This window comes from Prionailurus bengalensis, chromosome X (genome assembly GCF_016509475.1).
Source record: "Prionailurus bengalensis isolate Pbe53 chromosome X, Fcat_Pben_1.1_paternal_pri, whole genome shotgun sequence".
Lineage (NCBI taxonomy): Eukaryota > Metazoa > Chordata > Mammalia > Carnivora > Felidae > Prionailurus > Prionailurus bengalensis.
In genome coordinates this window covers 59,360,952-59,892,655 of record NC_057361.1, presented here as the reverse complement: position 1 = coordinate 59,892,655, position 531,704 = coordinate 59,360,952, and the positions used below count along the sequence as shown (strand labels likewise).

The window sequence follows — 531,704 nt, the reverse complement described above, 5'->3', positions numbered from 1 at the left end:
GCCACATGGCAAGGAGCTGATGGCAGTATCCAGCCAATAGCCAGAAAGGAACTGAGACCATCAGACCAATAACCCATGAGGAACTACATCCTGCCAATAGCCACATGAGTGAGTTTGGAATTGGATCTTTTCCCAGTTGAGTCTTTAAATGAGACCACAGTCCGTCGGCTGACAGAAACTTTTTTTTTTTTTGACAGAGACTTGATTACAGCCTTGTGAAAGATGGGAAGTAGAGGATCCAGTTAAGTCACAGCCTTGGTGGTTTCTGATCCACAAACCCCTAAGATAATAACTGTGCATCATTTTAAGCTGCTTTGTTTTGGAGTAATTTGTTATGCAGTGGTAAATAATAATGGAGACAGCAGGGCTCTCTGGATGCTAGGGGCAGGATACAGAGTCCTGACTTAGGCTGAGAAGGGCTTCCCAGGGGCTGGAGTGGCACACACAGACTGTGCCCACATCCTAATCTAACCTACAGTCTAGTCCCAGCTTTGTCACTAATCACCTGTGTCACCTTGGGCAAATCACTTGAAGTCTCTGGCTCAGTTTGCTCTTCTGTACCATTTGACTGATAATCAACTTGCAGGACTGTTGGAAAGATAACCATCAGTTTATTTTTTTTTATTTTTTATTTTTTTACCATTTTTGGTGCTCTTTATTTCTTTATATAGGTTTGACTTTACATCTGCTATCATTTCTCTTCATCTTGAAGAAATTCTTTTTTTTATGTTACATAGGTATTTTATTTTATTTTATTTTATTTTATTTTATTTTTTTATGAAATTTATTGACAAATTGGTTTCCATACAACACCCAGTGCTCATCCCAAAAGGTGCCCTCCTCAATACCCATCACCCACCCTCTCCTCCCTCCCACCCCCCATCAACCCTCAGTTTGTTCTCAGTTTTTAACAGTCTCTTATGCTTTGGCTCTCTCCCATTCTAACCTCTTTTTTTTTTCCTTCCACTCCCCCATGGGTTTCTGTTAAGTTTCTCAGGATCCACATAAGAGTGAAACCATATGGTATCTGTCTTTCTCTGTATGGCTTATTTCACTTAGCATCATACTCTCCAGTTCCATCCTTGTTGCTACAAAACGCCATATTTCATTTTTTCTCATTGCCACATAATATTCCATTATGTATATAAACCACAATTTCTTTATCCATTCATCAGTTGATGGACATTTACGCTCTTTCCATAATTTGGCTATTGTTGAGAGTGCTGCTATGAACATTGGAGTACAAGTGGCCCTATGCATCAGTGCTCCTGTATCCCTTGGATAAATTCCTAGCAGTGCTATTGCTGGGTCATAGGGTAGGTCTATTTTTAATTTTCTGAGGAACCTCCACACTGCTTTCCAGAGCGGCTGCACCAATTTGCATTCCCACCAACAGTGCAAGAGGGTTCCCGTTTCTCCACATCCTCTCCAGCATCTATAGTCTCCTGATTTGTTCATTTTGGCCACTCTGACTGGCGTGAGGTGATATCTGAGTGTGGTTTTGATTTGTATTTCCCTGATAAGGAGCGACGCTGAACATCTTTTCATGTGCCTGTTGGCCATCCGGATGTCTTCTTTAGAGAAGTGTCTATTCATGTTTTCTGCCCATTTCTTCACTGGGTTATTTGTTTTTCGGGTGTGGAGTTTGGTGAGCTCTTTATAGATTTTGGATACTAGCCCTTTGTCCGATATGTCATTTGCAAATATCTTTTCCCATTCCGTTGGTTGCCTTTTAGTTTTGTTGGTTGTTTCCTTTGCTGTGCAGAAGCTTTTGATCTTCATAAGGTCCCAGTAATTCACTTTTGCTTTAAATTCCCTTGCCTTTGGGGATGTGTCGAGTAAGAGATTGCTACGGCTGAGGTCAGAGAGGTCTTTTCCTGCTTTCTCCTCTAAGGTTTTGATGGTTTCCTGTCTCACATTTAGGTCCTTTATCCATTTTGAGTTTATTTTTGTGAATGGTGTGAGAAAGTGGTCTAGTTTCAACCTTCTGCATGTTGCTGTCCAGTTCTCCCAGCACCATTTGTTAAAGAGGCTGTCTTTTTTCCATTGGATGTTCTTTCCTGCTTTGTCAAAGATGAGTTGGCCATACGTTTGTGGGTCTAGTTCTGGGGTTTCTATTCTATTCCATTGGTCTATGTGTCTGTTTTTTTTTTTATGAAATTTATTGACAAATTGGTTTCCATACAACACCCAGTGCTCATCCCAAAAGGTGCCCTCCTCAATACCCATCACCCACCCTCTACTCCCTCCCACCCCCCATCAACCCTCAGTTTGTTCTCAGTTTTTAAGTCTCTTATGCTTTGGCTCTCTCCCATTCTAACCTCTTTTTTTTTTTTTTTCCTTCCCCTACCCCATGGGTTCCTGTTAAGATTCTAGGATCCACATAAGAGTGAAACCATATGGTATCTGTCTTTCTCTGTATGGCTTATTTCACTTAGCATCACACTCTCCAGTTCCATCCACGTTGCTACAAAAGGCCATATTTCATTTTTTCTCATTGCCATGTAATATTCCATTGTGTATATAAACCACAATTTCTTTATCCATTCATCAGTTGATGGACATTTAGGCTCTTTCCATAATTTGGCTATTGTTGAGAGTGCTGCTATGAACATTGGGGTACAAGTGGCCCTATGCATCAGTGCTCCTGTATCCCTTGGATAAATTCCTAGCAGTGCTATTGCTGGGTCATAGGGTAGGTCTATTTTTAATTTTCTGAGGAACCTCCACACTGCTTTCCAGAGCGGCTGCACCAGTTTGCATTCCCACCAACAGTGCAAGAGGGTTCCTGTTTCTCCACCTCCTCTCCAGCATCTATAGTCTCCTGATTTGTTCATTTTGGCCACTCTGACTGGCGTGAGGTGATACCTGAGTGTGGTTTTGATTTGTATTTCCCTGATAAGAAGCGACGCTGAACATCTTTTCATGTGTCTATTGGCCATCCGGATGTCTTCTTTAGAGAAGTGTCTATTCATGTTTTCTGCCCATTTCTTCACTGGGTTATTTGTTTTTCGGGTGTGGAGTTTGGTGAGCTCTTTATAGATTTTGGATACTAGCCCTTTGTCCGATATGTCATTTGCGAATATCTTTTCCCATTCCGTTGGTTGCCTTTTAGTTTTGTTGGTTGTTTCCTTTGCTGTGCAGAAGCTTTTTATCTTCATAAGGTCCCAGTAATTCACTTTTGCTTTAAATTCCCTTGCCTTTGGGGATGTGTCGAGTAAGAGATTGCTACGGCTGAGGTCAGAGAGGTCTTTTCCTGCTTTCCCCTCTAAGGTTTTGATGGTTTCCTGTCTCACATTTAGGTCCTTTATCCATTTTGAGTTTATTTTTGTGAATGGTGGGAGAAAGTGGTCTAGTTTCAACCTTCTGCATGTTGCTGTCCAGTTCTCCCAGCACCATTTGTTAAAGAGGCTGTCTTTTTTCCATTGGATGTTCTTTCCTGCTTTGTCAAAGATGAGTTGGCCATACGTTTGTGGGTCTAGTTCTGGGGTTTCTATTCTATTCCATTGGTCTATGTGTCTGTTTTGGTGCCAATACCATGCTGTCTTGATGATGACAGCTTTGTAGTAGAGGCTAAAGTCTGGGCTTGTGATGCCTCCTGCTTTGGTCTTCTTCTTCAAAATTCCTCTGGCTGTTCGGGGCCTTTTGTGGTTCCATATGAATTTTAGGATTGCTTGTTCTAGTTTCGAGAAGAATGCTGGTGCAATTTTGATTGGGATTGCATTGAATGTGTAGATAGCTTTGGGTAGTATTGACATTTTGACAATATTTATTTTTCCAATCCATGAGCAGGGAATGTCTTTCCATTTCTTTAAATCTTCTTCAATTTCCTTCAGAAGCTTTCTATAGTTTTCAGCATACAGATCCTTTACATCTTTGGTTAGATTTATTCCTAGGTATTTTATGCTTCTTGGTGCAATTGTGAATGGGATCAGTTTCTTTATTTGTCTTTCTGTTGCTTCATTGTTAGTGTATAAGAATGCAACTGATTTCTGTACATTGATTTTGTATCCTGCAACTTTGCTGAATTCCTGTATCAGTTCTAGCAGACTTTTGGTGGAGTCTATCGGATTTTCCATGTATAATATCATGTCATCTGCAAAAAGCGAAAGCTTGACTTCATCTTTGCCAATTTTGATGCTTTGATTTCCTTTTGTCTGATTGCTGATGCTAGAACTTCCAGCACTATGTTAAACAGCAGTGGTGAGAGTGGGCATCCTTGTCGTGTTCCTGATCTCAGGGAGAAAGCTCTCAGTTTTTCCCCGTTGAGGATGATGTTAGCTATGGGCTTTTCATAAATGGCTTTTATGATCCTTAAGTATGTTCCTTCTATCCCGACTTTCTCAAGGGTTTTTATTAACAAAGGGTGCTGGATTTTGTCGAAGGCCTTTTCTGCATCGATTGACAGGATCATATGGTTCTTCTCTCTTTTTTTGTTAATGTGATGTATCACGTTGATTGATTTGCGAATGTTGAACCAGCCCTGCATCCCAGGAATGAATCCCACTTGATCATGGTGAATCATTCTTTTTATATGCCGTTGAATTCGATTTGCTAGTATCTTATTGAGAATTTTTGCATCCATATTCATCAGGGATATTGGCCTGTAGTTCTCTTTTTTTACTGGCTCTCTGTCTGGTTTAGGAATCAAAGGAATACTGGCTTCATAGAATGAGTCTGGAAGTTTTCCTTCCCTTTCTATTTCTTGGAATAGCTTGAGAAGGATAGGTATTATCTCTGCTTTAAACGTCTGGTAGAACTCCCCTGGGAAGCCATCTGGTCCTGGACTCTTATTTCGTGGGAGATTTTTGATAACCGATTCAATTTCTTCACTGGTTATGGGTCTGTTCAAGCTTTCTATTTCCTCCTGATTGAGTTTTGGAAGAGTGTGGGTGTTCAGGAATTTGTCCATTTCTTCCAGGTTGTCCAATTTGTTGGCATATAATTTTTCATAGTATTCCCTGATAATTGTTTGTATCTCTGAGGGATTGGTTGTAATAATTGCATTTTCATTCATGATTTTATCTATTTGGGTCATCTCCCTTTTCTTTTTGAGAAGCCTGGCTAGAGGTTTGTCAATTTTGTTTATTTTTTCAAAAAACGAACTCTTGGTTTCGTTGATCTGCTCTACAGTTTTTTTAGATTCTATATTGTTTATTTCTGCTCTGATCTTTATTATTTCTCTTCTTCTGCTGGGCTTAGGCTGCCTTTGCTGTTCTGCTTCTAGTTCCTTTAGTTGTGCTGTTAGATTTTGTATTTGGGATTTTTCTTGTTTCTTGAGATAGGCCTGGATTGCAATGTATTTTCCTCTCAGGACTGCCTTCGCTGCGTCCCAAAGCGTTTGGATTGTTGTATTTTCATTTTCGTTTGTTTCCATATATTTTTTAATTTCTTCTCTAATTGTCTGGTTGACCCACTCATTCGTTAGTAGGGTGTTCTTTAACCTCCATGCTTTTGGAGGTTTTCCAGACTTTTTTCTGTGGTTGATTTCAAGCTTCATAGCATTGTGGTCTGAAAGTATGCATGGTATAATTTCAATTCTTGTAAACTTATGAAGGGCTGTTTTGTGACCCAGTATATGATCTATCTTGGAGAATGTTCCATGTGCCCTCGAGAAGAAAGTATATTCTGTTGCTTTGGGATGCAGAGTTCTAAATATATCTGTCAAGTCCATCTGATCCAATGTCTCATTCAGGGCCCTTGTTTCTTTATTGACCGTGTGTCTAGATGATCTATCCATTTCTGTAAGTGGTGTATTAAAGTCCCCTGCAATTACCAGATTCTTATCAATAAGGTTGCTTATGTTTATGAGTAATTGCTTTATATATTTGGGGGCTCCGGTATTCGGTGCATAGACATTTATAATTGTTAGCTCTTCCTGATGGATAGACCCTGTAACTATTATATAATGCCCTTCTTCATCTCTTGTTACAGCCTTTAATTTAAAGTCTAGTTTGTCTGATATAAGTATGGCTACTCCAGCTTTCTTTTGGCTTCCAGTGGCATGATAAATAGTTCTCCATCCCCTCACTCTCAATCTGAAGGTGTCCTCAGGTCTAAAATGAGTCTCTTGTAGACAGCAAATAGATGGGTCTTGTTTTTTTATCCATTCTGATACCCTATGTCTTTTGGTTGGCGCATTTAATCCACTTACATTCAGTGTTATTATAGAAAGATACGGGTTTAGAGTCATTCTGATGTCTGCATGTTTTATGCTTGTAGTGATGTCTCTGGGACTTTGTCTCACAGGGTCCCCCTTAGGATCTCTTGTAGGGCTGGTTTAGTGGTGACAAATTCCTTCAGTTTTTGTTTGTTTGGGAAGACCTTTATCTCTCCTTCTATTCTAACGTTTATTTATTTTTGGGACAGAGAGAGACAGAGCATGAACAGGGAAGGGGCAGAGAGAGAGGGAGACACAGAATCGGAAACAGGCTCCAGGCTCCAGGCTCCGAGCCATCAGCCCAGAGCCCGACGCGGGGCTCGAACTCACGGACCGCGAGATCGTGACCTGGCTGAAGTCGGACGCTTAACCGACTGCGCCACCCAGGCGCCCCATCTCCTTCTATTGTAAATGACAGACTTGCTGGATAAAGGATTCTTGGCTGCATATTTTTTCTGTCTAGCACCCTGAAAATCTCGTGCCAATTCTTTCTGGCCTGCCAAGTTTCAAAAGAGAGATCAGTCACGAGTCTTATAGGTCTCCCTTTATATGTGAGGGCACGTTTACCCCTTGCTGCTTTCAGAATTTTCTCTTTATCCTTGTATTTTGCCAGTTTCACTATGATATGTCGTGCAGAAGGTCGATTCAAGTTACGTCTGAAGGGAGTTCTCTGTGCCTCTTGGATTTCAATGCCTTTTTCCTTCCCCAGTTCAGGGAAGTTCTCAGCTATTATTTCTTCAAGTACCCCTTCAGCACCTTTCCTTCTCTCTTCCTCCTCTGGGATACCAATTATGCGTATATTATTTCTTTTTAGTGTATCACTTAGTTCTCTAATTTTCCCCTCATACTCCTGGATTTTTTTATCTCTCTTTTTCTCAGCTTCCTCTTTTTCCATAACTTTATCTTCTAGTTCACCTATTCTCTCCTCTGCCTCTTCAATCCAAGCCGTGGTGGTTTCCATTTTGTTTTGCATTTCGTTTAAAGCATTTTTCAGCTCCTCGTGACTGTTCCTTAGTCCTTTGATCTCTGTAGCAACAGATTCTCTGCTGTCCTCTATACTGTTTTCAAGCCCAGCGATTAATTTTATGACTATTATTCTAAATTCACTTTCTGTTATGTTATTTAAGTCCTTTTTGATCAGCTCATTAGCTGTTGTTATTTCCTGGAGATTCTTCTGAGGGGAATTCTTCCGCTTGGTCATTTTGGATAGTCCCTGGCGTGGTGAGGACCTGCAGGGCACTTCCCCTGTGCTGTGGTGTATAATTGGAGTTGGTGGGCGGGGCCGCAGTCAGACCTGATGTCTGCCCCCAGCCCACCACTGGGGCCACAGTCAGACTGGTGTGTGCCTTCTCTTCCCCTCTCCTAGGGGCGGGATTGACTGTGGGTGGTGTGGCTCGTCTGGGCTACTTGCACCCTGCCAGGCTTGTGATGCTGGGGATCTGGCGTATTAGCTGGGGTGGGTAGGCAAGGTGCTCGGGGGCAGGAGGGGAAGGCTTAGATCGCTTCTCCTTAGGTGATCCACTTCAGGAGGGGCCCTATGGCAGCGGGAGGGAGTCAGATCCGCTGCCGGAGGTTTGGCTCCGCCGAAGCGCAGAGTTGGGTGTTTGCACGGAGCGAGCAAGTTCCCTGGCAGGAACCAGTTCCCTTTGGGATTTCGGCTGGGGGATGGGCGCGGGAGATGGCGCTGGCGAGCGCCCTTGTTCCCCACCAAACTGAGCTCTGTTGTCAGGGGGCTCAGCAGCTCTCCCTCCCTTTGTCCTCCAGCCTTCCCGCTTTCCGAGCAGAGCTGTTAACTTATGACCTCCCAGACGCTAAGACGCGCTTGTTGTGGGAACACAGTCCGTCAGGCCCCTCCGCTTTTGCAAGCCCGACTCGGGGGCTCTGCTTGGCCGGCGAGCCGCCCCTCCGCCCCGGCTCCCTCCCGCCAGTCCGTGGAGCGCGCACCGCCTCGCCGCCCTTCCTACCCTCTTCCGTGGGCCTCTCGTCTGCGTTTGGCTCCTGCGACTCCGTTCTGCTAATCCTCTGGCGGTTTTCTGGGTTATTTAGGCAGGTGTAGATGGAATCTAAGTGATCAGCAGGACGTGCGGTGAGCCCAGCGTCCTCCTAAGCCGCCATCTTGCCGCAACTCCTTCGATAACCATCAGTTTAAAACCCACATGACAGAGGGGTGCCTGGGTAGCTTGGTCAATTGTGTGCCTGACTTCGGCTCAGGTTATGATCTCACAGTTTGTGGGTTCAGGTTCCACATCGGCCTTTGCACTGATGGTGCAGAGCCTGTTTCATATTCTCTGTCTCCCTTTCTGTCTGCCTTCCCTCTGTTTGCTCATTCATGACCTCTCTTTCTTTGTCTTTCACAAAAAAAAACATGAGAAAATGTCTGATATATAATAGGCCCTCAGTAAATGGCAGCCATGAGTATTAACATAGTTGATCTGGAACCTTGCATCCACCTCTCAGGAGCTCTCCAGTGATCTAGGAGGTCCTAGTACTCAAAAGACAACAAAGGAGCAAACACACACACACACACACACACACACACACGAAAGCAGAGCAGAGCAAAGCAAAGCAAAGCAAAACAAAACAAAACAAAATAAAACAAAACAAGCAAACAAAACAAAACCCAGGCAAAAATATGTTCCTACCAAGTAGCACAAAAGTGTTTCTTCTCCAGGAATTGCAGCATATTAGAATGGATACTTTTCTAAAAAATTCTGGTGTGAGGGAGGCAATTCCAGCTGAAGGCTATATCCCTAATACAAAGCTTAGATGGCCTTCTCCATAATTCCCTAGAGGCAGTTCATTTAGAAGGTCCAGTTTACACAGTATAGAAATCTTCACTGGGACAGGCGCTCAGGACGGAATCCAGACCAGGAATGGAGACATCTTTATGGATTGCCCAGATCCAAAATGAGATCATTCTGTAAGAGCCCCTTGTATTCAGGATTTTGTCTCTTGTACCTTCCTTCAGACCTTGCTCCTGAACTCTTGGACTCTGTTTCTTTCCTACAGCCTCATCTCTTTCTACAACATGTCTAAAATTTGCCTTCTGTCCTCAAAACGAACTTTCAATTCTGCCCTACTTCAGGGCCTGTGCACTCCTCTGAAACTACTCTTTCCTCATTCAGCCTTCCACTTGTCCTTCTGGTCTTGTGTGTTCCTACCCCTATAAAAATCCTTCCTTGTTATCAGATCTCCCAGCCTTTGGTCACCTGTTCCCCCTCTGTAGTGCACACAAACATACTGGGCCCTTTCCCCTACCACAGCTTTTCGTATGCTAAATTGTCACTTCAGGAGGGTTAATTTGCATGACTGTCTCACCCAGACTCTCATCTCTGGAGAAGGAGCTTTGCCTTGTTCCTCGAACAACTGGGTACCTGACACAGGGATTTTATATACAGCAGGGACCCAATAAATGTATATTGAAAGGATGAGTCAATAAGCTTGTTTTCATTAAGCCTTTATTGTACCTATACCCCCTGATCTGGGACATGGTGAGCAGTATCCTTTTAGTTTCTTCCACCATGGAGTGAGTCCAGAGCCTCCTGCCCAGCAGAAGCTGGATGTTTTCTAAGACTGGGATAAGAGAAGTCTTCCTGGAAGTGCCAAAAGCTTTTCTGCATTCCTGAAAGGAACATGGTCTGGCCAAGTGTAGGTAGCAAGGTGTGGGAGACTACATGGGATATAGAGATAGATGTAGCTGTTGCCACTGTTGTCAGATTGCAGGCCCAAGAGACAAGGATATTAGGCCTCATCACTCCCTCTTTCACTTCAGGACAGTGCTTGGAAGGAGGACCCTTGGCTATGATGGCATCACTCTCCAGCAAATACAGTGGGTAAACAGGGGACATAACTTGGCATCAGCACTACAAACTCAAGTGGAAATGGTGGTATTTAATGGAGCAAGGCTTGGCAATAAGACTTCACCTGTATTCCTCAGCAACTCCCCACAAGCTTATATAAACACCGCCTAGGCCCACCACCCCCTATTCACCACCTACCAGAAAGGCTGACTTACACACACACACACACACACACACACACACAGCATCATACATTACACCCTCACAGGAACACTAGTGCTGATTGATTTGGATCCCAGCTGTTCTGACCCATCTCAGGCCCTCCTTGCCATGATGACCCATTTAGACCCATCTACCTCACTCTTTGCCCAGGGCTTTTGCTTCGGAACCTTCTCAGCTCCAGAGGAAAACACATTTGATCTATAAGTACTAATCACGCTTTTCTCACTCATCTGACCGCAAATACCCCTGTTCTCTTTCTGTCAGCCCAAGGGAGCCATCAACCCCCTGTTCAGGTTCAGACAAGTCTCTTCCTCCTTCTATTCAGACCTCAGTTTCCTCATGTATAATGACATCTTGAATAGTTTTGCTCTCACAGTCACTGCTGGTATGCTATTTAGGGGATTGGTACATTAGCAGCTGCCTTCTGTGCCAGCCAGAAAGATTTGATATAAAAACATCATAGGCACTGTTGCACTGGGGGGATCTTTGCCAGTGGCTTCCCATTGTGTCTTTTCCCTAAGATGCTGACTGACACCTCAGGCTCCTCTTCATACCTAAAGCTTCCAAATCCACAGACCAGAGCTGTGGGGTCAATGGCATGTCCTAGCCCAAGTCTCTGGGGGTGAAGGCAGATATAACTGTCACTGAAACTTTTCAGAAGCTCTAGATAATGCCCTGGATATATTCTGGTGCATCCTAGATGGCTAGAACTTGGAAGGGCTACTCAGGATTCAATCTGATCCCTGAATGAACATTGGGATTTTTAATAACTGAGTTAAAGTGCTCTGGGTCATGCCTGGCCATGATTTTCTAATCCTGTTCTGCCTCCTGTGGTTGACCTTGACTTCAACTAATGCATGAATAGGAAGCTGGGTCTGGTTACCTGCAGCTATACAAATTCACCTAATTCTTTTGGACTTCTTGGGATACTGGTCTTGGCTAACTTCTTTCCTTGCTCACTTAAGGATTTCCCTCCATTGGGCAACCTTCACTGACCTCAATTTTTCACCTAACACTGAGCATTCAGCCTGAGATCTCTCAGAGCCCCAAAGTCTCTTTCCATCCCTCTCTGTTGTAATTGTCCTATTTCTTGTCCCCTATACTCTGGGACCTGAGGCAGTAGCTGAGCTTCGTTCTCTGTATCCCCAGGGCCTGACCTGTGAAAGGATCCAAGGGAACATCAGCTGTGTACCCTCACTGTTTATGTAAGGGAGACTTTCACCAACACCTCCTCATATTCCAACAATCAAATTTTCAGAATTTTAAAATTTTGACAACATCAGATGTGAAGGATAAAGAAAAATGGATGCCATTCAATGCCATGCCTCAGAGTGTGAATTAGTCCTGCCTTTTTGGAGAGTCACTTATCAATATCTAAACATATATATCTTTCTTATTAAGATACAATTCAGATACAATAAAAGTCACCATCATAAGGTGTACAATTCAGTGGTTTTTAGTATATTTGCAGAATTTGTGAAACCATCACAATTTTAGAACCAATTTCATCATCCCCGAAAGAAACCTCACATCCATTACAGTCATTCTCCATTGCCGCCATCCCCCCAGCCCTAGGAAACAATTAATCTACTTTTTGTCTTGTGGATTTGCCTATTCTGGACACTTCATATAAATGGAATTATATAATATGTGGTCTTTGTGAAGGCTTATTTACTTAACATAATGTTTACAAGGTTCACCCATGTTGTTATCATGTATCAGTACTTCATTATTTTTGGATGAAAATATTCCATTGTAAGAATATACCACTGATGGTTATCTGTTACTCAGGTGATGGACATTTGAGTTCTTTACACCTTTTAGCTATTATAAATGTTGCTATTGTGATCAATTTATTTTATTTTATTTTTTTGAATATATGAAATTTATTGTCAAATTGGTTTCCATACAAACACCCAGTGCTCATCCCAAAAGGTGCCCTCCTCAATACCCATCACCCACCCTCCCCTCCCTCCCACCCCCCATCAACCCTCAGTTTGTTCTGAGTTTTTAAGAGTCTCTTATGCTTTGGCTCTCTCGCACTCTAATCTCTTTTTTTTTTCCTTCCCCTCCCCCATGGGTTCCTGTTAAGTTTCTCAAGATCCACATAAGAGTGAAACCATATGGTATCTGTCTTTCTCTGTATAGCTTATTTCACTTAGCATCACACTCTCCAATTCCATCCACGTTGCTACAAAAGGCCATATTTCATTCTTTCTCATTGCCACGTAGTATTCCATTGTGTATATAAACCACAATTTCTTTATCCATTCATCAGTTGATGGACATTGAGGCTCTTTCCACAATTTGGCTATTGTTGAGAGTGCTGCTATAAACATTGGGGTACAAGTGCCCCTATACATCAGTACTCCTGTATCCCTTGGGTAAATTCCTAGCAGTGCTATTGCTGGGTCATAGGGTAGGTCTATTTTTAATTTTCTGAGGAACCTCCACACTGCTTTCCAGAGCGGCTGCACCAATTTGCATTCCCACCAACAGTGCAAGAGGGTTCCCGTTTCTCCACATCCTCTCCAGCATCTATAGTCTCCTGATTTGTTCATTTTGGCCACTCTGACTGGCGTGAGGTGATATCTAAGTGTGGTTTTGATTTGTATTTCCCTGATAAGGAGCGACGCTGAACATCTTTTCATGTGCCTGTTGGCCATCTGGATGTCTTCTTTAGAGAAGTGTCTATTCATGTTTTCTGCCCATTTCTTCACTGGCTTATTTGTTTTTCGGGTGTGGAGTTTGGTGAGCTCTTTATAGATTTTAGACACTAGCCCTTTGTCCGATATGTCATTTGCAAATATCTTTTCCCATTCCGTTGGTTGCCTTTTAGTTTTGTTGGTTGTTTCCTTTGCTGTGCAGAAGCTTTTTATCTTCATAAGGTCCCAGTAATTCATTTTTGCTTTTAATTCCCTTGCCTTTGGGGATGTGTCAAGTAAGAGATTGCTATGGCTGAGGTCAGAGAGGTCTTTTCCTGCTTTCTCCTCTAGGGTTTGGATGGTTTCCTGTCTCACATTCAGGTCCTTTATCCATTTTGAATTTATTTTTGTGAATGGTGTGAGAAAGTGGTCTAGTTTCAACCTTCTGCATGTTGCTGTCCAGTTCTCCCAGCACCATTTGTTAAAGAGGCTGTCTTTTTTCCATTGGATGTTCTTTCCTGCTTTGTCAAAGATGAGTTGGCCATACGTTTGTGGGTCTAGTTCTGGGGTTTCTATTCTATTCCATTGGTCTATGTGTCTGTTTTTGTGCCAATACCATGCTGTCTTGATGATGACAGCTTTGTAGTAGAGGCTAAAGTCTGGGATTGTGATGCCTCCTGCTTTGGTCTTCTTCTTCAAAATTCCTTTGGCTATTCGGGGCCTTTTGTGGCTCCATATGAATTTTAGGATTGCTTGTTCTAGTTTCGAGAAGAATGCTGGTGCAATTTTGATTGGGATTGCATTGAATGTGTAGATAGCTTTGGGTAGTATTGACATTTTGACAATATTTATTTTTCCAATCCATGAGCAGGGAATGTCTTTCCATTTCTTTAAATCTTCTTCAATTTCCTTCATAAGCTTTCTATAGTTTTCAGCATACAGATCCTTTACATCTTTGGTTAGATTTATTCCTAGGTATTTTATGCTTCTTGGTGCAATTGTGAATGGGATCAGTTTCTTTATTTGTCTTTCTGTTGCTTCATTGTTAGTGTATAAGAATGCAACTGATTTCTGTACATTGATTTTGTATCCTGCAACTTTGCTGAATTAATGTATCAGTCCTAGCAGACTTTTGGTGGAGTCTATTGGATTTTCCATGTATAATATCATGTCATCTGCAAAAAGCGAAAGCTTGACTTCATCTTTGCCAATTTGGATGCCTTTGATTTCCTTTTGTTGTCTGATTGCTGATGCTAGAACTTCCAACACTATGTGAAACAACAGCGGTGAGAGTGGGCATCCCTGTCGTGTTCCTGATCTCAGGGAAAAAGCTCTCAGTTTTTCCCCATTGAGGATGATATTAGCTGTGGGCTTTTCATAAATGGCTTTTATGATCTTTAAGTATGTTCCTTCTATCCCGGCTTTCTCAAGGGTTTTTATTAAGAAATGGTGCTGGACTTTGTCAAAGGCCTTTTCTGCATCGATTGACAGGATCATATGGTTCTTCTCTCTTTTTTTTATTAATGTGACATATCACGTTGATTGATTTGCGAATGTTGAACCAGCCCTGCATCCCAGGAATGAATCCCACTTGATCATGGTGAATCATTCTTTTTATATGCTGTTGAATTCGATTTGCTAGTAGCTGATTGAGAATTTTTGCATCCATATTCATCAGGGATATTGGCCTGTAGTTCTCTTTTTTTACTGGTTGTCTGTCTGGTTTAGGAATCAAAGGAATACTGCCTTCATAGAATGAGTCTGGAAGTTTTCCTTCCCTTTCTATTTCTTGGAATAGCTTGAGAAGGATAGGTATTATCTCTGCTTTAAACGTCTGGTAGAACTCCCCTGGGAAGCCATCTGGTCCTGGACTCTTATTTGTTGGGAGATTTTTGATAACCGATTCAATTTCTTCGCTGGTTATGGGTCTGTTCAAACTTTCTCTTTCCTCCTGAATGAGTTTTGGAAGAGTGTGGGTGTTTAGGAATTTGTCTATTTCTTCCAGGTTGTCCAATATGTTGGCATATAATTTTTCATAGTATTCCCTGATAATTGTTTGTATCTCTGAGGGATTGGTTGTAATAATTCCATTTTCATTCATGCTTTTATCTAAATGGGTCATCTCCCTTTTCTTTTTGAGAAGCCTGGCTAGAGGTTTGTCAATTTTGTTTATTTTTTCAAAAAACCAACTCTTGGTTTCGTTGATCTGCTCTACAGTTTTTTTAGATTCTATATTGTTTATTTCTGCTCTGATCTTTATTATTTCTCTTCTTCTGCTGGGTTTAGGCTGCCTTTGCTGTTCTGCTTCTAGTTCCTTTAGGTGTGCTGTTAGATTTTGTATTTGGGATTTTTCTTGTTTCTTGAGATAGGCCTGGATCGCGATGTATTTTCCTCTGAGGACTGCCTTTGATGCATCCCAAAGCGTTTGGATTGTTGTATTTTCATTTTCGTTTGTTTCCATATATTTTTTGATTTCTTCTCTAATTGCCTGGTTGACCCACTCATTCTTTAGTAGGGTGTTCTTTAACCTCCATGCTTTTGGAGGTTTTCCAGACTTTTTCCTGTGGTTGATTTCAAGCTTCATAGCATTGTGGTCTGAAAGTATGCATGGTATAATTTCAATTCTTGTAAACTTATGAAAGGCTGTTTTGTGACCCAGTATATGATCTATCTTGGAGAATGTTCCATGTGCACTGGAGAAGAAAGTATATTCTGTTGCTTTGGAATGCAGAGTTCTAAGTATATCTGTCAAGTCCATCTGATCCAATGTCTCATTCAGGGCCCTTGTTTCTTTATTGACCGTGTGTCTAGATGATCTATCCATTTCTGTAAGTGGGGTGCTAAAGTCCCCTGAAATTACCACATTCTTATCAATAAGGTTGCTTATGTTTATGAGTAATTGTTTTATATATTTGGGGGCTCCGGTATTCGGCGCATAGACATTTATAATTGTTAGCTCTTCCTGATGGATAGACCCTGTAATTATTATATAATGCCCTTCTTCATCTCTTGTTACAGCCTTTAATTTAAAGTCTAGTTTGTCTGATATAAGTATGGCTACTCCAGCTCTCTTTTGGCTTCCAGTGGCATGATAAATAGTTCTCCATCCCCTCACTCTCAATCTGAAGGTGTCCTCAGGTCTAAAATGAGTCTCTTGTAGACACCAAATAGATGGGTCTTGTTTTTTTATCCATTCTGATACCCTATGTCTTTTGGTTGGCACATTTAATCCATTTACATTTAGTGTTATTATAGAAAGATATGGGTTTAGAGTCATTGTGATGTCTGTATGTTTTATGCTTGTAGCGATGTCTCTGGTACTTTGTCTCACAGGGTCCCCCTTAGGATCTCTTGTAGGGCTGGTTTAGTGGTGACAAATTCCTTCAGTTTTTGTTTGTTTGGGAAAACCTTTATCTCTCCTATTCTAAATGACAGACTTGCTGGATAAAGGATTCTTGGCTGCATTTTTTTTCTGTTTAGCACACTGAAGATCTCTCACCAATCCTTTCTGGCCTGCCAAGTTTCAAAAGAGAGTTCAGTCACGAGTCTTATAGGTCTCCCTTTATATGTGAGGGCACGTTTATCCCTTGCTGCTTTCAGAATTTTCTCTTTATCCTTGTATTTTGCCAGTTTCACTATGATATGTCGTGCAGAAGATCGATTCAAGTTACGTCTGAAGGGAGTTCTCTGTGCCTCTTGGATTTCAATGCCTTTTTCCTTCCCCAGTTCAGGGAAGTTCTCAGCTATGATTTCTTCAAGTACCCCTTCAGCACCTTTCCCTCTCTCTTCCTCCTCTGGGATACCAATTATGCGTATATTATTTCTTTTTAGTGTGTCACTTCCTCCTCTAATTTTCCCCTCATACTCCTGGATTTTTTTATCTCTCTTTTTCTCAGCTTCCTCTTTTTCCATAACTTTATCTTCTAGTTCACCTATTCTCTCCTCTGCCTCTTCAATCCAAGCCGTGGTGGTTTCCATTTTGTTTTGCATTTCGTTTAAAGCGTTTTTCAGCTCCTCGTGACTGTTCCTTAGTACCTTGATCTCTGTAGCAAGAGATTCTCTGCCGTCCTGTATACTGTTTTCAAGCCCAGTGATTAATTTTATGACTATTATTCTAAATTCACTTTCTGTTATATTATTTAAATCCTTTTTGATCAGTTCATTAGCTGTTGTTATTTCCTGGAGATTCTTCTGAGTGGAATTCTTCCGTTTGGTCATTTTGGATAGTCCCTGGCGTGGTGAGCACCTGCAGGGCACTTCCCCTGTGCTGTCGTGTATAACTGGAGTTGGTGGGTGGGGCCACAGTCAGACCTGATGTCTGCCCCCAGCCCACCACTAGGGCCACAGTCAGACTGGTGTGTGCCTTCTTTTCCCCTCTCCTAGGGGCAGGATTCACTGTGGGGTGGCGTGGCCCATCTGGGCTACTTGCACACTGCCAGGCTTGTGGTGCTGGGGATCTGGCGTATTAGCTGGGGTGGGTAGGCAAGGTGCACAGGGGCAGGAGGGGCAGGCTTAGCTTGCTTCTCCTTAGGTGATCCACTTCAGGAGGGACCCTGTGGCAGCAGGAGGGAGTCAGATCTGCTGCCGGAGGTTTGGCTCTGCAGAAGCACAGAGTTGGGTGTTTGCACGGAGCGAGCAAGTTCCCTGGCAGGAACTGGTTCCCTTTGGGATTTTGGCTGGGGGATGGGTGAGGGAGATGGCGCTGGCGAGCGCCTTTGTTCACCACCAAACTGAGCTCTGTCATCCGGGGGCTCAGCAGCTCTCCCTCCCTTTGTCCTCCAGCCTTCCCGCTTTCCGAGCAGAGCTGTTAATTATGACCTCCCAGACGCTAAGTCGCGTTTGCTGTTGGAACACAGTCCGTCTGGCCCCTCTGCTTTTGCCAGCCAGACTCAGGTGCTCTGCTTGGCCGGCAGGCTGCCCCTCCGCCCTGGCTCCCTCCCGCCAGTCCGTGGAGTGTGCACCGCCTCGCCACCCTTCCTACCCTCTTCGTGGGCCTCTCATCTACGCCTGGCTCTGGAGACTCCGTTCTACTAATCCTCTGGTGGTTTTCTGGGTTATTTAGGCAGGTGTAGGTGGAATCTAAGTGATCAACAGGACGCACGGTGAGCCCAGTATCCTCCTATGCCGCCACCTTCCCACCCTCAAAGCAATTTTTTTAAGAGAGATTGCGTGCACACAAGTAGGGGAGAGGAGCAGAAGGAGAGAGAGAGATGGACAAATCCATGCTCAGAGTGGAGCCCAATATGAGTCTCAATCCCACAATCCTGGAATCATGACCTGAGCTGCCATCAAGAGTTAAACCCTTAGCTGACTTAGCCACCCAGGTGTACCAAAGCAATCTTGAAAAAGAAAAGAAAAGAAAAGCTGGACACAACCAATTCCAGACTTCAAGTTATATTTCAAAGCTGTAGTGATCAAGACAGCGTGGTATTGGCAGAAAAACAGACACATAGATCAATGGAACAGAATAGAAAACCCAGAAATAAACCCACAGCTATATGGTCAAGTAATCTTCAACAAAGCAGGAAAGAATATCCAATGGAAAAAAAAACCACAGTATCTACATCCAATGGTGCTGGGATGACTGGATGGCATTTTGCAAAAGAATGAAACTGGACCAATTTCTTACACCATACACAAAAATAAATTCAAAATGACCTTAATGTGAAAAAGAAAACTTTTAAAATCCTAGAGGAGAACCTGGGCAGTAACTTATTTGACATTGGTTGTAGCAACTTCGTTCTAGATATGTACACTGAGGCAAGGGAAACAGAAGCAAAAAGAAACTATTGGGACTTCATCAAAATAAAAAACTTCTGCACAGTGAAGAAACATTCAACAAAATGGCAACCTACAGAGTGGGAGAAGATATTTGCAAATGATATATCTGATGAAAAGTTAGAATCCAAAGTCTATAAAGAATTCTTCAAACTCAACAGCAAAGAACAAATAATCTAATTTAAAAAGTGGGCTTGGGGCACCTGGATGGCTTAGTCAGTTAAAGTGTCTGACTTTTTATTTGGGCTCAGGTCATGATCCCAGAGTCCTGAGATCAAGCCCCACATAGGGCCCCAGGCTGAGGATGGAGATTGCTTGAGATTCTCTCTCTGCCTCTCTCCCTCTGCCACTCTTCCCCACTTGCTCATATGAGCTCTCTCTCTCTCTCTCTCTCTCTCTCAAAAGAAAGAGAAAAGGGGACAGAAGACACGAGTGGACATTTTTTTCTGAAGAAGATATACAGATAGCGAGCAGACACATGAAAAGATGCTCATCATCAGGGAAATATGATTCAAAACTACAATGAGAACATCTCACACCCATCAGAATAGCTAAAATCAACAACACAAGAAACAACAGGATGTGGAGAAAGTGGAACTCTCTTGCACTGTTGGTGGGAATGCAAACTGGTACAGCCACAATGCAATACAGTATGGAGATCCCTCAAAAAGTTTCAAATAGAACTGCCTATTATCCATAACAATTGTTTTTTTAAGTTTATTTATTTATTTTGAGAGACAGAGAGGGCATGTGCATTGGGGAGGGCAGAGAGAGAGGGAGAGACAGAGAATCTGAAGCAGGTTCCTCACTGTCATCACAGAGCTCCATGGAGGCTTGATCCCACAAGTCATGAGATCATGACCTGAGCCAAAATCAAGAGTTGGATTAACTGAATGAACCACCCAAGTGTTCCCATAACAACTGTTAATACAAAGAGAAACCTCATAGGCTGTGATAAAATACAATCATGTGATGATTTGTTTAATGTGTGGTTTTGCTTAGGCCGTGGTATCTAGATATTTGGTTAAACAGTACTGTAGGTGTCTCTGTGAAGGTACGTTTTAGGTTAGATTAACATTTAAATCAGTAGACTTTGAGCAATATAGATTACCTTCCTTTAGGTGAGTGGGCCTCATCCAATTAGTAGAAAGTCTTAATTGAAAAATACAAATAAGGGATGCTCAGTGAGTTGAACGCATGACTCTTAATTTTGGCTCTGGTCATCATCCCAGGGTCGTGGGATTGATCCCTGTGTTGGGCTCCATGCTGAACATGGAACCTTCTTAAGATTCTCTCCCTCTGCCCTTCTCTCTTGTTTATGGTGTCTCTAAAACTAAAAAATAAAAGTAAAAAAATGTAATGTAATTTAAAAAAATAAAAAGACTGACCTCCCCTGGGGAAGTTCAGCATACTTGGACTTGGGCCAAGCCTCACAATTGTGTGAATAAATTCCTTAACATCGATGTCAATCTCTCTGTCCCTCTCTTTCTCTCTCTCTCTTGCTCTCCCTCACTCTTTCTTTTTCTATAAATAAATATATATGTATATATATATATGTATATATAGTCTCTACATCTCTTGACCAATTGAAAGAGATACAGACAGACAGACAAACAGAAAAACCAATAGTTTTATTTCTCTGGAGATCTTTGACTAATACAGACCACAATTCCTGGCTTTCTCAGATGAACTGTTAAATATGCTTCTTGGTCTTTTACTCATACTAATTATATGTTGGTAACTTGCACAATGGAAATAAATTCTGGGATAATATGGATTTTTGGTGATAATCTTTCTCTATAATAAGTGATAGATTCTTGGAGCTATCATCCCCAAAATATAGCTTCTGTTTGGCTTAAAGTATGAATAGCTATATCTACTCTTATTCTCTTATGACTGTAGCAATCTAATGTTCTTATATTGAACAGCCATCAAATGTTTCCTAGCATATAGCTCTGGATTAGGGATACCTGCATTTTCCTACTGAAAAAAATCAATCTCAGGTATAAACACAAACTTATATATTCTTATTCTGTAAAAAAAATTCAGAACTAAAGCAATAGTCAAAGATGACACAGTGACAATCCTCCTATAATTGACCTCCTGGATATAGTCCTTTTGCATTTATCTTGGTGTTTGCTGCATAAAGTGTCTGGCACATATTAAGCCCTAAGAAATATTGTTCCCTTCCAATCTGGTCTTGGTACATCTTATAAAAAAGATAACTTCTGTCTGAATTAAATACGAGATTTATCAAAGAGAACACTTGAAAATGTAAGTACAAGAAGTGAAATAAACATGTTTTAACATTATATCTGTCCCTCTGGCTGGCACTAGGAGGGAAGCCCAAGACAGACCTGCTTTAAAGAAACCCACAGTTTGATGAGAATTCTTAAATCCTGTTTTCTGTGTCAGGTCTCCTTTCAAGACAGAGTAATGATATCCTATTGTATCACATGACAAGCAGAATGAGCATATGGAATGTTATTTCACTTTCTCCCAGATAAAAGACAACTCAGTCTCAGACAAAGTATTCTGACCTTCACTTAAATAAGGACTCATCTATGGAGGTAAATATGTCCCCAAACTATTTCATATGTCAAATCAGGAGCAGTCTCAGAACTCTGGTTTTCTTCGCATATTGCATAAATGTGAAAAGGAGAAGTAAAACACATTACATGATATTGAGTGGAGGAAATAAATTCCATCTACTCTGACATTATAATTATTTCAAACTAGTGGCTCTGCTTTACGTGTCTGCCATGTGCCAGACACTGTGCAATCTCCTTTTCCAGCATGACCACATAGACTCCTCAGAACAACCTAGTTTAGTGGTTGTTAGTACCCTTATTGTCTTCTTCTTTTGTTTTAAATGTTTATTTTTGAGAGAGAGAGAGAGAGAGAGAGAGAGAGAATGCAGTCAGGGGTGTATCAGAGAGAGAGGAATACAGGATTTGAAGCAGGTTCCACACTGTCAGTGCAGAGCCTGAAGTGGGGCTGGAACCCACAAACCATGATATCATGACCTGAGCCAAAGTGGACATTTAACCAACTGAGCTACCCAGGTGCCACAGTACCCTTATTTTCTTAATAAAGAAGCTAAGGTTCATGTCAGTGAAGCAGTTTGCCCAAAATCACCCACATCTAGGAAATGTCTGAGCCAGGAACTATCTATGAATTTTTTTGCCTGAATGTTCTATGCATTTTATTCCATGATATGCTGCCTGAAAAACACATAAGTTCATATGATAACCAGGTGAGACCTCTTAGCTCAAGGACAAACACGAGTTCTCCATTAGCAATCATTACCACTAGCAAGAGGTGTTGTTGAATGGTAGTCATACATGTGTGCATGATCCACTGTGGTGAGAGAAATGGTGGTATGCTTTGGGACTTTGACCAGTTTCATTTTTTTTTAATTTGATATCATCAAGATACCTAAAACAAAGTTGAAAAGAGTATTGATATAGAGTAACATTAAACAATTTTAGCAGAAATCAGTTTAGAATTTCATCATTTGGAAGAAAGTTAACTCACAGATTCTGGTATTTCCATCCTGATAATGTACCTGACTACTTGAAGGTTTCTTTAGCATTAACTGCTAATAGTTTTCCAGAGAGTCAGTACAGTGTAGTATTTGGATGCACAAATGCTGCACCAGGAATCCATGTATTGAAATCTCATGCTCTGACACTTATCAGCTATGTGGATTGGCCAATTACTTATTCATCCACTCTCTGTTTCTTTATCTCCAAAATAAGGATAATAATATTACCTATATTATAAGATTTCTCTGGTGATGAAATTATTAAATATACAGAGTTCTTATTAGAGTGCTATAAAAATCTTAGACTCTTTTATTATCAAATGCACTTACATTATCTACTGATATGTGTATAGTTCCCCCTTTTTATTTGTTCACCAATTAAATTGTCTTGCACACTTTTCAAATGATGTTTCATGCATTGATTTGACAGTAGTTTATTGTGCACTAATACAATCTACCTGGTATTCTGGTGCTAGAAAAAAATAGTAAGCAAAGCTGGCACTTCTGAACATTGGCCTTTTGGAGCACTCAGGGGAAAGAGTCAGTATTATTGAGGATGGCCTTGGAACTCAGGATATCAACACAGCTCAATACAGCAGATACTTTTTGAGATCTTGTTTTAGCCATCCTTCTAAGCATGTGAAGTAGAGCACAAAACAAAATAGACACACCTAATTGCCCTTATATTCTAGTGAAGTTACAGAGAAGCCAAAACAAAAAAAATCATTAAAGGGGAAATTAGAAGATAATCAGTGCTTTGGGGAAAAGAAAAACATTTAGATTTCTAGATGTAGAAAATTGTATCTTCCAAAAGCCCATTGGGAATCCTTGCCAATTTGGTCACAGAGCATATGCTACAGCTGGACAGTTTAAGGCAGCAGCGTGAAGATACAATGAAGAGAATCATAAATGAGAAAGTATACATGGCTGCTAAACATCTGCTAAGACCTAAGCTTTACATTCCATGAAACCAGTGTCTTTGAATGGCTTCTCAACTATTTGGTGACCCTTCAGAAAAGATCACTTGTTCATTTCTAGGAAGTCCTATAAATTTTATGAAACAGCTTTTCTCTTATTCTGAACTATCTGCAATGCAAAAGCAAATGTACTTAGAGTTCTCAAAGTGGGACGTTCTTGGGATAGTGATGTTAGCAAGAGGACTGACTAGTAAACTCCAATCCTTCACTGTCATATGGAAATACTAAGTAAACAATAACACAGAGACCAAAGTATCCCTACAGGAACTCTAGAAACTAGAGTTGCAACAACCAAGCGAACCCCCAAGTAAGAAAAAGTTCCACTCAAAATCATAAATCATCCATGGCATTTTTTCTCATCTTTGACCAACCCCCTTCCTAGCACTGTGCTAAATGAGCAGGAGGGAGCCTCCCAATAAAATATGACATATTTTTTAAAGTTTTAATTGATAAAGATTTTAACTGTTTTAAAAATACTCAGCAAGCTGACAGAGAACACAGATAATATATAAACAAAATAAGGATATCATCAAAGACATAGAAATTACTCTAAAGAGAAGGTAGAATCAAAAATTTCTGGACTTGAAAAATACAGTAACTGAATTTAAAAATTCACTAGAGGCCCTCAACAGTAGACTCAGACCAGAATGTTAAATGAACGCAGAACATGAATACAAGTCATTTGAAACTATCAAGCCCAATGATTTAAAAGAAAGATAAAATAAAGAAAAGTGAAGAGAATTTAAGGGACTTACAAGACACTCCCTTACATTATGGGAGTCCCAGAGGAGGCAGGGGGCGGGGGGAGAGAGAGAGAGAGAAACAGAGAGCTTCTTTGAAGAAATAAGTTTCCTAAATTTGAGTAAAGACATGGATATAAAATCACAGGAAACTGAACAAACCACAAGTATGATTAATCAAATGAGACCCCACTGAGACAAATTATATCAAACTGTCAAAAGTCAAGGACAAAGAGAGAATCTTGAAAGTAGTAAGAGAAAAATAACTTGTCAGATACAATGGGTCCTTAATGAAATTCTCAGAAAATTTCTCAGTAAATACCTTCCAGGACTGAAATAATGGGATTATATTTTTTTAAGTGATGAAAAAGAATGTCAACTGAAAATTCTATATCTGGTAAAACTGCCTTTGAAAATTAGTAAGAAATTAAGACATCCCCACATCGAAAAAAAAAAAAAAGCTGACAGGGTTTACTACCACTGGGCCTGTCCTATAAGAAATGCTAAAAAGTGTCTTTTAAGGATAAAAAAAAAAACACTATATGGTAACTCAAAGCCATGTGAAAATATAAAGTTCTCCAGTAAAGGTAAATATATGGAAAAATATAAAACAAATATTGTTTAACTTTGGTTCTTAGCTTTAATTTTAATTATTTTTTATATTTAAAAGACATGAGCATAAAAATCTTTATAAACATCTTTTAATTTATAAATATCTTTATAAATATCTTTTAATATCTTTATACAATATATAAAGATGAAATTTGAGACATAATAACATAAAAGGGAGGTGGTGCAGGGTTTTTGTGTCAATTGAAGTTAAATTGTTATCGGTTCAAAATACAATATAATAACTTTAGGATGTTATAAAAATCTGCATGGTTACTACAAAGAACATATCTATAGATCAGACACAAAAGGAAATGAGAAAAAAATTGAAAAGTTTTACTCCAAAAAGTCACACAAAGGAAGACAATAAAGGAGGAAATGAAGGATGAAATAGTCATAAGACATACAGAAAAATAATAAAATGGCAAAAGTAGTGCTTCCCAATCAGTAATTGCTTGAAATGTAAATGTATTAAAATTCCCAAACAGAAGACTTAGGTTGGCAGAATAGATGAAAAACTATAACCAGCAATATGCTGACCATAAGAGATTACTTTAGATTTAGAGACACATATAGGTTGAATTATGAAGTGAAAGATAAAAAAGATATTTAATATGAATAGTGACCAAAAGAGGCCAAACAGTAACCAAAATATAGCAAATAAAAAAGCAATAAATTAACAAAACCAACTTTACTCTTCAAAAAGATCACCAAAATTGGCAATCATTTAGCTATATTGACTAAGAAAAAGAGGGAATGAATAGCTTCAAAGGTGAATTGTACCAAACATCTAAAGAAAAATCAATACCAATTCTTCTGAAAATCTTCCAAAATATTATATGATTCCATCATTACTGTAATAGCCAAAGCAGAAAAAGTCACTATGAGAAAAAAAAAACTACAGATCAATGTCACTTTTGAATTTTTTTCAAAAATCATCAACAAAATAAATCCAAACAGAATTCAACAGCATATTAAAAGGATGATATACCATGACCAAGTGGGATTTATTCCCGAAAAGCAAGGCTTGTTAAAAACAGAATAAAATCAGTATGACATGCCAAACAAACGGAAGAAGGGAAAATAATTATTGAAATTGAGGAAGAAAATATTGGGTAAAATTCAACAATATTTTATGATAAAAATACTCAACAAACTATAACTAGAAACTACCTCAACGTGATAAAAGGCCATGTAAGAAAAGCTCCTGGCTAACCTCTTACACAATGGTAAAGCTTTTTCTCCAAGGTTAGGAATAAGGCAAGGATGATGCTTTCACCATTTCTATTCAACATAATTCTGGAAGACCTAGCCAGAACAATTAGGCAAGAAAAGGAAATAAAAGGCATCCATTTGTAAAGGTAGATAGAAGATTAACTCTGTTATGCATGACATGAACATATATGCAGAAAAACCTAAAGAATCTACAAAACATCCTTAGTAATAACAAACAAATTCACCAAATTTGCAGAATGCAAAATCAACACGCAAAAATTACTTCCATTTCTCTACATTAATAAAGAATAATCTGTAAAGAAAATGAAAAAAAAGTTCCAGTAAAAAGATCTAAATTGTATCATCAAAAACATAAACTGTGTTGGGAGGGTCAGAATAGAAATGTAAAGCCTTAGTGTGTGTTCAAAGCTAAGTTGCTATCAGCTTAAAGTTGACTGTTATAGCAAGTTTGATGTAATCCTCATGGTAACCACAAAGTAAAAAGCAATAGTAGATACAGAACAGATAAAGAGAAAGGAATCAAAACATATGCCTACAGATAAGTCAAAAAAGAAGAGACCAAGAGAAGAACGAAAGAACAAAAGAATCACAAAACAGCCAGAAAATGATGAACAAAATGATAATAGTAAGTCCATACCTATCAATAATTACTTTAAATATAACTGGACCAAATTCTCCAGTCTAAAAACATTTAAAAAATGGAGCCAAGAATACTCTTTATAGCCAGAGTGTCATTCAGAATAGGAGGACAATAGTTTCCCAGACAAGGAAAAACTAAAGGAGTTCGTGACCACTAAACCAGCCCTGCCAGAAATATTAAAGGGAACTCTTTTAGTGAGAAAAAAAGATCAAAAGTGACAAAGACAGGAAGGAACAGAGAAGATATCCAGAGACAATGACAAAACAAGTAATAAAATGGCACTAATTTTATATCTATCAATTATTACTCTGAACATAAATAGACTAAATGTCCCAATCAAAAGACATAAGTGTCAGAATACAGTTAAAAAATAAGACTCATCTATATACTACGTACAAGAGACTCATTTTAGACCTAACAAAACCTTCATATTGAAAGTGAGGGATGGAGAAACATTCACCATACAAATGGATGTCCAAAGAAAGCCATTGTAGCCATACTTATATCAGACAAACTAGATTTTAAACCAAAGAATGTAAGAGGAAATGAAGAAAGGCACTATATCATAATAAACAGGTCTATCTAACAATAAGGTTTAACATTTATAATGCAACTTATGCCTGCAACTTGAAAGCACCAATATATATAAAGAATTAATAATGAACACGAAGGAGCTCACGAAAATAAAACAATAATAGCAGGGGACTTTAAAGACCTACATACATCAATGGGCAGATCATCTAAGCAGAAAATCAACAAGGAAACAATGGCTTTGAATGACGCCCTGGACCAAGTGGACTTAACAGATATATTCAGAACATTTCATCCTAAAGCAGCAGAATCCACATTCTTTTCAAGTGCACATGGAACATTTTCAAAAATAGATCAGATAGTAGGTCACAAATCAGGCCTCAAAGGGTACAAAAAGATTAAGATCATATCATGCATATCTTCTGACCACAATGCAATGAATCTAGAATTCAACCACAATTAAAAGTTGGGAAAGCCCTCAAATAGATGGAGGTTAAAGACATCCTAGTAGAAAATTAATGGGTCAATTAGGAAATTAAAGAAGAAATTTTAAAATATAGGGAAACAAATGAAAATGAAAATACAGTGGTCCAAAACCTTTGGGATGCAGCAAAAGGGGTCCTAAGAGGAAAGGATTTATAATACAGAACTACCACAAAAAAAGAAAGAAAGAAAGAAAGATCTCAAATGTGCCACCTAACCTTACACCTAAAGGAGTTAAGAGAAGAACGCTAAATGAAGATTAAAGCCAGCAGAAGAAGGGAGATAATAAATATTAGAGCAGAAATAAATGATATAGTAACAAAGAAACAACAACAATAAAGTGAATGAATGAAACTAGGAGCTGGTTCCTTGAAAAAAATAAAATAAAATTGATAAACCCCTGGCCAGACATATTAAAAAGAAAATACAAAGGAACTAAATAAAATCACAAATGAGACAGGAGATATCACAACCAACACCACAGAAATAAAAACAATCATAAGAAAATACTACGAAAATTTATATACCAGCAAATTGAGCAATGTGGAAAAAATGGATAAATTATTAGAAACATGTAAACTACTAAAACTGAAAGAGGAAGAAATAGAAAACTTGAACAGACTGATAACCAGCAAAGAAATTGAACCAGTAATCAAAAATTTCCCAACAAACAAAAGTCCAGGGCCAGGTGGCTTCACAGGATTTCTTCCAAACATTTAAGGATGAATTCATAACTATTTTTCCCAACATATTCCAAAAAATAGAAATGTAAGGAAAACTTCCAAACTTATTCCATGAAGCCAGAATTACCATGATTCCAAAACCAAAGACTCCACTGAAAAATAGAACTACAGGACAATATTCCTTATGAATATGGACACAAAAATTCACAACAAAATTTTAGCAAATCACATCCAACATTACATTAAAATAATCACTCACCATTATAAAATGGGATTTATTCCTGAGCTGCAAGTGTGGTTCAACATTCACAAACCAATCAACGTGATAAACCATATTAATAAAAGAAAGGATAAGAACCATATGATCCTGTCAATAGATGCAGAAAAGCATTTAACAAAGTGCAGCATTCATTCTTGATAAAAACCCTCAACAAAGTAAGGATAGATGGAATATACCTCAACATCATAAAGGCCATATACAAAAAACCCACAGCTATTATCATCCTCAACAGGAAAAAACTTAGAGCTTTTCCTTTATAGTCTGGAACAAGACAGGAATCTCCACTTTCACCACTGTTATTTAACATATTACTGGAAATCCTAGTCTCAGCAATGAGACAACAAAAAGAAAGAAAATGTATCCAAGTCAGCAAGGAAGAAGTCAAACTTTCACTACTTGCAGAAAACATGATACTCTGTGTAGAAAACCCGAAAGACTCCACCAAAAAATTGCTTACACTGATTACACGAATTCAGTAATTTCACAGAATACAAAATCAGCATACAGAAATCTGTTACTTTTCTATACACCAATAATGAAGCAACATAAAGAGAAATAAAGGAATCAATCCCATTTACAAATGCCCCCAAAACCATAAGATACCTAAAAATAAACCTAACAGAAGTGGTAAAATATCTGTACTCTGAAAAGTATAAAACACTGATGAAAGAAATTGAAGATGACACAAAGAAATGGAAAAATATTCCATGCTAATGGATTGGAAGAGCAAATATCGTTAAAATGTCTATACTACCCAAAAAAATCTACACATTTAATGCAATCCCTATCAAAACACCACCAGCATGTTTCACAGAGCTACAGTAAAAATTCCAAAAATGTGTATGGAGCCACAGAAGCCCTAGAATAGCCAGAGCAATCTTGAAAGAAAGGCAAAGCTGGAGGGATCACAATTCCAGACTTCAAGTTTTATTACCAAGCTGTAGTGATCAAGACAGTATGGTACTGACACAAAAAGAAACACATCAATCAATGGAACAGAATAGATAACCCATCAATGGAACAGAATAGATAACCCATACATGGACCCACACCTATATGCTTAACTAATCTTCATCAAAGCAGGAAAGAATATCCAATGGAAAAAAAGACAGTCTCTTCAGCAAATAGTGTTGGGAAAACTGGACAGAAACATGCAAAAGAATGAAACTGGACCACTTTCTTACACCACACGTAAAAAATCAATTCAAAGTGGATGAAAGATCCAAATATGAGACAGGAAACTATCAAAATCCTAGGGAAGAACACAGGCAAAGGCCTCTTTGACCTCGGCTGTAGCAATGTCATACTAGAGGCAAGGGAAACAAAAGCAAAAATAAACTATTGGGACTTTATTTTTAAAAGCCTCTGCACAGCAAAGGTAACAATCAACAAGACTAAAAGGCAACCTACAAAATGGGGAATGGTATTTGGATATGACATATCTGATAAAGGGTTGGACCCAAAATATATAAAGAATTTATAAAACTCAACATCCAAAAACCAAATAATTCAGTTTAAAAATGGGCAGAAGACATGAATAGACATTTTTCCAAAGAGGACTTACAGATGGCTAACAGACACATCAAACATTACTCATCATCAGGGCAGTACAAATCAAAACTAGAATTAGATGCTACCTCACACCTGTCAGAATGGCTAAAACTAACAACACAGGAAACAACAGATGTTGGCAAGGATGCAGAGAAAGGGCAACCCTCTTACACTGTTGGTGGGAATGCAAACTAGTGCAGCAGCTCTAGAAACAAGTATGGAGGTTCCTCAAAAAGTTAAAAATAAGACTACCCTTTGACCCAACAATTGGACTACTAGGTATTTACTGAAAGGATACAAAAATACTGATTCGAAGGGACACATGCACCACAATGTTTATAGTAGTGCTATCAACAATAGCCAAATTATGGAAGGAACCCAAATGTCTATCAACTGATGAATGGATAAAGAAGATGTAGTATATATATACACACAATGGAACCTTACTCAGCCAGAAAAAAATAATGAATTTTTGCTGTTTGCAATGACGTGGATGGAGCTAGAGTGGATTATGCTAAGAGAAGTAAGTCAGTCAGAGAAAGACAAATACCTTATGATTTAATTCATATGTAGAATTTAAGAAATGAAATGGAGGAACATGGGAAAAAAGAGAGGCAAACCATAAAGTGTACTTTTAATTATAAAAACAATTTGAAAGTTGCTGGAGTGGAGGTGGGCAGGGAGATGGGTTAAATGGATGATGGGGATTAAGAAGGGCACTTGTGATGAGCCTGGGTGTTATATGTAAGTGATGAATCACTAAATTCTACACCTGAAACTAATATTTCACTGTGTGTTAACCAACTAGAATTTAAATAAAAAGTTGAAGCTACAAAAAAAAACCCTGATGGCTACCAAAGGGGAGGTGTGTGTGGGGATGGGTTTTAAAAGTGATGGGGTTTAAGGAGTGCCCTTGTTGTGATGAGCACCAGGTGTTGTATGAAAATGTTGAATCAATATGTTGTACACATGAAACTAATTTACACCATATGTCAACTAACTGGAATTAAAAAAAAACTTTTTAAAAATATTTTTAAAAACATAAAACAAATTCCAAAAATAAAAATGTGAGATCTATATATATTTCCATATGTCACATGTCTGGAGGGCTGGGGGATGGGCAAAATGGATGAAGGTGTTCAAAAGGTACAAGCTTCCAGTAATAAAATAAATATGTCCTGGGAATGTAATGTACAGCATAGTGAGTATAGTTAACAATACCCTAGTCCATATTTGAAAGTTGCTAGAAAGGTAGATCTTAGAATTTCCCTACACAAAAAATTAATTTGTAACCATGTTCCATGACAGATGTTAACTAAACTTACAGTAATCATTTTACAATACAGAAATACATCAAATGATTATGTCATGCACATAAAACTGATACAATGTCATCTGTCAATTATGCCTCAAGTTTTGAAAAGGGACCACATTTGCAATAGCATCTATTTTAAGATTCACATAAATATAAGTGAAAGCCATGTGAAAAAACCCTCTAAACCTTATATGAGGGACACTTTTTTTTTCTTTTTAGAAATCCCTAAATTAGCAGATGTATATTAATTTCCAAGTGAGAAAGACTCTGTTAGTGTAAATATATTTTATATCCCTCCTATATCTATCTCTATATCTCATGCAACTAGAGGTGGATGTCGAATCAATCTTTAGTGGCAACTTGTAATATTTGATCTCAAGTTCGTGTGGAACAATAAAATAGCCAAAAACATTTTGAGGAGATAGTAACATAGATCTGCTTGCACTACCATATGCCAAAAGATGTCCTAAATTTTCAGGAGTTAAAAGAGTATGGTACAGGACCAAGAGCTGACCAAAAAATAATCAATGCAGGAAAGCGGAGTTTAGAAAATGACTTACAGAAACTGTATGGAAATGTCACGAATGTTGAAACCCTGGTTGTAAATGCAATGATCTTATCTCCAAGATCATTTATCTCTTTACATTGTGAACAGAAATTCTGCATTATTTTGTGAAATTACTTTTGAGGTGTTTCACTTGTTGTTTAAATGTTGTCTTGGGCGCCTGGGTGGCTCAGTCAGTTAAGCAGCCGACTTCGGCTCAGGTCATGATCTCACGGTCAGTGAGTTCAAGCCCCGCGTCGGGCTCTGTGCTGACAGCTCAGAGCCTGGAGCCTGTTTCAGATTCTGTGTCTCCCTCTCTCTGACCCTCCCCCATTCATGCTCTGTCTCTCTCTGTCTCAAAAATAATTAAACGTGGAGTTGCGGCAAGATGGCTAACAGATGCATGGGAACATGCTCAATATCACTCATCATCAGGGAAATACAAATCAAAACTACAAGGAGATATCAATCACCTCACACTTGTCAAAATGGCTAACATTAACAAAACAGGAAACAATAGGTGCTGGCGAGGATGCGGAGAAAGGAGAACTCTCTTACACTTTTAGTGGGAATGCCACTCTGGGAAATAGTACAGAGCTTCCTCAAAAGTTAAAAATAGTTAAAAATATAACTACCCTATGATCCAGCAATTCTACTGCTAGGTATTTATTCAAAGAATACAAAATAACTAATTCACAGGGGAACATGCACCCTGATGTTCATAGCATTATCTACAATAGCCAAATTATGAAAAGAGCCCAAATAACCATAGACTGATAAGTGGATAAAGATGTGGAATACATATATAATGGAATATTACTCAGCTATAAAAAATGGAATCTTGCCATTTGCAACAACGTGGATGGAGCTAGAATGTATTATGCTAAATGAAATGACTCAGTCAGAGAAGGACTAACAGCATATGATGTCACTCATATGTGGAATTTAAGAAACAAAACAAATGATTACAGAGGGAAAAAGAGAGAGGCAAACCAAGAAACAGAGTCTTAGCTATAGAGAACAAAAGAGGGGAGTGGTTTGGGGGAGGGGTTAAACAGGATGAGGATTAAGTATTGCACTTGTTGCGATGAGCACTAGGTGTTGTATGGATGTGTTGAATCACTATCTTGTACACCTGAAACTAATATTACACTCTGATAACTAATTGGAATTTAAATAAAAACTAATATAAAATTAAACATAGGGCTATTCCTAAACACTTCTACAGATAACTGTGAAAAAGGATTTCAGCCAATAAATGGATATAGAATGATAGAATATCACTATTTTGCAACTTTTAATAAATTAATGGATCTAGCCATTGACAGACACCTAGACATCATGTACCTCCTGGTGTGAGAACTCCATATGAGCTATCTAGCCAACAAAATTGAACCTGAAACTGGTTAAGCCTCTAAAGGGAAGCAACAGTTTGTAGGAAATACAAAGTCAGAGAATATGTTATATAATGCCATGGCAGTGAAATCAGCAAAGTCAAACTTGGGTAACCCTACCAGGAAAACAACCAGATTTCCTCAATAAATTGCAAGGAAATAAAAGAAATAGGAGAGGAAACCTATGACTTAAAAGAGACAAGTTTTGTGAGTTATGTCAATCAAATGCAATGTATGGACCTTATTTGGATCTTGATTCATTCTCTCTCTCTCTCTCTCTCTCTCTCTCTCTGTCTCTCTCTGTCACACACACACACACACACACACACACACACACGCACACACACACGAACACTTATGAAACAGTTGGGAAATCTGAACAAAGAAGAAAATTTGATGATATAAAGGAATTGTATTTTTAGGTGTGATAATGGTAATGTAATTGTATTTAATAAAACTTCCTTATTTTTTATAGGTACATACTACTTATGCACAAAACGTGCATAATATACATTGTTACTTTAACAAAATACTTTAAAAATGTGTCCATTTATTATGTTACAAAAGAATACAAAAATAAAATATAACCAATAAATAAAGCTAAGAGCTGGTTCTGGGAAAGACTAATAAAATAGACAAAGTTCTGGGCAGGTTCATCCTATTAAAAAAAGAGAGAATGAACAAACAAAATATATCCGGCATTTTAAAAATGGCATAATTCAGATTAAGAGGAGACTTAAAAGTTATAAGCAGTTTTGCATAACTTTGTACAAATAAATTTTGACCCCCAAGGGACATTTGGCAATATCTGGAGCCTGGTTGTTACAACCTTAGGTGTAGGGAGGACAGTACAACTAACATCTAGCTGGTAGAGGCCAAGAATGCTGCTAAACATCCTAGAATGCACAGCACACCCTCCACAACCAAGAATCGTCAAAACCAAAATGTCAATAGTGCCAATATTGAGAAACCCTGACCTGGATTAAACTGGCAAGCTTGTAGGGAAACAATAATTATCAACACTGACCCAGAAAGAATTGAAAATCTGGGTAATGCAATAACCATAAGAGAAATTGAAATAGTTTTTGCAAATCTACCTATTCCCAAAAGACACCAGGTGAGACAGTTCTACCAGGTGAGGTTCTACCAACATTTCAAGGAACACAACATTTTTATTTCATATAAAGAACTTTAGAGAACAGAGGAGTTAAGAAGGCAAAGCAGCATGAGACCTTGAGCTTGTCTCCTCCCTGAAATGCAGCTAGATCAGCATCAAACCATTTTGAACACCTAGGAAATTGATATGAAGATTAATACAACAATCTGTATAATTTCATCTAGAGAACTTGGCAGGTACACGGTGTGGAGAGGTGAATTGGGGAATAGAAAAGATGTGAAGCCATGGAGGGCAGGGAGCCATTTGCCTGGAAAGAGGACAGAGAGAGAAAGAGAAAGGGGGAGAGTGCAGAGCTTCAGGATCATGCAAGAAAATCACTCCCTCTGAAAGTAGCTGGAGAGAAAGAGAGAGGGAAGGAATGAAAATATTCAAAGGGGACTGGACAAAAAAATCTGTTCCCAAAACCACTGATGGGGAGAAAAAAGAGGGTTTCCATACCACCAGGATTCTATAAACAGTGGAGCTCAGTCTGAATGTTTGGAACTCAGTGTCTGGCAGTGCTGTGGTGAGGAAGTAGGGCGAATCCCCGGGAGTAGGCAGCATAGTCTGAGGGGTCCGTGTGCCACACAGGAGAAGCATTTCCCCTGACTGGAATACATTTGGTAGAAGCCATATGGTGTCTCCATAGGCAAAGTCCTGGTGGGCCCCAGAGAGCAGCCATGTTTAGTGATATTGGGAAAAAGACAACAGAGGGCAGCAAAGACTGGCACCAGCTGTGTGTTTTGATTTACCATAAACTCTGAACCTCTGCTGCTGTGCAAATCACGTGAACCTTTTCTGGAACAAACCAGCACTAGACCATTGTTCAGAGAGACCCTCACCCCGAGAATTGGTGCAGATCCAAGCTGCAGGGGTCTCTGAAGTGTGGGGTTTTGAAATACAGCCCCATCTTAAATAAAACTCTCGGGGGGAGGGGGGAGTGCCACCTGGCAGGCAGACAGCTTAGACATGGAAAGGGTAGAGGTGGGGAGCAGGCGGAGGCATAAGACAAAGGAAGGGTGTTTGATTGTGGGTTGGTGAGGGTGTGAAGTTCCTGTGATAGAGACTAGGGATCTGGGTGAAGTCATTTTCACCTTTAGGGGTGCACACACGCACTCAGATCAACCCCTGTAAGCTAAGCATTGCTACCAAGTGGAGAATGGAGCAATTACACCAAGCCCTGCCCACCAAGCCCTCCAGGCACATCCCCCCCCAGAAGACCAATACAAATCCCTTCCACCAGTGTATTAGTCTACAGACTATAGTGTGCTGCAAAGTTTCAGTTCTAGGGGAAACTGGATGTAACTTCATTTGGGTTTAATTCTGTTTCCTGGTTTGTTTATTTGTTTGTTTCCTTTGCTTTTGTTTTTGATTTGTTGTTTTCTTTGTTTCTTTCCTGTTTTCTCTTTCTTGGATACATAAAGAGCATATTGTTCTTTCTTTTTTTGTTTATTTGTTTCTTTCTTTCTTTTATTATTTTTTAAATGTTTATTTTTGAAAGAGAGACAGACAGAGCATGAGCAGGGGAAGGAGAGAGAGAGAGGGAGAAACAGATCCAAAGCAGGCTCCAGGCACTGAGCTGTCAGCACAGAGCCCGCGGCAGGGCTCAAACTCACGAACAGTGAAACCATGACCTGAACTGAAGTCAGACACTTAACCGACTGAGCCACTCAGTGCCCCTATTTATTTATCTTTTATGTTTAATTCTATTTTATACACTTTATTTTATTTCATTCTATTTTATTATTTAATTTTTAAATTTTTTAAACTTGTTTTTTCCTTTCTCTTTTTTCTCTATCTATCTTCTCTCAACAAGCAGACTGAAACAAACCTAAGATCTAACTTCCTTCACTTGCTATTTTCTTTTGTTTTTATTTTTTAATTTTATTAATTTTTTTCTTTCTCCAAAATGACAAGATGGAGAAATTCATCCCCAAAAGAAATAACAGGAAGAAATACTTGCCAGGGATTTAATCAACACAGATATAAGTAAGATGTCTGAACTAGAATTTATTTTTTTTTAATTTTTTTAAACGTTTATTTATTTTTGAGACAGAGAGAGACAGAGCATGAATGGGGGAAGGTCAGAGAGAGAAAGAGACAAAGAATACAAAACAGGCTTCAGGCTCTGAGCTGTCAGCACAGAGCCCAACGCGGGGCTCAAACTCATGGACTGTGAGACCATGACCTGAGCCAAAGTCAGATGTTCAACCAACTGAGCCACCCAAGCGCCTCAGATGTCTGAACTGGAATTTAAAACCATGATTATAAGACTACTAGCTGCGGTTGAAAAATGCATAGAAGACACCAGAGAATCCCTTTATGCAAATATAAAAGAACTAAAATCTAGTCAAGCTGAAATTAAAAATGCTATAACCAAGATGCAATCTTGAATGGATGTTGTGATGGTAAGGGTAGACAAAGCATACCTGTGAATCTGTATTCACTGACAAAGTGAATCTGTAATAAGGAAGATAAAATTATGGAAAATAATGAAGCAGAAAAAAGAGGGAAACAAAGGCAAAAGATCACAATACAAAACTTGGAGAATTCAGTGACATATTAAAAAGGAATAACATCCAAATCATAGGAGTACCAGAAGATGAAGAGAGAGAAAAGGGGGCAGAAGTCTGAGCAAATTATAGCAGAAAACTTTCCTAATATGGGGAAAGACAAAGACATAAAAATCCAAGAAGCAGAGAACTCCCATTAGAGTCAACAAAAACCATCAATGACCACTCTGGTTTCTCTTCAGATCATATAAATCTTTCACCTTTACAAAAACCATCAATCACCAAGGCATATGATAGTCGAATTCACAAAATACACAGACAAGAAAAGACTTATGAAAGCAGCAAGGGGAAAAAAAGTTTTTAACCTAAAAGGGAAAACAGATCAGGTTCACAGCATATCTGTCCATAGAAACTTGGCAGGCCAGAAAAGAGTGGCAGGATATATTAAACTTGCTGAGTCAGAAAAATACAAAGCCAAGAATTCTTTATCCAGCAAGGCTGTCATTCAGAATAGGAGAGAAAAAGAGTTTCCCAGACAAACAAAAAACTAGAGTTTGTGACCACTAAACCAGCTCTGCAATAAGTTCTAAGGGGGACTCTTTGAGAACAAAACAAAACAAAAACAACAAAGACTTAGAAAGGGCTGGAGAACATCACCAGAAACACCAACTCTACAGGCAATACAATGGGACTAAATTAATATCTTTCAATAATCAATCTAAACGTAAGTGGACTAAATGCTCCAATCAAAAGACATAGGGTATCAGGATGGATTTAAAAAAAAAAAAAAACAAGACCCGTGTATATGCTGCCTAGAAGAGACTCATTTTAGACCTAATGACACCTGCTGATTGAAATTAAGATGGAGAATCATCTTTCATGTTAAGGAACATCAAAAGAAATCTGGACTAGACATACTTATATCAGACAAACTAGATTTTAAAACAAAAAAATTAACAAGAGATAAAGAAGGGCATTATATCATAATTAAAAGGTCTATCCACCAAGAATATCTAACAATTGTAAATATTTATGCTCCCAAATTGAAACATCCAAATATATAAATCAATTAATCATAAACGTAAAGAAACACATTGATAACAATACCATAATAGTAGGGGACTTTAACATCCCACTTACCTCAATAGACAGATCATCTAAGCAGAACATCAATGAGGAAACAGTGGCTTTGAATGAAACCCTGGACCAGATGGACTTAACAGATACATGCAGAATGTTAATCCTAAAGCAGCAGAACACACATTCTTCTTGAGTTCATATGGAACATTCTGCAGAATAGATCACATATCAGAATAGGTCACAAATCAGTCCTCAACAAGTACAAAAAGATCTATATCTCACCATGCATATTTTCAGACCACAACAGTATGAAACTTGAAATCAACCAGAAGAAAAAAATTGGAAAGACCATAAATACTTGAAGATTAAAGAACATACGACTAAAGAATGAATGGGTTAACCAAGAAATTAAAGGGAAAATTAAAAAGTACATGGAAGCCAGTGAAAATGAAAATGTGACAGTCCAAAATCTCTGGGATACAACAAAAGTAGTTATAAGAGGGAAGCATATAGCAATCCAGGCTTTTGTAAAGAAGGAAGAAATGTGTCAAATACACAACCCAACTTACACCTGAAGAATCTGGAAAAAATACCAAATAAATCACAAAACAGCAGAAGAAGGGAACTAATAAAGATTAGAGCAGAAATCAATGATATCAAAATTTTAAAAAACCCAGTAGAACAGATCAATGAAACTAGGAGTTGGTTCTTGGAAAGAATTAACAAAATTAATAAACCCCTAGCCAGATTGATCAAAAAGAGAAAGGAACAGACCCAAATAAATAAAATCATAAATGAATCAGGAGATACCATAACTAACACCACAGAAATACAAACAAAAATAAGAAAATATTAAGAGCAATTATATGACAAAAATTCGGCAATCTAGAAGAAATGGACAAATTCCTAGAAACATATAAACTACCAAAACTAAAACAAGAAGAAATAGAAAATTTGGGCAGACCCATAACCAGTAAAGAAATTGAATCAGTAATCAAAAACCTCCCAAAAAACAATTCCAGGGCCAGTGGCTTCCCAGGGGAATTCTTCCAAACATTTAAAGAAGAGCTAAGGCCTACTCTTTTGAAGCTGTTCCAAAAAATAGAAATGGAAGGAAAACTTCCAAACTCATTCTAGATGCCAGCATTAACTTGATTCTAAAACCAGACAAAGACCCCACTAAAAAGGAGAACTACAGACCAATTCCCTGATGGACATGGATGCAAAAATTTTCAACAAGATACTAGCCAACCAGATCCAACAATACATTAAAAGAATTATTCACCACGACCAAGTGGGATTTATACCTGGGATGCAGGGTTGCTTCAATATCCACCAAACAATCAATGTGATAAATCACATCAATAAATGAAAGGACAAGAACCACATGATTCTCTCAATAGATGCAGAAAAAGCATTTGACAAAATATAGCAACTTTCTTGATAAAAACCTTCAAGAAAGTAGGGATAGAAGGAACATACCTCAAGATCATGAAAGTATATATGAAAGACCCACTGCTAATATCACCCTCAATGGGAAAAAACTGAGAGCTTTCCCCTTAAGGTCAGGAACACAACAGGCATGTCCACTCTCGCCACTGTTATTCAACATAGCATTGGAAGTCTTAGCCTCAGCAATCGGACAACACAAAGGAATAAAAGCATCCAAATCAGGCAGGAGGAAGTCAAACTTTCACTCTTTGCAGATGACATGATAGTCTATATGGAAAACCCAAAAGATTCCAACAAAAAGCTGCTAGAACTAATATATGAATTCAGCAAAGTCTCGGGATATAAAATCAATGCACAGAAGTCAGGTGCATTCCTAGACACCAATAACGAAGCAACAGAAAGGGAAATCAAGGAATTGATCCCATTTACCATTGCACCAAAAACCATAAAATACCTAGGAATAAACCTAACCAAAGAGGTGAAAAATCTATAATCTGAAAACTATAGAAAGCTTATGAAAGAAATTGAATAAGACACAAAAAAGGAAAAATATTCCAATCTCATGGATTTGAAGAACAAATATTGTTAAAATGGTGATACTACCCAAAGCAACCTACACATTCAATGCAATCCCTATCAAAAGAACACCAGCATTCTTCACAGGGCTAGAACAAACAATCCTAAAATTTGTGTGGAACAAGAAAAGACCCCAAATAGCCAAAGAAACCTTGAAAAAGAAAACCAAAGCTGGAGGCATCCCAATCTCGGACAGCAAGATATATTACAAAGCTGTAATCATCAAGAAAATATGGTACTGGCACAAAAACAGACACTGAGATCAATGGAACAGAACAGAAAACCCAGAAATGGACCCACAAACATATGGCCAGCTAATCTTTGACAAAGCAGGATAGAATATCCAATGGAATAGACAGTCTCTTCAGCAAACAGTGCTCGGAAACCTGGACAATGACATGCAGAAAAATGAACCTAGACCACTTTCTTACACCATACACAAAAATAAACTCAAACTGGATGAAACATCTAAATGTAATACAAGACGCCTTCAAAATCCTAGAGGAGAAAGTAGGCCAAAAGGTCTTTGACTTCAGCCACATGTCTCTTACTCAACATGTCTCTGGAGGCAAGGGAAACAAAAGCAAAAATGAACTACTGGGACCTCATCAAAATAAAAAGCTTCTGCATAGCAAAGGAAACAATCAACAAAACTAAAAAGAAACCAACAGAATGGGAGAAGATATTTTTCAAATGACATATCAAATAAAGGATTAGTATCCAAAATCTATAAAGAACTTATCAAACTCAACACCCATAAAACAATCCAGTGAAGAAATGGGAAAAAGACATGAATAGACACTTCTCCAAAGAAGACATCCAGATGGCTAACAGAAAAAATGCTCAACATAGCTCATCACCAGGGAAATACAAATCAAAACCACAATGAGATATCACCTCACACAGTCAGAATGGCTAAAGTGAACAACTCAGGGAACAACAGATGTTGGCAAGGATACAGAGAAAGAGGATTTCTTTTGCCCTACTGGTGGGAATGCAAACTGGTGCAGCCACTCTGGAAAATAGCATGGAGGTTCCTCAAAAAGTTAAAAATAGAACTACCCTACGACCCAGTAATTGCACTACTAGGTATTTGTCCAAGGGATACAAGTGTGCTGTTTCAAAGGGGCACATACACCCAATATTTACAGCAGCGCTATCAACAATAGCCAAAGTATGGAAAGAGCCCAAATGTCCATCAATGGATGAATGGACAAAGACGATGTAGTATATACATACAATGGAGTGTTACTCGGCAATCAAAATGAATGAAATCTTGCCACTTGCAACTACGTGGATAGAACTAGAGGGTGTTATGCTAACCAGAATTAGTCAGAGAAAGACAAATATATGACTTCACTCATATGAGGAATTTAAGATACAAAACAGATTAACATTTGGAAAGGGAAGCAAAAATAATATAAAAACAAGGAGGGGGACAAAACGTAAGAGACTCTTAAATACAGAGAACAAACTGAGAGTTGCTAGAGGGTTGTGGGTGGGGAGATGGACTAAATGGGTAAAGGGCATTAAGGAAGACACTTGTTGGGATGAGCACTGGATGTTATACACAGGAGATGAATCACTGGAATTTATTCTTGAAATCATTGTTGCACTACATGCTAACTAACTTGGATGTAAGTTAAAAAATAAATAAAATTTTTTTTAAATGTCTAGGGGCGCCTTGGGTGGCTCAGTCTCTTAAGCGTCTGACTTCAGCCTAGGTCATGTCTTGCCATTCCTGAGTTCGAGCCCCACATAGGGCTCTGTGCTGATGGCTCAGAGCCTGGAGCCTACTTCAGATTCTGTGTCTCCCTCTCTCTATGCCCCTCCCCCACTCAGACTCTGTCTGTCTCTCTCAAAAATAAACATTAAAAATTTTTTTTAATTTTCTATCTAAACCCACTTATAAAAATAAATTATAGAGGAATTAAAAGAGGTATAGATAAAAAGCAAAACAATAAAAGTAATAGAAAAATTGATAAGATGTTAATGATCTTGGGGACAGGAAGGCTTTATTAGTTTTTTAGAGATGCCATTAGAAATTACCACAAACTGTGTGGTTCAAAACAACAAATTTATTCTCTCACATTCTGAAAGCCCAAAGTCCAATATCAAGGTATTAGTGGGGTTGGTTCTCCCCTAGCTTCTTGTGGTTGCTGGCAATCCTTGGCATTCCTTAGCTTTTAATGCATCACCTCCATCTCTGGCTCTATCTTCACAGTGCCTTCTCCCTAATGCATCTTTTCCTTTTCTTATAAGGACACTTGTCATTGGATTTAGGGGCTAGTAGGAAATCCAGCATGATCTCATCTCCAGAACATTAATTACATCTGTAAAAGCCCTTTTTCCAAATAAGGTCACATTAACAAGTTCTAGGTAGACATATCTTTAGGGAAGTCACCATTCAACCTACTATAAAGGCCTTCTAAAATAAGACAAAAATGAGAAAACTCATAAATTTGACTTCATTAAAAATAAAAACTATATTAAAAGAAAACACCATAAAAATGCAAACAGACAAACTACATATAGGAAACTCAGTACAATATCTCTTTTAGATTTTTTTAAAAGCTAAAATACAGAATACATATATTTTTTAAATTCTTGTAAGTCAATAAGGAAAACAGCCCAGTAGAAAAATGACTAAGTACATCAACAGTTATTAACCAGAAGAAATAAACTAACTAAACATAATAAAATATAAATGAAATTAAACATAAAAATATGTTCAATGACGTTAGTCTTCAGGTAAATGAAACTTAAAGTAAGATACCATTTTGTGCCCATTAGATTGCTTAGAATCAAAGTCTAATAATATCAAGTGTTGGTAAGAATGGAGGAAGTGGAGACTCCTATACTACAAATTGGTACAGATCATTTAAATTGCTTTTCAGGGGGCACCTGGCTGCCTCAGTTGGTCAAGCATCTGACTGTTGGTTTCAGTTCAGGTCATGATCTTGCGGTTTGTGGGTTCAAGCCCTGCATCAGGCTCTGTGCTGACAGCTTGGAGCCTGGAGCCTGCTTCAGATTCTGTCTCTCTCTCTCTCTCTCTCTCTCTCTCTCTGTCCCTCCCCTATTCACTCTCTCTCTCTCAAAAATAAACATTTAAAAAATAAATAAATAAAATGGCTTTTTTGTTATCTCAAAAATCTAAATGCCTATATCCAAAACACCTGTATGCATTCACAAGAAGACATATATGTATATTCCCTGAAGTACTGTTTTCAAGAATTCATACCTGGAAACAAACTATGTAAATGCTCATCAATATGCCTATATAAACCATGATGCATGATAACGTGACTAGATCTCCATGACATAACTTTGGATGAATAGGGAAATCTGCACAACAGTAGGTAGAGTATAACATTGCTTATATTCAAAGAATACACAGAAAACAAGATCTTATATGCATTTCTACATGTTATACATGTTAATCCATAGGAAAAAATCTGAAAGTATACAACTTATCTTGTAACAGTGGTTACCTTTCAGAAAGGAGATAGAGGAACCTGTGATTATGGGTGATAAACACAAGGAACTTTAACCTTATCTGTAATGTTTTAACTTTTTAAATAGAGAATGTGTTTATATATATTGCTTATGCAATATTTTTAAAAATTTGAAGAGAGTGAATGGGAAATGATGGAAAGAAGATAGTGTATGGGCTTTTTCTTTCAAGAAATTTAATAAAAAGATTTATTATTAATTAAGAATAAGAGAATAGCTAAGCAAACTGGAGGGCATGTACTAGAGGGAAGATTAGTGCATACATTAACATAAAATGTAAACCATGGAAATATTTATAAAATGTGAAGGTTTAAAAATTTTGGATTTTTGAAGATTAGTACAATGAAAGCTTCCAGGTAATATAAGGGACCAACAGTAAAAAAATTTCTAGGAAGTTGGAAATAAAATTTTTTAAATGTTTATTTATTTATTTTGAAAGAGAGAGAGGGAGAGTGGGGGAGAGCAAAAGCAGGGGAGGGGCAGAGAGAGAGGGAGACAGAATCCCAAGCAAGCTCTGCACTGTCAGCACAGAGCCCAGTGCGAGTCTCAATCTCATTAACCATGAAATCATGATCTGAGCCAAAATCAAGAGTCAGATGCTTAACCTGCTGATCCTTCAGGTGCCCCAGGAAATAAACTTTTATTTGAGAGTTAAACTATAAAATTAATATACATTGAATCAAATGGAAGAATCACCTTCAAGAAACATAATGGCTTCCAGATTGGTAAGTCTTGGTTATAACTTGATTGATAACTCTGACATATCTAAACAATGTGTCAGTGAGCCACAGAAGCATAGAAAAGGGAGAGTCGGTGAAGCCAACACAGAGCAGACCTGATAATTTCTTAATCCTCCCGTGCCCTAGTTTCTCCATCTCTAGGATGGGATTAATAATAGTATTTACTTCATACAGCTATTATATAATACAAAGTAGCACTTGGTAAAGAGTAAGCCTTATACATTATTTAAGGGAAGGAATTTGGTAATAAGGCCAACATAAATTGTTACAGTTCCATTTCTCATTACCAACCAGCATTCCAGTTTTCATACATCAGTCTCCTAAGGTAATCAGCATGAGTCAGCCTCCTGAGTCTGACCAGTTCTGGGACACTGAGGGGATCAAGTTTCGAAGACTGAAGGACTGAATACCCAGCCTGGACTGAGGTTGAAAGCACCGAGGTAATGCCATTGAACAAGACCTTTTGTTAGCCAGCCAGCCAGTTACCTTTCTTGGTGACACCCCACTTTTGGCATTCCTAATCTACTCATACTTCTAAATAATTTGGGGTGGGGTAGGCCCCATGCAGAAGGAATGAAAATACTAGAAAATTACACTAAACTATTAACAGGTGGTTGTGTGTGTGAAGGAATTATGGGTGATTTGCTTTACTTTTCTATACTTTTCAAGTTCTTTGGTGAGTACCTATTATTTCGGTATTTTGAAAACATTTTTATTTATTTTTTTAACGTTTATTTATTTTTGAGACAGAGAGAGACAGAGCATGAACGGGGGAGGGGCAGAGAGACAGGGAGAAACAGAACCGGAAGCAGGCTCCAGGCTCTGAGCCTTCAGCCCAGAGCCCAACGCGGGGCTGGAACTCACTGAACGTGAGATCGTGACCTGAGCTGAAGTCGGACGCTTAACCGACTGAGCCACCCAGGCACCCCGTAAACATTTTTAAATGAAGAAAAAGAGAGGGCAGAAGCTCGAAGGGGAGAAGCATAGAGACAAGATTTCTGAGGACACAGGCTGAGAGGGAGATGTCAGAGATTAGGGGCAATGCAGGAAGGGTCAAGCACTCTTTCCACCAAAATGAAGTAGCTTTCCCTGGACTTTTTCTCCCCCTGAGCACTTGGGCCTTGAAGTGGCTTGTTATTTGCCAGTCCTGGCATTTGCGTAGCTAGTGACGACTGCAATGGAAACTATTCTTGAGAATAATTCTAAGTGTACCACTGCATCTAACTGGCCGTTAAAACTGAAAATTCCAGGTCTGAGTTCTTGAGCATTTTCTCATTCTTCATTATCATTAACAAATATTTGCTAATTACCTCCTTGATGCTGGGCTTGAGGTTAATTTGGGCAGGGGTGAGGGGGGTGTTGAAATGGAGGGAGCTTATGAGAGAAGAGACTAAATTTAGAGAAATAAAAAGATAAATGAAAATGCAAAACCACTTGGGTGGTTAGTTTGGGTGAGGTGGCTAGGGAAGGCTTCAAATCACAGATTCTCCAGATTGGATTTGAAAGGTCAGTCTAACTCTCTTACCCTGAGAGTTGGTACTTAAACCCAACTTTGAAAAGCATGTTCAGGGGCTCCTGAGTGGCTCAGTCTGTTAAGCACCCGACTTCAGCTCAGCTCAGGATCTCATTGGTGCTGGATTCAAGCAGAGCCTGGAGCCTGCTTCAGGTTCCCTATCTCCTCTCTCTCTCTGCCCCTCCCCCACTTGCACTCTGTCTCTCTGTGTCTCTTGAAAATAAATAAATGTTAAAAAAAATTTGGGGGCGCCTGGGTGGCGCAGTGGATTAAGCGTCCGACTTCAGCCAGGTCATGATCTCGCGGTCCGTGAGTTCGAGCCCCGCGTCAGGCTCTGGGCTGATGGCTCAGAGCCTGGAGCCTGTTTCCGATTCTGTGTCTCCCTCTCTCTCTGCCCCTCCCCCATTCATGCTCTGTCTCTCTCTGTCCCAAAAATAAATAAATGTTGAAAAAAAATTAAAAAAAAATTTGAAAAGCATGTGCAGGCTTTGCATAAGCGGTGATCAAGCACTGGGGTCGAGGGCTGCAAACGGAGGGAGCAATGGCCCTACGGGGCCACCCAGCGGGGTGCGGGCCGATTACCCTGTGGCAAATGATCAGGGTTGCCTGCAGGCTTCTTTTCTAGCCTCCCTTTAGCCCCTTTATTTTCAGCTGGGTGTTTGGTGCCTCAGCCTAGTGATCTACGTGCGCACGTGGAAGCCTTCCAAGGCAGTTACACAATCTCCTCTAGCTCCTCTCTGGCCAAGGCTGTCTTGAGGTACTGCTCCCTCCCAGCCCGGTTCCCTACCCGAAAACTAGCTTCCTCAAAGGGCACCACTGCCCCCCTCCTTCCCGGGCCTGGCTCTTCACCAGTTGCTAAGGAGTAAAGTACCTTAGGGAGTTCTTTCTTGTTTGGTTTGGGTCAAAGTGAGGAATTCAAGCTGTTCTTTTAGTGAAAAGTATAAAATACAATAAAACTCCAGAGATTCCAATTCTTTAGACCCTTAACGCCAGTGTGAGTCTTGCCTCTTAGGTCTGAAGTTACCATCGGTTCCCAAAACCAGGCCGGCAGAAGAAACCAGGCCTCCTCAATATCCTGCATGCACAGCAAGTGTGGAAAACTTAAATCGTCATTGGAAATGTTTCGAAAATAAACCTCTGAAAGCATATTGCCTACGGTGACACATTCTCGACCGCGGAGTGGGCGGGGGTGCTGGGGCCCCCGCACGGGCGGGGCGGACGAGGCGAACCCCTTGGACTTAGCGCGCAGCTGCCAGGACCCGCGGCGCCGGCCACGCCTCCAGCTCGCATCTCCCGCAAGGTGGAAGCGGCGCAGCAGCTAGTGACCTGCTGCCGCAGGCCGCGCGGGAGGCTCTGGGCCGTGGCCGCCTCCGGGGATTGAGTGGGGAATGCAGGAACCTCGCGGGGAGGCTGGACGGGAGTAAGGGTGGCAGGGAGCTGCGGCGGGGCCCTAGACCGTGAGCGTCTTGGGCACTTGCTGGCGTGGGCTGGAGTTCCAGAGGCCGCCGCAGGCTCATGGACGGCCGGCTCCAGGCCTGAGCTGTGGGAGGGCTCTGCCGGGGCCTGGCACTCGGGCTCTTCCTCCCCGCGAGGGTGGAGCTGCATCGGGGAGCCTCCTAACTTGGAGGACCCAGGGCCCCTGTAGCACGTAGGCTGTTTCTCTTGAGGGGATTGGAAACGTGGCGCGATGAGGAGCCGAAGTAACTCCGGGGTCCGACTGGATGGCTACGCTCGGCTGGTGCATCAGACCATCCTGTGCCATCAGGTAAGTGAAGGGGTGCCTGTAATCATCGAGGATGTGCAGTGTGATGGCCTAGACAGAGACTGCTGGGTGACACCCACCCCTGGTGTGTGTGTGTGTGTGTGTGTGTGTGTGTGTTTAGCAGGTCTTCCCGCCCCTTAGCTGGGGAAGGCGTAGAGGACCCTGAAGAAAAGATAGGTGTTGGGCCAAGAACAGAACGAGGGTCAAGTACCGTTAGCCTTGAGCCCTGAGCCTTGGCTTCTAAGCGTCCCCCACACACACCACCCCGTCCCTGAAGCCACAGCGGGGTTCCAGGGACACAGCTGAAAAATGTGTTGAAGCTTGTTTATTGACACTCCCCGTCCCCTCCCCCAGGTTTGGGGGTCATCTTCTTGCCCTCCAGCCAAAGAAAAGAAGTAGGAGAACATTTAGTCATCTTAAGACTAAATTGTTGTGAAGATTTGTGGTACCTTGTATACACTATTAATTATATATTTTTTCTAGTCCTATAATGCTGGGTTTTTGTTGATAGTTATTCCTTCTAACTGGAAAGTTAAAACACTACCTCTCTTTTAACAATACTCACATTTCAGACTTGGAAGTTTTCAGCCGGCGTTTCCCCCTTGTTCAAGATAGCATTTGCTTGCACTTGGTCAGAAGAAGAGGAGGTTATAAAACTAAAGAGTGGTGAAGTAGAAGAAAAACCAAAGTCCCTCAGTAACCCATTTGATAGACTTGGTCTCCTCATATTAACACCTTATGGTTACCTGCCTGTCCTGTTTTTCTTGGTCTTGCAGAATCCAGTGACTGGCTTGCTTCCAGCCAGCTATGATCAGAAAGACGCCTGGGTCCGAGATAATGTGTACAGTATCTTGGCTGTGTGGGGTTTGGGCCTGGCCTATCGGAAGAATGCAGACCAGGATGAGGATAAGGCAAAGGCCTATGAACTGGAGCAGGTACTCAGAATAAATATACAAAGAGATCTGGAGCTGTGTGTGGGCTGGGAGGTTGAATGGGAAGCAGGGTTTTAAAGAAATGTCGCTCAAAGGAGATAAAAGAACTATATTTTGCCTTTCTCCCTCTCTCTTCACCTTCTTGAAATTACATTCCAGAATGCTTTCCTGTATTGTACTGATTTTTTTTTGGTGTAGTGGAAACTTGAAACTTGCTGATTCAGGGGGAGAGGGCAGTCTGTTCTGTTATAGTGGAAAAGCCTATCGTGGGATCTTTGCTGAAATTTATAATCGTCTAAGTAAAGGTATTTTGCAGTCTCCAGCATATTTATTCTCATTGAGAAGAATGTTGGAAGCAGGTATCTATCATTTTACTTCATTTTTGAAAATTATAGGTGGTATTTGTTATTTCTTTTGCAAATGTTTATTTAAATTATGGTTAGTTAACATACAGTGCAATGTTGGTTTCAGGAGTAGAATTCAGCGATTCATCACTTACATATAGCACCCAGTGTTCATCGATAGGTGGTATTTGTATGAGGGTAACTGACACAAATTAGGAGTCTTTCACAACTAGATACAAGTAAAGACTTTATTTGTTGAATTTATACCTATGGCCACTGTTTCAGAGTCTGTCCCCCTCCCCAAGCAAAATAAGGTCAGAATCAGCAGATGCGTTTAAGCCAAATTTTAAGGCCTTCCCATCAGTAAAGTAGCATCCTTTATAGACAAAGAGTGCTCTGTTCTCTTGAATGACCAAGAAAATGATATTCTGAGCTACATGGGTCTTTTAACATTATGAAATTCCACCGTCAGTTGTAAGGTATGTGTGAATTATTTTCCATTAGTGGAGAAGATTCTACACCAGCCATCTGCTCAAGCGGTATCTCTCAGACTTAGGTAATCCGAACTCTAGTCTTTATCTGTAAATCAGAATATTGAGCCTTGGTTATTTTATTTTATTTTTTTGAGAGAGAGCACAAGCGGGGGAGGGGCAGAGAGAGAGGGACAGAGGATCCGAAGAGGGCTTTGCACTGACAACAGCAGCAAGCCCCATGTGGGACTTGAACTCAGGAACCGTGAGATCATGACCCGAGTGAAGTCAGACGCTCAACCAACTGAGCCACCCAGGCACCCAAGACTTGGTTATTTTTTAAGGGGATCAACATGTTGCGGGGTTGCAGTCCTTGGCAATAGGGAAGTTTCACCATGTTGTCATCTGCAACGGCAGGCATTTGCCATTCCTTCAGGCCATTTATTGGGATGTACCTAGGTCCATCAAAAAAAATTTTTGGAGTTTTTGCTCTAACTTAAGAAGTACAGATCAATATTTTTATGGCTTATAAAAGTCATACATAACCATTGTAAGAATTTGGAAAATATGGAGGAGTTGTTTTAAAAGTCCTGTAAGCCTATTCCTCCCTCCACCTCTGAAATTCTGCATCCTACTGTAATGTTTGGCTATTTTGAGCTCAGTATTTTGTTTGTTTTGCTAGAGATTAATATTAGTGGAACAATATCCAAGATTCCATACCTAGTACAATTTGACCAATGTTTTTCAATACTATTAGAAGAAATCTGTTGTCTCTTTGTTGACTAATCATTATGCAAAGTTAAAATTTTTCCTTCTGTGGTCCAGGAAGAAAGAATTTAACAGGGGGGGGGTATTTAAGGAAACATTGAGTTGTTTACTTTTAAATTTTAATGTTTCATTAAATAATTTTTGGCAGAACCCAAAGATATTTTCCATACTACCTCAGTAATAACTTTGAAATATCTCAAAAACATTATAACAATAGAAAGCATCTTCAAAAAATAAACATTTCTCTGGGAATCCTAAAATTTCTATGAACTTCCATTATGAATTAAAACATATTTTATTATTAGGTCTCATTAACTTTTCTCAAACCTGACTCAGTTAATTCAGACCAGGGATCAGAAAATCATCTCTGTAAAGGTCCAGATAGGAAATATCTTTGGCATTGTGGATCACGTGTGATCTCTGCCCAACTACTCAGCACTTCAGTTGCTGCACAAAAGCAGCCAGAGATAAGCTTTATTTACGTAACAGGTGGTGAGCTACATTTGTCCCTAACCTATTCTGGCTGTACATTGGAATCTTTTGGGAAGCTTTTAAGAAATACCTTTACTGAACCCCAGCCTAGAACAATTTACATAAATCTCTGGAAGTGGAGCCCTGGGACATTATTTTTTTTAGATTCTTTTTATTTATTTATTTAAATTCAAGTTAGTTAACATACAGAGTAGTCTTGGTTTCAGGAGTAGAACCCAGTGATGACATATGACACCCAGTGCTCATCCCAAAAAGTGCCCTCCTTAGTGCCTGTCACCCATTTAGCCCATCCCCCCACCAACCTCCCCTCCAGTAGCCCTCAGTTTTAAAAAAAAACTACTGATTCTAAAGTGAAACTAGGGATAATAACCATTGACTTATGGCCAGTAAATGAGGATAGATTAAATCCAGTAAATCGACAGATGAAATTCCCACCTACGGTCAACTTTCCATTACTGTGTGGATTTTCCTAAACCAATTGTTAATCATTTTTACTCTTCTTTCCAACTCTCACGTTGGTTTCTCTCTGCGAAATAATGTCAAAGAACTAAAGAGAATTAGGAGACAAGGGTTTAGGTGACTATTCTGTCTTAGAGTAAGAATATAATTATGCACATACATGTTTTTACAAATGCCCTTTCCTCTTAGTCACACAGATAAAGATGCACACCCATAAAAATAAATAGGCACACAAATAGAGATAGCTCTTTGGATGCCTCCAGTTCTGCTTCTTCCTCAGTTTTGTTCTCTTTGTGTCATCTCTTACCTTTTCTCATGAGTTTAACTATTACCTTTATATGAATCACTTCCAAAACTTCATCTTTAGTTCTGGTCTCACTTCAGTTTCAAACCCTGATTTTCATTGTCTTCTGTTCAGTTGTACCTGCATATCCTATGTCTTCTCAAAATCAGGATGTCTGAAACCCCATGTTCCCTACTAAAAACAAACAAAAGAGATCACTGGGTCACCTGGGTGGCTCAGTCAGTTAAGCATCCCGACTCTTGGTTTCAGCTCAGGTCTTGATCTCACGGTTCCGTATGATCGAGCCCCACATCGGGGCACGACAGTGCAGAACCTACTTGGGATTCTCTCTCCTCTCTCTCTGCCTCTCCCCCTGCTTGCGCACTCTCTCTCTCTCTCAAATAAACAAATACTTTAAAAAAAAAGAGATTAGCTAACAATAGCAACTCAGCAGACATCCCTTGTTCTCTTATTGGTGTCTTCATTCTACCAGTCACCTAAGCAACATTATTTACAGAATTTCCCAGAGTGTATTGCATGGAACATTAGGTCAACTAACCTTGGGGGTATGTTAAACAGTGGGTTTCTTTACTCCATTATTTCTCTGAGCCTTTGATGTACTTATGTGCGTTTCAAATGTAAGATGAGGGTGAGGTTTACAGCTTTTCCAGAATTTCTTGGACTAGTGTTCTATAAAACAGCATTTGAAAAGTGCTGCCATTAGGGTGATTTCTGACTTGCCCTTTTACCTTTTGATACATGCAGACCAAAGTCTGTTGATTCATGTAATTTTTTTAATCCATCTCTTCCTTTCTATTCCCCTCTGCCTCAACCATAGTCTAAACCTTGATCACAACACTGTTGTGAAAAACACATTTTAATTATATCATTTGCATTCTCAGCAATGTTTCTGTGGCTTATTTCCTGACAAGTAAAATCCAGATGTTTTTGATTAATAGCCAAGACTCTAGGGCTTGGTCCTAGCCTGCTTTTTCAAAATTGTAAGATTTGGGGGCCCTGTATTATCTACTCCCAGTTCTAACCAGATTGGTATCTTCCTTATTCTTCTAAAAATAATCCCTTAATAAAAATACCTGACATTTGTGTAAATACTTTTTATTGTACTGTGTACTTCCCCATAATTATTAGTATTTTATTCTCACAACACCCTGTGAATTAGGTATTATCTTCCTCAATTTATGTGAAGGGATTGAAGCTTGGAGATGAAGCTGGAATTTGGTGGTGCTGTGAATACAACCTGGATCTTATAACTTCAGATTAAGTCTTTGAATTTTTCCTCCATGGAAGCCATGGACAGTCTCACCTCCAAATCTTTTTACAAATTGTTTCTTCCAAAAAAAAAAACCAAAACAAAACAAAAACAAATTGTTTCTTCCACTCACGATACCCGTTCTCTTCCAATCTGAACTAATACTCTCCATTCAAGCCCAGCACCAGTCTCACTTTTTCTGTGGTTTCTGTCCTCATAAGACCACTCAGTTGTACAGTGATCACTTCTTTCTCAGGGCTACTTTCTTGGAACTTCTAGATCACTTATGGTCTGTACTACTCAGCATGTTCACTTTTTCATTTAGCAGACTTTGTGTAATTGTCACGTGCCAGGCCCTGTACTAGATATAAATAAACAAAATGGGACAAAATGTTTATATTTAGCTCTCAACTTCTTATTTAAAATTTTTTTAATTTATAGAAAAGTTATAAGAAATAGTAAAATGAGCAGATTTGCATGTACTCTTTATCTAGATTCACTATATTGTTAACATTTTGTCTTATTTACATCCTCCCTTTCTCAAAATGCATGCGTGCATGCACACACATACACACACCCACAATTTTTTTGATGAGCCATTTGGGAATTACTTGCAAACATGGAATATATATTTTTAAAAATAAAGCCTACTCAATCCACTGACTTAAAGGTTTATTTCCAAACCTGGTCTCTGCCCCATTTTCTTAAAGAGTTTATAGTCTAATGAGGGATACAGATATATAAACAAATAAATAATACATTAGGACAGATACTGTAGGTAATATATAGGAGATACAGTACAAAGTTCTGTGGGACAGAGGTGGGAATGTCTTGTCTTTACCTCGACAAAGCAAGGAAGGAGTCACAGAAAATTTAGATTTTAAGGGATAACTAGGAGTTGTTAGGTAGACTATGTAGTTTAGGATGGTTTTTTTTAACGTATGTGCTCTGTATCCCTTATCTTTATGTTCCACAAAGCCTGATAGAGTGTTTTGCATATTTTACATGCCCAACAAACATCTGAGTGTACATATACCTGAAGAGAAAGAGATTAATACTTAATGTAGAAGTGGTTGTACATAGTTATATGTCCTTATATAGTCAGTTTACAAATACAGTAAAACCTTGGTTTGCAAGTATAATTTGTTCCAGAAACATGCTTGTAATCCAAAGCACTTGTATATCAAAGCAAATTTCCCTATAAGAAATAATGAAAACTCAGATAATTCATTCCACAACCCAAAAATATTTACATAAAAATGATTACAATACTGTAATATAATACAAAATAATAAAGAAAATGCAAACTATAAAGAAAAATAAATAAATTAGGGGCGCCTGGGTGGCTCAATCAGTTAAGCGTCCGGGTTTGACTCAGGTCACAATCTCGTTGTTTGTGAATTTAGCCCCGCATCAGGTTCCACACTGACATTGCAAAGCCTGCTTGGGATTCTTTCTCTCTCTCTCCCGCTCTCTCTCTCTCTCTGCCCCTCCCCAACTTGCACGTGTGTGCTCACTCTCGCTCTCTCATAAATAAATAGATAGATAGATAGATAGATAAATAAATAAACTAAAAGAAAAAGAAATTAACCTGCACTTATCTTTGAAACCTTTGTGGCTGGTGTGAGGGAGATGAGAGAGGAGGGTTATTATGTAGGACGACTTCCACTATCACTAACAGAATCACTGCTATCTCTTGGCTCAATGGAATCTTTTTCTTTTTGTGCAACTTCCAACAAGTAACCTATCCAATGACACTTGCTTTTGTCTCCTTTTGAGGATTTCACAGAAATGTGACATTGCATTGATGATCATCACAATCCCAGAGTGAGCGAGAGAGAGAGGGAGAAAGAAAAGAACCATTGGCTCAGTTGTGATCATGTGACATTTGGCATCATGTACTCCTCATATTGCAAGACATCACTCGTTTATCAAGATAAAATTTGTTAGGGATGTTTGTTCATCTTTGCGGAACACTCGCAGAACAAGTTACTCAGAATCCAAGGCTTTACTGTATGTAGATCCATGTCCTCAAAAAGAGTAGGTAAGAAGAGGGTGTCATTTGATGTGGTTAAAGCTCCAGTGTATGAATAAACATGTCTAAATAATGCTAACTACAGCAATGAAACAGAAAATGGCCAGTTTGGAGGAATACAAAGTACAAATACCTCCCCTCATTCCTACCTGCCCATACTTTCTATTAATTGTATTCTGGCTTGGAAGTTGGAATTTGAGGACAGAAATGGCAGACAATGGCCATTGCAGGAGGCCAAAAGTGGAATCAGGAATTCTCCACTGGGTCCATGATTCCCAGGTTTGCTGTTTATTTTTTTTTATTTTTTTAATTTTTTTTTCAACGTTTATTTATTTTTGGGACAGAGAGAGACAGCATGAACGGGCGAGGGGCAGAGAGAGAGGGAGACACAGAATCGGAAATAGGCTCCAGGCTCTGAGCCATCACCCCAGAGCCCGACACGGGGCTCGAACTCACAGACCGCGAGATCGTGACCTGGCTGAAGTCGGACGCTTAACTGACTGTGCCACCCAGGCGCCCCAAGGTTTGCTGTTTAAGTTAAAGAAAATGTAGACAGCAGTAGCAAGGCTTTTTGATGGCCAAGAAAGTTGAAAGAATGTGATAGAAACCTGTGAGGATGCAGTGACATGTAGAAGATAGTTCAGATGCTTTCTGTAACAGGGTATATTAAAAGGATGGTCTCTTTCATTAGGGTCAAAGTAATGATAGAGATTTTCTTATAGGGGTTGCAGTCAGTTTCATTATTTTATGATAAATGCTTCATACTTTAAAGGTGAGGAGATTTGGTGTGCCTGGGTGGTTCAGTCAGTTAAACGTCTGACTCAATTTCAGTTCAGGTCATGATCACGATCATGAGATTGAGCTTCTCATCAGGTTCTGTGCTGAGCGTGGAGCCTGCTTGGGATTCTCTCTCTCCCTCTCTTTCTATCTTTCTCCCCTCCCCTGCCCTCAAAATAAATAAATAGATAGATAGATAGATAGATAGATAGAAGTAAATTAAAATACGAGGTGATGAGATCATATACTGCCTGACTACACATGCATATATATATCTATATATCTATATCTATATATCTATATCTATATATATATATATATATATCTGTGCGTGTGTGTGTATATATATGTGTGTGTGTGTGTATACACATATATATGTATATATGCATGTATATGTATGTATGTATATGATTTCTTCCCTTGATGTGTAAGAGGCGGGCACCATTTATAGACAGCAATTAGTTAACAAAGGGAGCTCTCCCAAGGATACACTTTTTATTCTTTCTCAATAAAAGCCTGCATAAAGAGTTGGAGCATAACCGACTTAACAGGTACTTAATCCTTATCATGCCTATTGCTCATAGTCCCACTTCAGTGTTTTGAAGGAATAACAGAGTGATGTGGCTCCTAAGTAGATTTATTTTCAGAGGTGTCCTGAAGCCACCTCTGAGCTAGCATATCCTGGAGTAACCTGGTTGTATTTCTTTTGGACTGTGAAACAGAAAGCTTAAATAAATGGAGAAGCTATATATTTGTGGGTCCATTTCTGGGTTCTCTAATCTATTCCATTGATCTGTGTGTCTGTTTTTGTGCCAGTACCATACTGCCTTGATGATTACAACTTTGTAATACAGCTTGAATTCCGGAATTGTGATGCCTGTAGCTTTGGTTTTCATTTTCAACATGACTTTGGCTATTCAGGATATCTCTGGTTCCATACACATTTTAGGATTGTTTGTTCTAGCTGTGAAGAATGCTGGTGGTATTTTGACAGGGATTGTATTAAATCTATAGATGGCTTTGACTTTGAGTGGATATAGACATTTTAACAACATTTGTTCTTCCAATCCATGAGCATGGAATGTTTTTCCATTTTTTGTGTGTCATCTTCAATGTCTTTCATAAGCTTTCTATAGTTTTCATTGTACAGATCTTTTACCTCTTTGGTTAGGTATGTTAACTAACTTGAATCTAAATTAAAAAAATAAAAATGGGAAAAGAAATGGAGAAGCCATTTGATGCTATGTTTTCCAAAACATTGCCTACCCATGCCACTGTTGATGGGCTCTTCTAGTGTCATGTAGTATAACTAGTATGGTATAGTATTACTCTACTATATTATAATGTAATACAATTATTATTACTATATTATGTTATACCAACCAGTACAGTATATAGTTGGTGACCAGAATTTTGGAATGTTATGATTGGAAAGCTAACTAATTTAGAAACTGCCAAGCCCAGGGGCACCTGGGTGGCTCAGTCAGTTAAGCATCTGACCCTTGATGTCAGCTCAGGCTGTGATCTCACAGTTTGTGGGTTCAAGCCCCACATTGGGCTCCATGCTAACAGCATGGAGCCTGCTTGCAATTCTGTCTCCCTCTCTCTCTCTGTGTCCCTCCCCTGCTCACTATCTCTCTCCCAAAATAAATAAATAAACATTAAAAAAAGAAACTTGCCAAGCCCCAGTAAGAGAAAGAGTGATAACTTGAGATCTAAGAATACTGTGGCTTTTTTTCCCCATGGAAAAGAGGTTGAGTTGTACTAACAGTTCCCCTTTATACTTACTCTGAATAAAGTTCATTTATTCTTTAGAGAAAATGTACAGAGAAATATTTCTGTGAACTCCTGAAGGTAAGTCTGGGCTACTTTAGAAAAAATAAAAAGTGACGCCATTGGCTTTTCCAGGCCCTAGGAACTATTCTAGAATACCCTTATAGCTTTAGGAGTTCAGAGCTGACTTGCCTCTTTTCTCGGGGTGGAATGTCCTCTAATAGGATGGTTGGCTTGGTTTTACATAAGCCTGTTGGAGCTTGGATTCTTTTTTTGACTTGAGGGAGGCAGCAACTGCAGCTTTTGATTCCACTTTTAGCTGCAGTTTAGCTCTTCTGTGTACCTATAAAGTAAATGCCATGTAAATAGGAGCCCAGGATAGGGTTACTCGTTCTCAAAAGGTCATGTACCAACTGCAGTTGCTGAGTAAGTGTTCCTGCATCTAGGGATGTTTATAACAGTCTTGTTTCCATTTATTTCTGCAGAGTGTAGTGAAGCTGATGAGGGGACTGCTCCACTGCATGATCCGACAGGTATGGCATTGGTACCAGCTCCCTCTTGAATAAAAGCGCATTGTAATAGTGTCTCTACCCTTTAGGGAATGTTTACAGCCTATGTTTTTTCAACTTCACCAACAGCGGACACTTAAGTTTAGAAAATTTGTAGAATCAAGGAAGGAACTATCACCCATGATCTCACCACCCAGTTACCACTAGCATGTTTCCTTTCAGTCTTTTTTCACCCCCTCTACAAATGGCTCTTTAATATACTTCATCACTACTGTACATGCAATTCTGGACATTGAGTAAAGAGGACACAGGCTCTAAGCCCTCATTTGAAACCCTTGGGACCAGATAAATTTTAGAATTCAAACTTTTTCAGATTTTTAAGTCCAGTGCATGTGCTATATATTATGTTATGCTCTCAGCAGGGCCAGAATAGCACTGGATTATCAAAAGCAGTAATCTCTCTGTAGGGGAGAATGCATTTCCATACTGAGTGGAACAAATTAAAACTACAAATAGCCCCATGTCAATCTGAGTCAGGTTTTGCCACTAAATGAATTTTGGTACAAAATTTAGAGGAAAAACCTTTTGTCAGTGTTGTAGATTTTAGGATTGGAGATAAGTGTCTAGGATTTATATCTCCTTGCATTAATTTGCATTTTCTTGACCTTGAATGAAGTTGAGCATCTTTTCTGGTATAAATTGAAAATTTTCATTTCCTCTTTTAATTACCTGTTAGATCCTTTGCCTATTTTTCTTTTGGGCTGTCTCTTTCTTGACTACTTGAGTTCCTGTATATCATGGATATTAATGTTTTGTCACATATACTGCAAATATTTTTTAGCAGTCTGTGGTTTATCTTTTGCATTTATGATTTTTTTTCATTCGAAAGTATTTTACCAAAAAAAAAGTGTTTTACATTTATCCTAGGAGATCTTTACACACCTTGCACACATTGAATTTAAACTGATTTTCTTGAGTCTAAGGTTACATTTTATTAGAAGAAGCAAGCAAAGCCCAGATTAATAAAGTGACTATCCACAGGCACACAAGTCTAAAGTAGAAATAAAAAGAAATCAATTCCACACTTCTGAACTTCTTTATTCGTGCTTTCTCTCCTGGGGTCTCATAGTCATCATTTCTCTTTTCCCCTTCTTTGCTACTTTTTTTTTGTATTTTAGGTATTTGTATGTTCTACCTTACCAAATAGGTTTAAATTCACTAACTTCATGAACCATATTTAAAAGTATAATAGTTACTGTCATATATCAGATGCCCATATAATCAAATCTAAGTTTCAGGAACTAAGTCTTTCAGTTGTCCCTTGCACAGTGTTTCCTTTCTCACTTCTGGTTTCAGCTTTCTTTCATATGTTTTCTCTGTCACTCCATGTATCTCTCTGCCACTCTCTTCATTACTCCTTCAACATATATCCCTTTGTCTGAATTTCCTTCAAAATTCCTACCTCTGTTTTAGGAACTAATGCATCTTTTTATAATTTAATTATCTCTCATTAGGCTGTTTTCACTCAACCACTGGCATCTGAGTTTATGTCTACAATGTGGCAAAACAGCCATCTGAAAAGTAAAAGAGAGGTAATGAGCAGGAAATAGCTGGTTTTAACTGGTATTATTTTATAATTTAATTGCGTAAATTAAAAAAAATGGCAACAGCAGACTTTCCTAGTTATGTCACTGTCAGGAAAAAGAGGTAACAGCATATTTTAAATATTCACAGTTGCCTGAAAACCAAATGTACTGATAAATGTGAGAGTATGACAGAAGTATGGCATATGGGACGACTTTTCTGCATAGCCTTCTTTCACTGTTCTTGTTTTCTTCAGGTGGATAAAGTAGAATCCTTCAAATATAGTCAGAGTACCAGGGATAGCCTCCATGCCAAATACAATACCAAAACCTGTGCCACCGTAGTGGGTGATGACCAGTGGGGACACCTGCAATTGGATGCTACCTCTGTGTACCTGCTCTTCTTAGCACAAATGACTGCCTCAGGTCAGTACCAGGACAGAATTACCGGGAGCTGCTTGAGGTGGAGCACTGGCTCTGGCGCACGTGGCTTCTCCAAAGGTGTTTACCAGAAAACAACATAGCTGTTCACATTGCTCAAAGGTACACAGTGGAAAAATAAAATTTTGCAGATTTTATACAGAGAAACAACTCTTTGAGATCTAGTTAGTATTCTTTTCCATTGAAAAACAATTCTGGGGAATTTTCTTAATTGAGAACCAGGAAATTTGGGGTAGATTTTTATTTTTATCCTCAGATACCGTGAGATGGGAAAAAAGAGCTAGAGTTTATTGCTTTTTCTCATGCTATTCACTGACTAGCCTATAGTTAACATTAAATAAATTGAATCACCTACTTTATACTACTGTGTATGTATATATGATAAACAAGGCATCTATCTAAAGGCATCTAAATTATATTAAGGGAATTAACTTAGGAATCAGAATTCCAGTATTTATTTTTATTATTGAGTAATATACCCTTTTCAGATGGTTTTGTTATTAGCTTTAGATGCTTCACCTGAAAAAGGAAAATGTAAGAACCAACATAATTCCCTTTTATTTCTCCTAACTTGGTGAGGACAATGAATCTGATTATACTCTGTTTGTAAATTAAACAGGACCTTTCCCAGATCTTCCTGAGTAAGTAAATATACTCAGAATACCACATTTTGATATTCCAATTTCTTTATCTTCCTATCTAGGTATAGAACTCCTAAGTACGAAGGGCATTCAGGGTGAGAATTATCCCAGAATATACTTATTCTACTTTTCTTGCATAAATAAATATGTGGTGATGAAGCCTTCCTTTTCCCCCTCTAGAATGCACAGCCCAGAAGCTGAATTACCTTTTATTAGAATTATAACATGGCTACCCACATACTCCCATCTTTTGGAGAGGAGGTTCCTCCCTGAATAAATATACTTTTAGGTATTATTCATTTAAATAGAATGGCAGCTGTAACTTCATTTCTAATAGTCTTTTAATACCAACTCTAGAGTATTTTTCTACAAAGCAAACTGTCTCAATATTTCTTATGGTTTTCTTTTTTTAATATTTTTAATGTTTATTATTTTTGAGAAAGAGAGAGACAAAGAGAAAGCAGGGGAGGGGCAGAGAGAGAGGAAGACACAGAATCAGAAGCAGGCTCCAGGCTCTGAGCTGTCGGCACAAAACCTGACATGGGACTCGAACTCACAAACTGCGAGATCATTACCTGAGCTGAAGTCAGCCACTCAACCTACTGAGCCACCCAGGCACCCCATTTCTTATGTTTTTCAATTTGAGTCTAGAAAGGAAGGAGAAATATACTAAAGAGGCTTATAAGACATACTCATTTAACAAATATTTGTTAATTTCTGATTGAACATGTGATTTTCAACTCAATAAACTGACTTTGTTAGGTGCTTGGAAAAGATGGATATTATTTGATCAGGCCTTTGCAGAACAGGAGTAAGTAGAAATTTACAGGAGTAAGTAGAAATTTACAAGACAGAGAAGGAAAGGGAATAGCATGGCTACAACACAAAAGTTTGAAAGATAGCCAACCACCATGGTAAGACTAGTTATCTTCTATGGTTAGAATGTAAGATAGATCTGGAAAATTGCCAAAAGATGAGGCTAGAAAGTTGGAGCTAGCTGTTTAAGGGCATGTGTACCATGCCAAGTAGTTGGGAGTTTAGTCTATAGTCATTACAGAACCACTCAAGGTAGATAATCAAGAAAGTTTCAGATGATTCACTCCAGTAGCAGAAGGATAGATTGAATGGGGGAGAAAATTAAGATGGACGACTAGTTAGGAGGTTAGTGAAGTACTTGAGGCAAGAAGTGATGCAGAATATATGCAAGGCAATAGCCTTGAGGGTGAAAAGTATAGATGTGAGAGATAATCAATAGATAACGTATGAAAGCTCTTCATGGAAACTTTCCACCTTTCATGAAAGCAATTCTCTGCACATTTTTGAGTATATGAAAATCTCCACCTTGGTTAAAAGAGAGGCTTAGGCAGAAGCCGACACCTTTCTCCCCAGCAAAATAACTGTAAACTGTGAAAATAAATTTGAAAAAAAAGCCCAATCATTTATCACTGGAAATTGTCCTAAGGGTGTACAGCAAAGTGGAGAAACATTTATTCAAGGAAATCTAAATCTTGGTAAGAGCAGTGAGACTGTGGCATTTAGACCACAACCTACTCCCTCCCTCGCCCCGAGCTCACCATGACAGAAACACTATTCAGCTTGGATGTGGCCAAGAATATAAGCCTTCCTCTTCCCCTAGCTCCCAGTTTAAGGCGGTATCTCCCCAAGAGAGGTTGCCAGCATTTCTCATCCTCCTCACCTCTGTGTTACAGAAGTTCTAGCCAAGAATAACTAAGAGGTCTGAAACTCTGTTCCTATTCCAGTCCCACTTATGGAGCGAAAGCTTAAACCCAGGCAGAGCAGTCCAAGAATAATAGGCCTGGCCCACCTTGCTAGTAGCATGGAGGCAAAGGCAGGCCACAAGGACAGAAACCTCCGTAGTCCTTCCCAAGAAAACTGACTTTATTTGGAACTGACTGTGGGAAAGTTTAAGTCTAAGGGCACTCTCAAAAACAGTGGATATTTTTGTTCTAAGAAATAAAGAGGATGCTGATAGCTCAATAAGACCAACAAACTAGCCTATAGACTAGAAGTTTTAGCAGAGAACCAGAGAGAAACAGCTGGAAAGAGTTATCCTAGGGTTAAAACAAATGTCAAAGGCTGGCCTCAAAATCATGAAATGGGGCTTGAATATAATTGGCTGAGACTGTGAAGCAATTTATACCTCAAGGAATTACACGGTATAATAGAGCAGTTGGTGGAGGTTAACAGCTGGGTATGGAACCAACAGAGGCAGACACTTAATAGATCACAGAAGGCTAAAACAAAAACTGTGGTCTTCCTCAGATGACAATGTGTATGCCCTAGGCTACATCCTCTGAGGAACAGCATCAGAGGCTGCATCTTGTGGGAAATATAGATTTCATTGACATTCTCCAGCCAAGTCACTAAACAAATAAAAAGGAAACATAAAGAAGCCCCATGCAAGAGGGCATCAATTTATAGAGTTTCTATAACACATTATCTACAATATCCAGTTTTCCACAAAAAAATTATGACATGGAAAGAAACAGGAAAGCCTAGTCAACACAGGAAAGAAAAGGTAACGGAAACTGCCTTTGAGAGGAAGCATATGCTGAATTTAGTAGACAAAGACTTCAAAGCAGTTACTATAAAAATGTCAAAAAATCTAAAGGACACCAGGCTTAAAGAGGTAAAGAAAAATAAGAAAGTATTTCAACAAATAGAGAATATCAATATGGAGATAAAAATGAACCAAATGGAAATTTTAGAGTTGAAAAGTATAGTAACTTAAATGAAAATTTCACTTGAGAGGCTCAACATACTTGAGCTGGCAAGAGAAAGAATCACCATACTTGAAGATAGATTAACAGAGATTATGCAATCTGAAGAATAGAAGAAGTAATAAAGAAAATGAATAGTACCCAAGAGCAATGTAGGACATAATTTAGAACACCAACTCGTGTAATGAGTATATTATAAGGAGAGTAAGGGACAGAAAATATATTCAAAGACATAAAATAATGGCTGACTACATCGCAAATTCAATGAAAAACATTGATATGTATGCATCAAAGAAGCTCAATGGTAGGATAAACAGAAATCCACACCAAGAAACATCATAGTAAAAATTTTAAAAAACCAAATTTTTAACAGAATATCTTGAGAGCAATCTGAGAAAAATGACTTGTCATATACAAAGGAACCCAAATAAGGTTATGAGCTGACTTTTCTTCAGTAAAAAAAAAAAAAAAAAAAAAAAATGGAGGCCCGGAGGAAGTGGAATGATGTAATCAAAGGACTGACTGTCAACCAACAACCCTATATCCAGCAAAACTATCTTTCAGAAATGAAGTGAAATAAAGATATTCTTAGATAAACAAAAACTGAGATTTTGTTGCTGGTAGACCTACCTTACAAGAAATACAAAAAGGAGTTTTTCATGTTGGAATCAGGTGATCCCAGACAGTAATTGGAATCCACACAAAAAACCAAACCAGTTGTGAAAGACAAATACCATATAATTTCACTCATGTGGAACTTAAGAAACAATTTAATGAGGAAACAAGAGACAAAAAAAGCAGACTTTCTTTAAAAAGATTTTTTAAATTTTCCTTAAAAATTTTATTTTATTTTATTTATTAGAGAAAGAGAGGGAAGAGCAGAGAGGAAAGAGAGAATTTCAAGCAGGCTCTATACTGTCAGTGTAGAGCCCAATGTGGGGCATAATCTAATGAACCATGAGATCATGACCTGAACCAAACTCAAGAGTCAAACATTGAACCAACTGAGTCACCCAAGCACCCCTAAACTGACTCTTAAATACAGAGAACAAACTGGTGGTTTCCAGAGGGGAGGTTGGTTGTGTGTATGGTGGCGGGGGGGGGGGGGGGGCAGGATGAACGAACTAGGTAAAGGGGATTAAGAGTACACTTAACTTGGAGCACCTTGCTGGCTCAGTAAGTACAGCATGTGACTCTTAATGTCAGGGTCATGAGTTGAAGCCCCATGTTGGGACTAGAACTTACTTTAAAAAAATAAGTACAAAATTAGGGGCACCTGGGTGGGTCAGTTGGTTGAGCGTCTACCTCTTGATCTTAGCTCAGGTCTTAATCTCAGGATCATGAGTTAAAGCTCTGCATTGGGCTCTGTGCTGGGCATGCAGCCTACTAAATTCATACATAACATACATACCTAACTTGATGAGCACTGAGAAATGTATAGGCTTGTTGAATCATGATATTGTATACCTGAAACTAATATAATACTGTATGTTAATATACTTGAATTTTTTCATGGAAAAAATAAAAATAAATCGAGAAAAACCAACCACTGGTAAAATAATTATAAAATACAATAAAATTACATGTTTCTTCTTTCTTAAATGATCTAAAAATCAATTGCATAAAACACTATAATTGTATTGTTGAGCCAATAGCATATAAAAGTGTAGTATATTTGATAATAACAGAATTAAGGAGGTGGGTGGGAGCAAAGCAATATTAAGGAAATAATACCAAATGGTAACTCAAATCCACAGGAACAAATGAAGACCACCAGAAATAGTAAATTACAAGATTAATATTACAAAATATAAATATATAATTTCCTCTCAGTTTCCTTAAAAGATATATAATTATACGGAGAGAGTAAAGAAAATGGGAGCTGAGTAGGAGGAAACTAGGCTTGTCTTTTCCCACAAACACAGCTAGATAACTATTATATCATTCTAAATAGCCCAAAAATCAACCTGAAGACTGACAGAAAAAAAATCTACAACTAAAGGGAAGGAAGAAGCCACATTGAAGAAGGTAGGAAGTACAGAGACGTACTTTAGGGGAAAAATGTATCATGGGTACTGTGGAGGGGAAAGACCTGTGGTTGCAGAGAAAGGAGAGAGAGAGAGAGAGAGAGAGAGAGAGAGAGAGAGAGGAGAAGGGCAGATGAGAATGCACAAGGAGAACATTTCCCCAAAACCATCGGCTGGAAAAATAAGAAAGGCTGAATTTCCTGAGTTCTTGCAACCAGGGGGGCTTAAGGACTGGAGTTTTAAAGATCAGTGGGTTTGGCTGGGATGGAACCCTGAGGGTGCTGCCCTACTCCTGAGAGAGGCAGGAAAACAACAGGTGGGGGGAGGGCAGGTGGTGTAGAAACAGTGATCTAAGGGGCACTTGGGGCACTTATTATTAAGGTGGCAACATTCCCCAAATTGATCTATAGATTGAACATAATTCCTACCAAAAATCCCACTGTCTTTGCAGAAATTGACAAGCTTATCTTACAATGCATATGGAAATTCAAGGGACCCAGAATGGCCAAAACCATTTTGAGAAAGAAGAACAAAGTTGGAGGTTTTGCACTTTCTAATTTCAAAACTTACTACAAAGCTCCAGTAATCAAAACTGTGTGGTACTGGCTTAAGGATAGATCTCTAGGGTAACAAAATACAATTGAGTCCAAAATATACCATCATATTATGGTCAGGTGATTTTTGACAAAGGTACCAAGATAATTCAATGGGTAAAGAATGGTCTTCCCAACAAATAGTGCTGGGAAAACTAGATATCCAGATGCAAAAGAATGAAATTAGATAAAACTTAACTCAAAATGAATCATAGACCTAACTGTAAGAGTGAAAACTATAAAACACTATTAGTCTGCTAGGGCTGCCATAGCAGAATGTCACAGAATAGTTGACTTAAGAAACAGAAATTTATTTTCTCACAGTTCTGGATGCTAGAAGTGCAAAATCAGGGTGTCAGCAGGGCAGTGAACACTCTCTTGGCTTGAATGCAGCCACCTTCTCTGCTCTTTCTTCACATGACCTTTTCTCTGTGTGTGTGCACTCCTGATGTCTCTTATAAGGACGCCAGTCCCCATTCTGTTAGGACCCCACCCTGTGACCTCATTTAAACCTAATTGTTTCCTTAAAAGTCTTAACCCCAAAAACAGTCACATTGGGGTTTAGGGCTTCAACATAGGAGTTTCAGGGTGACACAACTGGGTTCATAACAAGCACTTAAGGAAAGTATGGGAGTAAGTCTTCCTGATCTTGGATTAGACAAAGCCCTCTTAGATGTGACACCAAAAGCATAAGCAACTAAAGAAAACATAAATTGGAAGTTATCAAATTAGTAACATTTGTGCTTCAAAGGATCTCTTCAAGAAAGTGAAAAAACAACCCATGGGACACCTGGGTGGCTCAGTTGGTTAAGCATCCCACTTCAGCTCAGGTCATGATCTCACAGTTTGTGAGTTCAAGCCCCATATCGGGCTCTGTACTGACAGCTCAGAGCTTGGAGCCTGTTTTGGATTCTGTGTCTCCCTCTCTCTTTGCCCCTCCCCCGCCCATGCTCTGTCTCTCTTGCTCTCAAAAATAAATAAAACAAAAAATTTAAAACCACAATATGATAGAGAATATTTACAAATCACATATCTGATAAGGGACTTGTATTATATATAAAGAAATCTACAACTCAGTAATAAAAAGATAACCTAATTTAAACTAGGCAAAAAATATAATCGACATTACTCCAAAGAAAATATTTAAATGGCTAGTAAGTACACAAAACAATGCTGAACATTACTCCTAGGCACTTGCAGATCCAAGTAATGAGATAGCATGTCACACCCACTATGATGGCTATAATCAAAAGTACAGAAAATAACAAGTGTTCCTGAGGAACTAGAGAAATTGGAACCCTCATACATTGTCAGTGGGAATGTAAAATGATGCAGCCACTTTGGAAAACAGTCTGACAGTTCTCAAAAGTTAAGCAGAATTACCATATGATCTAGCAATTTCACTCCTAGGTGTATGCCCAAAAGAAATGAAGACATGTGGGGCGCCTGGGTGGCTCAGTCAGTTAAGCGTCCAACTTCAGCTCAGGTCAGGATCTCATGGTTTGTGGGTTCAAGCCCCGTGTTGGGCTTTGTGCTGACAACTCGAAGCCTCAAGCCTGCTTCAGATTCTGTGTCTCCCTCTCTCTGCTCCTCCCCTGCTCCCTCTCTCTCTCTCAAATAAACATTTAAAAAAAATTTTTTTAAAAACTGGAAACAACCTAAATGTCCATCAACTGATAATTGGGTAAATGTGATACATCCACAGAATGGAATATTGTTTTAGCAACAAAAAGAAAGGAAACAGTGATACATGTTACAATACAGATGAACGTTGAAAACATTCTGCTAAGTGAAAGAACTCAGACATGAAAGGCCACATATTGTATGATTGCATGCATATGAACATTGGGTAAGGCAGTTCTGTGGAGACATAAAGTAGATTAGCAATTGCTTAGGTGGAGGTAGAGGGGGAACAAGTCTTGAAATGCGGAATGACTCTAATGGGTATAGGGTTTCTTTGGGGGGTGATGAAATATTCCAAAATTGATTGTGGCCACTGTTGCAGAACACTGCATACCCTAAAAACTATTGAATTATATACTTGAAATGGGTGAATTGCATGGTATGTGAATTATATCTCAATAACATTTTTAAAAATGAGGGAGAGAGGCTTATCGTTAAGTAAGTGCAAGTCAATCTAAGTGGAGTAGACCACTAAGGTGGCCTCATTTCCGGAGCCCTGCATGTTTTAGTGTGTTTTTAATGTTTGTTTATTTTTGAAAGAGAGAGCACAAGTGGGAGAGTGGCAGAGAGAGAGAGGGAGAGGGAGAGACAGAATCTGAAGCAGGCTCTAGGGTCTGTGCCATCTGCACAGAGCCTGATGTGGGGCCCAAACCCACGACCAGTGAGATCATGGCCTGAGTTGAAGTTGGATGCTTAATCGATTGAGCTACCCAGACTCCCCTTTAGTGTGTTCCATTTATTTTTTTATAAGTGTGTTTGCTAATTACATGTTGATTTTTGATCATGTAGCTATTTTCGCTGAAATGTTTCTATCAGTGACATTTTATATATTTGTTTATTTAGTTTTAAATGTTTATTATTTATTTTTGAGAAAGAGACAGAGTGTGAATGGGGGAAGGGTAGAGAGAGAAGGAGACACAGAATCCAAAGCAGGCTCCAGGCTCTGAGCTGTCAGTGCAGAACCCTACGCAGTGAGATCATGACCTGAGCAGAAGTCAGATGCTTAACCAACTGAGCCACCCAGGTGCCCCCTCTTTAGTGTGTTTTAAATAGCACTGCCGTCTTTGGCCTTACCCAACCATACCTCATTTCATCTCTGTGTACCCTCTCCTCTGTTCTGCAAGCAATGTTTTGGCTCCACAGAGGGGACAGGATGCAGAGGTCCTGAAATGTATGGTCTTGCCTCAAAAGACAGGTCCCTCTCCTGTGGTTAACAGGATTGTTTAAGATCATTCAATAAATAATTATTGAATTATTATCTACTGTTAAATATTATTTAATACCATGCACAATACTATGTGAGACATTTTAAGGACTATAAATATAAATAAGAAATGGCTCCTTCCTTCAAATTTAGGTACAGATTTATTTATAGTGCAAAGTAAAAAATTCATAAGCGCAAGGAAAATAAAATTCTTTGAAACATAGAAGAGGGGAATCAATGGCAGCATCACAGAGGAGATAAAACTTGAGCTAGGCCTTGAAAGAACAGTTCAGATTTCAGGATGTGGAGAAGGCCATTTAAACAATATCATGAGCAAAGGGACAGGTGATAGAAATGGGGCAGTTCTATCAAATAGTTATTTGTTAGCTGTGTCACCAGTCTGAGAAATAGACAAAACCAGTTTCACACCCTCTACTTTCTCCCAATCTCCGTGCAAGCACTCTGGCACACATAGGAGACAAGATAAGGCTGTGAAGCTGATGTCCAATATTACTATCTCTTTTTTTTCCTTTCTACCCAAGAGGTTGAAGTCATTGCTGCTACAAGAAAGACCTGGCTGCTGCTGCTGCCCAGTGCTGTGGTTGCTAGTTTTGACAGAGCCATGCATCAGGAAGAGTTTGCAGTCTGAGGATATGAATTATATAGTCCTTTTGGGTTCTGAAGCTACAGAGTTCTCATTTGAAACATCTGTCCATAGATCAAACATTTAAATGTGAAAAATGAAATTGTAGAAGTACCAGAAACATACTTTGAATATGTATCAAAAAGGATGGATTGATGGATGGATACATATATGATAGAAAAGTACAGTAAAATGTTAATGCATGAATCCAGATGATGTGCATATAGATGTCCACTGTAAAATTCTGTCCTTTTTTTCTGTTTGTTTGAAACTGTTCATAATACAATATTGGGAAAAATAATATGCATAAATCTGTGACTTAGCAATCCTTCCAAGAATTTACCTTAGGAAAGAAAAGAATTTACCTTGACATACTGGTGCATGTGCACAACCTGGTACATGTGACATACTGGTACATGTATATACATACACACACACACACACACACACACACACACACACATATTCATTATAGCATTGATTATAGTGATGAAGGATTAGGTGCAACCTAAATGTTTTCAGTAGGGAACTGGTTATATGAATAGCCATTTAGTGGAATGCTGCATAACCATTAAAAAATAACTCAGATATACTTAAAATTATTTCCAACATATATGTGAAAAAAGCAAGGTACATTGTAGCATACTACTCTTTGATAATTTTTATATATGTATAACATTTCTCTGAAAGTCTACAGAGGAAACTGCTAAGACTAGTTTCTTCCAGAGAGGAGATTTGGCAGGGTGGGAGTGATGTGATTCTGGGTAGGAGAAAGACTTTTGCTGTATGCCTATTGGTATTTCTTTATGGGGGTTGGGGGAGCAGGAGAGGGGAAAGGAATTAGTTTTTCAAGAAAAATGGATCATACTGTATATATCAAGAAGCAGCATAGCATCTTCGTTAGGAACTCAGACTGTGAAGCTGATAGTTGGGTCCTGGCCCCACTATTTATTAGTTAAATCATCTGAGGCAGGGGTGCCTGGGTGGCTCAGTCAGGTGTCTGACTTTGGCTCAGGTCATGATCTTGCAGTTCATGAGTTCGAGCCCTGTGTCAGGTTCTGTGCTGACAGCTCAGAGTCTGGAACCTGCTTCAGATTCTGTGTCTCCCTCTCTCTCTGCTCCTCCCCCATTCATGCTCTGTCTCTCTCTGTCTCTCATAAATAAATAAAAGTTAAAAAAAATTTTTAAATGGTCTGAGGAAAATAGTTAATCTCTCTAAGCCTCATGGAGAAAATTGAGGTACCCACCTCTTAGGGTTGATGTGAAAATTAAAAGGATAATTCATGCAAAACACTGCAATTTGTTAGCTATAACTATCTTTGTATTGTTTACACTTAGAATAATCATCATTTTGTACTCTAAAAAATATAGTTTTAAGGTTTCCTTGAAATCATAATCTTTGTCTGCTTCTTGCTTAGTATTTAGACTCCCTCTAACTCTTTTTGAAATATTTTTTTCCTGATACCTTAAAGCATATTATAAATTAATTACCTATAGAATTAGGAATCTGAGACTTTATATCCAAACCTACAAATAACAGTTCAAATTCTTCCATGTTATAATACGCTGATATCTCACTTAGTCAAAGACAAGCCTAGGTCTGATTTGTGGTGTTGTTTTTATGGTTTAGGAATTAAAGTGCCTCACTGTTCCAAAAGCAGGAATAAGATTACTTGAGAGTAATGGGATCAGTCAGTTACTGTGGCAGCCTATAAGCCTATAGTGATAATTAAACAGCTCTATATCCTTACTTTTTTTTTCCTCAGGACTTCATATTATCCACAGCCTAGATGAAGTCAATTTCATACAGAACCTTGTATTTTACATTGAAGCTGCATATAAAACTGCTGTAAGTACTCATTTTAGAATTAATTTTAAACATACGTTTTTGTTTAATTTTTTTATTAAATTTATTTGTTTTTGGAGAGAGAGCACACATGCAGGCGAGGGGCAGAGAGAGAGGAAGAGAGAGAGAATCCTAAGCAGGCTCCAAGCTGTCAGCGCAGAGCCCGATACCAGGCTCGAACTCACAAACTATGAGATCATGACCTAAGCCAAAACCAAGAGTTGATGCTTAGCCAACTGAGCCACCCAGGCGTCCCTAAACATATGATGTTTTTAAAATACTAGATAACCCATTCTTTCTCTTAATGCTGCACCTCATAGTGAACCAATCTGTAAGGCTTCCAGCAGAAATTGCCTTCAGCTTTTTCTTTACTAAGCTCTGTTGTCCTCTGTTTGCCTCCTTCCAAGGGAGTTACAGAAGCAAGAGGACCAAGATACTATGCATCCGTTCCTTTCAATAATCCATATCCTTTCTGTAATATCTCACATTATATATTTGGGGACCTGGGACTAAATTGTAGTCTTATTTTAATGATCTGTAGTCTAAAAACCAGAAGCAAGATGGCTAGCGAATATAATGGGTCAGTTAGCTACTTAGAAATAAAATTTGGTCATATGTTTAATATTATCTGTAGACATTGCTTCTGTGTTTACTATACAAAAAATAGTTCCTTTTTCTTATGACTACCATGAGAGAGAAGTTTATATTAAATCATGACATATTTAACATCTCCTCTCTCAGGGATCACTGTTCTTCACTGCATAATGTTCATTGTATTGAAAATGGCTGTCATAAGTAGTCCAGGTATTTTAGTCATCTAAAATGTTTAATTTGTTTAGTTGGTTTTTAGCTGTTTTAGGTGGGAGGGTAAATCTGTGAACTGTAACTCCATATTTGCCAGAAAGAGAAGTTTAACATAGACATATTTGATGCAAGCGGACATTATTTGTTGACTGATTCCTTTGCCTTCTGATACCATAGGTGTGCTATGGTCCAGGGTAAAAGTTAGGGTTGTCTGGCCTCTCAATTGCAGCCATGGGGTACAGCACAATTAATGATATGTGTGCCTTCTCATACTCTAATCTTTGCTGAACAAATTAGGGTAGAGCGGGGTTTCTGGACAGGTGAGGCTAGCCATGGGATAAATATGGCTCACCTATGGAAGCTTCACTTTAACTCAGAGATTTGATATAAAAATCATTTAAGGTAAATATAGAAACAAGTATAGGTGTGTGTGTGTGTGCACATGCATGGTTACACATGAGTATTTCCAAGTTCTATTCAATGAGAGGGCCTAGAAGCAGTGGCACCACAGTGACAATGAGCACCAGTGCCTTCTGTATTGTAACTGCTCATTCTGTAATAAAGCAAAGCAAGACTCTTTATAGAAGCAGTTGATTCCAGGGCTGGGGTGAGGAAAACACAGGATGAAACTGCAGTATCTTATAGTGACAGAAAGTGAGGAAGTGTTCAAAAAGAACAGGACATGTCAAAAGGGCACAGGCACCAACCCAGAAGAATTCCCAATGGGTAAAGCTGGAACAATTTGAACAACAAAACAAACAATGATAATATTTTATTATAACCCAGAGAATAACCTAAATATTTATGAATTCATACTAATATAAATAAATGAGGGAGAAAGGACAGCTCTTCCTTAGGGAAGAATTGCAATTAATGACTGTAGAGGTAATAAAAGAACTAAGATAAAACCATTGAAATACCACTGTAATAATTGTTGCAGGCAAGTTTCACCAATGGATGCTAAATTAGCGGGTAGACATTTGAGAAGAAACAGGATATTTGCACAGTTGCAAAGTATCTTTCTCAAGATATTTATTAATCACAAGGGAGAGAATAGTAACACCAGCATGGAGAAACCATGCAGACACCACCTTAAACATGTGATGAAGGTAAACATGACCACAATAAGCCATAGCAACATCGTATACTCCTTGATGTGATGCAGTGAGAAGAAAACAGCATAACATCTGTAGTATTCCTGACAAAAATGCATAGTCTTTTTTTTTCTCAATATATGAAATTTATTGTCAAATTGGTTTCCATACAACACCCAGTGCTCATCCCAAAAGGTGCCCTCCTCAATACCCATCACCCACCCCCCCCCCTCCCACCCCCCATCAACCCTCAGTTTGTTCTCAGTTTTTAACAGTCTCTTATGCTTTGGCTGTCTCCCACTCTAACCTCTTTTTTTTTTCCTTCCCCTCCCCCATGGGTTCCTGTTAAGTTTCTCAGGATCCACATAAGAGTGAAACCATATGGTATCTGTCTTTCTCTGTATGGCTTATTTCACTTAGCATCACACTCTCCAGTTCCATCCACGTTGCTACAAACAGCCATATTTCGTTCTTTCTCATTGCCGTGTAGTACTCCGTTGTGTATATAAACCACAATTTCTTTATCCATTCATCAGTTGATGTACATTTAGGCTCTTTCCATAATTTGGCTATTGTTGAGAGTGCGACTATGAACATTGGGGTACAAGTGCCCCTATGCATCAGTACTCCTGTGTCCCTTGGGTAAATTCCTAGCAGTGCTATTGCTGGGTCATAGGGTAGGTCTATTTTTAATTTTCTGAGGAACCTCCACACTGCTTTCCAGAGCGGCTGCACCAATTTGCATTCCCACCAACAGTGCAAGAGGGTTCCCGTCTCTCCACATCCTCTCCAGCATCTATAGTCTCCTGATTTGTTCATTTTGACCACTCTGACTGGCGTGAGGTGATATCTGAGTGTGGTTTTGATTTGTATTTCCCTGATGAGGAGCGACGTTGAGCATCTTTTCATGTGCCTGTTGGCCATCCAGATGTCTTCTTTAGAGAAGTGTCTATTCATGTTTTCTGCCCATTTCTTCACTGGGTTATTTGTTTTTCGGGTGTGGAGTTTGGTGAGCTCTTTATAGACTTTGGATACTAGCACTTTGTCCGATATGTCATTTGCAAATATCTTTTCCCATTCCGTTGGTTGCCTTTTAGTTTTGTTGGTTGTTTCCTTTGCTGTGGAGAAGCTTTTTATCTTCATGAGGTCTCAATAGTTCATTTTTGCTTTTAATTCCCTTGCCTTTGGGGATGTGTCAAGTAAGAAACTGCTGTGACTGAGGTCAGAGAGGTCTTTTCCTGCTTTCTCCTCTAGTGTTTTGATGGTTTCCTGTCTCACATTCTGGTCCTTTATCCATTTTGAGTTTATTTTTGTGAATGGTGTGAGAAAGTGGTCTAGTTTCAACCTTCTGCATGTTGCTGTCCAGTTCTCCCACCATCATTTGCTAAAGAGACTGTCTTTTTTCCATTGGATGTTCTTTCCTGCTTTGTCAAAGATGAGTTGGCCATACGTTTGTGGGTCTAGTTCTGGGGTTTCTATTCTATTCCATTGGTCTATGTGTCTGTTTTTGTGCCAATACCATGCTGTCTTGATGATGACAGCTTTGTAGTAGATGCTAAAGTCTGGGATGGTGATGCCTCCTGCTTTGGTCTTCTTCTTCAAAATTCCTTTGGCTATTCGGGGCCTTTTGTGGTTCCATATGAATTTTAGGATTGCTTGTTCTAGTTTCGAGAAGAATGCTGGTGCAATTTTGATTGGGATTGCATTGAATGTGTAGATAGCTTTGGGTAGTATTGACATTTTGACAATATTTATTCTCCCAATCCATGAGCACGGAATGTCTTTCCATTTCTTTATATCTTCTTCAATTACCTTCATAAGCTTTCTATAGTTTTCAGCATACAGATCTTTGACATCTTTGGTTAGATTTATTCTTAGGTATTTTATGCTTCTTGGTGCAATTGTGAATGGGATCAGTTTCTTTGTCTTTCTGTTGCTTCATTGTTAGTGTATAAGAATGCAACTGATTTCTGTACATGGATTTTGTATCCTGCAACTTTTCTGAATTCATTTGTCAGTTCTAGCAGACTTTTGGTGGAGTCTATCGGATTTTCCATGTATAGTGTCATGTCATCTGCAAAAAGTGAAAGCTTGACTTCATCTTTGCCAATTTTGATGCCTTTGATTTCCTTTTGTTGTCTGATTGCTGATGCTAGAACTTCCAGCACTATGTTAAACAACAGCGGTGAGAGTGGGCATCCCTGTAGTGTTCCTGATTTCAGGGAGAAAGTTCTCAAGTTTTTCCCCGTTGAGGATGATGTTAGCTGTGGGCTTTTCATAAATGGCTTTGATGATGTTTAAGTATGTTCCTTCTATCCCGACTTTCTCAAGGGTTTTTATTAAGAAAGGGTGCTGGATTTTGTCAAAGGCCTTTTCTGCATCGATTGACAGGATCATATGGTTCTTCTCTTTTTTTTTTGTTAATGTGATGTATCACGTTGATTGATTTGCGAATGTTGAACCAGCCCTGCATCCCAGGAATGAATCCCACGTGATCATGGTGAATAATTCTTTTTATATGCCTTTGAATTCGATTTGCTAGTATCTTATTGAGAATTTTTGCATCCATATTCATCAGGGATATTGGCCTGTAGTTCTCTTTTTTTACTGGGTCTCTGTCTGGTTTAGGAATCAAAGGAATACTGGCTTCATAGAATGAGTCTGGAAGTTTTCCTTCCCTTTCTATTTCTTGGAATAGCTTGAGAAGGATAGGTATTATCTCTGCTTTAAACGTCTGGTAGAACTCCCCTGGGAAGCCATCTGGTCCTGGACTCTTATTTGTTGGGAGATTTTTGATAACCGATTCAATTTCTTCGCTGGTTATGGGTCTGTTGAAGCTTTCTATTTCCTCTGATTGAGTTTTGGAAGAGTGTGGGTGTTCAGGAATTTGTCCATTTCTTCCAGGTTGGCCAATTTGTTGGCATATAATTTTTCATAGTATTCCCTGATAATTGTTTGTATCTCTGAGGGATTGGTTGTAATCATTCCATTTTCATTCATGATTTTATCTATTTGGGTCATCTCCCTTTTCTTTTTGAGAAGCCTGGCTAGAGGTTTGTCAATTTTGTTTATTTTTCAAAAACCAACTCTTGGTTTCGTTGATCTGCTCTACAGTTTTTTCAGATTCTATATTGTTTATTTCTGCTCTGATCTTTATTATTTCTCTTCTTCTGCTGGGTTTGGGGTGTCTTTGCTGTTCTGCTTCTATTTCCTTTAGGTGTGCTGTTAGATTTTGTATTTGGGATTTTTCTTGTTTCTTGAGATAGGCCTGGATTGCAATGTATTTTCCTCTCAGGACTGCCTTCGATGCATCCCAAAGCGTTTGGATTGTTGTATTTTCATTTTCGTTTGTTTCCATATATTTTTTAATTTCTTCTCTAATTGCCTGGTTGACCCATTCATTCTTTAGTAGGGTGTTCTTTAACCTCCATGCTTTTGGAGTTTTCCAGACTTTTTCCTGTGGTTGATTTCAAGCTTCATAGCATTGTGGTCTAAAAGTATGCATGGTACAATTTCAATTCTTGTATACTTGTGAAGGGCTGTTTTGTGACCGAGGATTGATCTATCTTGGAGAATGTTCCATGTGCACTCGAGAAGAAAGTATATTCTGTTGCTTTGGGATGCAGAGTTCTAAATAGATCTGTCAAGTCCATCTGATCCAATGTATCAATCAGGGCCCTTGTTTCTTTATTGACCATGTGTCTAGATGATCTATCCATTTCTGTAAGTGGAGTGTTAAAGTCCTCTGAAATTACCACATTCTTATCAATAAGGTTGCTTATGTTTATGAGTAATTGTTTTATATATTTGGGGGCTCCGGTATTCGGCGCATAGACATTTATAATTGTTAGCTCTTCCTGATGGATAGACCCTGTAATTATTTTATAATGCCCTTCTTCATCTCTTGTTACAGCCTTTAATTTAAAGTCTAGTTTGTCTGATATAAGTCTGGCTGCTCCAGCTCTCTTTTGGCTTCCAGTCACATGATAAATAGTTCTCCATCCCCTCACTCTCAATCTAAAGGTGTCCTCTGGTCTAAAATGAGTCTCTTGTAGACAGCAAATAGATGGGTCTTGTTTTTTTATCCATTCTGATACCCTATGTCTTTTGGTTGGCACATTTAATCCATTTACATTCAGTGTTATTATAGAAAGATACGGGTTTAGAGTCATTGTGATGTCTGTATGTTTTATGCTTGTAGCGATGTCTCTGGTACTTTGTCTCACAGGATCCCCCTTAGGATCTCTTGTAGGGCTGGTTTAGTGGTGACAAATTCCTTCAGTTTTTGTTTGTTTGGGAAGACCTTTATCTCTCCTTCTATTCTAAATGACAGACTTGCTGGATAAAGGATTCTCGGCTGCATATTTTTTCTGTCTAGCACTCTGAAAATCTCGTGCCAATTCTTTCTGGCCTGCCAAGTTTCAAAAGAGAGATCAGTCACGAGTCTTATAGGTCTCCCTTTATATGTGAGGGCACGTTTACCCCTTGCTGCTTTCAGAATTTTCTCTTTATCCTTGTATTTTGCCAGTTTCACTATGATATGTCGTGCAGAAGATCGATTCAAGTTACGTCTGAAGGGAGTTCTCTGTGCCTCTTGGATTTCAATGCCTTTTTCCTTCCCCAGATCAGGGAATTTCTCAGCTATGATTTCTTCAAGTACCCCTTCAGCACCTTTCCCTCTCTCTTCCTCTTCTGGGGTACCAATTATGCGTATATTATTTCTTTTTAGTGTATCACTTAGTTCTCTAATTTTCCCCTCATACTCCTGGATTTTTTTATCTCTCTTTTTCTCAGCTTCCTCTTTTTCCATAACTTTATCTTCTAGTTCACCTATTCTCTCCTCTGCCTCTTCAATCCGAGCTGTCGTCGTTTCCATTTTGTTTTGCATTTCGTTTAAGCGCTTTTCAGCTCCTCGTGATTGTTCCTTAGTCCCTTGATCTCTGTAGCAAGAGATTCTCTGCTGTCCTGTATACTGTTTTCAAGCCCAGCTATTAAGTTTATGACTATTATTCTAAATTAACTTTTTGTTATATTATTTAAATCCTTTTTGATCAGTTCATTAGCTGTTGCTATTTCCTGGAGATTCTTCTGAGGGGAATTCTTCCGCTTGGTCATTTTGGATAGTCCCTGGAGTGGTGAGGACCTGCAGGGCACTTCCCCTGTGCTGTGGTGTATAACTGGAGTTGGTGGGCGGGGCCACAGTCCGACCTGATGTCTGCCCCCAGCCCAACGCTGGGGCCACAGACGGACTGGTCTGTGCCTTCTCTTCCCCTCTCCTAGGGACGGGATTCACTGTGGGGTGGCGTGGCCCGTCTGGGCTACTTGCACACTGCCAGGCTTGTGGTGCTGGGGATCTGGCGTATTAGCTGGGGTGGGTAGGCAAGGTGCACGGGGGCAGGAGGGGCAGGCTTAGCTCGCTTCTCCTTAGGTGATCCACTTCAGGAGGGGCCCTGTGGCAGCGGGAGGGAGTCATACCAGCTGCCGGAGGAGTGGCTCCGCAGAAGCACAGCTTCGGTGTTTGCGCGGAGCAAGCAAGTTCCCTGGCAGGAACTGGTTCCCTTTGGGATTTTGGCTGGGGGATGGGCGGAGGAGATGGCGCTGGCTAGCACCTTTGTTCCCTGCCAAACTGAGCTCTGTCGTCCTGGGGCTCAGCAACTCTCCCTCCCTTTGCCCTCCAGCCTTCCCGCTTTCTGAGCAGAGCTGTTTACTTATGACCTCCCAGATGCTAAGTCCCGCTTGCTGTTGGAACACACTCCGTCTTGCCCCTCCGCTTTTGCGAGCCAGACTCCAGGGCTCTGCTTGGCCGGTGGGCCGCCCCTCCACCCCAGCTCCCTCCCACCAGTCCGTGGAGCGCACACCGCCTTGCCACGCTTCCTACCGTCTTCCGTGGGCCTCTCGTCTGTGCTTGGCTCCGCAGACTCCATTCTGCTAGTCTTCTTTTGGTTTTCTGGGTTATTTAGGCAGGTGTAAGTGGAATCGAAGTGATCATCAGGAGGCGCGGTGAGCCCAGCGTCCTCCTACGCCGCCATCTTCTGCCGGTCCCCTGCACAGTCTTAATATAATCAAATGAAGGCATCAGGTGAACCTAAATTGAGGGAAATCTATAAAAATGTCTGACCACTGGTCTTCAGAATGTGTAACGGTCATGAAAGACAAGACTTGAGAAGTCGTAACTGATGAGAAGAGACCAAGGAGGCATGACAAATGCAGCATGGTATTCTGGATTGGATCTGGGAACATAAAATTCTATTAGTGGAAAAACTGGTGAAATCCTAACAAAGTCCATAATTTGGTTACTAGAATTGTACAAATGCTTATTTTTTAGCTTTGACCATTGTATTATGGTTATGTCAGGTGTTAACATTAGGGGAAGTTGAGTGAAAGGTCTATGAAAACTCACTGTACTGTTTTTGTAACTTCTCTGTAACTCTGAAGTTTTTTCAAATAAAAAAGTTTTTAAAAGTAATTTTACATGTTGTCTTTGCATTATCAAGGGGTCATATAAAGCTATGGTTAAGAATTTACACTTTGGACTGAGAGTACTTGGACTCTAATCCTAGCTCTGTCACTGTGTGACCTTGGGTGAGTCACTTAACTTCTCTTTGCACCTCAGTTTCATCATCTATAAAATATAAAGATTGAATAAGGTAGCAGTGTAAAGTGCATAGGTTAGTGCATGGTACATTGTCAGTGACAATAGAGAGTAAAATTAGAATAGATAATTGAGATAGAACACTGGGGTACTGTTTAAGCTCCATCTTTTAGAAACTCTGTATCTGCTTTGATGAAAAGTTTTTAGAAGCACTTCTCTACATGAACTGAGTTATAGTTCTTGAACTGATCAACTGTTGAGGAGTCTTCCAACGTCTCAGAGATCCCAATAGAATTTAAAGCTACTAGGAAAGGTTTTCGTTGGCTGCTCTCAGATGGCTGCCACTGCTGGAGCTGCTGCTCTCTCTTAGTGCTGCTCCTCGCTCAGCTAGCTGAGGGCGGCGCGGCCTCTTCTTTTGTCCGGTTACCCTGCGCATTGTCCTGAAGGGTGCCGCTTTTCCCGCGGCCGGCAGCATGGGCCGGGAATCATGCCATTATCGGAAGTGGTCAGCATCAAGGGGGCGCTCTTGATCTAGTCGATCTAGATCTAGATCTAGATCTAGTCGATCTAGAAGTCGCTCACCTGACAGAAGAAGTAAACGTGGAGATGACAGGCGGTCCAGAAGCAGAGATAGAGATAGAAGGAGAGAGAGGTCTCCTAGCAGGGATAAAAGAAGATCTCGGTCAAGAGACTGGAAGCGCCTGAGGCATTCCAGAAGTAGAGAGAGAGATCGAAGTCGAGAGCGAAGAAGATCTCGAAGTCGAGACAGGAGATGCTCCAGGAGTAGAAGCCGAGGCCGGCGATCCAGATCCTCAAGTCCTGGCAATAAAAGGAAGAAAGCTGAGAATAGGTCTAGGTCCAAAGAGAAAACAAATAGTGGGGAAAGTTCTAAAGAGAAGAAAAAAGACAGATGACAAGGAGGATGAAAAAGAAAAAGATGCTGGTAACTTTGATCAGAATAAGCTGGAAGAAGAAATGAGGAAGCGAAAAGAACGAGTAGAAAAATGGCGAGAGGAGCAACGTAAAAAGGCCATGGAAAACATTGGGGAACTGAAAAAGGAAATAGAAGAGATGAAACAAGGGAAAAAATGGAGTTTAGAAGATGGTGATGATGATGAAGATGATCCTGCAGAAGCTGAAAAGGAAGGAAATGAAATGGAGGGTGAGGAGTTAGATCCATTAGATGCTTACATGGAAGAAGTGAAAGAGGAAGTAAAAAAGTTTAATATGCGAAGTGTGAAGGGTGGTGGAGGGAATTAAAAGAAGTCTGGGCCAACAGTCACAAAAGTTGTCACTGTAGTGACAACCAAAAAAGCAGTGGTAGATTCTGATAAGAAGAAAGGTGAGCTAATGGAGAATGACCAGGATGCCATGGAGTATTCTTCAGAGGAGGAAGAAGTTGATCTTCAGACGGCCCTTACAGGCTACCAGACAAAACAGAGAAAGCTTCTAGAACCAGTGGATCATGGAAAAATTGAATATGAACCATTCAGAAAAAACTTTTATGTTGAAGTTCCAGAATTAGCAAAAATGTCTCAAGAGGAGGTAAATGTTTTTCGGTTGGAAATGGAAGGCATTACTGTCAAGGGAAAAGGTTGCCCCAAACCAATTAAATCTTGGGTCCAGTGTGGAATTTCCATGAAGATCCTAAATTCTCTCAAAAAGCATGGCTATGAAAAACCCACGCCAATCCAGTCCCAGGCGATTCCTGCTATAATGTCTGGACAAGATTTGATTGGTATTGCCAAGACAGGAAGCGGAAAGACCATTGCTTTTCTGTTGCCCATGTTTAGACACATCATGGATCAGAGGTCATTAGAAGAAAGAGAGGGGCCAATAGCTGTCATCATGACTCCAACTCGAGAACTGGCTTTACAAATTACTAAAGAACGTGAGAAGTTTTCAAAGACCCTGGGACTTAGAGTGGTCTGTGTTTATGGAGGAACAGGAATCAGTGAGCAGATTGCTGAGCTGAAAAGAGGTGCTGAAATTATTGTTTGCACACCTGGTCGAATGATTGACATGTTAGCAGCTAATAGTGGTCGGGTCACAAATCTTGGAAGAGTAACATATGTTGTTTTAGACCTAGCAGACAGAATGTTTGACATGGGTTTTGAACCACAGGTCATGCGCATTGTGGATAATGTCCATCCTGACCAACAGACAGTTATGTTTTCAGCTACTTTCCCCAGAGCTATGGAGGCTTTGGCTCGCAGAATCCTCAGTAAACCCATTGAAGTGCAGGTTGGAGGCAGAAGCGTGGTTTACTCAGATGTGGAACAAGTGATTGTGATTGAAGAAGAAAAGAAGTTCTTGAAGTTACTTGAGCTTCTCGGCCATTATCAAGAGTTGGGATCTGTCATTATATTTGTGGATAAGCAGGAACATGCAGATGGTCTTCTGAAAGATTTAATGAGAGCATCTTATCCTTGCATGTCTCTTCATGGAGGCATTGATCAATATGACAGAGATAGCATCATAAATAACTTCAAGAATGGGACCTGCAAACTTCTCATAGCCACTTCTGTTGCTGCCCGAGGTTTAGATGTGAAACATCTGCTTCTTGTAAATTACAGCTGCCCCAACCATTATGAGGATTATGTGCACAGAGCGGGACGGACTGGAAGAGCAGGCAATAAAGGTTATGCGTATACTTTTATCACAGAAGATCAAGCTCACTATGCTGGTGACATAATTAAAGCTCTTGAATTGTCAGGAACTGCAGTGTCTTCTGATCTGGAGAAACTTTGGAGTGATTTCAAAGATCAGCAGAAATCTGAAGGGAAAATAATTAAAAAGAGTAGTGGGTTCTCTGGTAAGGGATTCAAATTTGATGAAACAGAACAAGCTTTGGCTAATGAGAGGAAGAAGTTGCAAAAAGCAGCTCTCGGTTTGCAAGATTCAGATGATGAGGATGCTGCAATCGACATTGATGAACAAATTGAAAGTATGTTTAATTCAAAGAAGAGAGTAAAAGATATGGCTGCTCCTGGAGCATCTAGTGTTCCTGCTCCAACTGTGGGAAATGCTGAGAAATTAGAAATAGCTAAGAGACTGGCTCTTAGAATCAATGCTCAGAAGAATTTGGGTATTGAGTCTCAGGTAGATGTGATGCAACAGGCCACCAATGCAATTCTCAGAGGCGGCACCATCCTGGCTCCCACTGTGTCTGCAAAAACCATTGCAGAGCAACTTGCTGAAAAGATCAATGCTAAGCTCAATTATGTGCCTTTGGAGAAACAAGAAGAGGAGAGGCAAGATGGTGGACAGAATGAATCTTTTAAAAGATATGAAGAAGAATTAGAGATCAGTGACTTCCCACAGACTGCTAGGTGGAAAGTTACCTCTAAGGAAGCTCTGCAGAGAATCAGTGAATATTATGAAGCTGCAATTACAATCAGAGGAACATATTTCCCACCTGGCAAAGAACCTAAGGAAGGAGAGTGGAAAATTTACTTGGCAATTGAAAGTGCCAATGAACTGGCTGTGCAGAAAGCAAAGGCAGAAATCACCAGACTTATAAAAGAAGAACTGATCCGGCTGCAAAGTTCATACCAACCAACAAATAAAGGAAGATACAAAGTCTTATAAAATACTTCGAAAAAACATTTTACCTCTGCTGGTCTGTGATACATGTGGCAGTTGTCTGCAGTTTACAATGTATTGTAAATTAAGATTTTTAAAATTCTGTCTTGCTGATTTTTTTAAATACATGAAACCAGTATTTGCTAAAGAAATCTTCTTTCAGTAAGTACCACCAGAATTATCAAACTATATTTAAAGCAGGCCTGTTTTCAGAGTATGATGCCCTTTAATGTAAAGTTTAAATACCAATATTTTAAATGTCTGGATAAAATTCCAGAAGTTTAAAAAAATGGAAATATTTGGGCTTTCTATCAATGGTAATAAAGTACACAAGTCACTAGGGGCCTATTCACCATATCCTTTTGAAATGAAATTGTGATCTCCTCAGAAAAGGTAAAATTCTCTAATATTTTGTCCCCCCCTACCCCCCCTTGAGCTTAAATCTTACTTGATTCATTGGAACAGTATGAACTGGATTTAAGAATGTTATAATAGAATTTTTACAAAATGTTTCAGAGTTTTTGTTTCAGTTTTTATCATCGTAAATGGGCAATAGTTGGACTGCTTTTCAGTTTTGTGAAATTAAAGATTTGTGGTATAAAAAAAATAAAGCTACTAGGAAAATAGCTAGGGGGCAGCCCAACTCATTGGTACCTCCTTAATAAGCATTGTGGGTACACACATGTATGGCGAATTAGCTACTATGTGTGCTTTTTATTCAAGGGTTATGTGTCTAGTAAGCATTTAGTAGTAATGACTTGCTAATGGTATGTTGATTATTTTATGCTAGGACTTCGGGATATGGGAACGTGGAGACAAGACAAACCAAGGGATCTCAGAATTGAATGCCAGTTCAGTTGGAATGGCAAAGGTAATTTTTCTTGCTTTGTTTATACCAAGTGTGGGGAAAGGACATACACCTTTGCCGTAGATGAAGGCTTAACGTGAATTTGGACCATCATCAAATTGTTCTTTTTTTTAAGTTTATTTATTTAGTTTGAAAGAGAGAAAGAGCACGAGTGGAGGAAGGGCAGAGAGAGAGAGGGAGAGAGAGAATCCCAAACAGACTCTGCACTATCAGCACAGAGCCCTATGCAGGTCTTGAACTTACAAACCATGAGATCATGACCTGAGCTGAAATAAAGAGTTGGATGCTTAACTAGGCCATCTAGGTGCCTCCAAATTTTTCTTTTAAAACACAGGTAAATTCAGATTCTTCCATAGAACTATGGACATGTAGGTAAGATTTCTTTCATAATCTCCGGGTTTATATATCCAACTGCTTTTGTAGCATATCTCTATATATACCACAGAGACCTCAGAGAACATATCTTAAACTAAATTCATCTTCTCTATCATTACAAAAACAAAGAGAGGACTTGCCCTGCCATACACCAGTTGACACAACTCGGTATCAGGGAACCATCTGTCAATCCTGAACCCTCCTCACTCTCCTGCATCCCACATATCATCATCATCATCATCATCATCATCATCATTATCATCATCATCACTGCCTTTCCACTTGACTCCATCTTTTCCTTCCCTCTGCTCCTGCCTTAATTTCAGCTCTTATTACTGGAGACAGCAAGAAGGCATAAAATAGGATAGCAGGAATAGGATCACACATATTATAATGATAAATACACATGACCTAATTTAAGTTTCTCCTGCCAAAAGACACAGATTGACTTTTAAAAGATATATATATATATATATATATATATATATATATATATATATCTTTTTTCAGTGTTATTTAAAATAGCCAGGATATGGAAACAACCTAAGTATCCATCTATAGAGGAATGGATAAAGATGAGATACGTATACACATGTGCACATACAAAATGCAATATTACTTAGCCATAGGAAAAAGTGAAATCTTGCCATTCATGACAATATGGATGGATGTAGAGGGTATTATACTAAGTGAAATAAACCAGACAGAGAAAGACAAATAGCATATGACTTCACTTATATGTGGAACCTAAAAAATAAAACACAATTAAAAGCACACAATAAAGTCAACCTAAATTTCCAACAGTTGTTAAATGGTTAAATAAATATGAGAGAATATTATGTTGAAATAAAGAATTTTCATAATATGAAGAAACATTTACACTGTAGTATCCTAACCAGATTTTATATGAAACATGATCTCAACTATAGAAAGATTTGCATAGAGAAAACTAATAGGGAACATACCGAAAATATTAGCATTATTTTGGGTGACTTTTTTGCCTTCTCCATACTTTTTATGTTTTCAAAATATTCTATAACAAGTATGGTATACTTTTATAATCAAGAAAAGCAAGAAATTAATAAGTAAATTATATTTTTAAAAAAAACATGGAAACTCATCTTTGGCCTTGGTGACTAGTAACTTTCATCTTTAAGTCAATCATAGTGTCTTTTTAGGCTATTCACTTCTCTGTGGAAACTCAGTGATGCGCCACTACCTAATGGCTATTGTATTTTAGTATCTTATATCCAGACAACTTGTGGTATTTCTTATGTACTGGTATCACACTAGTGGTTTACTACAAGTACATCTGTGCCATGTTCAAATTATTTTTAAAGTGTGATGCTTGACTTGATAATCCTGTAACTTTATCTTATGTCATATCTTTTTTAAATGCATTTTTATTGAGATGTAATTGACATATAACATTGTGCAAGTTTTAAGTACACAACATATTGAATGATATGTTTTTATTATAATATGATTACCACCAAAGAGTTAGGTAACATCCCTATCACATCATATAATTATCATTTCTTTTTTGTGGTAGGAACAATTAATATTTAATCTTAGATAATACAGTATTGTTGTCTATAATCACTATGCTGTGCATTAGATCTCCAGAACTTATTTATCTACTGGTTGCAAGTTTGTACCTTTAAACAACATCTCCTCAATTCCTCCATCCCCCAGCCCCTGGTAACCACCATTTTACTCTGTTTTTTTTGGAGTTTGGCTTTTTAAGTTACACATATAAGTGATATAATACAGTATTTGTCTTTCTCTGTCTACCTTATATCACTTAACATAATGCCCTCAAGGTCCATCTCTATTGTCACAAAAAGGCAGGATTTCCTTCATTCTCATAGCTGAATAATATTCCATTACGTGTGTGTGTGTGTGTGTGTGTGTGTGTGTGTGTGTGTATGTATCACGTCTTCTTTACCCATTCACCTGTTGGCAGACACTTAGTGTTTCCATATATTGACTTCTGTGAATAATGTTGCAATAAACATGGGGGTACATATATCCCTTTGATATCCTCTTTTCATTTCTTTTGAATATATACCCAAGAGTGGAATTGCTGGGTTGATCATATGATAGTCCTATTTTAAGTTTTTGTGGGACCCCCATAGTGTTTTCTATAGTGACAGAACCAATTTGCATTCCATCCAACAGTGTACAAGGTTTCCCATCTCTCCACATTCTGACGCCAAAAGTTGTTACCACTTGTCTTTTAGATAATAGCCATTCTTTTAAGTTTATTTATTTATTTTGAGAGAGAGAGAGAGAGAGAGAGAGAGAGAGAGAGAGAGTGTGTGCCATGGAGGGGCAGAGAGAGAGAGAGAGGGAGGTAGAGAGAGAGAGAGAATTAATCCCAAGCAGGCTCTGCACTGTCCTCATGAGCCTGATGCAGGGCTCAAACCCACGAACCACGAGATCATGACCAGAGCCGAAATCAAGAGTTGGTTGCTTAACCGAGTCATGCAGGTGACCCGATAATAGCCATTCTTACAGGTGTGAAGTGATATTGTGTTGTGGTTTTGATTTGTATTTCCCTGTTAATTAATGACTTTGGACATTTTTTCTTGTATCCATTGGCCGTTCATATGTCTTCTTTGGAAAAAATGTATATTCAATTCCTCTGCTCATTTTTTAATTGCTTATTATTGAATTGTATGAGTTCTTTACATAGTTTGGATATTAACCTCTTATCAGATATGCAGTGTGTAAATATTTTCTCCTATTCCATAGGTTGCCTGTTCATTTTTTTAATTGTATCTTTTTCTGTGCAGAAACTTTTTAGTTTGATGTAATACCACTTGTTGATCTTTGCTTTTGTTGCTTGTGCTTTTGGTGTCATATCCAAAAAAATCATTGCCAAAGACAGTGTAAAGACGTTTTTCTCCTATGTTTTCTTCTAGAATTTTTATGGTATCAGGTCTTATGTTTAGTCCATTTTAAGTTAATTATTGTGAGGGTATAAGGTAGGGATCCAATTTCATTCTTCTGCATGTAGTTATCTAGTTTTCCCAACAACATTTGTCTCTTCAAGACCATTCTTTCTGCATTGACTGTTCCTGGCTCCCTTGTCAAATATTAAGTGACAGTAAATGCAGGGTTATTTCTGGCTTTTATTCTGTTCCATTGGTCTATTTGTCTATTTTAATGCCCATACCATAATATTTTAATTATTATAACTTTGTAGTATGGTTTTTTTATATATATATGAAATTTATTGACAAATTGGTTTCCATACAACACCCAGTGCTCATCCCAAAAGGTGCCCTCCTCAATACCCATCACCCACCCTCTCCTCCCTCCCACCCCCCATCAACCCTCAGTTTGTTCTCAGTTTTTAACAGTCTCTTATGCTTTGGCTCTCTCCCACTCTAACCTCTTTTTTTTTTCCTTCCCCTCCCCCATGGGTTCCTGTTAAGTTTCTCAGGATCCACATAAGAGTGAAACCATATGGTATCTGTCTTTCTCTGTATGGCTTATTTCACTTAGCATCACACTCTCCAGTTCCATCCATGTTGCTACAAAAGGCCATATTTCATTTTTTCTCATTGCCACGTAATATTCCATTGTGTATATACACCACAATTTCTTTATCCATTCATCAGTTGATGGACATTTAGGCTCTTTCCATAATTTGGCTATTGTTGAGAGTGCTGCTATGAACATTGGGGTACAAGTGGCCCTATGCATCAGTACTCCTGTATCCCTTGGATAAATTCCTAGCAGTGCTATTGCTGGGTCATAGGGTAGGTCTATTTTTAATTTTCTGAGGAACCTCCACACTGCTTTCCAGAGTGGCTGCACCAATTTGCATTCCCACCAACAGTGCAAGAGGGTTCCCGTTTCTCCACATCCTCTCCAGCATCTATATGATTTGTTCATTTTGGCCACTCTGACTGGCGTGAGGTGATATCTGAGTGTGGTTTTGATTTGTATTTCCCTGATAAGGAGCGACGCTGAACTTCTTTTCATGTGCCTGTTGGCCATCCGGATGTCTTCTTTAGAGAAGTGTCTATTCATGTTTTCTGCCCATTTCTTCACTGGGTTATTTGTTTTTCGGGTGTGGAGTTTGGTGAGCTCTTTATAGATTTTGGATACTAGCCCTTTGTCCGATATGTCATTTGCGAATATCTTTTCCCATTCTGTTGGTTGCCTTTTAGTTTTGTTGGTTGTTTCCTTTGCTGTGCAGAAGCTTTTGATCTTCATAAGGTCCCAGTAATTCACTTTTGCTTTTAATTCCCTTGCCTTTGGGGATGTGTCGAGTAAGAGATTGCTACGGCTGAGGTCAGAGAGGTCTTTTCCTGCTTTCTCCTCTAAGGTTTTGATGGTTTCCTGTCTCACATTTAGGTCCTTTATCCATTTTGAGTTTATGTTTGTGAATGGTGTGAGAAAGTGGTCTAGTTTCAACCTTCTGCATGTTGCTGTCCAGTTCTCCCAGCACCATTTGTTAAAGAGGCTGTCTTTTTTCCATTGGATGTTCTTTCCTGCTTTGTCAAAGATGAGTTGGCCATACGTTTGTGGGTCTAGTTCTGGGGTTTCTATTCTATTCCATTGGTCTATGTGTCTGTTTTGGTGCCAATACCATGCTGTCTTGATGATGACAGCTTTGTAGTAGAGGCTAAAGTCTGGGATTGTGATGCCTCCTGCTTTGGTCTTCTTCTTCAAAATTCCTTTGGCTATTCGGGGCCTTTTGTGGTTCCATATGAATTTTAGGATTGCTTGTTCTAGTTTCAAGAAGAATGCTGGTGCAATTTTGATTGGGATTGCATTGAATGTGTAGATAGCTTTGGGTAGTATTGACATTTTGACAATATTTATTTTTCCAATCCATGAGCAGGGAATGTCTTTCCATTTCTTTAAATCTTCTTCAATTTCCTTCATAAGCTTTCTATAGTTTTCAGCATACAGATCCTTTACATCTTTGGTTAGATTTATTCCTAGGTATTTTATGCTTCTTGGTGCAATTGTGAATGGGATCAGTTTCTTTATTTGTCTTTCTGTTGCTTCATTGTTAGTGTATAAGAATGCAACTGATTTCTGTACATTGATTTTGTATCCTGCAACTTTGCTGAATTCATGTATCAGTTCTAGCAGACTTTTGGTGGAGTCTATCGGATTTTCCATGTATAATATCATGTCATCTGCAAAAAGTGAAAGCTTGACTTCATCTTTGCCAATTTTGATGCCTTTGATTTCCTTTTGTTGTCTGATTGCTGATGCTAGAACTTCCAGCACTATGTTAAACAACAGCGGTGAGAGTGGGCATCCCTGTCGTGTTCCTGATCTCAGGGAAAAAGCTCTCAGTTTTTCCCCGTTGAGGATGATGTTAGCTGTGGGCTTTTCATAAATGGCTTTGATGATGTTTAAGTATGTTCCTTCTATCCCGACTTTCTCAAGGGTTTTTATTAAGAAAGGGTGCTGGAATTTTGTCAAAGGCCTTTTCTGCATCGATTGACAGGATCATATGGTTCTTCTCTTTTTTTTTGTTAATGTGATGTATCACGTTGATTGATTTCCGAATGTTGAACCAGCCCTGCATCCCAGGAATGAATCCCACTTGATCATGGTGAATAATTCTTTTTATATGCCGTTGAATTCGATTTGCTAGTATCTTATTGAGAATTTTTGCATCCATATTCATCAGGGATATTGGCCTGTAGTTCTCTTTTTTTACTGGGTCTCTGTCTGGTTTAGGAATCAAAGTAATACTGCCTTCATAGAATGAGTCTGGAAGTTTTCCTTCCCTTTCTATTTCTTGGAATAGCTTGAGAAGGATAGGTATTATCTCTGCTTTAAACGTCTGGTAGAACTCCCCTGGGAAGCCATCTGGTCCTGGACTCTTATTTGTTGGGAGATTTTTGATAACCGATTCAATTTCTTCGCTGGTTATGGGTCTGTTCAAGCTTTCTATTTCCTCCTGATTGAGTTTTGGAAGAGTGTGGGTGTTCAGGAATTTGTCCATTTCTTCCAGGTTGGCCAATTTGTTGGCATATAATTTTTCATAGTATTCCCTGATAATTGTTTGTATCTCTGAGGGATTGGTTGTAATCATTCCATTTTCATTCATGATTTTATCTATTTGGGTCATCTCCCTTTTCTTTTTGAGAAGCCTGGCTAGAGGTTTGTCAATTTTGTTTATTTTTTCAAAAAACCAACTCTTGGTTTCGTTGATCTGCTCTACAGTTTTTTTAGATTCTATATTGTTTATTTCTGCTCTGATCTTTATTATTTATTTCTCTTCTTCTGCTGGGTTTGGGGTGTCTTTGCTGTTCTGCTTCTAGTTCCTTTAGGTGTGCTGTTAGATTTTGTATTTGGGATTTTTCTTGTTTCTTGAGATAGGCCTGGATTGCAATGTATTTTCCTCTCAGGACTGCCTTCGCTGCGTCCCAAAGCGTTTGGATTGTTGTATTTTCATTTTCATTTGTTTCCATATATTTTTTAATTTCTTCTCTAATTGCCTGGTTGACCCACTCATTCATTAGTAGGGTGTTCTTTAACCTCCATGCTTTTGGCTGTTTTCCAGACTTTTTTCTGTGGTTGATTTCAAGCTTCATAGCGTTGTGGTCTGAAAGTATGCATGGTATAATTTCAATTCTTGTAAACTTATGAAGGGCTGTTTTGTGACCCAGTATGTGATCTATCTTGGAGAATGTTCCATGTGCACTCGAGAAGAAAGTATATTCTGTTGCTTTGGGATGCAGAGTTCTAAATAGATCTGTCAAGTCCATCTGATCCAATGTGTCATTCAGGGCCCTTGTTTCTTTATTGACCGTGTGTCTGGATGATCTATCCATTTCTGTAAGTGGGGTGTTAAAGTCCCCTGCAATTACCACATTCTTATCAATAAGGTTGCTTATGTTTATGAGTAATTGTTTTATATATTTGGGGGCTCCAGTATTCGGTGCATAGACATTTATAATTGTTAGCTCTTCCTGATGGATAGACCCTGTAACTATTATATAATGTCCTTCTTCATCTCTTGTTACAGCCTTTAATTTAAAGTTTAGTTTGTCTGATATAAGTATGGCTACTCCAGCTTTCTTTTGGCTTCCAGTCACATGATAAATAGTTCTCCATCCCCTCACTCTCAATCTAAAGGTGTCCTCAGGTCTAAAATGAGTCTCTTGTAGACAGCAAATAGATGGGTCTTGTTTTTTTATCCATTCTGATACCCTATGTCTTTTGGTTGGCACATTTAATCCATTTACATTCAGTGTTATTATAGAAAGATATGGGTTTAGAGTCATTGTGATGTCTGTATGTTTTATGCTTGTAGCGATGTCTCTGGTACTTTGTCTCACAGGGTCCCCCTTAGGATCTCTTGTAGGGCTGGTTTAGTGGTGACAAATTCCTTCAGTTTTTGTTTGTTTGGGAAGACCTTTATCTCTCCTTCTATTCTAAATGACAGACTTGCTGGATAAAGGATTCTCGGCTGCATATTTTTTCTGTCTAGCACTCTGAAAATCTCGTGCCAATTCTTTCTGGCCTGCCAAGTTTCAAAAGAGAGATCAGTCACGAGTCTTATAGGTCTCCCTTTATATGTGAGGGCACGTTTACCCCTTGCTGCTTTCAGAATTTTCTCTTTATCCTTGTATTTTGCCAGTTTCACTATGATATGTCGTGCAGAAGGTCGATTCAAGTTACGTCTGAAGGGAGTTCTCTGTGCCTCTTGGATTTCAATGCCTTTTTCCTTCCCCAGTTCAGGGAAGTTCTCAGCTATGATTTCTTCAAGTACTCCTTCAGCACCTTTCCCTCTCTCTTCTTCCTCTGGGGTACCAATTATGCGTATATTATTTCTTTTTAGTGTATCACTTAGTTCTCTAATTTTCCCCTCATACTCCTGGATTTTTTTATCTCTCTTTTTCTCAGCTTCCTCTTTTTCCATAACTTTATCTTCTAGTGCACCTATTCTCTCCTCTGCCTCTTCAATCCGAGACGTGGTGGTTTCCATTTTGTTATGCATTTCGTTTAAAGCGTTTTTCAGCTCCTCGTGACTGTTCCTTAGTCCCTTGATCTCTGTAGCAAGAGATTGTCTGCTGTCCTGTATACTGTTTTCAAGCCCAGCGATTAATTTTATGACTATTATTCTAAATTCACTTTCTGTTATATTATTTAAATCCTTTTTGATCAGCTCATTAGCTGTTGTTATTTCCTGGAGATTCTTCTGAGTGGAATTCTTCCGTTTGGTCATTTTGGATAGTCCCTGGCGTGGTGAGGACCTGCAGGGCACTTCCCCTGTGCTGTGGTGTATAACTGGAGTTGGTGGGCGGGGCCGCAGTCCGACCTGATGTCTGCCCCCAGCCCACCGCTGGGGCCATAGTCAGACTTGTGTGTGCCTTCTCTTCCCCTCTCCTAGGGGCTGGATTCACTGTGGGGTGGCGTGGCCCGTCTGGGCTACTTGCACACTGCCAGGCTTGTGATGCTGGGGATCTGGCGTATTAGCTGGGGTGGGTAGGCAAGGTGCGCGGTGACAGGGGGGGCAGGCTTAGCTCTCTTCTCCTTAGGTGATCCACTTCAGGAGGGGCTCTGTGGCAGTGGGAGGGAGTCAGATCCGCTGCCGGAGGTTTGGCTCCGCAGAAGCACAGAGTTGGGTGTTTGTGCGGAGCGAGCAAGTTTCCCTGGCAGGAACCTGTTCCCTTTGGGATTTTTGGCTGGGGGATGGGCGGAGGAGATGGCGCTGGCGAGCGCCTTTGTTCCCCACCAAACTGAGCTCTGTCGTCCAGGGGCTCAGCAGCTCTCCCTCCCTTTGTCTTCCAGCCTTCCCGCTTTCCGAGCAGAGCTGTTAACTTATGACCTCCCAGACACCAAGTCGCGCTTGCTGTCGGAACACAGTCCGTCAGGCCCCTCCGCTTTTGCCAGCCAGACTCGGGGGCTCTGCTTGACCGGCGAGCCGCCCCTCCGCCCCGGCTCCCTCCCGCCAGTCCGTGGAGCGCGCACCGCCTCGCCGCCCTTCCTACCCTCTTCCGTGGGCCTCTAGTCTGTGCTTGGCTCCGGCGACTCAGTTCTGCTAATCCTCTGGCGGTTTTCTGGGTTATTTAGGCAGGTGTAGGTGGAATCTAAGTGATCAGCAGGACGCGCGGTGAGCCCAGCGTCCTCCTACGCCGCCGTCTTCCCAGAACCTGTAGTATGGTTTGAAATCAGGATGCATGAATGCCTCCAGCTTTGTTCTTTCTCCTGATTGCTTTGGCTATTTGGTGTCTTGTGGTTCCATACAAATTTTAGGATTGTTTTTGTATTTCCGTGACAAATGCCATTGGAATTTTGATAGGGCTTGCATCATATCTATAGATGGCTTTTGGTAGTAAGGACATTTTAACGATATTATTCCTTCTAATCCATTGAACATGAAATATCTTTCCATTTGTTTGTGTCTTTAATTTCTTACATCAAAGTATTGTAGTTTTCATTGTACTTGGTTAAATTTATCCTGAAGTATTTTATTGCTTTTGATGCTATTGTGAATGGGATAGTTTTCTTTATTTCTTTTTCCAGATGATTTTTTGTCATTAATGTACAGACAACTCTTGTATGTTAATTTTATATCATGTAATTTTACTGAATTCACTGATTGGTTCCAACAGTTTGGGGTTAGGTTTACAATTTTCTATATACAAGATTATATCATCTTCATATAATGACAGTTTTGCCACTTCTTTCCAATTTGGATGCATTTTCTTTGTCTTGCCTAATTGCTCTAGCTAGGATTTTCCAATATTATGTTGAGTAAGAGTGGTGAGAGTGGGCATCCTTGTCTTTCTCCTGATCTTAGAGGAAAAGCTTTCAATTTTTCAATGTTTTTTTTGTTTTTATTTGAATTCCAGTTAGTTAACATACAGTGTAATATTAGTTTCTGGTGTACAAAATAGTGATTCAACACTTCCATACATCACCCAGTGCTCATCACAGCAAGTGTTAGCTGTGGGGTTTGTTGTTTATGGCCTTTATTATGTTCAGGTATGTTTCTTCCATATTGAATTTGTTGAGGGTTTTTATCATGAAAAGAAGTTTACAACCTCCATCTTAACTGTCTCTGGAACAATATGGGAGGTAAAGAAAAACTCAGAGGCCCCTGGGAATAAAAAATGCTACATTGTTTTTTCTGTTCTGCTGAGCATATTCAAAATGACTTCATATGCACTGATATGATACTGGGGTACAGGGAGAAGAATATATCTCTTGCTAAAAATGGTCTTTCTTTCTTTGTCCTTCACAGGCAGCCCTGGAAGCATTAGATGAACTGGACCTATTTGGTGTGAAAGGTGGGCCCCAATCAGTTATCCATGTCCTGGCTGATGAAGTACAACACTGCCAGGTAAGAGAATAATGGACCACATTATAGAAAATTTTATTCTTACCCAGACTCAGAATTAGCATGGCTTTTAGAATAAAAAGACCTGAGAGTACATAATCTGATTTATTATCATGGGCCAAAAATGTCTTATCCAAACTTCCTATACTGAGATAAGCCTGATATAGCATGAACTATAACATAGATCACAGTCCTGTTCTCTCATCCATGGTTGTAAAGGGATCCCACCATACTGTGCAGAATTCTCCACTGTTGTCATATCAAGGGTCTATGGGCTCTACTCGTGAATATCTCCTTTTCTAAATATGCCAAGAGAACAGAGGTGAGTGATTTTGAGTGTTCTTCTTGATAGTGGCTTTGAAATATTCTTTTGTCCCCAGTTGGCTCTGGGCTGAGATGTTTGGAGATTAGACTGTTTAAGTGGCAAAAATACGTATCTTCAGTTTTGTTTAGGGTTACTCTCTGTATTGAAAGATTAACGTTCTTCTCATTTGGCAAGATGACCTTCTCCTTGCCTTCAAACTCTGATTAGATACCCATAATGAATATAAACTCATCTTCTAATTTTAAAATGTGAAATTTTCCTTGGAAAAGATAAATGTCAGCAGTTGAGGAGCTGAGCCTTCCACATCTTGCTTCTCAGCAGCTACATTTTCTCTTATCTTTACCCTTAAATGGCCAATGGAGCAAGGGGACTATGGGCAAGATGATGTTAGTGTATTCTTCATCCATTAGTAGCTGCTTAAGATCCAGGATTGGGAAGTATTGAGAACAGTGTTAAGACAATGGATAATTTACACAAATAACTAGTTTTCTAAGCTCTCACTTAGAAATTATTATTGAATTATCATTGAATTCAATATTGAATATAATTGAATCATTATTATTGAATAATCTTTGGGTTTTCTCCTGAATGATCCTTTTCCACATAAATCTTTTGAAATTAAAGCTGTTAGTTTTATAATCCCAACTTAACTACTAATGTGCCACATTTGACTCTTTCTTTTTAGTCTATCCTTAATTCACTACTCCCCCGGGCTTCAACATCCAAAGAGGTAGATGCTAGTCTACTTTCAGTTATATCGTTCCCAGCCTTTGCAGTAGAAGATAGCCAGTTGGTGGAGCTTACAAAGCAAGAAATCATCACCAAGCTTCAGGTATGTCCATATGTGCTCTTCTTTTCTTTAAGGCTTTGACTTTAAAGAGAAATTAATCCTCTTGGGAGCCTTGAGTCAGCGATTTAACCAAATGATCAGGGTTAACACCACCAGTAATAAAGCATATTGACATCATGTGGCCCCAGATACAGTGCACTGAGAAGTGCACAGCGCCAGTGTGGTATCCATGCAAATAACGCGTAATCTCAGTCATGGGAAAACATCAGACAAAACCAAATTGAGGGCCATTCTACAAAATAACTGATGAGCTCTTCAAAACTGTCAAGGTGATGAAAGACAAGGAAAGACTGAGGAACTATCACAGACTGGAAGAGACTAATGAGACATGACAACTAAATGGAATGGGATCCTAAAATGGATATGGGACAAGAAAAAAACAAAGCCGTTAGTGCAAAAACTGGCAGGGCGCCTGGGTGGCTCAGTCAGTTAAGCGTCCGAGTTCAGCTCAGGTCATGATCTTGCAGATCATGGGTTCTGAGCTGTCAGCACAGAGCCTGGAGCCTGCTTCAGATTCTGTGTCTCCCTCTCTCTCTCTCTCTCTGCCCATTGCTCACTTGTGCACTCACTTGCTCTCTCTCTCAAAAACAAATATTTAAAAAGAAAGAAGGAAAAACTGGCAAAGTCCAAATAAGTTCTGTACTTTGGTTAATAGTCTTGTGCCAAGGTTAATTTTTTAGTTTTTATTCATGTTCTGTGGTTATGTAAGAAGTTAATATAAAGGGACAGTGATTGAAGGGTAGTGGTGACTCTCTGTACTGTTTTTGCAACTCTTGTCTAAGTCTCAAATTATCAAAATTTTAAAAATATATTGTCTTTTTTTTGAGCCTCTCATCTCTTATGAGCTGTGTGAACAGCCCACATAGTAATTGGGCTGTTACAGACTTATCCTATGGTGGAAAGTGATGAAAGAGTTATTAGAGACTCTGCTTTAGGGAAGAGCCTGTAACTTAGCCCTCACTTGAACACACATTGATTTCTGAAATCAGTTTCTGCTACTGGGCTGTTATCAAAGGTTTTTTTAGATTATATTTTATTATTTTTTAAATACTGTATCTGTATTGGTGATAGATTGGCACATGTAGCTCTTGCAAAGACTGTATTTGATGGACTATATGGCTATACCAATGTGCATGCTTCCACTGTTTCTTTTCTTTGGGTTTCCAGGGTCGTTATGGTTGCTGTCGCTTTCTACGAGATGGATATAAAACTCCCAAAGAGGTGGGTTTCTTTTCCCCCAAAATGAGTCCAAGGTAGCATGGTCAGTACTGTTTGCAGTCTCATTCAGATAATATTTAACTCACTGGTGGTACTTAAAATAATCACTAAAGGGGCACCTGGGTAGCTCAGTTGCTTAAGCATCTGACTCTTGGTTTCAGCTGAGGTCATGATCTCACAGGTTCATGAGTTCGAGCCCCGCATCAGGCTCTGCACTGGCAGCGCAGAGCCTGCTTGGGATTCTCTCTCTCCCTTACTCTCTTCCCCTCCCCACTTGTCCTGTCTCTGCCTCTCAAAATAAATACACTTTAAAAACATATATAAAATAAAATAATCACTAAATAGGTTACAGTAATTAATGTTTCCTACCTTTGTTGGGCTTAGTTGCCAAGTTCTATTTGTGAGCCTTTATGGATTAAATAAAATAGAGGAAGGTGTAGTTCTTCCACCTCTTGCAGCTGGTTAGTTTCAGGAAAGAGCTACTGACAGATGCTTAAATCAGTGGGTGAAAGTTTAAGCAGAAACAGAATATTTGAATAGTCTCAAAGTATCTTCCTCCCAAATATTTAATAGTTACAAAGGAAAAAATCTTTTCAATAGCACTTTCTTCCCCCTTCCGCCTTTTTGTGGTTGGTTGGTTCTAAACAGTACCTGATCTTGAAAAGTTTAACTTGCTTTTGCTCCACCTGTCAAAAATTCTCCTTGGAATTATCAATGGAGAAAGTTAAGTATTATTAAAGGGAATGAATGGTCAATAAGAAGCACTTCACTAGGAATGTAAACATTTTTTAATCATCGAGCTCAAACTCTTCTGGTCTACTTTCCTTCTTCTACTTTATTCTTTAGTCCTGTTGATTTCTATCTCTACTGATCTATTAAAATTATGCTCTGAAATACCATCAGAATGTCCCAGGTGATCAATCCAGTAGCCTTTTCCCACTCCTCATTATACTTGCCTTCTCTGTAGTACATTACTGTTACCTACCCTTCCATTTTCATGAAATTCTTTTCCTATTTAATTTATACAGTTCTACACTATCCTCATTCTTTTTGTTTTTTCCTCACCAAACTATGAGAGCATAACCAAGATTCCGTTCTCAGGTCATCTATTCACTATATGTAGCTACTACATTTGTAACTTGTGCTTCAAGTGTCACCTGTACGAGGATGACTCCCAAATCCTCATCTCTCTTGCTGTCCTTTGAAGCATTTCTATTTATACGTTCTGCTGCTACCTCAAACTTAACAAATACAAAACCAAACCCATGTTTATTAGGAATTAATATCACTTCTTCACATACTTGCCTATGGTGTCATTTTTATCCCAGTTCTACGGGTTACAAGTCATATCACAAAGTACTTGCTAAGGGAGGAGGGGTGTGTACACGCTCTACAAGGCTGTATTGTGATACCTCTGAACTAAAGATATGTGTCTGAATTTGCAGTGGTAAAATAGACTTTGTTTATTGTGTTTTTACCAGGATCCCAACCGTCTGTACTATGAACCATCTGAGCTGAAGTTATTTGAAAACATTGAGTGTGAATGGCCATTGTTCTGGACATACTTTATTCTTGATGGGGTCTTTAGTGGCAATGCAGAACAGGTAATATGCTGGGGAAAGAGCTTTTCAGCAGAATGTTTTTGTTATGTCTTCTTCTTTCAGTTAATGTTTGTGCTGACCCTGTGACCAAATGGAATTCTTCCCTAATAGGGAAGAGACAGAGTTGTCTTCTAGAGACTAGCAGTTGGGGACACTAGGTTAAGAGTTGAAAGACCTGGATATTGCCATTGCTCAGACTTGACCTTTAATAAATACAGAGAGCACAATAACAAGCCCTGTCCACTTGTCTCAGTTATAAGAGGTACTTGGATTTGTATGTCTTTTTTTTAAATCTTGGAAATGATGTTCTGACTTTAGCCCCCCCCCCAAAAAAACCCAAAACAACAACAACCCATTCATACCCTGTCCTTGCCCCAAACAACATGGTCATCATCATTTTTGGGGCTACATGAATAAAGTAATTTAGAAACCATCATTGGAAAACAGACTGGGAAATTTAATCAAGTAAGTTTAGTGTTCGGCATTCTACAAATTGACCATGGTCTAAGCTTGGACATGAATCCAGCACATTTGTAAGTCCCTTATACTTAGCTACATAAAACATAATTCTGTGTAATTTGAATGCTTTGGCCAATATTAATCTGTAACTGCCAGGGGTGCCTGGGTGGCTCAGTCAGTTAAACATAAGCTCAGATTATGGTCTCCCAATTCGTGGGTTCGAGTCCCACATCAGGCTCATGCTGAGAGCTCAGAGACTGGAGTCTGTGTCAGATTCTGTGTCTCCCTCTCTCTCTGCCCCTCCCCTGCTCACTCTCTCTCTCAAAAATAAACATTAACTTTTTTTAAATCTGTAACTGCCAATATGAGTTTAAGTGATAGGGTTACACCAAAGTTTCAGAGGCCATAAAGTGTTTTACTCTAAATTTTAGTAAATTAAAGGATATCCCTTTTTGAGAAGGCAAATAAGATAAGCAGTAATAGAAATAACCCACCCTATTTTGATTCTACCATTTTTCTCCCTCCTTCTCAAATTCCACAGAACTGTGGAAAATCCACAGAATTTCAAAAACCTTTCTTACTCAAAGAAAGATTTATTTATTATACATGCCTACCAACTACAAAGCACACAGGTTTTTTGGACTCTGTGGGGGAAAAAAGAGTTGAGAGACCTGGATTCTTTTTTATTCTTTTCTTTTGTCTGGCTTCCGTAGTAACTATTAAGTAGTCCAAGTATAGTCACTGACTTCTTCAGGTTCTCTGTATACAATGAAAATAGTTTTTTGTTCTTCTTAAAAGAAGAAAATATCCCTAAAGTTTTTTTTTAATTTTACAGATGAAGATATGCCATAAGAACAAGGGAGGTCAGTTCGGCTATAAGACATATATGTTTCTTGAAGATCACCATGCTCTGCATATTTGAGAAATAAAAACTATAGGGCTCATGGGAAAATGAGGTTGGGACACAACACTTAAAAAGTTTGTCAGAAATATATACAAAGCAATAGGAACCTGGGGTGCCTGGCTGGCTCAGTCAGTTAAGTGTCTGACTTCGGCTCAGGTCATGATCTCACAGTTCACGGGTTTGAGCTCCACATCAAACTCTCTGCTGACAGCTCAGAGCCTGGAGCCTGCTTCAGCTTCTGTATCTCCCTTTCTCTCTGACCCTCCCCCACTCACGGTCTGTCTTTCTTGCTTTCAAAAATAAATAAAACATTAAAAATAATAAAATAAACATTAAAAAATTTTAAAACAATAGGAACCTAATAAACACAGTATTGTAACTTTATGCATGGTGAATGGTTAAGAAGTACATAAATATCACAATATGACACTTGTACCTTGTAAAAGACCTAAGGTTTGCTCATGGACATATGTATCCATGTTCTTGCCGGGTGACCTGCTGGGCTCTCATACCCACCACTCTGTGTGCCAGAGGAGGAGAACAAGAAAGATAGCACGAGAGTGAGGAGAAAAAGAAAAAGAACACAGAACAGACAGAATAATTAAAAAATAAACTGTGAAGCAAGGAAAGGAAATTAAAGAAACAGGAAGCACAGAGTCATGTACCTAGGGTGGCCATGAAAAGGGAGCAGCTCAGAAGTTACTATGCAGTGGTAGAAGGAATGTTGTCTGAAATTGGACAGAAAGTTGTAACACGAAACATGGATGAGCGTGGTTCTATTTTCCTCCTGAAGTGTGTGCATGTGTATGTTTTGGGTATTCTTACACAGCTCAGTTCAGCTGAGTGTATACTCTTGCAATTGTGTGTAAGCAAATGTCAAATTTATGTTATGCTCAAATTGTTCCTTCATACATCAAATGCATCAGAATAAATTTGTGTTTGCAAAACAACCGTTAGAACTGTTTTTTCCCCACCATAAATTATCATAGGGTTTTTTTTTTGTCTGTTTTGTCTTGTTTGCTTTTTAGGCATTACTAATCTACCACAAATTATTAAGCAAAAAAATGTGAACTTCACTATAATAGAAAATTTAGCAGGTAAAATACAGTTTTTAAATATTTTTTTAATGTTTATTTATTTTTGAGAGAAAGAGAGAGCATGAGCGGGGGAGGGACAGAGAGAGGAGATAGAGAATCTGAAGGAGGCTTCAGGCTCTGAGCTGTCTGCACAGAGCCCAATGCAGGGCTCGAACTCAAGAACCCTGAAATCATGACCTGAGCTGAAGTTGGACATTTAACTGACTGAGCACCACCCAGGCGCCCCTTAAATACAGTTTTAAAAGCCAGTACATGTAAAGGCAAGAAGCTATGTTTAGAATAGTACATAGTGGATCAAAACAGGCCTGTGGAGACAGGCTGACTTGAGGTCAAATCCAGGCTCAACCTTACACTTTCTGCATGATCTTCCACGAGTTCATAACGTCTTTGAGCTTTCATTTTTCAGTAAAAAGGTTTTAACTGCATATACCTCCTAGGATGGTTGTAAAAATTATAAATGTGTTCAAGTACGCAAAACTCCTAGCATAGTATCTGGCCTGCAATAAGCATTTCTCAAATGCTACTTTCCTTTCTTCTCCATTTTACTAGGTGAATATGTTCCTTTGCAATAGGACTCTCTTTGGCTACAACACTCCTTGAGTTCCTGAGGGAACACTCTATAAACTTTTTTTTCCCTTTGTCTACAGGTTCAAGAATATAGAGAGGCTCTTGAAACTGTCCTCATCAAGGGCAAAAACGGAGTCCCACTTTTGCCAGAGCTATATAGTGTTCCTCCGGACAAGGTGAGCTGGACAAGTACCATTACACAGAGCTGGGAGAAGAGCAGTACCTCCACAGGACTGCCTCATTTGAGTCAAACCAGTTTTAACTTTCTGATCTTCATGTTCTAAAAATTTGTCTTTAGGTATAAGATGATAAAAATATGATTTAATGCCTTTGAAAATAATTTATTTTATTTTTTAAATATAATTTATTGACAAATTGGTTTCCATACATCATCCAGTGCTCATCCCAACAGGTGCCCTCCTCAATGCCCATCACCCAACTCCATACCCGAAAAACAAATAATCCAGTGAAGACATGGGCAGAAGACATTAATAGAAACTTTTCCAAAGAAGACATCCAGATGGCCAACAGACACATGAAACGATGAAAATAATTTTTTAATGTTTATTTTCATTTTTGAGAGAGAAAGCATTATGGGGGAGGGACAGAGAGAGAGGGATACAGAGGATCCAAAGCAGGCTCTGCACTGAGAGCAGAGAGCCTGATATGAGGCTTGAGCTCACAAACTGGGAGATCATGACCTGAGCTGAAGCTGGACACTTAACCAAGTGAGCCAAACAGGCGCCCTGAAAATAAATTTTTAAAGCAGTCTCGGTTATGGCACTGTTGCATAATGAGACAAGGGCAAGACCAAACATTACAATGGTAGTTTCATGGGTGTATATTTATCCTCAAACTCATTAAGATGCATACATTAAATATGCATGGCCTTTTTATATGTCAACCATACCTCAATTTAAAAAAATTAATTGTTCAGAGACTGATTTTTTAAATGTTTTTAAAGATTATTTATTTTGAGAGAGAGACAGAACAGGTGAGGGGTAGAGAGGGACGGAGAAAGAGAGAATCCCAAGCAGACTCCATGCTGTCAGCACAGAGCCCGATGTGGGGCTTGAACCCACAAACCGAGAGATCATGACCTGAGCCAGAATGAAGAGCCAGAAGCTTACCCGACTAAGCCAACCAGGCACCCCCAGATATTGATTTATTTTTAAAGACCAAACCTTAAGGTTAAGAATGATATGGAGATCAGTAGGCAGACGTACAGCGATGTTCTGTGTAAACTGTCAGGATTTGGTATTCTCTGTTTTGAGGCCAGTAATATGGGATTGTTTGAGTAGATCAGGTTTGAAAAATGTTGTAGGTCTCCGTTTTCCCACCATGCCAGTTGTGAGTACCATTGTTCCTCTTCTCCATTACGAAGGAGCATTAGCCATGGGAGGGTTGTAATCTTCCATCCTGGTGGGGATGGATGTAATAAACTTCTAGAAACATCAGCAGCACCATCTGAAAGTTTGTTAGAAATGCAGATCTCAGGCTTTCCTCCACACTCAGAATCTCGGTCAGAATCTGCCTTTGGATAAGATCCTCAGGTGATTTGCATGTACCTACATTTAAAGGAGCACTTCCCGGGGTGCCTGTGTGGCTCAATCGGTTAAGTGTCCGACCTCAGCTCAGGTCATGATTTCACGGCTCACAAGTTCAAGCCCCGCATTGGCTCTGTGCTGACAGCTCGGAGCCTGGAGCTGCTTGGATTCTGTGTCTCCCTCTTTCTGCCCCTCCCTCACTCACACTCTGTCTCTCTCTGTCTCTCTCTCTCTCTTAAAAATAAACAAACATTTTTTACAAATGAGCACTACCCTAGGTTGTAGTCACAGTGCTTAACTTTTCAGTGCATTGCATATATAACTGTTTTACAGGGTATGAGTCACGATCCAGATTCAGCCCTTTTGTTGTCCAGTATCTTTAACCTTCTATTATCTTTTGTGTGGCTTCTTTATCTTTTCTTTTAGGTTGACGAAGAATATCAAAATCCTCACACTGTGGACCGAGTCCCCATGGGCAAGTTGCCCCATATGTGGGGTCAGTCTCTGTACATCTTAGGAAGCTTGATGGCAGAGGTAAGGGGAAGTATCAAGCCTCTTCCACTTTTTTTCTGCTTAATCACTGCAAGAATCAGATTTGTGAGTAGCTCATTAAATCTGGATATAGCTTTTGCCTTTTATATTCTGCCTTAATTATATATTTTCCTCTAGGTCAGGTGCTTAGAGTGGGAATATGGCCAATCATTCACAAAAATCTTTCCCCCTGCCAACCATGTCTCTCATACTGCCTAGGGCTTCCTACCTTGGTACTATACTTAGAGCTGCTCTGAGATCAGGGCCTAGATCTTACTCTTTCAAAATACTCCCCTAGTGCCTTGCCTGGTGACTGATGAATGCACTTGTGCTTAGATAGTAATGTTGACTGATAATGGATTTAAGTACTAACTTTTACAAGCAATATGATGTTTCATTATTTAATTGAGTAAGCTGATAAGATAATCTTAGGCACCATGACAAGTGTTTGGGAACATCATAGTTTTTTTAAATTTTTATTTCTTTATTTTGAGAGAGAGAGAAGAAAAGCAGAGAGAGAGAGAGAGAGAGAGAGAGAGAGAGAGAGAGAGAGAGAGAATGAATGAGAATCCCAGGCAGGCTCCTCACTGTCAGCACAGAGCCCAGTGTGGAGCTCAAAGTCATGAACCCTGAGATCATGACCTGAGCCAAAATCAAGAGTCTAACGCTTAACCGACTGAGCTACCCAGGTGGCCCAGGAACATCATAGTTTTTAAAAATTTATTGTTTGTTTATTTTTGTTAAGGGGCCCTTTAAATGTTTTTTATGTTAAATTCTGTTGAAATAGCTCTTAAATGTAGCACTTGAGAATTTCGTACTTTATGTTCAGCTTATTTTTGATATTTTGAGCTATTGTAAGCATTCTCTTTCTCGAAGTTTCCCAGATTTACCGGCAAATCTATTTCCCCATTGTAGGTTATTATGGTAAGTTATAACTGAGGCTCCTAGAAGATCTAAGGTGGGACTTAGCTATCCTTTCTAAGCCAGTCTCTTTGACCTGTTTATACGTGACTATTTTCTGCAGCTGTTTTTGTTCTATTTTGGTTTTTTTTCTCAGTTTCACTGAGCTATAATTGACATACATCCATGTGAGTTTCAGGTGTACAGCATAAAAGTTTGATTATCTTTAGTTGATATTATGAAGAATGTAGCAATAATGAGCAGAAAGATTTGTTTAAAATAATCCTTACCTGATGACTTTCTCATTCAGTGCTATAAATAAATTAAATGCTGTGAAAAAGGAGGAAATGAATGGTGTTTTTAAGAGCAAATGGGTGAATTCGTCCCATTTCAGCAAGGACAGAAATTCAAGTCAAAAGATATATGCTGAGCATAAAGCATAACAGTCACATGAATAAATGAGAAAACAAGATCTAAATTATTGATAATAAGCACTGTGATTTGATTATCTAATTATATGCATCCAGAGAAGGTGGAGTTGTAGCTAAAAAACTTTCTGCTTATCACTTACACCCCATCTATTTCCAGCAAAGACCTTGTGGCCACCACTAGAAGGTATTTGTTTTCTTTCCATACCTGCCTCTCACAGGTTATGATGTGAGGTTTTGGCACTGCTGTGTTTTTTCTCCTCAAACATTAGCTTTTTATGCCCCTGAAAGGCTATAGTGGAAAAAGCATGAATTTAGGTACCTTGTACAAATAAATTACTTACCTAAAAAAATTTAGCTTTTTGGTTGAGATGTAACAATCTTTTTATGGTTTTTCTTTAGGGATTTTTAGCTCCTGGAGAAATTGATCCCCTGAATCGAAGGTTTTCTACTGTACCAAAGCCAGATGTTGTGGTTCAAGGTATGGATTCTTATTCCCAGCATTAAAACTTTATATTAAAGATCTGTTTTGTACCAGTAAATGATGGCTTTATTGTTTATCATGTGTTTTGTTCAGCCTCAAAAAGTATACAATTAACTTGGTTCTGTTTGGTTTCAAGATTGCTATTAATCTTAATCATGAACAAATGCTTAATAAATGATGTTATTTGATACTCTTAACCACTTCTTACTTCTGGAAAGTCTTTTCATTGTCATGATATTGTAGCCTCCTGATTGTTTCTGCTTTCTTTCCGAACATTACTTCTGTGCTTCATCTGTTAGTACTCCTTTCTTCTCATACCCTTTTTTAATTTTTTTTTAATATATGAAATTTATTGTCAGATTGGTTTCCATACAACACCCAGTGCTCATCCCAAAAGATGCCCTCTTCAATAACCATCACCCACCCTCCCCTCCCTCCCACCCCCCATCAACCCTCAGTTTGTTCTCAGTTTTTAACAGTCTCTTATGCTTTGGCTCTCTCCCACTCTAACGTCTTTTTTTTCCCTTCCTCTCCCCCATGGGTTTCTATTAAGTTTCTCAGGATCCACATAAGAGTGAAAACATATGGTATCTGTCTCTGTATGGCTTATTTCACTTAGCATACCACTCTCCAGTACCATCCATGTTGCTACAAAGGGCCATATTTCATTCTTTCTCGTTGCCACGTAGTACTCCATTGTGTATATACACCACAATTTCTTTATCCATTCATCAGTTGATGGACATTTAGGCTCTTTCCATAATTTGGCTATTGTTGAGAGTGCTGCTATAAACATTGGGGTACAAGTGCCCCTATGCATCAGTACTCCTGTATCCCTTGAGTAAATTCCTAGCAGTGCTATTGCTGGGTCATAGGGTAGGTCTATTTTTAATTTTCTGAGGAACCTCCACACTGCTTTCCAGAGTGGCTGCACCAATTTGCATTCCCACCAACAGTGCAAGAGGGTTCCCGTCTCTCCACCTCCTCTCCAGCATCTATAGTCTCCCGATTTGTTCATTTTGGCCACTCTGACTGGCGTGAGGTGATATCTCAGTGTGGTTTTGATTTGTATTTCCCTGATGAGGAGCAACGTTGAGCATCTTTTCATGTGCCTTTTGGCCATACAGATGTCTTCTTTAGAGAAGTGTCTATTCATGTTTTCTGCCCATTTCTTCACTAGGTTATTTGTTTTTCAGGTGTGGAGTTTGGTGAGCTCTTTATAGATTTTGGATACTAGCCCTTTGTCCGATATGTCATTTGCAAATATCTTTTCCCATTCCGTTGGTTGCCTTTTAGTTTTGTTGGTTGTTTCCTTTGCTGTGCAGAAGCTTTTATCTTCATGAGGTCCCAATAGTTCATTTTTGCTTTTAATTCCCTTGCCTTTGGGGATGTGTCAAGTAAGAAACTGCTGTGGCTCAGGTCAGAGAGGTCTTTTCCTGCTTTCTCCTCTAGTGTTTTGATGGTTTCCTGTCTTACATTCTGGTCCTTTATCCATTTTGAGTTTATTTTTGTGAATGGTGTGAGAAAGTGGTCTAGTTTCAACCTTCTGCATGTTGCTGTCCAGTTCTCCCAGCACCATTTGCTAAAGAGACTGTCTTTTTTCCATTGGATGTTCTTTCCTGCTTTGTCAAAGATTACTTGGCCATACATTTGTGGGTCTAGTTCTGGGGTTTCTATTCTATTCCATTGGTCTATGTGTCTGTTTTTGTGCCAATACCATGCTGTCTTGATGATTACAGCTTTGTAGTAGATGCTAAAGTCTGGGATTGTGATGCCTCCTGCTTTGGTCTTCTTCTTCAAAATTACTTTGGCTATGTGGGGTCTTTTGTGGTTCCATATGAATTTTAGGATTGCTTGTTCTAGCTTCGAGAAGAATCCTGTTGCAGTTTTGATTGGGATTGCATTGAATGTGTAGATAGCTTTGGGTAGTATTGACATTTTGACAATATTTATTCTTCCAGTCCATCAGCATGGAATGTTTTCCCATTTCTTTATATCTTCTTCAATTTCCTTCATAAGCTTTCTATAGTTTTCAGCATACAGATCTTTTATATCTTTGGTTAGATTTATCCCTAGGTGTTTTATGCTTCTTGGTGCAATTGTGAATGGGATCAGTTTCTTTGTCCTCTGTTGCTTCATTATTAGTGTATAAGAATGCAACTGATTTCTGTACTTTGATTTTGTATCCTGCAACTTTGCTGAATTCCTGTATCAGTTCTAGCAGACTTTTGGTGGAGTCTATCGGATTTTCCATGTATAATATCATGTCATCTGCAAAAAGTGAAAGCTTGATTTCATCTCTGCCAATTTTGATGCCTTTGATTTCCTTTTGTTGTCTGATTGCTGATGCTAGAACTTCCAACACTATGTTAAACAACAGTGGTGAGAGTGGACATCCCTGTCGTATTCCTGATCTCAGGGAAAAAGCTGTCAGTTTTTCCCCATTGAGGATGATGTTAGCTGTGGGCTTTTCAGAAATGGCTTTGATGATGTTTAAGTATGTTCCTTCTATCCCGACTTTCTCGAGGGTTTTTATTAAGAAAGTTGCTGAATTTTGTGAAAGGCCTTTTCTGCATCGATTGACAGGATCATATGGTTCTTATCATTTCTTTTATTAATGTGACGTATCATGTTGATTGATTTGCGAATGTTGAACCAGCCCTGCATCCCAGGAATGAATCCCACTTGATCATGGTGAATAATTCTTTTTATATGCTGTTGAATTCGATTTGCTAGTATCTTATTGAGAATTTTTGCATCCATATTCATCAGGGATATTGGCCTGTAGTTCTCTTTTTTTCCTGGGTCTCTGTCTGGTTTAGGAATCAAAGTAACAGTGCCTTCATAGAATGAGTCTGGAAGTTTTCCTTCCCTGTCTATTTTTTGGAACAGCTTGAGAAGGATAGGTATTATCTCTGCTTTAAACGTCTGGTAGAACTCCCCTGGGAAGCCATCTGGCCTGGGACCCTTATTTCGTGGGAGATTTTTGATAACTGATTCAATTTCATCACTGGTTATGGGTCTGTTGAAGCTTTCTATTTCCTCCTGATTGAGTTTTGGAAGTGTGTGGGTGTTTAGGAATTTGTCCATTTCTTTCAGGTTGTACAGTTTGTTGGCATATAATTTTTCATAGTATTCCCTGATAATTGTTTGTGTCTCTGAGGGATTGGTTGTAATAAATCCATTTTCATTCATGATTTTATCTATTTGGGTCATCTCCCTTTTCTTTTTGAGAAGCCTGGCTAGAGGTTTATCAATTTTGTTTATTTTTTCAAAAAACCAACTCTTGGTTTCATTGATCTGCTCTACACTTTTTTTTAGATTCTATATTGTTTATATCTGCTCTGATCTTTATTATTTATCTTCTTCTGCTGGGTTTAGGGTGTCTTTGCTATTCTGCTTCTATTCCCTTCAGGTGTGCTGTTAGATTTTGTATTTGGGATTTTTCTTGTTTCTTGAGATAGGCCTGGATTGCAATGTATTTTCTTCTCAGGACTGCCTTCGCTGTATCCCAAAGTGTTTGGATTGTTGTATTTTCATTTTTGCTTGTTTCCATATATTTTTTAATTTCTTCTCTAATTGCCTGGTTGACCCACTCATTCGTTAGTAGGGTGTTCTTTAACCTCCATGCTTTTGGAGGTTTTCCAGACTTTTTCCTGTGGTTGATTTCAAGCTTCATAGCATTGTGGTCTGAAAGTATGCATGATATGATCTCAATTCTTGTATACTTATGAAGGGCTGTTTGGTGACCAAGGATGTGATCTATCTTGGAGAATGTTCCATGTGCACTCGAGAAGAAAGTATATTCTGTTGCTTTGGGATGCAGAGTTCTAAATATATCTGTCAAGTCCATGTGATCCAATGTATCATTCAGGGCCCTTGTTTCTTTATTGACCATGTGTCTCTATGACCTCTCCATTTCTGTAAGTGGGGTGTTAAAGTCCCCTGCAATTACCACATTCTTATCAATAAGGTTGCTTATGTTTGTGAGTAATTGTTTTGTGTACTTGGGGGCTCCCGTATTTGGCACATAGACATTTCTAATTGTTAACTCTTCCTGATGGATAGACCCTGTGATTATTATATAATGCCCTTCTTCATCTCTTGTTACAGCCTTTAATTTCAAGTCTAGTTTGTCTGATATAAGTGTGGCTACTGCAGCTTTCTTTTGACTTCCAGTAGCATGATAAATAGTTCTCTATCCCCTCACTTTCAATCTGAAGGTGTCCTCAAGTCTAAAATGAGTCTCTTGTAGACAGCAAATAGATGGGTCTTGTTTTTTTTATCCATTATGATACCCTATGTCTGTTGGTTGGCGCATTTCGTCCATTTACACTCAGTGTTATTATAGAAAGATATGGGTTTAGAGTCATTGTGGTATCTGTAGATTTCATGCTTGTAGCGATGTCTCTGGTACGTTGTCTCACAGGGTCCCCCTTAGGATCTCTTGTAGGGCTGGTTTAGTGGTGACAAATTCCTTCAGTTTTTGTTTGTTTGGGAAGACCTTTATCTCTCCTTCTATTCTAAATGACAGACTTGCTGGATAAAGGATTCTCGGCTGCATATTTTTTCTGTTCATCACATTGATGATCTCCTGCCATGCCTTTCTGGCCTGCCAAGTTTCAGTAGAGAGATCCATCACGAGTCTTATGGGTCTCCCTTTATATGTTAGAGCACGTTTATCCCTTGCTGCTTTCAGAATTTTCTCTTTATCCTTGTATTTTGCCAGTTTCACTATGATATGTCATGCAGAAGATCGATTCAAGTTGCGTCTGAAGGGAGTTCTCTGTACCTCTTGGATTTCAATGCCTTTTTCCTTCCCCAGATCAGGGAAGTTCTCAGCTATGATTTCTTCAACTACACCTTCAGTACCTTTCCCTCTCTCTTCCTCCTCTGGAATACCAATTATGCATAGATTATTTTCTTTAGTGCATCACTTAGTTCTCTAATTTTCCCCTCGTGCTCCTGTATATTTGTATCTCTCTTTTTCTCAGTTTCTTCTTTTTCCATAATTTTATCTTCTAGTTCACCTGTTCTCTCCTCTGCCTCTTCAATCCGAGCTGTGATTGCCTCCATTTTATTTTGCTGCTCATTAATAGCATTTTTTAGCTCTTCCTGGCTGTTCCCTAGTCCCTTGATCTCTGTAGCAATAGATTCTCTGCTGCCCTTATACTGTTTTCAAGCCCAGTGATTAATTTTATGACTATTATTCTAAATTCATTTTCTGTTATATTTTTTAAATCGTTTTTGATATGTTCATTAGCTGTCGCTATTTCCTGGAGATTCTTCTGAGGAGAATTCTTCCATTTCATCATTTTGGATAGTCCTTGGAGCGGTGTGGGCCTGCAGGGCACTTCCCCTGTGCTGTCTTGAATAACTTGCATTGGTGGGCAGGGCTGCGTCAGACCTGTTGTCTGTCCCTGGGCCACAGTCAGACTGGTGTGTACCTTCTCTTCCCCTCTCCTAGGAGTGGGATTCACTGTGGGGTGGCATGGCTTGTCTGGGCTACTTGCACACTGCCAGGCTTGTGGTGTTGGGGATCTGGCGTATTAGCTGGGGTGGATCGGCAAGGTGCACAGGGGCGGGAGGGGCAGGGTCAGCTCACTTTTCCTTTGGTGATCTGCTTCGGTGGGGGGCCCTGCGGCACCGGCAGGGAGTCAGACCCGCCACAGGAGGGATGGATCCACAGAAGCACAGCGTTGGGTGTTTGCCCGGTGCAAGCAAGTTCCCTGACACGTACTGGTTCCCTTTGGGATTTTGGCTGGGGGATGGGCGAGGGAGATGGCACTGGCGAGCGCCTTTGTTCCCCGCCAAGCTGAGCTCTGTCGTCCAGGGCTCAACAACTGTCTCTCCCGTTGTCCTCCAGCCCTTCCGCTCTCCGAGCAGAGCTGTTAACTTATAATCTTCCAGATGTTAAGTCCCGCTTGCTGTCAGAACACACTGTGTCCGGCCCCTCCGCTTTTGCAAGCCAGACTCGAGGGCTCTGCTTTGCCGGCCGGTTGCCCCTCTGCCCCAGCTCCCTCCCAACAATCTGTGTAGCGCGCACCACCTCTCCGCCCTTCCTACCCTCTTCCGTGGGCCTCTTGTCTACCTTTGGCTCCAGCGAATCCATTCTGCTAGTCTTCTGGCAGTTTTCTGGGTTATTTAGGCAGGTGTGTGTGGAATCTAAGTGATCACCAATACGCGGTGAGCCCAGCATCCTCCTACGCCGGCATCTTCCTCCCTATTTCTCTCTCATACCCTTTTTTTAATTTTATTTTTTATTTGTTAAAATTTATATCCAAATTAGTTAGCATATAGTGAAACGATGATTTCAGGAGTATATTCCTTAATGCCCCTTACCCATTTAGCCCATCCCCCCACCCACAACCCCTCCAGTTACCCTCAGTTTGTTCTCCATGTTTATGAGTCTCTTCTGTTTTGTCCCCCTCCCTGTTTTTATATTATTTTTGTTTCCCTTCCCTTATATTCATCTGTTTTGTCTCTTAAAGTCCTCATATGAGTGAAGTCATATGATTTTTGTCTTTCTCTGACTGACTAATTTCACTTAGCATAATACCCTCCAGTTCCATCCATGTAGTTGCAAATGGCGAGATTTCATTCTTTTTGACTGCTGAGTAATACTCCATTGTGTGTATATACCACATCTTCTTTATCCATTCATCCTTCAATGGACATTTGGGCTCTTTCCATACTTTGGCTATTGTTAATAGTTCTGCTGTAAACAGGGGGTTGCATGTGTCCGTTCAAAACAGCACACCTGTATCCCGTGGATAAATACCTAGTAGTGCAATTGCTGGGTCATAGGGTATTTCTACTTTTAGTTTTTTGAGGAACCTCCAAACTGTTTTCCAGAGTGGCTGCACCAGCTTGCATTCCCATTCTCATACCCTTTTAATGGTTGTGTACTTAGTCTTATACTATTGTCTTTCTGTATTTACACTCTGTATTAGTTTGTTAGTGCTGCCCCCTTCATAATAAGTTTGCTTCTATGGCTCCAACTATTCCCTCTTTGGAGAATACTGGAAACCTTTTTATTTTTATTCCTAACAATCAACTTAAATTTTGAAGTATCTACTCTATGCAAAACACTGGGCTAAGCTCTGTAAACATTTTCAGAATTCTAGCCCCAATATCTATAAAACATCTTTACCACTTATACTTCTAATGTAAAACTGACCTCCTTTGTCTGCATTCTTTCACCATTCTTTCACCTGTCCCATGAACATCAGATCTTTCCACATCCTTATCTCTTTAGTGACCTCACTATCATTCTAGTTTCCAAGGTTAGAAAGCTCCAGGTGGTTTTTGACTCTCTAACAACACAATCCAGTGTGGCACTAAGCTCCTATGAAATGTCTCCAGTCACTTGACTTTCGGGTTGGTGCTATATGGGAAATAATCCTGTATAGTTTACTCTTCCCTTCCCATGAGAAACTCTGTTCTCCTTTGAGGCTTATGCCATCTGGCTCTGTTGATCCCCTGCTTCTCTAATTCATTCCCTTAGCTTATAGCCTTCCTCTTCTTCCCCAGATCCTGCCATAGTGCTAGATTTCAGCATCACAGTGAATGCCATCTAACATTTTAGGCTCAAAATTTTTGGATATCCATAACCCTAGGGACCTTTCCCTCCACCTCTATGTTACCCACTCATTTTGAGGACCAAACTTTAGAACTATCCCACATCATATATCTTCTGTTTCAAAAACATCCAGTTTATGGTCATAGCTACATATTATTTCAGTGTTTTTTTCTTCCTATGACATTTGTCTCTAATTTCACCTAGTCTGTTCTTCCCTACCTATTTGTTGATCATTTAAATATCTTAATCACCAGTACACTACAACTCTACTATACCCACCAGAAAAATCATAACGCCACATCAGTCTTACCGTCTGCATTTTCTTTTTCTATTAGGCTCTTTATTTTAATTCCAGTATAATTGACCTTCAATGTTATATTAGGATCAGATGTACAATATAGTGATTTAACGATTATATACATTACTCATTGCTCTTTATGATAAGTATTCTTTAATCCCTATCACCTATTTTACCCATCCCTCTGGTAACCATCCCCTCACACACCACTCCTCTGGTAACCATCAAATTATTCTCTATAGTTAAGAGGCTGTTTCTTGTTTTGTCCCTCACTCTCTTTTTTCCTTTGCTTCTTGTTTTATTTTTTAAATTTCACATATGAGTGAAATCATATGGTATTTGTCTCCCTCTGACTTATTTATTTCACTTAGCATTATACTCCATAACTCCATGCATATTGTTGCAAACGGCAAGACTTCATCCATTTATATGGCTGGACAATATTCCATTGTATATGTACCCCACCTCTTCTTTATCCATTCATCTGCCAGTGGACCTTTGGGCTGCTTCTATAATTTGCCTATTGTTGATAGCTCTACTGTAAACATTGGGGTGCATGTGTTCCTTCAAACCAGTATTTTTGTATCCTTGCAGCAAATACCTAGTAGTGCAATTGCTGGGTCAAAGGGTAGTCTTTTTTTTTTTTATGAAATTTATTAACAAATTGGTTTCCATACAACACCCAGTGCTCATCCCAAAAGGTGCCCTCCTCAATACCCATCACCCACCCTCTCCTCCCTCCCACCCCCCATCAACCCTCAGTTTGTTCTCAGTTTTTAACAGTCTCTTATGCTTTGACTCTCTCCCATTCTAACCTCTTTTTTTTTTCTTCCCCTCCCCCATGGGTTCCTGTTAAGTTTCTCAGGATCCACATAAGAGTGAAACCATATGGTATCTGTCTTTCTCTGTATGGCTTATTTCACTTAGCATCACACTCTCCAGTTCCATCCACGTTGCTACAAAAGGCCATATTTCATTTTTTCTCATTGCCACGTAATATTCCATTGTGTATATAAACCACAATTTCTTTATCCATTCATCAGTTGATGGACATTTACGCTCTTTCCATAATTTGGCTATTGTTGAGAGTGCTGCTATGAACATTGGGGTACAAGTGGCCCTATGCATCAGTGCTCCTGTATCCCTTGGATAAATTCCTAGCAGTGCTATTGCTGGGTCATAGGGTAGGTCTATTTTTAATTTTTTGAGGAACCTCCACACTGCTTTCCAGAGCGGCTGCACCAATTTGCATTCCCACCAACAGTGCAAGAGGGTTCCCGTTTCTCCACATCCTCTCCAGCATCTATAGTCTCCTGATTTGTTCATTTTGGCCACTCTGACTGGCGTGAGGTGATACCTGAGTGTGGTTTTGATTTGTATTTCCCTGATAAGGAGTGACGCTGAACATCTTTTCATGTGCCTGTTGGCCATCCGGATGTCTTCTTTAGAGAAGTGTCTATTCATGTTTTCTGCCCATTTCTTCACTGGGTTATTTGTTTTTCGGGTGTGGAGTTTGGTGAGTTCTTTATAGATTTTGGATACTAGCCCTTTGTCCGATATGTCATTTGCAAATATCTTTTCCCATTCCGTTGGTTGCCTTTTAGTTTTGTTGGTTGTTTCCTTTGCTGTGCAGAAGCTTTTTATCTTCATAAGGTCCCAGTAATTCACTTTTGCTTTTAATTCCCTTGCCTTTGGGGATGTGTCGAGTAAGAGATTGCTACGGCTGAGGTCAGAGAGGTCTTTTCCTGCTTTCCCCTCTAAGGTTTTGATGGTTTCCTGTCTCACATTTAGGTCCTTTATCCATTTTGAGTTTATTTTTGTGAATGGTGTGAGAAAGTGGTCTAGTTTCAACCTTCTGCATGTTGCTGTCCAGTTCTCCCAGCACCATTTGTTAAAGAGGCTGTCTTTTTTCCATTGGATGTTCTTTCCTGCTTTGTCAAAGATGAGTTGGCCATACGTTTGTGGGTCTAGTTCTGGGGTTTCTATTCTATTCCATTGGTCTATGTGTCTGTTTTGGTGCCAATACCATGCTGTCTTGATGATGACAGCTTTGTAGTAGAGGCTAAAGTCTGGGATTGTGATGCCTCCTGCTTTGGTCTTCTTCTTCAAAATTCCTTTGGCTATTCGGGGCCTTTTGTGGTTCCATATGAATTTTAGGATTGCTTGTTCTAGTTTCGAGAAGAATGCTGGTGCAATTTTGATTGGGATTGCATTGAATGTGTAGATAGCTTTGGGTAGTATTGACATTTTGACAATATTTATTTTTCCAATCCATGAGCAGGGAATGTCTTTCCATTTCTTTAAATCTTCTTCAATTTCCTTCATAAGCTTTCTATAGTTTTCAGCATACAGATCCTTTACATCTTTGGTTAGATTTATTCCTAGGTATTTTATGCTTCTTGGTGCAATTGTGAATGGGATCAGTTTCTTTATTTGTCTTTCTGTTGCTTCATTGTTAGTGTATAAGAATGCAACTGATTTCTGTACATTGATTTTGTATCCTGCAACTTTGCTGAATTCCTGTATCAGTTCTAGCAGACTTTTGGTGGAGTCTATCGGATTTTCCATGTATAATATCATGTCATCTGCAAAAAGCGAAAGCTTGACTTCATCTTTGCCAATTTTGATGCCTTTGATTTCCTTTTGTTGTCTGATTGCTGATGCTAGAACTTCCAGCACTATGTTAAACAGCAGCGGTGAGAGTGGGCATCCTTGTCGTGTTCCTGATCTCAGGGAAAAAGCTCTCAGTTTTTCCCCATTGAGGATGATGTTAGCTGTGGGCTTTTCATAAATGGCTTTTATGATCTTTAAGTATGTTCCTTCTATCCCGACTTTCTCAAGGGTTTTTATTAAGAAAGGGTGCTGGATTTTGTCGAAGGCCTTTTCTGCATCGATTGACAGGATCATATGGTTCTTCTCTCTTTTTTTGTTAATGTGATGTATCACGTTGATTGATTTGCGAATGTTGAACCAGCCCTGCATCCCAGGAATGAATCCCACTTGATCATGGTGAATAATTCTTTTTATATGCCGTTGAATTCGATTTGCTAGTATCTTATTGAGAATTTTTGCATCCATATTCATCAGGGATATTGGCCTGTAGTTCTCTTTTTTTACTGGGTCTCTGTCTGGTTTAGGAATCAAAGTAATACTGGCTTCATAGAATGAGTCTGGAAGTTTTCCTTCCCTTTCTATTTCTTGGAATAGCTTGAGAAGGATAGGTATTATCTCTGCTTTAAACGTCTGGTAGAACTCCCCTGGGAAGCCATCTGGTCCTGGACTCTTATTTGTTGGGAGATTTTTGATAACCGATTCAATTTCTTCGCTGGTTATGGGTCTGTTCAAGCTTTCTATTTCCTCCTGATTGAGTTTTGGAAGAGTGTGGGTGTTCAGGAATTTGTCCATTTCTTCCAGGTTGTCCAATTTGTTGGCATATAATTTTTCATAGTATTCCCTGATAATTGTTTGTATCTCTGAGGGATTGGTTGTAATCATTCCATTTTCATTCATGATTTTATCTATTTGGGTCATCTCCCTTTTCTTTTTGAGAAGCCTGGCTAGAGGTTTGTCAATTTTGTTTATTTTTTCAAAAAACCAACTCTTGGTTTCGTTGATCTGCTCTACAGTTTTTTTAGTTTCTATATTGTTTATTTCTGCTCTGATCTTTATTATTTATCTTCTTCTGCTGGGCTTAGGCTGCCTTTGCTGTTCTGCTTCTAGTTCCTTTAGGTGTGCTGTTAGATTTTGTATTTGGGATTTTTCTTGTTTCTTGAGATAGGCCTGGATTGCAATGTATTTTCCTCTCAGGACTGCCTTCGCTGCGTCCCAAAGCGTTTGGATTGTTGTATTTTCATTTTCGTTTGTTTCCATATATTTTTTAATTTCTTCTCTAATTGCCTGGTTGACCCACTCATTCGTTAGTAGGGTGTTCTTTAACCTCCATGCTTTTGGAGGTTTTCCAGACTTTTTTCTGTGGTTGATTTCAAGCTTCATAGCATTGTGGTCTGAAAGTAAGCATGGTATAATTTCAATTCTTGTAAACTTATGAAGGGCTGTTTTGTGACCCAGTATATGATCTATCTTGGAGAATGTTCCATGTGCACTCGAGAAGAAAGTATATTCTGTTGCTTTGGGATGCAGAGTTCTAAATAGATCTGTCAAGTCCATCTGATCCAATGTCTCATTCAGGGCCCTTGTTTCTTTATTGACCGTGTGTCTAGATGATCTATCCATTTCTGTAAGTGGTGTATTAAAGTCCCCTGCAATTACCACATTCTTATCAATAAGGTTGCTTGTGTTTATGAGTAATTGTTTTATATATTTGGGGGCTCCGGTATTCGGTGCATAGACATTTATAATTGTTAGCTCTTCCTGATGGATAGACCCTGTAACTATTATATAATGTCCTTCTTCATCTCTTGTTACAGCCTTTAATTTAAAGTCTAGTTTGTCTGATATAAGTATGGCTACTCCAGCTTTCTTTTGGCTTCCAGTCGCATGATAAATAGTTTTCCATCCCCTCACTCTCAATCTAAAGGTGTCCTCAGGTCTAAAATGAGTCTCTTGTAGACAGCAAATAGATGGGTCTTGTTTTTTTATCCATTCTGATACCCTATGTCTTTTGGTTGGCGCATTTAATCCATTTACATTCAGTGTTATTATAGAAAGATACGGGTTTAGAGTCATTGTGATGTCTGTATGTTTTATGCTTGTAGTGATGTCTCTGGGACTTTGTCTCACAGGGTCCCCCTTAGGATCTCTTGTAGGGCTGGTTTAGTGGTGACAAATTCCTTCAGTTTTTGTTTGTTTGGGAAGACCTTTATCTCTCCTTCTATTCTAAATGACAGACTTGCTGGATAAAGGATTCTTGGCTGCATATTTTTTCTGTCTAGCACCCTGAAAATCTCGTGCCAATTCTTTCTGGCCTGCCAAGTTTCAAAAGAGAGATCAGTCACAAGTCTTATAGGTCTCCCTTTATATGTGAGGGCACGTTTACCCCTTGCTGCTTTCAGAATTTTCTCTTTATCCTTGTATTTTGCCAGTTTCACTATGATATGTCGTGCAGAAGATCGATTCAAGTTACGTCTGAAGGGAGTTCTCTGTGCCTCTTGGATTTCAATGCCTTTTTCCTTCCCCAGTTCAGGGAAGTTCTCAGCTATTATTTCTTCAAGTACCCCTTCAGCCCCTTTCCCTCTCTCTTCCTCCTCTGGGATACCAATTATGCGTATATTATTTCTCTTTAGTGCATCACTTAGTTCTCTAATTTTCCCCTCATACTCCTGGATTTTTTTATCTCTCTTTTTCTCAGCTTCCTCTTTTTCCATAACTTTATCTTCTAGTTCACCTATTCTCTCCTCTGCCTCTTCAAGCCGAGCTGTGGTGGTTTCCATTTTGTTATGCATTTCGTTTAAAGCGTTTCTCAGCTCCTCGTGACTGTTCCTTAGTCCCTTGATCTCTGTAGCAAGAGATTCTCTGCTGTCCTGTATACTGTTTTCAAGCCCAGCGATTAATTTTATGACTATTATTCTAAATTCACTTTCTGTTATGTTATTTAAGTCCTTTTTGATCAGCTCATTAGCTGTTGTTATTTCCTGGAGATTCTTCTGAGGGGAATTCTTCCGCTTGGTCATTTTGGATAGTCCCTGGCGTGGTGAGGACCTGCAGGGCACTTCCCCTGTGCTGTGGTGTATAACTGGAGTTGGTGGGCGGGGCCGCAATCGGACCTGATGTCTGCCCCCAGCCCACCGCTGGGGCCACAGTCAGACTGGTGTGTGCCTTGTCTTCCCCTCTCCTAGGGGTGGGATTCACTGTGGGGTGGTGTGGCTCGTCTGGGCTACTTGCACCCTGCCAGGCTTGTGATGCTGGGGATCTGGCGTATTAGCTGGGGTGGGTAGGCAAGGTGCTCGGGGTAGGAGGGGCAGGCTTAGATCGCTTCTCCTTAGGTGATCCACTTCAGGAGGGGCCCTGTGGCAGTGGGAGGGAGTCAGATCCGCTGCCGGAGGTTTGGCTCTGCAGAAGCGCAGAGTTGGGTGTTTGCGGAGCGAGCAAGTTCCCTGGCAGGAACCGGTTCCCTTTGGGATTTCGGCTGGGGGATGGGCGGGGGAGATGGCGCTGGCGAGCGCCTTTGTTCCCCACCAAACTGAGTTCTGTCGTCAGGGGGCTCAGCAGCTCTCCCTCCCTTTGTCCTCCAGCCTTCCCGCTTTCGGAGCAGAGCTGTTCACTTATGACCTCCCAGAGGCTAAGTCGCGCTTGTTGTGGGAACACAGTCCGTCAGGCCCCTCCGCTTTTGCAAGCCAGACTCGGGGGCTCTACTTGGCCGGCGAGCCGCCCCTCCGCCCCGGCTCCCTCCCGCCAGTCCGTGGAGCGCGCACCGCCTCGCCGCCCTTCCTACCCTCTTCCGTGGGCCTCTCGTCTGCGTTTGGCTCCGGCGACTCCGTTCTGCTAATCCTCTGGCGGTTTTCTGGGTTGTTAGGCAGGTGTAGATGGAATATAAGTGATCAGTAGGACGTGCGGTGAGCCCAGCGTCCTCCTAAGCCGCCATCTTGCCGCCAGGGTAGTCTTATTTTTAACTTTTTGAGGAACCTCCATACTGTTTCCCACAGTAGTGCACCAGTTTGCATTCCCACCAACAGTGAAAGATGGTTGCTTTTTCTTCACATCCTCAACAACACTTGTTTCTTAAGTTTTTTATTTTAGCCATTCAGTAGGTGTGAGGTGATAGCTAATTGTAATTTTGATTTGGATTTCCCTGATGATGAATGATGTTGAGCATCTTGTCATGTGTCTGTTGTCCATCTGTATATCTTCTTTGGAGAAATGTCTGTTCATGTGTTCTGCCCATTTTTTAATTGGCTTATTTGTTTTTGGGGTGTTGAATTGTATCAGTTCTTTATATATATATATTTTTTTAAACAATTTTTTTAACGTTTTTTATTTATTTTTGAGACAGAGAGAGACAGAGCATGAACGGGGGAGGGGCAGAGAGAGAGGGAGACACAGAATCGGAAGCAGGCTCCAGGCTCTGAGCCATCAGCCCAGAGCCCGACGCGGGGCTCGAACTCACGGACCGCGAGATCGTGACCTGGCTGAAGTCGGACGCTTAACCGACTGCGCCACCCAGGCGCCCCAGTTCTTTATATATTTTTGATACTAATCCTTTATCCGATATGTCATTTGCAAATATCTTCTCCCATTGAGTGGGTTTCCTTTTAGTTTTATTGATATTTCCTTTGCCATGCAAATGCTTTTTATTTTGATGTAGTCCCAACAGGGAAATTTTTGCTTTTATTTCCCTTGCCTTGGGAGACATATCTAGAGTAAAGTTCCTATGGCCAATGTCAGAGAAATTATTGCCTATACTCTCTACTAGGATTTTTATGTTTTCAAGTCTCACATTTAGGTCTTTAATGCATTTTGAGTTTATTTTTTGTGTATAGTGTAAGAAAGTGATCCAGTTTAATTTTTTGCATGTAGTTATCCACCTTTCCCAGCACCATTTATTGAAGAGACTGTTTTTTACCCATTGGATTTTCTTTCCTCCTTCCTTAAAGATTGATTGACCATATAATTGAGTTTATTTCTGAGTTTTCTGTTCTGTTTTCTTGACCTGTATGTCTATTTTTATGTCAGTACCATACTGTTTTGATTGCTACAACTTTGTAATATCACTTGGAGTCTGGAATTGTGATACCTCCCATTTTGTTTTCCTTTTCCCTTTTTGATTTGCCTATTTTGGGTCTTTTGTGGTTCCATACACATTTTAGGATTGCTTATTCTCGTTCTGTGAAAAATGTCATTGGTATTTTGATAGGAATTGCATTAAATCTGTAGATTGTTTTGGATAGACATTTTAACAATATTTGTTCTTCTAACCCACGAGCATGGAAGGTCTTTCCATTTCTTTGCATTGTCTTGTATTTCTTTCATTAGTGTTTTATAGTTTTCAGAGTACAGGTCTTTCACCTCTTTGGTTAAGTTTGTTTCTGGATATTTTATTGGTTTCAGTGCAATTGTAAAAGGGACTGTTTTCTTAATTTCTCTTTCTGTAGCTTCATTATTAGTGTATAGGAATGCAACAGATTTCTGTACATTGATTTTTGTGTCCTGCAAATTGACTGAATTCATTTATCATTTCTAGTAGTTTTTTGGTGGAATTTTTAGGGTTTTCTATATAGAGTATCATGTCATCTGCAAATAGTAAAAATTATATTTCTTTCTTATCAATTTGGATGCCTTTTATTTCTTTTTGTTGTCTGATTGCTATGGCTAGGCACCTGTCCATCAGCTGCTGAATGGATAAAGAAGACATGGCATATATACAGTGGAACATTACTCAGCCATTAAACTTAATGAAACCTTGCCATTTGCAATAATGTAGATGGAACTAAAGTGTATTATATTAAGCGATTTCACTCATGTGTGGAATTCAAGAAACAAAACAGGTGAACATAGGCGAAGGGAAGGAAAAATAAAATAAGATAAAAACAGAGAGGGAGGCAAACCATAAGAGACTCTTAACTATAGAGAACAAACTGAGGGTGGTGGAATGGGCTAAAATGGGTAGTGGGTATTAAGGAGGGTGCTTGTTGTGATGAGCACTGGGTATTATATGTAAGTGATGAATCACTAAATTCTACTCCTGAAACCAATACCACATTATATGTTAACTAACTTGAATTTAAATAAAATCTTGGAGGAAAAAAATAAAGTCTATATTGTTTGATAGTGAAAAAAAAATGATTGCTATGGCTAGGACTTCAGTACTGTGTTAAATAAAAGTAGTGGGAGTGGACATCTTTGTCTTGTTCCTGATACTTTGGGGGAGTCTTTTTTTATATATATAAATTATTATGTCATCTGCAAATAGCAAATTTGCTTCTTTTACTTCTTGCAAATTTTACTTCTTCCTTACCAATTTTAATGCTTTTTCTCTTTGTTGTCTGTTTGCTGTGGCTAGGACTTCCAGCACTATGTTGAATAAAAGTGGGGAGAGTAGATATCCTTGTCTTTTTCCTGACCTTAGAAGGAAATCTCTGAGTTTTTCCCCATGAAGGATGATGTTAGCTGTGAGTCTTTCATATAAGGCCTTTATTATGTTCAGGTAATGTTCCCTCTAAGCCTACTGTGTCGAGGGTTTTATGAACGGATGTTGTACTTTGTCAGATGCTTTTTCTGCATCTGTTGAAATGGTCATATGGTTCTTATCCTTTCTCTTATTGATGTGATGTATCACACTGATTGATTTGCAAATACTGAACTACCATTGCATCCCAGGAATAAATCCCAGTTGATCATGGTGAATTTTTTTTTAATGTACTGTTGTATTTGGTTTGATAGTATTTTGTTGAAGATTTTTGCATGTATATTTTTGAGAGATTGGCCTGTAGTTCTCTTTTTTTGTGGTATTTTCATCTGGTTTTGGTATCATGGTGATAACTGGCCTTATAGAATGAATTTGGAAGTTTTCTTCCTCTTCTAAGTTTTGGAATAATTTGAGAAGAATAGGTATTAATTCTGGTTAGAGGTTTATCAATTTTGTTGATCTTTGCAAAGAACCACCTCTTGGTTTCATTGATCTGTACCATTGTTTTTTTTAGTTTCTATATCATTTATTTCTGCTCTAATCTTTATTATGTATTTATTATTTCATTCCTTCTGCTAGTTTTGGGTTTTGTTTTTCCTTCTTTTTCTATTCTTTAAGTATAAAGTTAGGTTTTTATTTGAGATTTTTCTTACTTCCTGAGATAGGCTTGTATTGCTGTAAATTTCCCTCTTAGAACCACTTTTGCAGCATCCCAAAAATTTTGGACCATTGTGTTTTCATTTCATTTGTTTTATGTACTTTTTTATTTATTCTTTTTTTTCTGGTGAACCCATTCATTGTTTATATTGTTTAACCTCCAAGTATTTATGGTCTTTCCAGATTTTTTTCTTGTGGTTTATTTCTAGTTTCATAGCGTTGTGGTCAGAAAAGATGCAAGGTATGACTTTGACCTTTTTAAATTTGTTGAGACTTGTGTCCTAATTGTGATCTATAATGGAGAATGTTCCATGTGCACTTGAGAAGAATGTGTATTCTCCTGTTTGGGGATGAAATTTTCTGAAAATATCTGTTAAATCCATTTGGTACAGTGTGTCACTTATAGCCACTGTTTCCTTGAAACCCATTCTTTATTAACCACCCCCCATCACTTTAGGTACATGGTGTCATAGTCTACATCCTTTTATTTTATGAATCTGTTGACTGAGTTTTACAGAAATACTTATTTTTACTGCTTTTGTAAGTAAAATAATTATCTTACTACTTTTCATACTCTTACTTATGGTCTTTCCACTACTTTCTTGTAGAGCTGGTTTAGTGGTCATGAACTCCTTTAGTTTTTATCTGAGGAACTCTTTATCTCTCCTTCTATTCTGATTGACAGCCTTGCTTGATAGAGTATTCTTGGCTGAAGATTTTTCCCTTTTAGCATTTTGAATATATCATGCCACTCCCTTCTGGTCTGCAAAGATCTGCTGAAAAATCTACTGATAGCCTTATGGAGTTTCCCTCGCATATAATTGTCTTCTCTCGTGCTGCTTTTAAAATTATTCATCACTAATTTTGCCACTTTAATTACTATGCCACACTACTTACTAAGTGTGGACCTCCTAGGGTTGATTTTTTATGGGGATTTCTTTGCCTCCTGGATGTGGATGTTTCCTTCTCCATATTAGGGAAATTTTCAGCTATTATTTCTTCAAATAAATTTTCTATCTTCTATTCTCTCTCTTCTTCTTCTGGGATCTCTATAATGTGAATATTATTACCTTGATGGAGTCCCTGGGTTCCCTAAGGCTATTCTCAGTTTGCAAAATATTCTTTTCCTCTCATTTTTTCAGCTTAATTATTTTCCATTACTCTTTCAGGTCAGTAATTTGTTTTTCTACTTTCTCTAGCCTCCTATTTATTCCATCAAGTGTATTTTTTTAATTTTTTTTTAACGTTTATTTATTTTTGGGACAGAGAGAGACAGAGCATGAACGGGGGAGGGGCAGAGAGAGAGGGAGACACAGAATCGGAAGCAGGCTCCAGGCTCTGAGCCTTCAGCCCAGAGCCCGACGCGGGGCTCGAACTCATGGACCGCGAGATTGTGACCTGAGCTGAAGTTGGACGCTTAACCGACTGAGCCACCCAGGCGCCCCCCATCAAGTGTATTTTTAATTTCAGTTATTGTCTTCTTCATCTTTGATTGGTTCTTTTTTTATCTCTTTGTTAAAGGTCTCCCTGATGGCTTCCACTCTTTTCTCAAATTCAACAAGTATCTTTAAAAGACCATTACTTCAAATTCTCTATCAGGAATTCTACTTACATTTGTTTTACTTAAGTCTCTTGCTGTGATTTGGTCCTTTTATTTCTTTTGTAACATATTCCTCTGTCTCTTCATTTTGTCTAAGTCTCTGTGTCTTTTCTGTAAGAGGAAAGTCACTTACTTCTGTTGTTCCTAATGATAATAGCCTTATGAAGAAGAGGTCCCATAGTGTCTTGCTGTGTGGTGTCCCATTCCCCAGGACCTGGAACTTCAGGAAGGATTTCTTATGTGGGCTGTGTATGCCCTACTCTTGAGTCCTGGCCTCTTTTTCCTTTAGTCAAGTTGTCTGCAGGGACTCTCTTTGCCTGTTGTTGTCAGTGTTTGGTCCCTGGCTGGGTGGAGCATATTTTAACAAGGTGTGTACCTGTCAGCGTGCAAAATGAGACCTGACACTGGCACTGGAACTTTAGTCCCACAGAACATGTGGATTGGGAGATAAGGTGTTGGTGGGGTTTCCACCTGTGTTCTGGGGGAGGGGACCTGCAACGCCATGACTGAGGCAAGCATGACTGGGAAGGGCAGATCCACCCAAATGTGGGAATGGCAGGATTTGGTGTAAGCAAGTTAAGTAGCAAGTTTCAACACTGCTGGTTCCTGCCAGTGGCCATGTATTTATGCTGAGTGGTGAGACACAGAAATGGTACCTTCCAGCTCCTTTATTCCTGGAAGGGTCTCACTGTGATCACTCAGGGACATGCTCTGAGATGAGTAAATAACTCTCCCTTTCATTTGTCCCCAGTGTGTTTCATACTGCTGCTTCCACACTGTATCCTGCTGGTTGTTTGTCGTGGTCTCTTAAAGGGCAGGGATTCCACTTCCTAATGCCCTCTGGGTTCTCCCAGAGCTGAAACTGCTAATTTTTAAAATTCCAGGCTTTAAGTCCTGCTGGTTGTAGGAATTCACAAAACTCATCCCCTCTTGCTTTCAAAGCCAAGTGTTATGGGGATTTTTCCTCCCCATTTGGGCTCCTCGGTGTAATAGTCTGTTTTTTTGCTCTTCTCTGTGCCACCGGCTCCCTCCCCGCTACAGATGGCCACAGTCCATTTTGCTCCCAAATGGCATCTTTGCCCTTTCTACCTTCTTCATTGTGGCCTCTTCTCTACCTTAAGTTGTAGAGTTTGTTCTGCCAGTTTTCAAATTGTTTTCTGGGTTATTTACACTGATGTGAGTGTTATCTAGTTGTATCTGTGGGATGAGACAATCTTTAGGTCCCCCTAGTCTGTCATCTTCTCAGCCTCTTCCATTCTGCATTTTCTGATCCTATACCTGGTCTACTAAATTCTGCTGGAAAGAAATCACACAAATCAGCAGATGGTAGCACTGTAATTCTGAAGTCTCCAACCCAGCTAGGCCCACAGTGCCTCCTGTTAGTCCTTGTTCTTACTGTTACTCAGCATTTTCATTCTTTTCAACCACTGTTCGAAACCTTCTGTTTTCAAGCCCATCCCTTGTTTTTGTCCTTTTTCTTGGCCTGCTACCAAAGTTAGATATCTTAATCTAGCTAATGTTAATATTATGATCACTGTCTGTTTCCCAACCCTCCACCACAATCTTACTTATATCTTCACTTATCCTTGTTCCCTTTTCTCCAGTCTCAAAAAAGGTGTTTCTTCTCCTCTTTAAGACCAACTCCTCCTTCTAATGCTTGATCCTATCCTCATCCCCAGCCTTCCTAGAAACCTACTCTTTCCTCTAATCTTCAAACTCTTCCTCTCTTTTGGCTCTGTTTTTTAGTTCATTTACATACCTGTCACCCTCTAGTAATCCTATCTTTCCTTTCTCATCCGAATTTCTGCTTCTTTATATTCAATGCATTCTGCAGTCCTTTCCAGTGTGGCTTATTACTCCTCTGAAAATGCTTTTGCTTAATTTATTGAAAAACTCAGTAGATATTTTTCAATCCACACCATAGTAGATCTTTCTGTTTCATTTGTTGTTTATCTTTCCAGAAACTCTTAACTCACATGCCTTCTGTGATACCATCTCTTGGATCTTCTTCAACCTGAATTTTGCATTTTTCTGCCTCATTCTGGGCTTCCTCTTCTCTTTGACCCTTAATTGTTGGTATTCCTAGGACTTATATCCATAGACCTTCTTACTCAGAATATTTGTTCTGGTCTGTCAGGCTCCTATTCCAGACCTTCTCCCTTTCCCTACCTCCTCACTTCTTCCCTCTCAGAAGATGACTTCACTTCCTATATCATAGAGAAAATTCAAGCCTTGAGACAAGAACTCCTCATTCCCACCCCAGGCTTTTTTATCTGCCCATTTCTTATATGTTAAACTTTCTCAAGGTTGTATTCTGGGTTCTCTTATCTTTTTCTCTAAGTATTCTCCTTGACCCATCTCATCTCTTTGTATGCTAATGACTCCTGAATCTTTATTGCTGTCCTTTAAGACAGCCCCACTTGGATGTCTCACATTCACTTCAAACTCAGCATGTCTACAAGTACATGTCTAGTGGCTCAGTCAGTTAAGAATCCAATTCTTTAAATTAGCTCAGGTCATGATCTCACAGTCATGAGGTCGAGCCCCGCATTGGGGCTGAGCATGGGGCCTGCTTGGAATTCTCTCTCTGCCCCTCCCCTGCTCATGCTTGCTCTCTCTCTCTCAAAATAAATAAATAAACTTAGAAAAACTCGACATGTCTTGGGGTGTCTGGGTGGCTCAGTCAGTTAAGCATCCAACTTCAGCTCAGGTCATGATCTCACAGCTCGTGAGTTCAAGCCCCACATCATGCCAGCTCAGAGCCTGGAGCCTTCTTCGGATTCTATGTCTCCCTGTCTCTCTCTGCCCCTCCCCCACTCACACTCTGTGTGTGTCTCTCTCTCAAAAATAAATGAACATTAAAAAATTAAAAAAAAAGAAAAACCTGACATGTCTAAAATTATTCAGCTGCACCCTCCTACTACTATATCACCCATGCCTGCTTTTCTCCCTATATGCCTGTGTCATTAAAAGCACACACCATTCTTAGTTCCACATATAAATTCCTGGGGAATCATTCTCAATATCTCCCCCTCTCACACCTCCTATATTCAATCACTTAACAAATCCTGATTTCTTTACCTTCTAAATGACTCTGAAATCCATCTAGTCCTCTTCAGTGCCAATGTCATGATCCTAATCTAGGTAATCAACATCTCTCACTTGCATTACTGCAATGGATTTTTAAGTCTTCAGTCTAGGCCCACTACAGTCTATCAGCTTATTCTTTAATCATCAACATTAATATGCTTTTTAAGGTACAGATATGGACATATTATTTTCCTGATTACAACTCTACAGGGGTTTCTGTTGCCAACCTCCTTCATATGGCTTATAAGGTCCTTTAGGATCTGGTGCCTGACCCTGTCTCCATTGTCATTTTTTACATGGCTCCTTCACACTTCATGCTCCTGCGGTAAGAGCATTATATAATTCCTATATCTGCCTTGTTCTGTGCTGCCTTTGAGCCTTTGTTTCTGCTTTTTCTTCTGTCTGGAACAACTTCTCATACTTTTACCTTCACCTTTGCCAGATTAATTTCCATTCAGCCTTCTAGCAGAACTCAATGTCAATGTCATTTTCTCCAGGGATCATGCCTATCTCTGTACCCCTAGCATTTGGCAGTGCCTAGCACATTGGTGGCATTTTCTAAATGTTTTTCTAAAACGTAAAGTAAAAAAAGAGCTCAACTGTTGGGGTTGAAACTATTCCTAGTACCCCAGAGTGTTGCTCAGTTGCCTCTCTTTAAGTCCTCTCTACTCCTGCTACCAATTGCATTGCCCTCTGCAGGTCCCTGAAGCTTAGTAGAATGAAGTTTGGAAATCATTACCCAAGGATAAAATACAAAATCTTTAAAGTGGCACATATACCCTCCATAAAAATCTAGCCTCTGTCTGCCTTTCCAAATTCTTTTTTTTTTTACCACCATGCAAGGTATTTTATGCTACAGCAACATTGAAGTGTATGTAGTTTCCCCCTCCCCAACACATACACATTCTTTTTTCATTTCCATGTTTTATGACCATTGTGTACCTTCTACCTAAAATGGATTTCCCCATTCCTATTCCTTTCTTTCTCCTGGCTAACATTCATTCTTTCAAATTCAGCTTAGATATCAACTCTTCCAGAAAGCCTTTTCTGAAACCACTCCTTACCAGTCCCAGACATGATAGGTGTTGCATTTGGGTGGCTTATAATGTTTTGTGCATATCTTTATTTACCTAGCAGCTTAGTTTATAATCAGTTTATGTGTAATTCCATTACACTGTAAGCTCCTTTAAGAGAGAGACTAATTTATCCATCTCTTTATCCCTAATGCCTAGCATAGTACCTCATCCACTTAGGTGCTTAATAAATGTTTGTTAATAAATGAGTGGATGACCACATGTGTTTTTCTGGACTTTCCTTAGCTGCATTATCATTCTTCCTTTGTACATTTTCCCTGGAGAATCTTTGTCATTTTTGTGTTTTTAGTTCTAAGTAATCAAGATTGTGTTATGTCCAGGGAACCCTATGATCACCGTATCCTGCATTTCCTGACCCAGACCACAGTAACACAATGCCATGAGGCCCCCAAGATAGAAAGATACACACAAAATATAATGGCAAAGATAAAGAAAGTGGCACTCTGTTAACTAGGTTTTTGCCCCCGATGCTCAACATAGAAAATGCTAGTCGGGGCGCCTGGGTGGCGCAGTCGGTTAAGCGTCCGACTTCAGCCAGGTCACGATCTCGCGGTCCGTGAGTTCGAGCCCGGCGTCAGGCTCTGGGCTGATGGCTCAGAGCCTGGAGCCTGTTTCCGATTCTGTGTCTCCCTCTCTCTCTGCCCCTCCCCCGTTCATGCTCTGTCTCTCTCTGTCCCAAAAATAAATAAACGTTGAAAATGCTAGTCAACTTGAATGAACCAAATGGTACCTTCATTTTCCCATTATCCAATTCAACACATCTACCAGCACTGGAAGAACAAGAAGGTGCATGTTTGCCCCTGGTGCTTAGTGTCAAACTAGCTGAGGCCCCACTTGGATTATTAGCTCTCAACCAGGTATCTGTCCTCTAGAGGGAGAGTAAACAAAAGAGTCAGGGAACTGGCCTGGCCTCTTGCTTAGTGAGTATGATAACCACTGCACAGACATAAATATAAAAGGAAGAAAAGAGAGGGGTGCCTGGGTGGCTCAGTTGGTTGAGTGTCCGACTTCAGCTCAGGTCATGAACCCCGCAGTTTGTGAGTTCGAGTCCTGCATCAGGCTCTGTGCTGACAGCTCAGAGCCTGGAGCCTGCTTCGGATTCTGTGTCTCCCTCTCTCTCTGCCTTTCCCCTGCTCATGCTGTGTCTCTCTATGTCTCTGAAAAATAAATAAAGTGTTAAAAATTTTTTTGAAAAGGGAGCTGTCCAGGTTTGGCAGGCTCAGAATCTAGAGAAGTGGTATCCCTGTCCCCCAACTCCCAAAAGAACCACACACAATTTTATCTATGGTACCCCAGTTCTATATTCCGAGTTTACCTTGTCTTCTACCATTCTCTAGCTATATAGTAGTTCTTATTATTACCCTCAAAATCTGTCTGGTCTTAAGGGTAAGCATAAGAAAGAGCCTTGGAGAAGCAACTATTACCAAAGCTATAACACACCTCACATTGGATTTTTTTTTTCCTACTTACACATGGAATCTCAGACATAAAGAGAGTGTGGCAATCTCTAGGAGCACATAGGTACTTAGCCAAAAAAGCAGAACCTAATTCTCTAGTCAAGAGATCCTTTTAGCTTTTTCATTTAGGTAACAGTGTTATGTACCTATCATGGTATGTGTTTCATAAAAGTTCCTCAATAACTATTGATCTCCTCCCATTTTCTTCTCTTCCCTTCAGAAGAAATTATGTGGCTTGAGAGATTTTTAGGTTCCTATTAAAATAAAAGTTTCTATTGACCTCATCTTTCTTTCTTTCTTAGTTTCCATTCTAGCTGAGACAGAAGAAATCAAGGCCATTTTGAAGGACAAGGGAATTGATGTAGAGACCATTGCTGAGGTATACCCTATCAGAGTACAACCAGCCCGTATTCTCAGCCACATTTATTCCAGCCTAGGTAAGGAAATTGGCCTTAATAATCATTATAATAATCAAAGCATTATTCAATACAGGCTGATTTCTTTCCTTCTTATTTTTTCTTGGTTTTGTAACTGCTTTATTCACCTGGATCTGAAAAGGAATTTGGAGTCTTTGGAACCTAAGTTTCTAACCCAATATATCCTGAGCAGGCTTGATAATTTTAAATGTGTTTATGAAGTCTGGTACCTAGGGCATAACTGTTAGCAAACAATATTGTATCTTCATTCCAAGTGCATGCTTAACTAACATGTTCTCCCCTTTCTTGAGACCTATATTTCTGTTTTGAATACATGCTAATTTTAGGTAAAGTAATAGCCAAGGAACTTGTTTTTAGGTCTTTTTGTACTTTGTCATGTAATGAATTGGTTGACAAAATTTTAAAATTCCATTTAATCTAAAACTTATTTTAATTAGTATGCAATTTTTATTTAATTTATGAAACTTTGTAATTTAAGCAAATTACTACAAATTACAGATTTATACAATTTGTTACAGATTTTACATTAAAGAAATTACTATGCTGTTAACTGAAAAAAAACAAAGAAAGGATCTGCAAAATTTTCTAAACTACCCTTTTGGAAGACTGAATAATGGCCCCCAAAGGTATCTAAGTCCTAATTCCTGGAACCTGTGAATATTACCTTATATAGCAGAAGAGATTTTGCAGGTATGATTAGTTTAAGGAGCGTGAGATGAGGAGGATTATCCTGGGTTTTCCAGGTGGACCCTAAATATAATCACAAGTGTCCTTATACAAGGAAAGCAGAAGGAGTTCATAGTATAGAAGGTAGGACATGTGACAACAGAACAAGAGATTGGAGTGATGCAGCTATGAGCCAAAGATTTTTAAGGAATGCCCACAACCTCTAGTAGTTAGAATTGAAAAGGAACAGATTCTCTCCTGGAACTTTCAGAAGAAATCGGCCCTGTTAATACCTTGGTTTTGTTTTTATTCTTGTAAGACTCATGTTGGGCTTCTGACCTCCAGAACTGTAAGAGAATATGTGTTGTTTTAAGCCACTAAGTTTGTGGTAATTTGTTAACAGCAGGAATGGGAAAGTGATACAGATTTTGGTACTGAGAAATGGGGTGATGCTGTAACAAATATATAAAAATGCGGAAGTGGCTTTGGAATCAGGTAATGGATAGAGGCTGGAAGAATTTTGAGTCACATGGTAGAAAAGTCCATATTGCCTTAAACTGTTGGGATGCTAAAGGCATTGCTGGTAAGTGCTCAGAAAGAAATGAGGAACATGTTCTTGCAAACTGGAGGAAAAGGATCCTTGTCATATGGTCACAGCAGGAGATTGTTAGCTGAATTGTGTCCTATTATGTGGAAAACACAACTACGAATTATGAACTTGGATATTTAGCTGAGGAGATTTTCTAGCAGAATGTTGAAATCATGACCTGGCTTTTTCTGGCTGCTTATAGTAAAATGCAAGAGGAAAGAGATAAATTGAAGGAAGAGCAGGTAAGCAAAAAGGAACTAGGACTTGATGAAATTCTCGGATTGGAAAAGATGATAAAATTAGGAGATTTACTGTTAGGAAAGCATGCTCTGGAAAACAGGTCAAGGGTATCGCTGGACAATCTTTTGCTAGTGCTTCAGAAAGATCAAAAGATCAGTGTATTCATTTACACAGTGGGCTCTTTAAAGAGAATAGGCTTGTGACTCGTGGATTCCCTCAACCATATCAGCAGAATCTAAGACTAGAGATATTATTATACAGGAAAGATCTTGGGAGAGGACCCTCTTGGCTAATGACATGAACCCCCATGACATATATGTAATACAAAGTTTTTGAGAATGTTCTACATGCAGAAACAATGCCAAATTGGACTTAAAGGGACAGAGAGAGGACAAGATTAAAGAAGGATATTGGACTTCCCAAACTCTATAGCCAGAAAGCAGGCTGATAAAACTACTAAGCTTTAAACAAATGCTACTCTTCAAGAAAAAGGAAGTATGACTTCAAGGGAGGTGCCTTGGGCTCAGATGGCAGAGCCTAAAACCACAGAGGATTACTACCATGCCTTGAAACCTAATGGAGTTTTCCCAGTTAGATTTTAAAAGCCCCAAACAGGGCTGTTGACTCCTTCCTTCCATTTTCTCCCTTTTGGAATGAGAATGTCCATAATTTGTATTCTATGCCTGTATTTTGAGAGAATATAACTTATTTTCTAGTTTCAAAGATCCACAGGTAGGAATTTTGCTTCAGGATGTATCATACCCAGATCCTCACTCATACCTGATTTAGATGATGAGACGTGGGGCTTTATGAATAATGATATTTAGAAGGTATTTTGTACTTCAGTTGATGCTGTGATGTGTTGAGAGTTTGGGGAATGTTGGGATGGAGTGAATGCACTTTGTAAATTGGAGGGATATGAATCTTTAGGGGCCAGAGTATGGACTGTGGAAGGCTGAAAAATGGTCCCCAATGACATCCAGGCCCTAATCCCTGGCACCTGTGAATGTTACCGTATATAATAAAAGGGAGTTGACAATGTGATAAAATTAAAGAGATTGAAATAGGATTATTCTGGATTATCCATGTGGGCCCTAAATGTAATCATAGGTGTCCTATTTATAAGAGGGAGCCAAAGGGATATCTGCCTGTAGAAGCAGGACATGTGGGGACAGAAGCAAGAGATTGGAGTGATACAGCTGCTAGCCTTATCCTCTAGAAATTGGAAGAGGCAAGGAACAAATTCTCTAGAAGGAACCAGCCTACTGACCTTTTAATTTTGATTTTACCTTATAATACCCATAAGGCTTATTTTGGACTTCTGACTTTAAGAGCTGTAAGAATTTAAATATGTGTTATTTTAAGCCACTACATTTGTGGTAATTTGTTATAGCACCAGTTAGAAATTAATACAATCTTAAATCAAGCCACAAAAGGGCAAATTTATAAATAAAGATTCTATCCTAGATAACGGATTGCCACTTAGAGAACCAGAGCCTGGCTTTTGTGTGTGTGTGTGTGTGTGTGTGTGTGTGTGTGTGTGTGCACACGCGCGCTTTGTGTATATATGTGTGTGTGTATACTTTTCTTCTTCACCAAGAATGGTCTGTTAGTAATTATAGCCAAGCCAAATCTCATACAGGTCAAAACCAGTTTCCTTACCTTTTTACTAACACCTATTTCAGAAACTCAATTTCTATGGCAGTTATGTAGATCTCAACTGAGATGGAATCAACCAAGGAGGAAAGGACCAACAGTCAGAGGTGACTTTTCTCTATCTCTCATAGGCACTCATAATTTATGCCAACAGGGCCTTAACTCTTAGAGCTTTTAATACTAAATATGACTCTTGGAATATACAGATTTCTCCCTTCTTCCATCCTAGCTATAAAGTACAAAGTCCCTTTTCTTTTTAATTCAAGTGCAAAGTTGAAATTTTGTAAAGAAACTTTACTTTAAAAAGGGGGAAACTAAAATGTAAACATAGAAATTAACAAGTTTATTGACTATAGATCTCAGATCCTAGTTAATTTCTGAGATATAGCCACAGCGTAGCTTGACTATTACAAAATACTGAGCCCTTTACTCAACCCTATCTGAGATAAATTCCAAGTCAAGTTTCTGAAACTTCTGAGATTAATTTGGGTTGATGCTTTACAAGCTGGGATGAATATCTCACTCCTTCCCAGAACCAGACTCCTGGTTTTTATCTTTTTGGCCATTCCCTCTAGCCTCAGACTATAATGTGCTCCTAGTTTCCAGATCCCAGTCTACTAAATGTTTTGACATAAGGAAGGTATTTCTCCATGTAGCCCAAATCTTATTCCAAGATCAAGTATTAGTTGATCTTGTAGTCACTTTCTTTGACCCTCTTAGAAAGTCTTTATGGTTTGGAGTTCATGCAAGTCCTGTTGTTGCCTTTGACCTGATTCTTTCTGGCTGTCACTCAGAAGATGATAGGTTACTTCTTCACATGTATTGCTCTAAATTCAGCATAATCTTACTAGGATATAGGTAACTTCCAAGCTCTGGGCCATCATTCTTGGAATCTACCTGCATCACATCACATCTCTCCAACAAACTGAAGCAAACTCCCTGCTGGTCACTTTTTCAAAGCCTACACTTTGTTTGGGGCCTCTTACTAAGCTATTATTTCCTAGTCACAGGAAATGAAGACTGATGGATCTTGAGTTTAATGAGTGATTAACCATTACAGGGACTCAAGTTAACAAGTTGGATTTATTTTCCAAATATTTTTCTGCGTTTGCTTCATTCATTCTTTCATAAGAATCTGTTGCTCACTTATGTACCAGACACTGGGCTAGATGCTATAGGCAACATAGACACTTACCCAGTGAACTATAGTGCGGCCTTATAAATGTTATAGTAGTGGTGTTATGTACAAAGCACAGGAGAAAGAGGATAGATTTGTCTGGGAAAGTCAGGAAAGGCATGATACGATAACTTATCAAATGAGTGACTCTTCAAATTTTTAATATTGTAACAATTTCACAATTCCAAAATTGCTTGAAGCATACATCAAGTGAGAACTCTCTTTAAAAAAAAGAGAGGGGCGCCTGGGTGGCGCAGTCGGTTAAGCCTCCGACTTCAGCCAGGTCACGATCTCACGGTCCATGAGTTCGAGCCCCGCGTCAGGCTCTGGGCTGATGGCTCAGAGCCTGGAGCCTGTTTCTGATTCTGTGTCTCCCTCTCTCTCTGACCCTCCCCCGTTCATGCTCTGTCTCTCTCTGTCCCAAAAATAAATAAACGTTGAAAAAAAAAATTTTTTTTAATAAAAAAAAGAGAGATTTCTTTACCAGGCGTAATCATGTATATATGTTAACTAAATGGGAATGTCTGCCTCACCTCAAACACTGTACTTCATGTAGTTCAGTTCTATAATATCTTTTTTAAATTTTTTTAAAGTATGAGATTAATCAACTTTAGGAACATAAGAACTTCATGAATATTAAACTTAATTCTTTATATAGTTCTCTTTCCTAATCTGTTAGTGTGCATAGATACATTTATAGTTATATTTTATGTGTGCATATTAACTTGTTTTTTTCACTTATTCTTTCTTGTAAGTTTGTTTACATATTGAAAGAACTATGTATTACTCCATCAAATTAAAGTAATTATTGCCTTTTTATTAGGTACTTGAATTGTTTCCCAAGTTTTTATACTTCTGTGAATGCCTTTGTATAGGCTTTCATACATATACTCCTGCTTCTTTGGAGCATATTCTCAGAAAAAGGGATTCTGGATAAAATAGTATGGACAACCTTGTGGCTCTTGTTTTATGTTGCCAGAGTATTCTTTACAAAGACAAACCAATTTTTAGTGACATCAATAAATACAAAATATACCTTTTTATTTTTACTACCCCACTAACATTGAATTTTTATCATTTTTCATTAGATTAATAGTTTTATCACACATGCTATTTTAATTGCCTTTCTTTAATTCCCAGGGAGGATATGCACTTTTTTCAATTTTGCTTTACTTTTTTTTTTTGAAATTGTGTCTCCTATTGCTTGTATATCTAGCAGGATCTGTACATTTTCATATATATATTTATCAGTTCTTTTAAGTATGCTTTATGGTAGGCTTTTATCAATGAAGTTTGTAATGTACATATATATTTTGTTTTGTAACTTTCCTTTAGATAATTATTTTCTTGCCTTTGCAAATTTTTGAATGACAAATGCATCCATTTTAGCATATATATATATATATATATATATATATATATATATATATGTTTCATTTCTTCAGGAATTGTAAATTTATCTCCTAGTTTGATTTGAATAGATGCACTATTCTCATTCTTCAATTTTCATAAGTAGTAAGCTATGATTACAAATTGATATGTACATACTGGGTGCAGGGAACTGAAAAGTAGAGCAAAGCACAAAGGAAAAAGATAAAAGTCACCTATAATTCTATCACTCATAGGAAGCTATTGTTTTTGTTTTGTAGTATTTGCTTCCAATCATTTTTTTATAAAATATATACATATATACATACTTGTTTTTAGAAAAATGGTGTCCAAAAGAATAGTCTTTGCAATTTGTACAATTTTTTTAATGTTTATTTATGTATTTTGAGAGAGGGAGAGAGAGTGAGCAGGGAAGGGGCAGAGAGAGAGAGGGAGAGAGAGAATCCCAAGGAGGTTCCACACTGTCAGCACAGAGCTCAATGCGGGACTTGATCTCACGAACCAACCTGAGCCAAAATCAAGAGTTGGTTGCTTAACTGACTGAGCCACCTAGGTGCCCCACAATTTGTACTTTGCAATATAATAATGTATAATGAACCCTATTATATTTTCTTAAATAACCTCCTATAACACTATTTTAATATCTGTGTTAGCATAATTTCAGGTTTTTAGACATATAGGTAATAAATTGTTTTGATAAATTAAGTTGCCTTTTTTTCTACTTATTTTGTAAATTATTTATTGATATTCTTTTACCATTTTACTACTGGAAAATTGCCAGTTTCTTATTAGTTTAGACAATATTTTTTTATATGAGAGATGCTAACACTTTGTCTTCCACATGTTATTGCAATGTTTTGCTATTTTATTATTTGCCTTTTAATTTTGTATTTGATTTTGACAGACAAAAGTTTTATATTTCTTCATAGTAAAATTGTTTCCTTTTTGGTTTCTTTGCTGTTATCCTTAGAAAGATAAACTCATTGCTAGGTCAGATACATTTTCACTGTATTTTATTTCTTTTTAGTCACAATTTTACATTTAACACTTAGTCTAGAATTTTAATTTTCATTTATCTTATGATGTAAGAATCATAACTTGTTTGCTAAATAGCCAGTCATTCCAGCACTATTGACTGAATAGTTCATATAAACACTGTTTTGAAATGTCACCTTGATCATTTACTGTACATACATAGATTCATTAAGTGTGTGTGTGTGCGCACACACATACATGTGCATGTGTGTATGTTTCTGGCCTTAATTTTTGGTGCTGTTGGTCACAGTTTCTTCTTTCTTAGCACTAAACTTTTTAAGTTATCAAGCTTCGGACTCTTTAATAATTGGGAAAATGTAAGATAAAACAGAAATGAAATAGAAACTTTTGCCCATCCATTTTATAAAAGTTAATATTGATAATATCCAGTGCTGGTGAATATGTGGAGAAATGGATACTCTCAGCACTCCTGGTAGTAGTGTAAATCAGAGGCAATTTGGCATTACCCATAAAAAATGTTAATGCACATATTTTTGACTAACAACCTTACTTATAGGAATCGATCCTATATAATACTCATACAAGTGCACAAAGATATATATACAAAGCTGTTCATTACAACATAATTGGTAATGGCAAAACAACAGTTAGCAGCAACCTAATATGTATGAATAAGAATGGTTGAATTATGATATGTTGTGCCACAATTAAAAAGAATAAAGTAGACTTTGTGATTCCAGCTGTGAAATTGCTTATATTGGACTAATCTTCATACTAAGAACAACTACAATGGCTATATTTGTTTTTAATTTTTTTTTCAACGTTTATTTATTTTTGGGACAGAGAGAGACAGAGCATGAACGGGGGAGGGGCAGAGAGAGAGGGAGACACAGAATCGGAAACAGGCTCCAGGCTCCGAGCCATCAGCCCAGAGCCCGACGCGGGGCTTGAACTCACGGACCGCGAGATCGTGACCTGGCTGAAGTCGGACGCTTAACCGACTGCGCCACCCAGGCGCCCCACAATGGCTATATTTTAAAAATAAAGGTGAGGGGTGCCTGGGTGGCTCAGTTGGTTAAGTGTCCGACTCTTGGTTTCAGCTCAGGTCATGATTTCATGGTTCATGAGATCAAGCCCCATATTGGGCTCTGTGCTGACAGTGCAGAGCCTGCTTAAGATTCTCTCCTCCCTCTCTCTCTGTCCCTCACCTGATCATGCACACACTTTCTCTTTCAAAATAAATAAACATTTTAAAAGTAAATAAAAATAAAGGTGAATGAGGGCATTAGAAAATAATTAAGACAGCCATAACTTGAGCAGCCAAAAACCTGAAAAGAAGAGAACCTCAGAAAACTAAGCACCATTCTCTGTGCAGTTTCCCTTTGAGACATTTGCTGAGTTTTAAGTTGTGCTCGCATGGAATGAGAGGCCAAGAAACCAAGTATAAAGTCTCGCTGCTAGGAAAACAAAAATTTTATTTCAGGACCTTTCTTTGTGGAAGAGACTGTGATAAACACTTTAGGCTTTCAGTTACATCCGAAGGATGAGCTACACCCTAAAAGTAAAGGCAAATCACTAACAGACCTATTCTTGAAAAGCCTAAAACACAAAGCCTAAAATACAATCTTCTTAATACCTGATTGGACTCAGGTTGCCTGCTTGTAGTGTAACTGCCTTCCAAAATAAACTAAACCACTTCTGGAAGAAGAAAATATCCAGAGCCACTACGATTCTTTGTACAATGTGTTCAGCACTGAAAATATATAATATATGCTAGGAAACCAAATAAACAAAAGCAAAAATAAAAAATACAATCAAAATAGATACACAGACTTCTTTTTAACGTAGTATTAAAAGTTCTAGTCAGGGGTTCCTGAGTGGCTCAGTTGGTTAAGCATTCGACTCTTGACTTCAGCTCAGGTCATGATATTGTGGTTTGTGATTCGAGCCACACATTGTGCTCTGCGTAGACAGTGCAGAGCCTGCTTGGGATTCTGTCTCCCTCTCTCTCTGCCCCTCCCCCATTTGCTCTCTATCTCTCTCAAAATAAAATAAACTTAAAAAAAGTATACTTCGAAAGTTCTAGCCAGAGCAAGTAGGCAAGAAAAAGAAATAAAAGGCATCCAAGTCAGAAAGGAGTAAGTAAAAATGTTTGCAGATTATATGGTTTACATGTAGAAAATCCTAAAGATTCTAGTTTTTAAAAAGTTAGAATTAATACAGCAAAATTGCATGATACAAAATCAACATGCAAAAACCAGTTGCATTTTTATACATCGACAATAAACAATGCAAAAGGAAAATTAAGAGAAAAATTCCATTTACAATTGCATCAAAAAAATAAAATAGTTTGGAATAAATATAACCAGGGAGGTGAAAGATTTGTACACTGAGAATGATCAAATGTTGAAAGAAATTAAAGAAGACACAAATAAATGGAAAGATGGCCATGTTCATGGATTAGAACATGTCAATACTATCCAAAATGATTGACAGATTCAATGCAATTCCTATCCAAAACCTAATTGTATTTTTAGCAAAACTAGAAAAATTCATCCTGAAATTTATATGGAATCTCAAGGAACCCTAATACATTCCTGAAAAAGAAAAACAAAGCTGGAAAACTTAATATTAACTGATTTTATAACTTACTACGAAGTGACTAATAAAATGAGTGCACTACTGGAATAAAGACAGATCTGTAGAAAAACGAAATAGAATAAAAATCCGAAAAAGAAAGCCTTGCAGATGGCAGTCAAATGATTTTTGACAAAGATGCCAAGTCCATTCAATGGTGAAAGGGTAGTCCTCAAGAAACCATGCTGGGGAAACTGGATACCCATGTGCAAAAGAATGAAGTTGGACCCTTACTTTACACCACATACAAAGATTAACTCAAAAATGGATCAAAGACCTAAACCTAAAATTATACAACTCTTAGAAGTGAATAGAGGAGAAAAGCCTCATAACATTGGATTTGGCAATCATTTCTCGGATATAACACGAAAAGCACAGACAACTAAAGAAAAATTAGATAAATTTGACTTCACTAAAATTAAAAATTTATTTGCATCAAAGGCTGCCATCAACAGTGAAAGGCAACATGTAGAATGAGAGGAAATATTTTCAAATCTTACATCTGATAAAGGATTAATATCCAAACTACATTGAGAACTCCTACAACTCAATAACAATCAAACAATCCCCCACCAAGCCATCTATTGATTCATTGCAATCCCTATAAAAATTCCAATAGCAGGGCACCTGAGTGGCTCAGTCGGTTAAGCATCCGACTTCAGCTCAGGTCATGATCTCACAGTTAGTGGGTTTGGGCCCCGTGTCAGGCTCTGTGCTGGCACCTCAGAGCCTGGAGCCTGCTTGGGATTTATCTCACTCTCTCTCTACCTCTCTCCTGCTCATGCTCTGTCTCTCTCTCAAAAATAAATAAATGTTAATGATTTTTTTTAAATTCCAATAGCGTTTTTCACAGAAATAGAAAATATAATCCTAAAATTCATATGGAACCGAAAGACCCAAATAGCCAAAGCAATCCTGAGAAAGAACAAAGCTAGAAGCATCACACTTCCTGATTTCAAACAATATTACAAAGCTATAGTAATCTAAACAGTATAGCACTGCACAAAAATAGACACATAGGCAGATAGAACAGAATCCAGAGCCCAGGAATAAATCCACGCGTATATGGTCAACTAATATGTGGCAAGGGAGTCAAGAATACTCAATAAGGAAAGGATAGCCTCTAAGAAATGGCACTGGGAAAACTGGATATCCACATGCAAAATATTGAAATTAGACCCCCATCTTACACCCTCACAAAAATTAACTCTTAATGGATTAAGAACTTAAATGTAAGACCTGAAACTGTAACTCTTGTAGAAGAAAACAAGGAAAAATCTACTTGACATCAGTGTTGGACAAGATTTCTTGGATGTCACACAAAAAGCACAAGCAACAACAGCAAAAAATCAACAAGTGAGACTACATCAAACTAAAAATCCTCTGCACAGAAAAAAAAACAATCAAAAAATGAAAAGGCAATGTATGGAATGGGAGAAAATATTTCCAAAGCATATATCTGATATGGAATTAATATCCAAAATACATAAGGAAAAAAAACCCAAAATGTATAAGGAGCTCTTACAGCTCAATAGCAAAAAAGCAAACAGTCAATTTAAAAGTGGGGAGAGGAATTGAATAGACATTTTTCCAAGGAACACATCCAAATGGCCAGGGGGTACATGAAAAGATGTTCAGCATCATTATTCAACAGTGAAATGCAAATCAAAACCAGAATGAGATGTTACCTCACACCTATTAGAATGGCTGTTATGAAAAAGAAAGAGAGAACAAATGCTGGCAAGGATGTGGAAGAAACAGAACCCTTGTACACTGTTGGTGGGAATGTAAATTGATATAGCCACTTTGGAAAACAGTATGGATGTTCCTCAAAAAAATAATGATAGAGTTACCATATGATCCAGCAGCCCTACATCTGGGTATATATACAAAGGAAATGAAATCACTGTCTCAAAGAGATATCTGCACTCACATGTTGATTGTAGCATTAGTAACAATGGTCAAGACATGGAAGCAATCTAAATGTCCATTAGCAGATGAATGGATAAAGAAAATGTCATATATATATACCAAACTCCTAGAAACAGGGTAAAATGATGAGTACCAGGGGATGAAGAGTGGAGGAAATGGGGAAATGTTGGTCAGAAAGTACTAACTTTGAATTATAAAATAAGTAAGCTTTGGGATCTAATGTACCTTATGGTGACCATAGTTAACAATACCATACTGTATACTTGAAAGTTACTCTGAGAGTAGAGCTTAAGGTTCTCACAAAAACAATAACAGAATGGCAGTTATGTGAGGTGAAGGACAGTTCAGTAACCTTATTGTAGATGTTTAACAACACCTATGTGTATCAAACCATTACATTGTACACCTTAAACTTATACAATGTTTTATGTCAATTATATCGATAAAGCTGGGGGAATTTTATTTAAAAACCCAAACCCAATTAAAAAGGGCAAGGGGCTTGAATACTTATTGCTCCAAAGAAGATATACAAATGGTCAGTCAGCACATTAAAACAGCTTCAACGGAGCACCTGGGTGGCTCAGTCAGTTAAGCTTCCAACTTTGGCTCAGGTCATGATCTCGCGGCTTGTGAGTTTGAGTACCGCATTGGACTCTGTGCTGACAGCTCAGCCTGGAGCCTGCTTCAGATTCTCTGTCTCCCTTTCTCTCTGCCCCTCCCCCACTAGTGCTTTGTTTCTCTCAAAAATAAACACACATACACACACGCACACACACATATACATACATACATACATACATACATACATACATAGAGCCTCAACAACACTAATCGTTAGGGCAATGCAAGTCAAAACCCCAATGAAATATCACTTCACACTCATTAGTATGGCTGTTATAAAATGAATGAACCCATCCATCCATCAAGAAAATAACAAGTGTTGGTGAGGGTGTGGAGAAATTTGAACCCTTATGCTCTGTTGGTGGGAATATAAAATAGTGTAGCTGTTATGGAAAACAGTATGAAAGTTCCTTATAAAATTAAATATAGAATTGATCCAGCAATTCCACTTGTGTATATATACCAAAAAGAAGGGAAAACAGGAACTGAAATAGATTATTCACCAGTATTCAAAATAGCATTAGTCACAATATCCCAGAAGTGGAAATAACCCAAATGTCAATTTACTGAATGAATAGACAAAATTACATATATATGATATACATGCCACATATATATTATTATAATTTTACATATATTAATATTTAATTTATAAATTTAATTTATGTATATTTGTATGTATAAATGGAATATTATTCATCTTTAAAAAGGATGGAAATTCTGAAATGCAAAAACAGGGATGAACCTTGAAGACATTATGCTAAGTGAAACAAGCCAGATGCAAAAGGATAAATATTGTATGATTACACGTGTATGAAGTACTTAGAGCAGTCAAATTTATGGAAACAGAATATACAATGGTGGTTGCCATTAAAGGATTAAAGGTTAGTTGCCAGAAGGAGAGGGTAATGGGGAGTTATTGTTTCATAGGTATGAAGTTTCTGTTTGGGATAATGAAAAGTTCTGGAGCTGGGTGATAGTGATGGTTGCAGAATAGTGTGAATGTAATTAATGCCAGTGAACTGTGTATTTTAAATGGTACATTTTATGTTGTATATGTTATAGTACAATAAAAAAACAAAAATTTTAAATATTTTTTTAAAAATGCATAATTCACATTTCTGGAGTGGTCAGCCAAAACTTGTATAAATTATGATGTATGTTCAGAAATAGACTTAGAAGATGAATTTCACTATGAAAAAATTGAAGCTTAAAAAAGGATCAAATAGAATTCAAAAACTAAAGAATACAATAATTGAAATTGGGAATGCAATAAATGGTATTAACACTGTATGAGAAATAGCAGAATAGAGACTTGATGAACTGAAAAATAAATTAGAAAATATTCAGATTAAAGCACAAAAGAGAGAGAAAACAATGGAAAATTGAAAGAGCATTAAGGGACAGATATAGTAGAATTTCTGGAGTCCAAGAACAAGAGGAAAGAATGGAACAGAAAGTGTATTTGAAAAAATAATGACAAAAAGTTTTTCAAAACTGACCAAAAGTATCAATTCACATATTCAAAAAGGCTAAAAATCTGTAAGCAAGATAAATACAAAGAAAAACAACTTACACATTTAATAATCAAACTTCTGGAAACCAAGACAAAGAGAAAATCTTAAAAATATCCAGAGTTAAGAAAAGATACATTGCTTTCAAATGAACAATGATCAAACTTCCAGCTTACTTCTCAACAAACTAATGAAATCCACAAGACAATGAATGACACCTGTAAATTACTGGAAGAAAATAACTGTCAGACTAGAAATTTATATCCAGTGAAAATATCCTTCAGAAATAAAAGTGATATAAAGTCATGTTCAGATAAGTAAAAACAGAATGTATCACTAACGGACTCATACTAAAAGAAATACTAAAGGGAGTTCTTTAGGCAGGAAAAAAAAATGACCCCAGGCAGAAGCATAGGAATGCAGGAAGGAATAAAGAGAAAAATAAAGTGTAAATAAAAACACTATTGACTGTTTAAGGAAACACTAATAACAATGCTTTGTGGATAAAATAACAAAAGTAGAAGTGAAATAAATGACCAAAATGCCTGCAAAAAAAGGCAGGCAGAATGTGAATGGAGTTAAAATGTTGTAAAATCTTGCATTATTCAGAGAAAGTACAAATTTAAGGTACACTCTAACCAGTCAAGGATGCATGTTTTAATCTCTCAAGCAGGGTTCCATGACAGAATTAAACTACAGAAAATGTTTTTTTTTAAGTTCCCCCAAGGGTTGCACATACTAGTTCTATTTTAAATGTAAAGAAAGTTAATATTTATAATGGATGTCTAAGAAATTAGGACATAATACTCTGGTGGGATCTAGTTGAGAAGAGCTGCTCTGGAGTAAGCATTAAAGGAGTAATGAAAGAATGTTTAATAAGATGATGGAGGTGAAATGATATAATAAAATTCTTGATTAATCCAAAAGAAGATAAGTGAGGAAAAGAAAGGAATAAACACAGCAAATGCAAATCCTGTAGCAATTTGTAAGATTTAGGTTGGGTAGGAAGATGACAGCATTGGAGAACCCTAAGCTCACCTCGCCACAGATACAATTAGATAACACTCATATCAGCATAAATAACCCAGAAAATTATCTGAAGACTGGCAGAACAGACTCCACATCTAAAGGTAGAGAAGAGGCCACATTGCAGAAGGTATGAAGGGTGAAGACACAGTTTGGGCAAAGATAGACCATGGCCATCTAGAGTGGGGAGAGAGCTAGTGGCATGGAGAAGGGCAAAAAACAGACCTTCATACTGGGGAGCACACAGAAAGGACAAATCCCCATAACATTTGCCTTTGAAATGAGAGGGGCCAGAATTTCGTGAGTTTTTAAAACCAGTGGAACTTAAAGCCTGGAATTTTAAAAACTGGCAAATTTGGCTTAGTGACAGCCCCGAAGACATTAGGAAGCTGAGTCCCCACCCTTAAAGATATAGCACTACAAGCAGCCTATGCTGATATAGCATAGAACCAGCAGTTTGAAAAACACCAGAGACAGACAGGATGGAGAATGATTTGCTCATCTCAGACTGTGGCCTGCAGAGACAGAGGTCATGGGGAGACCCCTCCAGGAGCACAGGAGCTTCCAGGTGCCATTTCCCTCCCCTACCCCCCAACATAAACAATGGCCACTTGTGGGAACTAGCACAGCACCAACACTTATTGCCTCACTTGTTTGCATCAAGCCCCCCCCCCCAGTGCTTTGGTGAATCCACCTTCTAGTCATGCTGGCCTTGGTCCCCATAATTCAGGCCTTCTTGCTCAGAAGACCAACACAAACATTACTAGAAGCACATAACATACCAAAAATGAAACAGGAAGGAATAGAAAATTTGAACAGACCAATTACCAACAATAAAATTGAATCCTCAATCAAAAAATAAAAGTCCAGGATCAGAGGGCTTCACAAGCAAATTCTACCAAACATTTAAAGAAGAGTTAATACATGTTCTTCTCAAATTGTTCCCAAAATATGGAAAGGGAAGGAAAACTTCCAAATTCATTCCATGAGGGCAGTGTCATCCTGATACCAACACCAGATTAAGACACCACAAAAAAAGAGAACTACAAGCCAATAACTCTCATAAATGTACATGCAAAAACCTCAACAAAATATTAGCAGCTGAATCCAACAATACATTAAAAAATCATACAGAATGATCAAGTGGGATTTATTCCCAAAATGCAAGAGTGATTTAATATTCACAAAACAATCACATGATATGTCACATCAATAAGAGAAAGGATAAAAATCATGACTATTTCAATAGATAGGGAAAATACATTTGACAAAGTACAACATCCATTCATGACACACACACAAAAAAAAAAAAAAAAACCCTGCAAATTAGACTTGGAGGGAATATACCTTAACAAAGGCCTTAAATGAAAAACTCACAGGCAATATCATATTCAATGGGGGAAAATTGAGAGCATTTCCCCTAGGGTCAGGAACAAGACAAGAAAATACACTCTTACCAGTTTATTCAACATAGTACTAGAAGTCCTAGCCATACCAATCAGACAACAAAAAGAAATAAAAGGCATCCCAGTAGGTAAGGAAGAAGTAAAACTCTCAATATTTGCAGATGTCATGATACTGTGTATAGAAAACCCTAAAGACTCCACCAAAGCCCTACTCTAACTCATAAATGAATTCTTTAAATATGGAGGATACAAAAATCAATGTACAGGAATCTGTTCATTTCTATACACTACTAATGAAGCAGAAGAAAGTAAAAGGAGCAATCCTGTTTGAAATTGCACCAAAACCAATAAAATATCTGTCTAAACTTAACCAAAGAGGTGAAAGACCTATACTCTGAAAACTATAATATGATGAAATAAATTCAAGACAACACAAATAAATGGAAAGATATTCCATGTTCATGGGTTGTTAAAATGTTCATACTACCCAAAGAAATCTATAAATTTAATGCAGTCTTTATCAAAATACCAACAGAGTTTTTCACAGAACTGGAACAAGCAATGGTAAAATTTGTGTGGAACCACAAAAAACCTCGAATACCAAAACAATCCTGAAAAAGAAAAACAAAACTGGAGGTATCACAATTCCAGACTTAAAGTTATATTACAAAGTGGTAGTAATTAAAACAGTAGGTACTGGCATAAAAAAAATAGACTCACGGATCAATAGAAAAGAATAGAAAACTCAGAAATAAACCCACAATTATATGGTCAAATAATATTTGATAAAGAAGAGAAGAATGTACAATGGGGAAAAGTCTGTTCAACAAATGGTGTTGGGAAAACTGGACAACTACATGCAAAAGAATGAAACTGGACCATGTACTTACACCATACACGAAAATAAACTTAAAATGGATTAGAGACATAAATCTGAGACCTCAAAACACAAAACTCCTAGAAGAGAGTACAGGCAGTAATTTCTTTGACATCAACCATAGCAATATTTTTCTAGATATGTCTTCAGCTATAAAAAAGATGAAATCTTCCCATTTGTGACATGGATGGAGCTAGAGTATAATGCTAAACAAAACCAGTCAGAGAAAGACAAATATGACTTTACTCATTTGGAATTTAAGAAACAAAACAAATTAGCAAGAAGAAAACGAGAGAGACAAACCAAGAAACAGACTCTACTATAGAGAACACACTGATGGTTACTATAGTGGAGGTCGGTGGGATGATGGGTGAAATAGGGGACGAGGATTATAGTGTACACTTATGAAAAAAAAAGACAAAACAGTCTCCTGAGAAAAGGAAAATAAAAGCAAACATAAACTCTTGGGACTACATCAAAATAACAAGCTTCTACACAGCAAAGTAAACAATCGACAAAACTAAAAAAGCAACCAATGGAATGGGAGAAGATATTTGCAAATGACATAACTGATAAAGGGTTAGTATCCAAAATATATAAAGATAAAATTCAACATCCAAACAACAAATATTTGAATTAAAAATGGCAGAAAACATGAGTAGACATTTTTCCAAAGATGACTTATGCATAGCAAATAGGTTCATGGAAAGATGTTCATCATCACTTCCCATCAGGGAAATGCAAATCAAAACTACAGTGAGACATCACCTCACACCTGTCAGAATGGCTAAAATCAACAACAGAAGAAACAAGTGTTGGTGAGGATATGGAGAAAAGGGATTCCTCATGCACTGTTGGTGGGAATGTAAACAGTGCAACCACCAGTGGAAGGTAGTATGGAAGTTCCTCAAAAAGTTAAAAATAGAACTACACTATTATCCAGTAATCACACTACTAAGTATATACCCAAAAACTAGGAAAACACTAATTCAAAGCAGTGCATGCACCCTTATGTTTATAGCAGCAGTATTTACAATAGCCAAATTATGGAAGCAGCCACATGTCCATTGATAAATGAATAGATAGAAAAGAAGATGGCAGTTGAGTAGGAAGACCCCAGGCTCGCCTTGTCCCACTAATACAACTAGATCACTATCAAATCATCCTACATACCCCCAAAAATCAACCTGAAGACTGACAGAACAAACTCCACAACTAAAAGAAAAGAAGAGGCCACACTGAAGAAGGTAGGAAGTGAGGAGACATGGTTTAGGGGAAAAACAGATACTTCCTGCTTTGGAGGGGAGGGAGTCACAGTCATGGATAAGGGCAAGGAAGAGAGCACACAGGAGAACGCAAAAGGAGAATGCTTCCCTGTAGCCATTGTCTTGGAAAGCAAAGGGGCTGAATTATGTGAGTCCTTAGAACCAGCAGGGCTTAAAGCCCAAAGTTTTAAAGGTCTGCAGTCTTGGCTGGGATAGACACCACAGAGCACTGCACTGCTCCTGGAGAAAAGACAGGCAAACAACCCAGGGGCATAAGCATAGAAACAGAGATCTGGAGATCATCTGGGGCACACAGTGAGGAGATTCTTTTCTTTTCTCAGGTGTCCCTGAAAGGCAGCATTTGTGGAGACATCTCTCCAGGAACAAAGGATCTGGCTGGTTCCATTTCCCTCCTCTGCTGCTCAGCATAAACACAGAGCCACCTGCTGGAAGCAGTCCAGTGCAGACACCAGATGCCTTACTTGCTTACACTAATCCCTGCCCCCTTGCACTACAGAGGAATTGCCTTCTCAGCCATGCTTGCCTCTGTCCTAGCAATCTTGGCCCCAACCCCAGAATACCAGCACAAAACCCTGCCCATACCGCATGTCCTGACCAGAGAGTTTTGCAGGGCCTCAGTTTTCATGGAAGTGGTATCAGGTCTCATTTCACAAGCAGACAAGAGTATATCTAGTTAAAACTCACCACATTCAGTCCAGGGAGCAAACACTGTCCACAGCAGGCAAGGAGAGCCTCTGCAGATGACAGGCCTGAATGATAGAGTAGCCAAAACAGCAACAGAGCACACCCAACACCTTAGAGGAACTCCCTGAAGTGCCAGTCCCTGGGCACTACAGGACCTCTTCTTCATAAGACCATTACTTCCATGAGCAGGAGATATAACTCACTCTTCTAACATAGAGACTTAGCCAAAATGCAAAAATGGAGGAATTTATGAAAGAAATAGATTAGGCCGCAGTCAGAGATCTAAGCAAAACCAGACAAAAGTATCATACCTGTTAGAGAATTTAATGCAACAATATTAAAGATACTCATGGGGCTTGAGAAAAGAATGGAAGACACCAGTGAGACCCTTAACACAGAGATAAAAGGGTTAAAAAAGAGCCAGAGGTGAATAATGTAATAAAAATTGGAAATAGGCCTGATGCAGTGAACAGCAGGCCAGAAGAAACAGAGGAACAAGTTAGTGACACAGAACACAAAATAATGGGAAATAATGAAGCTGAACACAAGAGAGAATTAGGGAACATAAGAATAGGCTTAGGAAACTCAGTGACTCCACCAATGTAATAACATTCATATTAAAGGAGTCCCAGAAGAGGAGAGAAACAAGGGCAGAGAATTTACTTGAGATAATGACTGAAAACTTCCCTAATCTGGAGAAGGAAATAGACATTGAAATTCTAGGGGCGCCTGGGTGGCGCAGTCGGTTAAGCGTCCGACTTCAGCCAGGTCACGATCTCGCGGTCCGGGAGTTCGAGCCCCGCGTCAGGCTCTGGGCTGATGGCTCAGAGCCTGGACCCTGTTTCCGATTCTGTGTCTCCCTCTCTCTCTGCCCCTCCCCCGTTCATGCTCTGTCTCTCTCTGTCCCAAAAATAAATACACATTGAAATTCTAGGAGGGACAGAGAACTCCCAACAGAATCCACAAAAGCAGCCCAGCCTCAATACATATTTTAATTAAATTTGCAAAATATAGTGATAAAAAAATCTTAAAAGTAGCAAGGTAAAAGAAATCATTAACTTACAAGGGAAGACCCATAAAGCCAGCTGAAGATTTCTTAACAGAAACTTGGCAAGCCAAGTGGAATGGTGGATTCAAAGTGCTGCATGGGAATATACAAAGAATTATTCACCATGATCAAGTGGGATTCATTCCTGGACTGCAGGGCTGGTTCAACATTCGCAAATCAATCAATGTGATACATCACATTAATAAAAGAAAAGATAAGAACCATATGATCCTGTCAATCGATGCAGAACGAGCATTTGACAAAATTCAGCATCCTTTCTTAATAAAAACCCTCAAGAAAGTCAGGATTGAAGGAACATACTTAAACTTCATCAAAGCTATTTATGAAAAACCCACAGCTAATATCATCCTCAGTGGGGAAACACTGAGAGCTTTCCCCCTAAGATCAGGAACACAACAGGGATGTCCACTCTCACCGCTGTTGTTTCACATAGTGTTGGAAGTTCTAGCATCAGCAGTCACACAACAAAAGGAAATCAAATGCATCAAAATTGGCAAAGATGAAGTCAAGCTTTCACTTTTTGCAGATGACATGATACTATACATGGAAAACCCGACAGACTCCACCAGAACTCTGCTAGAACTGATACATGAATTCAGCAAAGTTGCAGGATACAAAATCAATGTACAGAAATCAGTTGCATTCTTATACACTAGTAATGAAGCAACAGAAAGACAAATAAAGAAACTGATCCCGTTCACAATTGCACCAAGAAGCATAAAATACCTAGGAATAAACCTAACCAAAGATGCAAAAGATCTGTATGCTGAAACTATAGAAAGCTTATGAAGGAAATTGAAGAAGATACAAAGAAATGGGAAAACATTCCATGCTCATGGATTGGAAGAATAAATATTGTTAAAATGTCAATACTACCCAAAGCAATCCGAATCAATGCACCAACATTCAATGCAATCCGAATCAAAATTGCACCAACATTCTTCTCGAAGGTAGAACAAGCAATCCTAAAATTCGTATAGAACCACAAAAGACCCTGAATAGCCAAAGTAATATTGAAGAAGAACACCAAAGTGGGAAGCATCACAATCCCAGACTTTAGCTTCTACTACAAAGCTGTAATCAAGACAGCATGGTATTGGCACAAAACAGACACATAAACCAGTGGAATAGAATAGAGACTCCAGAATTGGACCCACAAAAGTATGGCCACCTAATCTTTGACAAAGCAGGAAAGAATATCCAATGGAAAAGAGACAGTCTCTTTAACAAATGGTGCTGGGAGAACTACCCAGCAACATGCAGAAGAATGAAACTAGACCACTTTCTTACACCGTTCACAAAAATAAACTCAAAATGGATGAAGGACCTGAATGTGAGATGGGAAACCATCAAAACCCTAGAGGAGAAAGCAGGCAAAAACCTCTCTGACCTCAGCCGTAGCAATTTCTTACTTGACACATCCCCAAAGGCAAGGGAATTAAAAGCAAAAATGAACTATTGGGACCTCATCAAGATAAAAAGCTTCTGCACAGCAAAGGAAACAATCAACAAAACTAAAAAGCAACCGATGGAATGGGAAAAGATATTTGCAAATGACATATCAGACAAAGGGCTAGTATCCAAAATCTATAAAGAACTCACCAAACTCCACACCTGAAAAACACATAATCCAGTGAAGAAATGGGCGGAAGACATGAATAGACACTTCTCTAAAGAAGACATGCAGATGTCCAACAGGCACATGAAAAGATGCTCAACGTCTCTCCTCATCAGGGAAATACAAATCAATACCACAATGAGATACCACCTCACACCTGTCAGAATAGCTAACATAAACAACTCAAGCAACAACAGATGGTGGCAAGAATGCAGAGAAGGAGGATCTCTTTTGCATTGTTGTTGGGAATGCAAGCTGGTGCAGCCACTCTGGAAAACAGTATGGAGGGTCCTCAAAAAACTAAAAATAGAACTACCCTACAAGCCAGCAACTGCACTACTAGGCATTTATCCACGGGATACAAGTGTGCTGTTTCGAAGGGATACATGCACCCCCATGTTTATAGCAGCACTATCAACAATATCCAAATTATGGAAAGAGCCCAAATGTCCCTCAATGGATGAATGGATAAAGAAGATGTGGTATATATATACAGTGGAGTATTACTATTACTTGGCAATCAAAAAGAATGAAATCTTGCCATTTGCAACTACAATGATGGGACTGGAGGGTATTAAGTTAAGTGAAATTAGTCAGTCAGAGAAAGACAAAAATCATATGACTTCACTCATATGAGGACTTACAACACAGAACAGATAAACATGAGGGAAGAGAAGCAAAAATAATATAAGAACATGGAAGGGGACAAAACATAAGAGACTCTTAAATATAGAGAACAAACAGAGGGTTGCTGGAGTGGTTGTGGGAGGGAGACTGGGCTAAATGGGTAGAGGGCATTAAGGAATCTACTCCTGAAATCATTATTGCACTATATGCTAACTAACTTGGATGTAAAATAAAAAAGTAAATAAATAATTTTTTTAAAATGACTCTGTAAAACATAAGGAATTCATTTTAAAAAGGATATATAATAACTTACACCTAAAACATGGAGAGGAGAGGAGAAAGAATGGGTTCACACTTAATGAACATCAACTTACTATAGAATGCTATTGTAGTAGAGGTTATATACAAACCTACTTGTAACTATGTATCAAAAATCACCCATAAATGCAAAGAATACAGAGAAATAAATCTAATATATTACTAAAGAAAATCAGCAACATAAGAAACACAAAGTATCACAGAAAATCTCCAGATACAACCACAAAACAAGTAATAAAATGGCAATAAATACATATCACTAATTACTGTGAATGTGGATGGACTAAATAATTAAATGATATAAGGTGTCAGAATGGATAAACCCATCTATATGCTGCCTATAAGAGACACATTTTAGACCTACAGACACCTGAAGATTGAACGTGAAGGGATGGGGAAACATCTATTATGTAAATGGGTGTCAAAAGAAAGCCAGAGTAGCAATACTTCTATCAGAAAAACTAGACTTTAATACAAGCATTAACAAGAGACAAAGAAGAGCACTATATAATCATAACGAGGCAATCCAACAATAAGATATAAATTGTAAATATTTATGTATCCACTGTGGGATCACCAAAACATATAAAACATTTAATAATAAACATAAAGGAACTCATTGGTAAAAATACAATAATAGTTGGGGACTTTTACACTCCACTTACATCAATGGACAGATCATCTAAACAGAAAATCTGCATGGAAAAATGGCTCTGAATGACACACTGGACCAGATGGACTTAATGTATATATTCAGAGCATTACATCCTAGAACATCTAAATAAACACTGTTTCCAAGTGCACATGAAACATTCTCCAGAATAGATCACATATTAGGCCACAAACAGGCCTTAACAAATACAAAAAGATTGAAGTCATACTATGCACCTTTTGTGACCACATGCTATGAAACTAGAAGCCAAGCACGGGAAAAAATCTGGAAAGACCACAAATACATGCAGGTTAAATAACATTACTAAACAATGAAATAAAAATTTTCATGGTTAACCATGAAATGAAAGGAGAAATTTAAAAATACATGGAAATAAATACAAATGAAGACACAGTGGTCCAAAACCTTTGAAATGCAACAAAATTGTTCCTAAGAGGGAAGTTTATAACAACACAGACCTATTTTAAGAAAAAAAATCTCAAATAACAACCTAACTTTACACCTAAAGGAACTAGAAAAAGAACAACAAATGAAACCTAAAGCTAGAAGGAGGGAGGAAATAATGAAGATTAGAACAGAAATAAATGATATAGAAACTTAAAAAATAGATTAATGAAATCAGGAGCTGGTTATTTGAAAAAAAATATAATAAAATTGATAAACCTGCATCCAGACTTATCTAAAAGAAAAGAGAAAGGACCCAAATAAAATCACAAGTGAGAAAGTAGAAATAACAACCAACATCACAGAAATATAATCATAAGAGAATATTATGAAAAATTAATATGCCAACAAATTGGAAAACCTAAAAGAAATGAATAAATTCCTAGAAACATATAAATTACCAAAACTGACGAAACCATAAGAAATAGAAAAGTTGATTGGGGCGCCTGGGTGGCGCAGTCGGTTAAGCGTCCGACTTCAGCCAGGTCACGATCTTGCGGTCTGTGAGTTCGAGCCCGGCATCAGGCTCTGGGCTGATGGCTCAGAGCCTGGAGCCTGTTTCCAATTCTGTGTCTCCCTCTCTCTCTGCCCCTCCCCCGTTCATGCTCTGTCTCTCTCTGTCCCAAAAATAAATAAACGTTGAAAAAAAAATTTAAAAAAATTTAAAAAAAGAAATAGAAAAGTTGAATAGACTGATAACCAGAAAAGAAATTGAATCTGTAATCAAAAAGCTCCCAACAAACAGCAGTTCGGGATTGGATGGCTTTACAGGCTAATTCTACCAAACACTTAAGGAAGAGTTAATTCATATACTTCTCAAAGTATTCGAAAAAATACAATAGGAGGGAAAACTTCCAAATTCATTCTGTGAGGCCAGCATTACCCTGATAGCATAACCAGTGTGTAAAGACACCACAAAAGAGAGAGAGAGAGAGAGAGAGAGAGAGAGAGAACTACAGGCCAGTATCATTGATGAACATAGATGCAAAATCCTCAGCAAAATACAAATCCAACACTACGTTAAGAAAATCATTCACCATAGTCAAGTGGGATTTATTCCTGGGTTGAAAGGCTGGTTCAACATTTGCAAATAGATCAACATGATCATCACATTAAAAAAGAAGGGATAAGAACCATATGATCATTTCAGTAGATGCAGAAATATCATTTGACCAAGTACAACATCATTTCATGATTAAAAAAAAAAACACTCAACAAAGTAGGTGTAGAGGGAACATACCTCAACATAATAAAAGCCATATATGAAAAACTATAACTAATATCCTAAATGGGGGGAAAATGAGAGCTTTTCCTCTATGGTCAGGAACAAAACAGGGATGTCCACTCTTACCACTTTTCTTTAACACAGTACTGGAAGTCCTAGCCACACCAATCAGATATCAAAAAGAAATAAAAGGCATCCAAATCAGCAAGTAAGTAGTCAAATTTTCACTATTTGCAGATTGTATGATACTATATATAGAAAACTTATATAGATTCAACCAAAGATTTCCACCAAGAATCCACCAAGATTCCACCAAAAATACTGCTAGAACTAATAAACTAATTCAATCAAGTCCCAGGATACAAAATCAATGTACAGAATTCTGTTGCATTTTTATACACCAGTTATGAAGAAGCAGAAATAGAAATTAAGGAATCCCATTTACAATTGCACCAAAAACAATAAGATACCTAGGAATAAACCTAACCAAAGAGGTGAAAGACCTGTGAAATACCAATGAAAGAAATTGAAAATGTCACAAAGAAATGGAAAGACACTCCATGCTCATGGATTGGAAGAACAAATATTGTTAAAATGTCTATACTGCCCAAAGCAATCTACGCATTTCATACAATCCCTATCAAACATCGACAAAATTTTTCACAGAGCTAGAACAAGCAACCCTAAAATTGGTATGGAACCACAAAGACTCCAAATAACCAAAGCAATCTTGAAAAAGAAAACAAAGTGGGAAACATTATAATTCCAGAGTTGAAGTTATATTACAAAGCTGTAGTGATCAAAACAGTATTGTGCTGACATAAAAATCAGCACAGATCACATCAATAGAACAGAACAGAAAATCAAGAAATATAGTCACAAATATATGGTCAGTTATTCTTAATTAAAGCAGGAAAGAATATGCAATGGGAAAAGTACAGTCTCTTCAACAAATGGTGTTGGGAAAACTGGACAGCAACATGCAGAAGAATGAAAATGGACCACTTTCTTAAACCATACACAAAAATAAACTAAAAATGGATTGAAGGCCTAAATGGGAGACCTGAAACCATAAAAACCCTAGAAGAGAACATAGGCAGTAACTTCTTTTCATCAGATGTAGCAACTTCTTTCTAGATTTGTCTCCTGAAGCAAGGGAAACAAATGCAAAAATAAAGTATTAGGACTAAAAATAAAAAGCTTCTTCACAGTGAAGGAAAAAACCAACAAAACTAAAAGGCAACCTACAGAATGGGAGAAGTTATTTGCCAATGACATATCTGATAAAGAGTTAGTACTGAAAATATGTTTAAAAAAAAACCTATATAGCTTAACACCCAAAAAATGAATAATCCAATTAAAAATGTGCAGAGGGCATGGATAGACATTTTTCCAAAGAAGACATCCAGATGGCCAACAGACACATAAAAAGATGCTGAAATAACTCATCATCAAGGAAATACAAACCAACACTACATTGAGCTACTACCTCACACCAGATGCTAAAATCAACAACATAAGAAACAATAGGTGTTGGTCAGGATGTGTACAAAGGTGAACTCTCTTGCAAACTGGTACAGCCACTCTGGAAAACAGTATGGAGTTTCCTCAAAACGTTAAACAGAGAACTACCCTACAATCCAGCAATCTCACTACTAGGTATTTACCCAGAAAATACAAAAATACTAATTGAAAGGGATACATGCACCTGATGTTTATAGCAGCATTATCTACAAGAGCCAAATTATGGAAATATGCCCAATGTCCATCGACCAATGAATGGATAAAGAATGTGTGGTATATATATCCAATGGACTGTTATTCAGCTATAAATAAAAATGAAATCTTGACAGTTGCAAGGACATGGGTGGAGCTAGAGACTATGATGCTAAACTAAATAAGTGAGAGAAAGACAAACACCATACGATTTCACCCGAATGTGGAATTTTAGAAACAAATAAACATGGGCGAGGGGAAGAGAGGAAAACCAAGAAACAGTCTCTTAATTACAGAGAACAAACTGATGATTACCATAAGGGAGGTGGGTGGAGAAATGTGTTAAATAGGTGATGGGGATTAAGGAATACACTTATGATGATCACTGGGTGATGTATGGAAGTGTTCAATCACTGTATTGTACACCTGAAACTATTATTTTAACTAACTGGAATTTAAATTAAAACTTTAAATAGATGTGAGAGATGTGTGTGTGTGTAATATATATATATAATATATTATATATTATATATATATTATTATATATTTATATTACATATATATAATTATATATATATGTAATGGAATATTAGCCATGAAAAAGAATGGAATCTTGCCATTTGTGACAACATGGATGGAGCTAAAGAGTGTAATGGTAAGCAAAATAATTCAGTCAGAAAAGAAAGACAAATACCATATATTTGCACTCATATGTGGAATTTAAGAAACAAAACAAATGAGTAAAGGCAAAAAAAGACACAAAGAACAGATTTTTAAGTATAGAGAACAAACTGATGGTTATCAGAGGAGAGGTGAATGAGAAAATGGGTTCAATAGGTGAGGGGATTAAGGAGTGTTTTGTCATGATGAGCACAAGTTGATGTATGGAATTGTTAAGTCACTATATTGTACACCTGAAACTTATATAACTTAGCTAACTGGAATTAAAAACTTTTTAAAAATGCAAATAAATCTGTAAGACACAATAAAGAACTTAGGAAGGTCTTGCTTATCACTTGAACTTATACCATGGCTGACTGACCCTGCAGCATCCGAGCTTTGCTGCTGCCTAAGAAAAGCTACTAACTTTTTGGCATCCTAGTTTGGCATTCACAGATCCTAAATGCCTAGACCTGACTCTCAACTGAATCTTCATATGGTCTACCATATAGACTGTTCCCACCTCAGCACCAGATGTGCCAAACTGAAAGCAGGCACAGGCTAAACAAATTCCAAATTAACAAAATGAACTTTAAATGAACTCAGACTCAGATAATTGCAGATTTGGGTCACCCTCCTGTGGAGCTTTAAATTTATGAAACTATCCTGGGTTCTGGCTGGACCATTTGGGACAGTTGCTGATGTCCACAGGGAAAGGCTTGTTCTCTGATCAGACCATGTGAAATTGATCTGCTGATTGGTTCTATATGTCTGATACAGAAAGTGATTGTATTCTTCTGATTTCTGCAAAAGCTACAAATTGGGGGAGAGCACATCAGAGGAAATGTGACCCCTCCCCCACTCCTGACAAATTGGAATCTTGAACTCTCCTTGGGACTCGGTAGTTCTGTTTGGCTTTCCAGATTAGCGCCAGTTTACAAAAATGTATTGATAACTCCACTGCCCTCACCTTTCTCCTGATGCGCAAGCCTTAGTAAGGCAATTTGCTTATTAAATGCAGCTGTCCCCAGAAAGAGAGTGATCTTTTCTAAGCTGCTCATTGGATAAATTATTGGGACAAAAGTGGTAAGAAGTACAAAAACCCATTTTTTAATTATTTGAAAATTCAGAATTTCATCTTGACCAATTCCTGGACATGATACGTCTTTCTGGTTAAACTGTATAATAATGTTTGCCTATGAAAATACTCTTAAACTTCTTGTATACAACTCTTCCAGATAAAAGATTGGGATGGAAGGAAGAGAATATTATAAAATTCTGGTTGCTAATTCAGACACACAGGTTTTGTGACAGTGGAGAAAAAACAAAATCCTGACACCTGGGGAGGCATGGGTAAAGGAGAAGGGCATTAATCATCTTTGATTTTTAAGACTATACCTGGAAATATTCCTCTCCTTCCTAATAAAACCACATGTTGTCTTACCTGCTGCCAAGAGTGCTTTGAATTCAAACTGACTGCTGAGTCTAAGGTCACATCTGACTGAACTGACTAGGAGATAGCAGGATGTGGTCACAGCTCCCACACCTTCTATACAGAACACCTTCCAATGTCATCCATACTCACAAAGCAGATTAGCTGATGTCATGAAGAAACAAAACTGTTTGGATCCAGTTTCCTTCAGGAGACACTCCCATTGAAATCAAAGAATGAACTGAACTTTTTGTACTGGACTGGAAACTCTAGGATAGGAGGCCTGCACTGGGAGACCCCACTGGAGATCATGTTAACCTACACTGCCTGATTAATGTATGTGATGCCCTAACATTTGTAAACTCTTTTTGTCCAAGAGTACTGCATATGCCTTCTGGAATTATACTTGTGTGTGAACCCTGACTATCCTGGCACTGCCTCAGCCTTGGAAGGCATTTAGGTCAGCATCAATATACAGGCCAGGCTGGTGCTGTGCTTGGACTGATCCCTCAAGCCAGATAAAAAAAAGGTTAATACAGAAACTTGAGGAAGTTACCCAGCTGTTGAAGAGACGTAATTATAATAATGTTAGGTTCTTTCTGGCTAAATCTAAGACCCCTGAGGGCATAACTGAGGATTACACTACAGGTTGGGCTTACTTTGCTGCATGGGAACCTACTGACAAAGACACCTTGGCCAAAAGCCAATGGGGTGGACTGTGCAGTAAAAGAGTTCACGTGACAGGCCTGAGAATGCAATTCTTAGAAAAAACCGCTTGTGGGGTGCCTGGGTGGCTCAGTCAGTTAAGTGTCCGACTTCAGCTCAGGTCATGATCTCATTGTTCATGAGTTTGAGCCCTGCATCGGGCTTTGTGCTAACAGCTCAGAGCCTGGAGCCTGCTTCAGATTCTATGTCTCCCTCTCTCTATGTTTCTCCCCCACTCACAGTCTGTCTCTCTCTCAAAAATAAATAAAGATTACCCAAAAAAAGTCTTAAAAAACAAGAAAGAACTGCTTGTAAGTTTGGCCCTTGGATGGCATTTGAAGACCTGGATTTTAAGAGGGTCCACCATCCTCTTAAGGGTAACAGTGGTTTACTGCATGTCTAAACTATACAAACAGTATGGCTTATGCTGAATATCTGTTTTCCTTTTGAGAGTCCGGAGTTTGGGTATGTACTGTGCAGAGAGTGCCTGTGTGACCAACCAGTAATAAAAACACCGAGTCTCAAATGAACATCCTTGGTAGACAACATTTCACATGTGTTGTCATATTTTGATGCTGGAGGAATTATGCATTTGCTATGTGACTGCTCTGGGAGAGGAATCTTAGAAGCTTGTTTCCTCTGGACTTTGCACCATGTGCCTTTTTTCTTTGCTGTTTTGCTTTGTGTCATTTTGATTTAATAAACCTTAGCCATTAATACAGCTATACAGTGAGTTCTAGGAATCCTAGTGAATCACCAAACCTGGAGATAATCTATGGGACCTCCAACACAACAAGAATATTCATAGGAGCTTTATTTATAATAACAAAAAACTGGATGGGGTGCGGGAAATCTCAAATGTCCATCAACAAGTGAATGGTTAGAGAGTTGCGGCAAGATGGCGGCTTAGGAGGACGCTGGGCTCACCGCACGTCCTGCTGATCACTTAGATTCCATCTACACCTGCCTAAATAACCCAGAAAACTGCCAGAGGATTAGCAGAACAGAGTCGCCGGAGCCAAACGCAGACGAGAGGCCCACGGAAGAGGGTAGGAAGGGCGGCGAGGCGGTGCGCGCTCCACGGACTGGCGGGAGGGAGCCGGGGCGGAGGGGCGGCTCGCCGGCCAAGCAGAGCCCCCGAGTCTGGCTTGCAAAAGCGGAGGGGCCGGGCGGACTGTGTTCCGACAGGAAGCGCGACTTAGCGTCTGGGAGGTCATAAGTTAACAGCTCTGCTCCGAAAGCGGGAAGGCTGGAGGACAAAGGGAGGGAGAGCTGCTGAGCCCCCTGACAACAGAACTCAGTTTGGTGGGGAACAAAGGCGCTCGCCAGCGCCATCTCCCCCGCCCATCCCCCAGCCAAAATCCCAAAGGGAACCGGTTCCTGCCAGGGAACTTGTTCGCTCTGCGCAAACACCCAACTCTGCGCTTCGGCGGAGCCAAACCTCCGGCAGCGGATCTGACTCCCTCCCGCTGCCACAGGGCCCCTCCTGAAGTGGATCACCTAAGGAGAAGCGATCTAAGCCTGCCCCTCCTGCCCCCGAGCACCTTGCCTACCCACCCCAGCTAATACGCCAGATCCCCAGCATCACAAGCCTGGCAGGGTGCAAGTAGCCCAGACGAGCCACACCACCCCACAGTGAATCCCACCCCTAGGAGAGGGGAAGAGAAGGCACACACCAGTCTGACTGTGGCCCCAGCGGTGGGCTGGGGGCAGACATCAGGTCTGACTGCGGCCCCGCCCACCAACTCCAGTTATACACCACAGCACAGGGGAAGTGCCCTGCAGGTCCTCACCACGCCAGGGACTATCCAAAATGACCAAGCGGAAGAATTCCCCTCAGAAGAATCTCCAGGAAATAACAACAGCTAATGAGCTGATCAAAAAGGATTTAAATAATATAACAGAAAGTGAATTTAGAATAATAGTCATAAAATTAATCGCTGGGCTTGAAAACAGTATACAGGACAGCAGAGAATCTCTTGCTACAGAGATCAAGGGACTAAGGAACAGTCACGAGGAGCTGAAAAACGCTTTAAACGAAATGCATAACAAAATGGAAACCACCACAGCTCGGCTTGAAGAGGCAGAGGAGAGAATAGGTGAACTAGAAGATAAAGTTATGGAAAAAGAGGAAGCTGAGAAAAAGAGAGATAAAAAAATCCAGGAGTATGAGGGGAAAATTAGAGAATTAAGTGATACACTAAAAAGAAATAATATACGCATAATTGGTATCCCAGAGGAGGAAGAGAGAGGGAAAGGTGCTGAAGGGGTACTTGAAGAAATCATAGCTGAGAACTTCCCTGAACTGGGGAAGGAAAAAGGCATTGAAATCCAAGAGGCACAGAGAACTCCCTTCAGACGTAACTTGAATCGATCTTCTGCACGACATATCATAGTGAAACTGGCAAAATACAAGGATAAAGAGAAAATTCTGAAAGCAGCAAGGGGTAAACGTGCCCTCACATATAAAGGGAGACCTATAAGACTCGTGACTGATCTCTCTTTTGAAACTTGGCAGGCCAGAAAGAATTGGCACGAGATTTTCAGGGTGCTAGACAGAAAAAATATGCAGCCAAGAATCCTTTATCCAGCAAGTCTGTCATTTAGAATAGAAGGAGAGATAAAGGTCTTCCCAAACAAACAAAAACTGAAGGAATTTGTCACCACTAAACCAGCCCTACAAGAGATCCTAAGGGGGACCCTGTGAGACAAAGTCCCAGAGACATCACTATAAGCATAAAACATACAGACATCACAATGACTCTAAACCCGTATCTTTCTATAATAACACTGAATGTAAATGGATTAAATGCGCCAACCAAAAGACATAGGGTATCAGAATGGATAAAAAAACAAGACCCATCTATTTGCTGTCTACAAGAGACTCATTTTAGACCTGAGGACACCTTTAGATTGAGAGTGAGGGGATGGAGAACTATTTATCATGCGACTGGAAGCCAAAAGAAAGCTGGAGTAGCCATACTTATATCAGACAAACTAGACTTTAAATTAAAGGCTGTAACAAGAGATGAAGAAGGACATTATATAATAGTTACAGGGTCTATCCATCAGGAAGAGCTAACAATTATAAATGTCTATGCACCGAATACCGGAGCCCCCAAATATATAAAACAATTACTCATAAACATAAGCAACCTTATTGATAAGAATGTGGTAATTGCAGGGGACTTTAATACACCACTTACAGAAATGGATAGATCATCTAGACACACGGTCAATAAAGAAACAAGGGCCCTGAATGAGACATTGGATCAGATGGACTTGACAGATATATTTAGAACTCTGCATCCCAAAGCAACAGAATATACTTTCTTCTCGAGTGCACATGGAACATTCTCCAAGATAGATCATATACTGGGTCACAAAACAGCCCTTCATAAGTTTACAAGAATTGAAATTATACCATGCTTACTTTCAGACCACAATGCTATGAAGCTTGAAATCAACCACAGAAAAAAGTCTGGAAAACCTCCAAAAGCATGGAGGTTAAAGAACACCCTACTAACGAATGAGTGGGTCAACCAGGCAATTAGAGAAGAAATTAAAAAATATATGGAAACAAACGAAAATGAAAATACAACAATCCAAACGCTTTGGGACGCAGCAAAGGCAGTCCTGAGAGGAAAATACATTGCAATCCAGGCCTATCTCAAGAAACAAGAAAAATCCCAAATACAAAATCTAACAGCACACCTAAAGGAACTAGAAGCAGAACAGCAAAGGCAGCCTAAGCCCAGCAGAAGAAGAGAAATAATAAAGATCAGAGCAGAAATAAACAATATAGAAACTAAAAAAACTGTAGAGCAGATCAACGAAACCAAGAGTTGGTTTTTTGAAAAAATAAACAAAATTGACAAACCTCTAGCCAGGCTTCTCAAAAAGAAAAGGGAGATGACCCAAATAGATAAAATCATGAATGAAAATGGAATGATTACAACCAATCCCTCAGAGATACAAACAATTATCAGGGAATACTATGAAAACTTATATGCCAACAAATTGGACAACCTGGAAGAAATGGACAAATTCCTGAACACCCACACTCTTCCAAAACTCAATCAGGAGGAAATAGAAAGCTTGAACAGACCCATAACCAGCGAAGAAATTGAATCGGTTATCAAAAATCTCCCAACAAATAAGAGTCCAGGACCAGATGGCTTCCCAGGGGAGTTCTACCAGACGTTTAAAGCAGAGATAATACCTATCCTTCTCAAGCTATTCCAAGAAATAGAAAGGGAAGGAAAACTTCCAGACTCATTCTATGAAGCCAGTATTACTTTGATTCCTAAACCAGACAGAGACCCAGTAAAAAAAGAGAACTACAGGCCAATATCCCTGATGAATATGGATGCAAAAATTCTCAATAAGATACTAGCAAATCGAATTCAACGGCATATAAAAAGAATTATTCACCATGATCAAGTGGGATTCATTCCTGGGATGCAGGGCTGGTTCAACATTCGCAAATCAATCAACGTGATACATCACATTAACAAAAAAAGAGAGAAGAACCATATGATCCTGTCAATCGATGCAGAAAAGGCCTTCGACAAAATCCAGCACCCTTTCTTAATAAAAACCCTTGAGAAAGTCGGGATAGAAGGAACATACTTAAAGATCATAAAAGCCATTTATGAAAAGCCCACAGCTAACATCATCCTCAACGGGGAAAAACTGAAAGCTTTTTCCCTGAGATCAGGAACACGACAAGGATGCCCACTCTCACCGCTGCTGTTTAACATAGTGCTGGAAGTTCTAGCATCAGCAATCAGACAACAAAAGGAAATCAAAGGCATCAAAATTGGCAAAGATGAAGTCAAGCTTTCGCTTTTTGCAGATGACATGATATTATACATGGAAAATCCGATAGACTCCACCAAAAGTCTGCTAGAACTGATACAGGAATTCAGCAAAGTTGCAGGATACAAAATCAATGTACAGAAATCAGTTGCATTCTTATACACTAACAATGAAGCAACAGAAAGACAAATAAAGAAACTGATCCCATTCACAATTGCACCAAGAAGCATAAAATACCTAGGAATAAATCTAACCAAAGATGTAAAGGATCTGTATGCTGAAAACTATAGAAAGCTTATGAAGGAAATTGAAGAAGATTTAAAGAAATGGAAAGACATTCCCTGCTCATGGATTGGAAAAATAAATATTGTCAAAATGTCAATACTACCCAAAGCTATCTACACATTCAATGCAATCCCAATCAAAATTGCACCAGCATTCTTCTCGAAACTAGAACAAGCAATCCTAAAATTCATATGGAACCACAAAAGGCCCCGAATAGCCAAAGGAATTTTGAAGAAGAAGACCAAAGCAGGAGGCATCACAATCCCAGACTTTAGCCTCTACTACAAAGCTGTCATCATCAAGACAGCATGGTATTGGCACCAAAACAGACACATAGACCAATGGAATAGAATAGAAACCCCAGAACTAGACCCACAAACGTATGGCCAACTCATCTTTGACAAAGCAGGAAAGAACATCCAATGGAAAAAAGACAGCCTCTTTAACAAATGGTGCTGGGAGAACTGGACAGCAACATGCAGAAGGTTGAAACTAGACCACTTTCTCACACCATTCACAAAAATAAACTCAAAATGGATAAAGGACCTAAATGTGAGACAGGAAACCATCAAAACCTTAGAGGAGAAAGCAGGAAAAGACCTCTCTGACCTCAGCCGTAGCAATCTCTTACTCGACACATCCCCAAAGGCAAGGGAATTAAAAGCAAAAGTGAATTACTGGGACCTTATGAAGATAAAAAGCTTCTGCACAGCAAAGGAAACAACCAACAAAACTAAAAGGCAACCAACGGAATGGGAAAAGATATTCGCAAATGACATATCGGACAAAGGGCTAGTATCCAAAATCTATAAAGAGCTCACCAAACTCCACACCCAAAAAACAAATAACCCAGTGAAGAAATGGGCAGAAAACATGAATAGACACTTCTCTAAAGAAGACATCCGGATGGCCAACAGGCACATGAAAAGATGTTCAGCGTCGCTCCTTATCAGGGAAATACAAATCAAAACCACACTCAGGTATCACCTCACGCCAGTCAGAGTGGCCAAAATGAACAAATCAGGAGACTATAGATGCTGGAGAGGATGTGGAGAAACGGGAACCCTCTTGCACTGTTGGTGGGAATGCAAATTGGTGCAGCCGCTCTGGAAAGCAGTGTGGAGGTTCCTCAGAAAATTAAAAATATACCTACCCTATGACCCAGCAATAGCACTGCTAGGAATTTATCCAAGGGATACAGGAGCACTGATGCATAGGGCCACTTGTACCCCAATGTTCATAGCAGCACTCTCAACAATAGCCAAATTATGGAAAGAGCCTAAATGTCCATCAACTGATGAATGGATAAAGAAATTGTGGTTTATATACACAATGGAATATTACGTGGCAATGAGAAAAAATGAAATATGGCCTTTTGTAGCAACGTGGATGGAACTGGAGAGTGTGATGCTAAGTGAAATAAGCCATACAGAGAAAGACAGATACCATATGGTTTCACTCTTATGTGGATCCTGAGAAACTTAACCGGAACCCATGGGGGAGGGGAAGGAAAAAAAAAAAAAGAGGTTAGAATGGGAGAGAGCCAAAGCATAAGAGACTGTTAAAAACTGTGAACAAACTGAGGGTTGATGGGGGGTGGGAGGGAGGAGAGGGTGGGTGATGGGTATTGAGGAGGGCACCTTTTGGGATGAGCACTGGGTGTTGTATGGAAACCAATTTGTCAATAAATTTCAGAAAAAAAAAAAAGAAAAAAAAAAACAACAAGTGAATGGTTAAATGATACATCCATACACTGGGCTATTATACAGCAATGAAAACAAATGAACTAATTCTACATACATCGTATGGATGAATCTCATAGACATATTGTTGAGTGAAAAAACAAGATGCAAAAAAATACATATTGTATGATTTTATTAATATAAAGCTAAAAAATGGACTACTTATTTATGGTGATTGAAGTTTGAATGGTGGTTAATTTTGGGAGCTGGGGGATGTTAATAACCGGGAAGAGGCACAAGGGAGGCTTCTGCAGTGCTGATAATGTTCCATATATTGATTTGAGTTGTGTGTTTACTATGTAAAATTGTATCAATTTTTACATTTAAGATTAGCATACTTACTTCATGTATATTATGTATATTATACTATAAGAAATTACCAATGAAAATACTCTAATGGCCATTGATGGATGAAAAGATAAACTAATGTGTATATACAATGGAAAATTTTTCAGCCTTGAAAAAGAATAAAATTCTGACACAGTACAAAATGGATGAACCTTGAAGACATTATTCCAAGTGGAATAAACCAGTCACAAAACAACAAATATTGTATGATTCCACATATATGAGGTACCAAGAGTAAGCAAATTTATAGAGACAGAAATAGTGATGATTTCCAGGGACTGGCAAGAGGAGAACATGGGGAGTTATTGTTTAATGGGCACAGTTTCAGTTTGGGAAGATGGAAAAGTTGTGGAGATGGGCGGTGGTGATAATTGCACAACATTGTGAATGTGCTTAATACCGCTGAACAATTAAAAATGGTTAAAATGGTAAATTTTAGGTTATGTATATTTTTTACTACAATAAAAAAGAAAAAAATGGAAGAAACAGTGGATAAACCTGGTTGTGATATCAATGTCAGTTAAGTGTACTTTCCAGAATGAATCCTGGAATATGACCAACACATTGACAGCTCTCTAGTTCTGTCCCTAAAAGTGAAGCAACACTAAAAAGGTAGCATATTTGCTAAGTTTCATACTTAGGATAAAGCAGGAGCAAAAATAAACTCCCCAAGAAAAATGAGTTCCAATAAAAAAAAGGTAGTACTAGTTCTGTCAGTACTGACATGAAATGATATTTAATATAAATTTTGGAGAAAGAGAGGTTGAGAACAAGCTTTTTGTGTATAGTGCTATCGTTATAAAAGGGAAAAAGTGTGTGAATAAATGAACTATTTCCTCATTGTAGGAGGTATTAATGTAATAATTGTCTTCAGAGACAAAAAAATTCAACTACATGTAACATAGATACAAATGATCAGATTCTAATTTCAAAATGCTAAACTATAAAAAAGAAGACATACTCAGGGAAATAAAGCGGATGTGTGTATACATACATACACACACATATACATAATATTTATAGACAGATGTGCAGATTCTATATAAATTTTCACTAAAACTACACCTTGGGGTGCCTGGGTGGCTCAGTCAGTTGAGCATCTAACTTCGGCTCAGGTCATGATCTCACAGTTCATGAGTTTGAGCCCTACATTGGGCTCCGTGCTGTCAGCAATGGAGCCTGACTGAGATTCATTCTCTCTGTGTGTCTCTGTCTCTTTCTCTCTCTCAAAAATAAATAAACAAACATTTTAAAAGTTAAAAAAATAAAATTACACCTTTTGTAGCTTTCTGATAGTTCAAGTCTTCCCCTTTCTTAAGTTTTCAAAAATACTCCTCTGCCAAATGAATTTTACTCTATGTATAAGTTTCCACAAAATTTCCTATCAGACACAATAATATTTTGACTTATTTGGATAAGTTGTGTTGTTCCATTGAATTTAAAATGTGTCAATTAAATTGAAGGAGTCCAAGTAAATTCATTTCAGTTTTTCAGTTTAGTATGCCATCTTTAAGCTGATGAGGGTTTGTTCAGCTTTACTGAGGCATAGTCTACATTGATAAGTTTGGTAGTCAATATAGTTTTTGCAGTTTTCATGGGATTTAAGGAAATTCAGCATATGAATATCGGTAATAGAATTCTATCATTCGTAGAACTATTAATTTTCATGTGCATTCTTTTCTCTCATGTAGATTATGTGACTTTTTTATAAGAGCATAAAGTTCTTTAAGAACAGAGATAAATGGGGGCGCCTGGGTGGCTCAGTTGATTAAGCGCCCGAATTTGGTTCGGGTCATGATCTCACAACTTGTGGGTTTGAGCCCTGTGTCAGGCTCTGTGCTGACAGCTCAGAGCCTGGAGCCTGCCTCGGATTCTGTGTCTCCCTCTCTCTCTTCCCCTCCCCTGCTCATGCTCTGTCTCTCTGTCTCTCAAAAATAAATAAACATTTAAGAATATTTTTAAAAAACAGAGATAAATGCATACTCTCTCTTGGAGAGCCCTAAAGTACTTAGTATGAACTTGTACATGATACAGATAGTAATTTTGAGGTACAGAACTTAGTTTGTTGTATCAGGAAGTGTAAATCTAATACAAAAAAAAATGTTTACTCATTGGATTTGTGCCCTAGAAAGATCTTGAGCATTTTTTAACTCTATCTTAGGATGCAACAGTAGAATGAAACTTAGTGGACGACCCTACAGGCACATGGGAGTCCTTGGAACTTCAAAACTCTATGACATTCGGAAAACTATCTTTACCTTCACTCCACAGGTAAGTGGAATAAGATTTAGATGCACTGAGATGAATGGAAGTAAGACAAACAGTACAGAAATAAAGCATTTACCAAAGTTAGGACAGGTGTCAGAGTTCATGGGGCCTTGCACATATTAAGTTGCTCAATAAGTATTTGTTGAGTTGGATTGAACTGAGCTTGTAGCACAGAGCTATGCCAAGTGATTGTGGCTACCAAGAGTAGTCCTATGTGTTGCAGAAACAGTGACTAGGGATTTTATAAATGTTGAAGTACTTTTAAAAAGAACTCCTTTTAAATGTTAAAAATAAGATTCTATTTGTTCTTTATGAACAAAATATAACCTCTTAGTTACTAAACTGTGTTCTCTTTGTTTTGGGCAGAGGCCCTTTTTACATTGATATTCTCTTCTAAACAAAAATGTCAGTACTGTTTCAGCCATGATTATACACATTGTTAGCCTGTTATTGGCCACATTATAATAGTAAGCCCAATTATATGTGTGTATAGTAGGAGAAACTATTTTCCGGAAAGAAAGCTTAAGCTCCCCATTTGTCGTCTTACATCTGAAATTGTGCATCTGAGGTAGAGACAAAAGAGTAATGTACCATAGATCCTATTTCTGACCTTGCCATTTGCTAGCCATATGACTTTGTTAATCCACTTAATGTCTCTGCCTTATTTTTATCTATTAAAAGAAGAAAAGCCGTCACTCATTTGTTATATAATTAAATAAAATTATGTACTTGAAAACACTTTGTAAACTAGAGTACACTGTAAAAATGTCAAAAATTATATGTACCAATTGACTATCAGATTCTTTGGAAAGAATTAGGCACTATAGTTGCCTCTGTGATGTGTTATATACCTTTGTGAATATGTGAGTACTTTAAAATATTATTTGACAGTTATAAGAGTAAGTTATTCTAAGCTGTTATTTTCCTCCTTCTTTTTCTCAGTTTATAGACCAGCAACAGTTCTACCTGGCTCTGGACAACAAGATGATAGTAGAAATGCTTAGAACAGACCTCTCCTACCTCTGTAGCCGCTGGAGGATGACAGGCCAGCCCACCATCACCTTCCCCATTTCACACACCATGCTTGGTAAGGTTGTATGAGGCAAGGAACAAATGTATTTGGGGACTAAGTCATGTGGTTAGCCCTTCAAAGTCTTAGAGTCACTGGAAAGCTTCTCATTATCATTTATTCTTTCAGCAGTTATTTCTTAGCTCCTATTTTTGTGCCAGGCATTTATCTAAGCACTTGGGCTACATGGAGCAAATAAGGCAGATGAGTAGATAGAATTCTACTCCCATGGAGCTTATGTTTTAGAATAAATATGTAACAAATGAACCAATGTTCAAGAATATTTCAAATGGTTTGAGGGTTATAATTCTGAAAATGTAATAGAATAACTTGCAGGCTACTTGGGGGCTAATTGGTTTTTAGGTCAATTGCAGAAACTTTATAATGTAATTCATTTTAAAGACAGTAATAATACATTCTGCATCTGTCTTACCCCAGTGGAGCACCAAGATTTTATAGATAAGTTCCCACACTTACCCTTCCAAGTCTTGCCTAACTGAAGCAGTAAAATCTAACAAGGAGAAGTGAAAAGGCTTTCAGTTTAGCTTTCCTTTACTGGCTGGGCTTCTTAACATTTCTTATTTGAAACTGGGTGAAAGGCTTTATTATTCTCTCAGTTCCTGGAGGACTAGAGCCAATACTGAAGCACTGTTTCCTTTCTGTGTCTCTGCTATTGCTTCCAAAAGCCTGTTTATACTGCCAAAGGAAGTAGAATTCCTTTTCATTAAAGAAGAATCCTTTGTCATAAATCATTCAGTGTCCAGACAGGCTGTTAGGAGTTTTGATCACATCTCTAAAGTGCTTCAAAAGCAGAGGAATTGAGGAAGTAGGGTAGTCTTTCTTCTTTTTGCCTTTCTTCTTTATTTAAGACAACAAGTTCCTGATTAATAAACATTATGTTCCCAGACTTGTCTTCAGAAACTATAAAGTCTAATTGGAGAGGTAAAGCTGATACACAAAAATAATAGAAACAATCAAAGACAGTATATAAAGAAGAACCAAAGCATTGGATTAGTATTTTAAAGTGAAGGTAATCAAGTTGTTAAAGAAAATCTCTTGACTGAGATGGGAATTATCAAGACTTTTTGGGATGGGTAGAATTCATATAGGAGGATAGAAGAAGGAAAGGCAGTTTAGGTAAGGGGAAAATACCATGAATGAGACCTGGAGACAGGGATGAGCTGGACTTGTTTGTTTTTTTTTTAATATGAAATTTATTGTCAGATTGGTTTCCATACAACACCCAGTGTTCATCCCAACAGGTGACCTCCTCAGTGCCCATCACCCACTTTCCCCTCCCTCCCACCCCCCATCAACCCTCAGTTTATTCTCAGTTTTTAAGAGTCTCTTATGGCTTGCCTCCTTCCCTCTCTGTAACTATTTTCCCCCTTCTCCTCCCCACTGGTCTTCTGTTAAGTTTCTCAGGATCCACATAAAAGTGAAAACATATAGTATCTGTCTTTCTCTGTATGACTTATTTCACTTAGCATAACACTCTCCAATTCCATCCATGTTGTGACAAAAGGCCATATTTCATTCTTTCTCATTGCCAAGTAGTATTCCATTGTATACATAAACCACAATTTCTTCATCCATTCATCAGTTGATGGACATTTAGGCTCTTTCCATAATTTGGCTATTGTTGAAAATGCTGCTATAAACATTGGGGTACAAGTGCCCCTATGCATCAGCACTCCTGTATCCCTTGGGTAAATTCCTAGCAGTGCTATTGGTGGGTCATAGGATAGGTCTATTTTTAATTTTTTGAGGAACCTCCATACTGTTTTCCAGAGTGGCTGCACCAGCTTGCATTCTCAACAAACAATGCAAAAGAGATCCTCCTTCTCCGCATTCTTGCCACCATCTGTTGTTGCTTGAGTTGTTTATGTTAGCTATTCTGACAGGTGTGAGGTGGTATCTCATTGTGGTATTGATTTGTATTTCCCTGATGAGGAGAGACGTTGAGCATCTTTTCATGTGCCTGTTGGACATCTGCATGTCTTCTTTAGAGAAGTGTCTGTTCATGTCTTCCGCCCATTTCTTCACTGGATTATGTGTTTTTCAGGTGTGGAGTTTGGTGAGTTCTTTATAGATTTTGGATACTAGCCCTTTGTCTGATATGTCATTTGCAAATATCTTTTCCCATTCCATCAGTTGCCTTTTAGTTTTGTTGATGGTTTCCTTTGCTGTGCAGAAGCTTTTTATCTTGATGAGGTCCCAATAGTTCATTTTTGCTTTTAATTCCCTTGCCTTTGGGGATGTGTCAAGTAAGAAATTGCTTCAGCTGAGGTCAGAGAGGTTTTTGCCTGCTTTCTCTAGGGTTTTGATGGTTTCCCATCTCACATTCAGGTCCTTCATCCATTTTGAGTTTATTTTTGTGAATGGTGTAAGAAAGTGGTCTAGTTTCATTCTTCTGCATGTCGCTGTGTAGTTCTCCCAGCACCATTTGTTAAAGAGACTGTCTCTTTTCCATTGGATATTCTTTCCTGCTTTGTCAAAAATTAGTTGGCCACACTTTTGTGGGTCAAATTCTGGAGTCTCTATTCTATTCCATTGGTCTATGTGTCTGTTTCTGTGCCAATACCATACTGTCTTGATGATTATAGCTTTGTAGTAGAGGCTAAAGTCTGGGATTGTGATACCTCCTGCTTTGGTTTTCTACTTCAATATTACTTTGGCTATTCAGGGTCTTTTGTGGTTCCATACAAATTTTAGGATTGCTTGTTCTACCTTCGAGAAGAATGCTGGTGCAATTTTGATTCGGATTGCATTGAATGTGTAGATTGCTTTGGGTAGTATTGACATTTTAACAATATTTATTCTTCCAATCCATGAGCATGGAATGTTTTCCCATTTCTTTGTATCTTCTTCAATTACCTTCATAAGCTTTCTATAGTTTTCAGCATACAGATCTTTTACATCTTTGGTTAGATTGATTCCTAGGTATTTTATGCTTCTTAGTGCAGTTGTGAATAAGATCAGTTTCCTTATTTGTCTTTCTGTTGCCTCATTATTAGTGTATAAGAAGGCAACTGATTTCTGTACATTGATTTTGTATCCTGCAACTTTGCTAAATTCATGTATCACTTCTAGCAGACTTTTGGTGCTGTCTATCCGGTTTTCCATGTACAATATCATGTCATCTGCAAAAAAATGAAAGTTTGACTTCATCTTTGCCAATTTTGATGCCTTTCGTGTCCTTTTGTTGTCTGATTGCTGATGCTAGAACTTCCAACACTATGTGAAACAATAGCGGTGAAAGTGGACATCCCTGTCATGTTCCTGATATCAGGGGGAAAGCTCTCAGTTTTTCCCCATTGAGGATGATATTAGCTGTGTGCTTTTCATAAATGGCTTTTATGATGTTTAAGTATGTTCCTTCAATCCCGAATTTCTTGAGGGTATTTATTAAGAGAGGATGCTAAATTTTGTCAAATGCTTGTTCTGCGTCAATTAGCAGGATCATATGGTTCTTATCTTTTCTTTTATTAATGTGATGTATCACATTGATTGATTTGCAAATGTTGAACCAGGCCTGCATCCCAGGAATGAATCCCACTTGATCATGGTGAATAATTCTTTTAATATGCTGTTGAATTTGATTTGCCAGTATCTTGTTGAGAATTTTTGCATCCATATTATCAGAGATATTGGCCTGTAGTTCTTTTTTTTTTTTTTTTTTTTTTTCTTGCTGGGTGTCTGGTTTGGGAACCAAAGGAATGCTGGCTTCATAGAATGAGTCTGGAAGTTTTCCTTCCCTTTCTAATTTTGGAACAGCTTGAGAAGGATCGGTATTATCTCTGCTTTCAATGTCTGGTAGAATTCCCCAGGGAAGCAATCTGGTCCTGGACTCTTATTTCTTGGGAGATTTTTGATAACTGATTCAATTTCTTCACTGCTTATGGGTCTGTTCAAGTTTTCTATTTCTTCCTGTTTGAGTTTTGAAAGTGTGTGGGTGTTTAGGAATTTGTCCATTTCTTCCAGGTTGTCCAATTTGTTGGCATATAATTTTTCATAGTATTCCCTGATAATTGCTTGAATTGCTTGTATTTATGAGGGATTGGTTGTAATAATTCCATTTTCATTCATGATTTTATCTATTTGGGTCATCTCCCTTTTCTTTTCAGAAGCCTGGCTAGAGGTTTATCAGTTTTGTTTATTTTTTCAAAAAACCAACTTTTGGTTTCATTGATCTGCTCTACCATTTTTTTAGATTCTATATTGTTTATTTCTTCTCTGATCTTTATTATTTCTCTTCTTCTGCTGGGTTTAGGGTGTCTTTGCTGTTCTGCTTCTAGTTACTTTAGGTGTGCAGTTAGATTTTGTATTTGGGATTTTTCTTGTTTCTTAAGATATGCCTGGATTGCAATGTATTTTCCTCTCAGGACTGCCTTTGCTGCATCCCAGAGTGTTTGCAATGTTTTTTCATTTTCATTTGTTTCCATATATTTTTTAATTACTTCTGTAATTGCCTGGTTGACCCATTCATTCTTTAGTAGGGTGTTCTTTAACCTCCATGCTTTTGGAGGTTTTCCAGACTTTTTCCTGTGGTTGATTTCAAGCTTCATAGCATTGTGGTCTGAAAGTTTGCATGGTATGATCTCAATTCTTTCATACTTATGAAGGGGCTATTTTGTGACCCAGTATGTGATCTATCTTGGAGAATGTTCCATGTGCACTCAAGAAGAAAGTATATTCTGTTGCTTTGGGATGCAGAGTTCTAAATATATATGTCATGTCCATCTGATCTAATGTATCATTCAGGGCCCTTGTTTCTTTATTGATTCTCTGTCTAGATGATCTATCCATTTGTTGTAAGAGGAGTATTAAAGTCCCCTGCAATTACCATATTCTAATCAATAAGGTTGCTTATGTTTGTGATTAATTGTTTCATATATTTGGGGGCTCCCGTATTCGGCACAGAGACATTTATAATTCTTAGCTCTTCCTGATGGATAGACCTATAATTATTACATAATGCCCTTCTTCATCTCTTTTTACAGTCTTTAAATTAATGTCTAGTTTGTCTGGATAAGTATGGCTACTCCAGCTTTCTTTTGACTTCCAGTAGCATGATAGATAGTTCTCCATCCCCTCACTTTCAATCTGAAGATGTCCTCAAATCTAAATGAGTCTCTTGTAGACAGAAAATAGATGGGTCTTGTTTTTTTATCCATTCTGATGCCCTATGTCTTTTGGTTGGAGCATTTAGTCCATTTACATTCAGTGTTATTATTGGAAAATATGGGTTTAGAGTCATTGTGATGTCTGTAGGTTTCATGCTTATGGTGGTGTCTCTGGTTCTTTGTGGTCCTTGCAACATTTCACTCACAGAATCCCCCTTAGGATCTCTTGTAGGGATGGTTGAGTGGTGATGAATTCCTTCAGTATTTGTTTCCTTGGGAAAACCTTTATCTCTCTTTCTATTCTGAATGACAGACTTGCCTGATAAAGGATTCTTGGCTGCATATTTTTTCTGTTCATCACATTGAAGATTTCCTGCCATTCCTTTCTGGACTGCCAAGTTTCAGTAGATATGTCTGCCACTACCCTTATGGGTCTCCCTTTGTAAGTTAGAGCCTGTTTATCCCTAGCTGCTCTCAGAATTTTCTCATTATACTTTTATTTTGCCAGTTTCACTATGATATATCATGCAGAAGATCGATTCAAGTTACTTCTGAAGGGATGCCTTTTGGATTTCAATGCCTTTTTCCTTCCCCAGATCAGGGAAGTTCTCAGCTATGATTTGTTCAAGTACACCTTCAGCCCCGTTCTCTCTTATTTTTTTTTTCTTTTTTATTTGTTAAAATTTCCATCCAAATTAGTTAGCATATAGTGAAACAATGACTTCAGGAGTAGATTCCTTAATGACCCTTACCCTTTTAGCCCATTCCCCCACCCACAACCCCTCCAGCAATCCTCAGTTTGTTCTCCATATATGAGTCTCTTCTGTTTTGTCCCCCTCCCTGTTGTTATATTATTTTTGTTTCCCTTCCCTTATGTTCATCTGTTCTGTGTCTTAAAGTCCTCATATGAGTAAAGTCATTTGATTTTTGTCTTTCTCTATCTGACTAATTTCACTTAGCACAATACCCTCCAGTCCCATCCACATAGTTGCAAATGGCAAGATTTCATTGTTTTTGATTGCCGAGTAATACGCCATTGTATGTATGTGTGTGTGTGTGTGTATATATATATATATATATATATATATATATATATATATACACACACCACATCTTTATCCATTCATCTATCAATGGACATCTGGGCTCTTTCCATACTTTGGCTATTGTTGATAGTGCTGCTATAAACATGGGGGTGCAATGTGTCCCTTCAAAACAGCACACCTGTATCCCATGGATAAATTCCTAGTAGTGCAATTGCTGGGTCATAGGGTAGTTCTATTTTTAGTTTTTTGAGAAACCTCCATGCTGTTTTCCAGAGTGGCTGCACTAGCTTGCATTCCCACCAACAGTGAAAAAGAGATCCTCTTTCTCCACATCCCCGCCACCATCTGTTGTTGCCTGAGTAGTTAATGTTAGCCATTCTGGCAGGTGTAAGGCGGTATCTCATTTTGGTTTTGATTTGTATTTCCCTGATGATGAGTGATGTTGAGCATTTTTTCATGTGTCAATTGGCCATCTTGATGTCTTCCTTGGAGAAGTGTCTATTTATGTCTTTTGCCCATTTCTTCACTGGATTATTTGTGTTTTGGGTGTTAAGTTTGATAAGTTCTTTATAGATTTTGGATACTAACCCTTTATCTGATATGTCATTTGCAAATATGTTCTCCCATTCTGTCGGTTGCCTTTTAGTTTTGCTGATTTGTTTCCTTCACTGTGCAGAAGATTTTTATCTTGATGAGGTCCCAGTAGTTCATTTTTGCTTTTGTTTCCCTTGCCTCCAGAGACGTGTTGAGTAAGAAGTTGCTGTGGGCAAGATCAAAGAGGTTTTTGCCTGCTTTCACCTTGAGGATTTTGATGACTTCCTGTCTTACATTGAGGTCTTTCATCCATTTTGAGTTTGTTTTTGTGTATGGTGTAAGAAAGTGGTCAAATTCTTTCTTCTGCATGTCTTTGTCCATCTTTCCCAGCACCACTTGCTGAAGGGACTGTCTTTATTCCAATGATATTCTTTTCTGCTTTGTCAAAGATTAGTTGGCCATACGTTTGTGGGTTCTCTATTGTGTTGCATTGATCTGAGTGTCTGTTCTTGTGCCAGTACCATACTATTTTGATGATTACAGCTTTTTAGTATAGCTTGAAGTCTTGGATATGATGTGTCCTGCTTTGGTTTTCTTTTTCAAGATTGCTTTGGCTATTCGGGGTCTTTTCTCATTCCATACAAATTTTAGGATTATTTTTTCTAGCTCTGTGAAGAATGGTGGTATTGCTTTGATAGGGATTGCATTGAATATGTAGATTGCTTTGGGTAGTATCAACATTTTAACAATATTTGTTCTTCCTATCTAGGAGCATGGAATCTTTTTCCATTTTTTTGCGTGTGTCTTCTTCAATTATTTTCATAAGCTTTCTATCGTTTTCAGTGTATAGATTTTTCACCTCTTTGGTTAGATTTGTTCCTAGGTATTTTATGTTTTTTTGTGCAACTGTAAATGGGATCAATTCCTTGATTTTTCTTTCTGTCACTTCAGTGTTGGTATATAGGAATACGACCGATTTCTGTGCATTGATTTTATATCCTGCAACTTTGCTGAATTCATGAATCAATTCTAGCAGTTTTTGGTGGAATCGTTTGGGTTTTCCATATAGAGTATCATGTCGTCTGTGAAGAGTGAAAGTTTGACCTCTTTCTGGCTGATTTGGATGCCTTTTATTTCTTTGTGTTGTCTGATTGCAGAGGCTAAGACTTCCAATACTTTGTTGAATAACAGTGGTGAGACTGGGCATCCCTGTCTCATTCCTGACCTTAGGGGGAAAGCTCTCAGATTTTCCCCATGGAGGATGATATTAGCATTGGGTCATTCATATATGGCTTTTATTATCTCGAGGTATGGTCCTTCTATCCCTACTTTCTTCATGGTTTTTATCAAGAAGGGATGCTGTATTTTGTCAAGTGCTTTCTCTGCATCTATTGAGAGGATCATATGGTTCTTGTCCTTTCTTTTATTGATGTGATGAATCACATTAATTGTTTTTGCAGATATTGAACCAGCCCTGCATCCCAGGTATAAATCCCGCTTGGTCGTGGTGAATAATTTTTTTAATGTATTTTTGGATCCAGTTGGCTAATATTTTGTTGAGGATTTTTGCATCCATGTTCATCAGGGAATTGGTCTATAGTTCTCCTTTTTAATGGGGTCTCTGTCTGGTTTTGGAATCAAGGTAATGCTGGCTTCATAGAAAGAGTTTGGAAGTTTTCCTTCCATTTCTATTTTTTGGAACAGTTTGAAGAGAATAGGTGTTAACTCTTCCTTGAATGTTTGGTAGAATTCCCCTGGAAATCCATCTGGCCTTGGACTCTTGTTTTTTGGCAGATTTTTGATTACTCATTTGATTTCCTTACTGATTATGGGTCTGATCATATTTTCTATTTCTTCCTGTTTCAGTTTTGGTAGCATATATGTTTCTAGGAATTTGTCCATTTCTTCCAGATTACCCATTTTATTGGCATATAATTGCTCATAATATTCTCTTATTGTTTTTATTTCTGTTGTGTTGGTTGTGATCTCTCCTCTTTCATTCTTGATTTTATTTATTTGGGTCCTTTCCTTTTTCTTTTTGATCAAACTGTCTAGTAGTTTATTAATTTTGTTAATTCTTTCAAAGAACCAGCATGTGGTTTCATTGATCTTTTCTATTGTTTTTTTTTGGTTTCAATAGCATTAATTTCTGCTCTAATCTTTATTATTTCCTGTCTTCTGCTGGTTTTGGGTTTTATTTGCTGTTCTTTTTACAGCTCCTTAAGGTGTAAGTTTAGGTTGTGTATCTGAGATCTTTCTTCCTTCTTTAGAAAGGCCTGGATTGCTATACAGTTTCCTCTTATGACTGCCTTTGCTGTGTCCCAGAGGTTTTGGGTTCTGGTGTTATCATTTTGATTAGCTTCCATATACTTTTTAATTTCCTCTTTAACTGCTTGGTTAGCCCTTTCATTCTTTACTAGGATGTTCTTCAGTCTCCAAGTATTTGTTACCTTTCCAAATTTTTTCTTGTGGTTGATTTCGAGTTTCATAGTGTTGTGGTCTGAAAATATGCACAGTATGATCTCGATCTTTTTGTACATAGGGCTGATTTGTGTCCCAGTATATGGTCTATTCTGGAGAATGTTCCATGTGCACTGGAGAAGAATGTATATTCTGCTGCTTTAGGATGAAATGTTCTGAATGTATCTGTTAAGTCCATCTGGTCCTGTGTATCATTCAAAGCCATTGTTTCCTTGTTGATTTTTTATTAGATGATCTGTCCATTGCTGTGAGTGGGGTGTTAAAGTCTCCTACTATTATGGTATTACTGTTGATGAGTTTCTTGATGTTTGTGATTAATTGATGTACATATTTGGGTGCTCCACATTTGCCGCATAAATGTTTACAATTTTTATGTCTTCTTGGTGGATAGACCCCTTGATCATGGTATAATGCCCTTCTGCATGTCTTGATAGAGACTTTATTTTAAAGTCTAGATTTTCTGATATATGTATGGCTACTCCGACTTTCTTTGGTTGACCATTAGCATGATAGATGGTTCTCCATCCCCTTATTTTCAATCTGAAGGTGTCTTTAGGTCTAAAGTGGGTCTCTTGTAAACAGCATATAGATGGATCTTGTTTTCTTATCCATTCTGTTACCCTATGTCTTCTCATTGGAGCACTGAGTCCATTGACATTTAGAGTGTGTAGTGAAAGATATCAATTTATTGCCATTATGATGTTTGTAGAGTTGGAGTTTCTGGTGGTGTTCTCTGGTCCTTTGTAATATTTGTTGCTTTTGGTACTTACTTACTTACTTACTTATTTATTTACTTATTTATTTATTTTTCATCTTTTCTACCCTCAGAAAGTCCCCCTTAAAATTTCTTGCAGGGCTGGTTTAGTGGTCACAAACTCCTTTAATTTTTCTTTCTCTGGGAAACTTTTTCTCTCTCCTTATATTTTGAATGACAGCCTTGCTGGATAAAGAATTCTTGGCTGCATATTTTTATGATTCAGCACACTGAATATATCCTGCCACTCCTTTCTGGCCTGCCAAGTTTCTGTGGATAGGTCTGCTGCAAACCTGATCTGTCTTCCCTTGTATGTTAGGGACTTTTTTTTTCCCTTTTTGCTTTCATGATTCTCTCCTTGCCTGAGTATTTTGTGAATTTGACTATGATATGCCTTGTTGATGGTGGATTTTTGTTGAATCTAACGGGGTCCTCTGTGCTCCCTGGATTTTGATGTCTGTGTCTTTCCCCAGGTTAGGAAAGTTTTCTGCTATGATTTGCTCACATAACCCTTCTAACCCTATTTCTCTCTCTTCCTGTTCTGGGACCCCTATGATTCTGATTTTGTTCCTTTTTAATGAGTCACTGATTTCTCTAATTCTTAAATCGTGCTGTTTTGCCATAATCTCCCTCTTTTTTTCTGCTTTGTTATCCTCTATAAGTTTGTCCTCTGTACCACTGATTCTCTGTTCTGCCTCGTCCATCCTTGCCACTGCTGCACCCATCCATGATTAAAGCTCAGTGATAGCATTTTTAATTTCATTCTGGTTTTTTACCTCTTTTATCTCTGCATAAGGGATTCTAATCTATTTTTGACTCCAGCTAGTATTCTTATTATCATGATTCTAAATTCTGGTTCAGACATCTTGCTTGTATCTGTGTTGGTTAAATCCCTGGCTGTCGTTTCTTTGTGCTCTTTCTTTTGGGGTGACGTCCTTCATTTTGTCGTTTTGAAGGGAGGAAAGGAATTAATGAGATATAAAATTTGAAATTAAAAAAAATTAAAATTAAAAAAATATTAAAATTAAAAATTAAGAACACACACACACCAAATAGATAATGCTATTTCCTACGTGTGTTTTGGTCTGGGTGTTGAGAGTAGTTTGAGACATTAGAGAAAAAAAGGGGGGGAGAAAAAAAAAGGAAATCTTTTGAGAATTTGAAAAAATGAATACACTGAAGTAGACTGAAATGAGATGTTGGGGGTAAAATACAATTTGAAAAAATATACACAAAAAGAATATAGTAGAAAGAATATAGTATAGTATACTATACTATACTTTATAGTATAGTATAAAGAATATAGTAGAAAAAAATTAAAGAAAAATATTTTTAATAAAAATTAAAAATAAACATGAATTTTTTCATTTTCTGTATTTAAGAAAAAAGAAACAAAAAAGAGAAAAAAGATTAAAAAAGAGAAAAAAAGGAAAAAAGAAATTATTTGAAAATTTGAAAAAGTGAATACACTGTAGTAGACTAAAATAAAATGATGGAAGTAAAATAAAATTTGAAAAAATTACATAGAAGCAAAAATGTAGTAATAAAAATTAAATAAAAATATTTTTGATACAAATTGAAAGTACAAATGAAGTTTTTCTCTTTCTGCATTTAAGAAAAAGAAAAGAAAAAAGAAAAAAAGGAAATTGTTTGAAAATTTGAAAAGGTGAATACACTGAAGTAGTCTAAAATAAAATGATGGAAGTAAAGTAGAATTTGAAAAAAATTACACAAAAGTAAAAAATATAGTAATAAAAATTAAGAAAGGTATTTTTAATAAAAATTGAGAGTAAAAATGAATTTTTTCTCTTTCTGTATTCAAGAACAAGAAAAAAAATTGTAAAAGAGAAAAAGGAAAAAAAAGAAAGAAAATTGAATAGATGAACCTGCTAACAGATTGAAGTAGGACTAAAAATGCTTCATTTTCCCCTACAAGTCAGTCTATGTAGCTCTTTATTGTCCATAAACTAAGCCAGCGGTGAGACTTGTGTTCTTGAAGAGCGAAGTTGGCCGAGTTGGGCGGGGCTCAGTGTAACAGCTCCGCTCTCTACTAGATGGCACTGCTAGCCTACTGGGGTGGGTTGTTGTGGCGTTGTAGGTGCCTACATGCATGCACAGGAGCAGTGAAAATGGCGCCAACAGCTACCCAGTCTGTTCTCCTGGATCAGCAATTCTGCACCCGTCCTCTGTCTTCAGCTCTTGTCCACTCCCCGCTTTTTCACTCTCCATGACCAGGCCCCAGGCAGTACCTCTCTCCCCAGTTTTGTCTCAGATGTGGCTGTTTTCCCTGGCCACTTACTTCTGAAGGACTGCAGCTTTGACCTGTTACGCCCCTCTGGGTGAGGGTCACCGAGCAATGGCTGAATATCGGCTGTACCCAGGAATGCCCGCTGAACCCTGTTGTTGCCGGTGCCCCGAGACTGCAGCCAGGTGCCATCCCACCCTAGAAAAAGTTCGCAAGACAGTGTAGCAGCAGCGTTTCAGGGTTTATGGAAAATCACAACACACGTCTGACACCAGGCTTCACCCTTAACGACCTTACCCCAGCACCAGTGAATGTGGCCGCCTTTTGGGGTCTGCTGGGACCAGGTGACTTCAACAGTCTCTACCAAATGTCCTTCCAGCAGTGGAACTACTTTTCCCCATGTGGCCCAAGAACCTCCCAGACCCCACTCTGTTCCTGTGGATTCGCCCTTCCCACCAAAGCACCGCCAGGTATCAAGCTGTGGACTTGCAGCTTTTGTGCTCCCCTTGTTTACAGTCTTTTTTTAATATATGAAATTTATTGTCAAATTGGTTTCCATACAACACCCAGTGCTCATCCCAAAAGGTGCCCTCCTCAATACCCACACCCACCCACCCCTCAATCCCACCCCCCATCAGCCCTCAGTTTGTTCTCAGTTTTTAAGAGTCTCTTATGCTTTGGCATTCTCCCACTCTAACCTCTTTTTTTTTCTTCCCCTGCCCCATGGGTTCCTGTTAAGTTTCTCAGGATCCATATAAGAGTGAACACATATGTTATCTGTCTTTCTCTGTATGGCTTATTTCACTTAGCATCACACTCTCCAGTTCCATCCACGTTGCTACAAAGGGCCATATTTCATTCTTTCTTATTGCCATGTAGTACTCCATTGCGTATAAAAACCACAATTTCTTTATCCATTCATCAGTTGATGGACATTTAGGCTCTTTCCATAATTTGGCTATTGTTAAGAGTGCTGCTATAAACATTGGGGTACAAGTGCCCCTATGCATCAGCACTCCTGTATCCCTTGGATAAATTCCTAGCAGTGCTATTGCTGGGTCATAGGGTAGGTCTATTTTTAATTTTCTGAGGAACCTCCACACTGCTTTCCAGAGCGGCTGCACCAATTTGCATTCCCACCAACAGTGCAAGAGGGTTCCCATTTCTCCACATCCTCTCCAGCATCTATAGTCTCCTGATTTGTTCATTTTGGCCACTCTGACTGGCGTGAGGTGATACCTGAGTGTGGTTTTGATTTGTATTTCCCTGATAAGGAACGACGTTGAGCATCTTTTCATGTGCCTGTTGGCCATCCGGATGTCTTCTTTAGAGAAGTGTCTATTCATGTTTTCTGCCCATTTCTTCACTGGGTTATTTGTTTTTCGGGTGTGGAGTTTGGTGAGCTCTTTATAGATTTTGGATACTAGCCCTTTGTCCGATATGTCATTTGCAAATATCTTTTCCCATTCCGTTGGTTGCCTTTTAGTTTTGTTGGTTGTTTCCTTTGCTGTGCAGAAGCTTTTTATCTTCATAAGGTCCCAGTAATTCACTTTTGCTTTTAATTCCCTTGCCTTTGGGGATGTGTCGAGTAAGAGATTGCTACGGCTGAGGTCAGAGAGGTCTTTTCCTGCTTTCTCCTCTAAGGTTTTGATGGTTTCCTGTCTCACATTCAGGTCCTTTATCCATTTTGAGTTTATTTTTGTGAATGGTGTGAGAAAGTGGTCTAGTTTCAACCTTCTGCATGTTGCTGTCCAGTTCTCCCAGCACCATTTGTTAAAGAGACTGTCTTTTTTCCATTGGATGTTCTTTCCTGCTTTGTCAAAGATGAGTTGGCCATACGTTTGTGGGTCTAGTTCTGGGGTTTCTATTCTATTCCATTGGTCTATGTGTCTGTTTTTGTGCCAATACCATGCTGTCTTGATGATGACAGCTTTGTAGTAGAGGCTAAAGTCTGGGATTGTGATGCCTCCTGCTTTGGTCTTCTTCTTCAAAATTACTTTGGCTATTCGGGGCCTTTTGTGGTTCCATATGAATTTTAGGATTGCTTGTTCTAGTTTCGAGAAGAATGCTGGTGCAATTTTGATTGGGATTGCATTGAATGTGTAGATAGCTTTGGGTAGTATTGACATTTTGACAATATTTATTCTTCCAATCCATGAGCAGGGAATGTCTTTCCATTTCTTTATATCTTCTTCAATTACCTTCATAAGCTTTCTATAGTTTTCAGCATACAGATCTTTTACATCTTTGGTTAGATTTATTCCTAGGTATTTTATGCTTCTTGGTGCAATTGTGAATGGGATCAGTTTCTTTATTTGTCTTTCTGTTGCTTCATTGTTAGTGTATAAGAATGCAACTGATTTCTGTACATTGATTTTGTATCCTGCAACTTTGCTGAATTCATGTATCAGTTCTAGCAGACTTTTGGTGGAGTCTATCGGATTTTCCATGTATAATATCATGTCATCTGCAAAAAGCGAAAGCTTGACTTCATCTTTGCCAATTTTGATGCCTTTGATTTCCTTTTGTTGTCTGATTGCTGATGCTAGAACTTCCAGCACTATGTGAAATAACAGCGGTGAGAGTGGGCATCCTTGTCGTGTTCCTGATCTCAGGGAAAAAGCTCTCAGTTTTTCCCCGTTGAGGATGATGTTAGCTGTGGGCTTTTCATAAATGGCTTTTATGATGTTTAAGTATGTTCCTTCTATCCCGACTTTCTCAAGGGTTTTTATTAAGAAAGGGTGCTGGATTTTGTCGAAGGCCTTTTCTGCATCGATTGACAGGATCATATGGTTCTTCTCTTTTTTTTTTTTTGTTAATGTGATGTATCACGTTGATTGATTTGCGAATGTTGAACCAGCCCTGCATCCCAGGAATGAATCCCACTTGATCATGGTGAATAATTCTTTTTATATGCCTTTGAATTCGATTTGCTAGTATCTTATTGAGAATTTTTGCATCCATATTCATCAGGGATATTGGCCTGTAGTTCTCTTTTTTTACTGGGTCTCTGTCTGGTTTAGGAATCAAAGTAATACTGGCTTCATAGAATGAGTCTGGAAGTTTTCCTTCCCTTTCTATTTCTTGGAATAGCTTGAGAAGGATAGGTATTATCTCTGCTTTAAACGTCTGGTAGAACTCCCCTGGGAAGCCATCTGGTCCTGGACTCTTATTTGTTGGGAGATTTTTGATAACCGATTCAATTTCTTCGCTGGTTATGGGTCTGTTCAAGCTTTCTATTTCCTCCTGATTGAGTTTTGGAAGAGTGTGGGTGTTTAGGAATTTGTCCATTTCTTCCAGGTTGTCCAATTTGTTGGCATATAATTTTTCATAGTATTCCCTGATAATTGTTTGTATCTCTGAGGGATTGGTTGTAATAATTCCATTTTCATTCATGATTTTATCTATTTGGGTCATCTCCCTTTTCTTTTTGAGAAGCCTGGCTAGAGGTTTGTCAATTTTGTTTATTTTTTCAAAAAACCAACTCTTGGTTTCGTTGATCTGCTCTACAGTTTTTTTAGATTCTATATTGTTTATTTCTGCTCTGATCTTTATTATTTCTCTTCTTCTGCTGGGTTTAGGCTGCCTTTGCTGTTCTGCTTCTATTTCCTTTAGGTGTGCTGTTAGATTTTGTATTTGGGATTTTTCTTGTTTCTTGAGATAGGCCTGGATTGCAATGTATTTTCCTCTCAGGACTGCCTTCACTGCGTCCCAAAGCTTTTGGATTGTTGTATTTTCATTTTCGTTTGTTTCCATATATTTTTTAATTTCTTCTCTAATTGCCTGGTTGACCCACTCATTCATTAGTAGGGTGTTCTTTAACCTCCATGCTTTTGGAGGTTTTCCAGACTTTTTCCTGTGGTTGATTTCAAGCTTCATAGCATTGTGGTCTGAAAGTATGCATGGTATAATTTCAATTCTTGTAAACTTATGAAGGGCTGTTTTGTGACCCAGTATATGATCTATCTTGGAGAATGTTCCATGTGCACTCGAGAAGAAAGTATATTCTGTTGCTTTGGGATGCAGAGTTCTAAATATATCTGTCAAGTCCATCTGATCCAATGTATCATTCACAGCACTTGTTTCTTTATTGACCATGTGTCTAGATGATCTATCCATTTCTGTAAGTGGGGTGTTAAAGTCCCCTGCAATTACCACATTCTTATCAATAAGGTTGCTTATGTTTGTGAGTAATTGTTTTATATATTTGGGGGCTCCGGTATTCGGCGCATAGACATTGATAATTGTTAGCTCTTCCTGATGGATAGACCCTGTAATTATTATATAATGCCCTTCTTCATCTCTTGTTACAGCCTTTAATTTAAAGTCTAGTTTGTCTGATATAAGTATGGCTACTCCAGCTTTCTTTTGGCTTCCAGTGGCATGATAAATAGTTCTCCATCCCCTCACTCTCAATCTAAAGGTGTCCTCAGGTCTAAAATGAGTCTCTTGTAGACAGCAAATAGATGGGTCTTGTTTTTTTATCCATTCTGATACCCTATGTCTTTTGGTTGGCGCATTTAATCCATTTACATTCAGTGTTATTATAGAAAGATACGGGTTTAGAGTCATTGTGATGTCTGTATGTTTTATGCTTGTAGTGATGTCTCTGGGACTTTGTCTCACAGGATCCCCCTTAGGATCTCTTGTAGGGCTGGTTTAGTGGTGACAAATTCCTTCAGTTTTTGTTTGTTTGGGAAGACCTTTATCTCTCCTTCTATTCTAAATGACAGACTTGCTGGATAAAGGATTCTCGGCTGCATATTTTTCCTGTTTAGCACCCTGAAAGTCTCGTGCCAATTCTTTCTGGCCTGCCAAGTTTCAAAAGAGAGATCAGTCACGAGTCTTATAGGTCTCCCTTTATATGTGAGGGCACGTTTACCCCTTGCTGCTTTCAGAATTTTCTCTTTATCCTTGTATTTTGCCAGTTTCACTATGATATGTCGTGCAGAAGATCGATTCAAGTTACGTCTGAAGGGAGTTCTCTGTGCCTCTTGGATTTCAATGCCTTTTTCCTTCCCCAGTTCAGGGAAGTTCTCAGCTATAATTTCTTCAAGTACCCCTTCAGCACCTTTCCCTCTCTCTTCCTCCTCTGGGATACCAATTATGCGTATATTATTTCTTTTTAGTGTATCACTTAATTCTCTAATTTTCCCCTCATACTCCTGGATTTTTTTATCTCTCTTTTTCTCAGCTTCCTCTTTTTCCATAACTTTATCTTCTAGTTCACCTATTCTCTCCTCTGCCTCTTCAATCCGAGCTGTTGTCGTTTCCATTTGGTTTGCATTTCATTTAAAGCGCTTTTCAGCTCCTCGTGACTGTTCCTTAGTCCCTTGATCTCTGTAGCAAGAGATTCTCTGCTGTCCTGTATACTGTTTTCAAGCCCAGTGATTAATTTTATGACTATTATTCTAAATTCACTTTCTGTTATATTATTTAAATCCTTTTTGATCAGTTCATTAGCTGTTGTTATTTCCTGGAGATTCTTCTGAGGGGAATTCTTCCCTTTGGTCATTTTGGATAGTCCCTGGCGTGGTGAGGACCTGCAGGGCACTTCCCCTGTGCTGTGGTGTATAACTGGAGTTGGTGGGTGGGGCCGCAGTCAGTTCTGATGTCTGCCCCCAGCCCACCGCTGGGGCCACAGTCAGACTGGTGTGTGCCTTCTCTTCCCCTCTCCTAGGGGCGGGATTCACTGTGGGGTGGCGTGGCCCATCTTGGCTACTTGCACACTGCCAGGCTTGTGGTGCTGGGGATCTGGCGTAGTAGCTGGGGTGGGTAGGCAAGGTGCACGGGGGCAGGAGGGGCAGGCTTAGCTCGCTTCTCCTTAGGTGATCCACTTCAGGAGGGGCCCTGTGGCACCTGGAGGGAGTCAGATCCGCTGCCGGAGGTTTGGCTCCGCAGAAGGGCAGAGTTGGGTGTTTGAGCGAGCAAGTTCCCTGACAGGAACTGGTTCTCTTTGGGATTTTGGCTGGGGGATGGGCGGGGGAGATGGCGCTGGCGAGCGCCTTTGTTCCCCACCAAACTGAGCTCTGTCGTCCGGGGGCTCAGCAGCTCTCCCTCCCTTTGTCCTCCAGCCTTCCCTCTTTCTGAGCAGAGCTGTTCACTTATGACCTCCCAGACGCTAAGTCACGCTTTCTGTGGGAACACAGTCCGTCAGGCCCCTCCGCTTTTGCCAGCCAGACTCGGGCGCTCTGCTTGACCGGCGAGCCGCCCCTCCGCCCCGGCTCCCTCCCGCCAGTCTGTGGAGCACGCACCGCCTCGCCGCCCTTCCTACCCTCTTCCATGGGCCTCTAGTCTGCGCTTGGCTCCGGAGACTCCGTTTTGCTAATCCTCTGGCGGTTTTCTGGGTTATTTAGGCAGTTGTAGGTGGAATCGAAGTGATCAGCAGGACGCGCGGTGAGTCCAGCGTCCTCCTACGCCGCCATCTTCTTCCCTCCGTTTACAGTCTTATTGGAATTTAAAGCGTCTCCTTTCTCCTTCCTCCCTTTTTAGTTTAGTCCCTGTGGCTGTTTCCAATTTTCCACTTTCTCTCCAGCTGCTTTTGGGGAGGGGTGCTTTTCCTGTATTCTCCCCCACCACCCCCCAGTCTCCATCCTCTCTCTGCCCGTAAAAGCAGTTCCCTACCTTTCACAGCTTCTCGCTCCCCAAATTTACCTCTCTGCACCGCATACCTGTTGAATTCTGTGTTTCAGGTTGTACAGATTGTTGTGTTAATCCTCCAATCAGTTTTCTATGTGTGTAGGATGGTTTAGTGTTGGTCTGGCTGTATTTCATGGGCACAAGACACACAAAAATCTTCCATGCTGTTCTGCCATCTTGGCTCCTCTCTACCCTCTCTCTTCTTCTCCTGGAATTCCTATGATACGGATATTGTTCCATTTGATTGCATCACTTAGTTCTCTCTCCCCTCATACTCCTAGATTGTTTTATCTCTCTTTTTTTCAGCTTCCTCTTTTTCCATAATTTTATCTTCTAATTCACCTATTCTCTCCTCTGCCTCTTCAATCCGTGCTATGGCCACCCCCATTTTATTTTGCACCTCACTTATAGTGTTTTTAAATTCCTCATGACTATTTTTTAGTCCTTTTTCTCTATAACAATAGATTCTCTGCTGTCCTCTATACTTTTTTCAAGACCTGCGATTAATTTTACGACTATTATTCTAAATTCTTCTTCCATTATATTGCTTAAATTGGTTTTGATCAATTCATTAGCTGTACTACTTCCTGGAGTTTCTTTTGAGGAGAATTCTTCCATTTCATCATTTTGGTTAGTCCCTGCAGTAGCTACAAACTGTAGGGCACTTCCCCTGTGCTGTCCAGAGTAACTTGTGTTGGTGGGCAGGGCCGTAGTCAGACCTGATGTCTGACCCCAGCCCACCGCTGGGGCCACAGTCAGACTGGTATGTACCTTATCTTCCCCTCTCCCAGGGGCAGGACTCACTGTGGAGTGGTGTGGCCCCTGTCTGGGCTGCTTGCACACTGCCAGGCTTGCAGTGCTGCTTCAATGGGATCTTGCCAATGGCTTATTAGCTGGGGTGGATCCACAAGGCGCACAGGGATGGGAGGGGAAGGCTTAGCTCGCTTTGCCCTTGGTGTTCCTCCGCAGGAGGGGCCCTGCAGCACTGGGAGGGAGGCAGGCCCAACGGAGGGATGGGTCCACAGAAGTACAGTGTTGGGCATTTGAGTGGTGCAAGCAAGATCGGTGACAGGAACTGGTTCTCTTTGGAATTTTGGCTGGGGTTGGGAGAGGGAAATGTCTCTTGCCAGTGCCTTTGTTCCCCTGCCAAGCTCTGTCCATCTGGGGCTCAACAACTCTCCCTCCCGGTGTTCTCTAGTCCTCCCTGCTCTCCGAGAGCAGAGCTGTTGACTTTTAACATTCCAGATGTTAAGTCCCGCTGGCTGTCAGAACTCACACAGTCCGGCCCCTCCACTTTTGCAAGCCAGACTTCAGGGGCTCCTCCTCGCCTGGTGGGCTGCCCCTCCACTGCCCTGGCTCCCTCCCGCTAGTCCGTGTAGCATGCACTGCCTCTCCACCCTTCCTACCCTCTTCCGTTGGCCTCTTGTCTATGCTTGGCCAAGAGAGTCTGTTCTACTAGCCTTCCGGTAGTTTTCTGGGTTATTTAGGCCAATGTGGATGGAATCTAAGCAGTCAGCAGGACAAGGTGAACCCAGCATCCTCCTACACCGCCATTTTCTCTGAGCTTGACTTGTGAGTGGGTGACAGAGAGGCCAACCTGCATAGAGTGGTTTTGTGTGTTAGAGTATAATTATCAACAAAACTGGATAAGTAATGTGGGGCCAGATTATGAAGACAATGAAAATAAGCAGAGATATTTAACCAGAGTTTCTCAGAAGTCTGAAATTATCAACAGTTTTTGAGCAAGAAGTGACACGATGAAAGTGATGTTTACAGAATATGGATTTGATGACAGTATATATTATAGCGAGGAGAATTTGATATCAAAGAAACTAATCAAGGTATGAGATGATGAGAAGATACATTGGATTGGATGGTAATAACAATAGAGTGGGAGAGAATACAAGAGTCATTTTAAACAACACCTGTAAGTCAGATGTTGGCTAACTAGATATGAGATATGAATCAAGATGATGCCAAGATTTAGAGGCTAGGTAAATAATGCTACCATCGACAGAAGCAGAGAATTCCATAGGAAGATGCCAGTTGTAAAGGGACATGTTGAATTTGTGGTGATAAAAGATTTCAAAATTGAAATATCCAATAGTTGGAGTGAGATACACAGCCATAGCTTGGGAAGAAGAATAACATTAAAGATCTGGATTTGAATGACAAAGTTTTGGTACTTGGTACTTGGTCACAGAACAAAAAGAGCAGTAACAATAGCAGTAATAACTGCAATGTTTATTGAACATTTTCTCTATGCTAGGCACAGAGCTAAGTGCTTTCAATGAATTATTTTGAAATCTCTACAAGAATCCTATTCAGGTAGGTAATATTAATAGCCCCATTTTATAGATAAGGAAGGTGACTCATTTTCCATAGTCACAGTGCTTATGAGAGAGTCCAGCAGGTCTGTTAGTCCACAAAGCCTACATTACCAACAGCTGTGTGTTTTTGTCCGTGGAAATTTTGTGCTGGTGAAATGATAATGAATGTACTAGTGATCACATTAAAATGTGAATTAATTAAATTATAATGTCAAAGATAAAGATTTCCAGATTACATAAAAGAGCAAAATCCAGCTAGATGCTACTCACAAAAGATATCCCTAAGATCAGATTATATAGAAAAATGGAAAATGAAGGAGTATATAAAGATAAATCATGTAAAGCTAACAAAAAGAAATCAATGGTGGCAACATTAATATCAAAAATAGTAAATATAATTCAAAGTACAAGTTAGTAAAAGGGACAGGAAGGATATTTATATTGATAAGAGTTACACATACAAAAAGCAAAATCAGGAAATCACAAACACCCTCTCTATAAATACAGAGAACAAACAACAAATGGTTGCCAGAGGGGAGAGGCTTGGGAGATTGGACAAAATAGGTAAAGGGGAGAGGGAGATGCAGGCTTCCAGTTATGGGGTGACTAAAAGGCATAGCATAAGGAATACAGTCAGTGACATTGTAATAGGGACATAATAGGACAGATGGTAGCTACACTTGTGGTGAACATAGCATAATGTATAAACTTGCCAAATCACTAAGTTGTACACATGACACTAATGTAACATTGTGTGTCAACTATACTCAAAAAGGGAGTTACAGTATAACAAGATGATATAGCAGTTATAAACTTTTATCTACTGAATAGTATCAGTGAAATGTATAAAGCAGATATTTAGGAAAACTTAAGGACAGTATGATAAAACCATTGTATAATCATGGTGGGGCACTATAACATACCTCTATCAGAATGTCACAGATCGATTATAAAACAATAATTAAAGATATAGGAAGATTAATAAACCTGATTTTTGTATTTATGGGTACATATAAAACTATACCCAAAGAGAATACACAAAGAATGTTTATTTTTTAAAAAGTAGAAGTCATACAGATGATGTTGTCAGAATATGACATAAAACTAATAATACAAGTGTAATTAAAAAAATTGACCATGAAGGAGTTAAATTTTACAAATAATTCTTAGATTAAACAGGACACCAAATCTGAAATTAGTGCTCTAAAGTAAAAGGTGATACTACTACTTATCAAAACATAAGAGATTTGGCCAGAGTCCTATTTGGAAATTTTCATATCCTTAAGTACTTTTATTTTGGAAAGAAAAAAAAGTTCTAGTTTCCAGACAAAATGGAGTAGATACACATCTCCCTATTCCTCCTGCCAAGTACAGTAAAAATGCCTGGACACTATCTATAAAACAAACTTAAGAAAATTCTGAAAGTCAGAAAAAAGAAGGGAGACAGGCTATGGACTTTGCACCTGAGAAATGACACAGCAGTGAATATACTGGGTTTTCCTTCTGTCTTGTATATTCTCAGCTGGATGCTGGAGAAGTTTTTATCCCAGAAACACATATGGGTGCAGACTTAAAAAGCCCAAGAAAAACCTTTTCCTTCTATCCAGAGTAACAGGAGAGGGGCAGCCTAGCCAGACAGAAAACTTCCAGACAGTAATGGTTCTACTCTAGCCGAACACCGCAGAAAAAACTGCAGCTCCATTCCCACTCCTATAAGCAAAAGCTGAGTGGGGACCCTAGACTTCTACCTTCACATAGCTGTAAAGAAGCACCTTTTTTCTTCCTTAGGGGTAGTATCTGAGAAGCACTAGTGGGGAGCTCAGACTTTCATCCCTGCCCAACAATAGAGGAACTTCCTTCCATACCCACTAGCAGAAACAAGGCAGTGCTCCCTTCCCTGCCACACTGTGTCAGAAAAGGCCTGCTGAATCAGAAGATTCAGTAAGATCCAAAGTCTCCTAAGATGATACCCCATATTTCCAGAATACAATAGAAATCACTTATACCAATATCCAGGAAAATCTGAACTTCAATAAGAAAAATTGATCAGCAGGCACCAATCCCAAGATAACAAAGATGTTGGAATTGTGACAAAGATTTTAATTCAGTCATCATAAAAGTATTTTAACAAGAAATTATGACCACACTTGAAATTTGAAGGTGTGAAGACTCAGCATAGAAATTGAAATACTCAGCAAGGAAATTGAAGATATAGGGGCACCTGGGTGGCTCAGTCGGGTAAGTGTCCAACTCTTGATTTTGGCTCAGGTCATGATCTCACAGTTTGTGGGACCGAGCCCCATGTCAGGCTCCATACTGACAGCACGGAGGCTGTTTGAGATTCTCTCTCTCTCCCTCTCTCTCTCTCTCTCTTCCACTCCCCACTTTATCTCTCTCTCTCTTTCTCTCAAAATAAATAAACTTTTTCAGGGCACCTGGTGGCTCAGTCAGTTGAGCATCCAACGTCAGCTCAGGTCATGATCTCACAGCCCACCATCTGTGGGTTCAAGCCCCGCATCAGGCTCCATGCTGACAGCTCGGAGCCTGGAGCCTGCTTTGGATTCTGTGACTCCCTCTCTCTGCCTCTCCCCTGCTCATGCTCTGTCTCTCTCCCTCTCTCAAAAATAAACATTTAAAAAAATCCTTTAAATAAACTTCTGTCTCTCTCTCTCTCAAAATAAACTTTAAAAAAGAAAAGAAATTGAAGATATAAAGAACCAAATGAAAGGTTTATAACTGAAAACTACAATAACTGAAGTCAAAAACTCACTAGATAGGCTCAATAGCAGAATAGAGATGATAGAGTGAACTTGGAGATAGAAGTATAGAAATGACCCATTGTGAACAAGAATAAAAAATAGACTGAAGAGCTATGAGCAGAGCCTATGGGACCCGTGGGACTAATACCAAAAGATCTACCATTCACATAATAAGAGTCCTAGAAGTAGAGGAAAAAGTATGGGACTTAAAAAAAGAATATTCCAACTAATAATGGCTGAAAATTTTGCAAAAGGTATAAACCTATAGATTCAAACAGATGAGAAAGTCCCAAACAGGATAAACCCAAAGAAACCCATGCCAAAACACAGAGTAGTAATCAACTCCTGAAAATTAAAGAAAAAGAAAAAAATCTAGAAAGCAATGAGAGAAATGATACCTTGCCTATATGGGAAAAACAATTAGAATGACATCAAATTTCTCATTAAAAACTCTGGAGACAGAGGGAACTGGTGCAACATTTTTCAAGTGCTCAAAATTATAAACAGAATTCTGTATCCAGCAAAATTGTACTTCAATAATAAAGCAGGTAAAAGATATTCTCAGATGAAGGAAAGCTAAATGAAATTTGTCTGCTGGAGATCGGCCCTGAAAGAATGGCTTAAAGGAAGTTCTTGAAATGAAAAGGGAATACAAGATGGAATGTTGGAACATCAAAAAAGAAAAAACAGTAGAAAGATTAAGAATATAGGTAAATACAATAGATGTTAGAAAACTTTAGTTTTCTAAAGTTTGATGTGGTTCTCAAAGTGTGTAGAGGAAATCTTAAAATCTTGTCTTACATGATAAATGGGGGAAAGGTAAATGGCTGAAAGGGAGGTAAGGTTTCTACCCATCACTCTAACTAGTAAAATGTTATTAATATCAGTGATATATGTATAATCCATGTTTGTATGTGTAATGTAATAACTAGAGTAACCACTAAGAAATCTATACAAGGAGATACAGTCAAAAACAGTATATATAAATCGATATGAAATTCTTGTTATATATTTTAGAAGTCAACAAGAAGAGGGGCGCCTCTTCTTGGTTAAGCGTCTAACTTCAGCTCAAGTCATGATCTCACGGTTCATAGGTTTGAGCCCCGCATCGGGTTCTGTGATGACAGCTCAGAGTCTGGAGCCTGCTTCAGATTCTGTCTCTGTCTCTCTGCCCCTCCCCTGATCTCTCTCTCTCTCTCTCTCTCTCTCTCTCTCTTTCTCTCTCTCTTTCTCTTTCTCTTTCTCTCTCTCAAATATAAAATTTAAAAAAATTTTAAAGAAGCCAGGAAGAAGAAAATAAGGAAATGAAGAACAGAGGAACAAACAGAAAACAATAATGAAAATAGTAGGTTTAACCCTATCATTAATTACATTAACTGTAAATAGCCTAAGTGCACTAATTAAAAGACTGAGGTTGACAGAGATTTTTTTAAATAACCCACATGTATGCTGTCTTCATGAAATTCACTCATATAAAAATATAGGTAGATTGAAATGAAAATTTAAAACGGGAAAAGATACACTATGTAAAATCTTAAAAAATCAGAAGTGGCTACATTAATATCTGGTAAAATAGACTTCAGAGTAAAGAGAGAAAACAGATAATAAGAACAACATTAGGAATGAGAAAGGGGATATAGCAAGAAAAATGGAGGAGACCTTTAAAATTATAAAAGAGACCTGTGTCATCTGCCATCTTGTGCAAAGCAAGGTGGCTTCCACATTTCCTGAGTATCTTCTCTGCTTCCCCCTCAATTGCCCCTTGATCACAGACATTTCTTGTGATCAGTTCCAGAACTATAGCAGTACCAGTTGCAGCTTCCACTGTTGTAGAGGAAGTGGTGGCCACGGTGGCCTCCACAACTTCCACTCTCCGCTGCATTGCCTGGGCCTCAGTCAGAACTGTAGATCTTTGGAGCCCAGCCTGGACCAGGGTGGCACCAAGCCCCCAATCCCGCCATAGCAATAGCAGCAGCCACCCCTGAGGCCACTTACCACCGCAGCAACTTCTGCTGCCACCTCAGGATTTGTCCAAGCCCACTGTGCCTCAGGGACCTGGCCCAGCTCTCAGAGTAGGCAGTGCTCCACCAACCTCCAGCTTAGCACTACTCACCACTTTCCCAATCTCTTGGGCCCCCACAAGGCTGGGCCCCACCCACACCCTCCTGCCACCTGTCACCTCAGTGCTCCCTTGGGTGCCCCCAACCATGTTGTCAAGCAGCAGGGTCATCACTATTCCCTCAGGCTGGGCACCCACCGCCTCCACCCACAAGCTGCCTCAAAGGTGGCGAAGTGCAGACAGGCCTAAGCCCTGTGGTAACATGGGCCTATGTACTGCCCACTGAGGTGGCAGAGAGCCCTGGAGAGGCTAGCAGCACTACTCATCCTACAACAGCAGCACCACCAGGATCCCACATCCAGTAGGCCTGGTGGCTGCAGCAAGGAGATATCCCACTTGGAGGAGTTTAAAGCCAACTTATCTCTCTTGAGGAGGCATGGAGAGAAAACTTACTCTCAGCATTGTTGGTTGTTTGCTGGGAATCTATCTGCAGATATCATGGAGGATGAATTCAAAAGGCTAAATAGGGAGAACCAGGAGAAAGAAAGGATTTGGACTTATTAAACTTGAATCTAGAGCATTGGCTAAAATTGCCAAAGCTGAATTTTATGATAAACCCATGAGAGTTTTCAACCCAGCTTTGAGTTCACTTTGCCATACGTGCTGCCCTTTCCATTCAGAATTTTAATCTTATGTTTCCAATGAACTGTTGGAAGAAGTCTTTTGCCAGTTTGGTCCTATTGAAAGGGCTGTTGTAATTGTGGATGATCACAGAAAACCTGCAGGGAAAGGCATTGTTGAATTTGCTTCTAAACCAGCAGCAAGAATAGCATGTGAAAGATGCAGTGAGAGTGTTTTTCTTACTGACAACTCCTTGTCCAGTCATTGTGGAACCACCCAAACAATTAGATGATGAAGATGGTCTTCCTGAAGAACTCGCACAGAAGAATTCAGTGTATTAAAATGAGACAGAAACCCCTACTCATTTTGCCTAGTATGGCACATTTGAGTATGAATATTTTCAGCAATGGAAGCCCTTGAATAAAATGGAAAAACATCAAAGGAAACAAATCAATAAAAACATGAAAGATATGCAAGACAAATTGAAAAGTGAAATGGGAGATGCCTATCGTGAGCATCAAGCAAATATTTTGCATGAAGATCTGATGGGACACTAGGAGGAATTAAGACACATGGAAGAACTTCACAATCAAGAAATGAAGAAATATAAAGAAATGCAAGTAAGGCAACAGAGAATAATGTAGAAGGGAAAAGAGATGAAGACTGGTCAACGTGAGATGGAAGAATAAATGAGACATCAAAGAGTAAAGTTATAGCAGATGGGTAGAGGGATCCAAGAGAAAGAGACATAAGAATGGATGGTAGAGGGGCAAAGAACATGGCAGAGCCCTATGGTTTAGGAGGCCAGAAATTTCTACCTCTAGGTGGTGGTGGTGGCATAGGTTATGAAGCTAATTCTGGAGTTCCACCAGCAACCATGAGTCATTCCATGGTGGGAAGTATAACATATGTACTAAGCATTTTGGGCAGAGAGATATGAGACCTGTGGGTGTACAGGGTCCTCAAGGAATGAGGCCTGGAACTCCAGAAGAATGTGGTAGAGGGAGAGAAGTGTACGAAGACCCAAACAAAAAGCCCTGATTTTAGATGTGATATCTAGGTTTTCATTTCAGTTCATTTTTGTCTTTTCTTGTTTAGATACCAATCTTTCAAATTCTTGCATTTCAGTAATAAAGCTGCCTTTTAATGGATGTTAGCAGTTTATTGACCTAATATTTATAAATGGTCCATTTGGGCAGGTACAATTACATAATGCAGTGTTTGAAATGGGATTTTTTCCCCCTTATTTCCTTTGTTTTAGCCATGTAATGTCTCTCAAGCTATGGTAGTGTATCTTGTGCCACTGAATTTCCAAAGTGTACCAATGATTTTTAACCATGCTTCACATAAATAGAAAAATAGTTATAAAAATAATAAAATTATAAAAGAATACCAACTTTAATTTTGTAAATCTAGATAAAATTAACAAATTTTCTAGAAAAGTAAATCATATAAGAATAAGCTGAATAAGAAACATGCATAGAATCATATGAGAAAATTATAAAACTAATGAAGAGCATAAAAAGATACTTTAATTACTAGAGAGATACTCTGTTGCTAGATAAAAATAGTTAATATTGAGAGTTAGTTGAGCCTCTGACTCTTGATTTCAGCTCAGGTCATGATCTCATGATTCCTAAGATCGAGCCCAGGCTCTGCACTGACAGCACAGAGTCTGCTAGGGATTTTCTTTCTCTCCCTCTCTCTCTGCCCTTCCCCCAGTTGCTCACTCTCTCTCAAGATAAATAAACTAAAAAAAATAAATTTCATATGGAATAGAAAATGTACAATAATAACCAGGTTTTTTTAAAAACTAAAAACAATAAGAGAAGACAGATCCATCATAATTAAAATGATAAAGATTACAATCCAAATAGAGGCAAAAGGATGTTATCAACAATAGCCAAATTATGAAAAGAGCCTAAATGTCCATCAGCTGCTGAATGGATAAGGAAGTGGTGTGTGTGTATATACATGCATGCAATGGACTATTACTCATCCATAAAAAAAAGAATGAAATCTTGCCATTTGCAATGACATGGTTGGGGCTAGAGAGTATTACGCTAAGAAAAATTAGAGAAAGACAAATACCATATGATCTCACGTATATGTGGAATTTTAGAAACAAATGAACATGGCAGGGTTGCAGGGAGAAAGGAAAACCAAGAAACACACTCTTAACTATACAGAATGAACCTATGGTTACCAGAAGGGAGGTGGGCAGGAGGATGGGTTAAACAGGTGATGGGGACTAAGGAAGGCACTTGTTGTGATGAGCACTAGGTGTTATATGTAAGTGATGAATCACTAAATTCTACACCTGAAACTAATATTACACTGTATGCTAACTAACTGGAATTAAAATAAAAACGTGAGAAAAAAGAATATAAATAAATACATCTAGGAAAATCATTCATTTAGGCCTGCTACTTTCCATTTTATGCAAAACTGAATTCTAAATAGATTAAAAATCTAAGCAAAAATAAATAAACTTATAAAATATTAAAAGGAAATATGGGAGAATGTTTTTGTGATCTTGAGCTGAAGAAAACTGTCCTTTGCAAGACACAGAAAAGGAAAAATTGGCAAATTCAAAAACATGAAAATTTAAACAAATCTTTTATATAAAAATGAACTGTGTTTGAGGTTGAAAGACAAATAACAAAGTAGGTAACGTATTTTTCATACATATGATAAAGGGTAATACTCATGAAACATAAAGACCCCTTGAAAGTCAATTAACAAAAAGATAAACTACTTAATAGAAACATGGAAAAAGGGCATGAACAGGCAAATCATAAAAGAAATACAAATAACCAGTATATACATGAAAACATGCCCAATATTACTAGTAATAAAACTGTTTCTTTAAAGTAGCAGATAAGCAAAGATTAAAAAGATGATTATTAAAGATGTGGGGAAACAGTCGCTTTCTATACTGATGGTGTAAATATAACTGGTACAACCTTTTTAGTGGACAATTTGACAGTCTGTTAGCAAGTATTCCCTTTGTCCTAACAGTTTTACTTATTAGAATTAATCCTAAGGAAATCACAGAATAAGAGCATAAAGATGTAGGTACAAAGATCATCACAGTGTTGCTTATAAGTAAAAAACAGTTTAAATGTCTGCTATGGAATCTTATATAGCTTTTACAAGGGATAAGTTAGAAAAAGTAGATCACAAAAGAGTATGTGTAGTATGATCGATCCCCTTCACATAAAGTCGGATAATTATTAGCCTTCTTTATTTTCTGTGCCTACACACACACACACACACACACACACACACACACACACAAGCTAAGGCTCCTTACATGAGATAATATATAAAATATTTTAGCACAGTGCATGGCACATAACATTAAACAAATGGTTGCTGTTTTTATTGTCAGTTTTCAGTATCCATTAAGTAGTCTGCCATCAGGCACTGTGCTAAGTGCTTATGATAAATAAGGTACTGTCTTTGAGAAACTCTGTCTATTGGTAATCATCCCTTACCACTTGCCTATTCTACAGTGTTGTTCACTGTCAGATCAATTGTTGAAATACAGGGTAGACAGGATTGTCTCATTTGTACCATTACCACCAGAATGTTGGTTTGAAATAATTGAAAGAGACCCCTTATTTCAAAGTTAACACTTTGATTGTTTTAAAATTCTAAGATTTTTTTAAAAACTAAGATTGTTTTAAAATTCTCTTCATTTCAAGATGAAGATGGAACCAGCTTGAATTCAAGTATCCTAGCAGCACTCCAAAAAATGCAGGATGGCTATTTTGGTGGAGCAAGGTAAGTGACCTCTGCGCACTCTTTAGTGAAATGAAATGAAATTTGGAAGCTGGCTATAGTTATGGTAGACTTGTGATGCATTTCTCTGTGTTTAACAATATAGTCCCATCCTATTTAGAGGAACTTATTTTTGATAGATCGAATCAAAGAGTCTAATGTTATAGAGAAGGGTTGGAAATTTGCCCAAACCTCATTAATTCAGTGGACCAGAAAACTTATTCTTTGAAAAGCAAAAAAAGTTACTGAACTGTTTAATTATGGATGCTTTTCTTTTTTTCTTTTCCCTAAGTTTTTAGTTTGAAAACTTTCATGCTTATAGAAATGTATAAGAATACTATTGAACACCATATACCCTTCCTCAGGATTCCCTGTTAACATATGTCTCATTCATACACACTCTCTCCCTCCTCTTCCTTCCCCTCCTCTAGCTCCTCCCTCCCTTCTTCTCTTCTTCCATATCCTCCTCCCTCTCTCACACATGCATATGTGTGTGCATACACACACACACACACACACACACACACACATACTTGCTGAAGTATTAGAGTTAGCCAAAGACATCACAACTCTTCAACCCTAAATACTTCATTTTGTCTTATAAGAACAAGAGTATTCTCACACATAGCTGAGATATAATCATCACACTCACAAAATTTAATATTGATACAGTACTATTATCTAATATAGAGTCCATATTCAAAATTACCCAATTATCCTAATAATGTTTTTTCCCATAGCTTTTTTCCCACTCTAGGACCCAATCAAAGATCACATATTAGCATTTAGTTATTATATCTCCTTGATGTCTTTTAGTCTAGAATAATTCCCCAGCCTTTTGTGGATCTTTTGTGACAGTTTCGACACAGTTTTGAAGAAGGAAGGTCAGTTATATTGCAGAATGTCTTTCAATTTGGTTAAAGCAGTATCTTGCTAAGTTTCTCCCTATCCTTTCTACGACAGTCTTTAACCCGTCTTATCTTCCACTGCTGAATTAGTCATTACTGGGGTTTTAAAGTGATAAGTCTGTGTTTCTATCATTCTGTGCATATTAATTAGAATCCTTCTGTTTAAAAAAATAGCTTTCTGGGGTGCCTGGATGACTCAGTAGGTTAAGCAGCCAACTCTTGATTTGGGCTCAGGTCATAATCCCAGAGTCATGGGATCGAGCCCCGTGTCAGGCTACATGCTTAGTTCTCTCGCTATCCCTCTGCCCCTCTTTTGCTCATGCATGTATGCACACACTCTCTCACTCTCTCAAAAAAAATTTAATGAAATTTTAAAAAGAGCTTCCCTTTATCCCCTTTTATTTTGTAGTATTAGTGTCAGCATAGATTCATTGATTCTTATTTTATTCAATATGCCATGCTCTATTCCTGTCATTGCTCATTTCAGTGTTCAAATTATCCAAGGTCTGGCCATTGGGAGCCCCTTCAAGCTGGCTTCTTTTTTTTAATCTATTTTTGAGTAATGGCCTTTATTGAGCACTGTCCACCAATTCTGCTTTGAGTGGGTTTTTGGCTTGAGCAACAATATGTGACTCACTTCACAGAAGGCAGAAGGCCAGCCCCTCCAGTCTGTGAAGGGAGGTGGGAAATGCATCACTGCTCCTCAGGGAGAGGAGGACAACATCCTTTCTCTGAGAAAACAACCAGGCCCAGTACTCACACTAGCTTCCTCAGTTGATTTTGTCCTAGAATATATACAGGTTGTTGGTGGCAGCCCCAGCAGGTGCCAAGTTGTGTTTTTTAGAAGATCAGTACTACTGACTTGGTTTTGTAGACAGGGGAGGATATGACCTACAATTCTCTATAATTCATAAAATTTTCAAATACCATCTCTGGTTTTTGATCTTTAGGAGCACCTGGGTGGCTCAGTCAGTTGAGCATCCAACTCTTGGTTTCAGTTCAGGTCACATTCTCATGGTTCATGAGTTCTAGCCCTGCATTGGGCTCTGTACTGACAGTGCGGAGCCTGCTTGGGATTTATATCTCCCTCGCTCTCTGCCCCTTCCCAGCTTGCTCTCTCTCTCTCTCCCTCTCTCTCTTTCTCTCTCTCTCTCTCTCAAATAAATAAATAAATAAATAAACATTAAATTTTTTAAAAAATGATCTTTGATCTCTCTAGAGTGTATTATGCTAAGCAAAATAAGTCAGTCAGAGAAAGACAGCTATCCTATGATTTCACTCATATGTAGAATTTGGAAAACATGGCAGATGATCATAGGGGAAGGGAAAGAAAAATAAGATAAAAACAGAGAGGGAGGCAAACCATAAGAGAGACTTAAATATAGAGAACAAACTGAGAGTTGCTGGAGGGGAGGTGGGGAGGTGGGCTAAATGGCTGATGGGCGTTAAGGAGGGCACTTTTCGGGATCAGCACTGGGTGTCATATGTAAGAGATGAATCACTGGGTTCTACTCCTGAAGCCAAGACTACACAGTATATTAACTAACTTGAATTTAAGTTTAAAAAAAAAACATGCTAAGGAAAAGAAAAAATTAAAATTAAATTTTAAAAAATGATCTTTGAGAATTTTTTTAAACAATGTAATAGATTTATGATGATTTATTTTCATTCTGACCCAGCTTCTCTGCAGCCAGTGGAAATTTTGGCCAGATATTTGACATCATTAGCCACATAGTATATGACAGTGAAAGAGAACAAACTGATCTGCTGATAGATTGTGAGCCCATAATTGTAGTCTTTATTAACACAGTACCCTAACCTACACTACATCATGCCTAGGAGTGCTATGTAATTTCATATTTACAAAATGTACACTGTTATATAAACATTATGAGTCCCACAGCCAAACAGTCTAGGTATCCTTTTTTTCACTGAAATGTGTTGTTTTTAAAGGATTTCCTCTGGTTTTCTGTTTTCTATTTGCCCTGTAATTGTCAGGATTCAAACAGGTAAATTGTCAGAGTTTTTGACAACATCTTGCTGCACACATTTGAGCTTCATGGATCCTGGACCTGAGGGTAAGCTGTACAGTGAAGATTATGATGATAACTATAATGAGCTGGAACCAGGTGACTGGATGAATGGCCACAGTTCAACCAGTAATGGTAAGGAAGCTTCATAAAGGCAGTGGCCTTGATGGGTAAGAATACAAAGTATTGTTGAGCATCCTCCTTAATATTTCTCACCACCAGCAGCTTCACTCCTATTTAATACACGTAGATTTCTACTTCTGTTTGGCTTCACTTTTTATCCTTCTACTTACCTTTGGTTCCTGGTCTAATATCCCTGTGGTGATTGTGAAGTGTGGAGTTTGACTATCTCCTACTAAGGTTAGGGAAGACTTCTTTCCTGAGTATAGAAAATGGCTAGTGACTTCAAAATGAGAGGAAACAATGGTAAGAGGTATTTAATCAAGCATGTAGTAGGAGAACTATACATATACAGTACTGCTTTTTGACACTTAAAAGCATAAAACTAAGAATCTCAGAGTACTTTTTATGTATAATGTTATTGGGGCACAGAATCTCTGGGGAGGTCTGCATAGTTTGAAAAAGCCTATTCAGTGTGCCTATTGCTTTCATACTACAAACTAGACAAATAAAGCACAAGAAATCTGACTGGCTGCTAGGAATACAAAGATGATAGATATAGTGAGAAAGCATCATGGGGGCATATATTAAAAATGGCTGAGAAACACCCTAATGTGTTAAAATACTAACCTAGGCAGGGCAAGAATTACATTGTGTGAATCCCAAAAAGAGAAGGACCAATAAGAGTGAATTATTCTTCTAGCTATCTAAAATATGGTTTGCCTGCTTTCATTGTGTCTTTGACTGTTAGCCTGTTTCTTAAAGCAGCCAGTTTCTTTATCCTAAGAGTGGTGTGTTAGAGAAAAGAAAATAATTGGCTTTCCTTAGTGAAGTAGCAAGCATTATCTCATATGCAATAGACCAACACATCAGCATTCAGGATGATTTTCTTCTTTGGGCTCAGCATTGACTCACCTAAGTACCATTGAATTTATTCTGCATTTGTTTTTGTTAGATCTAAAATAGTGTGAATTTCTTTGTTGGAAAAATACATTAAATACAAGGTTATTTCCTGTTATTAATAATTACCAAAGTCATGATATCTATCTTGGCATAAACAACTACTTTGAAAACAAGACAAGAATAATCATATATTGAGGTTGTTTGCTATTCTATGGGTAGTTGGGATTTTCATCTGTAGCACTCATTCTTTTGGATTACTTTCTAAAACACAACTTTTTAATGATATATATGTGTATACACATATATACACATATATTACTAAATTTGATATTGTGCCTAAGTCACTTTCTCCTCTCTGGGTTTACTCATAGGTGGTCTCACAATGGCTGTGTTTATCGCTTGCCAGCTCTTCCATGCCAAGAACACTTCCCTCCATATTCTTCATAATCCTCCACTCAAGTATCTATATCATATTCAAGGTTATAATATTTGTCATTAGGATGTCACTGAGAATGATTTCCATTTTTACAGCTTTGCTAGCTTCCACTGATCACATCAGAACACAGAAAAACATCTGGAGAGATCACTGAAAATGATCAAAAACCAGATGATGTATAACTGACCTAGCAGACTTTAGTATGCATCCAAACACTGTGATTTTCCTACTATAAATGTTGTAAATGTTCATGTAAAGTCTGAAACATTAGGATCCATGAGGTCTGTGTATGTATTTTGTTTTCATTATCCATAGTCAGGGACAATGTTATAGGAGGTGAGTGGGAGAAGGAGAGCCCAAGAGGATATGGACCGTATCTGTCTCCTTCATCACTGAAACCTCAGCAGCTAGTACACCACCTAGTACTTAGTAGGCAAGAAATATTTGGTGAATAAATGAAGGTGGTGACTTGAAAAGACCAATGTGTGGCCAGTAGTCCTTTTGACACCAGTGCCACACGGAGATTGTTTTTCCCATATAGCAATTGTAGCTGCCATTTATGGAATTTGTCTGTTTTCAGCTAAGCTTGGGTTTAGTGGAAGATTTTTGTCTTTTCTCACAAAAGTCTCCTTATACCAGTAAGACTCCAAGGGCCCCATTCTGCTCCTCCTCTACCACCGCTGCCACACCACTACCATCACATTCACAGATTATAAAATCCTTGCTCCACCTGTCCTTAAAAAAACCTCATACTACTTTCAGGAGCCCTAATATTGTCTTAGCAAAGTTGAAGAACAGGTAGGTCCTGGTAAATGGCCATAGTTTCTAAATGGTAAAGCCAAGATGTTGTAAAATGATTACAAGCTCCCCCCCTCCACCTCCATGATCAAAAATAACCTACTTCTGGTGCTGTGTTATGGGCACAGGAGCCAATCATTCTGGTTGGTGGGGTAGATTGTAAACTAACTAAAATGTTCATTTTTTCTCTCCCCCTACCCCCACTAACCTTGCAGCTCGCTGTGGTGATGAAGTTGCTCGCTATTTAGATCACCTTTTGGCGCACACTGCTCCCCATCCTAAACTAGCCCTCACCTCACAGAAGGGAGGGCTAGATCGGTTCCGAGCTGCTGTGCAAACAACCTGCGATTTAATGTCCTTGGTGACCAAGGCCAAGGAGCTGCATGTACAGAGTGAGTAATGCCATGACTCACTGGAGTCAGGCACAGGATTGATGTGAAGCCCAGGATGGGGGCAGGGCGTTTATTAGCAGTGCAAGCAGGAACTCTGTTTTGTTCACTGCTTTATCCCCAGTATCTCAGACAGATGGAACACATTAGACACTCAAATATTTGTAAATTTAATAAATTGCATATAGTTTTGCCGTCGATGGTGCTATATGGTCTCATAGTGAAAAGAAGCAGAACAGGAGACATGGAGAATTTTAACATCAGTATTAAAGTGACAGAAAGAGTTTTTTCTTCTGGAAAAGTTACTCCTTTGGAAGCACTTTTATTTAAAGAGAAAGCCCTGCAAGCAATTACAAGATAATCTGGCAATGGAGAGGGAGATACTCGCCCTTAAGTAAGCTGCATCTGGTTACCTTATGTCAGCTGTGACATTTACAGTCAGTTGTTCTAGCAGCGCAAGAGCTGTGTTTATTCCTCAACTGCAGTACTCCCTATACAACAACATTGTCATTGTCCTCCCCATGACCACTACCCCCCTTCGGCAGTATGTGCAGTGGAGGGTGTCACCTACCACCCATTGCTAGGAGGAGTCATCGTTCCTAAGAGTACTCAGTGCCACTGTGGTAGCTGCATCTGAAGGGACAGAAGGGCTCCTTGGCCACACCTAGGGGGCCTAAATGGTAACATTTTATAGATGAGAATGATTGAGATGCATGTTCTTGCTGTCTAAAACTTTATTGACCATTACTAACCAAAAATAATTAAACATGAATCATTTAACATTTCAAAGATGGAAAAGCTTAGCATACCCTTTGAGTATGCTCCCTTGACCAAGGGCTCATGTGAAGAGATCGCCTTTCTTAAGTTCTACTTCTAGATTGCAAACCAGGAAACTTAAGCTTAATTCCCACCTCTGCTACTTACTTGCTTGAACAGTTATTTGAGCTCTGTATCTCTCTTTATATATCTGTAAAATGGTGAAAGTGACAAGACAGTCTCTCTGTTGAGGTTATGGTAAGTATTTGGACTGTCAATGGACTATAAGTAAAAATATTAGGAATATCTCGAAGTAGGTCAGCCACTACATTTTTTTTTGATTCCCTATATAGGGATAAACATCTGTTTATTCTCAAGGAAATCCAACTGCTGACAGCCAGATATTTTCCCAGGGTAGTCCAGAAAATAGAAAACAGAACTGGGTTCTTTCTGTTACATATGGTATTCGATCAAAGTATCAGTGATGGCACCATTTTGGTATTGATTACATTCATAGAGTTTAATATCTTAAATGTCCATTTAATGCTACAATTCTAGGCATTCCATGGAAAATATGGTTGATTGAACAATCTTTAAATTATCTGATATTCATATTTTTCTTTGATATTAGCAAGAAAGGATAAATTTCTCACTCTTGTTCTATATAATATAAAGAGCAACTCCTATACAACTTGATTTTGAGGGCAACTGTGAATTACTTGTTTTTTAGTCTCCTAAGTTATCTAACCTTTCCCATAAATGTCAACCTCTTGCAGATGTTCACATGTATCTTCCTACAAAGATATTTCAGGCTTCCCGGCCTTCATTGAACTTACTTGACTCTCCTCATTGCCCACGAGAGGACCAGGTAAACTTGCACATGACGTATCTGCCAGCTCTTTGCAAAACCACCATCTGTATGGCAAATAACAGAACTAGCCCTTATGGTTTCTGCTAATAACTGGTGGTAGGCAAAATGCTACCCTGGTGAAGATATACTCCTTTTTAGGTCACTTTTAAAATGAGCAAGTTTTGGGGTGCCTGGGTGGCTCAGTAGGTTAAGTGTCTGACTTTGGCTCAGGTCGTGATCTCGGGGTTCATGACTTCAAGCCTCACATCTGGCTCTGTGCTGACAGCTCAGAGCCTGAGGCCTGCTTCAGATTCTATGTCTCCCTCTCTCCCTGCCCCTCCTCCACTCACTCACTCTGTGTGTGTGTGTGTGTCTCTCTCAAAAATAAACATTAAAAAATAAAATAAAATGAATAAGATTTTCCTAGCCAGGCTCTAAGAAAACGAAATTGTTATGTCATTCATGTTGAAGATTTCATTGTTTTTGTTTTACTTTCCATCAAAATGTAGGGAATTCTTACAGAAAAGGTTTAGAGGTGAAAAGATCGACATTCTAGGGCACTATTTAAATTGAGCATTTGTGGACTTAAGTTTTTCTGTCCTTTCTCAAACTAAAGGTTCCCTCTGTTCGTGTAGAAATACATCTTCCTAGAGACCAATCTGGGGAGGTGGACTTCAAAGCACTCATTTTACAGTTGAAGGAGACCTCCAGCTTACAGGAGCAAGCTGACATCCTTTACATGCTGTATACTATGAAGTAAGTGATAGATATTATCACTTTAATGTTCATGTAGAGGGGAAGTATAACATAGTAAATAAAACACAGTTTTGGAGTCTCATTGACCTGGATTTGAATTTTGCCCCTACCCACTGTGTAACTTCAAAGCCTCAAGTGTCCTCATTTATAAAATTTGGATTACGCCTACCACATAAAACTGTTGTAAAGATTAAACAAGATACAATATCTGCAAAGTCTCTAGTACAATGCCTGCTGCAGAGTAGGTGACCAATAACTGGTGACTATTATTATCATTATTATGGATATTTTAAGCCTCTGTAATTTGTTAAAAACCCACAGTTAAATAAATTCTAAACTCAAAAGAAGTAAGAAGATGGAGGCTTACAAAAAAAATAAACTAACATTTCTGAGTGTTTGCTATGTGTCCAGAACCCTGCTAGATACATTATATGTAGGAACCTCACACTCAGCATGCCCAAGTGGAACTCTCTCCTGTCCCTTACTTCCTCCCTGTGAAACATAACCTGAACTTCCTCATTTATTCATGTAGTCATCAACCTGAAGAGGCAGATCCCCTCCCCTAAATTTGGTTTGGATGCTGAGACTGATGATGCCACACATGTACCAAAAGTCTGTAAAATGTTTATTACTCACATAATGAGACTTCTGGGGAGAGTGGAACAGATTCCAAAGTTGGTCAAACAAAAATAAAAGCTTAAGTGAGTAGGGAAAGGAGGCTGGATTGGGGTTTTATTACAATCAGGAGGTGAAGCTGGGATAAAGTTTGTCACCAGCACCAAGATAGGAAACACTTGGATTTTTCTGGCACCTTGCCCAGATGTAGGCTGGAAGGGAAAGAGGACTTGGAAGTGGTCAGACAGTCAAACATTAAAAATGGAGTTATTGGGGTGCCTGGGTGGCACAGTCGGTTAAGCGTCCGACTTCAGCCAGGTCATGATCTCGCGGTCCGTGAGTTCGAGCCCCGCGTCGGGCTCTGGGCTGATGGCTCAGAGCCTGGAGCCTGTTTCCGATTCTGTGTCTCCCTCTCTCTCTGCCCCTCCCCCGTTCATGCTCTGTCTCTCTCTGTCCCAAAAATAAATAAACGTTGAAAAAAAATTTTAAAAAATAAAAATGGAGTTATATTCTGAAATTCTACATCCTTGTTGTTGGACCCAACACCTACCTACTCAGCACGCTTCTCCCCATATCCAGTTAATCACCAAGTCTACTCAGTTTTACCTCTAAATATTTACCTTCTGCATCTCTTGTATTGGGGCCTTCACTCAGGTCTTTGTCTCTCACCAGGACTATTGCTATAGCTTTGTAACAAGTCTTCCTATTTTCATCTTGTTCTCCTGAAGCCCAGCCTCCACAGAGGAGAGAGAGTAACTTTTCTGTTTTACTTTGTTTTTTATTCAATTTTTAAGAGAAGATTCTAGTTATTTTTTTATGTTTTTATTTATTTTTGAGAGAGAGAGAGAGCACATGCACACACAGTGGGGAGGGGCACCAAGAGATAAAGACACAGGATCCAAAGTTGGCTCTGTGCTGACAGCAGAACCTGATGTGGCGCTCGAACTCATGAATCATGAGATCATGACCTGGGCTGAAGTCAGACACCTAACCTACTGAGCCACCCAGGCACCCCCTGTTTTACTTTCAATGATAGAAATGTCCAAATTTATTTAAAAGTAGAGAGAATGGCATAATGAACACTTTGAGACCCATCATCCAGCCTGAACAATTATAAAGACATGGTTAACCTTGTCACATCTATATTATCTCCCTCTCTTCTCCCAGATTGGTTTGACAGGGAAACCAGACATCTTACCATTTATCCCTAAATATTACAGTATTATTTCAAAAGTCAATGCATCTCGTAAAACAAGACCACAGTGGGACTTCTGGTTCCAGACAAGATACACTACATACATTCTTCTCTGTTCCTCCTGCTAAGTACAGGATGACATCATTTGTAAAACAAACATAACAAGGTGTTAAAGGCTGGACAGAAGAAGGTAGACTGGCTAAGGACCTCAGGATCTGAGGAATGACAAGGTGGTGATGTCCCTTGAGTTCCTTTGTTCCATGTTGCCTTTGGGTCCCGCATCAGATGACAGAGAAGCCAGCATCCCAAAAATGCCAATGGGTACAGACACCAAAAGCCCGATGAAAAACTTGTTCTTTCTAGACAAAGGACTAGGAAAGGGCAGACTAGCGAGACCAACAACATTGAGACAGTGACCACTCTACTGGAGCCAAGCACCATAGAAGAATCTGTGGCCCCACCCCTGTCCAGAAGGGCTTAGCTTGAAGCCCAGACTTCCACTCCCACCCCAGTGTAACAAAGCAGGCACTACCTCACCTTCTGCACTGCCAGGGTAGTGTCAAAGAAGACCAAGTAGGTATCTAGGACTTTCATCCCCTCTAGGTGCTAATGAAGTCCCCTTGGTCTGTGTGACTCCCAAGCTCATGCTGCTTCCATCTGATTGTGGTGTTTAGTGAGTAAATGAAAATGACAGCTGAAAATCCCACCAACACCAAACACATATTTTTACACATCCAATGTTACCAAAGTAGCCCCAACATACTTTTAGCTACGTAGGGCCTGCCTGCTTTGTATACTCCTTGAAACCTACTCCATATCTGCTAACAAGAGGTAAGCCCAGGGCCATGAATAGTACCCCAAACCACTGCTGACATTTAATGCTCTCTAACCTAGAGAATCCCCACAGTGCTACTGAAGCACATCACTTAGACATGTAACTTCCTCTTCCTCCTGTCCTCTGGGAGTTTCCTTGCCCTCCACACCTCCTGGATGGTAGAGCTGGTGCCTTAAATAAACCTCCAGGCAGTCTCATGCTGTGAGGGACTTCCCTTATCCTACAACCCTAAGAGCCACCCCATAAGTCTTGTTATGTGCTACTGACAAAAAAAAAGACATGGGGTCTTATTATTTTGATACCTTTGTTTCTTTCATTTTTCCTTTAGGGTAAGGCACTTTATTCAACAAATACCTGTTGAGTACTTATTATGTGCCAGGCACAATGCTAAATGCAGCATAACGAAAAGATAGAGAAGGTAAAATGAAATAAGGGGTAAGCTTGAATGAAACCTGACGAGCCAGCTAGGTAGTTGATATGGGAAAACAAAGAGAGTTATACCTGAAAAGTTCATACTTTCCCACCAATTCAGATGATCAATGATTGGCTGCCAACTCTTTGGCTCGTAACACGAGTTTTCTTCATCTAATCCTGTATATTAACTTCACCATAACATCTTTTTTTTTTCTGAAATTTATTGACAAATTGGTTTCCATACAACACCCAGTGCTCATCCCAAAAGGTGCCCTCCTCAATACCCATCACCCACCCTCTCCTCCCTCCCACCCCCCATCAACCCTCAGTTTGTTCTCAGTTTTTAACAGTCTCTTATGCTTAACATCTAATCAAACCTACAGTCTCCCTAAAACTAGTATTCCAGGTGATGTCAAACCACTTGACTAGAGTGTGTATGATGTGCTGCATGGGTTTTAATACACTTGGAATTCTGCCCAATATCCCTTGTGGATTTAAGAGTAAAAGATGAGGGGCACCTGGGTGACTCCATCAGCTAAGTGTCTGACTCTTGATTTTGGCTTAGGTCATGATCTCACGGTTCGTGAGTTTGAGACCTGCATCAGGCCTATGCTGAGGGCTCTTTGCTCACAGCACAGAGCCTGCTTGAGATTCTGTCTCTTCCTCACTCTCTGCCCCTACCCTGCTCCCTCTCCCTCTCTCCCTCTGTCTGTCTCTCTCAAAATAAATAAATAAACTTTTAAAAAAAGTAAAAGTTGGGAGATAGGGTTTCCTATCTCTGTTGACTAGCATTCCTTCTATGAATTGTTTATAACCTTTGTTTGTTCTCTGTTGGGTTTTTTATATATTTCTCATTGATATTAGATGTCACTATTTTGTTAGTTACAGTTGTTACAGATATTTTATCCAAATAATTTGCTAATTATATGCTTTTCTCTATGCAGAAGTTTAATTTTTATATCATAAAATCTGTCAGTCTTTCCTTTTTGGCTTTTGGGTTTCTTGTTATGCATCCCCTCCCAGAATTTTAAAAATATTTTAAATACCTTTAATAATTTTTTTAGATTATATGTCTTTAATCTACTTAGAATATATATATGTCTTCTTACTCAGCATATCTAATACCCAGTTCACTGTCTTTATCGGAAAGCCACTGCTCCTGGCCATGTTCATGGTATCATCCTTCTTTTAGTCACCCAGGCTTGAAATTGTGTCATCATCTTCAGCTCCTCCTCATACCCTGCCTCTCCCTGCAACATCATCACTACCATTGGGAATCATGGGCCAAATATACATCCTCTATGATCTTTCAACCTTTGTCTACCATTGCTCCCCACTCACATTGTGAATTCTTTCACCAAAACAGCCTGCTACTTACCATATCCAAAACACAGCCTATACATGACTACTTTCATACCTTGGCTCATGTTTTGCCTTCTGCCTGGACTACACTCGTTTACCACACCCCATCTCTCCTCATTGGAATTCTAGCTATCCATCATGGTCTAGTTCACCTGTCACCTTCATAAAGCTTTCTCTGACCTGTGGGAATAAAAAGGGTCATCTCTGATTCTGAGCTCTCAAAACATGTATTTTAATACTATTCATTTATCTATTTTGATTTTGACGATTTCAAACTTAGAGAAAAGTTGTAAGAATAGCACAAAAAATTTTCTGGATATCCTTCACCTAAATTCCTCAGGTTTACCTTGAGCTTTGATCTCAGTCTCAATTTCTCTCTCTCTTTCTTTCTGTCTCTCTCTTACTCATTCTCTGTCATCATCACCATCATCATACATACATACATGTATCTTTATGAATCATGTGAGAGTAAGTGGCAGACATGATCCACATGATCCCTTTCTATCCTAAGTGTTTGAGTATGCATTGTGTACTTCCTAAAGACTAGGAATTCTCTTACATAAGCACAGTACAATTGCCAAAATCAGAAAATTAATGTTAAAACAATAGTATTATTGAATCTACATACCAGACTTGTCAGTTGTCCTAATAATGTCTTTATAGCAAAAGAAAATCTAAATTACACATTTCGGGGCACCTTGGTGGCTCAGTCAGTTGAGTGCCTGACTCAATTTTGATTCAGTTCATGATCCCAGGGTCGAGGGATAGAGCTCTGCATTGGGCTCTGTGCTGAGCGTGAAAGCCTGCTTAAGATCCTCTCTCTCTCTCTCTCTCTCTCTCTCTCTCTCGCTCTCTCTCTCGCTCTCTCTCTCTCTCTCCATATATATATATATATGTATATATATATATATATATGTAGTATATTTAAAGTAGTATCTTCCACATTCTGCCACTGTAAAGTTTTTATGTTGCACTTTATAAATAAAAAGTATCTTGTAGAGATATATTTTGAAACTGTAAATATCCTGTTACTCTTTAGACTTTCATTCACTTGTTTTTTTAATCCATTGTTGACTCTTCCTATGGTACTTTTTATTTCATAGTTTTAAAAATATATTTAATGGGGGCTTTTGGGATGAGCACTGGGTGTTGTATGGAAACTAATTTGACAATAAATTTCATATAATAAAATAATAATGGGGGCACCTGAGTGGTTCAGTCAGTTAAGCATCCAACTCTTGGTTTCAGCTCAGGTCATAATCTTACAGTCTGTGAGATCAAGCCCCACATCAGGCTCCATGCTGACAGCATGAAGCCTACTTGAAATTCTCTCTCTCCTGCTCTCTTTGCCCCTCCCTTGCTCGCTCGCTCTCTCTCAAAATAAATAAGCAAAATATGTGTATTTAATGTATTTATTTTTAATATATTTAGTATATTAAATACATCATGTTAGTATATACTTACTAAAATTTAATATACTGAATAATCCATTATCATATTTGAACTTTTTAAAGTACAAAAGGATACAGTGAAAAGATGAAAAATCTTTTGCCCACCTCTGGTCTCTAGATACCTGGTTTATTTGTGTATCCATTTGGGGACAGTTTGTGCATATGTAGGTAAATGTTGGTAAATAAAGACATATATGTATGTAATTTTACACCTGTTTACCCAAATGGAAGCATAGTATATACACTGTTCTGTACCTTGCTCTTTTTCACTAAAACTATTTATCTTGAAAATCATTACATATATATTCCATTTATCTATGAGTGCTTAACAAATAACCCCAAAATTCAGTGGCTTAAAATAGTAAAAATAAAACATGTTTAGATTATCCGTCACAGTTCTGGAGCTTGTCTAACTCAGCTAGACAGTTCTCACTTGGGATCTCATTCAGTTGTGGTCTGACAGTGTCTGGGGCTGAAGTCACCAGGAGGCTTGTCCATTTGAATATCTAGGAGTTGATACTGGTTGTTGGCTGGAACCTTGCCGGGAGCTGTCACCTGGAACGCCTACAGATGACCTCCCCCATGTCTCTCCACTTCTTCGCAGCCTGATGTCTAGGTCCCAAGATTATGTGCCCCAGAAAAGGACCAGGTGGAAGCTGCGTGAATGTTTATGACCTAGCCTCAGAAATCATACAGCATCATTTCAAATTAGTCACAAGCATGCCTGGGTTGAAGGGGAGAGAACACAGACCCAACCTCTTCATGGGAGGACTGTACAAGTCACACTGTAAGAAAAGCGTGTTAGATGGAACATTATTGGAATCACTTTGAAACATACAGCCTGCCATGATCTAGATCTACATCATACTTTCTCAGTAGTTGTGTAGCATTCCCTTGTTTGAATATACCATAATTTGTTTAACAGTCTCCTGTTGATGGACATTTGGGTTGTCTCCCATCATTCACTGTCACAAACAACACTATAGCAAATAACCTACCTCATAGTATATATCATTTCTCATGTGTGGAGTTTATCCTACAGATATACCAGAAATGCTAAGTCAAGGAATATAGAGATTTTGAAAATTAATATGTATTTCCAAATAGTTCTTCAGAGAAATTGTCCCAATTTTACTCCCACTAGCAATGTATCAGGATCACCTATTTTCCCAAAGCCTCACCAATGCAGTGTTATCAAATTTGGGGATTTTGGACAACATGATAGATTAAAAAATGTTGTCTTGGTGTAGTGTTAATTTTTCTTATTATGAATGAGATCAGACACTTTATCCCATACCTAAAATTCATCAGTATTTGACTGTATTTTCTTTTGTGTCTTTTTTTATTATCTATTTGTTAGAGTTCTTTATATATTAGGGAAATTGGCCTATGAACTGCATATATTTTTCTGTTTGTAATTTGTCCCATCACTTTACTTATGGTGGTTTTTGCAATAAGAATTTCGTTGTTTCTATGTATATAACAGTATTTCTTTTATGGCTTCTTGTGTATGGGTTATAGTTAAAAAGTCCTCTTGCCCCCAAAGTTATAAACCAGTTCTCCCATATTTTTTCTAGTACCTTTACATTGAAATCTGATATATTTAGAAATCTGATTTACAGTGTAAGACATGAATACAACTTCTTTTTCATATGGTTACTTCATTGTCTTAATATTGTTTAATAAATCTACCTTTATTGTATATCAAATGCCCAGTTTCATAGAACATTATATAGATTTTATGGTACTTCACAGTTGACTCGTGTTATAGTAATCTTTACAACAATAATGTATATGTATCCTTTCAAAATAAGCACACATCTTTTTTATCTCTTCATTAGCTCCCTAAGTGTAGCATACTTTCTGAACTTTCAGTAGTTAAATTAAACTTTTGACTTCATTTTGAGCTATGTTGAAGCCTGTGAAGAGGGTAAAAGAATGCATTTTGTCAAAGCACAGCTAGAAACTAAGACTTATTATTGTCTAGGTATTTGTGTTTCAGGGCTGATCACTAATCATAGGTTTACAAGGATTCTTGGTAAATAATATTTAGTAGTTCCTAATGAGACAGACCTTACAAAAACAGACACATCTGTTGTAACACTGAAACAAATGATTGTTGCCAGCAGCTTTACTTATAATTAATGTAGGTCTCTAACATTCCAGAGGACCTGACTGGGACACTGGATTATATGATGAAGGGAGTGCGACAGTCCGAGAGCTGCTTACTGAACTGTATGGCAAAGTTGGAGAAATTCGTCACTGGGGCCTGATCCGATACATCTCTGGAATCCTAAGAAAGAAGGTGGAAGCACTCGATGAGGTACTATAAATTCTTGAATTTATAACAAATCTAAATGGAGGTGCTTTGTTTTAAGCATTTCAAAAAAAGTAAATTTATTTTTTAATTTATTTATTTAAATTCAAGTTAGTTAACATATAGTGTAGTATTGGTTTCAGAAGTATAACCCAGTGATTCATCACTTACATATGACACCCAGTGCTCACCCCAAAAAGTGCTCTCCTCAGTTCCCGTCACACATTTAGCCCATCCCCTCATCCACCTCCCCTCAAGCAACCCTCAGTTTGTTCTCTGTATTTAAGAGTCTCTTATGGTTTGGCTCCCCCTTATTATCCTATTTTGTCTTCCCTTCCCCTGTGTTCATCTTTTTGTTTCTTAAATTCCACATATAAGTGAAATCATATGATATTTGTCTTTCTGACTGACTTATTTCACTTAGCATAATACATCCTACTTCCATCCCTATTGTTGCCAACGTCAAGATTTCATTCTTTTTGATCGCCAAGTAGTATTCCATTATGTATATATACCACATGCTCTTAATCCATTCATCAGTAGATGAACATTTGGGCTCTTTCCATAATTTGGCTATTGTTGACAGCACAGCTATAAACATTGGGTGTATGTGCCCCTTCAAATCAGCATTTTTGCATCCTTTGGATAAATGCTAGTAGTGCAATTGCTCTGTCATAGGGTAGTTCTATGTATAATTTTTTGAGGAACCTCCATACTGTTCTTCAGGGTGGCTGTACCAGTTTGCATTCCCACCAGGAATGCAAAGCATTCCCGTTGCCTTGCATCTTCGCCAACATCTGTTGTTTCCTGAGTTATTAATTTCACCCACCCTGACAGATGTGAGGTGGTATCTCATTGTGGTTTTGATTTGTATTTCCCTGAAGGTGAATGATATTGAGCATCTTTCCATGTGTCTGTTAGTCATCTGGATGTCTTCTTTTGAGAAGTGTCCATTCATGTCTTCTGCCCATTTCTTTATGGGATTATTTGTTTTTTCGGTATTGAGTTTGATAAGTTTTTTATAGATTTTAGATACTAACCCTTTCTCAGATATGTCATTTTCAAATATCTTCTCCCATTATGATGGTGCCTTTTGGTTTTGTTGATTGTTTCCTTCACTGTGCAGACGCTTTTTATCATGGTGAGGTCCCAATAGTTCACGTTTGCTTTTGTTTCCCTTGCCTCCAGAGACATGTCTAATAAAAAGTTGCTGCAGCCAAGGTCAAAAAGGTTGCTACCTGTTTTCTTCTGTAGGATTTTCATGGTTTCCTGTCTCATATTTAGGTCTTTAATCTATTTTGAATTTTTTTTTAAATTTTTTTTAATTTTATTTTTTATTTTTTAAAATTTACATCCAAATTATTTAGCATATAGTGAAATAATGATTTCAGGAGTAGATTCCTTAATGACCCTTACCCTTTTAGCCCATTCCCCCTCCCACAATCCCTCCAGCAACCCTCAGTTTGTTCTCCATATTTACAGTCTCTTCTGTTTTGTCCCCCTCCCTGTTTTTATATTATTTTTGTTTCCCTTCCCTTATGTTCATCTGTTTTGTCTCTTAAAGTCCTCATATGAGTAAAGTCATATGATTTTTGTCTTTCTCTGACTGACTAATTTCACTTAGCACAGTACCCTCCAGTTCCATCCACATAGTTGCAAATGGCAGGATTTCATTCTTTTTGATTGCAGAATAATACTCCATTGTATATATACACCACATTTTCTTTATCCATTCATCTATCGATGGACATTTGGGCTCTTTCCATACTTTGGCTATTGTTGATAGTGCTGCTATAAACATGGGGGTTCATGTGTCCCTTCAAAACAGCACACCTGTATCCCATGGATAAATGCCTAGTAGTGCAATTGCTGGGTCATAGGGTAGTTCTATTTTTAGTTTTTTTGAGGAACCTCCAAACTGTTTTCCAGAGTGGCTGCACCAGCTTGCATTCCCACCAACAATGCAAAAGAGATCCTCTTTCTCTGCATCCTCACCAACACCTGTTGTTGCCTGAGTTGTTAATGTTAGCCATTCTGGCAGGTGTAAGGTGGTATCTCATTTTGGTTTTGATTTGTATTTCCCTGATGATGAGTGATGTTGAGCATTTTTTCATGTGTCAATTGGCCATCTTGACATCTTCCTTGGAGAAGTGTCTATTCATGTCTTTTGCCCATTTCTTCACTGGATTATTTGTGTTTTGGGTGTTGAGTTTGATAAGTTCTTTACAGATTTTGGATACTAACCCTTTATCTGATATGTCATTTGCAAATATGTTCTCCCATTCTGTCAGTTGCCTTTTAGTTTTGCTGATTGTTTCCTTCACTGTGCAGAAGCTTTTTATTTTGACAAGGTCCCAGTAGTTCATTTTTGCTTTTGTTTCCCTTGCCTCCGGAGACCTGTTGAGTAAGAAGTTGCTGAGGGCAAGATCAAAGAGGTTTTTGCCTGCTTTCTCCTCGAGGATTTTGATGACTTCCTGTCTTACATTGAGGTCTTTCATCCATTTTGAGTTTATTTTTGTGTATGGTGTAAGAAAGTGGTCCAGGTTAATTCTTCTGCATGTCACCATCCAGTTCTCCTGGAAATGTTTGCTGAAGAGACTTTTTTCCATTGGATACTCTTTCTTGCTTCGTTGAATATTAATTGGCCATACATTTGTAGGTCCATTACCAGGTTCTCTATTCTGTTCCATTGATCTATGTGTCTGTTTTTGTGCCAGTACCACACTGTCTTGATGATTACAGCTTTGTAATACAGCTTGAAGTCCGGAATTGTGATGCATCCAGATTTGGTTTTCTTTTCCAGAATTTCTTTGGCTATTCAGGGTCTTTAATGGTCCCATACAAATTTTAGGATTGATTGTTCTAGCTCTGTGAAGAATGCTGGTGTTATTTTGATAGGGATTGCATTGAATGTGTAGATTGCTTTGGGTAGTATCAACATTTTAACAATATTTGTTCTTCCAATCCATAAGCATGGAATGTTTTTCCATTTCTTTGTGTCTTCTAATATTCTTCTCAGAAGCTTTCTATAGTTTTCAGTGCACAGATCTTTTATCTCTTTGGTTAGGTTTATTGCTAGGTATGTTATGGTAGGTGCAGTTGTAAGTGGGATCGATTCCTTGATTTCTCTTTCTGCTGCCTCATTATTGGTATATAGAAATGCAACCAATTTCTGTACATTGATTTTATATCTTGTGACTTTGTTAAATGGAGGTCCTTTTTTTTAATTGGTTTCCATAATGGATTTTTAAGGCAACCACAGCATCTTAATAATTTGAGATGTTGTCTTCCTCACATAAAGTTCCTGATACTCAATTAGCTTTTTGCTTGTGAATGTCAAATATAAGATGTTATAAACTATAAGAATTCTACATCTTAAGAATAAATTTACAGTAGACTAAAAATTCCTACCTCTTAGGAGATAAAAATCCTTCATTGTTTCTTCCTAAAAAAATCTCTCTTTTGCTATCTTCATGGGATTTCCTGAGAAAGAGGGTTTGGTGTATCAATAAATTAAGAGGGAACAAAGGTTTGTAGGCTGAGAAAAGTAATTGTCTTGGAAATCTGGCATGTTATGGGAGGGATAATGCTGTTATGCCATCTCTTCTTAGGCCTGCACAGACCTTCTCTCCCACCAGAAACATTTGACAGTGGGACTCCCTCCAGAACCTCGAGAGAAGACCATCTCTGCGTGAGTATGATTTTTGGTTGGGTTTGCTCAAGCTTCTCTGAGCCTTTAAGGAGCTGTGTGGACTGACCACAATTCTCTTGCCCTAATCTATCAGTAGATAATAATGTCCTACATGTGTGGGCTTCTTTCAGAGACACTTGGCATGAGAATGTTGATAATGACAGAACATGAGTAAATGAAAGAGAAAATTCACAGGAAGTAGTACTCAAATGTAATTTGCTTTTTAGGGGTTTTTGTTGGTAGTGGTGGTGGTGATGGTTTTTGTTTTTGTGCTTGTTTTTTACTTATTGTCTTTCCCAAACCTCACATTGGAAAACAGTCTGAAATAGGACAGGCAACTACAATGAGCACCCACAAAAAATCAGCTGTACTCTAGACTTTCTTCCAGGCCTCTCTCTTTGGCATGTAGATAGCTATTTTCTCCCTATATCTCTTCACATTTCTTCCCTCTATGTATATTTTTGTGTCCAAATTTCCCAAATTTTCATATAAGGACACTAGTGATACTGGATGAAGGCCCACCCAATGACCTCACTCTAACTTAATTACCTCTGGAAAGACCTCATCTCCAAATAAGGTCACACTCTGAGGTACTAGGGGTTAGGATTTCAACGTATGAACTTTGACAGGACACAATTCAACCCATAATACCTTACTCTCAGCAAACAGAGGGGTTTTTTAAATCACAAATCTGATCAATTTTTGACTACTGTGACAATCCAAAGAAGATGGCATGGTCCATATCCCATTCCCCCAGAGTACTTAATAGCAACAGAAGAGTCACAAGTGTGGGAAGAGCTATGCATACCTGTGTGTGTGTGTGTGTGTGTGTGTGTGTGTGCGTGTGTGTGTGTAAACTGATGAAACTAGAAAATAAGTATAACTAAGGTGTGATCATAAAGTAATAAAATGGTTTCCAAAAGGTACAGCTTAAATTTAGTTCATTACTTTCTAGCCATAACAGTTACTTGTCATATGTTAAGAATTAACCTTGAAATACTGATCTGGAAAGACCTCATCAGGTAAGTTTTACATAAAATTTTGAAGGAGTAGGGCAATCCAGGTTTAAAGAGGAGAGAGGAGAGCGTTTCTGAGTTGATATAGGCCAGAGTGGTTTGGGGTGGCAATGAACTTTGAACACTAAATGAACCAGATGCTACCAGTAATGAGACATTAAAGAGGTGACTTGGACTTGGGAGGAGCTTTTTTATTTTCTCCATGTATTTAGGCTTAAATAGTCACAGAGTTTTCTCTTTCTTCACTGTCTTCTCCCTCAGACCTCTGCCCTATGAAGTGCTCACTCAGCTGATAGATGAAGCCAGTGAAGGGGACATGAGCATTTCCATTCTTACACAGGTGAGAAGAATTATGAAGTTTAGTATGGTGATTGATATTTTTGTTTTCAATTGATTTGGCAGTTTCTGAAGACTACAAAATAGGCCTTGTGAGACCTGGGCCATAATTTTTGTCTATATTCATTCCATGCACAGGAAATAATGGTGTATCTAGCCATGTATATGCGAACTCAGCCTGGCCTCTTTGCCGAAATGTTTCGACTTCGAATTGGTCTAATCATACAAGTTATGGCAACAGAACTGGCCCATTCCCTTCGATGCTCAGGTATTCGTTTTAGTAACTATTTTTGACAGAATTCACTTTTTTCGGTTTATTTTGAGAGAGAGAGAGGCAGAGGCAGAATTCACTTTTGATGTAGGTCTACTGGGGCGCCTGGGTGGCTCAGTTGGTTGGGCGACTGACTTCAGCTCAGGTCATGATCTTGCAGTTTGTGAGTTAAAGCCCCACATAGGGCTCTGTGCTGACAGCTCAGAGCCTGGAGCCTGCTTCGGATTCTGTGTCTCCCCCTCTCTCTCTGCCCCTCCCCTGCTCATGCTCTGTGTGTGTGTCTCTCTCTCAATAATAAATAAACATTTAAAAAAATTTTTTAATGTCAGTCTATTGAGTTTTGGATCAAGAGGGAAAGAAAGCTAAAACATTTTATCGGTAGCTCAGAAGCTGCATATAGCAATCTTGTTCCCATGTTAGTCAATCTGTATTTATATAAATCAAGAGACTGATAATTATGACAAATTTATGTATTAGTTCTGCAATTTCAAAATTCCACCTCTTGGGGGCTCTGCACTCCAAATTACATTCCTTCTAACTCCTAGAGTGAGCCTAAGTGTGCTTCGAATTTGAGCGTGACAGACTGGTTTTGATTCTGACTCAGGCAGTGCAACTTCTCGAACCAGACTGAGTCACCACATCAGTTTGATCATAATGTTAGTATTCTGTCTAGTCAACAACAGGATTGAATAAAGGAAAGCTGTATTTCTATGAAAATTTTCTGGCAGGAGTCTCTTTGAAATTAACTATAGCTGTATTTGGCAAGATAACAGTTTTAGTTAGAAGAAAACCTGGGGCCTGTAGAAGCTGTAGCACAGAATTGTATACAGTGTGAGAGAGGGAAAGGGACCCACATGGTATGACTATTTTTCCATTGATATTTGTTTGATTTCTAAGAATGATAAAATAATAGAGATAGGGACTGCATACAAAAATGAAAATAGAGTTGTAAAACTCAATGTTAGCCATTGTTTCTGTTACATTTCCCCAAAAGGCTTTTAATTGAGCTATTAACAAATAGCTAATTTTTTTTGCATGAGCCTAACCTAAATTACATAAGATAATTATATTAAAATAACCCTTTAAAGGAAAATAATGATTATTTTATACCTACCATATGCCAGACTGTGTGCTTTTTGCTTTACATTTATATACATTATCTCATTTGATCCTTACAACAACCCTCTGCAAAAGGTATTTCTGTTCCACTTTTACCAATAAGTCATCTGAATTTCAGAGAGGTTAAATAACTTGCCTAAAGTTACACATCTAGTAAATAGTACAATTTGAGTCCAAGTCTTTCTGATTCCATATGATTTCCAATTTAGCACATTGTTATGGATTATATGTATTACATTATACACATACATATATTCTCTAGCCATGTATCAAGGGATATTTTATTAAGGTCTAATTATTTAATAATAAACCTCAAGAAGGGAAAAATCCTCAAACATTCTTCACTTTTCTTTACCTCTTACGTATTTTTTTTCCTATGGATTCATCAAAACCATGGCTCTTTATTTCTTACAAGGATAAAGTCAAGATCCCTGGGTGTGGTATTCAAGACCCCCAACAGTCTGACCCCTACCTCCTACTTCAACAGTATTTCCCAATAATTTTATCAGTCAACATCCTTGAAGATTGATGTCTTCTCTGATTTCCAAAGCATTTATTGTCTGTACCTCTCATTTTGCACTTAATATAGTCATGTTTATTGTTGTTTATTTTGTTTACATATGTGATCTCTCCCAAATAGTTGCTTAGCTTCTCAAGGTCAAGTGCCATGTCCTACCTGTTTGTTACTAACATTGTGTAAAGTCATGACCAACATATAGTAAGGTCTCACTAACTGTCTGATTTTTTATCTTTTTCAAGTTTTTATTTAAATTCCAGTTAGTTAACATATAATGTAATATTAGTTTCAGGTGTACAAGCTAGTGATTCAACACTTCTATACAACACCAGGTGCTCTTCACTACAAGTGCCCTCCTTAATGGCCATCATCCATTTAACCCATCCCCCCCCCCATCTCCCCTCCAGCAACCCTCTGTTTGTTCTCTATAGTTAAGAGTCTGTTTTCTGGTTTTCCTCTCTTGCTTCCCCTGTGTTCCTCTGTTTTTTTTTCTTAAGTTCCACATATGAGTGAAATCATATTGTATTTGTCTTTCTCTGACTGACTTATTTCACTTAGCATAATATGCTCTAGCTCCATCCATGTCATTGCAAATGGCAAGATTCAAAGATTTCATTCTTTTCTTGGTCTGAGTAATATTCCATTGTATATATACATCACATCTTTATCCATTCATCAGTCGGTGGACATTTGGGCTCTTTCCATAATTTGACTATTGTTGATAATGCTGCTAAAAACAATGGGGTGCATGTGCCCCTTCCAATCAGCATTTTTGTATCCTTTAATTTTTTTATATTTATTTATTTTTGAGACAGAAACAGAGCACGAGTTGGGGTAGGAGCAGAGCAAGAGGGAGATACAGAATCTGAAGCAGGTTCCAGGCTCCAAGCTGTCAGCACAGAGCCTGATGTGGGGCTCGAACCCACAAACCATGAGATCATGACCTGAGCCAAAGTCAGATGCTTAACCGACTGAGCCACCCAGGCACCCCTGTATCCTTTAGATAAATACCTAATAGCACAATTTCTGAATCGTAGGGAATTCTTTTTTTTTTTTAATGTTTATTTAGTTTTGGGAGACAGAGAGACAGAATGGGGGAGGGGCAGAGAAAGAGAGGGAGACACAGAATCTGAAGCAGGATCCAGGCTCTGAGCTGTCAGCACAGAGCCCGATGTGGGGCTCGAACCCACAAAGCGTGGGATCATGACCTGGGCTGAAGTTGGACGCTCAACCGACTGAGCCACCCAGGCGCTGCAGGGAATTCTACTTTTAACTTTTTGAGGGACCTCCATACTGTTTTCCACAGTGGCTGCACCAGTTTGCATTCCCACCAAAAGTGTTAGAGGGTTCCCCTTTATCTGCATCCTCACCAACACCTGCTGTTTTCCTGTGTTGTTAATTTTAACCATTTTGACTGATGTGAGGCAATATCTCATTGTAGTTTTGATTTGTATTTGTCTGATGAGGAGTGATATTGAGCCTCTTTTCATGTGTCTGTTACCCATCTATCTGTATGTCTTCTTTGGAAAAATCTCCATTCATGTCTTCTGCCCATTTCTTAACTGGATTATTTGTTTTTTGGGTGATGAGTTTACAATTTCTTATATTTTGGATACTAACCCTTTATCAGATATGTTATATGCAAATATCTTCTCCCATTCCATCGGTTGCCTTTTAGGTTTGTTGATTGTTTCTTTGCTGTGCAGAACATTTTCATTTGGATATAATCCCAATAGTTTATTTTTGCTTTTGTTTCCCTTGCCTCAGGAGACACAGCTAGAAGGAAGTTGCTACAGCCAGTTTCAAAGAGACTACTGCCTATACTATCTTGTAGGGTTTTTATGGTTTCAGGTCTCACACTTAGGTCTCTCATCCATTTTGAATTTATTTTTGTGTCTGGTATAAGAAAGTGGTTCAGCTTCATTCTTCTGCATGTCGCTGTCCAATATTCCTAACACCATCTGTTGAAGAGACTTATCTTATTCCCATTGAATATTCTTTCCTGCTTTGTCGAAGATTAGTTGACCATATAATTGTAGGTTCATTTCTGGGTTTTCTATTCCACTCCATTGATCTATGTGCCTGTTTTTATGCCAGTATCATACTGTCTTGATTACTTCAGCTTTGTGATATACCTTGACCTCTAGAATTGTAATGCTTTCCTTTTCTTTTTCAAGATTGCTTTGGCTGTTTGGAGTCCTTCTGGCTCCATACGAATTTTAGGATTTTGTTCTAGATCTGTGAAAAATGCTGGTGGTATTTTGATAAGTATTGCATTGAATGTGTAGATTGCCTTGGGTAGTATAGACATTTTGACAATATTTGTTCTTCCAATCCATGAGTATGGAATGTCTTTCCATTTCTTTGTGTGCTTTTCAATTTATTTCATAAGTGTCTTACAGTTTTCAAAGTGCAATTCTTTTACCAAAATGTGGAACGCTTCACAAATTTGCATGTCATCCTTGCACGGGAGCCATACTAATCTTCTCTGTATTGTTCCAATTTTAGTATATGTGCTGTCAAAGGGAGCACTAACTGATATTGATAAAGTCCAGTCTTCTCATTATTCTTCATGATTTCATGGATTCATATCTATTCTCTTTTTAGTCTCTAGATTTCCAGACTGAGAAGTGTTTATTGTTTTAGTCCCTCTGTATGTATACATCCATTGCTTTTCTCTGACTGGCTTTCAGTTCCATATTTCTCTTTACATTCTTCCCACCTTCAAATAAAGATTCTACTAAGTTCCCTAATGGTGTGGAAAGAGGATGAAGAAGAAATCAAGAATCTGATTAGCCCATAAACTGGATAATCAGTCTTTAAATTATTAAGAATCTATTGCAGGGGCGCCTGTGTGGCTCAGTCAGTTAAGCTTCTGACTTCAGTTCAAGTCATGATCTCGCATCTATGAGTTCAAACCCCATGTCGGGCTGTATGCTAACAGCTTGGAGCCTGGAGCCTACTTCAGATATTCTCTCTCTCTCTCTCTCTCTCTCTCTCTCTCTCTGCCCCACCCCACCTTCATGCTTGCGCTCGCTCGCTCTCTCTCTCTCTCTCTCTCTCTCTCTCAAAATAAATAAATAAATTTAAAAAAAAAGAATCTATTGCAGTATGCAGGGCGCATGGGTGGCTCAATCAGTCAAGCATCTGACTCCTGATTTCAGCTCAGGTCAGGATCTCATGGTCCTGAGATCAAACCCCTCATTGAGCTCCACACTGAGCTTGGAGCCTACTTAAGATTAAGATTCTCTTTCTCTCTCCCCCTACTCTAAAAAAGAAATCTATTGCACTATGAATACCCGGACAGTGTGGTGTGAAGAATTTATTTGTAATTCTATTTTTCCAATCAATCAAATAACTCAGAAATTCTAAGAAAGAAAGGAAATAGAGAACAAAATAGGGTGGGTATGTCAGGCAAATTGTGGTCCTCTGTACTAACATTTCTGATAACTAGCTGAGGAAGCCACAGACGGCCTGATGAATCTCAGTCCTTCAGCCATGAAGAATCTCCTGCATCACATTCTCAGTGGCAAGGAGTTCGGAGTGGAACGAAGTGGTAAGATTGAATAACCACATTTCCATTTTAAAGTGTTAGTTTGGTCTCATTTGATTTTAAAATGTTTTTCTTTTATCTGAGGAAAGTTTCCCCCAACTAAATAGAACCCCAGTATATGAAACAGTTGAAAGCAAAGCTGTCTTCTGGAACAAGATTTGGAAACTACTGTATATGTCTCTTTTTTTCTCCTTAAATGATAAATCAACTAAGTGGATTGCCATCATCTTTTGTTTTTGCACTGTTCTATCGATTCCTTTACATTATCCTGAATCTCTACTTTAGGACAACTGACAACCCGTATCATTTGAAACTTTCTTGTATTCCATTTGGCAGTAATTTAATAGCGTTTGCAGTGGTGTGTCTGGGTGTATCAGATATATCAGATATATCCTTTCACCTGTGAATTCACATACATCTTAAGGTCTGTTGCAAATTAGTCCTCCACTTGGCACTTGGTGTTTTGGCAGTGGTGTTTGGTGCCAAGTACCTAAAACAGAGCAAATGAAAAAGGTTATCTTTCCTGCTCCACTTTTAGGCTTAGGATAAACATGTAATTTCAGTTGGATGGATGCTAGACCTTTGAATGGTAAAAGAAAGTCATAAAACACTGCTTCTCAAGCCTTACTGTGCATAAGGACCATGTGGGGAACTTGCAAAAGTACAGACTGATTCAGTAGGCCTGAAGTGGTACCCAAGATTCTACTAACAAGCTCCTAGGTGATGCTGATGCTGCTGGTGTATGGACCACACTTTGAATAGCAAGGTTATATAGTGGGTTATTTTCATTATTATTATTAACATAAAAGGAGGACATATATCTAAGTCTTCTAAGCATGGTGGACAAAATTATTTGAACCTGATTGTCCTCTCTCTTTCTGTTTAATCTGTCATGCTATGTAGTTCGTCCGACTGATTCAAATGTCAGCCCTGCTATTTCCATCCATGAGATTGGTGCTGTCGGGGCAACCAAAACAGAACGAACTGGGATAATGCAGTTAAAAAGTGAGATAAAGCAGGTAAGACATCTTGGGATATCTCGGGAGATTAGCTGGGATATTGTCATGTTAAAGAACATCCTTTTGGAATTGATCTTTGTTGGGATCGTGTATTTTGTTTCATATCCCGTGTTTAATTGGAGCCATTTATTTTTCAGGCGGAATTTCGTAGACTATCTATCTCAACTGAGAGTCAGGTGAAACAACTAGGGATCCTTTAACATAATTTAACCTGCCTTTAGTTCTATATAACATGCATGAGCTCATGGCCTTTTTACAAGTAAGATAACAAACCACAGAGTCGCTTGATTCTCCTTTGTAACATTCATTTTATAGATAGCTTTCCTTTTCTGGACCAAACTGTTTTGCTAATTTTAGGAGGAAAGTAATTTGTTTCTGTTAGCAAGAAATTGAAACCCTGAGTTCCTCTTATTAGAATTAACATGTAATTTTGGAATTAATTTTCTCTATGCAACTAGACTCCATTTCCTTACGTTTAAGAACAGGTACTAGAGAGAACACCAGATTGGATGAGGGCCTTTTTAAAAATCTAGTTTCTTTGGGCTCCTGGGTGGCTCATTCACTTGAGCATCCAACTCTTGGTTTCTGCTCAGGTCAAGGGATCAAGCCCCATGTCAGGCTCCGTGCTGAGCATGGAGCCTGCTTAAGATTCTCTCTCTCCCCCTCTGCCCCTCTCTCCTGCTCATTCTCTTTCTCTTCCTCTCTCCCTAAAATTTCAAAAAAAAATCTAGTTTCAGGTATTTCCCCCAAATTATATTTTTATCATTGTCATGAGAGAGGTATACAAAAGGTGTTGTGGATACATAGAGGTAAAACATTGAAATCATTCAGGGAGCTGATGGGAATTATCAGACATCATACTGTAGCCTCTTACTCATTTTCCTTGCAGCTGAGAATAGATGAATTATTATGCTCTACAAAGAAATACTTAACACAAACTTCCATAGCTTTATTCAAAACTCTGGGAAATCATGTGATTTTCAGAGTCTCCAAATTGAGAAGGTACTGATTTGGTCTCCCCTAGTAGCACTTTTTATGAAAATCTTAAAACTACTCCTCCTGACTTAGGGTAGCTTGCAGTACTAAAGCACATCCAGAAAAGGAGAGACAAAATGGAAATTTTTTGTTGGAGGTTTTATGGGAGTCAGAACCATTTAGGACAAGAATGAGCCAATGCTTGAAGTTTAATTTGAAGGAAACTTTTCAGATTCATATTATGCAAGGGTAAGAACTGAATGGACTAATAGGAAACTGTTAACTAGTACAGGTTTTTTCACAGATAATTTGGATAACCTGAACATTTTCCTATCTGAAAGGTGAAAGAACTATGTTTCATACTGAGGAGTTAAACTGATGTTGTTGGTAAACAGTCCTTGTTTTGGCTGAGAGTGATTGGCTAAATATTTTTTTATAGTTGTTTATAGTTACACAGTATTACTTACAAGTTCATTATATATTTAGAACTTGAAGTCCCTGTTCCCAGCTAGATTACTATGATATTAAGGACTTGACCTATCCAGCTATATCATTTAATTACTTTTTTTACGCATCCACTACCTATAGGAATTCAAGAAAGGCAAAATCATTAGGACTATAATGTCAAGGATTGAGAGACCTAAATTTTCATTACTTTCTAATTTCTAATTATTGATTTCCATCCTTACTTGCCTGTCTGGTATTTTGTATTGTTCTAAACCCTTTTCTCTACCACTCACCAATGCCCTTTTTTCTGATCATGGGAAAAAATATTTTTAAAGGCAGTTTTTCTTTACCTTTTACCATGGCTTCTGGAGTAAGGCTATTTCATCAGCTTTTTAAATAATAACATGCTGGCTAGTTACTTGAATAGTCTGTAATTTTACCCTACTAATATGTTTTTAAACACAAATAATGTTTTCCTTGCCTCATCTCTTCTAAAATCTTATTTTCTAATTTTGTTTTATAGTCCAATGATGGTCATCCCTTGGGTATAGATTTGACATCACCATCTTTTCTGGTAACTGCTGTTATATTATATACCATTCACAAGTACTTTGAATATGCTGTTATATAAGTCATGACATATACTGACTGAAAAGAAAACCAAAATGAATCAAGAACTAAAATAACTATAAATCAACTTCATGTATGGGGGTAAAATCTTTCCATTCGTTTTCCTACAAGGGGTAGCAAAGGGGGTTCAGTTCTAGCCTCTTTTCCATTTCAGAGAAAACAAAATTCAATTTAATAAGTACTTAAGTGTCTGTTTATGCATTTATTCTTTCAACTAATATAATTAATTGCATGTATACTAGGTGCCAGGCACTGTACTAGATGGTATCAGCATCCCCTGGGAGCTTCTTAGAAATGTAAAATCTTGGTCCCCACCCTAGGCCTACTGAATCAGAAAGGCTTGGGTAAGGCCCACCAGTCTGTGTTTTAATAAGCTTTCCAGGTGATTCTGATGTACTTTTAAGTTTGAAAGCCACTGGATTGGCTGTTATTCTGATTAGTAATGTACTTAGTAAATATTTATTGAGTGCCAATTTTGTACCAGGCACTGGAAATACAATAAACAACAGAACGGATATGGTCCTTGCAATCATGAAGTTTACATTTTAGGAAGACTGATTTCCGATTAGATTTCCTTGGTTTAAACCAATGTAATGGCCTCTGACTTCAGATTTCTTAAACTGAAGAGATTAAGGCAACTCCAACTTTTTTGCTGTTTGTTGTTTGTTTTTTGTTTTTTGTTTTTTTGTTTTTTACGGTTGTATTAGCTATCATGGGTCCCTTGAATTTCCATGTGAGTGTTAGGATAAACTTGTCAATTTCTGCAAAGAACCTAGTTGGGATTATGATGAAGACTATAGATAAATTTCAATCTGTAGATAAATTTAAAGGGTATTGCCACCTTAACAATGTTAAGTCTTCTGATCCATGAACATGGGATTTCTTTCCATTTATTTAGGTTTTTAATTTCTTTCACAATGTCTGGTAGTTTTTGGAGTATATGTTTTATACTTCTTTTGTTAAATTTATTCCTAAGTATTTTATTCTTTCAGATGCTATTTTAAATGAAATTTTTTTCTTAATTTCATTTGCAGATTGTTGATTGCTAGTGTTTAGAAATTACAAATGATTTTTATATTGATCTTATATTGTGCAATTTTACTGAACTCATTTGTCAGTTCTGTCTTTCAGTGAATTCCTTATATATAAGATTACGTCATTTGCAGATGTAGTTTTACTTTTTCCTTTCACTCTGGATGTCTTTTATTTCTTTTCTTGCTTAATAGCACTGACTAGAACCTCTAGTGCAATGCTGATTAGAAGTAGCAAGAGTAAAAACATCTTTGTGTTATTCTAAACTATCTTCTAAACTTAAGAGGAAAAACATTCAGTCTTTGACCATTTGTTATGATGCCAGCTGTGGGGTTTTGTAGATGTACTTTATTAGATTGATGAAGTTCCCCTCTGTCTCTAGTTTGTTGAGTGTCTTTATCATGAAGGAGTGTTAGATTTTATTGAATGCTTTTTCTGCATCTATTAGGATGATGTGGTTTTTATCCTTTATTCTCCTGATGTGGTGTATTACATTAATTGATGTCTGGATGTGAAACCTTGAATTTCTGTAGTAAATTCTATTTCATCATGGTGCATAATTCTTTTCTATGTTGCTGAATTTGGTTTGCTAGTATTTTGTTGATTTTTGTATCTATATTCAGAAGGGATATTGATCTGTAGCTTTCCTGTGATGTCTTTGATTTTGGAATAAGGGTAATACTGGCCTCAAAATGAGTTGGAAAGTTCCTTCTCTTTTTTTGGGAGAGTTTGTTAGGAACTGATAATTAATCTTTAAATGTTTGATAGAATTAACCAGTGAAGCCATCTGTGCCTGAGTTTTTCTTTGTGGGAAGTTTTATAATTACTAATTTGATCTCTATTATAGATCTATTCAGACTTTCTGTTTCTTCTTGAGTCAGGTTGGATAGTTTATGTCTTTCTAGGAATTTGTCCATTTCATCTAAGTTATGTAATTTGTTGACGTATGGCTGCTGATGGTACGTCCTTAGAGTCCTTTTTGTTTCTTTAAAGTCAGAGGTGATGTTCCCTCTTTCTGTCCTGATTTTAATACATTCAGTCTTAACTTTTTGAGGGGGAGCTAAATATTTGTCAATTTAGTTTATATTTACTGTCAAAGAAACAAATTTTAGTTTCATTGCTTTTCTCTGTTGCTTTTCTATTCTCTATTTTATTTCTTTCTCCTGCACTGTTTATTATTTTCTTCCTTCTTGCTTCTGGCTTAGCTTGCTCTTGTTTTTTTCATTGTCTGAAGGTTTTTTTAATTGTTTGGCTATCAATTTGAGATATTTCTTCTTTTTTAATACAAGCATCTATGACATAAATTTCTCTTTAAAGCATTGTTTCAGCTGCGTCCCATAAATTTTGGCATGTTGTATTTTCATTTTCATTTATCTCAGAGTGTTTTCTAATTTTCCTTGTGATCTCTTTCTTAAACCACCAGTTATTTAGAGGCATATTGTTTAATTTCCACATATTTGTAAATTTCCTAAATTTCCTTGTGTTTTTTATTTCTAATTTAATTTCATTGTAGTCAGAGAACATGCTTTATCTGATTTCAATTCTTTTAATTTGGTTGAGGCTTGTATTATAGCCCATGAAAGCAACAAACTAAGCCATAGACCAGCTGGAATTTTAACAGAGATAACCAAGGAAAGAGACAGCTAAGAAACTCCCAGGTCATCAATATTTGTATGGCACTATTTAAGTATCACTAGATTGCTTTCTAAAAGGATCTAGATTTACAAAGGTTTACATTGTTGCTAGCTACTCATAAGTCTACTAGCTTCACTGTAACCTCTTTATCTTGGGTGTTACACTTAATATGTGGTTTCTAATTCTACTGAGAGTGTTTATTATTCACTATGCTATAATACTTTATCAGAAGAACAGAGATAGCTTTTGATTTATGTTCTTTCCTCTCCTCTTCTCCCAAGTCACCTGGAACATCTGTGACTCCAAGTAGTGGGTCCTTTCCTAGAGGTGAACAGACATCTAAAGATAATCGTCAAGGTCAGTGGCAACGCCGAAGAAGGCTAGATGGAGCACTGAACAGAGTGCCAATTGGATTTTATCAAAAAGTATGGAAAGTTTTACAGAAGGTAAGCATAACACATTGTAGATGTATCTTTATTTTCCCACTTGATATCCTCAGTCTCCTTGGCTGAGATATGACTTGACTGTGACATCACTACAATTATATAAATGTCATATGCTCATATGGACAAAACCTAGAAGACATAATCAAAGAAGTTGATTTATTATTTTGATATTATTTATGATTTAGTCTCTATTATTGACACTAAGGTATTTTTTATAAATTAGATTTCAAAAATCATCACTTCTCTGCTTTTGCCCATACTTGAACATTGTTGGACTTTGTGATACATTTGCTACTTATAAAATCTGGTGATAAAGAGCCTGCTTTCTTTGTAGCTATTGTAGAGTGGAAATGTTATTTGTAGTAATGTGCTGACAGTAGAGTAAAACTGCTGCAGTGTCTGAGGAGTTAGTGTAAGAAGCTGTTCTATTTTTTCTTGGATGAAAACTACTAAATAGATGCAAGATTATAATGATTTTAATGACCCAAAGCCTTTGTTGGTGTGACCAATTTTTGTTTTTCTTTCAAAGGCCTAGCTTGCCAAAGACATTTAAGAGGACATCACACCAGTATGATTGTGACAGATTTAGAGGGCCAGGAAGACCATGGTACTCATTCATAGGTCTCATTTATAGTCTCTTAGGTGGCACTTTCTGCTTCATTGCCCTTAGCAAGAACCTGAAGAAGATTTAATCCAGAGCTTCAAAACCTTAGTTATGCTTCTCCCCTTAGCACAATGATATTCTTCCAGGGACCAAAACAGGTGATCTTTTGGAAAGGTAAAAGTTGTTTCCTCAGACTAGTAGCTCTGGAAATCTTCTTTTCAGAGAGTGTTATTAAAACTCTCCATCTAACTTCTCTAGCACTCTGGTCACAGACAGATATTTTATCTCTACAGCTATGCCTGGGTTATGGCAATTTGATTTCACAGACATGTAGTGGGTGCTGTTCTACCCCAGATACCATGGAATGTATCTGTTTTTATCATCAAGAAGTTTAATCCATAGTTATCTTCTTAAATAGCAGCTATAATGTAAAGCTGAAATGTATTATGATAAAGGTACAGAACCACAAGGTCTTGCAAATACAAAAAAAGGAACATTTAAATATGACCAGGAAGATTGAGTATTTTATGGCAGAATCAAAACATGGACTTGGAATCCTAATATAAGAGGACAAACAAATGCCCTCTGTACTAAGACTGTTATTTGGCATATGAAACATGGGATGGAAGTGTCAGGTACCAGAGCCAGTAAACCTGCTGGATTGGAATCTTTGTCTGTGGCTTAATATATGTTGTTTTAATTTGTTTAACATCTAAAATGGCAAGTCCTTAATTCCCATTGCTTTTTAATAATTGAGTTGATTGTAAGAGAGAAGATAAAATATCATTCATTTATATTTCCTGAGCATCTGCTGTATGCTAGGCAGTGTCCTAAGTGCTCATGGTGATACAGCAAAGAACAAAATAGACAACAGTCTATCCTTATGGGAGCTTAGATTCTGCTATTCAATAAATAATAAACATAATAAGTAAATTATATAGAATTAAAAGACGACAAGTATTGTAGTAAAAGTACAGCAGAGTGAGGGCATCAAGGGCACTGATGTTCGGGGGCAGGGGATGCTTAACTAGAAAATGTAGTAACTGCTGGGTGCCTGGGTGTCTCAGTCAGTTAAGCGTCCAACTGCAGCTGAGGTCATGATCTCACGGTTCGTTCATGAGTTTGAGCCCCACGTCGGGCTCTGTGCTGACAGCCCAGAGCCTGGAGCTTGCTTCTGATTCTGTGTCTCCCTCTCTCTGCTCCTCCCCTGCTCATGCCCTGTCTCTCTCTGTCTCTCAAAAATAAATAAACATTAAAAAAATTTAAAATGTAGTAACTACACAAGTCTGAAAAATATGTATTTTGAGGGTTTTTATTCTTCAGCCTAAAAATCTTTCTGAAAGCCTATTTGTGATGGGTCTGGGACCTAGCATGATATCTTTTCTGATAGTCTCTGAATCTTTGGGACTAGTCTATCCCAGAAGGTAGACCTTCTCTATCACTTCCACTCCTTTAAATTGAGGGTAAATCTTGCATCTACCGTAGCCCAGCCCTGCTTCTTGCCACATAATAATCATAAGCCCTTGGCAAGGACACTTGGGCTGCAGGGCCTTTCACTGGCCTGTGATTGTTCAGCATCTACCCCATGAAGCGCACTTAGAAATACTAAGTGTCTCCTTACAGGCTCCCATTTATCAGCATATCCTTGGTGACAACATGTTTTTGCTCTTTTGCAGTGTCATGGACTCTCTGTAGAAGGTTTTGTTCTTCCTTCTTCAACCACTAGAGAGGTGAGATTCTGTGTCTTTCACATTTATGTGATTGATGGTTTATGTCACTAAAGTATTTCAGTGATCATTTTTCAACATAACAGTTCTATGACTCTAGATCAGCTAAACATGAAGTGCAGTTGAGGAAAGGAGAGAATATTTTTTAAAAACCGAACAGGAAAAGAAATAGAATGGGAACATTAGAGAGTAATTATGTATTACATTAATTATATAAGGACAGCCCCCTTTTGATGGTTAAGTTAGGCTGGTTTATGTGAGTATTGCCAGTTAGAGAGGGCAGACAAGATAGAAATCTAGAAATGGATGACCTCTCATGTCCCCATCCTTTTCATCCCCACCTTTCTCTTGTAGGATGCTTGTAGACTATTATATTATGAACTAGTGGTCCTCAGCTCTAACCATATGTCATAGCAACCTGAGCTCCCATCTCCAATTTAGTGGATTAAAATCTCCAGGGATGGAACCTGAGCATCTGTACTTTAAAAAAAAAATCCTTGGGGCACCTGAGTGGCTCAGTCAGTTGAGCATCCAACTCTTGATTTTGGCTCAGGTCATGATCAGGTTGTGGGATTGAGCCCTGCATCCGACTCCAACATGGAGAGATTCTCTCTCCTTCTCTGTCCTTCTCTCTCTCTCTCTCTCTCTCTCTCTCTCTCTCTCTCTCAAATAAACAAACAAACAATCCTTAGAATGAGTCTGATATATAACCATGGTTGGAAAATAATGCCATGAACCACAGACATGTATTATTGGGCGCTTTTATATTTCCCTTTTTGCCCAATCACATAGATATTCTAAAGAAATAACTTTTATACAAAGCCAACAAAGGAACTAGAATTAGCAAATTAGGAATAGTAAGATTGGATGGTAGAGCATTCTCAAAAACACTGGAGTTGTTGTAGGCAATGGCTGGAGGGGCGAGTGCAGGAAGCTAATGCTATGCGTCAGAGCTTCACTCTTGCCTCTAGGCCTCTTCTCTAATAAAGAACACTGTGCCCTCTCTGTCCTTTCTCTGCTTTTAAGCAAGATTGAAATGTTAATATAATTAATAATAATACATGGTACCTTTAAGAGTCTTCAGAGTACCTTTACACATTCTTTAATTTGATCTTTAAAACAGGTATGTGAGGGGCACCTGGGTGGCTCAGTCGGTTGAGCGTCTGACTTTAGCTCGGGTCATGATCTCACAGTGGACGAGTTCAAGCCCATGTCGGGCTCTGTGCTGACAGCTCAGAGCCTGGAGCCTGCTTCTGATTCTGTGTCTCCCTCTCTCTCTGCCTCTCCCCCGCTCATGCTCTGTCTCTCTCTGTCTCAAAAATAAAGATAAACATTTTTTAAAAAATTTTTAAAAACAGGTATGTTTTAATTTTTAAAAAATTTTAAAAAACAGCTAAGGAAGGGATTGTAGTTTCCGATTTACAAATAAGGAAACAAATTTAGGGAAATGAATTGTTCAGGGTCCTAGAACTAGTAACTAACAAAGACAGGACTTGAACCCTGGTCTTTAGGGTCCAAATATATATATTTGGGTCCATTATATATAAGGTCCATTATATACTCAATACAATTTTGCCAAAAATTATTCCTCACTGCTCTTCACCCTAAAATAGCTTTGTATTTCTTCATGCCCATTTTAATCTAACAGTATATAAATGTTTTACATAATTCTAGTCATCCTGTACATATAGTTTTAAGTTCTACTTAGATTTTTCCTGTATCTACGGTCATCATATTTATTCTTTTAAATGACTGTATAAAAACCCATGAAGTTGCTGTACCATAATATGCCATTTATTTACATGACCATTCCCATGTTTAGATTACTTTTAGTTTTACATTTGTGACTAATGCTGTAAACACTCTTGCACATAGGGCTTTTTCCCTCACTTGAATTATTAACTTTGGATAAACTCTCAAAAATAGGATTGTGAGTTAGGGGGCATTGACACTTTTATGACTCTTGTTATGCATTGCTAGACTGCATTCCAAAAAGATCAGACCAATTTACTCACTCAGGTACTTTGAAGGAGACTGAGCTACACTTTGGCTACAGTGTTTTTCCTGCCTTTCACAATAGGTGATTGATAACTCCTGGATGATGGGCTCTTAGGAATTGATTTTCTTTTTCTCTATCACAGATGACTCCAGGCGAGATTAAATTCTCCGTTCATGTGGAATCTGTCCTGAACCGTGTACCTCAGCCAGAGTACCGCCAGCTTCTGGTTGAAGCCATCCTTGTCCTCACCATGATGGCAGATATTGAAATTCATAGTATTGGAAGCATCATTGCTGTGGAAAAGATAGTGCATATTGCTAATGACTTGTTCCTTCAAGAACAGGTAGGCAAGTGGCAAGCCTGTTGTTTTCTCAAAGGGGAATGTCTGACACTAACTTAACTGCATTCAGAGCTCTTAGTGAAGCCAAGGTCACTTTCTTGTGCCCTCTTCCTCATAGCTCTTTTCTGGGTCCCTCTGTAATGCCTCTGAGCTCTGTTTGCAGAAGAAGTAGGCTGCGGGACGGCCTCTGTCTTTCACCAAGTGTTTTTGTGATTGTGTGAGATGGTAAAGTTGCCTGGAATTCAGGAGGCTTTTATGCTTTTCATCATATTTCAGTCTTCTTATCACATGGCTTTTTATAGCAATAAGGACTTAAGAAGAGACAACTGGATAGCATATCCTTTTTGGACTGTTAAGGAAAAGAGAAGATTCAATTTTGGTTTGGTTTGGTTTGGTTTTTGCGTTAGCTACTTACCTATAGGAAAATATTAAAGTGAAACTTTTAATTCTACATTTAAAAACTTTTTCGTAATGTATCTTCTTCCAGGACATTAACCATGTTTACAAAATGCAGACTATTGAAAGCTTTCCAAATGTTTCCTAGATTAAGAGTAGAAACACTAAGGTGAAGTACATGCCCTGTCATCAATAGGAAAATCTCCAAAATATGTAATAGGTATTTCATTCTATTATTAGGCACTGTGGGAAAATGCAAAAAAAAATCAGAAGTACCCAGGACAGTGCTAATTTTAAATATTCTGGATTGCTGTTAGTCTGTGTATCAGACAATATGATCCCTTTTAGGCATAGACTCTAGCTTGGAAAGTGTACAGTCTATTTGAACTAAGTCTACTTAGAAAGAAATAATCATCAAAAGCAAGATAAAATAATATGCGCTAAAATCAGTAGTACTGGAAAGATTAGGACCCAAGTCCGTCTGGGGTGATTTGTAAGTATTAACATTTGACTCTTAACAGGTACAACTCATTTAATTAACTGTTATATTTAACTTTCAAAATTCTGAACAATTAATATTTTAAAAGTAATGTCATCATGAGGGCACCTGGGTGGCTCAGTCGGTTCAGCTCAGGTCATGATCTCATGGTTCGTGGGTTTGAGTCTCGCACCGGGCTGTGCTGTCAGCTCAGAGCCTGGGGCCTGCTTTGGATCCTCTGCCCCCACTCTCTCTCTGCCTCTCTCTCTCTCCCTCTCTTTCTCTGTCTCTCTCTCTCTGAAAAATAAACATTAAAAAATTTTTAATTAAAAAAATAATGTCATAGGATGTGGGTATCTAGGGAAAAATGTACATATAGAAACTCACATTCAACATTTTGTGCATAACCGATCCCTTCCTACCAAAACAGCCTAAGATCCAACTAGCTGGTGATGGGGAGGAGGCTCTGAGTAATCCCAATGAGGACTTTAACTAATAGGATTAGTAATTTTTCCTTTCCCCTGTGTTCTCCTACCCTTAAAAACCAAACAGAAAACCCTCGGGGCAGATGATACCATGTTGGCCAAGGATCCTGCGTCTGGCATCTGTACTCTTCTGTATGACAGTGCGCCCAGTGGCAGGTTTGGCACCATGACCTACCTCTCCAAGGCAGCTGCCACCTACGTACAGGAGTTCCTGCCTCACAGCATCTGTGCCATGCAGTGAGGCCTCTGGGCCCTGGCTGCAGGGAGCCTTTTGACAGCTGGTTCCTGCCTCGGTTGATCATGCATGGGACTGAAATGTGTTGGCCTGATCACTCCTACCCTGCCCCTTTCCATCCCATCCCACCCAAGAAGAATGAACTTTTCTGATCCACTAACTGCTTTCGAAGTGAACCTCTGCCTGGAGGAATATGCCCGCCCAGGCACTCTGTTGTAGGCCTTAATTTTCATGGTTCATGCAAGTTTGCATGTGTTTTTATCCTCCAGATCTGTTACAAATTTAGTTTCCTAACTACTGTTTGCAGAGTAGGTATTAATAATAACTTGTGACTGAAGTTTGGAAATTTTTCTTATGTGTAGTTTCATTGTGTGAATGAGTGGTGGGTGCTTTGGGACATTGTTTCAAGTGGGGAAACCCTAAAGTGTTGGATTTTATACTACCTCAAATTGGAAATATCTATTCTAAGTGCCTTTTCTTGGGAAAGGAGAGTACCAGATCATGGTTTTCTTCATTACTCACGTGTTGCCTCACACTGAGTGACAAACGCCTTTCTGTATAGAATTACTGTCCCTGTTCTTGCCTTCTCTGTATCTACATAACATAATTTCTACTCTCCCTTTGGTGAAATATCAAAAAATGCAAGTGCAGTGTCTGTATTTAAGAATTTTGATATTAGCAATTGAAGTCACCTTTTCTGAAGATTGCTGGTGCTCAGAGATGTACCTGTAGCAGAAAATGCAGAAAAACCCAGGAGCCAGGAGCCCAGTTCCAAAAAGGAAGGGAAAAGAGATGCCTGCAATAGTGTCTTACACCTAGGGAACAGAGAGGGAATCAATCAGAGGTAAGTTAGTACCCTGAAGAGAGCCTTGTGCACCAACTTTTGCCTCAGAAGAGTGGGCCAAGACACAACATGCAGAATAATTGAAGTCTCTGTCTTTGGCAAACAGGAATCCAGCAGTCAAGTCTATAGCTGCCTTCACAAGCAGTCCTTCCTTGGTGATCCTTACCTGTCTGTCTCACTCGCCTACTGACTTTTTACAGCATCCAACCCCCCACCCACCACCAACTCCCTGTCCTCCCATCGGTTCTTAAACTCTTTCACTTACATCCTCACTCCCTGATTCTAGTGTTCATATCTATGTGTATTTTGATATCTGTTGGCATATATCTGTTTCTTATAAATAGCTTCATTTGTATGTGTGTCTAAGCATACATGAGAATTTTTCTGAATGTAAGTAGTTTCAATGTGTCTGTATATCTAGCTGTATCTACATTTGGCGGCCTATGTAAATATGTGTTATATGGATGGTGGTGACCGTGGCCCCCAGGCTGACACACCAAGAGTAATGGAGGAATCCTTAAGTCCTTTTCCCTAGTCCCATGTTTAGGTAACCTCATTTGAAGAATGTTTCTCCTAACTTTCTTAATTGAGGCTGCTGTAACAAAATACTGTAGACTGGGCGGCTTAAATAACAAACATTTGTTTCTCACATTTCTGGAAGCTTAGAGGCCCAAGATTGGGGTTCCTGCAGACTCAGTGTCCAGGGAGGACCCTCTTCCTGGTTTGCAGATGGCCACCTTCTTGCTGTGTCTTCAGATGGCAGAGAAAAGGGGGACGGAGGGGACTCTAGACTCTTCTTTTTCATAAGGGTACTAATTTTGTTATGGGAACTCTTCCCTTATGACTTCATCTAATCCTGATTACTTTCCAAAGGCCCCCACCTCCCAATCCCATCACCTTGGGGATTAAGGCTGAATACCCAATGTGAATTTCAGAGGGGTACAAATATTCAGTCCATAGCACTTTCCTTCTCCTTGTTTATGTGTCAAGAGTCTGCTAATTTACCTGTTTGCACTCAGGTAACTTCCTACTTCTGTCCTTTCCTTTCTCTCAGATTTTTCAGATTTTTCTCCAAGAATGGGGCTGGGGCTAGGGATCTCTCTAAACGGTTCTTACAAAACCCATGACAGTCTTTTGAGTGCATGAGTAAGTGAACACAGTAAGTAGGCTGATAGAAAACAGAGAGTGGAAATGAGAGAGGATAGCCAACCTTTTTAGAATAGAATGTCTCTCAGAGCAAATGGAAACACACAGTAAGTAGCTTTCTGATTACATGATTTTCTGGTCACCTTATAAAGATAATTTATGACCTGTTCTGACACTGTCTTTTCACTGGCTGTGCATACCCCAGCCAGAGGAAGTACATCTGGAGTGGCACAGGTGAAAACCTCTGCTCTCTGCCATGTTAGTTTGCCTGAACTGACACTGACTGCTGCGTTTCTCTGGGTTTACTAAATTGCCTATCACTGTGCTCTCCATCCAGTGGTATTTCACATTTAAAGCAACTTTTTAGAATACTTGATCTGCATTTTATTCTTTGTAAGCATGTGATACTAAAAGAAACTTTGGACTTTTTTTTAAGCACTTCTGTTTTGAAATTAGAATTAAAAATTGGAATGTCCAATTAAATCATGTCTGATGCCAGTGTTCAAAACTTTATGTGTGTTTTTGTGACTGGGGTTTATTTTGTGGCTCTATTTTACATACTCTATTTAATTATACAGTACAGTCAAAGCTCATTAATTGGCTCAAAGTAGAATTATCTTAATATAGAAATCATATATATTCTATAATATGTTAGATAATATAAGTAAAGAAACACAGTTTTATCTTTCAAATACATACCCACTCAAACTAGGCTCATTAAATTAAAATGGGCTTATTGACATCTTTAGGGGACCTGTACTGATGAATGAATAAGATTTTTACTCAGTGTTACAATTGTGTGCAAATGGGGCTTCTGTACTACCGGAAGGTACTTAACAACAATTTGTTCTCCGAAGTATTATAAATATTTGGCAGAATCCTGTTTATGCTACTCATTAACCATCGTGTAACAAGAGAGGGTTTATTCAGTAAGGATGAACCAGTCTCCAATCCCATCCTCACTAATTAGGTTTCACTACACTGTAGGAATTTTACACAACTGGTGGGGCAAACGTTGTCGTTCTTACCCATGGCTCACAAAACCTCTACTGCTCCCCTTTGCACTTACTCAATACCTAATACCTAAACTAATGCAGTGGAGATAAATACAGTGTTTTCCACATTTAGTCTTTGTTTCCCATTAAACTTGAGTGACCTTAGGTCTTGGTTTGCCCAGGACAGTCTCCATGTATGCCTGTTGTCGTGGCATAATTATTAATAGCACTCTTTGTCACTCTTAAAAGTGTCCCAGTTTGGACGATATGGTTGCCCTATATTTAGCAGAAGTCTGATTTCTTTTAAGGCTAGGCCTAAAAGCCAAGGACCTGTTCTCAAAAGTACTCTTGAAGTAGTGGTGTGGGGGTAAGGAAACAGTGGGGGGAGACTTAAATAATATCTCTTAAATCCTAAGCAATATTTGAGTGCTTACCAGATGCCAGACTGTTACACAGGCAGTTAGCATGAACCATCTTATTCTATCTTCATAGTTACCATGTGAGCTAGATACTGTTGTCATTCCCATCTTACAGATGAGGGAACTGAGGTGCTGAGCATTTAAGCAAATTGTTCAAGATCAAACAGCTGGTAAGTGGTAGAGCTGGGATTTGAGCCCAAGCAGTCTGGCTCTATAGAGTTCCCATTCTCAACAATGACACTCTTCAAGGAAAAGACATTAAAACAAGGGTCAGTCTGTTGAGTACAGTTGAGGCATCTGTGGGCAGATTGTATGGCACAGTGGGCAACATGCAGAAATGCACAAAGAAGGCAGCCACAGGAGTAGTGCCTTTTCAGTGTGTTTGCTTTCCCTGCTGCCTGCTTCTGCCAGCAAGCAAAGACAGGCGAGATCGCCAAAAGAAGTGGCATAGCCTAACTTGATCTTGCTGGTTCAAAAACTACCTTTAGCAATAATGGTTGAAGAAAGTGAGTCAAGGACCCTTATCCAGGGTCACCACACCAGAACACTTTGGAGCCAAAGTTCAACCTACTTCCTCTGAACTTAGGCCTTCCATCTGCAATTCCAGTGCTTTGGGAAGGGTTTTCTTCCAAAGTTAAGGACTGTATGGATATTAAGCATGTGGAAAATTGAGTTAGGGACCTGTGGCATGATTTGTGCTCTGTCTGAATCATGAACAAAGTGTCCAGCCACCCTGTGAGATTTGCTGCAGGAATAGGCTGCCAATTTCAGAGCCTCATTGCAACAATTTATCTTTCTCCATACTTGAGTCATCTTGCCACATTGTGTGTCAAATAAGGATACTATTTCCAGTTTAGAAGTGTGTTGAAGCGTTTGGCTACCTGCTGCTAGATCTGAAAGAACACAGAGAACAATCCACTTTCATATCATCTTATTACAGTCCAGATTTTAGGGTGCCAGCTGGCCAGCCTGTATCCTGTCCTCTTCTTTTCACTGCCTATCCTTGAAGGCCCAGGACAAATCCCATTTCCTCTTTATATTGCCAATCTGTCATGATCTCACCTTTCCATCAACTCCTACAGGCCCACAGATTCCTTCACCTGTGTCTGTAAATGTGTGCCTTTCTCTCTGATCCTAAAAACAATCATTCATGAGCTCTAACATCCCTTGATATACTAATTCCTTCCTTTCACAATCAAATTTCTTCAAAGAAGAAGCTCCACCTGACAGTGTTGGTTTCACTCGTTAACCCCTTGCAATTGGGCTTCCTCCCTGCCTTGTGTTTTTTTTTTTTCCTCATAGAGCACCAGTGAGCTCCTATTGGCAATGACATTGTCACTACCTCTCCCTTCTTGTGACCCTCTCATCCCTAGATTTCTGTGAAACTGTACTACATTTGTTCTCACCCAACTATTTCTTCTTTTGTCTCCTTTATGGCATCTTTTTCTCCTCCTAGCCTCCACAAAAAGGCATTCCCAAAAGTTACAATCTTCTTCCTAGCCCAAAAGACTCTCACCATAGTGTGCGGTAGGCTTTAAAAAGTGACATGGTCTGATTTACTTTTTTTTTTTTTTTTTTGGCCCCGAGTTCATTCTGGTGGCTGCAAAAAGACTAAATTGTAGTTCTGCAAAAGTAGAGGTAAAAACCCGTGTGATATTGCAGAAACTTCAGGTGAGAGATGACAATGTCAGGACTGGGGTAGTGGCATCTCTGTTCCCATTGCCCGTACCCTAGTTTAAATCATCATTACTTTTTATGTGGACCACTGCGGCACTCTCACTACCTCTAGTCTTTCAATAGCTAATCTTTACACCACTCTTGTAGAAATCTTTTTTTTTTTTAAAGATTTCTGTTTAAATGTCTACTCATTTGCCACAGCTTGAAGTCTGTTCCCTTTAGCCTGGCATTCACAACCCTTCATGATCCAGCCTCTTCAGCTAAACTAGACTAGAAATGTTCTCCTTTATGTTTTTGCTTATGCTATTGATTCTAGTCAGTGTGCCCTCCCCTGGCTCCCATCCTCACCAAGTAAAATCCTGTCCATCCAGTAAAACCATCTCAAATGCCACTGAATAGGAATTCTAGTTGCCATTTATTAAGTACTTAATTCTTAGTTATTAAGCAATCTAAGCCTTCTACATTCATTACCTGACTCTGATGCATTGCATACTGTTTCTTGTGTATTTATGTCATCTCTACAAGAATGCAAATTCCCTGAGAGCAGAAATGAGATTGTAGTTCATCTTGAGAATTGAATCCTTCGCTGTTCTATACATTTAGTTGCCGTCAGATAAATGTTTGGTGAATGACTGAATGATTGCAGAACTTTGAACCAGTTGCTATAGGAAGATCTAAAAGAAGCATAAGGGCTTATATTCTAGTTAAAGAAGACATCACAGGTCTGGGGGGGGTGGATTTTCCAGAATACTAAGCATTCAGGGAATACTAAATGGAATATTGAACAAAGTTAGATTTAACAAAGTAATGCTACAGGAATGAAGTTTACATAGTAAAGGGAATGTTCAACGGCTTCAGTGTCAGGCAGACCTGGTTTTGAATTCCTGCTTTTCTGCTTAATAGGTGTGTGACACTGAACAGCCATTTGCTCTCTTTCTAAACTGCATCTGTAAAATGGGCATATTACAATATCCTTCATAGGACTTTTGCAAAGATTAAATGAGATAATATATCCAAGTGCATATCAGAGTGCTCAAGAAATGTTTCAAAGTAAAAAATGGTGAGCTAGTTTTTAAAGGAAGTAAGAATGTTGGATTGTCTGAGGGGTGTTAGCAGGTCACTTCAGGTTGAGATGAGAGGTAGGGGGACTTGGGAATTGGCCAGCTTACATCATATCATAGGGGCTGCCGGGAGCCTGGAAATAACTGATGATAATTCTAAAAGTGCTTCAGGATATTATGTAATGTGAAGTCTCACACTACATAAATTATTTCAGTAACCCTTGTATAGTTCCAGAAGCAAAAGGATGGAGGGAAGGGGAACTGCAGTTTGCAAACATCACTGAAAGTATGTGCTCACCCCCTCCCACACGAATTTTTAAAGAGTAATTTGACATCAGTGCTTGATTGGAATCTACAAAGCAATTTCAAGATTACCAGCCAGCCTCTTGAAAAATGCTTTTGGCTTTGCCAGAGTGAATTATTGAGGTTTTTAACTCTTACATGGACATGAATTGCTAATGATGAAAAGGAATAAAGTTGTGTGCAAAATTTACTGTGTAAACTTTTCAAATCTTTTGCAACCATTTATTAATCCCCCACCAAAAAAGCCTGTCTAACGTAGGTGGGTGGTACTGGGCTCTTGGTGGCCACATCGTGTCTATCTTTAAATATTTATATGGGTGTATCTGCAGATTGAAATAATTCACGAAGAGCTGGGCGGCTTTTTTTTTGTTGTTTGCTTGGTTTTTTTTTTTTTTTTTGTTTTTGTTTTGTTTTGTTTTGTTTTGTTTTGTTTTGTTTTGTTTTGTTAGCGCTAAAACTCACATTCGCGGCTATTTTAGCAATTAGCCCCGGCTCTTCCGCTACTCGAACCCCTCAAAACTACATCTCCCAGCATGCTCTAAAGCTGGTCTGACCTCATTTCAAATGGCCCCGTAGGGCAACAAGGATGGTTAGTTTTGACCGTGCTTACTTGTCCCATAAATTATCGATCCTAATTGGCAGTTATTTGGGCTTTTATATTTGCCGACCTCTCGTTTTTGTACCGTGGTCACTAAATGCAGGGCTTCTGGCCTGGGAGGGCCCATGTATTCTTTCAATTGGTTGGGGAGCTGGGACAGTGTCTCTGGCAATAACGAGAATAGGAGGGAATGTTGACCAGGGAGCACCGCTGCGGCCGTTCAGAGGAGCAGGAACAGGAGCCCGGGCTGAGTCTGAAAAAAGCCGGATCCAGAAGGTGGCTCCGGAACGGCTGGGATTGGAAGATGGAGGAGCCGGAGGAACCGGCGGACAGTGGGCAGTCGCTGCCTCCAGTGTACATCTACAGTCCCGAGTATGTCAGCATGTGCGACTCCCTGGCCAAAGTCCCCAAACGGGTAAGAGAGGTGGGGATAAAAGACCGTGGGCTTTTAGGGTGGGGGTGGGGGCTGTTGGACCGGACAGCATTAGGAAGCTGAGAGGATTCCGGGCTGGGGGAAATCTTCAGCAGAAATTTGGGCAGGTGTGCTAGGCTATGGAGGAAGTGTTCCCTTACAGTTTCTGAGAGCGCCGCATTTATCGTCGGGGCGTCCAACGCACCGGAGGGGGTAGGGGTGCGGGGGAGGGGATGGTACTAGGGGATGGTGGCTCCACTACAAGGGATCCCTGAAGTGGAGAAGACGCTGCAAGAGAAACGTTCCAGCACCTCCGTGAGGCCCGGTGGCTTTCTCCTTAGCTATTTATATACTTTGTATCTATTTTGTCTAAAGTGCATTGCAACTGGTAAGTAAAAAGCGAGGGGAGTTAAAAGTTACTTTCTTTGTTCAGGATGATGAAGTCGATGGTATTTCTCTGAAATAAACATTGAAGAGACGTTTTTCTGCCTTTTTTTTTCTTTTTTGTTGATGCTTCTAGGCCAGTATGGTACATTCTTTGATTGAAGCATATGCACTGCATAAGCAAATGAGGTAAGTTGTCTTTCTTGAACCAAGCCCTGAAGCTAAGTGCTCCTTAGTATCCTACTTCACAGTGGACCTAATTAGGAAGAGAATAGTCCTTTCTTTCAAAGTTTTTTGCAATTCAGTGTTTGTAATCTGCCTGTAACCTAGTGAAAGCTCTTGAAGCATTAAGAAAACTTGAAAAAAGTACGGAAAGCAGTTAAGACCCATTAGAAATAAGATTCTATTACTGGAAGGGAAAGTAATCTAGGGATAGGTGCCCTGTGGAGATTTCAAGGTACCTTAGGGTACTAAAACCCATCTGATGGAAAAGAAATTTTATTCACCTGTGACATATTCTGAGATTTCTATGTGTTTATTTCTAAGCCAAATCTGAGGGTGTGTGTTCAATTTAAGACTTTTAGACACCCCATCACTATCACCTAACTTTTACAATTAAGCCTGGAGACAAGTCAAGACCAAAGCAAAACTACAACCAAACCAGAACTCAGCACACACTTAAGTGTTGCTTTAAAAAAAAGAATGAACTTGCTGTTTATCATTATAAGAATAGATATTTTAGCCCTGTCACTTGTAGGATTATTTATGACATTGTCTGGCCAAATAGGTGAGTGTCTACTCTGACTTGTGTAGTATACTTCATTTATTCCCCCAGAAGGTAGTGTAATAGGCTTTCAAATTTTATACTTATTATTAACAAAATCATTTACTGAGTACCTTTTTTTTTTTTTCCCATATGTTTGGTAGACATGAGAACTATGTGCCTTCCATCACAGTTACTTAACTTTTCCAAAAATTACTTTACGGGCACATGGGTGGTTTAAGCATCCAACTCTTGATTTCCACTCAGGTCATGATCTCACTGTTCGTGAGTTCGAGTGCCACATCAGGCTCCATGCTGACAGTGTGGAGCATGCTTGGGATTCTCTCTCTTTCTCTCTCTTTCTGCCCCTTCCATGTGTGCACGCTCTCTCTCTCTCTCTCTTAAATAAAATAAACATAAAGAATATTTTAAGACAAACAAGAAATCGATGTAAAGCGGAACTGTCCCATTCCCTTGCTATTAAGCAGAGAGGCTTTCTGTAAGTGTTTGTTAGATAAGAGGAAGGGCACTAGAAACCTTAGGGCAGGAAAACATGGTCCAAAAAACTGTAACATTTTTATTTTAATGCACAGATTTGTCATTTTATTGAAGGAGAAGCAAGAGTCCTTGTATCTTGGCCATGTATATGGAACTTTTTGATATTTATTTATTTTTGAGAGACAGCATGTGGGGGAGGGGCAGAGACAGAGAGAGAGGATCCAAAGTGGGCTCCGTGCTGACATCTGTGAGCCTGATGCAGAGCTTGAACCATGACCCGAGCCGAAGTTGCACCCTTAATCAACTGAGCCACCCAGGCGCTACTATATATATTTAATTGTTGAGACTGAGCTACAGGATTCTTCTGGCCTGCTTGGTGACAGTACTAGCGTATACAGTCATATTAATTCATGAAAAACCCATGGCTGAGTTCCCATTCAGCAAACAAAAAAAAAAAAACCACTACTGCCTCCCTGTGGCGTAGGTCATCACTTTTCCAACTTGAATGTACATATGAATCACCTTGTTAAATTCCGATTCTATAGATCTAAGGTGGCGCTGAAGGCTGAAGTTCTGCCTGTCTGACAGGCTCCTAGGTGCTGCTGCTGCTGCCGCTGGCGCTGCCGCTGCGGCCGCCGCCGCCGCCACCACCACTGGTCCATAGACTACACTTTAAGGGGCAGTGGGAGAGTCAGGAAAAGAAATGGGGAATAGGCAGACAAGTTAAAGGTGGTAAGTCCGGTTGTTAGCTTAACACCACCCTGTATTCTGAGTCACTTCTATTTGTCACTTCCTGTGAGAGCTTCTGAGCAAAGTCCCTTCTCTTCTTCCTCTCAGAGGTGGATATGAGGGACCAAATATAGGAACTTTTATGTTTTGAGCTGCCTATTTGTTATCTGTTAGTATTAACAATAATGATAGTCATCCACAAAGCATTTTCATATGTTATTTCATTTTCACATTAAGTCCCATAAGATCTCCCCACTTTACAGGTGAGGAAACTGAACTACAGAAGTCAATTTGCCTGAGGTTATGGAGCTGATAAGTACAGAGTTAAGAAGAGGTGCTCAGTTCTCAACTCCAAATTCAAAATTCATGATAATAAAGTTGCCTATTAAAGTAAAATTAGGGGCAACTGGGTGGCTCAGTCAGTTAAGTGTCTGACTCTTGGTTTCGGCTAAGGTCATGATCTCACAGTTCATGGAATTGAGCCCCAGGTCAGGCTCTGTGCTGACAGTACAGAGTTTGCTTGGGATTCTCTCTCTCCGTCTCTCTCTGCCCCTCTCCTGTTGTCTCGCTCGCTCTCTCAAAATAAATAAATAAATTTAAAAAATTTTTAAAGTAAAACTGTAGCTGAAAGGATTATATGTCCCAATTAGGAACTAATTCAAGTGCAAAGATCTCTGCCTACTAGTTTGTCATGGAAGTTGTAACTCACAGAGTGAAGTTTGTCCAATATCTGATTATTTCACTTAAATATAATCACTGGCTTTTTTTTTTACTACCTGTGAACTCAAGGAGATCTGTCCTCTCACCCCTTATTAGTGGAATCATTACAGAGATGTGAGGAAGTGAAGACTACATCAGTAAAGGAAGAGAACATGTTTATTATTTCAGGCACTGGAACTGGGAGCTGGGAGTTGTATTTTCTGCTCAGACTGCTGGCTCCTGCTTCCAGTTTCTGGCATACTCTGGTTCTGACTCACTCACCTCTCTTTGTTCTCTGTTATTATTAGGATAGTTAAGCCCAAAGTAGCCTCCATGGAGGAGATGGCCACCTTCCACACTGATGCCTATCTGCAGCATCTCCAGAAGGTCAGCCAAGAAGGAGATGACGATCATCCAGACTCCGTAGAATACGGGCTAGGTAAAGTCATTACTGGGCAGTGATGGGAGGTAGACAACCTCCACCTATAAATTGTAACTACTTATTTTACAACTTGCATGAAAGTCTTTATTTTTTAATTAAAAACTAATGTGTTAACCACAATATTAATCTCTTAGCTTAAACACGTATCTCACTTAACAAGCAAACCATATGAGTTGAGCAAAACCAAATGACGGATTAGACGGAGGAAAATCTTTTAGTTGCTTAGGCCCAATAGCAGTGCCCACATTGGGTCTGGCTGTTAAAACTTGAGTACATGTTTATGTTCTGGATAAGTTTTCAACCCTATTTCACATTAAACAGCTGTATTTTTTTAAACTGTAGGTGGCCAATGGGATAGTCTAGAGAAATAGCATGGTTTAGTAGAACTCTGGTCTGGGAGATAGTGAGTCAAGGGACCTGGGTCCCAGACCTGGCTCTGTATGACCAAGATAAGCTATATCACCTCTCAGGACTCTGTTTCTCCATCTGTAGGGTGTGACTAGCTAATCTTGAAGATTTAGCCTTTCTAGGTCCAATGCTTTAAAAAAATTATTTCCCCAACATTGGAGATGTTTGCTTCTCATTTGGAAGCTGATGTTACCACAGGAGCTTTTTAGTAAGATATGTTGTTGTCACATCTCAAGCTATTCCTCTTAATAGAGTTCCAGACCCACTTTGAATGTGTGGAGGTGGGACCTTCCTCCTACACCCCCAATCAGTGCTCAGGACACTAGCTGGGTGTCCTACAATTCAACTCTGACACTATCTGCCTGGAGATAGCATCAGATCCCACAGGTTAAGGACTCAGTACCACAACACTGCTCTACTCTTTAGATACCAATCGCAAGCCCAGGTTGTTACCTGTGCTTCTGACTGGCCATAAATCAGACGTCCCCACAATCCCCTCTTTGGGTTTAATTTTCTAGAGCAGTGCACAGAACTCAGGGAAACCATTTAATCACTAGATTACTAGTTGCTTACAAAAGGATATGTATAACTCAGAATGGCCAGATGGAAGAGATGCATAGGGCAAGGTATGATGAGAGGATGTGGAGCTTCCATGCACTCTCCAGGCATACCAGTCTCCCCACATCTCCATGTGTTTACCAAACCAGAAGCTCTCCCAGCCCTCCTTTTGGGTTTTAGGAGGCTCTGTTACATAGGCATGACTGATTAGATCATTGACCAATTGGTGATTGAACTCAATCTCCAGCCCCTTCCTCTCTCAGGAGGTCAGGGGATAGGACTGGTAGTTCCAACCTTCAATCACCTGATTTGCTCCACTGGCTACCAACCTCCATCCTTAGGTGTGATCCACAGGTCACCTCATTAGTATCACAAAGACACCTTTATTGCTCTCATTGTTCAGGAAATTCCAACAGTTTTAGGAGCTCTGTGTCAGAAATGGAAATGAAGATCATGTATAAATATTTCTTATTATATAAACCACAGTATCACACCTCCTCTTTCTCCAATCCATCTTTTAACAAACTCTTCTGATGTTTGCCCAAAGGTTATGACTGTCCAGCCACTGAAGGGATATTTGACTACGCAGCAGCTGTAGGAGGGGCTACAATCACAGCTGCCCAATGCCTGATTGATGGAATGTGCAAAGTAGCAATTAACTGGTCCGGAGGGTGGCATCATGCAAAGAAGTAAGAAAATGACCTTTCTGCTTTCTGCCTCTTTCCTTGAGTCAGTTTCTCAGTTATGTAAACTCTTATGCTTATTGTATCAGCATTTATTGGGAGACTTGTGTATGCATATAGCACTTTACCAGGCATCCTGAAGAGATACAAGTGAAATAGAAGAAGATAGGACAATATAATGGAAACCACACCATTGAAAGGCAGGATACCTGGCCTCTATGCCTAGTTTTTCTACAAACTTGGCTAACTGACCTGGAAAGATTAACCTCTCTAAGCCTGTTTTTCCATCAGGAAAATGGGCAGGGCAAAGGATATAACTAGACAGTCTCTACATTTCTTTCCAGCTTTTTGGAAATTCCCCTCACTTCAAGGGACTTATGCTCTAGAAACACTAACAAAATTAGAATAATTAGGGAGCAATATCAATTTTTTACCCACTGAATATATGTATGAGCTGAAGAGATTTAGCAGTATGGAGAAATTAATCATGGAAGTCTTGGAAGAGGTGAATTTTAGAACTAGTTCTGAAAGAAGTGGCAAACGGATTTTCAAACAGGTGGAAAATTAATGAGAATAGATTTAAAACAAAATGCTGAAGAATCAAGAAGGAAGCTCATGCTACCATCTCTAGGGATAGTGGCAACCAACTGAGAGAGTTCAGTGTCACTCTAAGGAGAAAGGGCTTCTGAAACAGCTGTTCTCAGGTGCATACTGTTGGCCATGACTTTGATACTCCTTGGTGCTCTGAAGTCCAGAGAAAATGGCACTTTGGTTTTCAGAATAAAACTGAGTACAACCTCAGCAGATGAAGATTAAGATACTAGTATGGAATTCATTTCATCAAATCAGCAGATCTTCTGTGTGACCAAGGAAGTCCTTGAGAAAATTTACTACTAGAATCTACTACTGAGGTGATGGCGCTAAGAGAACCAGTGTTTAATAAGGAGTTTTACATGGCCTTAAAAACAAAGAGAAACAGCTTACCTTTTGTTAGCTTTTGCTCTATTAAAAATTTTCAAAATAAAGACAGTGATTCCTAGGACAAAAAAAATGACCCTCCTTTAAACCACACATGAAAGGCAGAGTGGGGTGGGGGGGAACCCAGCCTCTCTGAACCAACGACCTCTATTCGAATCCTCTTGTGCTTAGCAAGTTGGGAAGAAAAGTAATGTGGTTTCGTGGAAAATGCCTGATCCTGTGAATTAGATCTAGTTTCTGCATGTGGCACTGGAGGATCTTATACATTGAGTTTTTTATAATTTTTTGAATTTTTTTAATATTTATTTTTGAGAGTCAGAGACAGAGCATGAGCGGAGTATGGGCAGAGACAGAAGGAGACCCAGAATCTGAAATAGGCTCCAAGCTCTGAGCTGTCAGCACACAGCCTGGCATAGGGCTTGAACCCACAAACTGTGAGATCATGACCTGAGCCAAAGTCAACGCTTAACTAACTGAGCCACCCAGGCACCCCAGATCTTATGTATTTAAATTCAGGGCCTGGATCCGTTTCTAGTGGAATACCCAGATACCTGCCACTTGTCACTGTTTTGCTTTGAAATGAAGCATACTCAATCTAGAGCCAATCATGGCTGCTTCTGGGCTACATGTAGGTGGGTATTATCTTAACTGTTTCAGACAGCTTTCAGATGATCCTACCTGGAAACAGACACTGTGGTGAATAGAAATTACAGAGAGTCTCTAGGGATTGCCCCAATTCTGGTCCAAATTCTAGGGGGTTCTTGGCACCTCTGGAACATCTCTGCAAATGGACTACAGGCATGTAGCCCACCAACTTACATCTAGCAAGCATTATCTATTTTAACCACAATATTTGTTTAAACTTTTCCATCCCCAAATACTTGTATGGATTCAGACATGCCATTTATTCATTCAGCATGCACTGATTAAGCACCTACTATATGCCAAGCATATGTTTATCATCACTAATAAGCAGAGATATAAAAATTGAAGCATGGTATATTTTTCCCTGACCAATTTTGAAAACAAATCTTCAAAATATCCTTGTTCTGGCATGGTTACAGTGAAACTGGTACACTCTTTTTGAAAGCTTTGGAAATAAGTGTTTAAAAGAGTGGGGAAAATGTTCATACCTGTTGACCCAGTAATATCATTCTTAGCAGTCTATTGTAAGGAAATAAAACCAATCCTGCCCTCAAGAAATTGATACCTTAAGAGGTAAGACAGCAAATAATTGCATTCAGAAACTAAAAAACAGTGATTTTCAAAGACAGTTCTTCAAAAGAAGAATGATGAGGGACTAATGCTATTAGATATTAAACATACAAAACTAGAATAATGAAAACATGGTACCACTGGTATAAGATTAGACAGATGATATTACGGTATGCTCTCCAAAGAGACTTTTACATATAAGAATTCAGTCTATTATAAAAGATGCTTTGCAAGTGAATAGGAGTGGAAAGGATTGTTCAGTAAATGATGTTGTGACAGCTGGTAGCATTTATACCCTCATCTCCTGTAATAAACTAAAAGAAGTGGCAGCTAGATTGAAGAGTTAAATATAAAAAATCAAATTAAAAAAATTAGAATGAATGGATATTTATCAGGCTTCTGAAGGGGAATAGATTTTCTAAGCTTAGGAAGTAATAGAAAAAATTCCCAAAGGAAAAGATCAACAAATTTAGATATATAAATTTTTAAAACCAAAATAATTTTTAAAAGTTTTGTGGTCATTTAAAAAATAAGATTTAAACAGAGACTAAAAAGGCATATTTGACAAAAATATGACAGAATGTGACAGGTTTATATTTTCTAAGTAAGGCACTTATACAGTATGATGTATAAGAAGTATGGGCAAAGAGCACAAATAGAAAATTTACAAAGGTGTTTAAGAACAACTAGAAAACATGGGGCAATGTTCATCACTACTGATCAAAGAAATGCAAATTTAAACAACTAAGTAGCCTCTCTTTAAGCCAGAATTGAAAAAGATGGTACTTATTTGGCTGGTAATAGTGTTTCAGCCCCTTAAAGTAATTTGGTAGCTAATGTGTATTAATGCCCTTTATCTACCTTAGGGATAAGGACTGATGTCCTTTAATCCTACTACTGAGAATATTTCCAGAAAAAATAATGCAAAATATGCAAAAAAAACTATTTGCATGGAAGCCTTTATCAGTGTTACTTATGAAACAAAAAAAAATTAGAAATAATGTGAATATGTAGTAATAAGGAAATGGTGAATCTACTCCATAGAATATTATGCTATTTTTTAAATGATGATTATGAAGACTATAGAGCATTTCAGGAAAATACTTATGTGTTAATAAAAAAATCAGGTTTTAAAATTGTATGCACACTGCAATTACAACTTTATAGAACATACACATATTAAAAAAAACAGTGGGAATAATAATAGTGGCTATATTAGGGTGGCAGAATTATTGATGATTTTTAAAAATGTGTTTCTTTAGTTTGCAAAATTTCTGGAAAGAGATTTTATTACTTTTGCAGCTAAAATATTACCAAAATAAAAAGATGCAAAAAAAGTTACAGCAAATATTACAGATGTTTAAATTCTTTATTCTAATTGATTTTTTTTTTTTAGTTTATTTATTTGCTTTTGAGTTAGAAAGGGAGAGTGAGAGAAAGAACGAGTCAGGGAGGGGCAGAAAGAAAGGAAAGAGAATCCCAAGCAGGCTCCACGCTGTCAGTGCAGAGCCCAACATAGGGCTCAATCTCACCAACCATGAGGTCATGGCTTAGCCGAAACCAAGTGTCAGATGCTTAACCGACTGAGCCACACAGGCGCCCTTCTAATTGATGTTTTAAAATGCTAAAATTTAGATAAATGGACAAAAGACATGAACAATTCACAAAAGAGGAAACAAATAGTAAATAAACATGAATAAATATTTAGCATCACTGATAATTATGGGAAGAGAGATTGAAATATAGTATATACATGTATACATTTTTCTCCTCCCAGATTTGAGCTGAAGGAAGAAAGATTTTTTACCTCATATATCTATAACTCTTGGTAATCTAACCTAAGGAAATAAGCCAATCCAAAATATGGAAAAGCTGTGTGTATGAAGATGGTCATTTCTCTCTTATAGCCAAAAAAGAGGAGGGAGACCTGAATATCCAACAACAGCAGAATGGTTAAGTTTTATACTGTAACATATCCACTTGATGGGCTATTATGTAACCATTAACAAATGGTGGTTAGGATGACTATATAACAAAAAAAGTGCATATTGGGGTGCCTGGGTGGCTCAGTCAGTTGAGCATCTGACTTCGGCTTAGGTCATGATCTCACGGTTGGTGAGTTCAAGCCTCAAGTCGGACTCTACACTGACGTGTGGAGCCTGCTTAGGATTCTCTCTCTCTCCCTCTCTGTCTGCTCCTGCCCCGCTCTCACACTCCTCTCTCTCTTTCCCTCCTTCCCTCCCTCCCTCCCTCCCTCCCTCCCTCTCAAATAAAATACAACTTTAAAAAACAGTGCATATTGTATAATGTTGGCTTTGTTTTTAAAGGGCAGGTAGCTATAACATTGTACATTCACTCTGATTAGTCATGTAAAAAAATAGATGCTTATGAAAAAAACATTTTTTTCTTCTTAGAAGGAAATACAACAAAATGATACTGGTGACTTTGTGAGGATGATGATACTGTGAAAGATATAGATATATATAGATACACACATACATACATACACATGTATACATGTATCTTTTTTCTGTTTCCTATATCTTCTCTAATGTGTATTTTATCAGCAGAACTTTTTATAGTAAAAACTGCTTGGAACAAGGTGGGAAGCAGTTACAGTACAGACACAATATGACCAGTGTATGCTCCAGTTATGTGCAGGGTGGTGGAGTGTACAGAAGAAGGAGAAGGAGTTTGCCTTCCTATCATCAGCAAGGATGGAGATTTCCAAGCAGAGGGAACAATAAAAACAGGGCAGTGGAAAGTATGGGGCATTTGGAGAATTGCAAGTAGTTAAATGTGGCCAGAATGTGAGGGCAAATAGAGCAAGACCAGACTGTAAAGGTTTTGTAAGCTATGCTGAGGAATTGGACTTTTTTCTCGGGCCAGTGGGGATTTACTGAAGAATTTTAGAGAGGGTGGCAATGTGCTGATTGGATCTGAGGGAACTGAGGCTAGAGAGGAGAAGGCCATTGCAATTATTCATTTAACAAACTTTTATTAAGCTCCTGCTGTATTCCAGATGATGAGGAAACAAAGAGTTATACAGGAGGTTCTTATTACTCGAGGGTACTTGGTACCAGACAGAAGGCCACTTAGTGAACCCATTTAAAAGGGGGACTAAACCATCAACTGACAAATGGATAAAGAAGATGTGGTTTATATATACAATGGAATACTACTTGGCAATGAGAAAGAATGAAATCTGGCCATTTGCAGCAACGTGGATGGGACTGGAGAGTATTATGCTAAGTGAAATAAGTCAGGCAGAGAAAGACAGATACCATATGTTTTCACTCATATGTGGATCTTGAGAAACTTAACAGAAGACCATGGGGGAGGGGAAGGGGAGAAACAAAAAGTTACAGAGAAGGAGGGAGGCAAACCATAAAAGACTCTTAAGGACTGAGAACAAACTAAGGGTAGATGGGGGTTGGGGGAGAGGGGAAAGTGGGTGATGGGCAGGGATGAGGGCACTTGTTGGGATGAGCACTGGGTGTTGTATGGAAACCAATTTGCAATAAATTATATTTTAAAAATAAAAGGAGGACTAAAATTTTAGAGTAAATAATGGGCAGGGCTTGATTAGTACACTAACTTGAATAATTAAAAACTGTTAAAATTCGTTTGTGTCTTAATAGAATTGAATGCTATGTAATTCTTACAACAAACAAAGAATGCATTGAGGATTGATTGCTTTTGTTTGGGCCTAATTTTTCAAACAAAAGTGTGCAACATTTCAAGATGGTACATTTGACTTTCTGTGAGATTTTTGCAGCACAATCGTTAAGAGGGTTGATTTTGCCAAAAATGTTCAAGGGCTTTTCCAGTTTTTCTGAGGGCTTCTCCTTAATCATTTGGTATTCAAATAACTTTTTTTTGAACAACTTTTAAAATCATTATCCTTAGTTATTTTTCTCCTCTTCATCTGTAAACTGGTCTACAGATCCTGGTTGTCAGTTTTGTGTGTTAACTTCATGATATCTTGCATATTTTTATAAGATTTGTAATTTTACTTTGTGATAGATTTGTAGCGAATTGCTCACTGATATATATGACAATCCATAAAAAACATAGTGATTGAACAGATGGATAGAGATAGGTACTAGTGTTTAAACGAGTAGGTTGTTTGAATGGAGACTGACAAAAGTGGTCAGTTCATTAGCAAATGCCTTCATACTATGACAGCTTGTGTATCCCTAGGAAACCTCAAAACCTTGATACTTCTGGGGCTAAGGCAATAAATTCTCAGTAATAAGAACTTTCTGTATCAGCAAAAGTCTAGTGCAGTGTTTTTTAAACTGAGAGTTGCAGTTCACTAACAGAACATTGTATCAGTTTAGTGGGCTGCAGCCAGCATGTTTTGATCCCAAGATGGATTTCATGAAACTTGTTCTAGTGTATGTGTATGTATTTGTGTGTAATAGGCCACAATGTAAAATGTCAAGTCACTGTGGAGTGAAATGACTGTGAACTTTGAAATAAGACTTAGGTGCAAATCCAGGCCACACCATGTACTGGCTATGTATGTAACTTTGGGGTTATTCCAGAAACAGCATGTGCAGGGACAGAGATGCATGAAGGCTGAGGGAACTTCCAAGTCTGTAATTAAAGCTGGAACTCCTGTAGGTAAGTGACTGTAAGAAAGGTAGGAGAGGTATAAAGGGTCCTTATATGCCAAGCTACATAGTTTGAACTTAATCCTTCAGATCAGTGGTTCTTGACCTGTTTTGGTCATGGACCCTCTGAAAATCTGATGAAAACTATGTATACTGTCTACTGTGTAGAAAAGTGCACATACACAAATTTTTCCTTGTAATTTCAGAAAGTATAAGACTCTCTTAAAGCCCTTGTCTGGATGGATGGATCCCTGGTTAAGAACCCTGGCTTTGGACAATGAAAAATCACTGAAGAAAGCTTTATCCAGGAGTAGGTAACATGATCAGATTTGCATTTTAGGGATCTGATTCTAGCAAGTCAGCAGGTAAACTGGTGGAGAGTTGGGGGAGGATGTTGATAGAGAAATTGATTAGGACTTTACTGTAATAATCTACCCAAAAGGAAGTGAAAGCAGTGGTGATGAGCATAGAAGAGCAAATAAATTCAGGAGCCATTTAGTAGCTAGAAGAGATAGGAATGGTAAGCAATTTAATATAAATGATACGGAAGGAGTGATCTAGATTTCTTGTGTAGATGACTGAGTAAATTTTGTTACCATTAACCAAGAAGAGTAAGAGATGAGAGCTGATGTGGTTATGGAGCATGTAATCAGAGATGTCTCCTAGAGAGCTGGTAACAGGGTCCAGCCCAGTAATTTTGAGCCTCTATTGTACATATGAAATACCTGGGGGTCTTGATAAAATGCAGATCTGGTTCAGGAGGTCTGGGATGAAACTTGGGAATCTGCATTTCTAACAAGCTCTCAGATGATACTAAATGCTGCCAATCTGTGGACCATACTTGGAATAGCAAGATGCTAGAGCTCAGGATAGCTATCTTCACTGAAAATACAGATTTGGGCATCAACAGCGTGATAGGTGGTAATTAAAACTAAGAAAATAGATAAAAATCACCTGAGAGGCATCTTTAATACAGAAAAACAAAACGAAACAAATACTGAGCCTTGTGAAATGCCAGTGTTTACAGGACAAGTAGAAGAAGATAAGCTTACAAAGGAATCTGGAGAAGAAATGTTCAAAAAGATAGGAAGAGAATCAGAAAAGACTTACCAGAGAAATCAAAAGTGAAAATTGAGAAGACCAGGTTGGAGAGTAGTGTCTGCCACCAGAGCAAAAATTGATTCTTGTGAGTGCGGGAAAACAAAAAACTTAGATGTTACATGGTTTATGATGTGCAGTATATCTGTGATATTAAAATTTTATAGAGTGGTCAATTAAGACAACTTATCTAAAAAGGCTCCTTGGATTAGGAAATGATAATGAGCAAATGATTGAGAAATAGTGCTGTAAAGAAGTAAAATAAGATTGGTCAGTAGGGAGGTTATGGCGAAGAAGACTTCAAAGGATGCAAAGGAGTGTGCCAGGGAGACAAGAAGGTGAACAGCATTCAGAAAGCCACAACTGCCTTTGTAAAAGCAGAGTGATGTAAAATAGCTTGGTGGATTTGGGAAACTACACACTGCCCTGTAGTGTTGGAGGTGTTAAAGTACCAAGTGGATAATGGCAGAAGGTGAGGTAGAAAAGTAGGAAATGGGTTATGAAAGGCTTCATGAATATCTGAATCCCCCAAATGAAAAATGTAGATATCTAGTTCTCTCTCAGAGATCTTGATTGGGTAGGTTTGGAGTAGTGTGTCAGAACTTACAACTTCCAAACTTTAGGAGTGATTCTGATGTGCATACTTTGAGAAACTCTGTAGTAGGAAATGGGGGGGGCACTGCAAAATTATGTGAGGAAGTAACGTGAGATCTGTATTTTAGGAAACTAACTCTGTAGTCATAGAGGATGGAAGGATTGAAGGAGGTGTTGACTGGAGGTAGGGAGACTGAATAGGGCACAAGCAAGTCCTCCCAATGACAAGTGATGAAGACCTGATTTAAGGCAGAGTAGTGAGATTGTGGGATGGAGAATGGTGAAGGCTGACTTGAGACAGCTTTAAGAGATAAAATCAAGTATTAATGATTAGTGGATATGAGTGGAGAGGAAAGAGGAGGAAGATAACTCAAGTTTCTGGCTTCCTTGAGCGGAGTCCCAGAGAAAGCAGGATATTGATAACAATAGCCAATGTGGTGAGCTACATGCTAGATGCTACCTTACCTGAATTTTGTCTCATATATTCTCATAGTTCTCATATATTCTTATATTAAGAAGCAGATGTTGTTATTTTCTCTCTTTTACCCATTTGGAGTACAAAGAGGTTAAACAACTTGCTCAAGCTTGGTAAGTGATCACATTGTTATTCAAACCCAGGCAGCCTGATTTTTCCAACCTGTGTACTTAACCCTTGTAAACCTCAATAAACAAGAATAGGTGTTGGTGTGCAGCAAAGGTAATAGCCAGGGAAAGTGGATACTCCAATTTGGAGATGGAGGTGAAAGCTAAAAATAGAAACAGAAGTGTTGCCAGTATATAAAGTGGTGGTGCAAACCATGAAAATGGACAGGATTACCTAGGGAAAAGGCAGAGAGTCAGGAGAAAAAGAAAGTAGAGCCTAGAGCCCCAGGAAACACCAACTTGTAACGGGCAAGTATAAGAAGAGGCCCCAGTGAATTCAGCCAAAAAGCGACAATCAGGGCCAGCCAGATAATCAAAATAGAAAGGGACCATGGAATCCCATGGGAGCAGAAGAGTTTAAAGAAGCAAAAAGCTCTCAGCAGTGCCACGTGCTATGGAGGGGTCAATCCAGAGAAGTACTAAAATGTCAGTCATATTTGGCAAGTAACATAGTCACTAATGATTTTGGTAAGATAACATCCTGGAGAGGGATGGGAATACAAAATGTTGAAGGGTGAGCAGGAACTAAAGCAATGGACAGGAAAGGAACATAAACTGTCCAAAGGTTTGAATGGAAAGAAAGGAAAGAGGAGGGCAATAGTCAAGGGAAAGTGAGGCTTGAGGGGTGCTTGTTGGGTTTGCTCTAAAAGATTTAATAATATGTATGGGCTGAAAGGGAAATACTGGAAATATGAGAAGGATAAGAAATGGAGCAAAGTCTCAGAGAAGGCAGGAGAGGATGGGGTGAGTGGCTTTGGGAGGAGGAGAACCACCACTTGTGAAGCCAGAGCAAAAGAAGGGAAGGAGGGTGTTACAGACGATTGAGTGGGTTGCCTGCTAGTGAACTGAAGAGTGCCTGCCCAATGACCAATACTCTCTGTAAAACAACTCTTGCTCTCTTCTATCACTTCCTCACAGGCTGCTTTGAATCCTTTGATTCTGCTTTTTGTAGTCAGACTCTTAGGAAGTCATCTTGTCGCATCTAGATTCCCTTAAATGGGACTCACCCTGTCCATGTAAACATGTGCTAGGAGATATTAAAACCCAACACAGAACAGTGATTCCTAACCTCCAGAATTGTCTGGCGATATCTTATTTGTCCACTTTGACTGGCTGTTCCTCATTCTTGCCTTCTGGTGTCTCTTAACCTATTTGACTCTGCATCTCAGCTCCCAATATTTTCCTTTATCCTGTTCTGATAATCCATTTAAGACCTACATCTCTAGCTCAATGATGCATTTCGTCCTCCCACACTCCTGTTTATGTCCTCTTGTCCGATAACATTTCTGCCTACCACATGGCAACACCGGATCTTTGCCAGCTGGGCCCCCTCTGTCCTGCTTCCCTGTGAGAAGAGACAGAGATATATCCTAGAATGCTGTTGGTTTCTGGTACTTCCACCTGGGGGGCAGCAAATGGTAGAGCCATGAAACTGCCTTGTGTCTTGGCAAGCTCTACAAGAATGTAGAACTAGACCTCTAGCTCTTAAGTACTACCCACCTGGAAATTATGATCAAAGGCACTAGAGCTGTATTATCAAGGCCTCCAGTTCCTTATGCATGGAGTGAATAACAGTGGATTGCATTACAGTTTCCCCAAAGGGCTGTATGCAGAGTATAACTTGTTAACTGAGTGGCCAGCCCCGCTCCTGTATCTGTACTTCCTGCCCTCCAACCTTTACAAACAGATAACTACATGAAAATGGAGGCCTGGATTCTCTTTATACCCATTCAATGCTGGCACCTGGAGAACAGACACATCACCAGACAAAAGAGACATTCCTTTACTGTAGTAGCCCAGATCATTCTTTCAATATGTGCCCAACCTGTAAGGCACCAGCCCTTCCATCAGAAGACTGCCCAGCCAGGCAGCAAAGTAGGAACCAGCTAAGACATGCTTTGTTCCTATGGCATCACCACCCCTAGCCTCTAGGGGATGAGATGTGTTCTTATACTTCCTTTAGAACTGGGGAGGACCATACATCACAGTAGTTCAGTGTTGTCCAGGGAATCCCAGGTCCCTCAATTACTAGCTGTAAAACTTCTGTGCCTCAGTGTCCTCATTTGTAAATTGGATATAATAATTTAAGTTATCTACCTTATAGGGCTATAAGGATTAAATCTAATAATAATTACATTAAAAAGCTTAGCAAAGAACCTGGCACATAGCATTTGATAAAAGTCACTTATATCTGGACTGGGTTATACTCAGGGGGTCCTAGGTAGCCTCTCAGAAAAGTCCCTGGTCCAGCAGGTCCCACTACCTATCCAGCTAAAGTCAGCCCTGGTACTGTTTGTCCCCCACTGCACTTACACTTCCCCTTTGCCTATAAGCTGCTCTTGACAGAGTAGACTATTCACTTTTGCCTTCAAGACTCATGTCTTTTGCTTTGTCAGACTTTTACTGCCAGGATTCCCTATACCCCTACCCCTCCCAAACATCACATAGAATTCTCTGTTCAACTAAACCTTTACACTGCTAGGTCCAACCCATACCCATAAGACAAATGAAGATATTCTCTACTGAGAGACAGAGAGACTGCGCCTGATTGGGAAATTGACTGTACACTAGTGCCAATACCCAGGACTTTTCCTTTAATACCAAAGGAGCAGATGTTCTCCCAGTCTAAAATCAAGGCCTTCTATAATATAAAAACTTTGGACAGCAACTGACTGCAGGTTTCATCAGATCCTCCAGTTCTTCTGCATTGGCCTTGAGACACTTTCTGAAAATAAAAAGCAGAGAATATTTTCTGTCAAGATTATTTCAGCCTCAGTGTATTCACTATTCAAAATCCTTTCTGTTAACCTGGAACCTCCCAATTTAATTCCATAAGTCTCTATTATACACAGAGCTGTCTATACCTTAGGGGCACCAAGAACCTCATCTAGATTAAGAAAACTAATGTATGGAACTTCCTGTGTGGTGCTCCTGCCTTCTTCAAGCAAATGAGATCACACACCACCTCTTAGAATAGTTATTTACCTGATCAATAGTTTGATAAATTTATTTAATGTGATGTCACAGAATCTCTAAGCTACATGGTAATGGGATGTTAGTAGTACTGTCTCCAGGCCAAGCCCTGAAGTGTGAGTGTTGTGTTTCTGGATAAGATGTAAGCCTTTCTGAAATGAAGGGAATGTGGTCCCAGACACAAAAATGACCTTCCTGTAGCTGAAGGCCTTCTACCCCAGCCTTGGCCTGTACCATTGACTAATGCCTTCAGCATCCATGTACAAGGATGTGGATGGAGTGGGAGGGTGATAGGTTGGGGTTGTTGTCCTGTTACAGGAGGACCTGAGTACTTTCATCTCTCCCCCTGCGCCCACATCTCCAGGAAGTTGGCCCGAACCAAGGTTAATTACCCCAAGTGGGAGTAAGAGCTCTTAGTGATCAAGGCCACTTTCAAGATAAGGAGACACTTCCTTTTAGAAGGACAGACAGTTTGTGATCATGAGCTCAAACAATTATAGCCTAGAGCAGCCAAGGCAGACTCGTAAACTCAACCCATACCAGGTAAAGTAGACCCTTCCCAAAGCACCCATCCTATTTCAGAATTCAGAATACCAACAGGCAGTAGAAATGGGTTTCAGCCCAAGAAAGTCATAGCCATTTACTCCAGCCACAGCATAGGGAGCAGGCAGATGCATGTGTAGAACATAAAGATTCGGGCCCATTCCAGGGCAGCCCAGAGGTTTATGTTGTTCCGAGATGCCCCATGCTATTATGATCAGGGTTTGCCTGTGCTCATGGGTACCACTCCAACAAGCCAACACAGCCCATTCAAACTTTGCACATAATCTCACAGGTTTTGTTTCATACTGTGTTCTGTAGACCACTTGCATCTTAATCCTAAAATGAAGATGCGTGAATCACACCCTCTAAGGGTGCAGCCCAAGAATATTCACTTTTTGCCACTGCCTCCCTGGGTAATTCTGATGCCCAGCACAGTTTGAGAACTCCTGGTCTAAAGGTTTTTCTAGTTGCCCCATTCTGACCTAACCACTAATAATCACTGTAGTTGAGGTAAAAACAGACCAAGGTAACCTTCAGGCTCTTGGGACATTGTCCCAGTGAACTTCAGTACAGATTTTCCAACCTCCCACATCTGTAACACCTTCTTACTAGTGGTGGGTCCCTCTTTGCCCGTTACCTCAATTCACGGCAGCCATTGCTGCCCATACATCTAAAAGGTCTTCTACTTTCACGGGTTCCATGGCCATCTGCTCCCCAACCACAGCCTCCAGTTCATACACTAGTTTTGGAGAATGCCATGCAAAATCATCCTCGGCCACATTTGCCTCTCCACCATACCACTACCAGCAGACAACCTGCCAGGCCATATGGATTAACCATGTTCTGGTGGGGGTGGAGGAGGGCAGCACTACTTCTGTACTTCCAATACATAATACAATTGGCCCTCTGGGCCAACCTCCTCAGAATTCTCTTCTAATGCACTACAACTCCTCTATCTAACTCCTCTATCCAGACCTCTTCTCTTCCTGGCATTTAGCCTACTGTTGCCTTGGAACCATTGACATCGCTGAGCCTGGTCAGTACCTTGCTGACCAAGTATGGACTACCCAAGTACACATTCAGTTAGCCTTCACCATAAAACATGGCATAGAGGTTAAGAGCAGGGATTCTGAAGTCACACTGCCTGGATTTGAATCTCAGCACTACCACTTTTTCTATGTGACCTTGAACAGCTTGCTTAAACTTTATGTCCCTTGATTTCCTTACCTATGAAATGGAGATAATAATAGTACCTACCTCACAAAGCAGTTGTATTACATGAAGTGATATGGGTAAAGCACACAGAAAATGCCTGGCACATAGAAAAACTATTTGCTGCGGGCTCTGGGCTGACGGCTCAGAGCCTGGAGCCTGCTTCGGATTCTGTCTCCCTCTCTTTCTGCCCCTCCCCCACTCATGTTCTGTCTCTCTCTGCCTCTCAAAAACAAAGAAATGTAATAATAAAAAAAATTTTAGAAAAAGTGTTTGCTGTTGAGTAGTGTATGAATTACACTAACTGGATCATTCAGGTGTGAGACACCAGTTAGATTTTCTTTTGGCACAGCCCTGTCTGCCCATGCCAAAAATTGAAGGACTCTTACCTAGCAACCTCTGAGGTGAAATTTAGTCATCTTCCCATAGACCTTCTATATCAGCAAGCAGTTTTTAGAATATTGTGCCCTTGCTACTTCATGATCACTCATCCAAGTATTTTGCTACTGCCTGATGCACTTGTCTATGCTGTACCCTGCAGTTAGCCTCAGCAATCTAGGGCTTGGAGACCAGTTTCATCTTGCAAGAGGCGCTAGCTTTCCAGCAACATCATGATTGTCCAACTGCCTGATTCACTACAAGGTTGTTGATCAGGAGATAGTTGGGAGGACCACCCATCAGCATGTTGATCTTATAAGCCTATTATAAGCATGCTTTCCTAGCTGAACCTTAGTATTCTCTCTTAAATGTAACTCTGGTGTTTGTTTTCAGGTCCAGGTACCAGGACTGCAAGTAAATTGCACTCTTATGCCCTGCCCTTTGCCTCCACCTCTACCTCCTGACCCCAGATCAGTTCACCCTTCTACGCAATCTCATTAATAAACAAAAAGAACATGGGGCGCCTGGGTGGCGCAGTCGGTTAAGCGTCCGACTTCAGCCAGGTCACGATCTCGCGGTCCAGGAGTTCGAGCCCCGCGTCAGGCTCTGGGCTGATGGCTCAGAGCCTGGAGCCTGTTTCCGATACTGTGTCTCCCTCTCTCTCTGACCCTCCCCCGTTCGTGCTCTGTCTCTCTCTGTCCCAAAAATAAATAAACGTTGAAAAAAAAATTAAAAAAAAAAAAAAGAAAGAAAGAAAAAGAACAGACTGTTATGCTCAGAGACCGGGGAAGAGATCTTAAAAGTGTGACTGAAGGTAGTAACAGTGGTTGTAAAAAGGAAGGAAAGCACTTGAGAGTGATTTTAGAGGCATAACAGACAGAACTTGGTGATCCATTGGCTATTGGGGATAAGGAGAAGGGACAAAACATTGCATTGGTTCCTTGTTTCAATCAGAGTAAAAGCTAGGGTCCTTACTCTACCCTACAAAGCCCTGCACCTTCCTTCCTTCTCCCCTCTTCCTCCTGTAAAACTGTTTTCTTCCTTTCCTTGCTGTTCTCTGGCCACTGGACTTCTCATATCTCTTGAACCTACCAGGCATATTCCCACCTCTTGGTCTTTCCCCTTGCTGTTCCTACTGTCTGAAATACTCTTCTCCCAGCTAGTGCCCCTTCATCTCCTTCAAGTCTTTGCTGAATAATCACTGTCTCAATAAGACTCCCTGGCCATGTTTTAAGATTTGCATTGCAAAAAAGCTTCCCATTGCCCTTACACTGTGTGATTGTTGTCCATACTATTAATCATCAAAAAATTATTTAATTTACTTATTATTTATGTCTGTCTTTTCCCACTAGAATATAACTTTATTTTTATTATTTATTTTATATTTATGTGAAATAAACTTTGTAGGAGGTAGGGATTTTTATCTCTTTTGTTCATTACTATAGCTCACTGCCTAGAACTCTACTTGGCACATAGTAAACCCTCAATAAAATTTTGTTGGGTGAATAATCAAGTGTGAAAATTGGAATGGATGGGCAGGAGATGACTGAGAAACATTAATTCCCAGCTGTTTGGAGGTGTGTCCTTCATACTACCAGTTGACTTATTGAGTGTCAAAATGTTTGGAAAATTAAAAATTATTAAGTTGGAAAGATGAGTTAATTCCTTCTCAACGTAGGCTCTCAATAAATACTTGTTGAATGAATCAATGATAATATCTTAACAGATTTTATGAAATTATCAGAACCAGGACAATGATAGAGTTAGAAAGAAAGGGAGGGAGGGAGGGAGGAGATTCTACACCGCAGTCAGAAGTTTAAGTGTTCATAAAGTCGAATAAGCAGTCAGTACGTCAGAGTTCCAGCATATTCAACATAACCAAAAACTGTGGGCTTATATAAGCTTTGCATTTTAGCCAAGGGACCACTAGAGGGCATGCAAGGCTAAATCAAGGATGTTTTCTGCTTGATGAGATTCTCTTTAACGTCATCCATTGTTTCTATTCATTGATCTGATGTTCATCTAAACTGTTTCATCAGTTCCGAGTGTTCTGCTGAGCTAATTTTTTCATCATCTCAGCATCTGTCTCATAATCGTTCTTCAATAAATATTTATAATTTGAATAAAAGAATGAATATTTAGAGTCAAGAGATTTTCACCTTGAAATTTGTGTTTGACTAATTAACTGTGGTCAGTATTTCCATTAGGAAACTATCCTTCAGAGTTCATAACCTGGCTGATAAATATAGCATCCATGATTCTTGGTGCTTAAAGAATCCTTAGACAAGAGAAGGGCAAGAGTCCGACTTGGCATTTATGTGCTTTATTTGTGTAAACAATAGTGTTAGGTAACAGTGCACATTGTAGTGCCTGAGCTAAGAGCCACTAATGACCCTGGCTGCCTCTGCTCTGATACCAGCTCCTCCCTCTTTCAAGAGAGGCTGGCAGCTGATGAAGAATGCTGGTTGCCTGGTCTGGCCCTGACCCTCCAGAATTGTTAGCTGGAATTCTGCAAATGGAGATTTCACTGCTTTTGAAACGTGCTGTCCACAGTGTGTTTGAGAGCTACAGGGTTGTCTGGGATGAAGAAAGTTAAACAGGTTTTGCTAATTGTCTTGATTTTCCATTGTTCCTATTGAAATTCTCTGAAAGGGTTTTGGGTGCCTGGATTTGCAGCTTTCTGAGCTGGATTACTATGGAGGTGTGGAGATCTTGTCCTGCTGTCAGCTCATAGCTGATGGCCCTGAGTGCCCTTGATTCAGGCCGTTGATGAGCTGCGCCCTCAGTATTAAGTATTTTTCATTGGTGGAGTCATTTCAAATAGCCTAAGAAATATAATGCATGTTTAATAAATTTAATTTTTAGAATAGTTTTAGATTTATAGAAAAATTGAGCAATGGTATATAGTGTTGCCATGTATCCCACACCCAATTTCCCCTATTATTAACATCTTACATGAATATGATATATTTGTTATAATTAATCCATATTGATGCATTATTAACTGCAGTTCATAGTTTACTCAGATTTCCTATTTTTTTTGTCTAATGTCCTTCTGTCCTAGAATCCCATCTAGTATACCATTACATTTAAGCTGTCTCCTTATGTTCCTCCAGGCTGTGACATTTTCTCAGATTTTCCTTATTTTGATAACCTTGACGTTTTGAGAAGAAGGTATTTTATGTATTTTAATGTGTTTTCCAGTCTATTTAATGTACTCATCAAGTGAGCCTAAGAAATACAATCCATCTTTATTCCCAGCACCTATTTTTGTAATCTGAATGGTTCCTGAAGCTGGTCCTTGCTAGGAGGACAAGTTGTCTGTAGCACTGGTGAATTTTTCTAATACAGTTTGCACTTAGAGCAAACCTTTTTATTTATTGTCCATAGTCCTAAATCCATTCCGGCATCATCTTTTCTCAGGAAACTTAAATGGAAATTGAAGGCGCAAATTCACAGTATGTATCTAGGACTAATTGCTCTTACTTTTTTTTTTAATTTTTTTTAACGTTTTATTTATTTTTGAGACAGAGAGAGACAAAGCATGAATGGGGGAGGGGCAGAGAGAGAAGGAGACACAGAATCGGAAGCAGGCTCCAGGCTCTGAGCCATCAGCCCAGAGCCGGACGCGGGGCTCGAACTCACGGACCGCGAGATCGTGACCTGGGCTGAAGTCGGACGCTTAACCGACTGAGCCACCCAGGCGCCCCACTCTTACTTTTTTTTAATGTTTGTACTATAGTGAGAGATTTCATTTTTAGTTTTACTGCTTAAATATAGGAACCAAGAGTTCTGTGGAGGAAAGAGGAAGGAATGTTGGATAGGGTCACATATTGTTCTATAGCTTTACTTTAATTTAATCTTCTACCCCAACCTGTCTTTAATATAAACTGTATTATCACCAAAATAAAACTCAGCTTTCCTTTTTTTTTTTTTTTCAACGTTTATTTATTTTTGGGACAGAGAGAGACAGAGCATGAATGGGGGAGGGGCAGAGAGAGAGGGAGACACAGAATCGGAAACAGGCTCCAGGCTCTGAGCCATCAGCCCAGAGCCTGACGCGGGGCTCGAACTCCCGGACCGCGAGATCGTGACCTGGCTGAAGTTGGACGCTTAACCCACTGCGTCACCCAGGTGCCCCTCAGCTTTCCTTTTTTTAAGCATATTTTCAAATATTTAATCCAACTACCCACACAGAGTCTTACACAATGATACCACTTAATTTAGTTGGAATGCTAGTAAGCTACATACACTTCCTAGCTGGTCTTTGCTAGAATTTGGTGGATTTTTCTTCTGAGAATCTTTATTTTCCATGCATTTTATGAACTGTCTTTGGAATTCAGTAAAACTGGCTATTTAAACTCTTCTGGAGACTGGGGGCAAATCAAGGTAAGATTTAAATTGAGAGGGGTGAAAATCACTGATCTTGCCTGATGTACTTTAATATAACTGTAATAATAAATCATACAAGGTAGATTGAGTCAAGAGGTAATTATGGGCTTTATGCCAGGCAACTAACAAAACCTCTCAAGAGATTATTACAGTTTCCTTTAGGAAGTATCTTGAAGGTTGTTAAGCTCTTATTAATGTCTTGACCAGGAATCCCTATCTGTGAACTTCCTTTAAGAAAGATATACATCCATAAAAAAAGGCACCTTAATTAACTTTAGAGACTTCTGCTTGCACTTTAAAACCTATTTCATATAAACAAAATCAATATTTGCTAAAAATTTCTCAGAAATGTATGCTAATTATAAGAAATGTAGTGTAGGGTCGCCTGAGTGGCTCAGTCGGTTGAACGTCGGACGCTTGATTTTGGCTCAGGTCATGATCTCATTCCTGGGTTCAAGCCCCACATCAGGCTCTGTGCTGACAGTGTGGAGCCTGCTTGGGATTCTGTCTTTCCCCTCTCTCTGTCCCTTCCCCGCTCACTTGCACTCTTTCTCTCTCAAAATAAATAAACATTAAAAAGAAAAAGAAAAAAGAAATGTAGTGTAAATAGTTGGAATGCAAGCCACTCACATGAAATAGAATTGATCATTGAAGGTAATGGTATTATAAATTATGGAATTTTTAAAACTGTTCAGGTAAATAAAGGGTTTTTCCATCTTATCAGATGGCAACTTTGGGATAGGCTCAATGTTGGATGCAGGTCATGGAGACAAACAATTTATCTGTATTAGTACTCGAGTGCATTTTTGTTTCTGATGAAAGTTGGTTTCTTTGCAGGCAGTATCAGTAGCTAGTTAGCTCAGGCAGTTAGAATACAATGTTCATAAGGACAAGACCTTGATTTTTGTCAGTTGCTTTTTGCTGATTCCAGTGTTATTGGCTGCACCATTTACCTTGGCCAGCCATCTCTTCAAAAGCATATCCTCAGTCACAAGGGAGGCCAAGCTGGGGGGGGCGGGGGGGTTCAGACTGATAAGTGTAAATCTTTCCCACCTTGAAAAAATAACAATCCCAGACGGCTTTCTCTCAGCGAAGGGCCAATTGTATCATTTCCACTGGTTTGCCTGTGTTGTTATGAGTACCCTAAAATGTAAAACTATATCCATTGCCTTCTTTGTTTTATATTCTATTAGCACAGGGACGTTCTTCATTCCATTGAGCACCAGACTGTGGGGTATATTTTTGGAAGCAAGTGTAGGTGTACCAGAGCCAAAAAAGGTTGGAACAACTGTAGACAAACTGATCTCACTGTTCTTAGAACTGCCGGCACTAGGCACAGAGCCCTTAAAGTGGACTATAAATGTAGAATAGGTAGTTAAAAGAAAGTCCATTATGTGGAACTAATTTCTGGTTTCCCACAGTCAGGTACATGTATTTTGTGTGCATGTTTTATGTGGAGAGAGGCAGGTGTGCAAAAGCTGATTTAATTAGCTATGTTAAATTAGAATTGGAGTCTTAATGTGAGAAAAGTTATGAATTGGATAATGGGGATAGTGAGTACTTTGAATTTTTTATAAATGCTTTTATTTGAACTCTTTATGATAATATTCCTTTAAAGGAGATGTGTAAGGTAGGAACTTTTTAATAAGTCAAAAACTAAGGCAGAGAGAACCTAGTCTCCTGATTCTTATCCCAGTTTCTATCATTGGAACATGTAAGCCTCTAAGAGGACTTACTGGACATACCTATGAAATCAAATTACAGGAGGATTTTTGGTTTTTCATTCTCCCTCTTTGATAAAGTAAACAATGGCATTATAAATAAACACAGAAACTCTTGATCTTTAAAAGTTATTGAGTCCATTCTCACAAAAGACAGCAACATGAACTGGCTGCAGGAGTAGTAAACAGGGTGTCAGGAAAGGGAGCCCACAGAAGACATCATGACAAGGTTTGGACATTAGGCATGGAAACATCTGATTATATAATATGTTAACCAATCACAAGCTATAATGGCACAAGCTAGGACCTGTTAGCTCATTTTTCCTTCCCTAGATCATCATGTCCAGCAGAGAGGGAAAGAAAGCTAATGTGTTCTAATAGTGATTTCAGCACTGTCTTAAAGATTAAATATAGGTATGCTCCAGTTTAAGAAAACCAGGAAATTTTAAAAAATTCACATTACCAAATGAATAGATACAGGGGTTGAACAGAGAATTCATTTTATAGAAGGAGCCTTCATTATGACAGGATTCATCTACTGAGTTCCTTAAATAAATTTCTTTAGTGAATTCAAGATTTGATTTGCAAAAAGTGTGTTATCATATAACTTTTTAGGGATGTGTCTGCTATAAGGTTTGTCTTAGTATTACTATTTGAAATATATATATATATATATATATATATATACATATAAAACATGTATATTTATAATACATAGTCTACATACCAACATAAAGATAAATTTCAAAGAATTTTACTTTCCTTATTTTTTGTAGCACCATACAACCTGTGTAGATTTGCATGTAGGTCAAAGCATAAAAACAGTTTGAGTGTTGTCTAGAAAGAATAAGAGACATTAGAGTTAGATGGATAAGAGATATAAAAAGGAAAGAACACTGAAAATTTTGACCATTACCAATTTCTGGGAAAGCCATCTTGCTTTCCATGTCTGGTATACCTCTCATTTCTAACCACTTAGTTGCAATTTTCTCTCCTGTTGATCTCCTGTAACCATTCTGGCTCTTAAACATAGAAATTATCCACAAGTGGGGGGTGCCGGGGTGGCTCAGTCATTTGAACATCTGACTCTTGCTTTTTGTCTCATATCATCATCTCACAGTTTGTGAGTTCGAACCTCATGTCAGGCTCCATGCTGACAGCAAGTGCAGAGCCTGCTTGAGATTCTCTTTCCTTTCTCTGTCCCTACCCCACTCCCATGTGCTCACATGCTCGCTTCCTCTCTCTCTCTCTCTCTCTCTCTCAAAGAAATTTTTTTAAAAAAGAAATTATCTATAAGGGTACAAATAGAATCATTTAATGAAGCTACAACAATAGAAGCACCAATAACACATTCTCCAGTAGGTTAAGAGGTTTTATCAGTTAGTACTGAAAATAAGGGGAAAAGTGCCTTCTTTGTTTATTTTTTTTAATGAAATTTATTGACAAATTGGTTTCCATACAACACCCAGTGCTCATCCCAAAAGGTGCCCTCCTCAATACCCATCACCCACCCTCTCCTCCCTCCCACCCCCCATCAACCCTCAGTTTGTTCTCAGTTTTTAACAGTCTCTTATGCTTTGGCTCTCTCCCATTCTAACCTCTTTTTTTTTTTTCCTTCCCCTCCGCCATGGGTTCCTGTTAAGTTTCTCAGGATCCACATAAGAGTGAAACCATATGGTATCTGTCTTTCTCTGTATGGCTTATTTCACTTAGCATCACACTCTCCAGTTCCATCCATGTTGCTACAAAAGGCCATATTTCATTTTTTCTCATTGCCACGTAATATTCCATTGTGTATATAAACCACAATTTCTTTATCCATTCATCAGTTGATGGACATTTAGGCTCAATGCAAATTGGTGCAGCCGTTCTGGAAAGCAGTGTGGAGGTTCCTCAGAAAATTAAAAATAGACCTACCCTATGACCCAGCAATAGCACTGCTAGGAATTTATCCAAGGGATACAGGAGTACTGATGCATAGGGCCACTTGTACCCCAATGTTCATAGCAGCACTCTCAACAATAGCCAAATTATGGAAAAGTGCCTTCTTTGAAAGTAAGAGTGTAATTTTGTAGGCACAACCCTGGATCATAAAGGCTATAGGCTTGGATGGGGGTGCTCTTCAATGGCAAAGTTACAGCTAGAAAAACTGCCCTTGTCCTAAACTACTAACAACTATGAAAATTTACAGAAGTTTCAACAATTGCAGCTCTATAAAAAAAATGATACACAGAATTATAAAAATTTCAGACCTTCTAGCTAATTATAGTTAAAAACCCAAAATATATGAACTAAATAAATGTCTAAAGGGCATCTTCCCACATCAGGAAAAGTATCAGCTATTTTCTTTATCCTTTCATGTAACAATAACCATATATCAAGTTCTGAGGCTACCATCTGCTCTACTAGGCAGGTCCCTTGAAAATATGCATTTCAAGACTCGTAACTTCTTTCCATTTCTTTAGATCTTGGACTTCTCTCAACAGTGTTTTGTAGTTTTCAGTATGCAAATCTCATGCTGCTTTTGTTCATTTCATTCCTAGGTACTTAGTTTTGTTGATACTATCATGTATATGCAGAATTTTTTAAATTTCATTTTTGGATTATTCATTGCTATGGTATAGAAATATAATTGATTTTTATATTTTGATCTTATATCCTACAATCTTGTTAAATTCTAATTGCTTCTAACAGTTTTTTTAGTAAGATCCTTGGGATTTTCTATATACAAGATAATGTCATACTGCCCTCATAAGATGAGTTGAGAAGTGTTCCTTCTGTTTCTGTTTTCCAGAAGACATTATAGATAATTGGTATCACTTATTCCTTATATGTTTGGTAGAATTCACCAGTGACATTATCCGGGCCTGGGCTTTTTCTACAGAAATTAACTTTATTATCCTAAAATACATATGGAATTACAAGGGACCCAACATAACTTAAACAGTCCTGGAAAAGGAGAACAAAGAGGACTTGCACATCCCAATTTTGAAACTTACTACAAAGCTGCAGTAATCAAAACAGTCTGTTACTGGCATAAGGAAAGGCATACAGATCAATTGAATAGAATTGAGAGTTCAGAAATAAACCCATACATCCATAGTCAATTGATATTTGACAAGGATACTAAGACCATTTAATGGAGAAAGAATAGTCTTTTCAATGAGTGGTTCTGGGAGAACTGGATATCCACATGCAAAAGATTGGAGTTGGACCTTTACCTCATACCATATATAAAAATTAACTCAAAATAGATCAAAGACCTAAATGTAAGAGATAAACCTCTTAGAAGAAAACTTAGGAGTAAATCTTTGTGACCTTTGATTAGGCAGTAGTTTTGTTTTGTTTTGTTTTGTTTTGTTTTGTTTTGTTTTGTTTTTGAGGGGGGCAGGGGCAGAAAGAGAGGGAGAGGAAGAGAGAGAATCTTAAGCAGGCTCCAAGCCCAGCATGGAGCCTGATGCAGGGCTCAGTCTCACCACCATGAAATCATGACCTTAGCCCAAACCAAGACTCAGACACTTAGCCAACTGAGCCACCCAGGTGCCTCTAGGCAGTAGTTTCTTAAGATGCAACGCCAAAAGCACAAGTGACAAAAGAAAAACTGAATTGGACTTCATCAAAATTAAAAACAATTATGCTGCAAGTAATATCTTCAAATAAGTAGGACAGCCCATTGAATGTGAGAAAATATTTTCAAATCATATATCTGATAAGGATCTTATATCCAGAATATATGTAAAAAAAAAACTTTTACAACTTAGCAATAAAAAGAACAATAACCCAATTGAAATATATACAAAGGATTTGAGTATACATTTCTTTTTTTAAATTTTTTTTTTCAACGTTTATTTATTTTTGGGACAGAGAGAGACAGAGCATGAACGGGGGAGGGGCAGAGAGAGAGGGAGACACAGAATCGGAAACAGGCTCCAGGCTCTGAGCCATCAGCCCAGAGCCCGACGCGGGGCTCGAACTCACGGACCGCGAGATCGTGACCTGGCTGAAGTCTGACGCTTAACCGACTGCGCCACCCAGGCGCCCCTAAGTATACATTTCTTGAAAGAAGATATACAAATGGCCAATAAAGACATTAAAAGATATTCAACATCATTAGTCATTAGGGAAATGTAAATCAAATCTACAGTTAGATACCACTTCATACCCACTAGGATGGCTGTCATAAAAAAAAAAAAGATGGACAATAGCAAATACTCAAGAAGATATGGAGAAATTGGAACACTTGTACATTGCTGGTGGGAATATAAAATGGCAGTCACTTTGGAAAAACAGTTTGACAGTTCTACATAGTTCAATTTTTTTAATGTTTAATTATTTTTGAGAGAGAGAGAGAAAATGAATGAATGGGGGAGGGGCATAGAGAGAAGGAGACACAGAATCCGAAGCAGGCTTCAGGTTCTGAGCTGTCAGCACAGAGCCAGACGTGGGGCTCAAACTGGTGAACCGCGAGATCATGACCTGAGCCAAAGTCGGGCACTTAACCAACTGAGCCACCCAGACGCCCTGACAGTTCTACATAGTTAAATATAGAGTAAAAAAATATGACCTAGAACTTCTAGGTATATACCTGAGACAATTGAAAATATTTGTCCACACAAAAATTTGTATGCTAATGCTCATTGCAGCATTATTCACCATAGCCAAAGGATAGGGGAAAAAAACAAATCTCCATTAACTGATGAATACAAAGTGTGGTATATCCATACAATGGGATATTGTTTGACAATAAAAAGGAAGAAAAATACTAAGGTTGGCTATAACATGGATGAATCTTGAAAACATGCTAAGTTAAAGAAGCTCGTCACAAAGACCACATAGTATACATTCCATTTGTATGAAATGTCCAGAGTAGGTACATCTGTAGAGACAGAACATAGATTAGTGGTTGCCAGGGCCCAGGAGCTCTCAGGAAAAGTGAGGTATGTAGTGACTGCTAATGAGCACAGGACTTCTTTTAGAGGTGAATAAAAATGTTCTACAATTGATTGTGGTGATGGATACACACAACTCTGTGAACATTACTAAAAGCCATTGAATTGTACTCCTTAAATAGGTGAATTGTATGGCATGTGATTTATTCATTAAAACTGTTTTTAAAAGGAGGAAGAGAAATAATAATAATAATAATAATAACAACAACAACAACAACAACAATTTTGGGTGAAATAAATCAGACTGAGGAAGATAAATACCATATGATTTCACTCGTGAAATCTAAAAAACAAAACAAACAAAAAGTAGAATCATCTATAAATACAGAGAACAAACTGATGGTTGCCAGAGGAGAGGGGTAGGGGGATGGACAAAATGGGTGAAGTGCGGTGGGAGGCACATTTTTCCAGTTATGGAATGAATAAGTCACAGGAATAAAAGGCAGAGCATAGGGAATACAGTCAGTGATAATTGTAACAGTGTTGTATGGCAGTTACACTTGTGGTGAACATAGCATAATGTATAGAGGTATTGAATCACTATGTTGTGAATCACCTGAAATTTATGTAACATTGTGTAGATAGCTATACTAAAATAAAAAAAATAATAAAAATTAAAAAGCTAAAACAATTAAAAGAAATTCTGGGTCTTATAGTAGACTAGTAGTGTATTGTAGTCACCAGAAAAGAATTTTTCCTTGAATAATCAGCATTTTGTTTTTCTACTTGGTAGAAGGGAAAGATAGGGAAGTAGGAATTAGCTCAGGGACCCCTCCAAACTTACACTTTTCAGAAAGATTCTGATTATTGTTTTACTTATTTAAATAATATAGATTTTTATATAGTAATTTCACAGTTAAAACATCCTCTTTGCAGTGCAAATTTTCTATTGGGGGATGCTTTTCACATGAAGTAGAAATCAGATCCATTGGTTATCCTTCACATATAAAATACAAACCCAGACACTCCCTAGAATGACTTTAAAGGCTGGCTTTAGCATATCTTTCTAGTGTCATCACCTGTCATTCCCTGCTCTAGCCAATTCTTCATTTCACAACTTTTCTGTGACTTCCCATGTGCTCCCTCTGTCTAGAATGCCCTATACATCTCTTCTCTTCCTGGAAAACTACTTTCCTTTCAAGGCACAGCTTAATTTTCACCTTCCTAGAGTTCTTCCTGACTCTCATAGAATTAATTGCTCTTGCCTTTGTTTTAATAGTATTTGTTTTTGCCTCTAGCATATTGTGTTATAATGTTAGTTTAACAGTCTTTGTCATCCAAGGCTTCAATAACAAAAACTAGGTGTTTACTTCTGTATCCACTGAATGTAGTAAGTATATGCCTGGCCCATTGTAAGATAACAATCAATGTTGGATGGATGGATGGATGGATGGATGGATGGATGGATGGATGGATAAATAGATAGAGAGATAGATATCTGATATCTAATTGAGTCAGTTTACTGGTTGTGGTCTGGAAAAGGAAGCATAAAGTAACACTTTTCCCCCTACCCAGCTTCTTGATTGTCAGCAGTATTTTCTGAGTCCCTGTGGAATGTCTAGTATCATGGAAAATCCAAAAATATATGTAAACTATGGTCCCTGCCCTTAAGCTCTTCTGTAATTGAATAGGTAACACTCAGATGTTTGATGCAACTAGAAGATAACATAAAATAACATATAGTTGATAGCTAATAATTTAAAGAAGATTATGATTGCTATCAGAGTTCAGTGAAAAACTTGTTCCTACTTTCAGGTGTTAGGGCTACATGGCATACATAGCATTTCAGGCAGTGTGAGGGCCCTAGAAGTAACCCCCAAGTAGATTTCCATAGTGGCTCAGGAGGCTACCAGCTGCTAGCACCTTGGTGGGCAAGTAGTAAACTGCACAAATAATCCCCAAGCCAGCCTAGTCAAGGGAAAAGTGATTCGTGGCTCCTTGGAGCATTTTTAAAGCTTTTTAGGCTCTCTTCCACCCCAAGGGAATCCTTATATGTTTACCTCTTTTATATAACTTTTTTTAAGTCCACTTATTCACAAATATTTATTAAGTGCTATATTAGTTTCCTATTGCTGCTATAACATGACCACAAATTTAGTAGGTTAAAATTTAAGAATTTATTCTCTTATAGTTCTGGAGGCCAGAAGTCTGAAATGAATCTTCTGGGGGCTAAAATCAAGGTGTCAACAAGGGCTATACTTTTTCTAGAGACTCTAAGAGAAAATCTGTTTCCTTGCCTTTTCCAGTGTAAACTGGAGCTATATTCTTTGCTCATGGCCCCTTCCTCCAACCTCAAAGCCAGCAGCATAGCTTTTCTCTGTGACTCTGCTTCCATTATGTGACCTTCTCTTCTGTGTCAAATCCCCCTATGCTTCCCTCTTCTAAGGACATTTATAATCACAATAAGGGTGGGTATACCCAGGTAATTCAAGATCTTTAATCACATCTGCAAAGTCTCTTTTGCTATAAAATGTAGCGTTCACAGGTTCAGAGGATTAAGACATGAACATCTTTGGGGGCCACTATTAAGCCTTCCATGAGTATCTACTATATAGCACGCCGTGTGCTAGGCACTTTATATCTCTACTGCACTTACTGTATTCATAGCTTCTCTCTCCTACTGCACTATAATCTCCTGGAAGAGAAAGTCCATGTTGCTTTCTCTTTCACAGTGCTTAGCATGTGGCCTTGCTTGTATATAATAGTACCCAGTAAATAATTAATGAATAATATAAGCCACACCCTGTCACATAGTAGAATTTAAATTAACTTCATTCAAAAAATATGTATTCAGTCAGAGGGGAAGGGTCTTTGATATCTGAATAGTCAGATACAATCCAGGAAACAGTTGTTGAACTCCTACTATGTGCCAGATACATTGGTAGTTATTAAAGATAAGGACATAAATAAGGTAGTCTGGCCCCTAAGGAGATAATAATGAGCAGCTGTGTGCCTGGGTTGGCTAAGAAAGGTCTGGTTGGTGGAGAAGCCATGTGCCAGTCTGTGGGCACCTCTTAGGGGTGCAGGTTAATGGATGATCCATATAGAAGGAACCCCAAGGGTCATCTAGCATGACAACCACCATCACCTCCAACCATCACCCCACCCACACCTTCTTTTTTTTTTTTTTTTTTAAATTTTTTTTTCAACATTTATTTATTTTTGGGACAGAGAGAGACAGAGCATGAACGGGGGAGGGGTAGAGAGAGAGGGAGACACAGAATTGGAAACAGGCTCCAGGTTCTGAGCCATCAGCCCAGAGCCTTGACGCGGGGCTCGAACTCACGGACCGCGAGATCGTGACCTGGATGAAGCCGGACACTTAACCGACTGCGCCACCCAGGCGCCCCAACCACCCACACCTTCTTATCTGCTGTTGATATTCCCTCTCCAGTATCACAGCCTAGCATTCTCCAATGTCTAATGGTACACCTCTTGTCACAGGGAGCTCACTTTCCCTAGCAGCATCTCATGTGATCTTCAATCCGTTCTAAAAGTTAACAAAATTATTTCTTCTGTTGAGCTGAGATAATGCCATTTTTCTTCTAGCCATTCTGCTTCCTGCAGCTACACACAACAGTCTACTTCCTCAGTCTAAAAGATCCATTCAGATATTTCTAGAGGCTCCCCTAAGTCCTGTCTTCTTATTCATTCATTTATTTATTCAACAAATGGTCTCTGAGCATCCCTTATATGCCTGCCACTGTGCTAGGAACTGGAGATCCAGAGATGAGTGGGGCAAAATTCTTTTCTCGAGGAACTCCCACTCTAGCAAGGAAGCAGTCATATGAATCATGCAATGTGAAAAGTATTCCAGGAGAAGGAGCTGAGAGTGGAGACAAATCAGCTATATGTAGGGCTGTTAAGGGGTCAGGAAGGTGGCATTTCAACATGGTCTCATTCAGTCAGTTAGTGTTAATTGAGTACCTACTGCATGTCGGACATTTTGCTCGGTGCTAGGGATATAATAGTGACCCAGGAATTTACCAGGCAGAATATGCCAGGCAAAGGAATCAGTATTTGTAAAGTCAAGAAGGCATTCATTTATTTAAACATTTGTTTGGTTGTTGGGTTTTTATTGTGTTTTAAGCAAACATGGTAGGTGCTGTAGATACAGAGATAAACCACACTGACACTTCTCTGACTTCAAGAAACTTGTGGGCAACTGGGATATATTGACAAGTAAACTAGCATTCTGGAATAATGTGATTAATGGCTGTTATAAGCACAGAGTACTAGGGAAGCACACAAAGACACTAAGCTCAGTAGGGATGTGGGGAGGTACTATGTTCATAACAGGATTTAAGTACTGAGGCTGTTGGGATGCTTGAACTGAGACTTCAGAGGCAAAAAATTATAAGCCTAGGCAGATACAGAGGAAAAGGATAAGGAAAAGAGAGCTGAACATGTGAAGGTAGGAAAGCATGAGAGAATAAGATTTGTGAACAAGAGTTCAGTATGGTTGAGGCAGAAAGTTTGTATGAGCCAGTAGCAGGGGATGAGGCTGGAAACTTAGATGAGGCCAGATCCTTAAGGACCTTGTGTACTGTACTAAAGTGTTTGGACTTTATCCTGAAGGCAGTAGGGAGCCAGAAAAGATCATTAAGCAGGGAAGTGACACAATCAGATTTTTCGTTGACAAAAATAACTCTGGCCACAGCGTAGAGGATTACATCCAAGGGGTGAGACTAGAGGCACAAAGACTGGCTAGAAGGCTAGTACAGCCAGCCAGGGTGGTGATAATGAGGGCAGTGGCAGTGGCAACAGGAAGGAGGGGCCAAAAGGGAGGATTTATGAAGTAAAATTATCAAGGAGAAGAAGACAGAATAATTAAAACTGACACTAAGGTTGCTATTTGAAAAAAATGATGATAGGAACACAGGAGGAAGAGTAGGTTTCAGGGGTGATGATGAGTTCATTGTCACTCATGGGGTTTTGGGGGTACCTGAGAGGTAGAAAGATGTCTGGTAAGCAGTTAATTATAAAAGCCTGGAATACAGCAGAGTGTCTGGGTATAAACTAGAATGGCACGTGAAAGTAACAGTCCTTAATTCAACAGATATTTATTGAGTGCCTATATGTGTTATACTAGAGGAGATTCCTGGAGTTACAAAGATGAATAAGACAGTCTCTACCCTCCAAGAGTCCCACCTCATCAGGAAAACAGATAAGGCAATGTGGAAGCACAGCAATAGAGGTTTGCACAGGATATTGTTATAGGGACATCGACAAGAAGCACTTAACCTCAGGTAGAAGAGGGGAGGCTTTCTAAATTAAGTGCTATCTCAGCTAAATCATGAAGAAATAGGCATTAATGTTAAAAACAAAAAAGAGGGAAGAACATTCCAGGCAAAGGGGACAACAAAAGCAAAGGCAGGGAGGCAGGGGAAAAAAACATGGTATATGCATGTCAGTATTGGTAGAGTACAGAACACAAAGATGAAATTAGAGTGTCCAAGGGTTGGGTCATGGAAGGTTTTATGTGCCGTATTCAGATAATTTGGACTATAAACAGTGAAGAGCCACTGAAGGTTTTAAGGAAAATGACATGGTCAGAGAAGCATACAAGTGGGTCATGCTGATGGTTGTGTTTTTCTGTCCTAGAATACAAACTCCATGAGGATGAGGATTTTGTCTCAGTGCCTAGAACAAAAAGAACCTAGTAGACACTCATAGATATTTGTTGAATGACGGAATTAACATAGGGGATCAATGTGAGGGACCAAAACTAAATGCAGTGAGATTGTGGCAATAATCTGGAGAGTAAATAATGAAGGCCTGACCTACGATTGGCAGTGGGAGGTGCAGAGAAGGCGCTGGAGTTAAGAACTATGTACCAAGCGTTGGTCTGGCTAGATGGTGATACCTGCATGATTTTATCCTCCTTTCAGTTTAGCATACTGTCATTCTGCTATGTCCTGGATACTACTAGATGTCAGGGACACAAAGAAAATGAATATCTATGCCATGCTTTTAGGAAGCTCTCAGTTTAGTGGGATAGACAGACCAATCTATGAAAGATAGATATGGTATAATGTATATATTATGTATCAGTTCTACAATAGAGTTCTGAGCTGGTGGGGGCACCACATAGAAATGACTAATCCACATGGGGAAAAGCTTCATGGTAGCGACTTTTGAGCTGGTTGTCCAACATGGAAAAAGGAGTTGCCAGGCAGAGCAGGAGAGTGCCATCCTGGAGTAAAGAATCATGTGTAGGTACATGGAATTGTGAAAGGGCTTGGTCAGATTCCATGACCACTGAGAAGCTAGGTGTGGCTCTCCTTACAGGGATGGCAGATAGGTTTTATGTCATGTGCCAATTCCATTTGATTGATAGTGGCCACCAGTCAGAGATACCACCATCTACCCAGACAAATGCTAGAAACACTGGCCTCCATAATCTCCATATCCTACTGACTCTACCTCCTAGTTTTTTACTCCAACCCCTTCTTTGTACCTGCTACTGCCAATCCCATGTCAGCCCTTTATAAAGGGCTGTGTTAACAAAGATTCTGAAGCCCTTTCTGGGCTTAATGGGAAAGACTAATGTGATCAATTAGCAATATCTGCCATGGGTATAAAAGTAAGGAATGACAGTATGCAGTCATATCCCTGGGCGTAGAGTATGAGGTCAGGAATGGCAGGAACTGATGCATTAGAGTCCAGTTTTGAGAATGTTGACATTGATGTACTTAATGGGCTGGAGGTATCTAGCTGATAGTTAGATAGAGAGCTCAGAAGATAGGTCAGTGATGAAGATGTAGATTTTTGGAATTATCTGTGTATAGATCAGAAGTAGATAAACTTTTTCTGTAATGGTCCAGATAGTAAATATGTTAGACTTTGTGGGCCATAATGTCTCTATCGTACCTATTTAACTTTGCTCTTGTTGCTTCAGAGCTGCCATAGACAGTATTTAAGTGGATCTGTGTATGGCTGTGTTCTAATAAAACCTTTATTAACAAAAACACATCAGGCTGGTTTTGGCCTATGGGCCATAGGTTGAAAACCTCTCATGTAGACAGTACATAGCATATAGTCATGGTATGTAAATAAAGTATGGTTGGCATCAGGCAAGACTTGAGTTCAGTCTCAGCTCTGTATTTACCAACTTTGTGACTTTGGACAAGCCAGTTAAACTTTTCCTGACTCTGTTTCCTCCTCTGTAAAATGGAGCTTCATGCTAGTGCCTGCCTTACATACTTCCTGTGAGGAAGTAACTAAGCTATTCCATGTAAGCACTAATTACAGTACCTAGCACTCAGTAAATGTTTGCAATTATTACTAGCATTAGTACTATCGGGATTGTTCACGTTGTTAGAGATTTTAATTACAGTTGTAAGAGTGGATGACATCACAGGGGAAAAGTAGGTAGAGTAGAAGAGAATAGGGCATCAACATTTAAGGGGCAAACAGAGGGGGAGAAACCTGAGAAAGAACTAGCAACATTGTAGGAGAGGACTCAGAAAGAAGTATACTTGACCCTTAAACAACATGGAGATTAGGGGTACTCACCCCCTGCATGGTCAAATATCTGCAGATAGCTTTTTTTTTTTTTTGTATATTGGACACACAATGTTACATTAGTTTCAGGTGTCGCATGTAACTTTTGGCTCCCCCCAAACTTAACTACTAACACGTATTTGCATTATATTCTGTATTCTTACAATAAAGTAAGCTAGAGAAAAGAAAATGTAACTAAGAAAATCATAAGGAAGTGAAATATATTTACAATACTGTACTGTATTTATTCAAAAAAATATGTGTATAAGTGGACCTACACAGTTTAAACCCATGCTGTTCAAGGGCCAACTAGTGTACAGAAATCTAAGGAAGGAAAATGTCTTAAGTAAAGGGCAAGAAGCAGAAAGTCTTCCATGTTAGAAAAATGGGGAAAGGACACGAAAAGGCAGTTATCAAAAGACATACAAATGGGCAATAAACATTTATTTTAAAAAGATGTTCATTTTCACTGATTATCAAAGACATGAACATAAAACCATGTATCTTTGTTTCTTGTCTGTGAGATTGGCAAAGATTAACACAGTGTTACCAAGGCCGTGGGGAAACAGGCACTCTCCTGTACTTACTGGTGGGAACGTTAAGTTTTTTTGGACTTTACAGAAGATAGTTAAGCAATATGTATCAAAATGAAAAATAAGCATATTCTATGAGGCAGCAGTCTTCTGGGAATTTACCTCAAAGGAGATAGAAAATTGTACAAATGCACTTTAAAAATACATGCAACAATGTTGGTCTCAGCATTATGAGAGCAAAAACAACCTAAAATACTCAACAATAAAATGGTTATGGCAGATGCACACAATGGAATACTATACAGCTATTTAAATATGACATAGTTCTATGCTTATTGACATAGAATGATGTCCATGGCATATTCTGGAAGGTTATAAAGCAGCAATGTAATATGTTCTCCATTAAAAAAAACTTTGCTTCCTAGCAAACAGTATTTTTGGTTTTTTTCTCAGTAGTGAGATTTCAGGTCATTGCACTTTTTGTTCAAGTTTGAATAGTTGAATATATTTTACTGAACATGTGTCATTTTATAGAAACAGTAACAGTAACAAGTAGTATGCTGGTAACCCAGGTCTCTGAAAAAATAAAGCCTTAAATTCATAGCATTTGCTAGTTTTGATGATATAAATACTCTCAAGGGCTTGTAAAATTCCTGAATAATTTAATAATCAGCACTTACTAGCTGGCTTTGGCACACCAATGGCAATAACTGTTTAAAACAAAAGAAAAAATTGAAGTATGTTTACCATTATCAAATGCTGGTCAAGTAAAATGAAAATTAAAAATCACTTGTCTCTGAACCTGGTAAAAGGAGTTTCAGTGGAACAGACAGTTGCAGAGTAAATGGGAAAGAAAGAAATGGAGACAGCAAGCAATTTTGTGGAAAATGGAAGGAAAGAAATAATAGGTTGAGGAAGATATGCTCAAGGGAAGTTTAATTTAGGGAGGTTGGGAAGAAATACCAGAGATAACATTATAAACTTTTTAATTTATGTTTGTTTGTTTTGTGTTTATTTCTTATGTTTATTTCTTATGAATAATCTCTAAAGCTCATAATATACTGGCACATGGATGTTCTTGAAACAACCCTTAGGTTTGGTATCATTATCATTCTCATTGTATATATGGGGAAACTAAGGCTCAGAAAGATGAAGTGGTTTGCCCCAGATGTCAAAGAGAGTGAGTCACATTTGTGTGTACCAACTGGGCTTCACCCTCTGGTTAATCCCTGAAAATACCAAGATAGATAAAATGTGGCTGCTAACCCATATACCCGGACCCTTCTCCAACCTAGGTCTTCCTCTCCCATGTGTTTAGGGTCTTTTTCAGCTTGTCCTAGGCTGGCCCTGGTAAGTAAGCCATGAATCTTGTTTGTCCTTGCTTGCGATAAGAGAAGGAAGCCTAGCATGAGAGGGTAAGTAGTTATTAGTAACAATGAAGTATGTTGAGGACTGAGAAGTGTCTGTTTCATTTGGCAATGTAATGATTACTGGTATATTTTCAGTGGTGTAAGAAGAGCAAACTGAGGAGCAAAGGAATGATGAGAAAATAAAAGCAGGAGGCGGGGAGAGAGAAAGGAAGTTATAGATGAAACCTAGTAAAATATGGATAATTTTAAAAGCAGTTCTTTTTAATGCTCAAATTATCCCAAATTTGGCCAATGAGATCTCCTTCAATCCAGAACCCGTGTATTTTTTTACATGACCCCATAGTTCTTTAGTGCGTCTTTGCTCTCGGGTGAACAAAATTTCCCCAGTTCACATTGAACTTTCCCCACTCCAGCCCTGGAATCAGTCATTTCTCTCAAAAGCCCTGGTTCCTATTAGTAGGAAACAGTATGTCATTACCACAGTCTAGGCACTAGGTATGCTCATTGCTACTGATGCACATTGCTTTTAGGCTTTTTCTGTAGACTGAGCTAGGAAATATGTATTTTTTAGAAATTGTGAAAATATTAATGGAAATGGATTATAACAGTAAAACAACAACAATAATAATAATAATCCATTAGTCCGTAGTGATATTCAGTAGAGAAAGAAGGGAATAAGGGGAGAAAGATCTTTTTTCTAGGAAAATACTAGCTAATAAATATAGGAGGAAGATAGAATAGAAAATCACTTTATGCAGCTCCCAGTATAATAATTGATTTTGACAAAGATTATCAACTGGATGCTAAAACCATTGAGTAAAAAGTTCTTGGGGAACAGGATATTCACACAGTCTCAAATTATCACCCCACAAGTTCCTTGCTAATTACTAATGGGGAAAGGTCCATTTACAATGGGAAAATCTGGCAGTCACTAGGTTAAACAAGTGATTAAACCCAGCATTGTCGAAACCATGACAACCTGACCTTGGACCTCCTGATGTGATGTAATAAGAAGTACAGAGCATCATTTTTGAAATATTCTTGCCAAGCATGTTTGACCTGAATCTAAATATGAAAGTAACAATTAGACCTAGAGTGTGCGACTTCCAACAAGTCAACTGGCCTGGATTGTTCAAAAAGCCGTTTTCATGAAAATGAGGTAGAGGAATTGTTCTAGATTGAAAAAGTAGCATGAGCTTTAACAATAAAATGCAATGTGCCAACCTTGAATGGATTCTGAATTGGAGAGGGAAATCATAAACAGCTATGAAATACACTTTTGGAATAATTTAGTAAATTTGAATTTAGACTATGATATTATTAAATTAATATTGACTTCTCAGGGGTAATAATGTGGAAACCTTCTTTTTCTTAGGAGATGCATGCTGAAGTATTTAGGAGTGAAGTGTCCTCATATTTGTAACTTACTTTCAAATGGCTCAGGAAAAATGTGTGTGCATGTGTGTCTGGAGAGAACAAATATGAGAAATTAGTAACAGTTTGTGGATCTAAGTATGAGATGTGTGACTACTTGTTGTACCATTCTTCTAACTCTTCTGTAGGGTTGAAAGTTTTCAAAATCAAAGTTAGAAAAACACTTCTTTTTAAAGCCTTGGAAATATATGGTGAGGTTCAACAAGCAGTGCTGAGACAAATGGATACACACATGCAGAAAGGTAAAATTAGACCCTTACCTCATACCATACACAAACATTATCTAAAAACGGGTAAGAGGCCTAAATGTAAGGGCCAAAGCTATAAAACTTATAAAAGAAAATGTAGGATAAAATCTTTAAGACCTTGGTAAAGCAATTAATTCTTGGGTACAACAACAAAAGCATGATCCGTAAAACAAAACAAAACAAAATTTCGACAAACTGGACTTTATCAAAATTAAAAACCTTTGTACTTCAAAAAACATCATTATGAAAATGAAAGACAACTCGTAAACTGGGAGAAAATATTTGCAAATTACATATCTGATAAAGAACTTGTATCTAAAATATACAAGTCTTACAATTCAGTAATAATAACAGACACCCCAATTTAAAAATGGGAAGGGATTTGAATAGACACTTCACCAAAGACAATATATGAATAGTTAAAAAGCACATGCGAAGATGCTCAATATCGTTAATCATACAGAAACCCAAATTAGAACCACAGTGAGATATCACTACACACCTACTAGAATGGCTGTAATAAAAGATAGACGGTAAATGTGGGCAAGGATGTCAAGAAACAGGAACCCTTATACATTTCTGGTGGCAATGTATACTGGTACAGACACTTTGGAGAACAGTTCAACAGTTTCTTAAGATGTTAAACTTATCATACGTTCCACCAATTCCACTCCCAATAGAAATAAAAACATACGTCTACACAGAGACTTGCACAAAAATGTTCCTGGCACATCTATTTTGTTTTATTCTATTTGGTTGTTCATAATAACCAGAAAGTGAGAACAACCCAAATTTCCATCAGCTGGTGCATGGGTAAACAAAATGTGGTATATCCATATACTGGAATACTATTCAAGGATTTAAAAAGGAATGAAATATTGATGCGGGCTGCAAAATGACTGAGCCTCAAAAGTATTATGCTCAGCAATCATGCTCATAGGTATTTACCCAATTGTGTTGAAAACGTATGTCCAAACAAAAACATGCACACAAATGTTTATAGCAACTTTTTTCATAATTGCCAAAATTTAGAAGCAACCAAGATATCCATCAATGGTAAATGGATAAGGAAACTGTGTTATATCTATGCAATGGAATGTTATTCAGCAATAAACAAATGAGCTATCTTGTATTGTATAACTAAAATAAGCTAAAAGGATAGAACTTTTAATGTTTTTTTTTGAGACAGAGGGGGGGGGGGAGGGGCAGAGACAGAGGGAGACACAGATCCGAAGCAGGCTCCAGGCTCTGAGCTGTCAGCACAGAGCCCGACGCAGGGCTCAAACTCACGAACCATGAGATCATGACCTGAGCTGGTCGGACACTCAACTGACTGAGCCACCCAGGCGCCCCTGGCTGAAATTTTTTGAATTGAGCTATCAGCCCATGAAAAGAAATGTAGAAATTTTAAATGCATATTGCTAGGTGAAGGAAGCCAACCTGAAAAGACTACATACTATATGATTTCAACTATATGACATTCTGGCAAAGGCAAAACTATGGAGACAGTTAAAAAGATTAGTGATTGCCAAGGGCTTGGAGAGGAGGGGAGGAATAATTATGCAGAGTATGGGGGATTTTTGGGGTGGTGAAACTATTCTATATGATTCTGTAAGTGTGAATACATGACACTTTACATTTGTCAAAACTCATGTAACTGTACAACACTAAGAGTGAACCCTAGTGTAAGCTATTGATTTTAATAATAATATGTCAGCATTGTAACAAGTGTAATGCTAATGCAAGATGTTAATAGGGAAAACTGTATGTGGGGGAGAGGGTATATGGGAACTCTCTGTTCTATCTGTTCAATGTTTCTATAAATCTAAAACTGTCCTAAAAAAACTCTATTAATTAAGAAACTATGCTAAGTAAAAGAAGCCAGATAGAAAAGACCACATATTGTATAATTCCATTTATATGAAATGTTCAGAAAGATAAATCTATACAGAGAGTAGATTAGTAGTTGCCTGGATCTGGGGGTAAAAACAGGGATTAACTGTAACGGATATGAGGAATCTTATAGGAGGGATAAAAATGTCCTAAAACTAGATTATGGTGATGGATGCCTAACTTAATAAATTTATTAAAAATCATTGAATTGTATACTTAGTATGGGTAAATCTTATGGTATCTAAATTATACTTTAATAAAGCTGCAAAAAAATTCACTTGATCTCACATTTAAAAATTGTCTGTTATATATTAGTTCCTTGTAACTGTGAATCATGTAAATAATGTGTAGTAGGATCCCATGTTCATTGATGAGAAGACGTAATATTGTTAAGATGACAATACTCCCAAGTTGATCTACAGATTCGACACAATTCCTACCAAAATCCTAGGTGGCTTTTTGTACAAATTGACAAGGTGATCCTAAATTTCATATGGAAATGCAGGAGACCTACAGAAAGCCAAAACAATCTTGAGAAAGAACAAAGTTGGAGGACTCACACTATAATCAAGACAGTGTGGTGCTGGCATAAGGATAGACATATAGATCAATGGAATAATGGAATTGACAGTCCAGAAACAAATCCTCACATTTATGGTCAATTGATTTTTGATGAAGGTACTAAGACCATTTATAGGGAAAGAATAGTGTTTTCAACAAATGGTGCTGGGACAGCTGGATCCACATGCAAAAGAATGAATTTGGACCTCTACTTTGTACCATACATAACAGTTTACAATAGACCACAGACCTAAATGTAAGAGCTAAAACTATACAACTCTTAGAAGAAAGCATAGGAGTAAATCATCATAACCTTGGCTTAGGCAAAACCTTCTTAGATATATCACCAAAAGCACAAGCAAGAAAAGAAAAAAATAAATAAATTGGACTTCCCCAAAGTTAAATTCCTGGGGGCTTCAAAGAACACCATCAAGAAAGTAAAAAGAGAAATAGAATGAGAGAAAACATTTGCAAATCATGTACAGGCATATCTTAGAGGTATTGCAGCTTCAGTTCCATACCACTGCAAGAATGCAAATATCACAATAAAGTGAGTCAAATGAATTTTTTGGTTTCCCAGTGCATATAAAATGTATGTTTATACTGTAGTCTACCAGGTTTGCAATAACATGTCTAAAAAAAAAACAATGTATATATTTAATTTTAAAATACTTTATTGCTAAAAAAATTCTAACTTTCATCTGAGTTTTCAGTGAGTCATAATCTTTTTTGCTGGTGGAGGGTTTTGCCTCAATGTTGATGGCCACTGATTGATCAGGGTGGTCATTGCTGAAGGTTGGGGTGGCTGTGGCAATTTCTCAAAATAAGACAGTGATGAAATTTGCCACATATATGGACTCTTCCTTTCAACAATTTCTCTAGCATGTGAGGCTTTTTGATAGCATTTTAACCACAGTGGAAATTGTTTCAAAATTAGAGTCAATCCTCTCAAAACCTGCCACTGCTTTATCAACTAAGTTTCTGTAATATTCTAAATCCTTTGTTGTCATTTCAACAATCTTCACAGCATCTTCACCAGGAGTAGATTCCATCTCAAGAAACCACTTTCTTTGCTCATCCATTAAAGTTTTATCATGAGATCACAGCCATTCAGTCACATCTTCAGGCTCCACTTCTAATTCTAGTTCTCCACTATTTCCACAAGCCTTCAATTTGTAAAAAAAAAAAAAAAAAAAAAAAAAAAAAAAACACAAAAAAAAACATTATCTGTGGAGCACAATAAAGTAAAGCGTAATAAAACGAGTGTGCCTGTATCTGACCAGAGGCCTGTGTCCAGAATACATAAAGAACTCTTCCAACTCAACAATAAAGAAACAAATAGCCCAGTTAAAATATGGGCAAAGGATTTGAATAGATGTTTATCCAAAGAAGATGCACAAATGGCCAATGAGCACATGGAAAGATGTTCAACATTATTGGTCATTAAGGAAGTACAAACCAAAACTACAATAAGATACCACTTCACACCCACTAGGATGGCTACAATCAAATAGATAATGACAAATGCACGTGAGGACAGGCGAAATTAGAACCCTCATACATTGCTGGTGGGAATGCAGCATGGTACAGCCACTTTGGAAAACAATTTGGCAGTTTCTCAAAAGCAAACCATATTACTGCAGATGCACACCATTATCCATTTGATGTTCTTAGGAACAGCAAGAAGGCCAGTGCCACTGGAGCAAAGTCAGTAATGGGGACAGTGGCAGGAGAGGACAGAGAAATTGGTAAAGGCCACATCGTGCAACGCCTTGTGGACCATGGTAGGATGTTGGATTTTATTTTGAATGTGATGGAATTTTGATCAGGAGGTCTTGGGTCTTAGTGAGTTTGTAGTATCCATTGTAAGGCCTTAGAAAGAGACAAGTAGAAGTAAATGACTACTGAGCAGGCTTGAAGGCCCATCTGTGATTGGGAACCATAAATGTGTAATGGTGTACATCTGCAGTTACATGGTTTGTTCCACTAGCACTTGGCCATCCTACCCAGAAAAAACAGGTGGTCACAGAAAAAGCAGGCGGTCAGACTGATTTAAGTTTGGGATTTGAGGTTCAGATTCTAGGAGGAAACTGGCTAAGGTAGTTTACCATAGTAAACTAACTCATAAGTAAGTACTAAGGTAGGTTTTTACAGAGAAAAATCACATTTTCAGGAGTCTTTTAAAAAGGAAGTACTGTATTTTCTGCCTTTTGCCATCTTTCACTGCTTTGCTATAAGCAGTTTAGAAGCAATTAATTTAGTGAAAGGAGCATTGAGAGGAGACTTAAATACGAGCCTCAGCTCTCCCAGTGACTGTGACACCAAGGGTAAATTGTCAAAGCCAACAACTGTAAGAAGACTAAAGAAATTATCTTTCTGGCTGCTTGTTAAATTATGCCAAGAAACTAGCTTTGTACCATTAAATAAAACTCTTCAACCTTTCTTGGCAACAATTCTTCCAAATTTCCTCCATGTTATCAAATTTCTCCTGATGCAGTTTAGCCCATTTTCCTTGTGCTAGCGATCACCTATACAACATCCCTTTGTAGAATATAGTTTAAATCAGATCCTACCCCTCCTTTGCTCAAAACCCTCCAAAGGCTTCCTATCTCACTGAGAATGAAGTCCAAATTCCTTGTGATGGCCCCTGTGATTTGGTCCCATCAGAACTCATCTTGTACCACTCTCCTTCATTAACTGTGTTCCAGCCACACTGGCCTTTCAGCTTCTCAAATAGGCCAAGGAAGTTCTTTCCTGCCTCAGAGCTTTTGCAATGCTGCTCTCTCTGCCTGGAAGACTTCTCCATCTCAGTATGGGTGAGTTTCGTTTCACTTTTCAGGTCTTTGTCTAAATATCACCTATTCAGAAAATCTTTCCTGACCAACCTATCTGAAGTAGCCCCCCCACACACACTCTGTTATTCTCTATCACATTACTGTGTGTTATTTTTGTAATGTTGCTTGTCACAGTATGCTGTTTGCTTGTTTGTTTTTGTATTTTTCATCTGCTTCCACATACCCCCCCCCCACACACACACTGTGAAGTCCTTGAGAATAGGTTATTATCTGTATTATCTGTTCCTCTTTATTCCCAGAGTGTAAGACAGAGTGAGTGCTGAATACAAATTTGTATGTTGAGGGAGGAAGGAAGGGAAAAACCTCTTTTGTTACCTGCACCCAATAAGTAATCATTAACATTATTCCTCAAACCCTTAGTTGTTTGTATTGACCTCTACTGGACTCTTCCATAAGTGGAATAAAATCCTGATTTCCTGACTGATCTTGAATATTAGAGAGAGGATTATCATATTATAGTCTTTCAGAGTCAGAACTAGAAGTCATCTATTCTAACCTCTCTCTCCATATAGAAACCTTTCCACAGCATCTATCCCAGGATTCCGTAAGATGCCTCAGTGGGAACTACAGGAAGTAAAATGGTAGCTGAATATACAGGGTTCTGGACCACCCAAGTGTCCACCCCCTACTCACGCTTCAACCAGAAAAGTCTTGATTTTGTTTGTTTTCTATATTGGGATTCCACATAAAATTTCACTTGAAAAAATAAATAGTCTGCTGCTTAAGAGAAGTTTGAAAACTACAGATCTAGGACACCTGGCTGACTCAGTCAGTAAAGCATGTGACTCTTAGTCTCGGGATTGTGAATTCAAGCCCCACATCAGGCATAGAGCTTACTTAAAAAGAACTACAAATCTGATCTATGCCTGAACATGCGTATCTTGATATTCCATCATGCCATTTTTACATCTCTGTCTTCAGTATTCAAGGATGACACTACTGACAGCAATCACCACTTGTGCATATGTTTTGTCACTACAAAGGCAAATCTACCACCAAATGATTCTTTCTACATTTAAAACCTGTCCATTGGTTTGAGGCACTCACCATGAGTTAAATAAGGTGTTTATTTCATAGACTTATCTTGATGCTACACATCAAGATGGTCTGTGCAATTTCCTATCAGTCTCACTGAATCCTGTGCTGCAGTACTCAGAACCACTTAAAATATGACCTTACAGTATATCTTCCACTCTCTTTATTTATTTCACATCATTGAATTACCTTCTTGGTTTCCATATTAAATTTCATCAGAGTGATATCCACCCACTTTTCCAATTGATTCAAGTCATTTCAATTTTAAGTGACTTCAGTTTTTGTTCTACCAAACAAAAGTACTGCATCTAACTTTATTTTTTGGATATATTTAATGCAAAGCTCCCTGTTTTATCACAAATTAAAATTAAAAATAAGGCTAATGACATGTCTCTAGATCCAGGACCAGCTTCTGCCTAAATCCATGCTTTGTTTCTCTGTTTGTTTGTTCGGGGGGGGGGGGGATGGAGGGGAGCAATGAGTCATGGACTCTGATTTGGGTACTGATCAGCCCAATTATTAGTCCAATGTTTTTCTAGTTTATCACATTTGAATTTGTATATGTATAATCTGAACATTATTTTTCTCTTTTATTCAAGGTAAATAATATGAATCCTTTTCTCCATTCTTAAGGCATTTCATCATTCCATAAATACTCTGAAACAAAAATATATTTTTAGAGCCCACCATGAGCCAAGCACTGTGCTAGCTATTGAAGGTAAAGATGAATAAGAGATACAGTCCTTGCTCTCAAAGAGTTTATAGCCTTGTAGAGGAGAGAGGTACATGAAGTAATCATTGCAAGACAGTTTGATAAGTACTATGGTAGAGGTTTGAATAAACTGCCAGAGTACAAAAAAGGAATCAACTTTCTTTGCCTGGGAAAGGAAGGTGGAACTTCAGGGCCATCTTCCCAGCCAGATCTTAAAAGATGGGTAAAAGGCTGTCAGAGGAGATGGAAGTCATTCAACATCCAAGACTACATATGTGCAAAGCCCCAGAGACTTAAAGAATATATTATGTTTGGGATAGAGGGAAAAGTTTAATGTGGTTAAGTTGTTAAGGGGAATGGTGAGGTAAGAGGCTTGAGAAGTAGGCAGAGACAAGACTATGAAGGGCCTTGTGTACTATGCTAAAGAAAGGATCTTTTTTCTTATAGGCATGCACACTCATTGAGGGTTTTTAAGCAGGGTAGTGACATTGTTAGAATTGTGCTCTAGAAAGTTATAACGAGCAGTGTAAAGTGTGTGATAGGGAGGGAACACTGGGAGGAACATAGCACTACTGAGAACTCCACAGTATGTGGCCAATTCCCTAAGGATCCTGGGATATAAATCATTTTTGTTTTTCAACTGTAAAGGAGGAATAGCCATTTCTTTCCTTACTTCACATGGAGCCAATGAGAGTAAATAAGATCATATGTCCTTTGAGCCTCTTAGAAGAAAGCCTCCAGGTTAGGTCTAGGTAGTTGGAAATTGAGAGAAGTATAGTCTATACTGTATAATTTAACACTTTTTCATGCACACCTTATGGTTTTTTAAATGTGTATTTGTTTTATCTTACATCTTGATTCAACTCAGTCATAATCTTTAGAAGGGCGGGGTCCAGGACACCTTGCATTGTCCACAACCCCTAGTATAGAGACAGAGCACAGAATGAGTCCTCAGCACCTTCCTGTAGACTGATTACATACAGTGTCCCCTCTTAGGCAAACTGCTTGAGACTGAGGTATCAGAAGAAGGCCACGGTTCTACTTGGGACTGGTAGCAACGTTATATTTCAGGGCTGATTTTCTAGGAGTGGCCAAAAAGATTCCAAGTCTTGTTCAACTAGGTCTATGAGTACCCCTTTACTTCCTGCCTTAGGTTTGACACCTTCTTATAAATATGAGGTAAATTACAAAACCTCCCTCTATATAAAATAGAAATAATTATCATTTTGCTAGGAAGTCACAATCTACAGCTGAAAAATGTTGAGTAGAATATATATATTGTGTATATATATATATACACAAATATATATACATACACAATATATATATATATACACAAATATATATACACAATATATATATATACAATATATATATACACATATATAGTGAATAAATTTTTAATTGTGAATAAAATTTCAAAATATAGTCATTTGTTGCAGAAAAATGTAAAAATAATGCTCAACTTTTTATGTTTTGTCTTTTGGGTATTATAATTAATGTAGGAATAACTTGACAACAACCTAAATGTTTTTCATCCAAGGTTTGAACAATTTCAGTAATACATGGTAAAACTTTGTAAAGGGGCTTAATCCTATGATGAAGAGGACATTTAAGGAGCTCCCACATGTTTTTCTTGTATGTCAAAAAATTATCCAAGATCTGCATCAGCAGAAGCCAGAAAGTCTGAAAGCATTCCCTGCATTTTGAAAGCAAGCACTCTTCTCTCTCTCCTGATTTGGCAGAGGTTGTGATCAGTTCACTGAGCAGAATGGCATTTCCTCCTATCCACACCTAATATAAACTCCAGCCAATTTAATGGGGTATATTTCGTAGTTGGGGATGCAAGCACATAAAGTCTTTGGCTCCTGAGATAGTCATCTTGTGTGCCAAGACCAGGTGCAGAAATACAAATACATATATATTAAGCCTGAGACAGCTGCTTTGCCAGTGTTTTGTGTTTTTTCTATTTAACTGGAAACATTGAGCAGGCACAACTTCCATCAATTATACATAAAATGTTATTTTTCTTGTGGAGGAAGAGAGTACATTTAATTCCTCAACTCTGTATTAATGTCTAAGGCACTGAGGTTTTTAAGTTCATTAATCAAAAGTTTAAAGTAAAAAGTAATATTTTTGATTAACCAGAATGCTCAGGAATGAAATATTCTGATTAATTGAATTTTCTGGTTTAGGGAACAGTTACATCAGATTTTTTATTTGTTTAATACATATTCTTTAACCTTTTATGAAAGTGCATCCATAGATTTCTGCCTTAGTAAGCACAGTAGACAGGACCTGATTGAATCTTGCTACTATCACTTAGAATTACACAGTGTTTCTGCACTCTTGATTCTAGTTGAAAAAGACCTTCCAAAGTAGTGGATATTGACTAAATCTTGGCTGAAGCTGGGGTATACACTGGGAGATTACTTTTGGAAATTGTTTGGTTTCCTGTTATTTATTTCTTTCCCTAAAAGCAAAGTAATATAAAAGAAAAATTCACTAGCCAAGTGAAGACTTTGATTTGCTAATCTATACTTTACTGAATAAAATCATATTTTAGAACAGGAAAATTCTACCTGTCATCAGAGAAAAACATGCTAAAAAGTTTAGATGCAGAAAAATGAGACCTTGTATGTCTAAAGGAAACAAGTGAATTTAGTTCATCATTACCTGTCTATTCAATTAATTCCCTTACTGAATTAATCTTACAGCAATTACCAGGGACCTACTCACCACTTTGTTCTGTAGTGCAAATGTTAGGTTTTGTTTATAAACTATCTTAAGATTCCTGGTGGTAAATAGAACTGTTTTACACTTTTCCCACTAGTTTACCTTGGTCTATATAATTATCCAAAGTGAAATATGGTCCATGAATTCTGAAAGTTGCCTTCTAAGCACTTTTCACCATAATGAATTCATAGTAACTTTTTTTAATGTTTATTTATTTTTTTAAGAGAGAGAGAGCACATGGGGCAGAGAGAGAGAGAATCCCAAGCAGGCTCTGTGCTGTCAGTGCAGAGCCCCATGAAGGACTTGATCTCACCAACTATGAGGTCATGACCTAAGCCAAAATCAAGAATAGATGCTTAACTGAGCCCCCCAGGTGCCCAGAATTCATAGTCACTTTGCTTGATTCATTTTCAGGGAAATATTACCTTATATCTACTCTCCCAAGCCTTCATTTGTCTTTTATTTTTTTTAATGTTTATTTATTTTTGAGAGAGAGAGAGAGAGCACAAGTGGGGGAGGGGTAGAGAGAGAGGAAGACACAGGACCTGAAGCAGGCTCCAGGCTCTGAGCTGTCAGCACAGAGCCCGATGCGGGGCTCAAACTCACAAACTGTGAGATCATGACCTGAGCTGAAGTTGGATGCTTAACCGACTCAGCCACCCAGGCACCCCTCATTTGTCTTTAATAGTGACTGCTTATCATGCCAAATGGTGTGGAAAGAGTGAGAACTGCATAGAATAATGCTGCTGTCACATTTATTTCCTGGATAACATTTTCAGTTTGGTCACATAGTTAATGGATTTGTTTCTATTAACAAGTAGAGCCTTCTCGACCTAATCCTTTTTCACACATTATTCTGTATAAATTCTAAGTCCAAAGGTGCTAGGCCAGTAGCTGAATTGGCCTTGCCTTTTGGGGGAATTATTTTTTAATTTATTTACTTTTGAGAGACAGAGACAGAGTGCAAGCAGGGGAGGGGCAGAGAAAGAGAGAGGGAGACACAGAATCTGAAGCATGCTCCAGGCTCTGAGCTGTCAGCACAGCCTGATGGGGGGGCTCAAACTCCTGAACTGTGAGATCATGACCTGAACTGAAGTTGGATACCTAACTGACTGAGCCACCCCGGTGCCCCAGGGGGATTTTTAAAAACTCATTTATCCCAAATCCAAATAATCAGAAAGTTGAAATGATTGAAGTTTGGTGTGTTATTGAAGGAGGAATCTGGAGAGAAAAATTTCTACTAGAAGGATCTGTGGTAGTTCTTTTTTGGCCAAACAACCTTTAAATTCATATCAGAAAATGGCAAAAGGGGATAGAGGCAAACAGAAAAAGTAGTAAAGCAGTACATGAAAGACAACTGAAGAGGTAGGAGAAAACTGACAAGACAGATTAATTTCACCAATATTATAAATGAAATGATGAAAGGGGAATAGGCATGAAGGGGAAGTGGAGGAAATTATATGAGAAAGAGTAAAAGCAATAAATGTTGATAGAATGATATCAAAACTATTTAACAGTGATTAAACTTCTGTGCAAAAGAGACAGACTGCCCAAATTCAAATTCACGATCAACCACTTCTAACTGTGTGACCTTGGACAAATTACTTAATCTCTCTGTTTTAGTTTCTTCATTTGTAAAATGGAAATAATAACAGTATCTACCTCACAGGGCTGCTGTGAAAATTGATTAACATATTGAGAGCTCCTAGTACAGTTCCTGGCACAGGATAATCACTCAATAAATGTTGCCTATTATTTTTATTATATGCCAACAACAGAGAAAAGCCAAACCATACTACCAACTGGTTTCAAGATAGCTACAATGAAAGTAAAAGCATTGTAAGAGTTATGCTAACACTAAAAGAGAAAATAGGTAGGGCCAAATAAGGAAACACTGGAAATCTATGATGCTGAATTTTGATACCAGGACTGAAAAAAAAATGTTGCAAAATCTTTGCCAGTAACAGTTCAGCTGTTGAACAATGCAGGTATCTGGCTCTGTCTGGGTGAGATAACCAACCAATGTTTTTAAAAAGTCTTAATGTCATTCATGATCCAAGCATCCCTGATCTCTGGCCTCATGGACATGGAAACAGCAAATACATATGAGCAAATGCAGTTGACTGAGCCCTGTGCTTTTTCTTTAAAAAAAAAATGGCTTTGTGATTTATGGTTCACCAGGGCATTTAAGAAGCTAGATATTTCTGGTAAAGAAAAAAATTGCCTGGGGGCACTTGGCTGGCTCAAGTCACTAGAGCATAAGACTCTCGATCTCATCAGTTCAAGCCCCATGTTGGATGTAGAGCTTACTTTTTTTAAAAAATTGCCTAACCACAAAGCTGCAGACACATTTCTCAGAGTTTTCAGAAGTTTGTTTGCTAAACCTGGTCTATCCTGTAGATACATTTGTGTTGATGATGTGAAAGAGAAAAGCCCCAGACGATGAGGGAATGATTTTATTCAGTTGTAGGTAGAATATTTATTAATGAGGAATACATCACAGAAAAATAAGGGAGTATGGGGGTTTACAGAGACAGGTAAACAAGGGAGTCATCTGCAAGTCTTATGGGAGTCATTAGGAAAGATGGAGATGGGTCTTATTTAGAATAATATGCCAGGGTAAGATGGTACCTTGAAATTCACCTTTTCCTGGAAAACAGATGAGGGCAGCGTTCTTAAACATTACTGCTTTCTGGGGAGCACATGGCTCAGATAAACTTCAACACTGTCATTTTCCCCTTTTGGTCAAGACAAGTATTATCCTCAAGCAACTCAGAGGCGATTGTAAACTTCCCAAGTATAGTGAGGGCAGGGTCTTTAGCACTCTTGGTGCTGATCCTTTAAAACCAGTTGAACCATCTGTTGAGAGATAGTGGCTAAAGTCAGTTGTTTTAGGGTTTGGAGCTCACACATCTCAAAAGAAGGAAGACTAAAATAGAAAAAAATTGATATAAAAATTTATATTAAAGAGCCAAGCAAGAACTGAACTCTGAAAGGTAACCAGTCAAGTGGATTCTAAGACATCAATGGAGGAAAATCTTTGTTTTGCAGCACCACTCATACAGCTAAGATGTCAGCACTCTTGGTGACACTGTTCATAGTCTAGGTTACTTCTCATATAAGGACATGCACAACCTTAGCATCTCTTCAGACATCCTTCATATTGTAGGTGGCAGCTTGTTCAAGGAGAATTCCAGTCATACATGGTCTGCTGTGGTAACCAGTTCTTTTTTATTTTTATTTTTTATCTTAGAGAGAATGAGAATGTGAGCAGGGGAGAGGGGTAGAGGGAGAGAGAGAAAGAGAGAATCCAAAGCAGGCTCCATGCTCAATGTAAACCCAATGGGGGGCTCAGTCCCACAATCCTAGGATCATGACCTGAGCCAAAATCAAGTCAGGCATTCAACTTACTGAGCCGCACAGGCACCCCATGACCAGTTCTTTCAGATTTATATCAAGTCAACGGGCTTTAGCTTACAGGGCTGCTTCAGATCCTGAGAAGACACCAAGCTGTAAGGCAACATAGGGTCCTGATAGGGACTTGAGCATTCAAGTTTTAGCTCTTGATGACTCCAAGTCAGAAGGGAGGAAGAAAAGTTGGAAAAGTTAGCTTGGAGGATATTAGCCAGATATTGAAGAAAACTGGAAGAATAGATAATTTAGGAAGGATCAACAATTTGGGCATGATAACAGAGTCCAGTCCAATTTGCAAAGAGATACCAAAACTGGTTCTTCCACATGAGGAAGGAAGTCAATTACTTCTCTACCACAGAAGACAAAGTTTGCATACTTATCAGTAACCTGCAGTTTATAAAGAGATGAGAGCTCAAAAACAATAACTATATTCTGATAACCTGAAATCCTGTGCTATAGATGACATAGAGTTTTCCTTTGAAACACAAAATTTCTCTAAACAGCCACCTCCCTTCTAATCAAAGATAATCTCAAAGGAAGATTATTCTTGAACTCAAGATAAGGCTGGTCCCAGAGGCAGCAAAAGAAAACATAGATAAATTGAAGTTCAACAAAATTAAAAACTTTTGTGTATCAAAGAAGATTATCAAGAAAGTGAAAACACAACCTACAGAATGGGAGAAAATATTTGCAAATTATATATCTGATAAGGGTCTGGTATCCAGAATATATAAAGATCTCACAAAGCTCAAGAACAAAAAGCTCAATTTAAAAATGAGCAAAGGACAGGGCACCTGGGTAGCTCAGTTGGTTGAGCATCTGACTTTGGCTCAGGTCATGACCTCGCAGTTCACCTCTCTGCTGATAGCTCATAGCCTGGGACCTGCTTCAGATTTTGTCTCCCTCTCTCTCTGCCCCTCCCCCAATCATGCTCTATGTCTTTAAAAAATAAACATTAAAAAAATTTTTTTTAATGAGCAAAGGACTTGAATAGACATTTCTCCAGAAAAGATATACAAATGGCTAACAGGCATGCAAAATGATGTTTGACATCATTAGTCATTAAGGAAATGCAAATCAAACTCACACCCACACCCACTAGGAGGGCTAGAATTAGAAAAAGAAAGAAAGAAAGAAAGAAAGAAAGAAAGAAAGAAAGAAAGAAAGAAAGAAAGAGAAAGAGAAAATAACAAGTGTTGAGGATGTGGAGAATGAGGATGTGGAGAATGAGAAATGAGGATGTGGAGAAATTGGAACTCTTGCACATTGCTGGTGGGAATGTAGAAAACAGCTTGGCTGTCCTTGAAAGTTAAATGTAGAATTATCATATGTTCTAGCATTTCAGTTCTAAGTATATGTTAAAAAAAAAACAGATACTCAAAACAAATACTTGTACACAAGTATTCATAGCAGCACTATTCACAATAGCTAAAAGGTAGAAACAACCCAAATGTCCATCAATGGATGAATGTATAAACAAAATGTGGTATATACGTACAATGAAATATTACTCAGCCATAAAAAGGAATGAAGCACTGATATATGCTACAACATAGAGGAACCCCAAAACATTATGCTAAGAGAAAGAAGCCAGACACAAAAAATCACATATGGTATGATGTCACTTACATGAAATATCAAGAATAGGTAAATCCTTAGGGACAGAATGTAGATTGGTAATTATCAGGATCTAAGGGGAGGGAAGAGTAGGGAATGACTGCTTAATTAGTTCAGAGTTTTCTTTTGAGGTGTGAAACTGTTTTGGAACTAAATTGGGGTGGAAGTTGCACAATACTATGAATGTACTAAATGCCACTGAATTATATAATTTAAAATGGTTATTTGAGAGGTGCCTGGCTGGCTTAGTCTGGAGAGCATGTGACTCTTGATCTCGGGGTCATGAGTTCAAGCCCCACATTGAGATTACTTAAGAGATTACTTAATAAATAATTTAAAAGTAATAAATAAAATGGTTATTTAATATTGTGTAGATTTAACCTTAATCAAAATTATTTAAAAATAAAAATTGGCCTCATTAGATTTAGCCTGATTATTTATATAGTTGTAGCAAGAATGGTAACTTACCATATAGACCTTCTTAAGCTTGTTTTGCTGGAAGTTTTCATAGAAAATCTCACTTTGAGGGGGCCTGGGTGGCTCAGTTGGTTAAGCATCCGACTTCAGCTCAGGTCATAATCTCATGGTCTGTGAGTTCAAGACCTGTGTTGGGCTCTGTGCTGACAGCTCAGAGACTGGGGCTTGCTTCAGATTCTGTGTCTCCCTCTCTCTCTGCTCCTCCCCCCCAACACACACACTCTCTGTCTCTCTCTCTCAAAATGAATAAACATTAAAAAAAAAATAAATCTCACTTTGGTGTTTTAAAAGCCTATTACAGCTAGGAAGCCAAGCTAAGAAGATTTTACCTGCAGTAATTATAAATTTGGGACAATTCTTGGGGTCTCTCTTCTCTCTTCTTGGGGTCCCCAGAATATCCTAAGTTTCCAGGGCCTGCCAGGAAGTAACCTTCCTTATTCACTTGTAAGGCTGGGAACTCTGTAAGCCAGGTACCAGGTACCAAGCTAGTTTTTCCAAGAGGGCTTTGATGCATTGCTCAATGAAGTCAACCTTAGTTCTTTAAAAGTGTCTGATCATATCTGATTCAGTGAGCATCATTCACAAATATGACATTCCAGGCAAGGCCTTGGATATATAACCAATGTTTTCCAATCATGTCCTGATAACAGGTGGGACAGATAGTTATTATTGAACTTAGGCAGATAATTACATTGCTATGGAAGTAAGAGTGCTCAATAAGAGTTTCTGAATCCTGGAGGGCTCAGGCAGGAAGAATTAAGATATCATTTGTAAGTGTGTCATTTCTGTTTGCAAAAGCATGGCTTACTAAATGATTATGAGTTATAGATAGCATAAGAGAAAAGAGAAATGAGTTGCCTATACATCCAGAAAATAGAACATTAAGGGGCGCCTAGGTGGCTCAGTCAGTTAAGTGTCCAACTTCTGCTCAGGTCATAATCTCACATTTCGAGAGTTTGAACCCTGCGTTGGGCTCTGTGCTGACAGCTCAGAGTGTGGAGCCTGCTTTGGATTCTGTGTCTTCCGCTCTCTGTGCCCCTCCCCTGCTCGTGCTCTGTCTCTCTGTCAAAAATAAGTAAACATTAAAAATTTTTTTAAAAAGAAAATAGAACACTGAAACATCAACAATATTCTTTTTTTAAATTGAAACATAGTTGACATATAATTTTACATTAGTTTTAGGTGTCCAACTTAGTGATTCCACAACTCTATAGGTTATGCTATGTTCACAGGTGTAGCTACCATCTGTCACCATGCAACACTATTGCAATATCACTGACTGCATTCCCTATGCTGTGCCCTTTATTCCCATGACTTATTCATTCCACAACTGGAAACCTGTACCTCCTACTCTTCTTCACCCATTTTGCCCACCCCCCGCCCCCTCCCTTCCGACAACCATCAGTTTGTTCTCTGTATTCATGGGTCTGTCTGCTTTAAAACATCCGCAATATTCTAAACAAAATCCACAATCAGCCCTCATCAGTCTGATTCAGGCCTATATAATTAGTTCTTGTTCCTCTCGACCTTGCATTAACAGTCTCACTAACCCATTGACTTCTCAACTAGAGTTCTTGAAGTCCTGATTCAGTTCACTGGTATGGTCTCAACGTTGTTTACACTATACCATAAAAACCCTGTACTCAACAATACTTGGCAAAAATCCTTTTCCATGGGGCTCTGAGATAGTCTTTCTTTGTTGAAGATGAAGCACTCTGGCTTGTACCTGATTGCAAGTGCTCTCAGGAACACGTCAGGTTAACTTTAAATAATAATATACCATGAATATACTGAGCATATAGTTAGAATATACCCAAAGCATGTCAAGAATATCAAGTAAAGAGATTCAGTAAACTGGAGTATCTATAGATTAATAAAATTCTGTAGGTAAGTGCTAAGAATTCCCCAATTGAAACTAATGGCCTAGTAGATGCTAGATTCAAAATAAAGAAGCAAAGTTGAGATGAAGTTAATGTTTAAAAAATGTTTAAATTATTGAAAACTGTATACTGTAGTCAACTAATATCTGGCAAAGCAGCGCAAGGACTCTGATAAATAGAAACATATCATGGCCAGTGACGACACAGAAGGATCTTTAGGAATTTCCTATACAACATACAATTTCTGAAATACTTATATTAATAATATTTTGCCTATACCAGTTTCACCTAGGGAAGGCTGAACATCTCTTCTGATGTGGCAACTCTTCCCATGCATCTCATCAATAGTAATGTATCAAATAAACCTAATTATTTCTAGAACATCTCTTTTTATAAAGTGAAAGAACAAACCCTTTGGTGATTTTTCCAGGGCCTTCCAAGATTTGATTAAGATAAGTTGATGGATTACTGAAAAATACTACTTGGTTCCCTATTTAACCACAATGATTATAAAAGATTTTTAGCATAAACATAGGATGCAATATGACTATAAGGAACCTCATCTTTTTCCTAAGAAAAAAGTCTTTGTTTCCTTAAATAACCAAGGACATCATAAAGTCAACATAAACCATTTAAGGTTATTCTAGTAAGACACAAAATCTTTTTTATTGAGGAACATTACTTAGTGAAGCAAAACCTTTACAACCTGTTATTTGAGAGAAGACAAATAATCAAAAAAATAGCATGTTAAAATGAAAAGCAAATTCTAGTTTTGCATCAGTATAATATTTAATATTGAAGTTATTTTTGGAAATCTAATAAGCCCATCAAACCTTAGCCAACTTTGATCTCAACAAATAAAATTCCCTTTCTATGAATCTTCTACCAATTTCTATATGCATACACATCCTTTATAGTACAACTTCTGTAAGTGGCCAAAAAGAACATGTTCATTAACCGAACCAAATACATGCAGTTTCTCTGTAGGATGTAAAAATAAGAAGCAAAAGCATATAAACCCGAAATTATGCCTAGCAATTAATGCATTCTCTTAGTTAGAAATGGTCTAGGGATCTAATGAATATCCATTAATTAACTCAGTTTAATACCACCCAAAGTTTTCAGTTACCTAAAGATCTTATAAATTATCTTCAAGCTGACATACTACAAAACATAACTACTGTTAAAATAAAGTTCATCACAATAATGACTCAATTAATCTAAACAAATTTGTTTGTCATAGTCTCAAACATTTAGTAGAGGTAATGTTAGCTCAATTAATTAATGAACCTGTATAAATTTAGGAAGAATATATTTAAGTAGAATAAAAATCTACATGTATATTATACTTAACATGTATAAATTAGAAAAGTCATAGCTGATTTTAGTAAACCAAATTTATTAAATCAGTCTTATCTACCAAAGACTTACCTAAATTATGCCAACTTGAATTCTTAAATTCAACAGAGTTTGTTTCTATAGGAATACTTTTAGCATATTAAAAATCTTGAAGTTTAATGTCCTTATTTTCTGAAAATTTTAGGAAGATTCTACTTATGTAAGCAGTTATTTCTATAATCTAATGAGATAGAGCTCCTTTAAGAAAATATTAGGAAAATATTACATGCAAAGACCTTTCTGAATTACAGACAACATCGTCATCATTATTATTATTCAAACTATCATGATAGGGAGGATGTTCATTAACAAAGAACATCTCAAAGGAAAGAAAGGGGGCCAGGAGTCTTTTAGAGGCAAGTATTCTTCTTTATATGCCATGTTATTTCTGATTGCTTTCTTTGTTTTTTGGTTTTGTTTTTCTGTACTTATGACTTGTCTCCCTAACTTAATTATAGGCTCTGAGGGGAAAAAATATGTCCTATATTGATTTGTATTTCTCCTCCTCCCCATCTCCCTCCTCTTATTCACTTTTTATTTTAGTATAATTGACATACGATGTCCTATTGGTTTCAAGTGTACATGATAGTGATTTGACATTTTTATACATTATGAAATGATCCCCAGAATAAGTCTAGTTACAATCTGTCACCTTATGAAGTTATTACGATATTATCTATATTCCCTATGCTGTATGCTACTCTTTCTGCCTAACACTTAATGTTCCATCTCACCTATCCAAAAGTTATTGATGTTTCTCTTTTTTGATATGCTAAACAGTAGACTTATAAAATGTAAGCTTTTCATAATTGGAAAATAGCATCCAAAAACTTTCAAAGTCACATATTTACCTCTTATTTACAAAGAATTCATGGGTGGGCAAATCTTTTTCTCTTATTGGTTTCTTCCTGGTTGCGTATCTAAGGCCAAGCTTTGCTTTCTTTCTTTCTTTCTTTCTTTCTTTCTTTCTTTCTTTCTTTTCTTTTCTTTTTCTTTTTTTTTTCTGCTGGGTGATCACTGAATTCACCTGCATGAGAAAATTCAATGCTTAGTGATATTTTTTACCAACTTCCTGCTCACCAATGTACCTGTCTCATTGACTCAGCCTATAAACCAGGGTATTGTTCAGAATATGAAATGTTATTATGGACGAGGTTTCATGAAGAATTTTATGCAATGTGTAGGTACTAGAAAGATCTTATAATCTCATAGTACCAAAAATGCTCTTTTAAATGATGCTCATGCTTAGAATTCCATTTCAATTAAAATATCAGGGAGAACTTGGGAAAAAATGGGCTGGATATTTAAAGTGTCTGTGGAAGCTAAGGACATTGAAGCATTTAAGATGAGGCCTTAAAAATAAGTTATAATACACTTTTGATGATAAAAGAATGCTTTTTTTTACATCTACTCAGCAAGACTTAATGGCAACATAATAAAAAGAAGTAGGCTAATAAGAGTAGGTTACTCTTAATAAAAGAGTAGGTTAATGTTGACAAGAGGTTAAAGTGACACAGTATCACCAATAAAAATGTGAAAAGACACCAGTGAAGTCAATGAAGACAATTTTAGTGAAGGAAACAAAATAACTTTAGAGGAGGCTGCCTCAGAAAGGCAACCACATGTAGAATGTTTGTACATTCTATATTCAGCTTTTAAAGCAACAAGTGAAAAAACTTACAGAAAGGAAGGAAGGAATGAAGGAAGGGAGAAAGAGAAAGGAAGGAAGGAAGGAAGGAAGGAAGGAAGGAAGGAAGGAAGGAAGGAAGGAAAGAAGGGAGGGAGGAAGGAAGGAAGAGAGAGGAAGGAAGGAAGGAAGGAAGGAATAAAGAAAGAAAGCAATTCTAGTTTATGTCATAGGATCAGTACAGACTCCAGTCTCTGTCATCTTCTACATCTGGCTGAGCAAGATGGTCTTTAAGGCCCCTTCTAGATTCTAGCTTTCTTCAAGTCCTATAAGGGACATTCAGTGTTGATCATGATGAGCCCAGGGTACTACAAGATTTTTAAATCATTCCTGAATCATTAGAGAAAAGTTCTGTTTTGACCAATATAGTTATAATATTATAATTCTTTGAAATCTGGGATCCTAAATGAAAAATGTTACCAATCCACCTGAATATTTAGCTTACCAAAACACTTCATCCCCTGATCACTCTGGGCCAATTTACTATATATTCTTTGTAGGTAGATTTTTGTTTTTCTTAAAAGAAAGGGGAATTGTAAGGGAATAGATCTCAAGGGTTAGATCCTTGGCTGTAAAGACTCCCTTGGATTGCTTTTGGCTGTTGGCTGTAGCAACTTGTTTTCTTACAGAGATGAAGCATCTGGTTTTTGTTATCTCAATGATGCTGTCCTGGGAATATTACGATTGCGACGGAAATTTGACCGTATTCTCTATGTGGATTTGGATCTGCACCATGGAGATGGTAAGCCCTTCACATTCAAAGGTGCTTTGCTGCTAGGACAGAAGGTTTTTATCAGTGAAGCTGCTTCTAGGTGACTGGTAAAAGGATAAATGCCTGTTACTTTTGAAATTTTTCTAATTGAGAATCCTGAAGTAGGTAGAATAGAATCTTCTAACTGATGTAATTCTTCTTTGCTAAGCAAGATGCTTTAAAATACCAGGTTTTTATAATTTCCCCTCACCTCTCCTCCACTAGCAAATTTCTCCAGTATAGAACATTAAGAAGTGGAAATCCTGTCTAGTGTATACTCAGTGCTCAGTCACCTCCCTCAGGCCACTTCCATAGGTTCTAAGTGAAATCTTCAGTTAGACAATCTTGATGCTTCCCTTAAGATTGAATCAGTGTATGATGGAATAACATTCAGAATTTTTCACTGATAGGGGTACCAACTCATGTAGTAATCAGAATCTGCACCACTTTCTTTGTATTACTATTTAGTGCTACACAAACTCAGGGCATCTCCTCTAACTTTTAACAGCAGCAGAATCTTGATTCACCTTACCCCATTAATGCCCTTTCAGAAGACTTCACCAAAAGGATGTTACCCAAAACCTCCTATGTACTTTCCATCTACAATGTAGAGCTTCAGTGACAGTTACCCACACTCTGCTTCTTTAATACATCCTGTGTGTGCCAGATGCTTCCATTGATCTAGGATCACTTAGCTGGTAAAATTAATTAAGGATATTCCCTAGTCTCCCCCACATCAGTGACTGCTGCTTCCCTGTTTCCAGGGATTTTTGGAGACAAACTAACATAATCAAGGTATAAGTGAGAAAAATAATAGCATATGACAGAGGCTAGAATCAGCTCTCCTGCCAAAACAGAAAAAGAAGGAAGAACTTGTGAGGAAAACCTCCCCAAAGAGTTCACCTAGATGGATGCTACCAAGGAATGGTGACAGAAAATTAAAGGTAACAGAGAAAGGCAAAGAGTTAAAGCAGCCAACATACTACTTTGAGAACCATGTCCACCAAATATCTGAATACTTAGCCAATGCAAAACACAGCCTTGTTCAAAAACCTTCAGAGACTCCTTATTGCCTATAACAAGAGTAACATTTGGCCCATGGCTTGTTTTTGTATGGCCAGCAAGTGAAGACTTTTTTTTTTACATTCTTACAAGGTTGTAAAGAAAACAAAGTGCAGTAGAGACCATGTAGGCTCTGCAAAGCCTAAAATATTTGCCTCTTGGTTTGCTAACTCTTGGCCCATAGCATTGGTTCTCAAACCTGCATATGTAGCAAGATGACCTCTGGGAAGCCTGTTTTAAAATGCAGAATTCTGGGCTCCATCCACCAGATATTCAAATCCAGTAAGTCTGGTATGCAATGCCAGATCTACATTTTAGCAACACTCTGGCTGTTCCACAGGCCATACTTTAAAAAAAAAAACAGTGATCTTCAAGTTAAAGTCTATATTCTTTACCCTGTCTTTTGAGGTCTGCCTGAAAGAGACCTTACCTCCTCTCTCCAGTCTCCTCTCTCACTACTTCCTGTCTAGGCTACTGTACTCGGTGATTCCCCAGACATGTCTCAGTATTCCCACCTCTCTGACTTTGCATTACTTTTTCCTAATTTAGTTTTGCTTTTTCTTCCAAGTTCTACCCAGGAGCTCAAATTCTAACACTAGAAGATTTGCCCTGACTACTCCAACCCCAGTGTTCTCTTCCCTCCTCAAGTCCTATATTGTTTATATCGCTGATTTGATATTTAATTATATATTGTCTTGTATTGTTAGTTAAATCTTTAATGTGTCTGTGTCTTCTCCTCCCATAGGAACTTTCAGTTCCTCCAGAGCAGAGATCAAGTTGTTTACTTCTTTCTGTCCTGCACAATGGCTTGAACAAACAGAACTCTGCATATAGCAGTGGTTCAGTAAAATATTTGTTGACTGAATGAATGATTATGAAATTCAAAACTATTAGTATCAGAGCTCAAGAATAGAATCAACTCTATTGAACCATGTAAGAATGAAATGACTGTCACCTGAAACCGTTCTTTCCATTTGCAATGTTATTTCTACACCATTTAGAGTTTCCTGCTTTAGCCAACTTTTATGGTGTGTTTCATTTCAGTTTATTTCCCCTCTTCAGCACCTCCCTTCCAGTGACCTCTGCCCCGCCTCCAAACTCTTACACATTTGGTTCATTTTAAATCTCCCATGATTCCATAACTAGCATCCTGTGGTGGCTTCACAAGCACTCTTAGCCTGTCCTCACCTTCCTTCACCTTCTTTTGTTTTCCTAACCACTGTTCTCTTTCACACCAAGCCCCATACCCTCCAGCTATCTGTCTCTGTCCTTTTTTTAAAGTATGATTTGCTAACAATACCTAATGGCATTTCCCATCAGAGGAGATACAAATAGCTACTAAACATAAAAAGTGCTCAACACTCAGAGAAAGGCAAATTAAACAAAATCATTTTTTCTGCCTAAGGTTAAAAAGAATAATAACACCCAGTGCTAGTCAGGGTGTGAGAAAATGGGAACCCTCATATATCACTGATAGAAGTGTAAATTGGTTACCAGCTTTCTGGATCAATAAATAATCAGGATTGTTATGAATTGTCCTTGTTTAATACCTCAGTCGCTAAGTTAAAATGCTATTTTAATATATTTTGTTTTGTTTTCTTTTGTTTACTTAATGCCTTGTGCCTGGAGCCTTTAACTGATTTTTTTTTTAATATATGAAGTTTATTGTCAAATTAGTTTCCATACAACACCCAGTGCTCATCCCAAAAGGTGCCCTCCTCAATACCCATCACCCACCTTCCTCTCCCTCCCACCCCCCATCAACCCTCAGTTTGTTCTCAGTTTTTAAGAGTCTCTTATGCTTTGGTTCTCTTCCACTCTAACCTCTTTTTTTTTTCCTTCCCCTCCCCCATGGGTTTCTGCCTTTAACTGATTTTAACTGCCTCCCTAGGGCAAAACATAAGGCTTGGGAAATTCAAACATGCCTGTGATATACAAATATAGTTAATATTTTTCTAAGGTCTCTTTTGGCCTCTAATGAAGACTGAAAACATTAAGCAAATGCAGCGACAGTTTCTTTATTTGACGTATAAAAAAGGATAGTACATGAATTTGCTAATAGTCCCTCCATTTTATAGACGGACTATCTGAATATAGTATGACACTATGTGATTCTGGGAGGAAAGGTGTGGAGGTGGGCAGTACATTTATCTGAATAAGCAGTGGCTTATAAGAGTTGTATCTTCTATCTCCCAGGCCTCTATACTAATTTTCTGCCTCTGTTAAAATGGAAAGGAGACTACTTTCTAGAAAAGTTCTTCCCACCACCATCTTTCTTCAAGCTTTAAAACTTTGTTATAAAGACACTATTAAGGGAAAAGGGCGGGACTCTCTTAGCCTTCCATGTTTTAGCAAGAAAAGTGTACTATAAGCTCCTTAGACTTTGGGTGAACTGCATTTATAACCAAATCTGTATCATAGAGAAGCACTTTATAATTAGGTTTTCACTACATAATGCCTAATGTTTGTATTGGTCATATTTTTCAAAGGGTTGCCACATTTTACTTCTTTGAAAAAAAAATCCCAAGAATTTAACTGGAACCACTAAAACAAAACATAAAACTTCCAAGATGGTGCCAGTCCTCTATTCAGCTCTGTTCATAATGCTTCAATTCTGAGCTTGAGCCTTCCCCACCCTTTAGAAGAGGTTGTCTAAGGGAGCCTGGACATCCTGTTGCTTGGAAAGGAGAAGTCCAGTTATAACTTTCCATGAATGTAAAAAAGAACCCCAAAACTTCACTGGGGGCCAAAGTTCTACCTCATCCTGTACCAACAAGAGATCAAAGACTGGAGGGGTTTGTTCCTTTTATTCCTCAGCTTGTTAGTTTTATTATTGCTATCCTCTCTCTTACTTCCCACAGCTACTTCCTAGCATTTCAGTTGTTGAAAATGGGAGTTGCATATATGAAGTGATTCTTCTGCTGTTTTTTTTTCCTCTGCTAGGTGTAGAAGATGCCTTCAGTTTCACCTCTAAAGTCATGACAGTGTCCCTACACAAATTCTCCCCAGGATTTTTCCCAGGCAAGTAATCTGTGTGCTCAGTATTACATCTGAGGAATAAATACTGCAGTTCTTCTATACGTCTCTTATATTTAATATCTGGATAGTTACATGCTATTAATACTTCATTGGTGCTACTTTATCCAAAATTTTAACACAGGTCATTTCAGGCAACAATGATAGGAGGAATATAATACTGCTTCTTTTTCCAGATGACTTTTATGGACTGTCAACAGACAGCTCACTTACACTTACTGTCTTATCACATAGGACAGTGTAACTGTGTAACTCCTAACATCCTAATAAGTGCAATGATATATTAATATTATATCAATCAAAGGCATATGAAAAGTCAAGCAAAGGAGTTAATCTTTTGTCTAACTTGATCTAGCAAAACGGAAACTAAGTTTTTTTCCCATTGTCTTAAGGTTTTCCTCTTTCCCCAACATTGTTTACAGCAGTTACTTCTCTATATTGTTTTTCTTAATTTCACACTCTTAGAAACCATAATTAATCTAAGACTGTTCTTCTACTTGGCCTTTTATTCTTTTGCATTCCTATCAGAATCCTTCAAGTTGTCTCATGCTGGTATTCTTAAAACTGTTCATGGCGCTCCTCTCTTTCACAGGAACAGGTGACGTGTCTGATGTTGGCTTAGGAAAGGGACGGTACTACAGTGTAAATGTGCCCATTCAGGATGGCATACAGGATGAGAAGTATTACCACATCTGTGAAAGGTATGGCAGTAACACTGGCCCAGTAACAAGTGGATTGCATTTCTGTAGGATGAAATGGCTCCCAATCTTACAGAATTCTTATTTTCAAGGAACAATTTGAGAGAGAAAAAAAGAGCCACTGTACACCTATGTCACTTTTCTATACTGCATACTTATTTGATCCCTTGTGTAGGACACCTGAGTTTTTGGAACAGAGCCACACTCTTGGTTTGATCTTACCTGCTGCCCCATATGATTAAGGTCTTCCCAAGAGCAGAGCTTTTAAGCTGTCCTGGGTTATCCCTTGCCTGCTACTTTCTTAGCTAAAACCTGTATGTATGTGATTTCATTAGCCTGAGAAGGTTCATTTCAGTTTCCCATTATGGAGATCTGCTTCAATCCACTGGTGTGAATATTAGAAAATTCTTTATTATGAGTTCTTGAGTTCTATCCTTTGTGTTAAAATTGGGGTCAGAAATCTGTTCTTTTGAAACTATGTTTAAGGATTCAATTATAGCCACTTGTAGGAGGAAGTTTGGTGCGGATATGTAGACCATTAGGGCTGAAAAGCCCTACAGAATGGGGCAGGAGGTAAACCCATATTCATTTGAGTTGAGATTGGTCAGGTACAAATTCACTGCTGACATTGGCAGTAGAGAGAGTGAGTCTGACTAAAAGTCAGCAAGTCAGCATTACTTAAGGTAAGTAATGGGGATCAAGGTGCTTTTGATTCCTAGCCCCACTCAGTTCAGATTTCTCCCAACTTCTGGTGGACACAGGGACTTCCCAAAGGAGTCTGCACTGGCCATCATCACTGGGAGTTGTATAAACAAAGTAGAAGTATTAAAAAATAAAAACTTTATAAAAATAGAACTACCCTATGAATAGAAATACCCAGCAATTACACTACTAGGTATTTATCCAAGGGATACAGGTATGCTGTTTCAAAGGGACACATGCATCCCAATGTTTATAGCAGCACTATCAACAATAGCCAAAGTATGGAAAGAATCCAATGTCCATCGATGGATGAATGGATAAAGAAGATGTGGTGTATATATATACAATGGAGCGTTACTCTGCAATCAAAAAGAATGAAATCTTGCCATTTGCAACTACATGGATGGAACTGGAGGGTATTATGTTAAGTGAAATTAGAGAAAGACAAAAATCATATGACTTCACTCATATGAGGACTTTAAGAGACAAAACAGATGAACATAAGGGAAGGGAAACAAAAATAATATAAAAACAGGGAGGGGGCACAAAACAGAAGAGACTCTTAAATGTGGAGAACAAACAGAGGGTTACTGGAGGGGTTGTGGGAGGGGGGATGAGCTAAATGGGCAAGGGGCATTAAGGAATCTACTCCTGAAATCATTGTTGCACTATATGCTAACTAATTTGGATGTAAATTTAAAAAATAAAATTAAAAGAAAAAGATAATTAATTAATTAATTAATTAATGCTTCAAAGGTGCCTCTTAGCTCAAGAGATTTGGCAAGCCAAGTCATCATGCAGCAGCTCTAGCCTCTTCATGATTTTGATCATGTCCCCTGGCTACCTCTGTATTGTCAGACTGAAAAGGCCTTTATTTTTGGAGCCTTATGTTGATGGTTTTAATTGCCTTTCTTTGTTCCCCTCAGGCCCTGTTCTGTCCTTCTTGAGATGCGCAGATCAGAGCTGCTTATGTAACTTTACCAGTGAAGATATCCTGTGGTTCTGTGTAAAAGGAAAATTATTTTGTTTTTCTTTTAATCCCCTTCTTGAGGGTGCTCAACATTTTGTTGTCCCTTTTTTGCCACAGCAGGAAACTAGGTTTTTCTCTTCAGTTTTCTGTCCACAGGGTTTCCTCTAGCTCTTTCCTGGGCCTTAATTGAAAAGTCAGCACCCATCATCCTGCAAGGATACTTTGTAATATCTGGCCTTCCCTAAACAGATTACCTTACACATGCCCCCATTGAAGCCCATAAAACCTCCTGAGATACACCTTTCTCCCCCATCAACTTGGCATTTAACTGCCTAGAAAAGCTGAGTATTATCCCAGTACCCACTCCCAAGTAAGTCTACTGCTCACCCTTCTTCAGTGAAAAAAATGTCTGTCTCTCCTTTATATTTTTTCTCTGTCCCTCTAAACCAATTCCTACTACATGACAAAAAAATGTTTAACTCCATAGTAATCCATGTTTAAAAATAGCCTTGATATCAAACTTAATTAGAAGCATTTAAAAAGTGAACTTAGGGGAGCCTGAGAGGCTCAGTTGGTTAAGTGTCCAACTTCAGCTAGGGTCATGATTTCGTGGTTCATGAGTTTGAGCCCCACGTCAGGCTCTGTGCTGACAGCTCAGAGCCCAGAGCCTGCTTCAGATTCTGTGTCTCCCTCTCTCTCTGCCCCTCCCCCACTCATTCTTTTTCTCTCTCTCTCTCAAAAATAAACATTAAAATTTTTTAATTAAAAAAACAAAAAATGTGAATTTATCCCCAAAGAAAAGATCCATGGAACATGGAAGATCACATATGATTTCCCTTTACAGAAACCCCACTCTAGTGTACAGGATGCCAGCATTGATTAAAGATTCCCCCAACTTGCTTACTAAAGTACCAGACACTCATCAATTTTTAGTTCCCAGGTCCCCTTAAGCCTCATGGAGCCACACCACCAATCTACACAGTGTTCATCCAGAATAACAGGTTCAGTTTTCATTAGAGGTACAGTAATTTTCCCCTTTGATTTCTTTCAGAAGTCAAGTCTGGTCAGGGCATTATGTGAGGGCACCTCTGATTCCAAGGTGCCAGGAAGGCTTCCTGACCCAAACATCTCTCCCATTTCCCATCTATTGACTAAAATTCCTTTAACAGGAAACACACTTTTATTCTACAATTAGAAATAGGCCTTAAAATGGAATTTTGCCATGATCTCTCCTCCTAACTTTCTGCCATAGATGTATGCTTTCACAGAGCTTTTCCTGATAGCAGATTGTGAAAGGGTTAGAGCATGAGCACGAGCACCCTGAGCATTCAGAGGAGCAGAAATTTGGTAAGTGGAACAGTAGAGGGAAAGAGGCACAAGAAATAAAACAGTCTGCCAACTGAATAGTTTTGCAGAGGGTCAGCCCTGGTAACTGTATCACTTAGTTCTAGTCATTATGTTTTTGACTACTTGTAGTTTGTTGCTTGGAAACAGTCTTGCCCATTTTCCATTATGACCTCTGACCCATCTGCTTACCTCACAAGCTATAGAGTGGTTTACTCATGTAAAAAAGTCACTCGGTATATCTGCTATCTCCTTTTAATCCTTTATGTTCCATGAGCCCACTGATTTTCTGACTCACTCCTTACCTGTGATAAATAAAGGATCTCTTATTGCTGGTTCACTTGAAAGATACTCTAATTTTCATTTGCCACTCAATTTCTAGTTTGCTCCTGAACTGCCTCTCCCTATGGAATTCATGAGCCTTTTTCCTTTCCTTCCCTTCCCTTCCCTGTCCTCTCCTGTCCTCTCCTGTCCTCTCCTCCCTTTCCTCTCCTTTCTTCCTATATGGCTTTTTCCTCTGCTATAGCCTTTCTGACTTTGCCAGCTATTCAGACAGGAACTTAATGGTTTCATCTTAAGGTTGAGCACACCCTGTTAATTTAAAAAAAAAAAAAAAGGAGGGGGGCGCCTGGGTGGGTCAGTCCGTTAAGTGTCTGACTTCAGCTGAAGTCATGATTTCACATCTCGTGGGTTTGTATCCCGCATCAGGCTCTGTGCTGACAGCTCAGAGCCTGCAGCATGCTTCAAATTCTGTGTCTCCCTCTCTCTCTGCCCCTCCCCTGCTCATGCTCTGTCTCTGTGTCTCTCTCTCTCAAAAATAAACTTTAAAAAAAGGAGGAGCTCAGGGTTTCTTTCTTGAAACCTTTACATGGACATTTTCAACACCAAAAGACTTTGAGTTCTATCTTATGTAAAAGATAATTTCAGTCAGAGATATGTAGGTCATTCAATACTAATTTGGAAGGACAAGGGTCACTGATTCCCAGAACCTTCCCATAATTTTCATGGGAGCCACTGGAGTTGGTATTATAAATAGAACCCTGTTTTAACTAGCATAAAGGAATATCAACATTGTTCTTGTAACTACACCTCTTCCTTCAAATAGAAGCTATTGAGCAAGTAGAGAAATGACAGACTTATATTATATTCTTGATTTATATGAAAGCCCACCCCACCCAAGTCAGCCACATGCACACATACACACAAAGTTTGATGGGAGAGGAAGGCTGTTTTGCCAAAAGGAGAGATTGCTGGTTTCCAAACTATGTCATCTGAAAGAGGAAACAGTGCTCCATCTATGTTAACCTGTTCTTGCTCTCTAATTGTATCTGAATGCAATGTGAGATAGTCTTAATTTTAAGCTATTACCTAAAACACTGTGTTGATGACTTTGGGAGCATTTATAGTTGAAGACTATGGAATAGAACAACAATGGCATGTACTTCCTTGCTGTTGGTTCAAGAGAGTTTTGAAAAATAGTAGGGTACTGCTCTGAAACTTTAAATCTTACAAAATGACCAAACTACTTGCCCACTGTGAACCGTTATAACATGTATGTAGTTTGAAGAAGAAATTCAGTGTTGTGCTCAAACTTCTAAGTTATCCTACCTATCATTTTATAGCCCTAACAACCAGAAAACATCCTTTACTAAATGTCCAATTAGTATATACCTCATAGGAGAGCTATATACATGGTGCTTATAATGTGTATGGATACAAAATATATTGAACTTGACAGTTCAACATTTTGAAAAAAAACTCATATTTTACTAAGAATATTCAACTATTAACTTGGTAAGATAATTAAATACAGACACTGCATAAATATTTCACCAAAAGAAAAACACATTGTTAAACAGACGTGACAATGAATAGGACTAATGAAAGGCTCTATTAAACAGGACTTTTCATTCTATAGCAGTCTTTACATCCACATATGCAAAACTTTGCTAATAAGAGCTATCAACCCAACCAAAGAAACAATCTTATTCTGCTGAACTAGGATTCCTAATAGTAGTTTATTAAAGTAAGAATCTACCTGTATTTGGTCCTTGGTCTGTTTACCTTGAGTCTTATGGCTTATATTCTATAGCTCAACATTGAAAGAAATCCTTTTTCCTCCTCAAAGACCACAGACCTAAAGAAAAATTTAAATTTTTTTAAACATTTATGTATTTTTGAGAGACAGAAAGAGAGAGCATGAGCAGGGGAGGGGCAGAGAGAGGGAGACACAGAATCCAAAGCAGGCTCCAGGCTCTGAACTGTCAGCACAGAGCCTGATGCGGGGCTCGAACTCACAAACAGTGAGATCATAACCTGAGCCGATGTCAGATGCTTAGCTGACTCAGCCACCCAGGCGCCCCTGACCTTTTCTTTAGAAAAATTCTAACGTCCCAGGAGTGAAAAAAATCTTAATGTTTTTGCCTTCTTTATTTTATGAGAGAAATATTATGCTACTGTCTTGTAAATAGTTTTTTTATAGCTCTTCAACTCCTAATTTTAAATGTTAATTCTACTGTGCATGGGCTAACCAGCATAGACTACACAGAAAGAACTTGTTCTCTAGGGCAACAGCAAGCTCATTAAAGGAATGGCTCATTTAAGCCTAAGTTTGTTTGTTTGTTTGTTTGGTTTTTTTTCTCCATGTAGTTCTATCAGTTTTCATTTTAAATATTTAGAGGTTATGTTATACATGTATGTAAAATTCCCATGTCTTCCTTGCAATGCTTTTTTTTATATATATATGAAATTTATTGACCAATTGGTTTGCATACAATACCCAGTGCTCATCCCAAAAGGTGCCCTCCTCAATACCCATCACCCACCCTCCCCTCCCTCCCACCCCCCATCAACCCTCAGTTTGTTCTCAGTTTTTAACAGTCTCTTATGCTTTGGCTCTCTCCCACTCTAACCTCTTTTTTTTTTTTCTTCCCCTCCCCCATGGACTTCTGTTAAGTTTCTCGGGATCCACATAAGAGTGAAACCATATGGTATCTGTCTTTCTCTGTATGGCTTATTTCACTTAGCATCACACTCTCCAGTTCCATCCACGTTGCTACAAAAGGCCATATTTCATTTTTTCTCATTGCCACGTAGTACTCCATTGTGTATATAAACCACAATTTCTTTATCCATTCATCAGTTGATGGACATTTAGGCTCTTTCCATAATTTGGCTATTGTTGAGAGTGCTGCTATAAACATTGGGGTACAAGTGGCCCTATGCATCAGTACTCCTGTATCCCTTGGATAAATTCCTAGCAGTGCTATTGTTGGGTCATAGGGTAGGTCTATTTTTAATTTTCTGAGGAACCTCCACACTGCTTTCCAGAGCGGCTGCACCAATTTGCATTCCCACCAACAGTGCAAGAGGGTTCCCGTTTCTCCACATCCTCTCCAGCATCTATAGTCTCCTGATTTGTTCATTTTGGCCACTCTGACTGGCGTGAGGTGATATCTGAGTGTGGTTTTGATTTGTATTTCCCTGATAAGGAGCGACGCTGAACATCTTTTCATGTGCCTGTTGGCCATGGATGTCTTCTTTAGAGAAGTGTCTATTCATGTTTTCTGCCCATTTCTTCACTGGGTTATTTGTTTTTCGGGTGTGGAGTTTGGTGAGCTCTTTATAGATTTTAGATACTAGCCCTTTGTCCGATATGTCATTTGCAAATATCTTTTCCCATTCCGTTGGTTGCCTTTTAGTTTTGTTGGTTGTTTCCTTTGCTGTGCAGAAGCTTTTGATCTTCATAAGGTCCCAGTAATTCACTTTTGCTTTAAATTCCCTTGCCTTTGGGGATGTGTCGAGTAAGAGATTGCTACGGCTGAGGTCAGAGAGGTCTTTTCCTGCTTTCTCCTCTAAGGTTTTGATGGTTTCCTGTCTCACATTCAGGTCCTTTATCCATTTTGAGTTTATTTTTGTGAATGGTGTGAGAAAGTGGTCTAGTTTCAACCTTCTGCATGTTGCTGTCCAGTTCTCCCAGCACCATTTGTTAAAGAGGCTGTCTTTTTTCCATTGGATGTTCTTTCCTGCTTTGTCAAAGATGAGTTGGCCATACGTTTGTGGGTCTAGTTCTGGGGTTTCTATTCTATTCCATTGGTCTATGTGTCTGTTTTTGTGCCATAAGTCTAAGTTTTTATTCCTTTAGGGAATTCCTTTGTCCATCTATACTGAGTTCCACTGCTATCCAACAAGGAAGAGAAAAAATATATTATGTCTCAGTAGTATATATTTATTGTGTGAGCCAAAATTCACCTCTCTGAAGTCACTCTGACCTCCCTACAAAAGAACTGAGCACCTCAAGTCATCTTAAAAGATTTTTTAAACATTAACAAAAGTAAAGTGGGGGAGCTATCATGCAACCTAGGAGATTTGTATATCTTTAAGTGTAATAACACTGTTTTATTCATTCATTCTGCAAATATTTATTGAGTGTCTGCTTTATGCTGGCACTGTACCTAGGTACTGATGGTGGTAAACAAGACAGATTAGGCTCACATACCGGGAGCACTTGCCTGTGCCAGGAATTGCACTAAACATTTATTTGATCCTTTTAATTTGATCCTTATAGCAATGTATAATCTACAATGCCTACAAAGGTAGGTACTCTTAGTCCCATCTTAAAAATTAGAAAACTAGAGCTTAGAAAAATTGATTTGCTTAAGGTCACACAGCTAGTAAGTGGTTAAGGCAGAGTTTGAATCCATGTGTATCTGCCTGTTAACCATTCGCTACCATGTCCCCAAAATGTCATCTAGAAGTATGAATTTTTTCCACAAGGAAAAATTACCATCCCAAAGACTTCTTGGAAACTTTTATCTTAGAGGATTACAGAAAACCCCTTAAAAAAAGAAACCACTTAAGTTTATGCAAATGAGCTGCATGATTTGTAGTATACATAATTCATTGTGTTTATGTTTGTGAAAGTGCAACTTAGGTTTTGGGTGAAAAATAGAATCTCCTAATCCTGAGGATTTAATTTATAATTTTATGGATAGAAAACAAGAATAAATAATGCCAGATTTCACTTCATAGGTTTTATTTTTTTAATGTTTATTCATTTTTGAGAGAGAGAGAGAGAGAGAGAGAGGGAAAGAGGAAGAAGCAGGCGGGGGGGGGGGGGGACAGAGGAACCAAAGTGGGCTCTAAGCTCATAGCAGTGAGCCCAATGAGGGGCTCAAACCCACAAACTGTGAGATCATGTCCGACACTCAGGCAACTGAGCCACCCATGTGCCCCTACTTCTTAGGTTTTAAATTCCTAATTAAAGTTTGAAAACATGGAGATCCTGTAAATCTGCTTTTTCCTTTGTTTTCAATGGAGAAAATCCTGAGTTTCTGCTTTAGAAAGTGAGTAGTGTCACCTGTCATTTTAAAGAGGTCTTGTCATGAAATTACATCCATTTCCTATGTGGTTTTTTACATTGGTATTGCTAAAGATTTTTAACATTATGCATTTTTGCAACTGTAGGCATAATTTATATCATCTCTTGGTCTTGGCAGAAGGCCATATCTACGTATAAGGTAGAGATTCTTCATCCATGCTATAAGCCATTCATCCAATACCAATGGAATAAAATGAGAACCAAGGGACATTACTAAAGGACATTTAAGTGAAATGTCTCCATTCACTATTGACTTTTAATGTTAATATTTAAAGAAGAGATACTTTAATGATGATAAGTCTTCCTTTCATCGTAATGATACATCATCTAGAATTTATCTTCCACTTGGGACTCCAAACTCCTTATCATTCAATTTTACAATGAGGTAGATTGATCCTCAATGAAAGAGTGAAAGAAAACCCAACAATTATAGCCTACTGCTTTGGGCTTGATGATATGGCAAAAGCAATACAAGTACATGTTCACACATAAATATTTTAAGCAATACAAATATTTTAAACTTTTTGTTAAGTTTATTTATTTATTTCTGAGAGAGAGGGAGGAAGGGCAGAGAGAGAAGGAGAGAGATAATTCAAAGCAGGCTCCACACTGTCAGCGCAGAGCCCAACACAGGACTTGATCTCACAAACTGTGAGCTCATGATCTAAGCTGAAATCAAAAGTTGGACACTTAACTTACTGAGCCACCCAGGCACCTCATAAGCAATATAAATATTTTTAAATTCTCTTTCATTTGATGAGAATGGAAGAATTCTCTAGAAATTTACATTTAAGAATGAATATTTAGATAGCCTGACATTTTTATCATAATCTGAGAGCTGGTAAAAATTCTTTACAAAATTATTCTACTTCTCTTCAGTTGGATCACAGCTACCACCCTGATCATCACTGGCTCACTTTGGCCCAGTGAAAAAGGCAACAGGTGCTGCTAATTCGTTTTCTAAGCTTTACGCTTTGAAGTCAGCCCTCTATAAGTAAGATATTTATATTAAATGCTTTTGTTCTTTTTGATAAACTTCTATCCTGCCTCTAAGTGTATGGCAGATGTAAAATTGCCTATTGTTTCTGGAAGATGGATGACTCAGACACTAAATTAAATTCACTGTTAATGTTAACCACAGGTGAAAATGAGGCCAAAGTGGGCCATTCTTTTATTATTCCTAGTTTGATGTGTCTTTTAAAATGTTAAATTCAAAAGATTTTATGTGCCTAAGAATATAGGATAATTTGGAGGGAGGATACTGAGTTCAATTATCTACATTGTCCTATACCCTCTGTCAGTGAGCTCACCCTGCCTATCCCCAGTACTTAGTTAGGGTTGCAGTGGAGAACTATTTTTTCCCTGACTGATCATTTGAGCTTTAAATCCAGGTGGTTAGAGGGACAGTTCTTCTATTCTTCTACTTTCCCTCTTGGCCAGTGTCTTTCATGACCAATTAGTTCCTAAACTCCTGCACCAAGTAGCCCTGACACTGTGACAGCCCCCTACTCCAGTAAACAGTCTTCACAGGTGATATTTTTTTTCATTTAAGTCAAAGACAATCTCCTGGAATTCTATGGGTTTGTTCTGTCACTCTGGTGTGTACCTTTTCTTCTCTCTTCTTAGTGCTGAATGATCCCTACCCCCTGGAGAAAGTGACCTGATTCTTCCAGAGCAGTTTAATAGGTTCTGATGCTAGAACAAACATGCTCTGAAACTATTCAGAAACAGGAAGACCCTGCTTGTAAATGGAAATCCAGAGCTGCTCTGAAAAGAATTCTAAAATTGACAGTATCTGTGCTTGATAGAATGTTCTGACATCAGAATCATATTACTCCTTTCATCTGCTGTCCACCATGTAGTCCCTACCCCCATCCTAATCCCCCCCAAAATATTCTTTTATCACTGCTCTGTCCCTTCAGTCTGGCCTACAAAAACTACCCTTTAGGCTTTGCTTTCACATGTTCTAGCTTTGCATGACTGTGCCTGACACTGCCATTCACACAGCAGGTGCCAGCACTGATGACCTGCCTCGCTGTGTTCTGTTGACATGAACTGCACAGAGATTAGGTTAAATCTGGTGTCCCCCACCTGACAAAAAAGCCCGATGCTATGTTTGGCTGAGCTTTGCTCTCTGTGCACTGTTACCCACTGCAACATCAGGAAAGAGACATACCCATTGGTGCTTAAAGAAAAACCAAAGAAAAGACTCCTCAGAAAATGCCATATTGAATAACCTGCTATCAAGTTAACAAGTGAAAGGGTATGTTTATGTGCCAGGCACTAAAGGCAATGTGTTTGCCTAGAGACTATGCAAGTGCAGCTGAGGAGTGAGCTGGAGGGAAAGGGTTTTATGTGTACCAACTCGAAGCAGAAGAATCCTGAAGAGAAAGGTGATGGATGTAGCAGTGGGGGGGGGGGTCATATAAAATATATTAGGAATGAAAGAAAAATATCTATCCTATTTAAATGTAGGAAAACCTCACTAACTCAGCCTAATTAGAGGAAAATCTGTCTGAATCATGGAATATTTTTAAACGCATTTTTATTACTTTCAAGCACTGGACATGCTAGTAATTCAAACTAGACTAACAGCATCATACAGCACCTCAGGGAAGGAGCTTTAAGAATCATTGGCAATTAGCATATCAATTATTTGTATGTAAGTGGATGTGCACAAAGTGCACAAAAAGTTTATTCTCTTAAGTAGGACAAACATTCCCCAGTGCAATCCTGTTTACACCATTAATTTGCTTAGCTATCCCTTTTTATGCCAAGATAGATGTATGTAAGACATGCTTATTTCCTCAGGGAAGAATGAATCGCTTCTCTGTGTTTAGTCCAGTAACTAAGAAGCAGAGCACCACTTGATTGGTTTGGGATTTCCAGGATATGGAGTTTTGAATTTGCATACAGACTAGAGAGATTTCATATGGAGAAGGTCTGGCAGCCATTGCTAGAGACCCAGTTTCCCCATCTGGATTTCATTGAAGTGATCTGGATTTCATCAAGCAACAGGACACTGATCCTAAATGATCTACCAGACACTCTAACATAGACATGTTTAAAATACATCCTGCCCCAGAAAAATAACTGTTAAAATATGATGAGTTGGAGTTATTCTATGTGCAGTACTTTAAAGTAATAAAAATGCATTTCTTTTTAAGTCCCACAAAAACCATGCAATGTCAAGTTAATGATGAAAATCAATCCCCAAACTGTTTCTCACACACCTCATTGTGTGACGGCATTGCAGAAATTTCCAATCATCTGGGAAAGGATATTTTATTTTGATGAGCTGCACCAGGTGCTAACTATATGGCAGGATTTCGTCTTTGAATCTTACAGAGGCCCTCCTCGGTTGAGAAGAGTGAGGGAAGGGCTAGGGGCATGTTTATTGTTAACAAATCATGATTTTCTACCAAAGTTTGAAAATCAGAGCAGTTGAATTGAAAAAGAAGTATCAGGTATATAGGGAGTGTAGAAAATATGATTAGGAAATGAGAAACAGAGATACAGGCCTCTATTTCTATCCATACATATTAAACTATGCTCTAGGTAAATTGTAAAGTCTGCAAGACTTAGAGAGTAAAAACTAAGCACAGAGAGCATGAGCACAAGCAGTAAATATACACACAAATGTTGCAACTACAGTTTGGAATGATTCCAGCTCTTTCCTTTCCCCCAACGGCATCACTATCCAGGGTCTGCAAAGGCCAAATAGCTGTTTGGCTTCCAATCTGATTTTTTGCCCAAGAAATCAGAGAAGTCGGTTTCAATTTTAATAATATATTCTCCCAACTTCTATCTAACAGAAAGGCACTTGTGTTTCTGCCCCTTCTTAAAGTGAATTTATTTTTGGTGAAAGGTAATAGATTGGCAGCACTGGAAAAGGAATTACTGTATTCCCAGAACAGCTATAACTGGGCAGTGACACTATGAAATTGCTCTCTGCCTTTGGGGAACATTAGAGTACTATTTGGGAAGTCACTGCTATGGTGTGCTGTGCTGAACTCAACAGTATCATAGTAGGCTGAAAGAATTAGCATGGCACTCAGAGGGCCTGACTTAAGGCCATTCATTTATTCATTCAACATTAGGGAGTGCTTATAATGTGTCTGGTGCTGGGAGAAGACTTTTGCAAATGTTCTATCATGTAATCCTCACAATAATCCTGGGAGGGAGAGAATAGTCTTGTTTTACAGAGAAGGAAACGGAGGTTCAGAGAAGTGAAGTGATTTGTCCAAGTTGCTATACAAGCACTTTGACCACAGGTGCAGTGTTCTCCCTGAACCCTGAACCCTGTGCTGTGGAGGCTGCATAGAGGATGGATGAGACATATGCCCAAATAATGTGACACAGAGCAGAATGCAATATGTGCACTATGTGAGTGGTCCTGGTGGTTGCAGAGCAGTGAAATGTCCTACCCCAGAACAAATTAAGATTTATTAGTACATCTAGCCTTAGGATTTATATTCTCTAAGTCTTCTTCCATTTTGGTTTTGTTTGGTTTTTTGGTTGGTCTGTTTGTTCTAGCTTAGCTCTCCAAACCAGCCTGCCTCTTCCACACACTACCCCCTGCCCAGATAATACACACTCTGCTTTCTGGGGCCTCTGGCCTTTCAGAATAAGAGCTGAAGAGCACTGGGATTGAGTGAAAAGAGCACTGAATTCGAATTAGAATTAGATAGAATTACAATTCTAATTCTAACTCTGATGATTCACTTCAGACTACTGGTAAGGTCCTTTACTTCTGAATGACTCACTTTCCCCTGTGTGAATAAGAATGATTTATTCCAAAGAGGTAAAGAGATAAGTAATAATAAACTAAAAATAGTGCACGGCCCCTTTGGTTGCCAAGATGACATATATAACTAATGAGTAGAATTACAACAAGGCATGTTAGAAAGAAATGCCAATTAGAATTCATGTTTCTATATAATGGACTCAGCCGTGAGAGAAAAGATGCCCATGTAAAATGTTAAGAAACTGCATTTTGACAAATATCATATAACTTCACTCATATGAGGACTTTAAGACACAGAGCAGATGAACACAAGGGAAGGGAAGCAAAAATGATACAAAAACAGGGAGGGTAACAAAACATAAGAGACTCTTAAATATGGAGAACAAACAGAGGGTTACTAGAGGGGTTGTGGGGGGGGGTGGGCTAAATGGGTAAGGGGCATTAAGTAATCTACTCCTGAAATCACTGTTGCACTATATGCTTATTAACTTGGATGTAAATTTTAAACTTTTTTTTAAATACTCTGTATGATACCATTAAAAAAAAAAAAGAAACTACATCTTGAAAATTAAAACAGCCAAAGGGGGTATGATGATTGATTGTTGGGAGTGGTGGTTGGTTAGGGGGTTGAAGTTTGTTTTATTTTGTGGCTTTGGGTTTTTTGTTTTGTTTTTTGTACTAAAGATGTTAATGAAACCAGTATAGTTTGTCTGATGCTAAAACCAGACAGAGAAACATAGGAAATTAGATGTCTTCTGATGTCTTCTGAATATGGCCAAGAGGCACCCATGGCCCCAAACAAACTCTCACTACAGGGAGCCCCTCACCCAATTCTCTGCATCACTGAACCATTTGTAAAAAATATTCAGGAATCACTGAGGCATTTACCATATGCTACATCCCCTGGAAGGTTGAGTGTTTGCAGAATGAGTCAGCAGTACCTGAGTTGAGACAGGATTGAGGGAATTTAAAGAAAACATACCTGTGAAAAGTTGAAGAGCTCCCATTTGGGACTTGATTAGTGACACTTTGGGTCCTCAACACAATACCCCTCTGAATCCCGTCCAATGCAATAGGTTTAAAATTTATATTCTAGAAAAGATTTTGCTGCTGGCAATAACTTTTCTCAGGCTGATTTTGGGAGCTAACATCATTAATAACAAATATTTCTCCCTCCTCTCCCTCTGCATTCTACCCTTTTTGGTTTTTCAACTTTGAATTCCTCGGTTTTTAATCTCTGTTGAAGAAATCTCTAGAGGGTGCTGAGGGTGCTTGTTGGAAAACATAAAGACAATAAGGCTAGTCTAAGCTGGTTTACAAGTTAGAAAGTCAGGAGATGAGCCTGCACCATCAGAGTTCTGGCTAGAATGACAAATTTGGGGTACCAGATCCTACTATCAGCATTGATTACAGGTAACTGTGACACCATCTCTGGCATCCCATTTCCCTGAGTTGAATCCTTTAGAACTTTAAGCATTTAAAAACAAATAAAGCAAACAAAACCGGGTTTTGCCCCTAGTATTTAGAGATAAAGTGGCACAACTGAATGACCTCAAGGGCACACCATAGAAGCTGTGGTCTACCCTGATGGAATAAAAAAAGGTGGGGGATAATTCTACAATTTAGTTCTTGGGCTTTTCCTTTTATCTAAAAGCATCTTTAATGTCATCACCTCTGGCTTTTATCCTCCTTAGGCACCCACGGCCTTTCCCCAAATCAATGCCTGTAGAAACAACTGCCACAGCATCTCTTCCTCATTTGCATAGCCTTGTCTGAAAACCAGACTGCTGAATACTGAAAGATTAGGTTTCTCATCAAGAAAACTGAATTTCAAATGAATATCGTGTGTGTTTATAGGGAAGTTACTAATGTAGTGTAATGAGATGCCTGTCCTTCCCCCCAAACCATTACCTCCTCCATTCCCCCACCCCCACCTCCTTTCTGGGGAAGAGATTTTATACTTTTCCAAAACCTAAAATTAATTATTTGCAGTGTAGCAAACACTACTGTTACAGTGGTTAGGGAAACTTTCCCCAAAACAATCTAGACTGATATTTTATTCATTTATTCATTTAATGATTATTTATTGAATGCCTACTATGTATAAGGTATTGATTCTACCTGCAAGGAAGTTAGTGGAAATTTTAACATTATAGAAACATAAAGGAATATACATATGTATTCATAGTCACACATATTTAAATAAAATAAAAATGTGGAAAGTTATAAGAACCATAAAAAATAAGATGCTATTGGTACTCAAAAGGAGAAAATACTTGAGAAAAAGACTTAATTCAGGAGGTAACATTTGATTTGGGTTCTAAAGGGTAGGTAATTAGTATATCTTTACAAAGTGTGAATATGTATGTGTTTATGAAATCTGGGTCAAATTTACATAGACAGAGAATGTAGGGAAGGATGTTCTACACAGAGGATACAGAAATATCAAAGTCAGGAGAGACTGAGCTATGTACAAAGGACAGCTGTTTAGTTTGGCTATACTGACTGTAAAGTGCATGAGAGGGACAAGTTGCAAAGAAAATTGGAAAAGTGGGTGGGCATCACATCATGCAAGAGCTGGAATTCTTAGCTATGAAAATTTGTACCATATTCCATAAGCATTTGGGGAGCTGCTGAAGATTTTAGAATGAGGGAATAATATAATCAGAGCTTGCTCAGCAAGATTAACACTTAAAAAAAATAATGCTGTGGCCACTACTGCTGTTACACAAAATAATATGTGTGAAGTGGCTGGCACAAGCACCTGATGAGTTCAGGAAGTCATAGAAGTAGGTATATTGTAGTAGTTTAGAGCATGGACTCTGGTGCCAGGATGCCTGGGTTTAAAACCCAGCTCTGCCACTTAATAGCTGTGTATCTTACACATATTTCTTAACCCCTCTGTGCTGCTGTTTCCCCATCTGTAAAATAGAATTAATAATAATACCTATCTTATAAATTGTTAAGAGAGTCAAATGAGCTAATATATATAAAGTGCATAGAAGACTGCTATGTTTTAAATAAACATAGCTCGGGGCGCCTGGGTGGCGCAGTCAGTTAAGCGTCCCACTTCAGCCAGGTCACGATCTCGCGGTCCGGGAGTTCGAGCCCCGCGTCAGGCTCTGGGCTGATGGCTCAGAGCCTGGAGCCTGTTTCCGATTCTGTGTCTCCCTCTCTCTCTGCCCCTCCCCCGTTCATGCTCTGTCTCTCTCTGTCCCAAAAATAAATAAACGTTGAAAAAAAAAATTTAAAAAATAAATAAATAAATAAATAAACATAGCTCAATAAATGTTAGCTGCTATTATTATCATATTTTTTTTTACCTACGAAGGAGATGGAACTTGAGCTATCCTTTAAAGAGTAGATATGAGGGGCTCCTGGGTAGTTCAGTCAGTTAAGCAACCAACTCTTGGTTTCAGTTCAGGTCATGATCTCACAGTTCTTGAATTCAAGCCGTGTGATATCAGCGTAGAGCCTGCTTAGGATTCTCTGTCTCTCTGTCCCTCCCCCACTCATGGTCACTCTGTCTCTCTCTCAAAATAAATAAACTTAAAAAATTTTAAATAAAATAAAGAGTAGATATGTACACGTGTAGAAAGTTGACTTGCAGGCACAAAGAAGTTTATGACAAAAAGCATACTTAGAAAGTGCAAGGTGACTGAGGAGAACCATGGACAGTTTAGTTTGCCTACAGAATAATATGGGTTACTCTTGCACTGTTGGTGGGAATGCAAATTGGTGCAGCCACTCTGGAAAACAGTGTGGAGGTTCCTCAAAAAATTAAAAATAGACCTATCCTATGACCCAGCAATAGCACTGCTAGGAACTTACCCAAGGGATACAGGAGTACTGATGCATAGGGGCACTTGTACCCCAATGTTTATAGCAGCACTCTCAACAATAGCCAAATTATGGAAAGAGCCTAAATGTCCATCAACTGATGAATGAATAAAGAAATTGTGGTTTATATACACAATGGAGTACTATGTGGCAATGAGAAAGAATGAAATATGTCCTTTTGTAGCAACGTGGATGGAACTGGAGAGTGTGATGCTAAGTGAAATAAGCCATACAGAGAAAGACAGATACCATATGGTTTCACTCTTATGTGGATCCTGAGAAACTTAACAGAAACCCATGGGGGAGGGGGAGGAAAAAAAAAAAGAGGTTAGAGTGGGAGAGAGCCAAAGCATAAGAGACTCTTAAAAACTGAGAACAAACTGAGGGTTGGTGGGGGTAGGAGGGAGGGAGGGTGGGTGATGGGTATTGAGGAGGGCACCTTTTGGGATGAGCACTGGGTGTTGTATGGAAACCAATTTGACAATAAATTTCATATATTGAAAAAAAATTAAAAAAATAAAAATTAAAAAAAAAGAAGAATATGGGTTAAGGAGTTACAGGAAAATAAGATAAAAAGGTAGGGTGGAATCCGATCATGAAGAACTTTGAATTAAAGGCTAAGAATTTTAAGCATTATCTAAAGACAATAGAGGGACATTGAAGGGTTTTGAATAAGGAGGTGACATGATCAAAATAATCCCTAAGGAAAATTAATCTGATTGTAGTTAGTGTATGTGCATGATGGATTGGAGAAGTAAGAGACTTGAGACAGAAAAATTAATTAAGAAGCTATTGATGTACTCCACAAAAGAGGTCATAAGGGCCAATACTACTGTGGGAATGGAGAGGAAGGAATGGGAGAGAGATTGGTGCAAGACTGGTTAACTGAAGAGGAGCAGAGAAAGGGAGAAATCACAAAGAGCCTCAGAGTTTTGAACATGACTAACTGAAAGGATAGGGTATCATTAGAAGAGACAAGGAATAGAGAAGGAGGTAAGATGACAGTTTCAGCACAGTCAAAATGGAGTTGTAAATCACAGCTGACATTGTGGAAATTGACAAGCTGATCCTAAAATTTATATAAAAATTCAATCCAGAATAGTCACAACAATCTTGAAAAGGAAGAACAAGGTTGGAAGATATACTTCCCAACTTCAAAACGGACTAAAAAGGTACTGTAATCAAGACAGTGTGGTGCTGGCATGAGGGTCACACTCATCAGGGTCGAGAAATACTTACAGTCAATTTTACCCAAAGGGTGCCAAGAATTGGGAAGAATAGTCTTTTCAACAGATGGATCTGGGACAACTGGATATCAACATGCAACAGAATGAATCTAGACTTTTACCTCACACCATATACAAAAATTAAGTCCAAATAATCTAAATGACAGAAATAAAACTACAAAATTCTTAGAAGAAAACACAGATGTAAATATTCATGACCTTGAATTAGAAAATGTTCTCTTAGATATGACACCAAAAACACAAGTAACAAAAAAATATAGATAAATTGGATTTCAACAAAATTAAAAACTTTTGTGCTTCAAAGGATACTATCAAGAAAATGAAAGACAACCTGTAGAATGGGAGAAAAATTTTGCAAACCATGTATCTGATAAGAGACTTGTATTTAGAATATACAAATACTTACAACTCAATATTAAAAAGACAAATGGCCCGATTTAAAAATGAGCAAAGGACTTGCAGAGGCATTGCTCTAAAGAGGATATACAATGGCTAAAAAGGACATGGAAAAATACTCCATGTCATTAGTCATCAGTGAAATACAAATTAAAACCACCATGAGATACCACTTTATACCCACTAGAATGGTTATAATAAAACAAAACAGAAAATAACGAGTATTGGTGAAGATGTGGAAGAAATGGAACCCTCATATATTATACATTGATGATGTGAATGTAAACTGGTGCCACCACTGTGGAAAACAATCTGGAAGTTCCTATAAATGTTAAACAAACATACAGTTAACATATGACCCAGAAATTCGACTCCTAGGTAGGTAACCAAGAAAAATGAAAACTTATCTACACAAAAACTTATACACAAATGCCCATAACAGCATTTTTCAGTTATCCAGAAAGTAAAAATAACTCAAATGTCCATCAGCTGATGAATGGATAAAGAAAATTTGGTATATACAAATAATGGAGTATTATTTGGTCAAAAAAAGGAACAATGTACTGATACATGCTACAACATGAATGAACTGTGAACATGTTATACTAAGTGAAAGAAGCCAGTTACAAACCACATATTATATAATTCCATTCATATGAAAAGTCAAAATCAGACAAATCCATAAAGACAGAAAGTAGATTAGTGGTTGCCAAGGCCTGGGGATTGAAGAATGGTAGGAATAGGCAATAACCACTAATGGGTACAGAGTTTCTTTGGGGGATGATGAAAATGTTCTGAAATTCATTGTGGTAATGGTTGTACAACTCTGTGAATATACTAAAAGCTGTTGAATTGTACACTTTAAATGGGGGAATTGTATGTTATGTGACTATCAATAAATTTGGGGTTTTTTAAAGATTTAAAAATATTTTTAATGTAGCTGTAGCCATTGATGATCAACTACAGATTTTTGAATAGTATCAACTATTAGTTGCTTCTGAGAAGTTAGAAAAGATAACAGAGAAAAAGCTTTGGATATCATAACCAACAGGTCTCTCTCCTTTCAAGAGAGAAACTGAGAACAGTAAAATCAGAAACTGGATTGCAAAAAGAATGCTTAGGTGACCAGTAAGTGGGTAAATTTGGCAGTGCTGAGAAGGGGAGGAGGAGATAGGAAACTTATAACCTAAAGGAACAGAATCAGTAGAAAGGCAGAGACTAAAGATGTAAGAAAGAGCTTATTGGTGTTTCGTGGCCCTTAGAGGAACAGAAATGAGGATCTAGTGCCTGGGTGGTAAAATTAGCCTCAAGGAAAAGGAGGAATATGAGGAAAAACATTGTCAGGTAGAGAAGAGGTAGAGGAAGGCATTCATTACACATAGCTTCAACCAGCTCAGTCAAGTATGAGGCAGGAGAAAGTTTAATCTGTAAAGAAACACGTCAAACTTTTTCTGCCTCATACTTGACTGAGCTAGTTGAAGCTATGTGTAATGAATCAGCAGTTACCTCTGGAAAAGGAGTGGGGATGGAGAGAGATTTTGCACTTTTATTTGATAGACTTTTATATTTATTTTATTTTTTAGCGTCAAGAATGTGCTCTCATTGTATTTGTATTTTTAAAAAATTAGACTAGATGCTGCAAGAAATGTAATTTTTTATCAATAAGAGGTGAAGCAAATGATTGCCAAGCTGCACAGAGAGAGTGGCACATATTGAACAGTCAGTAAATGCTTATGGAATTTGTTGAACTGGAGTTGTAAGCATAAACTGTAGAGGAAGCAATTGGTTTGACTTCTCAGCTTTCTCCAGCAGAACAGAGCAGAAAATTCTGACGGAGTGGTTTATCCAAGGACTTAAGGATTATCAGGACAAAAACGACAAAGGTGTGAAGGAATTAAGTATGCTACCAAGAGTTTTTAAAATGACTAACTATATTATTCAAAATGAGTAGTGAAGCAAGGTGCCTGGGTGGCTCAGTCGGTTAAGCGTCCGACTTCAGCTCAGGTCATGATCTTACACTCCGTGAGTTTGAGCCCCGCGTTGGGCTCTGTGCTGACAGCTCAGAGCCAGGAGCCTGCTTCGGATTCTGTGACTCCTTCTCTCTCTGCCCTTCTGCCTCTCACACTCTGTCTCTCTCTCAAATATAAATAAACATTAAAAAACATTTTTAAAAAGTGAGTAGTGAGGCAAATGAGGTCAAAAGATTGACTAGTGGACTTTGAAAATAGGAGAAAGACAAGAAAGCAGGAGTTAAAATGAGAATAAAGAACAAGTTCAACCAGAAAATGGAAAACTGTACACCTAAAAAGCAGTTCCAAGTTCAGGGTGTTAGAAGTAGAACATTTCTAAGCACTTCCTTGTCAGGTCCCAAAGCATGGCTATGCCTAGCAATACCTAAAGTGAAGTGCAGGTGGACATCACGGTTGTTCAAAAGGTGAAGAAACTGTTATTTCGGAGAATTAGAAGGGTCACAGGGGGAAGGAGCAGGTCTCTTTTGTTCAATAGCAAACCCATTTCCCAACATAGTGCCTGGTATACAGTAGGCATTTAGTTAACATTTTTTGAATGAATGGATGGATATTATAGCACTTATCATAGTTATTTGTTTTCCTATCTTCTTCCCCTACTGGGCAATAAGGTCCTTGAATTTTACTTATTTCTGTATCTCTAGTGCCTAGGATAGGTAAGAATAGGTGCTTGAATCAAGATCTAAGGAAGCAAATGAGTAGTGAACTGCAAAGAATAATGACAGAGAAAGGGAGAGACAGAAAACTTGTGAATCAGGTGCTAATGTCTTCAAGGGAGGTGAAAGAATACCTTGTAGGTCTATAGAAAGGACCTTAGATAGCCTTTGAGTAGTATAAGCAAATGTCATTGACTCAAAAGAGGAGAGATTGATAAGAGGAAAGAAGACTGGATTTGGAAGTAGCAGTAGGACAAAGAATATTTCAATTTCTCTTCCCCCCGCCCCTGTGAATTCTAGAGGAATTGGCACAGTGTGTTTTCTACTCTGACCACCCCCCATCCCCACCCAATCTGTCACCTAGCCCTCTCATTATTCCCCAAATTTACCTTATCTTGCTTCCTGTTGCTCTCATGCTTCAATACCCTTTTTGCCAATCCCTCTGCCTCCAGACATTCTCTCGTTGGCCTTCCATGCAACAGCAAAAATCAAAGTTCCTAAGCATCATTCAGCAACATCAGTATTTATATTTCTCCAGTGACTCCCATTTGACTGTCAAACCAAATGAAAACTTCCACTCTTGAATTTAAGAGGGTCCACCATGTAGCCCTTACATGTAAACTGTCCTCGCTTGCAGTTGCTTTGAAGTTTACACTGTGTACAAATTACCTTACCTTTTCCAAACCTTCTAATTACCCTTTTCTCCATCCATCCATAGCCCTCTTCATCAGAACTCCCTGAGGACTCGTTTTCTCTTCCTGGCTATCACTAAAAGAACTGTTCCAGAAACACATTGCCTTTCTTTATCCTTTCCTCTGCCCTAGTACCAAACACTCATGAATGTTACATGTATACACTTTCCTTGTGTGTCAATATGTGATGCCCTATCAATTCTATCATAGAAGTATCTCCCAAATCCATCTCTTCTTCCCTGACCTTGCTGCCACTGGCCTGGATTGTTGCAAAAGCCCCCTGATAACCTTCAATGTATCTTATGCTATAGTCAGAATATCTTTTCTTTTCTTTTCTTTTCTTTTTTTAATGTTTGTTTATTTTTGAGGGAGAGAGCGAGCAGGGGAGGGGCAGAGAGGGAGACAGAGGATCCGAAGTGGGCTCTGTTCTGACAGCAGAGAGACCAACACAGGGCTGGAACCCACAAACTGTGAGATCACAACCCAAGCCAAAGTCGGACACTAGCCAACTGAGCCACCCGGGTGCCCCCAGAGTATCTTTTCAAAATGTAAATCTGATCATTCCCCCAACACACATACACACGTGTAAATACACAGACACATGCAATGTTTGAGATATTTCATACTCCTAAAGTAAAAGCCCACTCATTAGCCTGCCTTGGCATATCTGTGGCCCTTTATGCCCTAAACCACATTTACTTCATTAGCTTCACTCCCACTACTGCTTGTTTCAAACCATCATGCTCTTACGTATACAGTTCCTTCTCTGAAGCTAGTCCCCTACTAATGACTCTTACAACCATCCTGCTTCCAACTCCACTACCTTCACCCCACATGCCTGTAAACTTTTCCTCATCTTTCTTTTTACTTTTTATTTTGATAATTATGGTTTCAAGGGATTTTGCAAAGAAATGTACAAGAAAGTTCCATGCACCCATCTTCCAGCCTCCTCCAATGTTCACATCTTGCACAATTATAATTCAACATCAAAATCAAGAATATGATATTGGTATAATTCATAGAGCTTATTTCAGTTTTCATCAGTTATACATGCACTCTGTGTGTGTGTGTATGTATGTGTGTGTGTGACTCTATGAGATTTTTATCACATGTGTAGCTTTGTATAACCAAAACCACCACCACAATCAAGGTACAGAACTATACCATCACAACAAAGTTGTCTCATACTACCATCTTATAGCCATACCCATCCCTAACTACTGGCAACCTCCATCTGTTCTCCATCCCTCAAATTGTTATTTAACAAATGGTATGTAATGGAATTGTGCAGTATAGATTTTGGACTGGCCTTATTCAACCAACATAATTCCATTGAGATCCACCCAAGTTTTTTTGCGTTTATCAATAGTTTGTTTCTTTTTATTGATAAGCAATATTCCACAGTTTGGATATACCACAGTTTGTTTAATCATTCACTTGTTGAAGCACATCTGAGTTGTTTCCTGTTTGGATTACTACAAATAAAGTTGCTATGAACATTTGTGTACAAGTTCCTATATTAAAATAAGCCTTAATTTCTCTGGTATAAATGCCTAACAGTTCAATTGCTAGGTTTCATGGTAAGTCTATTTTTAGTTTTGACAGGAACTGCCAAACTATTTTCCAAAGTGGCTACACCATATTACATTCCCACTCACAATCTATGTGTAATCTACTTTCTCCACATCCTCACTAGCAACTGATGTTATCACTATTTTTCATTTTTGCCATTTTAATAGGTAGCTCATTGTAGTTCTTCTCATCTTTTAAGACCCAAGTCAAAAGTTAGCTCTATAGAGCTTTTTCTAACATCTTCTGGAAAAGTCAATTACTCGCTTCACTGTGCCATCTCGGATACTTCATTTATCATTGTACTTTAATTACTGATTAACATAGTATGAGTCTTCCCCTCAGTTTTGAGCCACATAAAGATAAAAGCTGTGTCATATTCATCTTTGTTCCTGCAGCATCTGGTACAGTTTCATGCTAGATACACAGGGGGTAGTCAGTAAATTTGTGCAAAATGAGGGATAGAATGAATGAAGAAACATTGGTCTTTCTTGCCTCCCTCTTCTTCCTGAAAGTTATAAACCTTTTTAGAACAGAGATCATGCCTTCCTCTGTGTCTCCTGATAGCAGCAAATGGGGTTCTCTGTACATGTAGATCCTTAATACATGTTAGCTAACTATTCAGGTGGCTTATTTTCCCTCTGCACCAGTAGATAAGCACATGAAAGAGAGAATAGGCTTGAGTATTCCTGTATTAAGGATCATATGTCATAAGTTTTATAATATTATTATAATCTCCACAATCACACAATATTTGTCTGCATAGATGAGAAATCAAAACAAAACACTCTTTTGAGTCAAAGAATGCCTCTGCAGCTGAGCACTTTTCAACAGTCTCGATACCCTGGTTACATATGAATTTGGGAGAATGGCATTTTATAACCCTGAATTCTTTTTGCAGTTGCAAAAGGATCTGGAATTTTTCTGTTTTTGCTGCATTGGTATAATTTGACATGTTGATTATGAAGGGGCCATTAACCCCAACATTTTGTATCACTTTCTGACTCTGCCTTTTCTCAACTCTGAAGTATGTTAATTTGCACTTGTTTATATGTCTCTGTAAGAGTTACTCAGTCCCATAAGAGCTGGTATATGTTTTGTCTGAAAACTAGATTGTAAGCCCCGTGAGAGCAGGGACTTTCTAACTCCTAAGAATGCATTCTGGACAGTGTCAGTGTTCAATTAATGATAATAATAGAAGCCTAACTAAGGTCATCTGTCACATTGACAACTTCCTTTTCATCTATGATGCTTATAACTGTCAGGAAAAAAGCTGTTAGGTTGATTTGATACCACTGTATGATTCTACCCAAAATTATCCTCATTACTACTCACTACAACTTATTCTTTAGGGTACTTTCAGATTTATAATTTTGGATAAGTTGTTATTATTCTCTACCCTATAATACTCTGGTTACATATGAATTGGGGAGGGCTGTATTTCATAACCCAGAAGTCTTTTAGAATAATAGAAAGTAAACTGATAACATCTATGCTTTCAAAGCATGTTAATTATCTTCAGCAGTCTCCATTGATAACTAGATAATAAACCCCAAGGATGTTGGCAATCTTAAATTATCATAAATAATCCTTAACTATGCAGTGTATATGTCTTACTTTCCCAGATTATAAAATGGAGTAAATATATACACTATGTCCTATGGCTATTAAAGTTAATATAAATATTTAAAGGAAGTTTGAGTTCTATAACATAAAGGTAAATTTGATTGTTGGTAAGGTGAAGGTGGAGGGAATTTTTTTTTTTTGTAAATCAGGTTTAGTAAGGTATAATTTACATACAGTCTGAATCACCCGTTTTAGATGGAAAGTTTGATGGGTTTGACAAGTTGGGTTTCCCCCCTTCACTATTTGCTGACTCAGTTATGTCTCCAATTGCCCCCCCAGACCAAAATGACCTGTCATTTTCTGACATTTTATATCTTTTCTCTTTTCCACAGTGTACTAAAGGAGGTATACATAGCCTTTAATCCTAAAGCAGTGGTCTTACAGCTGGGAGCTGATACAATTGCTGGGGATCCCATGTGCTCCTTTAACATGACTCCAGTGGGAATTGGCAAATGTCTTAAGTACATCCTTCAGTGGCAATTGGCAACACTCATTTTGGGAGGAGGTAAGTACAAAGGAAGTTCACCAGCAGAATTTGCTGACCTTCTTCCACATTTTTTCCACTGGCACTGAGTAAAACTTGGCTTTCTTAGATTGGATAATACCCACATGCCTGTGATCCAGAAGCCTGAGTCAAAGAACTCTGCCCCTTTCACAATTCAGCATAAGGAAGTACTGTGGCACACTTCTCCTCGGCTTGGCATGTGCATTGACTCCTTGGTACTGTGAAGTCTAAGTTTCAATTCCTAAAGCAAAGGGCCTTTGGTTAAAGGTGCCATCAGATCTTATTAAGAATAGTGGGTGTTAACCTCAGTGGACTTTAATCCATCTTCTCTCAGTGTAGTTTTTGATTCTCAGTTCTAATAATCATCCTTTGGAAACATACCACCAGAATTCTAAGTCTACTCATCTATAAGTAGTAAACACATGAATTAATTAAATAATCTAAGCTGAATTCAAGAATGACTTCTCCCTCCCACCCCCACCAAAAAAAGCATGGATTTGTTACAATAAAGCAAAATTGAGAGATCTAGAATCTCTTGGGCATTCTTGCCTTCAGTGTGTACTGATGTTTTGTATTACTTGACCAAGAGAAAGCTGAGTCTATTCAATAGAAGCATTTACACATTTGTGAAAGTACCTTTTACAACCTCAACTACTTTTGAAGATGCCTTGTTGAGAATCTTCTATCTATCCATCTGGCACAATCTGTATTTCATTGAGTGAATGAATTGTGCGTTAAAATAACATGGTCAAGCAGATTGAGCTTAAAACACAAGTATTATGGAACAACTAATAGTTTGTTGTTTTGTCGACCTATTGTAAAAACCAAATTAGAGGAGGTTGTGGGAAGGCCTTATGAAAATGAGTGAGCATTCAACACAAATACACAAGCCAGGTCCTTTGGCAGACTCAAACCCTAGAGGGATAAAAATTAAAGGTGCTTACAAGAGACACCCTTTTATGAAACGCAGGCAAGACATCTATTAACTTCAACTCAGGGAAAAGATAAAATTGATAAATGCTATGTAACATATTACTTTCCTTGACAGCACTAAGGATGTTGATTATGACACAGGTACAGCTCGGGCAAAGAAAAAAGCCCTTTCTACAATATACATCTGTGCAAATTCAACTTTTACACAGATGTGAAAAGTTGTGCGAGCCTTTACTTAGCATTTTCAAAGTCACTTTGCTTTCTCAGCCCAAAGTTTTGGCTTTTGAATACATAACTCTTCTTATACAATATGTGTATTCCTGAAAATGCCTTCATGTAAAAGGAATTTTTGCAAATCTAATAATACTGTATGTGTACCAGAAAGAGTTTACTACTTAAAATCTATGTTGGATCTTTTTGAAATCAAATAATTATGCCCAATAAGTCAATCTTATAAATTCATATTTTTCACATCAGGAATGTTTAAGGTAATATCTGTACTATTTCACTTAAATTCTCAACCCCCAATAGCACATAGACAATTAGTGGAGATAACCATGTCCCCAAGCTTCATTTGATCCCATTGAGGCCTAAATGACATATTCTAAAACACCCACTATCCCTGGCCTTTAAAAGAGTAAGGCTTTCAAGGCTTAAGAGAAAGGTGACCATATGTCCCAATTTATACATGTTATCCCAGTGTAATTATTAATAGTGTCCCTTTTACTGTTAAAAGTGTACCACTTGGACAATAAATTATATGGTTACCCTACCTAAAATAGACCAGCTTCTATTTCCCTCAGGCTGCACTGAGCTTAAGAAATCATTCCATTTCATCCTTACACTCTTGGAATTTAGCTAAAGGCCGATGTTCTAATGCTTGCATGGCAGAACACATCTATTCAGTGCAGAAATATGCTGATTATTAGCCAGTATAATATGGCTGCTGGCTGACTGTGACAGAACCTGATGAGATGGGTCAGAGCATCAATCAACAGTCCCTTCCCTCATCTCATTCTCGTTGATCTTTGCCACTAGGCCTGTGTTTTGTGGAGAAAAGGAATGCTGATATTGAAAGAAGGAAGTCTATTTCTGCCAACATTTTCCATTTCTCTTTCCTGGATACTTATGGGGCTATATCTGCCAATAGCTTTAACATACAAATCATATCCAGCAGCCATTTTATAGAATTGTTGCAAATTTCATCACAGAGAGACCTTCATGTTGGGTAGGTCACCTCAAGAGATCTGGATTCCAGGGATCTCAGTCTTGCTGATGACTTGATGAAATTCAGGAGCTTGGAGTCCTCAGGTGCATATTTGTTCAGAGATGAGGGCCTCTTTAATCTTTGTAGGCCTTAGACTTCCCAGTTCCACACTGTGCATGGTCTGACTAATCCACTAAAGTCCACCTACTAGATGGTTCAAAAACAGCATAAAGGGATGTTTAGGTGAAGTTCTGCAAGTTGGAGTTGTCTTTTTAGCCCTTTTATTAAAACATTTTTCTCTCCTTCCTTACCCTCCTTCCCTCTCCTGCTGTTTTGTGACTGTTCTTTCCTAACTTCACAATTCTTGATGGAGACAGGAGGCTATAACCTTGCCAACACGGCTCGATGCTGGACATACTTGACCGGGGTCATCCTAGGGAAAACACTATCCTCTGAGATCCCAGATCATGAGGTAAGTAAGGCTCTGACAAGTCCTCTCTTCTTTAAGGGGAAGAGCTGAGTCATTCCACCTAATCAAAATCACGTCCTCACCGCTCAATACCATTTTGTTGAGAGACACTCCAATAACAATAACATACTGTCTTGGCAGAATAGTGGACTCTTGTTCCAAAATATCCAAGACCTTCTGCCTTTTTTACAAGAGATCTCAAAGGCCAACTAACTTTAATTTCTCAATTAATCACAGAGACTGTGGGAAGGGGTCACCTGTTCACACAAAGAACTCTTTGGAATACGTGCATATTTTCATCCCCTAGTCTCAAAAAAGAAGGGGAAATATTTTAAACACATAAGCTGGGTTCTTGTCTATCTTTAAAAAGTCCCATAGGTGGATGTCACACCTGTGTTCTTTGGGGTCAGTCCTGGTCTTTCAGTTTCCTTTGACTAAGATAAAAGTTAAGAAACACATAATCACCACAAAGACATGTCTGGTGTTTTTCCAGTGATTAGTGGCCCACAGAGGTGCCATGTGAAAGGTCATTTGAACATTTACCATTTTCTTTAGTCATATGAGATGGGCTTTACACTTCCCGGAGCAAAGATGTCTATTTTAGTTTTCCCAAAACAGGTTAACAGAAAGCTGTCTGAGACCTGTGAGTATACTGATTATCCCTTATCTGAAGGTGTATTCCTTCTCTTCCCACCCACCCCCACACTTGGCAGGAAGCATGTTATCACAGATCAAGATGTGTAGTTGTAGACCTTAGATTATGTGACTTATAATGAAGCCAATGTGTGAACCAGTACCTGCAGCCCCACTTTCTCAAGCCATTCCCAGGAGTAGAGATGGTACTTTGGTTACGTTTTTATTCCTACCAGATGCAGAATCTGTATACTTGGGAACATTATTCTTTTTAAAGTTACTATTATTTTTTAAAAATTAGAAACAACCTAAACGAATTTCCTTCCAATTTTCTTCTAACCACAAATGAGGTATAATATGTATCTCTGAAAAATCACTCAACGTGTTTAGAATACAAATTGAAGGCATGCTATAATTTGAGACAATTTGCTGGTGTCAGGGTTAATAGAAGTTTCTTTTCTTGACTTGACTTACCTTTGTTCAGTATTTGGAAGCTTTATGAAATATAAAGATAAGCGAACAAATTACATTTGTGAACAAATGTAATCGCTATTATTGCTGTGGGACTATCTCAGATTGCATTGTAATTTAAAGTATTGAGACTTTAAAACTGATCAAGTTATGTCAAAAAAGTTTTAAACTATAGGAGCTTGAATTGAGAATGAGTGTTCTGTTCCTAGGAAACAGTGCAAATCCATAGATTCATCTGTCTTAAAAGGTTGATAAAATTTTAATAAAGATGAATACTGCCTCTGGTACCTGGAGAAACTATGTGCCTGAATGGATGTGGGCTTGGCCTTATAGATAGACATGTCCTATCTTTATGCTGGCATATTCTGCCAGATTAAAAAATATACAATGTATGCCAATTGCCTAACACAGTTCTTGGCACATGATAGGCACTTGTAAAATGCAAGTTTTCTCCTTCCCCTTTGCATGCTCCTAACAACTCCTTATACCCAGACATTTATGACTTTGTCATTCATAAATGTGTCCAAACCCTTTTTGAATCCCTTCTGTCATATCCTTCTGGTACAAGAAATGTGAGTCATCCAAGAAGGAACAAAGAAGAAAATTGAAATGACAGTCTTCCCTGTACAATAAGATAACATTTTAATGAAAATTGCCAAAAATAGACTGCACAGTGTGAAGGCATATATAAGTTTTGTGCCACAATACATAGTTGCACACAAATATCCTTGTGGTTCTGTGTAATCAGATCAACAAATGATAGGTCAAAAAATATTTACTGAGCACCCATTGTGTGCCAGGCACTATGATAGGTGTCTTGGAAAATTCAAAGACACTGAAACCTCATCTCGTCCCCTACCTCAAGCAGCCTGGGAGGGAGGCTGGTATAAGTTCTGGAGAGGTATGTAGATATACAAATAATTATGTTACAGAGCATAGTAAGAAACACAAGACAGTAGGAACAATGACTGTGGAGATGTGCATCAAATATGAAAGGGATTCAAAGGAGTGTACAAAATACCCTGCCCTCCAGGAGCTGAAAATATAATTGAGAAATCTAGTCAGTGAAAAGGTCAAGATAGTGCAGCAGTCAGCTGCAGTCTGGCTGACCCCCCCCCCCCACTGTCTTCACTTTCAGTCTTGGGCTTTTCTTCTTCTATGTCCTGGGATAATAATCTTCCTCTTCCAAATGCTCTTTCTCCATCTCTCTATTGTCTTCCTAGGTCTAGCTTCAAGCCCCATGCCTTTAAAAAACCCCTTACCTAAATATACCAAGGCCCTTTGAGCTCTTCCTTCATATTCAGTTATTCCTTCATTCATTTAATAAATATTCATTGCATCCCTACTACTTGCCAGGCCTTATTCAGACTTGAATTCAGAGATACAAAGACTAGCAAGTAAAACCAGTGCCCTCAAAAATTTCACCATCTGATAAAGGTGACAGAACAATGTGCTCAAATCCAGGACAGTTGAGGAGAATAGAAGAAATGTTTCACCAAGACTTTGAACTAAATCATGGAGGTTGATTGAGAGTTTGACAGGTAAAGAAGAGGGAAAGACATTCTAGGCAAAGGGAAGTGGGATTGGAAAGGACCTGGTTCCTCATGGGACCAGTGAGAAGTTTGATAAAGTAGTAGAACATAGAGTTCCTAAGGGAGAGTGGGAAGGATTAAGGCTTGAATGAAAATTGGAGCCACATTATGAAGAGCCTTGAACACTGCACTAAAGAGTGTATACTTTATTTCTGTGAAAACAGATGAACTTTGGTTTTTAGAAAACTTAGTAGCACACAGAAGACAGACTGCAAAAGAGAGAGACTTGAGAAAGGCAAACCTGTTAAGAGGTTCCAGTACACTCCTATAACATAGTCTATACTATTCATTTGGTCATCTGTATTTTGGTTGTCTGTATTCCCCCTCAGTGCTTAGCACAATATCAGCCACCCATCTTGTTGGTGTTCATTGTTTGAATGAGCAACTGAATAAATGAGTGTTTTAATAATAGGGATCTCAACATTCACATGGTAAAACTCTTTTTAAGATGGAAGAATTAGAAGCCTTTTGCTGAAAAGACTTCCAGTAGCAAATACCCATCCTTTGCAAGAAGTACCAGGTATCCCAGCTGTAGGAAACAGATGTGCCCATGGGAAAACACGAGATTGCCAACTGAGGGAAGGGAGTTGAGAAGACAAGTCTAGCACAAATATTAGAAGTAATTAATGGTGAGATTTCAGTCATAGTTCTCATGAGATATAAAACCAGTGATGTCATAAAGCCAGTGATCAGGGAGTTGGTCCCAGCTCAGGAATTAGGGAGCCAAGTTTGCCAGCCAGGCATGGAGTAAGGAAGCAATCCCAGCTGGAAGAAGATCTGAGCCCAGGTTGGAAAGAGAGGAAGGGAACCTGCCCATAGGCTGGCTCAGGTATCTCTACCATAGAGAAAGCCCAAAGGTGGCATGAGGTCCCATAAAAAGACCAGTACAAGGCTACTTTAGCAAATTACCCACTCCATGTAATAAAGCTTATGGACTATCATATATAAGAATGTTCTGTAATCCAGTAACACTATTTGGATCCTATGATCTAGGATAGAGTATGGCATTTATGTTATATAATATATTCATATATACATATATGTATATGTATGTGCATATATATCAGGGATATGTATATACCTGAATCAGATAGATTTAGTAACAAAATTTAGTGAGTGAAAAATATTTACTTAACCAGACCATTTCTGATGGACTGGTTGGATAAACTATGCATGATTGATATGAGGAAATATATGTAGCCATTGAAAATAATGATTTATATACAAGTGTAGATTTATATACAAGTGTATGTTACGGGTGTAAAACAGTCTTGCAGTGCATCTGTAGATTGTACTGAATCTATAGATCAATTTTGGGGAGGAATAACATCTTAACAATATTTAATCTCTCAATCCAAAAATTTGCTATATCTCTCCATTTTCTTAAGTTTTTAATTTCAAATTTTCATTTATACTTTTCAGTGAACAAGTCTTGCACAAATTTTGTTATATTTACCCTTAAGTATTTCATGATTTTGATGTTATTATAAATGGTATTTTTAAATTTCAATTTCCAATTGTTTGTTGCTAGAATATAGAAATACAATTGATTTTATATTGATCTTGAATAATGTATCATTGCTAAACTCTTTAGCTCTAGTAGCTTTTTGTAGATTCATTAGCATATTTCATGTATACAAACATGTCATCTGTGAATAAAGAAAGTTTTACTTATTCCTTTACAATCTTTATGACTTTTATTTCTTTTTCTTGCCTTATTACACTGGTTGGGACCTCCAATATGATGTTGAATAGAAGTGGTTAGAGCAAACATCCTTGTCTTGTTCCCGATCATAGGGGGAAGCACTTAATCTTTTACCGTGAAGCATGATGTTAGCTGTTGGTTTTTTCATACATGTTCTATATTAGGTTGAGGAAGTTCCCTTCTAATCCTAATATACTGAGAATTTTCTCTCAAATAAGTGTTAAACTTTGTCAAATGCTTTTTCCTCATCTATTGAAATGATCATATGGAGTCCTCTTATTCTGTTAATACAGTAAATTGCATTAATTATTGCTTTTTAAATGTTAAACCTTGCATTGTTGGAATAAACCCTAGTTTGTCATGGTATATTATCCTTTTTATGTATTGCTGGATTCAGTTTGGATTTTTGTGTCAATGTTGATGAGGGATGTTGACTTGTTTTCTTTTCTTGTAATGTCTTTGTCTGGTTTTGATATCAGGGCAATGTTGATCTTATAAAATGACTTGGGAAGTGTCCCCACCTCCTCTTTTTTTCTGAAAGAGTTTGTAAAATTTATACTATTTCTTACTTAAGTATTTGATAGAATTCACCAGTGAAACATTTGAGTATGGGGTTTTCTTTGTGGGAAGGTGTTTAATTATGAATTCTATTTCTTTAATAGTTACATAGCTATTCAGATTTTCTATTTCTTCTTGCTTCCATGTTGATAATTTGTCTTTGAGGAATTTGCCCACTCACTTATAATATTCTTTTATTATTGTTTTAATGTCTGTAGAAGCTGTAGTGATATCCCTTCTTCCATTCCTAGTATTCCACTCCTGTTTTTCTTGATCATTTTAACTTGTGATTTATCAGTTTTATTGAACTGTATTTTTTTTCAAAGAATCAGCTTTTTCATTGACTTCATTTTTCTCTTTTCTATTTTATTATTCTGTTCATATCTTTGTTATTTCCTTCCTTCTACTAACTTTGTATTGACTTTTAGTTCTTTTTCTAGTCTCTTGCGATAGAAACCTAGTTTATTGATTTTAAACCTTTCTTCTTTTCTAATACGAGAATTTTATGCTATAAATTTTCATCTAAGCACTGCTATAGCTGCATCCCAGAGATTTTGATGTTTTCATTTTCAGTTGGTTCAGAATATTTTCTAATTTTCTTCTTTGATGAGTTATTTAGAAGCATGGGTTTTTAAAAATTAATTTCCAAATATTTCAGGACATTCCAGATATCTATTTACCTTCATTTTAGTTTAATTCTGTTGTGCTCAAAGAACATACTTTGTGTGATTTCAGTCATTTTATATTTATTGGAGTTTGTTTTACAACCCAGCATAGGATCTATCTTGGTGAATGTTTCACGTGCAGTTTGCAAAGAATGTGTATTTTACTGTTATTGGACAACATTTTTTATCATTATCATTTATCATTTATCATTAGGTCAGGTTAGTTGAGAGTGTTATTTATGTCTTCTATATCCCTATGGATTTTGTCTGCTTGTTCTGTCACTTGTCAAGAAAGTTGAAATCTCCAACCATGATTTTGGATTTGGTAATTTTTCCTTTCACTTATGTTGGTTTGGGCTTCATGTATTTTTGAAGCTTTGTTACTAGATATATACACATTTAGGGTTGTTATATCTTCTTGATGAATTGACCCTCTTATTATTATGAAATACTGCTCTTTATCTCTGGTAATATTCCTTTCTCTGAAGTCTACTTTGTCTGATTTTAATATTGTCACATCTGTGCTGATTTTATTATTATTTGAGTGGTGTGATTATTATTATTATTTGTGTGGTATATCTTCATCTGTTCTTTTACTTTTAACCTATTTGTGTTTCCATATCTAAATTGAATTTCTTGGGGCACCTGGGTGGCTCAGTCAGTTGAGCATCCAACTTCGGCTCAGGTCATGATCTCGCGGTCTGTGAGTTTGAGCCCCACGTCAGGCTCTGTGCTGACCGCTCAGAGCCTGGAGCCTGTTTCAAATTCTGTGTCTCCCTCTCTCTCTGACCCTCCCCTGTTCATGCTCTGTCTCTCTCTGTCTCAAAAATAAATAAACGTTAAAAAAAATTAAAAAAAAAATAAATTGAATTTCTCATAGACCACGTATAGTTGGGTCATGATTTTTTATCCAGTCTAGTCTGACAGTCTCTGCCTTTTGGCTAGAGTGCCTACACCACTTATGTTTGCATAAATTATTTATATGTTTATATTTAAGTCCATCTTCCTATTTGTTTTCTATTTTCCCATCTATTCCCTGTTTCTATTTTCTTGCCTTTTTCAATTAAATGAGTATTTTTAAGGTTCCATTCGTGTCCATTATTTGTCTATTATCTATAACTGTTTGTTTTGATTTTTCATGGTTGCTCAGGGGTTTACAGTATACATTTCTAACTTATCATATTCTACCTTCAAATAGTATTACACTATTTAATGTATAATATAGCACCCTTATTACAATGTTCTTCCATTTTTCTCTTTTCCTTCCCTTGTGCTATTGTAGTCATATATTTTACATTTGCAGGTGTTATAAACCCACGATACATTGTTATTGTCTTGCTTTAAACAGTCAATATATTTAAAAAGAATTTTAAACATTTATTATTTAAAATAAGAAAAATAAACCCAGTATACATTAGCACAGATAACATGTTATGATTTTTTAAAAACAACTCTACTTTGTGGGGTGCCTGGGTGGCTCAGTCGGTCAGGCGGCCGACTTTGGCTCAGGTCATGATCTCGCGGTCAGTGAGTTCGGGCCACGCATCAGGCTCTGTGCTGACAGCTCAGAGCCTGGAGCCTGTTTCGGATTCTGTGTCTCCCTCTCTCTGACCCTCCCCCATTCATGCTCTGTCTCTCTCTATCTCAAAAATAAATAAACGTTAAAAAAAATTAAAAATAACTCTACTTTCCAAGTCAGAAATATTTCATGAAAAGAATGTCATTGCTATATATTTTTGCATATCTCTATAATGTCTGGCTTAATAAATGACAGGTTATCTCTCATACCAGCTTCTACAATGTGTTATGTTGTTTTTCTTAAAGTATATGAAGAAAATCCACCTTCACATAGATATGTAGTTGGAAAAGGGAAGAGTATTTCAATAACCTTTACAGATAATTGTGGGTATTCTTTGCTACTACACAAAAAGTCTACAAATGGTAGTTTCTTAAAGGTTAATGCTGCGTGGAATCTGAAACTGTATCAGTGAATTTTTATATACTGTTACATTAAAATTCACTTGTCATCTTGTACTTTGAATAGGTATTTGGCCCATCTTGTACATATCGACTATTTGGAAAATATTGGTTCACTAAATTATGTGAATATTTCAAATGCTGAAACATTTTTTGCACTGTCAAAAATTACATTAATATCAGCACTAATCTCATTGAAACAAAGCTTAAGTTTGGCGAAGCTGTTAAGCTTACAATGGCAAAATGTAGTTTTCCAAAATTTTAATTTTCACTCAAAAATGTAAATACCATTATTGGCAAAAAATTATGTCCATTGTTTATCCTAAAGGCTCACTTCATTTTTGAGAAGTATCTGCCAAATACCCAAGTATTTAATGATGGTTTTTCTATCAGTTTTTCTCCCAAGTAAAAATGGTATTCCATGAAAAGTGGCTAGTTAAGCCATGACTTAATTACAGATATGTTATTCTCAATACAACCACAATAGTGTAGTTTATAACAGAAGCACCTTTTTTGTACCTCCTATTTTGTGACACAGAATATTAAATCCAGGATCAAGATTTAATAATTTTTAGTGCTTCACCAAGGTCATTCTTAACTGAAATTGATTTTTTTAATGTGATTACATGGCAGTATAAAGAATACAGTAACTATTGGTATACTTTGGTTCTACTGCCTTAATTTATATCATGGTAGCTGCAGTTTTACCTACTATTGCTTTTGTACCTCCATGCAAATATAAACAAAGTTGCTCCAGGAGAAACCATGAGATTCAAACAAGTTGTTCAGCACTTTAATATTTCAGTACCACTTGTGTTTGTTGTCAACCATGCACAAAGAAAAAGACTTCTTCAAAGACTAGTCACTGCTGATACCACATGACTGCAAGCCAAACAAGTCCAGCCACATTTGTAAACTTGTCTGTAAAGTGAAGTATAATTATGCAAATAAGATAATGATTAAGTCTTCATGTTTAGAGCTAAATGTTTAAATAAACAAGTTACTGTGCCATTGAAAAGAGGCATTACTATGGTTACTTTACTAACTTTTCATTCAGTAGGCATTGAGAAATGTCAACTATTCAAAGCTTTATTGATCTCTAAACTATTATGTGCATTGCCCCAGTCTATGTAGTCTGATGGCTTGTGCATAAGATGCTTCAGTGACTTATTCTAGTTTGAAAAACTCTTAACAACTTTTGATTTTTAATAAGCTCATCATGTCTACACTTAAAATATCCCATTTCTTTCCCTTTATGAATAAATGATCTAAAAATGATGCCACAACTTAAGTAGCAAATTATTCTGAAATTATGTGAAAATGTTCCATGCATAAGACACTATAAGGTAAATTAATTACATATATAAAGGTAATTTTAATCATAATTTCATTCTTTGCTTACAATTTAACCATGTCTTTGAAGTCAATGTCTTCCTACCATGAGTCAAAGCCCTCCCTGATACTTCAGTTTCATCTTTTTCAGCTTCTTTAAACATAGATGTTACAGCTCTGGTTTGAGACAGCAAGCCTTCTAATCTCATTTTATTAAGCCAACAATCCATATTCTTATGTTTCTATCTAAGTGGAAGCAAAATTCTGGGATTTCAAAATAATGATTTACTAAACAATACAAAAAGTTATAGAGATTATAGAAGGTGTAGCTAAGGATACTTTTTCCATGTCCCTCTTGTGTTTAGGGAGTACAGGAACTGGTCATGGTGCCAGCACTTCAGAGCAAAGAGCTGAAAAACAAATGAAGGGATGGAAGAGAAGATCAAGAGCCTGACCAGGCAAGAAGTCTCAAAGTAGGGGAACCTGTTGTATGGGCCCCATCAGGGGTTGCAGGGAGGCTAGATAGCTACTCATACCAGCCACAGGACACAGTGCTCAGACTAGAATGCCCCAGATATGAGCAGCTTTGGATCATACACCCAGTGCCCCGACCTGAGCTGTGCCACCTTTTGACTGGACTGTGTTGCTCCACTTACTACTCTGCCACCAGGCTGACAGCCTCCCTCATTCCTCCATGGGCTTTAGTGGCACTCCTTTGCAGTCAGCACATATGCAGCCACCACTGGACATGCTGCTCCCAATGCGGCCCTAAATTATCATTTAAAGAAATTAAAAGATAAGTAAGAAAAATTTATTTATTTATTCATTCATTCATTCATTCATTTAGAGAGAGAGAGAGGACAGGAGAAGAGAGGCACAGAGAGAGAGAGAAATAGAATCCAAAGTAGGCTCTGTGCTGACAGCACAGATCGATGCAGGGCTCAATCCCACAAACCATGAGATCATGACCTGAGCCAAAATCAAGAGTTGGACTCTTTTTTTTTTTTTAATTTTTTTTTCAACGTTTATTTATTTTTTTGGGACAGAGAGAGACAGAGCATGAACGGGGGAGGGGCAGAGAGAGAGGGAGACACAGAGTCAGAAACAGGCTCCAGGCTCTGAGCCATCAGCCCAGAGCCCGACGCGGGGCTCCAACTCACAGGCCGCAAGATCGTGACCTGGCTGAAGTCGGACGCTTAACCGACTGCGCCACCCACGCGCCCCAAGAGTTGGACTCTTAACCACCGAGGCACCTCGAAAATTTTTTTACATTTACCCATATATTTATCCTTTTCAGCATTTTTCAATCCTTTGTGTAGATCCAGGTTTCCATCTGGTAAAAGTTACATTTTCTCTAAGAACTTCAGCTAATTTTGTATTAAAATGTAGGTCTGTTTGCAACAGATTTTCTCAGATTTGTTTGAAAAGTCTAGTTTGTCTTAATTTTTAAAGACATTTTTAAAGATATTTCTCTATTTTAAGATATAAAGTTCTAGGTTGTTAATTGTTTCTTTCAGAACTTCGCATATTTCCTCATGAGAAATCTGTAATCATTCTTCTCTTTGTTCCTTTGTATAATACCTGCATTTTTTCCCTCTGGCTGCTTTTACCATTTCTCTTTGTGACTAGTTTTCAGCATCTTGGTTATAGTTTGCCCTGGTGTGGTTTCTGTGCGTGTGTGTGTGTTTATCCTCTTTGGAACCCAAAGCTTCTGGGATCTGAGGGTTTGTAGCTTTTATCAAATTTGGAAATATTTCAGCCATTATTTCTTTTCTGTCCTTTCTTTTTCTCCTCTACTACTGAGACTCCAGTTAGACCTATGTTAGACCTGTTGTATTGTCCCACAGGTCACTAAGGCCCCCCCCTTTTTTTTTATTTCTGTGAGAGAGAGCGAGAGAACATGAGTGGAGGAGGGGCACAAAGAGGGGGAGACAGAATCCTAAGCCGACTCTGCACTGTCAGCACCAGCCTGATGCAGGTCTCAAACTCATGAATCATGAGATCATGTCCTGAACCAAAGTCGGACACTTAACCAACTGACCCACCGAGGCACCACAAGAGACCCCTTTTTTGTCTTTTATTTCTGTGATTCATATTGAAGAGTTTCTCTTGCTTTGCCTTCAAGTTTATTGATCTTTTCTTCTGCAGTATATAATTGCTATTAATCCCATCCAGTGAATTTTCTTTTCAAATATTGTATTTTTCATTTCTAGAACTTCTATTACAAATAAAAAACCTTCCAAGTAATAAAATCTTTAAAAAATATATGACCAGGAAAAAAATTGTCCATTTCTCTCTTCACTGTGTTCATATTTTCTTTACATCCTTGAACATATGGAGCATATTTATAAATAGCTGTTTTAAGGTCCTTGTCTACTAATTCCCTTATCTCTGTAATTTCTGAGTTTCTTCCTGTTGACTAATTTTTCTCCAGGATATAGATTGTATTTTCCTGCTTTCTTGTATGTTTAAAATTTTAAATTGTATGTCCAACATTGTGAATTTTACATTGTTGAGTGCTGGATTTTTCTTTTGTATTTATTTAGAGGATTGTACTTTTTTTGATAGACAAGTTATTGTGGATCAATTTGATCCTTTTGAGGTTTGTTTTTATTTTTTTTATTTTTTTTAAATATGTAATTTATTGACAAATTGGTTTCCATACAACACCCAGTGCTCATCCCAAAAGGTGCCCTCCTCAATACCCATCACCCACCCTCTCCTCCCTCCCACCCCCCATCAACCCTCAGTTTGTTCTCAGTTTTTAACAGTCTCTTATGCTTTGGCTCTCTCGCACTCTAACCTCTTTTTTTTTTTTTCCTTCCCCTCCCCCATGGGTTCCTGTTAAGTTTCTCAGGATCCACATAAGAGTGAAACCATATGGTATCTGTCTTTCTCTGTATGGCTTATTTCACTTAGCATCACACTCTCCAGTTCCATCCACGTTGCTACAAAAGGCCATATTTCATTTTTTCTCATTGCCACGTAGTACTCCATTGTGTATGTAAACCACAATTTCTTTATCCATTCATCAGTTGATGGACATTGAGGCTCTTTCCATAATTTGGCTATTGTTGAGAGTGCTGCTATGAACATTGGGGTACAAGTGGCCCTATGCATCAGTACTCCTGTATCCCTTGGATAAATTCCTAGCAGTGCTATTGCTGGGTCATAGGGTAGGTCTATTTTTAATTTTCTGAGGAACCTCCACACTGCTTTCCAGAGCGGCTGCACCAATTTGCATTCCCACCAACAGTGCAAGAGGGTTCCCGTTTCTCCACATCCTCTCCAGCATCTATAGTCTCCTGATTTGTTCATTTTGGCCACTCTGACTGGCGTGAGGTGATACCTGAGTGTGGTTTTGATTTGTATTTCCCTGATAAGGAGCGACGCTGAACATCTTTTCATGTGCCTGTTGGCCATCCGGATGTCTTCTTTAGAGAAGTGTCTATTCATGTTTTCTGCCCATTTCTTCACTGGGTTATTTGTTTTTCGGGTGTGGAGTTTGGTGAGCTCTTTATAAATTTTGGATACTAGCCCTTTGTCCGATATGTCATTTGCGAATATCTTTTCCCATTCTGTTGGTTGCCTTTTAGTTTTGTTGGTTGTTTCCTTTGCTGTGCAGAAGCTTTTTATCTTCATAAGGTCCCAGTAATTCACTTTTGCTTTAAATTCCCTTGCCTTTGGGGATGTGTCGAGTAAGAGATTGCTACGGCTGAGGTCAGAGAGGTCTTTTCCTGCTTTCTCCTCTAAGGTTTTGATGGTTTCCTGTCTCACATTTAGGTCCTTTATCCATTTTGAGTTTATGTTTGTGAATGGTGTGAGAAAGTGGTCTAGTTTCAACCTTCTGCATGTTGCTGTCCAGTTCTCCCAGCACCATTTGTTAAAGAGGCTGTCTTTTTTCCATTGGATGTTCTTTCCTGCTTTGTCAAAGATGAGTTGGCCATACGTTTGTGGGTCTAGTTCTGGAGTTTCTATTCTATTCCATTGGTCTATGTGTCTGTTTTTGTGCCACTGAGGTTTGTTTTTAAAAGCTCACTTAGAGTAGACCTTGAGTAACCTTTACACTAGAGCTAATTTAGCCCATTTTGAAGGAACTGCTTCTCTCAAGTCCCTACTGATGCCCCCCTTTATTCATTGAGGTCTCTCCACTTTGACCTTATGTGAACTTTAGGGAGTGTTTCTCTTACAACTTCTTAGTAATTACTTCCCTGGAAATTTTTTCTAGATTCTTTGTGAGGTTTTACTCTATCCATATTCAGATTTGTATTCATCAAAAGACTCAAGGGGACCTCTATGCATATTTCTAGTACACTTGTTTTTAATTTTTTTAATGTTCTTACTTCTGAGAGACAGAAAGAGAGAGAGAGAGAGAGAGAGATAGCACGTGAGCAGGAGAGGGGCAGAGAGAGGGAGACATAGAATCTGAAGCAGGCTCCAGGCTCTAAGCTATCAGCACAAAGACTGATACGGGGCTGAAACTCATGAGCTGTGAGATTATGACCTGAGCCGAAGGCAGATGCTTAACTGACTGAGCCACCCAGGTGCCCCTCTAGTACGCTTTTTATGGCTTACCTCCACCACCACAATTTCTAACCACCTTTAGGAATTCCAATCTCTGACTGATCTCCTCAGAGATTGTTAGACTCTGTTGGGATCCCCCACCACTGCATCACAGTCCAGGGATTACCTCCTGGCAGAAAACTGAGGTAATCATAGGGATCACCTTATTTGTATTCCTTTTCTCTCAGATTACTATATTGTGCTGCATATTGTCCAGTGTCTTTAAAAAATTTTCCTATATTTGGTAAATATTCTAGTTGTTTCTAAAGAGAAAATAATTTCATATCCTCTTTCCCCTCATACCCAGATGCAGAACCCTTTTACTTATCTGCTTCCAATTTTTTTCTGCCTTCATTTTTGAAAAATATTTTTGCTGGATATAAAATTCTAGATGGACATTTATTTTTCTGGCTCCATTTTTTTTTTAATGGAAAGTCAGTCTTGTTTTTATCATTGTTTCCCTGGGTATACTATGTCTTTTTCTCTGGCTGCATTTATATATTTATCTTTGCTTTTCAGACCATTGACCATGATGTGCCCCAGTGTACTTTTTTGTGTTTATCCTACTTGGGATTTCCTGAGTTCCTTGGTCTGTGGGTTCCAGTTTGGGATGTAATTTGGAAAATTCTTGGCTGGTATTTCTTGACTCATTTTTTGCCCTATTTCCATCTCTCCTATCTTTCTGGAACTCCTGTTAACATGTATTAGATTGATTGATACCAGGTGCACCTGGGTGGCTCAGTCAGTTGGGCAACCAACTCTTGGTTTTGGCTCAGGTCATGGGTCTGAGCCCAACATCAGGCTCTGCACTGTCAGTGCGGAGCCTACTTAGGATTCTCTCTCTCTCTCTCTCTCTCTCTCTCTCTCTCTCTGTCCCTTCCTTGCTTTCTATCTCTCAAAATAAATAAACTTAAAAAAAAGATTGATTGATACTGTCCTGTAAGTCACTGAAGTGCTTGTCTTTTTTTTCCAATATTTTTTCCTCTATGCTTCAATTTGTTTAATTTCCACTGATCTATCTTCAAGTTTACTAATCCTTTCTTCTTTAGTATTTAGTCTGCTATTAGCCATTCAAATTAATCTTTTATCCCATTCCATCCAATTATTTTTTAAACTTCTTCATTCTGAAATAGTTTTAGATCCACAATTGTAAAGATAGTACAAAGAAGTCTCATGTACCCTTCATTCAGTTTCCCCCAATAGTAATATCTTCTCTTATATAAGTATAGTAAAATATCAAAACCAGGAAATTGACATTGGTATAATCCACAGGCCTTATTCAGATTTCATCTATTTTACACACACTAATTTTTGTGTGTATGTGTGTGTATATTTAGTTCTATGAAATTTTATCACATGTATAAATTGTTGTAACCACTACCACAGTCAGGATACAGAACTGTTCCATTACCACAAAGACCTCCCTTGTGCTACTCTTTTATAACCATAGCTGCCTTCCCTTCCCTTAACTCCCTAATCTATGGAAGCCACTACTCTGTTCTTCATGTCTATATATTTTTTTTCATTTAGAGTATGTGGTATAAATGGAATCATGCAATATGTAACCTTTTGAGATTGGCTTTTTTATACTCAGGATAATTCCCTTGATAGCTGTCCAAGTTGTCCAATGCCTCAATACTTTATTCCTTTTTATTGCTGTAAGGGGTGCCTGGGTGGCTCAGTCAGTTAAACCTTTTTATTGCTGAATAGTATTCTACAGTATAGAAGTACCATAGTTTGTTTAACCATTTATCCACTTAAGAACATTTGGGTTGTTTCCAATTTGGGACTATTAAAATTAAACATTTGTGTACAATTTTTGTGGATGTAAGTTTTCATGTGTCTGGGATCAATACCAGGAATGCAGTTGCTGGATCATATTATAGGTATAGGTTTTCATTTTTATGAAACTGCCACTCATGCTTTTTTATTACCATTTACATATTACATCTTTTTCTATCATTTTTATTTCAATTTCTCTATATCATTATAGTTGAAGTGACTTTCTTATAGACAAAATATAATTGAGTCATGTTTTTTCTTTACCCATTCTATCAATCTTTTTTAATTGGTGTGTTTAGATCATTTGCCTTTCATGTAGTTATTGATATATTAAGACTTAAGTATGCCATTTTATCATTTATTTTTTGTTTATTCTGTTTTTCCCTCCTGCCTTCCTCTGGATTACTTGGACATTCTTTTTTAAATTCCATTTTAATTTATCTATGGTGTTTTTGAATATATCACTTTGTATAGATTTTCTAGTAGTTGCTTTAGGTATTAAAATATATATTTTTTGTATATAGGTACATATATGTGTGTGTGTGTATATATATATATATATATATATATATACACACACACACACACACACACACACACACACACATACACATATCAACATTTTGCCACTTTGAGTAAACTATAGCAAACTTACCTGACTTTATGTCCCTTTACCTTCCTCTCTAATATAATATTTTAAAATTTTACCCTATATACATTGAAAACCACAACAGAAATTGTTATAGTTTTTGTTTCAACCATCAAACATAATTTTCAAAATTTAGGTGGAGATGGAAAATGTGCTGTATTTAGCCATATTTTTATCATTTCTGTTGTACTTTCTTCCTTCTTAATGCTTTAAGATTTATTGTTTTTTCATTTCCTTTCTGTTTGCAGAATTTCCTTTGGCCATTCTTTTAGGGTAGAGTTGATGAAGACAAATTCTCTTTGTTTTCCTTCATCTGAGAATGGCTTGATTTCTCTTTCACTACTTAATGATATGTTCACTGGCTATAATTTTGGGATATAAGGGGTTTTTTTCAGCACTTAAAAATGTGCCTTTTCCTTCTGGCCTCTGTGGTTTCTGATGAGAAATTCATTTTCATTTGAATCATTATTTCCATAGAGGTGAGAATGTAAAGTGATGCCTTATTTCTCTCTACCTGCTTTCACAGTTTTTATTTTTGTTTTTTCTCCTTATGTTTCAGATACTTAATTATGATATGTCTTGGAGGAATGGATTTGGGGGTGTGTTATTCTGTTTAGGTTTCATTGAGCCTCTTGATTATGTAGGATTATTCTTTCACCAAATTTGGGGAAGTTTTAGCCATTATTTCTTTGAATATTTTTTAAATGTCATCTTTATCTTCTTTTGATATTCTGATGACACAAATGTTTGACATTTTGTTCTTGTCCTACAGGACCCTAAGTCTCTGTTTATTGTTTTTTTACTCTGTTTTCTCTATGTTGTTTAGACTGGGTGATCTATTGCTCTGTTTTCATATTCACTGATGCTTTTCTTTGTTATCTCCATATTTTTGTTAAGCCCATCCAGTAAGTTTTTTTATTTTGATTATTGTATATTTCAGTTCTAAAATTTCCATTCTTCATGTTTTCTATTTCATGGTTGATACTTTCTATTTTTTATTGTGTTTCTAGCATGCCTGTAATTGCTTCTTGAAACATTTTATAATGGCTGCCTTAAAATCCTTGTTGATAATTCTAACATATATGTCATTTTGGTGTTAACATCTGTTGATTGTCTTTTCTCATTCAAGTTGAGATTTTCCTGATTCTTTGTATGATGAGTGGGTTTTTATTTGAACCTGGAGATTTGGGGTCTTGTTTTATGAAACTCTGGCAACCCTGAACTCTGTGCTCTGAATTCTCAGGCTAATAACCCTGTAGCTAACTGCCTGAGCTCTACCACACATCACATAAAATATAAAAACTGTGACTCCAACCCAGTGTAGTTCCTTTCTTTCAAGGGTTGAATTCCCTCTAGTTTCTGCCTGTTTGGGGGGTGCTCTCTAATACCTTCAGTTTATCATGATGGTTATTCTGATGTAAGCTATTCTATCATTACCAGAATCCAGAAGTCAGGATTTACTTTTCATTGTATAACTCTTCAAGTTTTTACCATGTATGTATAACTTACTTTAAAATGTAAATAAATTGTTGAAATTAAAATATAAAAATTAAATGAATATATTTATCAGAGAGACCTGTTTTCATAGACCAGCTCCAGGGAATGATCATAGTACCAATATATATTAGACAAGTTGAGAAAATTATTTTACCAGTCTGTCCCTAGGTCCATCACCTATAAAATAGGGATAATTGTGAAGATTAAATGTATTTGTCTACACAAAATGCTTAGTACAGTGACTGGAACATATAAGTAATATATTTAAATATATTACTAATATGTAGTAAACAAATAATACTAATTTAAATTAAATTTTAGGCATTATTATTGTTAATGTCAGAAACATTGGTAAAACCCACAGCCAAGGACCTGTTTCTTCTTAGTCCTTCAATACTGAGAATATAATCCCTAATAAGTGCCTAACACATTTTTTAAAAATGTACATGGTGCTGCTGTATTGGATGCTATGCAGATTTAACCTAATAGCCCTTGCTGACACAGAGAGCTCAGGGAAGAAAAATGCTGAAAACATATCAAAATGAAATATTATCATTTTATATGAACAAGTATGAGTATAATTAGATGAGTGCTAGAAATTTTACATTTGAGTTTTATATTTAGATAAGGTCATTGTACCAGACATTCAGCAAATGATCCTCCTATTGCAGAAAGGCTTGACAGAGGTAGGATTTAAAAACTGTTTGAATGAGAAAAGAACTTAACACTTATTAAGCACCAATTATATCCCATGTAAGCATATCCATGTTATATCCTTTATACATATTATCTTATTTATGTCTCTTAGCAATTCTGAGAGGTATACATTATTCTCTCACTTACCAATGAGAAAAGTAAGACTCAGAAAATAACTTGACCAGGATCAGCTAGTAAAATAGCAGAGCCAAGACTGACTCTCAAAATTTTCATATTTCTGGGCTTATACTTTTTCTCTACTTTCAATGATAACACCCAGGATTTGGGCATAAAGAAAACATGGGAGGAAAGTAACAATTTATTAAACATGTACTACTTACCAGACAACAAGCTACATGCATTATTTCATTTAGTTTTCAAAGAATTACTTTATTTAATCCTCACAATTCCCTTCTGAGAGGGAAGAAAAATAACAGTTTTTGAGCATCTGCTCTGTGCCTAACACTTTACTAGGGCTTATATAAATTACCTCACATGGTCTCCAAACAGCCCAGTGAAACCTGTATTATCCCTACTACTAGAAAGAAACCAAACTGAACTTCCACCACACTTGCCTGCCTCCTAAGGTAGCCCTAAAGGGCACCCATATTTTTAAGCCCTTTTAAGCATTTTGCAGAACATATATTCTGCAAAACATGACTTTTTAAAATATAATCCACACAACACAGAGGTCTCTCCATACCAGTGGCTTTTTAATCTTTTGGGTGGTAATGGACCCCTGATGCTCCCTCCTTCTAGATAAATGCTTACAATTACACAATTTTAGATACAAGTTTAGAACATTCAGCAATTTCCTAAAGTCCATCAATGGATAGATTCTTTGAAATAAACAAAAAAACAAAAATATGTTCTAAAGAACAGAAATAAATCTTAGAAAAAAAGAGCTTATCAATGGCTTCAATTATTAAGTTTTACAAATCCTATAGAACACTAACACCTACATTTGGCCATTGTATTATGTTTCACAAAGTTAGATGATAGTCCTATTTCTCTTTTGTTTTTGTTTTAGTATTGGCATTATTGACTTTTCTTGTGGTATATAATTAATTGTTATGGGGAGACTGGGAATCCTGTGCATTCACAGGATGCTGAGCAGCATTCCTTCCCTCTACTCACTAGATGCCAGTAGCACACTCCCTGCACAGTTTGACAACCAAGAATGTACCCAGACATTGCTGAATGTCCCCTGAGGGTGAGGCAAAATCTTCCCTTATCGAAAGCCACTGGTTTGTAGTAATTATATTTGTCGTTCCTGAGTCACTCACAAGCATAAAGGGACTAAGAACCAGACTTTTAAAAGTTTATCTTTTTCTTGCTTGATTAAGCTCTCCTACAATACTTCTCAACTGTATTGGGCAAGGTGATTCATCTCAACAATTACGTGTCTAGCTAAAGTTACAGTTTCTCTTACCTAAGAGACCAACCATATAAGAAAGTTTATATGCCCCCCCTGCTTTAGTAATTGAATGATTGACTTATCAAGTCATTAAGTCATTCAGGGAATATTTACTGAATGCTAACAATTGCCAGACATTGTGCCAGGTGCTGAGGCTATAGTGGTGAGCAGTGTAGCTGTGGTCCCTGCATCATGGAATGTGCAATCCAGTGAGGAAAACAAACCACAAAACAAGTAAAACATAAGTGAAAATCATTATAAATTGTGATAAGTACCATGATGGAAGCACAAAGAGTGCAGAGATAGAGAAAAATGGATGTACACACTAGCAGAGGCCTCTCTGAAGATGTGACATTTAAGGCTAAACTTAAAGGATGAGAAAAAGCCAGCCAGGTTAAAAATAAAACAACTAGAGGGCTAGTGTCTGAGGCAGAATAGGCAGCCATATGCAAAGACCATGAGGTAAGAAAGAGTTTGGTGTGTTCTGGGTACTGAAAGAAGTCACTATAACTAATGCTAGTCACTAAAGGATTAGGGTTATAAGATGGAATAGGCAGGGACCAGACTCTACAGGGCCCTGTAGGCCATGGCAAGAAGTTGGTACTCATTCTTAATAGAGTGGGAAGCTACTGAAGGCTTTTAACCAGGAGGGGTACTGTGATTTGATATATGTTTTAAAACTACTCTAACTGTTGTGTGGAGTGGGGAGGTGGCAATAATGGAAGTATGGCAGAATGGAGGTTCATCAGTTGAATTTAAAAAAAATTTTTTTAATGTTTATTTTATTTTCTTGAGGGAGAGACAGAGCGGGAGCATGGGAGGGGCAGTGAGAGAGAGAGAGACAGAATCCGAAGCAGGCTCCAGGCTCTGAGCTGTCAGCACAGAGCCCAATGCAGAGCTCAAACTCACCAACTGTGAGGTCATGACCTGAACCAAAGTCGGACACCCAACCGAATGAGCCACCGAGGCACCCCTAAGGTTGATGACAGTTGAGAGATGATAGTGGTGCAGTGGAAATGATAGAATGACATATTTTAGAAAACAGTAAAGATTCCACCAAAAAACTACTAGAACTGATAAATGAATTCAGTTAGGTCACAAGATACAAAATCAATGTACAGAAATTGGTTTCATTTCCTTACACTAATAATGAAGGAGCAGAAAGATAAATTAAGAAAACAATCACATTTACAATTGCACCAAAAATAATAAAATATCTAGTAATAAACTTAACCAAAGAGGTGAAGACCTATACTCTGAAAACTAAACATTGATGAAAGACATTGCAGATGACACAAAGAAATGGAAAGACATTTCATACACATAGGTTGGAAGAACACATAATGTTAAAATATCTATACTACCCAAAGCAATCTACAAATTTAATGTGATCCCTATCAAAATACCAACAGCATTTTTTCACAGAGCTAAAACAAACAATCATAAATTTGTATGGAAGCACAAAAGACCCCGAATAGCCAAAAGAGTCTTGAAAAAGAAAAAATAAAACGGGAGCTATCACAATTCTAGACGTCAAATTAGATTACAAAATTGTAGTAATCAAAACAATGTGGTACTGGCACAAAAATAGACACACAGGTCAATGGAACAAAATAGAAAGCTCAGAAATAAACCCACGATTATATGGCCAATTAATCTTTAGAACAAGCAAGAACATGCAATGGGAAAAAGACAGTCTCTTCAACAAATGGTGCTGGGAAAACTGGAAAGCTACATGCAAAAGAATGAAACTGGACCACTTTCTTACCCCGTACTCAAAAACAAACTCAAAATGGATTAAGGATCTGAATGTGAGACCTGAAACCATAAAAATCCTAGAAGAGAGCACAGGCGTAATTTCTCTGATATTGGCAATAACAATATCCTTCTAGATATGTCTCCTGAGGCAAGGTAAATAAAAGCAAAAATAAACCATTGGGACTACATCAAAATAAAAAGCTTTTGCACAGCACAGGAAACAACCAACAAAACTAAAAGACAGCCTACAGAATGGGAGAAGATATTTGCAAATGACCTATCCAATAAAGGGTTAGTATCCAAAATATATAATGAGCTTTTATAACTCAACACACACACACACACACACACACACACACACACGCTAATCCAATTAAAAATGAGCAAAAAAATGGAATATTATTCAGCCATTAAAAAGGATGAAATCTTGCCATTTTCAATGACATTGATGATCTGGATTATATAATACTAAATGAAATAAGCTAGTCAGAGAAAGACAAATACCATATGATTTCACTCATGTGGAACTTAAAATTTTTTTTAATGTTTTTATATTTATTTTTGAGAGAGAGAGAGAGACAGAATATGAGCAAGGGAGGGACAGAGAGAGAGGAAGACACAGAATCTGAAGAGGGCTCCAGGCTCTGAGCTGTCAGCAGAGAGCCCAACGCAGGGCTCGGACTCATGAATGGTGAGATCATGAACTGAGCTGAAGTTGGATGCTCAACCGACTGAGCCACACAGGTGCCCCCATATGTGGAATTTAAGAAACAAAACAAACTGGCGCCTGGGTGGCTTAGTCAGTTAAGCATCCAACTCTTGATTTCAGCTCAGGTCATGATCTCATAGTTCGTGAGATTGAGTCCTGCATCGGAATCTACACTGACAATGCAGAGCCTGCTTGGAATTCTCTCTCTCTCTCCTCTTTCTCTGCCCTTTCCACCCCCACTATCTCTCTCATGTAAATAAACATTAAGAAAAAATAAACCAAATATATTAACAAAGGGAAAAAAGAGAGACAGGAACCAAAAAACAGACTCTTAACTACAGAGATCAGAGGGTTACCAGAGGTGTGGTGGATGGGGGGGATAGTTGAAACATGTGAAAGGGATTAAGACTAAATGTACCTTGATGAACACTGAGTAATATATGGAATTGTTGAATTGCTATACCGTATACCCGAAACTAATATAACATTGTATGTTAACTACACTGGAATTAAAATAAAATTTAAAAAGAAAGAATGACATATTTTATAGATAGAATTGACAAAATACACTAATGAATTAGATGTAGAAAGTGAGGGAATGGAAGAATCTCAAGGTTTCTGAATCAAACATTTAGGTGGATAGTAGTGGGATTTATTGAAATGGGAAAGACCAGCTTGGTAAAAGAGAAAGAGAGACATTCTTTTCCCAGTCAGGTGAGCCACAAATGTGGGTACCTACCTAGTTATTCAATGAAAAAAGAAGCAATTCAGTTCAACAAAGATTTATTAAGCAACTATTGTATACTGGGTATGATGCTATGTTCTGAGGATACAAGGAAGTAGAAGACATGTCCCTTTGTACAAAGAGCTTACAACCCAGCAAAATATACAGAAACAAAACAGACCACTTCAATTGGCTCCGTTGAGTGCTAAGTTAGAGGCATGCACAGAGTATATAAAGTCACAGAAGAGAGCCAGTTAGTCTGATTGGGGCAGGAATGTGGGAGTCATGGAAGGTATCCTGAAGATGATGTCAAAGCCAAAGACTGAACTGAATATTAGCCAGACATATAAATGTGTGAAAGTATAGGGGATTGAGGAAACAGCAAAGGGAAGGCACACAGCCATTAAATAGCATGATCCTTTAGAGAATTATAAACAATGAAAATTAATAGAACATAAACTTTAAACAAGGCAATATTACTAGAACATAAACCATAAGGCAGGAAATGGAAGGAGATGAGACTAGATACAAAATATTGGCAAGGGTTAATAATTATTGAGCACCTATTATATGCCAGGCAGTGTTCTAAGTACCTCACATGGATATTTCATGTAATCCTCATAATTATAATGCAAATATGGAAACTAAAACAGAAGGAGCTTGTTCAAAGTTGCACACTGTCAGAGCTGAGATTCAAACTAAGCAATTTAACTCCAGAGCCAGTGCTTTTAACCACAGAAAGTTGTAAGTGTCATGCTAAAGAACTGAGAATGTACCTGTTGACAGTACTGAGTCATGGAATGGCAGTGAATGGTCAGATCTATGTTTTCATGAGATGGATCATGATAAATTTGAGAGAGACCAGGCTAGAGACTGTTACAATACATCAAACAAGTGAAGAGAGTTTGAAGTAGGGATGGAGGCAAAGGAAATATTTAAGAAATTTTTAGGAGACAGAATTAGCACAACTTGGTGATTAATTGTATTCTGAAGGTAAAGGAGAAGGAGAAATCTAGAAGGTCATCATGTTTTCTGGTTTGAATGACTAGATGATATTAGTGTACAATGAATAGAGGAGGAAGAGGATTATAACTGAACCATTTTTTACATTGAGTACTAGGTGCCTATGGAACACCCAAGTATATTTGACCATGATGCCGTTGGATACAAGTTTGAAGTCCAGGGGATAAGTCATAACTGGATATAGATATGAGTATTATGAGCATGTGGTTAAAACTCTATGAAAGTAAATGAGATTACCCATGGAGAATGTGTAAGGAGACCATAGGGCCATTGGGGGAATCTTGGAGAATTTAAGGTCCCTTAAACCAAGAATCTTGGTATAAGGGACCAGCAAAAATGAGCTCACAAAGAAGACTAATAGTATGTTAAGGATAAGCAGTATAACACAAATTAAAATCATGGACTCTAGACCCAGTCTGTGTGATTTTATATCGTCCAGGCTCTGCCACTTAACAGCTATATGACTTTGGGCAAGCTACTTCTCTAAGCCTCAGTTGTTTAACGATTAAATATACATGCAATGCATGTAAAACCCTTAGAATAGTGCCTGATAAACACATAGTAAGCATTAGCTAATACTTATAGGAAGAAAATCAGAGTAGGATCATGCAAACCAAAGTTGAAAGTTTAAAAGATGGAGAGAATTCTGAGATGTGTCAGATGCAACTGAGAGATCCAATAAGCTAAGGACTTATACATATGAACTAGATTTGGCAAAATAGAAGCTTTTGTGACCTTAATAAGAGGAATTTCAATACAGTGTAAAGGGGCAGAGGTGAAACAATAGTAGGCTGAGTGGTAAATCTAAGGTAAAGAAAATGACAGCAATAGGCACAGCTAAATCTTTCAAGAAGCTTGGTGTTTAAGAAAAACTCTGAAGCAAAGTAGAAATATGTATAAGGATGCTCACCTCAGCTTTTTTTTATGATAGAGAAAAACTTGAAATTGTCCTAAATGTCTAAGAGTGAGGGGATGAAAGGTCAATAGTGGGATTGGGGAAAATGGTAAATATTGGAACAGTAATTGAGAATAGGAGAAGGAGCTGACCAGAGATGGGTAAAAGGATAATGAAGAAGCTTGGAAAGTGGATCTGAAATTCAAAACCATGGATTGGTGATACCAGTCTATCCAGTGATAGTTTCCTTTAATGGTGATAGAACAGAGAAGACAAATAGCAGAGGTTGATTTGGAATGGTGATTATTCCAGACAGATGAGGCAAAAAGACAAAGGTTGAAGGTGATGTTGAAAGAGGATTCAAGTGTATAATAATATGTTCTAGGCTGGATGTGAGGCCAAAAGGAATCAGACAAACAAGGAGGAAGTAGGGATCAGGGCACTGGGGTGTCTCCATGAAGTAAGAAAACAGAGTGGGGTGAAAGCACAAGAGAACTGGTGGGGCCAGAATTTGGACTCCAAATATAAGATCTTGCAGGCAGCATGGTTGAAAGGGCATAGATTTTATAATCAATCAGACTGGAATTTGAATTATAGTCCAATATTGAATAGCTACATGCCTTTAGACAAACTCCTTGAAATCTGGAAACTTCAGGGGCGCCTGGGTGGCGCAGTCGGTTAAGCGTCCGACTTCAGCCAGGTCACGATCTCGCGGTCCGTGAGTTCGAGCCCCGCGTCGGGCTCTGGGCTGATGGCTCAGAGCCTGGAGCCTGTTTCCGATTCTGTGTCTCCCTCTCTCTCTGCCCCTCCCCCGTTCATGCTCTGTCTCTCTCTGTCCCAAAAATAAATAAACGTTGAAAAAAAAATTAAAAAAAAAAAAGAAATCTGGAAACTTCAGTTTCCTTATGTGTAAAGTAAGTATAATGACACATATCTCAGAAAAACTGGCACATGGACATAGTTTAATAATTGTCAGCCCCTTTTTCTCCCACTCAGCATTTATTGAGCACCAATTATGAAACATTCTTTTCTGGGGATATCAAGATAAAGGTCACTTCACTTCCTTTTAGGGACTCATGGTTTAGCAGAAGTGACATAAATACAAAGAGGTAAATAACAATACGATGTAAACCAATAAATTACAGTTCCAGTTACCATGTACAATACGAACAGTATGAAGACAGTGCTATGGGAACACAGTGAAGGTGTGACTAATAGTGCCTGATGGAGTGAGGGAAGGCTTCCCTACAAAGCAGTTCACAAACTCAATTTTTAGTTATAATGTTGTTTGAAAGAAAGTATCAGGAAATTGGCAGATGACACTTTAAAGGGGGAGCAGCACAGAGGCATTTGCTTTTATTTTCCTAGACCATATTCCAAGGGGCAAGAGGTTCAAAAGAAGCTGTTTATTCAAGGAAATGACCTGTGCAGGTCTGTTAACTTAAAAGTAATATGTAAGGAAGCGAGAGATATTTAAGGTGACTGAGAGGAAAGGAAGTGATCAAGAGTTCAAGGTTCCAGAGAAGCTAAAATCTGGAGCCCACATTAGGGATTTACTCATGGATAAGATACAAAATAGCCCTTTCTCTAAAATGAGAAGAATAAAAAAAATGATAAAAATAGATAATTTACATCTAAAAAGAGAAAAGAAGTCAATTTCTGGAAATCACACTCTATATGCATTTTTTTATTTGAGAGAGAGCATGAGCAGGGGAGAGGGGCAGAGGGAGAGAGAAAGAGAGAATCCTAAAGCAGGCTCCATGTTCAGTGCAGAGCCTGATGCAGAGCTCGATCCCACAACCTTGGGATCATGACCTGAGCTAAAATCAAGAGTCAAACACTCAACTGACTGAGCCACCAAGGCATCCCTATATGCAATTTTTCTTAGTTCTTATAAACCAAGAATATTTCCTTAACATGTTCACAACCAATCTAAGAAGCTAATTACTATAACTGATGGACCTGTCAACTGTTAGTAAAATGGAAACAACAGGAATAAAGACCTTCCAAACCCTCCCCTCTGCACATGGACAAAGGGGGTGCTAACTGCTGCAGCAACAGGAGAGGACAAGGAGCAGCAAACCTCTTCTCACTTGCTTTCCCCTTCAGTTCTTAACTAGTTACTACATGAAGCCCTATTGCCCATTCTAATCTTCTTTTGCTCCAGTCTACTTACATGCACACTATATGAAGTAAATTTCCAACCTGAATTTTGCCCACTTCTGAATAGAATTGGCAGCACACACAACAGCTGTGCTGCCTTAATGGATCCAAAACATTTGGCTGCATTGCGCTGTCTCCTAACCTTTGCAGCCAGTGACTCCCCCTTTCTGGGATACTATCCCACAGTTACTTCTTACTGGCATGCACCTCCATGAAGCAGACCTTCTGAAAGGAGGCTTGCTAGCAGTGATATGGAGCTAGCATCTCTGCCTGGCCCACCTAGGAACATAGTAGGGGGTAGACCCAAGCACTGGGAATTCTTCCAGCTGCTTTATGCCCAGTAACTCTTCAAATTGCACCGTTTAATAAAATCAGAGGAATTAATTAAAGGTGTCTACTCTGCATTGTAGACACCTTTAGTTAATTGCTGCTTTCCTGCTTCTACTGTAAGCACATGCCAAGGTAACAAAATGTCTGCACAAATTGGAACCAGACTCCTTGTCCTTTTACTGTTGACGTGAAAGATGTCTACATTTCCTGCTAGATTACACATTGGCCTTGTAAACTTTAGGACTTTTTTATACATATATAACCAGGAAAAATTTCTAAGGGAGAAGAGTATCCCTGTAAGAAGTTTCTTCCAAGGTGGCAAAGAAAACAGTTTCTCTTTAGAGGAGTATAATAGACAGTGAGGGCCCAATAAGATGAAGACTCTGCTTTTTTTTTAAAGTTTATTTATTTATTTATTTTGAGAGAGAGTGTGAGTGGGGGGAGGGGCAGAGGGAGAGAGAACCCCAAGCAGGCTTCACACAGTCAGCATGAGCCCAACCCCGGGCTCAGTCTCCCATGAGATCATGACTTGAGCCAAAATCAAGAGTCAGACGCTTAGCAAATCAAAACCACAATGAGATACCACCTCACACCTGCCAGAATGGCTGAAATTAAGAACTCAGGAAACAACAGATGTTGACAAGGATGTGGCGAAAAGGGAACACTTTTGTACTGCTAGTGGGAATGCAGCCACTCTGGAAAACAGTATGGAGATTCTTCAAAAAATTAAAAATAAAGCTACCCTTTGACCCAGCAATTGCACTACTAAGTATTTATCCAAAGGATACAAAAATGCTGATTCCAAGGGGCACATGCACCCCAAGGTTTATAGCAGTGCTATCAACAATAGCCAAAGTATGGAAAGAGCCTAAATGTCCATCGAATGACAAATGGATAAAGAAGATGTGGTGTATATAGACAATGAAATATTACTCAGCAATCAAAAAGAATGAAATCTTGCCATTTGCAACAATGTGGATGTAACTAGAGAGTATCATGCTAACTAAGCAAAATAAGTCAGTCAGAGAAAGATAAATATATGATTTCACTCATATGTGGAATTTAAGAAAGAAAACAGATGAACATAGGGGAAGGAAAGGAAAAGTAAGATAAAAACAGAGAGAGACAAATCATAAGAGACTTTTAAATACATAGAACAAACTGAGGGTTGCTGGAGGGGTGTTGGGTGGAGGGATAGGCTAAATGGGCAAAGGGGCATTAAGGAGGGCACTTGTTGGGATGAGCACTGGGTGTTATATGTAAGTGATGAGTCACTAAATTCTACTCCTAAAACCATTATTACACTATATGTTAACTAACTTGTATTTAAATTTTAAAAATTAATTAAAAAAAAGAGTCAGATGCTTAACCGACTAAGCCACGAGGTACCCCAAGAGATGCTGCTTCTTTAAAGGCAATTAACAGACCTCACTGAGAAAAAGCAGAAAAGAAGGAAACTAACAGTTATGAGGGACCTACTATATGCCAGATACTGTGTTAGATGTTTCACAGGCCTTCTTTCTTTCAACCCTCACAACAACCTTGTGAGGTATTTATCTACATTTATAGAAGAGAAAACTGTGTCTCAAAGAGGTTAACTGGTTGGTGCAAGGTCACACAACTAGTGAGTGAGTGGTAGAGGGGAATAAAGGAAAATCTACAAAGATACTTGGGCAAGAGAATAGATCCCTGTTACCCCCATTTTGAAACTAGAGGATTACTTTTTTTTTAACATTCATTGTGTTAGTTGGCAGCCCTTCTCAATTCCTGGAGTAACCTTAGATTAGAAGATTAATCATAATCTATAAACAGGAGCTAGCATTTTTTGGCCACTTTGACTATTTCCCTCTTGTCTCCATGTTCATTCTCTCAAATTCTCCAAGCTAATCTTCCAGACTACACACTTCCTCAACTAATTAGCATACATTCTCTATTCTTTCTATCCATTTGTCGATTTTTTATTCAACCAACAACCATTTATTAAATTACTACTATGTGTCAGCATTCTTCCAAGTGTTAGAAAAGCAAAAATGAAACCCAGTTGCTGCTCTAGAAAGATTCACAATCTAAAGGGGGCCACAGACATAGAAACATTGGTTTAAATCCTATTATAGAGGGCAATGGTGGATCCAGGTTTTGTAGGTCTGAAGTACACAGTTTGGGGGGGGGCACTATTTAAGAAACAGAACATAACATTAGGTACAAGTGAATATTTAGAATGAGAAAAGAAACTACAACAACTTAAAAAATTTTTAAAGACACTACAAACATCACAAAATCCAAAAACATTCTAACTTATGTTGTATTAATTGAATGTGTGATGCAACTGTAGTACTTCTTTCCCACGTTTTTTGTAGCTACATGTACTTTGTAATGTTATTTTCAATATAAAGATAATTCAATCATTACTTTAGCATGCTTGATCAAAATTTGTTTTTTATTATTAATAGATGGTGTATTAATGTGCTCAGGCTGCCATAACAAAATAGCGTAGAATGGGTGGTTTAAACAACAGAAATTTATTTCCCACAGTTATGGAGGCTGGAAGTCCCAGATCAAGGTCCAGCAGGTTTTGGTTTCTGGTGAGAGTCCTTCATGGCCTTTCCTCTGAGTGTACATGGGAAATGAGAGAGAAAGAAAAAGATCTCTCTTCTGCTTCTTATAAAGCCACCAATCCAACTGGATTGGGGCCCCACATTCATGACCTCGTTTAACTTTAATTACCTCCTAAAGGCCTCATCCAAATACAGTCACACTTGGAGTTAGGGCTTCAGCAGATGAATTTGTGAGAGTGAGAGGGGAACACAATTCAGTCCATAGCAGATGCAATGCATAAATCATATGACTGTACACACAGCTGTACCCTCTGTAATACTCCTACTGTAATCTCCTACTGCTAGGAGATTTGGATCCTTCAAAAGCAGGAAATATGATAAATTCTATCTTGTACAATTTTCATGAAAAAGGAAAAATATTACAGTTCATTTATAGTTGTATACGATGTAGTGACTATATTTTTGAAAGAAGAAAACTTTCATTTTGACTAGGCATCATTAAAGAATTCTCCACTTAAAATTTAAATGGGATGATTACAAGACTTTTCCAAAGACTAACTTTGGACTTTGTACATTTCAAATGTCGTTTCTCCTCTACTACCCAATATGTTGAAGACTGGGCACTATAGGATACACTCACATCATAATACTACCTCTGTCTCTGTGACTTTTGTGTAAAGATGCTGGGTGAGTCAGGACATTGGGCTACAGGAGATTTCCTGAAGCCATTTCTATACCATTAGCAATACATTAACTATACACATAAGTTACTGCAAACCACATACATACATCCCACTAATCCCACCCTAAATCTATCTACAACTCAACTTCCTCTTAGCTACCCCAGTGCCACCCAACACAAAAGGGAAGTCTGATGGAGGAAAAAAATATTAATCAGATGTGGTTAAATATCTTACTTTTCAAATTAGAAAAAACATAACCTTGTAAAAATAATGTTAGGGCCCTTCCCAGGACCTTGGAAAGTGGCTGTCCAAGTGAGGGGCTTTCAAGATTTATGATTAGCTTCATGGTAAATTAGCCTCCAAAGAAAGATATATTCAAATTTCTTTAGGTGATCAGTGAAAGCTTCACATGGGAGGAATATTTGAGCTGGATCTTTAAAGGTACTCAAGGGAAAGGACATTTCAGGACAAGTGATTGCATGTACAAAGCTACAGAGGAGTTAAAGAACACATGGTCTTGGGAAAATATAAATAGTTCACTACGTCTGTAGGGCATCTGTGGGAATGGTGGGAGATGAAGCAGTAAAGGCAGACTGAAAACTGGAAATTCATCAGACATCAGACATCAGACATCAGACTTGGAAATTCATGAAAACCCCTGCTTACATCCTTTCTTAAGTTACCTTAAGTTCTCTGATCCTCATTGGGAGGAAGATATTAATTTTATCTGTTCCTAACTAGACAGAAAATCAGGAAAGATAAAGAAGAACTCAAGGCTACCATCAGCCAAGAGGCTCTAATTGACATTTATAGAACATTCTACCTAATAACAGAGTACACTTCTTTTCAAGCACTCATGGAAAATATACCAACATAGATCATATTAAAAATGATGAAGTAGGAAACCTCAAGGTACCATCACCCCCACAGAAACATAAAGAAACAAACAGAAACTGTCAGAAACAAACTTTATCAAAACCCTAGAAAATGGTCAAAATTCACAGCAACAAAGCAAATGCCAGATCAAAGAAAAGTCAACTTAAAAATGATAAGAAACCACAGTGAGTTACCTCTTTATACCCATTAAGATGGCTGATATTTTTTTTAATGGGAAATAACAAGTGTTGGTGAGGATATAGAGTAATTGGAACTCTTGTCCATTGCTGGTGTGAATGTAAAGTTGTACAACTGCTATGGAAAACAGCTTTACAGTTCCTCTCAAAAATAAACAGAATTACCATATGATCCAGCAATTCCACTTCTAAGTATATATGCAAAAGAAGTGAAAGAAAATATCAATGTTATTACAGCATTATTCAAAAAATCCAAAAGGTGAAAATAAATATCCATCAAAGATGAATGAGTAAACAAACTATGGTATATGCACACAATAGAATTTTACTCAGCCTTAAAAAGGAATGAAATTCTAATACACACTATAACATAGATGAACCTTAAAAACATTATACTAAGTGAAATAAGGCAGACTCAAAATGGAAAACACTATATGATTCCACTTATAATAGGTATGTAAAAATACAAAGAGACAAATACTAGCCTTCTAGTAGGCTAGAAGTTACTTGGGGCTAGGGTTGGGAGAAATGGGGAGTTAATGTTTCATGGATATGTAGCTTCTGTTTAAGATGATGAAAAAAGCTGTGGAAATGCCTGGTGGTGATGATTGTACAGTATTGTGAATGTACTTAATGCCATTGAACTCAACAATTATAGATGGTTAAAATGGTAAAACAACAACAACAACAAAACATGGTTTCAGCAAGGATTTGGAAGAAATGGTTGAATAAATCTCTTAAAAAATCAGAAGGTAGGAATATGGGAAATAGAAAAGAGAAGAGTAAGAAAATTAGAGAATCAATCCATGAGGTCCAACATCCAATAAGAATAATTCCTAAGAGAAAGAAGGAAATTATCAAAGAAGTAATTTTAAAAACTCCCTAAACCTAAGGACACAACTTTCTAGACAGAAAAGGTTCACTGGTTGCCTACCACCATGAAGGAAGAAAGATCTCAAGACATGGCATAAAACTTTAGAACAAAGAGGGAAAAGAAACTATCCTAAAGGCAAGAGCTTCCAAGGAGAAAAATTTCATGTTACATTAAAAATTTCAGAAATCAGGAGTGCCTGGGTGATTCAGTCAATTAAGCATCTGACTCTTGATTTCAGCTCAGGTCAATGATCTCATAGTTTGTGAGTTTGAGCCCTGCATCAGGCTCCACATTGACAGCACAGAGCCTGCTTGAGATTCTCTCTTTACCTCTCTCTCTGCCTCTCTCTCTCTCTCTCTTTTTCTCTCCCCCCCCAAATAAATAAATAAACTTTAAAAAACTCCCAGAAATCAGAATGGCTTTGGACATGTCAACAATACTGAAAGCTTGAAGATACTGGACCAATGCCTTTAACACTCTAAAGAGAAAATTATTCTCAACCTTGAATTCTACACCCAGCCAAACTACCAATTGCAAGGACAGAATATAAACATTTTCAGACATGCAAGGTCAGGAATCTTAGATTAAGTGCCCAAGAAAGTGAGGGCAATAAATCTGGAAAAAGGAAGACGTATGATCCAGGAGACAGGAGCCAATGCAGGAAAGAACAGCAGAGATAGTGAAGGGAAACTCCCAGATAACAACTGTGCAGAAGGCCTAGAAATCAAAAAGTCCAGATTGGTAGTCTCCAAGGGAAAGGCTTTGAGGAGAAAATGGGATTTACGAATTGCCTGGTGTGGTTGACAGTACTGAGAGGAATATTACAATTTTGTCAGAGTGTGACATGATTTAGGGATAAGTACATAGAAATAGATACACATTAGTGATGAGTACATAAAAAGCTAAGCAAAATATCTAAGGTGAGGTAATTGTTAATTACAGGAAAAAATTCCCAAGGAAGAAAAAGTAGTCATACTATAGTACATGGCTCAGCTGTAACAGTATTTGTTGTCACCATAATTTAAATATTGAAAATTAATTCAGCCAAAAATTCTAGGATAATTAAATTGGGAGTATGAGGCAAGGTGAAATGTGTATAGATGAATGCAGAATATAATAGTAGGACTGAATCCTGATCCTCCATAAAAGGAAGCCAGTAGAACATATCAAAAGTTGAAAAATAACTAGCAACTTTCTTGTGTTATTTGAACATATTGAGGAAAATACTAGGAGAAGCTAAAAGAATGAAAAGTGGTTGTTTCTGGGGAGTGGAAATTGGAAATGGGGAGGGATAAGGTACACAATTGCTGTTTGTCATCATAAGACTTAGGTAATGTTTGACTTTGTAAATTATGTGCATGTTATTAAACTACTTCAATCAAAATACAAATCAAATAAAAGTTCAGGGTCAAATCTAAATGTGTACCATGTAATCCTAGTTCATATGCAATGCCCACTACAATAAACTATTAAAGGGAAAAGAACAGCTTGTGTTACAAGTAAAAAGATACCTAATTTTCTTTTAGTGGTAGGAAAGCTTCCTGACGTTTTTATTTGCCCTTGTTCCACTCCCACCCTGGCTGGGCAGAAGTCTTGAAAAAAGTAGCCCATGTTCCTCATGTGGGACCCTGGAATATGGCTCCATGTATTCCAGAGGGAATACAGCAGACCTTATTTGAAAATTACTGTGTAGATCTATTCTAATCTGTTAGGGGCTACCTGAGTGACAAACACCAGGCACTTATCTCTGTTGCCCTAACATGGAACCCAACCAGGCCAAAAAAGTGGCTGGCACTGCCTGAAAACATCTTAAGGTAGATGAACAGCCCATAGATGCCTGAGAGAAAAGATTGCAGTTGCAATATACAATAGACAATCTGAGGCCTGGGAGGAAAAACCAAGGAGTGTTTCTTTGAAAATTAAGTCCATCAATAGCACGTGAGTGTATGGAAATATTCTTAGGGCAGGTAGCATGCTCAGGAAAGACCTGAGAGAACATTAAAGACTGGAAGGGGTGTTTTGTTTGTTGTTCTATCTTTTTTTTTAATTTTTGATGTTTTTATTTATTTTTGAGACAGAGAGAGACAGAGCATGAACAGGGGAGGGGCAGAGAGAGAGGGAGACACAGAATGGGAAGCAGGCTCCAGGCTCTGAGCTGTCAGCACAGAGCCTGACGCGGGGCTCGAACTCACAGACTGTGAGATCACGACCCGAGCTAAAGTCGGACGCTTAACCGACTGAGCCATCCAGGCGCCCCAGTTGTTCTATCTTTTAAACTCATGGAATTCAAGGAAATCTCTGCACTAGCAATTCAGTAGAAGCTTCAGGCACAGGACAGAATCAGTCAAGTTGAAGATAGGACAATTGAAATCATCCAGTTCAAGGGACAGAAAGAAAAAGGAATAAATATAGAAAAGCAAACAGAACCTAAGGGACAAGTGGACCAACATATATATTAAGGGAGTCCTGGAGAAGAGAGAAAGAGTCAGAAAAAATATTTGAAAAAATAATGCCTGAAAATTTCCCAAATTTGATGAAAGACATTATGTACACATCCAAGAATCTCAGTGAACTCCAAGTAGGATAATGCAAATAGAGCTTGAACAAGAGTCATTATAATCAAAGTTGAAAGACAAAGACAAAGAGAGAATCTTGAAAGCAGCAAGAGAGAAGCAACTAGTCACATACAAAGGATCCGCAATAAGATTAAAGCTGATTTCTCACCAGAGACCATGGAAGCTGGAATACACTTGGATGACATATTTAAAGCACTGAAAGAAAAAAGAAACTACCAACCAAGAACTCTATATTTGGCAAAACTCTCCATCAAAATCGAGGAAGGAATTAAGACATTCTCAGTGTTGCTAAACAACAGTTGAGCAAGTACGTTACCACCAGAGCTGCCCTAGAAGAAATGATAAAAGAAATCCTTCAGATTGAAATGAAAGGACACTAGACAGTAACTTGCAGTTATGTAAAGAAATAAAGATCTCTAATAAAGGGAACTACATGGGCAATTATAAAGGCTATTAAAGTATTAATATATTTTTGGTTTATAACTCCATTCTTTATTTCCTACATGACTTAAAAGAAAATCCATAGAAAATACCTATAAATCCATGTTACTGAATACACAATATATAAAGATGTAAATTATGACAATAACAACATAAGGAAGGGGACAGAACTGAATAATAGCAGAGTTTTTATATGCTATTGAAGTTAAGTTGGTATCTATTTAAACTAAAGTGTATTGAATTTAAATGTTAAATGTAATCCCCATGGTAATTATAAAATAAATGTCCTTTTTAAATGAAAATTAGAAGGTAATCAAAAGTTTCACTACAACTATCAATTATAGAAGAAACCAGTAATGGAGGAAATGAGAGACAAAATAGGTATAAGACAAACAGAAAACAAATAACAAAATGGAAGAAATCCTTCCTTATTAGTAAACACATTAAATGTAAAGGGATTAAAGTCTCCAACCAAAAAGCAGAGATTTCACAGAGTGAATTTGAAAAAGAAACATGGTCCAACTATATGCTATCTATGAGAAACTCACGTTAGATCTAAAGACACAAGTAGGTTGAAAGTGAAAGAATGGGGGGAAATTTTTCATACAAATGTTAACCAAAAAGAGCTGAGGTAGCTATTCTAATACCAGACAAAATAGATGTTAAGTCAAAGCTATTACATGAGACAAAGAAATATATTATATATTGATAATAGGATCCATTCATCAGGAAGATATAACAATTATAAACCTTTGTGAACCATACGACAGAGCCCCAAAATACAGAATGCAAACATTTACACAATTGAGAAGAGAAATAGATAGTTGTACCATAATAGTTGAAGACTTCCAATACACCACTTTTGAAAATGAATAGAACATCTAGACATAACAGCAATAAGGAAATAGGGAACTTGAACAGCATTTTAAACCAATTATACCAAACATATATATATAGAACAATTCCCCTCAGCAACAGCAGAACGCACATTATTTTCAAGGACACATTAAATATTCCCCAACATAGGCCACATGTTATGACACAAAACAAGTTTTAATAAATTTAAGAAGATTGAAATTATACATACTGTCTTCTCCAGCCACAATGAAGTAAAGCTAGAACACAAAAACAGAAGAAAAAGTAAACAAGTTCAAAAATATGTAGAAATTAAGCAACACATACTTAAAACAACCAATGGACCAAAGAAGAAAACACAATGCACATTAGAAAATACTTTGTGAAGAATGAAATTGAAAATGCAACATACCAAAACTTATGAGATGCAGCAAGAGCCATAATCAAAGGAAATTTTGTACCTGTAAATGCCTACATTGAAAAGAAGAAAGATCTCAAATTAATAACCTATGTTTACACCTTGAGGAACTAGAAAGAGATAACTAAACCTAAACCTGGCAGAAGGAAGGAAATAATAAAGCTTAGAACAAAGATTAAAGGAAATGTAAGATAGAAAAACAATACAGAGAATCAACGAAAACAAAAGTAGGTTCTTTGAAAACAGCAACAAAATTGACAAGTCTTTTGCTAGACTGATAAAGAAAAAAAAAGATAAGATGGAAATAACTAAAATCAGGAATGGAAGTAGGGACTATCAACCTTACAGAGATAAAGACGATTATAAGAAAATACAATTAACAATTATATGCTAACAAACTGGATAGCCTAGATGACATGGACGAATTCTTAGTAAGAAACAAATTACCTATGCTGACTCAAGAAGAAATAAAACATCTCAGGAAACCTGTTACAAGTAAAGAAATTAAATTAGTAATGAAAAAGCTCCCAACAAAGAAAACTGCAGGACAAGATGGCTTTACTGATGAATTCTACAAAACATTGGAAGAATTAACACTAATCCTTATCAATCTTTTTCAGATAATTGAATAAGATGGAACATTTTCCAACCCATTCTATGAGGCCAACTTTATGTACAGGGTTAATATAAGTCCTATCAAAATTCTATCATGTTTTTTGAAGATACAGACAAGATTATTATAAAATTTATATAGAAAAACAAAGGAACTAGAATAACTAAAACAATTTTGCAGAAGAAGGATAAAGTGGGAGGAATCACTCTACCAATTTAAAGACTTAATATATAGCTACAGTAATCAAGACTGTGTGGTATTGGCAAAGCAATAGACACATCAAAAGAACAGAATAGAGATCCCAAAAATAGACCCACACAAACTGATTTTTGATTAAGGTCCAAAAGCAATTCAATGGAGGAAACACAGCCTTTTCAATAAATAGTGCTAGAGCAGTAGACATCCATCAGAAAATTGGTAGGTTTAGTCTAAGAAGAAATGGAAATTTGTTGTACAGCTTTTGTAACTTTTCCATAGATCTGAAAGTTTTCAAAATAAAAAAAAATTGGGAAGAGACATGTAAAATATATTGCAATTATATTAATTTACAGTGGAAAATATACCTGCCCGGTAACCACAATAGTCATCTATTCTAAGGGCATTTATTTCCCAGGATCAAGGGACCTAGGAAACTGAATTAGTAAGTCAAAAGTTTATTTGATAAACATGGAATCAGAATGAAAGAAGTGGAATGGTAAAGGCTGTAAATAGAGAGGACTGTATAATTGAGTGTATATCCTTAGGGACCATAATATGTCTGTCTGTCATATGGGTGGTCTTACCCTCTGCTTTCCAGCCACTGCACAATGCACACACTTCTTTCTTCCATTCCTCTCCCCACTCTGTATAGTGAGGCATGGGGACTGCTGGACAAACGGTAACCTATCTTTACTATCAGATTCCTCTTTCAAATAACTCATATACCACCTTTTTGTAACACATTACTCTTCATATAGTTTATAGTAAAGCTGATTAAGTTGTAACTTCCTTTGAATGCATTCTGATCCTGCAGATATGCCCTGATTACCTTGAGTACAGTTGGATATTTCACAAGTCTCCATCAGTAACACATCTACAACCAATGTCTTTGTGTTCTTTCACTCTCAGAGTCATCCTAAGCCAATCTCCAAATTTCTGTGTCACCTTACTGTAGGCTAGACTTTGGCTACATTTATTTCTTTAATTTGATTTATTTTGCCAAGATCCCATCATAGACACGCTTTTTTCCCACAAGGTATTAACAGTATTATTGTTTCTTTTGGTGTCTTTGCCACAGTTCTACAAATGTGTTTTTACAAGCAGTATGAGCTAAAGAAGGTATAATAGATAAAATGATAAAATTAGATAATATATAAGAAAGTGCTTTGAAAGTGAAAAGCACTGAATAAATATAAGAGATTATTATTCCTATAATGTAATAGGTGAAGTCACTGACTGCTTTAGGCCAGACCACATAGGAGAATAGCACCTGAATATACTCTGGCCAGTCTGCTCTGTAGTTTTACCACTTCACATTTCACTCCTATTTTCAGTCCCACCCTGGGATGATGAGTCTCTGGGGAAAAAATCCATGCAGCCAAAGCCACAGAGACTGATTTATAAAGCAGACTTCAAGGTGGTCATTTATAATGAGCAGTATATTAGGCAAGGCAAGGCTTTCATCATCTGCATAAGGTCCTCCTGGCTGGTAGGTCATTCCAGTCAAGAAACCAGTTGTAGACCAGAAAGCTGCTTGGTAAACACAAATTAGAACAAAAAATGATTGGGTGTTATCCAGATTTTTTTTTAATCAAAACTATATACCTGAGAAATTTCCCTCCTTCATACAAGGAACAGTTCTGTCTACAAAAGCAAATAATCCATTGTTCAGAAATAGACAGCCCTCTCCATGGTCATGCATCTGCCTGGAAATGCACAGGTAGATTTTCTCTTCTCCACCCATCTCACTTTGCCAGTCATCTAAAGCATCTGTCTTTATAACATTAGCTCAAGATAGTCATATTACAGTTTCCCACATTACAATTTATCTTAATATTAGTAACATTTTAGGGTGGTCATTTTTTGGCAATTTAATGTCTCCATTTCCCAATATACAATTGGATTACTGTGGCAGACAGTCCCCAATGGTCACCACTTCAAAATTTGCTCAATCTAACAGTGCCACAAAGACACTTATGCTTCACTTCTTAAGCTTATTCATCCATTTTCCCTATCTCATAAATAGCCAAAGCACACTCTATTGTCTTTGGTAATATTACCAAAATCCAGCCCATTAGTGTAGTGTAAATTGTGGGTGCTACCTGCAGGCAAGAAGAAATATCTACAGGTCTGTACCCAACACCAATTGTTTGAGAGCCAGAAATCTGGCCTGCCAAAGTTTAAAGGGAGGTGAAAAACCTGAAGCTTAGAAAAGGTAAATAATTCACTAAAATAGGACATATGAAAGTGCCTAGCAAATAGCCTGATACATAGTAGGTTCTCAGTAATAATTTATAAAAAGAAATGAGCGGGGCGCCTGGGTGGCGCAGTCAGTTAAGCGTCCGACTTCAGCCAGGTCACGATCTCGCGGTCCGTGAGTTTGAGCCCCGCGTCAGGCTCTGGGCTGATGGCTCGGAGCCTGGAGCCTGTTTCCGATTCTGTGTCTCCCTGTCTCTCTGCCCCTCCCCCGTTCATGCTCTGTCTCTCTCTGTCCCAAAAATAAAATTTAAAAAAAGTTGAAAAAAAAATTTAAAAAAAAAAAAGAAATGAGCAAATTGTCCACAATGTCACAAATAGTGAGTATCAGGGCCAAAACTATAGCACCTAGTTGTTTATTCTCTAACACGGTGCCTCAAAAGTTATCCTTAAAAATGTTTTGCTTTTGGGGTGCCTGGGTGGCTCAGTCAGTTAAACATCCAACTTCAGCTCAGGTTATGATCTCATGGTTTGTGGGTTCAAGCCCAGTGTCGGGCTCTGTGCTGACAGCTTAGAGCCTGGAGCCTGCTTCAGATTCTGTGTCTCTCTGTCTCTCTACCCCTCCCCAGCTCACACTCTGTCTCTCGCAAAAATGAATAAACATTTAAAATTTTTTAAATATTTTGCTTTTTATCCTACTTTTAAGAAGTATTTGGGATGGGAGTGGTGCCTGGGTGGCTCAGTGGGTGAAGCATCTGCTCTTGGTTTCAGCTCATGTCATGATCTCACAATTCGTCAGTTCGAGCCCCTTATTGGGGTCTGTGCTGGTGGTGTGGAGCCTCCTTGGGTTTCTCTCTCTCTCTCTCTCTCTGCCCTTCCCCTACATCCATGCACACTCTCAAAATAAACGGTTAAACTTTAAAAAAGATAAATAAAAGTCCATGTCATTAAAAAAAAAAAAAAGAAGTATTTTGTGGGGAAGAGCAGAAGGTAGTATATGTGCTCTTATTACACTGTGGACTGGAACTTGCAGACTTCAGTGTCACAGTAACTCCTTGAAGCCTCTGAGCCCCTTCTTATGAGCCCCCAGAGCCCTTTGATTAAATTTTCTGTCATCATCATTTGCATTCCTTCTGTCTTATTTCTGGTTTCTTAGATATAAATTCTTGACCTATACATTTACTCACCTTCGTATCCTTAACAGTGGGTACCCAGCATAGAGCCTGGCACATAGTAAGTGCTCAACAAATTTCTGGCAAATTGAAAATTCCATTAGCCCCATTTCTGTGATTCTCCATGATTTGGTGCCTGCACCCTGTCTCCTGTCTCCAATTCCTTTTAATAGTTTATACTACAAGCAGGGTAAATCTCAATATGCTATTCTCAAAATTCAATGGAACTCTTTCCAAAATCTCTTTTCCTCTTTTTTTTCTTCACTACTTCTTTTTTGCTGAACTCTGCTTCCATCATCCTTTTCATTCATTCACTCACAAATGTTCATTGACTTCTCACTTTGTGCAAGACACTGGAAATTCAATAGTAAAGTAGACAGAACAGCCCTACCATTTAGAACCTGTAATCTCCTAGGAGATCAATAGTAAACAAATAATAAAATAATTACAGATTGTGATAAGTACTAAGAAGAAAATAAACAAATGATACAGAGATCAGGGCTGACCTCTCTGAGGGGATCAAATCTAGGTCTAAAGTACCAAAGATGTGAAGAACCCTACCAGACAAAGAGCTGCATTCCAGGGCAAAGTCATGTGACTGAAGTGTATTGAGTCAGGGGAGAGCAAGGTAGGATGATGTCGGAGAGGCAGGTGGGAGCCACTCCATTTGGGAATCTTATAGGTGGGTTAAGTAGTGTGATATGACTCTAAATGCAGTGGGAGCCTAAGAATTTTTAAGCAAAGTGGTAACATAATCTAACTGACATTTTTAATTTTTTTTAATGTTTATTTATTTTTGAGAGAGAGAGAGAGAGAGAGAGAGACAGAGAGAGAGACAGAGCATGAGCAGGGGAGGGGCAGGGAGAGAGGAAGACACAGAATCCAAAGCAGGCTCAGGCTCTGGACTGTCAGCACAGAGCTCGATGTGGGGCTCAAACCCACGAACCATGAGATCATGACCTGAGCCAATGTCGGATGCCCAGCCAACTGAGCCACCCAGGCACCCCTCTAACTGACATTTAAAAAAGATGATGTGGTGTGGCTGTGTCTGACTTCGGCTCAGGTCATGATCTCATAGTTCATGGGTTCGAGCCCCATAGTGGGATAGCATTAACTAGGACAGGGAACGGAAGAGGAGGAAAGGATTTAGGACTGAAGATCATGAGTTTATTTTAGAGCAACTTGAGTGTGAGTCACCAATATACAAATAGAAAAGTCTAGGAAACTAGTGGGTATAAAAAGTGTGGTCCTCAGAACCAAGTCAGCTTGCCACTCAGAGCATCTAGAAATGTGTTCATTCTCTAACAGCTATATCTCTTCCTATGTATTCTGAGAGTTATGCTCATTGTATAGTTGTCTACCCAAAAAATTCAGAGGTCATTCTCAATGTCAAGCTTAAGTCCTTGCAGTGGCCTATAAGGCCCTACATTATCTGGACTCTATAACTTCTCTGACCTCATTTCCTACTACTCTGTTTTCTACCACACTGGTCTACTTGCTGTTCTTGGAAGGTACCAGGAACACTCCCACTTCAATATTTTGCACTGAATGTTCCCTCTGCTTAGAATGCTTTTCCCCCAGATGTTTACATGACAAACTCCCTCACCTTCAAGTCTTTGCTCAATTGCCACTTTTTCAATGAGACTTACCCTGACAACCATATTTAATACTACAACTGCTCATCCCCTCTCCCTGGCCACTCACAATCACCCCTTTTCTAATTGTTTTTAAACCTGTGGCATTAATCATCTGCTAGCATACTGTGTAATTTACTTCTTTATTATGTTTATTGTTCGTCAATTCTGTCCCTCCTCTAGAAAGTAAGCTTCTTGAGGACAGGGATTTTTCTTCCTTATGCATTAATATATTTCGTATACCTAAAACAGTGCTTACAGCATGATAACTGCTCAATATATATTTATATTTATTGAATAAATGAATGAGAGTATAAGTTCCTATATCATTCTCTCCTTAAAATTTGTTTGCCATGAGCCTGGTGCCCTTAGAGCCAAATAGATATATAGGAAGGGGAAATGAGGAGATGTAAGACTGATAACTTAGTGCCATAAGGCAACCACATGTTTCTGATATATTAAAACAAAGCCTTTCTTAACTGGCCCCTTTCATACTTTGTTTCAGTCTCTTATGGCTATTGGAACAAATTACCATGAAGTTAATGGTTTCAAGCAACACAAATCTATTCTTTTACAGTTCTGGAGGTCAGAAATCTAAAATGTGTCACAGGACTACATTCCTTCTGGAGGTTCTAGAGAAGAATATGCTTCCTTGCCTTTTCTAGGTTCTAGAGGTCTTCTTCATTTCTTGGCTTGTGTCTCCCTCCATCTTCAAAGTGGATCACTCCAACCTCTGCTTCTGTCACCCCATCACCTCTCTAACTTTGTCTTTTCTGCTTTCTTATTTTCCTTATGAAGGCACTTGTGATTATATTGATCTCACCAAAAAATCTAGAATAATCTCCCCATCTCAAGATACTTAACTGAATCATGTCTACAAAATCCATTTGCCATGTAAGGTAGCATATTCACAGGTTAGAGAGATTAGGACATGGACATCTTTGAGAGCATACAGAATAAAAATACAGATTGACAAGAGTTTATTCAAGGATGTAACCTAGCTCTGAAGCCACCACATACCCTGGGAGCATATGTAAATCAAAATGTTCTAGAGCACCACTATTCATTAAAACTTCCTCTGATGATAGAAATGTCCTATATATGCACTGTCCAATGCAGCGGCCACTAGCCATATGTGATTATTGAGCAATTGAAATGTGGCTAGTGAAACTGAGGAACTGAATTTTTATTTTATTTCAGTTAATTTGGATTTAATAATTACATATGGCTAATGATTTGCCAGTACAGGTCTAGTGCTGGAGGGAAGGAATAGACTATAAGGAAAGTTTTTTATCTAAGTATTAGCCTTGGGTGGAATTAAAAATAAAAACATACCTTCCTGAGGTTCTGTGGCACCTGAGTTTGGAGCCTAAATATATACCATATGAATAGTCTAAAAAGCCACAAGCCAAATTTTTTAATTTAAAGTGGACCTAAATCTGTGATACCTCAAGCACCAAGAAAAATCAAATGAAAATCTTTCATGGGAGAAAATACCCTTACTCCCAGGCCTCATGGAAATCCGACAGAGAGTTCTGACAACCACCACTTCACAATTGAGTCACAATTTACACAAAAAATCAACTACCAGTGAGGAGAAATCAAAAGGGAAAAAAAGATAAAACATAACCAGACCCACATAGATTTTAGATATTGAAACTATATACAGAATATAAAATACATATGTTAAACACATTTAAAGAAATAAAAGAGCAAAGAGCAAGAGACTATAAAAAATAACCAGCTAAGTTTGAAAAATAACAAAATATAATACATAGAAATGAAAAATATAATTGACTTTAGAAACCTCAATGAAGGCTATGCATCAGTTGAAGAGAAATTAGGAAATTGGAAAATGGATCTGAAGAAATCACAGAATATAGCACAGAGATACAAAGAGATGGAAAATATTCGTGGTTAAGAAATACAGAAGGTAGAGCTAGAAGGTCCAACATTAACCTCTTTAGAATTCTAAAAGGAAATAATATAAACGGAAGGAGAAATTTTCAAATAAATCATATCTGAAAACTTTCCAGAATTTTCAAAAAACAACAATCTGTAGGTTCAAGAAGACTAAGAAATTCCAAGCAGGATAAGCAAAAAGAAAATTATATTTACATGCATCAGAGTTGACTGAAGAACAGCAGGGACAAAGATAAAAATTAAAACTTACTAGAAAGAAAAGATCAATCAAGTACAAAAGAACAACAATTATACTAATAGCAACAATGAAAACCAAGTTAAAATGTTGAAAGTGCTTAGAGAAAATAATTTTTATCTTAGAATCATATATTCTGTGAAACTATCTTTGGAGGAGAAAGGCAACATGAAAACATTTTAATATATAATTTTGAAAGAGTTTATCACCATTTGTTACTAAACAAGGAAAATTATTCAAAAAGAAGTTCTGAGATACAAGAAGAAATTTTAAGTAGAAAGAAAAAAGTGAAACATGTAGGGTAATATTAGTAATTTATAATTTGTGGGATTAAAAGAAGACAAAAAACACAGAAGTTAAAGCCTTCACAATAGGAAGTCATGTTGTTGAAGATTAGAATCAAAGCATTCTAAGGGTCTCCTTGCAAAGAGAGTGAATATCTTAACTCTAGAGTTTATTGAATTAAACATGTTTTAATTTCAAGGGTAGCCACTAAAAGAATAGGAAAAGAATGAATATCTTTCTAATAGAAGTGGAAAAATGGACTGAGGAAAAAAATCAGTTAATTCAAACAGGGAAAAAAACACAGCAAATTGGAACCCATGGCACAAAATAAGGCAATATAAATAAATTTAAATATAAAGTTCTTCCTTAAAATACAGTTTTGGAAATTTAAAAACACATTTTTATATAATCCTTTGGGTCAAAGAAGAAATCTTAGTGGGAAGTAGAAAATATTTCAAAATGAGCTTATACATTGCACCTAAAGTAGTGGTTAGAATAATGTTTATAGCCTTAAGTGCATATATTAAAAAAGAAGAAAGGCTGAAAGCTAATGAGCTTAGCATTCAACTTAAGAAATTCAATAAAGAACAACAGAATAAATCCAAAGAAAGCAGAAGAAAGGGAAGCGTAGACACAAAAGAAAAATGTATTAAGATAGAAACAATGTAGGGGCACCTGGGTGGCTCAGTCAGTTAAGCATCTGACTCTTGATTTTGGCTCAGGTCATGATCTCATGGTTCATGGGATTGAGCCCCGTGTCAGGCTCCTTACTGACAGGCTCTCTCCCTCTCTCTCTGACTCTCCCCTGCTCATGGATGTGCTCTCTCTCTCTCTCCTCTCCCTCTCTCAAAATAAATAAATAAACTTTTCAAAACAGATAGAAAACAATGTAGAAAATATTATCAAAACCAGGAATTAGTTATTTTAAAAGATAAATAAATTGACAAACCTGAGGAAATATTGATCAAGGAAAAAAGAAAAATAAGGTCCACATAAACATTATTAGAAAAGGATGACATTCTTACATATGTAGTAGTTTAAAACTTTAGCAAGCAAATAATTTGAGCCACTTCATGTCAACAATTTTTAAAATGTAGACCAAATGAACAAATAACTAGAAAAAATTAACTACCAAAACTGATTAAAAAAGAAATAGAATACATGAGTGGTTATATAACCATTAAATAAATTCAGCCAGTGATTAAAATATTCCCACAAGGAGAACTACTAAGTCTAGATGGTTTTATCAAATATTCAAAAAAGAAATAATTCCCATATTATGAAAATTATTCCAAAGAGTAGAAAAAAAGGAGCATTTCCAAGCTCATTCTGTGGGACTGGTATAACCTTAATACCAAAACCACACAAGGGCATATTGATGAGGTCAGAGATTTAACAGGGAGTGAGATAGTGTTAGGCCATGTAGACTACTTTAAGAACTTCAATTTTTATTCTGGTAGCCCCTGGTTAAACAGGGGGCAAAAAATATAAACTCCCTGAACTGTGATGGCAGCCTCCAAATCACAAAGATCCGATGATTAAAAATCTAACTAGTTTATGAGGCTTAAGCACAACCTTGGCAATAGTAGCTTGTGCCAACCCAGGGTAGTCAGGCTAAAAGATAAAAACAAGAAAGAAAATCTGAGCACACACATCAGAATCGTCACACTGCAGGGAGGATAAACTTCACAAAGTTCACACAAGTTATTAAACAAATAACTAATCAATTAACAACCACCACTCCTAGGGCAAAGTGGGGAATCTGTATCCCAGAGTTCCTACTGTATGTTATCTCAAATGTCCAGGTTTCAACAAAAAAATTACAAGACATGAAAAAAAAACAGGAAAACGTGACCCATACACAGATTAAAAAAAAAAAAAAAAGACAAGCAATAGAAATGCTCTTTGAAGAGGTTCAGGCAGTGCACTTAGCAGACAAAGATTTCAAAGCAGTTCTTATAAGTATGTTTGAAGCACTAAAGGTAACCATGCTTAAAGAAATAAAGGAAGGAAATAAAGGATGACAATGTTTCAACAAATATAGGTTATCAATAAAGAGATGGAAGTTATAAAAAAAGAAGAGAACCAAATGAATACTCTGGAGTTGAAGAGTATAACAAATGAAAAATTTGCTAGAAGGAAGTCTACAGTAGATTTGAGTTGGCAGAAGAATGAATCAGTGAACTTGAAGATATATCAATAGAAATTATATAATCTGAAAAACAGAGAAAAAAATGGAGATGAACAGACCCTCAGAGAAATGGGGGATATAAGTGAGTGCATCAACATACAATAGTAGTACTAGAAAGAGAAGAGAGCACAAAAAGGACAGAAAAAGATATTCAAAGAAATAATTGATGAAAACCTCTCAAATTTGATGAAAACATCAATCTACATACCCAAGAAACTCAAATAATTCTAAGACAAAGAGATCATATCCAGAGCCATCACAGTAAAGTGTTGAAAGACAAAGAGAAAATATGAAAGCAGGAAGAGAAAAAAAAGACTCATCACATACAAGGGAACCCCAATAAGATTAATAACTGACTTCCTTTGAGGAACAATGGAGGCAAGGAAGCAGGAAGTCAAACTGTTGAAATTTTTTCAAAAACCACCAAGAATTATATATCTAGCAATAATAAAGGTGAAATAAAGACATTCCCAAATGGAAGAAAAACAACAAATGAGAGAATTCATTGCTAGCATACCTTTCTTAAAAGAAATACTAGTGAAATTCTTTAGGATAGAAGCAAGTGATGTCAAACAGTAATGTGAATCCATATGAAAAACAATGAAAGGGGCGCCTGGGTGGCGCAGTCGGTTAAGCGTCCGACTTCAGCCAGGTCACGATCTCGCGGTCCGTGAGTTCGAGCCCCGCATCAGGCTCTGGGCTGATGGCTCGGAGCCTGGAGCCTGTTTCCGATTCTGTCTCCCTCTCTCTCTGCCCCTCCCCCGTTCATGCTCTGTCTCTCTCTGTCCCAAAAAAAATAAATAAACGTTGAAAAAAAAAATTTTTTAAAAAAGAAAAAAAAGAAAAACAACGAAAGGTGGTAACAGTAATTATGTGGGTAATTAGAAAAGACAGTATAATTGCATGTTTCTTCTCCTTTCCTCTCTTGACTGATTTAAAAAGCAATTGCATAAAAGTGTGGGGATTATAATATACAGAAATAGAATATATTTGACAATAACAGCATAAAGGAAGAGGATGGGAACAAAGCTGTGTTGGAATAATAAAATGACACTAGATAGTAACTTAGATCCACAGGAAGAAATGAAAAGAACCAGAAGAGTAAATAAGAATACTAATAAACACTTAAAATATATATTTGTTTTCCTTTCTTCTATCAGCCTTTTTAAAAGACAAAATTATATACAGTAATAATTACAACAGTATATTGTTGGATTTGTAACATATACAGATATATATGTATGCATAATGAAAATATTAAAAAGAGGGGGAGGCAATGAAGCTACCTAAAATGTCTATTTTTCAAAAAAGATAAAATAAAATGTCTTTATTTCACTGGAACTAAGTATAAATCTGAGGTATATTCTAATAAGATATATATTATAAGCCCTTAGAGAAACCACTAATAACGCAAAAATAAAGAATTTAAAAATCATGAAAGGAATCAAAAGTTTACATAAGAAAATACTTACCCATACAAAGGAAGATAGCAAAAACCAAAAAGACATGTGACATAGAAAACAAAAGCAAAATGGCAATGTAAATTCAAACATATCAATAATACTAAATGTGAGTGAATTAAACATTCAGTCAAAAGACAGATATTATCAGACTGAATTAAAAATAGACAAGATCCAACAGTATGCTGTCTGCAGGAAGCACACCTTTCACTCAAAGATACAAAATGTTTGAAAATAAAAGGATGGAAAATGATACACCATGCAAACAACCACCATATAAAAGCTGGAGTGGTAAAACTAACATCAAAAAATAGACTTTGTAACAAAAAATTACTAGAGATGAAGAACATTTCATAATGATGAAAAGTTCAATCTGTCAGGAAGATACAATTATAAACACATATGCACCTAACAAAACCCCAGAATGCATGAAGTAGTACTTGTATAGAGTGGAAGGGAGAAATAGACAAACAATAATAATTTGAGAATCCCATATTCAGTTTCAATTATGGATAGAATAACGAGGCAAAGATAAAGGAAATAAAAGACTTCAACAACACTAAACTAGACCTGACATGCATCTAAGACCACTCCACTGAAAAATAGAAGAATACACATTCTTCTCATGTGTACATGGATTAGTCTCTGGAATACACCATAAGCTAGGTCATAAAACCTAGAAGGAACAAAATTCTACAAGGTTTGTTTTCTGACCATAATGGAATGAAAGTAGAAATCAATAACAGAAGGAAATTTGGAAATTCACAAATATGTGGAAATTAAAGAATACTAACATTAACAAACCTAAAAAACCAATGGGTCAAAGAAGAAATTACAAGAGAAATTAGAAAATACTCTGAGATGAGTGAAAATGAGGAATCAACAGACCAAAACTTCTGGGATGCAGCTAAAGCAGTGCTCAGAGGGAAATTTGTAGCTATAAACCCTTATGTTAAAAAGAAAGATCTCAAGCCAACAACCTAACCTTTCACCTTATGAAACCCAAAAAAGAGCAAACTAAACCCAAATCAAGCAGAAGAAAGGATATTAAAAAGACTAGATGGGCACCTGGGTGGCTCAGATGGTTAAGCATCCAACTCTTGTTCTCAGCTCAGGTCTTGATCTCAGGGTTGTGAGTTCAAGCTCTGCATGGGTATTCACACTGGGCATAAAGCCTACCTAAAAAATAATAATAATTAATAATAAAATTAAAAATAAATAATAAATAAATAACAAAAAGACTAAAGAGGTAGTAAATGAAATAGGGAATTGGGAAAAAATAGAGAAAATCAATGAAACCAGAAGTTGTTTTATGAAAATATTGACAAAGTTGACAAACCTTTAGGTACATGGACTAGGGGAAAAGAGACAAGATCAAATTACTATATTAAATTCATAAATGAAAGCAGATTTTACAGAAATAAAAGGGATCATAATTCAATAGCAAAAAAATTTTTTTTTGATTCAAAAATAGGCAGAGAATCTGAATAGACATTTTTCCAAAGAAGACATACACATGGCCAATAGGTACAAAAAAGGTACTCAACATTACTAATTATCAGGTAAATGCAAATCAAAACCACAATGAAATACCACCTCATATCTGTCAGAATGTCTATTATCAAAAAGACAAGAAATAACAAGTGTTGGAGACAATGTGGGGAAAAGGAAACCCTTGTGCACTCTTGGTGGAAATGGAAATTGGTGCAAACACTTTGGAAAACAACATGGATGTTTCTCAAATTAAAAATAGAACTACAATTTGATGGGGTGCCTGGGTGGCTCAGTTGGTTAAGTGTCCTCCTTTGGCTCAGGTCATGATCTCACAGTTTGTGGGTTCGAGTACCACATCGGGCTCTGTGCTGACAGCTCAGAGCCTAGAGCCTGCTTCAGTTTCTGTGTCTCCTCTCTCTCTCTCTCTGCCCTTCCCCCATTCATGCTCTGCCTCTCTCAAAAATGAATAAATGTTAACAAAATTTTTTTTAAAAATAGAACTATGATTTGACCCAGCAATTCATGGGTAGTCTTCTCAGTATTTATCCAAAGAAAATGAATACACTAAATTGAACATATGTATCACATATTCTTTATACATTCATCCATCAATGGACAATTAGGTTGTTTCCACAAATACACATACACTCATGCATGTGCATATGCTGAAATACTATTCACCCATTAAAAAGAATGAAATCTTGCCATTTGCAACAATATGGATGGACCTTGAGGGCATTATACTAAGTGAGATAAGTCAGAGGAAGACAAATTCCATTTGATCTCACTTATACATGAAATCTTAAAAAAAAAAAAAAACTCAGAGAACAGATTGGTGGTTGCCAAAGGAGGAGGAGGGTGAGCAAAATTGGTGCAGGGGATCCAAAGTTACAAATTTCCAATTATAACATAAATGCCTAAGTCATGGAGATGTAATTTACAGCATGGAGACTATAGTTAATACTGTATTACATATTTGAAAGTTTCTAAGACAGTAGATCTTAAAAGTCCTCATCACAAGAAAAAATGTTGGTAACTATAAGAGGAATGGTATGAATAATTATATGCCAACAAATCACATAACCTACATGAAATGGGAAAATTCCTAGAAGGCACAAACAGCCAAACTGAAGAAATAGAAAATCTGCATAGATTTATAACAATTAAACAGATTGGATTAGTAATCAAAACCTCCTACCAAAGAAAGGTTCAGGACCAAATGGTTTCACTGGTGAATTCTACCAAATGTTTAAAGAAAAATCAAGAGCAATCCTTTCAAACTCTTGCAAAAAATAAAAAAGAAGAAACATTTCCTAACAATTTTATGAGGTAATGATTTCAGATTTCAAAACTGAAAGCTGAAGTAATCAAAACAGTGCAGTAGTGGCATAAGGATAGATATGGATCAATGGAATAAAATGGAGAGTCCATAAATAAACCTTCATATTTATGGTTAATTGATTTTTGACAAGATTGCCAACACAACTCAATGCAGGAAAAAACAGTCTTTTCAGAAATTACAGAAATGGTGTTGAGACCACTGGTTATCCACATGCAAAAGAATGAAGTTGGACTTCTACCTCACATCACATGTAAAAAAACAATTCCAAATGTGTCAAAGATCTAAATGCAAGAGCTAAAACTATAAAACTCTTAGAAGAAAACATTGGTGTAAATCTTCATGACCTTGTATTAGGCAATAGTTTCTTAGATACAACACCAAAACATAAGCAACAAAAGAAAAAATAGATAAATTGGGCCTCATCAAAAATTAAAATTTTTCTCTGCTACAAGTGATATCTTCAAGTAAATGGAAAGACAACTCCTAGAATGGGAGAAAATATTTGTGAATCATATATCTGACATAGGACATGCATCTAGAATATATAAAAAACAAAAACTCTTACAACTCAATAGTAAAAGACAAATAATTCAATTTAAAAATAGGCAAAGGATTCAGATAAGAAGATACAAAAAGATATACAAATGACCAGCAAGGACATGAAAAGATGTTCAACAACATTAGTCCTTATAGAACTGCAAATCCAAACCACAATAAGAGACCACTTCATTCCCACTAGGATGGCAACAGTAAAAATGACAGATAATAACAAGTGGTAACAAAGATGTGAAGAAATGGAGCCCATACACTACCAGTGGGAATGTAAAATGGTGCAGCTGCTTTGGAAAACATGCTGGTAGTTCCTGAAAAGATTAAACATAAAGTTACCTATGACTCAACAATTCTATTTCTAGGTATATACCCAATGAAATCTATGTCCACACACACACAAAAATTGTACACAAATGTTTGTAGCAGCCTAATTCATATTAGTCAAAAAGTGGAAACAGCCCAAATGTCCATCAACTGATCCATGTATAAATAAAATGTCTATCCATACAGTGTAATATTATTTCACAATAAAGATGAATAAAGTACCTGAAGTAAAGACCACAGATTATATGACTCCATGTGAAATGTTCAGAATAGACAAATCTGTAAAGACAAAGAGAGGGGCATCTGGGTGGCTCAGTCAGTTGAGAGTCCGACTCTGGCTCAGGTCATGATCTCGCAATTCGTGAGTTCGAGACCTGTGTGAGGCTCTGTGCTGACAGCTCAGAACCTGGAGCCTGCTTCAGATTCTGTATCTCCCTCTCTCTCTGCCCCTTCCCCGCTCATACTCTGTCTCTCTCTGTCTCTCAAAAATGAACAAACGTTAAAAAAAAATTTTTAATAAAAAAAGACAAAAAGTAAGTTAGTGTTTGCCTAAGGCAACATGACATGAGGGATGAAGAGTGACTGCTAATGAATGCTAGTTTCTTTAGGGGGAACAAAAATATAAAATTAGTAGCAATGGTCACAAAACCCTGTGAATATACCAAAAGGCATTGAATGGGTGAATTATATGGTATGTAGATTATATCTCAATAAAGCTGTTTTTATTGAAAAAGTAATGATGGCTTGCACTAGTGTGGTATCAATGTAGATTATGAGATGTGAAATGAATATATATTTTGAAGGTAGAATGAGAAGGATTTCCTGACATATTGTGAGTGGTGTGAGAGAAAGCAAGGACTGGAAGATTTTGCTCTGAGCAACTTAATAATGGGAGTGAGCAACTGAGATAGAGAAGACTGTGGGAGGCACAGTTTCAGGTAATGAGTTAGAGTTCAGTTTGGACATGTTGAATTGAAGTAGGTCAAAGGAATATGTATATCTTATTTGTGTGTGTGTGTGTGTGTGTGTGTGTGTGTGTGTGTGTATGTGTACATCAGTCATTCGTGTGTGTGTCCATGTGTATGAAGTGTTGGGGAAATGAGAAAGAACAAGCATAGAAGACAGAATAACCAGTGAGGTAAGAAGAAATTCAAAAGTGTATGTTGTCCTGGAAGCAAAGTGAAGAAAGTGTTTTAAGGAGGAAGTAGTGATCAACTGTGTTATATGCTGGTAAGAAACCGAGGGAGATGAGGACTGAGATTTGACCATTGAATTTAGCAACCGTGCAGTTATTGGTGACCTTGCCAAGAGCAGTTTTGATGGAGCTAAGTGGAAAAGTCTGATTGGAGTACATTTCAGAGAAAATGTAGAAAGATAAGTCTCATTTCTATATGCCAACAACAAGAACCAAAAATGCAATTTTTAAAAAGATACTGTAGCACTAAAAATATAAGTAGTCTATGAAGAAAACCTAATAAAAGATGTGCCAGAGATCCTTTATGGAGGAAATTTTAAAAGTATTGATATGCAGAGCTGTGTCCTCTTCACAGATACAGCTACTCATTATTATAAAGATATCCTTTGTCCCTGAATCAACCATAGTCAGTGTGACTCCAGTCAAAATCCCAACAGGATTTTTCATGGAATTTGACAATCTGGTTCTAAAATTTATATGGCAGTGCAAAGAAAAGCCAAGGCATTCTTGAAGAGCCACAAAGTAGAAAAACTGATTCTGTTGGATATTAAGATTTCTAATACAGCTGTAGTACTTAAAAGAGTGTAGTATTAGGACAGAGGTTTGAAAATAGGAAGAGAACAGAATAGAAAACTCAAAAATAGACCTATACCTATTTGGATATTTAATGTAGGACAGGTAGCATCACAGATCAATGGGGAAAGGGTTAACTATTTAATAACTGACGTTGAGGAAAATGGTTATCCACAAAGAAATAATAAAATTAGATTCCCACCTTACATCAAACACAAAAATCAATTCTGAGTGTATTACATACTTTAAACTTTTAGAAGAAAATATAGCTTGAGGGTTCTCAGCTGGCAGTACCTCCATTCAGGGAACATTTGAAAATGTATAGGAGTGTTTGGGTTTGTTATGATGATGGAAATGATGCCAAATACTAAAGGCATTTAGCACCCAGGGTTCAGAGATGCTAAGCGCCCTGCAATGTGAGAGCCAGCTTCCCATAAAGAATAATTGTCCTGCCCCATACGCCAGTAACCTCCCCACTCACAAAGAAACACTGCTATAGGAAAATTTCTCTGTGATCTTGGGATAGGGAAGAATTTCTGTAAAGAAATGTAAAAACACCAACCTTAAAGGAAAAGAGTAATACATTTAATTACATTAAAATGAAGTGCCTCTGTTTACCAATAAATCATAAGGTGAAAAGACAAGACACAAAGTAGAGCTACACAAATAGCACTCATATAACTGGCAATGCACTAATATTTGAAATATATAAACTTTAAATACCAATACATAGAAAAAAAATCCAGGAGAAAGATGGAAAAAAGATAAGAACAAGGCTTTCACAGAAGAGGAAATCATTCAGAAAAGATGTTCACCTCATTAGTAATCAAGGAAATGCAAATTAAAACCACAATGGATGACCCAAAGAAAACCAAAACAAAAGTCCATTTTAATCCACCAGATTGAAAAAATAACATAAACAATACTAAGTGTTAGTGAGGATGTGGAACACTTATACTTCTGGCAGGAGTGTATGTTTGGCAACCAATTTGGGAAACAGTTGTGGCATTATCTTTTGTTATTTTTGTTGTTGAAGACCAGAGTTTGTTTATTGCTTCAATGCTATTCACATTCATTTCTGAGATAGAAGATATTCAGTACATGAGAGAGTGAAATTAAAGTAGTAAAACATCAAATTAGTGCTATATTAACCAAAAATATCAATTTTTTAATATTGCCATCAACTCAGTGGTGAAATGTAAATATTCATAAAACTCAGAACAACAGAATTTTAGAAAGTATTTAAAGAATTGATGCCCAAAGTATGCCTCTCAGCATTTTAATAGTATAACATTTCAAGGTCAAATAAAATTCAGAAAGACTGAGTCAAACAATGTTACATGGTTTCTGACTGCTGGAATTCTCCAAGTTTTTCAAATGCAAATTTCTTCACATATTCCTAAATTTATTCAAGGAGAGAATACAATATCTGAATTTCTTGAACTTATTTGATCACAAAACTCTTTACTGGGGATTGTGAGGAGCTAGGCTCCAAGCAGTTTATTTTAGGAAGTGAGTTGTGGCATTATCTAACAAATTTGTACATGTGTATATTTTACAACTCATTGGTTCCACTCCTAGAAATAGGCCTTGGAGAAACTTGGGCAAGTGTATTATAAAGAAAGTCTATAGCCATGTTGATAAGAATAGCAAAAACAAAACAAAAAACCTTAGAAAACAACAGATGTTCATTAATAGCAGTATGTCTTTGTTGTGGTAGAATGAAATACTAGACACCAGTGAAAATGAGTGAACTACTGCCGCAGATAACATGAAAGGTTCTTAGAGACAATTTTGAATAAAAGCAAAATTGCAGAAAAGTTGAGTGTGATACCAATATTTAGAGTTCAAAACCAAACAAAATTAAAGAGTATACTGTTTAGAGTTACTTGTATATGTAGGAAGACTAGAAAGGACACCTGGGTGGTTCAGTCAGTTAAGCAACTGAGTCTTAATCTTGGCTCAGGTCATGATCTCAGTTTGTGGGTTCAAGCCCTGCATCAGGCTCTATGCTGATCTTGTGGAGTCTGCTTGGGATTCTGTCGCTCCTTCTCTCTGCCCCTAACCTACTTATGCTGTCTCTCTCTCTTTCAAAATAAATAAACTTTAAAAAAAAAAAAAAAGGAAGACTACGAAGAAATGCAAGGGAGTGACTTTTGGAAGTTCATGATAGTGGGTACCTCTGGGGAAAGATGGGGTGGTGGGCCAGAAAGAAGTATGCAAGGATCTGCAATGGGACTAGGTAATATTCTGTTGAGATGGATGGTGGGTTGACAGGGTGTTTATTCCATTATTATGTTTATGACTTATATATTAAATATTCTTCATGTGGAAATTGCATACAAATACAATTTCTATATATTAAGCACTCTGTATGCATCAACTGCATCATGCTTTAAATGAAGAATAGAGAAGAATTCTCTCCCTCTGAAACTTTTGGTCTAGAACCTGTAATAGAGAGAAAGACTCTCATCTAAACAGCTGCTTCTGTTCACAGCCACAGTGTTAACTTTGTTCTCCCTGATCTTCTCATCCTGCGAGCCATGGAGCCAAAGGCGGGATGCAAATGTCAGTATGGCTTTTCCTCCATTCGGTCAGGAGTATGGGAATAAGCACTCCCTCTCTTATGATCAAGAGTGTGCTTAGTCACTGAGTCTGCCAACATTGTCATGGAATAGCAACTGAAATAGCCAGGAGAAAAACACAGACTTAGCCACATCAGGTACATTTGGGGGTCTCTGAAGTGGGGGAGTTGGAGGGTGGACAGAAAATGGGGCCAAAGAGAGACCAGGTTGCTTTCTAATGGCATCTTCATGAACTCATGTGACCCTAGGCAATTCACTTCCCTTCTCCAGACTCAAATTCCTCCCCAGTCCTCTTCAGGGTTTAACTAGAATGTACTTTACAGTTGCTGCCAGTCTAAACACTCGAAGACTGCAACTGTAAGTCCACCTAAGGGGAAAACAGTGTGCATAGCTACCCTCCTAGTCTTCAGGTTGGTGAATAATTAAGCTCCTCTCTATCGATTAGAGTTGCTGAAAGTATTGCTGATTTGGCTCTTAGTAGTGTGGAAAAACGAACCCACGTGCATGTACAAATGGCCATTCTTGACTAAGAAACTCCTATTTACACAATTAGCCTTGAGACTATAAATAGAAGTAGAAGCAAAATTGTCCCCAAGCCTGTAGAGCCTGTCCTCCCTCCTCCAGACTGCCTTTGATTACAGAGGTTTATATCTCTTTGTACACAGCCCTCCTTAGTCTTCCTGCCTCGTGTGCATGTTTTCATGGGGAAAAAATGTTTTTGTCAAGTTGTCCCCACATAACCTCCCTTACTACCTCTACATCTTTTTCTGCCTTAAACAACCACTATCTCTACCAAAAGAGGCTTACGTAAGCAAAATGAGCTTTGTCATTTGGGATAAATAGACCAAGGGTTAAATTAAAGAGACAGCTGTCTATACAGCTGGCTACAATGAGTGGAGGGCTTGGCAGTGCATGTGCCAGCTGCTTCTCACTTTTATTCCTTCCCACTGTTGGTCTCCCTTCCACCCCTCTGGCCAGGGGTGCTGAGCTGCAAAGCTCTCTGAGCTCCTGGGAAGTTTCAAGCTGTGAGTTGGGGCTAAGGCAACCTAACTTCCTCCTGTCATAACTTCCTTTGGCCAAAAGATGTTTAAGTGTCAAATTTGGAACTGGAAAGGAAATGCAAAATATACAAGCCACCTTCTCATCACTTGCAGACGGTCACCCTCTCCTTCTTCGAAGTCTTCTAGGCTTGTTTAAAGCAATATTTTGCTCTTAGCACATTTTCTTTCCCTTGAACTATAGGGGGTTTTTTTATTTTGTTTTTCTTAGCAGCACTTTTCAGGATCTGCTTTCCTAAAGGAAAGAGAGACTATGTGTTACTCTGGGTGAGTCACTGTTGTGTAGTCAATGCTGGTGAGAATCTCAAAGATTAATAAAGATTGCCAAAGGTGGCTGCAGTCCAGTCCCCAAATGCCCACATAATTTGCTCCCCTTTCCATTTTAGGATGAAAATAATCAGGGACAAGAAGAGAAGGGGATTTATGTGAATAAATAAGATACTGTCTTACAGCCAAAGCAACATTCAGATTCTCAGCTGGCAGAGGAATTCTTGAGCCCGATCTGCAGTGAAAGCATGAGCAAACTGCTAAATGGAATGCAAAGAGAACCCTAAACTTAATCTCTGTTCCAGTCTACAGAAGAGTCGCAGAGAAGTACTATTCCTGGAAGGCAAAGTGCTTACCCACACACTGCCCCACCCCCAGCGTGAGAAATCCAGGGCCTCCATGACTGTGCCAGCACCCTGGCTCTTATTTCTGCAGTCCAGTTGCTTTGGTGAAATAGGAGTGTACACTGCCTATCCATGAAAGAACCACTCTGAAAGCAATTTATAAACTGTAAAGTACTAGGGGATGTCAGGTGGCCCTGTCACTCATCCATTTTTGTTGTATACCGCACTCCTTCAGTTGTCTTTTCTCATTATTGGATAAAAACCACAGAATTTTGTGATGAGAGGTTAAGCACTACATATAATCAATCATGCACAAGTCCCAAAGAATGGAAGCATAAATCGGCCTTAATTTTGGATTCCCCAGTCTACACATGAAGTGCATTTGCCAGTCAGCAACCTCACAAAGACATCACAGAATGGTCAAGAAATGACCCTAAGAAAGTTTTTGTGTACAGGGGATAGCTTTAAAGACTTTTTGAAGGAAAAACTCTAAATTTCAACATACTATTATTGCATACTCTACATTGAAGTAAAAGCCCTCGTGTTTATGTAGACTTTGATTGAGGTGTCAAATATCTCATGACTCCTCATGACTCTGCCCTGAAATGAGGAGAAGGCAGTTGTGCCATAGCCACTGCATACAGTGGTGGGCTCTGCCCAGAGTGACTGGACAGCAAGATCAAAGAGCCAAACCACATCCACTTTGCATCCTTGGACTGTGTTAAAGGACATCCATCTCTGGCTAGCACCTCACCCAGGCTCTACTTTTAATAAACAAAACAATTTGAAATTTGTGATAAATTAAATGAAAAAAACAAGAACTTCATCTTCCCATTCATCCATATGCCCATTGCTTATTTTGAGGGTATACTTAATAGCACTTTCCAGAACAGAGTAATCCCTACATAGAGACAAAGATGGCTCTAATACCAGGGCATAGGGGAGAAGGAACTTTGCACTCCTTCCCTCTCCATTCTCCTTTTCCCAGAGCCCATCCAGCTGACAGGTGCCAGAAGGGAAGAAATGTTAGCAAGTGGTAGTTTCCAACCCCAAAGAAACTGTCCCCAAAGGGAGACAGAACAAGGCAGCTCATAAAATCCTTCAACTGAGGGACATAGCGAGACCTATCTAATTACATACGATTAGAAACGGTTCAACTTGTTGAGAATGTGCTACATGTGAAATGAAACAAAATGACACTTCTTGCACCCTGTAATGATACTATCTTGGAAGGAGAGTACAAAGGGTTTGTTCATGCTATCAGTAACAACAGTTTTTCTCATCCAACATTTTCGACACATCTGGTTTTAATATGGTGGTCTAAGTGAAGTAAGTTAACTTTTTACCCACTGTTCTGGCCCTCCTTTTCTTTCTTCACTGTACAATTCCATTTGTGTTGGCATTGTTCTTCTTTCACCCATCCCTCTCCAAGCTGACAGAGATAGAAGAGGGTTGTGCTGAGGAACTTTGCTTATCTCTGGACTCTTGATTGTTTTACTGTTCAAATAGCACTAACAATGATTTGAAAGTAAGACTAGTCTTATTTGTTCCAGCTATGTTCAACAGATTTTAGCTTTGACATTCTATCTAATTTGTTAAACTGACACTGAATAAAAATTCCCTAAGTAATTGATGAGTCAAAAAAATCCTGATTTTGAAAATTAGGGAAGGATCATCTCAATTACTCTTAACTAGAATGCTTAGGGAATCTTGTGTTTATATCTAACTGGTTTCCAGCTAACAAGGGAGTAAATGACCATTCTGTACCTGCGTTGGCCAAAAAAAAAAGTATTTGGTGATTCCATACTGAAAGTATATGAGATAGGTGTATTTCCCATGAATGTAGAACCTTCAAGGTACAAAATAGGTTTTCTTCTACACATCCCTTTTCAGAACAGAAAAAGAATTTTTCTGTCTGGCAACCAGAAAAAGATAGTAGGATTCTGCAAATTCCTATGATTAAAAGCCAAAGTTTATAATTTTTTAGTGCTTTGATACAAAGAAAATGCTAACGTTCACCCATCTTTTTACCTTCTTTAGATTTGTGCTTCACAAGACTTTGCAAACACCAAAATTTGTAACTCTGAGCTGACAGGGATTGTCTACTGTAATTATAAGATACAATCTAAATTGTGCTCGATACTGACTTTTTAAAGGACCTGTTCATGTGTTCTGAATTCTCTCTAGACTACAGATTGTGGTTGGAAGGAGAGAGGCATGAATGGTGCAGTATTTTTGGTGGCTTCTGATGTATTTTTCCTGTCTTTAGAGTACTTCTGTAACAAATGCCTTAACCCCAAGAAGTGGATAATAATGAGACATTTTATGCCCTCTGGCAAGCCAGTTGGGGTGATGGTTTTGGGCACGTGTACCATTCAGTGCCTGAAACATCACAAGGATGTCTGTCTGTGTAAGGCTGATGCCATGAAGGGGCTAGCAAGAATTGCTATCTATAGTCTTTACCTAAGAGAAGTGCCATTTTTACTACAAAGTCAGCAAACCTTCATTAAGCACATTCTGTGTACAAAGCCTTGTTAGGTTTCTATAACATTCTCTGTAACATGTTACTAGATCTATTTTTTGAAGTGGTCAAGGAATTTCACTAATAATTTACTGACTACTGATTAGATATAGATATAGATATAGATATAGATATAGATATAGCTGGGGATACCAAGATGAATCAGAGGTGTTTCCTGACTTATAGAGCTCAGAGTAAAGTGTGAGAAAGAAAAAATTGCAATTGGGTGTGAGACTAAAGGTTTCTTGTGAAGAGCTTTGTGAGTGTAGGGAAATGAATGATTAATTCTCTCAGAAGGGCATCAGAAAGGCTCACAAAGGAGATGATATTTGAGCTGTATCCTAAAGGATGGGTAAGATTTCACCAGGCAGACAGGATAGAAGGAAAGAGAATTCCAAGCAGAGGGAACAGCATTTGCAAAAGCTCATTAAAGCATGTTGGAAAGCTCTTCTTACTATCACTTGAGAGAACAAATATAAGTTGTCCTAATGTTGAGTTTGGATTTTTCTCTCATGATTACAATGCCATTTTTAAATATAGGACATGATATTTTAAGGTAATGATGATAAGAGACCTGATAGATTTGAAAGTTCTCCTTATTAAGCTGTGATGCTTATCTGGTGTCTTGCACATAGCAGGCTCTCAATAAATGCTTGCTGAATGATGAATCCCATATCTCTTTCCATTTATAAATTACTACTCTATCAAGGATCAGCTTACAAAGCAAAACTTCTGCCTATGACTTAGAAATGAATGTTCACAGTTCTGCTCTCTGTCACCCCAGCTTCCTCTACTCTCAAGAAGTATGTCTCTGCCACTGGACCTTAATTGTGTTTACAAGGAAGGACAACTGCCCTTGCTTTAAATCCTCAGTAACACTGGTTTCTACTCTGAAAGCCTCTATATAATTGAAATTTTTAAAAAGTGCCATTTGAACAGGATAGTCCCCATGTTGATGAAATAGGGGTTGGTGTCCTGGGAACTTTAGTGATACTGGCTAATATAGATGGGTACACCTCACATTTTTATTTTTATAGTAGAACCTAAATATGATTGATCAAACACTTTATATGGCAATAATAATAGAGTCTGCATTGAACGGCCTTGACAGCATGACATGGTATTGCCTATTCTTTTTGTTGTTGTTAAGAAAGAAAAGATAAATTTTTACTATTTTTATAAATTATGCAATAACCTTTGGGGCAGTAAAAAAATTTTTGCCTTGAATACCACTAGGGAATAGATGACAGAGAATGTAGGTAGACATAAACCATTTGCAAATCATATGCAAGGACACTTGTAACCCTTTCATTGCATTTTTGGATCCAGTCTTTGGGAAAATTCCCACCAGGGAATCTTGTTTCATTGTGAATCTAAAATGTATCAGAAATAAACTTCTTCAGTTCCAAACTGTGGCAGCTACATGACTGGCTCTTTCAGGCCTAAACTCTATAGCTATACCTTTCTAAAGGCCACAAGAGGGGCGCCTAGGTGGCTCAGTCAGTTAAACGTCCAACTTCAGCTCAGGTCACCATCTCCATATTGTGAGCGTGAGCCCCACGTAGGGCTCTGTGTTGACAGCTCAGAGCCTGGAGCCTGCTTCAGATTCTGTGTCTCCCTCTCTCTGCCCCTCCCCCACTCTCTCTCTCTCTCTATCTCTCTCTCTCTCTCAAAAATAAATAAACATTTTTTTAATTTTTTAATACATAAATAGATAAATAAATAAATAAATAAATAAATAAATAAATAAAGGCCACCACACCCGGCCACAGAATGTACTATCTTTCAGCCCCTGCATTTCACTGGGTAAATTCTTTTTACAAATAATTATTGACTGCCTCTTAGAGCCAGGCACAGTGGCAGGTTCTAAGAATACAGAAGTAAAGAAGACAGCCCCCATGGTACCCTCAACCTAGTAAAATGGTTTATAATCTCTTTGAGGTCATGGTCCCTTTGGAAAATCTGATTCAAACTGCCCTTACATTGCTTAAATATTAGGATGGCAGCTTTCTGTTTCCCCAAAGGAAGGCAAGAACTTTTGTCCCTGATGAATGGAGTCTTGTGAAATCCATTAGAACTTATTCTTTCTAGATGTTAACCTTTATCCTCTTTTGGAGCCTGTAGCATGATAGAGAGAACATGGACTTTGAGCAAAACAGTTTGGAATTCTTCTATCAGTGGGACCTTGGGTAATTTACCCAGTGTCTCAGAAGCTCTATTTTCTCATTCCTAAAACAGTGATCCTCATATGCACTTTGCAGGGTGGCTGTGAAGATTGAATCAGTCAATGTGTATGAAGCACCTCGCACAAGGTCAGTGCTCCAGTCAGCATTAGTAAGTGACAAGGCTATATTTTGAACCTAGGTCTTTCTGACTCAAAAACCTAGTCTTTCTTCTTCCTAACAAATGTTCTGAAAATACTGGATTATATTTAACACTCACCAAAACTCCATCAGGGAGGGAAGAAACACCACATCTGGAGAAACAAATGGATAGAAAGAAGGAAATATCCTAGTTTGTCTAGAGACACTTAGGACATCTGTGACAATGCTGACACCAATTCTAGAGTCTCAATATCCTTTGTAGCTATGAGCACCCAGCATGGCTCCATGATCAGTTGTATCTGTTCCTTCTATAAGAATTTACTGACTACCACTATGTGCCCTATTTGCTCCTAGGGGCTTCTGATGATTTAAAGGGCATGATCTATGACTTCTAGGAACTTTTAGCCTAGTGGGTAGGCAGAAGCTATACCCCCCCAAAAAAAAACCAATTAGAAAAAATTACACAAGACAGTACATAAACAAGGAATAATCTGTAGCCAAAACTAAATGTATTAGTCATCTTGGGCTTCCATAACAAAATACCATAAACTGGTTAGCTTAAACAACAGAAATTTATTTTCTCACAGTTCTGGAGGCTACAAGTCTAAGATCAAGATGTCAGCATGATCAGTTTCTGGTGAAAGCTTTCTTCCTGGCTAGTATAGAGCTGCCTTCTCTCTCTGTCTTCACATGAAAGGGAGACAGAGAGAGAGTGAGCAAGCTCTCTGATGTTTCTTCTTATAACATTACTAATCCCATCATGAGGACCTCACCTTCATGACCTCATCATATAAACCTTATTATCTTCCAAAGACCCCATCTCCAAGTACAGTCACACGACAGGTTAGACATATGAATTTGAGGGAGGACACAATTCAGTCCATAGCACTGTCTAACTTCTCATGTAATGGCCATGAGAAGATGACTTTTCTTTCCTTAATTAAATTTTTTTGCTGACACTACTAACATTTTAAAATACATAATACAGGGGCACCTGGATGGCTCAAGTGGTTTGGGCATCCAACTTCAGCTCAGGCCATGATCTCATGGTTTGTGAGTTCAAGCCCTGCATTTGGCTCTTTGTAGTCAGCACGGAATGCACTTCGGATCTTTTGCCCCCCTCTCTCTGTGCCCTTCCCTCCCTGCCTCTCAAAAATAAACATTTTTTAAAAATAAATTAAAAAAATAAAATATGTAGTGCATAATATAGTCATTAAAGCTTTTGGGGGGGAAACAAGTTATAACTTGTATTCTAGTCACCATAGTGTCACTGCTTTGATTTATACCTACATCAGCTCTTGCCTGGACCATTGCAATAGACTCATTCACTCATTCATTCATACAAGTAGTGTGTGCTTACTCTGTTGCACACACTCAAGAATTCAATAGTTAAAAGGCTGACATGAATCCTGCACTTAAGTGCTTACATTTTAGTCAGGGGACAGCATTAAGCAATTCAATGACCAAATTAATTATTTGAATACAACCAAGATGAGTGCTACCAAGTAGTAGTAGAGGAAGTTGAAAGTATATGATATGGAAAGGTGCCCTAATCTGGGGAAGCATCAGGAAGACTGCAGTGAAATTAATGTTGAGCTCTGAAGGCCAAGTGGAGGCCACTAGGCAGAGAGCCTGGAAGAAGAGCTTTCCTGGTTGAGGAAGCACCCTGTGTGAAGGCCCCTTGTGAGAATAAAGCAGTACTCCTTTGAAGAACTGCAGAGGAGACTGTAAGGCCAGAGCTGGAAAATCTAGAGATAAGAGGTGAGGTTAGAGAGGTAGTCATGAAGCCAGTTATTACAGGACCTTGTAGGCCATGGCAAGGATGTAGACTTGCAAGCACCAAGTAACAGGCAGCTATTAAAGGGTTTTAGGGGCGCCTGGGTGGCACAGTCGGTTAAGCGTCCGACTTCAGCCAGGTCACGATCTTGCGGTCCGTGAGTTCGAGCCCCGCATCGGGCTCTGGGCTGATGGCTCAGAGCCTGGAGCCTGTTTCCAATTCTGTGTCTCCCTCTCTCTCTGCCCCTCCCCCGTTCATGCTCTGTCTCTCTCTGTCCCAAAAATAAATAAACGTTGAAAAAAAAATTTTTTTTTTAAAAAGGGTTTTAAGCAAGGGAAAACCACAATCAGGTATGTGTGTGTGTGTATGCATGTGTGTGTGTGTGTGTGTGTGCATGTGTGCATGTGCACGTGTGTGTATATTAGTCTGCTCTGGCTGTCATAACAAAATTTCAAAGACTGGGTGGCTTAAACGAGAGAATTTATTTCCTCCCAGTTCTGGAGGCCAGTTGTCCCGGATCAAGGTCCAGCAGAGTCAGTTTCTAGAAAAGTCCTCTCTTCCTAGCTTATAGACAGCCACTTTCTTGCTGTGTCCTCAGATAGCCTTTCCTCAGTACATGTGCACGGGGGAAAAAAAGAGGAAGAGAGAGACAGTATGCAAGCAAGCTCAGATGTCTCTTCTTATAGGGACACTAATCCTATGGGATGAGAGCTCTACCGTTATGACCTCATTTAACCTTAATTACTTCTTTATTCTAAATATAGTCACATTGGGGGCTAGGGATTTAACACATGAATTTAAGGGGGACACAGTTCAGTCCTTAATGTGTGTGTGTGTGTGTGTGTGTGTGTGTGTGTGTGTGTGTTTAATCACTCTGGCATTTGTGTAGACAATAGATTGGAGAAAAGTAGACCAGTGGTAATAGAGTGACCAGTTAAGAGGCTGTTGTGGTAATCTAGATTTCAAACGCATCTTGGAGGTAGAACCAACAAGGCTTATTGATAGATTACATGTAGGGGTGAAAAAGAGGGAAGTGTCATGGAGGACCTCAAAGTTCTTTCTTGAGCAACTGGGTGAATTGTTGATTGATAAAGGGAACACTGGAGGAGGAGGTGGGGGTTCGGGATGGGGCCATGAGTGCAGCTCAACTGGTTTCCCTCCCTCCAGTTGTTCCATCCATAATCCATCCTTCATATCAGTTATTTTTGAGCAATTCAACTTTTATCACGCTGCTCCTGCTTCAAATACACACACACACACACACACACACACACACAACCTTCCAAAGCTTACAAGTCTAAAATTCTTAACAGAGTACACAGGATCCTCCTAGATTGGACCCTAATCTATTTTTCTCACTATACCTTCCCTACCTCTTGAACCATGGTTCTAGCCATGCCTTGACCAAGTTATTCCTTCTACCAAGATGTCCTTCCTCCCACATGGCTGCCTGATGAAATCCTACTCTTCCTTCAAGCTCCAATTCCCATGTCATCTGTCTGTGAAGTTCTCCCTCACCATCCCTCCCCTCCATAGTTAATTGCTTCTTTTTCTAAGATCCTATAGTACCTGACACATAGAATTATCTGAGACCTTATCATACTGCATTGTAATTCTCTTCCTCATCTGTTACCCCAACTAAATTAAATGCAAGGGCAAAAGCCATGCTTGATACTTCTCTCCATTCCCAATTCCTACCACAGTGCCTGGAAACAAGTAGGTACTCAGATATAATGATAAATAATAATTGGCAAACACTCATAGAGTGATTACTATGTGTCTGACACTGCTCTGAGTGCTTTAGGTGCTCAACAATGATCTCTTCAAAAGTTCAATTATTGTCCCCATTTCACAGACGGCTTGCCAAAGTTAGCAGAATAAATAAGTGGCAGAACCAGGATTGAAATCCAGGCAGGCTGGCTCTGGAATCTAAGTTCTTCATCATTGCACTGCATAGCCTCCCAATGTTTTTCTGCTGCTCAAACAATTGGCTATTGCTCTTCAGACTCTTTCCAGTAGGGCAGTCTTCATCTCTTTCCACCCCACTGTTTTATTGTCTATTACTTACTTGGAGCCTGGGAGCTGCTTTGATGATGACCTCAGGGAGTTGGGGGCTGCGGGGTGGCAAATTACTCTACTAAAACCAAAGGCTACAGCAGGAAAAGAACTACAGAAATATCCCCCCCCCTTATCCTTCCCTTTTATCCTACTACCCCACTCCTCAAGCACCAGATACCTGTTTACTTCTACCTTAGAAAGAAGCAAAGGGTTACCCTCTTTTCTCCCAGTCTCATTTTTCTACCTACTTGGCTGTCAGCTCCTCCCTGCCCAACCTTTTGTAGTCTAGGAACTAGGCTTAGCTAACTCCTGCAAATTCCAGTTCACACACAAGCTCAAATTGAGTGTGTGCCCTGCAATACCCCTAACTGGGCCTATCTCATTTTGCTCTGCCTGATATTTTGTTTTGTTTAGCTTTGTTTTTGAGGGGGAGTGGAGTTTTGGTTTTGATTCCCTCAAGAGAGAGCGAGGTCCCTGCTGTTTTACTTTTAGCTAGCACTAGCTCAGCTCCAGAGTAGCCTTCACCATGACCCCCAGATTAATACAGCAATACAAAGAAAAAGTGGCAGCAGGGTAACAATGGCACAGTTGTGTTCATTCCCCGACTTTGCATTTCTTCAGCATTTAGGAGCTTGGTTTTGTGCTGTTTTGTTTGGTTTTTGAAAATTTTTATAAGGGTAAAGGTGATATAGGGTAAAAGCACATTTCCTGAAGCCAGATACACCCACCACTTACTAATTATATGACCCCAGGAAGTTATTTAACCTCTCTGCTTCAATTTCCTCATCTGTAAAATGGAGCTAATACTCTTCACAGGGTGTTTGTAAGGATTCAATGAATCAACCAGTGTGAAACATTTAGAACTGTACCTGGTACACAGTAAGTGCTCAGTAAACATTAGCCAATATTATTTGCTAAATACAGTATGGTAGCAGAGAAGAATATCACAAATGTACATGTTCCCACTATTCAAAATTAAAATTGGTTAAGATTTTATCTTAGCTTTATGTCTTTTCTTAAAAATAAATTATTATAAAAAAATAAATAAATTATTATAGATAAGTTGGCTATTCTGTGACCCTCATCCTCAGTACTATTCTGCTCCTGACTCCCTAAAGGCATCCATTGTCATGAATTTGATGTGTATCTTTCGAGCCCATGTTCACAGTAATCAGAAATAAGACTTGGTATGGGGAAGGGAAGTGAGTGGCTTAGGTTTGTTTTTTTTTTATTTATCTACACAAATGGTATCATAATGTTCATATTTTGCAACCTGCTTTTTTCATTCAATGTTTTTGAGATCTATCCATATAGATCTACTTCAGTCCATTTAACTGCTCTGTAATATCTCTTGTAGATATCCTGTTTTATTTATCCATTCATATCTGTATGAACATTTGGATCAGTCTGGATTTTTTGCGACTGAATTCAGTCTGTTGAAGTGAACATTTTTATACTTGTCTCCTTTGGCACATGTGCACGTTTCTGTAGAGCAGAGCTGCAAATGTAATTTCCGGGTCATAGGGTTTATCCATTTTCAATTTTTCTAGACATTGCAGTCTGGCAGAGGCAGTGAGCACAGTGAGTAAAAGCATGACCTGGGGCCCAATAGATATAGGTTCAAATCCCAGCTCTATTACTTCCTAAGCTGTGTGACTCTGAGCAATTCTTTGTGCCTTGGTTTCCCTATCTGGAAAATGAGAATAGCATATACCTATTAATGTTGTTGTGTACATTAAATGCAATAAGGCTTTTAAGGTGTTTTAGTGACTAAAACATAGTAAGCTATAATTCTTTTTTTACTATATTTTATCACATATTTCCCCCTCAAATATGATAGTAGACCTTTTGTAAAGTATAGATATGTGAATAGAAAAAAATACTAGAAGAACGTTCATCAAAATGTTAGCTAGTGCTAGAAATCTGAGTGATCTTTTTGTGTGTTTTTTTATATCTTTCAAATTTTCTAAAAATGAAATATATTACCTTTGTAATGAGAAAACAAAATCACAGTCAATTGATTTTTTTAATGAAACAAAATATAAAGGAATTGAGATTAAAAAAAGAATTTCCCTTCTGGTGAGCAGGTTCACTCCAAGAATAGTGAAAGAGGTCTTAAGAAGTAGCTTTATAAAAGTTTAGAAACAATCTAAATGCTTACCAGCAGAGGATTTGTTAAATATAGTACCCTGTGGAAGGATCTGCAAGATAATATGGTTAAATGAAAAGAGCAAGTACAAAACATTGTACAGTATGTTACCGTACTGTGTTAAATTGCAGTTTTATGCTTATGTAAGCAGTCTACCTCTTGAAAGAGTCAGGAAAACTCTGCTAAGGGAACAGGGTGTCTAGGGCATGTCAGATTTATTCTTTTACTAAATATCCTTTTCTACCTTTGGAATTTCATATTGTATGCATCTATTATTTACTCAGATTTTTTAGTATATGTGCTGCCGAAGCGAGCACTTACTCAGATTTTTTAAATAAGATACTTTTAAAGTAGCTTATGCTAGAATTTAGTGGGCTTTTTACAGTTATTGTCAGTATCTCCTCAACTGCCTTTATTCTAACTTCCAAAGTTAAGGGAAAGAAGCGAGATGAGGGCATCTGGCTGGAGAGCCGGTACAACATCAGCTATGCTGCTGTCCCACCCCCAGTGCAAACCTGATTCAAAGGTATTCAGACATAGGAGGATGGAAAGTGGTTCTAGAAGGGCATAACAGCCTCAGTAGAGGGGTGTGTGTGTGTGTGTGTGTGTGTGCCTGCAACTACAATTATGTGTAAAATGTAAGGGGGAGTATGGTAAGAGATGTGGCTAAAAAGGTGTGATAGGGCCAAGCTATGGAGCCAATGTTTTATGAGTCATGCTAAGGAGCTCAGACCCTCCAATCAAAGATGTAGTGTTACTAAAGCATTTACAGTAAGGGAGTGAGAACACCCAACTTGAATTTTTTAGTGTTTATTTTTTAATGTTTTAATGTTTATTTACTTATTTTGAGAGAGAGAGAGAGAGTGAGTGGGGGAGAGGCAGAGGGAGAGGAAGAGAGAATCCTAAGCAGGCTCCACACTCATCATGGGGCCTGACTTGGAGCTCAGTCCCACAAACCATGAAATCATGACCTGAGCTGAAATCAAGAGTTGGACACTTAACTGACTGAACCACCTAGGCGCCCCAATCCAATTTGTGTTTTTGAGATTTTACAAGGGCTGCTGCACAAAGGATGATTTTGAGAGATAGGAAGAACAGTTCAGAAGCTGGTAAGAGATGATAAAGCCCTGAATTTAAAGTGTGAGCTAGAATTTGAACCCAGGCCTGCCTGACTCCAAAGATCAAATGTTATTTCTCCGTACAACACACTGCCTGAAGAAATGAACCATTGGGTTCCTTTGAATCAGCTTTCACCACACTAATACTGGAAGTACTACCAGTAGATATACATCTTCATTTACATTGAGATAAAAAGGAAAAGATGACCTCTTAATAAATCCTATGGGTTCACAAAAGCAATTCCTTTTATAGTTTTTTTTATGTTTGTTTATTTTTGAGAGAGAGAAAGAGAGAGAGAGCAGAAACGGAGGCAGGTCAGAGAGAATGGGAGACAGAATCCAAAGCAGGCTCCAGGCTCTGAACTGTCAGCACAGAGCTGGACATGGAGCTCAAACCCACAAACTCTGAGATCATGACCTGAGCTGAAGTTGGCTGCTTAACTGACTGAGCCACCCAGGCACCCCAAAGCAATTCCTTTTAAAGGAAGAAACCTTAAAATACATGCTGTCACCTTTGTGGTTTGGTTATTCATTAAGTAAGTCTTGCTTACAACATGTTGGGGAAATAGGAAGTTTGCATCCTTCCTTGCTTTTTAAATATTTTGCTTTACTATTACTATAAATTATCTAGTATAGTTTACACTTCAGGTATTGAAAATTAAAGAAGGTATCATCCATGAATCCCCAATTTCAAAAAAAGTGGAATATGAATAACAGTAACATTATAATTAGCATATTATAACTTTTTTTTAATTTTTTTTTCAACGTTTATTTATTTTTGGGACAGAGAGAGAGACAGAGCATGAACGGGGGAGGGGCAGAGAGAGAGGGAGACACAGAATCGGAAACAGGCTCCAGGCTCTGAGCCATCAGCCTAGAGCCTGACGCGGGGCTCGAACTCCAGGACCGCGAGATCGTGACCTGGCTGAAGTCGGACGCTTAACCGACTGCGCCACCCAGGCGCCCCTTATAACTTTTGATTATTCAAAAGGCAATTCATGAATAGAGTACCTCAGCATCCATGTTAAGAAAATTATTATCGGGGCGCCTGGTGGCTCAGTCGGTTAAGCATCTGACTTTGGCTCAGGTCATGATCTCACAGTTTGTGAGTTCGAGCCCTGTGTCAGGTTCTGTGCTGACAGCTCAGAGCCTGGAGCCTGCTTCAAATTCTGTGTCTCCCTCCCTCTCTGCCCCTCCCCCTCTCACGTTCTGTCTCTCTCTGTCTCAAAAATAAATAAACACCAAAAATTTTAAAAAAAAAGAAAATTATTATCATAAGCTCCTAATAGAAAGGGCAGGGTCTATTCGTGTTTTATCCTCAACCCCCAGTATGTAGCAGACTTTCAATGAATGATTGAATGGCTGGATGGATGAGTGAATGGTAGAAGACTATAGCAGTAGATTATTCTGAGCCTATAACTTTCCTAGTACCAGTTTTGCATGCCTTTCTTTTGCTTTTTTCTCCTATAAGTAGAATACGAAATAGCAAAGCTGATTCTCTCCTAAATTGATATTTAGGAGCTTTTGGCAGGGAGCAGGGAAGGGAACATTGAATGACCCTTAATTTTTTGGAAACAGTTTTATCAATATATAATTCTCATACCATAAAAATCTCCCATTTGAAGTGTGCAACTCAGGTATTTAGTATATTCACAAAGTTGTGCAATCATTGCCACTAATTCCAGAACATTTTCATCCCCCTCTAGAAGAAATCCCATACCCAGTAGCAGTCAGTCTCCATTCCTCTCCCCCCTCAACCCTGGTGACAACTAATCTATTTTCTATTTCTATAGATTTGCCTGTTCTGGATATTTCATATGAATGGAATTCTACAGTATGTGGTCTTTTATCACTGGCTTCTTTCACTTAGCGTAATGTTTTCAATGGTCATCACATTGCAGCATATATCAGTATTTTTTTTTTTTTTGCTTTTTATTACCGTATAGGAGCTTTCTGAGCCAGTAATTTGTGGTTTAAGTCATCGCAGTATTTCCTACATTTTGGACAACTAAAGGAATTCATCTGAAACTGAAAGGAAGCCAGCATGAATACAACCCAGGATGAATGAGATTACAGCCATCCTCATCTTTGGCAGTGGCAAAATTATGCTGAGCCAAAGATCTGTCTTAATAGGATGGCAGGCCCAAGTTATGTGTTGTGACCTCCTGCTGGCAGTGGTCTAGTCTGAGAAGGGCTCATGGATGCTGGTATAACGGGATGAGGCAAGTGCCTCATAGCTTATATTTCTGGCTTGGGCAGAGCTTGGGTGCAATTCCTCATCTTCAGACATCTGAGAAAAGTATGTCGGGGATCTCCTGGTTCCATTTGTTCTGTTTGCCAGTGGGCAGGGTACTACACTGCACTGTGCAGACAGGTTGGACAGTTTATTGTAGGCCGACGAAAGCAGATTAAAAAACCATCAGCTTGGTGGGAAACTAGCTCAGAGTCCAATCCAAATTTCAGATGAAATATTTACACAGCCAGGAGATAAACCAAGGGAAACAGTGTGCCCTTTGTGTGTGCTTCTGAGTGTGCAGGCACACACAGAGCTGCTGACCATTTGTCAACTTCCAAGATTTATTCTGCTGCTTCTGGCAAAGGACAACCTAATGATTTAATAGCTTGTCAACACCTACACAGAGAAACAAGGACTGGCACTTCCTCATTTCTTATTTTCTTTGCTTTAAATAGGAATTCCTATTGTAAGTCACTGGAACCTGGAAATCAGACTGTCAGGTTCTCTTGACTTGGGTGCACAGTTCCTGAATCTGAGCATAATGAATGTTATAACTTTCCTGTTATACAAACACAGGGTTTCTACCCTTCCAGAAGAACCCATTGAGTTCATGTCCTAAAGCCTGAGTGTTTGCTTCAGACCATTACTGTGAGCCAATTTCAAATGGAGTGAAACTTTTGTTTCTGTCCCATGAACCTCTTGAGTTGAATGCCTGCTTGAGCAATCCAGTGCCTAGTTGCCACATTTACATTTGAGATGGAGAAGTTATTGAGAGGATTTAGTGGGGAGGAAGACTGGACTTCTTGTGTAGAGTATTATTCTTCAGGCATCCTTTGGCAGTTGTAGGTTCCCTGAAAGCAGGAAGCATGTCCTTTTCCGTATAGCAAATCCCACAGTGCCTAGACACTGTAGTGTCTGGCACACAGTCACTTTACTTGACTGATTTTCAGACAATTCAACTATGATCTAGTGAACAGAATGACAAGTTAACCAGAGGGTTATATTTTATATTAGAAGAATACCTTAGGTACACTGGGTCTTTATCCCAAAGAAAGGTAAAATAGCAAAGTGGTATAGAGCTTTACTTCTCAAACTTCAATATGCATGTGAATTACCTAGGGCCTGTTAAATTCAAATTCTGATTCAGTAAATCCAGGGTGGAACCAGAGATTGTGCCTTTCTTGTAAGCTTCCAGGTGATACAACGTTGCTGGTCCAGGAACTACACTTTGAATAACAAGGATCTAGAACTGTGTTGCTCAATATGGTAACCACTAGCACATGGACTGTGCCGGTCCAAGTTGAGATGTGCTATAAGTATAAAATAGACATCAGATTTCAAAGACTTAATTAAAACATGTAAAATATCCCATTAATGGTTTTATATTGGTTATATGTTAACATGATAATATTTTGAATATAGTGGGTTAAAAACATATTCTTAAAATTAAATTCACCTGCTTCTCTTTACTTTTTAATGTGGCTACTCAAAATATTTTCAATATTCACATATATGGCTCACATTATATTTCTACTAATCGGCACTAGTCTAGAGTAGGTGTTGAAAACTTAAGTGAAGGACCAAATACTAAATATTTTGGACTTTTCAGGCCATAAGGCCCCTGTCCTACTTTTTACCTCTACCGTTGTGAGCACAAAAGCAGCCACAGACAATACATAAAAAAATAAGTGTGGCTGGATTACAATAAAACTTTATTTACAAAAACAGGTAGAGGTGGTAGCCATGAAAACCAACAGTCCACAATAATGGTGAAAAACAGAGAGGCCTAGCAGCCACCAGAGGGAGCTGAACAGTGTTGGAGCTCCTTCAAAGCCTCATTCCCAGAGAATTATTTGACCTGTCTGGTTGTTCCCTAGAAGACACCCCTTGCAAGACTTTTTTCATTAGACCTGACTCAAGAGCTTATTTGGTGTGAAAAACTTTTTCCCTGAGGCATTTGTCAAAAACAATTAGATGCAAATGATTGATTAACTGCATAGCTGTATGAGACAGTAGATAACAGTTTGGGAAAACATTAGGCTAACCAAAAGGCTTAGAAAAAGCTAGGGAACGAGATGTCCATAGGGGCTTTGAAAGGCTTCACCATATTCCTGGGAATCTAAGGGGGCACACGCATGCACAGAACTGTGTGTATGCTAGGGATGTGTGCGTGCTCAGAAAAGACCTGAGAAAGGCCTCTGGCTGACCTTCAAGCTCTGCACAAGTGAAGTGCTAAGACAGAGTGATGCACTGTCTGGCTAAATGTTGAGGGTGTGCCTCCAACATGCACACAGAACCTCTTGGCAAAGACTGGGAGACTTGCAGGCATTTCAGAACATCTCTGTCCAACCATTGGCTGAATATTAAGTTAAGCAAGTGGACATTTCAGTGGCCACACATTACAAAGAATACAAACTTTATAGAATTAATTTGGAAAAGTCATTAAACAAATAAATACCACCAGCAACAACCACAAGCCCTGGGCAGGGAGAGAATCTGATTTCCAGAGTTAAATGTCTACTTTTCAACAAAATTTAAAAGATATATAAAGAAATAAGAAAGTATGGTCAATACACTGGATAACATTACTCAACATAAACTGAACCCAAGAACGTCTACATGTTGGACTTACTAGACAAGGACTTTAAATCAGCTATTTTTTTTAACATTTATTTATTTTTAGACATAGACAGAGCATGAACGGGGGAGGGTCAGGGAGAGAGAGGCAGACACAGAATCTGAAACAGGCTCCAGGTTCTGAGCCGTCAGCACAGAGCCCGACACGGGGCCTGAACTCACGAACTGCGAGATCATGACCTGAGCCGAAGTCGGACGCCCAACCGACTGAGCCACCCAGGCGCCCCAATCAGCTATTTTAAATATGTACAAAAATATGAGAACAATATGAGAACAGTTTCTCACCAAAGAATATCAATAGACAAAAATTATAAAACACAAATACAAATACAAATTCTGAAGTTGAAAAGTGCAATAAATGAAATGAAAGATTCACTAGAGTTGCTCAGCAGATTTGAGCAGGCAGAAGACAGAATCAGTACACTTGAAATCAGGTCAATTGATATTATCCAGTCTGAGGAGTTGAAAATAAAAATAATAAATAAAAATGAACAGAACTTCAGAGACTGGTTTGGCACTATCAAGTGTACTAACATATAAATAATAGGAATCCCAGAAGGAAAGGAGAAATATTTGAAGAAATAATGGCCCAAAACTTCCAAAGATGTTAATCGATGAACCCAAGAAGCTCAACAAATATGAAGTAGACTAAGCTCAGAGATATCCACTCTGAAATACATCATAACTGCCAAAAGGCAAAGAGAGAACTTGAAAGCAGCAAAAGAAAACTCATCATGTACAAGGAGTCCTCAATATGATTAACAGCTAACTTCTGATGAAAAATCATGGAGGCCAGATATTCAAAGTACTAAAAGAAAAAAAAAAGCCATCAACAAGAATTCTATATCTGGCAAAACTATTCATCACAAATGAAGGGGAGGGGCACCTGGGTGGTTCAGTTGGTTAAGCATCCAGCTCTTGATTTCAGTTCAGGTCATGATCTCGTGGTTCACAGGATCAAGCCCCACATCAGGCTCTGCACTGACAACAGTGTGGAGCCTGCTTGGGATTCTCCCTACCTCTCTCTCTCTGCCCCTCCCCTGCTTGTGCTCTGTCTCTCTAAAAATAAATAAATAAACATTTAAAAATTTTAAATGAAGGGGAAATTAAGACATTCCACAGATAAACACTGAGAGAATTTAATGCTACACAAAATACCAAATCTGTCCTATAAGAAATATTAACAGGAATCCTGAAGGCTGAAATGAAAAGACACCAGACAGTAATTTGAATCTATATGGAAAATAAAGACCACCAGTAAAAATCACCACATAGGTAAATATAAAAGTACAATGTATTTTTATTTGTAACTTTTTCTCTTATATGATTTTAAAAGCAACTGTGTATAGCAATAATTATAAATCTGCTTTTAATGAGTACACAATATATAAAGATGTCATTTATATGATAATAATAGCATAAAGGAGCAGTGTGAGAATGGAATGGTATAATAGCAAAGTATTTATATAATACTGAAATTAAGTTGGTATTAAATCAAACTAGATTATTAAAAGTTAGGATGTTAATTGTAATCCCCAGGTCAAACACTAAGAAAAAACAGCACACTCACACACACACACATACACACACACACACACACACACACTTATATATAATACATTTAATCTATTTAAAATAACAACAGGAAAATTAAAATGGCACACTAGAAGATATGTATTTCATTTTAAAAAGAAGACAGTAATGGAAGAATAGAGAAACAAAAAAGCATAAAATGTAGAAAACAAATAGCAATGGCATGCATAAACCATGCCTTAGCAGTAACTGCATTAAATGTAAGTGAATCAACCAGTTCAATGAAGTCAGAGATTGGCAAGATGGATTTATAAAACATTATCTAACTATATATTGTTGATAAGAGAAACACATCAAATTTACACACAGGTTGAAAGTAAGAAGATGGTCAAAGATACATCATGCACACAATAACTAAAGACAGCTGAGTGGCCATACTAATATTAGACTAAATGGGTTATAAAACAAAAATTGTTACTAAAGACAATAAAGGACATTTTATGATGGCAAAAGTCTCAGGCATCAGGAAAATGTAACAATTATAAATATATATATGCCCCTAATAGCAGAGCCCCAAAATAATGAAGTAAAAACTGAAGGATTAAAGGAAGCAACAAATGATTCAGCAATAATAGTTGGAGACATCAATACTCCATTTTCAACTAGACAAAACAACTAGAAACAACTAAACAAAGGATCAACAAGGAAATCAAATACTTGAACAACACTAAACCAACTGGACCTAACAGGCACATATAGAACACATCACCCAACAACAGCAGAATACAGAAGTGCACATGGAACATTTTCCAGGACAGAACATATGTTAGACCACAAAATAAGTCTCAATAAATTTAAAAGGGTTGAAATCATACAAAGTACTTTGGAATGAAATTAGATGGGAAGGAATGAAATTAGAAATCAATAAAAAGAGGCGCCTTGGTGGCTCAATCGGTTAAGCATTGGACTCTTGATTTCAGCTCAGGTCACAATCTCGCGGTTCATTGAGTTCAAGCTTCATATCTAACAGTGCAGAGCCTGTGTGAGATTCTCTCTTTTTCTCTCTCTGTCCATGCCCTGCTCTCTTTCTCTACCTCTCTCTTTCTCAAAAATAAATAATCATTTTTTTTTAAAAAAGAAATCAATAGGGGCACCTGGGTGGCTCAGTCAGTTGAGCGTCCACCTTTAGCTCAGGTCACGATCTCACAATTCATGGGTTCAAGCCCCACGTCCGACTCTGTGCTCACAGCTCGGACCCTGGAGCCTGCTTCAGATTCTGTGCCTCCCTCTCTCTCTGCCCCTCCCCTGCTCGCATTCTGTCTGTCTCTCCAAAATAAATAAAACATAAAAATAACAAATAAACTGAAAGTAGATTCTTTGAAAAGTTCAACAAAATTGACAAATATTTGGTAGACTGACCAAGAAAAAATAGAGAAGACTCAAATTATTAAAATCAGAAATGAGCATGGGGACTACAAAATTTACAGAAATAAAAAGGAGGATGAGAGAATACTGTGAACAACTGTATGACAACAAATTATATAACCTAGATGTAATGGACATATTCCTAGAAAGTCACATACCACAGAAACTAACTCAAGAAAAAAATAGGAAACCTGAATAGACCTATAACAAATAAAAGAGATTTTTTTTTAATTTTTTTTCAACGTTTTTTATTTATTTTTGGGACAGAGAGACAGAGCATGAACGGGGGAGGGGCAGAGAGAGAGGGAGACACAGAATCAGAAACAGGCTCCAGGCTCCGAGCCATCAGCCCAGAGCCTGACGCGGGGCTCGAACTCATGGACCGCGAGATCGTGACCTGGCTGAAGTCGGACGCTTAACCGACTGCGCCACCCAGGCGCCCCTAAAAGAGATTTTTTAATCACACAAAGAAAAACTCCAGGTACATATGGTTTTACTGGTTAATTTTACAAAGGATTTAAGGACTTAGCACCAATTCTTCATTTAAAAAAAATGGAAGAGGAAGTAACACTTCCCAATGCATTCTATGAGGCCAGTATCACCCTGATACCAAATTAACAAAAATACCACAAGGAAAGAAAGCTACAGAATAATATCTCTTATGAATATAGACATAAAAACCCTCAACAAAATACTAACAAACCAAATCCAGCAACATATAAAAAGGATCATATATCATGACCAAGTATAATTTATTCCAGAAATGCAAAGTTGTCACATCTGAAAATTAAATAATGAAATATAACATATCTATAGAATAAATCTTTTAAAAATCTGTGATAACCTCAGTGGACACACACAAAAATCATTTGACAAAATCTTAGACCCTTTCATCATAAAAAAACACTCAAATTAGAAATAAAAAGGAACTTCTTCAACCTGATAAAAGGTATCTTAAAAATCTACATCTAATATCATACTTAATGGTGAAAGATGGAAAACTTTCCTCCTAAGATAAGGAACAAGACAAGGATGTCCACTCTTGCTACTTCTATTCAATGTTCTAGAGGTTATAGCCAGGGCAATTGGGGAAAAAGAAATAAAAGGCATCCATATGTGAAAGAAAAAAGTAAAGCTGCTGCTATTTGCAAATTATATTATTTTTTATATAGAAAATCCTAAGGTATCCACACAAAAAAAAATTTATTGGAGCCAAAAATGCATCCCAAAATCCAGAACACTGACAACACCAAATGCTAGAGAGGGTGTGGAGCAACAGTAAATTTCATTCATTGCTGGTGGGAATGTAAAACGGTACAGCCACTTTGGAAGACAGTTTGACAGTTTCTTACAAAACTCCTTGGCATTTACCAAAAGGAATTGAAAACTTATGTCCACACAGAAACCTGTGCACAGATGTCTAGAGCAGTTTTATTCATAATTGCCAAAACTTGGAAGCAACCAAGATGTCTTTCAGTAGATGAATGGATAAAAAAAACTGTGGTACATCCAGACAATGGAATGTTATTCGGTACAAAAAGAAATGAGCTATCAAATCATGAAAAGACTTGGAGGAACCTTAAATGTATATTACCAAGTGAAAGAAGCAGTCTAAAATGGCTACATACTGTATGATTCCAACTATATGACATTCTGGAAAAGGAAAAACTATAGAGACCATAAAAACATCAGGAGTTGAGGATGGGGGAGAAATGAATAGGCAGAGCACAGAGGATTTTTAGGGCAGTGAAAATACTCTGTATGATACTATAATGATGAATATATGTCATGTTACACTTGTCAAAACCTATAGAATGTGAACCCTACAGTAAACTATGGACACTAGGTGATAACAATGTAGGTCTTATCAGTTATAACATATGTACAACTCTGTTAGGGGATGATGACAATGAGGGAAGCTGTGTATGTGTGGAGGCAAAGGGTACATGGGAAATCTCTGTACCTTCCTCTCACTTTTGCTGTGAAACTAAAACTGCTCTTAAAAATTATGTGTTTTTTGGGGCGCCTGGGTGGCTCAGTCAGTTGAGCGTCCAACTTCAGCTCAGGTCATGATCTCGTGGTTTGTGAGTTCAAGCCCCACGTCAGGCTCTGTGCTGACAGCTGTCAGCAGAGCCTGCTTGAGATTCTCTGTCTCCTTCTCTCTCTCTCTCTCTGCCCCTTTCCTGCTTGCTCTCTAGCTCTCTCAAATAAATAAATAAATAAATAAGCAAGCAAGCAAACTGAAAAAAATATAACAATTCATATTCCAATAGCATCAAAAAGAATGAAATACTTATAAATAAATCAAACAGAAGAAGTGCAAGACTTGTACACTGAAAACTACAGGACACCGTTGTATAGAAAGATATCTTGTGTTTATGGACTGGAAGACTTAATATTCTTAAGATAGCAATGCACCTGAATTGATCTACCAATTCAACATAAGCCCTATCAAAATCCCAGGTAGTTTCTTTTTTGAGAAACTAACAAACTGATCCTAAAATTCATATGGAAATGCAAGAAACCCAGAATATCTAAAACAATCCTAACCAAAAATAAGAACAAAGTTGGAGTCAAGACAGTGGTGCTGGCCTACAGAGAGACATATAGATTAATGGAGTAGAAATGTGTCCCAAAATAAACCTATACATCTATGGCCAATTGATTTTTTAAGCGAGTACCAAGACAATTCAATGAGAAAAGATTAGTCTTTACAACAAATGCTGCTGGGGCAACTGAATATCCACATGCAAAAGAATGAAGTTGGACCCTTGCCTCACATCATATTCAAAAAATTAAGTCAAGATGGGGTAAAGACCTAAATGTGAAAGCCAGAACTATAATACTCTTAGAAGAAATGTGGGTGTGGGGTGCCTGGGTGGCGCAGTCGGTTAAGCGTCCGACTTCAGCCAGGTCACGATCTCGCGGTCCGTGAGTTCGAGCCCCGCATCCGGCTCTGGGCTGATGGCTCAGAGCCTGGAGCCTGTTTCCGATTCTGTGTCTCCCTCTCTCTCTGCCCCTCCCCCGTTCATGCTCTGTCTCTCTCTGTCCCAAAAATAAATAAACGTTGAAAAAAAATTAAAAAAAAAGAAATGTAGGTGTAAATCTTTATAACCTTGAATTCATTTCTTCAATATGACACCAAATGCCCAAGCTACCAAAGAAAAAAAAACAGATAAATTGTACTCTTACCACAAGAAAAAAATAGATATATTGGACTTCATCAAAATTAAATAATTCTGTGCTTCTAAGAACATTATCAAGAAAGTGAAAAAATAACCCACCAGAGGAGAGAAAATACTTGAAAATCATATATCTGATAAGACTTGTATCCAGAATACATTTTAAAAACTCTTACAACTCAATACTCAAAAAACAAAGTAACCCAAATTAAAAATGGGCAAAAGTATGTGAATCAACATTTTTGCAAAGAAGACATACAAATGGCCAATAAACAAATGAGGAAATGTTCAACATCACTAGTCACTAAAGAAATGCAAATCAGAACTACTATGAGATGCCACTTTTACTAGGATAACTATAAGCAAAAAGACAATAGCAAGTGTTAACAAGGATGTGGAGAAATTGGAACCCTCATTTGTTACCGGTGGGAATGTAGCCTCTTTGGAAAACAGCCTGGAAGTTCTTCAAAAAGTTAAAGTTACCAAATGACCCAGAAATTTTACTTTTAGAGGTGTAACCATGTATGTTTATACAAAAACTTATACATAAAATATCATAGCAGCATTATTTGTAATAGCCAAAAAGTAGAAAGAGCCCCAATGTTTATCAACTGATGAATGGATGAATAAAATGTGGTATATCTAAACCATGGAATATTATTCAGCCATAAAAAGGAACAAAGTACTGACACATGCTACAACATGGATGAATCCTGAAAACATCATGTTAAGTGAAAGAAGCCAGATACAAAAGACTACATATTATATGATTCCATTTATTTTGTTTTTAAGTAGGCTCCACACCCAGTGCAGAGTCCAAAGCAGGGCTCAAACTCATGACCCTGAGATCAAGACCTGAGCTGAGATCAAGAGTTAGACACCTAACCTACTGAGCCACCTAGGGTGCCCCTATATGATTCCATTTATATTAAATGGCCAGAACAGATAAATCCATACAGACAGATTAGTGGTTGCTAGGGACTAGAGGAAGGAGAAATGAATGCTTAATGGGTATGGAAATTTTTTCAGGAGTGATGAAAACATTCTAGAATTAGGGTGATCGTTGCACAATGTTGTAAATAGACTACTTGTGAATATCTGAAATGTGTATTCTAAAAAGGTGAATTATAGCCTCAAGGTGAATTATAGCCTACAGATTTTGGCTGTAGGCCATCATTTGCCAATCCCTGGTCTAAGGAAATGGTTTTTAGTCATACAGATCAGAGATAGAATCCTAATATTCAACCATGAGCTCTGTGATCTTGGACAAGTTACTTAACAGCTTTAAGCCTCACTTTTCTTCTTTCTATAATGCAGATATGTACAGGACCTCCCTTACATTGTGTGAGAATAAGGTTAGATCAAATATAAACTCCATGATAGCATTCTTTCCCTAGGGCCTAGCACTGGCTTGTGGTGAAATAATCATTTAGCACAGTCACTGGCTCACAGCCATAAATAATAATAGCAAACCCTTATATACCTCTTACTGTATGCCAGATACTATTCTAAGTGCTTTGCAGAACTTTATCTCATTTTAAAACATAGTGTTGTCATCATCTCCATTTTCCAGATAAGAAAACTGAGGCACAGGTAGTGTAAGTAACCTGCCCCAAACCACACAGCTATCAAATGGTAAAGCCAAAATTAAAACCCAGGTGGTCGGGCTCCACAATCCCTGCAAGGAATCCCTGCACAATCCCTGCATCATCATCATCATCATCATCATCATCATCATTGAGTTCAATACATATCCAAGTATACTGATTCCACTTCTCCCTATGGTGTCTGAGCACACACTAGCACCTCTCCTTCCCCAGCATTTGATTTAAGGTAAAGATGCTTCCCAAGTCTCCAATGTTCTGCTATGGAGCATATTCATTCTTTTATCCACCCATCCATTCAATTATTCATTAAGCATGTAATGATCCCTACTGTGTTCTAAGCCCTGTGCTATATGGATATAAAAAGACATACTCTCTATCCTCAAAGATCTCAAAGTCTAGTCAGGAAGAGAATTATAATCCAGATGGAAAGTACTGCAGTAGTAATTCATGCAAGGGTAATGTGGAAGTAGAGAAGACACAGAGGATAATGTGGATATGGGAAGGAAGGACCTCTGAAAGATTCCTGAAGGAACTGGTACCTAGAGAAGAATGTGGATTAACCAGGTGTAGGAGGAGACAGTTAAGTCCAGAATGAGGATAAAGTATATATACAGTCTGAAGGGCCCAGGAGCTCTTGGTGAAACCCAGGGATGGGGTCCAACGTGACTAAAAGTCAGGCTGCAGGGAAACCTTGAAAAGCTTACAAGGGCCTAAGTAACATGTGAGTTTGGTCCTGAGCAACTACCTACCTAGCATTCCTGATCCAACTTACTCTACATTATTTTTCTTTGAAACATTTATCACCATCTGACATATATCCTTGTTGCTGATTTACTGTCTCTTCCCACTGGAATGTGAGCTCCCTGAGGTCAAGGGCTTTGTTTTATTCACTGCTCTATCTCCTTTGCCTATCATATGCACACATTTGTATTGTCTGGCTATAGTAGGCACCCAATAAACATTCTTAAATAAATGAATGAGTGAAATAAAATAAATAAACTAATGTCCTAGGAGCTGAATGGAAGACAAAGAACACTAAGATACAGGCCCAACTCCCAGGAGCTTACAGACAAGTTACAGGACCTAACACAAGGACATGAACACCTATTACACTGTATCCCCTCTTCTTTCACTTCCTGCCTTCTCTCCCAGAACTTTCAGACTGTCCTCTAACCAATCAAATTCCCTATTCCCTTGCACATATTTCTCCACCCCTTCCAGAACTTCATACTCCCTGACAGTGGCCCATGTTCCAACATAGATCTGCCTGCTCTCCTGGCTCTGCCTGTCCAAAATCTCATTCCTGATAGTTGCCTGCACCTGCTGTATCTGCTGTGTGTTGTTAGCATGATCAAACTAATTTTCACTAATGCATGAATCCTTGCCAGAGCAGTCTAGAGTATACTACTTTTTTTTAAACATTTTGTTATGGGAACATTCAAACATATACACAGCAGAGAGAAGAGTATAATGAACCCCACCCCATACCTATCACCCAGCTTCAACAATTATCAACGTTCTGCCATTCTTATTTCTTCTATTCCCCCACTTTTTCTTGAAGTATTTTAAAGCAAATCCCTGGTACCATACTATTCCACAATTGCTGGCCTGTAAATATTTCAATATGTTTCTCCAACAGATGAGAACCTTTTCTTAACATAACTATAATGCCAATATCAAACTCAACAAAATTAGTAATTCCTTAATATCATCTGATACCAGTCACTGTTGAATTTCACCCAGTTGTCTCAGAAATACTTTCTGCATGGATTTGTTCAAATAAGGATCCATACATGGTCCACACATTAGGCATATACTTTTTAGGTTTAAGGCCACTTGGTAGAATTTCAGGCCTCATAGAAAAGTGAGGACTAATCAGCCCAAAGCCCCTCTGAGCATCCCAGATTTCCTAACACTAGGAGCTTCAGGATGGCCTATCCCTGGCTAGAGGAAGGGACTAGCCATCTAAAGCCCTCATCAGATCTTTGTTCCCCAATAAGGTGTATAGGGACTGTAACCTCAGAGTGGGATGGGGAGGGGAGAAAAAGGTGAATCAGAGAAATGCCTTGCAACTAGCTTTCTTCTCTCTTGTCCAGACACCCCCACTCCCCACCCCCATCCTGACTGACCTCAGAAATATTTGGTTCAGCTGTGTAAAAGGAATCATAATTATAGTCATTCCTGGAAGCTGCTTACCATTATGCCTAATTACAATAACAGCACAATAATCATTATGTGTATCATTAAAGATGTGTCACATTGACTTTATCATTAGTTTTTTTTGATTTCCATACAAAGCTGCTCCAGTACACATAGCCATCAGAGCTTGTTGCTCCTGGTCCCTACCAGGGAGCAGGAGACCAGCTGTCGGCAAGCCAGCAGCTGAACATCTCATCCAGTTCCATCCTGTCCCCTCCTATCCCATCCCCTCTCCTCCCATCCCATCCTTTCCTCTTCTGTGTGCACTGGTTCCGCTACAGCCTGGGCCAGAGGTGCTCACCTGTCCTTCCTCTTTCCTCTCCATGGTCTGCACATCTGGGCTTGAAGCAGAATGATTCACACTTACAAACAGAAACAACCAAAACAACAAAACTCTGCAGGCTCTGCCAGCATCAGCTGCTGCTTTCCCTGTCCACAAGGCTCTCAGTCAAGCTTCTTATTGACTCAATGCATGCAACATCTTCATTATTCTCCCCATTTGGGGTATAAGGAATGTGAGATAAGCCGATATGTCCAAAGCCATCGAGCTCACCATTAGCAAAACCAGAAGAACCAGAGGCCATGGCTACTGAGCTGGAGCTTCTGTGGAAGCCAAGGCCAGGTCAACCTCTGTCCGATAGGCATTCCTCTCTGTGCTGATGGGTGAGTTTTCAATTCTTCAAATGTACGAAATGATGCTGCTAGGCAACTTCCTGAGAAGGAAGCACATAAGAGTGGAGGGCTGCGGGTGGAGAGCAGCACTTTTCTAGCTCACATTTGCAGGCTGTGGGAACCAAGCTGATAGCCTGTACCAGGAGGCCTCCCAGGCACTGGTACATTGTCAGGCTGTCCCTGCCAGCAGGTTTCTTGCTGCTTGCCAACACCAAGGCAATCGCTAATCAGGTAAACCAGTATGGAAGAAGCACGTATACCATATCAAATCATTGCCTAATGAGCATTCCTGTGGGGTCCTGTGCAGATCCAGTAAATGAATTCAGTGCACGTATGCTCAAATGCTCATTTGTTCAGCCAGCCTTGAATGAGAGCCATCTTTGTGCCCTGCTCTGTGCTAAGTAAAGCTACTATGTGCTTCTTGTTCCTGAGAGCCGCACTCACAGCCTTAATGTAGAAGAAGGACACATAAACAAATATGCCGGAGTGGGCCAGGGGGGCTGTAAAAGGCCTTGTGGAGGCACAAAGGAGGGAACAAGGAACTTCACCTTTGGGAAGTCAGCAAAGACTTCAAAGATGTTACATTTGAGCTGGGTCTCGAAACATGAGTAGAAATGGTCTAGGCTGAGAAGGGAGGGCCAGGCAGTGTCTACAAAAAGAACAGTAAACAGAAAGACAGGGAGGTGCGACAGAGCATGAAGGAACCCAGGACCCTTGCAGATGTAAGGTAAATGACTTTCCATTAATGTATCTCGAGGGCTTAACAATTTAAAGTCAGACTTCCAGGTGGACCGTCACTCTAGTTTACTGATTTGCCATGACCTTTGCTTCCCTGCCCCACTTTTGTGGCAGACTTTTGGCTTTTTTGCAGCTCCTTTGCATTTAGCTTAAAAGCTGGTGCTGAAATATGCCATTTCAGTTTGTTCATTTTAAAGTTTGCACCAATCACATTGGCCTGCTGAATAGTTTAACTATATGTCCTAGGTTTCTCGGAGAGCAAAAGGGAGCCGTTTTTCCCTACAGTCAAACCCAAGGAAGCAGGGCCTGCTGTGGGGAGGGATGGCACAAAATCTCTGAGGACACCTGGACTCCATGTGCTAGGCCTTTGCTGCCCCATTTCTGTTCTTCAACCAAATGGTCTGTTTGTTTCACTGCTGACTGCCATCTTCATTAGAGGGAGATTAAAACACTGTTGGTTTGGGGCACCTGTCTGGCCCAGGTGGAAGAGTGTGTGACTCTTGGTCTTGGGGTTGTGGGTTCAAGCCCCACGTTGGGTGTAGAGATTACTAAAAATAAATAAACTTTAAAAAACACCATTAGTCTGAGTATGGCAAGGTAATGAATTGTCCTTGTGTGAACTCTTAAATAAACTCTTAGGGGACGAACCAGAATATATCTTTACTAATCTGCTGAAGAGCATTAGCCACATCTAGAGCATTGAAGGGACCCAACAACCACAAGTTAGAGTTTTTGTAATAAAAGTGAAACCCCCTCCATTTGTCTAGCCTCTAGAACTTTTCACAAAATTTCTTCCATTGCTCCTCATAAACAACCCTTTAAAGTTGGTAGACTGGAGAGTTATGTCCCCATTTTACCAATGTGGAGACTGAGCCGTGAGGGGTTAAGTGATTCCAAGTGTTTCCAATCTTATTGGAAACCAAGCCTCCAGTAACAGTGCTGGGACCTTTCCTACTGCCCAGAGTTAACTACTGCTGAGACAGCCTTTCCCCCACAACGGGGTAGATGTGAGTAGAGGCAGCTTACTCATTCACAGGACAGCTAGATGTAGTTAACCACACAGTCTATAGGCTCCTTGCACTGTTCACAGCACACTCGCCTCTGGATGTTTGCCATGTTAGCACCGAACTACCATAGTAGATAAAGAGTGATAAAGAGTAACCTCAGGAAGCAAATATACCTCCAAGATGTAAGTCATTTACTCCCTTCTTACCAGCAGGATCAGGTTCAACCTGCATAAATCTATTTTAGTGTATTTTAATTGCTTGTAAACTAAGTGTTTCCTGGATATGCCACTGACCATGAATAATTAGAATCATTTCAATGACTGAGTTTTTGAAAGTGAATGAGAGGGAGACAAAAAGGGGCTACTCAAAAGGGAAAGTCATTTGTTAAAAGCTGAGTGGGAGCATTGTCTCAAACTTCTCCAGTTTTGTATTTTTCATGATGTCACTAGGGCTGCCTGTTTTTCAACTACTCTGGCTGCCCTTCATTTTTTATGCATCTCTCAAGTTAAGTAATGCCAGCTGCTGACAACGACTGGGCCCAAGTGGCCACATGTCAGAGTCATTCATTCACACAGCAGAGATGTATGGAGTACCTACTATGTACCAGACCCATAGCACATCTCAAGGATGAAGAAAAGAGTAAGGCCCAGTTCCCAACCTTGAGGAGAACACTGCCTAGAGAGGCAGAAAAGCATAGAAACAATTACTCTATAATGTGATAAGCGCTAGAACAGAGAGGTTAACAGTGAGCTGTGGGAATGCAGAGGAGAAACTTATTCCATCTGGGGGAGTTGGGGACAGTACAACAGAGAAGCAACATTTAGCAGGGGCTCAAGGATTGCAGAAGAGTCAACCAGATAATGAGGAGTGGGGAGGTGGGAAGAGACACTACAGTTCAGTGTGGCTACAGTGTAGGGGCCATAGCCCAGACCATGGTATGAGATAAGACTGGAGAAGTTGGTTGGGCCAGACTGTAAAGGCCTTTATGTGTCCTACTTTAGAGTTTGGACTTGGTCCTACAGTCATTGGGGAGCCAACCATGGTTTTTAGGCAAGGGGAATGACATGATCAAATCTGAATTTCTTACAGAAAACCCAAGGAGGGCAGGGAGACAGAGAAATCAGTTAGAGGCTGATTCAGAGAGCACTGCTTTGCTTTGTCTACTGTCTGGACTCTAAGAGCTCCTTGCCTGCATGTCTATTATGGCACTTACCACAGCGCATTAGAATTAGTGTTTACACAGCTGTCTCCCCATCTACTCCTTGAGGGCAGGGTCTGAGTTTCATTCATCACTTTGTGCCCAGAACCTGGCACGCAGGAGTGGTCAGGAGATGTTGGTGTCAAGTGAATGAGGGAACAAATGAATCAACAGGTTCTAAGCAAATACAACCCTGATTTGCCCCCAAGCAACCACTCTGATGGATATATCAGAGATAAATCCTACTCTGATGTACTGTCAAGACCATCATGACCTTTCCTCTGACTCTGCCAAGCCCATCAGTCTATCATTGTTCATGACAAATAAAGGATGTGCTGTACACAGAAAACAGCAAAGTTGCTTACAGAGCTGTGCTGGTGCAGTATGACCCAGTACTCTGTTCTTTCTCATAAATTAATTTGTGATGACTTGTCTAAAATATATCTTCATTATCTTCATTCTGCTTCTTCTGCCTTTCTTACCTTCTCTCCCTTCCTATTTAAATTTTACTTATCCTTCAAGGCCAATTCAGTCACTTCCCCTATCCTCCATGAAGTCTTATCCATTACCCATCCCCCACACTCAGAATTAAGAATTCCCGCTTGAGTTACCATAGCTCTAGAGAAATGATTCACCTCTAACATTCATCTTATTGTAGTTATTCCTGTAGCTGTCTGCCTTCTGTACTAGGCTGTAAGCTCCTCAAGGCCAGGGATTGTCTGCTTCATCATTGTCTCCCAGCACCTCCCCCTCTGCATCCTACCCCAGCAGATAACCAGTGAGTGTTTTCAAATAATACCCAAAACATATTGCTTGCTATCCAGCTGTCCCCTGAGAAAGAATGCCAGACTCTGTCTTCTTATACCTGGTTAGATATCTGGTTTTTTTTCATCTAACAAATGGAGAAGGAAAAAAGCCATTACTCATCAAACAATGAGAATATCTCAAAGACATCCCCTAATCTCTATATCTGAATCCCGTATCATTTCAGGTATTTTGAAAGCACAAAATCCAGTGCTTCTAAACAAAGCACAAGCACACTGACCCATTCAGGGTCATAAGTTCAAACCTTTGCTGAGGAGCTTATTGTATAAGGGGACTCACCTATGGTGCTGAGTGAACAAAAAGAGAAGATGAATGTTCTCTTTGGAAAGACTTATACTGAATTTGCTCCACTTGGAACACATTAAGCATAACGTACCAAGAATTCAAGCTTTCTGGGTAGAAATTTTCAGCAGACAGTTATCAATGCAAGCCAGAGGCTGGGGATAAACACTGGACCCAGAGATGTAGGATCTCTGCTTATAAGTGATTAAAACAACAGCAGAGAGTGTGAACTCTTGCAGAGAGAGGGGGAAAAAAGCTGAGAGCACAACCCACAGCACCTACCTTTGAGAGGCACATGAAGGAAGATGACCCAGGGAAGGAGACTGAGAAGGAACAGGGAGAGAGGTGGTGATGAGAGAGAAGATAATGCCCCAAAATAGGGGATAGTTGATAACATGTGCTGGAGAGAGATCAAATAGAATGAGTAATAACTGAAAAGACAATAGGCTGGCAATGAGGAGGTCACTCTTGGTGTCCTAGAGCAGGCATGGCAAATAATAGGCACATATGACTACATCTCCCCAGCTCCCACCCTGATACCATGTACCCCCATGAGTTACATGACAAACTGATCATGGCACATTTTCCTGATGAACCTAGACACAGCCTCAGAATCCTTCCCAATACAGTACCCCAAGCAGCTACTACTAATCAGAGTTGCCAATAAGCTGAAATCTCTTTGTCATCCTTCTAGGAAAGAGTTCAGTGGACATGGCATATGAATAAGAAGACAGACAGCAGTAGGTTAAAGTGTCTGAGAAAGGAAACAGTCAAGATGGTGCAGAAAAGAGAAATATTAAGAAGTTCGGTAGTGAAGGAATAGAGAGAGAGCAGTTGCTTGGAGTAGTATAAAGATCAAGCCAAGAGGCGCCTGGGTGGCTTTGTTGGTTGAGCATCTGACTCTTGATTTCCACTCAGGTCATGATCAAGAAGCCTGCTTAAGATTCTCTCTCCCTCTCCCTCTGGTCTTCTCTCTCTCTCTCTCTCTCCCTCTCTCTAAAATTAAAAAAAAAGGTCAAGCCAAGGCAGCACTTACTAATCCTCTAGTAGAATCCATTTCCAAGATTAGTACTTAGTACAAGCCAGGTAAAGCAATATCACTGTACTCTACCATCTTCCATTCCCACCTTTGGCTTAAGGAAAAGTTGATGTAAAAAAAAAAAGCTTCATGTGTGGGCTTGTTTCCAAAATATTCATTTGATTAACAGAGACATGTGGTATAACCAAAGTTGGCCCTGCACATATTTATGAATATGAAGGAGGAGTTCTCTCTAATAATGGAAATTTGAGAATCAGCAGTGATGTGAGGAAGGTATTAATCTTGGCCAGGATCTTTCCTTTAAACCCCTGAAACCACGCCTGAAGGAAAACCGAAGCCTGCAGGGAGACCCCTAGTGAAGTGGCAGCCACCCTGTCCTTGTCTCTTCTGCCACCTCCTCTGAACTTCCTTCCTTCCCTCACCAATGTACTCCATATTTATCTCTTCTTCCTTCTGTCACCTCTGTCCCCCTGCCTCTCTCTCCCACCACTTCCAATTTCTCATTCCCTCCTCCTTTCTGCCATTTTTTAAATATTTTTAAAATATTTATTTATTTTTGAGAGAGAGAGAGAGAGAGTGTGAGTGGGGGAGGGGCAAAGGGAGAGGGAAACAGAATCTGAAGCAGGCTCCAGGCTCTGAGCTGTCCGCACGGAGCCCGATGCGGGGCTCAAACTCACGAACTGTTGAGACCATGACCTGAGCCGAAGTCAGTTGCCTAACCAACTGAGCCACCCAGGTGCCCCTCTTCCATTTTTTAATCCTTTTCATTTGGATCCTTCTTTTCTTGATCTCTCTGCCATCTTTCTGGCTATAGGGTTTGTGGATAAAGCTCTTTGGAACTTACCCTCATTCATTCTCAATGGGCATTTGTGAAGAAATCCATAGGGTACCTGGGTGGCTCAGTTGGTTAAGTGTCTGACTTAGGCTCAGGGCGTGATCTCACAGCTCGTGAGTTCGAGCCCCACGTCCCTCTCTCTGCCCCTCCCCTGCCCACACTCTGTCTGTCTCTCTCTCTCTCTCTCCAAAATAAATAAACATTAAAAAAATTTTTAGGGGCGCCTGGATGGCTCAGTCAGTTGGGTGCCTGACTTCAGCTCAGGTCATGATCTCACAGTTTATCGGTTTGAGCCACGTGTCAGGCTCTGTGCTGAGAGCTCAGAGCCTGGAGCCTGCTTCAGATTCTGTGTCTCCCTCTCTCTGCCCCTCCCCTGCTTGTGTTCTGTCTTTCCAAAACAAATAAACATTCAAAAAAAATTTTTTTAAAGAAAAAAAATTTTAGAGAACATACATCTTGATGGGTATTGAAGAGGGCATCTTTTGGGATGAGCACTGGGTGTTGTATGGAAACCAATTTGACAATAAACTTCATATATTGAAAATTTAAAAAAAAAAGAAAATACATCTTAAAAAAAAAGAAATCCAGTTTTACAACTGCCCATTACATGCAGAACTCTTGTTTCTTTGTACAGCTGATAAATCACAATAATAATAATGATGATGATGATGATAATATCATCTAGCATTTAATAATATTTACTGAGCATTTACTATGCTCTAAGCACTGTTCTAAGTGCCTTACATGAATTAATGCATTTATTGTCACAACAACTCTATAAGGCACATTCTGTTATTATCCCCATTTTACAAATAAGAAAACCAAGACATAACAGTCACATAACTTGCCTAAGGTCATACAGCTAGTAAATTGTGGAACAAAGATTTAGGGCTCATCCCGTAATACTCCAGAAATCTCTAACTATGCTGATTACTTCATGGTATAATGGAAATCCCACTGGGCTGAAAGTCCAAAGCTATGGGTTAAAGTTCAAATCTGTTACTCAGCACCTAATAGAACACACATGCACGCGCACACATACACAGGTAGTACACACACACAAATTACTGTGGATTGACCTCACTGAATACACAATATACTAAAGGGCCATATTTATGTATTCCTGAAGCCTCTAAGTTTAGTTAATGAAATAAGACTAGTTAATACTGGACATATTCTTTGCTTAAATATAATTGGTGTTCAAATAAGCTAACATTCCCCAGGTTACCTGATTATTTTGCTTAATAAACTTTTTTTTTTGAAAAAAAAATTTTTTAACCTTTATTTATTTTTGAGACAGAGAGAGACAGAGCATGAACGGGGGAGGGTCAGAGAGAGGGAGACACAGAATCTGAAACAGGATCCAGGCTCTGGACTGTCAGCACAGAGCCCGACACGGGGCTTGAACCCACAGACCGCGAGATCACGACTTGAGCTGAAGTCGGACGCTTAACCGACTGAGCCACCCAGGAGCCCCAATAAACTTTTTTCTATACCAATAGTTAAAATGCCATTTAAACATCTGAATAATAAAACTATTTCCATGGACTATTCATTCATTCAAACATTTCTTTGCACTGTTATGTGAGTCTTACCATGAGAGTTCTTTTTTTTTTTTTTAAGTTTATTCATTTTTTGATGGAGTGAGACAGAGCATGAGTTGGGGAGGGGCGGAGAGAGAGGGAGACACAGAATGCGAAGCAGGATTCAGGCTCTGAGCTGTCAGCACAGAGCCCGACACGGGGCTCAAACTCAAGGACGGTGAGATCATGACCTGAGCTGAAGTCGGACGCCCAACCAACTGAGCCACCCAGGCGCCCCACCATGAGAGTTCTTAAATACTGACTGTGTTCAAGGGATAACATGAGTACCGCAGGTGGGATACAGATATAATCTAGATGGGATGCTTGGTTTCCATCCTCATGTCCACCTCCACATGTAACATCTTCTCTCCAATAGCCATATCCTCCTGACCTCTCAGTGATGCTCTGGACACTTCTAATTCTCCATTCCCCTGCCTGTAAGCAATTGCCTTTGATATGCTGCTTCCTGCCAGTTTGGTCCAACAACTGATGGGATTTTTATTTTTGTGTGTTTGTGTTATAAAGCTATGGCAATAAAATTTACTCCTAATAATACCACCACAATTTTATGTTCTTAAAATGTACCATAAATGATATATATAATAACTGAATTTCCTGTAAACAGAAATGTTTTGTTTTTTTTTTCTCAGGAAAGGAGAGCTTTTTTGTTTCCATCATGGTGTGGCCAAGGTTCTTTGATGGACTAATTGGTGATATAGGAAAGGCTGAGAAGCATCATACAAGACACTGGTGCTATGTCATTCTGGTTGTGACGAGTTCCGTTCACAGAGTAATTCAGGACAAGAAATGCTCTTCCTGGTTAGGGCCCACATCACAATCATGAGCTCAACCTCCCCAGGTGAAGGCAGAGTAAAGTCTCAAGGATCTGTAAGAGATTGGCACTAACCTTGGACTTACCCTGGTGGAATTGAGTCTAATTTTTAAGAAACACTTGAGTTAACAATAAAAAATTTGAGAGCTACTTGGAGTATTATGAAAAGAGGGCTGGCTAGAAGCAGTATCATTATATCCCCTACTGACTAGGAGAGAAGAATACTAGTTTAGCCATAAGAGCATATTGCCAGCATGGCAAATATATTCTTTTAAGCATCTTCCTCATGCTGAATCTCATCCCTACATCTGTGAGATTTCACTTTACTGTTCTCTTTCTTCCTCTCTGGCTGCTCGTTCTGCCTATTCAATGGATCTTTTTACCCACTACCACCTTAGTCTTCAGCCATGACATTACTTCCATAGACTATCATCACATGTTCAGAAGCCTGTTAGACATAGTGACCCAGATTCTCTACTGTAATCTCAAACCCAACTAAACCCAAGTCCATCAGCTTCCCTTAGCCAGACTCGCTCTTCCTGGTAATTTACCCCAGCTCTGTCAGTGACATAGCAATTCTCCCCACTTAGCCAGAATCAAAACCTAGGGGTCAACTTTGACTTCTCCCTTCTCTCCTTTCCTCTGCAGCCAATCAATTACCAAAGTCCTGGTGAGTCTAGCTTTACAATGTATCTTTCCCATCTTCTCCATCTCCATAGCAATTGCCTTTGTTATCTCCCCCTTGAACTATTGCAAAAGCCCCTACACTGGTCACCTAGCCTTTTTATGCTTGCTCCCAGGTTCCATAAGACACAGATCTAATCCTGAAGCTGCCCCAGTGCCTGTCACATCAAGTCCTGTCTCCTCAACCTGGGATTCAAGGCCTCCCATTCTCTCCCTTACCAACTTATCTAACTTATAGTACTTGCTGGTCTCAGATTTGTCCAGCATTCTCTTATCTCTACTGACTACCTCCCACCCCGCCCCGTTCCTGCTTGTTTACAATCACCCTGTCTTTCAAGATGCTAATTCTCTCTATTGGATGCAAATCTTAGAATTTGAAACACATTTTAGTTCCTTCATTTAACAAACATGAATTGGGCACCTATTATTTTCTAGGCCCTAAGCTAGGAGCTGTAGGTAATATAAATATGAATAAAACAGTATTCTTCCCTTTGTGGAACTCCGGAGTCAGAAAGACAAACATAACTAACTCTAAATCCCCATCAGGCTGTGTCTGACTCCCATCCTATAGACCCTTCCCCTCAGCCTTTAAGTATACCTAAGACTCTCCCATCTTAAATCACCCACCTACCTGAACCCCACCCCTGGGTCAAACTCTTAAAAAGTATATTTGTACCATCATTCTCATCTGCACTTCCTCCCATCCGATTCTTCAGTCTACTCCAGTTAGGCTTTGTCCACACCCTTCACTGACTTGGCTATAGCAAATGCCTCCTTCCCGTGGACAAATCAGAAGACTGCCCTCCTTTTACCTAATCTCTCTGTAATATCTCAAGTTGTCACCAGAATTGTATGCACTCCCTCTGTCCACCTCTAAAGTATTGACTGTTCTCCATGACGCTTTCCTTCCCTCTCTTCCCTTCTTACTCTGTAGTAAGCCTCCCCTGCCAGCAAAGCAGTTCCTTGGCAATCCTCATCCAATTCTTTTATGTCACCGACAACTCCCAAATCTTACATCCTGTACTTTAGGCCCAACCCCTCTCCTAAATACCAGAGCACTACAGCATCAGGATCCTAACCCTCAAAATTCTTCCCACTCAACTCCCACCACACACACACACACACACACACACACACACACCTTACCATGAGCCCTTGTCCTCTGCCTGTATTCTTCATCTCCTTAATGCACCTCCCACATGGTCAGAAATCTTTGACTCTCTCTTCTTCCTTACTTCCCACATCCAATAAATTGTTTAGAACTATTGATGATGTCTTTTCAGCCATTCAATCGCTCCATTCCTCCCACAGCTGTTATGATTCAGGCCCAGATACCACTCATCATGGTTCTACCACCAGATTTCTCACTGGTCTCCCTACTTGCATTCCTCCCATCAAATGCTGTTCCATTCTCCATGCTGTAGCCAATGAGTCTTCTAAAGGACATAGCTTGGGAGCCTGTTAAGCGTCTGACTTTGGCTCCAGTCATTATCTCACAGTTCGTGAGTTTGAGCCCCGCATTGGCTCTGCACTGACAACACAGAGCTTGCTTGGATCCTCTGTCTCCCTCTCTCTTTGCCCCTGCCCCACTTGCATGTTCTCTCTCTCTCTCTCTCTCTCTCTCTCTTTCTCAAAAATAAATAAATGTTAAAAAAAGAAAAATAAAGGACACAGCTGACCTGTCCATTCCCTCATTTATAAGCTCCCCCAAGTTTTCATTTCCTTATCCCACAGTTACTTACCAACCTACTAGGTGCAAGCACTGTCTTGGGAACTGATAATACAGCAGAGAGCAAAACAATGTTCTGCCCTCATGAACCTTCTAGTCTGGAATAAGACCAAATGCCTGAATGTGGGGAGTGGGCAGCGCCTACTATAAAATTCATGCCTGCCTCTTCAGCCTCATGTCCTATTTCTCCTTATGCCCTACCCTTGAGCCATATCAAAGGAATTTCAATGTTTCTGAGGTAATTTAGAGGCTCCAGTAAGTAGTGCTGATCTCCAGAATGACCTGGGCTCAAATCTCAGCTCTACATGTGCCGTGTGACCTCTGTCAAGTTATCTGACTATTCTACACTTCAAATCTTCACTTTTTTTAATGTTTATTTATTTTTGAGAGAGAGAACATGCAAGTGTGGGAGGGGCAGAGAGAGAGGGTGACAGAGGATCCAAAGCAGGCTCTGCACTGATAGCAGAGAGCCTGATGTGGGGCTCGAACTCAACAACCATGAGATCACAACCTGAGCTAAAGTCAGATGTTCAACTGACTGAGCCACCCAAGTGCCCCCAAATCTTCATCTTAAAATGGAAATAATAGTATCTCCATGTGGGTTGGTTGTGAGAACTAAGTCAATCCATAAAAAGTGCTGAGATACTTTAGATGCCTGACATATAATAAGCCTTTAATAAATGGTTTTATTACTTTTATCTTTAGTATTATTATTGCACCTCTCATCACACTATACTATAATAATTCTTCCTACTAAACATGTCTTACTGTCTTTGTAACCCATGAACTAACCTAGTTGGGCACATAGTAAGCACTTGATAAATATTGAGGGACAGATAAAAGAATTGGCTGCTCCAGTTTTGTGGCTTGGTTTCCTGTGAGCAAATCGGATTATAAAGGAATAAAACCAAATTTAAGACTTCTGAATATCTTCTTGACTGAATAAGTGTATACTGTTCACATTGTATGAGCAAGAGCTGGAGAGAAATGATCAAGAAAGGTGCCTTGATCTGGGCTGACCTGAATGAGAACTGAGCTATTTTCATTTCTTTATTCATTGACTGTTGGGTCCAGAAGGGACCAAGTCCCCTAAAGTCACCATTACCTTCAGTTCCCATCCCTCAGCACCACTTCATACTTCCCATTTGTTTCCTTCCCACTACTATGTTCCCCTCAAAAATGTATAAACCAAAACCCAGAAATCAAAAGGAGTGCTGAGGGAAAAGGGGAAGGGGTGGAGAAGGGTTAGCACCTCCCTCCTTCCTTTGCTGAGATCAAAGCCAACGTTTTGACTGGAAGGCCAGCTGGCCTCTTTCATCCCCACTCCACCTGTCTGGGAATAGGATTGCTGCTTGCCCATTTCCTTTCCTCTTCAGGGTTAGAGGGCAGTTTCTGGGTGGGGCCCCGAGCTATTTCTAGTGCTGGCCAAATCCCTCCACCCCAATATCTCCTTTGCCTTATGTGATCAGATTTCCTTTCCATCTCTCCAGTAAGTAACAAGTGGCAGGAGCATAGGGCAGGAAACTGTGAGAGAAGTTAGTTTCTCCACAGGCCCTGGGCAGAGCTAATGGTTTAAGCAAGTGGAGAGGACATTGGGGCTGCTGGGTTTTGTCTAGCAGGAGGAACAATTCTTTCTACACAGCAGCCCCAAGTGTGTGGCCCAACATCCCCCAGGGTATGGGTGAGGCACTGTTTAGGCAAGGGCCTCTTGCCCCAGGATAAGGGAATTCACATTTACTGAAGTCCTACTATGTTCTGGGCCCTATGCTAGGCCCTTTTGTTTATACTATCTCAGTGGTTTCTAATAATCCACCCAGGTCTGCATTTATTATCATCTTCTGGTAGCAATAACAAAAGAGAGATTAAGCAGCTTGCCTGAGGTACATGACTGAATCCTGATATAACATGCATCTCTGTTCGACTCTAAAGCCAGTGCTCTTTCCACCTCACCATGCTTCCTCAAGAGTCCAGAAAAGCTGTTAATGCTATGAGTTGGCTCTTTGCATTATTCCACAGAATTAACTGAAAAGCAAGCTAAATCTTTTGTGAATGAATTTCATTCAACATAACTTTAAAATAAAGGTTTAAGAAGAACCTTTGATGATTTGATCTTAGTTCCACAGTTCTGCAGAGTATGTGACAGGAGTTTCTGCCTTTGCAGAGTCTAGTAGAAAAAGTTAACAAGTGCCAAAATAAATGCATAACATAACACAGAAACAGAGAAATGCCATGAGAGAGCCAGAGAGGGGAATAGAGCAACACCTTTGCCTTAGATACAGCTGCTGCCTTCCCAATGCCTGTTACTTCCTTTGGCCCCAAACAGTGCCTCCCCAAGGCTGGGACCAGCCAGCTGCCATGTCAAACTGGATCATAAAACAGGGACATTCCTAAATCATCTCTGTCCCCTAGCCTAACAGATAAGCAGAACCTGGGAATAATATTTCATTGGCAAAGGTGGAGAGATGTCTGGTACCCAGACTTGGTCGTTACCTATAGCCAGCTTGCTTCAGCAAAGAATAGGTTATTCATGGGTTAGTTAAAGCCAGGTGCTAATGCAGCCACATCAAGAGACACAATCCCAGTCAAACTGAGTTCTGTTACATTACAAGTAAGTTCTGGCACCAGCTGACCATGTTACAACTGTGTGCTCTTGGGCAAAGAGGGAACTGAAGCAGGAGAATATGGATAACAATATAGTAGATATTCACAATGAGAACATGTTCCAAATAACCCTAAACCGGCAGCTCTATCTTGCTGGCAGAGGATCAGCAGTGTTATCTTCTTAGATGGAAGCAGAACATTCTCTCCTCCTATACCTCCGTGAGGCACCCTGCCTCTGATTTGTTTAGCACTTTGATGCTAGGGGTTTCGGTCCTCTCCCAGAGTATCTACTTCATTGCAGCTGCCTTTCTTCTATTGCTCTCTCTAAACCCATCTTCCCATACCTGTGAAATGAGTATACTACTTGACACCCTCTGGAGGAAAAGAGGTCGCCTAAGGAGAGGGCAACACCTGTTTGAAGCCTTCTCTTCCAGAGCCAAGCCCACAAGATCCTTGAGCTTGGACTGAGGGGCTATCATCAGCTAAAAATACAAACCTCTCAAGTTTTTTTTTTATCATAATGGTGGTTAGTTTCTAGATATATTTCCCAGGTAACCCCTCTTGTCTCTTCCATGTATGGGTTTGATAAAGATGATCTCCACTCAAGGCTTCTCCTATCTCCAGAACACAGGGCTTCAGACATCAGACAGCAATGACTCCATCAGGAAAGAACAAGGCCCCTCTTTCTTTTCTATGTCAGTCCATTAAAAAAAAGCATTATAATAAGCATTGGGGCAGTCTTGGGCATTTTTCTTTTAATTCAATGTATAGAGTTTCCCATCATGGATGTGCAAAAGCCATCTACCAATTAAATTACTCCCATGGATTCCACAAAGATGCTGTTAGAACCCTTAGAGATCATTCCACAACTTCTCCCATGGTGCCAGATATACATCCAGACTCTTAATAAGGATAATTTGATGGCAATGACAATAACCTTGGGTTCTCTGAATGACATCAAATTCATAACATATATCCAGATCCTTTTTTTCATGCCCTCTCTACCATTTTTTCCATGGAATTTGAATGTCCCTGTTTTACTTACAACCTAACAATATCACTATTGAAAGCACGTAATGTTAAGAACCATATGCTCTCTCTCCAGAAAGTATGCACAAATACTATTTCTGTTAAAAACTAAACAAAAATAGTAGTTTTGCATACTTCCCATTCAAAAACTTATCCCAATTGAATGATTCCCTTTGTCGTGGAGTGTTTTTCCCCAAGCGGGCCCTAATAGAGAAGCTGAATCAGATATTGTGACTTACCAAAGGTCACAAGGAATCATCTAGTGAGCTAGAAATAGAATCCAAAAAACCTTTCTTTTGATTCCCTGAATTTAAAAACAAATAAACTCTACCATAGAGAAAGAAAAACTGGAGAAACTAGGCTTACTTGACATTCCTGGGTCAGGGAATTCAAGTCAACCAAAGTTAACAGACAGCTGCCATAGTCTGAGGATCAAAGAGGTGAATAAGACATAGGTGCTGCCTGCCTTCAAGGAACTGACAATCCAGTGCAGGGAGGTCAGGTCACTGCTGAAAAATCTCTATCTAATGCAGAATGGGTTTATGAACGCCTAGAGGATCCCAGAGGAGGTCTTGCCCATCTTCATAGTCTCAACAGCAGCCAGCGTAGTGACCCACATATAATATGTAGGCATGTAGTATTTGTTGAACGCGAGCCATAAGAAAGGTACCAAAAGAACACACTGCAGGTTAGTGGAAATTAAGGGACAGCTTTGTGAAGGAGGTGACATTTGAGCTGTGCCTGAAAGCATAGGGAGGTTTTTCACAGGCAGCAGGAATTGAGGGAGGGCCTTTGCAGCCCTAACAAAGATCAATGGCAAAGATCCTAAGCAGGGGGGTGGGGGGGGTGCAGAACAAAGCATGATGTGATTTGGGAGAGCCCAGAGCAGGCCAGTGTGGCTAGAGAACAGGGGGCAGTGAGAGCTAAAGCTAGAGAGAGAAGCTGGGACCTGAGCAGAGAGAACCTTCAACAGCAAGCTAAATAATTTAGCAGTGAACTGTCACTGGAGGTTTTGAACAAAAGGAATGGTACCACCAGGACAAGGCTTCCTGCTGTAGCATCTTGCCTGGCCCACCTGGGCCTCCTTTGCCTAATGGACAGTGGTGGCTTTCTTTTGATTGTTCTGTGTGTATGTGGTTTGGTTTTGAGGTTTTCTGTGGTTTAGTTTGTTTTTTGGCCTTTCCCTTTTCCTTACAGTTTTTCACAGCATATGGTCCTGATTATGTGTTGGAAATCACGCCAAGCTGCCGGCCAGACCGCAATGAGCCCCACCGAGTCCAGCAAATCCTCAACTACATCAAAGGTGAGCACCACCGCTCGAGTCCTGCCCTCCTCATTCCACCCAGCCTGTGGTGGCCCATCAGTGGGAGCTTCCCCAAATACCATTTGTCTTTTGGTGGCTAATCATTTCACTGACTTAGAAGGGAAACAACTTCTTGACCTGATAGCTTGTAGCTGGAATTCCACACTGGCCACTCTGATTGGGATTGTCATTTGGCCAGCTAATGTCACCTTCAAGGGGACAAAAGGTTTATCTTTAGGTACCTCCAGTGGAAAACTAGTTCTAAAGTATGCCCTGAAACGCTTTTCCTTTTAAAAGAGCAACAGTAAAATTCTCTTAAGATGAGGGAAGTTCAAGTCAACTCAGACTTGGGGTAGGGGGAGGAGGGGCTCAAAGACATCATATTCCAGTGTAGTTCCTTGATCCAAGATGGCCTTGAGAGACTATGGGGCCACAGTGGATAGTCAGGATTCTGGTGCCCTGAGGGTGGGCTCCCCAGTCTTACCCAAAGCACTGAAGATGGGGCTGCTTCCCTATCTTGCCCTTCCCTTAGGCTGGCCTACAATTATTCTGACTTCTGGACAGAGGGAAATGGCAGTCATCAGGTTGTTATACTCTTGATCACACTATCCACTAGCTGTTTGGGGATGCTGCCCTTAGCTTTCCAGTAGAGCCCCCCCCCCAAGCCCCAGGTGCTACTCCACAATTCAATTCACTTTATCTACAATATTGTAAAGTTGTTTTGGCACCAATTTTCCTGTTTAATTGAATTTGTATATATGTGTGCATATCTTTTGGATCCTAATTATTTGCAGAGTTAAAAGGCTAAGAGTATCATACTGACCATCTCAGAGAGTCAAGTCCCCATGTTTATTCATATAACGACCAAGACAGCAGCAGTCCTCCTACCTTTGACTCCCTCGTTGGAATAGAATCCAGCATGAAAGGGAGGCTGTTCTGTGCCAGAGTTAGTCTGAGGGAACACATTATGTCCTAGGAGTCTTTGCTGAGGGTTATATTAAGGCCCCATCCTCTAGTAGAGCCCAGGCTGTGACAACAGCCAAGTCCTTAGGCAGGGACTCCACGTCCCAGGCTCCTTTGGCCAGATAAAATTTTCTAAGCTCACAAGTCATAAACTTCTAAGATAACGCTCACAGCAATGCTTATTGCCTCTCTGGGGTGTCGAATAGCCCTCAGCCTTCTCTTGATCCTATAGTTTCAAGCCACCTCCCTCCAACCTCTCAGTAGGTACCGACCCCACAAGCCCTCACTTCCTAACCAAATCCTCCTCCCTTTGTACAATCTTTAAGGCTTTTAAACTCTTTCTATTCCTGGCCCTTGTCCAGTCCTTCTCACTATGCTGCAGTTTTCATTAACACTAGTGCTCCCACCCTAGTTTCCTGCTGCCCCTCACAGACCCAGGACAGCTTTCCTGTTTCCTTTGGGAGTGATCCTGGACCAACTTCTCTTACCCCTCTTCCTTCAACCTTGCCATTTTCCCCCCATCCAGGCTTTAAATCCTGGTAGAGCACAGACAAAGCAATAGAAACAGAGAAACTAAAGCCTCTGCAGCTTCTTGTTCACACCTACGTATGTGCAGATATCTGTATGCTCTCATGCTTTCCTACACACGTACCCAGACACATATCTCCAGAGTGGTGACATCTTGCTATTGAGGAAATGGAAATGACAAGCGAGAGAAGACATAAGGAAGGTAATTCAAAGGGAAGAGAACTAGGAAAGGTAAGAAACCCAAAAGAGCAGTAAATTTTAAAAAAACTTGAGATAAAAGATTAGTTTGAGGGTTGGGGAAAAATAACAGAAAATCTTAGAGGACATGTAAGTTACATGTAAGTCAAGATTTTTAAAAGATCCTAACAGGTTAAAGCAATATTCTGATTATAGCACAATAAAATTAAACTGGGCAAAAATATATGGACCAGGAATTAGGTCCTCAGAAGCATTGGACACATACAAGATGGGAAGATGTTGCTTAGCAGCATTTTGTCTGAAAGAGCTAGGGATTTTAGTCAACGCAGTTAGTGTGAGTCATCAGGACAAGGTGGCCTCCAGAGATGTTGATGCAATATCAACCTCACTTTAAAAGAGCTCCAGACATGGCACAAAAACAGACACACAGACCAATGGAATAGAATAGAAACCCCAGAACTAGACCCACAAACGTATGGCCAACTCATCTTTGACAAAGCAGAAAAGAACATCCAATGGAAAAAAGACAGCCTCTTTAACAAATGGTGCTGGGAGAACTGGACAGCAACATGCAGAAGGTTGAAACTAGACCACTTTCTCACACCATTCACAAAAATAAACTCAAAATGGATAAAGGACCTAAATGTGAGACAGGAAACCATCAAAACCTTAGAGGAGAAAGCAGGAAAAGACCTCTCTGACCTCAGCCGTAGCAATCTCTTACTCGACACATCCCCAAAGGCAAGGGAATTAAAAGCAAAAGTGAATTACTGGGACCTTATGAAGATCAAAAGCTTCTGCACAGCAAAGGAAACAACCAACAAAACTAAAAGGCAACCAACGGAATGGGAAAAGATATTTGCAAATGACATATCGGACAAAGGGCTAGTATCTAAAATCTATAAAGAGCTCACCAAACTCCACACCTGAAAAACAAATAACCCAGTGAAGAAATGGGCAGAAAACATGAATAGACACTTCTCTAAAGAAGACATCCAGATGGCCAACAGGCACATGAAAAGATGTTCAGCGTCGCTCCTTATCAGGGAAATACAAATCAAAACCACACTCAGGTATCACCTCATGCCAATCAGAGTGGCCAAAATGAACAAATCAGGAGACTATAGATGCTGGAGAGGATGTGGAGAAACGGGAACCCTCTTGCACTGTTGGTGGGAATGCAAATTGGTGCAGCCGCTCTGGAAAGCAGTGTGGAGGTTCCTCAGAAAATTAAAAATAGACCTACCCTATGACCCAACAATAGCACTGCTAGGAATTCATCCAAGGGATACAGGAGTACTGATGCATAGGGGCACTTGTACCCCAATGTTCATAGCAGCCCTCTCAACAATAACCAAATTGTGGAAAGAGCCTAAATGTCCATCAACTGATGAATGGATAAAGAAATTATGGTTTATATACACAATGGAATATTACGTGGCAATGAGAAAAAATGAAATATGGCCTTTTGTAGCAACGTGGATGGAACTGGAGAGTGTGATGCTAAGTGAAATAAGCCATACAGAGAAAGACAGATACCATATGGTTTCACTCTTATGTGGATCCTGAGAAACTTAACAGGAACCCATGGAGGAAGGGAAGGAAAAAAAAAAAAGAGGTTAGAGTGGGAGAGAGCCAAAGCATAAGAGACTGTTAAAAACTGAGAACAAACTGAGGGTTGATGGGGGGTGGGAGGGAGGGGAGGGTGGGTGATGGGTATTGAGGAGAGCACCTTTTGGGATGATCACTGGGTGTTGTATGGAAACCAATTTGTCAATAAATTTCATATATATATATATATATATATATATAAATAAATAATAAATAAATAAATAAATAAATAAATAAAAATAAATAAAAGAGCTCCAGACAAATAGGAGCATGCTGCTGGTCAGTTGGTATGGGGAAAGGACTATAGACCAGGGTCCAAGAGGTCTGGTTAGAGGAGCTGAGGCTTTTGGAAAAAAGAAGACCCAGGGGGATGTGGTCTTTACCTCATATCTCTGAAAGGCTGTCACAGTGCAGAGGGCATAGGCAGAGGTGATGTAGTCACAGAGCACAGAGCTAGGGCCCATGGGTAGATATTATAAAAAGGTAAATTCTTATTCAATAGAAGGAAGAATTTTCTAACATTTAGCGGTGTCCAAAGTGGAGCAGGCCATCCAAAAAGGAATGAGGTCTCTGTTGGCAGAGACATACAAGTAGAGACTAGACAGTCACTTGGTTGTCATATAATACAAGGGCTCCTGCATTGATTATACTGGATTATTGTTAAGGTTTCTTCCATTCTTAAGATCCTAGGATGCTGTATGTTAAAAATGAGAAAATAGAAACACAACAAAAAGAATATGATGAGAGTGCAGGGGTTGGTAGATGAGTCATAGTTGTTGAGGGGGGAAGTAATACTGTGTACAGGGAAGAATTGATGAGAAGAAAATAAATTAAATGGCTGAGAGTGGGTGGGGAAGAGCCAGGGAGGGAAGACAGCAAGTAGAGTGGCTATAGAATACTAGGAATGCTCAGATTTTCCATTTAGCTATCTCTTTCATATTGACAAAATCTTGTGTTCTAGCCATGCAAATGAGCAGAGCACACAAGTCCAGGACCAAAAAGAAATTCAGCTAAACCTAGAAGAAATGAGGCTAGAAAGAAGTCTAAATGTTGCTAAAAATGGCCAGGCTAACCTGCTATACTGAGACCGTGCCCCTCCAGACGCATGCTGCCATCAGATAGTGAGTGTGTTGCCATGACAATGGTCAGTGTGGAAAAGCTGCTGAATTTTCTACATTCTGAAAGATTTTCCTGAACCTGCCTACATGACTGTCATTTGTTCTTGCATATAAAAACCTCATCAAGGCTGGCCATTTCTCACTGTGTCTCTTGCCCTCCTTCCCCCATATTAAAAACAAAGGAGTGGGGAAGCATGGATTGATTTGGGAAGATGGGATGGCAATGATGGAGTGGATGGATTAAGCTCCACTCTATGGGAGGGAGTTTAGCCAGCATGTCTCATTGAATTTGTCCAGCCTTTGAGCTTGGGGTTTTTTCTCTTTCTCACCACATCCCTTGGAAGCACAAAAGATGGGATATTTAGCCTACTGAAGATCAAACTTGGGAAGGCTCATCTTATAGAGATGTATTCTATATGCCACAAGTTGACTGGAGGGACAGGCAAATTTAGAATTCACCTTATCCCATCTTTACTGTCCATTAGTCTTTCCAAGAGGGAAAAAACAGACAAAAATAAAACCTTGGAGAGTCAATTCAAGCTGTTAGCTTCATACAGGAAAAAGCTATGTTTTGCTCTAACAAATTGCTCTTCTCATGCCAGTGAATCTCAAAGATATGTGTCAGTGTTCACAAGGAAGTGTGGATCGCTCAGCGTAGCTCATGCCCACTACTGTAAAATTATCCTCGCACCATCTTCATGTTCTCAAACTTGTTTGACTTTCCTCTGGTTGATGTACTCCAGAGGAATTGGCTCACAATGAACCTTATAGAGTTGGACTAGTGCTGATGTGATCAATCCCCATGGGTAGCTAGCTCCCCAAGCCCACCTGGCTCTACATGAGGAAACAAGGGTAGAGTTTTCTAGTCTCTGGTATGGATAACATTTGAATCAAGTAAAGGTCCCTAGGGAGCCACAAGCTTCTTATTGCAGCCCAGACCCAACCTTCTGTGGAGGAGTACAGAGGGAGAGTGAGTTGCACATGTGTGAGTATGTGCTGGCATTGTAACTGGAGGTTATAACTCACTTGCTCTGAGTTCCCAGACTGTGCCCCAACTTTTCCTGGAATAGAAAAGAAGACAAATAGGGCCAGGAGGTAAGGAGGAGGAGAAGGAGGGGGAAGACACAAGAAGAAAGAGAAGGCCTTGTGCACATCTGCCTTTTCTGACCCTTAATGAAGGAGGCTTAGTTAGCATCCTCTACAGTGCAGGGTTGGGAAGATGGATCAGCCAACTGATGTGGATGTAGGGGAGAGACAACATAGGTGAAATAAAAGAACAATAACTACTACTTATTTTACATATGAGGAAACTAAGGCTCAGAGAGGATATGTAACTTGGCCAAGGTCACATTTGTTCGTTCATTCAGCAAGCAATTACTAAGCAAGTTCTATGTTTCACACACAGTGTGCTAATAGGTGGTAGACCAGTCTCTTTGAATTGGGGCTTTAGAGTCAGGCTTTTTGTCCTTTCCACTGCCCCTCATCTCTTTGCAGTGTTGCCCTGCTAAGTCTATTTGACATACCTCATTTTTCCATTCCTATTTTTTTAACCACACCTACCCCTGCTTTTTCCAATTACCCCTAGTAAACCCTTCCTACCCTTCACTGCATATCTGGCACCTTCCATGTGGCTGATCCAAAACACCTGAAATCTGATGTCCCCTTGGAAATCAGCCAAGGGCAACACTTGAAATTCTGGCCTCTGACACAGGCCTTTCAGCCTTCTCTAACCCCCTGTCCCTGCCATGCTCCCATCACCCTACCATACTATTATTGAATCTTTTTACTCCATTCTGAACTGAATAGAGAAGTAAAAGTGAAGGACAAAAGGTGGAAGAAGCCAACCCATCTAGCTCCTACTACCTGAAGTGTGTCGTGTTCACTAGCCTCACTCTGCTATTTACAGTTCCATGGCCCCAAGATGAGGCCCTTTGCACATCTACTGGTAATGTTCTCAGGAACACCATTGTACTGAGTGTAAGCAGCACCTTCTCTGGCAGTTTGAAGTCTGGGATTGACATTCTTCTAGGGACTAGCAATTGGGGCATCAGATCTGGATATGTCCAAGGCCTGCTGAAGCTCCAAGGAATTGCTGAAACGGTTCTCCTGCCTGGTGGGACTCTACACCATGGAAACTCAGCTTATTTCCACACCTTCTCTTGCTTCCTGAGAAGCCATAAGAATAAGCTGAAAGTCAGGGTTGGTCCCAAGACAGACTGACCATTTGCTTTCAGGCTTCTTAGAAGGATTTGGAGCAGGATTGTGGAGGATACCTTGAGCCAATTTGCATGACTTCAGGTGAGGGTTTCTGTGATGTCCATCCCTTATCTCTTCTTGTCATCCCCTGTCCCCTCTTTATTCCTCTCTAGCCCACTGTGGTTCTTCCCCATTGCCCAGGTTCTTGTCTTGTTGTACTAAAGAGTGATAGGTACTAAAGAGTGATAGAATTGGAAAGGTTTGTTGTTACTGTTGTTAAACAGAAAGATAAGTTATAAAAATATCAGGGTACTAAGCTGGCTCAGTCAATAGAGCATGCAACTCTTAATCTCAGGTTTGTGAGTTCAAGCCCCATATTGGGTTTAGAGATTACTTTAAAAATAGATAATTATAAAAGTTTTTAAAAATATATCATGCTTAAAATGTTATAAATTCTAAAATAAAAATGGAGGCTGTAAGCCTCCTGTTTAAGTTATTGTAACCAAAGTTAACTTTGTATCTTTGTAACTTTGGTTACAGTAACTTAAACAGCTTTTAACAAACCATGAAAACCCTTGGCAGATTACTTATTAAGACTCAAAATACCTATATATACAGGAAGCAAGAACTACCATTATTGAAATTCAACTGTGTGACACCATGTGCTGGATTCTTTACATATATGATCTCATTTAATCTTCACAATTATCTCATGAGGTAGGAAACTTGTGTCCAAAGACACCATGTAACATGCCCATAGTCACATAACAAGTAAGTAGTGACCTCTGGAGTTGAATCCAGACCTAGTGCCATCTGCCTCTTAGCAGTATTGTTCAAGTCTACTCATCATACCCTGTCTGCTTTTTTCAGTTGACCCTAGTGAACCCTTTCCACCCTGCAATGTCTCCCAAAGTCAGGTTCTGAACCAGCTTAATTTTAAGAAGTATTATTGTGTCTCCACTTCAGAGCCAAACTAAATCAATCAATGGATATTTTTTGTAACCTCCCATGTTCTTAGTGCCATGAGAGGTATAAGAGAAGTTTAAAACATGGTCTCTGCCTCTATTAAACAGCTAAGAACTCTAGAGAAGGAGACAAAACTAACACCTTTAGACAGATCAGGATATAATAAGGCTGATACTATGTAGAAGTGGGGGAGTGAGACCTAAGGGAGACTGCTTTCAAAAGGCTTGGAGGATTTTAATTGATAATGGGGAAGTGTTCATAAGTGAGGGAAACTTGAATAGGTGGGATCCAGGAGCAGATTGCAACTTCCCTTGAATTTCTGGCTGAGGAGTCCATACTGGATACAATAAAGTGGGAGCCATTCTAGGTTCCAGGATTAGGACATAACATGATGCAGTGATATTTGGATGAATCGTGATATTTGGATGAATCATTCTAAGAGTGAGCCTGCAAGAGAGTGGACCAGAACAGTGGTAGTAGGATATTCCCTATCCTATTCCTCCCAGAATACCCAAGGGTTGTTTGGAAGAGAGTACCAACAACACTTAGAAATAGGTCATGTATAGGAGATCAAAAAGAGAGGAGGAAGTAAAAATGATTCTGAGGTTCCCATTTGGATATTAGCTTGGATGGGGAGCTGTTGGAGGAGGGGGGATAGTTTTACAGAAACATATACTTGATGTGTTCTGTTTTGATATTTTGAAGTTGAGGTATAATACAATGTCCCAAATATATCTACATGGAAGATTTGTTGCAGCCAACTAAAAAGAAATTTTTAAAGATAATTTGATGGCACAAGATTATTCTCAAAACAATATTAAGTGTAAAAAAAACAGGATACAAAATGAGTTAATACCAAATAGTCTCAGTTTTGTAAATATACATAATGTATATGTGAGTGAGTATGTGGATATGCACAGAGAAATGTCAGAAGGAAATATAACAAAAATGCTAACAGTAGTTACTTTGGTTGGTAGGATTGGAATTGTGGGTATTTTTTACTTGTTCTTAATTCTTTTTCTGTATTTTTCAAAATTTCTACCATGAGCATGTGTTGCTTTTTTATTCAGAAAAGAATTAATACATGTTTGAATTTTTAAATAATAATAATAATAAGGTCTCTTTCAGACCTTATATCCCAATTTTTGGTTTACAAAATCTGGTCACTGCACCTGCACATTGCTGGAAAGATAGGGACTAGAGAGTGAGCATTTTACATGGCTCAGGTACTATTTCCTTTCTTAGGTACCTCTAGTAATTCTAGGGTGCTTCCATCCGTCTGCTCAAGGAAGCAGATTTTCCCTTGACTCATGCTGTAAAGCCTCTTCTGTCTAGTAGAAGGGTATAAAATCCAGATAGCTTCCTAGGACCATGTTCCTTTCCAAAATTCTCATTCACTCCAAAGCAGCTGTCTCAGTCTCAGTCTTTCTGACTTCTCTCTTCTGCTCCATTGATCTATGTGTTTATTCCTCCTCATAGTCTTGATTAGTATACTACATAATAAACCTTAAATCAGGGGTGCCTGTGTGGCTCAGTCGGTTAAGCATCTGACTTTGATTTCAGCTCAGGTCATGATTTCACAGTTCATGAGTTTGAGCCCCACATCAGATTCTGCACTGACAGTGTGGAGCATGCTTGGGATTCCCTCTCTTTCTCTCTCTCTCTACTCCTCTCTCCTCCTCTCTCTTGCTTCTTTCTCAAAATAAATAAACTTTTAAAAATTAAATAAATACACCTTAAATCAGGTAGAGTGATTCCTCTTTCTTCCTTTTCAAAATTGTTTTAGCTTATACTAGTTTCTTTGCTTTCTATATATGCTTTAGAATAATCTTGTCTATGTCTACAAAATATGTGATGTGATTTTGTTAGGAATCATGTTGAACAAGTATATCAATTTGGGGAGAATTGACATCTTTATTGTATTGACTTTTCCAATCCATAAACATGGTTTGTCTCCCCATTTATTTAGGTCTTTTTTTAATTCCTTCTTCAGCATTTTATAATTTTCAGCATACAGATTCTAAACAGGTTTCATACGTTAGTTTTTCTCTTTTTGAGTTATTGTATTTTTTAAAATTTTCTTAACATTTATTTATTTTTTGAGAGAGAGAGAGCATGAGCAGGGAGGGGCAGAGAGAGAGGGAGACACAGAATCTGAAGTAGGCTCAGGCTCTGAGCTGTCAGCAGAGCCTGATGCGGGGCTCGAACCCATGAACCACAAGATCATGACCTGAGCTGAAGTCGGATGCCCAACTGACTGAGCCACCCAGGTGCCCCTTGAATTATTGTATTTATTTTGTTTTCCATCTGTTAATAGTTACTATATAGAAATACAATTTTTGTATATTGCATTTATATCCTGTGACCTTGCTGAACTCAATTATTAGTTCTGTTTCTTAAGGATTCTTAGGATTTTCTACATAGATCACCACTCATCTACAAATAGAAACAGTTTTATTTCTTCATTTCTGATCTGTATGCTTTTTGTTGCCTTTTCTTGACTTATTGCACTGGCTTAGACTTCCAATATTATGTTAAATAAAAATGGTGAGAGCAGACACCCTTGCCTTATTCCTGAACTTAAAGGAAAAATACTCACTCTTTCACCACTAAGAGTATGTTAGCTGTAGGTTTTCATAGATCTTTCTTATTAAGTTGAGGCAGTAACCCTTCATATTCCTGGTTTCATGAGAGTCTTTGCTATGAATGGGTGTTAAATGCAGCTTCTGCATCAGTTGATACAATACTGATATATATGTAATTTTTCTTCTTTAGCCTTTTAATATGGTAGATTACCCTGATTGATCTTCAAATTTTGTGGGGTTTTTTGTTCTGTTTTGTTTTTAAAGTATGGGGCACCTGAGTGGCTCAATCGGTTAAGCATCCAACTTTGGCTCAGGGCATGATCTCACAGTTTGTGAGTTCAAGCCCCATGTCGGGCTCTGTGCTGACAGCTCAGAGCCTGGAGCCTGCTTCGGTTTCTCTGTCTCCCTCTCACTCTCTGCCCCTCCCCCACTCACCCTTTGTCTGTCTCTCTCAAAAATAAATAAACATTAAAAATTTAAAAATAGGGGCGCCTGGGTGGCGCAGTCGGTTAAGCGTCCGACTTCAGCCAGGTCACGATCTTGCGGTCCGTGAGTTCGAGCCCCGCGTCAGGCTCTGGGCTGACGGCTCGGAGCCTGGAGCCCGTTTCCGATACTGTGTCTCCCTCTCTCTCTGCCCCTCCCCCATTCATGCTCTGTCTCTCTCTGTCCCAAAAATAAATAAAAAACGTTGAAAAAAAATTTTTTTTAATTTAAAAATAAATAAATAAACTAGTCTTCATGCCCAACATGAGGCTTGAAATTGCAATCCCAGAATCGAGAGTCATGTGCTCTATTGACTGAGCCAGCCAGTCGCCCCTGATCTTCAAATTTTGAACCAGATTGTATATCCAAAATAAACTCTACTTGATCGTGGTGTACAATTTTTATATACATTGCTGAATTCTATTTGTTAATATTTTCTTGAAGATTTTGTTTCTATATTCATGAGAGATATTAGCCTATTGGTTTCTTTTTTTGTGTGCTGTCATCATCTGCTTTCAGTATCAGGCCAATAATGCCTTATGAGGTGAATTTGGGAATATTCCTTCCTCTTCCGTTTTCTGCAAGAGATAGGGTAGAATTGGTATCAATTCTCCTTTTTAGTAGACTTCTCCAGTGAGACCATCTGGGCCTGGAGATTTCCTTTTCAGGAAGTTTTTCATTTCTACCTTGATACCATTGTGGTCAGAAAATATGTGCTATATAATTTCAATTTTTTTTCAACTTGTTGAGGTTTGTTTTATGGCCCAGTATATGATCCATTTTGGTATATGTTCTATAAGTGCTAGAAAAAATATGTATTCTGTTGCTGTTTGATGGAATGTTCTATCAATGTTGGTTAGATCCTATTGGCTGATAGCATTATTGAGTTTTTCTATATCCTTGGTCATTATCTGTCTTGTTCTATTATCAATTGCTGAGAGAGGGATGTTAAGTCTCCAATTCTAATTGTGAATCTATTCTCCTTAAGCTCTATCAGCTTTTGCTTCATTTATTCTGAAGCTCTGTTGTTTGATACATACACATTTTGATTGCTATATCTTCTTGGTAGATTGACCTTTTCACCATTATGTAATATCCCTTTCTGTCCATGGTAATTTTCTTTGCTCTCAATTTTACTTTATCTGATGTAAATATAGCCACTCCTGATTTCTTTTGCTTAATGTTTGCATGGCATATCTTTTTCTATCCTTTTACTTTCAACCTGCTAATATCATATTCAAAGTGATTTCATGTAGTTGGATCACTTTTTTAGCCACTCTGCCAATCTTTGTCTTTTAACTAATGTATTTATTTTATTTTCTTAGAGAGAGCATGGGTGGGGGAGAGGAGGACAGAGAGAGAAAGAGAGAGAATCTTTTTTTTAAGTTTATTTTGAGAACAAGAGAGAGTGGAGGAGGGGCAGAGACAGAAGAGGAGAGAGAGAATCCCAAGCAGGCTCTGCGTTGTCAGCACAGAACCCAATGTGGGGCTCGAACTCATGAATTACAACATCATGACCTGAGCCAAAACCAAGAGTTGGATGCTTAACTGAGTGAGCCACCCAGGCACCCCATAGAGAATTAATCTTAAGCAAGCTCCATGCTCAGTGTGGAGCCCGACATGGGGCTTAATACCACAACCCTAGGATCATGACCTGAGCTGAAATCAAGAGTCAGATGCTCAACCAACTGAGCCACCCAGGAACCCCATAACTAATGTATTTAGATCATTTATATTCAATGTAATTTTGATATGTTAGGGATTAAATCTACCATTTTATTTTTTGTTTCTCTTTGTTCCTTCTGTTCACTCTCTATTTTATTCTTCCTCCTTTACTGTTGGTAACTTTATATCTTTGTTCAAATTTCATTTTGATTCACCTTTAGTGGTTTTGATTGTATCTCTCTGTGTAGGCTTTTTAGTAGTCACTCTGGGTATATATTATATATACATAATTTACCACAATCCACTGGTATCAACATTTTACCAGTTTGAGTGAAGTGTAGAAACCTTACCTACTTTAAGTCCTTTCCCCTCTCCTCTTTATAACATAATTGTCTTAAATATTTCTGCTACATACATTTAGAACTGCATCAGTGTTATAATTTTTGTTTCAATCATCAAACATAATTTAGAAAACTGAAGATGAGAAAAATCTATTGTGTTTATTCATATTTTTACTCTTTCCATTGTTCTTTCTTCCTTCCTGATGTTCCAAGATACCTTCTTTTATCATGACCTTTTCATTTCAAAACCTTCCTTTAGCTATTCTGTTAGGGTAGGTGTGGTGGCAACAAGTGCTCTTAGTTTTCCTTCCTCTGAGAATATTTTTATTTCCCCTTCATTCCTGAAAAAAATGTTTTCATGGATCTAGAATTCTGGATTGACAGTTACTTTCTTGCACCACCTGAAACATATTTTACCACCTCCTTCGGGCCTCCATGGATTTTGATGAGAAAACCACTGTCATGTGAATATCTTTCCCTTATAGTAAGGCTTTGTTTCTGTTTTGCTGCTTTACATACTTTTTTTTTAACTTTTCAGGAATTTGATATGATGGGTCTTGGTGTGGATCTTTTTGTATTTATCCACTTTGGGGTTCAGTCAGATTCTTGAATCTGTAGGTTTATATCTTTTGCCAAATTTGGGGAATCATTAGCTATTATTTCTCCAAATTCTTTTTCAGTCCCATTCTCTTTCTCCTTGCCCTCTGGAACTTTGGTGACATGAATATTAGATCTTTTATCATAGTTCCACATGATCCCTGAGGTTCTCATTTTCTCAGACTATTTTTTGTCTTTTATTCAAATTGGTTAATTTCTATTGTTCTGTATTCCAATTTACTGATTTTCCTCTCCCACTTCTCTCCACTGTGCTGTGGAGCCCATCTGTTGGGTTTTTTCTTTCACTTATTGTATTTTTTAGTTGTAAAATTTCCATTTCATTTTTCTTTATTTCTTCTATTTCTTTGCTGAGACTTATTCTTTCATTTTTTTTTCAAGCAAGTTCATAATTGCTCAGTGAAGTATTTTTATTATGACCCCTTTAGACTCATTGTCAGGTATTTCCAACATCTATGTCATCTCTATGTTGGCATCCATTAATTGTCTTTTTCCCATTCAAGTTGATAGTTTCCTGTTTCTTGGTATGAGTGATTTTCTATTGTATCCTGAAATTTGTAGATCTTTTTATGAAATCTGCATCTTATTTAAATCTTCTGTTTTAGCAGGCTTCCAATAACATCATGCTTGCAGAGAAGTGGGGGGGCACCACTCCATTACTTCCAGGTGGGGATAAAAATCTAGGTTCCCCACTCAGCTGCCATTGACAGCCTAGGGAGAGGTGGGGCATCTCATCTGCTAGACAGGAGTGGAAATTCAGGCTCCCCATTAGAACTCCACTGATACCATCCTGGCTAGGAATGGGAATAGCACTTCATTACTGCTCCCCATGTAGTCTCTAATGATGGCAATGAGTGGGCCTCCTTGCCATTGAGATAAAAGTTCTGGCTTTCCACTCTACCTTCTCTGACACTATTCCGGGATAGAAGAGGAGCCTGGTAACTGTTAAGCTAATTTTTTATTTCAATGTTTCATACATGTAACAAATATGTATTTGGTGTTAATATGTGCCAGGCACTATTCTGGGCACCGGTGATAGAGATGTAAATAGTAGGACAGGTAGGGGCACCTGGGTGGCTCAGTTGGTTGGGTGACCGACTTCGGCTCAGGTCATGATCTTGCAGTTTGTGAGTTGGAGCCCTGCGTCGGGCTCTATGCTGACAGCTCAGAGCCTGGAGCCTACTTCAGATTCTGTGTCTCCCCCTCTCTCTACCCCTCCCCTGCTTGTGCTCTGTGTCTCTCTGTCTCTCAATAATAAATGTTTAAAATTTTTTTTTTAATTTAAAAAAATAATAGGACACATAAAGGTCTTGCCCATCATGGAGCTTACATTCTAGTGGGGAAGACAGACAATAAGCAAATGAATAAATATTTAATGTTGGTTACTGATAAATTTCAATGGGGTGCTATTTTAGATAGGTGGTCAGTAAAGGCCTCGCTGAGGAAGTGACATTTGGGAATAGAGCTTAATGTAGTAAGGGAAGGAGCTTTGCAAAAATTGGGGTAAAAAACATTCTAGATGAAGAAAAGAGCAAGACCAAAGACCCTATGGCAGGAATGGATCTGGTGTACAGTTGACCCTTAAACAATGTGACAGTTAGGGACACCTACCCCCTACATACTTGAAAAACATCTACATATAACTTTTGTTTGTTTTGGTTTTTTTAATTTTTGTCTTTGTTTGGTTTTTGGTGTCCCTGGGTGAGCATGAATGCATATAGCTTTTGAATCCCCAAAAATGTAACTACTAATAGCCTACTATTGACCAGAAAACTTACTGAAACGTAGTCGATTAACATATATTTTGTATATAGATTGTATACTGTATTTTTTCCTGTTTTTAAGTTTTTATTTTAATTCCCATTAGTTAACATACAGTATTATATTAGTTTCAGGTATACAATATAGTGATTCAACACTTTCATACATCACCTGGTGCTCATCACAAATGCACTCCTTAATCCCCATCACCTATTTAACCCAGCCCCCACCCGCCTCCCCTCTGATAACCATCAGTTTGTTCTCTATAATTAAGAGTCTATTTCTAGATTTCTCTCTGTGTGTCTTCTTTTCCCTTTGCTCATTTGTTTTGTTTCTTAAATTCCACACATGATGAAATCATACTTGAAATTATATTTGTCTTTCTCTGACTTATTTTTCTTAGCATTATACTCTCCAGATTTATCCATGTTGTTGCAAATGGCAAGATTTCATTCTTTTTTTGGCTGAATAGTATTCCAGTGTGTGTGTGTGTGTGTGTGTGTGTGTACCACATCATTTTTATCCATTCATCAATTGTTGGACACTTGGGCTTCTTCCATATCTTGGCTATTGTAAATAATGCTGCTATAAACATAGAGGTGCATTTATCCCTTTGAATTAGTGTTTTTATATTCTTACAATAAAGTAAGGTAGAGAAGAGAAAATGTTATTACAAAATTCATGAGAAAGAATAAATACAGGAGTGCCTAGGTGGCTCAGTCAGTTAGGCATCCAACTTTGGCTCAGGTCATGGTCTCAAGGTTCATGAGATCGAGCCCTACATTGGGCTCTGCACTGACAGCACAGAGCCTGCTTGGGAGTCTCTGTCTCCCTTGGTCTCTCTGCCCCTCCCCCCCTCAAAAATAAACATTTAAAAAAAGAAAGAGGAAATACATTTACAGTATTGTACTGTAAAAAATCCATGTATAATTGGACCAAAGCTGTGCAAACCAATGTTATTCAAGGGTCAATTGTATATGTTTTAATGTGTATTGGAAAGAAATAGAACTATCACATTAAACTCTGGTGATTTCACAGATATCACTTAGGATAAAGTTAAGTTTTTTTAAAAAGTTGGTATAAAATAGGTTTCCACATAAGTGATATGTAAATATGACAAATTTCTTGACAGTATTGAAGTTTGGGAAACAAATCTGTCTCTGAGGTAGATAATGTTATTAGCTCCATTTAACAGATGAGAGAACCAAGGCTTAGGAAGATTGATTAGTTTATGCAAGTTTAGAGCAAGTGAGGGAGCTGGAATTCCACTTAAGAAACTGAAGGTCATGCCCAACTTTTAAAAGAGAAAATATGGAATTTTCCTTCTTCCTGGTGGGAGTTGCTGTTGTTATATATAACAAACCAAGGAATTTTGAAGAATAAGTGGAGGCCTTTAATGTGTTTAATTTTTTTCTGTTTTCCCAAAGTACATGCCTAAAGCAATTATATCACTTATTCCCCTCCAGCTTTTAGCTCTAAAATAATCAAGAGACAGGACGCCTGGGTGGCTCAGTCAGATGAGCATCCAAATCTTGATTTAGGCTCAGGTCATGATCCCAAGGTCATGGGATCGAGCCCCACATTGGGCTTCATGCTGAGGTGTAGCCTGCTTGAGATTCTCTCTTTCCCTCTGTCCCCTGTCCCCCACTCATGCTGTCTACTAAAATATTTTTTTGGGGGGCGCCTGGGTGGCGCAGTCGGTTAAGCGTCCGACTTCAGCCAGGTCACGATCTCGGGGTCCGGGAGTTCGAGCCCCGCGTCGGGCTCTGGGCTGATGGCTCGGAGCCTGGAGCCTGTTTCCGATTCTGTGTCTCCCTCTCTCTCTGCCCCTCCCCCGTTCATGCTCTGTTCTCTCTGTCCCAAAAATAAATAAATGTTGAAAAAAAAATTTTTTTTAATATTTTTTTTATTTTTTTAATGTTTATTTATTTTGAGAGAGAGAGACAGAGCACCAGGAGGGGAGGGGCTGAGAGAAAGGGGGAGACACAGAATCTGAAGCAGGCTCCAGGCTCTGAGTTGTCAGCACAGAGCCAAATGCAGGGCTTGAACTCATGAGCTGTGAGATCATGACCTGTGCCAAAGTCAGAGGCTCAACGAACTGAGCCACCCAGGCACCCCTCTCTAAAATAAATTTTTAAGAAATAAAATAATCAGGGGACAAAAGAGAGGTCAGAACTTATTAGAGAGGAGGCTCTTAACTATTAAGAACTAGCTGAGGGTTGCTGAAGGGGAGGAAGTGGGATAGGTTAAACCGGTGATAGGGATTGAGGAGGGCACTTGTGATGAGCACTGGGTATTGTATGTAAGTGATGAACCACTAAGTTTTACTCATGAAACTAATATTACACTATATGTTAACTAACTAGAATTTAAATAAAAACTTGAAACAGTAAAAGAATAAAGTAAACTGCATTTTTCTATTTAAAAAAAAAGAACTTATTAGAGAAAATAAGGTAAAACACTCAGAGTTCTGGAATGCTTTACTGTTGACAATTCCCTCAATCTACCTGGAGGCCCTTTAACCAACTGAGATTCAGGTACTGTCTTTAGCATAGCTGCCAAATCCAGCAGTGCCAATAGGCATTTTATGCCAGAGTAAACAGGCCCAGCCTCCATGGCCTTGATGCTGAGGGACAGTCTTTGCAGGACTCTCACCACAAAGTTCCAGGGCAAGCTCTACAGACATCCCATCCTCTGGACTCCTCTGCTATACCTGGACAGGGACATCTGCAAGCTACAGTCAGGCCACCAAAGGAGCTCTCAGTGTTTTAAGAAAGAGAAGCATCTTTATAGGCTTCTGGTTTACCCACATCCTTCTGCCTCTATGCAGCTCCAAGCATATTTTGGAGGGAGATTTCATAAAGATTTCGAAATTGAGTTAGAATTTCAAGTCTATTGTGACATGCAAATTAGTCCTGCTTGCCCATTGGCAGCAATGCAGCTGAAGTGCCTAGAGACGGGCCATAAAATGAAAACATCAAAGTGATTAAATGTGCCCGAAGAGCATAATTGAGTGCATGAATAAGAGAAAATAAAACAAATTGATTTTCTCCAGTGCCAGAAAAACAGAATAATTGAGAACAAAATAATAGACTTTGAAGTAATCAAAATGAGGAATGTACCATAGTGACATAGAAACAGCCAGTTGTGGGGGAGATTTATTGTGTTTCTGTTATCATTTTTACAACTTTAATTTCATTAGCTAATAAGTACAAATCAATTGAAAAATCAGTCAACCAGAAAGAAGGCAGTCCCAAGCCAAGATTTTTATTCACATCTCTAAAACAGGCTGAGGCAGTGATCCTTAGTCTATTTTCATAGGCACACATATCCCCCGTGAGCTGGAAAACAAGTTCTAGGAGGCCTCTCTGCTTTGGAGGTGATGATGTTCTGTTCTGGCAGTCGCTTTCCACATTATAAGTTTACAGATTCAACTTTCAAAAGGGTGACTTTTATACCCTGCCAAGATTTCCAACAGAATTGCTCCGAGTACGGCATCTTGGTTTACAAAGATGACGTTTTCATGGCACTGACCAGCTCCTATGGTCTTGCACTGGGTCTTTCTGAATTTGCACAGTGGAGGCAGCGGCAGGTCCAGCAACAACAGCAGGATTACCTGCCACTCTTCAATACTGATGAGCATCTGTGGCTCACTGCTACCATGGTCATCCCCTCCACACACATGTGCTCATGTGCAGTACATGAAGATCTATTCTAAAACACATAAAGGCCAACAAGAGTATGACACCCCTTTGGTTTCCAGCCTGGCAACCATGATGTTGGGGAAATCAGGGGAGGGAAGCTGGGCTGGGAGACTTCTCATGATGACTGTAGCAACAGAGCACTGGGGACAGCAAGCTATGCTGGGACCGGGTGTTGGAACGTCACACAGCAAGCATGAGATCAATGCAGAACTATTTTTATGGCTCCTCCAAGGAAAGAATCCATCCACCCTACTCTTCAGCTGTTCATGGCTGGGCTCGGTGGCCCTTCACCTCAGGATCCACAGTGGTGGCTAATGTGACTCAGATTGCAGTTTTTCCTTTCACAGACCCTTGAGCTGCTCTGGCAGCTGTTGGCACTTCCAGATGTTCATGACACACCCTACCTTCAGGGCTCCACAGTTAGCAGCCATGCCTTTGGCTCCAGTAAAGGTCTTTGGGACCATTGGGACTGTAAACCATGGTCTACAGGAGGAGTTGGCAGTGCTGAGACTGGCACTACTTGCTGGCTCAATCAGGATGGCATAGTTAATACATTGTGCCTGCCAGGCAATTTGTGCTAGAAAATTTATCTTACAGGAAGCACCTAGATGCTGAAAGGAGTCTCTCTGACCTTCTGGTGGCATCTGAGGCCTAATCATGATGTGCATTGAGGTGAACAGGGAATGTTAGCATTTAGCTCCTTTGTGCAAGAGAAAAGTTTATCCCCAGTTCAGGCCTAAAACCCCAGCTTCCATTTCCCACTGGTGTTTGGGTGGAGCAAAACGGAGCAAATGAATTTCACAACTCTAAAGCATTATACAGATGTAAGGCTGTGTTATTCTTCCTGCCACTGCTATTCCCATTATCCTGGATTTCCCAGCCCAGAATTTTTGTCTGAAAAAGAAATACGGAGAAAGCACATGGACCAAGGAACCTGGAGCTGCAACTCCAAAACGACTGGAAGGCATTGCCCAGCCCAGCAGATAAAGCACTCCAGGCCAAGCTCCACAGGCTGGCTAGCAGACAAGCAGCCCACTCCTGTGATGTCACCTCTACAGTTACTTGTGCCTATCCCTCCACATGGAGCCAGCAGATTTAGGCACAGGAGGGGAGAAAAAATGAATCATAAGTTATTTTAGAAATTACTTCAATTCTGTTTGAGACTGCAGTAGTCCCTTGCAAGCTAAGACCAGAAGCTTGGTGGGATTAATCCACAGCCTCAGGTTCTAATTCAGGTCAGAGGCTGACAAGTGGTAATTGGTGGTTATACTTAATTGTCATTGAAAGGCTTCCTGATGACAGGAGGGATCTACATTCCAAGGCAAGCAATACAGTTGATAATTAAGAGCTTAAATTAAATCAGCCATCCATATCAGCACATGCCCAAGGCTTCGTAGAAGTCTCCTGTTCTGCCATTGTTCCTAGGTAAAGTGTGAGACCCTCAAGCATGATTAGGAGGGTAGCAGCTGGAAAACTTCCTCTAGCCCTAGACCGTGCTAGATGGGCCTCCTCCCCACCTTAAAATCATTCAGAGGCTCCCCATAGCTTCTAGGGTAAGGCCAAAGCCTTCTAGGTCCTTGGTGATCTGGCCTCAGACCATCCCTTCAACCTCATTGCCTGCCTTCCCTGACCCTCATCCTGTGTTCTGGCCACAAAAACTTTGAAGTTGCCTTTATATATGTCTGGAACATTCTCTCCTCCTTGCCCTTAAAGGTGCTGCCTCCTCTGTGAAGCCTTCCACACCCTTTCTTTATATGCCCTAAGCACTCTGTACAGACTGGTATTTTATTGCCTTGTTATGGACTAGGATGTGTTTGCCTCCAAAAGTGCCTTCCTCACTGGACAGAGAACTTCTTGAGGGCAAGAACTATTTTTCGTTCTCCTCTGTGACCTCAGCACCCAGCACAGGGTCTAGCCCATTGTAGACAACAGTAAAGATTTGTGAAATGAATGGACAGAGACAGGGACCAAATTGGGTTGAGGGAGCTGGATGGCAGGGGGTGGGTGGGGTACTATCCACTATTCTCAGATACTAGAGGCAGAACAGCCTGGGCATCAGCTGTCCAAGAGCAATCCCTACAGTGACTTTTCCCAAAATGTGCCTCACATACCTCTGTATGAAAGAAAATTTGAGGTGACACAAAGATATTTTCCATTTTAATAGCTATATTAATTTTAATGTATTTTTAATGTTTATTTATTTTTGAGAGAGAAAGAGACAGAGCATGATCAGGGGAGGGGCAGAGAGAGGGAGACATAGAATCCAAAACAGGCTCCAGGCTCTGAGCTGTCAGCACAGAGTCCAACTCAGGGCTCAAACTGGTCAACCAAGAGATCATGACCTGAGCCGAAGTCGGACACTTAACCAACTGAACCAGCCAGGTGCCCCTAATGTATGTTTTAAAATGTACTAAACACATCAAGTCCGTTGATGATGATGATGATTACTACTACTACTTAGTATAGATGAGGCCCAAATAGGTATTAAAAATTCTAAAGTGAGGGGCGCCTGGGTGGCTCAGTCGGTTGAGCGACCAACTTCGGCTCAGGTCATGATCTCAGAGTTTGTGAGTTCAAGCCCCATGTCAGGCTCTGTGCTGACAGCTCAGAGCCCAGAGCTTGCTTCTGATTCTGTGTCTCCCTCTCTCTCTAACCGCCGCCCCCCCCCTCATGCTCTGTCTCTCTCTGTCTCAGAAATAAATAAACGTTAAAAAAAATTTTTAAAAAAATTCTAAAGTGAGCTGATATAAAGAAAAATATTGTCACTATCAATACAGGTAGTGATATGACAACACACCTGAAAGAGGTACCCATATCATGGAAGTTTGGGAAACACTTTCAACAGTCCTAAATTTACTTCTGTGTTCCTCTGTGGTGCCACTCGGCCTCCAAGTATTCTGGGATCACCCCAGCGTTCCTCCAAACTGCTATGACACTGATTTTCTTCAGAAGTCATTTGCCACTTGGCCTGGTGGCATGGATGCTCCTTTTGTAAGCATATGTTGGCTCTCCCCAACCACATTTATAAGAGGCTTAAGAGCAATGACCAAACTTTAAGCCTCTGTGAGCTGAATAGGAAAGTGCTTTATTAGCTGCCCTATAGATCTACAGATGTCCATTTCTTCAATGAATATTTTTGGGCACCTATTATGTGCCAGGAAGTGTTGAGGGTGCTAAAAGTAGAGTGATGAACAAGACAGACAAGGGTTCTGCCCTCATAGAGCTTGTGAGTGGATACAGACATAGTCAAATAAACACACAAGATGTTTTCAGTGTGCTAAGTGGATTGAAGAAAACTAAACACAATAATGTGACAGAAAATAGTGACAGGGTGGGGGTGGCCACATAGATTGGCATTCACCAGGCCTCTCAGAGATAACTTTTATTTCAAGAGAGAGAGAGAAGGAGTGCACAAGTGGTGGAGGGACTGAGAGAGAGGGAGACAGAGAATTCCAAGCAGGCTCCACACTGTCAGTGCAGAGCCTGATGTGGGGTTTGAACTCATGAACCGTGAGATCAAGAGTCACCCGCTCAACCAACTGAACCACCCAGGCACTCCAGAGATGACTTTTGAATTGAGAGCTAAATCATGAGAAGAGTCAGAAATGGGACTATCCACGGACAGAACATTCCAGGCAGAAGGAACAGCAAATGCAAAGAAGGGGAAAACCCTAAGGGGGAAAAATGACTCGTGTGTTCTAGCAACACAAAGAAGCCCTATGTGGCTAGAACAGAGTAAGTAAGAGGGTGGTGGTAGGAGACAGGAGATAGCCACCAGAACCTTCAGGGCTTGACAGCTAAGTAGTTTGGATTTTATTCCAAGTGTGATTAGAAGCCATAGAAGATTTTGAACATAGAAGTGATATGGTCTGACCTAAGTTTTAACAAAACATTCTAGCTGCTATATAGAAAATAGGCTGTAGGGAACAAAGATGGAAGCAGAGAGACCAATTTTCAGACTATTAGGGTTGTCCATGCAAGAGGTGATAGTGGTTTGGAATAAAGTTAGAGCAGTGAAGGATGGACAGAAGTGGGTGGATTTGGAACCTATTGTGGAGGTAGAATTGACAGGACTCACTAATGGATTGAAAGGGAGGTTGTAAATGAAGGAGGAAATACAGATGACCCCTAGTCAATGTCACAGAGAAAAAAAAAGCCCAAGGAACTGTTCCATGTCTGTACTGTCCAATATAGTCACCATTTGCCACACACGGCCATTTAAACTGAAGTTAATTAAAATTAAATAGAATTTAAAATTCACCTCCTCACTTGCATTAGCTATATTCCAACCTCTCAATAGCCGCATGTAACTAGTGCTACCATCTTGGGCGGCATAGCTATAGAACAGTTTAATCATAACAGGAAGTTCTATTGGACCATGCTACTCTATATTTTTAAAAGTAAAGAATACAAGAATAAAAAGACAAGCCACAGACTGGGAGAAAAATTTGCAAAATGCATATCTAATAAAGGATGGGTATACAAAATATACAAAGAACTCTTAAAACTCAACAATAAGAAAACAATAACCCAGGGTGCCTAGGTGACTCAGTCATTTAAGCATCCAACTCTCTTGGTTCTGGCTCAGGTCATGATCTCACAGTTCATGAGTTCAAACCCAACATCGGGCTCTGCACTGAGAGCACAGAGCCTGCTTGAGATTCTCTCTCCCCCCCCCCCGCCCCTCCCTCTGTCTCTCTGTCTCTCTCTCTCAAAATAAATAAACATTTGTTTAAAAAAGAAAACAAATTTTCTTTTACAAATTAACAAATTTCAATTAACAAATGGGCCAAAGACTTTAACAGACACCTCACCAAAGAAAATAGACAAATGGCAAGTAAGAGTATGAAAATATGCTCAGTATCATGTCACTAAGGAATTGCAAATTAAAACAATGACATACCACTACATGCCTATTAGAAGACCTAAAACCCAAAACACTGACAGCACCAAACACTGATGAGGATGTGGAAAAACAGCAACTCTCATTTATTGCTGGTGGGAATGCAAAATGGTACAGCCACTTTGGAAGACACCTGGCAGTTTCTTCCAAAGGTTTTTTTAAGTTATATACTTATTTTGAGGGGGGAGGGGCAGAGAGAGAGGGAGAGAGTCCCAAGGAGGCTCTGCACTGTCAGCACAGAGCCCAACATGAAGCTCGAACCCACAAACTGTGAGATCATGATCTGAGCTGAACCCAAGAATCAGATGCTTAACCGACTAAGCCACCCAGGCGCCCCTCTCCCAAAGTTCTAACATGCGATCTAGCAGTCACACTCCTTGCTAGTTACTCAAATAAGTTGGAAACTCATGTCCAACCAAAAACCTGCATATAAATATTTATAATTGCTTTATTCATAATTGCCAAAACTTGGGAGCAACGAAGATGTCCCTCTGTAGATAAATGGATAAACAATTATGGTATAGCCAGACAATGGAATGTTTGCCAGTGTTAAAAACAAATGAACTCTCAAGCTACAAAAAAGATGTGAAGGAAACTTAAATGCAATTGCTGAGTGAAGGAAGACAGTCTGTAAAGGTTACACACTGTATGATTTCAACCATATGACATTCTCAAACAGGCAAAACTACAGACAGTAGAAAGGTCAGTGGGTGCCAGGGCTTTGGGGAAAGGAAGGGACAGATGAATAGATGCAGCACAGGATTTTCAGGGCAGTGAAGCTATTCTGTGTGATACTGTAATGGTGGATACATAATGTTATACACTTGAGTTAAGTGTCTGACTTTGGCTCAGGTCATGATCTTGTGGTTCATGGGTTTAAGCCCCGTGTCAGGCTCTGTGCTGACAGCTCAGAGCCTGGAGCCTGCTTCAGATTCTGTGTGTGTCTCTCTCTGTGTCCCTCCTCCACTTGCATTCTCTGTCTCTCTCTCAAATAAATAAATAAGTAAATAAATAACATTATGCACTTGTCAAAACTCATAGAATTATACAACGAGAGTGAACCTTAACGTAAAGTATGGATTTTACTTGATAATAATGTGTTAATATTCATTCCTCAATTATAACAAATGTACCACGCTAATGCAAAATGTTGATAATAGGGGAAACTGCTAGGGGAGGCAAGAGGCAGGAGGATATGAGTATTCTTGGTACTTGCTCAGTTTTTCTGTAAACCTAAAACTGCCCTAAAAATAAAGTCTACTAATTAAAAAAAAAAAAAAGACTAAAGAAAGTACTCACTAGCACCTAGTGCCTGGCAAAGAATACATACTCCATAAATGTTTATTGAATAAATGCATGAACAAATGAGTCAGTTGATCAATGAATTGATAGAACCCAGGCCTCCTGAGTCCTGCTTCAGTCCTCCTTCTACATCAGAGGTGGAATGATCATATACTTTGTTGTCCAAACCGAGATATTTGAGGGTAAAATGGGGTGTTGTAGTTGGAGTCCAGAATTATCACAGAGATAATCCAAACATCACAAACTGGGAGCCTATGAGCCACATCTTGCCTCCAAAGTTGTTTTATTTGGCCTCACATATTGATATCTTAAAAAATGAAAATTGGGGCACCTGGGTGGCTCACTTGGTTAAGCCTCTGACTTTGGTTCAGGTCATGATCTGGTGGTTTATGAGTTCCAGCCCCGCGTTGGGCTCTATGCTGACAGCTCAGAATCTGGAGCCTGCTTCAGATTCTGTGTCTCCCCCTCTCTCTGCCCCTCCCATGCTCATGCTCTGTCTCTCTCTGTCTCTCCATAATAAATAAACATTTTTTAAAAATTTTTAAGTGTAAATCAATTTTCCATATTTAACACTGCAGAAACTTTACATAAAAATGTGAATTTCTGGAGCACCTAGTTGGCTCAGTCAGTTAAGCATCCAATTCTTCTTTTTCAATGTTTTTATTTTATTTTTGAGAAGGAGAGAGAGACAGAGCATGAGCAAGGGAGAGGCAGGGAGAGAGGGAGACACAGAATCCAAAGCAAGCTCCAGGCTTCAACTGTCAACACAGAGCCCAATGCAGGGCTTGAACCCACAAACCGTGAGATTATGACCTGAGCCAAGGTTGGGGGCTTAACTGACTGAGCCACCCAGGCATCCTTTTTTTTTTTTTTTTTAATCATCCAACTCTTGATTTCAGCTCAGGTTATGATCTCGCAGTTCATGAATTCGAGCCCCACGTCGGGCTCTGTGCTGACTGCATGGAGCCTGCTTGGGATTCTCTCTCCCTCTCTGTCTCTGTCCCTCTCCTTCTCTTTCTCTCTCAAAATAAATATACTTTTTAAAAGTGTGAAGTTTTAATCTCTCTTGGAAAATAGATCTGGTCACACTAGGACCAACTTCCTGCTCAGTCGTAAATGTGAGACTGGGTAGCAGCTGCCTCTTTTGTGAAAATGTACCTTCCTCTTTGCCACAAACCCCACCATTCCCTGTTGCATCTCCTACCATATGCCAAGTGTGAATTTCCATTTATCATCTCACATATGCTGTTTTGCTTTTGTTTTCTTTTGTAATAGAAGTAAGAAAAGAGGGAACTATTGCTTCTATTCAGGTCATGATTGAAAGTAAGAAAAAGAACAAAGGATCAAGAAGGTTCCATATGTCTTGCCCTAAGTATGCTTTACTCACATACAGTACATCCTTGACTTCTATAAGCATTTACATTTGCCTCCTCTGGTCTGTACTCTGTCTTCCCAGGCCCTAGACCATGCTGGCCTTTAGAATTTTCTCAGGCTGCCACCCACTGCTGGAAAAGCTAGATGTAGGGGGGAAACAATGGCATTATTTAAGCTTACATTTTTATTGTTACCCAAACTCAATATTGCTCATCATCAACTTTTGGTGGAAATTATTTCTGTTGTTTTTCTTAATTGCCTCCAAATGTAACTGGAGAGTGAGACAGAACAGCAGAGGATACAGCACCCATCTTTCCTTTCTGTGAACATGTGTTGTTGGAGTACTCAGACATGAAATTTTGTTTATCTGTGCATTCACTCAGTCATCAAGCTCTGGCTACACTTACAGATGCAAGGACTCCTAGCTTCAGCATCAGGATCCCCTATAGGTTTTCCTCAGAAGAAGCAACAATACAAGCAAAGGCCCACATGGAGATGGGAAAGTATGGATGGGGCAAATTTAAGCTAAGGGGTTGGACTTCATTTATAGGTAGTGAGGAGCTGTTGAAGGATTTTTGGAGCAGAGAAGGCATGTGAACACAGCTACCAATGGTGTGCAGGACAGCTCCAGAGGCAGGAGCAGCAGTTAAGAGACTACTGCAGTGACCTGAGTGATGAGATATGTGACTAAGTTGGGGAGGGTGGAATAGAAAGGAGAAGACAGAGGTGGGGAGGAGCGCCTGGGTGGTTCAGTTGGTTAAGCATCCGACTTGGGCTCAGGACATGATCAAGCGGTCCATGAGTTTGAGCCCAGTGTCAGACTCTGGGCTGACAGCACAGAACCTGGTTGGGATTCCCTCTCTCTCCCTGTCTCTGCTCCTCCCCCACTTGCTCCCTCTAGTTCTCTCTGGATCAAAATAAATAAATAAACATTTAAAAAAGGAAGGGGCGGACAAAGTTGAGAGGCATCTTGAGATTAGGCTTGGCAAATCATTAGATGTGGAGGAGGCTTGAACCAAGAGATGAAGAATCAAAGATTATCCAGAGATGATGAGCCCTAAGGGTTTAAAACACCAAAACCGTGATCCAAAAAATTAAATTTTGTTTTGCAACAGTTAAGAGAACAAAAAGACAAGTTACATATTGAGATAAAATATTTTCAAATCGTGCACCTAACAGATGTGTATCTAGAATATATAAAGAACTCTCCAAACTCAACAGTAAAAAAAAAAATCCAATCAGCAAAAGACATGAAGGGGATATACAGACCACAAATAAGCACATGAAAAGATGTTCAACATCATTCACCATTAGGAAAATGCAAATTGAGACCACAGTAAAAGATCTCTACACACATATAGGAATGGCCAAAATAAAAACTGGTGAAACCACCAAATGCTGACAAAAATGCTGAGAAACTAGATCCCTTATACATTGCTGGTGGAAATGCACAATGGTATGACCACTCTAGAAAACAGTTTGACAGTTTCTTATCAAACCAAGCATGCAACTACCATATGATACAGCAATTGCTCTCTTGGGCATTTATCCCAGAGAAATGAAAACTATGGTCACAAAAATTTCTACATGGATGTCCATAGCAGCTTTATGTGTAATAGCCCCACATTGGAAACAATGCAGATGCCATTCAATGGCTGATGCACACTCTGGTGCATCCAGACCATGGAATCCTACTCTGCGGTAAAAAGGAACAAACTTAACATACAACTTGAATGGATTATAAGGGCCATATGCTGAGCAAAGAAAGCTAATCTCGGGGGCGCCTGGGTGGCTCAGTTAAACGTCCAACTTTGGCTCAGGTCATGATCTCACGGTTCATGAGTTTGAGCCCCACATCGGGCTCTGTGCTGACAGCTCAGAGCCTGGAGTCTGCTTTGGATCTGTGTTTCCCTCTCTGTCTGCCCCTCTACCGCTCATGCTCTGTCTCTCTCTCTCTCAAAAATGAATACATATTTAAAAAAAAAATTATGAAAGAAAGCCAGTCTCAAAAGGTCATATACAAAATTATAGAACTGGAGACCAGATTGATTGTTAGAGGTTAGAGATTAGGGGGGAGTTACTGTAACAAGGTACCATGAGGGGAATCCTTGTGGTGATGGGATAACATTCTGTATCTTCTTGTGGTGGGGATTACACAAATCTACATGTGATAAAACTGCAGAGAACTGTACATTTACAAACACAGAAACAGACACACACACACACACAAATGTGTGCATGTAAAACTGGTAAAATCTGAATGTGGTCTGTGAATTGTACCAATATCAATTTCCTGGGTTTGATATTTAAATAATCATTATGAAAATGTTGCCACTTGAAGAAACTTATTGAAGGGTACCTCTTGGTATTTTTTTTCAACTTCCTATAAATCTATAATAATTGAAAAATTAAAAAGTTAAGTACTCCCCCAAAAAGGAATAAGTTGTTGATACACCTAAAAGTTTGCATGACACACAAAGGAAGTGTGCTGCATGAAAGAAGGCAATCATAAAAGGTTATACACTGTGTTTTTTTAAATTTTTTAATGTTTATTTTTCAGAGAGAGAGAGAGAGAGAGCACAAGTTGGGGGGGGGGGGCAGAGAGAGAGAGAGACACAGAATCCGAAGCAGGCTCCAGGCTCTGGGCTGTCAGCACAGAGCCTGAGGCGAGGCTTAAACTCAAAGACCACGAGATTATGACCAGACCTGTGTTGGACGTTTAACTGCCTGAGCCACCCAGGTGTCCCTACACTGTGTTTTTATTCCATTTAAATGGCATTCTGAAAAAGACAACACATAGTGATGGAGAATAGATCAGTGATTGCCAGGTGGTAAAAGAGGAAGGAGAGGATGTGACTGCCAAGGGATAGCTTCGGGAATTTTAGAGGGTAATGGGTCTATTCTGTGTCATAAATCTATACATGTGTTAAAAATCATAGAACTATCTATACAAATCAATTTTCTTGTATGTTAAGTTAAAAATAAAACTAGAGGGTGCCTGGCTAGCTCAGCCAGAAGAGCATGCAACTCTTGATCTCAGGGTTGTGAGTTTGAGCCCTGCGTTGGATGTAGAGATTTCAAAATACATACATACATACATACATAAATCTAGATAGGCAAGTGGGTGCTGATTTGTTTTTTCTTTCATTCCTACCTCAATTCACTCAGCCATTTGTTGAGCACCTGCTGTGTGTGAGGCACTGTGCTAGACTTTAGAGATCAATCAAAAGTAAGACAGCCCAAGGGTGCCTGGGTGGCTCAGTTGGTTAAGCTTCTGAGTCTTGATTGCAGCTCAGGTCGTGATCTCATGGTTCATGGTATAAAGCTCTGTGTTGGGCTCTGTGCTGACAACATGAGAGCTCTCTCTCTCCCTATCTCTCTGTCTCCCTCCCTCTCTCTCAAAATGAATAAATAAACTTAAAAAGACAGTAAGACAGGGGTGCCTGGATGGCTTGGTCAGTTAAGTGTTGACTGCAGCTCATGTCATGATCTCACAGCTCATGAGTTCGAGCCCCAGCTGACAGCTTGGAGCCTGGAACCTGCTTTGGATTCTGTGTCTCCCTCTCCCTCTCTGCCCCTCCCCTGCTCACACTCTGACTCTGTCTCTCTCTCTCAAAAATAAATAAACATTTAAAAAAAATTTTAAATGTAAGACAGCCCAGGTACCTGCCTTCATGGGGCATTCTTCCTGTTTCAGAGGAGAAGCTGTCAGTAGTGTCTGGAGCCCAGTGTTTGGGGAAGTGGGGCAAGAAGAAAGCTGTGGAGAGACCAAGTGAGCAAATTTTTCATTCCTGGAGCTCAGTCCTATAGGATTTCAAGTGCTCACTTATCCCTAAAAGACTCTTAGGCCTGAGTGCGGGGGAGGGGGGAAGCTCCCAATTCATATTTCATGGGTCATCACAAGAGAAACTGCTAGAAGTGTTGTGGCCTGCTAAGTCAGGAAGAAATGTTGAGAGTGAGGGAAGATTTGATGCAGTTAGTGAAGAGTGAATTCTGAAAAGTTGCCTGAATTTGTGTCTGTGTGTGTGTGTGTGTGTGTGTGTCTTAAATAATCATCTGTTTAGCCCATGACTCTGTGGATTGGCAATTGGGCTGGGTTCAGCTGGACGGTTCTTCTGCTGGTTTTGGCAGGGTTCACCCAACACTGCAGTCAGCTGGCTGCCAAAGGCCTCACTCACTTGTCTGGTGGGTAACTGGTGGTTGTGAGGGTAACTGAACCATGTGTCTCTCACCATCCAGGAGGCTAGCCTGGGCTTGTTCACATGTCAGGGTCCCTGTGTTCCCAACAGCAGCAAGAGAACAAGTCCCCAGTGCAAATGCTTTTTTTAAAAAAAAAAAAAAAAGCTTTATCGAGGTATAATTCATGTATGTTACCTGAATTTTGTTTTCTCTCCTGTTTGCAGGGAATCTGAAGCATGTGGTCTAGTTGACAAAAAGAGATCAGGTTTCCAGAGCTGAGGAACAGTGCCTGTAATGAAGACAGCGTGTTTATGCGAGCAGTGTGTGGAATTTGTGACTGCAGGGGAAATTTGGAAGAAATTACTTCCTGAAAATTTCCAAGGGGCACCATGTGGCAACTGGCCTCCTGGGGTGAGGCAGGCAAGCACCCCAGAGGCCTCAACTAGGCCTAGGGGAAGAGAGAGATTTCCAGCATTTAAAGTGTTTATTTTTTAAAAACACACAAATGCCATTTTTAATCTTTGAAAATTATTTTTAAGCGAGTGGGGAGGGAGTATTTTTATTTTCTTAAAGGAGACATCAGAGGCTGGAGGAAAGTGTGGAGCTTGGGTCACAGGTTTGCGGGGTGGGGAGAACCAAGAGGCAGGGTTTGGGCTTCAGTACCTTCCGGATGGAGTCTTTAGGGGAGGGGGACGGGTTGGCAGAATGGGAGGTGGGGAGAAATCTACCTGTGTTGTTTTTAGGATTATGGATCTATTTTGTTTTTTAATAAAATCTTTGAAAACCTACCTCTTTGTCCCATCATCCTCTTGTAAAGTGCTCCTGACAGTGCACACAGTTCTGGACATTTCCTCTCACCGAAGTATCAAGACTAACCCTGATGCTTCCAGGTTTTGTTCTGGCCCAGTCTGGGAAGCTGACTCTGAGTGCGGGATCCCCGACCCCTCCCTGAGGAACTGGTGTGTCCCCTCTAAGTCCTGGGGACAGAAGGTCCAAGCTGTCCTGTGCCAGGGGCTCATCCAGGACTCCAGAGAAGACGGGCACAGCAACCAAGGAGAGGTCCCGCTGCTGGCCCTATGGGGAGAAGCTATTCCCCTCCCTGGGAACCCTTTAGGGATGGGAAGGGTAGGAGGCTCACAGATCTAAGGAGGCGCATTTTGATGGATAGTGAGGATACTTGCCTGTCAAATGTAATCAGTACACTTGATTGCAATGGGATACAATTTTTACTGTAATCTGGGGGTGGGAGGGAGTGAAGGTGGCAAAATGTGGATGGGGAATAACAGAGAGAGAGAGAGAGAGAGAGTGCTAAAGCAGAAGGGACAGCAAAATATCATGATTTCATGATTTGATTCACCAAGTATTTATGAAGCTCTTTCCACTCCTGGGATTAGGATAGGAGACAAGAATGCAGCCCCATTCTGGCCATCTAGGAACTCCCAGACAGGGCAAAGGAGGAGGGAAAAAACCAGATCCCGACATATTTCCGCTCTGCTACCAGCATGAATCCAGAGGTGTAGGAGTGTTGAGGAAAGAGCCACTCGCCCAGCCAGGACAGCATCACGGAGCATTTTAAAGGGGGTGATATTTGAGCCAGGCCTCTTAGGATGAGTTGTACTTCTCCAGGCCTCAGAGAGGGGGATGGGCATTCCGTAGAAGGGAGTGGAAAAAGCCTTGACCGTATCCAGGATGGGAATAACCAAGCTTTTATTAAACAACATTGGGGCGCCTGGTTGGCTAGGAATACCAGTCACTCCAAATGCCCACTATTCTAATTATACATGCTCAGCTTAAGGGCAGTTTTACTTATACCCAAAAGAAGGGGGATTAAAAAAAAAATAAGAGGGTGGAGGCACTGAATGAGGCAGTTGGGGGTGGGGGAGGCCAAGGAAGGTAAAATGGGAAGTCTGAGTTCCAAGCCTACAAGAGACCACCCAGCAAGGTTTGTTGTCTCAAAGGCTTGCTTAATCCGGTTGCTTGCGGGGTGTGGGAGTGTGGGGGGGTCCTCTATACCAGCGATCCACGTCCAAACCCATCACCCAAATTCCTGTGAAGGCCTCATCCCTAAGAGGTAACCACCTGGTAAAGTGGTAAATGCTAGTGATCCATTTTCCTTTCAAGGAGAACAGACCTGAATGAAAAGGAACTTTTTTCCACTGGACGGCCAATGCCACCTTCTTTTCACCTTAACTACTGCTGTCTTAGCCCGACCTCTGACCAACAGCACCAAAGCAAGCTGTAGCACTGACCCGCTGCTGGACATCCCAGAGGCCAGGCTTGTTCCTGACAGTGCACCACCTCAATGGCCTTCAGGATCCCTTTTTATTTGGTTCTTGTTGAAAATGTTAGGCTAGAGTGCCTGGCTGGCTCAGTCGGTGGAGCGTGCAACTCTTGATCTCAAGGTTGTGAGTTCCAGCCCCATGTTGGGTGTAGAGATTACTTAAAAATAAAATCTATTTAAAAAATTAAGCTAAGGGGGCACCTGGGTGGCTCGGTTAAGTGTCTGACTTTGGCTCAGGTCATGATATCGCTGTTTGCGGGTTCAAGCCCCATGTCTAGCTCTGTGCTGGCAGCTCAGAGCCTGAAGCCTGCTTTGGATTCTGTGTCTCCCTCTCTCTTTGCCCCACCCCTGCTCACACTCTGTCTCTGTCTCTCTCAAGAATAAATAAACATTAAAAAAATTTTTTAATAAAAAAAATTAAACTAAGGGCATCTGGGTGGCTCAGTAGGTTAAGCATCCGACTTGGGCTCAGGTCATGAACTCATGGTTCATGAGTTCGAGCCCCATGGGAACTGTGCTGACAGCTCGGAGCCTGGAGTCCACTTCGGATTCTGTGTCTCCCTCTCTCTCTCTGCCCCTCCCCCACTTGTGTGTACGCGCTTTTCTCTCTCTCTCTCTCTCAAAAATAAACAAACATTTAAAAAATCTTTTTTAAAACTAGGCTAAAAATAATCCCATAGATAAAACTAGGAATAATTTTAACTTTTAAAAAATAAGTTGACTCTTTTTTTTTAAGTTTATTATTTATTTTGAGAGAAAGGCGGGGGTGGGGGGAAGAGCAGAGACAGAGTGGGAGAGAGACAATCCCAAGCAGGCTCTGCACTGTCAGCGCAGAGCCGGATGCATGGCTCAAACTCTTGAACCACAAGATCATGACCTGAGCCAAAGTCAGACGCTTAAGTGACTGAGCCACCCAGGCACCCCGGAATAATTTCAAGTTTTTAAAAATTAAAATTGAAATACCCAAAGGTGGACACAGCATTCACAAAATCAGCAAGACAGATTAAGAGTTGCTCCACACAGTCTAAAGTCATCAAATTGTACACATTAAATATGTGCAGCTTTGGGTATAACAGTTATACCTCAATAAATCTGTAAAAAAAAATTGTTTTGCTAAGAATTATCATAAGTGCCAGCGGGTAAAAAAGACTGAAAGGAAATACACCAAAATATCAACCGAAGTAGGCTTCTTTGAAGGAGGAATGTGTAGGGATGGTTTAATTTTTGTTCCTTCTACTTTTCAATATTTCCAGATTTTCTCCAGTAAGCACATTCTAGTTTTGTAATTGGGAAAATCAACTTAAAAAAAAAAAAAGAACCGATCTGTAGGGGAAGTTCCAGATCAAAGTAAATTCAAGACACCCACTGAGGAATAGTTTGTGCTCAGACCCTGGGGCAGTTCTAACCACCCAGGAGGTTCTGAGCTAGAAAGAAAGATTGGACCAGGTGGAGGGCTCCTGATTTACAAATCACTAGGCCAGAGCGGGTCTTTTTTAGATTTGTTGGCTTGAGGGCGGGGCAACTTCATACCCAGTGTGAGCCTGCCCGGGCTTCAGGAAACAGCTACCTTTGTGCTTGCAAGGACCAGCCATAATAACCATAATAATAATGCAAAGCAAGCATTGGAATATGCCCCACTTTACAAATCACTTTCTTTTATAATATGTCACTCTCCACCCTGCTGGGTGGGTATTATAATCCCCACTTTATAGATTAGCAAACTGAGGCTACAAACTGTGAAGGAACTTGCCCAGTTGCAAGGAGCAGAGGCAGGAAGCAAACCCAGCTGAAACTGCAACTTTCCTTACTTTTTCCACTGCTCCGCACCTAGTGCCACTGAAATATTTTTAAACTGTGACTTCGGAGTAAACAATTTTCTTATTGCTTCCAAAGTCCAAGCTGGACCAAGCCACACTGCTCCCAGGCCCTCAGCACATAAGGACATTAGTTGTGTGCTTTTCAGCAAGTTACTCGACCCTTCTGGGTCTGTTTCCCTACCCATAAAGTGAGACAAATGATTCTTACACTTCATAGACTATTGTGAGTGCTTGATGAATTATCACAAATACGACTTTGAAAAAAGCCTAAAGAGTTGTGTGCAGTTGGGACGGGGGGAGGGGGAGGGCTGCCATGAAAATGGGCCTGGAAACTGAGGAAAACCCGGTGCTACCAGGATCTCGGCAGGCCTCCACTATTCCTGAGGCACTCAGGGGCGAGAGAGCCAGAGACGGAAGACTATAGTCTGTCTGCAACTCAAGGGTTAAGAAAATAACCATAAAAAAAGATATGTATATATAATGGGTATGCTTATATTTGCATAAAACATCTTTGGAAAGATACACAAGAAACTGGGGCACCTCAGTTGCCTCTAGGCAGGGAAACCAGGTGGCAGGTGGCAGGGGAATGAGAGAGACTTGTACTGTGTTCCTTTTTGTAACTTTTGATTTCTGAACCCTGTGAATGCATTACCTGGTCCAAAAAAAGTAAATAAATAATTTTTTTCAAAAGCCAACGGAAAAATCCCAAGCCAGTTTCCCTTTGGGATGGGGGGAGGTGGATCTGCCTCTGCTGTATTCATTGTGAGCTGTCACAGAGAGAGCAGTATATTTCCAATTCTATATTTAAAAGACTCTTTCTAAGGCAGAAAGGCTTCTTTATAAGAAAATCAAATATTGTCATTCAACAAAAATGGAAGAAGGAAGAGGAAGAAGAGGACAAGGAGAAGGAAGGGAAAGAAGGAAAGCAAACAGCCATTAGACAGAGTGGGTTTTGATATCTCTAAGCCCCTAAGCAGAAAGCTCCAGCAGCTTCTCCTCCCCCAGCCTTTGCTCTTGGGACAAGTCTCCAAACCTCCTGCTCAGAGCTGGGCCCCAAGATGACCAGCAGTGCCTTAGTATGCATGCAATTATGCGCACAGTACTTGGATTTAAATCCCCTCCTGTCACTCACTAGCTTTGTGACATTGGCCAAGTAACTCACTGTCCCTGAGCCTTCTCTCCTCACCTATCAAAAAGGGATCATACCTGTTACCTACCTCAAGGGGAGGTTCCCAGGGATCAAAGAGATAATGAACATTGTACAGAGCGTTTTAGATATCAGTAGTAGACACTGTTTCTGTCCTTAATGTGAACCCAGTCAGGGCAGGAAATCTTTCTGAAGTTCCCTGGCTTCAAGAATTAGAGAAATAGGATGCAAATTTGTGTGGCTGCGCATTTGCACATTCTTCTAGGGCAAGGATCCATAGCTAATTTTCAGATTCTCAACACTGGGTGGGGGACGGCGTTCTATGATTCCCCGAAAGGATGAAATCTACAGATGCAGAGGTAAAGATGGATGTAAATAGAGCCTTTCAAGACAGGGCCACCTCCCTCAGGGTCTCTGCAAATGCTGGTCCTTCTGCCTGGAATGCCCAGATCTTCCTCAGATTGGTTCCCTCTCATTCAGTTCTTAGCCACATATCACTGCCTCAGTAAAATACACCAGCCACTTCATCTATTGTGGCCTTGCCGCCCTCTCTATTCCAAACAAACAAAAAAAAAGCCAAAAAAAAACCCTATTTTTATACCATTTAGCATTATCTTATTCATTTTTTATTTATTCCTACTCACATGCACTAAGAGGGTGGGAACTTTGACAGTTTCACTGCTGTATCCCCAGTGCCTGGCATGGTACCATGGTAATTCCCAATATACACCTATGGAATGGTGGAACAATGTACTAAGATAAAGCAGTGTCATATCCTCAGTATTATGGGACAGAGGAGAGAAAAGCAATCTACACTGTGACAATCATGAAGGCCACAAACAGGGGATGACACTCAAGCAGATCTATGGCCAGGCGTAGGGGCAGGGTGGGGGGAAGGGGAGGGACAAGCATTCCAGGCAAAGACACATAAAATTTAGGGAGGCCACAAGCACTTGAGTGTTGTCAGAACACAGAATATTAGACAGTATTCAAGAAAACCAACCATAAAAAGGTATCTTTAAGGCAATAGGAGAAATTTGGACATGGACTAGGTGTTGTAAAGAAATTGCTCATAGGGGCGCCTGGGTGGCGCAGTCAGTTAAGCGTCCGACTTCAGCCAGGTCACGATCTCGCGGTCCATGAGTTTGAGCCCCGCGTCAGACTCTGGGCTGATGGCTCAGAGCCTGGAGCCTGTTTCCAATTCTGTGTCTCCCTCTCTCTCTGACCCTCCCCCGTTCATGCTCTGTCTCTCTCTGTCCCAAAAATAAATAAACGTTGAAAAAAAATTTTTTTTAAAAAAGAAATTGCTCATAAATTGGGGCACCTGGGTGGCTCAGTCAGTTGAGTGTCCAACTTCATCTCAGGTCATGATATCACAGTCTGTGAGTTCAAGCCCTGCATCAGGCTCTGCACTGACAGCTCAGAGCCTGGAGCCTGCTTTGGATTCTGTGTCTCCCTCTTTCTCTGCCCCTCCCCCATTCATGCTTTATCTCTTCCTCTCAAAAATAAACATAATACAAAATTTTTCAAGAAAGTATTCGTAAATCAAAACCACAATGAGCTATCACCTCAGAACAGACAAAATGGCCAGTATCAAAAAGACAAAAAATAACAAGTGTTGGAGAAGATATAAAGAAAAGGGAATCCTCATGCACTGTTGGTGGGAATGTAAATTGGCGCAACCACTGTGGAAAACAGTATGCAGGCTCCTCAAAAAATTAAAAATAGAGGCTCCTGGATGACTCAGTCGGTTGAGCATCCAACTCTTGATTTCGGCTCAGGTCATGATCTCAAGGTTTGTGAGATGCCCCCCCACCCATGCTGGGCTCTGTGCTGCCAGAGTGGAGCCTGCTTCCTCTCTGCCCCTCCTCTCTCTCTCTCTCTCTCTCAAAAATAAATAAATAAACATTTAAAAAATTAAAAATAGAAATACTATAGGATCCAGTAATTCCACTTCTGGGTATTTACCCAAAGACAATGAAAACACTAATTTGAAAAGATATATGCACTCCTATGTTTATTGCAGCATTATTCATAATAGCAAAGCTATGGAAGCAACCCAAAACGTTCATTGATAAATGCATGGATAAAGATGTGGTATATATACATGCAATGGAACATTACTCGGGCAAAAAAAAAAAAAAGAATGAGATCTTGCCATTTGCCACAACCTGTATGGACACAGAAGGTATTATGTTGAGTGAAATAAATCAGAGAAGGACAAATACCATGTGATTTCCCTTCTATGTGGGATCTAAACAGACAAACAAAAAAACAGAAATGGTCTCATAGATACAGAGAACAAACTGGTGGTTGCCAGAAGGGAAGGGGGTGAGGATGGGCAAAATAGGTAAAGGGGATTAAGAGACACATACTTCCAGTTATAAAATAAATAAGTCTCAGAGATGAAGAGTACAGCATAGGGAATATTGTCAGTGATATTGTAATAATATTGTATGCTGACAGATGGTGACTACACTTATTGTGAGCACTGAGTAATATATAGAATTTTCCTATTACCATGTTATACACCTGAACGAATATAACATTGTATGTCAACTATATTTCAATAATAACGATTTTTTTAAAGTAGGCTTCACACCCAGTGCAGAGCCCTATGTGGAGCTTGAACTCACGACCCTGAGATCAAGACCTGAGCTGAGAACAAGAGTTGCACTCTTAACTGACTGAGCCACCCAGGTGCCCCAGTAATAAAGATATTTTTAATCTTTTAAGTTTATTTATTTTTGAGAGAGAGAGACAGAAAGAACAAGCAGAGGAGGGGCAGAGAGAGAGGGAAAGAATCCCGAGCAGGCTCTGCACTGTCAGCACGGAGCCCAATGCAGGGCTCGAACTCACAAACCATGAGATCATGACCTGAGCCGAAACCAAGAGTCAGACACTTAACTGACTGAGCCCCCCAGGCACCCCAGCTCTTAAAGCTTATTTTTGAAAGATAATGGCCATGTTAAAAAGAAATTATTGATGGGGCATCTGGGTGGCTCAGCCAGTTAAGTGTTTGACATCAGTTCAGGTCATGATCTCGCAGTTCATGAGTTCAAGTCCCACATCAGGCTGCGCGCTGACAGTGGGGAGCCTGCTGGGGATTCTATCTCTCACCCTTTCTCTCTGCCCCCCTCCCACTCGGTCTCTCTCTATCTCAAAATAAATAAATAAACTTTAAAAGAAGAAATTATTGATGATATTGTTAAGTACGGTAAGAGCACCGTAGTTATATATTTATTTAAGTCCTCATCTGTTAAAGAAACATAGTCTAGCATTTACAGGTGAAATAATACATCTGGGGTGTATTTTAAAATACTACAAAGGGGGAAATGTATGTGGTATAGCAGTTAGTGTTGGGTGGAGATAAATAAAACAAAATTTGAAAAATGTTGATAATTGTTGAAGTTGATTTAATGGACACATGGAGGTTGAATATACTATTCTCTCTGCTTGTGTGTGTTTTTAAATGTCTATAATCAAAAGTTGAGATCCATATTAGTGAGTGAGAGATAGTAAAATAGCAGGAGCCAGGTCATAAAGGGCCTCCTGTGCCAGGTGGAGGACACTGGACTTGATCCTGCAGGTAAGGGAGCCACCAGAGAGTTTTAACCTAGAGTGGCCTGATCAGATTTGCATTTTAAAAAGAACACCCTAGCTGCTAGGACAAGAGAAATAAGCTGCCTGAAGCCCTGTTCCAAAGTGGCTATCTATGAGAAGCCTGTTTACCTCAGATGGAGTCCTGAAGACTCCCTTGGCCCACAGAGCCTTTCTTCTTATCATTTGCTTAGTGAGAGAGAGAATGGAGTGTTGTGTGTGTGTGTGTGTGTGTATGTATGTATGTGTGTGTTTAATGGAAAATTTTCTGCAATATATCTTTTGAGGTAAAAAGATTCAAACAATATAGATAATGGTTCCTTCATAACCCTATGTCTCAGCAATAACCACAATTAGCGTTTGGTGTGTATCTTTCCAGAGTTTTTTGTCATTTATTCCATAAATATTTATTGACAACACATTATGTACCATATCTGTGGACAAAACAGGCAATAATCCCTGTCCCTGTGAAGCTGGGAACATATATGATCATTTGACTGTTATATGAATGAAACCATACTGTTTGGTAACCTGATTTTTCTCACTTCATTATATTCCCTGGGCAACTTTCCATATCAATCTATAATGAACTACCTTGTTCATCTTTTATTATGGCATATCTAAGACATACCAAAAAGTATGGCACATCTAATCCCTTGAAGTATTCACATTATATAGATGGCTACAAAATTTGTTTAACCTGTCCCCTAATGCTGAATATTCAGAATTTTCTCATTTTTCCTTACAAATAAAAACACTGCCATAACAGGGCTGACCGGGTGGCTCAGTCAGTTGAGCATCCGACTTCGGCTCAGATCATGATCTCATGGCTCATGAGTTTGAGGCCTGCGTTGGGCTCTCTGCTGTCAGTGCAGAGCCTGCTTCGAATCTTCTGTTACCACCTCTCTCTGCCCTTTCTCTGCTTGTGCTCGCTCGCTTTCTCTCAAAAATAAATAAACATTAAAAAAATATTTTTAAAAATGCTGCAAAACAAAGAAAACTACTAGAGCTAATAGACAAATTCAGCAAAATTACAGGGTACAAGGTTAACAAACAAAACTCAGCTGTGTTTCTTTATCAGTGAACAATCTGAAAAGGAAATTAAGAAAACAATTCTATTTACAATAACACCCAAAAGAACAAAATACTTAGAGGGCGCCAGGGTGGCTCAGTAGGTTAAGCATCTGACTTCAGCTCAGGTCATGATGTTGTGGTTCGTGGGTTTGAGCCCCGCATCAGGCTCTGTGCTGACAGCTCAGAGCCTGGAGCCTGCTTCAGATTCTGTGTCTCTCTCCCTCTCTGTCTCTCTCGGTCTCTCTCTCAAAAGTAAATAAATAAACATTAAAAAAATTAAAAAATAAAGAGAACTAACAGAATTTGCTGAGTAGTAGGACATGAAGTGAGAGAAAGAAAAGATGAAGGCAAGGTTTTTGACCTGAGTAACTGGGTGGACAGAGGTGTCATTACTGAGCTTGGGAAGTGGGGTGGGGGTGACAGAGGACAGGGTGCCTTATTTGGCTGAGCTCTGGAGAGAGGACTGGTATCTCTCCCCAAAGCTTAGCGCTCAGCTTGATTTCTTGCTGGTAGGGTAGAAAGTGGATGGAGAAGGTGGAGGCAATGAGCCTCAAATGAGTAACACACTCTACCATGTATATTTTCCCATGTCACTTCCAGTGAGCACAATATCAAGGCTGAATTTCTTCACGTGGCACCCAGTGTGGTTCCTATGACCTCACCAAGCCCATCTGTGCTGTTCTCCTGGGACTCATCAATCGTTTGCATGTACTATCCCCAACACCTGGTGAATACTGGCTCTCAGCTCAGACATCACCTCCTCCTATCTCCCACTTGATCTTGTTAAAGTCTGCTTTTCCGAGATCAGACGAGATCAGGCGCGTTCAGGGTGGTATGGCCGTAGACAAAGTCTGCTTTTCTATCTTCCCCACTACACTGGGATCTCCTTGAGGGCTAAAGGGGCACCTTCATTCCATCTGAGGCCTCGATGACCAGAACAGAGCCAAGCTGGGGTTCAGCGCATATTTGTGGCCTGGAAGAACAACAGCAGAGGAATCACAGCCAGCCCTGAGCCCACCCTGAGGTCAGGAGGCCTGACTTCCCACACAGTCGTATGTGACGAGGAAAACAGGGCCAAGGAGGTGAAGTCAGGCTTGGAACTGGACTCAGATTGGAAGGCTGACTCTATCCCCCAAGCAGCAGGGAACAGAGATCAGGAAAGAGTAATTATTCACATGTGTACAGCACTTGAGAGTTTACAGCCACAGACATTATCTCATTCAACCCTGGCACAGCCTCATGAGGTAGGTATCCTCATTTTCCCCACTTCACATCCGAGGAAACTGAGGCCCGATGAGCTAAAGTCACTTGCCCAAGGTCACACAGCTAGGAAGTGACAGCCTTGGGATTTGAATCAAGGTCAATCTGATGGCAGAGACCCATGTTCTCAACATCACAGTAGGCCATACCTTCAGTTGGAGGGGAAGAGGAGCAGTCGGGTCTGGGCAGCCATTTCCTCCTCCCAACCTATCTCTACAGGGTTCCGGCTGAAGGCAGCACGCATTAGCATTTACTCATCCCCTCAGGCCAGGCAAAGATGGCGTCAGGCAGCCTGGGATTCAAATATGGTAGGGAATCACCCGTATTTGAGACTCCAAAGGTAACACTCGGGAGACGTTTGAAGAAAATGCGTGAAAAGTGCAGAAAGGCTGTGGGAATCTTCCTCCCCACAGCCACCTCCCCCCTCAGGAGCTCTTCAGAGGCAAGCCCCTGGGCCCGCTGAGGCCCTGCCCTGCCCCCAGGGAAAGGCAGCTCCCTTCCATTTCCTCAGCCAAAAGCCCCCTGGAGGAGTCTCTTACAGGGGCCTTGCCTTCTTTCTGGTAGGGCGCTGGGCCCAGAGGGTTCTTGTCTGGCAGCAGCTGGGCCCTCGCACCTGTCGATCTAGCTCCCCTGCTCCACAAACACATGTCCCCGCCAAGCTCTGTGCTGCTTCCAGATGGCCGGTCACTTATGCCTTCACCCCACTTTGGGCTTTTTTTCTTTCTCATTTGATTTCTTTTCCTTGCCTTGTTTTCTTCCCAGGCCCTCACTCTCACACTCTCTTGCTCTTTCCCTCGCTCTCATTCATTCTTTCCTTCTCCCTCCATTGAATACATTTCTTTCTCCTCAGCCTCTCTTTTCCCCAGATTCTAACCAGGTAACTATACAGTGCTAGCTCGCACCTCTGTAACAGTGAGAGGTTCGGATGTGATTTCCACCAGCTCTGACATTCAGTTTTGAGGAAAGGCAAGAAACTGGGCAGGATGGGGGAGGGGGAGTGGTTGGCTAGCAAGCAAGAAAGGGAGATAGAAACAGGTAGTAATGGATTCCAATCCCAGCATCCTCACTTGCTAGGTTGCCTCTCTGAGCCTCCTTCCTACATCTGTTAAATGGAATTGATAATAGCAACAACCTCACACGAGGGGTAGAGAGGTTTGAGAATCAACCTTGTTCATGCATGGGGAAGGCTTGGATGAACTAGAAGGGGGAGGTCCCAATGGGTGTTACTTAGGAGGCAGTGAGGCCTAGTGGTCAACAGCACACTGTCTGGGGCCAGTCTGCCTTGTTTGAATCCTCAGCCCAAAACATACAGGGTGTGGAATGTTAGCAAGCTATGGGATATATCAGTACCTCAATTTCCCTACCAGTAAAATAGGAATGAGATAATAATAGTACTCACCTAACACCTCAGCTTGTTGTGTGGATTCGTTGAGAGAAGTGTGGACCACTGAGAACTGTGAGGGTCTGTCACATAATAAGCATTCAGAAAATATTACCATCAATGTTTTTTTTTTTCCTTAATGTTTTGGGGCACCTGGGTGACCCAGTTGGGCGTCTGGCTCAGGTCATGATCTCCCGGTCCGTGAGTTCAAGCCCCATGTGGGGCTTTGTGCTGACAGCCCAGAGCCTGCTTCAGATTCTGTGTCTCCTGCTCTCTCTGCCCCTTGCCCGCTCACACACACACTCTCTCTCTGTCAAAAATAAACAATTTTTAACACTGTTTATTTATTTATTTCAGGGGGAGGGGCAGAGAAAGAGGGAGGGAGACAGAGAATCCCAAGCAGGCTCTGGGCTGTCAGCAAAGAGCCAGACGCGGGGTTCAGACCCACAAACTGTGAGGGTCATAACCTGAGCCGAAATCAGGAGTCAGACGCTTAACCGACTGAGCCACCCAGGCGCTTACCCTTGATGTTTTTCGTCAGAGCTAATAGGACTAAAGCTAAACGTCCCCTGAGGCGGTGTTCTTAGGAGCACTGGGCTGCAGGAACCCAAACCCCCTGGTAATGTACACTGGTCTCTTTGTAGGGCCTTCAAGTATTCTCGTGCTGGGTTGTACCCTGAACAGGGACACCTGAAATTCAGCTTGCTTGCGTTCCTCTTGCAAAGCCATGTGCCCTGGGGTGAGGGTTGTGTGAAGCCCAGAGGGAGTAGCACCTGTTTCTAATTAGTCCAACCAGAGGCGGTGTCTTTCTGTGATCAGCACGAGGAGACTGTGTGTGTTAGTTGACGGGCCCTGTCTCTGTGTCAAGTCAGGAGACAGGTCTTGGGTAACTGGGCCTGTGGGCCTCTCTTCATGGCTGGCAGCAGAATCTGCACCCCAAGCCCCTGAGGTACTCTGATCTGCCATCCATCTCCAGCTCTGATTGATGCCCCCCAAAGGACAAGTGGCTGTGGCTGTGGGGACCTGAGGAAATATTTTCAGGCCCCCAGGTTATACATGCAAAATGAATCCTAACCACATTCACACGGTCATATTTGTTTGAGCTAACCCCAGACCCAGAGTTAAGGGCCAAGAGAGACAATAGGGCTAGTTGTTCAAGCTGGGAGATTTCTCCATGGCAGTGGGGGCTCTGGTTGGAGCAAAACTGAGGTCCATGGATGGATGATGAGTGGAAGTTTGAAGTCTCTGATGCAATAGGATTGGGAGGTTGGGAGGGGAGGGCCCAGAGCCCAAGAGAGGGGACTACAGGAAATCCTCCAGGCATAAAGATGAGATTGGGGGGCCGAGGGTCCACTACATCACCTCAGGGCTCAGGTAAGAGAAGCACTTTCAGTCTGATGATGCAGGCAGCAGGGCCAGACTAAAATGGCCTCACCTTTTTAAGGATGAAGTAAGCCAAGAGACCCCACTAGCCTGAGTGGTGGGCAGCAGAAAAGGGAGAGCAAACAAGACCCCAAAGGCTTGTGTTCTACAAGCTGAAGTGAGACTAGGGAAGGCCTGGCATGCTTAAGGCAAAATGTATTTAGCAAAGTGACATGAGGCCCCTGTCACTCCCTGGTGTGGGGGAATTTATGGACTGAGATCCCCTCACACTGCCCTTTAGGGATTTGAAGCATGTATCCATGATTGTGCTGGGCTGGAGGGGCCATGGAGGGGACAGGAAGGGAGAGCTGTGGTGAAAAACCAGTGTCCCAGGCCCCTGAGAAGAGAGCCCCTCTCTGTGCCAGTGGAGGGAGGCAGGGGCAAGTTCCCCACGGTTTGGCTGAAAGTCATTCTGCCGATTGCTCTTTTTGACACAACCTCACACCCTTTCCAGTCCTATATTCCTGGCTGTGTGCAAACTATTTCCACTTGGATGTTCTGCCAACAAGCTTAAACTAAACATGCTTAAAGCAGGGTTTCTTTTTCCCCACAAAGCTTCACACCTTCCCAAGGCCTCTAGCTTCACTGGTGACACCCAAATAGCCCAGAGCCTGGCAGGCCTGACTGCTTCTCTCTCTCCCCTTCACCAGCGCCTCTCTCCCTCCCTGCCTTTGAACACTGTGCTCTTCCACAGGTACTGTTTTTCACAGTTGTCTTTGCCGTTCCCAGGCTGCAGCCCTCTAGCACCCTGAACCTCATCCCTGGAGATTTCCTGCCACAGCACCTAAACTGGGCTCCCTGCTCTGGGTCTCTCCGTCAACCTGATCCATGCATACATCCTGCCTACCGACATTGATCATTTATTGCAATGGGGGTGGCAGAGGATCCATTCTAGAGGAAAGAAAAGCATAGACACAGATAACAGTGGAGCAGGTAGCCTAATGGGAAGACTTTGGTCTTAAGAGTAAGTTGGACCTGGCTGTGAATCCCAGCTCTGTGATCCTGGGCTTTTATTTCATTTCTCTGTGCCTCGATGCCATTCTCTATAAAGTGGGGATGTTAGTGTCGATTTCCTAGGGTTCTTGTGAAGTTCAATACTAGGAGAGGTATAGACTAGAATGACATCCCCAGGAGCGCCTGGGTGGCTTAGTCAATTTAGCGTCCGACTTCAGCTCAGGTCATGATCTGGGTTCAAGTCCCATATCAGGCTCTGTGCTGACAGCTCGGAGCCTGGAGCCTGCTTTGGATTCTGTGTCTCCCTCTCTCTCTACCCCTGTCCTGTTTGTGCTCTGTCTCTCTCTCTAAAAAACAAATATGCATTAAAAAAAAATGACATCCTCAAAGGCCAGAGTGGGTGCAGAACTGTGAAGACAGTCCCCAAGGATATGACAGGCTGGGTGGCCACACTTGTTTGTATATTTGCGGTTTTCCCATTATGTATAAATAACAGGAAATCAAGTAGGGAATCAATTCATCTGGACCCAATTCTTGGCCCTTTTCAAAATTCCACACACACCCCCCATATAAACAGCTAACGAAGGCTACAACCTACAAAACTGATTGAAGTGCCCAAGGACGTCCTGTTATCTCTCTGCTGTTCTCAGTTTTAGGTTTCTCAAAGCCGTTTCCCCATTACTAATTTTGTTCCTCTTGTTCTTCATCTTCTCTTCTCTTCAGTCCTCCTCCTCTTCCTTTCTTGTAACACAGGAGCAGAAGTTAGTGCCTGTCCAAGCCCGCTGGCCTGGGGCAGAGGAATGTGGCCACTCCCTCCAAGGGGTGGCCAGGCCCAGGCACTCACTCAGGCTGGCAGCGGCAGGCAGGCAGGCATGCAGGCAGGAAGGCGAGCAGAGCTGGGGAGGCTCCCAGCACCTTGCTCTGAGGGGCTGGAAAGCGCTACAGACGTTAGCTCATCACTCCCTGGCAGAGGCCGACCAGTCTGCTATTCTCACTAGCATCTTCCAGATGGGGAAATGGAGGCACAATGGCATGCAGTGTGGTTGCAGACTATCAGGGTCCTGTGGGAGCTCCTGGATAGGGGTTCCAGATGGAGTAAGGGGAGAAGAGCCACCCAGACTTCTCCAACTGGACTTCTACTTCTTGAGATCGTATGGGGGAAGAAGGACATAGGAAAGAACTGCACCCAGACTGCAGAATCTGAAGGGGGCAGGAGAGAAGAATAGGAGGGGAGTGGCAAGGACTCAGCATTTCCTGAGACCCCACACCTGAAGGGCCCAGATTCACTCACTAGCCCATTGGAGTGAATAACTCACCACTCTTACTGTGAAGATGTTGGCCCCACTCATCACCTCTGGAGTAAGGAGGCAACAGAGATAGAGTCTGCATGGCCAGACACCAAAGGGTTAACTATGATGTGGTTAGGTTATTATGTTTTCCTCCTAGTGTTTTTCTGTTATTTCCAAATTCTGTGCAGGGAACAATTATGACATTTAGAGAACCAGACAAAATGCTAATTATTTTTCATTATGAAAAAGAAGAAGCAACTGGGATGCAGCGACAAGACCTAGGCTCGGAATGAGGGGCCCCAGGTCAAGCCCACTCTCACTTCCCAGTTGTGTGACCCACGGCAAGTGATTCCACAGAGCTGGCATAAGGTTCAAAGAGCTAATGTATGTGAAAATGCTTTTGTAAAAAATACCGATGGAGGGGCACCTCTTGATTTCCAGCTCAGGTCGTAATCTCACGGTTCATGAGTTCAAGCCCTGCACTGCGCTCTTTGCAAACAGTGCAGAGTCTGCCTGGAATTCTCTCTCTCTCTCTCTCTCTCTCTCTCTCTCTCTCTGTCTCCCACTCACAGTCTCTCTCTCAAAATAAATAAATACATGTTTAAAAATATATTGATGGAACTTTTCAAACATACACAAGTAAACATTGCAGGGAAGGCCCATGCACCATCTTCAACGATTATCATCTTATTTTATTTAGATCCCCACCCACCTTACTCCCAGCCCCACTGGAATATTTTTAAATAAATCCCAGACACGCCCTTCATTTCCATAAAGGATTCAGTACTGAACTGCCTTTTATGTTTTTCATAATTAAAAGATAATACGTGATGACTGTAACAAAATTGGAAAATGAAGACGTAATATACAAAGGAGAAAACAAAAATCACCCATAACCACACCACCCAGAGATAACATTTTAGAGTAGTCTATTATTTATTCTAAGCACATATATCTTCTAAGCACATATATTTTTTTATAACATTTTTTTTTCAACCTTTTTTATTTATTTTTGGGACAGAGAGAGACAGAGCATGAACAGGGGAGGGGCAGAGAGAGAGGGAGACACAGAATCGGAAACAGGCTCCAGGCTCCGAGCCATCAGCCCAGAGCCTGATGCGGGGCTCGAACTCACGGACTGCGAGATCGTGACCTGGCTGAAGTCGAACGCTTAACTGACTGCGCCACCCAGGCGCCCCAAAGCACATATATTTTTAACAAATGTGGTATCCTACTGTCTATACCATTTGTTAGGTATCACTTTATTGAAAATATAAAAGTAATAAAATTGTACTACAGAAAAATCAAGAAAAGATGGAAATTACCCATAATCCTTTACCACTAATATAAAAACTGTTAATATTTTAATATATTTCCTTCCCATTTCTTTCAACTAACATACATACTGTTAACATAGTGGGATTGTACTGATTATGCAATTTTCAAATTATGAATCTGTTTTAATTGTAAGAAAATAACAATCATCATTGCAGAAAAATTTTAAAAAGGAAAAGAAACATATCACCCATATTCCATTACTCAGTCATAATGTCCATTAACATTTTGGTGTATCTACTTCCAATTTTTTTATGCACATAAAATTTTTTAATGCTTATTTATTTTTGAAAGAGAGAGAACAAGCAGCGGAGAAGCAGAGAGAGAGGGAGACAGAGGATCCAAAGTGGACTCTGCACTAACAGCACAGAGCTCGGGGCTCGAACTCAACAGGCTGCGAGATCATGACCTGAGCTGAAGTTGGATGCTTGACCACTTAACTGACTGAGTCACCTAGGCGCCCCTATGCACATATAATTTTAACAAAATGGGAGCATACCATTTATGCAGTTCATTAACTATAAATTCATATTTAATATAAAAAATCATCATATTGCATAACATGGAAAAAAGAGAAAAGACCAGCCATAATCCTACCACCCTACTGACACTGTTGTTGGTTTGGTGTTTTCCTGACCATTGCTTCATTACCCATATTCATACATGGTTGGAAACATAGTATTTAATTTTCTACCCTTTGTGTTCTTTGCAGCTTGGCATCATATTTATGCAACTTTGTACCCAGCATTTTTTTATTTAATATTTTGTTATGAACATTTTCCCATGAATAAAAGAGTTTCAGAAATCAGGATTTTTAATTTTTAATTTTTTGGTGTCAGGGTATTGAGGTATGTCCTTACCATGGACACTTAGATTACTTTTTATTTTTTCACTATTGTAAACAATTCTCCTCCAAACATTCATGAACAAAGATGTGCTTTTAAAATTTTCTACACACATATGCATCATGTTTCTGGAGACCACTGTATGGCCTCCAGCAGTCCTCTAAAAAGTGGTCACCTTTTATTGGTCCCTAATTTACTCCTCTCATATAGCTCAGACAGCCTTTGGTTCTGGGGGATGGGATTTTGAGAACAAATCTGTGTTTTCTTCTCTCTCCCCTTCCTGAGTTTATAGACCTCCTTCATCCCCTCTCAGCCTTGTTTTTAAATTAATCAGTCAGTTTTATTGAACCTGAAGTGTATGAGCTGAGACAGGGCTAAGAGGCAAAAGGAAAAGATTCAGAAGGCACAATGACAACATTTGTTGACCACTTAACTACACACCAGGCACCAACCAGGCTAAGCTTTTCCTTGCAACAAACCCACAGAGTTGCTACCATTAAGATCCCCATTTAACAGCCAGGAAAACCGAGGCCCAAAGAATGAAACCACTTGGCCTAAGATCATACAGCTAGTAAATGGCAGTGTGGGAATTTAAACCCAAGTGGACTGACCCCTGAACATGTACTCTCCACCACCAGTCTAGAAGGCCACCTTATCCTCGCAGGCAGTGAGGTGTTAAGGGTGAGGGTAAGGACTCTGCAGTCAGCCTGACCCAGATTCAAACACCCGGCCCCCTGGCTGTGTTAACTTGGTCATATCTCTGGGTCCCGGTTTCACCTTTGGTAAACCCTACCTCACACAGGGCTGTCGTGGGAATTAAATGAGATGATGGATGGGAACATGCTAGGCCAATGCTGGCACAGAGAAAGTTTTTGCTGGGTAACCATCCTTGTCCTCTCCTTGCTTCCCAGAGCTCGGGATCTAGTTGCCAAGTTGGAGATAAGAGTTCGGTGGAGAGCTTTGAGCTGGGCTGGAGCCGACTGGGAAGTCTGTGATCGGGGCAAATTTGCAGATAGATGCAAATGTCTCCTTTGCTCTCTCCCTGCCTCTGCAACTAACCTCCTTTCCTATCTCCCCCAAAAGGAAAGGGGTGGCTTTTGTGCTCCACCACTGAGTGCTTGAAGCCCCTCTCTTTTCTGCTCCCCAGGAGGTGGAAGGACAGCGAAGATGACAGGAAGCCACCAGCTGGGAGACACTGTCCAGCAAGTGGGCACAGAGAATTGTGACGGAGGGCGCTCCTTTTTCTGCCCTTCAATGGTCCGGATGGGGGAGGGGGCTGGCTGTTGAGCAACTGCTCCGGAGACACTCCTGAAGCCGAGATGAACATATGCCTCTTTCTAACAATTGGCCTGGGAGCCATCCAATAGATGGAGGGCGGATCCGACACCTCCCGGATCCGGAGCCTGCAGCGGCGCTGCTACCGTTGTTTCCAGACCCGCTGCCCAGAGGGAGCGGAGGGGGAGGGTAGGTCGGAGGTCCAATCAGCAAAACACAATTCCAAACCCTGGGGTCGCTCACCTCAGGCAAACACCAAGATGGCTTGCGGATGTATTTCACAGGCAAACTCTGTAGGGTTTCTGGGTTCCGACAGATCCCGCCTTTTAGAGGAAGCAAAGTGGACATGACCCAACGATCTTTGGGCAAAGTGAGAAATGGTGTGTGGGTGTAACGTTCCTGGGGTTTATGTTGAGGCAGGGAGAGGGAAGGAACAGAGCTGTGCAAGGCAGCTTTTGGGGCTGGGGAAGGGGGTTAGCTGGAGTCCAGAGCACGGCCTTCGCTTCCTCCAGGTGTTAAGGAAGGGCCTTGATCCGTCCCTCTGTTTGCTCCCCATCCTTAAGTCAGTAAGCCGGCTAGTCCGTCAACAAACAGAACTTTGTTCAAAGAGCAAATGCAGGGCACTTAGGAAAAAGTGTGTGGAAGGTAAGGGAAGGAAGGAAGAAAGAAAAAAATGAAAAGAAAAAAGAAAAAGACCTTTAGGTCTTCAAATCCAATTAAGAAGATGGAACACATACGTAGTGAAAATGACTTCATGACATTCCCTCACCTCTTTTCTCTTAACATCAGGACTTTTTAAGAAAAGAGCATGTTTTATAAACAGTGTAAAATGAACAGCTGCTGAAAGGAGCCAAAAAAGAGAGTTTAGTAGAGGGAAAATCCGTGGCCTTCCCGTAAGAGGTGAGATGGGAGCTTGCTGGCCACAAGGAACATGAACATGCAGGAAACATGAATGTTTCCCTTAAACATTTGTAAGATAGTATCCCAACCTGAGAAATATGTGCTCTAAATGCAAAATGTTATTCCTGCTAGATGGAAATGATTATATAATCGTAATAAAATAACCTGGCATCATGGGAAGGCAGAAGGGATCCCCTCAAGCTCCGGGGCAAGCTCTTCGGACACGGCTGCCAGTTCTTGGCTTTTCTGCGGCGGGCTTCCTGAGGTGCACCTGGCCCCACGGTCCGGATAGGCAAGCATATACCCGCATCGCATCCCGCCAGCCTCCTTCCGCCGGGGGCTAACCACAAGAGAGAATCCCTAGAGCCCAACTCCTGCTCAGGCCTTCGAGGGAAGCCGCAGCTGCCGGATAGGCCCTCCATGAGGCTCTGTCCGGAATCCGGGGACTTTAAGGGGAAAGCGACTCCCGGCCTCAGCCCTTCAACAAGATGGTGCGGCCCAGAGGGGGCAAAGAGGCTCGGAGAAAGCCCTGCAGAAAACTCAAAATACTGCCCGGCCAGCACGAGCCCTGTCCCCCTCTCCCCGGCCATTCCCTAGGCCATACCTCTCTACCTCTCTTCCCACCCCGCCCCCCCCCCCCCCCCCCACGTCCTGAAGCCCGCTCTGGCCACCCGCTAGATTTAGGTCAAAAAACAGACACTAACAGCTCTCCCTAGCCTCAGCGAAATTGCTAAGTGGAATTTATTGGGAAAGTCCATGCAGGGCGGTGGGGAGAGACCATGTCCCAGGCACGGGCCACCCCCAGCTTTACAGGCGCAGGCGTCGGCCTGGGGCTCAAAGCTGAGGGTGCCCATGGCCTGGGCCCGCCGGATGCACCCCGGGAACCGCGGGTGGTCCCCGGCGCTGTCCGACCAGCGAGGCCGCTAGGACTCCGTTCCCCAGCCGGCCCTTCGCTTTCACACGATCCGCGGTGACTGCACCAGCTTGAGCGCCTTTAAAGGGCCACACACGCCAGCAGCCGCTATAAAATGTTCCCAGCGGCACAGCTGCAGAAGGGGCACCGCTGAGCTGCCAAGAGGAGGCTCGCTCCGCCCGGCTGCCCGCCCGCAGCCTGCCTGCGAGGGGTCGTTCCCGGCGAGGAGGAAGAGGGCCGAGGAAGGCACAGCACCCGCTCTGGGCCTCAGTGAGTATCCAGTTCAGATTTTGCCACCAACTCGCCCACGAGCCAGGACATGTGCTAATAATGCCCTAAGCCGGTTATAAAGACGTGGAAATGGGGGGGGGGGAAAGGGGGGGGAAAGGGTCTGTCCTTCCTGGGATTCCTAGCCGAGTCCAGCCTGCTGCCGTTTGCGTGTGCGTCAGGGCTATCCGGGCGGCAATGGGGGCTTGAGACCCGGGTCCCCGGCGCCGGGAAGGGACGGCGGAGGCCGCCACCGCCACCGCCCCGGAGTCAGGCGCCGAAGCTGCGGGCGGGCGGGCGGGCACGGGTGCGGGCCGGGGCTCCTTGGCGCGGCACTGTGCGGTGCGGCGGCGGCACGGCGGCGCGGGCTTTACCCAGGCGCCCCGGGGTCGGGTGGCACTGAGCGCGACCGGCTCGCGGCGGCGGTGGCGGCGTGCGTGCCAGGGGCTGGGGGCTCCGCCGCTTCGCCCGCGGCTCACCGGGCTCCGCGCTTCCCTCTCTCCAGGGCAGGCGGCGTCGCAGAGGTAAGCCGGGCCGCCGGGCAGGGCGCTGGGCTCGTCGGTGGGGCCAGGGACTCCAGCGGAGCGGGTGTGGGGAGCGGGCGGCGGCCGGGCGGGCCGGGGTCCTCTGGGGGACTTGTTTTCTGTTTGAAAGCTGTTCTACTGGGGGCGGAGGGGCCGCCGCCTGCCCACCAGCGAGCCTGTTCGCTCGCCAGCGCGCCCGCCTTCCGCCAGCCGGGCCGGGCGCCCGCTTCTCTCGGGGAGACCGCAGCACCTTTTCTCCCCGCGTCCGCGCTTTCTCCAGCTTGGCTTCCACCGACTTTGCTAATCGCCCAGACCGCATCTGGACGCTCCGGCTGTGGGGCTGCACAAAGCTCAGGTTTCCTTCGGGGACTGGAGACGAGAGGGGCTTTTGGGGGGACGAGTTCAGCGGAATTGCGGGATGGAAGTTAGCGAATTTGGGCAACTTGCCTCTTCTGCTCAGCAGACCTTTACTCTCCCCCACACACACGCCCACACACCCACGCACACCCACGCACACACCCCTCTCCCTATAAACGAGGGCGGCTGGGCCGGGCCGCGCACTGAGTCCCTGCCTCACCGAGCGTCGGACTTGGAGTCAGACCGCCCTGGCTGCGAATCCCGGTTCCGCCACTTTCTAGCGCTGTGACCTTGGGCAAGTTACCGAACCTCTCCGAGCCTCTCTCACTCTTTTGGCAGCCGGCTTATAGCACTGATTACAGGCGGCTTGGCTAAGGGGTAGGCTCAGCCGGCGGCCGCGTCGGGTACTCAGCGGGCGCTCAGTAAGTGTTGATGAGGCGCGGGAGTGGCTGCCGGCGCCGAGTGCGCCCCCGCGCGCGGTAACACCGCGGGGACCCAAACTCGCTGCGGAGCCCAAGACCCCGCGCTTCTCCCCGCCCGCCCATCCAGTCTCTACAATCGGTTCGTGATAGCGCACTTGCAGGAGCCGACGCTCGAGGCCCTAGTGGCCTGGGTGCTCGCGCCCACCGCGCAGGGATGCTCCCAGCCGCCCCCAACTACCGCAGCTCTACCTGGGATGCGGCGGGGAGGGCAGCCGAGCTGTCCGCAAACAACGGGCCTTTAGTTTTCAGGTGGCGAAACTGACTGGTCTGGTTAGAGCACGTCCAAGCCAAGCCGCAGTACTGTTTGGATTTTTAAATTTCTCCTGAGTGAGAAAATAGCAATCGAGATGGAGCCATCCGGTTGGTGCCATTTTAACTTTTGGTCCCCCAACAGGTCAAAGACTCGGCCCCCTACCTGCCTCTCCCTTCTCTCTACTTCCTTTACCTTCCCCACCCCCATCGAGGAGGGAGGGGGCTGGCGGCCCAAGGGAAGATCCGTAGAGAAGGGAGGGAGGCGGGACTGGGAACTGGTGGCTGGGGCCCGCGACACCGGCGGGCGAAGAGGCACTTGTTGCTTCGGGTTATCCAGCCGCCTCTTGCAGAGGTTTCGCAGTGGTCAGCCCGCAGCTTGGAGAGCAGCCTGGGACGTTTCCGCGCTGCCAAGTTTTGCCTTCGAATGGACTGGGTGGCAGAGTGGGGACAAACTGGGGGAAGCAGGGGCCCGCATTCCGATCGAAATGGTATTGCCTCTTCAGACGGATTCAATAACACTTACTGAGCGCCTACTGAGTCCAGACCCAGGGCGGGTGGAGAGGTGGCGGTGATGGGAGGCCACAGATCCGAATGGAAACAGGGTCCCGCCTAGGGGAGCTCCCAGCCTGAAGGGGGAGACATGGTAAAATGGTCTTCCCAAGAACTGATATCAAAACAGAGATACTTTTTTTTTTCTCGTTCTTCCCCCACCCCCTACTTCTTTTTCTCTCTCCTGTTTCTTCTTGTTGTTAATGTTGTGTTTTCTTTTGGTGCGTTCTGGTGCCTAGCAGCATAAGGGAGGGAGGCTGGATAGGAAGGGGGAAAGATGGTCAAGCCCCCCCCCCCAGACATTTTTTCTTTGGATATGAAATTGCTTGATACCAAAGGTACTGGGCTCTTGAAGATGACATGGATTAGATTCCTTGTCTTGTGATCGCTGGCTTGAAATATTCTCGTGTTGCCTCAGAGAAGAAACAGGGCTCCAATCAAGCAGCAGTGGCAAACCCAGAAGCTGATTTTCTCATGTTTTCTCCCCACCCCCTTCTTCCTTTCTCTATTTTTCTTGCCTCCTTCCCTGATAAGTAAGTGGTGATGATAAAGACAGGCATTAAGCGGTCACTTTCTAGAAGTATCTGAACAGATTTCTAATGACCACTGGAGAGAGGGAGGTATGGAGAATTCAAACCTTGTTGGAAAGATTAGAGATACTTTTTAAGGTCCTGAAGAATCTTTGAGCTATGAGGTATTTGTAAATAGGAAATTCTACATCTCTAAGTCATCATGAAGGCTAGAATATATAGGGATTAAAAAAACAAGCTTCTAGGAAGAAAACTTGAGATTTTCCAGAGATTTTTTTTTTATTTTCTGGTTTGGGGGCATTCTTTTCCCCCTCATCCCCTTAATCCTTTGGCACTTGAGCTAGGCAATCATTTCTTCAGAGGCCATTTGAGTCATTTCAGGTATGATGACTTGGCCAGTGGTCAGGTGAGGCATGTGGGTAGAGGAGTATTAGATCCTGCTCCCAGAACCACAGCTACCTAATGGGAAAGCCATTGCATTTCAGTGCCTCAGTTTCTCTCCAGGAAGAGTCATTCCCACCAGTCCCTGCAGATGGGTGTGGCTGGGCTCAGAGCAGATATCCTGGGAAAGTCCAGTGCTGCCAGGGTTGTCTTGGAGACATGGAGAAAATCGAGACATTTCTAGCTGCTCTCTGGCTGCCTTAGCATCCCCGGACCACCCTGATCAGCCCAGGTTCTCTCAGACCCGTGCCCAAGGCAGGGCTTTGGAACCCCATGATGTTAGCTTTGGGGACGTATTCCTTCCCTGGGCCAAAGCAGCCAGCTTTCCAGGTCTTCCTTGCCCTCTTTCCCCTCTTTCCCAATCCCGGTGGAGGTCTCAGGTCTCCAGCCTTGGACACCAGTGGTCCACTGAGAAAGTGTGCTACTTGCTCAGGGACATTCCTGTCCTCAGAATCAGAAGCTGTGCACCTCACACACATACTTGGGGCCCTGAAGTCACTTGTGTGAGGAAACAATAACGTGTGCCCCCCCCCCCTTGGTGATGTGGGTAGCTTGCTGCCTGGGCAGCATATGGCTAAATCAAGCACCTTTCCTGTCTCGGGCCAATGTTCTAGCTTGATCTCCTCCCTGTGCTCAGGTGGTTTCTGGTCTTGGGTCTAACCCCGGTGCCATCCTTGCCTTGTAGCTGTGTGGAGTTACCCTGCTTAGGACTTTGCTAGTGCTTTCTTGGTCAACGAAGACTTTGTCCTTATCCTCTCTTTTCCCTCACATACAGCACAAAAGTTCCAGCTGGCAGCATCATCTCCCACCAGTTTATCCAACTTCTGCCAAGGCTCTGAAATGCCAACCATGTCGAGGCCTGCACTTGATGTCAAGGGTGGCACCTCACCTGCAAAGGAGGTAACTGGTGCCATTTTGCAGATGGAGACCCTGAAGCATGGAAAGACAAACTGATATGGGCCTGGTGATAGGCCCTCTTATGCATGGTGTCTAGTGTCCTGTAGCAGAGAGGAAAGAAACGGCAGTGATTTCTTTGGGGAGGCTGAGAATAGCTGCTGCCTAAATGTGGTCAAATTGAACCCACCGAGGTGTTGGAAGATGGCAGATAAAGGGAACAGAGAAATAGAGGGTCATAAGACCACTCCATTGCAAAGATTGCTGTGAGGCTGAGAAGAGAGCCAATGAGATGTCCTTTTCAGAATGGTGAAGTGAAAAGAAAAATGGTGAAGTGAAGGAAGGGTCAGGGAGAGAGAGATGAAAGCCATGAACCCACTTAGGATGGTGGGTGCCCAGCACGGAGGACTTGGGTCTGAGCTCAGCGCTCAGAACCATGGTAGTAAAAGGATATTCGAGCTGGAAGCCTAACCTTCCATGGGGCCTCCTTCTTCCCTCCCCACCACTAGCCCCAAAGGAAGTGCACATAGGGGCTTTCTGAGCCTGATGAATGGCGCTGGCAGAACCATTAACAGGTCTACCATGCTGTGCCTTTCTTTCTCTTCTAGGATGCCAACCAAGAGATGAGCTCTCTGACCTACTCTAACCTGGGAGTGAAAGACCGCAAAGCAGTGGCCATTCTGCACTACCCTGGGGTATCCTCGAATGGAACCAAGGCCAGTGGGGCTCCCACTAGTTCCTCAGGATCTCCATCTCCAATAGGCTCTCCTACCGCCACCCCTCCCACTAAACCCCCACCCTTCAACCTGCACCCTGCCCCTCATCTGCTGGCCAGTATGCAGCTGCAGAAACTCAATAGCCAGTATCATGGGATGGCTGCCGCTACTACGGGCCAACCTGGGGAGGCAGGGCCCCTACAAAACTGGGGCTTTGCAGCTCAGGCGGGAGGGGCGGGGTCACTTTCTCCTTCTACTGGTGCCCAGAGCCCTGCTATCATCGACTCGGACCCAGTGGATGAGGAGGTGCTGATGTCGCTGGTGGTGGAACTGGGACTGGACCGGGCCAATGAGCTGCCAGAGCTGTGGCTGGGGCAGAATGAGTTTGACTTCACGGCGGACTTTCCATCTGGCTGCTGATGCCAACTGTCCCTAAAGATGGAGGAACGAAGCCACCGATTCTGTTGTAAATAAAAATAAAAGTTACTTACAAAGAGATGGGCTGGCTGACAGTTTTTCTCATTGAGGTCTAAAGGCCTGTAGTGTGATCAGATGTTCCTTTTAGCAATTCATGGTGGGGTGGTGGGTGAATAGCTGGGAGGAAGGGGGAGGCTCAGAGGGGGCTGCTCACCAAATGCCTCCAGCCACTGCCACTACCCTTATCCCTCCAGGAGCCCAAGGACCTAGCCTCATTGTCCTAAGACCCCAGGAAGGCTGTCCTATTCAAGGTTGAATACAGGGGGTGTGCCTGGGTGACACAGTTGGTTAAGCATCCGACTCTTGATCTTGACCCAGGTCATGATCTCAGGGTTTATGAGTTCGAGCCCTGCATCGGGCTGTACGCTGATGGCATGGAGCCTGCTTGAGATTCTGTCTCTCCTTCTCTCTGCCTCTCCCCAGATTTTATGCTCTCTCCCTCTCTCAAATTAAAGAAACAAAAAAAAAAAAAAGGTTGAATACAGGGGCTGGCTGGGGACGTTCTTAGATGTTAGACTAATTCAGACCCATCCACAGCCTCCTTACCACTTGCACATCCAAGTCAGAAGTGTTGTTCTGGCCACATGGTACCCACCTTACAACTCTAAAAGCCACCCTACCCACTCTCTAGGCCCCAATCTTGACCCATTAAGGCCACCCCTTTGCCCTCTTGCCTATGGGCAATAGATAGGGCCTAAGAAGCATTTTATGGCCTGGGAGCTAAGATTTCTCTGGAAAATTGTGAAAGTAGCAGTCTCCCATGATTATAATCTGGGATTCTAGGTGCCTTCAAGTCTCCCTCCAAGTGTGGGGCACTCACTGGTGTGCATGTCCTCCTAACTCCAGGCCTCCTGGCCTGTTTCCTTAGGCTGACCCATTCACCTTAGAGATAACAGATTAGGGCTGGGCCTGAGAAGTTCAACGTTTGGGGATATAGCCCTTGCTATTAGATTACCTGCCGAAGAGGAAGTGGCTTCAGAAGCATGCCACGTGACAAGACTAGAACTGAATTGGATCCTGGCCTTGGGGATGCCAGCCCCATCCTCATGTTGATCCAGTCCAAGAGCCCAGAGAGTCCTACCCATATTTCAGACTCCCGGAGACGTTCTTCCTTGGATATTTTAACAATCTTTCTCAGGACTAAGGTCAGACCTATCCCATGCAAGTGCTTTCAAAGCGCTTCCCACTGACTGAGGCAATGCATTGGGTTCAGCACTCCCTGAGCACCTGCTGTGGGCCACACACTCTGCTGGGCACTGGGAGCATGAATTAAAGTTACTACCTTCAAGGATGTTCACCACCCAGAAGGAGAAAGGCACCAACAAAGTACAACACAGCTATTTCCTAGAACACAAGGAAAATGCTATTTGATCCCAGAAAAGGAAACAGCTTCATCTGCCTGGGAAGTCTAGGGAAGGCTTCCTGGTATTGAACTGCCTCATTTGTTTCTTTGTATATCTCACAAGCAATAAATACATAGTATAATCTCCATGTGAAAAGTAGAAACTTTACTTACCCATAAGGCTAAAGTACCCTTTGACCAACTCTCTCCCTCAATCCCGATCGCCTCCTGCTCTCCTTAGAGGTAGCAGCTGTTTATCTATTCATGGTATAATCTCACTGGCCTTGTTCGGTGCCTTTACACAAAGGCATATCTACCCTTAGAAACCATTGGGTTTTAAAATAAGACTAAGGTTGGGGCACCTGAGTGGTTCAGTTCGTTGAGCATCAGGCATCAGCTCAGGTCATGATCTCAGTTTATGAGTCGGAGCCCCACACCGGGCTCTCTGCTGTCAGCACAGAGCCCACTTCGGATACTGTCTCCCTCTCTCTGCCCCTCCCCTGCTCACGCTCTTTCAAAAATAAATTAAAGACTAAGGTGAGCCAAGGGAAGAATGAGTGTGGGAAAGCTGTTGTGCAGGTATAGGTTCCTGAAAGGGGCTGCGATGGCTAAGAAGTTCAGCATGTAGGGGTGCCTGGGTGGTTCAGTCAGTTAGGCAGTTAGGCGTCCAACTTTGGTTCAGGTCATGATTTCACAGTTCATGGGTTGGAACCCCGAATTGGGCTCTCTGCTGACAGCTTGGAGCCTGTAGCCTGCTTTAGATTCTGTGTGTCCCTCTGCCCCTCCCCCGCTCATGCTCTGTCTCTCTCTCTCTCTCTCCCAAAAATAAACATTAAAAAAAATTTTTTTAATTAAAAAAAAAAAGTTCAGCATGTAGAGTCACAGGGCTGGTATGAGTTTGGGAGGAGACAATGCAGAGGAGGTTTGCAACAGGCAGAGCACACGGGGCCTTCTGAAAGGTCAGGTGAGGAGTGTGTCTTTATTCTTAGTGCCACTAGCCCTGTGGCTGAAGAATCTCAAAGTTTGTAGGAAAGCAAAGAATTAGCCAACTTTGCTTTTTTTTAATTTTTTTAACGTTTATTTATTTTTGAGACAGAGAGAGACAGAGCATGAATGGGGGGAGAGTCAGAGAGAGAGGGAGACACAGAATCGGAAGCAGGCTGCAGGCTCCAGGCTCCGAGCTGTCAGCACAGAGCCCGACGCGGGGCTTGAACTCGTGAACCACGAGATCATGACCTGAGCCGAAGTCGGACACTTAACCGACCGAGCCACCCAGGCGCCCCCCAACTTTGCTTTTTAGGATGATCCCACTGAAGATGGATGGCTAGATTCATCCAAGGCTTCCAACAGAAAGACATGGGGTTCTGGGGGAACTGGTGAGGCAGGGGAAGGAAAACAAATAGAGAACAGAAGCCTGGGAGAGCAGGGTGGGATTGAGGGCTGGAGGTCCGTGTGCAAAGAAGAACAGAACAAGATTGGAGGAAGCAGCAAGCGAAGGGGAAGGAGGGAAGTTGTGGTCAGCAGGTGTATTTCAGAATCTGGACAGCTCTAGGGCAGGGGTGGGCTCAGGAATGAGCTCTAAAGCAGAACAGCAGGATGTGGAGGGAATCTAGCCCCTAAAAGTCTGGAGGATTTGAGGTCCTTCCCCAGCTGGGGCCTTTAAAAACATGATTCTGACCAAACAAAATAGGTTAGCCATCTGGATCCAGCACATGGTCCCCAGCTTGCTACCCCTGACCTCTGTGAGCTCTTGAGCTTCCAGGATGCCAGCAGCCCTTGGGGTGGGGAGAAGCCCAAGCCAGAGGGCCAGTGCCTCTGTGAGAGGAAGGGGCCGCCTTGGATCCTGGAGGTAACAGGGGTGCAGTTGGGAAGCACACAGTGGCAGGGAATGGCCAGGGAGTCCCTAGAGCAGGCATGGTGGAGGAGGCACAATAGGAACTTGAACATGACAATCCTGTTTCCCAGTGGCAGGAGGCCAGAAGTGTGGCCAACTAAACAGCCTCCTCTCCAAAGGGCTTGCAGGGAGGAAGAAGCAGGGAGCATCCTTTAGGGAGGGCCAGGGCCCTCCTCAGGTGAGGAGGGGAAGGATGCGGTAGGGCGAGGGGCAGTAATTGTTTATTGCTGGAGAAGGGGGACGAGTGAGGGAATGTCAAGGGCACAGTACTGAAAGGCAGGGAAGCCTCTCCCCCTGCTCCACCATTTCATATTCAGGCCTTTCACAACACAACCAGACACATTTATTAGGTTACCAGAAGATTCTTGAAGCCAGCTCTAAGTCTTGCCCTGGGAGGCCAGGAAGCAAGGTTCCCAGATGCCCACAAATAAGGAGCACTGTCCAGTCACAAGGAGCGGAAAGAGATGTGTGGCCATGAACACCTCCTGGGACCAGCAGCTGTGTTGCTCCCTAAGGACAAATTAGGGGAACTTTGTCTCTGCTGTCAAGGAACTCACAGTCTAGTGGTGGAGACAGCCATAGTCTTGAAGGATGAATTGGATTTCCATAAAGTAGTAATGCTGGCAGGGGACGTGGTGGGGGGTGGGGGGAGGGGGCAGGGGCATGGCCTTCAGGCACAGGGAGCAATTGGAGCACAAATAAAAGATAAAATCAAAACTTGGTGTAAACCAGAACCAAGCATTAAAAAGCCTAAGGCTCTTTCAGGAAGAGCAAGAAGTCCAATTTGACTTCCTTGAAGGTCAGAGGGATGAGAGAAGGTAAGTTAGTATCAGATCTTGCAATTGTTTCTACCTTATTCCAGAGGCAAGGGGAAAGCTATCATTCCACAAACTGGGACTGACTCCCTACTGGGGACCAGGAGCACCCTGAGCCCTGGGAATACATGGCCAGCACATTGCCCTTGCTCTCATGAAGCTTGAAGTTTAGCAAGGAGATAGACAACAGTCAAATAATCACACAGATAATGAAAATTACAAACCATGAGACATTACAGGAAGAAAAGGTACCGGCACTATAAAAGAGTGTAATGGGGGCTTAATTTCAATTGCAGTATCGGGAAGGGCTTGTGGAGGTTTTGAATAAAGGAGTGTTGGGGTCAGAGCTGGCATGAGGAAAATGAATCAGGCTGTAGTGTGCATGACAGATTGGGATTATGGTGATGCTAGAAGGCTGTTACAGTGGTTGAGGCAAGAAGTGACAAAGACAGGAAATTAGTCTATGATAAAAAGGTAGCATTTCAATGGGGAGTTGTTCAATGAGTTTCATTTTTGCACGCTAAGAAAGTTCTAGAAATCTATTGCACAACAATGTGAATAACTTAACACTACTGAACTATACATTTATTTTTTTTTAATTTTTTTTTCAACGTTTATTTATTTTTGGGACAGAGAGAGACAGAGCATGAACGGGGGAGGGGCAGAGAGAGAGGGAGACACAGAATCAGAAACAGGCTCCAGGCTCTGAGCCATCAGCCCAGAGCCCGACGCGGGGCTCGAACTCACAGACCGCGAGATCGTGACCTGGCTGAAGTCAGACGTTTAACCGACTGCGCCACCCAGGCGCCCCTGAACTATACATTTAAAAAGGGTTAATATGGGGTCACCTGGGTGACTCAGTCAGTTGAGCATCCAACTTAGCTCAGGTCATGGTCTCATAGTTCTTGAGTTCAAGTCCCACATCACACTCGCTGCTTGCTTTCAGGTCAGAGCCTGGAGCCTGCTTCGGATTTTGTGTCCCCCTCTCTTTCTCTGCCTCTCCTCCACATGTGTTCTCTCTCTCTCTCTCAAAAATAAATAAATAAACATTAAAAAATAAAGTTTAAAAAGGTTAATATGATGAATTTTATGCCGTATGCTTTTTACCACAATTTTTTTGAAGACAGCATTTCAAAGTAGACAGGAAGTGGTGGACTATTCAATAAATGCCTTGGGACAACTAGATACACTACCTCACACTTTACACCAAAGTGAATTCCAAATAGAGCAAAGATTTAAAAATTTTAAAAATGAAACTATAAAAGTACTAGAAGAAAATGAGAGGATTTCAAAAGAAAATATTGACATCAGGAGACCTTCCCAAGAATGACACAAAACCCAGAAACTATGGAAGAGACTGATACATTCATTCAACTACATTTTTTTTTAATTTTTTTTTCAACGTTTATTTATTTTTGGGACAGAGAGAGACAGAGCATGAACGGGGGAGGGGCAGAGAGAGAGGGAGACACAGAATCGGAAACAGGCTCCAGGCTCTGAGCCATCAGTCCAGAGCCTGACGCGGGGCTCGAACTCATGGACCGCAAGATCGTGACCTGGCTGAAGTCGGACGCTTAACCGACTGCACCACCCAGGCGCCCCTCAACTACATTTTTAAACGTTTTTTAAAAATGTTTATTATTTTTGAGAGAGAGAGAGACAGAGTGCAAGTGGGGGAGGGGCAGAGAGAGAAGGAGACACAGAATTTGAAGCAGGCTCCACCCAGGCGCACCTCATCTACATTTTTTTAAAACTGTATGGCAAAAAAATATCATTAAAAAAGCAAAATCATAGGGCATCTGGGTGGCTCAGCCGGTTAAGAGTCCAACTCTTGATTTCGGCTCAGGTCATGATCTCACGGTTCTGAGCGCAGAGCCTGCTTGGGATTCTCTCTCTCCCTCTCTCTCTCTGCCCCTCCCCCACTCATGCTCGCTCTCTTCAAAATAAATAAAAATAAACTTAAAAACAAGGAAAAATCAGAGGATAAACAATAAGCTGGGGAACATATCTGCAACTCCTAGTGAATATTGAAAACAACTCTTACAAATCAATACCTCAAACACAGCAACTATAGGAATGGAGGAAATAGTATCAACAAATAATATCAAAATGAAGTACATAAAAAAATTAAAATGGCTTTAAAACTTAGAAGATATGGGGTGCCTGGATGGCTCCGTTGGTTAAACATCCTACTTCAGCTCAGGTCATGATCTTTCATGAGTTCTAGCCCCACGTCAGGCTCTATGTTGACAGCTCAGAGCCTACAGCCTGCTTCGGGTTCTGTGTCTCCCTCTGTCTGCCCCTCCCTTGTTCACGCTTTCTCCCTTTCTCTCAAAAATTAATAAAGATTTTTAAAAATATTTTTTAAAGAAAAACTTATCAGAAGATACTCAGAATCACTCATACTAAAAGAAATGTATTTCAAAACTACACTAGGGGACTTCTGGTTCCAGAATGGGATGATATTGACTCACTTTCCCCTGTTCCTCTCCTTCCATTACAACTACCCTAGAAATGATTCAACAGACAATGATGAAAGTCTTCTGAAAACAGGAAAGAAGGTGGACTAGCTAGGAACTTCAGGACTTGAGGAACAATAATGTGGTGACTTTCTTCAGTTTTCTTTCTCTTTCTCCTTCTCTACCTCCTGCTCCTCCTCTTCCTCTTTCTTTTGCTGGTATGAAAGAATATATATATATTCATATATATATATATTCATATATATATTCATATATATATTCATATATATATTCATATATATACACATATATATATTATTTTGTTTATTTATGTAAGTAATTTGTACACCCAATATGGGGCTCAAACTCATGACCTCAACATCAAGAGTCTCATGCTCCTCTGACTAAGCCAGACATGTGCCCCGAGAATGTATTTTTTATTGAAGTATGGTTGACATACAAAATAATATTAGTTTCAGGTGTATAACATAGTGATTTGACATCTTATATACATTACAAAATGGTCACCATGATAAGTCTAGTTATCATGCCTCTTCAGTTTTCCTTTTATCTTCTGTACATCCCTAGACTGGATGCCAAAGAAGCCTGTAGCCCAAAACCACCAAACCAATGGTCACACACACACACACACACACAGACACACATTCACACACATGGACTGGAGACCTACTGGGAGGACCTAAGCCTGGCTCCACAGCCAAAGTCCCAGAAGGTGGTCCAGTCTGCTTACAGCCACAAAGCCCTGGGTGATCTCAATCCCCATTCCAGAACTGGCACACCCACAGGCAGCTTGTTTGCCTGCAGCAGTAGCAGGAACAAAGCCCTGTATCTCCCTACCCTCCACCCAGGGGGCATAAGGAAACCCAGGCCCAGGGGCTTCAACAACCTTCCCCTCCCCCAGAAGATCACCCAGCAAAAAGCTAGCAACTCAGGGAAGCACTTTCTGTCCCTGCAGACAGCCCCCGCGGGGATTAAGCAGAAGCCCCAGGGACAACAGAAAAATGAAGCAGACCAAAATAGGGGTTGGAAAACTAAACTGTCACTGGAACCACAACCCACAGAGGTATACCCAAACAAAAGTACTAAACCTAAACAAGGTACTGCCTGCTAAAGTAGAAGATGGAAACGGGATTAAGAGTCTTCTGGGGCGCCTGGGTAGCTCAGTCAGTTAAGTGACCAACTCTTGATTTCAGCTCAGGTCATGATCTTATGGTTTGTGAGATCAGGTCATGGTCTCATGGTTTGTGAGTTTGAGCCTTGCATCGGGCTCTGTGCTGACAGTGCAGAGCCTGCTTGGGATTCTCTGTCTCCCTCTCTCTCTGCCCCTACCCTGCTCATTCACTTGAGCTCATGCTCTCTGTCTCTCTCTGTCTCTCTCTCTCTCTCAAAAATAAATAAATAAACATTAAAAAAAAAAAAAAAAAAAGAATCTCCTAACATGGGTGCCTGGGGGACTCGGTCAGTTGAGCATCCATCTCTTGATTTCGGCTCAGGTCATGATCCCAAGGTCATGGGATCGAGCACCACATTATACTCTGTGCTGAGTGTGGAACCTGCTTAAGATTCTCTCTGTCTCTCTGTCTCTGTCTCTCTCTCTCTCCCCCTCTGCCCCTCTCCCCTACTTGTGCACTCTCTCTTTTTCTAAAAAAATTAAAAAATTAAAAAAGAAAGTAAAAGAATGAAAAAAAGATACATCATGTAAACATTAATTTTTAAAAAAACAGAAGTGATTATATTCGTATCAGACAAAGGAGACTTCAGAGCAAAGAAAATTACTAAGGACAAGGAGGGACATCACATAATGGTAAAAGGATCAATTCACCAAGAAACATAGCAATCCTAAATGTGAATGCACCAACAACAAAGCTTCAAAATACAGGAAGCAAACACAGAGTGCTGCAGGAAAAATAGATCTGCAATTAAAGTTGCAGAGTTCAACATCTTCTCTCAGCAATTGACAGAACAACGAGACAAATTCAGCAAAGTTATAGAGGCTCTCAACAGCAACATTAACTGAGAGGATCTAATTGACATTTATAAAACACTTCATCCAATGACAGAAGAATACATATTCTTTTAAAATAAATTCTGGAACATTGGCCAAGGCAGGCAGTATTCTAGGTTATAAAACAAACATTAAGAAATGTAAAAGAACTGGGGTGCCGGGTTGGCTCAGTCGGTGAAGCATCCAAGTCTTGATCTCAGGTCAGGTCTTGATCTCAGGGTCACGAGTTTGAACCCCACATTGGGCTCCATGCTGGGTGTGAAACTTACTTAAAAAAAAAAACAAAAAATGAATGAATTAATTAAAAACAAATGTAAAAGAACTGAAGTCATTACAGATTATGTTCTTGGCAATAATGGAATCAAACCAGAAGTCGACAAAATAAAGATAAGACTAGAATCTCCAAACACTTGGGAACTACAAAGCATACTTCTAAATAATCCCTGGTTCAGAAAACATTAAAAAAATTAAAAACAAATCAAAAAGGAAATTTAAATATATATATATATATATATATGTCTGTATATATATATATATAATATATATATGTTATATATATATTATATATATTGAACTGAGTGAAAATGAGAATATGGTATATTGAAATGTGCAGGATGCAGCAAAAGCAGACAAGGAAATGTATAGCACCAAATACTTACATTAGAAAGAGAGGAAAAATCTTAAACCAGTAGTCTACATACCTACCTCAAGAAGCAAGAAAAAGAAGAGCAAAATAAAACCCAAACCAAGAAGACAGAAGGAAATAAAGATGGAAGGAGCAATCAGTGGAATTGAAAACAGAAAAACAATGGGGGAAAAAATCAATGAAATAAAAGCTGGTTCTTCAGAAAAAAAGTCAATAAAATTGGCAAAACTCTAGCAAGACTGACACAAATAAAAAGAGAAAACACAAATTACCGAAATCAGGAATGAAACAGGGAATGGCACTACTGATTCTGCAGCTATTAAAGGGATAAGAGAATACTGCAAATAACTACATGCTCATAAATTAAGTGTACAAGAAATGGACCAACTCCTCAAAATCCACAAGCCTACAAAACTCTACCAAGATGAAATAGGTAATCTGAATAGTCCTACAACCATTAAAGAGATTGAATTTGTGTAATTAAAGAGTTCCCAGGAATCTTTAGGCCCAGATTTTTTTCACTGGAGAATGATATGAAATGTTCAAAGAAGAATTAACACCAATTTTACACAACATCTTCCCAAAAATAACAGGAAGAACCACCTCTCAAGTATTGCTCTGATATCAAAACCAGACAAAGACAACACACAAAAGAGGAAAATTACAGACCAATATCTCTCCTGGGCTTACACGCAAAAATTCTAAACAGAAATTTAACCTCAATCAACACAATTTACCATATCCACAGACTAAAGAAGAAAAAAATATATGATCATATCAGTTAATGCAGAAAAAGCACTTGACAAGAGACAATACCAAATCATTAGAACAACAACAACAACAAACTCTTGGTACATAGGAGTAAAGGGGAATTTCCTCAATCTCATAAAGAGTATCTCCAAAAAAACCCTACAGCTATCATCATGCTTACTGGAGAAAAACTAAATGCTTTCTCTCTAGGACTGGCAGTAAGACAAGGAAATACATTCATCATTCTTATTTAATGTGGCACTGGAAGTCCTGCTCCCTACAGTAAGGCAGAAAAAAAAAAATACAGATCAGGAAGAAAGAAAGAATACTTTTCCTCTTTGCAGATTGTATGATCATCCACATAGCAAATCCCAAGAAATCTATAAACCACTCCTGGGACCAATAAATGAGTTCAAGAAGTCCAAAGGAAATAAGACCAACACACAAAAAGCCATCACATTTTGGTATACTAGTAACGAACATATGGAAACCAAAATTTAAGACGTGATGCCATTTATGATCACTAAATATATATTTTATTTTTTTAAGATTTTACTTTTTTGAGTAGCAGGAAAAAGTTTATTAGAGTATAAGATCAGAAAGGAAGAACGGTATGAAAGATCTCTTCACAGAGAGGGGGCGTTCGAAAGTGAATGCCCCAAAGACTTTATTATTAAATAATTTCTATACCCAACTTGGGGCTCAAACTCACAACCCCGAGGTCAAGAGTTGCATGCTCTACTGACTGAGCCAGCCAGATGCCTCACTAAGTATATATTTACATGTATATATTTATATATATAATTAGTATAAACCCTGGTCAGGATCTTCATCTAAAAATCACAAAATACTGATGAAAGAAATCATAGAACACCTAATTGAATCTACAAATTTACTGCAATTTCTATCAAAATCTCAGCAAGTTTGTTATAGACATACCAAAGTCTATATGGAAGGGCAAAGGAACTAGACTGGCTAAAACAATTTTGTTAAAGAAGAATAAAGTGGGAAGAATCACTCCAATCAATGTTAAAGCTTACTCTGTAGCTACAGCAGTGAAGATAATACTGGTGGAAAGAGGTCAGTGGAACAGAATAGAGAAGCCAGAAATGGACTCATACAAATCTGACCAAATTATTATTATTATTATTTAAATGTTTGTTTTTGAGAGAGCACAAGCAGAGGAGGGGCACATAGAAGGGGGACAGAGGATCCAAAGTGGGCTCTGTGCTGACAGCAACAGGCCCGATGTGGGGCTCAAACTCAGGAACTTCAAGATCATGACCTGAGCCGAAGTCAGATGCTCAACCAGGTGAGTCACCCAGGCGCCCCCTAACAAATTGTTTTTGACAAAATTTCAAAAGTAGTTTAAAGGAGGAGAGACAGCCTTCTCAAAGAATGCTGCTGGAGCAAATGGACATCCATAAGCAAAAAAAAAAAAAAAAAACCTAAACCTCACATCATATACAAAAAGTAACTCAAAATCAAAACTGATTTAATAACAAAACAAACTACAAAACTTTTAGAAAAACATATGGAAGAAAATCCTCAAAACCTGGGGCTGGGTGAAGAATTCTTAGACTTGACACCAAAAGGCATTATCTATAAAAGGAAAAATTGATACATTCAACTTTGTGAAATTACAAAACTTTTGCTCTATGAAAGCCTATGTAAAAGAGTATGAAAACACAAGCTACAGACTGGAAGAAAATACTTCCAAACCACAAATTTGGTAAAGGAATAGTATCTAGAATATATTAAGTGCTCTCAAAACTAGCATATGTAAAGAATACTCCAAACTCAACAGTAAACTTACAAATAATCCAATTAGAAAATAGACAAAAGACATGCACACACATTTCACTGAAAAGGATATTCAGGTGGCTAATAAGCATTATGAAACAATGTTCAACATCACTTAGCTATTAGGGAAAGGTAAATTCAAAATACAATGAGATACACACTCGTATCAGAATGGCTAAAATAAAAAACAGTGACAACACCAGATGCTGACAAGGATGCAGAGAAACTAGATCACTCACATACTAATGGTGAGAATGTAAAATGATACAAGCACTGTGGCATGGAATAGGGCAGTTTATTTTTTTTTAAACTTTTTTAGTGTTTATTTATTTTTGAGACAGAGAGATACAGAGCGTGAACGGGGGAGGGGCAGAGAGAGAGGGAGACACAGAATGGGAAGCAGGCTCCAGGCTCTGAGCCATCAGCCCAGAGCCCGACGCAGGGCTCGAACTCACACACCGCGAGATCGTGACCTGAGCTGAAGTCGGACGCTTAACCGACTGAGCCACCCAGGCGCCCCAGGGCAGTTTAAATCAAAGTAAACATGCACTTACCATACAACCCAGCAAGTACAGTCTTGGGCATTTGCCTCAGAGAAATGAAAACTTATGTTCACATAAAAACCTGTACACAAATGTTCCTAACAGCTTTATTCCTAAAAGTTCCAAACTGGAAACCACTGAGCAGTGCCTGGGTGACTCAGTCGGTTAAGTGCCTGACTCTTGATTTCCTCAGGTCATGATCCCATAGTTCATTGAGTTTGAGCACCGAGATGGGCTCTGCGCTGACAATTAGGAGCCTGCTTGGAGATTCAGTCCCTCCTCTCTCTCCCCCCCAAAATAAATAAATATTAAAATAAAAGTGAAATTAAAGATACGCATGTCCTGTGACCCTGCAAACTGAACTCTGGATCCAAATGATCTGAATTCAAATCCTGACCCTCCCTGCTACTGACTAGATGTGTGACCTTTGAGAAGTTGTTCGACCTCTCTGTGCCTTGGTTTCCTCACTTGTAGAACAAGGATGAAAACATGGGGCTGTTGTGAGGATTGAGTCTACATATGCAAAGCATTTAGAACATAATAAGAGTGCTTAGCACATAATAAGTGTTATATAGATATTTGTTGAATAAATTCCACTTCTCAGTACCTACCTAGGGAAACACATGTGCAGCAAAAGCATATTTAGGGATATTCATCTACAGCATTGTTTAGAGAAGTAGAAAAATGATAGAAACCACCTAAATAGCCATCAATAAAACAAAGGTGAAACAAAGTAAGTTATAGCGGCACTAAGGGATACTATGAAGCAGCTAAAGAAAATGAAGTAGATCTCTATGTGCTAGCATGAAAAGATCTGTGAGAGGGCTGGTTATGCAAGAAAAAGCTAGATTCAGAATGATACATATAGGATGAGCCTATCTAAACAAAACAAAACATACAATATTGTGTGTGTGTGTGTGTGTGGGTTTGTGTGTGTGTGTGTGTGTGTGAGTGTATGTAGAAAAAGATCTAGAAAGATACACTTCAAATAGATGTTGTTAGAGTTATCGGTGGGGAGTGTTGGGGAAAGCATGATTGGATTAAAAGTGGTCAAAATGATTTTATATTTTACAAGGCGAATGTATTTATCTGTGACTTAAGTGATTAGAAAGAATGTGTTTTTTTAAGTGTATTTATTTATTTATTTATTTATTGAGACAGAGCACGCACATGTGAGTGGGGGAGGGACAGAGGTAGAGAAAGAATTCCAAGCAGGCTCCACGCTCTGCACTGAGCCCTACACAGGGCTCTATCTCACAATAGTGATTTTTTTTTAAATTTTTTTTCAACGTTTTATTTATTTTGGGGACAGAGAGAGACAGAGCATGAACAGGGGCAGAGAGAGAGGGAGACACAGAATCTGAAACAGGCTCCAGGCTCTGAGCCATCAGCCCAGAGCCTGACGCGGGGCTCGAACTCACGGACCGCGAGATCGTGACCTGGCTGAAGTCGGACTCTCAACCGACTGCGCCACCCAGGCGCCCCTCACAATAGTGATTTTTGACCTGAGCCAACAAGCCACCCTGGTGTCCCAAGAATTTTTTTTTTTTAAGTTTGGTGAGGAAGTAGCCAGAAGTGACCAAAGGGAATTATCTTTTCAACAAGTTCTGAAACAGTTGGATATCCATAAGCAATTAACAAAATGGATCATAAACTGAAATGTAAAACCTAAAAATATTAAATTTCTAGAAGAAATCATAGGAGAAAATCTGATTTTTGGTTAGACAAAGATTTCTTAGATACAATACCAAAAGCACAATCTGTGCAAGAAAAAACAATTGATAGGGTGCCTGGGTGGCTCAGTTGGTCAGCATCTGACTCTTAGTTTCAGCTCAGGTCAGGATTTCACAGTTGGTGGGATCAAGCCCCTCTTTGGGATTCTCTCTCTCTCTCTCTCTCTCTCTCTCTCTCTCTCTCAAAATAAATAAACTGAGAAAAAAGAAAAGAAAAAACCATTGTTAAACTGGACTTCATTGAAATTAAGTTCTTGCGTTTTTTTAAAGATACTGTTTAAAAAATGAAAAGACAGATCAACCACAGACTTGAAGAAAATATTTGTAAATCACATATCTGATAAAGAATTTTTCATCCAGAATATATAAAGAACACTTAAATACAATAAGAAAATAAACAACTCGTGTGAAAAATAGGCAAGACATTTGACCAGATATTTCAGCAAAAAAGATAAATGGATGGCAAGATATTGAGCATCATTCGCTATCAGAGAAATGCAAAATAAAGCCACAATGATATACCAGTATACATATGTTAGGATGGAAAAATTAATAAGGCTGACCTTGACAGGCAACAAAAGAAAAAACAGATAAATTGTACTTCATCAAAATTAAAAATATTTGTGTATCAAAGGACTCAGGACAATAAAAATACAACCCACAGAATGGGGGAATATATTTGCAAATCATAGGCCTATAAGTATTCAGAATACATAAAGAACTTTTACAACTCAACAACAACAAAGCAAACAACCCAATTCAAAAATAGGCAAAGCACTTGCATGGATATTTCTCCAAAGAATGTATACAAATGGGCAATAAGCACATGAAAAGATGCTCAACACCACTAATCATTAAGGAAATGCAAATCAAAACCCCCATGAGATACCACTTCTCATCCATTAAGATGGCTGGATTTTTTTTAATGGAAAATAATAGGTGTTGGTGAGGACATAGGGAGATTTGGAAACCCTTGCACATTGATGCTGGGAGTGTAAAATGGTGCAGCCACTGTGGAAAACAATTTGGCAATTCCCCAAAAGTTAAGCGGAGAATTACCATATGGCCCAGCAATTCCACTTCTAGGTATAGACCCAAAAGAAATGAAAGAAAGGATTTCAGCAGATACTTGCACACCAATGTTCAGTGCAGCAGTATTCACAATAGCCAAAAGATGGAAAAAACACTAGTGTCCATCAACAGATGAATAGATAAACTAACTGTGGTATATGCATGCAATGGAATATTATTCAGAGTTCAAAAAGAATGAAAATATGAGACATACTACAACATGGATGAAACTTGAAAATGCTATGCTAAGTAAAATAAGCCAGATAGAAAAGGACAAATGTCCTATGATGCCACTTACATAAGATACCTAGAGTAGGCAAACTCACAGAGACAGAAAGTTGGATAGAGGTTACCAGGCACTGGGGGCAGAAGGGAAAGAGGAACAATTGTTTAATGTATGGAGTTTCTCTCAGAAAGATGAAAAAATTCTGAAAATGATTAGTGGTGATGGTTGCACAACACTGTGAATGTACTTAATGCCACTTCATTGTACACTTAAAAATGGCCAAAATGGGGACACCTGCGTAGTTCAGTCAGTTAAGAGTCTGCCTCTAGATTTCTGCTCAGGTCATGATCTCACATTTTGTGAGATTTAACCCCAATCGGGATTTGTGATTCCCTCTCTCTCTCTTTCTCTCTCCCTCTGCCTTTGACCCTCCCCCACTCATGCACGTGCACTCTCTCTCTCTCAAAATAAGTAAACTTTTAAAAAGTGACCAAAATGGTAAATTTTATGTTGTATATATTTTCCACAATAGGGAAATTAAATTAAAAAAAAAAAGAATGACCTTAATATGTGGAGCAACTAGAACTCTCAAACACTGCTAATGGGAATGTAAAATAATACAACCATCTGGCAATTTTTTTAAGTTTATTTATTTTGAGGGAGATGGGGGGAGGGACAGAGAGAGGGAGAGAGAGAATTCCAAGCAGGCCCCCCACTGTCGGCACAGAGCCCAATATGGGTCTCAAACCCACAAACTGTGAGATCATGAACCAAGCCTAAACCAAGAGCCAGATACTCAATCCACTGAGCCACCCATGCACACCTGGCAATTTTTTTTCAGTTAAATATACATCGGGGCTCCTGGGTGACTCAGTCAGTTGAGCGTCTGACTTCGGTTCAGGTCACGATCTCACGGTTCATGAGTTCAAGCCCCACATGGGGCTTGCTGCTGTCAGTGTGGAACCTGCTTTGGATCCTCTATCCCCTGCTCTCTGCCCCTCCCCCACTTGTGCTATCTCTCTCAAAATAAACATTAAAATATTAAGTTAAATATACATCTATCATATGACTTAGCCATTCCACTCACAGGTATTTGCCAAGAGAAATGAAAATATTTGTCCATAAAGACTTGTACAGAAATGCTTACAGCAGCTTTATTTGTAATCACCCCAAACTGGAAACAACCCAAAGGTCTATCCATAGGTGAATGGATGAGCTTATTGTGGTATATCACACAACAAAGTACTACTAAACAATAAAAAGAATAAACTATTAATACATGTAACAACATGGATGAATCTCAAAATAATTATGCTGAATGAAAGATGCTAGACAAAAAGAGTACATACTTTAAGATTTCTGCTTCTTGAAAATTCTATAAAATGCAAATTAATCAATAGTGACTGAAAGCAGATCAGTAACTGCCTACAAATGCAGGGGGAGGGGTTGGAGTGAGGTATTACAAAGGGACATGAGGGGGTGATGAACATGTTCCTTTATCTTAGTTGTGGTGATGGTTTCATTGGGTATATACATTGGTCAAAATTTGTCAAACTGTATACTTTAGAGATGTGTCCTTCATCATACGTCAATTATTCCTCAACAAAGATGCTTAAAAAATAAATTTAAGAAGGGAGTAGCCAGAAGTGGTCAGGAGAGAATTGAAGTACTAGTTCACTGATTGAGTCACTACTGTGTTCTATGCACTTGATACACCATCTCTGACCCTTACAACAAACTGAAGAGTAAAGATTGTTATCCCTGTTTTCTGATAAGGAACCTGTGATTCAGAGAAGTGAAGCCACTTGCTCTAGGGCACACAGAGACAGATTCAAATTGTGCCCTTTTCACTCTGCCTCACTATGTCCCATCAATGTGAGAAATGGCGTAGGCTGTGCTGTTGGTTGATTGCTGCAATTAGTTGATCAGGGAATATGAAGCATGAGAGCTACTCTTTAAGACAGGGAGTGAGGGGTTTGGACTGCTCTACTCAGAATGACTTATGACCATGAACCACTCATATGCGTCCCTTCACTTTGGCAGTCTGGGACAAGATACTGGGAATGCCTGTCTCTGTCCTCACCATAGACTCCATCTCCCATGCTCATACTTATAGAAATAGAACCACATACTACATATGACTTCATTTAATGCTAACACTGTTCTTACAACACAATAGAAAAGAGAAAGATCATTCAATATATTGTAGCGAGAAAATTGGCTAGCCATTTGGGGAAAAATAGAATTTCTTATTTATTCTATTTATCTTTGTAAACCCCAAGTCAATAATTAAATATATGTTATTAAATAGAATTGAGTATTTAGCAGATCTTTGAACTGTTAACCTTCTAAGCTTTGAACTGACAAGAAATTGCAAGAGAAAAGTTCAATAGATTTAGTTACATAAAATTATGAAAATTTGTACATAGAAAAATATAACCAAAAAGAAAATAACCATCTGGTAAAAATATCTGCCTCAAATATGACAAAAGATAAACTTCTGTGTTTTATAAAACACTCATGCAAACCCATCAGAAAAACATGTCCCCCAAAGATAAATGGGCAGATACTTCACATAAGAGGAAATGGAATAAGTAAGCATATGGCAAAACGTTCAACCTCACAAGTGATTTTTTTAAGTGCAAATTAAAACAATCACATCAGTAAATGTTAAAAATAAGTAATTACCAGGCTGGCACGAGTATAATTGCAAGGATCTTCTGAGAAATGTTTTTGGCAATACACATACACTACTGCAGTGTTCAGACTCTTAGCATAGTTGCCTCCCCCCCCCCAACACTTACTGCCAAACCATTCCCATGGACAGATGCACAGATTCTCCCAAATGTGAGTCTCCAGGCCAGATCATACACCTGAGCTCAGACCTGTGTCTATAAGACATCTCCAGTCTGATGTCCCCCCTCCTCACCGTGCATCTCACACCAAAAATGCCTCCTCCTTTTTCCCAGCAAATGTACCACTGAGTCACCAAGCCAGAAACCTGGGAGTCATCCTAATTACCTCTTTGTCCCTCACTCCTGCACATTCATCTTTTTCATCAGATTCTGCCAATACTCCCATTTGCATGCAATGTCTTTTGAATCTATCCCCTTTTCCTCCACCCCTCCCCCCAGTCACAGACATGGGTCTCACTCTTCTGTTTCTTGCTTATATCATTGAAAATAGCCCTAACCCATCTCCTCCAAGCCACTCACACTTCCTTCAAGCCATTCTGTAGGGAGCAGTCAGTTATCTTTCTGAAATACAAAGTTGACTCTGTCCTTCAAATCTTTCAACGGTCCCCCATTGTACACCTACAGGCTAAAGTCCAAGATTTAGCAGCCCTCTGTGTTCCAGACTGTCTCACTACGATCTTTTCTCTGATGAGCTTCTCCAGGTTTTCTGTCCCCTCCTCCCAGTTTGCCTCTCTCATTGTAGTGTGAATTCCTTGAGAGCTGGAACTAGATCTTAATCATCCCTGCATCCCAGGTTGGTAATACTGAGCTTGACACAGAGTAGGCACTCAGTAAATGTTGGGTGAAGAAATGGATTTATTCTGAGGATATCATTCAACTGAAGGAAAAAGCTTATGAAGGAAACAGTTCACTATACAGTGGTATTCACAATAAAGAAAAAGTGCAAGAAACTTAATGTTCAGCCATAGAGAACTTTTATTAATTATGGGACATCCATTTATTGGAATATGATGCAGCTGTTAAAATAATAATTATGAAGATTATGTAGCAACTCAGAAGGTATTTATTATATAATAAAAGCAGAATGCAAAGTGGTCTGTATGCTAGGACTAAAATTATGTAAAAGTATGCATGCACACAAACAGATCAGAATGAGAACAGGAAAAGGAGCAAATGAATACAGATGATGTGTTTAGGGGGTTTGGGGAGGTGCTATTTGTGATTTTCTTAAGCTCTTTCCAAATTCCCTTCATTGTTGTTAGAGTGTCTTTGTGCATAAATACAAATTGACAGAGGGAAAAAATAACCCGTATACTGAAAAAGGCACTTTGATTCCCTCAAGTCCTTTGACAAGCTGTGGTACAAAAGCAAACAAACCTGCTGACCTGGGATGCAAGAGACCAGCTCCCCACCCCCACCCCCCACCCCTAACTGGCTGTGTGATCTTCTTGATTAAGTAAAATCTGCAGATCTAGGCCTCCCCTTCCACACCCCCCCTCCCATCTCTCCTATCCTCTCTGGCTGCAATTCCTATGGTTATTCCTCACTCCCAAATCAACTCCCATCATTTCTGTTGGCTGCACCCTATCCCCCCAGTATCCTCGGACAGAAAACCTTCCATTTACTGTCTCATCACTTTCCCTCTTTCTAATCACTACCTCTAATCAACTGCCCCTTCTTTCCAATAATCCTTCATAGCATACTTTACTATGGGCCTAGTTTTAGACAAAGAAGAGTCCCTGCCTTCCTAGTTCACACTGTCTGGTTGAGAAGAGGCAACATTTTTTTTTTCCCTCTCGCACCTCTGCAGACTGCTGAGGGGTAGAGTGGAGGGTAGAGCAGAGACATGTAAAATGGGACCTCCTGAGCAATGATCTTGACACCATGGCAGGAGGAGTCCAGGCACAGGCTGGAGACTCTCAGGGATAGTATAGTAAGACTTGGCAAGGGGTGCCTGGGTGGCTCAGTCAGTTAAGCGTCTGACTCTTGATTACAGCTTAGGACATGATCTCACAGTTCATGAGTTCGAGCCCCAAATTGGACTCCGTACTGACTGTGCAGAGCCAGCTTGGGATTCTCTCTCTCCCTCTCTGCCCCTCCACTGCTCAAACATTCTCTCTCTCTCTTTCTCTCTCTCTCTCTCAAAATAAATAAACTAAAAAAAAAAAAAAGACTCAGTACAATGGGTGGTATGTTGACTCAATTTATTCATTCAACAAGTATTTACCAAGTGCTAGACACAGCGCCAAGCTCTCCCTCAAGTGGCAAAGGGCTTGCCCAGATGGATTAGGGCCATCTTTGTTATGGAGATTATGGAGATGCTCAGTCTAATGGAGGACAGACAAGGACACCAGTCATTACAACCCAATGTGTTAAGTGCTGCCTTTGAGTTTGAACAAAGGGCTCTGGGGTGGAAGAATGTGGGATTGACCCTGCCTGAGGGGGCTCACAGGCTCATGCAGCCAGAGAGACTTGAGCTGTATATATCCCCGAGGTTGAGGAGTGGGATTAGATGCCTAGAAAGGAAATTGGGCTGTTCCATGGCAGCTCCAAGCTGAGGAATCATCAGGTCCACAGGCAAGAGGCTTGAAAGAGGGAGCTTTCTGAGAGGAGTATGCTGTTTGGAGTGGCTTAAGCTTTGAGGTTTAGGATGGGGGAAGGGAGCAAAGGGTGTCCAGGCGCAGTAGGTGGCAGGTAACAGGCAGAGGGACTTGAGAGACCAGGCAGGAGGGCCAAGGGCAGTTTCAAAGTAGGAAAGTAGTACGATAAAATCTAAGTTTTAGTTAGATAACCAGATGGTCTCCGATGTCTCCTCTCTTCCCTTGAGACTTTGTAAGTGCCAAACGTGTGGTACAGGAAGTTAGGAGCAAGGCGCCAAGGTTCAAGCAAGGATCCTACCCTCCTGTCCCCTTCACTCCACCCCTTTGGCCATCTGCAAGAGGAAACAAAAATGTTGGTTCTTCCCAACTTACAGTATGGGCAGTTTGGCTGGGTCAAAGGTACTCGGGAAAGAGGACAGATAAAATATGCTTAAGAATTAATATTAGGGACGCCTGGGTGGCTCAGTCGGTTGAGAGTTGAACTTCTGCTCAGGTCATGATCTCAAGGTTACTAAGTTAACTTAGTATGGGATGGGGCTGCTACAAAGTTAACTTTGTAACAACAGCCCTGGTTGTTACAAAGTTAACTTAGTAACAGCCTTGCATGGGGCTCCCTGCTGTCAGCTCAGAGCCGGCTTTGGATCCTCTGTTCCCCCCCCCCCCCTCCCTCGTCCCTCTCCCTCTCTCTCTCTCAAAAATAAATAAACATTTTTAAAAAGAATATTAAATCTCTATCAAAATATATTCTACTGATTATACAATTGTGTGTATGTGGGACTTCAAGTAGCCGTCCTCGAAGTCAAGGGAACACGTCGAGCGCATCTTGTGTTTCCAGCAGCTAACATGGAATCAGGCGACAGAAGAGGCGCTGAGCAAATACTGGTTGGGACCGCGGCAGGAAAAGAGAAAACTGCCCCAGCTTCGAGCTTCGGCCCTATGACCTCCCACCAGCAGGTGGCAAGATAGACTCCCCGGGCGCCTGGAAAGGACGGAACTGGGCGGAGCGTTTTGAGGCTCCGGCGCGCGCAGCCTCCGACCCTCTTTTCTCGCGTACCGGAAAGAGGCGGTCCTCTTTTCGTGCCTAGCGCAGCCATGGTAAGGTGGCTTCCTCGCGAGCTCTTGGGCCCATCAGCTTCCATCCTCCCGGGGCCTGGGCTACGTGGGGCTCCAGGGTTCCCGCAGAGGGTGGCCGGATGGAGGGGAAGGGGCTGCAGCCAGCGGGTTGGCCCAGGCGAGCTCGAGGGCGAGGGCGAACGTCGGCCCCGGAGGAAGTGGGGCGGGGGGGGGGAAGTCGGTGCCACTGGCGGGAAGGCCTCGGTCTCTGGAACGGCCAACGCCCGATCACGGATCCTACGGCCTCGGGAAGAACGGCTTTCTCAGGCCGGAGCCGCGGGTGGACGAGACGGGCAGAGATGATGGGCCCGGGACAGGGCGGGTGGGCACCAGGAGGAGAAGCGTTTTCTTCGTCCTTGTTTTTTTTGGCATGGCTTGACTTGGCGTAGTGTGGCCGGGGAAGCATCTGTACACAGCGTTGAGAAGCTTCCTCATTCTAAAGTGAAAGCGGCTCTCTGCTTTTGGCCTTAGAGTACGAGGGAGCAGCTGTTGGCACGTGGTTCTGCAGAGGGCAGGTTAATCTCGCATCAGACACACACCAGGCGGTTATGATGGAAAAACTTTTCTGTTTGATTAGCAAGTAGAAGCACAGATTGGGTTCTTGTCCATTTCTGTTGCTGGCTGGCTCTGTGCCACAAGGTCCAACCCCTGACCATTTCTCCAGAAAGGTTTCTTAGAAGAAACAGCCTCAAGCAGCAGACACTTCTAAGCAGTAACATGAAAATACATAGAACAGTTCTTAAAGATAGTAATTAGTGTTCTCTATACAGTGAGAGGGGTGGGTGCAGTTTATGGAGCCTATAGTATTTGCTAGATAACTATGCATTTACTTCTCTGCCTTCTGGCACAGCCCTACGCTTAACACTGTCCACATTTTTCTGAAGGGGGAAACTTAGACTCCATTCTTCCAAGAAGTTATAGCTGTTCTTGAAAAAACCTGTAACCATTTTAACAGCATTGAAATCTAAAACCCTGAAATTCTCCTTCAGGCTCGTGGTCCCAAGAAACATCTGAAGCGGGTAGCAGCTCCAAAGCATTGGATGCTGGATAAGCTGACCGGTGTGTTTGTAAGTATCTTAAGGGAGACTTTCTTTTGTCCAGTGTTATGGAGATATAGTTGACATGTCCAGAGGACCTATTTTATACTCCTTTATGTACCAGGCATTCCTGATTACTATATCCAGGAATTATTTGGGGACAGGACTACGGGAAGAGTATTCTTGTCTCCCCGTTTTTGAAGACCTTGTGCTAACTTAATTGCACCCTGCCTGACTCCTTAATAACTCTGCCGCCTCTGTTCCACGTAATGACATAGTACACTCACATGGACTCCTAATTCAAATGTTCTTAATGGGCCTGGTCCTGTAAAGAGGAAACATGCAATAAAGGTTTAAGTTCTGGAATAGTTTTACAAGTTTGGGACACCTCTTGTTTGCCCACACTGGGCGGGTGGGGGGGGGGGCGGTGATGGGTAGTCTGGTGTCTAGTTGATGGTCTCAGGACATAGGCAGTGAGTTTGAGTGAATCCCAACAATAGTTGAAGATCATTTTTTTTGATCATTTTACAGGCCCCTCGTCCATCTACTGGTCCCCATAAGTTGAGAGAGTGTCTCCCTCTCATCATTTTCCTAAGGAACAGACTTAAGTATGCCTTAACAGGAGATGAAGTAAAGAAGATCTGTATGCAGCGTTTTATTAAGATTGATGGCAAGGTCCGAACCGATATAACCTACCCTGCTGGTTTTATGGGTAAGTGATTGAGTGGTGGGCACTTGGTGGTGGCTTCTTTTGCTTGATCTTCCTCTCCAAAGTGGCAGTTGTATTTAATATTGGTGGGCTTTTATCAGTCACAGAAATAAAGCATGCCCTTCCCCTTCAGTTTTTACTAACATAGTGTGGGGCTGCAAAGAATCAGGAATCCTTTCTCAAAACCAAATTTTAGTTAACCTTAAATTTTATATGTCCTAAAGACAGGGTTTTAAAAGATTAGCTAGCCATCATCATTAACCTTAGGAGTTCTTGTTAGTATTTGAAATGGGAAGCATATGGGGAGTTTTTTCTTAGAGTGTTGTGGTTGTTACTCAGCATGGGGTAGTAGGGCTGTATAGTAACCTTAAACTGTTCCAATATCAGATGTCATCAGCATTGACAAGACTGGGGAGAATTTCCGCCTGATCTATGACACCAAGGGTCGCTTTGCTGTTCATCGGATCACACCTGAGGAGGCCAAGGTGAGTGTTCTAAGCAGGCTGGGTCTTCAGTACGAAGTTAGAGCCTGAATTTAAGTATATGGTCTGGTCCATTGCAGTGAGGTAGGTGGATTAAGATTGCTTGCGGTCATATACCTGAAAACAGCCAGTTAACAGGTTGGTGGGGTTCTATTGTATGTGCAATTTTATGTCATGTTAGTAAAAGTCTTACTAATAGCTGTATCACAGTTCATTGCTGGGTACCTACTGATCCCCGTTTGAAGTTAACATTTTTAACAGATTGTCTTTTTTGTGGCAGAAATAAATTCCAGTTTAACTTTGGCTTTAGAGGCAAGGAAAGGGATTTCTAGGAACATTTATTAGTGCTTGAAGTATGGGTCCTTTAAGTATAAGGGACCAGAAAACCAATACTAGTCCAACCTGATTGGCCCTGTCATGTCTCCATTTGGTGGGTCTAGCTTTACCCTGCAGAGCGGAAAGGTGTTAATGGAGGAGACTGATAATCCTTGGGGCATTTGTTTGAGATCCAAAAAAAGATTACAGACATTGATTATTTAATCCAGTTTGTTGTAGTGGTTTTATGCAAAGTTTTAAGGCTCCTTAAATTATTGGCTATAAATGAAGGTTAATTCAATTGGGTGATTCAGCCCCTAATTTGCTTAGCTGCCTTGTTATCAGCAGGCTGGAGGGCATGTCCAGTGGCATCAAGGTGATTTGATTTACTTTGAGGAGGCCCTGGAGTGAAAATTCAACGTTGAAACCCTTCATGTGAAATATTTGTTGATTAGGTGAACTGGTAATACAATTGCAGTTTGTGAGACAAAACAATTGTGTTTTGGAAGGAGGCATTAAGAGGCACTTGTTAGGGAGCTGATGAGGGTGAGTTGCAAGAATTCAGGGGGCCTGTGAGGCTTAAGCAGCCTGGGGAAAGGAGGGTGATCAGTCCACTCAGTAGGGAGTCACCCTTGTTGTGGGGCCTTCAGTGCCTTGGACTGTAACCTGGAGTGATACAAGGAAAACATAACAGGAAAACTGCCCTAGAGAGGGACAGTAAGGAAAATTTATGGTGGGTACGAAGTCAAGATCACCATTCTGCAGTTTGGCAAATGGCCATTCCTATGTAAGTCTGTTGCCTTCAGCTGTCAATTGCCATTTGAAGTTACTGTTTCATGTGGCGCATGTGAACTAGGAAGTTAGAAGTTACTGTTTCATATGTTACTGTTTAATACATTCGCAGAACAAGGTTACTGTTTCATACCTTCTGGGCAAAATAGAGGTTACTGTTTCATGTTCTGGGTTGGGTTAGCAACCATGAGTTTACTGTTTCATAGGTTCTAGAGCTTGGCGCATGTGAACTAAACTAAATGTGGCTAACTCCTGTGTGTTTCCAGTATAAGTTGTGCAAAGTGAGAAAGATCTTTGTGGGAACAAAAGGAATCCCTCATCTGGTGACCCATGATGCTCGCACCATTCGCTATCCTGATCCCCTCATCAAGGTGAATGACACCATTCAGATTGATTTGGAGACTGGAAAGATTACTGATTTCATCAAGTTTGATACTGGTAAGCAGCTTCTGTTATCTGGGCATTCTCTTTAAGCCCAGGTATAAGCACTGTTCTTTGCTTTTCTCTCCCTATAATGGAAGCTTAATAAAGCATTATGACTTGCACCGGGCCTGGGTACAGGGTTTTGTTTTGAACCCTCTTAGGTGATTCTGATAAGCAACCAAGGAGAAAAGTCTTTTGATGTAGTAAGGGATTGGGAAGGGGGCAACTCAAAAGTTTTAAGAAATGTGCGGGGGATGTGTAAAAAACCTTAACTGGAGAACTTCTCCAACACCCAGGTATATAGTATGTTTACTTCCAGAGGCCCAAATGCTCAGAATATTCTGGATGGCTGAGAGGGAGTCTGTTGTAAGGCACATTCTCAGATCTGTAAAGGTCTCAAAAAAGCTCCCCTATCTATGGAAATGGCTTTGAGGGCTAGGCAGGAAGATGACTGAATAGCAGCCAGCCTAATTATGATACAGCCCTTAGTAATGCTGTCATCATCCTCAAAGTCTGTCTGTAACTCGCAGAGCATTGGGCTTTGGAGGAACAGTAGCAAGACATGGTGAGGACCTGGCGAGGTGGTTTTGTTGGGGCAAATCTTGGGAGAGCCCTGATAGTCCCTGCTTGGGTAACCTATCCATAGAATAGAAGTAAATTCAAATGGGAAAAAGGACTGATTTTGTTTAGGCCTATCTCTTGTCATCCATCACATTAGGTTATGAGTTTGCATGGTGCCTGGCTCTAAGCAGATTGTTTCTTCCACCTAGGTAATCTGTGTATGGTGACCGGAGGTGCTAATCTGGGAAGAATTGGTGTGATCACCAACAGAGAGAGACACCCTGGTTCTTTTGATGTGGTTCATGTGAAAGATGCCAATGGCAACAGCTTTGCCACCCGGCTTTCCAACATTTTTGTTATTGGCAAGGTAAGTTTGGGTCTCCCTTCCCTAGTCCAGGAAAACTAGTAAATGCAGGTACTGCTGGGACTGTAGCTCCTGGCTCCTGGCTGGCTCTACTGATCCTGGTGTAAATCCTCTTCTGGGATGGGGATTGCACCAAGCAGGGCTGGGGCAAGCCTATGCTTTTTCAGTGTCACAAAATCATCAGGGGACCTGATCACCTTGGTTGAAAACTGGCCAGTAAGGGAATGAATATGCCTTATACTTACGTTCTTCAGTTTGTGCCTGTGGAGTTTTTTGGGGGGAAACAGGCAGTCGGCCTTGGTCACTACTTCAGTACTTCTAAGTCCTTAATTACGAAGGATATTACAGTTTACATCTACATGTATGAGCAGTGAGTTTAATAAAGTGGCCTCTGCAGCCCAAGCACTGGGTGTTTCTGATAAACCAGCATCTAAAAAGTGTCTGACTGTTGTTAAATGCTCTCAGGTTTCTGTTTTCTTTAAATGAGATGACAAAGGTAGTGGATGCCAAGCTGCTGATGGAGTTAGTGTGCGGTGGTTTCTGATTCTCCTTGTTTTCCCCTCCAGGGCAATAAACCATGGATTTCTCTTCCCCGTGGAAAGGGCATCCGCCTCACCATTGCTGAAGAGAGAGACAAGAGACTGGCAGCTAAACAGAGCAGTGGGTAAAATGGTCCCTAGGTGATGTGATTGGAAGTCTTTACACATAATTAAAGATTGATACAACATGATAAATTGTCTCTTTGGTGTATGTTGTGGTTTGGTTGTGGAGTTTCGTTTTAATTTACAGCTTCCCTATTTTACTTATAAAAAGCAGATTGACTCAGCCATAGGCATTCTGTGATGTAGATCTTCATGTGTCTTTCCTTAGGCTGGGCTAGGGTGGTGGGAGGGAGAACATACCAGACTTGACAAAGAAGGAACAGTAGCTAGCCCAGGAGTGGAGAGAGCGACCCCCACACACCGAGTGTTGGCCAGGAACTCATCTGTCCTATTGACTCTCCCCTTAAAAGGGGGGGGTGGGCTAAATGGGTAAGGGGCTTAAAGAATCTGCTCCTGATATCATTGTTGCACCATATGCTAACTTGGATGTAAATTATAAAAAATAAGTTACAGAAGAAAACATGAGGCAGATGAGGAGCGGTTAAGCGGCTGACTTCAGCTCGGGTCATGATCTCATGCTCTTTGAGTTCGAGCCCCACATCTGTGGGCTCTGTGCTGACAGCCTGGAGCCTGCTTTGGATTCTGTGTCTCCCTCTCTGCTCCTCCCCCACTCACACTCTGTCTCTCTCAAAAATAAAGATTTTTAAAAAAAATTAAAAAATCTCTACCTCCTATTGCTGGGCTTCTCAATTGTAATACTACTAAACCAGGTAACTTGTAGGTGGCTGTCCTGTGTATTGTGGGATGTTGAACAGAATCCCTGGTGTCTGACCACAGCATGTTGGAGCCTGCCTCCCCCTTCTACCCGGTTGCGATTACAAAATGACTCCAGATATAGACAGTCCCTCTTACGGAGCAAAATTGCCTTGTGTTAAGAACCACCAACTACCCTACAGACAACTGCTGAATCTATCACTTTTAACCTCATGTCACATCATTCAAGCTTACCAAATCCCACTGTGACAGGTTTGGGGGAAAAAACAATTTGGACATTATCTGAAACCTCATGAGCCTGTGTACGATCACTGCATGTTTTACTGGGCATGTGTAATGGCCCTCCCTGGTGCCCAGGTCTGTGGTCTGACAGAGAAGGAGGCTCACTGAAGATCTGTGGCTTGCAGTGCCTCCACCCCTGGCTGGGTCCTGGGCTTGGAGTCAGGAGCTGCAGAAAACTGATCTTGGTGAACTAAGCAAGGTCTGAATCAGCTAAAGGAGGGATGCCCCAGGAATCTACCATGCCAATTTGGCCCCACAGAGCTTGCCTACCGTTCACGTTGCAGACACCAAAGCCACTGACTGGGGCTTGAGAGCAGTCCAACATGGGGCCTCAAGATACCTGCTTAAGCAGGAGAAGGAATTTCTGCAAGAATGGAGTCCAAGCAAATCAAGTCGTCCAGATAGGCAGTTCTGATGAGCCAGGCCGAGCCAGGCCAGAAGTAATCTTTTTTTTTTTTTTTAATGTCTATTTGAGAGAGGGAGAGAGAGAGACCAAGCGAGCATGCACAAGTAGGGGAGGTGTGGAGAGAGGGGGGCAGAGGATCCAAAGCAGGCTCCATGCTGACAGCACAGAGCCCTATGTGGAGCTCAAACCCCACGAACCATGAGATCATGACCTGAGCCCAAGCCGATGCTTAACCGACAGCCACTCAGGTGCCCCAGGCCAGAAGTAATCTTAAGGTGCCCCTTGAGAAACAGGCCGGTGAGACAGTGAAAGGCCAGAGAGCAGGAGTCCCTGAATACTGGTGGATTTTCTTGCTGCCACCCTGCTTGCTGCACCCATGGTTGTTCTTTGTAGGTTTGCTGTAAGCCTCAGCTCAGCAAAATCCAGATGATGGAAATTATTTGGATTTTAGCTAAGGAACCAAGGCAAATGTAGGGAATGAGAGGCCTCCCAGTTGGTTCTTTCCACACGTGCAGTGGTTTCCCAGATGCTAATTGGGCAGCCATCTTGCACACTGGGGAATTAGTGTATTTGGCTGCAGTCTCCTCACACTACCAGAATTTTTTTTAACACTGTTTTTTAATGCTCCTCCACATAAGTTTATTTAAGTTTTTAATTCCAGTTAGTTAACATACAGAGTTTATTAATTTCAGGTGTACAATATAATGATTCAGCAATGTCATACAGCACATGGTGCTCATGTCATACAGCACATAAGTGCAGTCCTTAACTCCCATCACCTATTGAACCCAGCCCCCCACCCACCTCCCCTCTGGTAACTCTCAGTTTGTTCTCTATAGTTAAGAGTCTGTTTCTTGGTTTGTCTCTCTTAGTTTTTCCCTTTGCTCATTTGTTTTGTTTCTTAAATTCCACATATAAGTGAAATCATGGTACTTGTCTTTCTCTTATTTTGCTTAGTATTATACTCTGTGGCTCCATCCATGTCATTGCAAATGGCAAGATTTCAGTCTTTTTATGACCAGTTGATATTCCCTTTTATATATATGCCACATCTTTACCCATTCATCAATTGGTAGACACTTGGGCTGTTTCCATATCTTGGCCATTGTAAATAATCCTGTTGTAAACATTGGAATGCATGTATCCCTTTGAATCAGTGTTTTTGTATCCTTTGGGTAAATACTTAGTAGTGCAATTGCTGGATCATAGGGCAGTCCTATTTTATTTAATTTTTCTTGTATGTTTATT

The 531,704-nt window shown here is 39.4% G+C and overlaps 5 protein-coding genes, 1 non-coding gene and 1 pseudogene across 17 annotated transcripts; 6 read left to right on the top strand and 1 right to left on the bottom strand.

Annotated features, from left to right (window-relative positions):
- Positions 1 to 46,899: 46,899 nt before the first annotated feature.
- Positions 46,900 to 242,493, top strand: PHKA1 (phosphorylase kinase regulatory subunit alpha 1). 4 transcript variants are annotated; one of them, XM_043569863.1, is made up of 33 exons: positions 46,900 to 47,443; positions 48,217 to 48,375; positions 57,529 to 57,576; positions 59,393 to 59,561; positions 70,875 to 70,957; positions 83,820 to 83,900; positions 94,510 to 94,608; positions 95,616 to 95,762; positions 96,948 to 97,001; positions 98,480 to 98,602; positions 101,707 to 101,802; positions 103,600 to 103,707; positions 105,435 to 105,513; positions 130,679 to 130,813; positions 169,354 to 169,463; positions 170,403 to 170,547; positions 200,834 to 200,912; positions 203,816 to 203,982; positions 206,320 to 206,496; positions 208,026 to 208,117; positions 208,716 to 208,855; positions 216,894 to 217,050; positions 220,656 to 220,735; positions 222,013 to 222,091; positions 222,226 to 222,355; positions 227,449 to 227,550; positions 228,451 to 228,566; positions 228,704 to 228,742; positions 230,512 to 230,562; positions 233,567 to 233,731; positions 236,012 to 236,065; positions 238,204 to 238,404; positions 239,828 to 242,493. In XM_043569863.1, the coding sequence occupies exons 1-33, from the start codon at positions 47,366 to 47,368 to the stop codon at positions 239,999 to 240,001; spliced, it is 3,717 nt and encodes a 1,238-aa protein (XP_043425798.1). In that variant the 5' UTR covers positions 46,900 to 47,365; the 3' UTR covers positions 240,002 to 242,493. The 4 variants fall into 4 exon arrangements, with proteins under 4 accessions (XP_043425798.1, XP_043425800.1, XP_043425799.1 ...); XM_043569865.1 differs by lacking the exon at positions 227,449 to 227,550 and having other exon boundaries at positions 46,933 to 47,443; XM_043569864.1 differs by lacking the exon at positions 228,704 to 228,742 and having other exon boundaries at positions 46,933 to 47,443.
- On the top strand, positions 79,646 to 83,541 carry LOC122476943 (probable ATP-dependent RNA helicase DDX46). The gene is given in 2 exon segments (XM_043569868.1): positions 79,646 to 80,351; positions 80,353 to 83,541. Coding segments are annotated over 2 exon segments (3,117 nt in total). The 5' UTR covers positions 79,646 to 79,917; the 3' UTR covers positions 83,036 to 83,541.
- LOC122477701 lies at positions 191,112 to 198,262 on the top strand (annotated as a pseudogene).
- On the bottom strand, positions 226,420 to 226,526 carry LOC122478063. The gene has a single exon (XR_006295830.1). It is a non-coding gene; the product is annotated as a U6 spliceosomal RNA (small nuclear RNA).
- A 4,473-nt stretch (positions 242,494 to 246,966) lies between the features above and the next one.
- Positions 246,967 to 475,799, top strand: HDAC8 (histone deacetylase 8). 3 transcript variants are annotated; one of them, XM_043569860.1, is made up of 12 exons: positions 246,991 to 247,453; positions 247,971 to 248,023; positions 250,832 to 250,962; positions 252,479 to 252,620; positions 294,182 to 294,289; positions 309,914 to 310,026; positions 314,041 to 314,118; positions 314,726 to 314,834; positions 340,360 to 340,532; positions 343,050 to 343,144; positions 444,414 to 444,519; positions 475,236 to 475,799. In XM_043569860.1, exons 1-12 carry the CDS (start codon positions 247,229 to 247,231, stop codon positions 475,256 to 475,258), a joined length of 1,356 nt encoding a protein of 451 aa, XP_043425795.1. In that variant the 5' UTR covers positions 246,991 to 247,228; the 3' UTR covers positions 475,259 to 475,799. The 3 variants fall into 3 exon arrangements, with proteins under 3 accessions (XP_043425796.1, XP_043425795.1, XP_043425797.1); XM_043569861.1 differs by lacking the exons at positions 444,414 to 444,519; positions 475,236 to 475,799 and adding an exon at positions 352,440 to 352,942 and having other exon boundaries at positions 246,967 to 247,453; XM_043569862.1 differs by lacking the exon at positions 294,182 to 294,289 and having other exon boundaries at positions 246,993 to 247,453.
- A 20,755-nt stretch (positions 475,800 to 496,554) lies between these two features.
- CITED1 (Cbp/p300 interacting transactivator with Glu/Asp rich carboxy-terminal domain 1) lies at positions 496,555 to 502,014 on the top strand. Of its 7 annotated transcripts, none has more exons than XM_043569856.1 (4): positions 496,930 to 496,944; positions 497,277 to 497,295; positions 500,682 to 500,806; positions 501,409 to 502,014. In XM_043569856.1, the coding sequence occupies exons 3-4, from the start codon at positions 500,747 to 500,749 to the stop codon at positions 501,934 to 501,936; spliced, it is 588 nt and encodes a 195-aa protein (XP_043425791.1). In that variant the 5' UTR covers positions 496,930 to 496,944; positions 497,277 to 497,295; positions 500,682 to 500,746; the 3' UTR covers positions 501,937 to 502,014. The 7 variants fall into 7 exon arrangements, with proteins under 7 accessions (XP_043425788.1, XP_043425791.1, XP_043425787.1 ...); XM_043569852.1 differs by lacking the exon at positions 496,930 to 496,944 and adding an exon at positions 498,377 to 498,494 and having other exon boundaries at positions 497,141 to 497,295; XM_043569853.1 differs by lacking the exons at positions 496,930 to 496,944; positions 497,277 to 497,295 and adding an exon at positions 496,555 to 496,774.
- A 21,585-nt stretch (positions 502,015 to 523,599) lies between these two features.
- RPS4X (ribosomal protein S4 X-linked) lies at positions 523,600 to 529,122 on the top strand. The gene is made up of 7 exons (XM_043569851.1): positions 523,600 to 523,691; positions 524,699 to 524,776; positions 525,278 to 525,458; positions 525,843 to 525,940; positions 527,311 to 527,482; positions 528,238 to 528,395; positions 528,959 to 529,122. The coding sequence occupies exons 1-7, from the start codon at positions 523,689 to 523,691 to the stop codon at positions 529,058 to 529,060; spliced, it is 792 nt and encodes a 263-aa protein (XP_043425786.1). The 5' UTR covers positions 523,600 to 523,688; the 3' UTR covers positions 529,061 to 529,122.
- The last annotated feature ends 2,582 nt before the right edge of the window (positions 529,123 to 531,704 follow it).

Coding starts and splice junctions, on each gene's coding strand:
- CITED1 (XM_043569852.1), top strand. Junction 500,807..501,408: donor GCACCTCACCTGCAAAGGAG/GTAACTGGTGCC, acceptor TTTCTCTTCTAG/GATGCCAACCAAGAGATGAG.
- HDAC8 (XM_043569860.1), top strand. CDS start 247,229: ATGTTGACCAGGGAGCACCGCTGCGGCCGTTCAGAGGAGCAGGAACAG. Junction 248,024..250,831: donor GCACTGCATAAGCAAATGAG/GTAAGTTGTCTT, acceptor TGTTATTATTAG/GATAGTTAAGCCCAAAGTAG. Junction 252,621..294,181: donor GGGTGGCATCATGCAAAGAA/GTAAGAAAATGA, acceptor ACTGTGTTCCAG/CCACACTGGCCTTTCAGCTT.
- PHKA1 (XM_043569863.1), top strand. CDS start 47,366: ATGAGGAGCCGAAGTAACTCCGGGGTCCGACTGGATGGCTACGCTCGG. Junction 83,901..94,509: donor GTTCAGTTGGAATGGCAAAG/GTAATTTTTCTT, acceptor TGTCCTTCACAG/GCAGCCCTGGAAGCATTAGA. Junction 233,732..236,011: donor TATGGAAAGTTTTACAGAAG/GTAAGCATAACA, acceptor GCTCTTTTGCAG/TGTCATGGACTCTCTGTAGA.
- RPS4X (XM_043569851.1), top strand. Junction 525,459..525,842: donor CTACCCTGCTGGTTTTATGG/GTAAGTGATTGA, acceptor TTCCAATATCAG/ATGTCATCAGCATTGACAAG. Junction 525,941..527,310: donor TCACACCTGAGGAGGCCAAG/GTGAGTGTTCTA, acceptor GTGTGTTTCCAG/TATAAGTTGTGCAAAGTGAG.